General features: G+C 28.3%; 7 protein-coding genes across 16 annotated transcripts; 3 read left to right on the top strand and 4 right to left on the bottom strand.

Moving 5' to 3' along the window:
- Positions 1 to 44,371: 44,371 nt before the first annotated feature.
- On the bottom strand, positions 44,372 to 59,218 carry LOC129976368 (multiple coagulation factor deficiency protein 2 homolog). 3 transcript variants are annotated; one of them, XM_056089902.1, is made up of 5 exons: positions 59,088 to 59,218; positions 49,796 to 49,974; positions 47,662 to 47,748; positions 46,618 to 46,787; positions 44,372 to 44,524 (listed from the first exon to the last, which is right to left on the bottom strand). In XM_056089902.1, exons 2-5 carry the CDS (start codon positions 49,957 to 49,959, stop codon positions 44,421 to 44,423), a joined length of 525 nt encoding a protein of 174 aa, XP_055945877.1. In that variant the 5' UTR covers positions 49,960 to 49,974; positions 59,088 to 59,218; the 3' UTR covers positions 44,372 to 44,420. The 3 variants fall into 3 exon arrangements, with proteins under 3 accessions (XP_055945877.1, XP_055945878.1, XP_055945876.1); XM_056089903.1 differs by lacking the exon at positions 59,088 to 59,218 and adding an exon at positions 57,487 to 57,625; XM_056089901.1 differs by lacking the exon at positions 59,088 to 59,218 and adding an exon at positions 50,074 to 50,135.
- A 7,537-nt stretch (positions 59,219 to 66,755) lies between these two features.
- LOC129976254 (hepatoma-derived growth factor-related protein 3-like) lies at positions 66,756 to 86,995 on the top strand. Of its 2 annotated transcripts, none has more exons than XM_056089733.1 (7): positions 66,756 to 67,000; positions 73,796 to 73,872; positions 75,922 to 76,063; positions 79,486 to 79,572; positions 80,202 to 80,258; positions 80,824 to 80,901; positions 82,912 to 86,995. In XM_056089733.1, exons 1-7 carry the CDS (start codon positions 66,920 to 66,922, stop codon positions 83,140 to 83,142), a joined length of 753 nt encoding a protein of 250 aa, XP_055945708.1. In that variant the 5' UTR covers positions 66,756 to 66,919; the 3' UTR covers positions 83,143 to 86,995. The 2 variants fall into 2 exon arrangements, with proteins under 2 accessions (XP_055945708.1, XP_055945709.1); XM_056089734.1 differs by having other exon boundaries at positions 79,486 to 79,551.
- A 9,660-nt stretch (positions 86,996 to 96,655) lies between these two features.
- Positions 96,656 to 333,379, top strand: LOC129974984 (obscurin-like). 5 transcript variants are annotated; one of them, XM_056087826.1, is made up of 99 exons: positions 96,656 to 96,740; positions 105,900 to 105,966; positions 114,774 to 114,959; positions 117,433 to 117,662; positions 155,624 to 155,736; positions 158,722 to 158,856; positions 160,163 to 160,333; positions 160,417 to 160,486; positions 161,994 to 162,086; positions 162,395 to 162,487; positions 164,014 to 164,178; positions 165,675 to 165,812; positions 170,681 to 170,846; positions 172,788 to 172,964; positions 174,966 to 175,082; positions 179,224 to 179,460; positions 181,030 to 181,183; positions 182,900 to 183,075; positions 185,247 to 185,322; positions 191,375 to 191,559; positions 194,383 to 194,509; positions 195,707 to 195,882; positions 198,100 to 198,205; positions 200,614 to 200,786; positions 203,398 to 203,503; positions 204,329 to 204,507; positions 205,824 to 205,929; positions 207,443 to 207,624; positions 209,016 to 209,124; positions 210,641 to 210,822; positions 213,014 to 213,128; positions 215,191 to 215,372; positions 216,754 to 216,868; positions 218,026 to 218,207; positions 218,379 to 218,493; positions 220,048 to 220,223; positions 221,535 to 221,649; positions 222,913 to 223,091; positions 223,425 to 223,539; positions 225,362 to 225,543; positions 227,335 to 227,440; positions 231,345 to 231,523; positions 232,548 to 232,656; positions 232,761 to 232,939; positions 234,430 to 234,535; positions 236,591 to 236,760; positions 238,012 to 238,132; positions 239,384 to 239,562; positions 242,188 to 242,296; positions 244,269 to 244,447; positions 247,340 to 247,448; positions 249,393 to 249,565; positions 251,452 to 251,563; positions 252,857 to 253,032; positions 255,004 to 255,121; positions 258,833 to 259,005; positions 259,200 to 259,314; positions 261,263 to 261,432; positions 263,907 to 264,057; positions 265,289 to 265,458; positions 267,918 to 268,053; positions 269,405 to 269,580; positions 271,224 to 271,341; positions 272,716 to 272,891; positions 274,742 to 274,847; positions 277,032 to 277,210; positions 278,659 to 278,855; positions 280,235 to 280,387; positions 281,292 to 281,530; positions 282,479 to 282,604; positions 282,748 to 282,923; positions 284,479 to 284,538; positions 285,598 to 285,762; positions 287,903 to 288,106; positions 289,851 to 289,981; positions 291,250 to 291,403; positions 294,154 to 294,435; positions 295,422 to 295,527; positions 295,633 to 295,833; positions 297,737 to 297,875; positions 297,969 to 298,141; positions 298,800 to 298,826; positions 299,964 to 300,116; positions 302,267 to 302,312; positions 304,200 to 304,280; positions 306,496 to 306,716; positions 308,667 to 308,811; positions 309,618 to 309,801; positions 310,974 to 311,125; positions 312,098 to 312,230; positions 315,007 to 315,138; positions 316,227 to 316,391; positions 318,568 to 318,751; positions 322,194 to 322,476; positions 324,378 to 324,558; positions 327,849 to 327,924; positions 328,885 to 329,034; positions 332,169 to 332,357; positions 333,059 to 333,379. In XM_056087826.1, the coding sequence occupies exons 2-99, from the start codon at positions 105,930 to 105,932 to the stop codon at positions 333,060 to 333,062; spliced, it is 14,448 nt and encodes a 4,815-aa protein (XP_055943801.1). In that variant the 5' UTR covers positions 96,656 to 96,740; positions 105,900 to 105,929; the 3' UTR covers positions 333,063 to 333,379. The 5 variants fall into 5 exon arrangements, with proteins under 5 accessions (XP_055943801.1, XP_055943800.1, XP_055943802.1 ...); XM_056087825.1 differs by lacking the exon at positions 96,656 to 96,740 and adding an exon at positions 101,815 to 102,018; XM_056087827.1 differs by lacking the exons at positions 96,656 to 96,740; positions 174,966 to 175,082 and adding an exon at positions 101,815 to 102,018.
- A 41-nt stretch (positions 333,380 to 333,420) lies between these two features.
- Positions 333,421 to 397,940, bottom strand: LOC129974986 (membralin-like). 3 transcript variants are annotated; one of them, XM_056087830.1, is made up of 13 exons: positions 397,794 to 397,940; positions 391,104 to 391,334; positions 360,060 to 360,540; positions 358,803 to 358,913; positions 357,726 to 357,848; positions 356,135 to 356,182; positions 355,954 to 356,054; positions 352,380 to 352,437; positions 350,653 to 350,694; positions 343,969 to 344,052; positions 339,862 to 339,994; positions 337,110 to 337,209; positions 333,421 to 335,626 (listed from the first exon to the last, which is right to left on the bottom strand). In XM_056087830.1, the coding sequence occupies exons 2-13, from the start codon at positions 391,302 to 391,304 to the stop codon at positions 334,934 to 334,936; spliced, it is 2,175 nt and encodes a 724-aa protein (XP_055943805.1). In that variant the 5' UTR covers positions 391,305 to 391,334; positions 397,794 to 397,940; the 3' UTR covers positions 333,421 to 334,933. The 3 variants fall into 3 exon arrangements, with proteins under 3 accessions (XP_055943805.1, XP_055943807.1, XP_055943806.1); XM_056087832.1 differs by lacking the exon at positions 356,135 to 356,182 and having other exon boundaries at positions 333,422 to 335,626; XM_056087831.1 differs by lacking the exon at positions 350,653 to 350,694 and having other exon boundaries at positions 333,422 to 335,626.
- Positions 397,941 to 412,268: 14,328 nt separating this feature from the next.
- Positions 412,269 to 420,976, bottom strand: LOC129976512 (tubulin alpha chain, testis-specific-like). The gene is made up of 6 exons (XM_056090118.1): positions 420,847 to 420,976; positions 416,849 to 417,116; positions 416,109 to 416,395; positions 415,042 to 415,304; positions 414,121 to 414,385; positions 412,269 to 412,622 (listed from the first exon to the last, which is right to left on the bottom strand). Exons 2-6 carry the CDS (start codon positions 417,087 to 417,089, stop codon positions 412,323 to 412,325), a joined length of 1,356 nt encoding a protein of 451 aa, XP_055946093.1. The 5' UTR covers positions 417,090 to 417,116; positions 420,847 to 420,976; the 3' UTR covers positions 412,269 to 412,322.
- Positions 420,977 to 423,614: 2,638 nt separating this feature from the next.
- LOC129976176 (nitric oxide synthase-interacting protein-like) lies at positions 423,615 to 425,044 on the top strand. Its single transcript, XM_056089610.1, has one exon. It carries the CDS (start codon positions 423,685 to 423,687, stop codon positions 424,561 to 424,563), a length of 879 nt encoding a protein of 292 aa, XP_055945585.1. The 5' UTR covers positions 423,615 to 423,684; the 3' UTR covers positions 424,564 to 425,044.
- A 6,797-nt stretch (positions 425,045 to 431,841) lies between these two features.
- Positions 431,842 to 434,025, bottom strand: LOC129976155 (leptin receptor gene-related protein-like). Its single transcript, XM_056089583.1, has 3 exons — positions 433,951 to 434,025; positions 433,216 to 433,411; positions 431,842 to 432,053 (listed from the first exon to the last, which is right to left on the bottom strand). Exons 1-3 carry the CDS (start codon positions 433,989 to 433,991, stop codon positions 431,940 to 431,942), a joined length of 351 nt encoding a protein of 116 aa, XP_055945558.1. The 5' UTR covers positions 433,992 to 434,025; the 3' UTR covers positions 431,842 to 431,939.
- Between the last annotated feature and the right edge of the window lie 9,904 nt (positions 434,026 to 443,929).

Here is a 443,929-nt window from a genome sequence, read left to right on the forward strand (position 1 = left end):
TTCTTCCTTTTTGTTTTCTTTCTCCGTCCCCCCCCCCTTCTTTGAAATAGTTTTACTTTTTTGTTTTTATCTTTTGTTTCATATTTGCTGGAAGAAAACGACCTCTGATTATTATATAATTTTTTTCCCTCGTTTTCTTCTTATGGAGCATCCACGTTAATACTCACTGTTTCTCAAAGACAAAAATATTTTGGCGCATATTTTTATGCCAACGTTTTTAAGTTAATTATAATGGCTTTTACTTCTGATAAATGCTGCCAAATGAGAGTATTTATTAGAAGAAACATATAAGTTTCTTTTTTCTGGCAGAACAAACATACAAGTTCTATAATTTCTAATTTATGAGGAGTAGAATGAATGAATTGCAATGTTTTTCTGATTTGTTACAATCGATTTACATCTAAACAACATAAAGTTAAAATTAGTTGGATAAATGCGCATCTAGAAAGGAATTAAGCATTATCCAAAACTATGGTATGAAAAATTACATGCCCATCTAAAAATAAAAAGAGACTATAAATTCACATAAAAAATAGCAATATTTTCAAAATCTTAATCCTTTCAATATTTTATCGGATAAATCCTAAGATACTCAGATAATTGACATAAATCATAGTAGTTTAGCGACCGTGATGATATATTTATCTTTATCCGACTGTAATTAAATAATTACTAAAGGTGTTATATATTCTTAATTGATCTGACTGTACAAACACCATTATTGATAATACAGAAATCTAAGATAGTTGGAAGATTTTTAGTCTTTTATAGAAAAAAACTGTGGTTTATTCAAATCAATCAGAGCAAAATAGTTAATTAATTAACGTTGATAAAAGATTAATTGCGTTAAACAAATAAAAGATTAATAAGATATAAAAGATTTTTTAATGAATTCGAAATGTTTCTATGACAAAATGAAATTGTAAATCACTCGATTTTGCCAATAATTCCGCAAAATCGAGTTGGGAAAAACTTTAAGAAAAAGAAAATATTTCAAAACTCAAATCTTTACATTGTTTTATTAAATAAGGAATCTAAAAAGAGCTAAATAATTCACTTAGATCAAGATAATTATTTGCAATTATTTTCAGAAGACGGTTAAATGAAATAAACTGTAAAGAATCTACAATTTCTTAATGAATCCTAATTAATTAACAGTATTCATGATGAAGTAGTTTATTCATATCAAATGAATCATATGATGGGTCGTTCAAATCAACAAAATCAAGATAGTTTATTCAAAAATAATTTATCTGCTATAAAATACATAATAAATTTTAAATGAATCTGAATATATTGACAGTATCTGTACCATTGTGACAAAGAGAAGTCAACTTTTGATATCGAAACTAACTGAATCAATATAATTTATACAAAAATATTTTTAAAAAACTGTTGGAGATATGACAAATTCTTAATGAATCCAAGCATTTCGATGTTTTCAATTCGTGCAAGCGATTTTAAAGCATCCATTCCAAAAAAAGCAAGCCGAATCATCGAAATTCAATCCATCCGGCGATGTCGTATTTCACTCTCCGGATGAACTAGCCGTTCATTATACAATGGCAGGCATTCTTGTTAAAAGATGGAGGGTCAGGAGAACTCCATCTTGATCCTACATTTGGGACGGATAAATGCACCAATCAGGGCAGCGCATCGATCCGTCTCTTCCTCTCCCTAGCAATCCGAGAGAGCGGGAAAAGTGCTCCAGGCTTTTGTTCCTTCTTTTCCCGAAGAAAGTGAGTGAAAGAGAGGGATCGGAGGGAGGATCACAAGAAGAAGATGTAACAATCCTCGACGAGTGTTTTAATTGATTTCTTGCTTTCTACCTCAGCTGCTTCGGATTCTTTTAATTTTTGTGTACAAACAGGATGGCTCTTGTTAGGCTGTGGCTGGTTGCACTGGTTTCAGCCGAATTTGCTTCAGGATATTTGTAATGTAATGCATATTTTGAGGAGATATTTATCATTCTATTAATAATGAGAACGTTTTAATATGAATTAAAGGTCCTTTCACTAAAATATAAGGAACACTGAAAGAAAATTCAAATATTCGTTCTTTCTGAAGTTTATACATCTTTAAAGTACGAAAATGTTTACGAAATAGAGTCAACTCACATGACCTGATAGTCAAACAACAAAACAGCTAATATTAACCGACTGTATGTAGAATCCCTATTTTTTCTTTCATTGAAAGATTCGAGATGAATTGCTAAATTAAATTGACGTGGGTCATTGAGCTGTGTGGAGTCGGCTTCTGTTCGTTCCTTTTATTTTTCTTTAAATCTGGAAGCTATTAAGATTCTTTCTCATAGATTGCTATTTTATTTTTCACTAATGAGACCTTATCTTGATCTTTTACATAGAGAAAAATAATTTGGAAATTATCTTTTTAATAAAGCAAAAAAAAAAAAAAAAAATCACATGAAATAATTGAAGTATTTAATTTAAAAGTAACGCAACCATTTTAATAAATGTATTTAAAAAGAAAAATTCCGAGTTCAATTTTTAACCAGCTGGAGTGGTCACTCCAAAACCTTCTCTCATATCTTCTAATAAAGGTGTTATCCTACATAAAGCCTTATATGGCATTGGCGTACAATAGTTCCGCAATATTAACATTTGGCTGAATTTATCATTTTTGCTGAATCTATCCTGCGATCCTTGGCGAGGATTTTGGCGATTAATCCCTGATAAGCAGTTAATAATACCCGAAAATTGAATTTAGGTTTTAGACACGTTTTCCCCAACCGATTGAAACATTGCATTTATAGTCACAAAATCTCATACCAAATTTGATATATTTAAGTCATTGCCTTTTTGAGTTATCTAGATTACATATTTCTGAAAGTACAGACAGACAAATAGCTAACCCATGGTTGAAATTCGATAGATGGCTCAAAATTCGATAGCTGTCGATTCGATAGCAAAATTCGATATTTATAGCTGTCTACACTAGAGAAGTGAAATCTATGCACCAGTATTACCTATCTGTTCTCTTCGTTTTGTAGTTATAGTGTTAATTTGTAATTAAACAGCTGGTCAGATAGATTTTCACTGAACAGATTTTACACAAAATTTGATTGAAATCTATAAATTAGGTATAAATAGCGTATACCAAATTTCAACTGTCTAGATCAAATCGTTTTTGAGTTACCTTTGTCGCAGACAGACGGTCATTTTCCAAAGTGTTTAATTTATTTATGAGGTCTAAAGCGCGGAGATTCGTCAAAAAAATTCGAGTTCGAATTTTTTGTTCGACGATCTTTCTCTACTACGGGTGCTAAAAAGCAAAAAAGAGTTGGATTCATAGTCGATATTTATAAAAAATAATACGGCTGTTATTGACATTGAAATTAATGAAAATAATAATTTAATTAAAAAATGAATATGAATATATAAAAGAATGGTTATTTTGGTTCGTTTATGAATGTTATAAAATGATTTTTTATAATACTGTAAAGGACTCAAATTGTGAGGTTTTTCCGCTGAAAATAAGTGTATGCATTATAGAGAAAAATTACAAATAAGTAATAACATCAAAGAAATAAATGAAAGCAAAATAATTGATAGCATAAAATTGACTGCTCCGACAATTGAGGATTAAATAAATTTGCACTTTTTTGGAGGTTTTAGTTCGAAATAATGCAATAATATATTTATATCTACTTGTCTATTATATTATTTATATCTATTTGTCATTCATGAAATTTCCTGCTCGACTTCAATTACCCCTTGATCTATTCAAATTTTGAAAATTTTAATACGTGTGTTCTAGCATTATTATGTAATGATCAACCTAAACCTGCGCCGCATGTGTGTTTTTAATAAAAAATGCGCCATTTTAATGTATTTAGAGCTTAATTATCAACTAAATGTTTAATTTTATTAAATTTTGATTCCATCCCATTGGCGCTATTTGGTAGGAAATTTGAGAAAACATGGATTCCAAGAATTTTATTATATTTTAATAATGAAAAAAAAATTAAGATAAAATATTTACTTTTAAATACACTATTAAACGAATGATTAATAATATTTTTTAACGATTATTAAAAAATGGCTCCTATTAAATTAGCTGATATATTCGATAATGAAGATAAAATGAGTTTTGGTATATTAATAATATTTCAGTCAAACTAAAGGATAATACCAAGTATATTTGATCAACATTGATTTTATTGCTACTGATATTTTAGTGATTACAAAGTCACTGTTCCGTCATGTCACTGTTTCTAAATCTGGCAGAACAGAAATCCCATGCAAAAATACAGAAATCCTATGTAATCAGTGTAAAATTTATGTTAAAGTTTTGAAACAATATTGAAGAATAAATAAAGAAATATATTTCAACAAATCAAAATATATCAATAGTAACGGTATGTTAAAAAAAAAGATGACGATATTGTATTAAGTCAAATAAAATGAATACTAGACAAATAAATTGAATTGATATTATTCAGTACTAAAGTTCTTTTCACAGATTTCCTTTCAAGTAATCCTTTCTTTTCCTTTCAGTCTGTCGCATTTAAACAAATTTGATGTCTTCCATTACTTTTATATTCTAATGGAATATCTCTCCTTCTACCTCAATAAAAACATCGAGATTGTCTAGAAATTTGACCGATTATGTAAAAAATGCACGAATTCTAGGACAAACAAAATTATCCACTTATTCACTGCACATTCCGGAAAAAGTTTTGCAAATATAGTGGGAGCATCATTTCTACTGAATACTCTAACAAATTGCTTCATAAAGTCAGATTTCATATGAACTGGCTGGAGAATTATCTAATTTCTATCAACCAATGTTTCTTCGATAATATTCTCTATATCTACAATCAACATTTATCTTGAAATTCATTTCACTTTTCCCTTATGTTCTCCGCATACCGTAATATCCCATAAGTTAATGGAAAGCGGTACCTCTTACATAAGATTTTTTTTTTTTTAAGTCTGAGAGTGAAAATTTTTAAATCAATATAAATAAGCTACTAATATTTTTAGTAGTAGAGGTTCGTCAAAACCATCTTAGTATTTTAATATTCTTTCTTAAATTTTAAAATAAGAAATTAGCAGAGAAGAGTAGTAACTGTCAATTGAGTAATAACACATACTTCAAACTTCTGGCCGAACTGCTTATAAAAGCCTCAATCTCTTGGCTCACAATCTACTCTCATGTTTAAAAAAGTCGAGGAAATATTATTGCAATGTATTGCTCTCTATCTTGACTAAAATATACGGGAAATTTTTTCTTCCTGATTCTGTAAATTGTTATTTAAACATCAGATTTTGGACGATTTTTCTCTATGTATTCTGTTAATAGATTAATAGGTTCTATGAATATTCTGTTAATAGGCTAAGTTTTTGATTTCAATTATTGAGTTACCTTTCAGGGAACTGTTGTAAACTTCAAAACACTCTAGAATCGGTTAATACTTCCTTAGTAAGTAATTTTTTTTTATATTATATCATTTCCGCAAATTCAGAGTTAGTATTTTCGTCTGACGGATAACTGCAATGAAAACTAACTTTGGATTATCCTGATTGTGTGGCAGAATTCATCGTACTGAATCCATGTAAGGGTAATTCCATTTATTTTCTTGCAACAATCAATGACTTTCCCATTTAATCGTAACTATGGTTAAAAGGATTTCTACACAACTACAAAAGAAATAACAAACTTTCCATTTGCTCTTTTCCGAATCTTATAAACGTCGCGAGCAGTTTTGGTAGACACCATTATAATGCTGAGAATATGCATTATTTCAAGAACAAAAAACCAATGTCGCTAAAGGAGCATCAGTTTTGAAGTCGAAAACTTCTAAAACCGTTTAAAACTTTCTTGGCAAGATTTTTTGTTATTGTTGAGTTGCGTGACTAGTTAAACATTATGATAAAGTTTATTATCCTTAAATAGTTATTACATTTTATATCGAAGTTGTTATAAATGAATAATTTTATATAATTTATTCTTTTACTTTGATTAATATATATTAATATAAATATATTATTTTTTGAATTTTTTTTTAAAAATATGTTAATAAGCATTTTTTTCCTTCCAGATTCTACTTCAAGAATTCATACAGGAAGAAAATGTTTCATCTATGCCTTGTCTGCTGAACACATTCTTAAGGAAAATCTTCATTACTTCCGTAGTGTGAATAATAAAACAGAGAAGAATTAATCAGATTCTCTGAACGTGAAAGTTTGAATCATTGAACTTATCTTCACATTAGTCTTGTTAATGCAATTTTCGCAAGATCCAGCTGTAACAAGATTAGTTTACTTTCAGGCTGTCTGAGTATTAATCCTGTCATGTGCAATGCAGATATTCAGACTAGAGTGCATTTGTATTTAAACTGGAGTAACTATATATTTTCATATAAAACGTTGATTATCTAATTCGAAACTGATGGACGAACAATACAAATTTGGTTAAAAACTTGAATTAAAATATGGGTCTGAAAATGCGTACCATAAGAGAAAATCATATTTTTTAACTAAAAATGGTAGTAAAGATATTTTTAATATCCAACAGATTTAATAAATTCTGTGTATAATTAATAAAAAAACCAATATGTAATTTTTACAAAAAAGGGTTTAATAATTTTTTAAATTATGATTTCTGGAAATAAGATAACAGTTTTAATAAATAAATACTATACAGCGCTTGGAATTCAAAACATTAGCTAGTCCAAGTCCATTAGTCCAAAATTAGCTTCTTAAAATTACTTATATGAAGATTAAATTGAAACCGATAAAAAAAAAATTTGGTTTTGAAAGTTCAGAGAGAATAAGGGGTGCCTACATTTACATTGCTTAAAGGCCCCTAAGAAGTTGTTTACTCAACTATTTGCATATAGTAGTCGGGGTGGGGTAACGCCATTCCATTTTATGATTTTATATTAATTATTGTAACATATATTAATATATTTAATGATATTATAATTACATTATTTTAATAATTAAATTATTAATATATTTAATGATATTATAATTACATTATTTTAATAATTAAATTATTAATCATATTATTAATATAATTTTCATAATTAATTATATTAATATAATATTAATTAATTAATATCATAATTATATTGATGCATATAATAATTACCATGTTAATTATTGTATACATCAATAAGAATTTAGAGGCAAAGTTAAAAAATTTCTATTTAGTTAAACGGCGGAGCACTATTTTCAGAATTAAAATACTAAACTTTGAAAAATATAGAATTTGAAGTTTTTTGTTACATTTCCTGGAAATAACTATATCACAGAATATGTACAATTTTTTTCTATTATAAACTATGAAAAATGTGTGCTAATGAATTAACTGAAATTATAGTGTCCTTTATATTATAGTTATAGTTATAGAAATAGTTATAGAAATTATAGTTATCCTTTGCCAACAAAAACCTTACAGGCCGCCTGCAATGGGAACGAATGCCAGAAGTTGCACGCGTAGGGGTCCAAGTTTTCTAAAGCACTTTCCGTCCTGTCCATAGCCATTCATTCGATTATCTCTCATGAGAAGTGAAAATTTCATCTGAGAGGCAATTCATACAACTTTAACGAATTGACTGAAGAAGGACATAATTAACGAGAAGCTTAATACTAAAGAAGCATGCCTTACTTCTAATGGACTTCATTTGAGTGGTGTTATCTTAAGAAAGTGAATTGCAAAGTTTTTCTATCGTTAACCTAGTTATTATTGAATTCACTGTTAAGATGTTCGTTTGGAAGTTATAATTAAGCAATAGCTTGTGTTCCACTCTTTTTTGGGAAATGAATACTTTTGACTAAAAGAATGGATTCAAAATTATTTTACAAAAAAAAAAAACTTTTAATGAATAGTTTTTCAAGTGTTTTTACCAAATATATCCGTTAATAGAATCCTAAACTATACTTATCACAGATCCATCCAAGAATATGAAATATATTTACTTTGCATATGATTATTTATACATGTATAAGAATTTAAAAACTTGGAAAAATATGATTCCCTTGTTTCGATTTTGAATTTTGCTTTGAAAAAACATATGTTTAATATAATAAAGATAATTCTTTGACTTCGTCTAATTTCATTTTTCATTTTTATTTATTTATTTATTTTCAAATTTTTGCAAAACAAATATGCATTTCTGAATTAGAGACTTTTAAAGTTTAATAATATAAAACCATAAAAGTAATGAATTAGCTTGTCCTCTAACAATTCAATCCGTGTGTTTCTTCAATCGATTCTTAGTCATAATATCACGTTTTAATAAAAAGAAGTAGTGTTAGCATGATCTGTTTGAAAGAATCCCTCCTCACCACAACAATTATGAAATTATTTTCTATTTCGAGATAAATGCATGCTATTTCTGCAAATATAAATTTTTTTAAATGAAATTACGACATGAAACAATAACACACGATTAAAACAGGAAATTAATATTCAGGTGCGCTCATTTGAAAAGAAAACTGATTCTAGCTGCATTATTCCGAGATCATTTTGAGCTTTCATGGTCAGTCTATCTGCATGTAAAGAGAAATTGGGGAATAAAAACAAGTAGCAGTGGCGTATGTTTGAATGAAAAAAAAGCGAAAAATTGAAAAACGGAGCGTGACAGAAAATATTAAGAAATCACAATATAGAATCGAATGTGAAGTTTCAAGATATAATCGGAAGTGTAGTTTCCCAATAGTGTTGTAATTTTCACATTGGTGGCTAAATGTGATTGAAGTGTTTCGGAGAATTTCAATTGCACTCATTTATTCATGATTGGAATCATAGTGAAGTCAAAAGTTTGAACTTATCTAACATTCACCCAGATGCATACATATTTTTCAACTATAAAAGTCTATTTTATTATTAGCTTCTATCGACCCTATTTGGATTATTTCGACTCAGATTATTTTAGACATATTTTTGCTAATCGCTTGAATCAGATTTTTTCAGATATACATGCCAATATATCACAGAAATATCCATATTAGCGCTATAAGAATTACAACCTATTTGAGGATAGACTATTTTTTTCATTACGGCGTTTTTGCTACTTTTAAACGTTCTTATTAACCACTCTACTGACCACTATTTGTCATAGCTTAAACCAAATATTATTTAAATTTATAAATTTCTGAAAACTTAAATTAATATTTTACACATAATTTTAAAAAAATTCAATCATTTTTTTTTGAAGTAGCTAAACGTTTCGACTATCATACACTTGTTTTCTAACGAAATAGTAGAGAAGAAAACGAAGTTAAGGGGTTAAAAACAAATCTTCAAAATTCAGTTTTATCTATAACAGAATGTTATACTCCCTTCGTTCGAAAATATTATATGTATTTCAAAATAATATTTGTCCGAATTCATGGTACATATTAAAAAGTAATTTTTGCTTTAATTAAATACGAGATGGGATAAAAAGTACTTCTATCAAGACCAAAAGTTAGGGCACTTGACATATATTGATCTTGACGCTTCCAACGTCCGAAATGTATTATGTAATAACTCCTCCATAAGTATACAGAAGAGCTTTGAAAAATATGCATACTATATTGCTTTCATATTTTTTAAGACAGAGAATTTAACCAACATGCCTGCTCGAAATTTGTCAAAAATAAGGTGGTACGCAGTAAAATTTGCACAAAATTGAAGAAAAAAATTATAGAGATGTGATAGCTGCATCCGAGTTTAAAATTTGCTCAGAGTGTTTCAATATGGTGGGGAAAGTATCAAAAATGATACCCTGCTTAATAAAAGCATATCTTGAATGTCTAAAACATTCATGATATGCATTCAGTTGCGCATGAAAATTATCAAATCATTACCCATAAACTATTAAAAGAGAGCATCACTAGTTGTGTTCAGCTCAATCCATTCTGAATGAAGGTTTCGATATGAGACTCCTCAGCCAAATTTGAATCGAAGCTGCAATTTTTTGCAGCTGCAGACTGAAGAGGAGACGGATTTTAAACTCCTTTCGATTTCCTTTATTGTTTAGAAAACATAGGAAACATTTTTGGAATCATCGCAAAATGGAATCTATTTTTCATTCATTGCTATATATCAAGGATATCGGAAATTCAGAGACTGAAACAAGTTTCAATTTATCTCTCGCTGCCTTAACAAACTGAACATCATTACATGTACACATTTTTCGAATTTTACTATAAGAAAAAGAGTGCAGGCTAAGACTTCGTAATTTTCGGCGCGAAATTACAGAGGAGAAGAATTTTCAAAGGAATTTGCAGAATTTAAGGCATTATTTGTCAAGTATTTTCATTTTGCTTGTTTTAACCTTGAAGGTAGATTCCAGACTTACTATTTTTCGTTCAAACCTCGTAAAATAAGTTTACTGATAGTATACATAAAAATGGTTTAAATTTTATGAATAGTTAAATGATTGCACCGTTTATAAATGGCTATTTTATAAATGATTGCACCGTTTATAAATGATTGCACCGTTTATAAAATCTTGTAAACAAGAAGAAGAGATGCGAATTCAATACAAAAGGAGGCAAAAAAAGTTTCTTATGCGCTTAATAATTGCTCTGTAGTAAATATCGTGGTCACAAGAGCAGCCAGAGTTGGCCTTCTGCCGATTAAACCAATTGCTGCCAAAGCTTCCAAAGCACAACCAGAATGCTCTTGATTCTCTTTCCAATTCAGGGGTATTAGTAGAGTTGGATAAAGCAAGGCAAGTGCCCGCTACGCCTTTTTATAGGCTGCAAAATTGAGTTAAAGAGTTTAAGAGCTACTTTTTTTTTCTTACTTTTCAATACAATATAGAAAGTCTGAGAATTTTATATATATATATATTTCTTGTTTTGCATGAAAATTTGTCTGAAAAAAATTATTGCTTACATTGTGTCTTCATTACACACGTATGTAGGGCCACGGTGGCCTGGTGGTACGGTCTTGACTCGTGAGCCTTAGGATTTCAGGTTCGAGACCCGATTCCATCAAAGAGCCGCCGTGTAAGGCAGTCTGTTGCACATTAAATCCGTCAGGGTCAAACGTTCTTCCGCTGGTGTGGTATGGAGAGGGGGGTGACAGATCAGGTGTTATCCTTGTCATCTGACCGGTGTTCAAAGTTACGACGTCCGTCCCAAAATAGCCCAAGTGTTGCTATACAACGGGACGTTAATATAACTAAACTAAAAACTAAACAAACCGAAGTATGTAACTCATCATAATGTGCGTAGAAAGAATCTAGAATTTCGGAGGGGAAAAAGTACTTATGTTCTCCTTCATAATTCCGGATATTAAGATTCATAAAACATAAAAAAAATTATCAATTGTTGATCAATTTTTTTTCCAACCACCTGGCTCCGCTGATGGCAACAGCAATGCAGAATCCATTTCACGCGGAACACTATGAGGTATGATTGAAGCCTCTAATACATGCTTGATAGTCAGATATATTTCCTAGATGTGGCATCGAAATATTTTGAAATTACTTTTTTTGTCTTCATTCCATCTGTTCTAGACTGTCTCAACATTTTTTTATGCATACAGTAGTGAATGAAATAAAAGTATGAACAGAGAGTTATTCACATAATTATAATAATAAATTACCGGTTGAATACTGTAGGCGTGACTGCGGTAAATCATATTGGTCGATAATTAGGTAAGCAATATTAGCTTCCTTCTATATTATATTAAATTTTTCTTTCTTTCTGCATTTGTCTACAAGAAAGTTGCCGCCGTTTGTAATCAGTAGAGCCCCGGTCATTTGGTGGGATCGAAGGGCTCTAAGTTCGAGACCTGATTATGTCGAGGCAAGTCCGGTGCCAAAGGGGGACAACGGTTCAATTACCGTGTCCGTTATCTGATCACGGCTGAAAATTACGAGGCCCGTCCCCAAATAGTTCTTGCATTGCTTTAATACAAGACATTAATATAAGTTAACTAAAAAATTCATATTGCTTTAAATTATCTTGTACATAATAATTTCAGTTAAAGAGGGACTTAGTCTTAGACAGAACTTTTAAGAAGCATGCTTAACAGGCACTAAGCCATCTCTCAACACGAAATTGTGTATTATTGATATGAAGAATTCGAGTTTATTTCTTAGAATTGTTGTTTTGGCTTTGCAATAAATAAATTATTTAATCAAAGTATCTCAATTATTTTATAGAGTTCTATTTAATTTTATATAAATAAAATTTTTCTGTGTCAAAATTTCTAAATTAAATCTAAACTTCCTTGTACCATCATGTTTTACTTACGGATTACTGCCGTTTCAAAAAAAAAACAAAAAACAAAAAAACAAACAAAAAAAAAAAACTTTATTCATAAACTAGCTGCATTTGGTGATCAGCTGACACTCTGGGAAAACTGATTGCGTTTAATTTGAATTAATTCTCTTAATGATTTCTTTGATTGACTCAACAAAGTACAGTATGCGCCAAAATATACAGTACTGAAACTTGCACATCTCGAACACGTGGTTGCGTTTGTCGACGAGGCATAGCTCTAGTTATACGTTTTCTCAGTAGTGAAAAGGAAGTTGTGCTGTGCAGTTGTTGTTGGAAATGAGTCTCTCGACAAAGGAAAAGGTATTTATGGTTCAGCATTATTTCCGCTCATACAGAAGAGGTCGTGAAGGTGGGCTGAGTTTGAAAAAGATAGCAGAACAATCTCAAGAGAAGTTTAATAAGGCGGCACCAAGTAACACAGTTATGCTGTCTAATGTTACGAAATTTCGCAGTTCTGTAAGTGTATGGTGTCAACGGAAGGGAAATTTTCACTGTGAAGATCCACCAAAAATTGTGCCTGCATTAAGTGAGAAAATGATCTCTTTTCGCAGGAATCTATACCACCCTTTGTTTCAGAATGTGTTTGAGAGTCTGCGTGAACGATATGAACAATGTCTACAGTGAGGCGATGCGCACTTTGAACACTTACATTACTCATACCGTGGTAAATAAACACGCTAGTAGTGTGTAGTATGTATGTTAATTTCTTTTGAGGAAAAATAAATGCACAGATGACAATAAAGTAATTTTGTTCATCTTTCTATTTCAGTACTGTATATTTTGGGACATATTGTATTTTTAAGCAACAAAATATAATAGCCATTTATGTCGCATTAGTTTAATAGCCTTACTCCAGCTCTGTTCCTTATTATTTATATATATATATATATATATATATATATATATTACTTTTTCGATAGCAAAGCATTAAAACGTGCGTCTTGCAGCTTTCGCGATAATACAACTTTACTTTCTAAATCTTCATGCGAATTAGGCATATACTAAATGGCTCTTTCTTAGCTTTCAATAACGAATGAATATTCGAATATTCATGTAAATGAATATTTGACGAGACTATGAAAACAATTTGAATTTCATTCATTGCAACCATTAAATCTAGTGGAAATTTTAATTTCGCAAAAAAATATTTTTAAGAATTATTAGAATTTAGAAATGAAACTGTTTGGAAACTAAACTGGTGTAATCAAAAAGATAATTTTTTTTAGTGTTAAAATGGTGTAAAAATTCAGTTTTTGCAAGGACATTTCTGAAGTTATCAGGGAAAACTCTCCCCTAATTTTTAGCGAAAATTTCAGAATAAAAAAAAAAGAGCCCTCCGAGGTCCGCAATTTATCACAATATACACTATCTCCAAAGTATATTGGTATAAATTTGTTATTGCTCACTTAAACATTTCTAGAATACGAACAGAAAAACACGCACATACTCCTTTATTATTTATTTTAAGAACTCCTTTATTATTTATTTTAAGCGTTTATCATGGATATTTTCTATAATGTGTGCCATATTTTTGAAAAAAAAAAGCTTGCATTAAAGCTTGCATTGGGCATGTTTTTTACGACTGAAGGATTTTTAACCACTTAAGCAATAACTAAAAAAATATATAAGTATCCTAAGACTTTTGCAACAAATAAATAAATAATAATTAATACTAGTTTTTCTAACAGAAATTGACATGATAATTCTTTGGCTTTTGTGGTCCAAAGTTCTATAAACGAAACTATGACAAGATGTGAAGTGAAACAGTTAATGTTGAAAAAGGAGAAAATAAGAAGAACAGCTGTTATATCAATGGCCACCTATCAATAATTGAAAAAGTATATAGTATATGGTATGCCCAAATGAAAAATGAGACATTTTTGTCATTATATCACATAATAACAACAGATTTATTGGTTTGCGCGTGTCAAGAGAAATCAGGCTGGTAAATATAAAAACTAGCTATCTGTATCTTTGAATGAACTAATAGTGATTAAACAAGAAACATCATGCCATGTATCATCCAAGTTGATGCTACTATGATTTTAAATAAGGATAGGCGATGGTATTTGAATGCTATGAATAAATCAATCCCAGTCGTTTTATGGAATCTGTTCCATCATAATTTAGAACCTCGATCAGATGGTGGAAACAAAACATTAGGCTAGCAACCCTTTGCAGCCCGCATCTTACCGATGGAAGGCATTTGATTCTCGTAACTAGATTTAACGTGCACCAGGTCACATATAAAAGAGATCGTTATTGAGACTGAGTTTCGAACTTGGAACTAATTGCCAGGAACTTAGACCACATGCCACAACGACCGTTAAATAGACTTAATATGTTCCAGGTTACATACAAAATATATATTTGTTGAGATTGAGTTTACGTATCCTTTTAGCATGTGCTAACATTATTAATGTGATACTAAGAGAGCCAAAAACCTGTTAACACAACGTTTCATCATCGAACTTAAATCATACCTCCCGTGCAAAAATAAAATGAATTTAATTCTAACCTTGTCTCCCTTTCGGCCAGCATTTACAAAATTATGTTAGATATAGATATAGACAGATGGATGGATAGAGAGAGAATTAAAAGTACCTCTCCATATATTATGTACTTCCTTCTACAGAACTACGTAGCTATATTTTTTTTCTGCTTTTCTTCGTAGATTACACTTAAATATACCTTTACGGATAAAATAATTTTTACTACTGAACAAACCTTCCATGAAAATAGTTTCGAAATTATTCTAACTTCTTTTGAAATACTCTGCAAACAACTTAGTTACATATTTAAATTCCGCGCTCTTAAGGAATTGCAAAAATAGCAATAAAAATATATATTAGAAGTTTCTCATGTAAAAAATGATGCATGGATGAAAACAGAAATGAAAATTTTAAAATGACTTCTAGTGGTATTGTGGCCTGTAGATGCTATACGATAGATGAGGAATTTTCACATCATATTTAAATTCATACACCAAATTCTGAATTGCACTGTTTATGGGTGTTTATCTAAAACAGTCCATAGGACCCAGGTGTCTTATTTCTCTGTACAAGTAAATAAGCACTTGCACTTTAAAACTCATTCTCAAAAGTATCTTTGTGAACTTTTTATGAAAAAAGGTAACAAAAACACTTCTTCTGATCTAGCTCGGGAACTTAGATGATCAGAAACAAAACAACAGCAACAAAAAAGAAAAACATTCTTGCTTTCTGTCGGCTTTTTTACCAGCATATTAACAAGTTTCGTTCGAGATCCTTATGGATTGCAAAACTCGACTCTTACCTCTCCTCTTCACCAAGCGGTTACTTTGATCAGTTCGTCATTCGATAAGGAGAGGGCTACGAAAAATCAACAACAGCAACAAAAGGAATGACAACAAAAGGTTGCTAGGAGAGGTAAATAGAGAGGGGCGAGAAAAAGTGCCTTCCCCATCACGAAAACTATTCCCGAAAATTCCGCTCCCGGATTAACGTGAAAATATTTAAAAGATCTTCCTTTTTAGAAAACGAGAGAAGGGTATGTAGTGCTAGCATCCTCCATCCCCTCACACTCCTATCAAGGGTTGTTTTTTTTCTTTGCCCTTTCCTCTGCGTAAGAAGCTTACGCCCTAGAAATGATGTCCTTAAAAACTTTGTCGTACTCGCGAGCGCGTGTGTTTAGTATATGGTGTGAGGAAAATGCAAATAGGAAGAAGGAAGGGAGGGTGTTGGTGGCAATCGAGGAGAGCGCAGGAGTTGAGATGAAAACTTGCTGCCGGGAGAAAGAGAGAGAGAGTGGCACAAAAGACACACCGGAATGAAACGAAAAGGCGCGACAAAACTTTGTAATATTTTCCATCGTCGGGGGAAGGGGATGGTAAAAAGATGGAAGAGAGGAAAAATTTTTTATGTGTTTCTTCGAGAAAGGGGGATCGACGACGAACTCTCTCCTTCGAAGTAAACATCGTAGTGGAAACAGCAGGGTCTGCCTATAGGGACTCCTGCGAGGGAAAAGCATCGCGCTTTCGTTTGGCGCGCTGCGTTTTCACTTTGCATGTTGAGTGGATGTCAGAAGCAACACAATTAGGAGGGGGTGCAGGGTGGGACAGAGGTGTCGGCTTCCGCTCGCAGCAGAGTCCATTACCGACTTGGAAACTCATGGATATTCATGAAGACCCCAGATGCGCGGCTGGCTTCGTTCGTTCTGCAACCCACCCCTCAACGCACAGCGGAATGAGAAGCCTGATGATGAAGTCACAGAGAAAGAGGAACTCCCTCGGGGTGCAGCTACCCCTAAGGGGTGGGGGGTGGGCAGAACGAGAAGAGTCATAAGCCCCCACCCCACTTCTACCTTCTCTGCTGAAGTTCACGCCCAATTGATCCGTATCGCAATTTGGTCCGAAATGAAGCGGTAATTGAAATAATGTACCATTTCCCACCAGGCGTTGCGTCTCGCATTCACTCGCGGGCATCGCCGTCATCATCATCAGCAGCAGCAACCCCCAGAAACCCCTCCTCCTCCACCTCGTCTATAGGGATGAGTAAGATTAGAGAGGGAGTGAGATGCATTCAATGTTTCGAAAGAATGTTTTCTTTCATGCCGACGTCAGCCTGTGTTCACAGAAGAAAAATTCCGCAACGGCGAATGAAATGTGTTGAAGCCAATCTATGGTGCTTGCCAAAAGTACCCTACATAAGAGAGGTTGTCGCTTATGAATATGGATTTTCAGAATAAGTAAGGATCATTCGTGTGTCAAGCGCAATCCATGAATGTGAATTAGGATGTGAATGGATACATTCACTCTCCTGATTGAAATTTGTTAGCATTGACCTGTTTAGCGGCGGAAAACAGCTGTCTTAGAACATGCAGTTGAATGCAAATGCTTTGTTTCCTCTGCTCTGATACATCGAAATGATATTAAAGGATAAATAGCCTTAATGAAAGGTGTCTATCCATTGACATATAAAATTATTTAACCTCCTAATTAGATTATTCATCCTATTAAGGATATTTAACATCATTTCAAGGGCACCTGTGATGTATGTATATATGCAAGAGATTTTTATGTTTTTAAATTAATTACAATTTTATCTTCTTCACAATTTCATTAATATTTCAAGTGTAACTACTCAATGATGAAATAATTTAGCTGCACTTTCACCAATCAAATGGCGAACAACAACAATTGAGTTAAAATGACGATAATGATAGCAAAGGAATTAACGACAGTAATCAGTTATCCACTTAATTTTTTTACATAATGCCATCTTCTCATTCTGCATAAGAGAAATCTACAATAATAAATACCTCATAGTATCCTATCATTCGTTATTACTTTTTGATTAATTTTCGATAATTCTTCGTTCTAATTCTGTTTTTCTGTATAATTCTGCTCTATTTTTAAAACAGTCAAGGCTGCAAACAAATTATTCTCGTTTCTATTTTCCATTCGGAAATTTATCGGAGGAAGAGTGGTTTACAATTCTATACGCAAGTGTTGTTTGACCTCTCCACATTTTCTTCATTCAACTATCTGATAGCGTTAAGATGATTAAAGGAGTAGTTTGATCTCTAAGAATTGTAACTTCAATTCCTAACTATTGTTGTATTATTTGAAAAAATATTTCGATATAACTGTTTCTTGTTAAAAAAATGTATCTTGAAATAAAAAATAAGGACTAATAATAACTTATTCATGTTACTAAAAAACAAAGTTAGTCTTATAAAGAAAGAAAATTGTTAAAAAAACTATCATAATAAAAAAAAGTCGTAAGATAACAGTTATTGTCTTAAATGCAAATAATATACAAGAAAGATATCAGTATCTGCACGTTAATTTTTCAAATAATCGCAAAATCGATTGAGGTTTTATTTTAAACATATTTAATAGACTTTGGCAGAATGTAATTTCGACTTCCTTATCCCGATTTATTAGAAATTATATTCCTTCTAATTTAATCATGCATTAGTAATCGCTCAATTCTGGGCAAAAAAAAGCTTTATGGCAAAAGAAGTAATAATTAGAAGTCAAAACAAAACTAAAGGAGAGATGTCACCACAACTTCTACTTGAAATCAGATTTTGAGATTATCGATTAATATGAAAAATGATGTTGTCATCCAGGAGGAACAGGAATTCCGACATTCCAATTGCTATAACACATCTTAATTTCGAAGAATTTTGTCAAGAACTAGAATAGAACAATGAGTTTGCCTTCTGAAGAAAAAAAAAAAGTTTCTGAAAAACTTCTGAAAAAAAAAAAAAAAAGGAAAATTTAGTCTTTTTGAAACTATCTTTTTAATCAATCTCATAGAATAATAGAAATCATTGCCATCAAGCGAATGTATAATAAAAGTTCAATAAATTGGAAAGTCAATTACTTTCGTTAGTAGTACAAAAATTATCAGAATATCTGTATTGACTGTATAAACTCTTGTCCTTCTTCTTTTTGACCGACCTTGTTAGAAGAGAGAATATAACATTAGGAGGATGAAGTAAAACTTTAATTTCAAGCACAATATCTTTATTAGAATGATTCCTTTACTATCAATAATTGTTGCTAGCATATTTTTACGATTCTGTAATATTGCTTTCGTGAAAATGTAATATCCTTGATAAAAAAGAGAGATTTATTTATGTTATTGAATTCTGAAAGAATGATAGATCAAATACCATTAATGCCCCAAACGACACACTTGACGAGGAATTTGAAGACTCCGATGACAAAAATAAAGGTTATGGAAAATACAAGAATTCTGGCAATATCTCTATCAGGAGCTGTGATCCAAGCATTCGCCTGTAAAATTTTATACTTTTGTCGGAAAGAAATTATGTATATAAAAGAGAGGGGCTAAAGCGAATCAGTTCGACATTGGATATTTTTCTAGTTATACTCAGCTATTGCTAGTATAGCTACAGCTGAGTGCACAATAGGATAGCTGCACTCAGTTATTGCTATTTTTTGTGTGCTTGTATAAGTACTATTTTTTGTATATACCTTGGCTGTGCTTCTGCTTTATTACAGAATAAAGCGACATTCCATTATCCAGAATGTCGGGCATCTTACACTGTACACCTACTGGTTGAATTTTCGTAGCAATATGATAAAGTACTGGCATCGCAGATCGATAAAAGAGCATATAGCTCTTTTATTTATTCACATAACGTAAATACCAGGGAAATGAAATAATAACACGAAACAAAGATTTCGATTTATTGATATAGTAATCACATGATCAGAGGATTTACGCAGGTCTTGTAATGTAAACAGTATGTTTTCTTTATACTTTTTCTTTCAAAAGGTATGCAATGATTCCCAAAATTAAATTTTAGCTAGTCGAATGATATATATCTCGTCAACCATCGAATATGTAGAGTGAAAAATTTAACACAAAAAGAAATTTGGTCTTCATTAAAAATTGTTTCCAAATTTCCTTTGATGATTAAAAATCCCAGTTATGTTGAAAAATATTCCCATTATGTTGAAAAATATTCCCAAAAGTTCCCATTATGTTGAAAAATATTGATCTCAAACTGCTTCTGGACGACTTTAATATGCTATAAAAGCAAAAGGAAATTATTTGATCCTGCATGAACAATCCAGTGATGAGATAGACGATAATTCATGAGCTGACGTATGTTGTTATGTCAATGTGGTGCAACGTTACCGTCTTGCTTAAGAAGTAAATGGGATATGCTTATTTTAATTGAGGGAACAGTCATTCTGAGAACATAGCATAGTAAATAAAACCGTCAACAGATTTTTCCACGGATAAGAAAGGACCAAAATAGAAAACGTTCACCTTTAGAGAATCACACTGGCGTTCCATTATGCTAGTGGATTTTCTGTGCTCCAAAATCTTAAATTGTGGTGGTTAACTTTGTCACATGAGTTCCACACGGTAGTTCCCTCCGTAAATGAAACCATCTGCCTCCTTCTTATATTGCAAATCCCCACAGAAAGAGCAAATGGCTCTTTAGCAAATGGCTATATTTTAAAGCCTGTGCCATCTGAAATAAATATGGCTTGAATTGTAGAGGTCACTTTAATACATATTGTTTAATGCACATTCAATTCTGCATTCTTACGACGCGTTCATTTTCTGAGACTTTATTAAGATGCTTCACGAATTTTTTCAAACACTTCGATTTTGGTGGGTATCTGTCCTTGGCTGGTTTTCTTACATAAGCTGACTGTGTCCTAGAACCACTTTGCCCACTTTTCGAAGTTGTAACGATTCGGGGGTTCTTTACTAAATATCGAGTGAAAAATGTCTGAATGACGACAAACGAAGATATTTCGGAAATACCAAAACACAGAATGCATTTCTCATGCGTGGTTGGCTTTATTTTGACAATGATAGCACCGAATGTTTTCACTAAGGAGTCTTACAAGGAGAGGGCATGAGATTGAAAATTCAGTTCGGGACGACATTTAGATAATGGTAGTATACAGTTAGAATGCTTATTCACGAAAATATTAAAGTGCAATGGAAAGTCAATTTCGAGAAAATGGTCCTCAAACTTTCTGCATAGCTTACATATTAATAATGAGTCTCCACAGCTGTTCTTCGAATAGAATAGCTGTTAAGACACTGGCGTAGTAAACTGGAGCCCCGTATTCAACCCTGATGCAGCATTTTTGCTTTTTAAAATTTTTTTCTGATTTATTTCAAATTAATTTAACAATTTACAAACAATTTTAATTAATCTGTTTTCATTTTTTATACAAAAATGAATATTTATTTTCCTAATTCTTGGATTATAATTTAATTTTTAGAAAAAAAAATTATCATAAGTACGAATGTATTTTTTTAAATATTCAGAATTACTTAAATTAAATTAACAATTTAAAAATGGTTTCAATTAATATGATGCTCATTTTTATAGGGAAAAAATATATATAAATTACATTCATGTATATTGCTGTTGAATTATAACTATAATTTAATTTTTAAGTTTTAAAATAATTATATATATAATTTTAACTATATATATTTCAAAATAACTATTTTTATCTTAGAATCATTAAAATTTTTTAATATTTGGATTTTAATAAAGATAAATTATTTATAATAACTCAACGAAGTTGTATTTGTGTCGAGAATTAAAGAGAGCAGCTGAAATAAATAAAATTATATCCGTAAACATTCAAAATATTAATAATCTAAAAGAGAAAGTAGAAAGCATGTGTTAAGTTATGGAATGCATCGGCAGATGGTTCAAAATATTTAATAACATACGATTTGTTTTGTGCGCTGCCTGATTTTCTGAAGAAAAACAAATTGAAGGAAAATGAAATTTGTTTTTTTATCCATTCTTAATAAGGTTTCTCTTGTGAAAAATCATTATTTATAAATTTTGCAAGATGTTAAAATGTATCTATCTTGCTTGAAATGTTTTTATAATTACCATTTTGTCTCTTGTATGTAATAAAAAAAATAATGAAATATTTTTCTGATGTCAGTAGTTTAATTAGCATTTATCATCATTTAAGTGATATGAATTTATTTTTCCAGCTTGAAAATAAGATTATAATTTAAGTATTATATGAATGAATATTTATCTTTGAGGGAGATTTATTTTTAAAATATTCATTTTTGATTGATTAAAAAGTTACCTATTAATTAAAACTGTCTGTAATTTTTAAATAGTTTTTTAAAAGTAAAACGCTTTTACATATTAATTTTATTTTTAAAAAATTATAATTCATGTATTAAGAGAAAATACATTTATATTTCCATATAAAATTTAATATCACAATAATTGAAATTATCTTTAAATGTTAATTTAATTTAAGTAATTTTGAACAGTTAAAATAATGCATTTATACATATAATTATTTTTCTTCTAAATATTAAATTATAATCCAAGAATTAGGAGAATAGATATTTATTTTTGTATTAAAAAGTGAAAAAAAGATTAATTTTAACTGTTTGTAAATTGTTAAATTAATTTGAAACAAATTATAATTTTCTTTTTTTTAAGCAAAATATGTTAGCCCAGGATCAAACTTGTATCCCCTGTTCGCAACGTCGATGTCTTAACCACTATACTATTCGGGCTTCGGAAACGGTGAGACATTATTAGTATATAAGCTATACACAAAGTTTGAGGGCCATTTCCTCGAAATTGACTGGCCATTGCGCTTTAATATTTTCGTGAATGAACATTCTAATTATATATAATTAGAATGTTCCTTTATACTAATTGTCATCCCGAACTGAATTTTCAACCTCGTGGCCTCCCCTTATTAAACAATGATTCCGTGCTGGAAGAATTTATGCTGCTGCCTAATAATAACTTAAATAATTGTAGTTTAGAATAATTTTGTTTCAGCTAAATTGTAGGGTTCATACAATACTATCCTTTTATGTTCCATTCAATATAAATCTCTTAGTATATTTTCAGAGTTCCACATATGTGTGTTTCATAGTATAGTTTTAAAAAAATGGAGAAACACGAAGAAAAACGGTACTTGTGTATTCCCCGTATGACACTGACGAAAAATAGTCACAAAAGAGTTATTAGCGAAAAATCATTGAAGAATTTTCAATGTGGTGATCAGTCGATGGCATGTTATAATTACAAAAGTAACAGAAAACTAAATATGTGTTTTGTACATACACTTTTTTTTTCCAACCTGTTGAAACTAAAATTTGATATAAAATTACAGTTGTAATCACAAGATCACATATCAGATTTCATTCATTTAAGTGACTGCGCTTTTGAATTATCGCCTTTGAGGCATGCGAAAGTATTACATATCAAAAGACACTCAAGCCCTGGATATATAAGATTCCAAATTTGGTATGGTTGTACATTTTAGGGGATAACCTGCATACCAAATTTTATCTATGCAACTATTTACATTGTGCTCAAGCAGCCGGACATTCAGACATTTTGAGAATAGATTTAGTTAAAAATAGGACAGAAATCTACTAATTTGGTTTAAAGTGTATATACTAAATTCAATTCTTTTAGTTCAAAGCGTTTGCTACTTATATGTTCACAGACAAGCATAATTTCAAAAATGTAGTTTTTGGAATCAAGGAGTTCCGAGCTCAAGAGTTTTGTCAAAATTTTGAGCACCTGTTTTTTGGAGATTACAATGCTTTCTTTTTATTTACGAGAAATCAAAATTAAAAATATGTTTATAAAATATTATTATTTAACAAAAAATTCAATTTAATTTTATGGATTCATTTAAAAACTTATATATATCAAAGAAATTCCTGATAATTCCCTTTTTAATTTCATGCAAAGAAGAAAAAATTTATAACTAATCAATAAAAGCTCGTGCATATCATCCACATACATAAAAATTAATTTGTAAATTCTTTTCTGAAGAGTATAACGCATTAGTTAATGACTTTGTTTAATTTTTAAATTTGTTATATAATCGTTAAACTTTTAAAAAATAATATAATTCTTATCAGAAATTAGAATTAATATGTTAAAATATTTATTTCTGTATTTCTCTGAAAGTACATTATTTCCTTTCCGTTTCAATGCAACAGTTTTGAAAAGCTATTCCATACATTTCAATTTTAAGAATTTGATCAAAGTACTGATTACAGTAAACTTTCTCTGATCCAAGACTCGTTACTCCGGCACTCCTACTAGCCCGATGCATATTTGGAACATATATTATTCGGTAAAAAGCCATTCTTTTCTTCGAAACCTTCCATTTTTCAGCTCAAAATTTGTCCATTTAAAGTGTTTCTACTCAACATAGCATAACATAACGCCATCCTGCGCCCCCGGGGCCTATAACACTGAGTTATCCAACCGGAGTCATTTCCTGGATAGCTACATTTAAAGTTTTAGCAAAGCAATAATCAAATGAAAAGAGCAAAAATACCTAAAAACAATTGGTGACAATCGATTGAACTTACAGAGAAATATTTAGAGACGCGTTAATATTTAGAGACGCAACTTCTCTACATTTTTGAGGCCATTAGCTGTGGATAAATGAAATCGAGGGAGAAGAAGAAGAAGAAGAAAAAAACATTAAAAAATGATTAAAACTGATAATTATCATTGTAAACATCAACATGACATATATAAATAAACATTGTATGGAAAATCAGAAATCTATAGCTACTGTCTGGTTTCTATAATTTTGATTTCTGCTTTCCTTTGTGAGAGCATGGTTACTTGGTTCTGCTGTGTTATTACAGTTACGAGGGAAGAATTTAAAATGCTTTTGACAAGTGACATTTTGGTCGTAGCCATTGAGTGATCCTAAAGAGGTCTTAAAATTTGTGAATAAGATTTATTATAGAGCAGGAAAAGGATATTCGATGCAACTCTCCTATACCATTCTTTCTCGAGGCTTGTTTCTGGCTTTCTAGTGCGCCATGACAAAATTAGCATGTAGTATGTGGCAGCATAATACTTTTTCTCTTTTAACATATTGATGGCTCGCTTCTCACTGTATAATTCAGTAATGTCCATATAATTCACTATACCTGTTCCGGACATTCTCTATATTCTGAAAGGTGTCCTGTGTCCTTTCAGTTACAATATGTAATATTAAAAAATATGTGGAATCGGAACCATTGCAGGCACAGCTGATTCAAATTCATCAGTTATTTGAATTTTGCTCTAGTACTTTATATTTCTTATTTAGAGTGTGACTGCAGAACAATAATTCTTCGTAATCAAATTTGAATTCAAATTAAATTGTTATAAATTCTTCAGTTAAAATCACGTTTGTGATTTAAAAAAAAGCTACAATAAAAGAATTTTTAAAACACCATCTAAAGTTCGTATTCATTTTTTATTTATTCAAAATCTACATTAAAAAAAGTTCCTTTCTGGATTTTGATCATTTAAACACGTCTGTACATATGTTTTCATGAAAGTGAATAATTTCTCTGATGCTATTAATTAGCTCAAGATTTTAATACTGCGTAATGTATTCAATTAAAAAAGCAGTAAAAAGTTTTTCTTACTTTCTAAAAAATCTCAGAATGTTAGATGTAAACTTTGCTGTTTATTTTGAAATTTTATTGTTTAAAGCTTATTTGTTACTCGAAGCGTTGAACATTGTTTGTTTATTAGAATTACATTACATATTGATTGAAATTGTGATTTAAAAAAATTACTAAAATCTTTAAGTATATGTGTAAAATAGTTAATTTTAGTGATCAACTGTCCCGCAGTTATATAAATAGCATTAATTTAGTTGAAGAAATTTATTTTTGGTAAGCTTAAAATATTATTTGCTGCAAAAGAGCTTTTTAATTTATTAACTATGCTTGCAAAGTGACGAAATCAGACCAATTGTCAAAACTCTGCCAAAGTTTAATTTTAAAGTAATAGAAATGTACACTGGCAACTGATTATAAGCATTTAGTATAAAATAAAAATCTAAGAAATCAGTTCAATGGATGGGGCTGGAGGATTTTTCCCTATTAAGAATGTACATTGAAAAAATGTAGTTGAAATTTCCCTCGAAACTGGGTGTCACTAGAGGGCAGGTGAACATTGATGATGTATACTAATGATCATGAGCTATCACAAAAAATAAAAATTGAAGAAACTGCTGCCGTAGTTGGGGTTGATGGAGGATTGTTTATTTTTTGTACTTATTTTAAATAAATAGATTTATTTAAAATTACTAACTATATGCTTATCATTGATGCAATGTTTATTTAAATCCTAATGCATTGAAAATAAATTTCAGCTCCATTTTCAATTTAAAATAGTCATTTTCTCTAACTATATTTCTTTCAAAATCCTTTTTTTCACAACTTGAAGTTAATTCAAAAAATCGAATTTTTATTGTGATTTATTGGCTCTGAATCATCCACCTATCTTTATGTATAGTCGGTACTTTGGTAAAAAATAACCAAATAAAAAATGTAGCGTTTAGGAAAATTCGATTGAAATTTCTCGGCGATTACTAAAATCAGGGTCTGGTTTGTTCTTTTTTTATATTGTAATACTTTTTCTGTCATCATTATCAGAATTTTTAATATTTAATAATAATTTTTACATAATAAAATGAAATTAAAAGAATCGGGGATGAAAAGTTTCGAATTTTGGTCATCAATTTATTGACCTCTCACATTTTATTATCATCAATACACAAAAATGCCAATGAAAAAGCTTTGTTTTTAGAAGAAAAAAAATGCTTTATTTAATTTTAATAAACGTTTGAATATAATATTTAATTTTAAATTAATAGCATTTTACAAAATAAAACTAATACCTTCACTATCAATTTCCTAATATTATTGAACATTCGCATTTCTTCCGAAAACAATTATAATTCATATATACATAAACTAAAAATAATTTCTAATTGAATTCATTAGAGAAATTTCTCAGTTCACTTACCTTTTTGTTGAATCATCATATTGAGATTGAGAAAGTAGCCACTCCTTGAAATTATTGTCTTCAAAAATGAAAAGAATTCCAACATGGAAGATTAAAAACGGAATAACTAAACTGTAGTTGAAACCAAACGATTACGAACAATTCGTATACAAATTATTTTTGCTAAAATAACAGCCAATAAGAGTGTAAGAATAAACAAACGATTTTTAGTTGCAGTTCTCTTCTTAAAAGATAAAAAAGCAACAAGAAAATATTTTTTGCTAAACAATAAATAATTTTTTTTAATTTTATTTTTTTATTTTCCAGAATTTTTTTTTATTCCAGTCTATTTATTCCTAGTTGTAAATTATCAACTAAAATTAACTGCTTCACGTCGATAGATAAATTGTCAATACATGATTGGTTACCTGTAAGTAAAACTGACTTAATTTAGAAACTTGATTTATATGAAATATATCATTTATTACCTACTATTAAATGAAAATGATTTACTTTATTTGATCACTAAGTAACTTGTTCTGTATGATTTGGATATTATTAGCATTATTAAAATATTATTATTACAACATTTTTATTGGAATTTGGGATTTTCTTAGTTTCAGAGATGATAATTTTGAGCATTTTTTTTTTCCAATTTTTTTCAAACTTTTCCTTTATTTTTAATAGTATTCCGACGACATCTTCTAAACTCATCGCAATTTTTTTTTCTGATTTAAAAATTCAGTTGTCATGAAACTATACAGAATTACCTACAATTTCTTTTTGGAACAATGACATTAAGTCATTCTTTAAATTATAAAGTTTATAGATTAACGGTTATTTATTGAAAAGGGAATTTGATTAATCTCGAACGTCCTTTGAAGTAAATGTTTATCTTGTATTGAGAGTTCTTAGATATAACAGTTAACATCAAGTGTCATCCACTACAAGTTTTAAAAAATGTATTTGAATTTGAGTGGATGAATAAAAAGTATTTTATTAAGGATTGAAAATTTGAACAAGATATATAAATATATATAGGGAGAGTGTGAACTAATAGCAGGAAGTGAAAAAAAATATCTTTATATCTTGCAGAGTAAGCTAGCTAGTTTTAGAAAAATAAATGTAAATATACTAAATAATGTAAATAAATACAGGTTTTACAAATATATATATATATATATATATATATATGGCTCTGAAATTCTGGAAAAAAAATTCTATATGCTGAGCACACGCAATTAGATACTCCAAAAAAACTGTATTTCCTTCAATATTTAAAAAAAATGTCACTTTATCGCATATTCTGAGAGTTTCTCACAGTTTGATTCCAAACTGCATTGTATGGTAGAAAAAAATCCCCTGATATCTGAATCTAAGATTTTAAAAATATGGCTTTATATCTTCCTGAATTTGAATGATACTTTTACAAAAATGCACATGAAAATTCATTTTTTCGTACACATTTTTTGGTTGGATCCTTAAATGCGCTCACGTCCAGATCTTCAAGGTTAAATATGAATTCAAGTATAATTTTTTACTGTCGGAATACAAACAGTCTTTTTGGAGAGATTCGATAAAAATGTTTCAATCCAAAAATGTTTGAATATTTTTAATTATATAATGTTTGTGTGTTTCAATAGTTTCAATAAAAAAAATCTCATTTCGTTGCTAAGTATTATTAAATTTTATTTTAGATGCAATTTAAAATGCTACAAAAATACTTTAAGAACTGAAAATAAAATATATATAAATTATTAAATTGTCCAGTTTTAATAAAAATGAAGTATCCCTCATTAATAATAATTAATCATAAAGATGATTAATTATATATAATAATAATAAATTTTATTTGAACAATTTTCTCTGTTTTTGTCCTTGTTTCTATAAATTTTCTGCAGTTTCAGTGTTTTTATTAACTAAGTAAAGTATTTTTTTAATGAGCTATTAAACTTACAACAAAAAAAAAACACTATTTTAGAACTTTTCAGTAAAGCAAACCATAAGTATATAATCAATTTGTGCCAATTTTTGAAATTCCATATAAAAATTAAATTTATCACTGATATCTTAAGATAAGAATGAAGGTGACTTCACTCTTTGTAAAAGATAAATGGTTTTTTTTTTTTTTTTTTTTTTTAGAAAATTTAAAATATAAAGCATCTCTTGATATAATCATAGGAATTAAACTACGATTTATATTTGGTACGTTCTTCGTTCCAAGTCATGTTTTTGCATTTATTACTTCAAACAAGCGATGAAGAGTACTTTAATTCATCTGGTCAAATGAATTAATTTCTTTTTTGCTGAAAAAAAAATCTTAAATTATTCGTATTAAAGATTTTGGAGCTACTATGTGCTTTTTGTTTGTTTTAATATTCCCAAGTATTTTTTCTTATTTTATATATTCATTGGCCGAAATCATTTTAGATATGTTTTTTGTTCCTTTATTTTTTTTTATTTTATTTTATTTATTTAGTTTTACAGAATTGATCTTTCCACGCTTCCACAGTCTGTAAATAAAAATTGTCTTCATTCTGTTTATTAGTTTTTAACTGCAAATGCTTTTAAAGTTATTTTATAGCCATTTTTTTAATTAAAGGCTTATTTTACCAAACTATTTGAGTAAAAATTCTAAATCGTAAGTATATTTTTACTCAATGATCTCTGACATTATACGTCGCCGATTATTTCTTAGTTTTATTTCCTTTCAGGTTAACAAGAACAAAACGATTCATATTATCTAACATAATCCATAACAAATTATTCCAATGATTTCTGACATATTTACCTCATCGTGATCCTTGAAGAAACAAGCACTGAATACTTAATACATGTCTCAAATACAATTTATCTAATGCTTTATCTAAAACTACTATTGGATGGGTGCGTGGCCACGAGCAAAATAAACAACTTCGTCAGTAAACTCGCATATAATAATAGAAAAGGGAAAAACAAAAGCATCAGAACTAATTCCTTGAGAACTGAGACCCCCCCCCACCTCTCTCTCGCCCACAACGATCTGGAGTTTCAAAAGCTGCAACATCAATCCCCCCACTCCCATCATCTTCATCCCCCGAAGGTAACTTTGCCAGGCTAACATTTTTAATGAGGATAACTTACAAAATCTTTTGTAAGTCTTAACACGATTTTCCCGTGAAACGAAACTCGCGACAGTTCATCCAAATTCCACCGAAAGCTAAGGAAACTGAACGGGTTCGCCCGGAGAGACCGGTTGGGGGAGAGGGTGGAAGGCCCACTCGGCAACCAGCATCGTAATGAGAATGGGGCTTCGTTCTGGGGATTCGCCCCCGTTCTATCTGCAACCCTCCCTGCTTCATTCATTATGCATATCCCATATCCCCGCATAAGTGGGATGAAGGACGTTTCAGCAAAGAGAACGCTGGGGCGGCGGTGTGCCTGGGGCAACATTTTGTGTGCACCGCATTTGATTGCGTGTTATAGACGCCCTTATTAGCGGTAAAGACCTCTGACGGAGAAATTCCAGGGGCGCAGGATTAAGCCCTGGAATTGAAATATTCCATTGCAGTTTCCTGAGAAAGCCGGGGCGGCCCTTTTCCTCTTTAAGTGGGGCGTGCTTTGGGGCTTCCGAAGGGAGTAGTGTTTTAGAAGGGGGGGGGGATTTATAATGCATGGATTCAATCTGAGCAGCAAATGAAACTGTCTGAAACAAGTATCCATGTGTTACCTTAACGATTTATTTGAGTTTCTGACAAAATGACTGTAGCGTTGTGTTAATTAGACGAGCAAGATTAACAGATGTTGCTTACTGTCTGAATGAAATACTTGAATAAGCAGAGTGCCCAACCTTCAAGTTTCATGTATACTTTCACAATATGGCAATATTCTGTGCTTGGTTTCAGCCTACTTTAAAGGAAATTGAATGTGCATTTTAGAAAATCCCTGAACTTCTGACAGATTGGGTCCAGAGTTTGACAACGATCTACTATTTTGTGTAAAAATCGCGTTCTTAAATTCAAACTTTTAACATTAATATGAAAATGTTTATATTCTGTGGCATTAACTGCAAATTACAATACGCATTATTATAAATCGTGCGAAACCCTCTACACTCAGATCCATTTACCTAGAATTACTGAATTCGAGAAGCTGTTACTTTTTGGACATTATTTTGCTCAACGAGAAGTATTTTAAAAATCTTAATTAAATCTTTAACAGAAAGTTAATTTTTATTTTAACGTTTTTCTCTCAAAGTGTCGTAGTATATTATTTCACAAAAAATTACTTTAACACCACTTTCAAATTTTAAAAAATTAGCTATATATTGAACCACATTTATTAAGTAATTATTTTACTAATTTTAATATTTTTAAAAAAAAACTAAGTATATTTTATAGCACTTGATTATCTGCATTTATGTATATGCCCTTTACGACGATATTAAATATACTTATAGTTATTATTATTATCATTGGAATGGATAAATTGGAATTTTTAGTAATAAAGTCTGTCATTCCGTAATGTCAGAGAATTGCAGTAAGTAAATATCAAAAAATTTCAGTGAAACGAAAAAAAATTTCTAGATAGTACTTATGAAAAACAACTTTTTGTGTCAAAATTTTAAAAGACAAAATTTCTTAATGACTGAAAGTGAATTTGCTCCAAAGGTTTGTTCTCTGAGTTAAATACTTCAAACGTAATATGAGAATATGTTCAATGTCATTTTCTTGATTACAGATGAGACAGTTAGGGTTATTATAGAGTCCAAATTTATTCAGTAGAACTGAGGTTATCTTATTGTTATTAGTTTTATTTATTTATTTTTTTATCTATTTTTTTATTTATTTATTTATTTGTTCACAACGAACTTTACAAAGATTAAGTCTTTTTATTATTATTAGTAAAATGGAGCATTTAGGATTTTGAACAGCAAAATTAAAATTAAATGTCTGCTTTTTGTCAGTATTCACAAAATTAAAATTAAATGCTTGCTTTTATCAGCATTCACAAAATTATTATTAAAAATTCTCATTATTAACAAAATAACTCATATGTTTTAAAGGTACTCCACTGAATTGCCAAATACTGTAAACATCAAAATGACTACGCTCTTGAAACTGGTTTCTTACATAAACACAGGTTTTTTTTTATTATTATTTTGTGAGACATTTACATAAAATCGTCAGAAAACTGAATAATATGTAAGGTTGTAATTGTGTAAGAAGCAAATTTGCAAACAGAAAAAAATGCCCAATTGGCGAATTGAAACAGGAAATCAATAAAGATTAAATTTTTAAAATGTGAATTTCGATTAACCAATTCTGAAACATCCGAATCTTTCACAACCTTCATAAATGCATTAATTCTTATTAATCAGTCCATAAGAAGATTTTTTTTTAATTTGATACTGATATATAATTCTTGTAATAAACCCATATGTCAAATTTTATTTATATGACCAGCTGAGTTTTTAAATTACCGTATGCAAATGCACGTGGATGATATAGATATGGATATACGCATGGATAGTAAGAAAAAAGTCCGTAACAGACTTCAAAAATTTGATAATGGGCTTGCAAGTTGATATCGGGAGAGGGGGTTGTATTTGGACATTATTTAGCTATACCACTCCGAAACATAAAGTTATTTTCCTTTAAAAATAGCCTTGAACTTTTTCTTCTTAAACATTTAGCGTTCATGGAAAGGTTCTGAAAAGCGTTCTTGAAAGAGGAATAATTTGCATCCAGATGTCCAATGGTGTTTTCTTTATGTGGATGATTAGGGCATTGATGTTGGAGTCAACTATCTTGAATCAATGGTAGAAATTTGAAACTTTTCTGGAATCAATTTTAAGAAAGACGAAAGAAATAAGACCTATAGGCATGACCAATTTCAGTAATCGTATGTAAACTGTCCAGCCACAACAAAATTAAACTAAAGAATTCGAGCTAGATTTTTATTTGTTGGCTAAAATACATTTATTACACTTGAATTGAATACATTATTATACATTTTGAATCTATGATAAACTGCATAACTGCTAAACACAATCGATTTTGAGTGCCGACTACATTAATTTGCTCATACATATATCTTGAATAAAATTGTTTACCTCATGTAGAGAAGAAGAAGGGATATTTACTTAGGTTAATCCACTGAAAAAAAAAAAACCTATCAAATGTTTAATGAAAAACTTGAAGTATTATTTACTTATATTTAAAAGAAGCTAGTGGGTGTGGGCAAAAACATTCTCCTATACTCTCTAATAAAGGTGTTATCCCAGAGAATTCCTTACATGGCACTGGCGTACAATAGCTACGAGATATTAACCTTTGACGTGAATTTAGCATTTATACGGAATCTATCGTGTTATCCTTGGCGAGTTATTTGACGATTAACCCTTGGCATATGATTAATAGCATCAGAAAATCGAATTTGTGTTTTAGACACGTTTTTCCCAACTGATTGAAATGAAAATTTGGCGCAAAACTATACATGTAGTCACAAAATCACATACCAAATTTGATATATTGAGTTATCGCGTTTACTTGTTTCTGAAAGTACACACCGACAAATAATCAACCTGTACTTAGATTTGACTCAACATTTGACAGGTATCTAAACTATAGATGTTAAATTTGCGTATCGAATTTTAAATTTCTAACTCTCTTTGTTTTGTGGTTATATTTGAACACCCGGGCGGACAGATTCTCTGCTGAAAATTTGAAAGAAATCTGCAAAATTGATATAAAAAACAATATACCGAATTTCATCCATTTAAATTAAAGCACTTTTTAATTATCTGTGTCACAGACATATAGACAGATAAGACATTTTCCAAAAACGTGTTTTTCAATTTCAAATTCGGGGTTTAAACGTGGAAATTCGTCAAAATCTTGAGTTTGTATTTTTCGACGATTATTATACTGTCTGTATACTAAGTATACGAGAAAAAGCATACGTGATAAAAGCATTCGCACTATGAATTTTTTTTTTAAAATCTGATTGTCATATACGTATGTCCATACAATTCAAATATTTTTGTCAAAAAAAAAAGGCTGATAGTTTTGGTCAGATTAATATAAAAAAAAAACAAATAAAAGTCGAAAAATTTTAATGCATTTTATTTGCCTGTAAAAAAAATTGCAGAAATTATTTTTAATTTTAGTTTTTTCTATTCATGAATATTTAATCGATAATTCATTTTCACAATCTTGAAATCGTATTTTGATTAAGCTCATTTCTAAGTGGCGTCAGTCATTTCAAATAAAAATTTCATTAATTTATTCGATTAACTCATGACGAAGTTTTGAAAATATCAAAATATTTTGTGGTCATTAAAAGCATGGTAGTGTTGAAAATTTTAGCATGCTGGTAAATAAAGAAGGGGGGGGGGAAATCAATTACAAAATTACACAACTTTAAAAATGAAACAAGTTAAGTTAAATAAAAGAATGTAAAAACAAAACCCATTTCCCAATGGGAAATGGTGTGACCACAAAATTTTAGATAATACTTTTTTTTTTTTACACGCATTTACTATTTTTGCAGAAACTGATGTTCTGCTTTCGCTTTCATTCCAGATAAAGAAAATTCCTTTTTTTTTTCCAGCTGATATCAACTAACCGAAATTTATCGGTATTTGTTTAAGGATTATCTTCGAAATCGTCTTATATTTATAATAGCATTTGATCGAACTTTTCCCCGAAATTCTGCAAGCGTCGTTTTTGTTTCTAAACACGTAAAAGAGCAATGCTAATACTTTGCTTTGGAAGCTTAATTGAATCGATTTGCAAAGCTACAGACAGAACTTCACCTTATTTTAAAATTTATATCCCTTTTAACATGTTCTTATTTCCCGTAAATAAGAAATGTGAGTAATTTTTACGTATTTTTAGTAACCTTTGCAGCAGTTGTTTGTAGAAAAGAAAAAAAAAAAAAGATGTAGCGATACCTGTATCCCATTAATAATTAAACCGTGATATCGGCTCCTTTGAAATATTTTGTTTAAAATTACAAATAGCGTTTCGAAGCGGACAGAGGTGGAAATAGCGATCGCTTGTTTTTAAATGAAAGAAAAATCTTGTAAAAATGTCTTCGCACCTTTAATCCTTTTTTAAATATTCTTGCTTTAAAACTCATTTCTAACTAAAACTGCATTTTAATGTCTTTGTGTTCTAAAGACACAGAACTTAAAATTTAAATTGAACTAACATTTTAAATCGGTAAAAATAAAAAAGTATTATACAAAAAAAGTCTTCATTTTTTCCCCCAAAAAATATTCGTTAGCTTTATTTTGCATAACAGAACCAAAGATAACACAAAAAAATTCTTATATATGTATTAAGGATAATAATTATCATTCATTAAGAATTGATAGAATTCCATGTTCCACCTGAAAGGTTCCATGTTAAAGCCCATGTTATGCGTGAATCGTCAACTTTGTGTATTAGAGATCAAAAGAATATATTAAAAGAATTATCATGTGTTTCAGTGAAAATAGTTACTTTTCATAAAAAATTGATGGAATTCCAAAGAAAATGTGACTGGATTAACCTATATCTTTTTTAAAAAATTTCCTTGGACAAACTTTCTTCAGATCTCTATAATCTGGGAACTAATCCTTCCTTGCGTTTTTGGATAGTAATGGAATCCAAAATATCTTTTTTTCAGGGCCGGCAAAAAAACGCTTTCACAATGTATACTCTTAACATTCTTTTTTAGGGGACACATAAAGGGTTTTAGATTATACTGAGAAATTCACGGCTTTGTATTTCTTTCAAATTTCTGAATTAATCAGAAAATAATAACAATTTTACTTATTATTATTTTCCCACCTCTTTACTAATTTCAAGGAAAAATTAGAGCTTTTTTCTTACTAATTTAAATCCTTGTTTTATAACTTTTTTGTCCAGAACTAGATGTTCGATTCTCAAAAAAAGAGGGGAGGTGGGGGAGACAGAGATATACTTATATGATGAAATGCACAGGTACATGCACAATTAAACTTATTGTTCTTATAAAGCGATATAAAGCTCCACTGTTTCATATAATTGTGTAAACGTCATTTAACAAAATAATGCTGAAAATAGTTGCCCATTTCATACCAAACCATTTTTTTGGAAAATGATAATGATATTTTTCGTCAGTTTTCATTGCTTCGTTTATTTCTACATTTATCATAGTTTAAACAATGAAAAATTATTTTTAATTGGAAAATTTTTCACACTAAATTTTTGTTGCGAATTTATTTTCACTTCTTAGAAAAATAAATTTTTTCAAGAAGCAAGGAACCGAAACCAGATGCATGGATTGATTTGCATTTTTCAATTATTAAATTTAGGGCTAAATGAAATTTTGCTTTTGAAATCGTACATGATTGCGGTGCAAGAAGGTTTATTGAAATTGAATTTCACAACTCAGAGGGTTCTGAGTATTCCATTATTCCAAGTTAAGCGAATTGGGGATGAAAATGTATTTCGAATTAGGTGCCAACTATTTATCAAATAAAAAATATAATATAAAAATTGCAAAAAAAAAAAAAATCTTTGAAATTACAAAAAAATAAATCTGGAATTATATGACAGTATATTCAATAACCGTAGATGATATATAGATTTATTGAATGTCAATAGAATATACATGCTTGTCTTTACTGTGTGCTTGTAAGTTAGTACTACTTTACTGTGTTCTATATATGCTCTGTCTTACCCGAGGACGTTGCTAATACTGTAGAGGTAATAGAACAAACATCCATTCCATAGGGGAAATGTTGTAATTATAAATTTGTTCTGAAAGTGTGTTCGTCCTAATAAATAACTTTTAAATGTATTTTTTTTTTTTTTACCATATCTCGTTTCTTAATCATGCATTGCTTTATCATTCCTTAAAATTCTACGCAAGAGTTAGAAACTTTCATCCTATTATCCAGTAGCTGTTCTTTAAGAAACCAGAACCTTAATCCAAGGTTCTGTCTGTAATATAAGGATTATTGTTCTGTTGGATCCAAATAGAATAAATCTAACAAGGATCCTTGACCAACCCACTTCTTGTCCCTAGTGCATAGTACGAACAAGAAGCGAAAGCGGAATTATTTTTATAAATTCAAACAAACAATTTTGGACACACTCGTCAAAAGAAAAAAAAAATTAAAGTATAAAATTTAGTCTTTCAACCGAATATTTGAGATTTTTATGGTCCCATTCAATTTGGATATTCGAATTTCTAATGAACTTCGTATTCAGGAAATTCAAAAAGAGCACACCGTTAATCTTTTTCTAATTTTTATACTTGATTCCTTCACAAATTACTCTCTTTTTCATATGCCCCTTAAGACACCTAGCTACGTTGGAAAGTCCATTATTATTATTATTATTATTTTGCGAAATTGTGAAATGTTTTTAATTGCAATATTCTTAACGTTAACAAGTGAAGTAATGAACAAGTTACTTTATAAAACTGTTATAATTTTGTTTCTAAGTCTACTTTTTGAGAAATTGCACTGATTTTTATATTCGTATTTACATATGCATTAGCGTTATTTTACATCTTTTGTTGCTATTTTCTCAAATTCTAATCTTTGATAGAATTTTCTTACTAAAAAAAAAACTCATAAAAATTAAAATCTAATGCATATTTTTTTGATAAAATCATTTTTCAACTTTAGTTCCTGAAGTAGAGATTAAGTAATCTATTCATTTAGAAATATTTTCTAGCCATTTTAATGCTTCATAATGTGAAAAAAAGTGGAAAATTTTGTATTATTTATTAATTGAACGCCAATATTTAAGGAATGTATAGAAATACGATTTATTTTTTAGTTCAGGAACTAGAAAATATATTTTTAAAGTTATCAACAAAATTTTAAGCAATTCGCTTGATAAAACTCTAAACTAGAAGACTTTTGCTTTATACCTCATTTTAGCAACAACAACAACAACAAAACCTTTTGCCAATTAAAAAAAAAAAAAAACTTTTGTCATTTAACTGCTATGTTTTGGTTTCATAAATATTTTTTTTTCTATCTTTTTTATGAAACATTAAAAAAAATCTTTTTTCGAACGTTTTTCAAAAATAATAATAATAATCTTGAAGTAGCCATATACTTTAAACTGTCCCAAGTAAAAACATATAATTAAGACTTGTTTGTGAGCACTATCATTTATTTCATTTCCTTCCACTCATTCTATTTATTACCAAACAGAAAACAGGTGGAAAATCACCCCTCTTCCATCCCCAACTTCTCCAGAACATTCCCGAAAGTTACCCAATTCATAAAGCTCTCATTCGCTTGACCAGCGGTCAGTGCAGGGAGGAAAAATATTCCATTTCTATTGTCCCAAACACAGTTAAGAGGGAACACGGGAGCCAATCAGTTGGAAGGCGGGCAACTGATTGCTTCCATTTCGTTTCCAGCTTCCACCCTTGAGCCCAGGAAACGCGGTTATTACGCAAAGAAACTTTCCGTTGTCGCCGACTTCCATTAGGTTCCCGTTCTTTTTCTTTTGTGAGACCGCCGTCATAACGAGTGGGAAATGAGTTCTTGTTTCTGTATGAAATGAACTCTTCATAACAGAGAAGAACCGATGAGGAAGTTCCCCGTTATACATCGAGAGATAAGATGAAATTCGGTTTGGGGTTTGATTTTTTTTTTTTTTTAATCAGAAGAAGTTGGAATTGATTGAGTGCGATTTATTTGTGTAACTGTTATCGTCGTTCCTTGTATTAAAATCTTCCTTATAAGCTATACGCCGTATCATGGATTCTTTTTATTTTCTTTTTAATGAAATATAAAATAAGAAAGCTTTTTAACCATCAAAAATGAAACCCGGGGGGCACCTTCGAAATGAGGATGAGATGCTTCCGGCATGGCGGTTGGATCTCGCCACCCTGGAGGGTACACTAATAGGTGGGAGATCTGACTCCTCCCCTCGATAACGGGACGTACATCCTTCGGGGAGGGGTGTATAGTGGCCGGTGACGGCCCTTAGGACTCAACCACAGTTCCCGCCAATGTTGCTGTTGCGGCGGTCCGGTCATTCAGTTTTATGGTTTAAATCCGTGTGCCTTCGTGGCGGGTCGGAGAGTTAGATGGTTGACTGACCATTAAAAATTCTATCTTCGGATTGTGAAAAAAGGTTATGTTTTAGAGATATTTGGGGGGGGGATGGCACTACGTCGGTCTGTCATTGAACGCATTAACTCAATTCGGATGCACGTTAAACGAATGAAATTCAGCATGTGATATTTAAACTGAAATCGATGTTTCTGTTGAATTTCGGGTAAGATCCGTTTGCTGAAAGTATGTCAATCTATTTCTCCTGCAAGTATCTGTATAAGAAAAAAAACCCCAAAAGCGTACTGAGTTAAATTGATGAAATTTGATTCGCGTTTTTATCACAGCATTTATAGATGTGACCAATTATTGGGACAGGAAATTACCTGTCAGATGATCTATCTGTTTGTGAGCATAAAAAGTGATAATTCAAAAATGCAACTGTTTATACAAATATATTTTAATATACTGTTTTTTTTCTTGCCAAATAGATATGTATTATATTTCGATCAAATTTGCATAAGAAAAGAGATCTAAAACTTATAATCGATTCTATAAAACTTATAATCGATGACAAAGCTACCGAAAAAAACCCCGAACTGTGATTTTATCATTATTTCTCTTTACATCAAGTTGTTTCATGTGGCTATAACAGCTGCATGCCATCCAATGCAACCTAACGCTGCCTCGGTCCAGAACTCGGTCATCCAAAAGAATGTATTTCCTTTGTGGACATACGACGCCTTGTGGACCTTGAGTTTTGTTTGTTTGTTTGTTTATTCTTTTCCATCGTTATCTATATTAGCGTAATGCATGCATTATCATCTAACTAGATTTTGCCAGATGCATTCTCATTTTCGGTTTTATTATTTCTTTGTTTTTGATATTAAAATGTATTATCATTATCATTTTTGACAAGTGTATGCTCTGTCTATGTCGATCGCCATTTTAAAATTTTGTAGGAAACTAGTTCGGCAAAAGTTTTATTATTCAATTCAGTATTTGAAATTTCATTGGTCAATATATTTTAAGAATCTTTCTGGGGAAAACAATTTAAAAGGACATTGACTACTCCTGCCAATCCTGAGGCACATGGAAAAATCCGAATGACCGAACTGCAGCGATAGCATTGGTGGGAACTAAGGTTGAGTTCTAAGAATTATCACCGTCCGCGGTATAACCCTTCCCTTGAGAAGCACGCCCCGTCATCGGTAGAGGGTAATCGACCCCACACCATTTCTGTACCCATCTGCGTGGCGAGAACCGACTACCATATCGGAAGCTTCTTATCCTAATATATGACCCCCTAGGTGGGATATATTAAAAGGGATTGAATTTCCGCTCTTGTAATTTTATAAGTTTTCGAGCTTCATTGCCGTACAGAAGAACTACTAATACTGTTGTATTTAACATATGCAGTTTGAGTTTCCTTCTTATATTTGAGGCTTTCCAGAATCTACGAATTGTACTGAATGAAGCATAGACTATTGTAATTGCAGTTTTTATTTCTTCTCTTGTGCCTTCCAATTTATCTATTGCAACTTTAAGATGTGAAAAACAATAAATCTCCTTGAATTTATTTTGATTTATTAAAAGTGATTCATTGCTTTTAGTATTTACTTTCATTTTTTTTCATTTATTATCAAACCCACCTGTCTGGCAGCATTCTCAAGTATTTCTCTCTCTCTCTTTCTCTCTCGTCTGCAAAATTTGAAAACAATAAAACTGATCGTCTGCGAAATCTAAATCCTCCAATGCGGAACTAAAATCCCAGAATATTCCTGGAGTAGTTTTTGAAAACATTTTAATGTCTCTCTCTTTATCTATTCTATTATAGTTATAAAAAGCTTTCCAGACAGGACTTTTCCCTGCTTTACTCCAGTTTGGATATGAAATGCATCTGATAATGTTCCATTTACAATAACTTTTGCTTTACTTCCACAATATAGATTTCTAATAATACTAAACAATTTACCAAAACAAAAGTTCAGTATTTTCCAAGAAATGCCCAGAATCTCAATATTTTCCGGAGGCAGTAGATCAAATGAATTCAGGCATAAAATTGAATTTAGTTTCATGTATTATTAAGAAACTTTCTTCGGAATAAAATTAGGATTTAGTGGACTTTTTTCTGTTTCTAAATCCTTATTCTAATGATTTTGCTTCTGCAATCAATCTGCTTATTCTAACAATTTTGTCTGTACTGTTTTTCTCTTTCTGGTAAGTATCTTTTATATAACAGGCACTTTCCTTCTAGTTGTCACATTTAACTAGAACTTACTTTTCTAGATTTTATTTGTTTGTTTTTTGTTTTTGCCATCGACGATTCTTTCCAAGTAGTTGCTTGCACAACCACATAGGATGAAAAATTCTGTGCTGTGTAGATAACAGCTTTGAGTAGCTCAACAATTATGGTATCCCTCCCATATGTTCTATTATTCTTTTGAATTTTAACAACACTCAAAGTTTTTTGAAAAGTAATTTAAACTATATTTACACCTAGCTTGAATTTCTTATTAAAAAGGAAAATTGTGTTTGGTTAACACTGCTCTATTTGATATTTAAAAGTTCTTCAAAATGTCCTTTCAACTTTTCTCGTACTTTTTCCTCCTAGATCAATAATTGTCCATCTTTTCCTCTTACTCCATAGTCAGTTAGTTCTTTTTATCACAGCCTCAATCTGCTTTATAATCTTATAAACTTCTCCAACATTACCTGCATCATCATCTCTTGAATTTCTACCTCCAGCAACTGGTAGAAGTTTCTCTTGTCAGTTTATACTTAACGGGGTTTTTTTTTAAATTTTTATTTATTTATTTATTTGCTTACTTCTTGATATTCTAGTTTAGTATTTTCATTTCAGTCTCTCCGACTTTGCATTCATGCAAAGTATTTCTGACATTATAATTTCTCAAGATATAAAGAAGGAATGAATCATATTTCGTGGAAAGTTCTGAGAAAAACCAAGAGAAAAGGAAATAAGAAGATATCCGAAGAAACACTTAAACTAATTGAAGGGAAATTTTTTTTAAAAATTTTAATTCCAAAAAAAAAAGAAAATAAATTTTAGTTTAAATGTTTCTTCGAATAACTTCTTCTTATTTCCTTTTCCCTTGGCTTTTTCAAGAACTTTTCAGGAAATGTGATTCGTTCCTTTTTTTATTTCTTATTTTCTTATATTCGATATTTTTATCTTCAATGATATATTTTACACAAGTATTGCAAAACAATTTTTTAGTTCAATTACAAATACTTACATTTCATTTCCAATGTTGTACCACATTATTTGTTTTCTTTTATGTGCATAAATTTTAATTTTACTAAATTCAATAACAGAAGATGATCAAAGGTAACTTCTGCTTCTTCTTCTTCTTCTTTTTTTTTTTTTTTAATCCTGACATCATAATTGTCTGAACCTGTTTCTAATAACAGTGTTTTTAACTCCGAGCTTGGCGAAGAACTTGATGAACATTTGGCGACTATGGCGACAAAATAGATGATACAAGAATCTTCAGGACTCTTGACGATAGGATCAATAGGAGGTGAAATTGCTGATTCTTCGGGAACCTTCAGTACCATACTCCGATGCTATAAAAGGCTGTCAAACCCAGCTAGTGTCAGTGTGTTGAGTCATATAGATAGTAACGAAGAATCATTTGGATCAGTCCAACGAAGCACAAACGTCGAGTGGATTCAAGCGATTAGTGAGTTGAGATATGAGACGTGCGCGGACTCTTGAAATAGTAGTGAAGCAGCATCAAGTCGTGTGAGGAGTAACCAGTCTTATAGTAGTGAGTCGGCAGTTGAGTATAGCTAAAGTGAGGAGACAATGGAGATTAGCAGGCGTTTGGAGGAACCAAAGTGAATAGCTACGTGAATTATCTCTTCCTGCAGAGTCTGTCTGGCCTCTTTGTGTGCTGTCGTGATTGTTTATTACCAATTATTACTTCGAATTGTTGTTTGCTGTAATGCTGCTGTGTATTGCTTGTGCACGTCTTGTGTTTTTTCGTCTGTGTTTTCATGTTAATAAACGACTTTATTTGTTACTGAGTCCTGAAGATTATGTCGTCATACACCCACTACAGCAAACCTGTCGACTTTACAGAATCTTGTGTGGATAAATATTTCCGTAAATATAAATAGAAAAAATCGCAGAACAGATTAAATGGTTTAATGTAAGAGTACTATGAGATTTACTCTCGGTTTTTGGTTACCAAGAGTAAGATCTCTGCTTATTGTTTCTCTTTCTACTTCAGAATTTTATTTAAAATTGTGGTGGCGGGACAATTTTCTTGTGATCGTCGTGACGACATCACTTTCGTTTCATCAGAAATTCTTTTTCGTTGCGGGAAACTTTTCTTGTGATGGTCGGGACGACGTCACTTTCGTTTCCTCACAAATTCTTTTCTGTTGGGCGCCAATGTAGTGGAGGGAAAATTTTCTTGTGATCGTCGGGATGACTTCATTTTCATTTCATCAGAAATTCTTTTACGTTAGGCGCCAATGTGGTGGCGGGAAACTTTTTTTTTGTGATGGTTGGGACAACATCACTTTCGTTTCCTCACAAATTCTTCTCCGTTGGGCGCCAATGTGGTGGTATGTAGATTATTATGATCAGTGCAGAAAGCAACAGGATGAATGTTTTTAGGAACATTTCTTTTAATAATCACATTCACATACTAACAAGCACAAACACGAAGACAAGACATTCACGTGCGCGGCTTCACAGTTCAGCGTCACATCTCGTTCTAATTACAATCACAATGCACTATGACATATGAGATGGCCTAATCAGGCATCGCATCTAGTATCCAAAAAAGAAGATAAGAGTAATGCAACTGCTACATCCTCCCCCTCTGGCTCCGACGACGTCCCGGCAAGGAGACAGAATTTGAATTGTCTGGAAGTCTATTGGTTAAGAGTAATGCAACTGTTACAAAATTATTTATTTCTCAGAATCACTATTCATCCATTGTTTCATTAAATGAGCTCTTTCGACGGTTGAACTAAAATCTACTCTTGGTATCCAAAGAGCTTCCTTGCAAAGATGAAAGCTCCAAACCAGAATTTCTTACCTAAGTGGATGAAAAAATTAAAGGAAATAGGCTTTGTACTTTCTTCTCTAATAATATCAAGGATCAACAGTAAGTGTTAACCCTTCAACACATCATGTAGCCATTTGGCTACACATTTTTATTTCTATTTATAAGTTTCACATAACTGTTTCGAAGGGCAAAATAAGTGTTTTGAAATCTTTTTTAAATGTGTTTTGATAAATATTTGCAGAAAAGACCGATTTATGACAAAAATGGAACTAGAATTAGATTTAAACCGGAAACTTGTATGAGTAATTCTACCATTAAAAATACTATCAAAATATTATTTCCATTGTAAAAAATATGTTTTATCTTTATTGCAGAATGGTTATAATGTGATTTGTGTCACAGGGATATTGTTTAATTCATAATGTAGCCAACTGGCACATTTTAATTGTTTTGTTAAAATTTCATCAGAAAAAATAAACTAAATTTTTTAAAAATATTTTTTAAATTTATATACAGCTATTCAAAACACATATATCTTTTTCGTAAAAAAATGAAAAGTTATGCATTCTAGGGTTAATGAACGTCTTAAAATATAAAACTTTTGAAACGAAGTCGCTAAAAACAGTTGTTCCCGCATTTCGCAGATACTTTATATACAGAAAGAAAAAAAAAAGTGAAATCAAATGAAAAACAGCGTAAACTTTGAGTTTCCTTTTAAATAAAAACAAATTTTAATCGAATAAGTTACAGTTGAAATGTCAATCAAATCTCTCCCCTTTCTTTAGCTCGGCCAAGAGCGAATTCAATATAGGAAAGATATCCATCATTATCTATATCTTCTTCTTGAAGGATTTCGTCAATGTACACTGAAAAAAAAGAAATAAGAAAAACAATTTAATTTTGAAATAAAATATGCAATAAGGAAAACAAAGGAAATTTGAATCATATTATAACATATAATAATATTTATTGCGTGGTTGCGATTTCAGTACATCACGAAAAATAAATTACCTTGACAAGGACAAAGATCCTTCTTTACTAACTTAAAATTATTTACATTTCATACAAATCTAATAATAACAATAATAAAAACATTCATTTTTGATACACTCGAGCATTCAGTCCACGTGATTTCGTTTATGCAATAATTTTTCTTTTGTGACTCGTGCTACAGCGAAACAGTTTTATTTATTTTTTTTCGTTGAAATAAGAAAGAAAAAATATATCGAAAATTATTCTCAATGGTTTTAGGCAGTGTAAGAAAGTTTGTATTTACTGAGAAAACTTCTTATTTTCGTTTATAACACCTGATTCCGGCTGCGGGGGTTTGGTGATAAGAGATCGGCTTCAAGATTGAAGGTTCCAGGATCGAGACTCGATTCCTCCGAAGAATCGTCGTACAATTGAGGTAGTTACGGGCCAGGGCCAAATGTTATTGCCGCTACTGTAATACGAAATTACGGAGAGATGTCAGCAGCTCATTGGTCGCTCTCATGATCTGGTGACGGTTTAATACTATGAAATCCGTTTCAAATAATCCTTAGCTAAACTAATAGTTGTTTTTTTAATTACTAAAAGTCGTTTTCAGTTTAAAGCCCTTTCTAATTGGTGCCCACAATGTGTTTTCTATGTTTGCATTTAACAGAATTTATGGCATTTTTGTTAGACAGATGGAGCCCACCTATGTAAATTGTTCTCAAATTCTCTTTCCTAAGGTTTCATCAAAAGCGACAGAAACCTTTAGGTTAAATTAATTCTCAGAGGTTACGGACATGATTACTATAAATAGAATCATTTAGCATTTTTTGATTTCCAGGATTTTTAATCTGTTTCTCTCTGAGATGCAACAGAATTTAGTAGGATGGAGAATGAAAAAGTATTAAAATATCTCTTTTGTAGAAGAAGCATCTTTTTAATTCAAAGAGAAATATACTATTAACTTTTTTCTTTATATAATAATAGTCCAAGTCTGAATAATAAATCATCGACAACAAAAACAACTTTAAGTTACTTCCACAATTACCGGATCTCACTGTACTGGATTTCTTCATAAGAACTACCTCATGGCCAGATTGGTTTGCTATTTCAATTAAAATTGTAAGACCTTTAACTCCATATATCCGATGCTCCTACCATTATCTTTTCTTACATGCTATGAATTGTGAAGTACAAAATTCTGTCTAGCTTTTATATGCGTATTATGGTTGATAGAGATTGAGGCATACATAATAAATGGACTTAAAGAAAAAAAGTTATTCATTTTTTTTTATTCATTACGGGATATATCAGTTTAAAAAAAAAAAAAAAAAAAAACGTGAAGAAGCTGACAAGTTTCGCACTCGATCTATTTTTGTATTTTTTGTATTTTATATAATTCCTGAAGGAGATCTAGAAAGCGATGTACGTAAATTCTATCAAATAGCCCATACCTGCTTTTTTTCTTAAATATCTATTTTAAAATTAGAGTTATATATAATATAATTATATTAGTTCTATATGCTTTTATAACTATTATGAGAGCATATAGAATTAATGTTTGCAGAGATTATAGAACTAATAGTATATTTTATTATTAAAATAATATATTACGGGAGTGGAGATTTTAGTAAACCCATCATATATACGTATATGTACATACACATATATAAAGAGGAGAATCCTATATGTATAAATATATATTGCTTTTATGTTAGTTATTGTCTTTGTTGATTTCTCTTTATCATCTCTACAGTTTAAAGAATCATTCCTCTATTTTGTGGGTTTCGAAACAGCTGCAGTTGCAGTTTTTAGTTACATCACCTATTCTCATCATTAGTATCTAAGTAAATCAACAAAAATTTAAATGGTAGAAAATCAAGGTAAAGATAATCAAAATATTCATATATATATATATATACATATATATATATATATATATATATATATTAAATTTTATTTTAAAGCCTGTATTCGGACTTACGAGCATCCTCTTGGAATTTGTCGTTCCACCATGCTTGGATAGATTGCCGGATATGGGGATTCTCTTCGATATCTTTCTGTGTGAATTCATTTTCTCTGTCCATCACGTGGTTCATGGCGGCGAGAAGTTCCAAACCATCCAATTGTTTGTCACCATTCAAATCATGAAGTCTGAAGAAGAAGGAGTTTTGTTATTAGAGCCGGATCGCATCTTGAAGTTTCTTTCATAATTGTTTCCATTTTAGTTTAATCAATTCATAAATATATTTTATAGGTAAACTAGAATAGAGTTATCTTTAATTGCATAATGAATGACTTTTCAAATTCATTTTTTAAAACGCTTGTATGCGGAACATAATGCTGAATAAGCTTAACGAATTAGAATTACTATGAATTCTTTAATTGTAAAAACTGTTTGTTCAAAAAACAGCATCTAAGCTCGAAATGGCACTGTAGCAAAAACAAGAAATAACAATGTAAAAAAAACTACAGGTTATGGAGACCACAAGCAGTGATTTATATTTAAAAACTTATCATTATTTTCACAAATATTTCAAGTTCCAATGGAGTAATAGTAGAAATAATCTAATTGTATTTGAGTCTGATGATATTTCTTAACTCCCCATCTAAGAAACGCAACTCTTTATTTTTGAATTTACTAATTTATTTTTTTCTTTTGAAAATGCAAATAAAGTAAGTCAAAAAAAGTTATTACACAAATAATTAATTATAAGTTGATGGCATTTTAATCGCCAAACGATTTTTGCTAAACCGAATTCATATTACAAAAATAGAAGGTCATAATTTTTTTTTTATCAAAATCAATGATCTAATTAGAAATATTTGTAACTAAGAAACAATTTTGAGTAAAAAGTGTTTCTTCTCCGAGTTTAAAAGTTAATTAAAAAATAATTTTAATTATAAACTATTAAAAAAATAACAAAAAAAAAAGGTTGAACTCTAAGATTTGAAAAGAAAATTCATGTCAATTGTAAATCAATTTGTTGAATAGGACTAAGCTTCTAGTATAAATCGAAATTCTTACTGAAAATAGTAGTTTTCCAACTCCGCTTCACTTAAGTCGCCAGAGAAATCCTTCATGTACATATCTTCGAGATCTTCTTTCAAGTGGCTATATAAAACATATTAAATAGATTAATAATTCAACTATGTTAGAAAAAATATATTTCTTCTTATTTTTCAATTAATAATGAAATGAATTTCCATAATATTTCATGATGATGATGAGTACTTCATTCATCTTCTAAAATCATAAGCAATTTTTCGTTTAAACTAATTTATGAAGAAATTCTTTAGTGATCAAATATTGCACATTAGCAGGGAAAACTTCGAATTTCAATCATTTGTCCTTTATTGAAAGAATCCAATATATTTGATATCCACTTATTGATATATTTGGCCAGTTCAAGACATTTGCTTTAAATAGCTTAAAGTTGTCCTATTTTATAATAATTCATAAATAGTTCATAAGAAAAAACATTTAATTAGTAATTTAAAAATGTTTGAACATTTAACATTTTTAAAAGTAGATTCTTACGAATTATCTTTTTCAGTTTTACTGTACGTAGAATAGAGTCTCTTGAATATGACCAATGTAGATGACTCAAAGGGAAAAATAATAAGAGTAACTAGAAGCCTCCGGCAATCAGGTATTCGTTCACTGCATTAACAACATTACTTTAGTAATTTCATTTAGTTTTGAGGAACTCATTTTATTACAGCAAACGAAAGCATAATTTCAAATTATGCTTGCAAAGTAAACAGAGCTATATGTTTATATATAAAAGGTAGTATTTTTCTTTGTCATTAATACTATCACAAGCAACATTCTGATATTCTCATGATCTCGTTATTGAATTAATCTCCATCAGTTCGAAAATAGAAATAAAAAAAGAGAGTATTTCATTTTCAGTTTTAAATTTTGAAATCCATCTCATATTTTAATATTGGCCATTAACTTATTTACTGGCTCTTATTATTTGCTATAAAACATTCCAATTTTAAATATTTGTGTTATAAAGTTCTGTTGCGCATCCGTTTCTTTGCATTAATTTCTGAATCAAAATTGTTCAAAACATTGCTCTTTTCATGTTCCTTTATTACAAATTTTTGAATGACTCCTAGTCGTTCAGTTATAATTGTAATTAATGAAAACACATCACTTATATTTTTTATGAATATAGCGTTATTAATTTAAATAAGCAAATAATACTATTGAAAAGAAAGTAATTTGATCAGTATAAGTAGGAAGCATAATTGTTTCTTTGGGTTTGCTATTACAATTTTTAAATGACCGTGATAACCTTGTGTATAAAATAAATAAAGTTTAATATTTCTTGTGTATTAAATAGGGCTAAATCTAGATTGATGCGTTTTCTACTGGTCACTAAGTAAAACTTCTTGAAGTAATCATTACTGTATAACGGTCCCCCTTATCAACAGCCATTTTTATTTGACAAATCAATAAAATAAAAGTAAAAATGGCCTCTAAAATTCTTCCGAGAGGCAGGGGTGGTCATCCTTCAACTTTGTCGAAATTCATTCCCTCCGTTTCCTTGACGTTATGAAACTTTTATGCGTAAAAGCGAAATATATATATATATATATTACCGGCAAAGTTTAAACTCCGATATTTTATTAAAATCCTAAGCAAAGAATGGAATTATTCATATTTTACACATTTCGTAGGCATTCTATGCAGTGGTAGTTAATAAATTAGCAAAGTATGAAAAACATCGTCGGTAAAATATAAAATTAAGTGTAATACAAAATAAAATTATTTTTTTCTCTATGTGACAAATAGATTCATGCTTTATTTTTTTAACAAAAAAAAAATATATATATATAAATGCTGTTTTGTATAGCTCCCATTTTCTTTTACTTATTTTGAATAAAAGATTTTTATTGACACTCCTTTATTATTTTTTCTAAACGACATTTGTAATTTTGCAGAATGTACATCTTTTAAATAAGTCTTATCATGGCCTTTTTTCATTCTTTGCCTAAACTGTATTTGTTGTTCGATAAAATGCCTATGTGTTACATATAACACATGTCAAGGTATAGGCAAAATACTATATAATAATGTCTAGGATAAGAACACAACATATTCATATTAAACGTTACTTATAATTTAATATAAATGAAAACATAATCACTCATAATCTCGAAGGTATTTCTTGTCTTTGAGGACATTTTTGGGTCCATCTTTCTGGGGCAGATGGTGGCTGTGGCCCTTGTGACGACCTTCGTGACCAGTCATTACGTCACACATAGCAAGCAACATCGAGACACAGAAAACGATTCGGGTGAAAAATTCCATATTTTGCAAGAAGATCTGAAAGGAACACAGAAAAGCAATATATTCAATAAAATATATGCAAATATATGCAAAACATTTTTTTCCTCCAAAAAAAAATCGTTTGCAAAATTTTACTTGGCACATTTAGCGGAGTTCTGATTGTGCGCCGGTTGCTAAAAATAAAAGAGGAAATTAAACTGCTAGGAGCAGGTGCCAAAATTCTCCGATCCAGATGAAAAAAGAAAGAAAGAAGAGAAAAGAAAGAACTGTTCTGTATCTAGGATTCGAAAAAAAAATCACAGGCCATGATATTTGAAAACGTTTTATTTTGCATCTTGTTTAAGTTTCTTGTTGAGCGTTTTAGCACTTTGATTTTTACCAGCTCTAGAAAAATATTCTTTTTTTATTTTCAAGCAAACAAAATTATCCATTCTATCATTCGAAACAATATGAAAAAATTAATAATTTATACTATTTAAAACCTCTAAGTTTTAGTGAAGAAAAGAATCTGAATTTAGAGAAAAGTGATATGATTGGTGGTGCAGCATTCTTATCAGGTTATAACTATACTGTCCAATTAAATAAAAAAAACTAAATAATTCGTTTATTGATTTTAAAATATGTAATTCCACGCATGTTTTAACTATAAAATAGGTTTAAGATGTAATATAGAGATAGATGTACCTCATAAATCAAAAAGCTGTATCTTTGAAAAGAATCCAAAATTTTTAAGATTCATTTTTTACTAGTTTTTATTGCTTTACTCATTTTCCATGAAAATATTGAGCCAATGTTCAAATGCAGAATTGGAAACATAATGAAATATTTATTTTTAAGAAAAGTTTTGCCAAAAATTGAAGATTAGAATTTGTAATTAGTTACAGTCAGTGATTGATTTAAGGCATTTTGCAGTCTTAAGCAAAAATTTGTCTTATGAAGCCTCTTTTCAAGAAACTGGTTGATTTTGTTTCTCATTTTAACTTAATCGTCATATTAAGGATTTACGTAGTTTAATCTCTTATTGTAGCAGATTGAGAAAATTTGTATGTTACTATTTATTTATTTTTTATGGCCCATGATTTCGTTGCTTTCAGGTTATAATAATGATTTTTTAATAGATAAATATTGTAATAGCAAAGTGGACGTAAGGAAACAAATTAGAATTCAACCCGTTACAATTTTTAAAGTATTAATATTATACTAATATTTTATCATATTTTTTTACAAATTTATTTATTTGTAACTAGGTTAACATCATCTTTTAATCGACCTGCCTGTGGCGTTCTTCTGATCAATGGCTGTAGACAACTGCCAGAGCCAGAATAATACTCATAATAGCTTTCAAAAACAACGGGCAATAATCTTTTGTGGTTTAAATTTTCTGTTCGCTAAATCTGAAAATACAATATCAATGCAAGTGGTTGGTGAAGAAAAAATGCATTACCCTGCTTTTTTATGATTTTTTACGGAAATAATCAAAATAATATTTTAATCGACGCAGACGCATTTGTTTTCGAGTTTTGACGGATTTCGACGCTTTAGATTATTTAGAATTTTAAAAAAATTCGTAATTTGTAAAATTTTTGTCTTTTTACACTTATATGACCATGTAATTCAAAAATACAACAAATTAAATAATGGAAATTTAGCAGTCAATATGAAGAGATAGTTGGTTTTATCTTTCGTTGAAGGAGTTGGTATGTAAAGCAATCCTTTTACCATCTATTGCATAAAGTTTCTACCTATTTTTATAATTTTTACTTCAATAATGGCACTTAATGGTTCAGAAATCACGTTAAAATTTTAAGATAAGAATAGCACTAAAAATAGAAAAAAAAGAAAAAAATTTTAAAAATAAATCTTAAAAATGAAGCCCAAAAAACTGGAAGTTTAAGTCATTAGCAAGGTTATTGTACATAAAATGAAACAAAATTCTTGATTTTGCATATGATAAATCTTTTGTGGAAAAAACACATAAGATAAAACAAATGTATGAGAAATGCTACAAAAACTGAAAATATTTTGCTGCCTTAATTTTCAATAGATTCTTCATTACAGTAAGTTCTGAAAAACGCACTATTTAGAAAAGAGAGCTACTTAGACCATTTTTTAATCAGAAATTAGGTACATTATGCTCTCAGGATGTTCCTTTTAAAGTAGACATGGATAGGAAGCTCAGGGAATTATCAAACCCAGATGTCCTCGTTTTACATCATACACCTCTCGTTGGAAACAGAAACTGACCCATCCGTGTAGAATTTGCACGGCCGATTGGGCTGGAGTAGTAGTGAAAGGATTAAGGAAAATACAATAGATTCTTTTTAAATTCCACACTTGTTATTTCCGCTAGTTCCCGCTTGTTGGAACATGTAATTTGGCGATGAATCATTATTTTCTGTAAAAACTTGAACCTCTCCCTTTTCAGTACATAATTTGTCTGTCGGCTACTCAACACCTTAAAAGATTTTTCTCCTTAACATATTGTTAGTTCATTTCTTTTAAATAGAAAAAAGTATAATCGTATAATAAATACAATCATGTTTACATAATTAATCTAAAGTCCTAATAATTTCTAAAATCCGACAGGTATCTGGTCTCATATGTATCGGATTAGTCTATTGTATTCAATAAATCTTATTTAATTAGTATTATAGTTAATTAATAATATTTATTTTTTAACTTTCCTTATCTCTCACTGTCTTACAATAAAAGTATATTTCATTTTCTTCCATGTATTAAATTATAATTTTTTTTAAATGTGTGAATGTTTTTTAAAAAAAGTATCATTGACTATGTCACAGGGCGCACGATCCACACCTTATATGGCATTCTTATGTGAGAATACATGAGGAAGTGAAGGCAAGAATATTCAAAATTAAAAAAAAAAATTATTAGAAGAAAATCGATTTTTCAGATCACTTGAATGTATCATACGCTCCTCTTTGAAATCAACTGACAATGATTTAAAACACTTTCATGACTTCTTCCCGTCTTCATGACCTTCAAAAAGTGGGAATAATGAATTTATTTGGTGGCTTCAATCACCCATGGCTAAAGGCTTTGTATCACTATGCGTCTCTCAAATCGCGGAACCCAAAATTGCAATTTTTTTATCTTTACTTACAGATTTATTTAATTTAAATATTTTAAATTGTACATTATCGTAATTGTTTTGTTCGAAATTAATTTAACATGGAAAATACATTTTCCTTAGAATTTTGAAGGGTTTTTAAAAATTTGTGCGACTGCCTTTTTTAGATCCACGATGACTTAAAAAAAGCAATTTACGAACCTTACAAAGCAATTAAGAAAACCCTGAAGATCTCTGTTGAATTGTGGAAAAAATAATTTGTATAAAAATATGTTAAGTATATAATTAAAAAAAATGTCAGATTATAAAAAAAGGATTTTGCTGTACCTTGTGTGAAACATAATAGCCATGCTTAAAAAATGGTTAATTATTCATTAAAGACTACCATATTCTCACTTGATCATACATGATGATCATATATATATATATATATGATGATATGCTAACATTATAACTAATTATTAATTATATTGATCAGTAGACGCAAATTTTATTTTATTTTCCATTAAGCAAAACACAAATATCCTTTCAAATATGCACTTCGTTTGTGAACTTCATGATCTGCCATTTCAAAAATTGATATAAAAGTGCTAACGTTTCGTTCCGTCTCATACCCTCCCTCACCAGCCCTTCCCAATCGCTAGACTACTGGAAGAGAGCCCCATTTTCTCAATACGCTGGGAGATAAATATATTGGCACACAAAAAGGAAACCTTTTTGAAAGATTCGTTGTAAGGTTTATAGATGAATTGACAGGACTAGCATTTAGCCGATCGGATTGATTACTTTCAATTGGGTCCCGCTCTTAAGGAGCCCCACGGCAGAATGCAATCTTTTCGATTACGAGGTGTTACTCGCCAGCGTCGGGCAGGACAATAGCTTCGAGCATCATTACAAGAGGTTCAAAATTGCAAACAATTTAAGAAAGCTATTTTTTTCTCTCCGTATATTAAAATCAGTAAAATCTTTAAGAAATTATTCGAACAAAATTTGGGTAAATTAATCTTCTTTTTTTTTTATCGTCTAATATCGGATTATGATTAGATTAACATAGACCGTTTTTTCCGATACAAATTTATTCTGGAACTATTAATAGAAAAGTTAAAAGTCTTGCACAGAAAGGCTATATTAGAAATAAAACAAGAAGTCTGGCCTCATTTTAAAAATTATAAAAATAAATGCACCAAAGAAAGTTTTAGTTAGTTAAAAAAGTTTTCCCTTTTTCATAAACGCAGTTGTTTTGCTTTATTTCATTCTAAAACTGAAGATGTGTGAAAGATGCTGTGAGGAGGAGGTAAAAAAAAAAAAAAAAAAAAAAAAAAACTGCGTTTCAAGTGCGTTTTAGAATGAAATAAAGCAAAACAAGAAGTCTGGCCTCATTTTTAAAAATTATAAAAATAAATGCACCAAAGAAAGTTTTAGTTAGTTAAAAAAGTTTTCCCTTTTTCATAAACGCAGTTGTTTTGCTTTATTTCATTCTAAAACTGAAGATGTGTGAAAGATGCTGTGAGGAGGAGGTAAAAAAAAAAAAAAAAAAAAAACCTGCGTTTCAAGTTCATTGAAAACCAGGGCGGATACCTAATACTAGTCCAAGCCTTCTAAGAACGACTTTGTTAATTAATTATCACAGTTCTTCTTGTTATAGGTCAGGTTCTTAATAAACAGGGGCCCAATTAGACAAAATTTTGTTCAGCCACGGTTTACAGCTAGCTATCCTTAAAACCTATAAAATAATCACAAAAATATATATAAAAAAATGTTAAATATTTTATGCCGTTTTGGCGAAGTGGGGAAGAATAAAAATACAAGCAAGAGAATCTTCATTTATTTGAAAATATTTAAATATTTTACAAATATTGATTTTTTTTCAATTCAGCATTTTTAATATTAAATTCAATATATAAATATCAGTCTATAAGTAACAAGCAGAATCTTTTTACCACTTCTAAAAGATGCATAATTGCTATACTAATTACACTTTTTTTTCAAAATATTTTATTATCTTTTGATTTATGAAACTATTTTCCCGTTTTGCAAACTCGATTTGAGCCAGAAAATTGAACAGCATTCCCAAAATATTTACTAAGCTATTTAGGAATACAGGGATATGGAGGAGTAAAAATTAAATTATCAACTGCCCCACTTAATTTCTATAATTGTTTAACACTTAATCTCTGTAATTTTGTACGCTATTGGGTTTAAGATCAAAAATAAAAAAAAAAATTCATATTCATTAACAAATTTTTTTCTACAAAATGTTTATTTCCTTCTCGGTAGATGGCACCATGCTCAAGAGAATAACGGTTTACTGAACTTTCAAAATTTGAAAATAACAGTGCCGCCATCTATGTCCTATTATTAAAATTTTCAAAAGATCAAGAAAAATATTATTATTATTATTATTATTTTTTTCAAATCTCCAATTTAAAAGTTAAGGGAAGAATTTTATTTAAACAATTAACATTTTAAAAGGTGAAATAGCACACAGAAAAAATATTTAATCACTTTTTTGAGTTATAGATGTAATAATTCTAAATTATTAGAAGAAGATACAAGAATATTCATTTAAGTATGAGAGAGAGCAAGCAATCGATACATTTTATTTCACATTTTCTAAGATTATAAACAATATTTTTTTCAGATTTTGCTTCAGTGATGTAAAAAAAATTAAATCAGAAAAAAATTTTAAAAATTAAATAACAGGCACTTATTTTTTCTCATCCCATTTTAATGAAATATATCGTTTTATAGAAATTTCTTTATAACTTTTGCTTTAATCTCAACAATAGAACGATTGTAAGAATATAATTATTGTTATCAAATTTCCTATGTAACATCTGATACAATTAATTTCACTGTTAAAAATCAGTCTCAAAATGAATCTTTTCAAATGATTAGGATATAATTTCTCTACTCTTGTCTTAAGTATATCCTGAATAAAACAGAAATAAAAGTGGGAAAGTTTAAGAATTCTAAGAGGTTACTGTTTAAAATAAAAAAGAAAGAGGAAAACGCATTATTATTTTAATAAGTATCTTAAATAAATAAAAGTACACTGTTTTTTTTAATTATAATATTTGGGAGACAGACAACGCTCAGAATATCAAATACAAAAAAAATTTTCAACTTCATTTTTCTGGAGAAAATTTTAAGAAGGGAAGATAAAGAGAAAAAATTAGCAACTCCACTTTCTTCTCAAAAATATTTTTTTCCGACGATTACGTAGGAAGAATAGAAATTCGGAAAAAAAATACAATAAAACAAACGTTAAATTATAAAGAAATACAATTTAGTTTAGTTCAAAAATACAATAATTTATCTAAACAAAAGTGGTATTTTAATTTTTTTTTCTTTTAGTTTGAAAGCTTGCAACATGGACTGATGTTCAATATTGTTGTTATTGCTTTATTTGGTTTATAAAATAGCGATTTCTTTGGGATAGTAATCTTTATTTAAAAAACTCTACATTAAAATATTAAAGTAATAAACAATTGTTTGTCCAATCATAATTCAAAGCCTAAAAATATTAAGCTAAAACTTTTTTTAAATAAATTGTCATAATCTAATACGGCCTGGTTAACAAAATATCAAAACATAAAAAGAGAAACACCAAATTTGGCGAATAGGTATTTTATAATTGGAGATAATTATCTAACTTTGGCTTCTTGAAATTTTTAATTGCATTTTCAGTGAGTTAAAGTAATCAAAATTTTGACTTTTTCTCTCAATAACGCCAGAACATATAATTACATAAAAACCATTTTCACATCACTTTAAAATTTAAGTTGGTAGCTTTACATTGATAATAATTTATTCTTATTTAATCTATTCTTTAATTTAAATAAATTTTCATATTAGTTTCAATTATTTCATGATATAATCTCGTAATAATACTTTTTTCTTTATATAATTGCTTACTATAGATTACTAAAGATTTTTCAATTTATTATGTATCAATGCTTTAACATATTTCATAGCACTAAGTGGTTTTCTGCTATGATAGTAGTCTTAAAGTGGCATTCTTTTCATATATTACATAATGTAAATGTCGTTAAATACAAAATACAACCACTGTTCTAATCAAATTAGATGACAACAAAACAAGTCTAAAATATTATCCCAATTATTTAAAATATTTCAATTAAGTTTACCAAATAATTAATTTAAATTTATTTCAATATTCAGATTTAATTAAGATTTCATTCATAAATTCTATTTTCTGCAATACATGCACACGTGGAATAGAAAAAAAGAAAGCAAAAAACGAACTTCAAGGTATAAAAGGAATTACAAATGGAAAGAAAAAAAAAATCATAACCTATAATTGAAGAAAAAATTATATAAACAAAGAGAACAAAGAGGCTATATCTGTTGCTGCACACCGATCTGTTGTTCTTTAACAAATAAATTTTCCAATCGTAACAAGATTAACAAGGATTATTTAAAACAAAATGTACCTCTTGATTTTTCTTTCCTACAGATGAAGCCAGCAGACGATTTTGCTGAATGACTGTTGCTTACGCGGTGAAAGACAAAAGACTCAGCTGTTTGACAAATTACAAAATGAAAAGGAAATGTTCGTATTTCACACCTGTTCCTGTTGATAGTTCATAAAAATATTAAATGGAATTTTGCGTTACTATTCTGTTCGTAAATTCACTAACAGATACGTGTGAATTTGACTTATAAAAAGCTTTTAAACGAATAAAATGAAAATTTAATGAAGTCTTTAAATACATCTCCTTTTAGAGAATAGAATGTTGGAATGTTTTAATGAAATCTTGTGAAAAGGAAAATAAAAATTATATTTAAAACATTTTTATCAAAATAAATTTATGCTACTTTCTTAAACATTCTAGAAATCTTAATTTTATAAGTGGCAAATACAGAATATCAAAGATTTTAGTAAGATCTTAATTTATGTATAATCTTTTAATTTATGATATGTTTTTCAATGTTTTTTTTTAATTAGAGACATTTAATTTTAAAATTTCTAATTTTTTTCTTACTTTTAAGTTCAATTATATTCGACTTTCGAATTCCTGGTGTGTTTTCTTTAATTGTTTTAAAAATTAATCTTTTGAATTCTTAATATGTTTTATTTTTTATTTTATAGGGTGAATATATTTAACTTTTAACTTGATAATCGCTTATAAATTTTAAAATATTTTTACGGCATGATTTTCGAATCAATAATACAGTATATTTTTAAAAGTCACAATTTTTTTTCTTATATTTATTTGTTCTAAAAATATCAAATAAAAATAAATATAAATATATCAAATAACTCTATATATCGTTTAATCGTTCAGTATTTGATCAATATATCAAATAAAAATAAAAATATCGTTCTGAGAATTATAATATTCCATATTTATTTTGTGAAGAAGTTATCTTAATTTTTTAATTTAAGCCTTTTTCGACGTGATTGCAAACAAAGACTACTTTATATGTGTCTTGCCTTAGAGCGCCAACACACATTTATATTTATTATTATTGGAGATTGATTTGTCATATTGTGAAAGCGAACCTTGAGCACGAGGATGGGAGATCACGCAATAATTCAGATGATTGCCAATCTCGCCTGGTACCATTTTACGTGGTGTGGGTGTTTAATAATCATACTTTGAACGACGAAATTCAAAACTATAATGGTTCAACGTTTGAAGGAAATGGAAACGGTGCATAATGTCATATCGTTATATGTGGCTGTTCTGTTATCCATTCAAACATATATTATATCCTCTCGAAAAGAAGGGACGAATTTTTTCGGAGCTAATGTTTCTTCAAGTCTAAAAAGTTCTGAAATATATAATTCACGATAAGAGTATAAATACCCAGAAAATCACCACGAATCAGTAAAATTCCCCAAAATTAATTCCACTTAGATTTGCCCATATGCTTTCTTTAAAATATCTACGGAATATTAGTTTTAAATTTTCACTTTTTTTTTTTCCCCGAAATACAATTTATTATTTTTAAAGTTCAGATTCACCCCTAAAATTAATAAAATAAATACATAATAATAATAATAACAGTAATCAAAATAAGTACTTACATTAAATTTCTGCAAAGACAATAAAACTAATTCCACTTTCTATCAGATGTCAGTTGCATCATTTGATCAAAAGCGAATGATGGAGAATAAGTGTTTTAGAGAAATATTGCACCTGTTCCATTTTTTACACGTATATGAGGCTGATAAGGTAAGTTTCTACGATAATTTTTCCCGCATTTATTTTATTTATTCATTCATTTTAGGATTGCATCATAAACAGTTGAGCATTTTCATATAATACAATAGCAGGATATTTTTTGAAACTAATTTGTCGGAACTTCAAGCCATCGAGTAAGTGACTCTTTATAACCTCGCAAACATTGTTATTTTAATGGCGAGGAGAGGGGTGAGGGTGGAGGGAGATTGAAGCCTTGAGTTATATTTATTTATTAAGATGTAAAATATGAATTTTTGGTCAGAAATTTGAAATTGTGAACGTTTAAAATATAAAAATGATCACAATTTTAATTAAAATAGAAATTTGTAATTTTTGGATATTTTTTTGTGTGTAATTAATTAACTAATTGCAATAATATTGACTTCCCTTTTCCCTTTTAAAATGACGTTGCTAGTCTTTTTCACTCCACTTCCGCAAATTTCCATACTCCATTGATTAAAATCTAAGATTCTTTCATTGTCATCATGTTTAAAAGAGCATGTTAGATACATTTGATATTTAACTAGATATTGGAGTGATAAGAGTTTCATGTTGCTGAGGGATTTTTTTTTTGCCAGTAAATTACAAATTTTTATATTTTTCTCTTTATTATAAATAAACACGCTTATTCTACCTTTAGATATATCGATTCCGCGGCTTTTATAGCTTTCTTGAATGTCAAGATTGGCATATTTACTTTAGAAAAAAAAAAAAAAAACTTTATTCTGTTTGTTTATTTATAAATTAGATTTAAGAACCCAATATAATACCTTATGTTAAATTAACTCCGAGTAACTCAAAGCGGAAAATTGGTTAGCAAAATTATTATAAACCAATGGGAGTGGTCTCCCTAAAACTTTCTCGCATACTCTCTAAACTTGTCGTGCTAGAGAATACCTTACATGATATTGGCGTACAATAGTTATGAAATATTAACGTTTGGCGTGAATTTGTATTTTTACTGAATCTATCGTGCCATATTTGGCGAGTTATTTGCGATTAATCCTTGGCATGCCTTAACAGTATCCAAAAATCAAATTTTTGTTTTAGACATATTTTTCCCAACTGATTGAAACAAAAATTTGACACAAAACTGCACTTGTAGTTATAAAATCCCCTGCCAAATCTAATATATTTAAGTCATTGCGTTACTTGTTTCTGAAAATACAAACCGACTGACAATCAACCCGTCTTTGGATTTGGCTCAAAATTTTACAGGTATCTACACTACAAATGTTAAATCTGAGTACCCAATTTTATATATCTAGTTCTCTTTCTTTTGTACATATAGTTTTAACTTATATTCGAACAGCCGGACAGACAAACTTCCTCTGAATAGATTTTACACAAAATTAGGTATAGAAATTTGCAAACTTGGTGTAATAGCCGTATACCAAATTTCCACCGTCTAACTCAAAGCGTTTTTCATTTATCTTTGTCACAGACAGACGGATTTTCCAAAAATGTGTTTTTCGAACTGAGGGAGGATTAAAACATGGAGATTTGTCAAAGTCTAGAGTTCGAATTATTTTTGACGATTGCTATACTTTCTCTATACTACGAACACGAGAAAATAAATTACTATGTAACAAAAATTAGTTCTTCTTTAAGCAGCGTTCACACGAGGCCAACTATAATGATCAATGGAAAGAGACGTCTACTTACGGGACAATGGTAAATGGTTGCCTCATCGGGACAACTATTTGCCATTGTCCCATTGTGGTCACGTGCTCTTCTTGAATTAGGCGTGACCTTCCATTGCGCGCAATAGTTCGCCTCGAGTGAACGCTGCTTTACACTCCAGAGCAATATAATATTATATGGAATAAAAACGGTGGATCAAATCACAAAGGTGCCTTAGAATCTTTGGATCCAATTAAATGGATTACACCAAAAGATATTATATATTTCTTAAAGTAAATATACTTCGAAAAAAACAACAACTAATAATTATCAAAACAATAAATACTACAGCTCTTTTGGTAACTTTCCAAATTTTATTGAAATTTTAAAGTGGTTTCGAGCAAGATAATCACAACACATGAATTTGATGCATAATGATCAGTACTCCTAGACTTCTGTATAAATTCAATCTAGAAACAAATACAATTTGTAATAGATGCAATGCTCAGAATTACCTGAATCACATATTATTATCATATGAGAACATGATATTGTTTTCGCTTGAGGTTTTTGGAGCCTCAAAATGTGAAGGCAACAAATTGGCTATTTATACCCTTTTCTTTTATTTTGGAGTCGGCTTTCACACTATAGCTTTTGAAATATCTATCGTCTGCTAATGTAGTTTTATTTTGGAGTCGGCTTTCATAATATAGTTTTTCCATTATCTATCTTCTGCTAATGTTGTATTTCCCTTGGAAATCACAGTGTTATTCCCTAACTCGCGCAACATTTTTTAAAAATAAACAAAGCAAATTAAAATATTGTTTGTTTAATTGATAAAGATTGTTGTTTCAGGGATAATTTCAACTAATTAAAATAAGGTTATTAAAAAATAATGCAAACGGTTGTAACATTTGGCGATTTATCGCCAACTAAAGTTACAATTTAATTTCCAAATTATACATTCTCTGAATTCTTACGAATTATCTTAATTAATTTAAGTTATTAACCAGTTTAAACCGGTTCGAAACAATCATGAGACTATCAGATTACGCAAGCGTCGATATTTAGAAAACCGATAGGGTTTTTTTCATTTCAAAATCGGTCGAGCTCCAAAACTTTGTTTGCCAGCTAGAAAAATTGAAAATGAAAGTTAAAAAAATATTTTATATATATATATATATATATATATATATATATATATATATATATATATATATATATATATATATATATATATATATATATAATTTTTTTAAACTTTCATTTTCAATTTTTCTAACTCGATATTCTGACGAATCTACACGTTTTAGATCTTACTTAGCTGAAATAAAAAAAGGTCAGTTTGCCTTTCTTTCTGTGACAAAGATAACTCAAAAACAATTTGAGCTAGACGGATGAAATTTGTTACATGGTCTTTGCACCAAATTTGCAGATTTCTATCAAATTTTGAGTAATATCTGTTCAGAGGAAGGCCTTATGTTCCGCTGTTCGAATATAAGTTAATATGGTAACAACAAAACAAAGACAGCTAGATATATATATGATTCGGTACACAAATTTAATAGCTAAAGCGTAGATACCTGTCAAATTCTGACCAAACCTAAGAAAGGGTTGACTGTTTGTCGGTCTGCGCTTTCACAGAAATGTCGCAAAAATTCAAATTACATTAATTCATCAAAAACGCAATGCCTTAAATATATCAAATTTAATATGGGATTTTATGACTAAAATTGCGATTTTATGTCAAGTTTTTGTTTCAATCGGTTGAGAAAAATGTGTCTAAAACACAAATTCAATTTCGGAAATTATTCAAAAAGATATTTTCAAAAAGTTGACAAAATTCAGCTAAAATTTGCAAGACTATTTAATTGATATCATTAAAAAGACAATTTTTAAAATTTTGAAACGACATAAAATTTTTTTTGTGAAAAACTATTTTTGCAAAATATTGCGAAAAAAGACCAAAATTAATTGTAAGTTTTAATTAATGTAAATTCTAATTAAAATATTTTAAAACGCATTAAAAAGACTCTAAAATGCACATTTCCTCCCTCCAAGCTCTTATATGATTAATCGAAATTTTAAAAAAGAAGTTTATTACTAAACTAATCACCTCTGGTGAGCAACTGGTCTGTAGGGAATATTGGTTATAATTAAGACTAGTCTCCTTTGGTGACATGCTGGTTAGAAGAGATATTATTTATCTTTAATTTCAGTTAAATCGTTTATATATAGCTGCACATCAATGATACAAGGAAATTGTCAGACAGTAAAGATGACTTTGATTTAACTGACGAAAATCTTCCCTCAATATGCATATTGTAACATGGTATCATAGTTCTATTAAAAGTAAATGTGTAGTTCATCTATCTTATAAATTTTGCAATATTATGACTTCAATTTTTTATTCACCTCGTAAATTAAACAAATATTTCAAAAAATCGTTCTCCTTTAATTTTTAACAATGGGAGAAAATGACATTATCAGATAATTGGTGGAACGATGAACACAGATAAAAATTCAGGACAATAACATAATCTATTGTTGAAAAATAGGCATAAAAAGTTTTTTAAAAAATGTGAAATTTTGCTACAATTTATATGACATTAAATTAATATTATCAAAAACACAATTTTTGAAATTTTGAAACGGCGTCAAATTTATTTTTCTGCGATAATAATTTTGGATGAAATAGCGGGAAAGTCGATAAAATTCAGCTTAATTTTGATTAATTAAAATTTTATCTCTCCAAGGTGCTTATTTTTACCCGCCATGGTGTATATGTACAAAATTTGGTAGCTATAGGTCAAACGATTTAGCCTGTAAAACGTCAAAACATACATGCATTCATCTTTATTATTACTATAAATTGATAATATTTGTTATATAGTACTTTTGCCAAATTCGATAGTTGTAGGTAAAATGGTTTGACCAGTAGAGTGCCAACACGCACACGCACACTTTCATTTTTATTAGTAGTAGTGGTGATTCTTCATCGTATTTCAAATTTTTTTATTTTTTATTTGCCATTCTTTCAGTAAACCAAGTGACGTAAATTTCTTTACTCACACAATGCTCAAAATATTATTCGTTATGATGATGCTAGAAGTTGACTCCCCCCCCCCCTCCCTTTTGCAAGGTATATATTTGTGGTGAATAGCATATAAGCCAGTTAACAACTACGCTACATGAGCGTGCGCTTTTGTATCCTGGTTTTGTTACTGGACTGCGAACCACAAGGTCCCAGGTACTATCCAAGCACATCACATATCGCCAAATTGATGACCTCGGACAATGAACCTTCGACCTTCGTAACAGTTGTTGTGGCGCCATCTACCCGCAACCAAAGTCGTCAGACTCACTTGACGCAGCAACCAAACGCCGCCAGACTCACTGGGCGCAGCAGCATCGGCAACCACTCACCCACACACACTCGCTATTCAAATGGGCCTTACCTCCGACTCACTGGAGGGAGAGTACTGTGGTGAATAGCATATAAGCCAGTTAACAACTACGTTACATGAACGTGCGCTTTTGTATCCTGGTTTTGTTACTGGACTGCGAACCACAAGGTTCTATCCCTCGCCCATCGCATAACGCTAAATACTTTCTGTTTCTGTGATAAACAGTAAAAAGTATTTCAATATATCTCGTAGCAATCTAGGTAAGATGTTGATACAAATATTTAATAAGAATTGTTTCTAAATAATATCACATTTATGTGATTGAAATGCCATGCGTAATTTTAATTCTTCATACCAGTCATATTTTGTCAAAAAAAAAGTTTACTTTAGGGTCTTCTCAACAAATTTGAACTCTCTATGTTAAAGTAGCGTGGGGCCGTTTCAGAAACTTTATTAGAAATATGAGCGCATATGTCTCAAACAAAAGTATCACCTTTTAATTAAATGACTGGGAGATAAAAAAAAATCATGTTTGCAATTAATATCTTAGAGATTTATTAATGGACACCTTTTCAAAATTAGGTTTGCAAACCAGTATCCGCCAACCTCGATCTATATTCATAACTAATCGTTTTTAATTCACTGCTATCAATATCTGTTAAAAAATTCAAGGAAACATTGTGTGTAATTATATCTTAATGGCTTGAAAAACAAAATATTTTAAACTTCAAATTTTGATAGACATTTAACTTATACAATTTTATAAGCCTTACGACATTATTTGATCCATTCTGCTATGCATTTTATGAATTCCTCTAATTTTCTATCTATATATATTCAATACATCGCAGGAAACTGTAAGAGAATTTAAAAACGGGTGAAAAAATATCGCCATTGCTTGATTTTGATGTTAAATCCTAATTCTAGGTACAGAAAAATTTCAAAAATTTTATTAAGTGCATAACTTATATCGGAATTTACACAACATAAAAAAATTAATTGAATCGTTATTTCTTGATTATCGACAGTAAAATATAAAAATAGGATTAAATATTGGTAGTAGCATGAAAACGATTTTAATTTTGCTTCATCAATTTGAAATATATTGAAAGAAAATAGGTTTAAAATGTTAAAAATGTTTCTAGATTTTAAAAATAGAAAGAAATTAAATGGCAAAAAATGGTATCATTGGAACGATGATTTTTAAAATTGTAAGATGATTTAAAGATTATTCTAATTTTGTGTTATTTTAAAAGTTTTCACAAAAAAAATGACAGAATTTTATTTCCTTTTTAATTAATTAAAATCTAAAAATAATCTAACTCAATATAACTTAAATCATTCTCTCTGCATTAATGATGGACCTAATACCACAGTCTAATTATAAGTCCTAAAAATATCTTTACCTTTAATTAAGTTATAATTAGTGTTTACGTACATATTTAAAATTATATTTAGAAGAATGTTTTGGCTCAAGATTTAAATAAAATCCGTACAGTATATTTTTAGAAAGAGTGCTGACTGGCTCTTAGACCGGAGGTGCTCTTTTCAGTGTTACAATAGGACCTACAATGTTGTTATGATACCTTTACGATATGGCATATGCTTTAGAATATCGAATAACATCCAGGAGACATCGCACCAAATATTTTTCGCTTATAGGATTGGGTTAACTGAAACCTTTTATAAATAAGAGGATCGGAATTCTATCTATCGGAGGTGATGGGTTATCGCTATGCAGCTCATTTGAAAAAGCGACCCTGAATTATTTGTATAATTGTATATAATGTATTTTTCCAGAGAAACTAACTTAAGAAAGTTGTTTCCTTTTATTAAAACGATGGGTAATTTTTACATTTCAGGTAAGAAAAGTGAAATCAAATTAGATCCTGCAGTTCAATGTGCCACAATATAATGTGTCTTGGATTCAAAACCATTTTTTGATTGATATGATTTTTGAACCTGTAATTCAGTCACATAGATGAAGTCCATCATTAATGTATAGTTGTCTTTCTGTTATATAATGAAATAACAGATTTCTGATATTGATTCAAATACAAAATAAATAAATAAAAATTCCGAAATGAAAGATCTAAGGACAAAGCTCATTGTATTCGTTGCAAGTTCCAAAAATTTGAAAATACAAAATAAGAAAAAATTACTGACTCGATCTTAAAAATTCAAACATAGCAAATTTTGAAAATGTGGAGGAATATTAAAGCTTTTGCGCAATTTATCAGATTCTGTTTCTGAGCACAATTCTGACTTTTCTAGAGTTTGACCTTTTATTTAGATAATAAATTGCATTTTTATGAAACAAATTAGTTAAAAGCCAATTCTTCGAGGCAAACTATTAACGGTTACACACCAGGTTCTTTGAAATTAATTTAACCTGAATTTAAATATGGCAAAAAGGGGGGGGGGAGAGGAAATAGTACCGAGTTTTTTTAAAAAATAGATCTGGCAATACTCTACTGAAGCGAAATTTGAACTGCGCCCTCTTTAGCGTCTGTGTTGTCGTTGGCGACAGATACGTAAATTTTTAACATTATATCCAAGTTGTTTTGATTTTCATTCTACAATTTTTGTGCGATTTAAAAAAAATTTCAAACTTTTATTGTTTTTAAATTATATTATTGTGGACGATGGGTAGTAAAAAGACGTCGTACAAGTCAGGAGATCTTGTATTTGCTAAAGTTAGGGGATATCCGCCTTGGCCAGCAAGGGTAAATATAGCTTAATTTTACCGGTTTTTTTCATTCCAAAAATTTTTGTGTATTTTATTTTATTAGTTACATGTTTTTTTTTAACTGCCGTTTTGTGGGTTTTATCTTTTAGATTGCATTTTTAACTTGTGTTTACATTGTTGTTTCTAAGTATCTCATAATTTTTTTTTTCTAATATGCAGCTGTTAAAAGGCGGTTACTATTAATTATAGAGGTTTTGTCTTTTTTTTTGGGTTTAAATTAATTTTAACTTTGTTTATAAATATGCAATTGACATCCATAATTACGTTTTTTTATGTAGTTTCATATATTTCAAATTGAAGACATATTTGTTAAACAATTATTTTAATGAAAAATCCATTTTTAACAAATTTCTTTAATCTTTCTTGAGCAAATAAACAACTGTATATTCAGTATGCAACTTTATATTCAGCTTGAGTCTGTTTGTCAAAAGTACATTTTAAAATGACAAAATATTTTATGATTGCTCCATCAGTCTTTATTAATGTTAAATATTTAATGTTAAATCAGCGATAGAAATTGTGAAGTATGGAATTGATATGAAAAGTATTTCATTGGCAGTTTTTTTAAATTATAATTTGATTTGAAACACCATTTATTTGATGTTATTTTATCTTACTGAGCTTTGATTTGTTTACTAATGGTCTAACATTCTTCCATCATCCAAAGGAATTGTTATCAAACATTACCAATTTAAATTTTATCATATATTTTTATTCATATGTTTTTTATCATCCCCCCGTCTTTAGTAAATATTTACATTTTCTCCCTTTTTTATTACATAAAAATAAAATAAAGCTTATATTTAATACAATTTATGTTTTAATTCAATTAATATTTGAGTTAAATTTTTTTATTTATTCATGCAGAATGCCTTCTGTTTAGGAAAAAAAAAAAAAAAAATCAAATTTGGAAATTTAGAAATTTATATGATTGCAAAATATGTCATTTTAAAGAAATTCTGAGAAAGTGAAAGAAATTTTTATTTTTCTGTATAAAATACACTAAAAATCTGACTACTTTTGGGAAAACACACACACACACACACAACTCAGATTTGCATGAGTGGTGTAGCAAATAATGTTGCTATCATAATATTAGTATTTAGAAGATATAAAAATATCATTTGCTATAGAATTCATTATTTATGAACAAGAGTTAATTTGCCATCCCATCTAAACATTTATTAATGTGAACCTAAAAAGCAATTCTAATAGGTTTTTTTTTTTTTTTTTTTTTTGCTTATATTATGCTTGTCAAGCTGATGATTTATGTATATTTATAATGTTATATTTTTGTTGAATAAAAATTATTTTTTAACTAGTTGATAAATTTGGTGTGTTCAAGATAAAAGAAAATCTTCCCTAAGCATAATTTTTGTGTATATATATTTTATTTATTATCTCAGTATTTTTTATGAAATTAAAGTAGCGGTAATGTAACAAATAATTGTTATATAAGGAAAGATATAATTTGCATGCATTTAGTCAGTTTTTGGTACTAAATGATGTGTTATATGCCAGAAAGTAAAAATATATTTAAAGTTAATTCGACAGAATTGTTGTGTACACATTAATAAATACATCTTTAAAAAGTATATAAGTATTATGTTTTTATTATAGAATTATTTTAATATAAAATATTTTAAAAAGTGAAATATTCTCAGCTGCTGTTGTATTTATAATTCCAATGAGAATACTATATAGAATTTTAAAACTGTCCGAAACTACTTTGTTCCATGTATTAATACTTTTTAAAGACTAATTCTAACTTTAATTAAACATTGTGAATAATGATTCCAAAGTAATAAAGTGATTTCAAGTAAGTAATAATTTTTTATTCAAAAGAAAAATATCAAAGATAAAATTATATTTTATGTACCTTTAAATATAGTTTTTGATCAATAAAAATTAGCTATTTAAGAGCCCTCCCAAACCTCTATTTAACTTTTTAGTGGGGGGGGGCATCTTAGAATTTAGGTGGTAGTGTGATGAAGTTTATTGGCATAAGAACCATTTATGATTAAACTGTGCTCAGCATATGGTGATAGTTAATCTTATTTAAAAAGTTCGTTTCTAAATTGCATCATTTTCCGGAACTTGTCAACCTGTAAAAGTAATTGCATGGCAAAACACAATCTTAAAGTTATTTAATAATCCTTTCAAAAAGTAATAGCCGATCGTTTTTAAAAAGATAGGGATGGGGAACTTTATGAAGAATGCCTTTTAATTTGGTGTGAAAGTAATTAAGTTTAATTTAAAGAATGAAAGCAGTAAATGTTTTGATTATTAAATTGTGGACATTCTGTTAAAATATGAAGAACCATCATAGGACACTGACATACATATACATCGGGGTGCAGGTTCCTCCATCAGCAGATGTTTAGGTGTGGGGCCAAATCTTAATCTGGTAAGAGTCATGACAAGTTTTCTACTAGGGCAAACACGGCCAACAGTCGATTAGGTGCTTAATTGTTTTAAATTTATTGCTTCTTGAAGATTTGACTGGCTTTGCCATTGTAAATGCAGACTGGATTTAACATGGTATTATATATCATTTAATAGAATAGGAAAATTTAATATACTGGTAGCAGATTTCGCTAGATTAACTACTAATTCATTTTCTGGTATACCAATATGTGAAGGAACCCAGCGGAGGAGAACTTTGAACCCTTGAAAGTGAGATTATCATGTAGTTCATGAATATTAAAAGTCAATGGATGAGAGAAACGGTAGAGTGATGTCAATGATTCCAAGACACTTTTTGAGTCTGAATAAATTATATAATTATCAGTAGGACTATTTGAAATGTAAGGATGGTAGTGATTTCTATTGTAAAAATAGAACATGAAAGGTGAAATAAGATGGTAGAATTGATAAAAATACAAGCAAATGAAGAAGGAAGAATCGCCTGTAAATATTGGAGTGAAATGTTTATATGCTTCATGTAGATGAACAAAAAGTGGGTGATAAATTGCAGGGGCTGTATTGGATTTATCAAAAATTTTAAATGGGTTTAAGTATTTTAATCCATGTGATCTCCATGGAGTGAAATAAATTACATTTGGTACAATAAGGATATTATCTATGTTTGAACTGTTTAGAATGTTTGTCTTTTAAAGAATGAAGGTATGTCAGATGGTCTGGCATTTTTTGAGTGGTGTGAATCGATTTTGCTTGTAATTAAAAAACGGATGTGACAGAAGAGATAAAATTTTAAAATAGTAATGGAGAGTTAGCATTTTGCTTCTATGATCAAGACAGGGCTCACAACTCCTATATATAGGCTTTTGACAGGAAATGTACGAAAGGCACCACTGCATAGCCTGAGAATCGAGTTATGAATTTTTTTATTATCATTAGAGTTTATAGAAAATTTGTTCCTTGAATTTAGGAACAAACTTCCAAGAAAATCTATGGAGTAGTTAGGATTTCTATAGTAGGAGCTCCAAATTTTTAAACATAAAATCCACTCATTACAAATTGAATATAAATTCAATTTTTTTAGTATATGAATTGTTAAAGATTTTAAGCTAAATTACATTTTAGCAAATTGTCAATATATATATATATATATATATATGAACCCATAAAAACATTGATTTTTTTGCACAGTGATAGGTTCTGACCATAGTTTGGGAACCCCAATACTGTAGTGGATAAGTAATTTTGAATTTGATTTTATCTCAGTAAATCATTTTAAATAACTTTAATTTATTATCTTTTTATGAAGGTTTTTCTTAGTTCTTTATTGCAAGAAATATTGAATTTAAATAATATATGAAAAAAAAAATAGTGTAGAAAACTAATGATGGCATAAATGTGTAGAAAGGATAAGTTTATAGCTGTGGATTCAATGATAAAAATACGATAGCTTCAAATTGTATTTTGAATAGGATTTGTACAACTTTCTTATCATAAATTCAAATTCCAAATATAGGCTGAATTTCTGAGGCAATGATTTTTTATTAGTTATATAGAATTCCAGACTGAAAATTAATTTTTATTGTAAAATTACATGCTTTTAAAATCATGAAACTGTGTGGAAAAATAAGTAATGATGGTCTCTTTCTTGAATAATGATGATTTCTTTCTGAGCCTGCAGTGACATTCGGCATCATTGAAACTAATTTACCTTAATATGCATTTTTGCTTTTCATTTGCATGGGATTTGTGAAACCCAGATAAAAATGTTCTGGATGCAAATGAGTAATTTTAATTAATTAATCTAGAAGCTATTATCAATTTCGAATAATTTTAAGCATAAAGTATTTTTAACATGTTTATTATTTTTTAGCAAAAATAATGACTTGGAATGTTAAAGGTTTTAACCATGTTTTATACTTAATAGAAAATGAATGCTTTATCTTCGCCAGAATTGTTCTATTGGGAGGGTGGGTGGGTGTATTTTAGTTATTGCCAACAGATTAAGGTTAGATCTTTTTTTCTTGTTTATTTTGTACAGAAAATTCTATGCCCTACTAAAAAAATACCATGAGACAAACATGTAATTAATGCGGCAACAACTCATAATTTGTTTTATTATTTTAAACTTGATAACATGCAAAAATTCATTGTTAGAAATTGCAATTTTCTAGCTTTTATTGATAAGTAGAACTAAAGATACAACCAAATCTTTTTAAGGGAAAGATAAAAGCCAAAACTCTTTAAGTAGAAGTTTCATATATAGCACAAATCTCAACTTTTAATTTAATATCTGAAAGAAAAATTGATTACTTTTGAATAAATTTTTATTTGACTATTTATTTCTTCCTTTAATTTGTTGATATTGTTTATTTTGATTATTATCAAAGCAATCTAATGAAATCTGTTCTTTCAAAAGAAATTTTTTTGAATACTTTTTATTATGTTTTTAGAATAACTCATACTAGTTAATCTAATAAAGTATTTGGTTAAGTTAGTTTTAGAAAGTGCATAAAAAATTAGAATGTATGCATTCCTCTCAGAATTCTTTTCACTCTGTCAATAAAGATGCACCTGAATTTCATTCGTTTCATTTTATAAAATATTGTATAGTTTGATGGAAGTATTAAGATAAATTTTTAAATTAACTACAATGAAAAACTCAAATTTAAAATTAATATTTTTTCCATACTTATTATATATTTTGTTTTGTTCAGGAATGGGGAGATACTGCTGGATTTCTTTAAAGTATTTTCTGATCTGTCCCTAATCTTATCAGATTTTGCACACAAATTGCTCATGTCTTAAGTATTTATTCTTTATAAACCTTGCATTATTAATATTCATTTTAGAATATTAAAATTAAAGAATTGAAAAGGGGATTTGGAAATATTTTAAACTTTTTCTAAACTTTATTTTTTAAAATTTTAATACATTTGAAATGTCAAACATTCTCATTTGTAATAGTAATTTTAAGCCTGTAGCTCAAGTTTTAGTATTTCTTTTAGAGAAAACAAACATTCACTATCTAGTTTTCAAACCTGGCAATTTTTGAACTAATTTATTTGCATGCATTGTAGCCTGTCCCCCAATAATTACATTATTTTCTAAACTAAAATAAATTAAAGTTAGAAAAATTTCTAAAATTTTTGCTTTTGACTGTCATTATATTAATGTTTTTATATCAAATTTCTATGTTCCCTTATTATTTGTTTTGATCATTTATATCACTATTCTGTTGATAAAAAGTTGTTAAACTTTTTCATTACCCATATTTTATATATGTAATGTTTTTAATTTTCTAAATGCTCAAATAAAAGAACCCTTATCAAATATTTTAAAATGGTTTGTAAGTTTTTCTTAATTATTAAGTGATATTAGAAAAATTTTATTGTATATTTAGAAATATTTTACTTATTTCTCATTGCTTCAGTTCTATACATTCTAGAATAAATTGCATATTAATGACTAACTGTGTAATTCATTATAATAATAGGCATTATTGTTGTAAATTATGTTTATGAACATTTAAAAAAATATTGTAAAAGAAATTGCCATATCAGTAATTTTTCTTTTAACAGAAGGATTTTAAGATATATAAGTATTTAAGGATAGGTATCTTAAAATCCTTCGAAGAATCTATCCTAAGAAGGTTTTAAAGATTTAGAGATAGTATAAAATTACTTGCTGGCTACATCTTCAGAAGTTATCACTCTCAACCCCAATTTTTCTTTTTGACTTATAATTAAAACCTAATTAATTATTTAAAAAGTACTTTTTGATATGTTATAAGCCATCAAAATATTGTTACTATGATTATGATAACTTAGTAATGTTTTACAATCTTAATACTAAAAAAAAAGCATTTTTAATTTTGAATGTTATTAAAATATTTATCCTGCTTTAATTTTTCAAATTAAATGTTTAATGAATTCTGTTATGCATAGAAATATTATATGATTTTGTTGAAATTTTCCTAGGAGAAAATTGCTTAAAAAAACTGAGTTTTGTGTAATATTTCTAATTTTTAAATATAATTATTGAATTATAAGTTAAATCCATTAGTTCATATATAATTTGTCAGTAATATTGTATCTTTTCTTTCTATCTTGAAATTAAGAATAACAACTTTAAAAATATTAAAATATAAAATAATTTGAAAAATATATATATTACTTCCTTTTATTAAAATTATTTAAGCTTTTATTAAAAAAACACTAAAATATTGAGATTTGATGCATAAAAGTGACAAAAAATGTCCATTATTTACAAAATAGTAAACTTTAACAGTGTATGCTTTTGTTAAATTATTCCATGAATTTATCATTTATGTCTTGTTTTTCTTTTACAGGTTGAACCTGAAGCTCCCCCGGGAAAAAAAGTCCCCAAAAATAAATATCCCATATTGTTTTTTGGAACCTATGAAACGTAAGTTTTTTCCTCCCTCATGCCTTTTTTTTTCGTGTGTTTATTTTTTAGGGTTAAAAATCTTTCCTATTAATTCTTAACTATTTAATTCTAAAAAAATTTTAATTCATTAAGAATAAAAAAAAAAGAATAATTTGTTTTAACCAAGTTTTAATTATTTTTTTTTTAAATATAAGAATTTCAATATAGTTTCTATTCCCCATTTCTCTTGAATAAATATTTACCTGAAAACCAAATATTTTTTATTTGCATGATTATTTTAACTTATAATGTTCATGATTAATTATTTTCAAGCTACACATAAGTCAACTTATTTCTGAATCATTTACATATAAATATTAATTTTTTCTATCTACGTTCATCTTATTGGAATTGAAGATATAAATGATCTATTCACATCTTGATAATATTTTCTCATAAATTTGCCACATTTTTATTAGTAATTAGCAATTGTGTTCTTTCTTGTGTCTCTTCTGCTGTTCATAAAATGAAGTCAGTAATTATTATGGTTCTCTAATAAAGTAATTTTTTTAAAATTTGTATGATGCAATTTATATATTTCTTTCTTATTTGTAATTAATTTTTAAATTAACTATTTCATTTCATCAAGTAAAAACATTTGTGATTGTCAACAGTTTTGAAATCATGTTTTATTGTTTTTAATCAAATCAAGAAGTAGTTAAAACATTTCCTGACATTTTAATTCTTTTAATCTTTTGATTGCTTTATTTATAAAAAAATACGAGGAATATTGTTATAGATAACAGTTTGTAGACCAATTGTTGAGTGCATATATAAAGTCACATTTAGTATATCAAATGCAAAAATGTTTTTAATTTCCCATAATTCCTAAAAGTTAATATATAAACAACTAATGAGTTTAAAAAAAAACCATATTTAAGCAACAGAGTTTTTATAGTGCAATATTAAGCAAAACATTGAGCTTTTGTTTTTTTAGAAAGAGCATCTGTATTTGTAATATCATCAGAAATTGATCTTCTATAATACTGAATTGCTACATTAATAAAATCAGGGGTTTTATATATATATACATAAATGAATGGAAAAAATAATGAAATTTAAATATAAGTACCACAAACCAAAAATATTTGTTTAGATATGCTTGAAATAATTAATGAGAGAAAATTGCTTATTTGAAAATAATTGTTGCTTAACTGCATTTCCTGATTGTACTTAAAGATTAAGGGCTAAAGAAAATCAATATATTTTAGAAAAGAATTTGACTTAATCCATATGTTTATAAGATTTATAATATTTATTTGCAAATTTTGTATTTTTCTTACCTATGTATTGCAAGCAAAAAAAAAAAAAAAATACCAGAATGAATAAATTTATAGGGTTGCTCTGCAGAATGTTGTTTTATTTGCCAGTTTACTAATGACATTGTGGGACATCATGATGATTGATGAAACAAACCAAAGTTTACAAATTGTAGTAATTTTATTGAGAATGTACATGACAGATTTATAATTTTCTAAAACATGCAAAGATATTATTTAAATTTGATTCTTAGAATGTTTGCTGGCAGAAAGGATCAAAGCACCAATTTATAACTAGAAAAAAAAAACACCTCTAAGAATGTATTATTTTATCACATTTATATTAAAAAATGTAATTTTAAAAAAAAAATTAGAATTTGATTAACTTTTTATTCATTTTAATTGATACAATTAAAACAATACTGTGCTTGAAATTATTATTCTTTAATCTGATATTAACTCTAAAATTTAAAAATATATATTATTTAGGGGATTGATTTTTAATTTTCATTAAAAATGAACTTAGAAAATTAGGAAATCTCACCAATTATCAAATAACTAATAAAAGTTTAATTCTATTTATGGGGGGGAAAACCCCCCGAAAAACCAAACTAATCTATGTTCTACATAGAAAAAGATAATAGCTAATAATCAAGTATTTTGTCCACCTATATTTTAGAATTTTTTTTTAACAGTAAGACTAGTGGCATTTATTTGGTATAATTTTCAAATTGCTGTTCTGTTATTTAAACAAAGATTATTTTTTCAGAGCTGTTTTAGCTGCTAAGGATCTATATCCATATGAGCAATATAAGGAAAAATATGGGAAACAACAAAAGCGAAAATTTTTTAATGAAGGCTTGTGGGAAATTGAAAATAACCCAACTGCTAAACCTGGAACAGGTCATGTGGTAAGTAGATTTTGAATTTGCTTTGTTATTTTTATTATAGGTAAATTATTAATTTTTAGTATCATTGAGTTTTTATGCAATTGTCAAACACCTATTAAAATTGTAATCCATAGCTATGCTAGAAATAACTGTTCTTTTTTAGCAAATAAAAAACATTTCAATATTTTTTTTTAAATGACTAATTTTATAACTGTAAACATACTTGAAAGCAGTTGTCTTTATAATATATAAATTGATTTTCATAAAAGAATTTGCCTTTTTTGGAATCGAAGATCTGTCATGAAAACTTTTATTGTTGCTTTAAAAACAAGCAGGGTGCATAGCACCATGAAAATACTTGAATTTGAAAGCCGTTTTTAAAGGCCTTACAATTTCTTAATTTTGGAAAAAGGACTTTAAAAAGTGCTTACTTTTCTCAAGAAATGTGAAGATAGCTTTTTGTTTTGTTTCTCCACACATTGAATAATTTGAAAACATAGCTAATAAACAAATCAACAAAACAGAAGAATAAGGAGAAGTTTTGACAAAAGAACACTTAATGAGGAGATCCAGAGGTTTCAACACACATTAAACACTTAAAGAGTCTTTTTTTTCTGCTCCCTTTTTCTTCAACATTATATATTGCTGTTTATTGAAATACTGATATAGTTTCCAAAAGGATAAGTACAATATATGTATTATGCCATACTTGTAACTCAAAAAAAAATTTGAACTATTTTAGTGTGTTAGATATTATAGAATTTATCTAAGTTATATCTAGTAATCTTTTATGTGTTATTAAAGAATACACAGATTGGTCTGATCAATGGAAAAAAAGATTGTTGCAAATGTACTTGATTCACAAAAGAGATCTATTAAACATGGAAGAAGCTGCTCTAAAAACACTTTTAGTGAAGTGTCTTTATAATATGTTACAGTTTCGATCATCCTTCTCATTAATATATCATTTTGAAACAATCCCTTGAACTACTTATTTAAGGGATATTACTATATTGAATTCTGGTATGTGATTATTGTAATTGATTGCATAATATCTAATATGATGAGATTTTAACTTGAATCCACAAATTTTCAATTATTGTGATTTCTTTTGCAGAAGCTTTTGTTTATTTGTTTTGAATGTCTTTATTCATTTGAAAATTGCTATTTATTGGACCGATGTCACCAAATTTTAGCTGAAAATGGAAAGGAAAAGGAAAAGAGGGGGGGGGGGGAGAGCTATAACTGGTTCTCAAAATCTTTTTAAAAATGATGAAAAAAAGTTTTTCAAAACTTTGATTCTTTTAGATTCAAATTTATAGCAATTTCTGCTTTTTAAAAATTTTTTTATTAAAATTTGCATTTTTAATGAAATTTCTTTTTACATATAAAGCTTTTCTGATTGACAGAGAAATACACAGTATAAACCATTGACATAGGAGCATGAAATTTAGAGTTATGTTTTTGGGTATTGGAGATCCAATAAGAATGAATTTTTCAAAATTTTAATTAGAAGTTTAATTAAAAAATAAAAACAGAATAACAGAATATTAAATTTTTTTTGCCATAATCTCAAAGCATATTACCACACAAAAATTATTTTTGCACCATTTTAAGGTTAAAAAAAAAATATGAAACAATATCATTGCTTTTTTAAGTCGTAGAGTCATGTTATTTTCATTGTTAACCATGTTTGTTATTGCTGTTAAGATGTGTTTTACCATGATAAAAGAAAATGCTTTCTTTGCTCTAATATTAAATGTAACAAATTTGAAAGCCGTTCATTTAATAAGATTCTTTGTTTGATAAGTTTTATTAACTTTTGTAGGAATGCAATATATTCTCTCACTGGTTAAAAAAATGCTTTAATTGGCATTCTTGCTTCTAATTACAGAGCTGGCTTTCTTTAACTTGATGAATTTGTTTCTCTTATTTCTGAAAACTTGGAATTGTTAAAGCATTTTCATTTCCTCATAAAGTATATAATCACATTTTTCTGCGATTTTTAAAAAAAATATTGTACAATTTTTCTTTTTGTTTTTTTTTCATAGTCTGATCATTTCTGAATGTTTCTATTAGTTTTATGATGTTGTCTATTCCAGAATACTTTAGTTCTTAGTGTTATAAGATTACAAATAAAATTATTAAATATAGTTAGTGCGGGTGGAAATTTAGACTTTCCATTCCTTGTCAAATCTTATTTGTTGTTGTATATATAAAATCAGTTACAAAATTTTTGGTTGTGCTGTGCTTTTACATCAATATTGACATTTTCAGAAATGATACATCTATCTAAATAAACTGTTAATTTAAAAAAAAAATGTTTGAAAAGATCGCAGATCATTTTTATGTTTTTGTCAAAACCAAGACATTTGTTTTACAATTGAAGTTATTGTTCAGATACAGAAATATTAAAATTTAAGGCAAAAAGAAATATTAGAATTTAATTTATAAATTTTAAAAATATTATTAATTTAATATTAAAATTATACACATTTAAAATTAATTTTAAAAAGTCAATAAAAACACCCAAAGATGCACAAAGAAAATGGGAAATTAAAGAAAAAAGAAAGAAAGAAAATTCTGGCCTCAAGAAGTCATATGAAAATAATATTCGTGATAGCAATTTCAGTTTTTCTTTAAAATAAAATTATTATTATTGTAAAAAAAGTCATAGATCCTTTTATGCAAATTCAGCAGTGTATGTGAATATTTAATATTCAGTCTTTGAGCTTATTTAACTTTAGACGAAACTTTGTGCTGGTATCACCTATCTTATGTTATATAATTTAGTTTGCAATATAGTTCAAAGATTTTGTATAATGAAAAATATTGCACTGAAAGATAATTTAATCTTGGACAAGCACTTCAAAAGAGTACTAAAAGAAAGAAATTTTCATTTCTTTTTTATTGCATGTTGCTGTATATGACTACATTTTAAAACAGAAGTATAACCATCCAATACAACAGGATGCAAGGCTGGAAAAAAAAGGCAGAATAAGTTTAACAATTTCATATGGGAATATATATTTTTATATTGCAATTTAATGTTATCCTTGGCATCATATTTTTATTTAAAAATTTTAAGCATTTTGAGAATTCTTTCCATGGTAAGTATAAGGTATTTTTTAAGAAACATTTGTAACTAGCTACTAAAGAGGCATATTATAATTAGTATATGAAATGGCCATATTAATGTTATAACAGACTAAATACTTTGTGATGAAGTTAATAAAACAGAACTGAGGATTTGTGAAAGTTGACTCTTTTAATAGTAGTTAATTATTAAAGAATTACATTTAATCCATTATATTTTGAACATTGAATAATATTTGTAATGAATAATTATTTATTTGAACTAAATTTTGATTATGGTGACTTTTTAAAATTCTTATATTTTATGTCTTTAGATGTTATTAATTTTGCCATTTCTTTATTGGTAGACCATTAAGACTGTAGAAAAACCTGATTCGCAAGAAGATGCTGTTAGTGATGAAGATGAAAAGCTGGTAATTGATGAAAAACCCAACGTATGTTTTTTTATGAAAATATAAATAGATATCTATCAAATATGTTTAATTTTAAGAGTCACTTTCAATGAATTCCAATATTATTGGTGAAATATTTAATTTAATTTAACTGGAGTAGACATTTCTTAAGAATGTTGTATAATTTTCATAGAATTTAAATTGATAGGACAATTTGTGAAAGGGTAATTATTAGTTAATTGATTGAAATCTGCAAAATTAAATGATATTTTCTGTTATAAACATGTATATAAGCTAATAGATATTGATATATGTTTAACGATACATTTAGCAACTTGTATTTACTTTAAGAGTTTATTGATAATGCTGCAAATTATTCCAGTTTTTTTAAATCTTGGAAAATGATATAAATAAATGATTTCTATTTTTTCCCCTTATTCCAAGTGAAGTTTTTGCTAAGAATCTAATTGTTTAAATTGAATAATATTTATCTGCCTTGGGAATGATGCAAAATAAATGCGGATTTTAATTAATCAAAAAGTAAGATTTTATTGAAACTATGATTACTGTTACATTTTGTTGGGTAGGAAATATTTGAATTGTGTCAATTTATAATTGGTTACTACTAATTTGAATGTAGTGTCTAATATAAGAAATTCTTTTGTCAACAGAAAGAAGAGAAAGATTCAAGTTCTCATAAAAGGAAGAGTGAGCATAAAGAATCCAAGGTAAATTTTTAATAAATCTGATGATAAAATAATCTTTTAATTTATATCTGAAATATTTTTATTGGCTATGAATTGGTCACTTTCTTCTAAAATCTGTACAGTGTTTTTTGCTCATTATAAATAAACATCTACAGTTAAATGGCATTATTATTTGCTTCTTTCAATAAAAAACTCATTTTGACTGGCAATAGTTACATTTGATGTTGGGTTTTATATCTTTTTGTATAAATATTGACAGATGATTCAGTTTTGTAAATTACCCTCCCCCCCCTTGAAAATTTTAGTAACTTGCTATTTTGTGGTTAACTATAAAAACATTCATTTATGTAAAATATCTGGCAATGTTGGAATATTTATTTAAATGGGTTCAACTCTTTTGTTAAAATATTATTATGCAACATATATTTTTCAATAACTATAATATGAAGAAGGATTCTTGTGAATATAATTTTAACTTGTGAAGCTTTAATTTTCAGTGCTAATTATAGTAAGTTATTAATAACTATAAGTACATTTATGATTTTATTTTTTTAAAGTATAATTAGTATAATTACTATATTTACAGAAAAGTAAGAAAGCCAAAATTGAAAAAGAGGCTTCAGCTGATGAAGATGAAAATGATCAGTCCAGTGATGAAAATTCAGTAAGTATCTGAGATTGTTCTTACTAATTATTATAGCTTTGTAAATACTTATTGCAATTCACTAAAATCTATTTCCTTTAGCGTTATATATACCTTAATTTCTCTATAGTAATAATAGAACTTAAGGATTCTGTATTCAAATATTTCTAATTTTGGTTGTATGAAAATTTTCTTGCTTATTACAAGCTTTTTTTTTTTTTTTTTTTTTTTTTTTAAATCTTGTCTTTCACCCAATGATTATCTGAAATCATAAATATTTCAAAGTGCCTATATATTCCTCCCCTCACAAAATCAAATTTTAAAAATATTAAGGAAATTTTCAATTTTTAAAATTTTTATTCTTTAATTAAATATTTCATATGTTTTTTGCAAAAATTGCTGCTATTATTTCGTTTGATGATCCACAGCTGCAAATATTCCAGCTCATTGTTATTTAATAAATTTTATATGGACTCTAATTTTTTTCCATATTGGTGAATTGCGTTTTTTTTTTTTTTTTTTTTTTTGTTTGTTTAATCCATGCTTGAAGAATGCCTGGCTTAAATCTCAATTTAGGAAAAATAATTTTACTTTAGGGTTGATTTAAATATATTTGTGTTAAAATCTTATTTAGAAAGATTCATAAATATTCTAATTAAAAGTGTTGACCAAGACTATAATGGGAAATGTCAGTAATTAATATGGAATAAATGGATAATCATATTAGTTTGTTGGTCTCAATATTGATTGAATTGTGTTAAAGTACCTGTGCTTTTTCTTTCATGTTTTTATCTTTAAACAATGGGAGATTTCTGAGGAGGTGTTTGTGTTTAGGGTTCAACTTCCCTTTTTATTCTGAATGTTTAACGTTATTTACTGTAGCAAAACTGAATATTGCTATGCATATTATTCTAATGTGTGGAATTGCATTTTCTAATACAACTAAATAAATAAAAATTTATATTTTTAGAACAATTTTTATGAACTATTAATAATAAGCTGTAGAAAATGTTTTTACAGCCATTTGAAGATTATTACTTTTTAAAATTTTTAATGTTAGTTTTACATCATTTTGACATTTGCAATTTTAAGTATGACTTAGTAAAGTATGTACAGAGTTACATCAGCTAGCTATGAAGTTAAAAAAAATTAATAATTTATAATTTTAAACCTGAAGATTTTATTGGCATAGCTAATTAAATTACCTCCCCACATTGAAATTTCATGTTTTTTTTTTTTATAAAATATGCTTGTAACTGTATGGAAAGAAATTTTTCATTGAATTATTGTCTTTTTAGTAATTTTTTATGCTTTTATTTGAAACAAAAACTTTCCCCTTTTGAGTTTAGATTGAACATTGCATTGTTAAATTAACTAATTAAAATTTTTAAAAAAATTCTTATGTTTATGTAATTTGGTGAATTTAAGTTTATTATTTGAAGATTCCCTTTTCCTGTTGCTTATAAAATTGTAATCAAAAGAAGGTATTTTATATTAATTATGAATATAAATGACACCAATAACAAAAGTATTTTAGCTACCCAAAATTCTTTTGTATTTAAAAATAAGCTGTTTTGATAACTGATGCTAGTTTACTTAATTTTGGGCACATGTGAAGGACTTTTGTGTAGAGATTCTGCAAAAATCCACATACCAATAAGGAGATTCCATTGATCATAAATATATTAGATTTGATTCAAGATATATCACTTGTTTACATAAGCTTACAAAAAATATTTTTATATAGTTTTATTTATTTTTATATATTTTTATAATTGAAATCTAAATAAAAAGTTTTAATATTTCTTCTTTTTCAGTCACATTTTTATTAATGTCAATTTAATGTATAAAAGTATTTATAGTATATGTTAAAAATGTCATAAATTAAAAATATTTGTTTTTTAAATAATTTAATAATAGGCAAGATTTATCTTTAATCCCCCCCCCCCTTTTTTTTGTAACTGAGGTGATAACTTCATCTTTAATTAGAAAATTTTCGATAGTTACATAAAATTCAATGTTTTATCCCAGAAGATCGAGAAGAGCAAGAAAGACAAAGCTGATGGTGACAAAAAAGGTGCTCGTTCAGTTAAGCGCAAGAAATATGATGCTGATGATGAATTGGAGAAAGAGGATGAAGATGAAGAGAAAAATGGAGATTCTGATGCCAAGACTGAGAAAAAGGAAGAGAAAAAGTCCAAGTCGAAGAAAGATAAAGAAAGTAAAAAGCATAAAGAAAAGCATGGAAAGAGCAAATCATGAGCAACCGTCTTTTATGTTTTGCATGCAATTCAAAATTTCAGAGTTCTCCATGCCTTTTTGAACAATTTTATTTCAGTACAAAATGGATAATATTTTGAAACTGTTATATTAGTTATTTATCATATATCATATCCAGTTGTTTTCATTTTTAATGTTTTTAGTATTGTATTCATGAAATAAAAGTTTTATTTTAGTAGATCCATTGTCTGTTTTAGTTGTTGTAGAATTTATTTTAATAATTTTTATTACTAAATATTTTAAATTAAGAGTTTTCATATATTTATTGAATCTAATTCCAATACTAATATTGTTTGTTGATTATCATTCTGTAGTGAAGTATTCATTATTAGCTAACATTCATCTATTATTTAAATCATTAGTGCATCATATTGTTTTTATTTTTTGTTGAAAATGATGACTATTATAACTATGATTTAAATTTTTTTTTTATTTTTATCTTTAAATTTCTGTAAAAATACAAACTTGTAACAATCTTATATTTAATAAAAATAAAAAAAAATATCAAAGTATTCTTTTTTTGTTCAAGTATAATTGAACATTTATTCAAAATTGCATTTCTTTTGAAGGTTTCCTCAGCATTGATAAGGTACATGTAAAATTGCCCTTATTTTCATTTTAGTATTCATTTATGCTATGAAATAAATGCAATATATACATTGCCAATAATAATATTTCTCTCATGCTGATTTGTTATTATGACAGGTTTCCCAGAATCAATTATCATTATGACCCTTCAAGCACTTTCTCATTAGTATTACAATAGTATCATTGAAAATGCTTCTCTTGGAATTTGTCATATCAGCTTTCCATGTTTGATTATGCATTTCTCTCATCTTAAGCTGAAATGTGCTTTCTAAAAGTTGAAATCATTTGTAATACTTCTTAAAAGGTTAATTAAAACCAAGCAGTTTGAAACTACTTTGGAATACATGTCATTTGATCATCATATTATTATTATTATTAATTTTTTGTCATTTTTTTTGTAATATGGTAAATAGTACAAAAGATTTAATCAAACTTTGGAGCCTAAAATAATAATTAAGGTTATTTTAATAATAATTAAGGTTCTTTTCCCTTTTGATTAAAGAAATAGTTAATATTTTGGATTCAGTTGTAGTATCTAAAAGTGGCTTAGAACTCTGGAAATTTGCTTTGCATGCTCTTTATAATTTTAAAAGTAAGATTCAGTTAAAGAATGGATTTTAGAGTAATTAGCATGAGCTAACAATGTTTGCTTCAATGGTTTAATTGTCTTTAATCATATATTAAATGAATGTTTCATACTCATTTTTTTACTGTATATGAGCATCATTGGATGCAGGTTTTTATATGTCTTTGAGTCATGTTATCATTATATGAATGAGGCTACAATTTGAAATTGTTGCATTATATATATACTGTCACCGGTGTTTTCCTCTTGAAAATCAGTACTGAAAAGAATGAAAATTGAATTGGTTTTTTGAGGATTGAAATGTTGAAATTTGTTTTTGTTGTTATAATCGTAAATGTAATGTGTACATTTTTTTTTCCGTTGATATCTCTTGATTGGAAAAACTTGTGATCACTTAATTGCACTTTTCTGAATTTAATTGTTAAAAATCAATGTAATAAATTGATAGATAATGTGATAGATATTACTGTGGTTTGTTAAGCTGCTGTTGGAAAATTTTAATTCATACAATTTTAAGTTTTTATTTATATTTAAAGATGTCATGCTTTAGGTCTATTTTTCATTAAATTTGTACCTAGTGTGATCCCAAACTCAGTAGCTGATATTATAAATTGCTGTTTTAATTATATCCCATTCTTAATTATTTTTAATAGGATGGATTTTTTTTTTTTTTCCATTTTTCATTTACTTGTCTTGCATTAGTGATAGTTTTATTGATACACCAGTTCTATTTAGGCTTCCTTATATAGCATTTATTGTTAGATTTGTATTTTGCACGATAAACTAACTGAATAAGATTCCACATTCTATAATGGCTATTTATTTTGCTTTGTTATTGATTCTTTAATTCTTTTCATTATAAAAGATACTTCAAGAGATATAATTGATTATATCTCTTGATGTATTAATACGTTAGCTTGGCAATTTAAGTAACTATTTATAGCCATACTTGGTTCCCTCATTTAATATAAAGATAGTAAAAAAGTTCTTAAAAAATTTATTTTTCGTTATTTTCACATAAATATAGTGTTACTCATATGTGCACAATCAGCAAATTGTCCTAAAATTTTTTAGGATGTTAAATTTTCTTTGTCTGCTTTTAAATTTTTTGCTTTATGCTTTTGTTTGAAGATTAAAATTTGTGTCAAAGCAGCTTTTATTTATACTGTGGTCTCTTCAAAATATATCATTTATATAACATCAATATAAAGTCATCTATTATATGTATATCCATAATATATATTTATCTGGATATACTTGTACAAAAATGCTTGGTTTTAAGGTGTGATCCTGATTTTGAGAAGAAGAAAAATGTTTGGAGTAAAATTTTCTTATGATTGAAATCTCACAGGCAACTGAAGAGCATTATTGGGATTGTAACTTTGAATTTTAGTCCAACTGTAAAGTTATTGATTATATTGGACTAAATGTTTCATAAAATTTGATTTTAAATTAGTGTGAGAATTATCATGTTTAAAATATAGCTCAAATGAAAGTGATTATTAAAAAAAAATATTTTTGTCTGTTGTCAATTGAGACATGTTACAATTTCAAAAATGAGCATTGAAGCCATTTATATGGACTTGGATAACTAATCGTATGCCATTGTGATGCATTATGGAATTAAAAAGAGAATATATTCTTAGGATTACCAAATTGTTTATTGCTAAAATGCATGAAATACAACTAATAATCAGAAATGAGTTTTATCCTATCCTTCTTAGGCACCCTGATTGTTATCTTGATAGCCGCATAGAAATAAAGGTTTAAATCGTAAGAGTCATCAGCAACCATTGCATACACTCTCCCACTCCTCCTTCTGCAATAAGTTTGTCCTATCATCAGAGTGGAGATAATTCAACCCCATATCATTACTGTATCCACCAGGGAAGCGAGAATCTGCTAATTTATCCAGCAAATTCATACTGGATACTCATTGTGCCCGTCTTTCCATATTGAGAAAATAAAGCTGATGACTTTGAACTTCAATTATAATTTAAAATGCTTTAAAAAAGCTATTTTGACTGGAATCCTGTTTCTTCTGCTTTTATATATTGCAATATTAAAAAAATAATTGATGCATTTAATAAAATTATTTTTTATATTTTACTTTTAAAATTATTTAGTGTTATTTTTTAAATGTATTCTACTTAATGGTAAAATATTTATTTTAGTAGTAATTCTATATTATATATTAGTTGCATTTATTTATGGATTTATATCCTTTGAATGTAGTTTAGTAGAAAGGTTCCTTTGAAGGTTCTTGTACAAATTATGGGATGTTTTCAATGTTATTTACTGTCTTCCCAATATGAGAATTACTCGTCCCTTATATTTTACTGATGGCAATTTTGATTTTGTAAAGTGAAATTGTATGCACAGTAAAGTAATTTTATTAATGAATTTATAAAATTATTATTTACTTTGTATTTGTAGTTATGAAAGATTGTGCAGAAGAGGAAAGCTATTGTAATGAACTTTCATCTTTAAATTTTACATACTTCTTGTATTGAATGAATTTGTTTGTAGTATAAATTAAATGCTGAAATGTACTTTTATACATGAATGCAAAGGTAATAATTGTCTGGGTGAATGGGCTTTTATTTGGAGCAATGTAACTTATATATTAAATGAAACACCAATGAAAAATTTTGTTAGTCATTTGATGTTCTTAGTGTCTTTTTTTTATGTGTATATTCATTACATTAAAAATTGCTTTTGAAAAAATATAAAATTTATTTTACAAACATAAAACAATCTTTAATAATTTATAAATTAAAATTATTATTTAATTTAAAGAGATAATGAATTCTATTATATATTAATCAGCATTAATTATCTAGGTAAAAATTGTAAAATTACTATCCATCACTTTGTGATCTCTATATTTCCTGTCTTATTATTTTTTTTAAAATCAATTTTGGTTTATGGTCTCTAGAAGTATTATTTTTCTTATTCAATTATAATGACTAATTTAAGAATCACAAAAAAATTACATATAAAAAAAGAAACTATTTAACTTGTTTAAACATATTAATTCTAAAACAGGGTTTTTAGTATCATTAAAAGTACTTAATAACTGCTTATATTTAATGGTCCTTATATAAGGGGCCTGAAAATGAATTTATTTATTATTTTTTTTATTCAGGTACTTATATTTTCCTTCTGGTGGAGAAAAAAAATTCCCATTTTATCACCTTAGATAAGTTTGATTATAGATTGCATTTCCTTTGCCATGTCAGATCTTTAAATGTGTAACCAAAGATCAGCAGAAAAGGTGTTATTTCAATTTAGAATGGAGAAAATATATCTTTTTCATTTATTTGATTTTTTTCACCTAATTTGGTTGTTTAGACTTGGGGAAAAATGCTTTTTTTACAGATAAATTTATGTATTGAAATAAAATCTCTATTGTTGGTTTTTAACAGTTAATCAGTGTTTTACTGCATGTGATTATTTGTTTGTAGAGTGTAGAGTCAATTAAGTATTTCAGCATGATTTAGTGACTCGTCATTAGTGGATTTAAATATTTTTACTTCAATTAATTTTTTTGTAGAAGTTTAAAATTTTTTCAACTATATGCCGGAAATTGTGCATTTCGTTCATAGTGGACTTCCAAAATTGAATACATTGAATGATTGAAGGCTTCTAAAAATGGAAGCAAAATTTGTATTATGTTCCATAGTTACTTTTAGATCATTCGCCATTCTTTTTAAAAGATACCAAAAATAAATTAATGCCAATAAAATTCCTTTTTTACTTTTTTGTGTACATACTATTCAAAGAGAAATAAATGAAATCATCTAAAAATACGAACTCGAAATTTTGACCAATTTTTTCCAAATGAAACGTGTTTGGAATTATGTCTATCTATGAACAAGATAATACATAAAAGCTTTGAGGTGGAATTTCTTAGCATCAAATTTGTAGATTTCTTTCAAATTTTAAACAAAATCCCTTTCCATGAAGTTTTTGTCTTTTTATCCGAGTACAAAGGAACATGATAAGTTCAAAATGCTACATTAGTAAAATTTGGCACACAGATTTAGCTTCTTAAGTATACATCCATATCAAAATTTTGAATCAAATCCGTCAATGAAGTGACCATCTGTCGGTCTTTATATTTACATGCATGTAAATACTGTAATAGAAAAACGAATAACTAAGATAAATGAAAGTTGGTAAGTAATCTTATTTCTAAAAGTGCAAATTTGTTTCTAATTTTTCATTCTAATGGTCGACCAAAAATTTCCAAGCATACTCGCAGGTTTTTTTACTATAATGGTTTAAAATAAATATCTGTGTACTCGTGGCTTTCAAAGCCTTGCCTGAGGTTCCTACTTTTTATGCCTAAGAGAGGGTTGATAATCTCTCTTAGGGACTAATCAATGAAGTATTAGAGAGATATTTCGCATGTCTTGCAGAGCATAGTAAGCTCATATGTATCTGATATTCATAAATTAGTAAAATTATGACTTTTTTTTATTTATAAAGAAAATATCCTAATTGAAATTATTTTTACAATAAATTGTTAATGCTAGTGTAATTTTTCCAGTAGTGCACAAATGATAAGAGTGCAGGCAAAATAAATATAAGGGAATAAATTATTGCTTGTCTTATGCATTACCAAAGGCATATCTGATAAAGTTATATGCTTTGTCAGTTTTTAAGTTGGAATGCACAACGGATAAATTCCCAATAAATTTTGCATCAACAAGAAATTGCTTTGGCAGAGAAAAGTAAGTATGAAAAAAAGAAACATGCTCTGTATTGTTCTTTCACCAGAAAATATAAAAAGATGCTATTCTCATGGAGTTTATAGATTTCTTGGTCAAATCATCTTTGTTCGATTTCCATAGTTCTGATATCAGACAAATGGAATTGGATTAGCTATTTTTATCCTTTATTTGAAGAGCTTAAATTTAAAAAAAATTGTCGAGAGTTTTAAAATTTTTCATTCCCTCTCGTGAGCAATGTAAAAAGATCAGCATTAATAAAAATATTAAATTGGAAAATTTGAACGAAAAATATATTTTACAACATGTAGTCTGGCTATATAAAGAATCCACTCAATACACAATAATAATAATAATAAAAAAACTGAGGATCTTAGAAACCTCATCCGATTTAAAATATTACCTATTTTTGTGAAAACAGATGGGGAAAAAAAAGAAGTTGTCAGTGACATAAAGTTAAGAGTGATTTCTGGATCTCTTAATGGAATATTTTTTCTTAGAAATGGCTTTTTCTGAAAGTGAATAGGAAGTTAATGGTTTCTATTCACTTTACCTAGATATTCACACTAATGTTCGGCAATCTAGAAACTTTTCGCTACTAACAAAATAACATAATGAGTAGGGAGGAGGTATTTGTGAGAAAATTGAACATAGTGAAAGAGTTCAGAAAAATCTCTAAAAGAAACAAACTTTTATTTATATATTTAATGATTAGTATGATTTTTATATTCGAGATTTATTTCTTTAAACTCTTAGTCTTTTTTCTGAGGAACTGATATATTAATAAAGCAGCAGTATCTTCTTTTCTTTCTTTCACTACCAAGTGTAATGGAATGAAATAATTTAAGATATGCGATAAAAGTCTTTCAATAAGATTTTTCCAACACATATAGAAAATTTTAAATAACTTTGTTTCAATGTTGGTAAAAAAAATATTCGATTATTACTAGTAGTATTCTACGTTTACATGTGTATAAAATTGGTTGCTTATTTAGTTAATACCCAATGTAATTTATTTCATTGAACTCGTAGCTCTGTAATGAAGAAAAGTATGTTTTGTTTCTCATTTTTTTTCCTCTGAAAGAACTTATAAAGCGCTTTTTTTAAGGGGGTCCAAAACACAAAAATCATCAAATTTTGTTTTTAAAAAAAAATGCCAAAATGATGCCTATTTTTTCAGAGGCTAGCTTCAGATAGTCTGTTGGAAAGGTGTTCAAATTTGTAACGCGTCTTTCTCCATGATGTATTTTTTTAAAGATTTTTTGTATTCAGATTGTTATAACTCAAGAACCGATAAAGATCGAGGAATAAAATCTGGATAATATCTTTTTTAAAACATTTTACTTTAATTCTGATTCAAAAAAATTGAAAAAAAAAAATGTTTACTTTAAAAAAAAGTATCGTAGAATTTTTAGAAATTTTTATTCAAATATTTTTTTAATTGAATTAATATTTTTTAAATTGCTGAATTTAAATTAAAGCTCATCTATTTTTTAAATTTGAAAATTGACCAAGAATATTTTGAGTCTTAGCGATTTAAAATCATCCTACTTTTTCTTTAAAAAATTAAATTTAAAAAAGTTTTCTGTAGAATTTTTATGTTGTAATTTTGCTTATTAGTTAATGGTTGATCAGTGCAAAAAATTCTAAAATTATTAATAATTTTTTTTCAAAAGTTTTTCTCGGACCCTCTTAAGATAAAATTAGTCAAAAGTAAAAAAAAATCTGTAAAAATAATCTTTTTGTAAAGTGTTCTATGTATGAGCAGCTGATATGTATCTACGCATGAGCATTCCATTATGTAACTAGAGTATTCCCAATTTTTACCAATGCTTAATTTTATGTACAATATTTAAAACACAAGCAGCGATGCATTGGAATTTGTTTTTCATTACCTATAACTAAATCTAGTCCATTAGCCTATTATTAAACTTATCACTTGTCTCATATAACGATCTCTTGTATCACATGCTTTTTTTATCTTCATTTTTATAATTAAATATCTAAAATATATTTATTTTGCTCATATATTTTCATAATGGTATCATTCAGATTTTTTGCAGACCATTCGCTGCTACTTCTTCATCGTAATTAACAATTTCTGAAATTTTAGATTTTTTAATACTTTGACTTTTTTTTTTATTTAAAAAAAAGAAAGAAAGAAAAACAGTAGAAATGAATGAATGCTGAGATACAGAATATGATTTTTGTAGCAGTAATGTAATTAAATTTTAATGATATTAGTAGTTATCGTTTTTCAAAACCTTAATCTTTGCTTAATTTGACGTTTCACGACGCTATTCTTTCATGAAAAAATTTCTTTAGAGAAGGAATGTCTCACCATTCACATTATTATTTCCCCTTTATGAATTAAGCATTCATAAAAGGGACTGCTATGTGAATTTTCTGCATGAATGATTGAAATATTTAAGATATATATATATATAATGTAAACACATATTTTTGAGTACCAGCTTGGATGAAGAGAGAAGACACTTTTGAAAATTTTAAACTTTGTTTTCCCAGGAGCCATAATTTATGTGCAAGCAAGAAGCGACGAAATACGTCAGTCCACGATACAAGGAGAGAAAATTCGTGAAATATTTTTACCTAGTGATTTTATACTATTAGGTTCTGATAGGGATTTCTTTGACACGTGTCGATTTAGGTAAGGGAAATATAGGTATCTTTTAAAAGAATTTGCTTAGCTTGATAAATTTTTATCCCTTCACTCGGAACGTGTGAAAGTGCGGATTAAAGCAGTTTTACAGAGTTCGTGTAGCATTAATTAAATAAAAAAGGGGAATTGGATCAGGAAATAAGAGAATATTTTGGAATTAAATGAATATGAGTTAAATTAAGATAAAATTTAGGAAATTAATTAAGATATATATATATATATATATCTTCGATTTGAAAAGGTTAATGACTTGTATGGCGAATAGCCTGTTGGGTAACTGCCTCAGACGTGATATTTAGCGTGCAAAATCTTCTTGGACTGCAGCAGCCATTCAAGAAACAGAGTTTTAACAAACGGTGTAAGTAACCAGTAATCAGTCAAATGTTGAAGTGTCCCAAAACAGTCAAGGAAAGTGTGTGATGTGCCAAGAGAAGAAAGAGCCTTTTTAAAAACTCCTGACCTTAGATATATACTGGCTGACAAATATCTCGTTACATTTGCATCTTTCAGAATGACAGAGCGGCAACATATTCTTCCATTTTTATTTTTAATACCAGAACATTGTTCTTGGAGTTGATGATCGAGCTTTTTCAGTTCAAATGTCTTCAAAGTTATTTGTCAAGAACGGAATTTATGAAACAAATTTACTCTTTTCTTGAATTTGTTTTTTATTATTTTCAGAATGCAAAAGGGAAAACTATGTTTAGTAGTTTTAGTACATATTTACTTTAGGCGTGGCAGAAGTTTACCTTTTATACCTTGAATCATTTTTTTTGTGAATATGTCAACGGCAAAAATTTAAAAAAAAATTGGCCGCTGTTTTTTAATATAAAGGATATTTTGATAGTAAAAGTGTTAATGGAATTGATGAAAATGCCATAACGAAGGCATTGTTGGTAATGCAGACAAAAAGCATTTTGTTGTGTGAGAAAGATGAAAATAGAATCCTTTTTTTTATTTTTCATGTTAAGATTTTAAACTAAGATTAGTTAGATTGTATGCTGTTTCTTCAGAGGAAATCGAACTTTATTTATTTATTTATTGTTGATCTAATTTTATTTTACTTTTTTTGAAAGGCTGATATTACATGGAATATGTTAGGAATGGAAAGTTTAAGGGCCTGGAAATGTTTAATTCATTCGCTTCTTAACTTTTCGAACGATATTCACTTGTATAAGAAAAGAAAAAGTTTTAAAAAAATACATTGTTTTATTTCTTATCTAAATCCTTTTAATATTAGAAGTGAGATTTACTTTATTTATTATTGTTTGAAAAAGCAGACATTTGATTTGGGTAACATAATGCATTTATGCATAAAAAAGTTATGCATTAATTAATTTGAAAACGTACTGGATAAAATGCCATTCGACCAAGTATTTAAAAAATAGTCTTTGCATTTTAAGCATTAATTAAAGAGTTCCAAAATTGTTCAAAAAAGGTGTAAAAAGCAAAAAATAATACATAAAAATCTTTATTCTTTGAGGGGGAGATGGTAGGGATAGATTTTATTGATAGATAATAATTTTGTAAAAAGTGATATATATTTGCTCTATAAATGTAAACACTATATAAATAAATATAGTTGCTAAAATACTTGGTTATACTGTGCTTTAAATTCAGCACGCTTTATTTATTTTTATTCGTCTTTGGTTACCATCTGTTTCACTAGGGACATTGGTTATATTTAATATTTATTTGTTTCTGTATTATCCCTGCAAATTTTGTTTACAATTGTTGAAATATTAGAAAGGTTGTCTTCATTTGAGCTATTGCGTTAAGCTAAGTTTTAAGATAGTTAAATCATTTCTTTGAGATCTGTAAAAACATATTAAAGTGAAACAGAAATAAAAAAAGAATAGTGGTAGAGTAGTTCAAAAAGACAAAATTTTTTTGCTAATTTCCAATTAATCGAATATTTAATTAATTTTTATAATTTGAAAATTTGGTATTCTTTCTCATGTTTCATATAATAAGTGTGCAACATATTATTAAATTCGGCCCGGCTGTTTAAGAGGAGATGTAGAACATACAGACATCCATATATAGCCACAATGAATTTTATTTATACTAAAATTAGCATATTCTTTCTTTCACATTTTGATACTTTTTAAGCATCACATATTCACAAAAATATTTTAATGTTCTTCCTGTTCTAGAAAAAAAAAAAAAATACTGGAGAAAAATAAATAAATTGATGCTTGTTTCTGATAGATATCACAAAGAACTGTTTGTTTCATAAATACGTAATTGCGCTAAAAAAGTTAAACAAAATGACATTATCAACTAAAACATCAGAAGTGTCGTTTTTTTCATCAATCTCAGAAGGAAAGAAGGCATCTTTTCGGAAGAGAGAACGTTTCGTCACTTGGAACCAAAAAGTGTCATGGCTGCTACTCCTCAAGCATCGTCCAAACACGAATCATCCCCTGAGTAACGGAACAAATTTAGATTAAAGATTCAGATCAGTTTCGTTGCATGCTCATGAGTGAAAGCTATCACTCCCTCCTCCTTAAATTTCATAGTTTTTGGTTCTAAATCTTTCAATTAAAAAAAATGGCATTTTCCAGTGATAATTTCTGAAAATATTATTTCACAAAAATAATTTTTACACCACTTTAAAATCTGAAAAAAAAAAAAAAAAAAACCCACGCTTTTTTTAAAATTATATTATTTAGGCTAAAGTACTTTTTTTTTTCTTAAATTTTTAATTTTTTTCAAAAAATATTTTTTGAATAATTTTCATTGTTGCAATGAAATTAAACGTTTTCTTCGTTTTATCTAGTATGTAACCATATAATCTCCTTTCGTTGTTGAAAGTTAAGGAAGAAAGATTTTGCTTATAATGACTGTCACTATTTTATGCTTAAAAACGTTTTTATAATTCAAATTGTTATTGAATTTTGTGAATTGAAATTAATTTTGGAATACATCATAAATATTTATGATGCAGCTTGAATGATGAATGGTTCTTTTTTTAAACATTTCTGAACATGAATGGACAGGTAATAAATGTTCAATATACGCAAAAGCGTAACTGAGAACTGAAATCATGTCTCATTCAAAAGCTGAACTCATCTTTGAACTTCTGCTTGTTTAACTAAAGATAGATTGACGGAAATCATGACTGTGTCAAGTAAACTTACGTGGGCCGCTTTGTAAACTTGAAGTGCTCTTCTTCTTTGGAAAACTAATTTCTCTCACCTTAACTCTGTGAATTAGCTATTTATTTCTAGACACACGTGGTTCCAACCTGAGTGCCAAAACGGCCTCCATGCCCCGGCGTAGTGAAGAAAACATCTCTCAGCTAAAGAATTTTATTGTCACATCTAATATAATACTATAATATAATAACACCTAATATAAATGCATTGTTTGAATATTCGGTAAAATAAGCAAGGATTATCAATATCATGAAGCTACTGAAATTTATTTTTGAATAATAAAGCATATTTACTAAAAAATTGTTTTAGCATATATTTTTTTTCTACTATAAAGTACATAAAAATTGCGGAGTTATTTTTTTTTTCATTTAATTCTTCAATAGATGCCTTAATTTTTTATTTTTAATATTTTATGAATTGAATGAACAATATTTTATTATTGGCCACTAAATGCATATAAAATGCAGCCATTGAACCACTTATTTTAAAAGTGATGCAAGGCCGTTTTTTTAAAGTTAATGATTAGAATATAGTCAATTCAAAAATGTATATGAATTATGTCAAGTATGGCAATATTTCCATTAATGCATCAATTTGTAATTTGATTATATAAATTTATTTTAAGCAGCTTTAGCAAAAATGATATATATTTCAAGAAGGTAAACGGACTTGAACCATTTTCATGATTAATCATTTGTAAAAATAATTATATTCCAATCATGAAAAATTAAATATCACCTAAAATATATTTTTTATTAATTCAATTTCTTTTATAAATAATAACAAGAAATAAAATATTAGTAGCTTTTTTTTATTTTGTACTATTATCTTTATATATTATTAAACTTAATACAAGATACTACTTTTATTAATTTTCAATTCTTATAAAGACATTGATTTATTATTTCTTGTTACCTGCATTATTATCAGTTTGCAGATAATCTGCTTTTTTTCCAACTGACCAATCTGCTTTTTTTTCAGACTTGATTCTTTCGTTTTATATTCAACGTTAATAATTATTATTACTATTTATTAATCATTACTGACTTATAAATTAAATTTTTTAGTTATCATGCAGGGTATAACGGAAAATCACTTTTCGTAGGATGTTTACAATTATTTAAGATTAATATACTGTTTTATTTAAAATGTGGTATCATTTTATTTCAATCATTTCTAGTATCTAATTTCATACAATATAAATGATGTTCATGCTGGTTCATTTCAAGATTCATGTAAAAAGATTCAAGAAAATTTGTTTAACATACTTTGCTTAGTATGGTGAATATTTACACCTTTTGCAATTACATACTTTTATCTTCGTTACTTTGATGAATTTAAAGACTCACTGAAAACTGTTTACCCAAAACGAAGACTAACCCAAAAATGTTTGTTACGATTTATTCTAAGCATTTTTTTTTTTTTTTTGATAGTTACCAAACTTCTGAAATTCTAATTTTTTTTTTAATTTTCTTTGAAGTCAACTTAGCTTGTCCTCTATTTCATGTTTACTGTTACCGAAACACAAATAAGAAATATTCAATCTTACTTGAGACTTTTAGGTTTCAACTCCCCCTCCTTAAAAATAGAGTATAGGATTGTACCGACAGAAGTGCTTTGTTTCGGAACCACAATAACATTTTCAGGTGACAACGAATCTTTTGTGAATCTGAAGGCTAACACAAAAAAGTGAAAATAACTTCGAATGGATAATAGGGAAGGGGCACGTGTAGCCGAGCATGAGACAAAATTTAGTTGGGAAATGGAGTGAACGCACACTTGATATCGAAGCAATTATCGATACTGAAATTTCTTCTGTTACAGTAATGGTAATATTCCTTTTTTTCTTTAATAATACTGAAAATCCACTTTTCAGCTTAAGCTATTTTTAGCGTTTTTATCTTTTTAAATTTTTCTAAACAATGAATTTTTTCAATGAGCGATTTTTTTTACTGTTCCAAATACTTTTCTAAAATTAATAAAATATTCTTTTTTTAAAAAAATGTTCAAGATATTTGGGAATTATTTGTAGTGAAATGAGTAACCTAGAATACATTTTTCTCTCTTTCAGGGTCAATTGAAATTATTATAAATAAGGTATATTGTAAATAAATCAAATATTGTAAATAAGGTTCAAACTTTTTTTCTTGAGGGGTCTCTATTACAAATATCGGAAATTTCAAAGAAAAAGTTTGATGTACGATTTATTTAAAGGTAAGCCTCTTTCAATTGTAATAAAATGTCTAATAATTGTGATGTCTCATCAGTTTTAGACAGGATCGAATAAAATTTTTTCAATGCAATTCTCGGACTCCTTTTTTCCAATCTCTAACTTACATCACCAGATTTTTTTATTGACCTTCATTATTTTTGTAAGCAATTTTATGTAGCAAATTCTGATAAATTGACAATCCATTTAATTTCGTGGTCTTTTTGAAAGAGTTTTTTTCAGTATTTTTCATATTAAAAATCGATTCAAATTTAAAACAATTTTAAACAAAAAAGTTAAAAAAAATATTTGAGCACAATATCAATACTATTTATTTATAGAGTCAAACTTTTTTTTAAATGTAAAGCAATGTATTAAAGATTTTAAATAACATAATGTGAAAGATAATTGATTAAAAATATTAGAATAAAATTTTAGCCTTTAATCAATTAATTGATTTGAATCAATTCAAATGGCCTTGTAAATTAAATGAAAGCATAAAAATGTACTCAGAAAACATCGACAAAAAAGGTATCAAAATTTCGGTTCCCCAAATGATGCAAGCCTTAGGAAAGCCTTTGTTTATTTGATGATCCGTTTCTGGGTTTAGATCAAACTATCAAGTCCCTCTTAAAAAAAGGGCGATAAAATATTTACATGTAATTTTATTTCTGAATAAAAATCGCTTTATTATTGAATAAAAATAGTGAAAGGTGAAATTTCAAAAGAGTTTCATCAGCGAAAACAAATTTTGAGGTTTTCGTTTAATAAATCTTAAGAAAATAAAGCTTCCTTAAGACTTAAATTGCACAAATTAATTTCTATATATGTCTTATTTTCAATATAGATTTCTTACATATAATGATACTATATTTATAACTACGCTAAATGAAGACTCAAAATTTTGATATGTTAATTAATGGAAAACTAATTAAAATTTAAGAAAATAGCTTCTATTGCTACATTTTGTGCATTTTTTTCGACTAAAATGTTTTTTCTTTAATATCTCAGTAGGCAAACGTGATTTCTTTTAACGCCAAAATTTGTAAAATGTAATATGCAGCGTGTTACCGAATTCGATTGGCGATTTCAAAGCGATGATAATAGACATCAAGAGAATGAAAAATTGCCATAAAACATATTTATCCTGTGAAAATTGTAAAAGCAGAGTGTCCAAACGAAACTGCAGATTACCGGCATTTCTTTATCCGTCAGTGTTGGCTATGCAATGATATTCGTAACTTCGAATACTTTAGATAAAAATTACTCATCGTCTTCTTATTTGAGGTTGAGCTGCGATAAATTGTCCCATATTACATCAAATAAATGTTTTTCTACTTATTATTGATTTTTTTTTGTTCCGCACCCCCTCACACCCTTTATAACTATTTTTGCTTTTTTCTCACAATAAATGACATTTTGTGACCCATGCTCTATAGCAGTTTTGCATCGCTTCATGCATACTGTGGTAGTAACTTCATAAGCCAGATAACAACCTCCGGAAAGGAGTGTACACTTTTGTGTAGTGGCTTTGTTACTCGGCTATGAACCCTAACGTTGCGAGTTCGAAACTCAAACATGCACGTTGGTGACCCGGACGTGATTGGCAGTCCAGTAACTAAACCAGGATACAAAAGCGTGCGCTCTTGTAGCGTAGTTGTTAACTGGATTATATGCTATTCACCACAATACTATCAATCTTTTGAGTTTAGCGGTCGAATTTGGTAACACCTTGAATAATATAAATTATTTAATACCTGCGTCAAATTTTGACAAATCACTTTGAATAACTAATGCATACAGAAATAACGGTTAACATTAAATCTTTATAATTCAAATTAATTAATAAAAAATTTGAGTTTTATTGAAAATGCACTGTTTGTTTTTCATTATCGTTCAGGTGCTGCTAAACATAAGACATTTGGGATATTCCTTTAAGATGTTGCACCTCAATTCGTCGGTTACAGTTGACCATTAAATATTTTCATATAAGATTTTAACATTATGTTTTTGTGTATTTCTATATTAAGAAACTCATCGAAGTATAAACTTCTGTGATAAACCCTATATTCATTAGATGAAAATGGGATATTAAAACGTTAAAGTAATGCCGAATTACTCCATTCTCTTACTCACTCCATTCACTTTTCTTTGCTTTGAAACAACTCTTGAATATATAGTATTATGCAATTCTGTTGTGAGTTCAAGTAAACAACACCAGTTCAAGATGTGCTCAAAGAAAAAAGTCTGGTTTATCTGCATCTTAATTAGCTGCTTTACGTAACTAACCCGTATAAAATTAATATTCTAAAGTGAAACAGCGTTATTAATTCCTACATAAGCATATTTGGAGCTATTTGGGAATTATTAATCTTTGCTTTTTATTGTAATGATTTATTTGGCAATGTTTTATGGTGATTTAATGAACTGTGATTTATCAAAAAGTATAGTTTTAATCTAAAAACTTGCAATTGTAATAAATGAATAATTATTAAGTAACTGGAATCAGGGAGATTCCAGTAGCCAGTAATCGATTGATTAATTGCGTTTTGTTATAAAGGAGCGTTTGATATTAACCGCGATTGATATTTAAATGCGTTATTAATTTATTTCTTTTATTATCTTTATTGATATTTGTGTTTTCTAACTTATTTGCGATATTATGTTTATTAATATTTAATTACGTTTTGATATTAAAAAATGCTTCTTCTCGATTATTGTTTCAAAAAACGATGAGAGCAAACGATTTTTATTTAATATATGTCTATTTTTATTATTTTATTTTAAATATATATAACAGCATAAGCAGACAATTTTTTTAAAACTCAAAGGAAAGCTAAACAATTATCTAAGACTTCTTAAAAATAAATCAATATATTTTAATGTTATCCTTTTCCTTAATGTTATCTTTATTGAATTACAATAATATTTTTTATTACATTAATGTCATTGCTATTCTTATTTTGTCCTTTTCTTTTACTATTTTTTCATCAAAAAATGAAATTAAATGTTTCGTTTTTGTTTTTGCCGAAATGTTATAAGGGAAAAAGAGTTTATTCCGATGAATCTAGAAGGATTAATTCTAAGTATTACATCCCTTTAATACAAATTTATTCTGTAGGTGTAACACAAAAAACATGCTGCTTGGAATTTCCCATTAGAATAAAGAGTAAAGAAATTTCTCTTGTCCATTTTATTCTTTTATCCTTTCTCTTTTAATATGATTTTAAGTGACGATTATATTTAATAAAATCATTAATAGCTGACACGATCTTTTTTTTTACTCTGTTACGATCGTGATGCAAAGTTGTTTATTAGAGCACATAATTTTATTTTAAATTATATGGATAATTTCCCGTAATCCCTCATTTTGTAAAGATACATCAGAATGCTGCTATTTTATTACTTTACTTTTAAGTTATTCTAATTTTTGATTAGCTTTAAATAAAGATTCACTAACTTAAAAAGTTATAACTTACTGATTGTGAAATTAAAATATCTATATTTCCTTAGAGAGCCTTGAAATTATTTAAATTGTCCACCTTGTATTTTTGTTAACTTTTAAGAATCAATTTCAGAGCATTTTATAATTATAATGATTTTTTTTCTTCGAAAGCAAATGCAATTTAAAAAATAAATTCACATGTTAATTATAATTTCCTAGTTGTTGAATTCGCTCGATGAGATTTTTTTGTTCTTGGAAGTGCAATTTGCAATAAGTTTTCAGTAAAATCTGCAGCATTCGATTTTTTTTTCTTTTCATTTTGGGCTATTTGTCATTTCTAAGGATTTAGCAGCGAGAATGGTTAACAAAAAACTTTATCGCATAATTTCTAATGAAGATGTTCCCCCTCCAATAAAACTGGGGATATTCAGTATGGCCACGAATTTATCTTGTGCTCTTTGGTGATTAATTACTTACATAATATATTGAATTTGTATTTTGGATGTCATTTTTCCAACCCATTGAAATCAAACTTTAATATTGAACTGTAACTGTAGTCATAAGATAAGTCATAAGTCACCAAATTTCATTTATTTGTCATTACGCTTTTGAATGATTGGGTTTAGATATTTCTGAAAAAAAAGATCGAGCCATTTGATGGATTTGGTTTCAAATTTCATAGATATTTACATTTGAAATGTTAAATATACGTACCAAATTTTATTAATCTAATTCTCTTAATTTTTTAATAATCATGTTCAATTGTGTTTGAGCAGTTGGATAGATAGACTTCTGAAAGGATTTAGTTCAAAAATTCGATAGAAATCTACAAATTTGGTGTAAGGTCCATGTGCCAAATTTCATCAATATAGCTGTTCAAATCGGTTTTACGTTATCATATTCACAAACAGATTTTATTTATTTATTTATTGAGAGGGGGTAGGGGATTTTAAACCAGGAGATTCAACAAAATCTCGATTTCGAATTTTTGTTGCGATTACAATATTCCTTCTTTATATACTTCATACAGAAGAAAGTAAACAGTTGGAGTAGACATAAATGTATGAGAGTTTTGAGCAAGTACACCCCCTCCTCAAAATAGAGTTTAAGGCTACACCAAAACAGCAGCACTTTTTTTGTTAATACTTTCAACAGACAATGGATCAATTGTGTACCTGAAGGCTAGCGAACAAGTGTAAATAGCTGCAAATGGCTAAGCAAAAAACGATACGAAGCAGAACTTGAGACAAAAATTAGTAGGGAAATGGAGCATATACACTCCTGAGGTCGAGGCGATTGTCAACATTAGAGTTTCTCAGCTCCATCCTCCTTGGAGAGTGTCGTCACTTCCGGTATAGTTTCTGTCTCTGTGAGGAGAATACCTCCGGCTAAAGAACAGATTGTCAGAACTCAGGATCCGTTAAGAACACAGTTTACAATTACTCTCTTCTTGGTAAGAAAAGAATGTTCTCTATTTTTTCAGCATGGGGAGATCGTGTTTTAAAATGCATTCGTTTATTCGAATAGAATGTATTTTTCTTTTCGTTATCGTTTGGTTATAAAAGAAAAAAAAAATTGCTTATTTTTAATATTCATATTTAATTTAAATAGCTTGAAAGAAATAAAATAATTTTTTGTGAGAGGGGAAAAAAATCGTTTTCATTTATTCAGTTTCCATTTTATTCCATTGTCAGTTGTCATTTATTAAAATTTTGTCTGAAATAATTTTTTTTGATTGAAATATTATCACATACTTGTTCGAATAGTAAATTTCTCTTCAAAAAGAGATAAATTATTTCTTAAATTTCTGATAAGATAAAACTTATTTTTAAATTATTTGAATCGTTTATTTATTGCTAAGAAAAAAATTTCTTTTACAACGATTTTGTGTTTGACATGTTGGCAAATTTTGTTATATATAGAAAGAAGTATATTTTTTACCTTCTTCTTTCTTTAAAAGACATTTTTAATAAAACAATATTTTGGTTATTTATGAAATAATACAGCTGTCATCTAGATATTAATTTAAGATTCCTGTTTAAAAGTGGTTAACTGTGGATAAAACATGAAAATTACGATAACTGACAATGAGTATTTTATTTCTGATACCCTAAAATTTGAATACAGAAAACAGTGCACATTGCATATAATAATTAGATAAAGAGAAATCCGATTAAGTTTTTTCTTGTGCTTAATTTCTTAACCTTGGGAAAACTCTAAAAATCATTTTTCAGTAAGGCAGAGGCGGCATATAATAGAGTAATGTGATATATGTCCTCTTTCACCTTAAAAATATTTATTAAGTTAATTAGAGAATAGTTATTAATTAATTTAATTTATTAGTGTTGTAAGAGAAACCTAATTTTTCTTATTTGAAAAAAAGCATATTGCCATATTATTATGTTTGGATTATAAAAAAAAAAAAAAAAAAGACCCCTCAAAAATAAATAGAAAAAATTTGAAATATAATAAATTGTTCAAGTACAAGGAAAAGCAATTCTACATATTGTCTAAAAAGTACCTGAATTACTTTATTTCGTTAGAAACATTGCCATTTTTTTCCTTGGTTAAACTATTATGTAATGCTTGCCGACTCAAAATCTTACGGATGAAATTCAAGGTCAATCCCTAATTCGGTCTGATCAAGAATATCGCATCTCAGAGGATTCTTTGAAACTTTATCCTTCGAAATCATTGAAAAATACGCGGTAAAGATTGTAATTTTATGAATTAAATTGATTTAGATCGCGTTTATACATTTGTTTAAAGGTTACGTTTAATTTCAGATTGATTGAGATACGTTTTATTTAAAGATTGGCAAATCATAATTAATTTTGTATCTATTTCTGAAGAAATTTGTCGGGAAAGGAGGTACAGAAACAGAATATTTTCTAGTATATTGAGCTTCCATGCAGCCTTCAAGAGACAAAATAAATTGGTTTTAATACGTATGATACGTATTGAAAAATAGTATAACTAAAAAAAAAAAGTCTAAACTTGATTGTAAAGATTAACTATGGTTTAGGGTTCTATGCTTTAAATTAAATTCAAAATTAAGGATTAAATACCTTTTGATGTGACATGGCAGAGATTCCGGTGTTGTTTTCGTCATCTGATTACGGTTCAAATTTAGCCGACAGAGCTCGAAATTAGTTTTCTGAAAAAGATTTTTTTTTCCTGAGAAAGAGACTGCAACAATAGAAGAACAAAGTTTTCTTGAAAATTACTGACAACTGTTTTTTGTATTTGATTGAATATTGATTATAGGGTTTTAAACATATTAAAGTTAGAATATTAATAATATATTTTATTTTTGGAGGCAATGTTTTCCCGTGCCACAGGATTATTTTTTTTCAAAATATTTGATATAAGAAGTTAAACCTTGAGCATTTTCTGATTATGATTGCATTATTTTTATGATGATTTGATTTGGATGATTATAAATCTGTATTTATCATGTCGAATACTTAATCCCTCCATATTTCAATTAACAAGAATAAATTATAATAAAATTGTACAACTTTTCATATTAAACAAATTAGATAAAATCTTGTGTCTCCATATATAAGATATATTATTGGAATAAATTTCAAAAACTGTTATTTTTATTTATCTATGATTTTCAAATAAATATTGTGAATAAAATAGAGTAACTGTTACATAAAAACTTAGGCGTGGAAAATCTATCTTTCAATAACCATCCAGGGTAGATTAAGGTATTCTTAGTGCTATAAATTGTTTACAAAATGTAGTAAAGATATCAGATAATTATCAATGTTTCAAATACAAAAATGAATATAAATATTTAAAAAGAACTAATTATTTAATTTGGCATTAAAATTTTTTAAATGTTAGTTAAAATCAATCTATTTTGATTTATCAGTGGTGTTTTTAATCATTAAAGTTTTAAATAACAGTTTATTAAACAAAACGAATTTCAGTTAACTCTAAGAATCAGCATAACAGCGAAACTTGGAAGTAAATTATATGCGAAAACGTAATTTTTTTTTAAATAACAAAAAAAAAAAAAAAAAAAAAAAAATTCTTTAAAAAAAAATTTTTTTTTATCCAATTTTTAAATATTGTTCATTATATTCCTTTTTAACATACACATAATGCCAGAGATATATCTAAAGAAGCTATCAAGAAACGAAAATTCACAAAACATTTCACATTATTTTGAAAAATATGTGAAATAATTATTACATACTTTTGCATGATAGGTATTTTCTCACCCATGCATCATGAGTCTTTTCATTGGCATGAAAAATGCATTTCTTAATTATGCATAAAATTGCTACAGATGAAACGTTAAATAAAATGGCATGTTTGAAAACTAAAGAATGATTTTAAAAAATTTAACCTCATAGCATTAATATTCAGAAAAAAATATACAATTTATTTTATTTTTGGAATTAAGCAATTATTGCAATTGCTTATTTATTGCAATAAAAGATTGAGAAAAATTTTGCAACCTAGCAAAAATTAAAACAATAAATTACATTTTTTGCAAAATGAATCTTTAAGGAAAATTTTCTACTGTTTTAACTTGTTTCTATAACTATTTTAGGGATAAACAAACATATTCCATAGAAAATCGATCTTTCATTGTAATTGACTAGGATTTATATCTTTAAAATTTCAGGTGAAAAGTTAACTTGGACCCAATTGACAATCGTTTTAATAAAAAAATATAGAACTGACAGTTTCTCAAATGCTGTTTTTCAAATTGTTCCGAGAAAGATTTTAATTTTATATTATTTTACAAAACAGACAATTTCAAATCCATTCTAAATAATACTGAATTTTCTGTTTGTTCATATGAATGCCAATCGTTTATCACGTCTGCATTACAAATGAGATTCTCTTCGTATAGTTTTTTGGTTAAATATGGTGACTCAGAATTTGAAAATACAACAAAAAAAAATTGTCCAACGACTTCCTTGAGGTAATGTCTTTAAAGGGTTAGAAAATTAGTAAAAAATTTTTGTGAGAAGGGAAATTTAAGAAAATCTAAATATAATTCTTGGCTACTTGCTTATCACACATCCTCTGCGTTTGTTCTGTCAGAATTTTTTTTAGCTTGAGCCAAAATGTGGAGTAGAACGCGCAATTAATCATAAGCCAAACAAACCGGTGAAAAAGTGAAAGGTGCCATTAGAATCGTTCTCTTGATGTTTCTCGTGCACACATTAAACTCTCAATTCCTGGATTTTGAGTTTAGTGTCTGCTCCAATCTGTGTGCTTCAAAAAATGTGGAGTAGTTCTTAAGCTTTGGGGAAAAGAAAGAATTGAATCTGGATTTGAATCTGAATATTGTGTTTCTTATTTCAGGGCTTGTTGAACCACATATAATTTGACAACATGTCTATCACTTCAAAAAGTATGTCTTTGACTAAAGGTAAGCTTATATTTTTCTTCCTTTTTTACGAGGAAATGCCTTAAAAATTACATTCTCCATTAACTTAATATAAATTTTATTTAAAATTTTCTATACTTAAAGTAATATGGGCTTAAAGCATATAAGGTACTATAATATTAAAATGTAAAGATGAATTATAAAATCAACTGATGCATTTAGTTAATCTTCTTTTGTTTAGCTTAGTTAATCATTTTTATTAAGCTAATAAAGCAACATATGATTTTTTCGATATATATTTAATTATTATTATATTATTATATATATATTTAATTAATTATATTTTGAAAACACAGGATGTTTAGTTAAAAACTAATTAAATTTTGAGTTTTTATTACGTTGAATTCGACGACAAATTCTATTCTCACACATTAAGTCACTTTAGAAGAAGAAATAATATAACTCAGGATGCATTCTTTGGAATTATTCGAAAGTATTATTCGTTTATTGTCATACAGAATTTCGTACTTATACAAAGAAAAGTTACTGAATATTCAAAAGACGAAACTTTTCAATTAATTCTGTTTTAAATATGATTTCAAGTCGAGAAAATTAATTGCTATTTCAGATTATTCCGTTTTTATTGGTCTTTAATCTATTATTATTTCATTAATAAATCCTGCATAGAATGATAGATAATGAATTTGTTCTTAATATTATTGCACTGATACTAATAAACGAAAAATTATTTGCAATAGTCACTGTTTGTTATAATTTATTAATAGCTCGGAAGTGATCTATAAGTATATTAAAGAATACTGAACAAGTGAATAGATTAATAAATACTATCAATATTCATTAAATATCAAAAGGGTAATACTTTTTGTTTAATAAACAAATGGCATTCTGTATTTTTTACTTGCTCGTATGCATAGTGTAGGGAAAGTATAGTATAGTCAAAAAATTCGAACTCGAGATTTTGAAAATCTTCATGTTTTAGACCTTTTTAAGGTAGAAAAAACATTTTTAGAAAATATGCGTCCGTCTGTCTCTCTGTCTGTCTGTGACAAAGATAAATCAAAAACGTTTTGAGGCTAGACGATTGAAATTAGATACACGGTCTTTGCACTAAATTTGCAGATTTCTATAAAATTTCGAATAAAATCTGATCAGAGGAAGGCCGTCGGTACGGCTGTTGGAATAAAAGTTAACTCGATGATTACAAAATCAAGAGAGCCAGATAGATGAAATTTGGTACATAGATTTAGCATCTATAGTGTAGACACCTATCAAATTTTGAACCAAATCTAACAAGGAAGTGACCATCTGTCAATCTGTACGTTCAGAAAAATGTAAACACGACTATTCAAAAAACGCAATGACTTAAATTTGTGTTTTAGACATGTTTTTATCCATCGATTGAAACAAAACTCTCACACATAACAGCACTTGTAGTCACAAAATCCCGTACCAAATTTGATACATTTAAGTCATTGCGTTTTTTGAATAGTCGTGTTAACTATTAATCTATACTAGTCGTGTATACTATAAATCGCATGCCAGAGATTAATCCCCCCCCCCCAAAAAAAAACAACCTCTCGAAAGATGATGCGATATAATAAATAAATATGTTAAATTCAAAATTTAATATTTCATGACTATTATGCGCTAATGCCATGTGAGGCGTTCTCTGGCATGACACATTTATACTTATTAGAAAGTATGTGAGAGTAAAGTAAGTATTTATTAGAAAGCATGCGAGACCACTCCAACTGGTTTAGATATGTAATATACGGTAGTTTACAGACCAAATTTCAATTGTTTCAGTTAAATTTTGTAAAATGATTCGCGTATTAAACATTCCAATAAAATAGTAAATACCCTATTTATTTAGTTTGATCTTAAAGCTTATAAGAAATAAATATAAAATTTAAAATTTGTGTGTTAATAGAATCGACAATATACAGCGTGGTTTGAAACTTTTTGATTGGATTTTTCAAATTTCAATTGTTTCAGTTAAATTTTGTAAAATGATTCGCGTATTAAACATTCCAATAAAATAGTAAATACCCATTTTATTTAGTTTGATCTTAAAGCTTATAAGAAATAAATATAAAATTAAAAATTTGTGTGTTAATAGAATCGACAATATACAGCGTGGTTTGAAACTTTTTGATTGGATTTTTCAAATTTCAATTGTTTCAGTTAAATTTTGTAAAATGATTCGCGTATTAAACATTCCAATAAAATAGTAAATACCCATTTTATTTAGTTTGATCTTAAAGCTTATAAGAAATAAATATAAAATTAAAAATTTGTGTGTTAATAGAATCGACAATATACAGCGTGGTTTGAAACTTTTTGATTGGATTTTTCAAATTTCAATTGTTTCAGTTAAATTTTGTAAAATGATTCGCGTATTAAACATTCCAATAAAATAGTAAATACCCATTTTATTTAGTTTGATCTTAAAGCTTATAAGAAATAAATATAAAATTAAAAATTTGTGTGTTAATAGAATCGACAATATACAGCGTGGTTTGAAACTTTTTGATTGGATTTTTCAAATTTCAATTGTTTCAGTTAAATTTTGTAAAATGATTCGCGTATTAAACATTCCAATAAAATAGTAAATACCCATTTTATTTAGTTTGATCTTAAAGCTTATAAGAAATAAATATAAAATTAAAAATTTGTGTGTTAATAGAATCGACAATATACAGCGTGGTTTGAAACTTTTTGATTGGATTTTTCAAATTTCAATTGTTTCAGTTAAATTTTGTAAAATGATTCGCGTATTAAACATTCCAATAAAATAGTAAATACCCATTTTATTTAGTTTGATCTTAAAGCTTATAAGAAATAAATATAAAATTAAAAATTTGTGTGTTAATAGAATCGACAATATACAGCGTGGTTTGAAACTTTTTGATTGGATTTTTCAAATTTCAATTGTTTCAGTTAAATTTTGTAAAATGATTCGCGTATTAAACATTCCAATAAAATAGTAAATACCCATTTTATTTAGTTTGATCTTAAAGCTTATAAGAAATAAATATAAAATTAAAAATTTGTGTGTTAATAGAATCGACAATATACAGCGTGGTTTGAAACTTTTTGATTGGATTTTTCAAATTTCAATTGTTTCAGTTAAATTTTGTAAAATGATTCGCGTATTAAACATTCCAATAAAATAGTAAATACCCATTTTATTTAGTTTGATCTTAAAGCTTATAAGAAATAAATATAAAATTAAAAATTTGTGTGTTAATAGAATCGACAATATACAGCGTGGTTTGAAACTTTTTGATTGGATTTTTCAAATTTCAATTGTTTCAGTTAAATTTTGTAAAATGATTCGCGTATTAAACATTCCAATAAAATAGTAAATACCCATTTTATTTAGTTTGATCTTAAAGCTTATAAGAAATAAATATAAAATTAAAAATTTGTGTGTTAATAGAATCGACAATATACAGCGTGGTTTGAAACTTTTTGATTGAATTTTTCAAACCACTTTCTCTCTTTTTCAATTCCTATAAGGAGACTTTTGCGTTATTCTATTCTGTGTTTCAATCTTACCACCTGAACTTCCGTCATATATATAAATAGCTTACAGTAGGCCATCCGGAACAGGAAGAAAACGCTGCTCGAATATTCATTTAAAAAAAAATAAAAGTAACGGCCCTTCTTGTTCAGAATCACAGAGCTGTTATATAAATCTCAGTATCTCAGCTTTATGTTCAGAATCATTATTTCCTTCACATTTTTTTAAATTTTTTTATCTTGTTTTACATCAATTCTTACTGTTAAATATGTAAGCTGGTACATATTTAACATAATTTACCAGTATAATGGTACATATTATAGCAGAACAATATTTTTTCACTAATATTTTTTGGAATCAACCCACATTTTTAAGATTAAATGCTTACAGAAATAACAACAGAATTAATAATTTATTAGGTTGTATAATATCAGATTGATTCATTATATTTTAAATCAGCAATATTTTAGATTCTACAGTTTTTTTTCGAAATTAAATTTATGTATCTATGATTTAAATCTCTTTTTTTAGGAAACTTATAGCTCTTGTGCAATAAAACTTCAATCAAAAATCAAATAAGTGATTAGCTTATAAAATTAAAAAAATAATCAAAAATTTAAAACATTAAAATCGAATGTTAAATAGTACATAATTTTTAAATTTACTCGTTAATGAAAACAGTAAAATATCAGATTTTAAGAAATTATGGATTCTTTTCAAATAGACATTTATAGAACCAAATTATTTTAATCTTTTTAAGTCTTATGAAAATGCAACACTCGGATGGAATTTTTTTTTGTAACAAGTTAAAAAGCAAAACTACTCAGCTTTGCAATAAAAATATTTTTTTAAAAAAGAGTTCGAGGTCAATTTTAATTTTAAGAATGAATCCGTTGTAATATTTTTAAAAATGGTTTCCTTTCAATGAAAGAATTTGAGAGTGATTTAACTCAATGCAAATATGTTTAAAAAATCTTGTAACATCTAAAAACATAAATTTTTTGTTAGTCTTAAATATATAGTGTGTTTTCTAACTATTAAAATAACAAAATATAACAGTAACAATATATATATATATATATATATATATATATATATATATATATATATATATATATATATATATATATATATATATATATATATATATATATATATATATATATATATATATATATATATATATATATATATATATATATATCGTAGCTATGTGTTAAAATGAAATAGGAAATATGAATATATTTGAGTTAGGTATAGTTTACTTGGAAAAGAATACTGTTTTCTTGAATTGTTGTTATTTTCACGCATAGAAATTTAATTGACAGAAATTCAATTTTGTTTTGCAAAATATTCATTTCTATATTATATAGACAGTACCATTGCACAATAATTGCTAAAAATTAAGATAAGCCTTAAGCTGGACAAATATACATTCTTAAAATTAAAAATTAAAATGATATTCATTCATTGAAATCCATTTCAGTTAAGGGATGCCAAAAAACGTGTTGTTTAAACAATGGCTTCGGTTCAGATGAATTTAACAAAAGCTACCGTACACTCCATCATTTGTGGCTGATTTCGCAATACTTGTTTATGGAATTCACACATGTCTCTGTAGACCATTCCATTCAGAGAAGAGACTTTATTCGGGGGAAAACCTGGACTGTCCCATGGAACGAGATGAATCATTTTGTAAACACACAGACACTCTCGCATAGTTCATGGAACAGCAAATGCTCTAAATATAGTCTGATCCGTATCGGGCGACACGTTCTTTTCGGGTCTTCTTTCTGAGTTAGCTTGTGAGCTACTGCCAGAATATTTTTTTCTTAGGCACTTTTTTGTTTTAACGAATGGCATCACGGAGTCAAGCTTTATTTAGCGCTCGTAGCTTTTAAAAACGGTACACCATGTGTTGCGCCTACCTGACGCTTAAGAGGTGTAATTCGAAATCATCCGTCTGGAATGTTCGAAAGTAAAAATTAAAAGCGACGGATAGGAATCCCAGACGATTTCGCAGTTAAATTCTGGTTTACTTAAGAGAAGAAAATAATAGTTTACCTCATCAATCCGTCTGTATAAGCACTGAATAAACCTTGATTATTTTTTCATCCATATATACACTGCATATATATATCGATGATGCAATAAAGTCTGTTTATAAAGTTATGCTTTTAAAATTTGAATAATTATCTGGAAAATACATTTTTATAAAAAAAAAATGTAAAAAATTATTTTTAAAAAAATGAAATGCTTGTATTGTTAAAAGTACAAATTGACTTTTTTTGCAGAAATTTATGAAGAAAAATAATATATGAATGTAAGAAAAAGTACCGTAAAGGTTTCCCATAGTTGTTTAAGATATCTTAAAGCGAAGTTAAAAGTAATTTCTGAAATAAAATTAGATTTTTTATTTCTACCATTATTCAGTAGCTCGACTTCGAATAAAAAACTGATAAATCTATGAAATATTGAACTATTTATGTCAATCCTCAATATTTACTCAATAATTTCATCATCCCCCAACTACATCAATAAAATAATTCTAAAAAACTTTTCAAATAACCGACATTCTTTTTTTGCAAATATAATGCGCTAATGTTATATAAAACAGCTCATAACTGCCATTTAATCGCATGATATGCACTAAAATTTCCATCGCTATTTAAACATAGTGTATTGTATTGGGAATATATTCTTATTTTATAATCTTTTTATAATGTCTACGTAAAATTATCAGATTTACGATTGTCAGCTTGAATACCATTGACTCAGTAAAAGATATTCATTAATTTTTAACCGAAATTGATTAAACTTTTATAAAATGTATTCTTTAAATTTGTGTTATACAGCAGTTCCTAAAAAAGATATGTTCAATTGTCTATTACAAGAAAAGAAATCTCAATATCATTTTAAATATTTTTAAAAAAGTATCCATTTAAATATTCCAAACAAAAACAGCTAGCTCATTAGATATGGACATACTATTCATGTACATAAAATTCGCTTTTGGAAATCATTAATAAAAACATTACGAGTGCCTGTTGTTTACTTTTATTTCTTTGAATTTTGATCCTCAAAGAAAAAAAAAGGGGGATGGGGAGGAGGAGGGAATGAATGAATTCTAATTTTCGAGCTTAAATTATTTGATATGAAATGTAGATTTCCAAAAGGATTTATTGAAACTATTGATTTTAGGAAATTTGACTACAATTTTAAATTCATATTGCATTACTTGAAAGTGCAATTACGGATTCGTGATTTTTGTTGCAACTGGTTAAGATTATTACTCTATAGGAATTCAAAATTCTCACTTGGGTTAAATTGACAGCTGATTATTATGACAGTTTATAATTATTAACTTATAGAAGCTTAAAATTCTTACACGGGTTGAAATGACAACAGATTGTACCTCCGTCATTCCTTTTTTTCTTCTTTTGTGATTAAAAATATTTCGCCACAAATATAATTTGTTCATTCAGCGTTAATTTTCAAAGCAGGTATATTAAGGTGAATATTTTTAATATTTATTATAAAGCGGTTAATATTTAGGATTTAGGTTTCTTTTTATAAAATATAGCAGCTTAATCTTTTTCTAAAAGTTATTCATCGGTACTTAGAAACAGATAATGGTAACAAATCATTGATAGTTTGCGATTGGAATATTTATGCCAATCATGGTATAAATTTAGATTTTTTTTACTAACAACTGGAAAAACGACTAATGGTATATATTTTTTATTTAATGGAAAACGAAATATGCAGAGAAAAAAATACTGTAATCGACAAAAAAGGGGGGAAAAAAACTCATCTTTGCGATTTTGACAAATTATTACTACGTTGAATTTTTTTTTTTAATTATGCCTCTCCGTGAAAGCTATTAACACTTGTAGCTAGACTGATGAAATTTGGTACATGCATCACCACATTTGTAGACTTCAGTCAAATGTTAAATGAAATCCATTTAGAGGAAATCTATTTACCTTACCATTAGAAGGCAAGTAAATTAGATAGCTACAAAACATAAAGAACCAGACAGATAAAATTTGATACACATGTTTAGCATCTGAAATGCAGATTCTAATAAAATTTGGAAACAAATTTGTCAAAATATTGACCATTTAATGGTCTGTGCTTTCGCTTGTATGCAAATGCGATACATAAATGTAATGACTTAAATCAATGCAATTTGCTATGATTTAAGTCATAGCGACCCTATCATGACTACAACTGTAATTCCTTGTCAAATTTTGAGTTCAATCGGTTGGGAAAAAACATCCAAAATGCGATAGTAAAAATGCTAGATTTCAAGGCTAATAATTTATTTTTCTTAACTGTTGCTCGCCAGTGCCATGAAAAATATCCGCTGCCTTATCCAAAGTCTCCTATTTCATACGGGGGGGGGGGAGATATATATACCTTTATTGGGGAGTATACAAGATAATTTGACAAGGCTACTTCCCCTGTTTCTCTAGGATATTGATTAACTTTGAAAGAAATGGATTGCAAGAACTAGTGCAAAAATAAGTTAGAAAAATAATATGGTTGAACAGGAGTTTAACCCCCTTCTTCGCCAAGTTGTAATAACGGGCCAAAGCTGGCAACCTCCGTTTTCTCTAGACTGGCAAACCTATTATCTTTCGCCTTTATTATGCACTATGATTGGACATCTGCTCCCTCGCTTTTGAAGATATCGTAAAACACGGCGCAAGACCATTGTTGGCGAGTTGGCGATTTTTGAAAATTGCGCCAAGCAGAGAGTTAAACTCCGGTTGTACCAAATAATATTGATAACTGAATTCACTGCTAAGAAAAAGTGATTTGATAATATTCACAAATTTTCATGATGTTTTCTGTAACAAATAGATTTTAATGCCAAGATAAAATGAACGAATATTTTACAAATGTGAATTTATAGAAAAATGCCACTGAATGGAAGTATCCGAATGAATGCTTTGCGCTTTCGCTTCTAATTATACAAAATAACTTTAGAGATAGAGAATAAAATATGAACAATTCCATAGAATAGAATTATCCAAATGGGTTGCATTTTTAATATAGGGAATAACTCATTTAGGAATGATAGAAAATTATCGACAATTTCAATAAATTGCGATAAGAAAATTTCAAGAAAGAGGTTGTAACAAAGGTGATAAACGGCAATTGATAATTTTCCTTTTGTAGGACTGAACTCTCTAAAACAATCAATATTTCTCTTGTCATTGGTCAAGTCAATATTTCGCATCAATTTTATGTCCTTCAGTAGCAATCAATTTAATAATCGTTATCATTTGGTCAGAAATGTCTGTGGAGGAATCTTACTCGAAAACCAGCAGCAGCATCTCTTCGAGCGTGATGAGCAGCACGCTGGAGAGCAGCAGCAGCCTCATGTCCTCCACCCTCGGTGACTTGGATTCTGGCATATCTTCTGTGGTCAGCAAGATCGATTCCGACATTCTCGACACCACAAAAGGACTCTCTTCAGGTACGTCGGAAAACTTACTCTGAATCCTTTTATTCCCCCCCCCCCCTTTAAAGGAAAGCATTGTGAGTGTAACTTTATAATGAAGCTTAAGTATCTGTTCACATTGAAATGTGTATTCCTTTAAATGTAAATTTTGTATTTTTACCATTTTAATAGAAAAAATCTATTGAAGTATTCAAAAATGATCGAATTTTATTTTTGTGGTAATTTGAAGAGTAACTTCAATTCTCCAAATGGATTTTGAATTAAAGCTGAGTTGAATATTTAATTTACTACACATTTTTTTCAAGAAAAGAGAGACAACTCTTTAAATACGCTTTTTTTCATTTTTCAATGTTGTTAAACAGATACAAAATTCACATATGACACGCTCGGAAATAAAACAGCAGAGAAAACAGAATTCAAATATCGAGGTACAAAAATGAAAAATACGTCGAGAAAACAACATTCAAATATATTTAATTTGCAATCTTGCATATAGTATTTATAAGTGATGGTGTGAATGAATGAATTTTGGAAAATATTTATTTAAAATTCTATATATTTTAGTTCGAAAAAATTATTAAATTGATATATATTTTTATAACTTTTTACCAATTTAATAATTATCAATAATACATCAATTTAATAATTTAGATAAATCTTATCTTATTTAATAATTTGTATTTAAGACGCTAACGTAACACCAGACTGTTTTAAATCAAAGAACATATTTGAATTTAAAAAAATCTGCGTAGGTTTTAATAAAAGTACTAATTACACTGGAATTTTTTATATGTGTGAATAGAAATCATAAATACATATACCATTCACTAAAACTTCGAGCATCATCAAAAATAAATGCATCATAATATAGGTACTATCAAAATAATATATACGAAAAATATAAGCATCAATGGGAAAACAAAATAAATTAATTTTGGGGGTATATGATATTTTTTTGTGCATAAATTGTGCCATTAAAAATTTAAGGTACCGATTATGGCACATTAATCATAGTTTCGAGAAACTCTGACTTAGAAAGAAGCTATACACCTACCTTATCTTGTTATTAAAAACAATGACCGAATTTCTAGGATGAAGCAAAAATTTGGTAAAGTGAAAAATTGTACCATCAAAAATATAAGGTATCAATTGTAGTACATTAATCATAGCTTGAGCAACCCTGAATGACAAAAGAAAAGCGATACATTTAATTTAATTTTTACTAATTACAGTGATCAAATTTCTATGATAAAGTAACAATTTACTAAAGTGAAAAATTGTATCATTAAAAATATGAGGTACCAATTATGGTACATTAATAATAGTTTGAGCAACCCTGACTTAAAGAGAAGTGATACGCCTATGTTATGTTGTTATTAAATACAATGATCAAATTTCTAGGATGAAGCAAAAGTTTTGTAAAGTGAAAAATTGTACCATCAAAAATATAAGGTACCAATTGATGTACACTAATCATAGTTTGAGCAACCTCATTTAGAGAAAAGCGATACATTTAACTTACTTTTTACTAATTACAGTGATCAAATTTCTATGATGAAGCAACAATTTACTAAAGTGAAAAATTGTACCATTAAAAATATGAGGTACCAATTATGGTACATTAATTATAGTTTGAGCAACCCTGACTTAAATAGAAGCGATACACCTATCTTATTTTGTTATTAAATAGAATGATCAAAATTCTAGGGTGAAGCAAAACTTTGGTAAAGTAAAAAAATTGTACCATCAAAAATATAAGGTACCAATTGATGTACACTAATCATAGTTTGAGCAACCTGATTTAGAGAAAAGCGATACATTTAACTTACTTTTTACTAATTACAGTGATCAAATTTCTATGATGAAGCAACAATTTACTAAAGTGAAAAATTGTACCATTAAAAATATGAGCTACCAATTATGGTACATTAATAAAAGTTTGAGCAACCCTGATTTAAAGAGAAGGATACGCTTAACTTATTTTGTTATTAAATGTAATGATCAAATTTCTAGAATGAAGCAAAAATTTGGTAAAGTGAAAAATTGTACCATCAAAAATATAAGGTACCAATTGTGGTACATTAATCATAGTTTTACTAATTACAGTGATCAAATTTTTATGATGAAGCAAAAATTTGTGAAAAATTGTACCATTAAAAATATGAGGTGCCAATTATGTACATTAATTATAATTTGAGCAACCCTGACTTAAATAAAAGCGATATTCATTTAACTTACTTTTTACTAACTACAGTGATCAAATTTCTATGATGAAGCAACAAATTACTAAAGTGAAAAATTGTATCATTAAAAATATGAGGTACCAATTATGGTACATTAATAATAGTTTGAGCAACCCTGACTTAAAGAGAAGTGATACATCTACCTTCTTTTATTATTAAATACAATGATCAAATTTCTATGATGAAGCAAAAATTTGGTAAATTAAAAATCCTTATATTTTGATGCATCTCGAATTTCCGTAAAGGTTTGAAGTTGTCTTCAGTGGAAAAGAGTTCTTCTGTGATGCAAAGCGAAAACAGTTACTCTTCGAAGAAACTGGAATCTTCTTCCTCAGTGGATATCCAGGAGTCCAGTCAATCCATGTCCATGAGCATGTCAAAGGAAGAAGTGAGTATGTCAAAGAGCGAAGCCATTTCCCAGTCCAAGGCCATAAGCAAGTCTGAATCCATTTCTTCCGAAATCAGCGAAGAAAAGGTAATGTTTTTTTGTATACATATTAGAAAATTTTGATCTTAAAGATGTATTGGAATTTTTTTAAAAATATTTTGTGTCTAATATGATTAAATTTTAAATGCTAGGTATTCATTTATTTTGCTTTTTAACTAAGAAGACTATTTTAGAAGACTCAGAAGACTTATAGACTGTTTTCTATAAAATCTGCAAGCACGTTAAAATTGATACTGCCAGATCCTTTTAAACTGTTCCTGAACTCGAATATATCATTTTGTGTTATTAATTGATAATTTCTTTTAAATGAATTTGCTTTTCTAATTAGTATTGTACCGAGTCGCCTATAAATTCAATGGTTTGGAGCGATCTGAATTTATAAAAGGTGGCATTGGCTTCATAGATGATAAGAGCTGCTTATTAATATTAGAAATAATAGGATATAAACTAAAGCAAATAAATATTTAGAAGAAAATTCGCATATTGACATATTAATTTGATGAAAATATCCTTTTATAATTCTAGGACCATATTTAAGATATAGTTTTCAGGATTATTATATCGGGGAAAAACGCAAAACTAGTAAAAATATTTTTCTCTTTTGATTTGCATATGCGTGGATAGTAATAAATCAAAACAAAAGTTTTTATTCTGTTAATATACTTCTATTATAAATTAATCAACGAAGAAATTATTACGGCATTTTATTATTGTTATTGATAAGACTCTTTTTTTTTGCATGTATCGCTTTTACATTCACTTTTTGTTGCTTTTTATGTTCTGTCTTTTTTTTGTTTATGTGTACATTCTATTTTTGTTTCCATGTTTTGTTTATATGTTAATAGTTCTATGTGATTTGTGCATGGTTCTTTACGCTTAGATATAACACTGAACTACGCTGCTTCTTCCTTATTTTGCTTCTTTTTCTTCCCAAAAAACGTCTTTTTCCTTTTCCCTTGCACTAATCATTCTTCAGACTGATCTCCTAATGCCAATTTTAGTAGAGCAAAGGTATTTAGCGGTTATTAGTTCAATATATATATTTTTTCAAAGCGTTCACATCTTTCAGTAGCGAAGTTTGTTCGGCTAAAAAGTAATGTCCATAGGCCAAATTTGAAATTTTTGGTGTGATTTCTCGTTAAATATAATCCTGTCAATTTTTTATTGCAATCTTAAAAAGACGTTTGTTACCATTTCTTGAATCATTTCCAAGGTGGCAGACTTTTGGCGGTTTTGGTTGGCACGGTTTTATTTTGCTTGGCGAGAAATTGGACTAAAGTTTTATTTCGAAATTTTTATATAAAAGTTGGCTCATTAAAAATTTCGCTTTAATAATAATTCGATTTCATCGCAAATACTTTTATGGTATTTTGCTTGAAATAACTGGGCATGGAAATTCTCAGGAATTTTCGAGAACATCTTTTTATTGTTATTGTTATTTGTAATATAAGGGGAAAAAACATGGGCGCATTTGTATATTTAAAACGTTCTTAAAATTTTATTTAATTTACTGAGGTCGTAAATTCGAAAATAAATTATTATTAAGTATCTTGTAAAGATTTAAAAATTATACTCACTGGTGCGACAGCCCATGTGGGCCAAGACGTACACAGAGTGTAAATCTGCTTTCTTGACTGAGGGCCCTGGGGTGCAAGGCATATATCCCTGTCGGGTGGCCAATTTAATGCGGAGCCCCCGGTGTTCAGTTCCTAAGCATGCTTGGTCCTCAGTTTATCGACCCACTGAAGGAATGGAAGGCTGAGTCGACCTTGTCCAGCCCGAGGACTGAACCTCAAACTTGTGCGTTGGAAGCGCGAAGTGCTACCACTACGCCACCGGGAAAATAGAGATTTAACTTACCACAATTTCATTAAAAATATTTTAAACCTTTTCCTGACATCTGAAAGACGTAGAAAAGGAATTATTGAAATATGAAATAAATTTTGTTTGGAATTTTATTTTGCATCCTTTATTGAGACATAATGTTATATTCAAAACAGAAATCTAAGCAAAATGCATTTATATTTAAAGGTTTTTTTTTTTTGTCTTAACTTCTACTATTTTCTTTCAACAAGATACTTATATGACACGAGAAATGAAATTAAATACATTTTTAGCTATTTGAATTGATAAAATACTATATCTATCTAATATATAATTTTCTTTTTCATTTCTAAAGAATTAAAAAGTCGAAAAACTGTCTCAAATTTGAACAAATAATCGATTTCACTTTTTCATATTTAAATCTTCTAAAATCTAAAATGAATCAATATGCCAAAAAGGCTGGATAATAATTTTATTTTAGATAAAGAAGGGAATAAATATTTTCTGAAATGAATGGGGTAAATTGGAAATTTAAAATAATCAATAAAAATTTTGATTAGAGGAATTCGATATTTTTTATCCTAGAAAGTGGAATTCTAACTTTCATATTTAAACATTTGAACAAGTATTTTTATTGATTAGCTAATTTTATCAACAGATGAATGTATGAAATAATGAAATATTTTAGTTCAATCAATGATGGCCCTGAGAAAATACCTCACATTAATTAGTGAATCTTCCTCGAGGCGGTCATTGAAATAGTCCCTAATAGCGATATTCGCAACTTCATAATTCGGCCGGTTTTGTTCGTAGTAAGAATAAAATTATTATTGTTTAAAATATTTGTGTAGCAAAAATATCTTTTTAAATATGGCGAATAAGACCAAGGAGTTTATAAAATTCATATTTCATAATATTTTTCAGAAGTATATTTCCTGATTTAAACTACATAAAATATAATTCGTTAGTTCAGTAAGAATCTTGCTCCATCTGGAAATGTATGCCTATTTCTAAGAGTTTATGAATTTCTCTATTAGACCATGACTAAAATTAGAAAAAAATAATGAATTATTTTATTTCAACACTCAAAAATAAGTGTTTCAGTCGTAAGAATGAAAAAAAAAAAAAAAACTTTGAACTTATAATGGGATCTCTTATTCTTCTCTAAAAAAAATCCTTCTTGAGTTGATAGCAAGATTAAAAAAAGATGGCGCAAAATAAACTCTTGGGGATATGGCGAAATCACTATTTGAATGGGAGCACTTCTTTTTTCTAAACAATTTTAAATCACAGTAGTGTATTAAAAGGGATCTCGTAGAATTGAATAAAAGTTTTGATATTGAAAGAGATAGAAATGAATTGACATTTGTTTGTATATTCATTACTATTTGAGTGGAACTAGTTATGCGCTGATAAACACTGTTGATGAAGCAATGCAGGAGAAAAATTTAAAGTTTTCGGGTAGATATCCATACATTCTTTATTTTCATTTCTAAAATCGAAAACAATTTAGAAACAATTAGCTGTTATTATTAATTTTTGTGGGAATTATTTACTTCGGAAAAGGCTCCAAGGTTCATAATATGTTAATTAAAATTCTCTTGTTTTGCTAGATTAATGTTCAGTACCGCAATAAGGCAATGAAACATTTAGTTTGAAACTTAATATTTATATCCTTTCTTAAAAATGGCGGAAACAGATAGTAATTCTTTAAAGCTTTTTAATAACGAGACACAGATTTCTAGGATAAAATATGCATTCAGAAAATTTCAGTTGATAGAAATATTAATTAGGTGGTTAATCTGATAATATCTCTTTTCGTTTTTCAATCGATCTAAAATGTTAGATATAATTGAAGATTAATTTTTTTTAATCAAACGGAAGTTTAAAGTTATTGTTCATTCACTTTGCAGCTCATTTACTTTAATTTTTGAAAATTTAAAAATTGCTTTTTTAAGGAAAATTAGGAATTACCTTTTTAATTAACTCAAATATAGTATCAATAATGTAATATAAAATAATGTAACTTTCGAATTAATTATGTTTTCTTGAAAGATTTTATGAAGAACGTTTTGCCTGATTGAGAATAATATTTTATAAATTCTTCGAAATAATAATTGATTTTTTAATTTTAATATCATTATTTTTCGATAATAAAAGCTAAACAAATGATATTTTAATAAGATGAAACTATGTTTTAAACATAAATATGTTTTTGCTGAAATAAGATAGAAAGTTGGTCTATGAAGATTCATTTAAGGCGTTACTTATTGAAATGTTATTAATTTTATTAAAGAAACTAGTTCTATATTTTATTATCAATTGAATAATTAAAATCCATGCATAGAATTATAAAATATTCTTTTTATTACTCATTTTTTATTTACTGTTTCTTACCAATTTAAAAATCATTTTTGTAAATATGTCATATTTATAAACATTTTTGAAATTTTAAGAATTTTTTTTAATTAATTCTGGAAAGATCTGGGAATTCATTATGGCTTCTTTCTATGAAATTGTCTACATTTAACACATTTTTTTCTGGAATCTCTTTACGGTTTTCTAATTGACTGGAAATATTTTACTTCTGGACTCTCGGAGAATTATAAAGGATTTTTGAAAAAGCTCAACTGCCATTGTTGCCACTGAAAGGTTTTTATCTTTAGATTGAAATATCGATAATTATTAAAGCGATTCTAGTGTTTTTATATGCAAACAAGTAGAACTCTATTAATATTACAGTGAGATGTAATATAAATTTGGAAAGTAATAGAATTCTCAAATAATCGTCTGTGTTTGTACTGCTTGGCTTTTCTTCTGTCTACGACCTGTAATAGCAAAATGAAATCCAAAAACGTAACCAATCCTGGCCTTTCAGTTCTTCCAAATTCACCAATTACCCGAGGACTTGCGACCACACCTCCTTCTATCCCATGCCTCTCCTTGTCCCGTTTCTCACCAAAAAAAAGAACGCGATCTCTAATCTCCATCTTTTCACGCAGACCCTCACCATAACCGAGAGCTAAGGCTAGGCTCAAATGGAACAGGAGGTTTGGCCGCTCTTCCTCGAAGACTGTGATCCACTGCAAACCTTTCGATGATATTTTTGCTTGTGTGTTCTTTTGAAGTTTAAATAAACTTTTCTATGCATTTGGAAATATTTCGTTAACTCTTTCTTTCCGCCTATTGAAACAAAAATGAACAAATAAATGAGATTTTGTAGAATAATCTTTCAGCTAGACCACGATTGCATCGATGGGTAACATACGAAACTCATATGAAAATCATTAATAACTAAAGAAGAAGGTTTTTTGGGTAACTATTGGACGATGGGTTTAAAACAGGGGTGGACAGACTTTTCCAGGGTTCGGGTTTCTTCTACTTTTTTCAAGGTGTTGCGGTCCACCCAGTGGTGTAGGTGTGATCATCTAAAAAATGGTTTACAATATTTATTAGAACTTAATAATAAATACGTAATATGTACTTACCTGCATAACTACAAACATTATAATAATAGCAAGACACAAACTGAATAATAATAACCACAAATATATTATCAAATGATGCATTTAATATCAAATCATACAAAATACATTAGAAAATAAATTATTTTCATCTAAAGTTAGTTCTTGTAATTATAGTTAGTTGAAAACTTAGTCTGCCAATCTTGAATATCTCAATATATACTTAATTACTAACTGCTAATCTTGCACTGGATTCTACGTGGTCGTCTGTGAGACGGGAACGGTATGTTGTTGTTTTAATTATATTCATCGTTGAAAATGCAGATTCACACTGGTATGTTCAGCCAAAGAACGATGATATGCAGCTTTTTTTTAAATCATGATATTTTACTTCGTTCATTAGATTCCATAAGTTATTCTTAGGTTCTGAACTACGTGATTTAAAAATTTTGTCATTTTGCAAGATCGTTTTCCTCAAGAGACTAAGAGAATATATAATTTATATTTTCAGTTATTTCTTCTACGCTAACATTGCCAAACGAGTAACACATGAATGTAACAATTGGTTTCATTTAGTATGCGTATCTTAGTACTTAATAAAGGCGGTAAGCCCTAAATGTCTTGGCGGTCCACAAGGCGATAGCGATCGACTTAATGCCCACCTCTGAGTTTAAAAGAAAAATGGGAAAGTTTATACACAAGGATGGACAGAATAGAACAGAACACCATTCCATGCCCCTACAAATGGAATCATAACCACTGATTATTTAAGCACCCTTCTTTCTGTACCGTGTGTACGTATGGAGCATATTTTTTTTCATTCTTTACATAAAAAGCACGAGAGATATGCCTACATTAAAAATAAAAGACCAATAAGATAAGAAGAAAGAAAAGATGCCAAATAAAAATAAGTACAAATTTAAAAATAAACATTTAAAACGTTTATTGATGTATAACATTTGTGGTGAATAGCATATAAGCCAGTTAACAGCTCTGCTTCACGAGCAATTGCTTTTGTATAATGGTTATGTTACTGGACTGCGAACCACAAGGTCCCAGGTTCTATCCTCGCGCGTCTCAAACCGCTTTAAAAATACAGTTGCAGAGAATTTTGTGTGCATTTGTACGAGCGGCCTTTGCGAACAGTTAATTCACCGAAATTAATTATTACAAACGATTTCAATTGAAAAATTGAATTAATTAACAAAATATTTTTAAACTTTATTTTTTTTTAGAGGCAGATGGCTCATACTATATTAGAAACGTTACGTCATTCTGTTAATCGTTTTTTTGAATTTATCTACCTTTTTTCTGTATCCTTATATATCTAATTATATAGCTGTAAAAAACAACAGCCTTTAAAAATGGAAGCACCATAATTTAGTTCTAAGTTTGACCATAAATGTAAAAATAATAAAATTTCAGAAATTTTATTAAAAGCATATTTTATAACGAAAACTTATTATATATGAAAAATATAATAAGGGGAATCTTTATATCTTGATCATCAGCAATAGGGGTAAATACTGGATGAAATGATAATAGCAATAATGAAAAGGATATGAATTTCATTTCAACAATGAAATATTTTATCCTAAAATAAGTTTAAAGTGTTTTTTTAAACTGAAAAAAAAATTATACGATAAAAATTGGCATCAGATAAGAAGATAAATGTTTAATTTACATATATTTAAGATAATGTTAAAATCCTTTTGATTCTGTAATATTTTTGGAAGTTAACCATGGAAAAATACCAAAATTTTGCTTGCTTTTTAATTTGTTAAATTCTGATTTAAAATTCAAAAAATCATTTTGAGATGCACATTCGTATTGTCTAAAATATGTTTACACCAAGTAAAAAAATATATTAAGATATGAAATATATCTTTTAAATATATGTAAAAAATATTACTTATATTTAAAAAGAATATGCTCACTAGGTCTTTGGGATTCCGACAAGTCGTAATGTTAAATACATTTTTACATTCCCACATGCGTCGCTTTCGCTAAATAGCTTTCAACAACTGATGAAACATTTGCTAACATCAAACTTTATTACGTAACTAGCCTCCTTTGGCAACCAGCTGATTCGCTAATTTTAATGCTCGTTAAAATTTTAATAATTAAATATTTTATGAAATTCCTACTTTAATAGCTTCTTCATTAAAATATTTCAAAACATCAAATTTTGATAGTCATATAATTCACTCAACACACAGATACTAAGATATAAGTATGTTTTAATGAAGATTTTATGATAATTATTAAAATAATTACGAGTTAATTAATTAAAAAATATGAAAGTATTTCCATTCTGAGCAAAGCAGGGTATATTAGCTAGTTAGAAATATTATTTGGATAAATAAATATCTTTTTCAGAGAAATAAATTTAATTGTTTCAATAAGTTTACTTATTACTTGAGGTTATTTCACAGAATGAAACATTAAAAGTTTTTTTTTTTTTTATTTATTTAAAAAATTATATATAAAATTTCATCAGTTATTTTTTTCTAATATTGTATCACCGCATAATAGAAAAAGGCAGGATTTTTTTCCGTGGATCATTCGCCTAATTTTCGTAGAATTAGATTGCAAAGTTCTTTCCCATTCACAGTTATGGAATTCTGTAGGAAAAATCCTGTCGGTTACTGAAGATTTAAAGTGGTGAATACTGTAAAACGCTAAACACAAATACCAAACAACTTTTCGATCCATCCATAGAGATATCATATTAACGATCACTTTTCGCTTCCTTTTGAAACATCCTGGGTATATTATTAACTATATCATTATTATAAATTATTGTTCATTTCATATTTTAACTTGAAGAAACAGCTTTTGGATTCTCTCTCTCTCTCTCTTTTTGTATACTACACCGATTATTACTTTTAATCTTTTTATATTTATTAATCTTCAATTTAAAAAAAATATTTTCAATTTTTATTTTTATAATTTTTAACGCACCAAACTCTTGATGTTTTCAATTCTTTGTAATCTTTTTTGGTTGAGTCTAAATGGGTGATATGTTTAACATAAAAATGAATAATATTACAAAAATAGGCGTAAATTGTATGACAGTTTTGATAAAGGCTTTTTCAGTTAATACAATAATGATAGCTTAATATATTCATATAGTATCCACACACTAAGATAGTGAAAGGCGTGGTTTGTATCAAAATTTAAAGTTAATATTAATAATTAATTAAATGAAATTTTAATGAATATTATATTCTTTTTATTAACTGACAACTATGCACTCTTGAAAAGTAATTTTTAATCGATATTATTTAGTTATACTAACGAACACCTTAAAGAAAAAAAAGGGATATTTTAGGGCAGTTTTTGTAATTTTGAAAAACTTTTTTTAAAGGAATTTTTATTTTGCAACTTCATATATGACTGCATTTGTGAACATATTAGTTGTAGTGTTTCAATCAGCCATAATTATTAGCAACTTAGGAAAAATTACTTATTCGAAGACAAATACTAAATACACTTGAAAGTAGAATTAAAATTTTGTTCCTAGATATTTTAAGTTTCTTTAAAAGATTTTTTTATTTGATTTGATTTCATGTAATTTTATCGTAGAAAATTTAGTAACCCTAAAATACACCATCTCTCATTAGTGAACAATTTCAACAATCGTCTCCACGGGAATATTACATATGTGGTGAATTGGTATGGGAGAGGATAGAACCTGAGACCTTGTGATTCGCAGCCGAGTAACATGACCACAATATAAAAGCAATTGCTCGTGTAGCCTAGCTGTTAACTGGCTTATAAGCATTCAACCCCCCCACTTTTAACAATGACTACTTTTAAGAATTATGAAATTCTTGAATTTTTTTTAAAATTTGCTATTGTAATAAAGATTCTTTTTAAATTTTTAATAAGGTATTATAAGACAGAGGTCATTATCTCTATATTATATCAGTAATCACAATTTTACATTAGATGAACGAGATTAAATGATTAAAATAAAGATGTAATACATCACAGATAAAGTTTTAAAGCCTTTAAATAAGTTTTAAAAAATAAAATTGTAAATAAATAATGAATCTCTACTGAAAATAAAGGAAAATGTGTGTAAGTGCACTCTACGAAATAGACCGCTTGATCTAGAGTTAACAAATTTCGAACAAATATAATTTTGAGTATGGAAATGAACACTTTGGAACGAATTTTTTTAAAATTCATTAGAATATTAACTAATTAAGTGATATTTTAGTTTCTTTTGATCATAACTTACAAAAATATTATTACAGAAAAACTGATTTTTATACCATTTAAAAATGTAAAGGATGTTATATTTTTAAAAAGATCTTAATTTACATGCAATTTTCTTCTAATTTTTTTTCTGATAAATAATTTATTGCATAATTTTCCCCAACTGATTTTATTGTCGTAATGAAATTCAAACCACTTTCGTAGTCTCATTAAACTCTTAACTGCATAATTTTTTGCCATTGTTAAAGAAAGAAGGATTCTACAGATTATCTGCGTTCATTTTCTTGTTCTTAGTTAACTATATATGAATCAAAAGGTGTTATTTGAAACAATCTGCTATATTACAGTACTCATTTTACAGTTCATCTATCATTACTCATATTTTTGAACTTTCTATCAGTTTTATCATGGTTCGAGATGGCGCTATATGATATCGTCAGCCTGAAAGCAGATAGAAAAAGGCTCTAACAGTTAGTTATAAACGAAATTTTTCTTTTTTGTGTGTGGGTGTGAAAAATCGCGTTTTTTCAGGAAAGGCACCTATATATATAAACTTAAAGATAAAAACCTTATCTAATTTTAAAATTTTGTCCAAATCGTGGGAGTCGTTTCCAAGATACACGAAAATTTATATATATATATATATATATATATATATATACAAGAATTGCTCGTTTAAAATTATAAGATAGATATAAGCTATTAAAACAACACAACTTTCATATTTTCATATTTTAAAAATGCAATTCTGTGGGAAATAATCTTGAAAATCAAGCTATGAATAAGAAATTTAATTAAAATTAAACACCTCTAATATTTCTATTAAAATCAGCTGTTCATCAAGAGTTGCCAATGCTAAACACAAGAATTGTATTGATGATGATGATGACAATTATCGAACAGTTTAATTTATATCAAAAACATGTAGAGACAGGATAAACATCAGAATTTCTCATTCTAAAATATTCCATTATTAAGCTTTATTTTATTTTATTATCGTTTGCTTACTGATATACAGAAAGATTTTCTAATTATTATCTATTTCAAGTAATTAGTTTCCCTAACAAATCCTTAGACTTAAACATTTTCAAAAAGATACAGATGTGATAAGTTATTTAAACATAGGTAAATAAAAAATATGCATAAAGAAGTCTTTTTTAAAGAAACGTTTACTGCTTTTTGCAACTAAATTGTTAGCGATAAATATTTAAACCTAACGTCAGTATGTTGACGTAATCAAAGAAGTAGTGAAACGTTCCTTTTTCTGGAATCAGAGATGAAAGTCAGTATCTAAGTATAGAATTTGCAAATTATCTTTCGCTCTTATCTGGGTTAGTTAAAGAAGAAAAGTGAAGTTGAACAGAGATCATTCTTTTATTCTAAGACGGATACGCTGTTTTAAGTTTCATAGAAATGGGCCAATTTTTGAAAATTGGGACAAAATGAAAATATTGCGGCTAATTCTCAGGCAAGAGTAGGAAATAATAGAACATTATTTTCTGAAAACAAATTTCGAAAAGCGTGAATAAAAAATAGTATAAGTTGATGCAGAATTTTAATAACACTTTCCCATAAATGATTCATACTATTGAAGTTATTTCTGTTTTTAGAAAGTAGAAAAATTAAAATTTCTAATTTAAGCTAGAAAGTCGTGCTTAGTTTATAGTAGATCTAATGATAGTGGAGAGATTTAAAATAGATTTTAAGTCTATTGAACTATCAGTTACTCAATGGGAAGTGAATGTTACTTAAAATAACTCAAAGAGCTACTTGTCATTGTTGTCTTTTCCCTTATTATACTAGAAATGTGCAGAAATATCAAAAAAATTATCATAAAATACAGTTAAAAGAATAACATAATTTTATATCTCTATTAACAAAAAATAAAATGGGTGCATTGGTGCTCTACGGAATAAATCGATTCCTTTTTGAAATTTTTGTTAATCAATTGTTAGTTATTTTTGTAAGTGTTCTTCTACAATAATTCCCGAAAATATTATTACACAAAACTAGGTTTTTTTTTTTTTAAATCCATTTAAAAATACTATCATTTAAAAAAATTGTCTACTTAAAAATATATTTAGCCGTTGAGCAAATGTTTTCTAAATTTAGGCAATTTTTAAGAATTTAAAAATTAAAAAAAAATTGTCTCCTTAAAAATGCTAATTTAAACTTCGAGCAACTTTTTTCTGAATTTTGATATGTAAAACATATTCTTTTATAAGAACAAGAAATAAGAATAAGAAAGTAAGAAATAAGAATAAGTAAAGAATAAGAAATAAGAATATGTAAAACATATTCTTTTCATTGTTGCAATGAAAAGATTTAAATTATTGTTTAATCAATTATTTAATCGCATATTTTTTTTGCCTTTTTATAATACATAGAAGAAAGATTTTTCTTATTACCAGCATTTTCTATTCTTATGAGAAATCAGAAAGTGAAATTACATTACCGAAAAGACGACATTGAGTTTGTCAGATTATCCTGTGACTTCATTTTTTGAATGACAATATGGTGACTAGATGTTGATTTCTGCAGACAAATGAAGACTAATGATTCAGGGCTTCCAAACAATAAATAGAAGCCTTACAAAGTGATGAATTGTCTTTTAATCAGGTAAAACACATATCTTTGTTGGCTTATTCAAACGACAAAGTTTTTAGACTATTTTTTTTATTCCAACCAATTATATTATGCAGACAAATTGTAAAAACTAGGCTTAGTAAATGAAACGCATTAATAACAAACTTTTCGCTATTAGGGATATTTTTATTGTTTCCTTAAGATCTTCCAAAAAACAATTAATATCTTCTATTTTTTATTAATTCCGATTTGATACAATAGTTTTATTTGATATTTTAGTAATAATTAGCAGTAGTTTTATTTCAGTCATTTATAATTTTTGTTTAAAGGTATAAAATTGTTTTATGAAGCTATAAAAATTTAGGAGCCTCTCATTCAATCTTTGATATATTTTCTAAAATGACCAAGAAATTTAAAGAATAAAGAACGGTCAGAGACAAAATTTTGGCTTTACAAATGTTGTGAATTTTTCTTTTAAAGGTTATATCAGGATGACGAATTTTTTTCTCATTATTCAAAAAATAATACTATGCACATTTAAATATATTAGTATAATCTACCAGGATAACATATTGTATTAATAAACGGTGTCCCAATATTAACGCAAGATTTGAATTTGCCACCATTCGTACAGTAAAGTATTGGCAATCCTTTTAAAAAAAACCATTTGACAGCTGACAGTTTAGAGTTAGTAAAAATGGAGAGTTACACTATAGAAGAGGTTATTAACACAAAATTTGAATTAAATTAAAAAAAAAAACACAGCTTTTCTTCTTTTGAAATACTATTATTTTTAATGAACTTAAAGTGTACATGATAGGGTTATGTATGGAATAACACATAGGATAAACGGCCTCCACGGCTTTGCACTCTTTCGTCGAAATTTTCCATGACCGTTTTGCATAAATGTGAGTGGTGAATTTCTTTGATGCAGACATAAATTTCCTTCTTCAATATACACGCACTTGTGGGCTTGTTTGCATAGACCTTTGACTTCAAATAATCCTATAAAAAGAAATACAATGTGTTTAAATCACACGATCTCGGGGGCCAATTCTCAAATTTTTGAATTGCGGCCGTCAGACTTTCATTATTTTTGAAATATTGTTGAATAATGAAAACCCGTTGTTCTATCGTGTAAAGCTTCATGTTTACTAATCCTAAACTATCATCTATCAAATATTTTAATAGGGTTACCAACACTTTACTGAACGGATTGTGGCAAATTCAAATCTTGCGTCAATTTTGGAACACCCTTTATAAATTTTTGAATAGATTAATAACTGTTGTAGTTTCTTTCTAGACATTCAGTTAGTAATAGTTGCCGTGAGTCCACCCGAATCTACTTGAAACTTTCTCTCATGCTCACCAATATAGTTCTTATATAAAATAATGGCCCCCTTTTTTCGAATAAATTTGTGAATCTCGGGTAAGGCTGTAAATACCATACACGGCACTGGTGAATGATAGTTACAAATAATAGATATTTGGATTTAATTAGATTATGAATAGCATTTGGATAGATCTAGTATTTTTATTGAATCCATTGCAAGAATATGTATTTTGGACGCCTTTTTGCCACCCTATTGACACCAAAATTTCGTACTTAACTATAGTTGTAGTCGCAAAACTACATAAAAAAACAATTTCAGACCGCCACCCGTTTGCAGATTTGGTTCAAAATTTTATAACTATCTATACTTTGGATGCTACACCTGTATACCAAATTTTATCAGATTTCGTTCAAAATCTGATAGAAATCTACAAATTTGGTCGTAATTCCAAATAGTTTTATAGTCCAAAGTGTTTTTGAGTTATCGTGTTCACAGACAGATAGACAGACTGACATAGTGCCAAAAGTGTGTTTTTCATATTCAGGGAGATCTGAAACCTGGAGATTCGTCAAAATCTCGCATTCAAATTTTTTGGCAATTCTCTATAATCCATCCACGAGAAAGTAAAAAGGGAAATTCTTTAATCAACTTTATCTGGAGCAAAAGATTCATAAACAACGGCGGTATTTTTATTTGAGATATTTTTCTCCTCTAGGCAGGCTCTTCTTTTAACATATTGGTCAATTTGTTTTCACATTTAAATGCATTTTTAACACTCTAGTGTTTTAATTTGAATTGCACCCTTTTATTTTACTATTACGAAAAAAAAAATATTTATTTTTATTTATTTGTTATGACTTCAGACTGCTCAGTATACCGGTTTGTATATAATTGCAGTAGACAATCGATATTTTGATCAATTATTTTTAACAAAGTGTTATTATTATCCTGCAATTTTATAATTCATAGATTTTTTTTTTATGAATTTATTCATTTGGTAAAAAGGGAAGCAAAAATTTTTATTCACTATCTGCGGTCCCTTCTCAGGTTAGCGGCATAGTCTGCTTGGTCTGAAATCAGCCACAGCTCATATGATTTCTCGAACAATAAGAACAATTCTTTTAATATCACAGAACACGAACCAGGTTTAAAGGAACGAAAATTAATAAATTACTGTAATGAAATATCAAAAATTATTTTTATAAAATTAAAATTTGTTTAAAAAATTATTATTATGTTATTGATACTAAAATAGTAATTTTATGTTTTAGATGAAATAATTTCACTTTTTAGACGACAAAATTTATTTGTATTTTATTTATGAATTTTGAAATTTGATTTAAAACAAAAATACCTTTCTTAAAGAATAAAAAAAATTCATATAAAGATTGCCCATTTTTTTTTACATGAAAAGTAATTTTATTTAAATATGTCATAACAATACTTATATGTTTTAGTACTATTTCATGCTCAAACATTAGTTTAATTCTAGATTAATGATTTTTAAAAAAGGATGCTAAATTAATGCTTTCTAAAATAAAGTATTGTGATGGTAGTTAACTAATATACACTTCGTTGATATACGAAATATAATTTTATTAATAAGATATTATAATTAATCTATTATGAATGAATGAATGGTTCTTGAATGGATTTTAAATAATAACGCATTTTTATACATTTGCAGCCCTTTGAAGATACTAAAGACGCTGTAAAATGTAAATTAATGAATTTTCTGAAACAAAATCAAGTATTCATACGATTTTAAAATAAATTTTAATTCTGTTATATATTTGTTTATTAATTGTTAACAATAAGTAAATTCCGAAAAATGAAACCTTTTTTTTTGCTGTTGTTAAGATTCCCAATATTGTTAATTTTTCATTAAAGTTGATTAACGAAATTCACAAACATACGAATGCACGCAGACACACACGCACACTTCATTCACTAACAGGGAACAGCAAACAGTTAAGAAATTATGTTTCTTCAAATAAATAAAATTTGTTGACGATTTTGATGTCATCAGTACTGAAAAGAAGCAAATGCGTGTTAGACAAAATCACAGAAATTTTTTTAAAAATATTTAAGTTTCTTTTGAGGAAATAGCAACATTTGAAAACTTGATGACTGTATTCTATGGCACTTATACCTTTCAGCACGCAATTATAGGGAACCCTTTTCACATTGTGTGACGCGGGCGACCTGCCAAGCTAATTGTTTTTCCACTTCCCGTTTCTTTAAAAAGCCGGGGCTCATAATAGAATGTTGCTATCACATTCACCTCAAGTCCCATGTTGATTCAGAGACGGAACTTAGTTTCAGTGCGTTCACATTGCCTATTAACACCTTCTGAGAAGACATAACTTAGCATGTTTTTTTATATGTTAGAAAATATATAACACATTAGTAAACGACTGTTTAATTGTTAGGGAAAATGTATACGTGTCTTAAATGTTATATTGTTTCAATTTTTCATAGCAAATTACTTTTAAAATTCTACGCCAACTTTTGTAGTTAATTTTAGATTATTTCATAGTAAAATATTTTATCGTTCTAATTCAACGCTCATATTAAATATGTGGAATATTTGGGAGTATAATGCTTATAAACTGTGATTAAGTGGTTCTGTTGAAATAATTTAATATTTTTAGGTTATAGAAAGCTTATACCTTGAGTCTTTAAAAACTATTGAAGTTATTATTGAAACGCTGTCTTCTTAATTATAAATATATATTTTATAATTAAGAAGACAGTGGACTTTGAAATAAGCAAAAATGGACGAAAATATGACATTTTATTTTTATTGTTTAATTACCAAAATATATGTTTATATTCAACCGAAATAGTGTTATAAAATATATTGTTTAATAAAGGGAAGATATGAAGAGTCTTGAGAAAAAAGTGCGTTTTAATAGCTTTTCTCGAAATGATATTTTAATTAGATTTAAACATCTTTGAAATATTCCAGATGTCTTAATTGCATAATTTTAGCATAAAAATATTGCTAAAAAAGCTAACATTAGATTGAATTGCAAAATCATACATAGTTTTGTTCCAAATAAATTTATATAGGATAATAAGGAAAAAGTAATGGAAAAAAATAAGAATGAAAACTCCGGGGACATTTTAAAATTCATAAAAATTATATAATATTTATTTTTTTAAAAATAATATATTTTGTTTAAAATGTTTTTTTTTGTAGGACATTTGATATATATGTAATCCTAAATGGATAATTTGTAAAAGTGCCCAATAGAATTTACCGTTCCCTACAAATATTTCTTTTTCACTAGAATGATTTAAAAATTAATTACAACTATAAAAACAAATTATTAAATTTTAAGGTATAGATAATATTAATTCTATGCATTCAGTTATAGATTTTAATAAAATGCTAGCAATGAAGCAACATTTCTCTATATTTTGTCTATCATATTGAAAAAAATCTTTCAGATATTAATGTTAGATATTTTATAATTCCAATACTAATTTATGCTAATGCATTTGGTTTTAGTACTGGACATTCAATTTTTAAACTATTGTCAAATTATTTTTGAATTCATTTTTTTCCCAAAAAAATAAAATACATTGAGCTATGATAAAGTTTTCACTGCTTTCATTTTTTTCTAAGTACTAGTAAACGAGGTCTTTCTTTTTTTTAATAGCTCATCAAGTTCACAATGGATTGTTTTAACCGGTATAACTCGGATATACAATCAAAAACTAATTTCTACTGTCTTTGGCATAATTTAGAAATTTTAAATTAACATTCATAATTAAATTTAGGACATTTAAAACAAATGTATTGATTTTGCATTTTCCCCAATAAATTAATGAATATGTTTCAATCAAATGCTCATTTTGAATAACTTATCGTTCAGCACTTTCTCGGATGGTCATTAAAAAGAACTATAAAACATAATTTCTGAAAATATTATTTTATTTTTATAATAATTTTATTTTAAGCTTATTAATTAAAATAAAATTATTATAATTTTATTTAAAATTATACAGTGCTTCAATTTCATTGCGACTGCATCTTTAGATAATTCAGTAAACATTTAACATGGAATACTATTGAATACGTAAATTAACGGTATTTCTTTGAAATATGTGAACATATATTAGGGAACTTAATAGAATAAGCATAAGCATAAATCTCACATCTAAAACATATGATTTTCATATTGATATAAATTAAAATTATTTTTATTGGTATTTTCTGAAAGGATCTGTGAAAATTTTCAGAATTCATATAAGTTTTGGATGGTGCATTGAATGACTTTACATCTGAATTCAACATTCAGCATTGAAATCTTTAGATTTGAATCAAGAAAACCCCCTAAAAACTGATTAGATGAAATATTCAGTTGTTTATGAATGTAGAACGAAGTTTGGTGGCTGATTAGATGAAATATCCAATCGCTAATGAATGTACAACACAGCTTGGAGACTAATTAAATGAAATATGCATTCGTTCACGAATGAAGACTAAATCCTGAAAAAACTCATTAAAAGAAATATCCAATTATTCCCATAGCTGAGTTGTATTTTATATTATGGTATTGTAAGGCATTGTATTTAAATTCGAAGGCAAAGCTGAGGATTTGACCCTTTAAAGGGCCATTTTTTTCTAGTCATATTATGTTTAAATATTTTTAGATTTCAAATTAGAGTAAGAAAAGGGATTCATTTAGCTCATTAGGTAAATTCAATTTGATTAATTAATTAATTTGGTTAATTAATAATTAAGTAACAAATCAAGACACATCATTTTGTGTGAGATAAAGAACTGATGCATTTAAGTTTCTGTCTTTCTAAAAAAATTGTCAGAACTTATGCCAACCTACATAATTTCATACAAAGATTGATAAATTTGGTGGGAAGCATACTTCCCACTGCCTTAGAAAGGGTTAAATGAAATGAATTTACAGAACAAACTGCTTTAGAGAATAGTTTAGAATTTAGAATAGAATCATAGAATTGAAAATAATACAATTTCAAATTAAACTTCACAATACTAAGATAATGGCGGATCAAGTTATTAAACTGAACCGATCTGAACCAAAAACTTTATATTAATATCGATTATAAGTCTATCTGCTTTTCGAAAGTGAAGACTACCTTCCATCCTCCTTATATTCCGTGGAATGAAACAAGACAGTATACTAACAGATGACAATTTATTAATAGATTGTCATGGTCTTTGATATCATAAGCTTGAATTTACAAATATATATATATATATGCAGATGCCTCTGAATTTTTGTACTGTGTATGTTGTTCTCCACGAGAAGGAAGGACGCATATTTCACTATTTGGATTTCCTTTTACATCATCCAGTTTCAAATTTAAACATAGATTTCACGTTACAAAACCTGCACTTGAGGACGCGGCAAAGACTGTTTGACGATATCTGGCTGGCATACCTGCGTTTCAGAAGTTACAATGTTGGCTATACTCCCTCGCGTTTTTGCTCCGGCGTTCTTCTGTCAGAGCTAGCTTTTTACGCTGGTAACTTATTATCTTGAAACCGGCACCTCCTGATAATGTGCCAGATACAACTAACGATCGGGGCTGGGAGTAAAAAGAGCATAAATATTCCCATAAGAATTCAGGAAAGGGTTCCTCATGTTGACAACAAGGGTTAGAGAAAGGGTCATACTTCATACTTTGTTAAAATTGAACGGGATGTGATGAATCAAGGTATATAAATGCGATTCAAACCATGTGTCTAACTAATGGAATCGTTTTATTTTAGCTTCCTTTGGAAGAGTTACATTCCTTTCTGCGTGAATCATCTTTCAAAATGAGTTCAATTAATGCGATTATAAGTTCTGTTTCTGAAAATATTTGCGATTTCCCCGTTTTCAGTATTAAAAAAAATTCTGATCAACTAATAGAACAACTAGATTTCTACTTTGAAGCAGTTATGAAACGCTTATTTCGTTGAAAATCGAAAAGCCTTGAAAACAATAATTATATAAAAAAAATTACACAAAATCATAGCTTCCATTATTCTGCTTTTTTAAACATAGAAAAAGTATTATTTGTAAGATTACAAACTCACCTAATGCAGCTGCAGTTAGAATGGTAAAGAAAATAAAAAAAAAATGATAGAAATATTAAAGTTATTTAAATGTTGATGTAAACCATTAAAAATATGCGAAGAGTTTTGAGAAAAAAAACTAACATTTAGTAGATGATATTTGTTAAAAGTAGTAACATTTTAAAGCAAGAAAGACGTTTTAAATTTCTAATAAGTTTCTCATCTGATTGACCAAGAAGAATATTGGTTATATTTATATTCAGATATATATTTTAGATACATTTTTTTGCCCATGATTTCGTCTAATTGTCTAAAATTAATGCTTTATTATGTTAATGGTTTCACACATGTTCTCTTCATTGTTTTATGAACTATCCTAATAAGGTGAAATTCCATGGCATCAAGCGCTTTAGAAACATAAATGTGCAGCTCATCCATCATATAAATTTCACGGTACTATCAGTTCATTTTTTTTATTTGTATTATAAATTGCATATATATTAAATAGAATCCTCATGTAGCTTTCAAAAATGGAAGAAAATCATACAATTAAATATTGGATTAAAAAAACGTTTTGCATTTTTGAACAATAATGTAATCTGTCGTTGGAAAGCTGGCAAAAATTTATAAAACAATATCAAAATTCATGTAACATTTGTAAGAAAGGCTATTAAATTGGTATCATTAAAAACATATTTTTAAAACTTTTGAAACAGTTTAAAATTTATTCCTATGCAGTAATATTTTCGGAAATTATAACAGAAAAAACTTAATTTTTAATTAATTAATATTGTTATTAAAACTTTTGAAAATGTGCTTGGGGGTATCCATTCCAACCTTCCAAATTGTATAAGTTCCAAATTTGGTAGCTATACTTCAAACGATCTGGCCTATAGAGCGTAATAATACACACACATTTTTATTAGTAGTGGAGATGCGATACAATTGAATTAGATTTTGAACTTTAATATATTTAGAATCACTCGATGTTTATTGCTATTTTATTTATTCTGATATTTTAACATCATACAGGAATGAAATAAAATTTTAGTTCAAACACGTACATTCTTTTTATTACGTTTTCGAAGTCGAGAAAAATTATATTTAATTCTCTTGGAATGTATTTCCAAATTATGGAAGAAATAAAAAAAATTAATTTCACTGTAGTATATTGCTTTAAATCTTTTTACTGAATCGAAAAATGTGGAAATTCGTGTTGTTTTTATTAAACAGTTTACTTTTTAAACAATTGAAAGCTTACCTTACAAGCATTATTTTTTAAGAGCATTATTTGATTTTATTAAATAACTATCACTTAAATAAATTTCTAAGAATATTTATAATTATTCTAAGATCATATATTATTATTCTAAGATAATCTCTCATTATTCTAAAATCATATATAATTATTTTAAGAGAATAGAATATATATTATTATTTCTATGAAATATGTATTAACTGTTTCGCTAACTTTTTAAAAGGAAAGTTGAATACCGCGTAATTTATAAGTGTACAGATAAATTTTCTATTCTCTTACTATCTTGTCTTTGATTACAACTATTTTAAGGAAATATGTATCGGAATTATATAGAATAATAGAAAATATTGGGCCAATGTTTCTAACCATTCTTTGGCTAAATTCTTTAAAACTAATTAACAAAATTTAAAATATAGTCTGTAAAGCCTTAAATGAATTGAAACTAGTAGAAAATATTTTAGCAATAAAATGATTCTAATACATTAAAAATAACTAAGATAGTATAAAATCTTTTGTCTATATTTAATGCCTTATATTGAGGTAATAATGATAATATTTCTATTGTCATTGTAAGCAAATTTTTATATAAACGAAAGCTAAGGACTTTAAAAATTATGTGTAAACTAAATAATTCTATAACTTTTAATGATTTATCACTAATGAATACTTTTCTTTAACCTAAAGCAAATGTATATCAATTTGATGGAAAATTTCAGACGAATATTGGATTACAGAAGCTTTTTCTGCTATGCAAAATACATGTAAAAATTAAAACCATCTGGTTTATTCCCTCGAAATTCCAACACTTTACTTCCGCTCGTTTTAGATTAATTTTGTTTTTCAGTGCGGGCGATCTTTTTTTACCTGCACACGTTGCTAATTACTTGTGACCTGATGAATTTTATTTTCAAGGATATTAGGCTGGAAGCCAGAGGCGATGTTTATCGTCATACGATACGTTAAGGTACTCCATTTATGTTTTTGTTGTTAGTCCTTGAGCCTAAATGTGTATATTAGGGGATAGAGGGTTACAAGGTAAAATCAAGGTATTTAGAAGAAACCGTGCGAGACATCACGTTTATATTAAAAAGAAAAAAAAATCGCTTTACGGAATATGTTTACAATATTCGAAAGTTTATTTTTTAGTTCCGCAGGAAATGACGTCTTATAAGAATAAAATGGATAAAAATTTCTTCTAATTAAAAACGTTTTGGCCATGACCTAACCTTTTATTTAATTTAAAAATAGATTAAGCTATCAAATATGTTTGAATACCTGAACTAAAAGTTTATGAATAAAATGTGATGAATTTAAAAATGCTTTAAGAATTATTATTAATAATGAGATTTCTAAAACTTATTAAATTTTATTTCTTTTATTTCAAACTTATTAAATTTTTTTCACCTTGGATAAAAAAATTTTTGCTATAAAGGTAGAAAAAGGAATTGATTGCTTTTTACATAATTTTCTTGTAATCGTCCATTCATTTTTTTTTCTTAAAAAGTATTCATACATGACTTTATATGTAGAAAAAAGCATTACATACTTCATGGAATTATTATGTCAAAAACATTTTTTATAATCCTTACACACTATCTAATTCACGCAAATTAAACATTAGAATAAAATGAATAAATTTATATAAATAAGATTAGTAGGTGCAAATTAATAAAATTGTAAACTGGTTGCAAACAAGTTATATTGTGTCAAGATGAATTTGTGTGGGCATTTCATTTGGAGACGAAGTTTAAAACTAAGTAGCTCATGTATCTAATAACCTTTCATCGTTCCTCGGTTTTTTTTACTAAAATCAAAGTATAACAATTTGGGTTTTTTTCTGTTTTGCAGCAAATTTTAACCAAAAAAAAAAAAGGTCGAGTTTCCAGCTATAGTATAGGTTTCCGTCGTGTAAGAATCGTCGTATTAATTAAATGTACACTTCGCCATAGGAGTGTATACTGATATTCAAAAGAAATTCCTAAAACTAAGATCTCGTAGTTAAAGAAATTCTTCATAAAATTAATTCCATGAGTAATTTATGGAATTAATTATCGCCCCCATCAAACATACGCTTGATAGCTTCTTCAATTTGCTTCAAACTTGAAGAGTGGTAATTGTTTACTTAATATTCACGTATTTTTGTAGACACCATCGATTGTTTACCTAGTATAACAGATTATAATGAAAATTTTAAAATGCTGAATACAGAGATTAAATTCATGATAATTATCAACTCTCCATTTGTTCATTCTGGCTCTATTAATAAAATACCTTTTTATTTTTTGCTTAAAAATATAATTCGTAAATATAAAGAATAATTCAAAAAACTTATATGAAATTTGATTCATAAAATATTTAACAACACAAATTCCTCATAAACTATAAATAAATTTATGTTGATTTTTATTATTTTTCTTTTGAATGAATTAAATATAAATCATATGATATTATTAAGCAATTTATAAATTAGTTAACTGATCAAATGGGAATTTTGAAATTTAATTCAAACTATTGATCTTATTAAAATGTTTATTATGATAAAGGTTTATGAAAAGTTACTGGTTTTAATTCATAATTTTACTTTAATTTATTCTTGGCATTTTTAAATAATGTTTTGCAAAGGAAATCTTTTATTAAACTAAAATTGCTATAATATTTGCTTAAATTTTCTTTTAAAAATCGTCTAGTGTTAGTTTAATTCAATATTTCATGTTTGGCCATATAGGCCAGACTTGTGAGGTCTTTTATTATTTTCTATTTTATAATCTAACCAAACCATAATAATTCTATTTTATAATCTAACCTTCGAGCTTCAAACAGACCATTACACATTGACTTACCACTTAGGAACTTATTTGTATTCCCAGGAATTTTTTTTCAATAAAAAAACAAGCATATAAAAAACCGAATTTCTTTAAATCGATAAAATATTTTTTTAAAGATTTACTACTTTCCAATGAAAATGTAGTTCGGATTTATTTTTAAAAACGCAAGATCAGTGGCTATTTATATGCAGAGTGGCACTACACAGAAAACTTTTTATTTTCGAAATTTATTTTTAACTCCACGTTTGTATTAGAATATGATAACCACACACAATAAACCCCACTTTCCCTTATCTCAGATAATAAGAAAAAAGGTAAGAAGGGTTCATTTCCACCTCAGCTGACGATGAAAAATTCCACATGGCCCCTACTTCGTCACAGCATACGAAAGCACCTACAGTACAACGTTCTTTCAGTGTAGATGGTTTCAGATTCTGAGTTCTCTCTTTCTTCATTGTCTGCCAATCTTTTTGACAAAGGGCTTTTTTTAAATACCCCTGACTCCAATGGATCACAAAGCGTTTTAATTCAAAGTGCCGAGTCTGTATTTAGGTCAAATGTGCAGCCGTATTGGCTACGGTGGTATTCAAGGCAAAGGTGGCGGGTCTGTTTCCGTAAGGTGTTCCGGGTCTGATTTTTCCTGGAGAAATTTGGTGTGGTTTCGATCTGGATGAGTGTGAAGTGTGACAAAAAAGGTGGATTTGGGATAATTTTTCAGGGAGTGTGCCATAAAAAGTGGATATATTTTTAAAAAAGGATACCTGAATTGTTGATGGCATAATTCCAAGTATTTAATGGATTACCTGAGATGACACTTCTGTGTTTGAAATCGGAATAGAGTAAGTTTATTTTTTTATATGCATTCAAGGTTCTACTTCAGGAAAGATCATGCGATAACGCTTTCTACAACTAGTGTTAATAATAAATAAAGATTTTTCTTTATCTGAACTTTGAAAGTTTCATCTCGACTTAGTTCATTAAAAAATTTAAAATTAAAGCTGTTTTCAAACTTTTTTTGTAATTGCTTAAAACAAATTTTTAAAGAACACATTTTATAAATATAAATGCAATATTTTTTCACTCTACAAACATGCCAATATTATTTTTCTTGATTTGAAAAGAGATAAGAGAATATGATATATAATTTAAAAGTTCAGTTTGTCTGAAATTGTTAATAAAATAGATTTTAACAAATATAAAGCTATAAATATTAGTATAAAAACTAGCCAAAAATTTAATTATTGTTAATATTTTTGTTTTTCCATTAAAAGTCATAATAAAATTACAAAATTTAATTGCAAAAATTCATTTTTTAATCATTTAAGTGCTTTTTTCTGTACCACAAAATGATTTTGTCAATGATTTTTCGATCTAATGATATCTCTATAAGTAGAACCTTGAATTGAATATTATTTTCAATATATGTGTATCATGAATTCACTCGATAACCTTTGTGCTATAAAACAACAGTTTCTAAATACAAGCACAATGCGAATTCTACAAAATTGAATTTTAGAATAGCTTTAGATGCATAAAAAGTTAAACTATTTTACCAAAATTGGACCAAATTTTATTTCTCATACACACACACACACACACATATATATATATATACTGAAAAAAATGAAGATAATAAAAATTGTTAAATAACCAAGTAAACCAGGTAAAATTCTGTATTGAATTTTCAATGTTATTAAGGAAAGTACCAAATTTAATTGTTTTCGAAACAATCTTAAATGCAATACTATTTTTAATGGGATTATAATTTTATTTGCATAATCACAATTGCGTATTTTGAGAAAATTCTTTGGTATAGAGAAATTTGTAGACAAACGAAAGGGAAAAAAAATGAGACATTTTGAGCGTTTGCCATTTATTAGGACATAGGGGTACATAAACACACACAAAAAGTAATTTTAGTGATATTTCCTGTTTTTTTTTTTTTTTTTTTTTTTGTAAAATTTTTAACTAGCTAAGTTTTGTTTGGGGGGATTAAAAATGTTATAATAACATTTAGAAGAGAAGTTAGGGTCTTATCTTTAAAATATATATGATCAATTTTAACTTTCCTTATTGGTAAATTTAATTCTTCTTATTTCTTGTAAAAACTTTCTATAAGTTCCTAGGTTTGATAGAAAATCCGGAAAAGTTTTGTTGAATATTTTGTTATATTTCGTTCAGATTATTTAAAATTCAAAGTTCAACAACACAAATTTTAGTTTCATTTTTTTTTTTTCATTAATAAGACTCAAATGGTTTTAAAATGCAGAAATATTTTTTGATTTTTCCCATTTATTTAATATGTTTCAATGAATTTAGAAGAAAATACAAATGTGTTAGTATGGAGTGCCAATATCTGTAATAAAAGCAGGTAGAAATTTAAATGTCACAAATATTAAACAAAAGCTTTACTAAAATCTATCTGTAAAAAGTTTTATGAAAACCTGTCGATAAAAGTTTAAAATAGATGCCGTGATAAATAATTATAATCATGGAGAAAAAAATATAATTTTACAGAAATATATATTAAATTTTCTACTTTTAATCAATTACATCAGTGCTGAAAAGTTGTAAATGATGTTCATGCCAAAAAATATTAATAATAAATCAAACACCTGTTTTCAAGTTAGTATCAAATGAGCATTGTTTTACAAATTAGTGCTATTTTATAATGTATTACACGAAAAATTTTACTGGTCCTCTAAATGGCTCTAAAAAGTTTGGAAAAAAAGATCGCTAAAAGAAGCGTCTCAATAATTAGGGATTTTTTTTTTGTACTTTTGGTTTTTAATTTGCACCACATATAAACCTCAAAAATCATTAATAGTGCTTATGAAAAACTCACTTTTATTTTGGAACATTGTTTGCCCGCATATAAATTTTATTCCTCCCTTTCAAAGGAATTTGAGTACTGTGCCAATGCACCAGTTGCAGTTAGTTGTGTAATGAGACATTCCTACAGTTAAAAAAAACCCGATTTCACATTGAAAACTAGGATGTTGCTTATGAATGAAACCGACTTAGTAATAATGTTCATCTACTCAACAGTTTTACCCTGTATAATATTAACGGCGATTTAACTTTAAAAGTAAAATGAAGTAAATGGAAGAAAGTAAAAGGAAGAAAAATAAATGGAAGAATATTTTCTCTGAATCTTGTATATTTTGAATATTTTCTTGCCATCGTTTAATCAAGCGTATTTTTGTCAGTCACATTTGGTGATATGTAATGACAGAATGAAAAATTATGGTTTCTTCAATTAACTTTTTTCTGTATGTGCATTTTGAATAGTTGTACATAGTAGTAACTGATCCTTTTATTTGAAAATTCTTTTTAGCACTTTATTAACAACAAATATAGGAAATTAGAAAATTAAAAATTTTATTTACTGTAATTAAAATGTATATATTTTTTATTGTTAGGTATCATCTAAGAAAATGAGAGATTAAAAAAAATCTAAAAAGATATAATATCGTCATTTATATATATATAACGCACACACACACACACACACACACACACACACACACACACACACACACACACACACACACACACACACGTGCGCGTGCGCGCATAATGTGTGTCAGAAATATGACACTATATATTTCTTTAAAATTTTTTAAAATTTGCTATTCTGTATTGTGATATTTGCTTGATAAATTCATGAGAAATTATAGGAAATTTAAAATAAGCTATTAAACTAAGAAAGGAATATTTAAAAATGCAGCCGATGGCTCATAGATAACAAGTGCTGCATCTCCCAGCCGCTTTATTACTATCGCCTGCATACTGCTGCTGACCAAGTCTGAAAAAAAAAAAAGGAAAAGTGAATTAATTACTTGAAATATAATCTCTGTATCAGAAAACATCAGTATATCAATGTACATTATATAATGCATATATAATAATCTGTACAATTTTTTTCAGTCACAGATATGATATTTTTAGAAAACAATAACACATTAATTCACTTTTGATTTTCTTTTGATTTGATCCCATTTAGTAGTGTACTGATGGTATATTTCAAATTATTTCGACATTCACTTAAATTGCAGTACCTGGTCTTTAAAAAAGTGTTTTGATATCTAATTGTCATCAGAATTGATATCAGAATTGTCCAAAACTTTCAAAAAATAAGATTTAAAACTATTTCTACTAAGAACTCAATTAGAATAACCAATTTGCAGCACCACCTGGAAGATTTCTCTGTCTATTTTATCATTCAGAATTATCGGAATTCTTAATATCAATTTCGAGATTTTTTCTCACTTGCCATATTAAAGAAGCTATCGCCATTAAGATCTCATTTAATATTGCAACATAAAAACTTATATTATTAATCATAATGAGCCATAAAAACTATAAAAAACACTTAATTATTTTTAGAAACTTTTGAATTGGTTTTATAGCAATTTTTGCAAAAGTAAATTTTTGCCTTATGTTTATTTTTGTTACATTTTAGATGAATGCGCATAAATATAATTATAATCTTTATGAAAAAGAAGGAAGGGGGGGGGGGTAGTGTGGAAAATAATATATATATATATATATATATATATATATATATATATATATATATATATATATATATATATATATATATATATATATATATATATATATATATATATATATATATATATATATATTTAAATAAATAGAAATAAACAAATTTCATGTTAGTAACGAACTTCCCTGAATATCTATTTCTATGAAGACGATATTTCTTTACCAAATCTTTGCATTTCTTATTTTCACGAGCATGCTGACGTCACTACATATTATAACAGTAAGTGCAATTAGTTGTTTAATGACTAGCCCAGTTATTTTTGTCACGTGACTGTAACGTCACATGCAATATCTATAATCTAGCCCGTGTGTATTATTCAACTAACAATATAGTTTAATAGCTCCTTTGCAGATTTCAGTTCTGGATGTAGCAAAGCAATTTAAATTCATCTCATTGTAGAATTTTAAATTGATTACCGAGTGTTTATAGAGGTTATTTTATATATAAGGCAATTTATATAGTACAAAGTATATATATTTGTTATTTTTTCCCGGACTTTATTTTAAAGATCGTCTGTCGTAATCAAATATTTTCAGTTATAAAATCCTTACAAATACGGTATAAGTTCATATTACAGCAATTTTGGAAGAAAAAAAAAACAATTTTATATAATTTATGTATTTTAACTTTTTTATACGATTCCTTTTTTCCAATAATTAATGCAAATTTACACGTATCTTAACGAATATAACACAAAAAGTTTGACTTCTGTATGAAAAAATTTAACAGAGATATTTCATTTTAAATTTCAACTGATTTGTTTATACGTTGTTCAGGCACGTTTAAACATGAACATATGGGTGCAGCAACATTTCAATTTTCATAATCCTAATTTGCAATACCGTTATATCTCTGCTGATTGTTTGCATTCCCTTCTTATTTATCCGATTCTTCGCGAGTAATTTTCATTTACAGAATGTCGATTTTATTTAATTTGATGTGTTAAATCTACATAACTCAATCTAACATCGAGGAAATATATGTCAAATCTTATGGTACAGAAATTAAATATTTTTGTTATATTCGTTAAACCTTAACTTACGAATTTACTTAACTTCGTAGTTAGATGACCGGTAACTGTGAAAGAACCAAAACTCGCCAAATGTAGCACCAAAACGCGCCAACTTATGACAGATCTTCTAACTTATGAAAGAAAAACAAACATTTACACTGTTTATACAAAATGTACAAGAAGAAAAACATATTATCGCCAATCTTTCGCCGTTAATTAAGTACTAGATGACACATCCTATTTGGGACATTTTCTGTTATTTTATTTCTTATAATAATACCAGCAGTAATGGTCTCCTCGAAACTTTCTCACACACTCTCCAATAAAGGTTTATCCCCCTCTCTTCCCTTAAAATTATGGACATTTTATTGTCACAAATATATTGCAATGCGTTGGCGAAGAATAGTTCAAATATAAATCGTTCGCGTGATACCAGCATTTTTACAGAATCGCTTGTGCCAATACTAATTTGGACGCCCTTTCTCAACTAACGTTTGAAAACGAAATTTGGCACAGAAGTACAGTTGTAGTCGCATTGAATTAAGTAATTACTTTGATATGTTAAAGTATTTATATACAGACTGATAGACAGTCAATTCATCGACTAAACTTATCCACCAAATTCTGCGTACTTAGTTCTTTGCATTTTGTAATTATAGAGTTCACTTGTATTCAAACAACCAGCCAAACAGGATTTTTCTAAATCGATTTCGTTCAAAATATGACAGAAATATACAAATTAGTTCTTAAATTTATATACCAAATTTCAGCTCAAAGTTATTGAGATATTGTGTTTTCTGACCGGCAGATAGGCAAAAAGCCAAATAAATATGTTCTTCGAGCTCAGGGAGATCAGAAATGTGGAGATACTTCAAAATCTCGAATTCGATTTTATTAGTTTCTCGATGTGTTTGTCAAACACGTCATAGGTGTTAAAATGTATGTAATCGTTTAATAAACATAACTATAAGAACAGGAAAACTGTATAAAGTGTTAATTTGCATAATTTTTATAAAACTTATTTCTTATTTCCAAATATGCTATAGCTTGAATCATACCTAAATTAAAAGGTATTTATAATTTGAATTATATATATTGAGGACCAACAGTAGTGAAAAATAACGGCATGGATAACATGTTGAACATGTTTATTTTCAGCTATTATACTGTAAAAGCTGTCATTTTAGGCTTGAGGGTTCAATGTTCAATCTTTTACTTTATTGCAACGATCGCAATTCAAAGAATTATAATAGAAGCGATTAAGAGAATGCCTGTAAAAAACATTAATGAAAGGAATGTAAAGGGTGTCCAAAATAAACGCAAGATTTGTGCAGAAAAGTTTGGCAACCCTTTTAAAAAACCATTTGACAGCTGATAGTTTAGAACTAGTAAAAATGGAGGGTTACATGATAGAACAACGTGTTAACGCAAATTTTGAATTATATAAAAAAACACAGTTTTTCTTCCTTCGAATTGTTATACTTTTATTGAATAGTAAAGAACACATGATAGGGATACGTATAAAATAACACATAGGTCTAATGGTCTAATAATAGGGCCAAGCTTAACTAGCGCATACGCAGTCTTTTGTCGAAATTTTCCTTGACCATTTTGCATAAATGTGATTGAATTTCATTGATGCAGCTTTGAATTTCCTACTTCAATGCACGCGTGCTTGTGGGCTTGTTGGTATAGACCTTTGACTTCAAATAACCCCATAAAAAGAAATCCAACGATGTTACATCACACGATCTAGGGGACCTATTTTCAAATTTTCGAATTGCTGCCGCCAGACTTTTATTATTTTTGAAATATTGTTCAGCAATAAAAACATCTTGTTCTATCGTGTAACGTTCCATTTTTAATAACCCTAAACTATCAGCTGTCAGATGCTTTTTTAAAAGGGTTGCCAATACTTTACTACATGAATGGTGGTAAATTCAAATCTTGGGCACCTTTGGACACCTGTTATAATGCGGTATTTAATTAAGGGCATTTCGGAATTGGGTAATAGGTATACACTTCTAATTAAAACTTGAATTTTACCATTTGCCTCTGTGAATCATTTTGCTAAATTTCATAGTTCTTGATGACAGTATTATTTCATATACAAAATTTATAAAAGCATTTTTTAAACATATATTTTTATTAATCCTTTAAAAATTTGCCATTTTTATTCTCATTTTTGTCTTATTTTTCACCTTTAATTTATGATATGTTACTAAAAATATTATAAATTATTAAAATATATTTTTCCAAATTCCTTTTAAAGTGACGTCACATGTTATTAAATATAAATTAAATTATTAGCTGATAATCATATAATGAAAATACTAAAATAATATTTAGTTAAACTTAACACAAATGTACAAAATTGTAAGACCAGCATATAAGGAAACGAGTGAAAAAAAAGGTGACAAAATTAAGCCTTTACTAACATGAAACAAATCAAGTTACATAAAAAACGCTTAATAAGCATCCAGTTGTGGTTTATTTTCTTTAACAATTTTAAAATAAAGTAATCTTGGTTTATGAATTGCGGATATGGTTCATGAATGTATGTGACATTCATAGGAGGTAAAACAAGTTTTAAACTTGTCATTTTATTGCATGTAAAATATACTGCAAGTGCAATTCAGTGATGAATATTTACTTAAGAATCTCCTCAAAGGCGTTTAAATTTTCAAGATCAAAGGTGACTACCGACCGCAGACATCATTTAAGAAAAGAAACTAAGCGGGAAAAGATGACTCATAAATTAATAGTTCTCTCTAAACCTTCATTTAACGCTTAAGTCAGTAACATTTGTCATTGTAAAAATGAACTCGGTCGTACCGGAGGTTTGTTCTCTTTGATTACCGAAAACGCTGATTGGGTGGCTTCCAAGGTTACTATAATAGAAACGTTTGCTCACGGTGACGCTGAAAGCAATTCTTCTCATCATTTGATTCGCTAACTATGTGCATGCTTAAGAATCCAAGAGATTACTTTTAGGATTGAAATAAGTCTAATTCGTGATTGGACGAAATTCGTACATGAGCATGCTCATAATGCTATTATTTTGGAATACATGGATTCATTTTTGAATCAAGAACTTACGGCCATGTATAAGTGTCAAAGTGACATTTCTGAATCATATTCTTCTTTTTAAAGAATTTTTTTGAATTAATTCTTTAAAAAAATATTCATTTTGTTTATTCTTTGTTGAACCTTTTCCAAATAAAATTGCGGTTTTGTATTCAGGACAGTCATCAGGAATTTAGGAATAAAAGTTATGACGGTTAGAAAGGCTTTTTTTTGGAATTTTCGTGATTTATAAACTATTTAAAATGCAAGGCTAACATCAGGAGATATGTTAGAATTATTTCCATCTAAAATATAGCTCGAGTGACATTATGTGAAAACGTACTATATTCTCAAATATGCAATAACAAGCAATTAGCAATTAACAAGTCTCAATTTCTAATCTAAAAAAAAAACATCTTTAGTATTTCTCTTTTTAAAACAGAACTGTTAGGTTAAATAGTCTTTTAAAAAAAGATTGCGAAATATCACGTTATATGGTAAATATTCTGATTATAGTGATCTGAAGATATAAGGATTAAGGTAGAAGTTTCAGTGTAAAAATTTTGCTATGCATTAAATGCTTTATATGTTTTTTTCATTAAGAAAGCAGTAATTCAGAAAACTAAAATTAAAACAAAACTAAACAAAAAAATTGAAAAAGATGATTTCCAAAAACCTTCTTAAATGAGTAACAGTTTAGTTAAAATCTATTTTTAATTTATAAATATTGGAAAGTATTACTTAGTGCTTATTCCAGTATAATTAAAGAAAGTAAGTAAAAGGGTGTAAAAAGAATTTTTGTGCTAAAACAATAAGCATCATATTTTAAATAAAACTATTTACAACAAACTTTATAATAAGGGAATAAATACGTTTTTATACTTTATGCTGATGATCATATTTAAAAAATTATATTATTAATAATAATTTATCTATACGTTACTATAAAAGATTTTTTTAACTATTACAAGCATTGCAAATGAAGTGTTATTAACGTTTGTAACTATTATAAGCATCAAATGAAACGCTATTAATGAAATTATTTGACCTTTCTGTGTGAAAGGTTATATACTTGTTATATATATATACTTGCAGCAAATTCTTCACTTGGATACACATTTTTTTTTGATATTCCTGGATTTTTAATTAAATATATTTGTTGTTCCACAATTAGTATTCATATTTTTATTAATCTCTCATAAAGATTAGTTAGATTCCGTTTTGAACAATCGTATCGTCTGAAAATACTATTCTGTATGATAACTAAATGTACGATTCGGGATCAAAATACGGCTGATTTAAATTTCTGTTTAATCAAAAAATACAGGAGTCTTGTTCGTTAAATTTTACCAGGCATATCATATAGCCAAACGAATCATTATAGAACAAAATTCCTCCAAATTTAAGCTTGTATGATTTGTTTTCAATACTCTTTGCAATTTTGAAATCAGAATAACAATAAATAACAATCTAATAAATTGCTTCAAATCCCTGATGTCGTGCCGAAATTAGGAGAGAGGATGCTAGCTCAGGAGTCATTGTCGTCTTCTGGGAGCGATTCAAAATTACGAGGTCCATCTCTAGATAGTCGCAGTGTTGCTTTAAAACGGGGTGTTAATATAACTGAACTGAACTGAACTTCATGCTGAATGCATTGAAAGAAGAATGAATTCTAACAATAAAATTGTTCATTTACTAGTTTGTGTTACATCAACTCTTCAGCCATAGGAGAAATCGTATTCCAAGAAAGTACTGTTAATTATATTGAATGAATTCCAGTAGAAATGTTTTTTTATAAATCCTTTTATAAACAGATTTGGCAAGTTAATTTTTTTTTGACAAAAATTTTGGCGACTGTTTGTTTCTATACACATTTCAAATACAAATTTCAGCTGTAAATGTTTAAGTTTCTTACGGCCTAGTTAAAATATATTAAGTATTCCCTTAAATGAATAAGCATCTTCAAAAATGAGTCGTACTGATTCTTTATTTCTTTTACTTCAATAAAGTTACATATTTATTCTATATATATTTAGGAAACAAAAGCATGGTCCATCTGGTATCTTAAAGATTTGTTTTTGGAAGATTTGAAATCCATTATCTAATTTGTTATTATGTTTATATATTTAAAACTACTTTCTCCTATTCGAATTCGATTTAAATTTGATTAATAATTGTTCATGAACAAAATATTAAAAGTTATGCAAATTATTAAAATTTTTATCAGATCGTAGTGAAAGATCTGAGATTTATTTATTCTCGTTCCGTTTGATTTAGTTTTTCTATTGTATAACTTCTTCAGTCTCTAGATAACTAAAACATTCGTCAAACGGACTGCCGACGTCTATCGGTTGCGAGAATTTGAGATGTTCTTGTCGCATATTTTCCTGACTTTTATCTTTTTAAGGTATCTGCCTGGTTTGCGAGGCACATTTAAAAAAATCCTATTGATTATCAATTTTAGTAGATTTTATTAATGATTATGTCTCAAAACAATGAATAGTATTAATTAGAAAAATTTGAAAATAATTTAATTCATTAAATGGATGTATTTTAGGTAAAATTTGAAGAAATTAGAGCAAAACGCAAAACACTCTACACTAAATTCAAATTCTCCAATTTAAATTACTTTTCTACACAACATAGTTATTGCACTTATAAAGGCAATGAACGAAAAGCTAAGAAAAATTTAAAAAGAAAAACAGTTATGGGTCTTCGAGCATTTTTATGGTAAAAATACTGTAAAAATCATACGTCCTACTGGAAATAAAGTGCTAAAAATCAAAAATTATTAGCATTAGATATCCATAAATTTTTGTGAAACTATGTTTTGCGTAGTAAAATTTTGACAAAAAACACATTCTTTAAAAAATGAATTTAAAGTTTTTATTAGTACACATATAAAATAATATTTCATTTTAAACACATAAAATTCACCACTTTTGTAGCAAATGCCTTCCTTATTCTCTGTTTTATTAATTTTTTTTCTTTCAAATAGCCCATTTTATTTTTCTAGACAATTTTGTAACAGGCAAAGAATGACTTTTTGCAGCAACAATTCACTTGTTGCCGAAGCTACTGTATTGTGTTATTATGTAATGACTAATACATGGATAATAATGATAATAATTGGAATAATACCCCATTCAATAAAAATTTCTATTATGACAGAAAAAAACCACCATTGAATAGCAGTACAGCAGTAACAGTAATATTAGTCCCTAAACGCAAAGTTTTCAACTCAACAAACGTATTTTTGGGAATAATTATCCATAATAGATTGTTCAAACTGTCATTAATATTTTGTGTTTTCCCATGAAGGCATTTTTTCAGAAGATTGTGGTCATATAATTTAATATAAGTAGGCTTAATAATATTCATACTATTTTTTGAGAGTCCTATACTTCAGTGTTTATATTTCTGCCTTCTGAAAGTGCACGTTGGTATATGCACCAAGAATCCTTTCCCTTTGGGCATTGTGCATGCATTGGTCTTTTTTTAATGGAACAAACATGAGCAAATGCAGCAAGTATTGCACTTTGAATCTGCAATAAATTACCGACATTGGATCTTATTGCAATGCCATAATAGTTTTGTAATTTATTTATGACATTGTATGTAAGCTTTCCTTTGCCCCCGAGACTTTTTAATAGATTTTTTAAAGCTCTCAAGTGAGTACTCATTCGCTTTTGAACATGCCCTGCACATTCACATTTCACAGCAGAACCTTTAGTGAATTTTAGTCAGTGAATATTAATGATATTAAATCTCAAAAAACTGACTTCCGGTTATTTCCGTGCTACTCCCGGTTTCGTTTTCGTTAATGTTGATTTAAAGAAGCAATCTTCAACTATATCTTCTGATATAATAATAGTAGAAACAAAACAAACGCAGATTTGAAAACGTAAATATTTGGTCTTTCAAAGGAAACAATAAATAAAAATGTGATTTTTTTTAAAGTCAAAAATTGACTTGGCAACCCAGGCAGATACCTTAATTGAAAGATTTTAATGCTTCTCTTAAGCTAATTTGTTTCAAATAAATAAAGGAATTATAGATTATACTTATTTTTGAATTCGTCGTCCTAGACGCAAAAGCATCGATTTAAGTTTTGTTATCTAGGGTTTAAAAAATATCACTGGCCTCTGCTTCTATGGAATGACGTCAAAGTTAATATCTCGTGACTATTAAGTGATTAGTCCAGTCTTTCTTGATTTGGGATGGAATTTGCTATTTAATACGAAATGATATTAATTGCTATTTAATATGAAATAATCTTTATTCGACTGTAATGAATAGAAATAATTAATTTAAGTGTCCTTTTTGTATTAATTATACATTTTTAATAATTAATCAATGAAAGGTACTAAAATACCATTCCTAATCCTTAGTAGTTCTAAAAAGTGATTTTTTTTTTCTTTCGATTTCTATATCTGACCATGCGTTGGCATATGTTTACTACTCACAAACTAATAACATGTCAAGTCAAAGTTGCTGAACTAACAAATACTAGTAGTTGTATTTTTGAGTATGTATTAAATAAATTGGAAACCTTACTGAATTTACAATATGCGCATGCTTTAAAAACATGAAATGTCTTTAATTTATTAATGAGAGAAACTTATTTTCAAAGAGAAATTCTTATAAAGAATTGTTTTTATATGTAATTTCTATAATTATGTGATATATTCATCGTTTCATTACGAAAAAGAATAATGATATTCTTTATGATTGATATAATACATTTTAATATCGACAATTTTTGAATGTATATGCAAATTCTTAAGTTTTCATTAAAATAAGAATCAAAAGTACATTTTACTGTCATGAATCTTGGTTTAAACATGCCCACGTGGTTTTAATGTCCCTTGGAACATTAATTGGTTCCAAGGGTCATTAAGATAATCTTTTGATGACCAGTAATGTTAATGTCTTACAATAGCAAATAAATTACTAATTTTTTTTTACATGCCGCTTCATACCTGTCAAATAATCAGTAGCATTTGACCTTTCTGGTTGAGCGAATTTTTGTCATTCTTACCATAAACCATTCTGAAAAATGGTTAAAAAAAGATTATGAAGCAAATGTCCATTGTCTCTTGAGAATATTAAAATATTTTATTCTTTAATCCTTATTTTTCTGAATTGCTCTTTTGTCATATAAAAGGCTGTCTTTTTGCTATCATTGAAAGTAAAGTTGCTTTCTACTATCGTTGAATATAGGCTGTTTTAAGCTATCATGAAAAAAAAAGTTGTTTTCTGCATTTTGATGTATATATGATCATTTTTTGCTATCATGAAAATGCAGTTCATAGATTCATGGAAGTAACTGCAGTAACTGTTCAGTAAATCATGGACATTTAGACGCTACTATCATATATTTGTCTGTTTTTCAAGGCTACTTTTTTGCTATCATGAGAATAAAGTTTCTCTATGCATTTTGATACTATATAAAAAACATTCTGCTGTCATAAATAATGCACTTTGCTGCCATATATTGGGCTGTTTTAATAATCCTCCTTTCTACTCTGAATGTGGGAAATGATTTTCACTGCCGATAGAAATGTTTGGTTCCGCTCTGAATGTATATTGTTTTCATTTGTCTGTTGTTGTCTGCTTCTTAATACAATGTTGCTGTCTGCTTCTAAAATTGGCTGCCTGGCTTTGTGTAATAGCAAACAAACTGATTTAACTAAGAAAATACCATCATTCATGTTAGATTGAGCATCCGTAGCCTAGGCTTACCTTAGCCATTCTTTACTTTCAGCCATCCGTCTATGTAGTCGTCATGGATTACACGCCCAGGGGCGGAGATCCAGAAGGGCTCTTGGTGACAGAAGGGCAAGAAGTAGAAGTTATTGATTCGAGTAGAGCTCACAAGTAAGCAGAGGAAGACATCGGGCTCTTACTGAGGTCAAACCATAGTTTTGATCTAGTAAGATCTAGAAAAAATGCTTCTGTGTGAATAATAAATAATGTGGAGGTCATTGAACTAAATCAGCTATGCAATCCAGAATAAATATTTAGTCATATAAAATACAGAAATGTTACTTATACTTCAGATAATAATTCATTATAATCAGGGTTTTGATCGCATACAAAGTTTCATGATTGAATGCCCATTGCACATCCGTCTGAATCAGTTTCTACAAGAATTAATCATCTCTCTAATTAAAGTTATGCCCGGAAAAAAGTCGAAAATAATTCCCAGATTTCCCTTGCACATTTACAGAGCGTCATCAACAATTTCTTGTCATTTTATATACTAATCCCCACTTTCACATCTGGATTAGACCTATAAAATATATACGAAAGCTATCAACAATTTTTTCTTACTTATGATAGCCTAGCGTAAGGAGATATTACAAAAGAAAACAAATTAATGAAATCAGTCGGCGCTCTCTGGTATTTTTCTATATCTCGCATCAAATGTATTAACAATTTAGTGTCTATATTCTAATTAATTTTCTGAAAATTGCATAAATGTGGGAATAATAACTTTTAAATAAAAGAAATGAATCATAGATTCCTAAAGACAAATATAATTGAGAAATGCAGGTAATTTATTAAAACCTTATAAAATTATCCACACTCTTATTCTCATGATATATTTCCTTATCTTAGAGTTTTATGATATATTTTTATCCATTTTTTTCTCGCATGAATAAATATATGAATTTGATACTTAAATGTGTATCATATGGAATTAATCTATTAGGGAATATGCAATATAAAATATCTATGATAAGTCAAATTGATCTTCTAAAACAGGGAACCATTTTTATTTATCTAAAATTACTTCAAAAGTTTAAAGAGTGTGATGAAGAAAACATTAGTTCTAATACTAATCTATGAATTGTTACTAAATAATTCATAGATTTTTGTTTCAAAAAGGAAAATTAAAAACTGTTGGGAAAAATTAGTTACTTCTTTTGTAGTATCTTATTTTCATATAAAAACAATACATTACAAATTATGCTGCATTATCAAATTAAGTAGTGGAGGAAATGTGTATATCAAAGAAATAATAATAAAAGAAAAGATATGTAGCAAGAAGTTCAGATTAACTGCACATGAGAAATATACAGTTAACTTGAGGTGTAATAAAATGCGTCTAGATTTGAAATTTTTAAAAAAAGTTTTTGCATTCTCATGAATTTATTTAAAGAGCACACACCTCAAGGTAAGTAATAATTTTACAAAAATAAATGTAAGAATAGCTTGTCGTTTTTTTTTTTTTTTTTTTTTTTGATGAAAGAACTTAGAATCCGATCATCAAACATTATGCCTTATTTCTAAATTAATAGAGGAACAGAAGAAACTATAGTATAATTTAGTTAGCAATCAGATCAAATTTGGTTATCATTTTCATGATTAAATATTCATAAATTTTAATTCTAACAAATTTTTATCTGATAAAATCTAAATCTAATATAAATCTCAATCTAAATTCTATTCTAATAACGAATGAATTTCAGCTCATCCAAACAGAATAATTTCTATAATTTACAAGTTAAATTTTAGCAATTAAAACTCTGATTTCAATACATTTCTAGCTGAAAGCAGTTAAAAATCTCATCGCTTTATTGCAAAAATTCATTAGGAAGCTGAAATTTTTATATCATTTGTTATAAAGGCTAAATTTAAAAATGGATCAATAGATCCATTTAATCAATTTTTGAACTTTCGACATGTAATTTCATGAAAATGAAGATTAAAAGAATTCTTATGTTTAATCAACTTAAGTAAAAATCCAAAATCATTAATCATTGATTATTTTAATATTTGAGACTTGCATCCTGAAAGGTCTAGAAAGTCAAAAGAATTCCTTATAACTACAAAGTATATCATTTGCAATAATATGTCAATAAAAGTATTGTCTATTTTTTAGACGAAAGACTGGTCAAGTATTCGTGGAAATGTGATATGAGGTTTTCAATTATGTTGAAGTTTCATAAGAATATGAAATGAAAAAAACTAATTTTATTTAAATTTTTTATAATAGTTTGCATGTATTTTACTGAAATTTATTCAATTTTTCAATCTCAATTTACTAGCAAAGATTCTTTTCTGTAAACTTACAACTCATATAGAGGAACACTCTGCGATGTTGCACAGGAGTCAGTCTGTTAAGTGAGTTGCCAGTAGTTTTGAACATGAAGTAAAACTAAAAAAATGCAAACAAATCTCAAAGCGGAAGTCGATGAACCAAACAAACAAACAAACAAAAATGTTACGCAATGCAGTTAGTTCATTGTCACTAATGTTTTTGCACTTGTTACATTTAATTCTCAACAGTCTTATTATAATTAATGCCACTTTTTTATAGCAATCGTTTTCACACAAAAAAAGAATTTCTTCCGCTTATAAATAACATTAACTTTTTAAAGGTAATAATTTTTTAATATGTAAATGTATATTTATTTTAGATTTATAATAATTTGTTATCGTCTTCAAATCAAAAATATTGTTGTTGATTGACATCTTACATTATTAAGAAAAAAGGTCAGTTTAATGTTGGATTAAAATCTTTAACACTCTTATCTATTTCTAATACTTTTTTATTACTACAATAATCACACATCGAATGGTTTTCTAGCAGCCGAAAATTTAAGATGTTGTGATCATGAGAGTTGAGGATTTTAGTGCTTTTATTTTCAAAAAATTAATAAAGACTTTTTACAATGTTTTAAATAGTTTATTAAGAATAACATTTATGCATATGGAGTGTCATTATACTCCCATACATCCTAGCTGCCCACTTATGTTTAAATTTTATGGCAAAAAAAAAAAACCCTATAATATGACATAGCGCCAAATGATTTGTTTTTATTAATCTTGATCTGATTTCATTAATCTTGTTAGGTGGCGAGTCAGACTACGTAAAGACGGAACAGAAGGCACTGTACCATCTTGCTACTTGGAAAAGAAAACGACAGTCACCCCACCAATGTCTCCACAACTGGATCCGAAGGCTCAGGCCACTATAGCACGAAGAGAGTAAGACATTTCCCTTACTTTGTCATTATAAAGTGTCTTCCTGTGGTTCATGATGTGGAATTTATTGTTTTAAAATTAAAATCCAGTACTTTTCCTTTAATAAGGGCACTAGTCATCACCAGGTTAAAAGACTGGTGCTAGTTATCACCAAAAACTACATTGTGTCAAATATTGGCGATATAGTAATATATTTAACAGCCAGATATTGGCTCCAGATTATGATGTGTTAGCACTGTGTTTTGCTAACATTCAAGCTAAAATATTGGTGTCTGTTTTCGCCAAGGTCTGCATAGTTATCAGATATTGGCAGCAACATAGTATAAACAATAGCCAAATATTGGCGGCAGACTTTGGTGAGTTAACCGTGTTTACGTAAAAGTACCTAAAACTATTTTTTACTCAATAGTAACCAAAAATCCATAATCTCTTATTGTGTATTTTTTGAGACAAGTTATTTTTATTGACAAATCATTTCAACTTCATTCAGCTTTTAACTAAAACCCAAGGTCAGAGTTCGTAATTATGATATATTAATTAGTTATTTTAAAGTTAAGTTTACCCTATACAGTTAAGTATACCTTATTAAGTGTACCAATTCCAGTATACCTTATTCAAGTATGCCTTATACCAATTCAAGTATACATTATTCAAGTATGCTTTATTAAGTATACCAATTCAAGTATACCTTATTCAATATTTACCTTATTCCCACCGGAAGGGGCACTCAGATATGAGGATGAGAAGCTTCCGGCATGGTGGTTGGTTCTTAACACCCGAGTGAGTACATAAATGATGGGCTTCGGCTTCTCCCTACCAATAGCGGAACGTGCTTCCGGCTGGAAGGGTTGCATTGTGGCTGGTACAACCCTTCCCTCGGGTTGTAAGGGTTGTACCGGCCGGCTCTTAGAATTCAACTTTATTTCCCGCCAATGCTGTCACGATGTTCCGGTCAGTCAGATTTAATCCGTATGGTTTGAGTCCCGTTCCCATGGCCCATTGCCCTTATGGATGTGGTCGTAAATCTGCCATTTGACCCATTGTATGACCACTCTCGGCTGTGGACATCAGTCAGGAGCTTCTAGACGGTAGGTAAAAAGAACAGACATCAAAGCGCCCTGGATAACCACAAATGAGGGAAAAGAGGCGCACGCAGGAGTGCACGGACCATGGGAAAAGGTCTTTACTGGCTGCTCGGAGTAGCCAAGTTTTTACTCACCTTATTCAATGTTGTATAAGAGATTTTTAAAAACATTTATTGGTTTGCCGTGTATTTTTGTATGCTTTCAATTGTTTGCGTTTTTTTCAGGAAAGTTTTAAAGGAGCTAGTGGAGTCAGAAGAAGCATTTGCCAGAGACATGCAATATGTTGTTAACAACTACATCAAAGAAATGGATAATAAGAAAATGCCCAAAGACCTACGTGATTATAAGGACGTACTTTTCTCAAATTTCGCAGCCATCTCAGAATTCCACAATAAGTAAGATCTTTATTCTTGTTTAATTATAGGAAAAATATTTGACCCGCTTATCATTGTGATTGATTTTTGAACTTTAATTTTAGCGTTCTTATGAAAGGTATTCAATATTATGCAGATGATCCTGCCCGCCTTGGTAAAACCTTTTTGAGGCTGGTGAGTGATTTTTAATCATACCAATTGTATATTATTTATTTTAAATACATTATTAAAAAACTCCATTATTTAGCTCTCAAAAGGATTCGTTTTTTACTTCTTCCTTGTATACGTAATACAGGGAAATGATTCTAATCGTCAAAACATTCGAACTCGAGATTTTGATGAATCTCCACGTTTTAGAATTTCCAGAATTCGAAAAACACATTTTTGGAAAATGTCCGTCGAATAATCTGTCTGTAATAAAAATAACCTAAAATCGTTTTGAGATAGGTGATTGAAATTTGATATACAGTTTTTACACCAAATTTGAATATTTCTATCAAATTTTGAGTAAACTCTCTTCAAAGAAAGTTCGTCTGCCCGACTGTTCGAATATAAATTAACACGATAATTACCAAACGAAAGGGAGCTAGGCAGATGAAATTCGGTACCCAGATTTATTATCTTTAGTGTAGATACCTGTCAAATTGTAAGCCAAATCGAATAACAAGTCGACTATCTGTCCGTCTGTACTTTCAGAAACATGTAAACGCGATAATTAAAAAAAACGCAATAATTTAAAAATATCAAATTAAGTACAAATTTTGTGACTACAAGTGTATTTTTTTGTCATATTTTTGTTTTAATCGGTCTAGAAAAACGTGTCTAAAACACAAATTCGTTTTTGGCGACTATTAACGCATATCAGGAATTAATCGCCAAATAATTCGTTAAGGATGATATTCTAGATCCAATAAGAATGCTAAATTCATGCCAAAAGTTATCCTTTCATGGCTATTTTACTCTAATATTATATAAGGCGTTCTTTGGCATGACAATGTTATTATAGAGTACGCGAGAAAGTTTTGAGCAGACCACTGTCAAAATATGTTTCAATATGAAATTAATTAATTAAATTAATTTGAAAACTATGTTGTAGTTAAAACTTATTGTTCACTTAGTTAGATTTATTTTTTTTAAAGTGGAATCATTTGGAATTTATGTAATCATTAAAATGTTGAACAAAATGGAATTATATTAGTATTTGAATTTCATTATATAGTGAACTCACCTCCTGACATACTTGGATGCACATTCAGAAACTTCTTTAAATTGGTAATTTGGAAAAGAAAATTATTCTAAAAAAATCAGGGAAATTCAATTAAATTTGACGAATTAATTTAATGTAAATTACCATTATCGATTTTATTAATGTAAAAGAGAATTTTTGGTATACATTATAATAGTATGTAATATTCTGATAAATCTATATTCCTTAAACATTGCTTTAGATTTACTTTAAAAATGATGTTCGTAAAATAGTCAAATTAATTGTAGGATACTATTTGATTAAATTTACCTCCTCTTTGAATTTTTCAGTGTATTTTGTTGATTCTCCCCAATGAATTATATATACCCATAAATTTTTTATGTCTTTTTTCTTATACCTAGTAATTTAATGACGTAATATGTGCTTAAAATATTATTTTTTTTTAATACATTACTCTTTCTAATTTGATCTTAGGAACGGGACTTCGACATGCACGTGGCTTATTGCAGAGATGAACCTGAAGCGCAACACCTCCTTCAAGAAGGACCACTAAAAGAATATTTTGATGTATGAAGATTTTATTTCAAAATAAATTTTTTACTGACCTTTCTATAATGCATTATTTTCCCCAAAAAATTATAATCTGAAAATTTACAGTTCTAAATGGAATGAAATTAATTTAACCTATTAATGGATCATTTTTTTGTGATTTATTTTTATAAGTTGAATAACAAAAATTACACAGGAGAAATATTAACTCGGTTTCATTTATAAAATGCGCTTCTAAAATATCCTATGTTTGTAAATTCATTTTAAATACTTGCAAAGTGAAAATCCTAAATAAAAACAAAATTTAAATTATTATTATTTTTTAGGAATTCAGTAGAAAGATTGATGATGAAAAATCACTCGCAGAACATTTGAAACTGCCTATACAAAGGATTAACGATTATCAGCTACTTCTGAAAGTAAGTTTGTAACAATAATAAAAGTACTTGTATGTCTATGAATGTGAAATAATCTATTGGAGACATATGGGGCAGAACATTGAGCCGAGATCTATTGAATTTGGCACAAGTATATTTTGGAATAGGGGAATGTACACTTCGGAAAGATTGTTATGAAATTTCAATCAGAATTTTAATTCGATAAAAAGTGAGGCAAATTTTGGCGTTTCTCGTCTGGAATTTCTGAAAACTTTACATACGAAAATGATATTTGTCTCAACATAAAACTGAAAAAAGATAAGTTCTTAATAATACCAATTTAGCTGTCAGAAAGAGTTTTTTCCTTAATTTTGGCAATTTTGTGAAAATATTTTTGTGTATGTTTGCAACAAGGCTCTTTTCGGTACTACAATGAAATTTAGACCGTTTTATTAATTACACCAACAAAAAACCACGCGTACTTCCTCTGTTAATAAAAGTTTTGAATTGTAGTTCATTCTTGTAGTGTATTAAGTAATTTTCTAAGACATTCATTGTTTATTTTTTCATATTCTTTGATAATGTCATAATAAATTTTTACTTTTTTATTTTTAAATTCTTGTGAGATCTGTTAAAAATACCTTGCCCTATTAAACAGTATGACTGGTATCTAAAGGATTTAATCTTCTTTTTAGTATATTTCAATCCAGCTAATATGTTTAATGTCCTCATATGATAGCAGTGAATTGTGGAATATAATTTTAATGTTGGAATCAACTGCGCTTTTAAATGGGGATTGGAAATGGAAATTGCAGCGTTGAGAAACGTGCAATTAATGCTAGAATAGTAATATTTTTCATGTAAATGCTATATCATGAGACTTTACTCTGTCAGGCAATCCATGAACACAATAAATAAGCTACTGAAAAAAAAGAAAAGCCGAAGATTACTGAATAAAACAGTTTAAATTTCTGTAAAAATTTGATATTTAAAAATATTGGACTGAAATAAATATAAATGGAAGGTTAATTTAATTTTAAATTGAAACTTTTAATGAAGAATTTAATTGAAATTAATCACAATTAATATTACCTGCGAAGAAGCTAGTCGAGGAAGACGAAACAGTATAAAAATAACTTCAAATTTTTTTTCAAACGTACACAAAACGAGTTTTTATTAACCTTAACTACATTTATTTATATAAAAAAATTATACGAAAAAAAGGAGCTTTTTTAAAGCGATTTTTCTCCAGTTCACATTCATGAATGATTACATGAGGATAATCTTACATTACCTTTATTTAAATTCATAACATGTTCATTTACACGATGCTAATCACAAGAACTAAAGTAGATATAACGTCGATTCTGATCGGTTACCATGACTAAATTTACTTTGAGCGACACATACAAAAAATTCATACAGCTCTTGCGCAAAAACTTTCCATATTATTCTCTTTTGAAATAATTCAATATCCGATTAAATTGCTGCTGCCAAAAGCTCGTGTCTACCACCGTGTTGTTTTAATCATAAATGTTTTATTTCGATTTACTTTTTTTGTCTTCCAGGAACTCATAAAATACACAGCTAGGTTAAGAGAAGACACCACCGACTTGGAGAAAGCTCACGATTTCATGCAAGCCATTCCTCAGCGCATTGCTGACCTGCAATACATTAATTCCATTCAAGGCTATAAAGGAAACATCCACAAGTTAGGCAGGATACTCAAACACGTAAGTCTCTTAGTGAAAAATACCATTTTCACCATTTCATTTCTCAGTTTTGCAGTTTATATATATTTAAGGAAACGGTGTTTCGACAGTTCAAAATTATATGAAGACAATTATGAATGCTTATCACCTTGCAAAAATCTGAATAGTAACTCAAATTAAAAAAATTAAATTTGAAAAAATGAATGGATGCATAGTTGGCATATACAAGAAAACATTTTAAATTATATAGATATTTTGCGTGCTCATGGAGACTTTCAAAATTTCCCAGTTTTCTTATAACGAAAAATATTAAATTTTCTCATTAACTGTTTTTAATCATTTAACATCCTCTTCATTGATTGTTATCAATTACAATCAATAGAGTAACATCAAAAAGCAAATTCGTCAAGTATAATCTATACATCCGTTTATTTTTTTATTCTATTTTGCTCGACATTTTCATGCTATTCAGCTTTTGTTTTAAGCAAATTTTGTATACAAGGATGAAAAATTTGGCGAGGTTTTTAAATAGTTTTGCACTTTTCTCCTGTTTATAGTGAAAAAAAAAAGAAATGGAGAAAAAAAATTTCGCAGAAATAATTAATTACGCAGTTTTTAAAATTTATTAACTAGAAAACATTTCTTGACCAAAATTAAGAAATATTGAAAATAGTGTTATTAATAAAGAGTCAATCGTAATAATTTCATGATATTATCATTCTACTTGTGATAGTCCTAGAGTAGATTAAAACCAGTTTCAAACAATAATTTCATGATATTATCAATCTACTTGTGATATTTCTAGAGTAGATTAAAACCAGTTTCAAACAATAATTTCATGATATTATCATTCTACTTGTGATAGTCCTAGAGTAGATTAAAACCAGTTTCAAACAATAATTTCATGATATTATCAATCTACTTGTGATATTCCTAGATTAGATTAAAATAAGTTTCAAACAATAATTTCATGATATTATCATTCTACTTGTGATAGTCCTAGAGTAGATTAAAACCAGTTTTAAACAGAAACAATTTTATAAAGGAAACTTCCAAACAGACCAATGTAAAATGAATATATTGTTTAAGTGGTTGATCCTTATTTACATCTATTTTCTTTTTCCACTATTTGTTTATGTCTCAAAACATAAATTTGGTTCAGGTGGCTAAATCTGTCCTCTCTGTCGTAAAATGTAAAACAAAAACCAGATTTTACTAATTAAAAATTATTAAAAGCATAACAGTTTCTAAAAATACAAGGAATTTAAAATATCTCAACTACATAGAAAATATTGATTCTTCTACTAAGTTATAATTTTTTATTCCATCATTTAAGTGATAAATTGTTTTCATCATTTTTAATGAAATATTATACTTTTTCTAAAAGCTTTCATAACTACTGTATTTTTTCAACAAAATTGGTTATTCTTATTTTTTTAAATGGATTTTTTTCCAAAAATTTCCCCGAATCGCAAATCATATGTAATAAAATTATTTTTTATTCTTGTTTCGTCCAGGATTGGTTCGAAGTAACTGATGGCAATAACTTACGCAGGGAGAGGTTACTCTTCCTGTTTAAGGGAAGGATCTTCATTACTGACCACAAACGTGTTGGCAGCACTCGCTCAATATATCTAGTCAAACATGCCATAAAAGTAAGTGAGCAGTTTTAGTTCTCTCCCCCCCCCATTATACCTAATATGTAAGTTAAAAAAAGTACTATTTATTTTATCTATTAATACTAGTTCTCCCCCCCCCCATTATACCTAATATGTAAGTTAAAAAAAATACTATTTATTTTATCTATTAATACTAGTTCTCTCCCCTCCCCCCATTATACCTAATATGTAAGTTAAAAAAAAGTACTATTTATTTTATCTATTAATACTGTCTATGAAGCAGCGAGGGGAAAAAATCCTTCATAAAACCATAATTTTCTGATATCACTGACATAATCTTAATCGATAGCTATTTGTTTAATCGTTGGTGAAACGAATGTGGCTTTTAATTCCTTAATAAATGATTAATTAAATATATAAATGTTACTAAATTGAAATCGCTTTCATAAATCTCATATTTTAGCGATGTTTATGTAAAAATATTGTTTAGAAGTTTTAGTGTACAGCTTTGATGTTATGTATATTTTTATTGCTTTAGAGAATATATAAGTTCAGTATCATGAAACCGCTACTCTTTTATGCAGGAATTTCGTTTTATTTATAATATGCTGCTTCTTTTCATATTTTTAATAGCTTAATAATTATTGGCATATTATATTTTTTTATTACTTTTTCATATATGAAGTATATAAGAAGTATTGTAATCGCCAAAAAATTTGAACTCTAGATTTTGGCGAGTCTCTACGTTTCAGAAGTCCCTGAGTTTTAAAAAAATATTTTTCGCGTTATGCCTGTCTGTCAGTCAATCTGTCAGTCTGCCTGTCTGTCTGTGAACAGGATAACTCAAAAATGATTTGAGATAGACAGATGAAATTCGGTATATGAAGTTACAGCGTAGATTCTGTCAATTAGGAAGTCTGTCTGTCTGGTTGTTCGAATACAAGTGACTTCGACAATTTCAAAATAATAAAAAGGTAGATAAATTTTGATACACAGATATAGCATCTAATATATAGATATTCATTAAATTTTGAACCATCCCCGTCAAATTATTGATAACTGTTGGTCTGTAGTTTCGCATGTTTGTGAATGCAACACATAAACTCGGTGACGTAAATCAATGAAATTCGGTATTCTATCTTATTTCTTTGGCAAGATATTAACTGTTGTTTGGTATCGAATTCTGGTATCAACCAGCCGACAAAAAGGTGAGAAAATGCATATTTTCACAATCGAATCAATAAAAATGGTAGATTCATGCCAAAATTGTATATAAAATAATTGTATAAACCAAAGATATCATGCAAGACATTCGTGTTTCACCCAAGGTCTACATTTTCCCTCCTAAGACCTTTGTTAAAGAATACGCCAGACAGTTTCAGGAAGCCACTCCCACTGGTTTAACAGAGATTTTACACTTCTTCAATTAATAAGACCACTGTAACATTAAAAAAAATCAAGAAAAAATGATAATCTATTCATATTTTTACATGATGGAGAATTGCAATAAAGTATAATTAAGAATTAAAATTGCAAATTAATCCAATATTACTCTTAATCTGAGAGCATTAAATTAATTTTTTTATTTATTATGGATTTATTTCTGATTAAATTAACAAAAGTAATTAAGTGAGAGCAGCTGCACAATAGATATATATAAATATTTTATTTCCGATAAAAATATTTTACTTTTCTGCTTTAACCCTTTAAAGGGCCATGTTTTTTTTAGTCATATTATGTTAAAATATTTTTAGGCTTGAAATTAGAATAAGAAAAGGGATTCATTTAGCTTATTAGATAAATTTAATTTGATTAATTAATTAATTTGGTTAATTAATAATTAAGTAACAAATCAAGACACATCATTTTGTCTGAGATAAAGAACTGAAGCATCTAAGTTTCTGTTTTTCTAAAAAAATTTGTCAGAACTAACCTCCATAATTTCATACAAAGATTGATAAATTTGGTGGAAAGCATACTTCCCACAGCCCTAGAAAGGGTTAATTACATCCATGCTTTAATATTATTAACTTCTGACAAGAGTTCGTCCAAATTTGTAGACGACGGCATGAAGAGAGTACAACACGCTGTTTTGGCGCATTGCCGAACGTTCCATCAAGTGCTGATGTGGCGCACACTAACCTCTGCAACATTGCTCCGCAAATCACTCAGCTATTGTTCTCTCAGAACATGTTTCAAGCAGACGGTCAAAAATATCACGTTCCAGATAAATGAACCGTAGACTAGCTTCAAAATAACTTTTGCCACTTCTGGCATTCTCTTTCAGTAAACGAACTCTTGTCTTCAGGGTTTTAGGGTTTCTTTAAATAATTTTATCGGATTCGATCGCGCATTCTCAATTCTAAAATTAACGCATTTTTCAATATTTAAAAATAAGTGTCCTATTGCCTAAGTAAATCTAAATTTCAAAACTTTGGTTTATGGTTTATGTGTATTTATTGATTACAACATAATATTTTGATTTAAATGTGAAATTTTTTAAAAACAGTAAAACGAATGTCAAATTTTTACTTAAAAACCTTTGCAAGTAGTCTTTCCGAATCTTTCACGCATTCCTTCTAGTAAGTGTATTAGTGAATTGTATATATACTTAGCATTATATTTACTTATGCGTTATAATAGCATGCTAACAGCGAATAATAGTAAGGAAAAAACATATAATTTGACAATGAATCACTAAGGTGTAGTTAATATGCAAGTACACCGAACTGAACCGTACGTGTATTTTGGACGCCCTTTTTCCGACCGAATTTAAACTCAAATTTACTACAGAACATTTAAAATTGTGATAATTTCAGCATACATTAATTTTCATTTAAGTTCGTGCGTTTTTGTATTATTACGTTTGTTTGAAGGAGAAACGGTCGGCCCTTTGACAGATTTGATTCCAAATTTGATACTTAATTATAGATACTAAATCTGTATGCTAAATTTTATCCGTCTAACTCTTTATGTTTTCTAGTCATCATCTGTTCACCTGTGCGAAAATATCAGGAAAAAAAAGGAATGGATATATTCCTTTTTGAATTTGACAGAATTCTATAAATTCATTTCATCCGTCTAGATTAAGACGTTTTTGAGTTATTGTGTTCACAGACAGACAGACATAATTCCAAAAATGCATTCTTCAGATTTTGGGAGGTCTCAAATTGTGGATTCATGGAAATCTCAAGTTCAAATATTATGACAATTACAATACTTTCTCTTTGTATACTTTGTATGAAAGGAAGTGAAAAAATGGTATTGTTTCTGTAATATCTAATTATTTCAATAATAAACAAAGTGTGTAATGAAAATCCCGTTTCCCATAATTTCAAAATAAGTAACATTTTTCCCATCTTTGGTTACGAAAATAACAAAATTGTTTAAAAATTAATAAAATTTCTATAATTCCAATTTTAATAATCCTAACCTATAACTTGTCATCTCCACCCGGCTTAGTAGGGATTGCAATACCGGACCAAAATTTCAATACCGGTATTTGGTATTTTTTAAATCCTAATACCGGGATACCGGTTTTAATACCGGTATTAGAAATTTTAGAAAAAGAAAGAAAACACAGGTGTTTCTTTGTTTTATTTGCCAGTTTTGTTAGAGAGTGTAAATATCACAAAAAATAATTTGTAACTTATAAATTATAACAGTATATAATCACAAAAAAGTAAAGAAACATCTTATTTATTTAAATCACAAAAAAAAAGTGTAAATATCACTATTCAATCTGTGGTACTATTACAAATTTTTGAAATGTGATCTTAAAAAACATAATGCATCAATTGTACTGTCCTTAAGCCTGAAAAGTAATTTTGTGTAAAAATTACCAACTGTCGAAAACGCTCTTTCGGCATCTCGTTAGTTGGTGGTACTGTTAGCAATGCGTGATATACTTTTACCAAGTATTTACCTCTAAATCCCTCATCTTCAAATAAATATATTTCTCGAAGGATAGTTTTGGATATAGCTGATTTCTGTATTGTATTTTGGTTCGTTAAAATTTTTTTATTTATCGCTAATTCTAATTTTTGTTCAAGAGACAATTCCTTTTCACTATCGACAGTAGTAACATATATATAGTACCTATGTATATATATATATATAGGTACAAAATACCGGTATTCGGTATCCCGGTATTGCAATCCCTACTGCTTAGGTAACTGAGGTAAACTGAATGTTAAGTCGTTTTGACAACACAGAAACTGATGGCAGATTTCTAAGGGCCCATATCCTCCATCAATCTTTAACTGTCCAATCTTTTCAGTAAGAAGTTACGTTTTCTCACCTGAATAGTAGATAACTCTATCCTAAACCATTTTTATACCCGTAAGAGAAACGAGAACTAATTTACGTACTTACTTGGGGCGCCATTTTCTCTACCTACTTTAGTTGCTTCCCAGGGGAAATAAATAATTAAATAATTATAATGTTAAGTAAATACTAATGTCTGCCAACAAATAATGTTAAATAATATCAAAATATTAATTTTGATTCACAAAGTGAAGCTCAAGCATTGTTTCTATCTCTGCTGGAGTTGAATTGATTCGATGAAAAAAGATGATTAATAATAAAATTATTGATTTAATGGAGAGTAATATTCAGTGCTTTTTAGAAGGACATATTTTTTGTGAAATATATGAATCTTCGGAAATGAATTCCTTCATGGACTTGGCGCAGTTTTTCTGCTTTTGAACTCAAGCAAATTTTGCATGATTTTTAGGAATTGAGAAATAACACAACTCACAAAGAAACTGAGTAAAATAAAAATAAAAAAATTCTCAGTATTTAGATAAAACTTGATGAAAAAAGTACAATAATTCCCTTTTTTTTCAAATGAAAGAAATTGCAATCTGTTGCACAACATCATTCATGGAACTCATTCTTTGCAGTTACCTGAGGTAGAAATCGTGGATTGTGCCGATGACGACGACCTGAAGCTCCGTTTCCAGAGTCTGAAAAGTGGAGCCGCTGGATTTCCGTTCACCCTCAAAAGCAAAACCATCGAGCAAAAGGAGGATTGGCTCAAGGCCATTCAAGAAACATCTGGACCCCACAGTAAATGCTCTTGGGATAAATTTTCTAATTCTCAATGAGTGAAATGTTCTACTTTTAAAAAAATGATACGATTCTGATTTGGGAGTTAAATAAAAATGCGTTATCATTTGTCAATTATCTCCCAAATCAGAATCATCTTTATTGTAACTTATACAATGGTGGGCAGGGCTATGGCGCTATTTGAAATTTCCTGTTGAGAATGGGTATATTGTTTAAATAGCATGAATATTTTTCATCTTTTTACAACATATTCGATATTGAATTCTATATTAAAAGTGAACATTTAAATATTTTATTTAAAATTATATATGTTTTAAATAATGAAGATAGTAATTCTGTTCAGTTATTAGCAGAAAATAGTGATAGCAATTCGTGAACGACGGTTTCAAAAAAGGTAAGCTAGCGTATATCATCATTAAAAAATAGCCAAAATGGTATGTTGATATAAAAAAAACTAAAAATTCAGCCAAACAACTTTTTTAAACAAAAGAGCAACAAGGATTGGGCAGTATATCGACATCTAATACTAAGAATATATGTCTGTTTTCCATTGTTGACGCAGAAAAAGGCCAATAGTTCCACAACGCTCTGTTTTTAAATAAATCTTTGGTATAATTTTATTATTTTTTTGAAACTAAACAAATAATCTTTTAGAAAAATAGTTTGAAAACGAAAATTTTTGCCTTTAATTCTATGTATTTTATAATATTTCAAATGCTGCATAAATACATCTTTTCTGTCAAAGTAAGTTCTATATGAATAAAAAATCTGTTAAGATTTAGTTGTTACAATTTTGAGTTACAGTTACAATTTATGAAGCATTTACTTTACGGTTGTAGTTATGGTTTAAGAAACTCTCCCAATTCAGTATATATTATAGCTTTATCTTATGCTGTTGTTTTTGTATTTGTAAGTTTCATTGAATAATGACTTAAAAGACCAATAGTATTCATTTAATCACATAGTCTTAAATTACCATAATCGTATTAAGTGCTGATTCGAAATATATTATTGAATTTGCTAAATAACAACATTCAAAACTAAAAAATAGAATTATGCTTTAGTAATATTTACTGAATTTATAAATTACATGAATTTTCATGAAAGATTCTACTTCAAAACTCTTAATTTGTATTTTAATGATTGGCGATTTGCCTAAATAGATTTCCTGCCTTCGTTAATCAATTTCCTGAAAATAGTTTCATTTTGAATGAGTAGTTTTACTTAGACCAAATTTCTGACTTGCTTTTTACTGATTTACTTTTTACTAATTACCTATTGGTAAGAACTTAGCTTTGACTTCAAGTTCGAAATCCAATTCTCTTAAAGGTCCATCATATACATAGACCTGTCACATAATAAATTGGATATCGTAGGTCAAACTTACTCTTGCTGGATTAGTGCGAAAATTTGAAAGAAATGGGGGTATCATTTCCGATCCTTAACCGCGGTTTAAAATTACCAAATGGGTCTCAAAATTGTCGTTAAGTCGCTCAAAATTGAAACATCAATATAATGAAAAAATACTTTCCTTTTTTTAGTCAGGAGAAATTGATTTCATAATCGAATGCAATATACATTTTTTTTCTCCTCCTTACGATAGGAGGGAAATGCTAAAAGCTTATGAAGTCTCTAAAAGTTTAAGAAATGGTTCTTTTTTAGTTTAAAACCATTAAAGCTAAAAGCTTAGGAAGTCTTTAAAAGTTTAGGAATAGTTTTTTTTTAAAAAAAATTAACAACCGTTTAATCGATTTAAGGTTAAAATATCTATTATGGAAGTGATTTTCTCTATTGATATTGACTTATATCTTTAAAGTACGTGGAATCCAAATATTTTAATTTGACTGACACAGATTTTCTTAATTGACATTAAATGTTATTGTATATATTGAAAATAATTAATGCACACACGCCAGTTCATTATATATTCTCTTTTTTTAGTTGAAGATTTGGGGGACGAAGAGCTGGATCAAATTGAAGATCAAGGAACAAAAATTGAGGAATTCTATGAAAAGCATGAGACCAAGGTGGAAGTCATTGAAGACTTCGAAGCATACGAAGAAATGCACACGGTTATAACAGAGAGTGTGAGATCTGGATCTCTTACATCATTAGAAGGTAAGTTAAGTCATCAATTTATTTCTGTCATAAATTATCAAAATGAAAATATCTTTAAAAATACAATTATATCTCAGATATGTGTCTTCACGCTATAATGGAATGTTTCAGCAGTTTGAAAGTAATAAAATGGGATTTTTTTAACTGAAATGTTATTACTAGATGCTTTGAAAAATAAAGAAATATAATTAAAAGGAGCATGAAAATAATATTATTAATTTTCTGGTGAAACTATTAATTTTTTCTGATTTATTCGAATTGTTTTTTTAATTATAATTTTCTACTGATGTTATTTTAGAAATAATACAACTAATACTAGAAATAACGAATAATGCTCATTTTAACGTGTAGTAATAAACATGATATAGTTTAATAACGATTTATCGTCAATTATAGTTGAAATGAAATGAAGTAATAATCATGATGCTTAAGTTTATTGAAATTTATATTAGACAATTGGCAGCATTAGTTTTATTAAACGAGTTTAGAACTTTTCTCCGTCCCTTAATATGTAGTGAATGAAAAAACGATAGGTAAACAATTGTGCAAACTATATTGGTGCTAATTCCACACAAAAAGAAGATTTCAGAATATGGCTGAAGAAAATCTTTTCAAATATATGGTTTTGAACAGTATGTAGTGGTGTTCTATTCACAAGATTAATCGTAATCGAAGTAATAATATACAATTAAAAGTCACTATGATGCTCATTGAATAAATTGTTATATTGTTGCTCTGTCTTGTAAAACATCACTGCTCAAATAATTCCCCTTACTCAGAATATATGTTCGGTCTATTTTAGTTACGGATGAATGATTCATTTCTAATGGCTATTTCTAATTATGCGCTCAATTCCAAGTGGATAAATGATTTAAATGATGTAAAGAATTATATTTTGCGTTGTGTGAGTTAAAAAATATACCCTTAAAAAATGATACAATTTAAATTTTTGTTCAGTTCGTCAGTAAGAGTAGAAAAAATAATCTTGCCACATTTAAATTTTAAATTAAAAAAATTGGTTCCTCTCTTACCAAAGCGGCTAACTTTGAAGCACTATTTTAGACAATTTCAAATTATTTCAACAATTGCCTCAACGATTATAATCAAATCAATGATCGCCATTTTCTCGAGTTTGCTATTAAATGGTCTAAAATAAGGAAAATCATGCTTCACAAACTCGTTCAGTTTTGATTGTAGTAAAGTGGGTACTTTTTTACTATGGGGTACTTTTTTTGTAAAAAAATTTAATCTGTCAAGAATATTTTACTAAATATGACTAATAATACTTGGGGGAATTAATAAAAATTTAGATTTCGTTATTTTTAAGCACTATGTTTGTAAACAAAGCATAATTCTTTACTTATTTAAAGCATTTTCCACTTGTAATTATATATGTATTCGTAGGGATTTTGAAATGAGTTGTTGGACTACGATTAGAATGGACAGCCTGTATATGATAATGTGAACAATTCCACAGATTTATCAATAAAATATGAATGACAAAAGCAATACCTGACTATATTATACAAATTTTCTAAAGCATAATTATTAGAACAACGCAACATTTTTTAAAAAAATATTTCATTTTATTCATATATGGTTTAAGGTATTTGACACTTGAATCTATTTAATAAAGTAACCAATTAACATTCTATTAATTAGTTTCTTTCTGCTTTAAAAAAACAGCGTATCAATGAATACGCTGTTTTTTGTATCAATGTATACGCTGAATAACAGCGTATCTTAAAAAATCAATCAACATCTCTTGTAAAAAAAAATTAACTTCTATTCTTTTCAAATGAATTTGAGATAGAGAGATTAATATTTTGATTTGCGTTATGATTATTAAATTAACAATCTTTCTTGAGCGCTTTTATGATTAACCATACTAAGCGCTAAGTTGCTGAATAACTTATATAATGTGTTGAATATATAAATATTAATACTACTGCTGCTTGCTTTTTTTTAACTGACGTGCATGTCCATCCCTGTGACTTATAGATTTTCACTCTGCGCTGGACGACGAGCCCTCTCTGTGTCTCACGGCCTCCGAACAGGAGTCCGGGGGTCCTGGTCGACCCCGATTCACGGTGCCTTTGAAAGCAGTCACCTGTGCCGGTAAGTTCAAAACAAAGGTGTTCCCCCCTCAAACATCACCACATGTGCTCTTTCCCTTTGTTGGCTTCTGTCATCAGCGTAGTGGATAATACATAGGGCATTCTAATTATACTATAATAAATTTGGCAATTTTGGTGTAAATTTATATAGCTTTATTAAAGTAGTTTAAAGTAACTTTATGAAAAGAAAAGCTTTATGAAAAAAAAGGGACAAGCTTTATGTATATAGGGAACAAAGACATTCAGTAGCATTGCAATCCATGGAGCCAGGAGAAAAAGAACGTCAATCCCGAAATATCTTAATCACAAGTGTTTAGTAGATGAAATGTAATTACATCTAGATGCAGGACTGATATAGAGAATTTTAAGATTTAGTAAGTAAAAGGAAATGAACTCAATGGACTTTATACTTCTTACCGAAATTATCAATTGCTTTCCAGTTCTCCAGATATTGATCGAATCACTGCACCGATTAGCATTAAGATATTTATTAGTTGTTGCGTGCCATACATGTGACATTTTGAATCCTTAAAACTCATAGTTACACTATAAAACTATTCCTCTTATTACGAAAATATATTAGAGATAAAATATATTTGCTTTCTTATTTCCAAGCATAACAGCTGTGCCATATTTTGAGGTTTTAACATAAAGATTTTTTTTTTGACAACAACGCTGCCCTCTTAATTTCACGGACCTGAAGGCAAGAAATAAAGCTTGAATAAGGATAAGTTTTATTTAAAAAAATAAATGTGCGTAAATCAGACGTGACAAAAATATTATGTGATAAAAGACGTGATAAAAATATTATATCTTCCCAGAAAAGTACTGAAAAAAATTATGCTCTATATATCATATTCTTCAAACCAGCCTATACAATTAACAAAAATAACTCTTTTTAATTTAAAAAAAAAGGTGCATGAAATAGTTTATAAATGGTCAGCAATTATGAAATTATGTGTTCATTCAAACTGTCAAAACTTCATCTACCAAGACTTTTTATTTTTTTTATTTTTAAGAAAGATAGATTTCATTGCTAATTATTTGTATAACTTAATCCGAAGATTGAGTTAAAAAGAACAAGAAAATTTCTAATTCCACAATAAATAAATTTATTATTTTCATTCATTCAACAAAAGTATCTATTAATAAAACACAATGAAATATTGCAACATTTAGTGCTTTCTTTTCCGTTATTTGATTAAAAAAATTAGTGATTTGTTTTGCACCTTACATTTTTTTAGATTTGAGCAACATATTAAATGATACGACTTACGATAGCTTATATTCCTTTTAAGATAAATTTTTATGCGGAGAATTAATAAAAAAAAAACCCTGATAAAGTTTGAGGTTATTCATTATTAAGACTTAGACTTCCTCATAAACGTATTTTATTTCAAAACCATAAATTTTTTAATAATTTCTTTAATTGAGAATTCCCAAATAATTATTTTTACTTAAGATAATAGCTTCATATAATGAAAACATTCAGTGTCATATGCGTCTGATTAATATGCGTAAATTATTCAAAAAAGTCTGTCATATGCGTAAATTATTCAAAAAAGTCTGTCATATGCGTAAATTATTCAAAAATGTACGTTTGAACAATATAAATCAATTTTAATGTTAAATTTGAAAACGATTTTTATCAAATTTGTGAAGTAGTTCGGTCATAAAGACTCATATTTCTTTCATTAAAAAAACATTAGTTTACTTTGAAAAAAATATGTTCAACAAAAAATTTTTTACTCTTAGGAGGAATTCAAAGACATGTACTATTATACATTAATTACTCATAATAGGAAATATTATGCATTAAATAAAATGTCAGCGTAAAGTTGTGGAATATTGAGTTCAAAAGTGAATATTTTAACATTCACATTGGATATTTTATTTATGAGCAACTGTTTCTAGAAATATTACATTTAGAATATTAAGTACTGTTATTTAATCCATTTTCTTACATCGACAGACAATAAAAAACAAGAAATGGAGATTTACTCGTAGCTAAACGAACGCTTCAGTCACATAATTGAAAATATTAGCGTTAATGAAATAATTTTAAAACCATCTGAAAACATTAGAAAAACAATTTAAAGAATCCTTTAGCAATTTATGAAATGAGAATTGTTCGTACCCTTTTGTTGGAATAAAAGAAATCATTTCATTTAAAGTTAATCATCCTGTTTTTCAATTTGTATTTATAAAAATTATTGAGCAGTTAGAGCAGAAAAACTATATATCAGTGCAAGAAATAATTCCCATGCTCTGATATGTTTAAGTTCTAAAAAGAAATTGAATTTAGTTTGCTGCTATCAGCATAATTTTAATAATTGTTAAAAACTAACATGGAGCGTTTAACTTTCATAACTGTCATTTTATAATAATTATATGTTACATCGCTAACATTTCTAATAAGTTTTCAGAAATTTTTTTACAAGAATAAAATTGCCGAGAACAATATAGCTTGTTATTTTTGTAAAAGAAAAGCATATTATAAAATATTTAATATAGTACTTCAATTTAATGGCAGTTCCACATATAATTTTCTAATTATACTATTGCTAAACTTTATACTATTTGGAAATTAGGAAATAATATATATGTAACCATTTTAAGAGGAAAATAAATAAATGCATCGCTCAAAATAACTTGCTTCTAAAAAGAGTATTTTTCTTTATTGTCAGTATGCAAATGATTCTCAAAAATATAAATAAATTCTTATAAATAGTAGTTCAATAAAGAATTCTTTTTTGAAAGTGAAGGCGTTTTTAAATGAAAATTTTAACTGCTATTTTAGTCAACAAATAATAATTATTATTATATGCATATATTTTTTATGTTATCCTTCATTTGAAAACCTTTTTGATCATTCGAGTGAATTAGAATGTAAAAGGCATCCGCAGACTTCTGTTCCTCCCCTTTTTTTCTATTTACAATAACTACATAAGTAAAAAAAACAGCGTGAACAATACGAAATAGACATCTAGGTATTTTTTAGAATATATGTTATATTTACTTTCTTTTTAAATATATAATTAAATTAAAATAGATTTAAAGAGACAGAAATATTCAAACTTGTCAATTTTACACTGAAAGTATAATTATAATCTGCTTTGTGATTATTATTAAAAAATCCGATTTTGTATTGTTTCAAGTCTACGAGCTCGTAGATAAATTAGTTTTATAATTAATGAATTTTTAAAATAAAATAACACCAATTAAGCAAATATCAAATTCTATATGTGAAGTAATTCTCTGAATAGTCAGAATACATTATAGATCTTTCTTCCATCGTGGCTTCAAAACAAATCACATTTGAAAAATGTTACTCTAATTAAATCTTCGGTTTGAGGATATTTTCATTACAACAAATATTGATATCTAAACTCGTAACATATCTAAAGAGGTATCTAAACTCGTAATTTTATCAAAAATTTTATTTTATTTATCTATTTGATATTTGTGGAAGGTTTTGTTTTATATTATTATACTAGATAACCTTGACTATATATATCTAAAATTATTATGTTATTTACTTCTTATTGGTAAAATTATACGTAGTAGAAAATATTTTATATGTAACAATTATTGTACCAAGACACAATACAAGAGAGAAAGCGGAAGTCAATACCCTTATTTAATTTATTGAATTACCTCAAATATATTGTTGTTGAGTTATCATAAAGTTTAAAGTATACTTTAATCATAGCATAAAAATCCTTAATTGACACATTTATTCTTTATATCTTTCAAATAGATTCTTTTCTCTCATTTTGGACATGTCAGAAAATGTCAAACATTATAATTTAAGTTTTATACAAGAGAAAAATGATCGAAAATATCTAAATTTGACATAAATGATATCTCTAAACCATTACATCACTTGTAACTTAACAAACTCTAATCTTATTAAATTTTGATTTGAATAATGAATTCTATGGGTAAGAATCTCTTTCTTTAGGAATGATCCTAAACCCTTATTTAAATAATAATGAAATAAATTACGAATAAGATGAAAGTATAAATAATTCTTATTGAATCGGATTAAAGAAGAATAATCAAATGTTCTCAATCTAGATATTTTTCATCCATAATTTCAGATTATCAAATGAACAACTGATTGTTTTGTTTTATTACAGAGGGTGTAGAAGCTGTCCTGGAGTGTGAAGTGTGTGCCTCTCCTGATGCGACAGTTGCTTGGTTAAAAGATAATTCTCCTTTGACCTCCTCCCAGAGAGCCATTCTGGAGGCAGACGGAGGAAAGCACCGCCTCCTCATAAAGAAGACAGAATGTGTAGATTCTGGCCTTTACACGATCATTGCATCTAATGTCCAGGGCACAACGTCCTGCAGCGCTCCTTTGACTGTCAGCTCTGGTGAGTCAATAGCATGCAATCACAAAGCTATGCGCAGCTACAGCTATACAAAACAGATTCGTTTTTTCCCCCTCTTTATATGTTAATTGTCTTTAGAAAACAGTTTCCTTGTTGTTAATTGTGAATGATTTTCAATTCAGTTGAATCTTTTGAATATAATTTGATATTCATGGTTCTCTTAAAATAATATTTTAAAACTTCGAATAATGATAGTTATTTAAGATGTGTTATTATACTAGTATTCCACTTATTCGTCTTATTGTGAGCTTGAATGTTACTAAAGGTATCAAGTCCTGTGACGCGTCACTACATGTCATTTAATGTCATGACAGTAAATTGTCGACAATGGCGTCATTTGGCGTTTTGTGGCCCTATAAGCAATGACATTGTGTGGCCCTAATTTCAATAATTAGTTTTAGTCAACTCATTTTTTAAACTTAATCAATTTTTTATGGATTTATTTTTGGTTAATTTTAATTTTAGCAATTTTATAAGTTGTAGCATAAACAAATACATTTCTATAAGCAATAATTCCCTACAGATAACTATTTACTATAATTTGATATGCTAACAATAAATTATTATATAATCAATTAGATATAAAATAACAATAAAACAACATTTAGAAATATTTTACACACATCAGAATAACAGCCTCCCCAAAAATCCTTTTAGTAAACCTTTCAGTAGTACTTTAACCAAAATAATTAGTCCTTTTGACTATAATATATCTAACTAGATCTATATTCCTAAGAGTACCATATTCGTTGGAAAAAATTTAGTTTTTACATCTTATATACATATTTGTTCATTTCGGTAATAAGATTCTTTTCCTATAAAAAATTTATATTTCAAAATATCTTAATATATAAAATGAAAGCGCCCTACATAAGAAATTTCATAATATCTGATATATGATATTATTATGCATATATCAATAATTCTCTTAAAACATGATCAGTTTGATGATACATTATTTTAAATAATAATTGGTAATGACGAATTCAGGAAAAAAAATGGTTATTTTACAAACAGCATATATAAAATAGATTCATACACTTGATAACATTTGACACATACCTCTCTTCAGAAAGAGAATCTTGAAAAATAAAAATCGATGCAAACACGATCAAATTATTGCTGGAATACTGACATAAGTCAGCTGTTATGAAAAATAATTTCAGGACATTATATTTCGTACATATTTCCTTGTTAAAATTGACGTATAATTCTTTAAAAATGCCATATATGAAAGTTGAAAGTTTATTATAGGTAAAAATTGATTATGTTTGTCACTAAAGAGGGAACAGTTATCCTTTAATATAAATATGATCTTAAAGGGATGAAAATAGTTGTATCATCTTATGGGAAATTACAGTGGAAATTATTAATATTAAAATAGCCATCTATTAATTTCCAAAATTATTAGAATAAATTTTAAAATATTGCACACTTATGCGCAAATTTCATTGATGTATAAATTATTTTAAGCATTTGTTGAATATAACATATAGTTGAATAAAACAAGTACTTGAAAAAAAAGATTGTTATTTTTTCTTCTTCTTTCAGCACCTGATACTTTGCCACCTACAACACCTGGTGGTAGTCCGTTGTCATACGGACCTATCTTCAGAGAGAAATTGCGTGATACTGAATTACAGGAAGGCACAGACTTCAGAGTCTGCGTCATTGTTGAAGGCGAACCAAAATCTGAGCTGAAGTTGTAAGTTTAAGCGAAATCATTCACTCGATTTGTAATACAAATTACTCAAAATTTGTAATACAAATTAAACATTCACCCTTATTTTTTAAATCAAACCAGCCGCCTTTAGCGACCAGCTGTTCGGCCGATCATTTATATATCTAAAATAATTAGCAAAACTAAGGAACCATCCAGATCTAAAACCTCTACCGATTTCGCAAATTTTTACTTCATATGAAATTAATGCTATAAATGGTCACATGAAGATCAAATGAATTTCATATGAAATCAAAGGTATATTCTCTAAGCACCGTCATTTCGAGAGATAGTTCAAAATATTATTTCTTTATATATCTTCTGTGGGAAAGATCCTCATAAAATTTGTTTGTCACAATGACTAAATAAAATATATAAGAGAATTTTTACATAACTGAGAGTCATGTTTATTGAAATTGGTTCATGGTTTTGGCTGGTGAACTGTTTCACTAGATATTTCCATAGGAAATTTATTACTCAGTTTTGTTTTTTTCGATTTGTCTCAAAACTGGAGAGAGGAGAAGACAACAGACAACCGTTGATAACATATATAGGAGTCATGGAGTTTTATAAATTATTAAAAACAATCGAAAAAAATGTCAAAATTATCGAATTCGGATTAGCGGTTGAGACTGGGTTGCTGGTTCATTAGGTTTTTTTTTTCTAATTATTTTAAATATATAGATGATATATAATTTAAAATTTAATGATTATTGCTTTGATACGGACGGACATCCATTATTTTTGGAGTAGGAAAAGAAAAATGAAAACTGCATATTGCAGAATATTTTTTAACAGATGGAAATTTGTCATCATAGCAATTTTAGTTATATGTATTTTGACCATCAAAAAGAACTTTATATTAATTTTTTACTTAATTTAATTTCATTTTCTGTCACATTATTTTTATATATTTATATTTGCCTAGAACGTGATTTCTTAAAACTTGAACTGACAATCTAGAGAATGTCCCTGAATTCGACCATCTGTTTTAAAATTATTTTTCCTACTGAATAATAAAAGAAAAAAAAATGAGAAAATTGTACGAAATGAAATAAATGCTACACTGCTCGCATGCTACAAATGACACTTGTTCAATATTTACGGAACACATAAATGATATGTGTTCGTGTTTTCTCGATTCGGCTACAATAAATTTCAAAAGAATGTTTCTAAATAAAATACCTATTTTCTTTTCTGCTAATTATGAAGAAGTTCATCTAAGTTATCGTTTTTCTGCTTAATATAATATTAAAAAAGTACTATGTAATATCTTTTCCAGAATAAATAGCTTCAAGTACCAGCTGGTTGGTGTTTTAACACCGCAAGATTTAACTTATCAGTACCACTAATATTTAATTTACAAAGCACGATTTAAAATTACTTGTACTTATTAATCATTCTCTGAAAAAAAATTTAATTACTTTTTTTCGGATTTTTTTAAAACTTTTATATAAATTTGGAACCTCCAACCAGATTTCTATATCCCCCTATTCATTATCGTTGTCAAATTCATTAAAAATATTTTTTTTCTTCCTGCCTATGCGATTCATGTACTTTATATGCCTATGCGATTCATGTACTTATATGCCTATGCGATTCATGTACTTATATGCCTATGCGATTCATGTACTTATATGCCTATGCGATTCACGTACTTATATGCCTATGCGATTCATGTACATATTTCTTATTGTTTAGCTACAAAAATGACGAAGAAATCGGAACTACTGGCAGAATACGGTACCACAAAGAAAATGACGAATGCTACGAGCTGATAATAGACAAAGTTGAAAAAGATGATGCTGGGAAGTACTCCTGCGTTGCCAAAAGTTCTGCTGGTCAGAATGTCACTGCATGCGATATAGCAGTTACAAGTTAGTGATAAGTTTATTTTGAATCTTGTTTTCAATTGCTATACAGCATATTGGAAATGTATTACAAGCGAAATTTAAAAACTTGTGATTGAAAAACTTTGTATTTCTTTTAAAGATGTTTTTGTTTGAATAATTTTATCCCTGTTAAAGACCAAAATGTTGAACGTCAGAGAAAATAAATGGACCAGTCATTTATTATCAAGCAAAAAACATTAGAATGAATGGATATATTTATTTTTTAATACACATAATATTTCTTTATACATATTAAGAATAGCAAATAAAATAAAATAAGATTATTCGATGCGCAATCAGTTTAAGAAATTTTTAATTATTGACACAAAAGTTCAATTAAAAAAACGCAAACTACATAGACAAATTTCATCCTACATTATCATATTATAAAATGTAAAAATAAATGTAATATTGTATAATATAATAAAAATATATTGTAATGTATATCATAAAGCATAAGATATGAAAGCTTCTGTTTTTTAAAAAGGAATTTTATGAAGCTATGCTTTTAATAAACCCTTGCATTAAAATTAAAATTAATCAATTTATTAATAGATTAAAATTAAATATAAAAAGGTTTTCCAGTATTAACTAAATTCTTCATTTAATTATTCATTTTAATAGGACGGTATAAAACTGTTTGATAGTTCAAATATAAAAAAAGAAATATAAATTTAGATTTTGGTAGCCGTGCATAAAAATGTTTGTACGTTCAATTAATCGCTTCATTTATAAAATAACACAATTATGGTTTTCTTATCACAAAATTATGAAAGTACTTTATATTTTAAAAATATAGGTTACCTTAAAAAGTATTTGTAAAAACTTAACTTTTAAAATAAGTTTTAAATTAAAATTTCTACTTATCAAAAAAATTTATTACGATAAAAGCCGAGTAGGAAAATTAAAACGAATTTGAAAAAGTAGAAAAGCCCCATTTTTAGAGACCCATTTATCAGATTTTTATTTTGTGGCTTACTTTTTGCAGTGCTATGGATTTATTTTAGATGCATGCGCTGTAATGGCCCTATCATCCTTTGTAGTCTTAGGAATTTTTTTGAAAACTAATAGCTTGAAGCGGAAGAAATTGCTACTACATTACGTAGTACGTATCTTTAAGGTCATTTTTTATTCAATTTTAAATAGGAATAATTTGTAAAAGAATTTGAGGAAGGACAGAAAAGTTAATGAAACGCAGTTATGAAATTCAGTCTTGATTTTTCAAATATTTATGTATTTATAACGATGATGGAAATGACTCATTTACTGAAGCATTTTTGTGTGAAGTTTGGTTTTTCTGTTATAGATAAGATAATAATTTTTGAAAGGAATGAAGTGGAAAATTTGACAAAAAGAGGATTGGGAATATATATAATGCAAATAGAAATAATAGTAAAAATTATAATGAAAAACTCTTAAACTTATAATAACATTTTAGAATAATTTTATGCTTAAAAAGTGATGCATTCACGCATTGCTAAATCAACAGTTATGATTTTTAATCCCAAATGCAGAAAAAGATAAATAAATGTATATAATATGAAATAATTTTAAATAATACCTTTTGGAGTTTTTAAAAATGAATCGTCTTATACTGAATTGTTAATGAACTTTTAAAAAAAATTTATGATGAATTTTAAATAAAAAGCAGAAATTTTAGAAGTTAACATATATGGAATTTAAAAAAAAAATTACTGAGTTAACAGATTATGTATTGTACATCAAATTATTGTTAAATTAAATACAAATATACTCTCAAAACATGAACATACGTTACAAAATTAAAAGCTAAATTTATTCAATTCATTAAAAACGAAAATTTCTATTAAAAGTTAAAAAGTTATTAACTGTGTGTTTGAATTAGACCCATTTAAACAGATTTTACCCCCATTATAATCATATATCCCATTTTTAATACATTTAAAACCAAAATATGTTTTTATCTATGGAGATATAGAGACAGGAATGCAAAAGTCGAGTAAGGAATGTTTACATTAGACATTTTTTTGTTATGTATTTTTTGTATTTTTGATTTTTGGTGTGCGTTTTGCAGTGCATCTACGCTGCCTGCTTGTGCAGTTAGCATAACAAGCACCTTGCATTCAAAGTGTGATTTGCATGCTTATAGGCAAAAACCCTTCTTTTATTTTACTCAGGCCCGAAAGTATTCGTGAAAATAGAGGAAGATCGTGACAGGACCTCAACGCCAGACATAATTGACAATGTTCAATGGTAAGTAAACTCGCTTTGCGTTTTATATAATACACAGTTATTGCAGCATCGATATGTTGCAATTAGGGATTGCAATACCGGACCAAAATTTCAATACCGGTATTCGGTATTTTTTAAATCTTAATACCGGGATACCGGTTTTAATACCGGTATTAGAAATTTTAGAAAAAGAAAGAAAATAAGGTGTTTCTTTGTTTTATTTGCCAGTTTTATGAGTGTAAATATCACAAAAAATATGTAACTTATAAATTATAACAGTATATAAAGAATCACAAAAAAGTAAAAGAACAACTTATTTATTTAAATCACAAAAAAATATAAATATCACTATTCAGTCTGTGGTACTATTACAACTTTTTGAAATGTGATCTTAAAAAACATAATGCATCAATTGTACTATTCTTAAGCCTGAAAAGTAATTTTGTGTAAAAATGACCAGCTGTCGAAGACATCTTTCAGCATCTACACTAGTTGGTGATACTGTTAGCAATACGCGACATACTTTTTCCAAGTATTTACCTCTAAATCCCTCATCTTGAAATAAATCAATTTCTCTTCGGATGGTTTTGGATATAGCTGATTTCTGAATTGTATTTTGGTTCGTTGATTTTTTTTTTTATTTATCGCTAATTCTAATTTTTGTTCAAGAGACAATTCCTTTTCACTATCGGCATTAGTGTCATCATAATCTTCGATAACTGAACCGAATTCTTCTGAATGTGGATAGGTTTGTGGGTAAAAAATTGTAAGAAAATTTACTATAAACTTAATCAGATTTGAATTGATTATTTTTTTTTTCTTCTTTTCCATTTTCATTCCCAAAATCATTATAATTATGTAAATACCATAAGACATTTTCTATTTCGTTATTCCTTTTTTCTGTGCGATTTTTCAATGTAAAATATAATTCTTCAGATAGTGATGTGTGCTGTTCTTTCATGATTGCAACATGACATTTATTGTTGCATTAGCTGCTAATAAATTAAAATCTCTATAATAATGCCTCTATGGTCAGTTTTATTGGAAGTAGAGCTGACATAGTTCTGGATATTGAGTCGAATTCACTATCTGAAAAATTAATTTACAGGTTTAAGTCGATTATTGCTTTTTGGATTGGATTTCTAAATTTCAAAAATCTATCCATCATTAGGAGTAAACTGTTCCAACGTGTCTTAGAATCAATTATTAACATATATTTTGTTTTATTTTCAGTTAGTATATATATTTGTAATATGGCTTTTTTTAGGGGAAAGTTTAAATATCTTAACAATTTTTCGAACTTTATAAATCATAGGAAGCAATTCTTGATGGGTTAATATTTCATCCTCATTAGCAATATCTTCAACAATTGCATTGTCATTATCTTCATTGTCAATATCACTCTCACTCTCACTCTCTTCAAAGTTGGAATCCGAAATTTCTATATCCACACTATTTGGATTCTTTTCTTCTTTATTTTTATTTATTATTTTTTTTTTTTGTATAATACATCTATTACTCCTTATTGAATTCCATGATCATAGCACAATTGCTGATTTGCACCAATCAACTTTCCAACTTTTTTCATAACTGTTGCTCCATTAGTCGTTATGGATACAATATCTTCTTTCAGGGATAATCCATGTTTCGCTAATTTAGATTTAAGCAATTAATTAAGCCATTAATTAGCTAATTAATTTCACCCGTCAGGAAGACATAAAAACAAAAACGTATACTATTTTGTTATTTTGGCGATCCCTGAACAAATAGTGGAGACAATTTAAAAAATTTGTAGTAAATACCGAAAAACCGGTATTTAAATTTGTGAATACCGGTATTACAAAATTGTACAAATGGCTCCAAATACCGGTATACCGGTATTGCAATCCCTAGTTGCAATAGCTACTTATGTCAGCTTATTTTTCTGTTTTGAAATGAAATTAAGCGGTTTTTATATATGTGTGATCACCTTTTTGTGAGCTACTGATTCGTAAGGAATATTGGTTTTAATAAATTCTATTAAATCTCATGCATAATTTGATGTTCGTGCTCTCCCAATAAAGTATTTTTAAACATGAAATTCTGGTAGGTAGCAAATTATTTTAGCAGAATGATATTTGCTATATTTATTGAGCACATGAACTTTTTTTCAACGAAGTTAAGTCCTATGTCATCACATTGCCATTAACAACGTAACTATAGATTAATGTATCTTTCAATTACATGTTGATCTTCGTTGATATTGTAACTTCAATTTTTACGAAAACTTTGCTAACAATTAACAAATTCTTTTTTCTTTTTGTCTTAATTTTCAAAAATGGAAGAAAGTATCATGAAAGAAGGAAAAAAAAATTGAATTTAATTGCAACAATGAAAGGTATTGTGGGAAATTTTGCGAAAAGTATGACTAAAAATTATTATAAGCCAGAAAAAAAATTGGACGGCAATTAAATTGATATCATTAAAAGACAATTTTTTAATTTTAAAATGATTAAAAATGAATTAAATAAAATTATTGCGGAGAAATTCCAAAATTTCATTTAAATTTTACAAATATTCAATTAAATTTTTAAAAACTGATCCGAGGTATATATTTTGACCACCAAAATATGTTTGTACCAAATTTGGTAGCTCTAGGTTAAATAAACCGGCCTTTAGGGCGTTAACATACTCATATTCTTTTTTATTTTACGTATAAATATATTCTTGAAAAATGGTCGTTCCGTAAAACTTTAATTTAAAAAAATTATGCTATCCATAATTCCTTTCAGAATCAGCAGGTACTGTCCAAAATAAATTCTTCATTTACCAATAATTGGCAATTCTGCATATGATAAGGTTGATAAAAATTCTATTAAAACATAAATAGAATATTATTTTTAAATAGATATATTTATTTAAAGAGTATTTGACTAAAAAAATTCCCTTTTGTGCTAAGTATTCCTTTATTTTGATTGTATAAAAGTTTTATTGATTATATAGAAGAATCACTTCTACGCCAAATATTCTTTTAATGAGTTTAATCCTTTAAACATAAATCAGCTGAAATTTTTTCCATCTCTTTATTGAAACGAGATGCAACTAATTTAAATATTAAAATATGAAACTTCTGGTATTAGGAATCATTGTAAAATTCATTTTTATTTTTTTAAAATTATTTATAATTTAATGGGGAAAATCATTTCCATTAGTTTAAAAAGGGGATTTAGAGATTTTTTACAAAAACAAAAGGAATATTTAAGTGATAAAAGCACTATTCAACAGATGAATTTATCAATTTGTCAAAGGTCTGTAGATATTCATTAGATTTCTGATAAATTTTTAGAAACAATATTGAGAAAAATTATTTTTTTACTACCTTTAAAGTAATGAGTGTTTAGGCAGTTCCAATCCATAATTACACCACTGATTCAAAACAAAAAATTTTAATACTATATATAACTGATTCTAATGAAATATCAGCGACATAGAATACTTGCAGCATAGTATGAAGAATGCTGAAGTCTGTGTTAGGTTTTTTTTAAGTGTTTTATTTTCATTTTAAATCTGTTATTATTTTTATAATTAATTATGAAAGTTATTGAAAATTTAGTATTATTTTAATGTATCTTATAGTGTATTTCGAAAAATTTCTTTAATACTCTGTTTTTGCCTTACACTATTTATTTCTGTTTTTGGCAATTTTCTAAAAATAACTTCATAATTCGAAGAGCTTTTTAAAGATAAATACGGTTGAAAAATTATGGTATTTCCCTGATTTTTCTTAAAAATTGTTATCTGTCTTAAATATTACAACCAATCCTTTAATACATTATTTTGCTCTTTGGCTCTTCCGTTCGAAATGTTTGCAAGATCAAAGTTTCCTCAAACATTCGTATAATTATTATTTCTGTTTACATCATCAAATCCAATTTTCAAAAATGATGTAAGACGATGTGAGGGAAAAATCTTTTACATGAATGATTTACGATCTGCATGTGATAAAAATTTACATCAAGGCATAATTTTTTTAAATTATTACTCTTATTCATTAGCATATTCAATTTTCCATAAGGTCTATTTGTCACTTTCGACAACTTTGCATATTCTAATTATTTCCCTGAGGTCTATTTGCTGCTTAAGATAAATTTGCATATTTCAGTCATTACTCAGAATTTAATCGTGATCCAATATCTAATTTGTAAGCAATTTCGGATAAATTTATACTTTCCATCGATAAAAATCCACTAAATGCATAAAGAATTTTATTCTGTTTAAGTAATTAAATCGATTTCTCAAATAGTTATGCAAATTATATTTTCATACAATCTCCTCTGATCAAATTACGTCATTTCGAAACCGTAACATTTTAAACAAAAGTAGTTTCAACCTTTTACTAACAAATCTGACCTACGAATCTTTAAATATAACATTTAAATGATTTTAGTAATTTTTTATGACCACTTCAAGGAAGATCAACTCATTCAACTCCTATTACATCTTGTAAGCGGATTGTGATTAAATTTTTGTTACAAAAATGGGGGAGTGGAGGCCAGTTTCTTTTTTTGGGGAGTGGAGGCCGAGAAGTTTTTATAACACTTTACTAATAGGAGTGAAGGAATGCATGAAAATTTAGGAAGCATGAATTTTATATAATTACTACGTCATTTTTATGAATTACGTTTAATTCTTACAAAATTACGTAACGTATTTTTTCTTAAAATTAGAAAATTATTATGTATTAATGAATTATTATTTTATATGAAATATAACAATTTTATATAGTTTCATCAAAATTACTATGTAACGGTTTTATATTTATTTTATTTAATTTCCATGTAAAAACTAGTATAAAAATTGCTGTGAATTTTTTTTCTTCAGTTGTTAATTTAAACAGAATAAAATATAGGTATTTGCATTATTTAGAATATTTTTCCAATTGAAAGTGTGTAATCATCTCTAACGTCTATTTTTTAATTTTAATTTATATCTTATTTTTATTATTTTATTTTTCAACCCCACACAACTTACCTAAAAGGTGAACAGGTAGTCTCGAATTTACGGGGAGAAATTTATTACATAAATGCAACTATAATTTATTACATATATTTATTTTTATTTTCCAACCCCACTCAGCTTACCTAAAAGGTGAACGTAGTGTAGAATTTACGGGGAGAAATTTATTTCATAAATGCAATTATAATTTATTACATATATTTATTGTTTTATTTTTCAACCCTACTCAGCTTACCAAAAGGTGAAAAGCTAGCTTCGAGTTTACGGGGAGAAATTTATTACATAAATGCAACTATAATTTATTACAGATATTTATTTTTATTTATTTCTTATTTTATTGTTTTATTTTCCAACCCCACTTAGCTTAACTAAAAGGTGAAATGCTTGACTCGAGTTTACGGGAAGAAATTTATCACAGCTATAAAGGGTGGAAAAGAAAAAAGAAGAAAATTACATTTATTTATTACTTGTAGTAAAACACAATAAATAGATGTAAATAAATAAAGTAATGAAAATAAAATTTATAATTAGATGCAATTATAAAAATTATGTACCCATGCATAATTAATTATCTATAGGGCCATGTTTAAATTGGATACTCTACATATTATAGATACGTTTATCCTATTCTCTTGTATTTCTTCAAGTCGAAGTCATATTATTGAGATGGTTCTTGTTAGTAAATCAGATCAAGTCCTTTCTGATAGATTAATAGCAATTATTATTCTAGAATTGCTTTTGAAAAATTTAAAGAAATGTCGCAATATATTTATTCATATCATTTTATTGCCTTTACGAACGAAATAAGATTTATATTTTGAACTATACACAAAATATAAATTAAATTATCCTCGTTCTTGAAATGTATTTGTCTTTGATGTAAAAACGACTTTCTTCTATCATTTCATTACATCCGAGAACCAGATAGTTTTGTTTTTGTTTGTTTATTTATTAATAATATTTTGTATTAAATCGGTAACTTTATTGAATTTCACCAGTTTTGTGAACTGCTAAATATTTTCTGAAAAATATCATTGCTCTATCTTCCCTGTTCTAAAATTAACTGCCTACTTCCTAGGACTAAAGATAATGGTGGCATAGAGGTAGAATCAAGCGAACGTTTCAAAGTTGCCATAGATGAATTGGAAGACACTGTATCCTTGATGTTCCAACATGTGACACCAGATGATGCTGGAATGTACACATGCGTTGCCAGCACCAGTAGTGGTAAGATATCTTGCAGTGCTGAACTCACAGTTCAAGGTATGTAGTTAATTCTATTTAGTTTCTTTAAAATAAATGTCTTTAATACGATTTTTTATATATTTCTATATCTGCAAACATAAGACTTTTACAATGAACTAATCTAAGCTTTAATCATTACCAAACACATTTATAATAAATTAAATGTCTTATGTTAAACACCGACAAATTTCTATAAACCTACATCAGAATATTAATATTTTCGAAACAACTATCGAGCCAATACATTGACTGTGAGATTATGTTTTAAAATTTGATGATTAAGGTTTTAAAAACATATAAAATCGTTATAATATTCTTTAAAAAATTATATAATATGCATTTGCATGGAATGTGTCAAAAAATAATTATCACTTATTTTTTGTAAAATTATGTTGGCAAACATTAGTTTAACTGAAAACTATAGAAGTGTGTATACGAATTGCTCTAGAATATGAGAATATATCTAGAATATATATACGAATTGTTCTAGAATCATGTATTAACGTTTGAAATAGTAAAATTTACAATGAGTATATGGATTAATGCCGTTAATGCATGAGGAGTTAGCAGAATTGAATGTTTTAAAATCATAAATTATAATATATGCGTTGTAATTATGTTCGTCTTTAGAATAAAATAGATTTTAAAATACCTTTTATTCAAAGTTCACAATTTGTGAGCATAATTTTCATCAATGAAATCCCTTTTTGTGTATTCAACCCGTATAGCATAATTGTTAAGATGTTTAATCACTTCAATATTTTAATTTTTCATTGGAATAATCCACTTTGTCTCAAGATATTGTTTTTACTAAATTACATTTCATATTATATGTCGGTACACAACTTAAAAATTTATAAATAGCCAAAGTGCAGGAAAAATATAAATTATGTACAAAACAAATTATCACTCGCAAAGCATTGCCATACTGCTTGACAAAAAAAGAAATAACAAAATTAAGCATTTTGTGATCTAGGATACAAATGATTTGTCATTTATCCTACAGCTAAATATGGAGTGTATATAGGAGTTAATTTTGTTGTATCTCCAAGTTATCACTAGGCGCGATTGATGTAGCGTTATTAATTAGAATTAGAGAGAGAATATATTAAAAATAGAGAATATATAAAAAGAGAAAAGAGAATATATTTAAAAAAAAACAAGCTGAATATTAAAAAAGGCTTATAGAACGTGATATAATGGCCGCAATAAAATAAATGTTATAATCTTGTGATTACACAAGTATAGCAAACAAATTTTGAGCAAATTGCTTCTAAATGGAATTAAATCAGAGAATTAAATATTTGAAACTTAATATTCGATTGAATAAATTTATTTATTATTCATTTATTTCCAGAAACTGAATATTGCAATAATTTAATGTTAATATATTTATGAAGAAATCGATTTTGTCAAAATTTACCAGTTCATTATCTTTCATATTCCAGACAGTAAAATTATTAATATATAAATTGCAAAAAAAAAAAAAAAAAAATGCTTTTAGGCTTTGCTTTCACGAGAATATTACTCATGTTATATGGTTTTGATGCATTTGCTGTTCTAGCAGGAACATTATGAAAATGGATTACAATGCAGAAAAATGTTGTTAAACATAGATTTTGTTCCTTTGAAAATTATCGAAGCAGAATTACTTATATTGAATATTAGCAGAATTATAACTAATATTAAATAAAAGTAATTCATTTTTATTGTGATCTAGTTTGACATTAAATTCGAAAACAGGATCCAAAGTTCACATTAAAAACATAGTTAAAGAAGAAAAATAAATTATAATATTTAAATTCTGCTTTAAGTTTATTTATATAAACTTGTTGGCAGATGCGTTTTTGCATGGTTCTTCTAACCGAGTGGTTTGAAAAATCACCATCTCTGCTTCATAGTTTAGACAGCTGCTTTCTAAAAACAGCATGTTGCTGATGACTGCATTTTTAATTAAGATTTAGAAAGATATTTATTATTTGATGTTAATAATTCTCCTTTGTTTCAGTATTTTTTATTTTTATTTATCGATACTGAATTTTCTAAAAGAAATTATCAATTTTCTATCTCACTTATCGATCTGGGTTTTCTCAGAATCTGACATTGTAAAAATTATACCTCTTTTATCTCAAGAATTTAAATCTGTTAACAATTTTCAATTTAAAAATTTTTTTCTAAAATTGCCGAAATATTCATACATATTTCTCTTTCTTTTATAAATTTTTAATAATTATCAGATAAATTAAATATGACAATTCACAAAAGTTAAGATGCAAATAACTTCTCTGGTTTTTATATAACACTTCACTTTATGCATTTTATGCTGTTATAATTTTTAAGCAGATAAACAAACAAAAATTCACTACAATTTTCTCAATATTGATTTCTTTATGCTAAAAACATTCTTTGACTTAAATTAATTAACAATATTAAAAAGATTATTCATATTTATTATAAAAATCGGCCAAATTCTTAATTTTTCTTGAATTGCATTTTATCGTTTTTTGAATATCTAAAAATGTATTAATTTTTTTACCGATCACCGTATACATATATATCAATTTTAAATTTGTAGAATATTTTCACAAATATCACTTCAACAATCATAATATCCTTTTTTTATTTAATTTATGGTGATAGGCTTTTTTTTGCAATTTTAATTCTCATAAATCCAAATGAAGATTTTAAAAATTAACAAATTAAACATTGTTAAATCCAAAGGCAAGATTTTTAATTTGCATATCATTATTGTTGGATTTCATACTAAAACCTTATTTTTTAAAGCAATATTTCTTAAATTTTAAATGTAGCTACATTTATGTTATTTTTTAAAAAATTAAGGTGGACTTCTTCGAGATCCGGAGGCTCCTAAGTTGAAAGCTCAAACAAAGACTGTTGATGTCAAAGCAGGAAATTCTGCCTTGCTCGAACTTACAGCGACAGGTTTCCCGAAACCAGTAATCACATGGTATGTTAGTTATTTTTAAGATCATTCATCAAAAAATTAATAACCATTACAATTTGTAACGAATTATTCTGACTGCCAACGTATCTATGATTCAGTACAAAATAGCATGATTTAAATCTGAAAGTCGTCAAGTAAATCAGGGAACCATAAAAAAAATATCCCAAATTTTGGTAAAGACTGACTTAATTTCTCACTTTCTCTGAAATATATAATTATCAGGAAGAAGACAAATAATATAAAATAAAAATGTTATTTTTATAAAAAAAATTAATTTTATAATGCGACCAAAAATTGAAGTAACCGATTTTTTGTTTCCTTTTTTTCTTAATAGGAAAACCAAAAATATTAGTACAAGTTACAAAATAATACATTTATTTAATCAGACGTGGCTACAATGTACATCATTGATTTTGACGAACACAAACTAAATAAGAAAACAGTTTACTCCAGCAGAAAAATAAAGTACTGAAGTGAGATAGAATAATTCATAAGATTTTTTTCAATACCTTATAATTAGTGTTTTTCTTACCATTTTATATATATGTCTATAGTCAAAAACAAAATTGTTTAAATGAGATATTTATTCAATAAAATTTTGTATCAAATATTTTAGAATTTATATTTAAGCTCAGCCATTTCAAAACAACAAGAAGCTATTTCTTTTCAATTAATGACTCAATTTTTTTTATGAATCCGAGTTCAAGCAATGAGATTTTTGATTTTTGCAGCTCCTGAGATAAATCGTCAGAAAATGCAAACTATCGCCAATTAACACGGAAAAATTTTCTGATTTATGTATAATGGCGATTGGCGATCTTAGCATAATCTGAAAATCGCCAGCACATGTTGGAATGCAACCATCTTGATGAAATATTAACATCTTATGTATAATACAACTTGGAGCTCTTGGACTAATCTGGAATTCGCAGTATAAATTTGGGAGCCATAAAATAAACAAGTATCCATTATTTTATCAGAACCAATTGATTGTGACTAAAAATAGAGGTAAAAGGACTTATACTGGAATACACTCGGAGAAAGAATGAAAATACTGAAAACATATTCTCTATTTCCTGATTTTTAAATGTCAGAGATTCTCAAATTGGTGCTATAAATGAAGATATCTGGAATCCACTTAATATATATGAAATATAATCTATTTACATATAGATTATATGCAATCTGTTATTCTTGCAGGACAAAAGATGGCGAAGAGTTGAAGATGGGAGACAAATTCGTAATGCTCCAGGAAGATGATGAGACATTTACAATGGCAATAAAAGATATTAACCAGGAAGATAGTGGAAAATACTGCGCAGAAGCTATCAACGATATGGGCAAGGATGACATCACTTATGACGTCCGTGTAACAAGTACGTATTAGTGATAGTTCATAAATGATGTCTCTTGCTCTGCTTATAAAATGTTATAGATTGAAAATTACCTATAAACATTACATATATATAGGGAATTGGATATAGAGAACATTGGATAGCAATAGATTTCAAAAGAAAAAGAAATAAATATTTTTTTTGTTCATGACATTATGAGATGCGTGATTAGATTATGTGCAAATATGAAGTTAAAATCGTTACACCCTTTGAAATTGTTGATACGAACGTTGTCTCGGTGTTTCTAATATAGATATATACTGAAAACTATTGAATATACAGAAACTTATTTAGAGTAAAAGCCAAAAACATATGTATTTCTACTAAATACAGATTCAGTACAAGTTTCAGCGTATTTAAGAAACAAATCGAATTAATATAATCATGATCAGTGTGAAAAAAGTATAGTATAATCAGTATCCTATACACGAGAGAGCATCAATCAGCGATCTTATCGGTAAATATCGAAGTTACCAATATTTAAGAATCATTAATTTAACAAGAAACGTCAACTTTTGCGTATACAAATAAACACAATGTTCATCTGGTTATTTCGATATCTATCATTGTTGCTTCATGGAATGCGTTGAAAAGAAGAAAAAAAAAAAAAACTCGTATACAATTTTTGGAAAGGACATCTTAATAATTGCGGAATTTATTTTCCTGATTAACAATAAAAAAAGTATATGATAGTCGAATTCGAATAACGTATAATCACTGATAGTTTTTGCATAGAATAGACTCTAAGCCGAAATAACTTAACCTCATTAAATTTTTTGGGTGGAGTTATTGCAAACAACAGGTGCAGAGACTCCAACAAGCCTGCAAAACATTCACTTTATAACTGATACTATTACTTCCAGTGCATCAGATGTATGGCAAAACTTGCATCACGAAATTCAATCGAAAGTTAGATACATGCTGCAACTAAAAGAGATATGAATTGAGCATAAAGTTAAAAAGGCCTAGTCACGGTTTATAAAATTAATTACTAGTTGTTAAATTTAATTAAACGTAGTTGCTTCTTTCTTATTCATTTGTAACGATGTTAGAAATCCTAAACAAACAAAAGAGTATTCGACTCGTTCTATTCTCAACATAATGTGGGCATGGTATCTTTTCTTTCTAAATTGGCAATCATAATGGAACTTCGGGATTTATTCTCAGTTTCAAAACACGATTTTCACTTGCGCAATTTATAACGAAAAGATGCTATGAGATAGTACATCGCTTAATACTTAGACAGAATTTTCCAAAAAAAATAAAATCCATATAAAAGACCATGTTTAAACGGACTTTAAAATTCACTTTTTATATTTAAATGTGTTTTTGAATGAAGAATTTTCATGCTGTTAGTTAGATAATTTAAATATCATATTTATCTAAAGGTTAATAAAAGCATTTATTAGGAAAAGTAATTGCATATATGCCGTAAGAAATGCTAATTAATTGTTATGATATCAAAGAATAGTCGCCAATTTTTCTATTTGTTAACGAGAAGATATTCGAAAGCTCTTTTAAATCTTATATAATTAAATAAATCATAAATTATTTTCCTAATATCTATTTTGAAAGGCATTACCATCGATGTTGCACAACTATTCCAGTTTGTGATTGATATCAATATATGTATTATTTTACTTAACTTCGCATTTACAAATAATGATTAATAATCTTTTTTATCTTTGGTTAACTTCATATTTCCTAGTGATTATAAACAAAATGTAACATTATAGAAACAGTGCCAAAAAATGCAACAGCAAATAAAAACTTGTATTGGTTTCGGATATTAAAAGGACATGATTCTCAAATTAGGATCAACGCGTTCAATATAGTTTTTAAATCCATTCGGCTTGCAACATATTTTTAAAAAAATTATGCTTCAATAATTCACATATTTGCTTATTTTCAAAAACTTTTAGAATTTATCATAGAAATTTCAGTAATTTAATTTAACATTCAGATGATAAGAAAGGAAACATTAATGTTCCTTAAACAAACGTCAAATGTACGGAAATTTTATTTCGTGCAAAGAATGAGTAAAAAGAACTGTTTCTCTCAGCTACGAAAAATATTCATTTTGGTGATAAAGCTTTTCTAGGGAAGAAATATGTTTCAATATTATATATATTTGAAATTTTTATGAACTAAATGTACTGTTCTGAAACCATATAACTGATTTTTGATGCTTTCCATTAGGTCCACCCAAGTTCCTTAAGCAGATGAAAGGTAGCAGCGTTTTGGTTGGGGAAGACATTGAGTTCTCTGTAGAAATCGATGGGTCGCCTGAGCCCACCGTTGCATGGTTAGTGTATAATTGTGATCTACCTATTAACATCTTGAGATATTTAGAAAAAATATTCATCTATTCTCAATGACAATGATTTCAGTTTTACAAATGGTTTGTTGACCCTTTTATGCATGCTTGTTAAATGCCGATTTTAATAAACCAAGCTTATTGTTTTTAATCAAAACATTCTTTCGTTTTTAAGAATATTCCTTTACACTTATAAATATGGTAAAAAAAATTTTGATTAAAACCATATACATAATAATACAATTCTAGTAAATTATTGAATTTTTTTCAAGATCCCATAACCAAAATTAATGAAAGAAATATTTGTCTAGCTACAGTTGAAAATCTGAAATAAATATTTTCGCATAATAGTTTATTGAAAGAAAATAACAATATTAGCACGATTTCTTTAGATATTCCATGATTATTTTCTAATGATGTATAAATAATAGACAAAATCTCTATCAATTTTCTAATTCTCTGTTTATTGCCAACTAAATGGAAACCCGTAGAGAGTGAAATTTCGCTTCCTTATATTACGTTAAAAATTATAATTAGTCCTGTATTTTTTAAGTTAATTTCACATATATCTTTTTGTCCTTAGAATATTATTTGTTAAAATAACCTATGATGGGCCAATGAAAAAAATTGAATTGTGAAAATCGGATAAATTATGAAATATGATCCGCAGATAAACAAATACAAATGTTTCAGTTCTAACAGAAGCAAAAATACATGTCTATTCTTTTCCTATTCGAAACTTCTCATTGAAACCAAAAACCGAAAACCAGGACAGTATATATGAATATAAGGTTTAGAAAAAATATACATAGCTAATAAATAGATGTCGAGATTATATTTACATTTATTGGCGTTACCTATATACCAAAATAATTTAGATGCTATAGAAGCAAATGCTATATTTACCAAACCCCTTTTATTCAAATTTTTGCAAGAATTTTTATATGCAGAAATACCACCAAAACTTTAGAACGGTCCTATTAACTTGAGAACTGGGGCAAGTATTGCAGTCAACTTGGTGTCTAGATATAATTTAGCTGTTTAGATATAATAAATTCGTTGTTTGTCGTCAGATGGCGCTGTAACGCATTACCCTCATAGACACCAAGTTTGGGGCAATAGTTTTCACCGTTCTTAAGTTAATATGGGGTAGAATAACTTTATAACCTGCATTTCTATCCAAGGATAATGAATGCAACTATTAAGTTTCAAGTCATTTGAGCAAATTGGATGTTTAATTTTTGTTTCATTTACTGACTGTACATATTTTTTCAACGTAAGTATGCATTGTCTCACCGAAATAAAAGAGAATGATCGCAGAGAGTAATTCAATAAATCCTTACGAAGAGGAAGCAGAACGAGATTTTCCAATACGTATTATCTTAATATTCTCATTTTAATTTATCCAACGCTTGAATTTCATGTTGCAGAGAAATGTTGGAATTTCGCTTTGTATAGGATTTCAGATTTCAAAAATTCAAATGCAATTTCTTAGAAGAAAATGAAGATGATAAAACAGAATTTTAAAACTATCAAAGAAAATTAAAATTTTAAATAACCTGAACAACGGTAGATTTGTTTAGCCAGTTGTAGGCTAAAAATAAATCAAGCATCATTGAAATAAAGAGATTCGCTCTAATGTCAAAACAATGGGCAGAATTCTTAAAATGCAGAAACTGTTTGATTTTTAAGTGGAGTCTTTGCGCAAGTGAATAAATAAGAAACGCATTTATGAAATTAAATAAAATTGCGCAAATTTGCTTATCGTATAATTCATACAGAATTACGTTAGGCATTATTCTAAAAAATCATCACTTTTTCAGAGAATTCCTTCTTTATACTTACTTAATAATCCCCGGGGGGCACCTCGAAATGAGGATGAGATGCTTCTGGCATGGTGGTTGGATCTCGTCACCCTGGAGGGTACACTAATAGGTGGGGTATCTGACTCCTCCCATCGATGACGGGACGTACTTCCTTCGGGGAGGGTTGTACCGTGGCCAGTGACGGCCCTTAGAACTCAACCACAGTTCCCGCCAGTGTTGCTGTTGCGGCGGTCCGGTCATTCAGTTTTTATGGTTTAAATCCGTGTGCCTTCGTGGCGGGTCGGAGAGTTAGATGGCTGACTTATACTTACTTAATGAGCAATAATAAAAAAAATCAGTATAGGTTTGTTTCATTTTCCCTTTTAATCACGATACTATTTAGGCCTATTTAAATTATAAATATTTTCTTAATATGAACTATACCTCAACACATTATTTCCAAATGAAGTTTACAAAACGCGATTCTACCTATGTCCGATATATTTAACACATAACCTCCGCATTTAATAAAGGTTTATTTTATAATCAATACTGCACGTATTGCCCCTCATTGTGTACTCGTTCTCTTAGGAGCAAAGATGGCCAAGCCCTGTCTCCTTCCGATAGAGTTCAAATAACATCGGACGGCAAAATAAAGAAGCTGATCATAAAGAACGCTAAAGTTGAAGATGCTGGAAATTACTCTTGCATTATCAAAAACGAGCATGGAAGTCAGGGAGGATATGGAGCCGTAGAAGTGAGCTGTAAGTCATGAAGAAATTTCAATATGAAATATTCTCCAGAATTTTTATATGGATATCCCTTTTTGTGGCTATATACAGGGTGTTTACAAAGTCCCGGACCCATTTTGATGTTTAATAACTCATAAAATAATAAAGATAGATTAAAATTAATAACATAAATGGTTAAATAGACTCAAAAAGTTTCATGACCCTTGTCAATGAACTTCCACGTGTGCCCCCTTCGTCGCACGGAGAATATCAAGTCGATAGTCAATTTCACGCCAGGTAGCGACAAGCATGTCGGCATCCACACAGCCATTTGCGCACATTATGGCGATTAACAATGCCAGAAACATGAAAGGATGCTTCATCGGAGAACATTATGCTCTTCAGAAAATCAGCAGCATCTTCTATCCTCCTTAGCATATCTGTTGCAAAGGCCATCCTCCTAGGCCTATCGTTCGGTTCCAAAACTTGAACAATTTGAACTTTGTATGCATGCAGTCTTAATTTTTTCTTAATAACCTTGTACACCGTCGAAATTGGCATATCCAATTCTGTTGCCGCTGATCTCACAGATATTCTAGGATTGTGTAAAAATGTCTCTCTGACACGCTCAACATCAAAATCACTTGTGCAAGGACGTCTGGAACGTTTCTTATCTTCGATACTTCCAATTTCTAGAAAATTCTTTTTCCACCGCAAGATGCTGTTTCTGGATGGAGGATCTTTTTGGTAAATTCTTCTGAAATTTCTCTGTGCTTGCACTATCGATTTCATTTCTATGAACCACCATAAAATCTGTGCTTTCTCTTGTGGTGTACGCATTATCCTTAATATCCACTCGAATAAAACATCACATACAAAAGTACTACATAGAACAAACACATCAAAAGTAAACATAACATTGCAATAGTTGCCAAAAACAAAAGAGAGAAAAAGGCAATTAATAAGCAGACAATATTTAGAAAAGTACAGATATTTAGACTGGAAAATGAAATTATCTGAAAATAACCACAAGTGCAGACGATATTTACAAAAGTAAAAATAATCAAACCTGAAAAGGAAAATATATGAGTTATTCCATCAATAAATGCCATAGGTTTGTTTATATCTTTATTATTTTACGAGTTATTAAACATCAAAATGGGTCCGGGACTTTATAAACACCCTGTATTTTATTTATTTGGCTTCTTTTCTGGGGAAGCCATCATTCCTTCTGTTGTTTTGCTATGCCCTGCTATTTTGCTAAATGGAAAATTTTGTTGGCGACTGCATTTCATTCTTCGTATTTCCTTTATGTGAACCATACTATAATAGTTTAGACACATTGATACATTCATGTTGGCTGTCACTCAAGTTTATCTAAATGACCTAGATTTTAACATTTATTATTAATATTTTTCTAGTTTGAAGTTTTATGTATTTTTTGCGTATGACCTCAAAATCTCAAAGCAATATACATCAGATCAACGTTTACAAATGCTAATATAAATTTGCAGATAACAGGACAAATAATTTTTTTTGCTAATATTAAAATAAATTCCGCAAACGAATAAATAAATTTGTATGCAATACACATGGCTATGATATTTAAAATCAGCAAAAAGTATAAATAACTGCAAAATTAAACAAACACGGCAATTACCTCAAGATTCTAGACTTTTCTTTTAATCCAATACTGTGTTAAGTTTCTTTGGTATAATACAGGGTGTTAAAGAATTTCTGGTGCCTGTAATAAAAATCGCTGTAAAATATTTTGCGATGTAGGATTGAAGGATTCTCTGTGTTTGATTGTTTGATTAAAAGTTTTGTTAATAGCAAACATAACTGTAATTTTTTTAGTATTTTAAAAACGATGTAACAGCTAAAATATTGTAAATTAACTACATCATAAGACGTATAAATCTGATTTTAAAAAACTTTTGAGGTAAGCCTTTTATTCCTTTTGAAATTTCTTACTTTGTTGCAAAATTTTAATACTTTGATCTTAAAATAAATGTAAATTTAGAAATTAAGTAAAAAGTGAATATGAAGACTACAAATGTTCCTTTTCATTGTAAACTAATTGTATATTAATCTTAAATTAAAATAGTGATAAGCCTAAATCAATTAAAAGCATGAATGGATTTAATAAATACTGTCGTCATAAATGTGAGGGTTTTTTTTCCATTTAAAATGATTTCATCTTTTGTACTGTGATCACACTTTAATTGCATTAATTTTGTAAGCTTTACAGCAATAAACTTTTCATATGCATTATGTGTTGAGATGTCCGGTATAAGATATATATATATCCGGTATATGTCCGGTATAAGATAATATACTTTATGTTAAATGCATAAAGTATTTTAGTTTATACCGGAAGATTGAAATGGAAATCAGTAGAACATTTTTAAGTTTTCTCAGATTTTTAAAAAGTTTTCACAATCGAAACTAATTTTATCTGCAAAAGTGAAACACCCAAACTAAACCCTAGTATTAGTTCAGTCTTTTAAATTAACACCAATCTTTTATCTTGAAAACTTATGGCTTAATAATATTCAAGATTGGTTAATAGTTAGTTCTTTTTTTTATCTAAAGTTTTCAAGTTTTTCACTTAAGTCTTAATTAAATCTCTTTTTTTTTTCAGCTCCAGCTAAATTCGTGAAAGGTCTCAGCGATACCAGTGTAGCTTCCGGCCAAAATGCAGAATTTAACGTTACGATTGCTGGAAATCCAACGCCATCTCTTAAATGGTAAGCTCAACAGGTGAAATTTCTATGTCTAAAGCAGAAGTTTTGTGTAAATAATAAATCAAGTCAAAGATCAGTATTTCATAACTATCGTTCACCAATGTCATACAAGGTAATCGAAAACTAACCCTAGGTCCGTAATTTTATGTATTGGAAAGTAGGGAGGGAGGTAAAATCGTTTTAGATGAATATGTGAGAAAGTTCCATTGCGATCACTCTCTTTGTTATTTCTCATTGCTAAGGACTCTAGTCCACAAAATGATTATAGTAAAAAAAGATATATATATATATATATTTTGTTACGATAGTAAATCTCACCAAACAAAATCTTCTGTTTAGATTATTCGAAAAGTACTTTTACCATAATACAAGAAGGGAAAGCACAAGCAACTGTATTTGTTGTAATGTTAAATTTTTTTTAATTCAAAAACAAATTAAATTAATTTATCTAAAATGCAGCAAACACAAGTATTTATATTAACGCCATTAAATAATCAAAATAAATAAAGTTGAATTATTCTAAGGGTATTTATACAATTGTTTTTCTTTACAGAGTTAAAAACAGCATAATAGAATTTTAATTATTTAAGAAATGAAGCATCATAAACTTCGTTCTTCATGAAATTTTTTAGACTAAAATACTTTTCAACAGTCTATTTCAAAAACAAGATTACAAGCAAATTCTCTTCTTTAACGTACAATGCTCTTTTTAACTTACAATGTACAAATTCTCTTCTTTAACTTCTTTAACGTACAATGCTCAAACATGAAAAGCACATAACATGTAAAAGGTTAAAATTAATTTGAGTTATTTCTTTTCCGTCTTAGGTTAAAAGACGGAAAAGAAGTCAAAATTGACGACTCCCACATAGTGCAGCGAAAGAAAGGAGACACTTCATACACATTAACAATCAAGGAAACCACAACCGAAAACATAGGCGAATATTCCTGTGAAATCGTCAATGAATACGGAAAAGACACATCTAAAGGATCTTTGAGTATTAAAGGTAATATTAAGGAAAGTGTTTTTAGAAGTTTTTGTTATCTCACCACCCAGCAATAACTTAAATTATTAGTCCTTGTATTTTTTTATGATTTTATTTGAAAAGATAGATTTATGATTCCAAATTATTTCATGTGAGCTTCCATAATGATACAAATTGTATTAACTGGAGTTCTTAAAACAGGAAATGGTGTCTTTAATTTATTTTATTTCTAAATTAATTTTCAGAAAATTCTTCATAAAAACTAAATAAATCAAGGTACAATCTTAAAAATAAAGAAAGGTATGTGTAATTTAATGCTATATGCAGGGTATCTACGCTGATCATAGTCCAGATAATTTTTAATCCCTTAAAAATTCGCTTAAAAATAGATTTTTAAATAAAATTTAAAAAAAAATCATTTTAAAATATTTCTACAATAAATAAAAGTCTTCTTTCCTACGAAACATATTTGGTGGAATTTTTTGATATTTCTTTGTTATTTTTGACATGCATGAATTCTCTGATATTTTACATAAAAAAGCTAAACTGAAACTAAACGAATTTTGAAGTTTGAAAAATCTTAATTTTTAAAGATTTTTTTACCATTTCAACAGCTTATCTCGAGGCAGGTTCGCCAATCAACGGGCATTGCTTGCTGAGCCGTCCATTGATTGATATAAAGTAATTTTATTCACTTTTAATCGCAGAAGCGAGCAACTTTTTTTGTTTAAAATATTAACATGTCAAAAATATTTTATTAAAATATTGCTAAAAAAATTAGACAAATGTATATAAAATTAGACAAGTTACACAAGTTTTTTTTAAATGTGTACAATTTACTGATCAAATACTGTACCAATTTTTAAAATTTAAAATATCTCTGATATTTAGTGTCTCTAATATTTAGTCTAAATGATATTTAGTGTCTAATATCATAAAGAGTAAACAGATCATCAGTGCCTTTTCTTAATTGGAAGTATATACCTACCTCTATTGATTGAAAATTAGCTATTCAGTTAGAATTAGAGTGAGTACCTTGTAGATATTACACAGAAATTCAATATTATCCCCTAGTTTTCTTCTTACTTTTCAGTTTCAGTTATAAAATTATTTATTGAAATCATAATTTTTTTGCAATTTCTACATTTATCTAAATCTCTAATTTATATGAAACTTGGTATAAATCGCCTTATTAAACATTTTATTTGTTTTAACTTGAAAACATCCTTTCGGAACTATATCTTTTAATTTAAAATTGCCACTTAAAGTCAAATTATTTGGTTTTTCCTTCAGTTTTTTTTCAATCCAAATATACGATTCTATACTCTTGTTTTCAGAGAAACTCGGATTCAAGAAAGGATTGAAAGATGTTGAAGTTTTAGAAGGAGAAGATATCGAATTGAAAGTCAATATTTCTGGAACTCCGAAACCCACTGTGAAATGGTATTAGTATAATACAGAATAAACTAACAAATTCAAAATTATTTTCATTTTTAATTTGAATTTTGAATCGTTGTTTTAATCACTTATTTTTCTTTCAATCAAAGGACCTTGTTTTTATTTTTGAGAAATAAATTGTACTGAATATTCTTTCCAGTTAAAAAATAAAAATGTTTCTACGTTAATATTTTTTTTTATTAAGGGCGCAGAATGCATTTAAGATTTGATGTTTACATCATATATTCTTATCACACAAAATTTATTATAAATTTTAAATAGAAAATTGTGAATTAAAACTTTTCGATTCAAAATTAAAAAGTAGGTTGAATGCTATTTAGTAACCCTGTATGTTCCATAAAATTTTACTGAAATTTCAGAAATTCTAAAATCAAAAGTGATGACATGTGTTATTATCAGATGAATGATTTTGATGGTTATAATACTATTGAGTGAAACAATAATATAACAATGATGTCTTGATCAAAATTCTGTAATAGACAATATTTTGCCATTTTAGATAAATTATTCAATAAACATACCCACTAGCCTATGCATTGTAAGCATATGTACTGTTTTTTACTGTGTATAGTTCATGTATGTTTTATATTCTACATGTTTGTTATACAGTACACTCCCGCGTATCCGATTCGCGACTATACGGCTGCTTTCGTCCTATCCGGCTTAGTTTTCATTTATCGTAATTAAATGAGGAAGGCTAGGCGTTACATTGGCAACAGTGGAAGCAGGCGTCCGGATCCTCCTACTAGTCGTGTACAAAATACAAGTTGTGACAGAAAAGAGCAGCGTTCTTCTCTTTGCCCATTGTTTCGTTAGTTTTATTTATACCTCAACTGTTGCCTCTGTTCCTGATTATAACTACACAGTACGTACAGTAATAGTATGTGTACGTGTTTTTTAATTGTACTACAATGAAGATTTTAAAACAAGTGATAAACGAGAAAAAGTTGTAGTGACTATGGAGGAGAAATTATATTTACGTGCTATACAGCGACTAGACTCTGGTGCAACCGCAAAAAATATAGCTTCAGAAATTGAAGTTGGGAAAAGTACAGTGGTGGACTGGAAAAAAAATCGAGTATAAATTGAAAAGAGGTTTGTTGCACAAGCTAGTTGAAGTAGAATAAAAGAAAAACCATGTTGAAAGGTAAACATAGAGAAGTTGAGAAAGCTTATTTTGTGGCACGAACACTTAAGAGGAAGTGAGAAAATACTTATTATAATTGTGAATATTGTTATAAAACCCTTGTCTTCTGGTATTGATGAGCAAAGAAATTTGTTCATAGATCTCCGGCTATTTTGTTATCCGGCCTACCCTTCCGCCACATTAGGTCGGATACTCAGGAGTGCACTGCATATATTTTAAATCTAAAACATAAGCACTGGTATATTTGTACATGATGATTATTAAATTCTATATCTATACAGCGAAATAAATAAATAATGCTGTAAAATAAAAACGAATGTTTTGAAAAATATTTTTTTACTTTTGTTACAGGTCTAAGGATGGCAGCGACTTGACCATCGATGGCGAACACGTTGAACTAAGGAAGGAAGAAGCGGACGACTCCCTAACAGTTATTGTCCATAAGTGCACCACAGAGGACAGTGGAACATATAAATGCACCATCACTAATTCAGAAGGCTCGGAAACTACCAAAAGTGAAGTGAAGGTCAAAGGTAAGGCTCTTACCTTTCTTTCTAATATGTACCATTAAAGTATTGTGGATCATGATTTTTTTTTTTTTTTTGATAAATCAAGAAATGTAGAAAATCAGACACATCGATTATTATGATAGGATTTTATGTGTTTACCAAGTATTTTGTTGATTGCATTTTCGTGTTGCTGCTACCTCTGAGAATATCGGATGATTTTAAAAACCTATCCCGCTATATCAGACCGTACCTATAATACCGTTCATAGGAACGGAATTTGAAAACGTATTTTGAAGTATGCGCTCAATAATCATAGGAAAAACAACAGTTAAACTCTAACAATTACGGTTAGAATGACAAAAATTTCAAAATTTTTAAATGGCAACACCAATTTTTTTAAAAATTGAAATGTGTCATCCATAGCAAAAAACAATAAATAGCGTTAGAAAGGTACTTGTAGCATGAAAATCACCAGCGCTAGACAGACTAAAAATAAAAAAAACTAATAACAGCATAGAAGCAACAGAAAGCAAAATAACTTATTGTGTTTCATAAATTTTCTTTGCATACTACGGTAGATGGTGCCTAAAACCAAAATAGGTGCCATGCTGAAAGAAATCTGTTGAACTTCACGTCTTTGGTAGGCACCCAACGGTTGTATTTTCTTCTCTTCTTAGTCTGTCTATCGCTGGAGATTTTTCCTGCTTCAGGTACCAGCATAATGCTATTTATAGTTTTATACAATTTTAAACACCATTCTCATAAAAAAAATTGGTATTGTCATTTAAAAAATTTCAAATTTTGTCACTGTAACCATAACTGTAAGAGTTTGTTGTTTTTCAAATGATTCTTGAATGTATACCTCAAAATATCTTAAATCATTCTGTTCTTGTGAATGCTATGTTAGTTATGGTCTCATATCTCGGGATAGTATTTTTTTATATATATAATCGCCCTTTATGTTACATTTAATCTTCTTCAGAATCTTTCTTATGATCATAAATAGATAATTTTGATCTTTAAAGTAAAAATAGATTAAATTTATTGAAAACTAAACTAAGATTAATCTCATTACGAACACCTTATCGTACTTTTCAATAGCTCGGAAGGAAAATAGAAGAGATATTTTGAACAATTTATTTGCCGTAAAAAATATTCTCAATTTAAATTTCATCGGAACTATGCTTTACAGCAAGATTTAGTCATTGTAAAATATAGTTTAATACATTGGAGCACCATTTGTGGTACATGATATTTTAATGCTTAAGTCAGCGTGAAGAAAAAAAATGTTAAATTTTATCTTGGCAGAAAAATTAAATATATACTATTGAATATAAGAAACCAAATCTCAGATTGTTTAGATTTTGTTTTCTGACAAATATGTACAATTTAAAATTCTATTCGTTTTTCTCCAGAGGATATTCAGGCTCCAACTTTCAAGAAGCAGTTAAAAGACATGACCGTTACGGAAGGCGAGACAGTTGAATTTTCAGTGAAATTCTCCGGAAAACCACAAGTGAAATGGTAAATTACTTGATTTTTATTCAATACCTACTTCTATTATTTATAGTATTTTGGAAAAATTATGCTTATACATTTAAATAGAAAAAAATATTAAGAAAAAATTCTCAAATAGCTTTTTTTCTTAAACGGGTTATTTTATTTATGGCGATTCCAGAATTTTTATAATAACAATTTTATATATTATTTTCTTTATTAATATCGTATTTTCTCAATTAGTAAAATCTAAATAGGATTTTTTTTATTGAATTTTACAATCTCATACTTAGTTTATGCTAGCACATATTTATCTTTAAAATCCACATCAGCCTATTCACTCAAATGCTTTAAAGTTGTTTTTTTTTAAATATCAAAGGAAAAAACACTGTTTGAAATTCAATAATTATTTTTAAAATATGATGTTTAAAAATTGAACCATCCTATTATAGTGAATAAAAAATTTATTGATAAAATGGACTAAACATACGAACAAGCATTTCCAAGGTGCACATTTTCTCAATATTACCTAATCCCTGTGAAAATTGGTTGTGGTAATGATGCGTTCATTTATAAAATTTTGAAAATGAATATTTTTGATATAATCTAGGATTTTCCACGGAAACGTTCCCCGCTTTTATTTTCATAACGACCATAATCATTATGGATTCACACCCCTATCACATATTTTTTACAATGCTAAGATAAATAAGTCAGAAAATAACATAACATAATTTAACATAACATAGTAATAACTTTGTAACCTAGATACGTTCATTGTTGACTGCATTTTGTTATCAAATTTTGTTTACCAAATGGTTTTATTTATTTATTAGTGTGAACTTATTTATTTCACACCAATAAACTGCTTTTATTAAGTCTTAAGATTAGTGTCCAGTTTTTCGACAAGCATGGCAAAATCATAGCAACCTTCCAAAAAAAATCTCCACATTTGATGGTTACAAGGAAAGTTAATGAAGCGTATAAGTGTTGCCATATTTAATGAGATATTGTCAAAAAAAGTCTCAACTTTGACGACATGATATTATTTTTAAGTAGAGCACTTTACTCTTTTGTTTATGCCTATTACTATTTTGTAATAACATTTTTTTTATTGGTTACTGTTATATAGTAAATTTTGGAGGAATATTTTTTCTATCTGCTTTTAAAGTTAAATTATTTTAAAATTTTAAATTTCCTTTTCTTAAATATTAAAAAATTAAATACTTTCCCTACTACAAATGTGATTTAGAATAATAAATTAATTCTAATTTTTAATTTATATATTGGCTGAGGAATTTAATTGTTTTATTAATTATTAACATCTTTTGGTAATAAGGCTGTGTTTTCACCTATTTAGTATTTATATGCGATTCAACTAAAGTTACAGACGATTTATATTTCAAATTTTATTAGCACATACAGGATAAATTTTTACAATTGCTTTAAAGTTATAATAACTTTTGGTTGATTGTGCATTAATCTCATGACACCTACAAGTTGTTAGTCTCATAATCGTTGCTTAATCAATCAATGACTGTAGGACCAAAGGCGATGCTGAGTTAAAGATAGACAGCAAACATTTCGAGTACAAAAAGGAAGAAGCTGAAGACTCGTTGACTCTCGTTCTTCACAATGCTCAACCTGAAGACAGCGGAAAGTATTCCTGTATCATAACAAATTCAGCTGGATCTGCTACCACGACGAGCAATGTAACAGTCTCCGGTAAGCTCATGAAATTTTTAGTAGATTTATAACTTGTTATTTTCGTCTGTACTTCAAACTTCGAACATCAATTTTTCTGAACAACCGTGGATGGAAACTTTGAATTATTCTGTGATTATTTAATAAATAATTCTATAAAGTTCTAAAGAAGAACTGAAAACACAAAAGCATAAAGAATCAAGAACTAAAGCTTTTTATTTTTTTTTATAAAATAACGAAGATTTAACTTAAAAAAGAAAAGAAAAGAAACTCGTCACGAATTAACGATTTTGAGCCGAAACGATTTAATTTTTCACTTCGCCAAATATTATTTTAAAAAAGCTGCTTGATACTGATAATAAAAATAGAAAGAGTTTAATTTAATCAGAAAAATCTTCAACAACAAACGTATTGCTAAGTAAATTCTATGATGCAGCCATTTCAGAAGACAGTAATAAATATTAACAGTAATAAATATACAGTAATAAATAAGGAAAATGCTGCTACTAATAATAATTCCATGATTAGATTTGACTAAACGTTATTTTAGGCTTCTTATATTACAATATAATCTGTATGATATTAAGATAGAATAACCAAAAACGAACTTAATAGATAAGATGAGAGAAATTAAATCATAGTAATAGTCATAATATGAGAGAATTCGCTTCCAAATATAATTCAATTTAATTCTGTACAATCCCAAAATCGGTATTTTAAAAAATTCTGAATGAAGATTTTAAAAAAATGCATTCTTCTCCAAAAATGCTGACTTGTCCGTGTACCATAAATAATAAACAGCTACATTATAAAGTATTTTAATTGCAAAAATCTGCACCTTAGAGGCTGTAAACATCAAATGAAGTAACTTTTTTCTAATTGGAAAAAACTTATAACTGCTGAAACCATTTAATACCAATATCAAATCAAGATTTAATTCCATTTAAAGCTTTTAATTATTAATCAGTATATTAATTTAGTTAATAAATGAATTCACAGAGATGGCACAGTTTAAAAATGTAATCAAAAAATATTTCTTAGATATATTCATACGTAATATCCATACGAGCCCGCTTTTAGATTCCATATATAACAATGAATTTTAAAATGTATTAAAAAATAAATAGTAGGACATAATAAAAATAAGAGGGTTTTAAATGAAATTTTATTATTGTAGTAAATGGTAGAAAATATTTTTTTGGCGAAATTCAGACATTTTAATGAAGTTATGACATAATGATAAGAAAGAAATAATTCGATGATCATTAAAAGACAAAATACGATATAAAGTGCATTAAATTTCTAGTTTTCTAAAAATATTTCCTTCAGAATCTTACGGTTTCACTGTTTCGTTTTGACATCGATTTTTTTAATAAAAAATTAGGAAGTTAAGAATATTATAAAAGGGAAATAATTAAAATAATGTGTTTAGAATACGATTACTGGTGCAAATTAAAATATTTAATATTTTAGAAGAATAATAACTATATAAATTATGTACGAATTAGAATATTTATTATTAGACTCCTAGAATGATAATAGAAGGAAATTTTCTTCAGTGTGAAATTTTATATGACTATTTAGAATATGGATACAGAATTACAGGGAATGGCCAGTTTGATATATTGGTTTTGCATAAACATTTTTTTTTCCAACGTAACTGTTGTCAAGTATTGGAAAACTTTTTTTACACTTAATCTTTTTTTCTATCCACAAGAAGTATTATAAAAAATAAAGACTAAAATCTAGGAAATAATAAAATGAAAAACTTATTTATGAAAACTCATTTGTAACAGTGTATTGAATTTTTTTTTTATTTAAAAGTATATAAAACAAAACAAAAATCGCAAAAGCATGAGGCACAATTAATAGCATATGAAACAAAAGGAATCCTAATCATTCATTATGTAAAAATTACAAAACACTATAAATATGGATACAATTCCATTATGCATAGAGTATTTCTATCTGCTTCCCATGTTTTTGTGATTTTTGTTTTGATTCTAAGAGGGGGGGGGTGTCTTGTTCTTTTGATAATATATATATATATATATATATATATATATATATTTTAATATACTAATGTGAGCATTTTCAAATAAGTTTTTATATTAATTATAATAAATCTAAGCATATTTTAATTTTTGTAAAATAATTGCGATTTTTTTTAAATTTATTCTTTTTGTTTATTTTTATATTTTTCTTTTCAAAGCTGAAGAAAAAGCACCCACATTCCAAAAGGGACTCAAAGACCAATCTGTAAAAGAAGAAGAAACGGTCAGTTTCAATGTGAAATTTACGGGAAAGCCCAAACCAACAACCAAGTGGTAAGCATTTCCTTTTTTAACACACAATGTATCAAATTTCTAAAAAATAATATCCAACATATTTATACACCACATCATTCATTGATGAAAAGCACAATTTTCACGTCTTACATGATTTTTACATGATGTTATATAAAATGTTTATTTAATTGTGAGTTTTGGATTTTCTTTATTTTCTCTCCCTCCCCCTGCTGTTTTTTACCTTAAGGGAGGGGGGTTCTCTTTTCAAATCCCCAAAGCTTTCCCATATACTTGCAAATAAATATACTAGGGTATTATAAGCCGCCAGCCATTTACGAACAATTGCTATGAAAAAGCCTATTAGCGTGCTATCTGGCGATTAATCGCTAAAATGCGGTTAATAAAGAATAATAGAATGCGTATTGTGGGGACACCTTTTTTCAGTACGTTTAAAACCAAAATTTGACAGAGAACAATTGTAGTCAAAACATCACATACCAGATTTTATAAATTTAAGTAATTGCATTTTTATGTCATTGCGTTTACATAATTATGAAAGTACAAGCTGAAACACTGAACCCACTGAAGAATTTAGTTTCGAATCTAAAAAAAGTCTACACTTTAGATGTTAAATCTGTGTCCCAAATTTTATCTAGATCTCTTAGTCTTGCATTATCGTGTCAACTTGTAATAGGATAGTCAGACATGCAGATTTTCTCTGAATAAATTTCGTTCAAAATTTGACAGAAATCCCGATATTTGATGTAAAGACCTTTACCAAATTTCATACATCTAGCTTAAGGAGTTCTCAGACAGAAATAATTTTTAAAAAGTGTCTTTCGGGCGCAGAAAGGTCTGAAGCCTGGAAACTCATCAAAATCTCGAGTTCGAAATTTTTGATGACAATATTTCCACTATGCTTCATATGTGGGAAAGTAAAAATTATTAATTAATATTCATTAATAAGCAGTGATATATTTATTTTTAGGCATAGAGCACTAATATGTCACTGATTATGAACCGTTAAGCTGTAAAAAGTATTTATACAAAAGAAAATCATCTCATCAGATGTTTGAAAAATTAAATAAAAATAGAACGTTCCCGATCAGAAATAAAGAAATATAGACAGAGAAAGAAAATTTAAACTATTATTAACGAATTAATTCATAGTAGTTCATCTGTAGTATTAATATCTCTTTTAAAATTCTCTGACAGTAATTTTATATGTTTTTCACATAGAGAATAACAGTATTTGTATGAATTCATTAAAATTTTAGATATATTTCTCAGTTCTTCTAATTATTATAAACAAAAATTTTAAAAATATATAATGAGAAAGTTTAGAGACAAAATTCTCTTAAAATTTATCCTTAGTTAGTGAAACACTTTATAGGTTTTTAAAAAAATTCAATTGCAAATCATATTTAAAAATAAACCTACTGCTTTTCTCTGTATTTCCTATACCCTAAAATTTCTAAATTTTAATATTTATAAAGATTGTGCCCTTTGAGGAAGTTTATTAATTTTCTATACGTTATTTCGTTTTACTAATTCAAAGATTTTCTTTCTTTCTTTCTTCTTTTTCTTTTCTTTCTTTCTTTCTTTCATTTTTTTTTCAAAAATCAACAGCATGTTCCCTTTTTCTTAGTTAAGCCTACAGTATTCACTCCTATACGCAGAAAAAAAAAGGTATTATTAAAGTCTTATGTAGAATTACTTTTGCTTTTAGCTGGTTTTTAATTTTAAATTTAATTTTAATTTTAAATTGCGTTCTAAGTCCATAACCATGGATAGCTTATTTTTTATTTTAATGTTTGTCATTTATTCTTCAGATCATTAAATTCGACATTTAAATTGTTTTGTAATCTCAGAAGAATAATTATTGATCATCAGAAGGAACATATCCATAGTTTTATTATTCATAAGTTCTTTGCAATAATTTAAATATTATTTTATCCTTAAATTGCAAAATATAACATTATTTTATTCATCCCTGACTATACCTTAAACTGAATTTATTCGCAGATGGCGGATATCTTGAATAAAGTGATTTTTTTTTTAATTTTATAAATGAGTTTAAAATTGTTACATTTTTATACAGGGATAAAGATGGTGCCGAGCTGACCATCGACAATAAACATTTTGAACTTCGCTACGAAGAGGCAGACGATTCCTTGACTTTGGTCTTGAACAAGGCAACGAAGGAAGATGCAGGAAAATACACTTGCACTATCTCGAATTCAGTTGGATCTGAAAAAACTTCTAGCAAATTAGAAGTAAAAGGTATGCATCTTTTTTTTAAATAATTTTAATAGTATCAATATAATTAAATCATAAAATGTCACTGGAAAAAACAAACATAACACATACTATAATTCTCGTTGGTACAAAATGTAATTCCTAAAATTCCATATAAATTCATTGTTGATATTTTAATGAACTGAGATCTTTAATTTTTCATATTTGGTTCAAAAGATTTGTATTTAACTTTGACACTTTACTAAAGATCGCATCTGATTCTCTTTGAGTTTATTTATGTAAACAGCGCATGGGTTTACTTATGTTGGCGATAAATCTCTTGTTGTCGTAGGAAATATCGCCATTTTTATCTGTCGTAGTCTTAGAAATTTTAAAAATCCTTGCATTTCAAAAGGTTTGAAGAAAATTATATTTAGACTTAAATTAAACAGAAAAAGAAAATGGTTGTTCTATATTTAATTAAATGATATTTTAGAACTGGAGAATTGAATCAATTGATATTATGTCAAATATTTAAATTTATTTAAAGATTTATATCTACTTGTGAATTCTTCAAAAACTTCTGGATTAATTATATCTTTTTAATTTAACTAAGCACAATTTTAAAAATGGAAAGTACGAGGGGTGACCCAAAAAAAAAGTTTACAAGGAAAAATGCTTTATTAACAATAGACTCAGGATACAAATCGTAAGTAAGAGACTTATGTGGTGGTCACTTCTCTACATAATCACAAACCTGTTGAGGCATTTATCACACCACTGGTCCATTTTGTTTAACCCGTCTTGGTAATAATCAGGTCCTTGACTATTGAGCAAGTTCTCGGCACCTTTTTGAACATCACCATCTGATATGAACCTTATTTTGGATAAATGTTTCTTCAATGCCGCGAAAAGGAAATATTCACTGGGAGCCAAATCGGGACTGTATGGGGGGGGTGACTCCTTTCCTCCCACATATACGTTTCCAGCAATCTCTCTGCCCGCTTCAAAAGAACGACAACATTTCGCCACCTGTTTTCTACTCATTTCTTCGCCTCCGTACACTTCAACGATTTGTCTGTGAATGTCCGATGGAGACACATTCTTGGCCCATAGAAATCGTATCACGGCTGGCACCTCTGTGCGGGACAACTTCTCTAGACGTCTTGCCATTACTGTCGCTGTTTCAGATCTCAGTACTAACACTATCTGCTCGAACGACCGGTCTAAGACAATTAGCGCCATCTGTCTCCACTCTGAGTAACAATAGTCCGATCCACAATTTTTACTTTCCAAATACTGCTGCTTGTAAACTTTTTTTTTTTTTGGATAACCCCTCGTATAATTTTTATCTTTAATGTTATTTTTTACAAGTAAAAATAAAAAAAGTATTAAAATAATGAATGTTTTTTTTTCTTTTTTAAAGCTGATGAACAGGCCCCTACATTCCAGAAAGGACTCAAAGATCAAACTGTAAAAGAGAATGAGACAGTTAACTTCAATATAAAATTTACTGGAAAGCCTAAACCAACTGCTAAGTGGTAAGTATCCTTCATTTTGTTTGTCGCTTTTTATAATAAATAGCCACTTTAATATATCAGAATTTATTTGCACTGTGGCACTGAAACATATTTCAGATTTACCCAAATTTTTTGTAATGCTCAGAAGAAAACAGAAAAAAATTTGAGTTATACACATACTAACGTGTGATGTGTAATGTTAGTGTGTATATTAGTATAAATTCTAATATACACACTAGTGTGTGTTTGTGTGTGTGTGTGTAAAACATTTTTCGAAGAAATAGACGTAGAGTTCCTTAACAATTTTTATTTTTCGTCATTTTTAAAGAAATAGCTCAATTTTTATTTGTTATCAAGATTTCTTTTTAAAAACGAGTACCAGACGATGCAGCATACCAAATTGGAAATAATGCAAGAAATAGGCAAAAATAGCAAGAAAAATAGGCCGTTATATAGTATGTTGAACTTATATAGTTTTAGAAAGGAATTTGCCGACGTAGCATTTTGGTTATGTGGGAAAATAGTTACCTGCACCACTTAGAAGGTGAAGTTACAGAAAAGACGTTCGAGTAATTAGCAAATTATTTTTAGAAAATAGATTAATTAGAAATTATTATAATATATATAGATAGATGTATGCTTGCAAGTTTGTTCAGTTCTCTAGTTACGATTGTTTTTTTAAGCTATCTCATTAAATCCCCTTATTTTTATCCTAATTCATATGCAGTGCTTATATATAAGTTTAAACATTTCCATAAATAGAAGAAATTGCTATTTTCTTCCTTAAAGCTAAAGTGGCAGGAAAAGTAGAGCGAATTAAGTGAAATATAATTTTTTACAGTATCAGTTTTTGCAGTATTTACAATATTTTAGCTATTTATTCTTTTGTACAAAAAATTGAATTTCATCCCTAAATGAAAATTTGTGTCACAAAGAATATTCAAATTATAATATTTATTTTATTTGGTGATATAACTATCTAATGACTGATTTTTTGTGCAAAAGAGCTGATATAAAACAATTTTTTTTTATGTTTGTCATTATGCATTTAATTCTCGATTTTGTCATTATGCATTTAATTTGCTCTTGTATGCCAGATTCCTATGTTATTTTTTTCATATTCACTTAATCCGCTTTAAACAACCTTGAATTAAATTATGACTTTTTTCAATATTCAGGGACAAAGACGGTGCTGAATTGACCATTGATAATAAGCACTTTGAACTGCGCTACGAAGAAGCAGAAGATTCCTTGACTTTAGTCTTGAACAAGGCCACAAAAGATGATGCTGGCAAATACACCTGCACTATTTCCAATTCTGCCGGTTCCGAGAAGACATCTAGTAAATTAGAAGTAACAGGTAAAATTATGCTAAAATAATTATTGCTGGAATGAAAAAAAAACACGAAAAATTATTTTATCAATATTAAATTGCATCACATTATGACATTGTCTCTTATGCCAATTATTATGAAATATTTGTCCGCCGTTTTCATATATATTTCTGCATTTTTTTTTTTTATTTAAACAGAAACAGAAAAGGCCCCAAAGATTATTAAGAAGTTGAAAAATATTACCACTATAGAAGAAGAGACTATAGAACTCACTGTTGAATACGATGGTGTTCCAAAGCCTGAAACAAAATGGTATTTATTTTATAATACTTATTTTCTGAAAAGTGTATGTACAAATAAAAAGAATGAAGTTCAAAGTATTAAATTTGAATTGATAAATTGAAACTGTCAGCATATCCTTGGTGCTGTTTTGTAGCTTTAAGTGAGAACAATTCCGTATTAATGCCATCTACGATTGAATATGTTTGAATAACATTGTTTTCTCTGTAATTTGTAATAACGTTATTCTATTGTAGCTTTAAGTGAGAACAATTCCGTATTAATGTCATCTACGATTGAATATGTTTGAATAACATTGTTTTCTCTGTAATTTGTAATAACGTTATTCTATTGTAGCTTTAAGTGAGAACAATTCCGTATTAATGTCATCTACGATTGAATATGTTTGAATAACATTGTTTTCTCTGTAATTTGTAATAATGTTATTCTATTGTAGCTTTAAATGAGAACAATTCCGTATTAATGCCATCTACGATTGAATATTTTTGAGTAGCATTGTTTTCTCTGTAATTTGTAATAAGTTATTCTATTAAATATAAATTAATAATGTTCACTGCTTTCAACAATATGCAAATCTTACTTGAATTCTACCACAGAATGTGAATTTTTTTTTTCGAATATTGATTCTTAATATTCATTCAAAAAAAAGTTTCTCTACATAATTAACTTATCAATATTTTTTATAAGCAGAAATTGTCAGTATAATATCAAATGAACAATTGGACATCTTGATAGAATTGCTGATATTATATGTTTATTTTCAAGATACAATCGGCAGCTGGAATGACCGTTTTATTAAAATAGAAAGATTTCAAAACAAATTCAAACTTTCACATTCATAGATAACTCAACTAAAAATAAGAATATGTGTGGATAAATTGTCTACTATTCGTCGAAAAAGTTTTTTTTTAACAAAAAAGGAGCAGTTTAATACATGTGCAGTTACTTGCAACTTTTTGAAGGCTTTTTATTATTTCGTTTATTTTTATTAGGACCTTGTATTTTGTCTAATGACTAGGTAATTCTTAATAATTTTTATTTAATAACTAGGTAATTCTTAATAATTCTTGTCTAATAACTAGATAATTCTTAATAATTCTTCTCTAATAACTAGGTAATTATTAATAATTCTTTTCTAATAACTAGGTAAGTTTTAATAATTCTTGTATAATAACTAGGTAATTCTTAATAATTCTTCTCTAATAATTAGGTAATTCTAAATAATTCTTCTCTAATAACTAGGTAACTCTTAATAATTCTCGTCTAATAACTAAGTAGGTCTTAATAATTCTTGTCTAATAACAAGATAATTCTTAGTTGCTTAATTAATACCTAAAAAGATTTATTAACTTTTAGGACATTTATTTTGATATTTTACACAGTTTAGAATTTTTTTTATCTGATGATGTGATTGTTAATATACACATCGGGTCTTTTTTTTCTTCTTAAATCTGAAATTTGTTATTTTTTAAATGAAAAACTAAACAAAATACAACGGACAAATAATACAAAATACAAAAAAAATAACAAAATTTGCATCAAATTTATTTTTATAAAAACTTTTAGGAAAAAAGATGGTAAAGATATAGTCATTGACGATGATCACTATGAACTCACCACAGAAGACAAATCAGAAACCCTGACCATCAATGACGTCACTAAAGAAGATGCAGGGGATTATTCCTGCACGATTACCAACTCCGCTGGTTCGGACACAACAACGTCAACGGTGACTGTTAAAGGTACATACAGTTTACTAAATCAACAATTTTACTAATGATTCCTTATTTAAATATATTAGAAAGGATTTTTTCGGAGCAGTAATTCTTCTACCATTGTTTACTTAAAAATATTTTTTTTTTCGAATTTTACAAACTTTTGTATTTTGCAAAAAATAAATAAATAAAAAATTATAATTTGTTTATATCTTACCGTAAATTTCTAATTTTATATATATATATATATATATATATATATATATATATATATATATATATATATATATATATATATATATATATATATATATATATATATATATTCGAATTTTACAAAATTTTTGTACTTTGCAAATATATATATATAATTTGTCTATATCTTACTGTAAATTTTTTTTAAAAAATTTACTTTTGCTAATTTTTACAAAGAATTTAAAATGATTGAATCATTGTGAAGAAACCCGGAAACATCAGATTATCAAGTTTTAAGTTTGAACCTTGTTCTTCTATACTCATTTAAATTCAAAATTTGCCAGGAATCAATGAATCAAGGATGAAATAATATCACTTTTACCATCAATGTTTAATCTGTGATTATCGTATCATTTATTAGAAAAAAGCGAAAGGAAAAAAAGCGAAATTGAACTTGCACCTTTCTCCTCATCAATTCAAATGTTTTTTATGTCATTTTTTAAAATTTGTTATAAAATGTAAAAATAAATTTTTCATATAATTTTTTTAAAATTTATAATTATTAAGTTTCCTAAAATGATTTGAAAAGAATGATTTTTTTATGAAGAAGAAGCTAAAATATATTTTTATATTCTTTTCTAAAATAAAGTAGTCCGAAATTATTAGTTAAATTATTTTTAAGTATTTTTTAATCGAATTCTTTTCTTATTTTTTTCATCAATTTGCTGTTACTAATTTTTTTCCCTCAATCTTTACTCATTTCTTATTTTCAAGGAGGAAATAGATATAAGAAGATTTTTTATATTGTTTAGAGGGCACTTAAAATTCCTTATTAGAAAACTATTTTTAACTACAAAATTACTTATTTTACTTAAATTACTATCTATTACCAATATATTTAATTAAGCCTAAAGTTATCTAAACTCTAACCCATTTATTTTATAATATAAACTTTTAAAAAAATCATGATTGAATAATGTTTTTGTAGTTCGGTTTTTATAGTTCTATGTATTTAGTTATAATTTCAATTGAATCATAGATATATTTTAGTTTTATTTTCAACTCTCTTTCAAAACCTTTTTTGGGGAAATAAATTGAAAGAATATATTTATCAGTTTTTGTTATTAATGATTTTTTTTCCAGAAGAGACAAGTTCTCCGAAGTTCACAAAAGGTTTGAAAGATCAAAGTGTGAAAGAAGAACAAATTGTGAAATATACCGTTAAGTTTACTGGCAAACCGAAACCATCAGTCAAATGGTAAGCTGCAAACTGTACAAATCTATATCTAAAAATTAAATTTTTTTAACATCTAAGTTTTTTGCATCATGATTAGATCATTAAAAATAATTTTTTACCATTCATCTTTATACATTTAGAAAATAAATATAAAATTAAATAAATAAGTATAAAATTAAATAAACTAATATAAAATTAAATAAATAAGTATAAAATTAAATAAACTAATATAAAATTAAATAAATAAATTTAAAATTAAATTAATTAATATGAAATTAAATAAATTAATATGAAATTAAATAAATTAATATGAAATTAAATAAATTAATATGAAATTAAATAAATAAATCTAAAATTAAATAAATAAATCTAAAATTAAATAAATTAATATGAAATTAAATAAATACTGGAAAATGAAAATATTTCAGGAGACACTAATAAATGTTGAAAATATCCAGTAAAAGCCTTTCGTTCGTCAATATTTAGTGATCACCCTTCTCCATATAATGTAGAAGTGCCTAAGAAAAGGCGATGTGAACTGGAGGTTCAGTAACAATTTTGCTTTTGAGAATTTCAGAACTCGTATGTTGTAAAAACAATTCCAGCGTTCTAAATTTTATTTCATATATTTTTTCAAAGTTCTTTTATTTTCTACAGCTAAAATTAGAAAATAAAATCGTTTTATATCATCCCTTTCCACTCACATCTATCCCAAACTGATCAGGTGCGATCTGTGCTCTAGGGATGTCACGTGGCGTAATAGTAACGTACAATAAACTAAAATAAAGTTGGCATGGTATGAAAATAACATGAGCAATTTTATGAGTCTAATAGCCTCTGCTCTTTCAATTTCCCCAATGCAGTAAAAATTCTATTTGCGAAGGAATATCGATTTTGTAATTTCAGAAATGTCACGAGAAGGGGAATTTGAAGGAAGAACAGGTTGAATACACATAATTATTTTAGAAAAGAAATCACCATTTGTCTGCTTATCAATAAGCAGGTGTCTTTATATTGCATGAATCTACCTGATTTTTGCAATCAATTCACTCAACGATTTTATTCAATTATATCAAAAGGCAGATAAAATGTTGATTTATTTAGTTCTAAGTGATAAACGAGTGCAGCTTGTAACTGATTTTTCAAACTGAATATTTTTCTCAATTGTCAGTTGTAAATGTTTTTATTTAAAATAAGTTTATTTCTTCCTGAAATAAAAAAAAAGGTTAGTTAATGTGAAGATGAAAATCAAAATTTATATTTTCTTCTTCTTCACTTATGTAGGGCCAAAGATGATGCTGAGCTTATGATCGACGGTGAACATATTAAGTTAATAGAGGAAGCTGATGATTCATTGACAGTTGTCATCAAAGATACAAAGATAAAAGATTCTGGAAAATATTCTTGCACTATCACAAATTCAGAAGGATCTGAGACCACCTCGAGTAAACTCACAGTATCTGGTAAGTTCTGAAATTTTTTTTAATAAATACTAAGCTAAAAAAGCGCGCGATATAATTTTTCGAATGAAAAAATAAGAAATATCATATAATATTTAAAGAATCTTATGATGTTTAACATTTATATTATATTATATTATATTGTATTGTATTGTATTGTATTGTATTATATTATATTATATTATATTATATTATATTATATTATATTATATTAATTCTGCATTAATGATGGTTAAATTTCTTAACTTTTGATTTTTTTGCTTCTAATTTTAACATTTTATTAATTTAAATACATTTTAATATTTACTATATATGACTTATTTTGATTTCGACTAGAATCAACATCATCTCCTGAATTTACACAGAAGTTGAAAGACAAAGATGTCAAAGAAGGAACTGATGCAGAATTCACTGTAAAATTTACTGGAAAACCTAAACCAAATGCAAAATGGTGAGATTTCGTTCGAGATTATTCAGATTTTAATTTTAACAAATTAAACTAATTAAATTTCGTGAAATGGATTCATATGCGATATTTATAAACAGGTACAACAATGAACTGGTAAAGATTTTCGAGTATTTTCCCAATAATAGTTTAATGAATTTTGTACCTGTTTTTTTAATGAGTTTTGTATTATTAATGCTAAAGAAGAATTACGTATTACTTAATTCATCGTTATCTATTAAGTTGTGAGTAATGTAATTGAAATAGAGAGTGAGCCGACATAGTTTCAATTTTTATAGTTTTATATTTTATAATCTATGAACCAAAAAAATTTAATCATAAATCTATTTTTATGCAAATTATATACAACATATTAATCGTCGGTATGTTTTAAAATATATACATGAATAATTTTTTTATTTTTAATATTTTTACATAAATTAGGTATGATATTATTTTAGAAAAGAAAAATTATTTTAGAAACCCAAATAAAAATCCTGTGAAAATTAGATGGAATTTGAATCACATTAACCATTAATTAATTAAATTATTTTATATTTATTTCATATTTGTTTTTTTAATGGTATAAAAGGAAAATTCTCGCAGTAAGAAAATAATGAGATGCTTTATTAGTGTCTTTATTAATCAATTTGACACTCTTTTTCAATTTAAAGCTTTTTATGTTCATAAAATTGGAATTGTTTAATCAATTTCTCACTCACTTTCAGATGTAGTAATGTTTTGAAATTTTATACGGTTGTGTGTTCACAATGACAAAACATTGTTTTGATATCCTTAAGACTTAATTTTAATTTAAAGATAATTAGAAGTAAATTTGTCCCAATGATAATCAGTGGTCCCAGTAATCAATTGTAAGAACAATTGATCTGAAGATAAAAAAATGAAAAATAATCAAAATAAAAAAGAAATTTCTACTGTTTTGTACGCTAATAAAATAGTTTTTTTGAACTATCTTAGCTCATTTTTATAAAACCTTTTTTATTTCTAAAAGTGAATAATAATTAATAATTAAAATTGGTAATAAAATAAATGTTATTGTTAAGCGCTGAAAATATCAATATAGTGCTTTGTCACTGGAAACATACAGCTGTTCAAAATTTCAAAACTAGCGCGTTTTAAAGTGTATGACAAATTATTTACATAATTCAAACTTTGCGAACATGAAAAGATTCAAACTGAATAAAAGTGTCAAACTGATTAGTAAATTTTCCTCAAATGTATTCTCATCATTAATAATGCATTTCTCTATTTCAGAAATTTTTACTTTTATACCATTTTAATAAGAAAAAATTATGAAATATTTTCAATATTTCATTTATGAAATATTTACAATATACTTTTTCATGTCATTTTTTCAATATACTTTTGAATGAAGTATCCGCAATATAAAACAGAAATATTTACAAAAAATTTTTACTCTTTTTGTAATATATGAATATTTGAAGTTCAGCCTCAAATTTAGTCGTTATTATTTTTTCTGAGCAATATCATGGTGAGTGGAGCTTTAACCTTGATTTTAGATAGTTTCAAATCTATTTACGAAAACATTTTTTCAAATAACAAGCAAATATAACTTTCAATTCATACAAATTTTTACGAAGATAAGTTGAATAAGAAAGACAAATCTTGTCGCCTTCTTTACTGGATATATAATCTTTCGTATTTTTGTTTACATTTCTCTTTTATTCGAATAATTATGCTCATTTATGAATTTCACTTATTTAAAACAGTAGAGTTAAAACTTTGAATATGATCTCTCCAAATATTTGACTTGAACGTTCCATTCTAAATCATCTTTTTTATTCAGGACCTTCGACAGTGCAGAGCTCACCATCGACAACAAGCACACAGAGCTGAAGACCGAAGAGGATGGTGCTTCTCTCACTCTGATCATCCACGGAGCCACCAAAGACGATGTTGGAAAATATGCCTGCACCATCTCAAATTCTTTCGGCTCTCAGACCACAAGCGGCAGGTTGACAGTCTCCGGTAAGACAGTGCTGCACCTAAGTAAAATTCTCTTGATACATCATATTGATAAAAAGAATAATGCGTCTAGTGTTTTAAACATATCTTGTTTAGAAATTTATTTAAAATAATAATGTTTACATTATGCACAATAGCTATAAATTGCGTGATGTAACACGTGTCACGCTTGGTGCAAGAATCGTTCAAGACATTTATAGGATAATTTCAAATGTTGGAACCTTATTGGCTGCAAAAAAGCTTGCTTGTATGCTATTGGATGGAAGAAATGTCTTGAAGCATTTTTTCTACCACATCTGAATTTCTATAACCTACCGGTTCCAGAACGAATTTAATATAATCTCAATTTTGATTATTTTGAATAGTAATGAATATATTTCGTTATATTTCATCTTTCTTTAAACATCAGAAACACTAAAAATGGTGACCCGGACGTGATAATACTGAAGAGAGTGCTTGATTTAATTTACTTTAAATAATAAGAAGGGAGTTTTCAGAATCTTAATTTTTTTTTTAATTAATCAAAGTCTCAACGCTTTTTGTCAATAACTTCGGAGCATATTATTGTACAAAAACTAAGATTTTCATCAGTTTAAAATTTAAAGACTACCTTTTTAGTGGTACTAAATTTTATTTCCATAACATTTTTCTGCAATTTTTTTCAATTCTTTTAAGTATATTCTATAACAATATTTTTTAGTACTTTAGTAATTACTGTTACAGCTTCACGCCGATAGATGGCGTATCTGTCGAGTACAAAGTTTCTGTTAATTCTTTTTTGTATCTGAGAGTAGAGTGTGTAAGAACGATTCTGTGACCTAGACGTGGCATCCAATTGTGAGTGGTGTCCTAATCTGTAACAGTCTACCTGAAAAGGCACAAAAAATGTGTCCGAAAATAAAATGTTGTTCACCAGAAAGAATGAGTATTATTTGAAGAGAATTACAATTACTTTTATATACGCGTGAAGATATTAAATACATTTTTCAGTGCACATAACCTTTGCTATGATCAAGCAAACAACTGCACGAATTTCAGACTGTTTCATTAAACATTTCTTGCTGCTGCATTTCATTCAACACCTCATTTAGATAATTAATAAAGCTTCAAAATATGATAAGTGTTCAGGAGAAGATTCACTGAATCACCAGTAGTTCCATTCAGTTAGAAGAAAAAAGATGTGAAAGAGCCAATCATAAAAAATCAAGCGCGAAAAGTGGCATAATCATCGCCAGATGGGTAATCGATACGACTTGCCTATGAAAATAGATGTTCATATCCGCTAAAACTATTATCTCTAAAAATTGGTTTTTTCATTACATTAAAATAAAATAATTACCTTTTTAATAATACTAGTTTCCTTTCCGAACGAATATTTTTTTTTCTTTATCTTCAATAATTTTTTTAAAAATTTTATTTCATACACACTCAGTAACTATATTTTTAAAAGAAATTCATGTTCAACTTCAAAGCATTCAATTGCGCGCTGTTGTCAATCCTTACCTACAAAACAAGATTTTCGCTTTCTCTTACATTTCGTTGCATATACACTTTTCAATTTACATATGCAGTAATTTGATGTAAAAGGGTTCAGTTAAATTTCAAAAATTTCCAGTCGTATAAAATAACAAAAAAAAATTAATGCATTCCAAATTCTTTTAATTAATAGCTTAAAAAGTAAATAATCAAAGCTAGCAAGCTGGTCAAAAAATGCATGCTAGTTCTATTATATACTATCTTATGTGGCCACGAACCATTTTTTAAAATAAATGAATGCATATTTTCTACCTATAGTTGCTCCTCAATTTGTAAAAGGCCTAGAAAACATTGAAGCTGAAGAAGGTGCGCCATTGCGTCTTAATGTCAAATTTGATGGACAGCCTGAGCCTAAAGTTGTCTGGTAAGTTGTAACGACAGTAAACTTGTATTTATTTTCATGTAACTTTAAACTCAGAATTTAAAGTTTAAGTTCTGAATACATTGCCTAACAACAGAAAATCGGAAATTGGTAAAAGATAAAACATGCAAGAACAAAAGACAGCTTTCAGAGTAAAGCAAATTCCTACGATGTCAAAGTCAATGACTAATCCATTTGTTTTGAGCTTTGATTACCCGCTCTTCTTCCTCCTGCCGATTTTATAAATATCCATATATTAAATGGGTAGATGATTTTTTAATTCTCGTTTATTACATTATTTTGGAATTTATTTATTTTATATATATATATATATATATATATATATATATATATATATATATATATATATATATATATATATATATATATATATATATATATATATATATATATATATATATATATATATTTAATTTCGTTAATATTGAAGTTAAAAAAATAAATCAAATGAGCTGCCTTCATTTTAAATTTTTCTTTTTCATCTTTAATATCTATCAAATCTTATTACATGTTTCGCACAATATGGCCAAATGTGATTCTTAAAACTTCAATAAAATCAAACTTGCAAAGAAAAACGCTTTTTTCTTTTATTTTTTCTTTATGTAAATACTGAGCAATAAACTGTCACACACAAAAAAAATTCGCCTTTAAATGACCAAATGATACTCTTGATATAATACTTAAATTCTGAGTAATGAATTTTTAAACTAGAAGGGCTTGAGTTTTGACGAATATTTGTGCTTTGTATTCCAAAAAGATTTTAGCCCAGATAATTTTTTTAAAAAGAATTAGCCTTTAAACTCATATTAACTACCTTGGATCTGAACTTAAGAGTAAACAAAACCAATTAGATTCATGCATTAAATAAAATTATTTATTTCAAGGAAATTCTAATTATTTGCTTCCGTATATAATTTACCTTTTTAAAGACGATTGAAAATAACTTTTAGTTGTTGTAAATTTTAATGCTTTTTTAATCTGTTATTTGTCATTCCAATTTTCACTTCATTTCATCCTGTATTCTAGTGCTATTACATACAATTTATTACATCATTACAACACGAATTATTTTCTTTATTTGTGTACCCTTGTTCCGCTTGGGTTTTCTATTTATTTAATGGAGACAACGTTAAAAATTCCTATGCTGGTATTTTCTTTCTGGGTAAAAGAATGTTTTCTTTTCTATTCATGAATAAAAAAGAAAAGGAAAGTGAAATATAACCCCCTTTCTATTGCTGAAAAAAGCAGATTTTATTTATCTCACTAATGAAATGATGAAAACCAAGCCAGCTCTGAATTTCAGAGATGAGATGGATTTTGGTCTGATTATTAGTATCTGGTACACATTAAGGAAAGCTTGTCAAAACTTTACACCTTCAAAGTTTACAGTTGCTGTTCATACTTCATCATTTTGTTTAGCAGAACAATAGAAATTTATTCTTGTCTTGATGTGGATGGATGAAATTCCAACCAGCTCAGAATTTCAAAAATGAGATGGGTTTTGGTCTAATCATTAATATCTGGTGCACATTAAAGCATACTTGTCAAATATGCCCATACCTTCAATGTTTCCTTTTGTCTTTTGAAATACAATGGAGATTAATTCTTATCTGACTATCAGATGATGAAAGCCAAGCCAGCTCTGAATTTCAGAGATGAGATGGATTTTGGTCTGATCATTGATATCTGGTGCACATTAAAGTATACCTGTCAAATACCATGAATGTTTGCTTTTGTGTTTTGAAATACAATGGAGATTTATTCTTATCTGACTATCAGATGATGAAAGCCAAGCCAGCTCTGAATTTCAGAGATGAGATGGATTTTGGTCTGATCATTGATATCTGGTGCACATTAAAGTATACCTGTCAAATACCATGAATGTTTGCTTTTGTGTTTTGAAATACAATGGAGATTAATTCTTATCTGACTATCAGATGATGAAAGCCAAGCCAGCTCTGAATTTCAGAGATGAGATGGATTTTGGTCTGATCATTGATATCAGGTGCACATTAAAGTATACCTGTCAAATACCATGAATGTTTGCTTTTGTGTTTTGAAATACAATGAGATTAATTCTTATTTGACTATCAGATGATGAAAGCCAAGCCAGCTCTGAATTTCAGAGATGAGATGGATTTTGGACTGATCATTGATATCTGGTGCACATTAAAGTATACCTGTCAAATACCATGAATGTTTGCTTTTGTGTTTTGAAATACAATGAGATTAATTCTTATCTGACTATCAGATGATGAAAGTCAAGCCATCTCTTATTTTCAAATGGGACTGATAAAGTCTATATGCGCTGATTGTTAGTATTTGTTTAACGTGAAAGCACGCAATTTTTCGACTAGTATTGTACATAAATTTTGAAATTTGTCAAAAAGCTCTATTTCTGTGTTGGATCAGCTACCAATTAAAGAAAGAACTTATAGGCTTGTCGTGTATAAATCAGTTTTATTGGATTTCTAACCTTTCCAACTTTCCCATAAAGCGCAGAAAAAAAAATATTTCTATAAAATTTAATAAAAATATAATTTTCTTAGCATTTATTTGTGACTCTATTTAATTCTGAAATCTTTTAGTTTCTGTGGTTTCCTTTATTATCTTATCAGATGATAATTTCTATTTAGGAAAGGTATTTCCATATTGTTTCAACTAACAATTATTAAAATGTTTAAGATATTTATATAGTATCGTTTTTGTATTAAATTACGACTTCTTTGGACGAATTTTAGATTATTAACCTAAAAATAAGCTAATTTGATGCACGAACCGCATTTGAGTACTTTAATTAGGAGATTAAACATAATTTAAGCTGTATTCCAAAATGAGTGAGTATGGCTCCTGCTCGAGTGTGCTTTCTAATGTCGGTAATTGTTATAAAACCGGTTTCACAGAATTTCTGTTTTGAATATATGAACTTTTCATCATGTTCTGAAATCTTTCTTGGTGCAAAACCATCACATTCCGTTTGTTCCCATTTTTTGCCCCATATCCTAAACGCATCTCAATATTCCATTTTATTGGCACTACGTCTATGAATAGAATAATTACGGTTGGATTACCCAATTCATTCGAGGTCAGACAACAAGTTTTCAACAAATCAACAACACAATAATCTCTCATATAAATACAAATACAAAATATTAAATTGTTATTAATATACAAAATATAAAAATATATATAAAAAAAGATTTGTTCTGATATGCCTGATTTCTAAAGTCTGTCGAAACTTTTTCGAACCATCCCCACGGATAAATTTAAGGCCTAAACGATATAGAAAATGTACTTTGAGATGAGTCCTCGGGTCTATTTTTAAATTATATTATAATGGTATAAAGCAGCGTTCACACGGGGCTAATTACTGCGCGCAATGGAAGAGCACGCCTACCTTAGAAAGACCACGTGACCCCAATGGGATTATGCAAAATGATTGTATTAACAGCACAACTATTTCCCATTGTCCCATTGCGGTCATGTGATCTTTCTGAGGTAGGCGTGACCTTCTATTGCGCGCAGTAGTTGGCCTCGTGTGAACGCTGCTTTAAACTTCCTGGTGTACTAAATCAAGCAAGTAATCAGATTAAAATCACTCACTAATGTTCGCGTTGCTGTGTCAGTCTTCTGTTTGTTGTTTTTATAGTTAAATTTTGATATATTGTATTGTAAATGAGCTTTCTTCATATCAAATTATCACTGAATTTTCTTTAATGCATAGTTATGAAACAAACTGAAATTTAATTATTATTAGGCAGATATATCCTAATGGTCAGACTGTCTGCTGATCTCTAAAGTATATTTCTTGACCTTTCATATCTGAATTAGCTGGGACATCTTAATTAAAAGCGCCCTTTTTATGGTAATTAAATTTACTTTTCAGGAAGAAAGATGGCAAAGTTGTGGAAATAGATGGAAAGAACGTGAAAACCTCCATTGAAAGTGATGATTCTGTTACTTTAATTATTGATAAATTGAAGAAGGAAGATGTTGGAAAATATACCTGCGAAATTACCAATCCTCATGGATCTGATGCAACTTCTGGAAATGTGACAGTTACTGGTAATTGCTCATTAATTATCTTACCAATTTGAATCCTTGTAAGAATATATATATATATATATATATATATATATATATATATATATATAGTGACGACATATATTTTTGCAGTTTGTATCATCTTCATTTAATTCATTACGTTGATCTATCAAAGTCTGCTTGTAAATAAGCCTATTTCTAATTATTGTATTATTTTTGAACAAGATGAACATTGACTTTTTGAAAAACTATTTTTTTTTATCTTTACTTATTTCTTCTGTATATAACCTTATATAATTTATAATATCTAAAAACGACTTATTTAGGAAATCTCGAACCTGATTTTGAATCAATTCAACTTCATATGATTTTATAAAAATTATTAATTATATTCCTGAATTTGTTTAATCTAGTTGCAATTAATTTAATACGCTCGCTGCCCTAACAAACTTTTACGATTTGGAGCTTCTAATAACATTATCACTTTCCCGTCTCCTAACTAGAGTAGAAAATTGTTCATCTAATTAGATACTGGATATGAATCATAGGCATAAATGAAGAGGCATCAGCAAAGCCAACATGTTAAGTAAGACGGCAAATTTTCGCCTTTCTAATTTATTCTTATTTATATTTGATTTTACGTTCAAAACAGAAAAAAAAATATTTAAAAAAATAAAAATTAAATACAGGGAATTCTAACAAATACTTTTATAATAAGATGCTTAATCATCAATTCTTTTTTACTTTCACGTGTACGAAGTATAGAGAAAGTGTTGTAATTGTCAAAAAATTCGAATCCTGATTTTGACAAACGTCCACATTTTGGACCTCCTTGAGTTCACTTTCACGGCGACAAAGTAAAGATAGTTAAATAATATCTGTTGAATCGGATTAAAAAAATTTGTAGCTGGAAAGAATATATATGTACTTGATTACTTAACTCATAAGTACGAAGATTGGTTCAGTTGTTTTTAATAAAAAAATAATCGTTTTATAAAAAAACTAAAAATTATTATTTTTCTGTAACTATTTTATTTATATTTAGGAAAGCCAGTCATCAAGAAAGCACTGGAAGACAAAGAAGTGACAGTGGGAGATACCAATGTCGAATTAGTTGTAGAGGCAAAAGGAACACCAAAGCCAGAAGTCAAATGGTAAAAAATATAATTTCATTGAATGATTTCCTGTTCATTGCTATAAAAAAAGTTGTCTTTTTTAAACTCAATCCGGAATTATTATTTTTTGCCTTTTTAACCAGGTTCTTGAACGGAAAGGAATTGTCCGAGAGCGACTCTTACTCAATTTCCTCCGATGCAGAAAAAGGTGTTTACAAGCTGATATTGAAGAAAGTGACCTCTGAGACATCAGGAGAAGTGAAATTCGAAGCATCCAATCCAAGTGGCAAAGCAGATTGCAAAGGAAAACTTACTTTACTAAGTAAATGAAAATAATAGTTTATGCATGTAATAACATAAATAAAAAAAGCATTTAAAAGAAATTAATGCATAAATTTCTGTTAATGTGAGATAAATTCTGTATTCATAAATTCCTGTTAATGTGAAATAAATTCTGTATTCATAAATTCCTGTTAATGTGAGATAAATTCTGTATTCATAAATTCCTGTTAATGTGAGATTCTGTTAATGTGATATAAACTTTGTTAATTAGCGTAAAATAATTATTTACTATTCTTATTTTGTAACAACTTAAATCCCGATGATGAACATCCATTTAAATTATGTTTATGTTCGCATGATATGGCTATGTTTTCTGACGGTATTCAGAAGATCGAGAAGAATGTAGCTCCAACAGTAAGCAGTAGAAATCAGATAAAAACAGAAATTAAAAATCGTTGATTATTAATTTTAGTAATTAGGTTATTTTAATTTTTGAAGTCTTTTCCCTCTTTCCCGCTATTGCTCTGCAGCCAAAATTATTTAATGATACAAAAATATAATTGGATAATTGATGGTAAAATAATTCAGTAAATAAAGGTTTAAAACTGGCTTTTTTAAATTGGAGAATATCTAAAAATAATGAACAAATTTTTACTTTTTCGCCCATGGTCATTGAGTTTAAAGCATAACTGTAATTATAAGATTCAACTCAGTTTTTAGATTTTGTTTCATTTATATTCTTTAAATTACATATTTAACTTAAAAACAATGTGGAATCAGAATATTGTGTTTTGTTTTAAAATTAGCACTTAGAATAACTTACAGAAAAGGAAATTCTCCCGTTTCTAAGGGGTTGAGAAAATGATCTATTTAAGATATTATTATAAAGAGGTGACTTAAAATATTAATATTCTTTCGCATCTTTCGGCAGATATTTTAGGCTTCATTCCTAATTGATAATGGTTTTCTCCTTATTTCAGAAAGGATATATTTTATATTTTTTAAATTATCTGTCATGAGAAGAAAACTTTGATTCTTGATTATAATGCTTAATATAAATTAAATATTTTCTTAAAATGAAGAATATGCGTATTCGACAAAGAATTTCAATCTAACAGCAGCAATAACAAGAATCCTTTCTAACACAAACTCCTCCCGTTAGTGTGGTGTGGAGAGGGGGGTTCCAGCTCAGGTGCCGTCCTCGTCATCTGATCACGGTTCAAAATTACGAGGACCGTCCCAAAATAGCCCTAGTGTTCCTTTACAACGAGACGTTAATATAACTGAAACCTAAAACTAATATTTCTAACAACAACATAGTGATAATGATCAGCAATAAATTATTATTTAGCAATAAATACTTAATCAAATTAAGCCATAATAAAATTTTTAAGCACATATAAAAACAATTATTATTTAATATTTATTAACCAATTAAAATAAGGATTAAAAGGCATCAAATTAGATTTTTTTCAATCTTTATGCTTGTGTACGATTCTGCCAAAATTACAACAATGTTTGTTCTTACAGAGAAACCAAGTTTCTTGAAAGATCTAACTGATGTTACTTTATTGGATGGGGACACTCTCACACTTGAAACTTCAGTTGATGGATCTCCTGTGCCCACTATTAAATGGTATGTACAAAATACAAATTATTCAAAAAGTGCGCTGCATTATAGAAAATGAATATAATTTAAAATTAAATGATCACAAAATTTCATTGACATAGGAAAAAAAACCCCAAACTAGAATTATTTCTTCGGAACAAAATATTCATTTTTATAACAAAAGAAATCATATACATCCAGGTACAAATATGAAAATTGTTAAGACTTTTATGTCAGTGGAAAGTTAAAATTTGTATGAAATAAAATATCTCTCTTAATTGCCATGAAATGAATTACAAGTGAATAAAATAAAAAAATTGTGTCTGAGAGAGGAACGAAAAAAAATAAATAAATAAACGTACTTGTGAAATGGTAATTGAAAAGCTACATATCCGTTGAAATTTTTAAAATGGTATAAATATACATTGAATCTTACGCTTTATAGTAGTCAGCTTTTAAATTATTGCTTTTAGATGAATTATATTCTTTTACATCCATTTATGTTTATATATTATCATGAATATTAATATTTAAATAAATTTTCCTTTAGATAACATCAGAAAAAGAAAAAGCTTATCTCTATATATTGTTTCTATCTGTAGTTAATTTTTAAACAGAACAAAACTTTAAAAAAAGAATATATATTAGCCCTATAAACTAACGAACCTTCTTTTAGTTCTCTCGCATCCGAGATATATAGAAAAAAAAATATTGTAATCATTAAAAAAAAATCTGAAATCGAATTTTTAGCCAATCTTCACATTTCAGACCATTCCGAATTCGAAAAATATATTTTTAGCTTTATAACTCTGTTTGTCCGTCTGACCATCTCAAAAACGCTCTAATCTAGATGGATGAAATTCAGCATACGGCCTTTTAAACTACAAATTTCTTTCAGAATAAATCAAGTCAGAGGAATACTGTCTATCCGGTTGTTCAAGTATTTAAAATGTAGATTCTGTTATCAAATTTTGAACCAAATCTATTAAGGAATTTTGTCGTCTGTACTTTCACAATAACTCAGAAAAACGCAATGCCTTAAGTCATTATGGGATTCGTTCGTTCTTGGATATAAAACTGTTGTTCCATGTCGAATTTTGCCTTCGGTCGATCTAAAAAAGCGTCCCAAAATACATATTCGTAGAATAAATCTCTAGATTCAAGTCAAAACATATTTTGGAACTATTGTTCGCCAACGCCATGCAAAGTCTTTTGGGGCTTACCGAAGGTTCATAATTTTATACGGGGGTAGGGCTGTTATTGCAGAGAGTGCAAGAAAGTTTCAGGGCGACTACTCTTTATGTTTCCGTTTTATATTCTTGATTTAAAAACAAATGTCATATTTCTTGAAATTATAAATTAAGATTAATTAAAATAATAATTAAATATTGATAATTTAGAGATATGATTGAAGACAAAACAAATAAGTTTATTCACTTCTAAGGGTAATTTTTCTGTCCACAAAACTATTAAATCAGATTAATTGGGGATATGTAAAATTAAAATTAGAATTTTGCAACTATATTAGTTATTACAGAATATTATCTTATAAAAATTAAATTAGCTAAAAGTAGAACCCTAAATCCTATTGCAGCTATTTTATTTAATATAACACACCACAATTAAAATGCTAAAAAACTAAAATGGAATCTCCTATTTCCATTTCTTTACACAACGTTTTTACTTACCTTTTTGGCTATAATGACGTGTCTGACAAATATATCGAATTATTGTGAACAGGAAATCGAAAATCATCAAATATATAGTGAAAATATAAAGTAGTTTAAAACGCAAACATCATTTCGAAAAATTTCGATATCTTAAGTACCTTTTTTTTAGTATTATAATGATTGAAATAACAATAAGTAATTCAAATAGGATGCGCCATCTAATTAGGATGTTAGATAAATTCACAGCGCAAGAATTTAATGTAATTTAATCTCTTGCTTAAATTTGTTCCTTCAGTCCTGTTCTATACAAAAACTTTTTTCTCTGAATAAATAAATCATTTTTGAGGCTATATATTTTCAATAACAACTTAATTTTTCGCATGCAATTCTCTTATTCAATTTCGTTTTTCAGGTATAAAGGAAAGAAAGAGCTAACTTCAGAAGATGTCACAATAAAAAGCGATGGTTCGAATCATAGCTTGGTTATTGAAGAAACTGCCATCGAAGATAGTGGAGCATACATCTGCAAGGCCAAAAATAAAGTAGGAGAAGCTAGTCAGCAAGCAACAGTTACAGTCAAATGTAAGTCCTTTTTCCAATAAAGTAAAGTAAAGTAAGTCCAATTTCTAATAAAGTGTAAAATGTATTTTATGGCGTAAATTATATTTTGTGTTCAAAATATAAACAGATGCAGTATTTTTTATATTTTTATATGATTGTGAATTTAATAAAATTAATTTATACTCCATAAAATATTTCTGTCATAAAACACTAAATGAATCACATTTTAAATTAATACGATTCTCTAAAAATGGTAGTAGTTCAATATTTATTTTAAAAAAAGTAGATAATTTTGATCAGACGATAAATAATCTTTTAAAGAAAAAATTAATTAAAAGTTTAAACTAAATTCTGGAAGAGAAAACTTAATCTTCGTTTTGATATCAAATGATTTGAGACTTTATATTTACAATTCTTATTTTAGAATAAGATATCTTTTTTTTAACTATTTAGCAGAGCGTATTAAGGAAATAAAATTTTTGAAGTAAAAAAAAGTAAACATAAGTATTTCATGTCAAAATATTGTAAATTTTAATCAGGAAAAAAATGAATAAATGTCAAGTTTTAATATAACATATTATTAATTAAAAACAATTTTTCTTTTAAATTAATCAATTGTCTCTCTCACACATGCTCAATTTTTTTCATTTTTTTTTTAAAATAATGCAAGAATTATGATTATAAAAGAAGTTCATCCTTTGCAAAATAAAAATCAATTATAATGGAATAAATGGGAATTAATTGATATGTTTAAATGTCATAAGTATAAGCATTATAATAAATTAAAATGAAATCTGCAAAATTATACTATTTCTAATTCCTTGAATTACAAATTTATACCGATTCTTCATCAGATGCAGTAGCTATTTGTTATTTGCATTGCATCTATATGAAAAAAGGATGTACATCAGAAATAATACACATAAAAGTAAATTCTATCTTTTAAGTTAATTACTGTTTTACTTTAAATATAGGTTTTAATTTTTTAAAAAACTGGAATTCAGTATTCGTATCTAGTATTTCATTTTATTTCAGTAGAAAAAATTGAATATTTCTTCCTTGTAATATCAAAAACTGACAATCAAATGTCTTTCAAATAACAAACCCTACATTCATTTATATCCGACTGTCTATATCTAAGAAATTTTACTGCAAAAGGATTGAATTCACTAAAATCCTCTTTATTACATAAATTCATACATTTATTACACTCATACATTCATTTTCTTTATTACATAAATTTCATTCTCATTTGATATATTTATTTTGCAGCGAGGAAAGACACTCAGGCTCCCATGTTCATCACCCATTTGTATGATCAAACTATTGTTGTCGACGATGCAGGAAGACTGGAAGCAAAAATAACCGGAAAACCTGCTCCAGAAGTTACATGGTAATATTTTGCATTTTCCTTCAAAATTAATCTTTCGTATTAACTAAAGATGAGATATCTTTTAATCACTTATATTAATGGATTTTGTTCATATCCGCTGTTTGCAAAGAAAATTATGCGTTATTACTAGATTTCTTTAAAAATAACAAACTGTGGTATTTCAGTATTCATTAATTTATTTTTATCTAAATTGAATCTCAATAGGCTAGAATTAAGAATAAACATTGCATTAATAGCAGTTAGCTTTATTGACAGCAATTTCGACAATAAACTTAGTTAAATATTACATTCATTAAATATCAGGAAGTCATATTTACTGCTCAGATATGAGGATAAGAATGGTTCGTTCTCAACACCCGAGTGGGTACATAAATGATGTGGGGTCGGCTATCCCCTACCGATGACGAGACATGCTTCCCACGAGAAGGATTCTATCGTGGTCATTGATGTCACCGGGCCCATTTTTAGTTCCCGCCAATGCTGTCCAGTAGTCCATTCCTCAGAATAATTCGGAATAGTTATGTGATTACTTTTTTTATAAAGATAATAGCTTCATTGATATATTGTTAAAAACAAAATTATTATTTAAAAAACATTTACAGCATTTTACTATTGATTTCATAAATAGATTTATAAATAAATTAAAGTGATTAAGTTTGCATTTAATACCAAAAAAAGTATTCTAAATTCAGAAATGGATGAATTATTCTGGAATCGAATGATTTTAAAGCATAATATCAGGAGAATAAAATGTACTGTATAGCAAGAATGATATCATTTCTTCTATAAGAAAAAAACTTAATCAAAGTTTTGTAATAAAGCATAAAAAATGTTCTAATTTAAAATTTATATTTGATTAATTTTTTTGAAAATTTTACTTTTGTATGAAAAATGTCACAATATTGAATTGGATGCTCAAATTAGACAAAATTAACAATTTCAAAAAATAATTTCTAATAAAAATATTAAAGTGAAAATTTTCACTTATTTTTTTTTACCATCCATATAGGATAAGTTTTCTGAAAATATTTATCAAATTTATTAAAAATGAATTACATTTTTAGAGCTCAAATATTTTACAGAATTATACTAAACATTAAAACAACCTTGATAATAAGATATAAAGAAAACATGAAAACAAATTTTAGAATTCATGAACACAAAGTAATGGGAACTTTCATGTTTTCAATCTTAAGGTATTAAATACGTTTGGATATTACACATGCTTTTAAGAGAATATTTTTCTAACAGGTATCGAGGAGATGGAGAATTAAAAGCCAATGAACGAACTATCATAAAAAGCGACGCCGACAGCAACACTTACACGCTTACTCTGAAGGATCTGAAAATTGAAGATACTGCAAAATATGCATGCAAAGCAGTCAACAAATACGGAGAAGCTCAAGAAACAGCTCAAATTACGATCAAAGGTAAATTCTTCTGAATTATTTGAAGACTGCAAATAATGATCAAAATCTAAAATACTTCAAGAAATTGTTCACTTTGCAATTTTTTCTGTCTTGCTCAAAGCATTTTTAATTATAGTGTTTAAAGACAAACGGACGTAATTCCACTACGTCATCTTTTGAACTCGACGAAGGATTAAATTTGTTTGGTAAGCTCTCAAGGTCGAATTTTTGAAGAGTATAATACTTTTCCATTATACGAGAAATCAAAATCCCTTGATGAAAACATAATTGCTTATTTTATGTCATTTGTATTTCTTTATATGTCCTGAAATACTACAAATATTGAATGCAAAAAGCTCATGGAATCCAGAGACAAATTGGCTAAATGCATTTGACGTATCATATGAGTATATGTTAACTTCCTTTAAGATCTAAATTTGTCGTTTTATAATGCAACTTTTAGCTAACACTATCATTTTTCAATAACAAGTCTTTAAGCTTGATAAAAATATTATAACCCTTTTTTTCGTAGCGAACATTAATCACCTTTAAACGACTATGTGAATGTTTGCATTTATTGTAAAATAATGTTTATTTTGCAATGTAAAACTTTTCTTCTTGTTCTAAATGATTATGAAAAATGATATAGTGTTATGTTATTGAAATGTTATTGAAAAATGATATAGTGTTAGCTAAAAGTTGCATTATAAAATAACAAATTTAGATCTTAAAGAAAGTTAACATATACTCATATGATACGTCAAATGCATTTAGCCAATTTGTCTCTGGATTCCATGAAGCTTTTTGCATTCAATTTTTGTAGTATTTCAGGACATATAAAGAAATACAAATGACATAAAATAAGCAATTATGTTTTCATCAAGGGATTTTGCTTTCTCGTATAATGGAAAAGTATTATACTCTTCAAAAATTCGAACTTGAGAGCTTACCAAACAAATTTAATCCTTCGTCGAGTCCAAATCATGACGTTGTGGAATTACGTCCGTTTGTCTTTAAACACTATAATTAAAAATGCTTTGAGAGAGACAGAAAAAAATTTGGTGCATGAATTTTTAGACTAAATTTGTTCATATCAAATTTTGGACAAAATCTGTTTACAGGAAGTTAATTGATCAGTCCGAGTGCAAATAACTATAAAATGAAAGGATAAAATTTATGGATATCATGGATAAAACATGGATAAAATTTAGTTTACATTTTTGACATCTAAAATGTAAATACGTTTCAAATTTTGATTTAAATCTGTAAACATTTTGTGTGTCCCCATACATATATATGCTATAATTCAAAAACTCAGAGAATTAGATAAATGAAATTGAGTATGTGCTTTCATTACTGAAATTGTCAAATTTTATTTCCAATGGCTTGACAAAAAGGTGTCCAAAATACATACTCGATTTTCTTCATTATTTTATGAAGCACAAAACGCCCATGTGTGGGACGAATATTTGAGATTTGAATACTCGTGGCATTTACAGACTTAACCAAGGTCCACAATTTTCATAAGGCTCGGGGCGGGGGGGCGGGGAGAATAACATCCTTAATAGAGAGTACATGAAAGAATTTCAGGAAGACATTCCCGCAGGTTTTTATCACAATTCACTGCCATCTTGCTGAGGTATTTACTCTCAACCACAATCTTAAAAAGAGGAATGGGTGCCTTAGTCTTGTCGTACTGTTTTCCTTTCATTCGAGTTTATTTTTAGCACCTGTAAAGCTTTTCAACTTACGAGAACAAAATGTAGTGAATTGATTATTTTGGCGAGTTTTTAGTTTTTATAAAATTGTGCCACTGATAAAAATGTTTTTTTTAAAAAAAGCACTTCTTCATTAGAATTACTTATATTGTTAAGTCTAATTTCTTATTAAACCAATTAGAAGAAACAGTTTGCGTGTTTCAATAAAACTTAAATACCCTGATTCTTTAAAGGTTATTAAGACTATGATTAAGCAATTTAAATAATTTGTCAATATATTTAATTGCAATAATTTGTAATCGAATTTCAAAACATAAATAAAAATTAAGAATAGTTTGATAATATGTAATCCTGTATTTTATGACTAATACATAAGTGGCGTTGATTATTTTATATTTTCGAATTTGAGTTTCAATATTTCCTTTCAAATAATAGATGAATTATTGCGGATTCATTTTTCTCAAAGCATTAAAACACCTTTTTTACTTGTAACCAAATAATCCAACTGTTCATGTCTTTTGTTAAATTACTATATTTGTTATTCATGTCATAGCTTTATTTTGTTTATATTTGTTGTTTCAAATTCTTTTTCCTATATTATAGTAAATTTTAATGGACACTACAAAATTGAATACAAATCTAGATCTAAGATAAAAATTCAAAAAAAAATCCCATTAATATTGCAAAATGAAGATTTATTATTGAGAAAATAAAAATAATTGAATGAAAAAAATTAGTAAATATTTGGATTTTACTTCCTGGCGTTTTTATGATTCTTTTATTGTTCGAATATGAATTGTAAGGTTTGACCGTCACGTAATTTTGATATAATTTAGATATGAGAGAAATTCATAGGTTTTTTTAAATAACAATTTCGAATTAAATTCCTTTCATTAAAATTCTTGCTTTATCAAATCATTTCTTCTAGAACCCGTGGCCCCCAAAATCGAAGAACTGGAGGATCTGGAAGTGAGATATGGAGCTCCTGCAAGACTGAAAGCCAAAATATCAGGCTTCCCTAAACCTGATGTCAAATGGTAAGAATTTTAATTAATAATTTATTTTAAAAACGGTATTGCATAGTGTAGAAAAAATTCCATTACAGAATGTATTATAAAATGAACGCCAAGCATTTCTTGTATCAGAGATGGACTTGATTCTTTGCCAAATTAGTATTTGGCATTCTATTGAAAAACATAGGAAATATGTAAAATCTTTAAATGTTTCAAGCATTTTGGCTATCTATAAAATGTTAACTTTTATACATTACTGTGATATACACATTTTGCCTCTTTTTCTCTTAAAGTTGATTATTTTATTAACTGGATTTCGTTTAATTACGAGTATAATTAAAGTTATGCTGTGTATTGTGAAACAGTAAGAAAATGCTGAGCAATAGTAACACTAGTTTATTATTTTGCGCCCATTCAAAAAAGTTAACTTTTTTAGAAAATAAATGTTTTATTTGATTAAGCATAGTACTTATTATATGAATAAAACGCAAATATTTATTTCGCATTAAGTCACAAAATCAACTATTTTTATTTGTCAATATATTTATCTTCCCGGCATCTGCAAAAAAGGCTTTTAGAAATTGCAATAAATTTTTTGCTGTTGTCTTGTAAATGATACAAAATTAAAACTGCGATTTTTCATTAATATTTAATTTGTAAGAGATAAATCTTATTAGCTAGAATTACTTCAAGAAATATTGAATTTTGTAATAAAAAGCGTATGCAATTGGACAATATATTTTTAATTCTCTAAATTCTTCCTCATTATATCAATTCAGAAAAACTGAATAAATGAAATAATTGAAGAAACTTACTAGATTAGATCTATTCAAATAATGTCCTTTTGCAATCATAAATATTTATTTAGAATAAAACATATACAATTATTTGAATCGATCAGCGTTAAAAATATTTTATAAGTACTGCAATATTTTATATGAAGTACTGCAGCATATATAGAAATAGGTGTTATTTAGCTATAATAATTAAAGCTGAAGCAAAGCAGAAACTTCCGTAAAATTATTAATTTTTATGGAAGTCAGAAAAAAATTAAGGTGCCATCAAAGCGTTATTTTATGGAATTATAAGAGATAAAACATTTTCTTTTTGAAGATCATAAAGCCATTTCTTGGATATTTTGAACCTTTTACTTTTATGGAATGCATGCAAAAAAGGCAAGTCTGTAAAAACTGCTGACAATTGAATTTAATGCACAAATGGTTCTCTTCCTTTTTTTAGGTCTTACTTGACGTATTTAATATTAGGTATTAATAGTTTATTTCTAATTAAAGTATTTAATATTTTTAATAACAAAAATGTTTGTTGGTTTCCAACTACATAATTAGACATAGTGTATATTTAATAATATTTATTTTTACATGAACTTATGTATTTATTTTTTAATGTCTCATAAGATATATTCATATATAATATTTATATTTTCTATTCCAAAACTTTAAGAAAGTTAATTATTTTATTAAATTTTTTTTGTAATTAATTAAATTGTGGTGAGGCAAGTTATAGCACAGAAAAGTATGTAAACTATAGTAGTGTTTTATAGTATCTTCAAAGCATCTTAATGATTTAATATTCCTATATCAAATGTCAAAACTTTGTTGTAAAAATAATTCATTGTTCTTTGAATATACCTGATTCGTACCATGATCGAAATAAGATCATTTATAATAAATATTTTGCTTTCAAATAAAATTATTTTTAACATTAAATATATTACGACTGATCAAATAACGAGTTTAAAACAGAGATTTTAATACAACAGTTAAGTACTAATACTTTTAGCGTAACAGAAATAATAAATTAACAGAATAAATATCTAAATATATAAATAATAAATAGCAGATGAAAATATATTATATAAATTAACATTTATATTAATATAAATTAACAGAAATAAATATCTATTTCATTTTTTCCTAAATTCTCCTAGTTCTGTCATTTGCTTTTCATATGCTTTGTTCCTATTTCCTTTTCGCAGGTTGAAAGGTGACAGTCCCATTAAGGCTAACGAACAGTTTGAAATCTCTGCGAATCCCGAAAGCAAGAACTACGCTTTGTCTATCAAGGCTGTCAAAGTGGACGAAATCGGCTGCTACAAATGCGTAGCTTCCAACCAAGCTGGGGAAGCGTCCGCAGAGTGCACGCTTTCAATCAAAGGTATTAAGAACTCATTATTGAACAAATGAAAATATTATAAAGTTTTTTTTTTCCATAAGGAACTTTGCTTTCGTTTGCAATTCTAGAGAGAGCAGAATATTGCTAATATGAGGATTAATAGTGTACTATATCAGTATTGTAGTATTCATTGTATTTTCTAAAGGAACAGACTTGGATTATTTATATATATTAATGCTAAAATATATAATTCAGTTATTTCATAGGATTCCTAGTTATCTCTTGATTTATCAGTTATTTCATGATCGTGATTTATCAGTTATTTCATAGGATTCCTAGTTATTTCTTGATTTATCAGTTATTTCATAGGATATCTTGTTATCTCTTGATTTATCAGTTATTTCATGATCGTGATTTATCAGTTATTTCATAGGATTCCTAGTTATTTCTTGATTTATCAGATATTTCATGTTCGTGATTTATCAGTTATTCCATAGGATATCTTGTTATATTATGAAATAATTACAGCTTTAATTATTTTATGAAATAATAAATTGTATACTTTAGCTGTAACATATATAACACTAATCAAATACGAAAAAAAAAATGAGTAGAAATTCTTGGAAAGGGAAACCCTTGGAATCGGTAAACTGAAATATTGGTGCTATTGTTTTAGTAAATAAGATGGCTAGAATTTAGCGATAGGCGCCAAATTCAAAAAGGGAATAACGCCAACAATTGGCATTTTCTTTAAGGTCTTACAAAAATTATTAGAATTTGGAGATATGCATCCTATTCCAATGGCAGATCACCAAATCATAGTCATCATTCGTTGTTGACTTGCCGCTGGAATTTGGAAACTTTTTTTCTCCAGATCCATTATTAGAAAATACCGATTCTTCAAATTTTCACAAGAAAAGACAGACACAAATGCTAAATAGTAGTTTAAATTTGTCAAACTATGATCTGGTTTTGAAGATTTATTGTAAATAGATAGTGAACCTCATTATTCTGAACCATGATCGGTCGCATGACGAAAACACCATGTTCCAGACTTCCACTTTATACCGATACGAGTTCCACCTATATGTAAAGATAGAATACATCAAGAAGAAGTGTATAACAAATCTAGACAATAAGTATTCGAGTATAAGATTCAAGTTCATATTCATGAATCAATCTATTGAGCATTTTATTACTACAAAAAAAATGCTTGCTATCGAAGTTGAAAAATGCACAAATATGCAACACTTGAATGATGTCTGAAATTATTTAAATATTCAATGAATTATGATTTAAATCTATTACTGCAACCTCAAAATTAATCTAATCATTAATTCTTAAATCTCGTTTTAAGCGGTTTCTGTAACCGAACTAAATTTCACTTTAGTAAATATCATAGTTTAAATGTTCATATGCAGGGTATTATTATTTGTAAATTATTATCTGTATTGTCGCGCAATAAGTTTGATGTAAAAACTATCGAAGGGCTCTAAAAGAGAGACTGATTGGATGGTTGTAGGGTTTAATGATGCAAGAGTCCTTTTTTTTTTTTTTTTTGTCATAATGCATTTAACATATTATATATTATTGGGCATCAAAATGTCACACGTTGACATTCTGTAACTTAGGGTAATAGATGCTCATTAGAAAAAGCATTTTCTTATCAAAATTTTAATTAGATTATTGATTCAGAATTTATCGAAATTTCAGTATTTTTTCTTAGTAAACAACCATTTTGCACCATTTTAAAGTTTTAACAATGAGCTTTTCAATGATACCCAATTTTATTTCGATGCTATTTTCCTTTAATTTCAATAATTTCTTAAAAATATTTCTTGTAATAATATTTTTTATATATGATGACGAAAGCATCGCAGTGAATACAATTTTGTTCACGTATATGTATTTTTTTTTCAATTAAAAATAAATTTTCAAAAATAATATGAAAAAAAAAACTAATCGCATTGTTTTTAATTATATAAAACGTCATTGTACTACAATGTGTCCAAACTAGGTATTAGAATCTCATTTAATTTTGTTTTAGGTCTTTTTACTTTCTAAAAATATAATATATGCAAAGAGAAAATATCATCATAAAAATTCTACCTTGAGACTTTGCAGAATTTCCACATATCACTCAGGAAAAAACATTTTTTTAATTACATTTTTCAGTCGCTGAATACAATAGATCAAACCTGCTTTAAACTAGATGAATGAAATTTGATATGTAGTCTATATATATCAAATTTGTAAGTTCTATCAAATTTTAAATGAAATTCTTTCACAAGAAGTTTGTCTGTCTATCCGAATACAAAGTAACTGTAAGATGTCAAGAAATATATGAATAAAATTTGGTAGAAGCATCTTAAGTGAAGATCTGCATCAAATTAAGAATTAAATCCGTATTGGGGTTGACCTCTGTCGATCTGTACATTCGTATGCATGTAACGCGTAAACGAATCAGCTTAGATAATGAAATTTAGTAAGCGACTTTGTTACTATAATTGTTCTGTATCAAAACTTGATTTGAATCGGTGGAAGAAAGATATCCAAAATGTATACACGTATTTCTTCTTTGTTACAAAGAGCAAAATACTCATTTATGGGGCTCTGTAAATAATAACGAAACCATTTATATCGTTAACGACTTTGTCCAAGGTTTGCACTTTTTTTAAAAAGAGAAAAAAAAACACTTTTTTATTGCAAAAATTTTAAGAATACTATTCTTTTTAATTTGACTCAAGTTGATCAAAAACTTCATAAATACTGGTATTCAAGCATGCCTCTAAACCAAATTTAAACTCTTAATTTAATTTTCTTTAAACATATTCCAATAATAACAGATAAAAATAATAAAATAATGCAGTTTTAGTATTTTTTTTTAACTTTTAAAGTTTAATTAATTCCTTTTGGTTTAAATTTATTTTACAGGACAATTACCTGTGTTTGTCAGGGATCCTAAAGACCAATCTCTTGACATTGGGGAACAATTCAAGTTCGAAGTTGAAGTGCATGGCTTCCCTGAGCCTGAAATAACATGGTAAAAATACTTTTATTTTATTTAAACTAATAATTTTTAATTAAACTAATTAAATTAAATTACATTTTTTAATTAAACTAATTAAATTAAATTACATTTTTTAATTACACTTTTTTATTAAACTAATAATTTTCTCTTATAATAACTTATTAAATATTATAAATGCATTTGAACTTCTGGGTTGAATCTGCAGTCCTTATAAAAGGAACAGTGTATCAAATTTCTTCTTATTTTTTTAAAATTTTGGTCTAATATCATACATATTTTCTAAAAAGCATTTTCAGCACCCTGGCTACAGTTACATCTGCTTCATATATATATATTATTAGTTGCAGGAATTCAGAAAACGTTTTTGTGTAAAAAAAGAAAAAAAAAGTTGAAAAATTTTTGTGCCTTAAAATGTTTGTGAAAAGTAAGCGAAATTTTTTATTCAGAAAATAGAAGAAATTTTTTTAAAAAATTGGCATGTTACCAAAACAAAGTTCTAACAAGAGATGACATCTAGTAAAATCATTAACTCTAAAATTTGCAAAGATGAAATTCCTTTTAATAATGGATGGTTGCATCGTTTGAGCTCAAGTAGAAAGATGCATCAGTCTCTTTTCTACTAACAAAAATTCAAGAAAATGAGTGTCAAAATAGCGAGAAATTGAGTACTCAAGCCAGCTAGGACGAGCGTGAGTAGAAATGTGCCTTAGTCATCTCTTTACAAAAGAAAACATCTGAATTAGGCTTAACAGAAATGTGTTGATCACGCATTAAGCGATCTGCTACTGCTTGCAGATGTTTTCGTTTTTCTTGGCGGTTAGATTCTAGACTGCACGTTCTGTTACTGCATGGAGAAAAAGAAGATATTCCATCCAATTTCCAAGAGAGGTATACTTGTAAGAATGATTAGTTGCATGTGATAGTTAAGAATTAGCACTAGTATTATTATATTAATTTAAATGCATTCTGCACTGTTGTGATAATGTGAAATATATTTTATAAGAAGTTAAGTTAGGCCTTTTGAAAAAGAAGACAAAAATCTTAAGAGTAAGAAAATATTTTAATAAATAAAATGAATCCCACTGAAAATTTCTTTTGGGCAGAATACCATTATGTATATGTTTTGCTGAAAAAATTAAACATATACCATTTAAATTTTTTTTTATTTTACTATATGTATTAAAAATTTAGAAGATGTATTTTCAAACAAAGCTACCTAAAAGAAGCATAATGTACAATTTTATTTCATGAGAAATTATTTATTATTTGTCAAAAGCAACATTGTAACAAAAAATTTTATATTCGTGCTTCTAATCATTTTTATTACAGATTTTATTCTATGCAGTTTAATATTAATGCATAATTAAATCAAACTGAATGTTAAATCAACATTCAGTTTGATTTAATTAAAATGAAAAAATTTACTTATTGATTAACATAAAATTTTACCAATATATGAATAAAATTTTGTCTTAATTCTCCTAAGAAAACAGTTGAAAATTTCGATTCCATTTAAATAATACGAAATCTTTTAATCGCAAAGTTTTTTTTTTTTTCCCAAAGTTACTTCGAAAATAATTTTTTCTGAATAAATAAGATATAACGATAAGAATTACAAATGATTTACGTTTTCTAATAAATTGATAGAATTTCTATAAAAATTAATCCACAAAATATTATTTTTTTACAAAAATGGTTGACTATAATTTAATAAAATCTATGGTATTTAATTTATTAATGTAATTTATAAAATTAATGATCATACGATTAAAAAGTTTTATTATTTTAATATGAAGTAAGAATTAAATATAGAAATTTATCTTATTTACAACTCATTAATTTAATAAACTTGTTATACCCATCTGCTCAATGCCGTTTCATTTTGCTATATTCATTCGTGTTTTATACTTCCAAAAGTTGTTTATTACAATAATTTCTTTGCGTTTTTCTTGTTAGGCTTAAGGCTAATAAACCCGTTGAAACCAACAGCCATTTGAAAACAACAAAGAATGGAGATGTTTATACGCTTGAAGGTACTGTAAAAGCTATTGAAGATGCAGGTGTCTTCACTTGTAAGGCTATCAACAAAGCTGGTGAAGATACGAGGAAGGCGACCTTGAAGATTTCTGGTTGGTTAATCTTTTAACCATTTAAAGGGCCATTATTTTTTTCTAGTCATATTATGTTAAAATATTTTTAGGCTTGAAATTAGAATAAGAAAAGAGATTCATTTAGCTTATTAGATAAATTTAATTAATTCATTAATTTGGTTAATTAATAATTAAGTACAAATCAAGACGCATCATTTTGTGTAAGATAAAGAACTGAAGTATCTCAGTTTCTGTTTTTCTAAAAACATTTATCAGAACTTATGCCAACCTACATAGTTTCATACAAAGATTGATAAATTTGGTGGGAAGCATACTTCCCACGGCCCTAGAATGGGTTAAGATAATATTTCATTTGATTATCAAAATACTTTTCTTTGCAAGTATTCTTTATAATACGACAATGTTGACAGACTGGTAAATCATTTGTAAATTACATTGTGCGGGATACATGGTAGAAAAAATGTTTGAAATATTGTATACAATGCACTATGGATCTGGAATTAACAAATTTGGCAGCATGGTTTAGTAGACGCTCACAAAATAATAGTTTTTCAAAATCGTTATCATACTTTTAATTTAAAAAAAATAATCAGAATAGTGATGTTTTCACTCAATAACGTTGATCAGATAATTGTACAAAAGTCAATTTTTAAAATTTAAATATAGACTTTTCCGTGGTATCAATTTATTTCTATATACATTTTTTCTTTAATTTTAATATAGTGTATTTTAGAACGATACAATACATAGCTTTAATTACTGAATTTATTTACTAAAACTATACCAATACAATTTTTTGTGTGAATATTATCGCTGCTTTATGAATAAATTTTTAAAAAATCGTCTTAAAAATATTAGGACGATTTTTTGCTATGATTTTTGGATTAAATGTCCAAATCTCTCTCTCTTTTTTTTCTACTTTTTTGTACACGAAGTATACTCAGAAAAGATATCGTAACCTTAAAAATACTCAAACTCGGGATTTTCTCGAATCTTCGCATTTCAGACCTCCTTGTATCCAAAAAATACAGTTTTGGCATTATGTGGCATCTGTGTGAACACGATAATTCAAAAACGCTTTAGCCTAGATGGATGAAATTTAGTTCATTAACATCAATTTTACAGAATTCTGTCAAATTTTGAATGGAATCCATTTTGAGGAAATCTGTCAGTCTGACTGCCCGAAAATGAGGTAACTGATAACTTCCAAAGAGATAAATGGATAAAATTTGGTACATAAATTAAATGCCGAAGTGCAAATCTGAAGCAAATTTGAAACCAAATCCGTCAAGGAATTGACCTGTGAATGAATTCCTTGAACTGTGAATGGCGTTCAATGAATGAAATTCGATATACGATTTTGTGATTACAACTGTAGTTCTGTGTAAGATCTTGGTTTCAAGCATTCGGGAAAAAAAGCTTTCAAATTAATCATTCTGTGCTCTGGTGCTTTTGAATTAAACGCATTTCATCAATTAATCATTAAAGATCGTAAACTAATAGACTTATTAAAACTATTGTTCACAACGGATGCAATAAATTCACATGTGTATTTATTAGAGATTATGTTAGAAAAATTCAAGGAAAAACACTGCTATTGATTAAATGTCATTTCCAATAAATGATCTTATAATCAATGGAATTTGATATAATTTACTCAGAGTGCTAACTTTTCCTTAATGATGGATGTTACAAATATTTTCAGGTTATTGATACACAAATTTTTAATGTTTTAAATAGATCTTAGAGGTTTGCTCCACATGAATGAAAGCATATAGCCATAGAAGATTAATTGCTCTCTACGTCTTTAAAATAAAATTACATTTATTATAGATGTATCAAACTTTCCGTTTAAGGTTTATTGTATTAAATGTGAAACTTTCTCTTTTTTTTTTTATGTATAGATTTTGCCCCTAAGATCACTGAAAAATTGCCATCATCAGTTGATCTTACCGAAGGAGAACCACTGAAATTAAAAGCCAAAATTGCAGGAAAACCCGCTCCAGAAATCAAATGGTAATAAACACTTTATATTAATTTGCGCTTTTACTTAAAATTTGCGCTTTTACTTAAAATTTGCGCTTTTACTTAAAAATTATTATTTTCTACACTAGCACTTTCGAAGTATATTTTTAAATTTATTATTCTTAAAATATAATTTTTTTAAATTAAAATTATTTTTTAAAAAATTTAATAGGAATTTTAATAAAAGATACATTTTAATTGAAAATTTCGATAGTCAGATTGCAGATATTTTTGGCTGAAAAATGCATTTTCTTTCTGAAATATTAAATAGCTTATCGCAGTATTAAATGTATTAAGTAAATTAATTCCTCAAATTTAATTAAAACCAGCAATTAAGATAATAATAAATGTTAAGAAATCAAAATTTTAAAAAATTCATAAAAATTCTACATATTTGAACACTACTAATTATATGCCGCATATAATAAAATTGAATTCAATCTTAAAATTATATTTGTGCTTACCAACGACATTTGATCAGATACTAGGATTTACTAATTAATGCATTTACTTTTCTTCTTTTATGAAAACAAATTGTTTTGCAGGAATAAAACATTCTGAAGTAAAATTCGCAATATTACTTTTGCATTTTGAATCTAATAAGATATGATTTCTTTTCTTAATATTGCCACGTAGAAAAAAATAGCGTAGATAAACCGTGTGTTAGCTCAAGTCAAAGATAAGATTAGCTAATCTCAACTCGAGACTTTATTCAAGGAACTAAACTTTACATCCGTTTTTATCCACAAGACGAAATGACTCAAATCTTCCAGATTTAGAAAGATACAGAAATTATAAGAACATTCTAGAACAAACGAGAAATAACAGAAAGTAAATCAATAACAAAAAAATTTGGCAACTTATCTGCAATCAGATACTAATTTGCGAAGTGTTGCTTTCAGTTCATAGCATTCTACCATTGAGCCATTCAGTCCGCGCCAAGTTAGAACAAGTTTTGTTACAATATGATGATCAAGATGCTACTTCTTATCTTACGTTGTAATATTATATATAAAAATTTTAATTAGTTATATTAAAGACTATTTAATTATTTATATGCTAATGTAAATTATATAAATGTTAAATTAATTTTTAGTTTAGTTTAGCAAGTTTTTTAGCTTTGCCTTATTTCATTTTGTGATAAAATCGTACGAAAGACAAATATTTTATTTAGTAAGCATTGATAACTGATGGAAATAAATGTTCACAATAACGCTTTGCATTTTCAAATAGCATTTCTGATATTGCATAATAATATATCTCAATTGGATAATAATATTTCAGGGTGAAAGATGGTAAGCCTTTGAGGCAAAGCAGTCGGACCAACATGTCTGTATCTCCAGATGGTACGGCCGAGCTCAGCATAGCTGATATGACCCACGACGATGCAGGCGTCTACAAAGTAGTGGCAACGAATGATAAAGGACAGACTGCTTCGGAATCCAGCGTTGGAGTTGCTTGTAAGTAAATATATAGTCACAGGCGAACTCGTAGAGGCCCCTTCTTATTTTGAAACTTTTTTTCTGTTAATAATATAGAGATATTTAAAGCAGTTGTATAAAACGATTTAACCTCTTTATTAACAAGGATCAGAAAAATTAGACCAAATACAGAAAGAAGCAAGTTTTATATGAATACGAATGCTTCACGTGACAATGAAATAAATTATTGCTCAAATGTTATCCTTGTGACTAAGGAGGTACCTTGTGACTTCACTTGGTCACACAGACAACATCCTTACAGTTATTTCTTTCCTTATCACCTAACTCAACCATGCCTGTTTCAGTTGTGTGATTATTCACTATTGTGCTCAGAGTAATCATTAAGACGTATACATTTCATTGAAAATAAGCTAGAAGTTATTTCAAAATATTGAAATTGCCACATGAGAACATACCTACGGCTATCGAATATTCACACATGATTGTGATCATACTTCGCGATGTTTAGTGTGAAATAAACTATCGCATGTATGTTGCCATGTGACCAGGAAGGGGAGTCACTTAGGGCAATTTATACATACTAAGCTTTTTTTATTTTCTGCTCATTATTCTTATGTATTATATTGTAACTTTCCTCTTTTTATTGTTTTCAATGAAATATATTTATTTACAATCGGTGCAATCGCTTTAAGACTTCATATGGCGGCTGTGACATCTAAATCATCCTAGCAATATTAACTAAATAGTGTCGAATTTTTTAAAATTGTGGAAAATTATTTCTTTATGAATAGAAAACTAAACTCAACACAGCAGTCCATGTGGGCCAAGGCCTGCAGCGCTCATATCCGCTTTCTTGACCGAGGAAACTGGGGTGCAAGACATATGTCCCGGTTAGGTGGTCAGCCTAAAGCCGCGGTCCAACGGCCGGATGATCTTCACAGATGTGGTCATAAAACTGTCACCCCTCCTTCGTGGTTTCACCCCCACCTGTGGCAGCGGACCCACGACCAGAGAAATCTTCAGACGGCACGCGTTCCCCTTTCGACCGCTCAAAACCCTCAGTTTCTTTGACTCCCTTCCCCCCCATAGCCCAAACAAATTTTCCGGCTCTTTGATGTTTATCCATCTACCGACATTTTGCGGGAAACTACAGGCGTACTACAGGCGTACCGCGGGCGATGGGGGAGTGTGGTCCCCTAGTGGGTTGGATGTCAGATTTATGACCAAATCCGTGAGGTCGCAGGTCGTTGGACCGCCGCTTAACGCGGAGCCCCCAGTGTTCAGTTCCCAAGCATGCTTGGTCCTCAGTTCATCGACCCACTGAAGAGATGAAGGGCTGAGTCGACCTTGTCCAGCTCGAGGATCGAACCGAGGATTTTCATGAATATAAACTTGTATATTGCATTCGTATTATTGTTTCAATTTGGGCTGATAGTTTCAAGTTTAATCAAAATTGATTCTTTTATTTAAAGTATTATCTTAACTTGATATTTTTTATTTCTTAATTTTCTCATCTCCAGAAGTCACTTATTATTAACTTACCTCTTATATGAACAATCTTTAACAAGATTTCATGGACTGGCTCTTAACAAATTAATACTTTAGTTTAGATAGAAATAAGAAGCAAACACATTTTTCTTCAATGAAAACTAAGGAAAAATAACTCTAATTGCCCAAGGACTAATTCAAGAATTTGCAGGACAACCAAATGTCCTGTAATTTTTCAGTTGTAAGATATATTTATGAACTCTTTTAAATTAATCTCCTTTCCTGTTAACTTATTTCAAAGGCTGTAGTTTGAAATGAAAAAGTTTTCCATGTATCTTTGTGCTTGATGGAAAATCAATTTGAAAAAAGTCAACCTTTTACTATATCGTATATGAATGCTCTTCTACGTTTGGCACTCTTAAAAATTAATGAATTCCACCACTACTAATCATTTCTTGTGCTACAAGTGGAATATCAACCATTACTTCCTTATTTTTTCAGTCCGTCCTAAAACTACAAAACCTTTCGTGGGACAACTACATCCTGTAGAAGCTGTTGTTGGAAAGCCAATCGTGTTGGAAGCCAAAGTAACTGGAAATCCGAAACCTAAAATTGAATGGTAATGTTTAAATAACTTTGTTTCCTCTGTATAAATTCATTCAATTATACATAATGTAATTGGACATAGATACTAATAAATTGAATATGCGGTAGAATATAGAAAAGGCAACAATTTTCATTATAAAAATAAACATGAAACGCAGAATAAAATGAAAATAAATCTGTGTTCTCCCCATCACTTTCTTGAATACTTAGATAATCTAGCACCTCACTTTCTGTTTTTTCTATCATCCTGTGCATCATCTTAACATAGAGTGATGGTGGGGTTGTGGAGGAAGGGAGGTGGGAAACTTTCTAAAATTGCAACATTCCTCAAGCATGACCTTCTAGCCAGACTACCATGTTTAGTGATACATTTTGGCTCATTTTATGTTCTGTTAACGAATATACTCTTTAAATATCAGAGCGTTTTTAGATGATCATGTTACATGCATACGAGCAGACAAACTTCCATATCGAATTTACAAAGCTCTGTCGCTGTTACAAAGCTCTGTCTGTAAACTCAATGTGATTTTTAGATACTCTCCTCTGCATCGATTAGATTCAAAATCTGGCGCATATCTAGAACGTAGTGCTTGTTTATTTTTACACTTCCTGTTATAAATCGCCACAACATTGCTAATCAACGCTAGCCAAAGATGCCAACCATCTCTGCAAAATCTTGGCATCTTATATATAATGGAGCTTTGTGATTTTGGTGTAATCTGAAAATTGCCAAGTAAACCCGGAAGCCTTTAAAAAAAATAAGAACCATTTTGATTAAAAGACAGCAAACTAATTTTTATTAATCTAAGTAACTGCATTTTCAGACAAACGAGTGGTGAACTCTTAAATGCATTGAATGCAAAATTAGCAAAGATGCATTGAATGCAATTAATGAATTTCTACAATTATGACGATAAATTTGCATTCTAAATTTCATACATATAACTTTGCTTTTTTAAGTGATAGCATTCACGTGCATACGGAAATCCGTCATGCAGAAAAACTTCTGCTTGATGGATTTTGGCCGTATTTTCAGAAAAATCATTACATTTCGTGTTAAAACTTTGTGTATCAACTATCATCGGTCTAGATGAAATATTTTTTGAGTTATATTTACAGAGAGACAAATGGACATATTTGTAAAATGCTTTTCGGACTCAAGGAGATATAAAATATAGATTTGTCAAAATCTTAGTCAAATTTTCAGACGATTACAGAATTTTCTTTATATATATTGTATAAGAAAAGCAATAAGTGAGTTTCATCATGGAAATATAAAAGAAACAAATTTTATATTTAAAATAATTGATGAAACTCACGTCTCTTCGTTAAAATGTCTCACAGCATCAATGGAGTGAATGATGTTTTTAGGAATTGACAGATTCGCGTCATGAGTGCACAAATACGCGATACTTGGGTATCTTTTAGATCGCTTTCCACTTTTCATGCATTGCAGTTATTGAACGCTTATTTGAAAAACTCTTGTATATTTATTTTCTCGAAGGTATCCATTATTAAAATTATTTTTATGGCATTGTGTTGTAAAAACTGTAAATTTTGCAACATAATTTCTTCTTAATTCAATCATACCTTACTCAATCCCTCCTTAATTCAATTATACCTAGGGATTGCAATACCGGACCAAAAGTTCAATACCGGTATTCGGTATTTTTTAAATCTTAATACCGGTATTGGAAATTTTTAAAAAAAGAAAGCACAGCTGTTTCTTTAATTTGCCAGTTTTGTTAGAGAGTGTAAATATCAAAAAAAATAATTTGTAACTTATAAATTATAACAGTACATAATCACAAAAAAGTAAAGAAACATCCTATTTATTTAAATCACAAAAAAGTGTAAATATCACTATTCAGTCTGGGGTACTATTACAAATTTTTGAAATGTGATCTTAAAAAAACATAATGCATCAATTGTACTGTCATTAAGCCTGAAAAGTAATTTTGTGTAAAAATGACCAGCTGTCGAAAACGCTCTTTCGGCATCTACGCTAGTGGGTGGTACTGTTAGCAATGCGCAATATACTTTTTCCAAGTATTTACCACTAAATCCCTCTTCAAATTAATCTATTTATCGTCGGATGGTTTCGGATATAGCTATATTGTATTGCATTTTAATTTGTTAGTTTTTATTTATTTATTTATCACTAATTTTAATTTTTGTTCAAGAGACAATTCCTTTTCACTATCGATATTAGTGTCATCATAATCTTTGATAACTGTACCGAATTCTTCTGAATGTGAATAGGTTTGTGGGTAAAAAATTTTAATAAAATTGACTATAAACTTGATCAGATTCGAATTGATTAATCTCTTTTCTTCTTTTTCATTTTTAAAATCACTGTAATTATGTAAATACCGTAAGACATTTCTACTTCGGTATGCCTTTCTTCTGTGCGATATTTCAATGTAATGTATAATTCTTTAGATAGTGATGTGTGCTGTTCTTTCAGTGACTGCAACATCAAATTTATTGTTGCATTAGCTGTTAATAAATTAGAATCTCTCCGACATAATGCTTCAAAAGCCAGTTTTATTGCAAGTGGAGCTGATACAGTTCTGGATGTCAATTCGAATCACTATCTGGAAAATTAATTTGCAGGTTTAAGTTGATTATTGCTTTTTGGATTGGATTTCTCAGTTTCAAAAATCGTTCCATCATTAGGAGAAAACTGTTCCAACGTGTTTTAGAATCTAATATTAACATATATTCTGTTTTATTTTCAGTTAGTATATATTTTTGTAATGTGGCATTTTTTGTAGGGGAACGTTTAAATATCTTAAAAATTTTCGCACTTTATAAATTATAGGATGCAATTCTTGATGGGTTAATATTTCATCCTCATTAGCAATATCTTCTTCAACAATTACATTGTCATTATCTTCATTGTCAATATCACTCTCACTCTCTTCAAAGTCAGAATCCAAAGTTTCTATATCCATAGTATTTGGATTCTTATGTTCTTTATTTTTTGATATAATACATCTATTACTCCTAATTAAATTCCATGAGCATAGCACAACTTCAGATTTGCACCTATCAACTTTCCAACTTTTTTCATAATTGTTGCTCCATCAGTCGTTAAGGATACAATATTTTCTTTCAGGGATAATCCATGTTTCGCTAATTTATATTTAAGCAATTAATTAAGCCGTTAATTAGTTAATTAATTTCGCCAGTTAGAGAGACATAAAAACAAAAACGTATACTATTTTGCTATGTTGGCGATCCCTGAACATATAGCGGAGACAATTTAAAAAATTTCTAGTAAATACCGAAAAACCGGTATTTAACTTGTGAATACCGGTATTACAAAATTGTACAAATGTCTCAAAATACCGGTATTCGGTATCCCGGTATACCGGTATTGCAATCCCTAATTATACCTTACTCAATCACTCCTTAATTCAATCATACCTTACTCAATCACTCCTTAATTCAATCATACCTTACTCAATCACTTTTTAATTCAATGACACCTTACTCAATCACTTTTTAATTCAATGATACCTTACTCAATCACCCCTTAATTCAATTACTTCTTACTATTGCGAATGCCATTCTTATTTTACCATGCGTATTACATTTGCGTAATACTTGACTGAAGATTGCTTTTACGAAATCTAATTTGTCTTTATTTAGTATTAGAAAAATCTCAATAGATTGTAAGAGGTAGGTTTTAACTCTTCCGATTTCTTTTATTTTACAGGTTTAAAAATGACACTAAAATTGAATCAGATAAACACGTCAATTTATCCGAAGGAGAAAACAAGGCTATTTTGACCATTGAAAAGGCTGAAATGAATGATGCTGGTGAATACAAGTTGACTGCCACAAACGAGTTAGGAGAAGACAGTTCATCGGCACCTATTAAAGTATCTGGTAAGCACATTGTGAACAATTAAAATCAGGATAAAATTATAAATCCTCTCCTAACACTCTATTTTTAATTAAAAAATACTGAATAGTGTAATTTTACTGCCGATTTAATGAATGTAATCAGCTGATTAGTATTTACAAAAATAATAACATTTGGTAGCATTTTCAGTCAGATATTAATGAACTTTTTTATCTAGAACCTGGGAAGAAACCAGTGATTGTGAAAGAACTAAAGGCAGGAAAAGTTTTAGAAGGAGAAGAAGCGAAACTCCAAGTTGTTGTATCAGGGCAGCCAATGCCAACCATTGCCTGGTATGACATTTTTGACTTATGATACTAACATTCACTTATTCAACAACATTCAATGGTTAATTTATTAGAAATGGAATTTTCAATTCAAATTAGTTCAATTTATTTCGAATTTCCGAATTATGTTTAGCTCAGTTATATAGATTAGTTTTAGGATATATAGGATCAATTTTATGATGGATAGTGTAGACGTAATAATGTAATGTAGACTATTGAAAAATAGACGATCCTTCTGTTCAACTCTTTTTTTAAACTTAGACGACATTCCAAAGAGTGAATATTTGATATAATCGATATATTAAAAAAATTCCCCTCCCCAATAACACATAACATAGATTGTTGGCAACATAAATTGTTGACGTTAGAAATAGTCGAAATTAAGGCGTGAAAATCATTTTTCACCCTCTAACTTCTAAGATATTGCAGATATCGAAAAACTTTACATGCAAAAGTTGTTCGTCTTAATGAGACGCTAATTTGGCTACTTGAATTGATTTTTCTGTCTGCAATATTAAGTTATAGCGAAATGAAAATTTCAAACCCCTACCACCACCGTTTCCACCCCCTTTGAACTAGATAGGCCATTTATGAACTCGTCCGAGATTTTTGAAATCCAAATAAAATTAGTCTAGTTATGCTGTTCACAAAATAAAATGGACAAAGCCTTATATGCATTATATATAATATATATACAGCTTTTGACTGAAGGGTGGTTTTGTGTTCTGGGGACCATAAACGGTGAAGAACTGACAAAATTCTCCCTTTGTCTTGTCATGAGAATCATTGTAATAGGTGGTATCCCTATATCTAAAAAATAGCAGGCTTGTAGAGATATCGGACCTTTTTTGGAATCCACTCTCGAAGCAGTGACACGAAGGCGAAATCTTTTTCATGAGCTGTAATAGATTGCAAGTGTCGCAAGTGGCCTTGTGTTAAGAACTCGACCTCAGGGACGGTAAGTTCCAAATTCAAAACCTAATTCCATTAAATGCCCATCGTGTATGAGTAGTACCTCCTACATAAAACGGATTTGAAATTCAACGTCGCTAATAGTTGGAATTTCTTGCGGTTTGATTGGTTTATCGATATATATATCGACACTTTCTTTATAAATAGCCGAAATTTCGACACGGCGAACCAATGGCGTACCAAGAAATTTCAATTATTTCAAATTTCTGTACTTTGATCTTCTGTATTTGGGAAGTATATACATTGGGCCTAGATCGCGTTAAATATGGCGTCGTAGGCAAACTAAACGCATTAGTGAGATCAGAAAGTTTGAAAAGGCAGTATCTGCTCAGGGTTACTTTTGTCATTTAACGAAGCTCCTTATTAAGAGGTCGTCCCATAATAGCCCTTCTATTGTTTTCAAACAGGAGGTTGATATAAGTAAAGCAAATTAATCTAAACAACAGATTATAAAATTAATCTATAGCTTTATATTCTGCAGTAAATTTTTTTATATTAGTCGAATGGTATATTAAGTAATATTATATGGTATTTTTAAATACTTGTATTGTTAAAAATTAATGAAACTCATTTATATAAAAGATAATTAATAGTTCAAATATATTCAATTAACAATTAAACATTTGAATAATTAGATTAAAAATGTTCTTGTGCCTCTCAAATGAAAAGTTTATTCGGTTAAATGTATGCAACTGAAATATAAAACTGTATTAGCTGAAAAAGTTAAATATAGAAGAATTTTCTCTGTTAATTTTAGCTACAAAATCTGTGTAAATTTTACTTCTTTTCTGCGACTTAAGAAAAACTAACTTATTCCAATGTGCCAGCAAATATTTATTCCATTTTTCAGTTTCATTCCAACATCTGTAGCATTTGCTAGTGAAATTGGGTTAGGAAACTTTGATAAATGAAACGAAAAAATGAAAGACATTTTAAAGAACAGTTTTTAGAATGTGTTTTACTAAAACGTATTCTTCTATAGGATGCATAATGGTAAGAATGTTCTGGAAGGCCAGCACTCTACCGCAACAATAGACGAAAACGGAGTCGCAATATTAACCATCCACGAAGTGAAGTGTGAAGACGGAGGTCTGTATACTGCCATAGCAACCAACAAACATGGAAAAGCTTCCAGCGAGGCACCTATCATTGGTAAGATATATTTCAAAATCAAACAGCTTGCACAGGAAATTGCTATTTTAAAACTGATAAAGTAATCAAATACAGAATTATCATCATTAAACCACTGTTGTTCCTATTCTTTTGCAACAATTCTCTGTAAATCAACATTTCAAATATTTTTTTTGAATCGGATATGAAGCCATTTAATAATTTTTATTTTCAACTGTGAATATTTTACATTGAAGATCATTTCACTCTTTGAAAAAAAATTCGCAGTGTTTATTGTTTAAGAGTTGTTTATTTCATTGTCTATTTGTAATTAAAGATATTGGCGTCAATGAATTGCATTCATTACAACTTCAAATTCATTGATTTTCATTAAATGTAGTTTTATAAAAGACAGCTTGCAAAACTCGTTAATGAAATATTTGGATGAGCCTGCGTCTTTTAAATTTATTGCTTTTAAATAAGTAATTAAAATACAACAATCAATGTTGTTCATCTTTTAAATTTATTGCTTTTAAATAAGTAATTAAAATACAACAATCAATGTTCGTCTTTTAAATTTATTGCTTTTAAATAAGTAATTAAATCACAACAATCAATGTTGTTCTCTTTTAAATTTATTGCTTTTAAACAAGTAATTAATTCACAACAATTAATGTTGTTTGTCTTTTAAATTTATTGCTTTTAAATAAGTAATTAAAATACAACAATCAATGTTGTTTGTCTTTTAAATTTATTGCTTTTAAATAAGTAATTAAAATACAACAATCAATGTTCGTCTTTTAAATTTATTGATTTTAAATAAGTAATTAAATCACAACAATCAATGTTGTTCATCTTTTAAATTTATTGCTTTTAAATAAGTAATTAAATCACAACAATCAATGTTGTTTGTCTTTTAAATTTATTGCTTTTAAATAAGTAATTAAAATACAACAATCAATGTTTGTCTTTTAAATTTATTGCTTTTAAATAATTAATTAAATCACAACAATCAATGTTGTTCGTCTTTTAAATTTATTGCTTTTAAACAAGTAATTAAAACACAAAAATCAATGGTTTTTTACAGTTATTTTGTGCAGTGGCGGATTTAGATCCTATGTAATGTTCATCGTGAGGTTCCTATTTTAAAAAAATGGCCAAATTGGTTTCATAATTCGGCACATTTTTAAAATATTAATGACTTTTTTTAAGTTAATATTTTTAATTTTAATTTTGTTGAATATATATTTGTGTTCATTTATCTAATATTATCTAATCTTGTGCACAATATTATTGAAAACAGACGTTCAGTTTTACAAATATTCTAATGACTGTGTTATTGTTTAAAAGCGTAAAAGAACTTGATCAATTAATTATATTTGAAAACTGTCAAAATTTTCTTAATATTAATATATTATTAATAGAATTTTACATTTTTCGCAAATTCTTTAAATTGTTAAGCAGGAAAATAAATTTTTTAATCAATCTATAATCGATCATAAACGTCTGTCTAGAAGGAAACTGTTGTTGATTTTGAGAAGCAATGATCATCATATTCCTCTTGTGCTTTTATGATAAAGAGTTAAAGAAAATATGTGGGTTTTAGATAAAGAGGATACAAGTAAGAGAGACCATTGAGATTAAGATTTTTTTTCTGAAACTATACATTTTTGTCAATTTAATAATTCTCATTCTTTTAATTCTAAATAGTTTTTAGAATAATTAATTTAATTTCTTCTTTGAACGCTGAAAATCGTTTTGACAAGATACACAAGATTTGTGTCTGGTCAAAAAAAGGAAATGGCAGAATTCATTTTCCATGCTTAAAACTGTTTCAGTTCGAACTTTATAAAATTTTCTCAGTAAATAAATTTTCTGATTAAAAAAATATAAAACATATTATTTGATTTCATTATTATATTAAATTTTCAGTGTTAAAATAATAATAGTAAGCAAATGAATAATAAGTTAATATATTAAGGAAAGCAAAAACTAAAACTTACTAGTTTTATGTTGAATGTGCTGTTCATTTTTTGAGGAATTTCGTTATTTTTTTTCATTATGACTTACAAAAATAAAATGCATACGTACCTCGCAAAAGAATAAAAGATTAATTTTATTTTAATGAACTTGTTTCAAATAAAACAAGTTACTTAATAATTTTACTGTAAAGGTCTCTTCAAATTGATTTCGTTGAAATTCTTCATGATCAAAATTATCTTACTGTTAATGTAATTATCTAAAAAATTTATTCTGTAACCTTCATCTGAAAATAACAGAACAACAGTTCAAAAAAAGAAATATATACCACTGGATAAAAACTGTTTGATTTTAAGCTTTTTTAAAGATATAAGTAATTTCTATAATATAAATCACATTGTGTATTGCCATAATTTTCAATAAAAATGGTTTATTACTTATTCTTTGTCTAATAATATGTATTATTATTGAACAAATATTTAATTTGGATTTTTCTCCTGTCTACAACACAATTAACAAATTTCGTTTTTCACTAGTGACGCCACTCGTCAAACTCGATGCAGAAAAGAAACCTTCGAAAATATTTGAATTTCTACAACCTCTTATGCCGAAACTTGTTCCTGAAGGTAAACCATGCATTCTAGAAGCCAAAGTGACAACCGATCCTAAGCCTGCATCAATCAAATGGTAAGTTTCGTTGCCAACAAATTTGAAATTTATCGTCGCTGTTAAATCAAACATTTTATCAATGAAAAATAATTTTATAATTTTTTATATATCTCTTAAATTGCTGTACTTTATATCTGATTGTTATATGTTGTCACAAAATGTCATGTGTCACTTCCGACTGACAATCAGAATTCAATATAATCAATCCGTTGAGTGTACAGTGAAAAATTCAAAATACCCGATAATGAATAATGATTATTTACATTACAAGAAGGTATGGAAACACAAAAAAGTATACACAAAAATAGTTCTTGCGAAAATCAATCATACACAAACAGCAATTCGTTACTAAACGACTTCAGCAATGCAAAGTAAACTCAATGAAGCTCAACACACCAAAAAAAGAATTCATTTAACTATTAATTCTCGGGTGTGCTTATCTGTATTCGTAGCTCGATTCATAGGTCATCAAATGTGTTAGAGAAGATAACACGAATCTCGAGTACTAATAAAGTTATTGCCATGATTCTTGTAGATTCAAGAATCTTCATTTTTGTCTCCTGAAGCACCAACTGATCGCCGAGGTCATTGATCCGCCATCCATTCAATACTCGTCAGAGATGCTTATAAAACTCGCCTCCTTATTATAAGATCAAATGAGCAGAAAAGCAATATTATAGATTCGTATTAATAAGTTTGACTATGTGTGGTTTTTTTACATGCATTTTAGTGTCACAGCAGCTTTATATTAAATCTAGTGATTTAGTGCGCTGAGTGCTAAAAAGGTGCTTTTTTTTATTTTTAATTGGACGTCAAGCCCAAACATCTTGTTCCATATTCACATTATTTTTAAAAATACTTGAAAAAATATATCATGTTTTATTACATTTCTGCTTATAATTGACATATTTTAATTCTGGTTATATTGTTATAAATATTTCTGTATCAAATGTATAAAAATAAAGGTGATAAAAATTGCTTGTTATTTACAATTATTTGATATTGTCATGGGAAAATGTATTTCTATAAAATGAATTTTATAATCTTCTAAACATAAGTTGTTTTCAACTCTATTATTTTCAAAAGTATGTATTGCAACTTTTGATAGTATGCATATGACAACAAATAATATTAGAATTAATTATTGAATACCAATCACTAAAAAAAAATTCAGTAATGTTTCCTAGAATTGGGTTAAGAAAATTTATAAATAACTTTTTTTTTTTTTTTTTTTTTTTTTTGTTACCAGGACGAAAGACGGTAAAGAAATACCGCCATCGGAGCGATATCAGATTTCTGAAGAAGCAAGTGGTTACCTTAAACTAGTCATCGCTCAGATGACACCTGCAGACAGAGGCAAATATGCCGTCACTGTATCGGATGGAGAAACAGAAATTAGAAGCGAAGCAATGGTTAATAGTAAGTGCCAAAATTCTTATTATTTGAATCACAATGACAAAAAAATTTATAAGATGAGCATAAATTATCAAATTCCAAGAACTATTTCCTTATTTTTTTATTCAATTTAGAATCTTAATTATTTACAATTTATTTTAAAATCGGAACCTCAAAATTTTTATTCATTGGAAAAATTAGAATAGTGACAGTTCTGCTAAGTTATTGTTCTGTGTGGATGCATCAAAAAGTTATTGATTTGTTTCGCATCTTTTTTTCGTTTTAATTCCTTATTTTGTAACTATATCTGAAAATTTTTCAGTCAATGGATATTTTCTCATCACCGAACTTTGCACTTCTGTAAAATAACATACTTTCATATTTTTTTCTAATGAACATGAGAAAATGCTTTGTTCATGAGCAAAAAAAAACATTTATTATTTTTTTTCATATTAATGCAACCCCTATTGATCAAGCTAATGTATTTAAAATAATAATTTTTTACAGCTAACTCATGAACATCCAATATTATTTTGTATAAAATGTGTAATTTTGAAATATTTTTATAATATATAATTCTGAAATGTTTTGAGTGTAAAACAAATTCAAGCCTATCTTTAGTGGATACAATTAAACTTATCATTTGTGTTAAAATTACTTTTTTAAAATTACAATGTGTATTTGAATATATAGTTAACAATACTTTAAAGCATATGAATTAATCCTTCAAAAATAACTTTTGCTTCTTGTGTTCTTTAAGTGTATTGAAATTGGAGAAATAAATATTGTTCTAAATTATACATTTTTAATAACATAATTTGTTTACATATGTAAATATAAGTAATACTTTTTCCAAAAATATGAACATATTTCTGATACCCTGTATCCAGAAAATATATGCATCTAATATGTAGCGACTTTGATCATTTTACTTCTTCAATCGGATTTTATTCATTTTAAGATATTAATATTAATTACTTTTTATATATAAGGTGTTACGAAAAAAAATCTAGCAAACTTTTATTTCCTAAATATTTTACATGCTTGCAATTATGAAATTTCATTAAATAAAGTAAGCAATTGTATGATAATAACAATTACTCTTTGACTTCTGTACAGGGTAATAAAAAAGTCTTTGTAAAATAAGGTTATTATTATTTTAATTTTTATTTTTTACGTACTAGCCTCTGTAGTGTAAAAATGTCACTTAGTAATATATTGTTACAAAATTTTTTCTTCTACAACAAATACCGCCACTCAATTGTAATTACTCAGCGCATTTAATTGTAAGTTTAGCAGCTTGCTTGCTTGCTAATCCTCTAGTCTTTTTACTCGTCGGCGTCTACGACCACTCTCACACACACAATTTCCGCCGATACACACACTTCTTCAGCTTGATGGTTGGGTTGACGGGGCGCCTAGCCCCGGCAGGGGCTTATCCCCGGTAAGGAGAGACTTCACAGTGCTTTGCTGTCTATACTTTGCCGTGGCCGTCTTCGACGAAATTTGGAGATGACGAGTGTCAGGACTCATTGTGATTGTCTGATATTAGGGTGAGGGTGGGGGGGGGAGGGGTACGCTGCCGTTGGGCTTAGTAAGTTTTTACTGCTTGTGAGCTAGAATTGGCTATTGAGATACAGTATAGTTTGAGTTTGAAAAAATAAAAGTTAGGAAGAAAAACTAAGGGGCTGAGATAAATTAAAGTAGTATATTACGGGGTCTTCTAGAGTTTGTAGATGGTTTATATTTAGGGATTTTAGCTATTGCTTCATTTTCATTCTTATCCATGTTTTTAAAGAAGTTAGTGGCTAGATTTTTAATGAATTTTTTAAGAGGGGGATAGTCTAGGCATAAGTACATATTTGTATTGGGCATGTAGTATTTCATATTGCAGAAATTTCTAATTAAGTTATTTTGCTGGCGTTCAATAAGTCTAAGATTAGTCTTGGCAACACTTCTTCAGCTTCAGATTGCCCATCTTTTATAGTTCCGGGAGGCGGGGCTAGAATCTTCAGACCAATCAGGGCGTACCTGGCTGTATCTCGGGTCTTAGTGGATGGATCGTGAAAGTTCTCGAACTTTCCAGTAGTATCCATTTAGTCGCCAAACTCGCCAAATTCACCGCCAAGTCGCCAAACGGTCACCAAGCTCAGCATGCCGTGCCTGATAGCAAAATTACAGATTTGTAACAATATTTATCTTGGATTCATCTTTACTTCGCCTTTAGCTTTGATACTTAGAGTGTTTATTCTAATTTAATTTTTCTAACATTAAGTCGTTTTTCACCACCGTTTATTCAATTATATTTTGCTTTGTGTTTGTGTATTTATTTTTTTATTATTATTGATTACTTTTGAAAATTCGTCTAGTATTTGCTAAATTGTTGCACGTATGTAATAACATGCGAGAAGCTGCCCTTTTGAATAACAAATAAATTGTATATCAATTGCATCATTTGATAATAATTCGATACTTTTTTTCAGTGATGCCTTCTATGCCGGGAATGTCCGGAAACAAACCCATCTTCTTGAAAGGCCTGGAACCATTGAAAGTTTCAGAAGGAGGAACCATCACACTAAAGGCAGAACTTCCACCTGATTCTGGCTGCACTATTAAATGGTAAACGGCAGAATTTTAAAATTTACTGCAAATTTAAAAAATTGCCGTAGAAAAAAATTTATTCATTATATTCTCTAAAGTTAATGAAATAAAAAACAATTTTTCCATTGATTTATAAAATTAAAAAAAAAATTATTTGTACGATTCAGAATGGCTGAAAAATATTTTTTAATTATAAAACTGAGAACTGTACGATAGTCTTTTAAAATAATAAATTTGTTTTATATTTTGGTTTCCATTTTGAATTACTGCCTATTCATGATATAAAAGATAATGCATTGTCGAAAATAAAAAGAAAAAAAAATGTCATTTCGAAATTAAAATCTTTTCTTAAGTAAAAGAAAATAAGATATTTTTATATACATATTTGTATATCTAGCCTGAAACAGTTTTAAAGTAAAATCATTTTTAAACGTAAAGTCAATATCTTGATGAGCATAGTGACAGTTTTTCTCACTTTTGCCGTGTGATTTATGATTTACACTGAATACCTAACTGATACCTGAATACCTACTGATTATATACACTGAATATCTAAATGAAAGTGGATTTATATATATTTAACTGTTTATGAAAAATTTTAATGCTAACTTATTTTAACTTTTATCTGTTAACTTTTATTTTTTAATTAATTTTAATTTTTAACGGTTAATAATATATTATATCTTTTTACTTTATTATTTATCGGAATGTGGTGGATTATCTTTATGATAAAATAAATGTACTGTTTATCAATTGCGAAAGGCCTTATTTACAATAGAATCAATATTAAAAGGAAAAACATAATACAAAAATAAATATTTTAATCTTAATGCATTCTTAAAAATATAAACTACTACTAGGGAATCAATTTTAGTCTGATATTTAAGAGAAATTATATTAATGTTATTTATGATTATAATATGTTTTTTTCGCTTATTTCTTAAATGTTTTTCTCCTGTTTACTATAAACAATATCATGTGAAATTAATCCTTGTAAATGTATACAATATCTGTCGGCTGAAAAACATGATATGATGTATAATATAGATCCAATCTCATGTCAGCTTTGATTGCCGATTTACACCTTAATTACTTTCACCAAAATAATTTTTTCCATAAAAATTCATGAATTAATTTTGTATATTTTTACATAATTGTATTCGTACAATGATATAAAATTTGGCGAGATTCAATTTCTCATATATTGGTAGCATTTAGAAACGAAAAAAATAGTTTCTGAATTTCACATTATTCCTTAAATTTTTATATGCATTAGAAGGTTATGATTAGCCGAATTACGTATTCTGATTTATACTACAAGAAAAGAAAGCAGAAAATATTTATAAATATATAATTTCTTTTATTCAAGGATGAAAGATGGTGACGACATAGTGAAGAACGACCGTACTCAAATTCTGGAGCAGCCAAACGGGGCTATTGCACTAGTCATCGAGGCCGCCATGCCTGAAGATTCAGGAAAATATGTGGTCATCGCCACCAATGAGGAAGGAAAGACAAGAAGTTCGGCCAATGTAGCCGTTGTAGGTAAGGACACTTATTTATAATTGCAGCAATATATCAAGAAAAACTTCAAGGGAGGTAACTACGTTAAAAAGTCGATTTTTGGGAAATTGAGTTTTCTTGTTTAATATTCTTAATATTTGAACAGGTTTCTTTATTATGTGGTTTTGGGGAAATTACGCTGATTTTTATAATTGCACCTACGTACGTTTTAAGGCTATTTTGCATCTTTAGATGCCAATTCCTCAAATTCTAATCCATAATAGAATTTTCCTGCGAAAAAAACTACATAAATTAAAATTTAATGCATAATTTTTATTCAAATTCGGTATAATAATTCTTCTATATGTTCTGTAGTTCCTGAAGTAGAGATTAAATAATCTGTTCCTTTATAAATATTTTATAGTTGTTTTTGTGCTCCACAATGTGCAAAAAATAGAAAATTTTGTTGTATTTATCATTTGGACCCGAATATTTAAAGAATAAAGGATTGAAATACAGCTTATTTTTTAGTTTCTGGAAGAATTTGATAAGGTATTTCTTAAGCTATCAGCAAAATTTTAATCATTTAATAAACCTCTAAACTAGAAATTTTTGCTTTATACCACCTTATAGCCAATAAACGCCCTTTTTCCAATTATTTTTTTTTAAAAATTGTCACTTAACTGGTATATTTTGATTTCATAGATTTTTATTCAATCTTTTTTATGCAAATATTCAAAAATATAATTATTTTCGAACGTTTTTGAAAAAATTCACCCCGAACTTAGTCACACACCTAAATTTTAAAAATTCCATTTTAATTTTCAAAATTTTAAAGCATGCATATTTTAGAAAAAAAAATTTTGTCTTTAGTATAACATCTGCTTTTCAGATACTTGTCAAAAACTCTAAAGTACAGTTCTTAGTTTGTTGTAAATTAATTAAACATTAAATAATTAACTTTAAAATGATTATCCGTTATAATAGGTTTGCTTCAATTAATATACATCATGAATTTTGTACCTTAATGGTATAATAAAAACATTGGGAAAAAAACTAATGTCAGCAATTTTAATTTTTATAATGGTTCGGAAACGTTTAATCGAATTTCTTCATTAAAATTTATCGATGTTGTAAGGAAAATAGATTTCTTTCTTTTATGTTCCCGTTTCCTTTTTTAATGCGAAAATTAGAATAATAATTCAATTTAATGCGATATCTGACTCATTTATGATTCAATAAGTAGAATGGCTACATAAGAAAATAAATGTTTGATTAGTTAAAATAATATTGAGTTATTTTAAGAAACAGTGGAAATTTAACAATAGGCAATAAATTAGCATTCTTTCAATATAAAATGCATTCTTATGGAATTATTTTAAGCTGTAATTTTTATTACTATTTCCTCGCTTTCTTATTTTTTTGCCAATGGAAATTTCTTAATACATATACTTTATTAATTTTTATTCATTAATTATGTAATCTAATTAATAATTTCAAAGTATCCTCGATCCCTAAATAACAATTAGCCCAAAATATAAGATGATTAGGAGAAATTTTCTAGATGTATACCCAATACTGCTTTTTAAGTGTCTGTCCACAAAATTTTGTTCAGTTCAAAAACTTATTTTATAAATTATTACAATATTTGAATAAAAAGAAATAAATAATGGATTGTGTTGCAGGTGATGGATTCAGATTGCCTGAGATCTTGGAATCTTTGAAACCAGCTTCGTTTGTTCAAGGAGAACCTGGTAAACTTACAGCAAAGATTGACGGAGAACCTAAACCTGACGTTAAATGGTACGTTTAAAACACAGCAAATAATTATTAATATGGATATTGTTTATGATTTAAATCTGAAATGTCTTTGTTGGTCAATCATATGTCATCTGTTCTTTTCAATCATTTTAATCGCAATAAGATTCTTAATTGAGCAAAAAAAATTAAATAAGGCTAAATGGAACGTAAATTTACTTTGGCTTTAGAATATCAGATATCCGTTTTTTTTTAATCTCTAAATTTTATGTATTAATTATATTCCAATTCAAGTTTATTACAAATGAGCATAAAATTAAAAGTTCCGCCAAAAATTAAGGTATTGATTAGAAACTCATTAATTATAGTCTATTTCTAAATTTTTATATGATTTCAATTTAAAGATAAAAATTGATGAAGTTTCAGCTCGAAATTTTCATTAATACAAAGCAATATGAGCGACAAAAAATGCGTCGATAATTCATAAAAATCAAAGTCTGAAGAAATTTCATAATCTCTGTGTCGAAACTCTTTTTTTGTTGTTGTTGATGATGATGATGTTATTGTTTTTGTTGTTAACGAATTTATCCTAAGAAAAAATTTCACCTTCAAGCATTATCTATTCGACCCAGAACAAAGAATCAGTTCCTTTATTCTGTACATTTACTTAGATTCCTCTAGTATAATATACTTGTAAGATCAAACGCTTATGCAAAATTTTAGTAATGATATGATGTAACTACGTGTTCACATTTAGACTGGCGTAAAAATTTTAGAAATGTTGGTTTAATTATAATAAACATTTATATTTTGTTCATTTTTAGGCAATATTTATAAATGTCCTTTTCCATTTGTACTTCCAGCATTTTTTTATGAAAGTTATTTGATTTCAAAAAGCAGTTTTCAATATTATTCCCTATTAATATAAATGCAATATTCGCTATTAATATGAATGCAAAATTTTAGAAATGATACAATAATCGTGGAAAAAAATTATCTTACTAAAAATAAAGAATGCAAGTTTCTTGGTGCATATCATAAAATCATATCATTTCATACTTCACATCATAAAATCATGTCATTTCTTGGATCATGTCATAAACAGCGTCTCAATTCCATTTGAGACATGGTCTGCTTTCCAAGCAGTCCTTTTTTTTTTAAACCTTGTATTATAATTTCTAAAGAACTGAAGGTGAGATTCCAATTTGATCGAAATGTAAATGGATCTACTAATTGTGATTTGTTATAAGATTCATCAAAAACCCAAAAAATGGATGTTTATAATAAAGTGATCAAGGATATTCTTTATTCTCTAATGTACTTAATTTCTTTATCTCATGATTATGAAAATATCTTGAAGCCTGTAAATGTTATTTTCCTGTTCTTTACCCATCAAAAATGAGAATAATAACTCCACAGGTTGAAAGATGGTGTCCCGATAGAGCCCAGCGACAGAATTAAGATGCGACAAGATCCAGATGGAACTGTGACACTTGATATTGAGAAAGTACAGCCAGAGGACGCCGGGAAATACACTCTTCTCGTATCCAACATCGGAGGAGAAACGAGAAGTTCGGCGAACGTCGAAGTCATCCGTAAGAATTTTATTTCTAACCGTTTAATAACTTGATGGACATAAGAACAATGCAATATTTAATATGCTTGGGATGCAATTTTATTTAACTTCTTAATTATATAGCACGCCTTATTTGGGACATCTGGTATTTCAAAACATATAAAAACATAAAATATAGTTCAGACACTTAAATATTTCCAAGTGATTAATTCTTGAAAATTAATTTAATAAATTAAATTTCTATTAAATTCATCATATGAATTACAGTTATTATATTCCATGAAATATCATAAATGTTACTTTTCATCAACGCTTTGCCTTGATTAAAACTTAAAATACTATAAAAGTCCTTTTCAATTGGAAGATCTAAAAATCATTGTTTCAGATCATAGATCAAACTTTTTTCTTGAAAGAAGGTAATTGAGAAAATAGTTTTAATTTCATAATTAAATAAAACCCTTTTTAGGGAATATGAAAGACATGAAATGCATATTATATTTCAGCTTCTTTCTGATCGTCCAATAAACAAAATACGCATTTTAAATACTCAAATAATAGTAACAGAAACCTGATCAACATCTCTAATATCAAAGAAATCATCAGGCAAGACTTTAAAGTGTATTTGTCCTTACTTTGAAATATATTTTTTGCATCTACGTATTCTTGGTATTTTGTAAAATTTAAAAGGTGATATATATTTAATCGCCTACAGATTACTATTATTTTTGTGAAAATATTCATTCGATGGTGTCGGCACATGTATATTAATTCAAAAACAAATTCATAAAGTTTTCATAATAGGAAAAGGAAATTTATTGTTTGATTTAAATTACTGCTTTTATACATTTAGTGAGATTTGGGATTCTTAAATCTTAAACTTTACATTATTCAAAGCTACTTCTTTTTATTTATTTATTTTTTGCTTTAATTTTTTCAGTGATAGTGAATGAATTAATACATGAAAAATTTTGCTTTAATTGACCTTGCTTTGACCTTGTTCTAAAGGCTAACATGTTTAATCTTAGTTTTGCACCTATTTATTGAAACATTAGAAACAGGTGTATACTCCCAATTCAGAAAAATACTTAAAATGACATAAAAAATGATAATTCATGTTAATTGATTCATTGAATGTAGAACTGAAAGAAGCAAAGTTCAAATTTTTATATTGTTCCCAGTCCAATTAGTATTTAAAAAATATACTTGATACTCTTAACATTTTAAATACATTTCTCTTTACTGTGACTAAAAACTGATGGTGAAATGAAACTGCGAATATAACTTTTTTTTTAAAAAAATAATTGGATGGGAGTATAAATTTTAGTAACTGGTGCGATAAAGATACGCCAATCAACGAGCAGCATTTGCTTGAAGCAGCTGTTGATTGCCTTAAAATACTGAAATTTAGACTTCATAACTAGATTTGCTTTGGTGACAAAAGATGAAAATCTTTTTTTATTTAAAATGGAGTCAAAAATATTTCCCTAAATATAACTTACAGGATATATAAAAATGTAGGCTTGGTCATTTTTCCAGAAATGCATTTATAGTTTCAAACTAATAATGTAATTTTTTGCATCACTTAGAAAATATTCTTTTTTTGACTAAAATATGTTTGCTTCTAATTGTTTCGCAATTAGCTGTTGTATCACGTTTAGTTTGAATGTCCTGTAAAAATTCTTCCCCCATTGCGCTTGTCTATATTTTTAAACTGTCTTTTTAAAGTTGTTTTGTGCCCCTTAATTATTATGTCAACGTAGGAAAGAATTATTTATATTGTTCTCTTAAATTTAATACCAGCAGTTGACACTGAAACTATTACACTAGAATGTATGCGTGATATTGTTTAACACTTTATTTTGTTTTCAGAATCCCCACTGTTTGTGAAACCTTTGGAACCTGTAACAGGTGTAACTGAGTGCCCTGCTAAGCTGGAATGCAAAGTGTCTGGAGATCCGATTCCAGATATCAAATGGTAACGACATAAAATATTCCGTTGAATTTTTTTTATATTTATTAAGCATTATACTGTCGGGATTAGAATGATGACCTCGGACGATGAACCTTCAACCTTTGTACAGCTGTTGTGGAGCAATCTACCCGCAACCCAAAGTCGTCAGACTCACTTGACGCAGCAGCACAAAGTCGTCAGATTCACTTGACGCAGCAACCCAAAGTCGTCAGATTCACTTGACGCAGCAGCACAAAGTCGTCAGATTCACTTGACGCAGCAGCACAAAGTCGTCAGATTCACTTGACGCAGCAACACAAAGTCGTCAGATTCACTTGACGCAGCAACACAAAGTCGTCAGATTCACTTGACGCAGCAACACAAAGTCGTCAGACTCACTTGACGCAGCAACCCAAAGTCGTCAGACTCACTTGACGCAGCAACCCAAAGTCGTCAGACTCACTTGACGCAGCAACCCAAAGTCGTCAGACTCACTTGACGCAGCAACCCAAAGTCGTCAGATTCACTTGACGCAGCAACAGCATCAGAAACCACGCACGCTCGCCATAACGTTTGGCTTTACTCAAATGGATACAGGCGCATTAGAATCAACAGCTAATACATCACCACTCAACAGCCATATCGTTACTCTCACCTCCGACTCACTAGAGGGAGAGTCTGTAGTGAATATCATATAAGTCAGTTAACAACTACACTACCCGAGCAATTGCTTTGGTATTGTGGTCGTGTTACTGGGCTGCAAACCACAAGGTCCCAGGTTCTATTCTCGCAAATTGACTCGCCAGTGAAACAGTATGAGTCAATTTGCTACAATACCATCTTGAATCATACTGTTATGTGAATCGGCATAAATATTTTAACCATTTTTATTTTGGATATATACACATGAATAAAGCTTACTACTACAAGTAGAAAATCACACGCACGTATATTATAATACTAAATTATACGTAGACGAATTATCTGAGCGAAACATGCTGCGGAAAACCATCATGGTCAGATACCACACCACAAAATGACCACCATACCTCTGTCTGGTTTCCTTCTCCCTTGTTACAGATGCAATTTTTCAGATGTCAAGCTCATAAAGCAATAGTATAAAAAGTTCAAAAGTTTGGTAGCATGATTTTTCAACAGCTGATATATCTATAAAACGAGTGATGGAAACGTAGACCTTTTCGTCATTTAGATTTTAAAACTCCATTAATAACTGCCCAGATGGTCTGAACACATCTGAGATGCTCGAAATCATTAGAGATGAAAAAGGCTATTTAAACAATATAAAATTGGCAAAATGCTAAGAATAGATTTCAGACAAGATGTCTGTATCTGACGATTAGAAATCCGTACGTTGCCTTACAGAGAGAAAGAGGCAGTCATGACATTCTCGAATCGACAGAAGTAGTAAACAGTGAAATTTACTAAAATAATTGGACACAAGCTCAATTATAGTATTTTCAAATTTAAACATAAAATTTAGATCTAATAGTTTTTGTATAGTAAACTACCCTGTAGAACGTCGGATAACATATATGTTTTTGAAACCGAGTCTTGGCCGAAGTCAGAGAAGACCTTTGAATTTTTAATTTCGTTTATTCTCTCCCGGGAAGCATGATTTATTTACAAGCAGCGCGGAGAAAGCACGCCCTCTCACAGCGCGATACAAAAGCAGATAAGCGTAAAAGAGAGAAGAAAATAGTTTTCTCGGCGCTTGTATACAATGAGATTCCTATAGGGATTTCTTACAAGTGTCGATAACAAGCAACGGACTCATAGGGATCTTTTAAAAATAATGTGCTCGGCTGGACATTTTTCGCTTGGAGTGGGAGAATTTGTCGGCTTTTAGCCGATTTGGCAATTTTAGAACTCGTGTTGAATTAATTAAATAGAAAAAGTGGAATGGGATCAGGAAATAAGAGAATATTTTAGAATGAAGTTGATATGGGCTGATTTAAGATAAAACATTGGGAATTAATTATGATTTAATTTAGATTTTAAAATATCATTTTATAATATATATAATTTACATTAAACACGCTACTAATTGTTGATTTTCTAACCTTTCGATTGACAATATATTTAAATCTCTTTGTTCAGTTGGAAATTCTTTTGGAAATAAGTATTCATTTTTTTAGAGCTTAACATTTTAATTCTTAGAAATAATTATAAGAGTTATATTTATTTTAGGACGAAAGACGGAAATGAAGTTTCCGATGATGATCCTAACATACGAAAAAGGCATCTTCCGAGCGGCGACGTCGCTTTGGTGTTCGATAAATGTAAACCAGAGAATGCTGGAGATTACACTTGCACAGCTACGAACAAACATGGAGAAAAGTCTTGCTCGGCTCCTTTGAAAGTGATAAGTAAGTATATAAGATATAACTCTATTAATATGATCATCATTAGTTGTATCTTAAAACAAAGATAGTTCAATTCTTTCATTATGTTTTATTCATTTACTTAAATAAAAAGCATAAGCATTTCGAAAGGGTAATAACCAATAGTTACAGAATAGAAAATTTGCCAAAATTATTAAATCATCTTAAAATATAGACTTAAAAAATCTTATTTTATATTAAAAATCAAATTGGATCTAAATTTTTTTATATCGAAGATACTTGGTAAGCAATTCCATATATAAAAATTTGTAGCAGTATATTGCATTTTTTATTGCAAATTTTATATGCCGTATATATGCATATTGCAAATTTTATATGCCGTATATATGCATATTGCAAATTTTAAATCATGTTCTTGCTAAAAAAAATAATTATTTAAATTTGAAAAGCGTAAAAGATTTAACTGTGAAAAAGTATTTTTAAAAATGCTCAGATGATGACTTTAAAAATTGTTGATACCGTTTCTGTTGAAATTTCATAATTTCTTTGGCCAGAATTTTATTTTCCATTCCGCTTTCTATGTCCTTTATTAAACTTAATGTGTATGCCGGGATACCGAATACCGGTATTTTGTGCCATTTGTACAATTTTGTAATACCGGTATTCGCAAGTTTAAATACCGGTTTTTCGGTATTTACTAAATAATTATAAAACTGTCTCCACTATAAGTTCAGGGATCGCCAACATAGAAAAATAGTATACGTTTTTGTTTTTATGTCTCCCTAACGGGCGAAATAAATTAGCTAATTAATGGCTTAATTAATTGCTTAAATCTAAATTAGCGAAACGTGGATTGTCCCCGAAAAAGGATATTGTATCCATAATGACTGATGGAGCAACAGTTATGAAAAAAGTTGGAAAATTGATTGGTGCAAATCAGCAATTGTGCTATGCACATGAAATTCAATTAGGAGTAATAGATGTATTTAGGGATTGCAATACCGGGATACCAAATACCGGTATTTTGAGCCATTTGTACAATTTTATAATACCGGTATTCACAAGTTTAAATACCGATTTTTCGGTATTTTAGAAAAATTAATAAAATATGAAATTTAACTGAAAACTCCTTAATCAGTAATCCAAGTCTTAAAATTTTCAGTAACCTGATTTTCCTATGTATTCTTCATATCCAGATTCCAAGTTAAACTAAGAATTAACCATTTTGTTTTGGTCTAATGTCAAATCGTGGGTTTGAGTATGAATTCTTTAATTTCAATTTATCAAAAAGACCATTTATTCCATCTGTGAAACAATGAAAGTACCTATTGCTTGGTTATTCTAGTAAATTGAAATATTATATAATGCAATATATTTTTACCACCTAACAGAATAAAGTACCTGTTAGACGGTTATATTATCTATGTACTTTATGTGATTGATTATTACCAATGAATGAATAATGTTCACAGGTAAAGATATCGAAGGGCAACATAAGAGTTCTCCTTCATTCGTATCACCTCTCAGCGACCTGAAAGTCCAAGAAGGAGACACATTCAAACTGGAAGCCACTGTTTCTGGAAATCCTATTCCTGAAGTTCGCTGGTACTTGGACGATCAACCCATATCAATTTCAGACACAATCCTACCGACATTTGATGGAAAGAAGGTAAAATTAAGGAACTAAAAATATCTTGCGTGTTCTCTGCTATTTCAAATTAAATTTCTTCATTTAAAATGTTTCGTAGATGTGTTGTAAGGTGTGAATAATGCTGTAATATTCTAGATCGTTTAAGGTATCCAACTTAGTTTGAAAAAGATTTTTCAAAAAAAAAAAAAAAAAAAAATTATATGATGTTTTTATTCATATAAGAATAAAAAGGATGAATAAAAGCGAAATTATTTAAATATATATGTAGCTTTATAAAAAAATTATATTTTGATGTAAATTTTAGCATTTGTTTAGAAAAGTTAGAATTACTCTTTTAAAAAAATTGTTACAGTTTTCTTTTTACTTTTTTTTCTAACATTAAATGTGTAACTTAGAATATAATTAACTATTATCTAAGAATTATATTAAAAAATAAATATTTTGTGAGTAATATATGTAATTATCTATGAAATTTCGGACTTTATTTCAACAACATTTACATTATCGCAAATCCACTTCTAGAACATTCAAAGTCAAATGCATGGTTCATTATATTTTGCATAACATAACGATCACTAATCATAAGTTTCATTAAGATACCTTGATAATTTTTTGATATTTAACGATAAAGGTACAATTGAATTATGTGGGGGGGGGGGAATCGTTCTTCAGAAAACGCATTTGAAGTTTTTAAATGTTTATAAATAAAACTCACTTACATGTCAATAATTAGCTATAACTTAGATTCTACTTGACATAGAGACAAAATAAAGATATCGTAGGAAAGAGAAACGTACCTATATTTTAAAACTACAAAAATTCTATCCTAGTCGGATACCTTAAATATCTTAATATTTGGTAAATGTATTTATCTATGAGTCATTACGAGGTTTGTTTATCAAACAATGCATGACAAACTTTGTTCAATTCTCAAACCTTCGCTTAAAATGTAATAAAAGTTTTCGATTCTAGGGAACAGAAATGCGAAAAAATGTATAATCTTGTTTTATTTTTTTTAATGGACTTTCATTTTCGTAACTAACCACATCAAAAGATTCTAGACATTTTGATTACATTTAATTCTTCTTTAAACTAAAGCTATTCAATAAGAGAAATTCTGACTTGTTAAGTAAAAATCCAGGAAAAAAAATCTTTTTTTCTGCCGCATTGAATTGATGCTGATAAAAAAAATTCGTTCGTCATATTATCTAAAAAAAATTTCTTTGAGAGGTTAAAATTTTCTTATTAAGTGCAAACTTTTTTATATCCTTTCAGAGTATATGGGAATATGCTTTATAGAACTATAAAGATACATCATCAAGCCTCTAAAAATATATATTCCTCGGTGGTAAATAATTCAGCACTTTTATTACAATTTGAACATTTATTCATTGCAGGCTACTTTGAAAGTGTACCGTTGTAATCCTCGACATGAAGGTGTTTATGAGTGCAAAGCCTCCAACAATCAAGGCGATGCTAGCTCTAAAGGAAAAGTCTCTGTGCAGCCACATACTCCGCCGAGATTCATCGAACGGTTATCTGATATGCAGGTATGGCCGAAATCCTATATAAGGTTTCTTTCCCATATTTGAATTAAATATATCTACCATAGAAATAACGCTTCATGTTATTTTATATATAATACTGAGTATCATAAAATAGTTTTTATAGTTTTTACTTTCTGAAAGCATCTGAGCTAAAATTAATGAAAGATTAAAACCATATTTCATATTCAGACTATGGAATGCATAAAGAGAAAAAATCGGGGAGAGGATAGTGTCAAAATGACAGATGCTGTTCTTATAGAATGAAATGATTAGCGCATTGAAAATGATGCTTTTTGTGCAGTGAACCCTAATATTGATTAATAAAAATAAATTTAATCAATAAGGTCTCTTTCTATAAGTGTGCGTTTCTTATCATTCGAACATTAATGAAATTTAACATTATTCATTCTTTGTGCTTTTTCTGTAGTTTTGTACTCTCTTCGTTCACATAGCATCAAAACATTTTCTTTTGATTATTTATAGTCTGGCGCAATATAGTCAAGTAATGCCAGTAAATCTCACACTACAATCATTGGTAATTTTGTTTCTAAATTTTATGCAGAATTTATTTCCTTATGATTGCACAGTCAGTATATAAAATTTGATTTATCTTTGCTCATTAATTTCAGAGCACTTCAAAGCAAGAAAAGTTATTTTATAATCACACTATATTTATATAGTAGGTACTATTAAAAGACTAAATTTTTTGACACATTCCTTGTCCACATATCTCTGTTCATTTCTATATGCAATCTTAGTCGGATTTGACGTTATTTTGGTCTGAATGAAAATCTCACAGACCACTAACATAATTTCGAAAATCTTTAACCGAATTTTTAAATGCTATTATAAAAAAGAATAAAGATTGAAATCTGTCAGAAATATGCAGTGTGCTTCCTTCTTATAGTGCTTGGCGAGCCAACCAATGAAGCTTGTATGCCGAGTGGAAGGCGTTCCCGATCCCCAAGTAGATTGGTATTTCAATAGGAGAAAACTGGATTCAGGCATCAAATACTCGATACTGAGGGAAGGAGACAAATGCATCCTCACTGTGCCCCACCCACGACCTGCAGATTCCGGCATCTACGAGTGCCGAGCCAGGAACGAAGTGGGTAAAGACTCTTGCAGCGCCAACATTGCAGTAAGGTAAGCTTGGCTTTTCTTTACTATATCAATTTCATATCAATAATCAGACCATTCTGCTAAACAATGAGTACTTATAAAAGAATTTCATTAAAAAAAATTATCCTGGAAGGAGAAGTTTCCAATTTTTTTTCCGTAAAAAATCTCTTGATTGAATGCACAAATTTATAACTTATCCGTATTGTATTTGCTTCATGGCTATATTTTTCTGAATTTCAGAATTGTCATGAAAATAGAATGCTTAGTTGTCAAATCAAAATTGCTTTTTTGTAATCTGCTAGACTTGGCTTTTTTTATTATAAAAGCATAGAAAATACAGGTGAACAAGAAATTGAAAATTTATTTAATGGTTGCAATGGTTTCACATATACCTATTAAGTTCAAGTGGAAATAATAGGAGCATACAGCAGATAGGCAAGTTCCTTTAAAAATAAAAATAGTAAGACCTAAGTCATTAAATTCTATAAATAATCCCACTAAAGAATATAAAATTTCGGAGAATAAAAATGGCGTTTCGAATAAAAGCAAGAATAATGATTTACTCTTAATATAGGATTAAAGTTTATAGCTTAAATCTCTGAGCTTGATATTGCATCCATGTATATTAAGTTAAGTTTAGTGAAATAATTCTACGCATTGTAAATGCTTAAATCCCATTGTTAGTTTAGCTATAGCAATAACATGGAGAGTTTTTATTTTATAAACCTATTATTTTATAAAGTTTAGGCTATTTTGATATATGTCCACAGATGCATAATGTCGAGTTTCAAACAAAAAAGATAATGATTGTAATTTTAACTACCTTTTAAAATAAATTTGTAGGGTATTTAAGTGAACAAAATATTATTTAATAATAATTCATATTCTTTGAAATAGTAAATCAAAGGTGGCATACGGTTATGGTTCAAAATTATCTTCCTCAAAGGAATGTTTTACATCTTTATATTTTAGTGGAGCTGATTCAGAAGGAGAACCAGCTATGTTCTTGAAGAAACTGAAGGACACATCAGTTCTAAATGGTATGTCTGCCAAACTAACAGCCTGCATCTGTGGAACGCCAAAGCCTGAAGTTAAATGGTAAGAGTTTCTTTAAATTGAATTTTGTTAATCCTCTTTATATCTAAAAAAAAATTTAATGTATCTAATTACGAAATATTTTGGTAATATTATTTCTTATTTTTATAATCAACGAAGTAATGTTTTTTTCCTTTCATTTTTAGGTTTAAAGATGGTACACAACTCTCTCCAGACAACCGACTGACATTGGAAGATGATCGTAATGGTGTCATTCGACTTATCATTAGTGGAGCACAAAAGGCTGACAAGGGAACATACCGAGTTTCAATAGCTAATAAATTTGGCAGTGATACATGTACAGCAACCCTCGACATAGAAGGTATATATGCATATGGCAATTTTAATTTAATAATTGAATTTTCAATAACATACAAATATTTCCATTAAATTTTTGTGACACTGAATTAAAATTGGAATGGATTAAAATATATAACAAGAAAAGTAAGAGAAACGGAATAATTTTATTGGCATGACTTACATTATTTTCATTATACTGTGTGATCCCTGATACGGTTCAAGAATCAAAATGATTATTTTCATTATACTATGCGATCCCTGATACGGTTCAAGAAGCAAAATGATTATTTTCATTATACTATGCGATCCCTGATATGGTTCAAGACGTAAACTGATTATTTTCATTATACTATGCGATCCCTGATATGGTTCAAGACGTAAACTGATTATTTTCATTATACTATGCGATCCCTGATATGGTTCAAGAAGTAAAATGAGCGAAATAAATTTCAAAAGTATTAAATCAGATTGCCATTTGATAGGGTTTTTTTAATATAGGTTACGTAATAATTTTTCTTCGCTGTTCAAGAATTTTTAGTAAAGTATTTTATCTACGTAGCTTTATTACATATTTCTTCCTTTCTGAAAAAATTATCGTTTTATTTCAAAAAAAAAAAAAAAAAAAAAAAACAGAATGAGAATGGAATTGCAATATTATCTATAGTGATCAAATATGTTTCAGTATATTTTAAAAGTTCTTATTCTAACCATAATCATACATTGTACTAATAAATATAAAATGCTTTATAAATGAATCTAGTAGAAGACATACACAAAATGCGGTAATCATGCTTTCCATAGATTAATCACACGACAGCATTTAATGTTGTTTCTTAAATAAAGCAATTTAAATATCAAGAATTATACAGTGTATTTCTTATGGGTGTATCAAATTATTTAAATGCAAAATCATATTGCTATTTTATCAGCGAAAAAACTATTTTCTTTTCTTTATTGATGTTATGTTATTTTAAGATCATAATTTTTCTTCTCTTTTTTTTTTTTTTTTTTTTTTTACTGAGGTATCAGCAAAATTTATTTATCTTAATCAGGAGAAAAATATCAATACCAGGTTTCAGATTTACTTCAATATGTATCTTCTCATCGTCAAAATCAAAAATCAAAATGGCTGACAAGTTAAACAGTATTGTGAGTAGGGTTGCTAGATGTACCCGCTTGTTTGTTTGGGTTACCATATTGGCGATAAATTGAAGTGGTGGGTTAGATTTCAACCGATGCGAATAACCAATGTGTGCACTTTTAATATGAAAAAAAAAGCACATTCTTGCAAGAAACAAGTGAACAGACATTATTAAAAGCATGTAAATTTTCAAATCAATTATTTATTAAAAATCTAGCACATTGTAAATGAAGCGTGCTGGTATATAATATAGTGCAAGCGAATTCAACAGAATATTTTTTTAAAAAATTTAATATAATATCTAAAAAAATTTATTATATTATTATTTTAATAAATGATTAATCTATTTATAAGCATACTATTATAATAAAGAATTTTAATATACTTATCTATTGGTTGTATTAGCGTATTTTATAACGTTCGTTCATTCTAACAGGAGAAGATAAACGAAAACCTGAAGCAAAAAGAGAAACACCGAAACCAGTCGTTTCTACAGGTAATTATCAATGATTTATTCTGAGCTGAGATTTCATAGTTTGAATGCACTAAAAGAGCTCATAAATTTTTTATAGAAATCTTTTTTTTTCTTTTGAGATAGAATCTTTCTAATTCGAAAATATAACTTAACCTCGCAACAATACATTAAAAATAAGAAGAAAAAAATCAGTGTGCTTTTGAAATAATCAAATAATGCAGTCAATAACGTTTGTATATTTTAAATAATTAAAAACGCGAAAGTTAAACTTATTATTTTTTTTTATCTTTCTTGCATACAGGAATGTGTGCGTCTGTATGAGGTCTTATTCTTCTCATTCCTCGTATTCCTAAGAAAGAAAAAAAAATTGATTCTTCAAGAATGTTATACTTGAAAAACGCAGATTATAATTAATATTGAAATTTAAAATGACAAGGGATTTTATCCATAAGCAATATATATATATATATATATATATATATTATTATATGTAATGATATCTTAATTCTAATTTCAATTTAATTAATTTTCAAGATATTATTTTAATTTAGCCCATAGTAACTTCATTCTAAAAATATTCTCTTATTTCGCGATCCAATTCCACTTTCGGTTTAACTAATTCCTCTGTAAAAATAATGCGCCATCAGTACAACGTATCAAATGAAAGTGATACTTCTGTTGCCCTTCTCAAGGTCATGCGTTGATTGCATATACAATATATATTTGCATTCAAAATGCTAGTCAAGTTCTCTATCAATCACTAGATTGTCACCCTGATGTAAGAAGCTAAGGTTTCAGCAATATTTTCTCTTCAAATCTAGAATAACAGCTCTTTATGCATAGCAAAATAGCTAGAAAATTCCTTAAAAATGAAATAATTTATAAATGATTAAAAATGAAAATTTTAAAGCAAAAAAAAATGCTTTCGCCTGATGTTTCAAACTTTTGTGATAGATAAATCGATTTTATTGTATATGTAATTTAATGACTTCCAAAAATATAATATTTGGCTTCCATACAAGATCTCATTGAATTTTGAGCCGTACTGAGTAATATAAAATTCAAATGCATATTTTATAGGCCCACCACCTCCATTACCTCATGCACCTTACATATTTAAAATGACTGATGACACAGCGTCTCTGGGTTGGAGACCATCCATTCCTCAGTACCCACAGGTTCCATACACTTACCGATTAGAGTTCAGCAGGTTACCCGAAGGACAATGGTCTACATATAAGTCAGGTAAGTAGACTACGAAAAATTTTTATGTTGAACAAATATATTTCAAAAAACCAAGTAATTCTAAATTGTTATCCATTTGTATATTCATTTCAACAATTAATTGGAAATAACACAGTTTATTTTGCTGCATAATTACTAAGAAAAGAGTGTTTCACTTCCCATATATGTCTTTACAAATTTACTTCCTTAAAATAAGTGATTAAAAATAACATTTTCAAAATCAAATAATTCAGTTTAGTCAGTTTATTTACAGTAATGGAATACTTTATATTTAAAAAATAAATAAATGTAAAATAATCTGCAGAAATAAATTAAAATTGGGCTAGAGGGTATTTAAAAAAATTAATTAAACTGCGTATGGTATTAAACAGATTATGAAATACGTTAAAGAAAAGTAGCTTTAGGAATTGAACTATTTATTTGGCCACGTCTACTCGGTTAGAGGGTAAAATGTTGTCTGAACGGCAAAGTATTTGAATTTATAAAAATAAAAACAAATTTATCAAAAATCTTACAAAGCAACATAAATAAATATAAAAAAATACACTAAATCAAAACAAGTAACTTAACTCTTAATATCAATTACACCTTTCTACAACTAAATAAATATAGACTATCAAAAATTTAATTTTAAAATAAATACTTAAAATATTAATAAATTGCAAGATACAAGATCACTCAGAAAATAAAATTTAGAAATTTTAAGAAAAATCTTGATTTTTTCCTTACTTTTTAGAAACTTTTTATATCAGATATCGTAGAAATCCTAAAAATTTGTTTTTAAAGGTATATTCAAATAACAGTCTCTGACAATTAAATAAAAATGTCTCATATTCAGATACAAAATTATTAAAACAAATCTTGCTACGCTTAGAAGAGCAAAAGTATCTTTCTAGCTACAAAACTCTGAAGAATATACAAATGATTTTATGATCAGCACTTTATAATTCAATTATGGAACAATTATATAATTCAAATATGAAACGATCCAAGGCGATTTTAGGCAAAGACAAAATTAGAATCAATTGTCAAAAGTGTCTGACAAGCTATTTATAGAAAAACATTGAATAATTAAATAATATATTGAAATTTTTGAGTCACACTTTAAAGTCTCAAAGTCAAAGCTAAAACTTGTAGTGATCGTAGCGTCATCTTTCACGAATCAGCACCAAAAAAAAAAAAAAAAAAAAAAAAAAAGCAAAAAGCGCGCCATTTGCTAGAAAGGTTGTGGCAACAGATTTTTTAGGACTTTAAGGGAATTTTATTATTGGATTATTTAGAAAAAAAGTAGGACCGTCAATTATGCTAATCATTTGGATAAATTGCATTCCAAAATCGAAGAAAAAAGACCAGGTTTGAATAAGAAGAAAGTCCTGTTTTACCAGGACAAATTAAATAATATAATAATTAAAGGAATAATTAAATAATATATTGAAATTTTTGAGTCATACTTTAAAGTCTCAAAGTCAAAGCTAAAACTTGTAGTGATCGTAGCGTCATCTTTCATTCATGTCATTCTCTACTTTCCCTAATACAATCTATGTTAATACTTCGCCAGGGGAAATCCCCGTTCTATGTATACGTGCGCTAAGCAGTGATGTTCCGATAGTTGTTAGTGAAATAAAGAGTTTATTTTTCTAATAGCGATGAAATGCTTTATACAACACTGTACATGAACATCACCACAAACTCTTCATACTATTTTAAGTTATTAGTTTTCTTTATCAAACTTTTATTCCTTTTCATAATTTAAACAAAGGTGATGTTTTAAAAATCAAAAACACTTCTTAAAATGGATTTTGTTTGTAATTTTTATATTTCTTCCTTAAGTAAGTGCAACGTATTGTTCAAAAAGACTGCTATAAACAATATAAATTGGAAAATTTCTATTAACGTTTATTATGTTACTAACAATTTTAAGACCCATTCCTTTAATTATTAGACCTGACCATAATTCAGCGCAATTTTAAAAGACATAATCTCAATCACCAATTCAGAAAAATACATTCTTATTGATTATGAATATTGATTTACAAGTTTCCAATTTTTATATCTTTTATATAATTTCTTTCAATGCTTTCACTTGCTGATATTGACTTCAATATATAAATATTTTTAAAAAATTCATTGTCGTTTGCAGGAATCAAAGATTCATCTTGCGACGTAAGAGACTTGGTTCCAGGTGTAGACTATATGTTCCGCGTGCGAGTAGAAAATCGTTACGGTGCCAGTGAACCTTCTCCTTATATCACCGCTTACAGAAGCCGCCTCCTCAGAGCACTGACTCCAGCTGACTTTGAGCCCAAAGATTACGATTTAGAACATTTGAAATTGGACAAATATGGTAAGTTTTTAATTTTTTCATCATAATTTAACATTTACCTGAAGCTTACTTTAAAGAATTCACCATTTCACCGAAGAAAATAATTTGGAAAAAATAATTGCTCTATTATAAGCAGTAGCTCAGATAATAGAAAAGAATTTAAGGTAGAGTAAATGCATTTAATTAACAATCATGTTAAATAAAGGATTGATACATAAGAATTAAATCGAAAAGAAATATATTTTAATCTTATTCGTAGTAATAGAACTCGTATCAAATTGGTTCTTTAAATGTCCGTAACTTCGATGCTTTAAGATTTTATCTTAACAAAGTCTCCAATAAAAACCGTGAATTTAAAAGTGAACTATCTAAATAATAATTTATAATAATTGTTTCTGAATTTTTTTCTAAATAATTTTTTCATAATTAAAAAAAGTTTAAGAAGAAGTTTAAGACTTTACATAGCTATCCACTTATTATCATTATTACGAATATGTTGCTTAAAAGAGAAGTAGACAATTTTTTGGAGTTGTTTATAAAGTAATAAATTTTAACAATTAAAAGTATGTACGTATGAAATTATCTAAAATTTTATCTATTCTTATAAAAGCAAATTCCATTGTTTGGATTTGGAAAATGCATTTAATTTCAATGATTTCATTCAAATTCTTTTTTTTCCTTCTTTTTTATTTGATTAATATAATCATAACCTTAACTGGGGAAGTCAAATTTTAGGACTTAACTGGGGAGGTGCGGTCTACGAGACCGCATTTCATTTACACTCAAATTAAATTTTCTAATGAATGTATTAGTATGAAAAACTGCCAATATATTTTGCACATATTTTTTTTTTTATATATAGATATGTTTTAGAAATTTTTCAAAATATATTATCATTGAAAAAAGTAAATGCGTTGGAACGTACGTTTTCTTCTCAAATTACATGTTACAATAAATAATATTCTTGAAAAAACATATTACTTTTTACTTTTTAAATCATATTTATTTTTACAGTATATGAAGGTATATAGAAGACAATATAATGTAAAACTCAACAATTACATAAAAAATTAAAAAATTGACAATGGGTAAAATGGGCCCTTTTTTTATCGCCTTGTATGACTTTCATAGCACAGTTTTCTAGGGCATTTTAAACATAGAGGTTAAGAACTAGTATAAAAATCAACCTATAAATTCTGTATATATATCTCTTGATATATCAATATATTTTATACATTTTTCAAAATACATTATCACTAGAAAAATTAATTATGTTTGAACATGTATATCAGAATCAGTTGAATGCAAACTTTCATTGAAAAAAACTTCTGTACAATTATCCTCATCACTAAAATCCCTTTCTGCTTCATTTAAAAGTGTCTGGAGCACTGTTTCATAAAAGGATTAGTAAATTGGATATTTCGGGACCCAAGTTCTAGCGCCATCTGCTAAGCCTTGATCATCACTGGGATACTAATAGGGAGGTGAGGTCTTAGATACCCCGCTTAAAGAAATAACTGAATTATTTTAAAAAGCATCCACTGAAATCGGTCGAAAAAGAGCACGTATATTGAAGGTCACAGAACAGGAAGCTACAGGGTCAATCTATTCAATTGAGCTAAAAATAGAATAGAGGTGACCGAAAATCCATCGCTAGCGGTCTCACAGACCGCATGTCCCCAGTTAAGGGTTAAAACCCTATCTAATTAAATTATATCAGCTTTCTCGAATGCATTTATAAAAATTGAGAATTCTGTATTTGTAGCTGCTGCTCCCAGGTTCCTCCGAACGGAAGAGGACTGCACGTATGCTATACGCGGACATCCCGCTAGAGTTGAATTCTGGGTCTACGGCTGCCCACAGCCTAAGATAACCTGGTATTTCAACAACGAACCAGTAAGTTTCATCTTCAGCAGTATTCCCATATAGGAAGCTCTAACCTTTTTTTTAATACTTCAATTAACTTAGGTAATTCATATGTATATTAATAATACCGGAAGCTTATCTAAATTTAAATTGGAATCTATCTAAAACCTTACTATCGAAGGCAGTCTTAAATATTTAGTGAAAAAATTCTATTCAGAATGATGCTTTACGAACCATTCTAACCATCTGCGGTTAATATGATTAACAGTTTGCTTGTTATATCAGTATGAACATGCTTGGAAATTTTTATTTTAATATTTGTATTTTTTTTAAATAATTTGATTTATGTGAAAAATAATCGTGCTTAAATAATTTTTGTAAGGTATCACTAATAATAATAACAGATAATTGAAAATACTGATCTGAAACAGATAAAAACATTTATTAAATAAAATGATCTCTTACATAAAAATATGCTATTCAAAAACATTGGAATGAATTTATTTAAAAGCAATTTAATAAATTTTATAAAGTGAGATTTTAAAAACGCACCTTTAATGGTGTGGCAAATAGCGGAATTTGTGTTTTATTTTAACTATTTCCAAAGTTTTAATGTTGATATCTGGTGTTTTAAACTTATTAAAAATTGACGTCACAAGTAGGAAATCAAAATTAAATTGAAAAAAATTATTAATTGAATGGAATTCTGAAAATATTAAAACGGAGCATTGTGATTTAGAAAGCAAAATTGGGCAATATTTCAATCCTTTAGCACATAAGGTGATCGGTAAAAACAATGAATTACGAATTCCACCTTCAAAAAAGCAAAACAAATCAAGTTAAATAAAAGATTTAAGTATGTAGGATTTAAAAGAAAAAAATCTCTTTGGATTAAGATGCTTTTTGTGATTCGATTGGTTGGTTAGCTTAACGTGCTGTTTTTCCCAAGAAAATTGAAGGAAAAATGTTAGCGAAAAAAAAAAAAGATAAATTGGAAAAAAATATAAATATACGATTATTAAAATCAGAAATTGACGAGAAATCTTGAATTTGGAATAAAAGTTTTGAATAAAACTTCCTTAATGACGTAATATACCATACATATTTCGGACAAGCAAGCTCTCAGAGGATAAAAATAATCAATATGTAAAAGAGAATTCATTGTTCAAATGCTTTCAATATAAGTACTAAGAAATTTTAATAGTAACTGCTGAATTCTGTCTTGGCTAGAATCAAAAATTGCCACTTCGTACGAAATTACGATAGGGCATACAATTAAATCTCCCGTTCTCCTTCAGGTAGAGTCCGGAAAATACGACTTCCTTGAAGACCGCAATGGTCAAGTCATCCTCTTTATCACTCGCATGGGCGATAACGACGTGGGAACGTATACTTGCAAAGCTGTGAACGAACACGGAGAAGCACAACGCAAAATTAAGCTGTTGATTGCAGGTAAATGTTTTTTTAACATACTATTTATATAATATCTGCCGCGTAATATAATCGCTTCAGTACTTCAGAAATTTTATAACATTCATCTAATTATAACAATAATCGAAAGGAATAAGATCAGGTGTGTTTTTATCATATCAAGGGAAAAGAAAATATTTATCTTGTGGTTATCTATAATTTATTTCAAAAAATAACTATTGATAAACCTTAATTATTGCTTATTACTCCAATTATTCCCTAACAATACATTTATGTGTTATTCATACTCTAATTATCTTTTATTTCTTGACTGATGGTACTTGCCACCTTTCGAAATCAGCAAATGTTTAGCTCATTCCGGCGTTTGTCAAAGGTTTTTTTTTTTTAATTCAGCACAATCTATCTCGTCGGAATCATTACTATTTATTACTTGATTCTATTCACAAAAAGGTCAGAATTTCTCAATTTTGATGGAAAGTCTCTTAAATTTACAACAATACCACAGCGTTGAATTTAATTCTAGGTAGATTTTCAAAATTGCTAAGAGTTTTAATTTTGTATTTAAAAGTCAAATCATTTCTTTTCAAGGCATTTTGCTCTCATAATTTAACCGCAGGCAACAATGGATTATTGTTGTTGAACAAAGTTTAAACCAGACCTGGTAGTGTTTAAACCAATCAATATTGCTCTAATTCAGACAAAAGAACATAATTTCCATCTCATGGGGTAAATGTCTCGCAAAGGTTTCCTTACAAGAAGTCAATGTCAATCGTTTATTATGTTTCAAAATGAAGTATCGGTCAATTCTCTTCTTCAAATCTGATAACATGAAACATTGAAGTAATCACGCTAAATAAATATATTTATGGACTTTTGAATACATCAGTTTCGGACTAGATAATTTGATAATATAAAATGAATGATAGCATTTGTCACGGTCATATTAAGCAGCGTCCACTGTAGTTCTACTAGTAAATTGCGCCATGTTTTACATATGATAAAAAAATAATTTCATAACGTTGGATATGAAGCTATTGAATTTAGCACATTTACTTTTAAGTTGTTGAACTTCATTGAAAAATGATTTTAAATGACTTCAGAGATTATTATTGCGAGAAACCTCATATTTGTACCATTTTAAAACCCGAAAAATAAATTATTTCAGTAGCATCAATTTTATTTCCGCACACTTTTTTTTTCCCCTCTCATCGTATGTTTTATAAGACAATACTTTTCAATACTTATGTCACTGGCTTTCGTTACTTTAAAATATTAAAAATTTTTGGGTGCATGTCATTGTTGCCATATATTTAAATATAAATCTTTACATCAAAGTAAAAAAAAATAATAATAATAAGCTTTTCAGTGGTATCAATTTTATTTCAATACAACTTTTCTCTAATTTTAATAAGTTTTTTAAAATATTTTTATGTATATTTTACAACAATAATTTTCATTGCTGTAATTATTGAATTTATATTCACTCGCGATTCGACGATATTAAATATATTTTTCTCTATACATTATAGCTGCAATATTTTCATATAGCAGCTATATTTGCTATATTTTTATATAGTTGTAAATTTTAAAAATAAAGATAGATGAATCAACATTAAAGCATTATCATCCTAGGGTGTTTCGGACTATAGGGCCAATCCTTTTAACGTTTCTCGAATTATGTGTATTGTTTCGTAGTATTTATGTGTAGCAGAAAGTCTGAAATTTTGTAAAATCATATCATAAAATAATATCATTAATATGATATATGCCTACCTTTAGACATTCTTTATGACATATGTTTTCAAAAAAAAAAACTTATTACTTCATTTTTAAAGTACTTTTAAAAATATTTTTAAAATGTAAAGTATTTAAACAACTTTTTTATTTTTAGAACAGTAGAAACTTAAAAAGTTTTATTTAAATACAGTTTCCATTGAATAATACTGCAAATGGCACCCTTACAATTTCAAAAAAGTTACTCATCCAATATTCGATGCAAAAAAAGTTTAAAAGTTCTTGAAAGAGCAAAGATAATAAGATATATTTTTGCATACATATAAATATTGACAGAACTCAATGAAAAAAAAAAAACGTATTTTTCTTATTTCTAACAAATTGCTGCAACATATTTTCAAAGCATTTTTCTACAAAAAAAAAAAAAAAAAAAAAAAACTTTTTTAGATATCCAAGATGCTAATATCATATTTTCATAATTTTTTGTGAAAAATTAGTGTTACTATCAATTAAATAATGCTTTTTATTATTTTTTTTTAAATTTCCTAACTTCAAATGGCTAATTCGTTTTAATCTCCTTTAATTCTATTATATGTTTATTGAACGAAAGGAAGCTCTGAAACTTACGAACTTTACTAAATTGTGTGCCTATAAGGAACGTACCATCTATACGGGTTTCTCTGAGCTGTAAACAGTTTTAAATTAATTTATATGCCAATATTGGTAAAGCAAAATTTCAAATAAGCCATGTTGTCATTCAGGGATTTAGTACAGAAAATATTTTAAATCATTTGTATGGCATTAAAATTTAAATTTCTGTGATCTGTCGTTAAAGTCAGTTTGATAAATCCATTTTCAGATACCTATTAAAATTACATATTTAAGGGGTGTCAATCATAATGGGAAACGTATACGGTTCTTTACTTTTTTTATGCTGAGTAAAAATGTTATTGGATATACCATTACTTTCACTCTTGATTTTCATCTACAAAGAAATTGCTTTATGAATATTTCTAATATGAAAATTCTCTTGTCAGATCCACCTGTCTTCACGAAGAGACTGGAACCACAGACGATAATGATTCGAAAGGGTGGAGAATTCAGATGCCGAGCCATTGGAGTTCCCTATCCCAAAATCAAATGGTTCAAGGACTGGCATCCTCTTGCCGAATCGAGCAGAATACACATAAAATGGGAGGAACCAGAGACTTGCATATTATCTGTCAGCGATTCCATTTTGAAAGATGGGGGACTTTACACATGCACTGCTACAAATGTTGGTGGCACTGCAACAACATCAGCAATGCTGAGCGTTGAAGGTATGCAATCCTTTCTATTCCAAAATTCTTTTATCATGTGAGAACATGTTGTTTTGATTTGGGGGTTTTGAAGCCTCAAAATGTACGGTCATAAAATTGGCGTTTTAATGCATTGAGGCATAAATTTTTCGCTTTTAGGGTTATTAGAAAATGATAAAGAATGTTATTACATTTGGCGAGTTATCGCAAACAAAAAGTCACAACTTGGCGTGAATGTTCACATGTACCCGATTGTCCTGTCTGGCCAATAAAGGGCAGGGTCGTAAGAAGTTGTCGCCTGAAGAAGAGCATAGAGAAGAAAATGGGAAAGAACGCGAAAGTTATATTATTTTTTTAAAAAAAATTCCAGTTTTTCTAACTGGCGAAAAGAGAACTCGAAAGATGAGCTCAAACGATTTTGAGTTGAAAACCATCGCTTTTCTAAAAATTGATGATTGCGCATTACAATAGTCAGGTAATCACTCCAAACCAGTTTAAACCGAATTTTCGCAAAAAAAAAAAAAAAAAAATGGAATAGAGAGGAGGAGATTAGAAAGGTTTTAGAGCTCGAACGATTTTGGGATTTTAAAAGAAACCATTCGCTTTCTAACTATCGACGTATGTGTCTGATAGTCGCGTTATTTTTTAAAGCTGGTTTAACCATTTTTTTTTTTTTTTTTTTTTACGAAAAAAATTCTGGCCTTGCAAAAAAAAATTTTAGAACTTGATTGATTTTGAGATAGTCAAAAACCATCTGTTTTCTGAATGTTGGTAATTGCGAAATATATCTTGTGAGAACATGTCTTTCTGTCGGATTGATCCCAGGTGAATAAATCTCTCACACGATAACTTGAAATTTGAGAACAGATTTCAATTTTTTAATTTTCTTATTTATACATATTTTCAATATGGAAACACTGATAAACATTCATCATTCTCCATTTTTATACTTAGGTTATACAAAATTATTTTACTTTTATTTCATTATTTATGAATTCTCCTTTCAGAATGCGAGAACGAATATCATATCCTCACATATCAGCGACCGCCGTTTTCGAAGCCGAACGAAAGACCATTCGAAGATTTCTACGATATTGGAGACGAAGTGGGAAGGTATTTTAAAGACTGTTATTTCACACTGCATCACATGCTGTAATATTTATAATCCATTTAAAATAGTAAATATGGTGTGTGATATTCTATTTTCCCATTATTTAGAGGAACGCAGGGCATAACTTACCACGTCGTGGAGAGAAAAACGGGCCGTAGTTTAGCTGCTAAAGTGATGCACGGAGCAGACAAACTGATGGACTTCATGACTGCCGAGATGGACATCATGAACCAGCTCTGCCATCCCCGGCTAGTCCGGCTCTGGGACGCACATCAAACCAAGTCTTCTCTGACCCTTGCCACTGACCTGTATCCTTTCTAACATACATATCGGAATTATTTTAATTATTTTTGAAAATGTTAATGAATGAACTTACCTAGACATTAAATTATATTTAGGTATTTCTTATATCAAAAACTTAATGAAGCGTATATTTGTCATATCTGAATTATGCCTGAGGCAGGTTTCTTAATATCTGTATTCAAAACCAAATGGTGAAATCGTTATTCATTCTAAAATTTCATCAACTGGAATAATTCACTCTTCTCTCGACTTCAATTGGATCATTCTAGTTCTCGACTTTCTTTGTAAAACTTTATCACAAACCTAAAAATCATTATTAATAAATAATGCATTTCTGTGAGCACAGCACTAATTATCGTCAAGCTAAAATGTTGACGTCAGCTGTCACCAAGCATTACATTATCACCAAAAAGGTAACAATATAATAAGAATTGTCGCCAAATATTATTACCAGGTCTTGGCTAATCAGCAATAGTTCCAAGCAAAACGAATGGCGATAACGTATTATAAATATTAACCATATATATATGGCTTCAGACTTTAGCGTATTAGTCCTTGTTCCAAGCCAAAATGTTGACGATAAATTAAAGTATTGGTACCAGATATCCCCAAATATTGGCGAAAACGTAATATGAATGGCATCCAAATATTGACCCTAGATATTGGCACATCAATACTGATACATTAATAACATAAAATTGCTTTTGTTCTCCTTTTTAATTATGTTCATTGGTTTTTCTTAGCCAGAACTTTACCAAATGAGATACATTCATGATATGAACGTTATGCACAGGTAATCTGCTAAGAACATCTTACAACTAATTTGACAATGAGATGAGATTTGCTATTTAAAAACAATTTAAATTTTTTTTTATTACAAAAGAAAGAAAAAAAACATATATTTTTGGTATCTTTTTTGCTGAAGAACTTTTGTTTTTCAAAAAATATATAATAGATAGTACAAAGTTCTAAATTTTAATCCTTCACAGGTTTCAGACTATTTAGAAATAATCTTTACCAAAATTTTAGAAAGTCAATGATTGTTATTATATTTGTTCATAATAATATACGTCTTTCTAAAAGATCATCTGCTTAGAATCAATAACAGTAACTATGTTATATCGCTAATATACTTTAATTAAAGAGATACACAATATGCTATTTCATTCAAATCAGTTTCTTAGAATAAGACTCAATACAGTTGTAATTCTTTAATTAAAGTATTATTATGACGAAAGTAGAAATTAAAGTGAATTTTAAAAAAATTAAAAATAATTTGTTCCATTATTTTTTATATAAATATACATCCTTTCTGAATTTTGTGAAAATATTTTTTTAAACAATTACTCTGAAAAAAATCGCACCACATTTTAATAAAATTATCTCCTAAATTCTGCTGGTTATATTTATGAAAATAAAGTTCTAACTTAATAATTAAATCCAAATTCTTTCATTTAAATATATTTTAAGGAAAAAATTCCATTTTTGTAAAAATTAAAAACTAGCTAAATTTGAAAGGCAGGACGCTATTTTACTGTATCTTTTTATACCCTTGAAGTATAGACCCCCCCAGTATAGTTTTTTTTTAAATTTGATTTGATAAAAAGAATTTGGTTTCTCTCCAAGTATAGAAAAATCAAACCATCTATTTAAAAACTCGCAAAAAAATTCATTATTTAGGATAAGCAAGTAATGGTAACAAATAACTTTTAGTATTGCAATAAAAATTGTTAGGATAACCATATTTGGTGAGAAAATTCAACTCGCTACAAAATTCAAAGACTTTATTCTTAAATCGATCCAAAAACAATTTTGAATAACACTTCTTACAAAAAAAATTGCGAGTGTCATTTAAATGAGTCTCTTTTGTTAACTATTCTTAGATTATGCCTTAACTTTTCAATTTAGATGTGGAGGAGGTGAACTTTTACCAAATATCATCCACAGAGACAAGCTGACAGAAAGTATTGTCGCTCACTATATTAAACAAATATTAGAAGGTTTACAGCACATGCACGAAAAAAACATTGCCCACTTGGGGTTGACTGTAAGTATTGGATAAATAAACCTAAAACTGTCAATAAAAAATTAAATTAATCCAAAAATATACAAAGGAATTCATTGAATGATTGATTTATAGATTGGAGACATTCTACTAACCAGACTCAACTGTGATAACATTAAAATTGCTGATTTCGGGTTGGCAACACGCCTGCATTCTGGAAGAGAGTTCATTCAGGAATATGGCCATCCAGAATTCGTGGCACCTGAAATTGCCAATAAACAGCCAGTTTCTTTGGCTGCCGATATGTGGTAAGAATAAGCAAATGATATCATTTACATTTATTTTAAATATACTAAAAAGTAAAAGTGCTGCGATGTGTTTGATAATATAATTCCTTCCAGTTTCTCTATCTTTAATGAAGTTATCGAAATTTTTAATTGAAAATTTTGCGGATTTTGAATACTTGCTAATTTAACAGTAGAACATATAATTGATTCTGAAGTATTTCTCATCACCTTTTATGGATTAAGTATGGTGATAATAATCTTTAAAAATTTGTTAAAGTTCTTACAAAAAAAAAAGAAAGAAAAGAAAAATATCCACAGTAATTTAAATCAAATTTTGAAAAATCGTATTTGTGAAGTAATAGGAATTTTGAAGCATTTGCTTTATCACGATTAACTTATAATTTAGGAAATTTTTAAAAAATAATTAAGTTAAATAAGTTAATAAAGAAAAATAAGTTAATTTCCAGATTTAGAATTTTTTTTTTTTTTTTTTTTTGAAATGATAAGCGTTGATATTTAATTTTTTTTATTGAGTAAGAAGCTATGAAAATTTCTAAATTTAATGTACCTAAGTTTTTTTCATTTCAATTTTCTATTTAATAAAAGCACTTTTATTTGTTGAAATACTAAATATCTTTAGTTTTCACTGATTCATTAATTTTTTATTTATTTATTTCAGGAGTGTCGGAATCATTGCCTATATATTGTGAGTATTTTTTTTTCATTTTAAATCTTTTGACATTAAAATATATAATTATCTTTGATGATACTTTAGATTTTCAATAATTTTTAAAGCTTACAAAAACTATATTTTCAGAAAAATTTATCTCTTATTTAAAGTGCGTATCTATTTAAAATGTATGAGAATTAATGAGTGAAATCGGAATTTTAACTTCTAACTTCTAGCATGGCACAAATCAGAAGGATGACCAGACAATTTAAATGGGGAAAACTTCCTGAAATTATATTTTTATATGGTTTGAAAAAAATTTAATGTACTTTTTATTCGTGAAATGTCAGAAGAAAGAATTAAAAAATATTTTCAATGTATGATATAAAGCAGTTGTTTCTGGATCATATATTTTTCATACATACTTTTGCTAATTGCGCAAGTTCCATCATATTCAGATTTCCGCATGCGAATAAAGCTATAGTTTCTATACAAAGTTATTCAAAAATTAACGAATGCGGACAAACATATTATGTAATAGACATATTTGCTTTTAAGTAAGACATCGAATTAGTGAATTTAATGCCACAAGCTCCTCACTTTAAATCAATTGTTCTAACTCATTAGCATATACAATACTTGGATTATGTTTCTCTTCGAAAATAAAAAATAAAAATGCTAAAAAAATCTAAAAAATTTTATTGGATTTCGGAGTTAATGATAGGTGTTAGACATTAGCAATATCTTATTTTAAATGCGATATGAGTAACTTATTTTTTCGTTCTCTAAATCATATCAAATGTTAAAATCTAATATTTTTTTTAAGACTGAAATATTTTAAGTAAGTCAAAGATTGAGTCAAAATTTATTTAAAATTTAATTTATTTTTTGAAATTTTCTTATTTGAATTAGAACTTCAAAATATCTACGTTTTTGCATATTTTTACTTTTAAACCTTTCACTGTCTGCGCAGAAAAGAAGCATATATATTATAAGAAAAAAAGTCTAGCAATTATTTTAATTATCTTCACTTAATAAAACAATGTCAAACATGTGCATGGAACCTAAACTTGTCTATGCGTTAGAGTGGCGATTCCACTTCATGATAAATCCACAATTTAAATCAAATATATTTCATCAAAACTGGTTTTGAATCACTCTCTTTCTCCTCAGACTGACTGGTGATTCGCCTTTCCTGAAAGAAAACGACCGAGAAACTCTGAAAGAGGTGCAGAAGGGCCAGACCAACTTTTTCCACGACAATTTTGCAGTTCTTTCTGATGAAGCCAGAGACTTTGTTACTCAACTGCTCCAGTTCGATCCGAGGTAAAGAATCGTCCAAAATGAACGCAAGTTCTTTTGTGATTTAATTGTCTCGAAATTTACATGAAGTAGCAGAAAAATTTAATTTCAAGGCTGTATAATATTTATTACTACTTATTCATACGTGATTTTATTTTACTTGACTTGCTTGCTTGTAAAGAGGAAATTTTTTGATCGATTTTTTTTCCCTTAATTCTTAACATTTGGGGTCTTGAAATTTTGTGCACTTGTATATTGTCTGCAAAAACAGTTGCGGATTCAAGCATTTTACAGTCCAAGGCAATACACATGACGAGGCCCTTCTTTTAATATCTGGTCAGTTTAGTTTTACATTTCAATCATTTTTAAGTTAATCATCATGCTATTGATTTATTTTATTTTAGTATATATGTGGATATACAATTTCAATACAATAATGATTTTCCAATATAACAATAATTTCTAATTAATTTACGTTCCGAAAGTAATTTTCTAATCATTCGAGCTTCGACTTCATTATAATTTTAACTTCTGAGATGCGATGATTGTTTATTTTACGGACCTAAAACACTGAGTTAGACAAATTCTTTCTTAAAATTACAAAAACAGAATATTTTGTCATGCTCTCTTTCTTTCTGCTTTCTGCCTCCCTTTTCGGTTCGTTGCATCGTTCTAGTCATGACTTAGACAAAAAATAATCTTGAAAATTGATAAAAAAAAATTAAATTATTTCTTTAAAACTACGAAGAATAAAATCGTTAAAGAACTTCATGAATGCTTCTCCAAAACATTATGTTACTTTTAGCACATATAAATAAAATGGCTAAAGTAAAAAAAAAAAAATTGAAAAATTCATCTTAGCTTTCAGTTAAAAATTTCCTTATTTGCATATATATATATATATATATATATATATATATATATATATATATATATATATATATATATATATATATATATACATAATAAATTATGAAAGATTATAAAGAAATAATGAATTTCAATAAATATAATATTAAAAATAATTATTTTATGGAATCTGTCAAAGGGAATATATTATAAGCAATTAATGAACAATTATTCAATATTAATAAAAAATAATAGAATTGTATGTATAATTACTTATACCTTAAAAAATGCGTTTAATAACTGAATGTCCCTATATAGTATAAACCTAATATTCCAAATAAAAATTGTATTTGAAATAAATTTATAATTTATTAAATTAATAATTGTTAAATTTATTAATTTGACATATGGGCTAATAGTATTTTTTTCATCGATCTACCTGTATTGGCAACTTTCTAATTGGAAATCCGCCATTGGATGAAAATATGCTATTTTATTATTTTATACTATAAAGAAATTTTGATTCCATACAAAAGGCAGAGCCTGTTCATGAGCTTGTATAAAAATTGATTATATAATATTATATATATTAGATTATATAATAGATATATAATATTTATAACAATAGATTTTTATAAATCGAAAACAAAACAATAGTAAAACATTAAAATATGATAAAATTCTTCTTTTAAGTTCACTAATAATAGCGTTCCTTCAAAAGTTTACTCATTTAAATTTACTCTTCATTGCTTATCTTATTTTCCTAAAGTCCAACACTAAAAAATATGTTTGTTCTTAAACATTTGGGCTAGACTTCAAAGCGCTTAGAATCCTCAGAATATTTCACAGTTCTAAGGTACTCACTGAGAAAGCGAGTAAGAGTAGTCTGGTCCTGCCTACTGCAAGCAACAGTCAGTGAGCCAGCCCTCTGGGCGACTTATCTTATACCATTGATGTACTGGTGGGTACCATTGATGTACAATGTCTGTAGACTCAGCTGGGCATAATGGAATGACCTTCTCGCCTAGGGTAGCTCTATCAAGGATTAAACTCCCGACATACTTCACCCACTCCGCCCAGTGACACTCCTCGCCACGATGCTTTTACATGGATCATGTGAAAATAAATTAACTGGTTTCTATCATTTATTTATGAAGTTACGACCTGGTAACTTCTTAGCCTACTTTAACTATTAAATCAACAATTTTTTTTCAGATTTTTTTTTCCAATTTCAGATTTAATGTATCTAATTGCAATCAATTTTTTCTTTTAAATATGTGTTAATCTTTTTATGATTTTGTAAAGTAGCTTATTTTCTCTTGCAGCAAAAGAATGGACGTTCATTCAGCTCTGAAGCACAAATGGCTTGATGTAAGAAAACTTATATATTTCATATGAATTTTATTTCTGTATGTGAAAACCAATATTATCATTTATATTAAATAGGATTTTTTTGAATTTTAATATTGATAATATCTTTGATTTGATTGTTAGAAATCTATTCATTTATCCTTGAAGAGTCTTACAGAGTATTGAATATAATTGCACTTGGCTTTTATACGAATTTCTATCTTTTGAACACGCATTTTTAAGACATAATGTGCTTTCTCGTAAGAGAAATTATAATACTAAAATTATTCCAAATTCTGACCGCTTGTTTTCATGAAATGTGTTCCCTGCATGTTAATGAAAATTTGAATCTATTGTTGATAATAAATTAGATCACAAACCAAATAATTTATTAAAAATCGTTTTCAACATTTATTTAAGTCAAACAAAGTGAACAATGTTCAATTGTTTTTAATGTATTAATTTTCAGTATGTTTCCTCTTACATATGATACGATTTTCTTTGTAATTATTTAGTGTGTAATCAATGTGTAAGTTATATACCATTTCTTTTAGTTGCCTGCATATAAATCACTTGTAGAAACTGAATAATAAATTTATCGTTTTTGAGGCAAAATCCCATGCATGCTTTTTTTTTCTCCAAGTTAAATAATTTTTCCACGCTTACTTTTCAAATAATAATTGTTAGATAAATTTAGTGTTATCATTTCCTTCAGCCTTCTTTTGGATCTAAAATCTACTATATGTTCATGTTTATAGCTTCAGTGCCTTTTGACACTTTGAAACAGAACAAACTGCAACCAATTAATTAGCCATTTTTCAAAGACCGTTTCAATGTGTCTTTTGGGATTTCTAGGCCCCAAATTCAAATTTATTGAAATGTAAGAAAAATTTCTCTCTTAACTTGTAATTCCGGGATCTTCTAAATGAGATAGAATCGAGGTATTCCAAGGTGAATTAGATCACATAAACATCGAAACCATTAATCCACGTATTCTCAATTTTATCATCACTTTTATTTGCAGGACGAGGACACAGACACAGACAATTATATACAAATATTTACATATTTCATTTTTCATGCACTAATTCTTTATAACACACACAACCATCTTTGGTTCCATCATACACGCTTCATCAATCCAAACTCAAACCTAAAATTACATCTGTTACTCTATGGGATCATGGGAAATTTTTTCCTATTGTCACCAGCGCGCATGCGCTGAAGAATTGCGCCAGGAATCCCAACAGTGTCATTGAAATATCAATGAGTTTACTGTTAAAAATTTCTCAACAGTGACTGGTTTTTATTCATTTTACATATAAACTTAAACACTATTAAATTGCACCATGTCAGTTCTTACAAATTAGAGAATCCCAATTTCACTCGTAACAAAAAGTAGAGGAATCCTTCATATTTATTTTATATTCTATAGTTATTTTTATTTTTGCATTTTCGTCACATTATTATAATAGTTTTAAAATAATAATATAACGTAAAATTTGTTTCCCAATGCCAGTATTTATTTTGAAAATTAATTTGATTCAAATATACATTTGTAAAAAAAAAAAAAAAAAAAAAAAAAAAACCCAAATTGTTGAAATTTTTATTGCAAGTATGTAGATAGAGAAAATGTTTATAATATTGGCAATTATTTTTATTTTTTTTAATTTGTATATATATATAATATTTAATTCTAAGGATGTCAGAATTCCAAAAATCGAAATGTACGATTTGATTTCGACTCCAGAGAAACAAAAAAAAAATAATGTAACTAGATAATGGTTTACTAAACAATTACAATAAACTTAAAAGAACAACATATTTGTAAGAAATATAAAAAATACATAAACGTAAAATTATGCTAATATATTCCGTGTCCTAAAATCGCATTTTGTCCTCTTATAGTTGGACTCCGTGCCAGATAAATGTGATGAACTTGAAATCGTCGACAGCCTGAGAAATTATCATAAGAGATGGAGATCATGGGTGAGTTGCTTATCTCTCACATCTGCTCAAAAAACAATGAGATTACTTTTATAAAGTATGATAAGAGTTTATTTTAAGAGGTGAAAGAATTCGAAATCATTAAATATCACTTGGGATTGAGTCTAATTTTCTAACGTATCCAATGTGCACATAATAATTGTATAGGTACATTCTTTTCTAATGATGTGTGAAATGATAATCTATAAATCTAATTAATTCGCCAAATTAATTATTTTTACATGTTCATGGTAATATAATCACATTCCGAATGGATCATATAACTCTCAGTAACTTCAAAAATATAAAAAAAACTAATAAATACTTTAACTAATTTATGTAATTTTAGTTTATTAAAATAATTTTGTAATTTATGTAATTTTAGTTTATTATTAGCAATTTATGTAAATGAAATATCAGTTAATTAATTATTTTTTTATTATTATATTGAGACAGTTATGCTAACATGTAAAACTAGCGCTAAAAAGAGATTAAACGTTAAGTTCAAATTAAATGCATTGTTGAAACCACCAAAATATTTGTTTCTTACTTCTAACCACAAAATATCCTGATTTGTAAATTATTGATTAATAAAATTAAAAAATTTGAATACTTACTTCTAATAAGTTAGACGAAATTTAACTTCTTAAATCACTCTCAATCCTAAAAATATTTTATTGTACTAATACTAAAAAAATGGCTTTTAATGATTAAATAGAAACCCTTAATGCTGAAATAAATTAACATTAATAAACTTGGTGTATCCGTACTACTTTGCTACTTTTTAAATTTTTTTAGTAAGACGCACATCACTGACACAGTTGACTAGTATAAGAAAATTCTATAATCTTTTATTATCCAACCAATTATTGTCGTTAATTCTTTACTGCTGTTTCTTTTTACTACTGTCTTTTTATGAAAAAAATTATAACTAAAGGTCAAGGAATTAAAACATAAAAATTTTTTCGAAGTTCTAATTCGGGTATATAATTTATACCAAATCCTATTTCTGTTTATTTAGTCTGTCATCCGCAAATTCTTTTGGGTATGAAATTTTTAAGTAATTTATTTCTACATTGTTTATGCAGTGAAATTGTCTTAATGTGAAACATATAAATATAATTTATTTATCAACTTTCTATTATCAAACAATCTATATATGTTAACCAATATAGAAAAACCAAGGGACTAGATACCCAACCACAACCTTTCGCTACTTTTTATATCACATGAAAGTTCATAATATCTAGATTCATCATCAATGGGCGCCATCGCATCACTAACTTGCAGTTTCGCAAAATAAAACTTTGGAAGAATCTCTAGCCTCAACAATTGAACCGATTTCTCAAATTAATGGCGCCACTTTATTAACAAATCAGAATTCTCAGTGTTCATTGTGCAATATAAAATTTTAAAAAAATTTTTTATTGTGATAAGATATATTTCATCAAAGTTAGTTAACATGACTAAATGCTATCATTATGGTGGACGTCCAGTTCGTCGCGGAAGATGATTAGTAATATATTATGGAAAATATGTCGCATTTCTTCGTTACTACAACATATATATGGAGAAGGCAACGACCAATATTAATACTTAACATATATTTATTAAGAAATAACATATAAATTAATGCAGGTGAAAAACATTAGTTAATCAACATAAAACATATAAAAATATAAATTAATGAGAGCGGCACATCATACCTATTCAACATCGAACTCTCATCTGCCAATTTAAGTGTGAAACAATTATATGATTATAAAATTATGTGATCATCACGTAATAAGTGACGCAACATGCGCTGTACAGAATATGAGAATTATTAGATAACAACTCCCACATATATTTATTATCCATTAAGACTATACTATCCATTTAATTCGAAGACTGAACCATAGATAATTATGCATAAGTAACGGAATATGCTTCGGTTTTCTTGTGCTTACATTAATGATTATTTCAATACTATATAAGAATCAAATATTGTAATAATTTTCAGATCCATTAAAATACACACATATCACAATCTATGTAGTAAAATTCGATCCAAAAACACAATATTCTTTTTACTGCTTTACAAAATGTATAGATATTTTTAGAGAAGCTAAAAATTTAAATAATAACATAATTAATTGAAACAGTAGTAGCAGGATTATTTTCTTCAATATGTTTCTTTTACTGAAAAAAATTGACTTCAGTCACATTTTTTGCTTAGTATTCGAATGCCTCCTGTCGCTGGTTCTTCAGGCGAAGGACCCTGGAGTCGTGCTTCACTCACCCAAGCAGGATGATCTACCCTCCAGACGAGGTGTACACTCCACCCGCTACACCGGACAGCGAACTGGACAGAAGTCGAGTGAAGCCAGGCGCTTTCGACGATGTCACTTACAGGCAGAGAATCGAAAGAGAAGCCATAGATCCCAGATCCGAAAGCCAGTGAGTCATATAACGCCTTTAAATCCTTATTAGCAATCCATGGTCACTGGTTGGAAAGAATTGCCAGGAATAATGATTGTATTTAATTTCAATTAAATCTTTTATGCACAATTTGATGCTTAGAATTCCATCAACAGAGCATCAAACTGACACAAACCTTAAAATTTAATATTTTAATATTCTGATATTGTATTTATTGTGTATGTTCAACTTCTCTAATGGAGTCCATGTTCATGATATCATATCTATCTAATGGAGTCGATGCCTATGATTTCATGCCTCTCTAATGGAGTCTATGATGTCATAGTGACATTGAAAAAGTAACTGTTCGGTATTCTATTTTAATTGCGATTTATTTTCCTGATAATGCAATTTCATTTTCTGCCTTTCCAAATAAACTGCAAAGGTAATTAATAGACTCTGTATTTCTTAACTTCTTTATCACTATCGAAAATGATCCTGTCTAATATTTTATGAAGTAATTAAACCAGTTTGAATTTATTGAAACAAAAAAAAATGTGTCGATAAATATTATGTAAATTTATATATAAAAAAAGTGTGAAACGCCAGTGAAAAAATTGCACAGTAACTAAATTGGTATTTTTAAAATGTAAACAATTATACTTTCATAATTGTATCATCTCATTATTTCATGACTGTTATCAAATCCCTTTTTATCGAATGCACGATAAGAAAATGTTTTGCAGCTTTTTATTTGACTTTCTCGTATACTTAGAAACTATAGCAATCGTCAAAAACTTCGAACTCGAGATTTTGACGGATCTTTACTTTTTAGACCTCGCTAAGTACGAAAAACAAATTTTTTTTTAAATGTCCGTCTGTCTATCTGTGACAAAGATAATTCAAAAACGCTTGAGTTAGAACGATAAAATTCGGTATATGATCTTTGTATTAAATTTGCAGATGTCTATCACATTCTGAGCAAAATCCATACAGATGAACTCTGTCCGACTGTTCGAATATAAACTAGCCCGATAACTATAAATAAAGAGAGCAAGATGGGTAAAATTCGGTTCACAGATTTAACATCTATAGTGTAGATACCTATAAAAGTTTGTGTCAAATCCAGCAAAATATTCATCGTCTGTTGTTTCTGAAATATGTGAACCCGATAACTCAAAAATGCAGTGACTTAAATATATCAAATCAGGTAAGAAATTTTGTGACTACTAGTGTAGTTTTGGGTGAAATTTTTGTTTCATTCGGGTGGGGAAAACCATCTAAAACAAAATTTGTGTCTTGGATATTAATAACCGCATGCCGAAATAAGTAATTGACGAAAGCAACTTGCGAAGGTTGTAATTGACGAAATTACAATTGAGTAATTGACGAAAATTGACGAAATAAATAATTGACGTAAAAATAATTACGTAAGGAAATTGAGAAAAAAAGTAAGTAGTAATTGACGAAAAGTAAGTAATTGACGAAAATTGGAGTAATTGACGAAAAACACTTGCCAACGTTGACACGACAGATTCATTAAAAATACTAAATTCACGTCAAAGGTTAATATTTCTCAACTATTTTACTCCAATGCCGTGCAAGGCGTTCTCTGTAATAAAACCATTATTAGAGCGTATGAGAGAAAGTTTTGGAGTAACCACTCCAACCGGTTAATTATGATTTTCAGGAAATTTTTCCGTTAATATTATAAGATGATAGTCTTTGGCATGTATGATTAGCAGTTCGGTAATACTTTTTTATGAAATGTGTCTTTGCTAATTTCTAATGTATTCTTTAAATTTGTACATTTTAAATATTAAATTCTTTAATTAATATATTAGGAACCATAGGAAAAACATTATTTCACAGAAAAAGAAAATCTCCAATCTTTATTTTATGGTAAAGAAATTAACGATGATTAAAATCAAGTTATTGAAATAATTATCTTTCACTTAAGCTAATACAAATTTACTTATTGACATTTAGTTACCAGAATGGTCCCGATACATTTTTGCTTCCTCTACGAGATCCTGATTTCCCTGTCCGTATCAGAAGGTACCTCAAAGTGGGTGCAAACCGCAGTCCTCTCCTCGCCAATCACCTGAGAGACAAGCATTGGGGCTACAGCGATGTAAGTACAATTCAAAGTTTTCTACAATCATAAAAGAGGTTCATACATTAACGTGAAAGGAAACATCTCATATTAAAAATGCCAATTTGTTTAAATGCTGTAGTATCCATCCTTCTATTTGGATTTTGTTGTTGTTGTTTCTTGGAACACAATTCTCCAATTGTACCATTAAAATTATCAGATTTAGTTATGGGGTCTTTTATTATCATGTGAGAACATGATGTTGTTTTGGGCCTCCAAATGTGTAGGCAGAAAATAAAGGAATATGTCGTAAGAAGTTATCTCCCGAAAAAAGCACAAAGAAGAAAACCGGAATCAACAGGAAACAGCAAGGAGAAATGTCGAAAGATATATGTATATATATTAATAATAATAATATATAATATTGTATTTATATCTCATTTTCTATCTGGCAAAAAATAGTTCTGGATCTCGAACGATTTTGAGATGAAAAAATTACCGTTTTTCTAAATATCAACGCATGCGTAATTTGATAGTCACGTGATTGTTCCAAATCGGTTTAAACTGGTTCTTCAAGGGAAAAAAATGATTATCTGCTGTAAAAATGTAAAATAGAGATGCTTGCAGGACGAGAGTCTATCGTAAATAGAGTTCCCGATCCAAACTTAACGCCTTTTATTCTGTCGGAATGATACCATGTGACTTGGGTTGGGGGGGGGGAATAATGTTCTCGCATATAACTTGAAATTTGCGACAACAAATTTTAATTTCATTGTTTTTTGTCTTTTTTATTTTTTTATTATTATTATTCTTTAAAAATATATCTTCATTTCTGTTCACTTTAGGTTGCCGTGAAGGAGCGCAGGAAGTTCGTGGACGTAATGGACGAAGAAATCAACGACGAGAAGAGGGGTGTCTCCAGGTCTGCCAATCTCAGACTGAGACACGAGGTTGGCACTCCAGGATCAGGATACGAGCACATAGAGACCAGGGCTCAGAAAAAGAAGAGAGGATTCAGGGGAACAGAAGGTAAGGTTAAACTTGAGATATTGAATTGGCCTTCTGTTTCAGAGTTACACAAAATGTTGCATAGCTTTGAAAGTTTACTGTGGTAGGTCTTTGTACTTTGCAACTGTGATCAGATGTTGAAAATGGCAGATCATCTGATACTCTACGTTTTAGAATTGGCAGTACACTTATAAAGATAGTTAAATTCTGAGTCGCTAACCTCTACCTGGCTGTTCCGGCTTCACTGCCAAAAGGAGATGAAATGAAGAGAGAGGAACAGTTGAGCGTGAGTGTGGGTCTGATACCGGGAAGAGTGTGTGTTGGTGGAAACTCCGAGAAATGAGCTTAAATTGAAATCGGAATTTAATTGTATACATGTAAATAGTTATCATTCATTTAATCCATAAAATATAATAAGCTTGTGTTGCCAAGAAAAATGTTATTCCTTGTGTTAAGGCACTCAACACTGAGGTTGTATTAAGCGTTTGCTGAGCTCACATATATAGTGAAACATCAGCATATTTGAGGCACAAATCTGGAAATGTAGTTAGTTTTGAATCACCAAATGACTTAAAAACATAATCATAATATGCGCAACAAACATCCAACTCCTACCAATTTTGAAGCCTTCAATTTGCTGTAGCTGCATTTCGTCACAGCACAAATTAAAGCAACATTAAATGAAAGCCATGTTAATTTTTTCATGTGATGTATGATATGTATTTAAATATAAATTTGCTTTAACTGGCTAAATTTTAATATTATGTTTAATAAAACTGATAAACAAACTAACCACTGCAGAAATAGAATTTTATTTTTAAATGTATGAATTGCAAATGTTAATAGTTACAAGGAAATGGATCTACTATTTTTTTAAATATGTATTACTAATAAATCATATAGGAATTGGAAGTCAATATCTCTAACCTTTAAGTGACTGATTATTTTAATTTAACACCATTAAAAACCAAGCATTGACTTTTTTTATTTTTAATCGAATCTCAGAAATTTTTAGAATATTTTATGCTTAGATTTTAAGGAAAATATACATAAAATAATAAATTACCTACTTTTTAACTAAGCATGAATAAAAATTATAAAGCTAACTCCATCATTTGGTGGAGTAAAAAACTGTTACAAAATACAATATTAAAAAAAACAAAGACTATTTCTAAGAACTGAAACTTTTCCAGGAACTGCACCGTTCTTCCGTGAGAAAATCAAGCATGTCGTTGTGCGAGAGAATGAAGATGCCGAGTTCCACTGCCGGGTCACAGCTTCGCCAGATGCTCAAGTTTCGTGGTTCAGGAATGATGGCATTCTCATAGAAAGTTCCAGAATAATAGTAAGATTTTTTTTTCTTTGTAGCCTCATCTAATTAATTTTCATGATCTGCCTCAAAAATTATCTAGATAACCTTTAAATGCTCCTTTATTAATTGGAAAATTATGTTTCCTTTTAAAACTTATGGGACAGCGACCAAAATGGTGAAGAAAAATGCATTTCGTTTCAGAATGATGAAAATGATTTAAAATTTCTCGAGATAATTAGAAGATATTTTAAATTGAATAAAAAGTTGTTCAATTGAAAACAGTTTTTGTATATTAGAAAAATATACGGCAAGCCAAAGAAAGTTATTGCAAGTACTGGGAATGCATCTTGTGAGCCATCTAATGCCTCCTACAACACTTCTTGGACTTGAAATTGTCAAAAGCAAAAGTGGAAGACAATCAGCCAAATAAGAATGACTTTCAATCTCAGTATGTTTTTACAATTTTAGGTGACCCTATACCTATTGAATAGTCAATGTGTGCCACTTTCGTTTAATTTGATATTCTGTTCACACATACCAACATGCCACTTGTTGTTCAATTAAAATCAATGAATATTCATTGATTCTATAATCAAACAAGATATAATCGAACATTTTTTTATTTGCCAATTATTTTTCTGATGTTCTTGTTTAATAGTAAAAAAATCAAATTATTCTTTTTCTAACCACTTTATATTTACTTTGCAATAACTCCTTATTTTTATGAGAAATTAAAATAATTAATAACACTGGTTTTTTTTTGTTTGTTTTTTTTTCTGCAAATAAAGATTTGCTAGGGTTTGAAGTGCTATTAGTTTTGTCGGAAACATTAAATAGTCAATCTGTTTAAAATATATTCCAAGTAATTTTATATGATGTCACCTTATACTTTACTATTGGCCATTTTATAGTTTACACCTATTTTTTTCTACATGATTATATATTTGATAGTATTTCTTTCATTTATCTAGTAATATTTTTTACTGTTTTTTTCCTGTACACTAGATAAATAAATGGTCTGATGGACGTTGCTCGTTGACCTTGAGACCTGCTAAAGCTTATGACGTTGGCGTGTACAAGTGCGTTGCCAGAAATCCTCATGGAATTTCAGTCTGCAGAGCACGTCTGAATCTTGGAAGTAAGTCAAATTTACTCGAAATGTTCTTCCCTATTGCTGCGTTAAAGGCATAAAAAAAAATCGTGTTATTAGAAAAGTTTTCACGAATTGGATTCTGACAATAACAATTTCACTTCTGCATCTGTAAAGAAGAATTGTGGCAGTATTGTATTGAAATAATCTCGGAACTTTTCTGAAAAAAAATCTACCGTTAATAATGATTATTATATTCTAATAATCGAATATTTGTGGACAATGGTAAGCCTTTTTTCGTGGTATTATGATTCTTTAAAATAAGTAATTTTCAAAAAAAACCTAAAAATTGAGTTACTTTACGAATTGTTATCCATTTATTTTTTGAATACATTTTTGGGGTTAAAGATAAATATTTAATCTGCAAAAGGGGTATTAAAGCATGAATAAATATATGCCCTCGACTTTCTTCTCTTTTTCCATTCTGTCTAATATTTAATGGGGGAGGGATAAGATAGTATAGATAAGAAGGAAAAAAAACCTCTATGGTCATGCAGTCCACAAACGTGAGTATAGTGATTCGGTTTACCACGTTTAGTGCTTTATAATATAATGAATAAAATTGAGCATACATATTGGATATCTTTTCTACTCATTTGATGGTGGGCTCTACAATTTTTATCTACAATTTTCTCCATAAGACTTAACTTATCTTGATAATATTAGCTGTGGTTTATGTATAATATTCCAGCAATTAAGTCTTTAAATAATATCTTTATTTTTATCATGATTATTAAGCAACAAGTTTAATTTTTAGGAATGCTTTTAACAAGTCAAAATCCAGTACCAAACAACACTGCAAAAACGCAAAAGATGGGGGGGGGGGGCGACAGAAAGACAGGAAAGAGGGTGTAGATATGTATTAATGTCCACTGCCACGCCTCATACCATATATTTAATTATATTATCCCTTCTTAACTGTAGTAGAAAAAGAATCATCAGATAGATAATTCGATAAAATTAGAAAGTGTGAACCACGAGCGAGTCACCTAGTAGTCAAAAGATTTTCGAACTTCGGAAGGCAATTTTTCTTAAAATTAAATAAGGCAGAATTTATTTTAAATGCATGTAGATCCTGCAAAATGAGAGTAAACCAAAATTCCAAGCAATTTAGAAACTAAAGTGAAACTTGAATTCAAGTTATTAGAAAAAAAAGTAACTTGAAGAATGTGGATAAATTAAAAATATCAGACACACACGCACAAATTATATAAACATAAACATATTTTAATAATGAGTGATTGGAACTTTTGGAATTTTAACTACGATTTATTTTATAGTGAGAATCACACTATGTGCAGAGAAAAAGCGGTAGGAGATGCGAGTGTACATTGCGATATAAGAGGACAGTGGCAGAAAATTTTCCCCTTCAGTAATTTTACTATAAGATTCTCATAGGGATATCATTGCCATATCTAGGCTTAGGAAAAGGAATCTTAATGTGTACGTACACACTAGAAGATTTTTTAAAAATTTTAACTTTAAAAATACAGTTTTTTTTTTTTACTGTATGTCATTAATATATGTTTAAACTCATTTCAGTGAGAAAAAACTATATTAAACTAATTATTAATTAATTAAATAATATTTAATGAGCTATTTAGCATATTTTTTTGAAACATGATATCTTAAATTCTAATTTGTACAGACACACAATTCTAGTTGGAAATTATGTCTAATATTAGTCTTCATGTTGTCTGCTTCAATCGAGTTATAAAAATATATAGTGTTTTTTTAACAATTTTTTCATCAACGATGAACAGAAAAAGCGAGATTTTTTCTGTCATTTTAACTTTTAAATAGCTATTAAAAATTTATTTTTATAAATATAATTTTGATTGAGGCACAAATCATCCGCTATTTCATACAGATTATTTTGATATATAAATAATTGTATTTGGTTCATTTCTTGTTGAGTTATGATTGTTTGAATGAAGCAACATAGTGGAAAAATATCATTCTTCATAAAATAAGTTTTAAAAAAGCCGTAACTAGAGTTTTTAATGAAAGCATTTCAAGAAAAATAATTATATCTCGAGAAATATTTCGAATATTGACAACATCTTGGTACCATTTGAAAGCTAAAGGACCAGAGAACATTATTAAGCAATAAAAAATATTCGATATTTTGAACGATTTTCGAAGTTTCAAGTGTGTACATACACCTTAAGTATCTTTAAAAGAATGTTATAAGCATTAAGAATTTTTATCCCTTCGTTCGAAGCATGAGAAAATGCCAAAATCATCAGTTTTTTCAGAGCGCGTTAAAAAAAATTAAATAAAAAGTGGGAATTGGATCGTAAAATAAGAGAACATTTTAAAATGAAGTTAATATGGGCTAAATTGCCATAAGTTCGTCTGTCCAACGTTAAGATATATTACTGTGTGAACATTAAACGACTTAATTAAATGCTTCCTCAGATAAAGTTCGGTAAAATATCTGTTTGAATCTGTATAAACTCTAAATGCATTTCCACACCTAGTTTTCTGTTTTGCAGTGATAAACTAGTTGGCTGAATTCCTAGTCATAGGTTTAAGAAAGAACTTTTAATATCTGCTAATATTGAACATGTTGCTTAACCAAGACGAAGAATAAAGCTTTGATTTGAACTCTGGGTTTGCTCTTTTCATAAGATCCGTTGTCACAAATGTTACATCGATGTGGAATTTATTTATAAATAGCTTTAAAATTGTCTCATAGAAGGAAATACTATGTATTTTACCAATTTTTATGAAATTTGTTCTTTTCTCAAAAATTTTATAGATGTCTCTGTTAAGCCTGAACCACCCAAGGCGGATAAATGTTCAGACACTGAAATCTTTCTTACGTGGCTGCCTCCCAAATTCGATGGTTTCAGTCCAACCTTTGGATATGCTTTAGAATGCAGAGAGGAAGGTAATATTTTTGTTGTATTGATTTATTAGTCTGAAAATATACATTATATTGACCTATAAAGGAAAATCATTAGAGAAATTATTACAATTAAAAAAATGCCTAAAGATGTAATCTGTATCATGAAAAGGATTTTCTTTTTCTTTTAGTTTTAACATGATGTAAAAATCATTTTTTGGAGATATTTTTAGAAGATATAATTGAATTATACCAATCATTGGTATCAATTGAATTTTAATTAACTATTTTTTTTGAGCAATCTTTCTCGAACAGGATGTATACCAAATTTCCTTAATATTATACAAAACTGTAGTTTATATATATATATATATATATATATATATATATATATATATATATAATATAAATTCATACAAACATTCTCTGTATAATGTTTTAATATATTTCAAAGCATTCGATGTTTTAATATGGAAGAAGACCAGTCACAAAATGATTGAAAAGTGTCAAATTTTTTGAAGCTGTGTATAGTGTCAAATGGGGTAAATTTGCAGAAACACCCTGGGCCTGTAATAGACTGTAGTAGTTGAAAAGAAGAGAGATTTTTAATATAAAGTTTTAGGCTGATATTGTTTTGGTAAAGTATGTGTTGCAAAATTCTTTGCATACAGAATGCAAAGGTTGATTCAATCCAACACGAAGGTGGTAAAAATAACGAATCAAGTCAAAAATAATTCTATATTGGAATATTTCGAACTAGAGGTTGAGATTTTTTTAAAGCCATTGTTTTCTATCGGATAGTTCCAAAAACTCTTCAATGCTATCATTTATTAATATATTATATTAAAATTAATCTAAGAATATACAACTTAAAACAAAGTAGATATTTCTTTTCTTCTGAAGTGATAATTAAATGATTTCACATATTATGCAGCATTATCACCTACTTTAGTGTTTTGATCCTTTTTCTTCCAACATGGACTAAAAAATTAAATTAATTCCAAAACTAAATTGATGTAATATTCCTGAAATGTCAGTAAATAGGAATTGACTCCATATCTTGGAGAGTTTTGAAATACTTTATATATGAGTTACTGTATCTTTGAATGAGTTAATTTTTTTTTTATTTCTAGGAAGTGAAACGTGGACGAAACTAGCCAACAATATATCCCACGAATTTTATTTGGTTAGAAATCTGAAGCCCGAAACTACTTATTATTTCCATACCTGTGCGGTCAACAAATTCGGTTGGAGTGAATTCAGTGATTCTTCTGAGCCAATCATGACGCTCGCCGAATGTGAGTATCTCCATGATAGTTCACAATAACGGCAGTAGCATTTCTCTTGTAAAGTTCTCATTTTAAAACAATCATGTTTTTGTTTATGAAATTCAGTTTTATTTCTTTTTCTTTTTCCCTCTTTCCAATGCTGCTTTCAACCAAAATCAAAATATTAGTCCTCATTTCCTAATCTATAAATCATTTAATAGTTAAGATGGCTGCTTTGCTGATGTAGAGTCAAACTATACGTAGCTTAAAATTTCCGATTTTGAGTTATACAATGTATATGTTGGGATAAATGTAATAAACTGGCGAATATGTATAAATGCCGATGATTATTCATAGTCATCATTAAGTTTAGTGGCGACTATGAATTATCATAAGTTATTATACATAATCACCGGATTAATCACATTTACCGTAACACACACATATATAAAAATTCATTGAATGCACATTTTCGGATGAAGAATTTGTAACAAAACGAGAATTTAAGGAATTGTATGATATTGCCTACATTTAAAAATTTGAGCCTGTGTATAGTTTCAGTTCATTGTAACGATTTATTCTATAATAAATCATTATTATTAAAAATTCGTTGGAGCATTACCGAGTGACTATTCACTTTCATTCAATTGTTGCTAAGAAAAAGTGTATCCATTTACTATTAATGACAAACTAAAGTACAGGGTGATCAAGATATAACAGGAGGTGTTCGGAGCACTGTAACGTGTTATGTACTGGATGAAATATAACACAATTTGGCCACCATACACATTAAAACATGCGGTTTCGATTTATCAAGAAAAAAAAGCGGTATCAAAAAACGCCGATAAGGGAACTCCTGGTGCTACAAGCGCATAATATGTGGAAAAAGAATACATAACTGCCATTTGAAACAGTAAATAGCAATACATCAAATACAAATGAAAAACGTTTATTATAGAAACTTACAAATTTGGCTCAAGATGACCACCAACTTGATGTTCCAATAATTACATGCTGTAAACGAGTTTTTCGACGGTGGCTCGTAGCCACAAATATCGGCATTTATTCGTCTGACATGTAACATTATTTGATCTCTTAAAGTAGGCATGTCAGGAACATGTCCTTGATACACAACACCTTTCAAGTGAACTAGAACCGCCTGATAACTAGAAATTGCCAAGATTCATATCAGTGTCATCAGTTAATGTGTGTTATCTTATACGAATAAACTTTTAAAATCTTACCCAATGTCTTCTGCATCATTGAGAGCGGGGTATCTGTTTTTCGTGATATTGAACGTGCACTGCTGGTACCCTGCTTATTACCTATCGCCTGATCCATAAAGGCAGTTGCAACTTCTTCAACTTGTTCCTGCTTCATAACTTTACGTCCTCGGCCTGGTTGCACAGCAAGAATTCCTGTTGTTTCAAATCTTTCAACCATTCTTCATAAGTTAGTTACGGTCATCGGTCTTCTACGTAACTGTACGGTAACCACGTAACAACCGGTATTCACGAAGAGCAGTACTAGGGCATTTTCATCCCGCTGATAAAAACCTTGACTAATAAGGCACGTTCACGTAGTGACAACGTCATCGGCCGTCGAATTCTTGCAGAATGACTTGAATTCCCACAATCCTTCCTTTTATTCTCGATATCAAGTCACAATTGCCCGTATATGCAAAATGCATAATAAAGTTTTCGATTGCAGCGCTAAGATTTCCCCTATTGGCGTTTTTTGGTACTATTTTTTTTTTTTCTTGATAAATCAAAACCGCATACTTTAATGTCTGTGATGGCCAAATTTTGTTATATTTCGTCCAGTATATAACACACTACAGGGCTCCAAACACCTCTTGTTATTTCTTGATCACCTTATATATCGTACAAGTGCATACAGCTCCTCAAAACGAAGAGTAACTAACAAGATAGTGATGCATTTTTTAATCTTATATATCCACGGAAAAAAGTGAAAATTCTCACATGCGTTTAAATGAATTTTCAAAAAATAATGTACTTTACACGATGATAAAGAATTAAGGTATAGAAAAGTGCAAATATAAACACAGAAATGTAAATATTTAGCTGTATTTATTACTTTAGTTACTATTATTATTAATTCATACTATGGAATTATCAAATCTTTCTTATTTTTTTCCTGTTCCCGCATATTCAAAAACCTTCTAAAGCGAAGAAATTAATTTCAGCTGCACCCAAAATCGAACTGGGCAGAGCCGAGTCGTTTCAACAGGATCAGACCGACAGCGGCCAAGAATTGATTCTGGACTCTTTAGAACAGGTCAAGTTAGACTATGCAAGAGAAGATGAACCAGTGACTCTGGAAGAAGCAGAACCCACAGATGTCTACAACTATATATCCGAAGTTGCAAAGTAAGCCCATTTAATATACTAAACTATTTCTGTTAGGTTGCCTTATTCTAGCAGAGTACAGATTCCTTTACTAATATTTTTGAAAACAATATGAGATGTAATGTGCTAGCTACATTAAGTGCGCAGTTTATAAAGAAAAAGCATACCAAAAATATCAAAAGATTTTCCTTGATTTTTCTCTAAAAATATAACATTTTTTTATTATTATTTGCTTACCAATAAATGCAAAAGAATGGACAAAATTAGTACCTTCAAAATCACTAATTTGCATTTATACGTTTATTAATTTGTAAGTATTCGTTTACGAATAAAGCTAATTAATTAATTCATTACTGATAAATAAATCTGTTCAGTAATTGCTTAAAATATGATCACTTTAACACAAAAGACTTGTCATATGACTCATAGATAAATCAAATGCTATCTCTTTACATTAAGGCGAAGAAAAATGACGTATTTTGGTCATATGATATCAATTAACAATAAGGTAAATATTCCATGCCAAGGCAAATATTGAATTACTAAAAATTTCTAATAAACGAATAACATAATTTTCGAAAATTTAATTTAAAATTCAGAGTGGAAATGGGATAATATAATCGCTAGTCGAAAATGATAAAGAAGAGTATTATTATTATTTAATAGATTTAAAAGAAAATACGGAAAAGGTATGGCAATCACAACCACCGGACTTGCTAGGTGAATTTGCAATTAAGAGGTTATGATATTTAAAGCATTTATTATTTTGATTATTTTTCTTACGTTTACCACTAAAGACATCATATCTCCGTAATCAGGAATGTTTGTTGAGCGGGTTATATTTATATCCTACTTAGCATTATATCTTTCTGTGTAATGATCTGTAAAATGCAGAAAGTCAGACTAAATTAATTCAAAAGTAACAGTTCAAAATGAAAGAAACGCGTTTAGTCAGCAAAATGCTTACTTAAAACAGAATATTGTATCAAACTTTTTATTTTCTCGTATACCGAGCATACTGTAATCGTGAAAAAATTCTACGAGATTTTGACGAATCTCTTTGTTCACGCGAATATAGCTTAACACCAAACTTGACAATCTTAAAATTACGGCAACCCCTTTACCCGCCCTTCCGGTTGAGTCTTTCAAGGGTTCATTAGAACGTTGACCCGCATCGGCTCCCCAGCCCCCGCAGAAGCTCTAAACAACTTCAGTTTGTAAGGCTTAACAAAGCCAACCGCAATGCAATACCGCAGTCAGCCATGAACTACTCACCGCAAAAGGAGTGTATATAGTATAAAGAAGTTTAAGCAAAAGTACAGTCCACTGCTCACTTCGAATCACCACTCTTCCTTTTAACTCTCCTCCCTCACTCCCTCTCTCAAGGTCAAAAATCTGTCTGTCTACAGAGACAATACCTCAAAAACCCATTGAGATAGATTGATAAAATTTAATATGAAGTCCTAACATTAAATTTGTTGGTATCTATAAAACTTTGGATAAAATTCAGAGAAAAGAAGTCCGTCTACCTGAGTGTACAAAAATACGATAACTCAATAACACAATGATTTGTATGGATAAAAATTTGGAATATGGATTTACAATCAAACTTATAGATGAATAAAAATTTTGGACCACATCTGTCAAAGAATCAAAAATTTGCAAATCTGTATATTTACATGCATTTGCTCTCAATAACAGTGCAATGACACAGCTGAATAAAACCTTGTACTCGTGGTTGCATGGCATTGTCTCCAGTATGCTGCGACATAGAAGACAAGGAGAGGGAGGTCAGCACTTGCATTTGAGGACTGATTGAGAATTTGCTCCTTTCAAACCTTCATACTCCATTCCCGCTTTACATTCAGGGAATACATAGAAGGATTGAAGGAGAACAATAATAATAAAAAAAAAGGTAGATTATCTACATATACGTGAAAAGCAGAAAGATTTCACCCCCAATGATTATCTAAGAATTCTAAAAATGTCATGGTTGCTCACTTCTTTCTCCTTGTTGTGTACAGCCCACCACCGTGCCACCACTGAACATAGCAGTATCGACAGAATTTGTTGTAGCCGACTGCTATCTTTAGCATAGTCCGTCCATAACATTGACCGATTCACCAAACTAACATTCACTTAGAGTCAATTGGATCCTAGCCATAAAGGGATCAATCATTGACTTTCCTCCTCGTCTTATGCTTGCACACTGACGGCAGCTCCTTAAGGTCTCTTTTCGTAGCAGTCACACTCTGCCAGCTGAACTGGTATGAATGCCCCATTTAAAACTTTCAAAGCTTTGGATAGATTGCATTGAGTATTCGCTCTAAATAAGTGTCTCACAAGTCGTTTGAGGATTTATTGTGTTGAATTTTATTTTGTTATATATATTTGTAGTGTGAATTTTTGTAGTATATTGTAATGTCTTGATCTAGACTGATCAAATAACGAAGCAGAATTTCCAGACAATTCTTTATTTTACAGCCCTATATATACAAAAGAACAACTTGTTCTAATCTTGGTTAAATAGTTATTTACACCTGTAGTAGGAGATACAACAGTCAAAGTCGAAGGCTTTCTTGAAACTCAGTTGGTTCCTCGGGCTCCGAACTCGTGGGCTTAGTCCAACAGTCCACCTGCAATTCGTTTCTTCTGTCTCTAAAAAAAAAAAAAAAATCTCCGCACTTTATTTCGGTGACAATCTCCGCCTCTTAAGTTACATTGGTCATCATTTGAGCTCTCTTTCGGCCAATCGGGATTCAGCGCCAATGGGTCATGGGAAGGTCCTTTCACAAAGAGAAACATCTAGCATCCAGATGTTTGGACACCCCTTTCTCTTTTAAGATACTATCAAATTCCACATGTGGTCTTTCACTGTAGTCGGTAATGAACAGATGCGAGACCACCCAGGTGAAAAGATCCGCCATCTGGCCATTTCGAGGAGTTGAGTAAGTAACAGCGACGACACAGCTGGCTGTAAATGTCTTATCAGTACTGGGAAACGGGAATGTTGCAATATATTTGTTGGACAAAGTTGAATGACTTGAAGCGACACATAGCAGCAGTAACTGATTTTATAACCTTATGACATTACTAAACAGTGTGCAAGTAAATTATCGTTTGAATATCTGCAGAGATAAATTCCCCGCTGAGCTTTATTAATCAACAAAAGCATTCGAAAGATTCCACTCTTTAAAGCATTCATGAGTTTGCTATTCTTAAATGGTGCAAAAGCCTTATATACCCTGACTAAGAAAAACATAAGTGAGTATTACACGTTTATATGACAACAGAATTAATTAAAAGGGGAAATGGTATGGAGTTCCACAGGTACGTATTATAAATGCACCGAGATTCCAAACATACAGATGAATAATTGCCATCAAAGTGCCGAAGTGATTGATATTGTTTGGGTGTATTTTTCTTATACTGTTATTAATGTCATTCATCCTATCTCCTCCAGGGGTCGCTTCTCACTGGTGATGAAAGTATGGCACAAAAAAGTGAACGGTTCATTCGTGGCCAAGGCTCTGGACTTGACAGGCGCGGCCGCAGATGCAGCCCATAAAGAATTCGATATCTACAGGTCTTTGCAACACGAGAAAATTGCCAACCTGCATTCCGCAAGCATCTCCAAGAATTCGATGTTCTTCGTCATGGAGAAGCTCTCTGGCATCGATGTCATCAGCTTCCTTTCCATGAGACCGCTCTACACAGAAGAAATGGTTTCGAGAATTATTCATCAAGTAAGAGTGGCAAAATTTTTCACTTAATGTTTTTCTTAATCATGATGGATTTTCATTTTTTAAAATTTTATTATTTATGAAATAATGAAACTTCGAATTCCCTTTGTTTTTTGACAAAAAGAGAATTGGATTGAAAATGTGGAAATCATCAATTTTCCTCAAAAATTTCAGAGTTGAAATCAATTATCAGAAGATTAATTATGACTTAAAATTAATTCTGACTTATCATGCTAATAATGATATATTTATAACTTTCTTTTACCATGACACTTATGGTGAATTCAATTTTATATTGATCTCATCATATCGTATATGCTTTCCCCTGCATTCGGGTTGTATATAATTTAACTTTTTGAAGTTTCTTTTTGTAATTTTTTTGATAGAATATGAGATTTATAATTATTAAACTCCCTTAAATTAATTATTGCTAATTACAGCTGCCTAGCACTTCAAAATACAACCCGAGTTAAGCTAGGAAAGGCTTTTCATTGTATTTCAGCTACACGATTGGACTTTTTTGTTTTTGCCTCCAACTCTTTCATATGCAGTTCGAATAGAAGATAGCAATGCTTTGAATATCAACATTAAGTTAACGTGTGAATGAATTTATTACAGAAAAACATTTAACGTATTTGATTTAAAATATCAAATAACTAAACTATTACTTTTCGTCTCCCTCAACTGTAATTACTGACAATTGCTGCAATTACTTGATAATGACAAATGATTTGGCATTATCAATATTTCTCTTCTCTATACAAGTAGATCTAAAAATCTAGTACAATCATATTTCTTTCGCTTTATTATTTCAAATTCTACAATAGCTTATAGAACTAATTCATTTTGTTCCATTTTTACTGCAAAAGTAACTGCTATTTAAAAAGTTAGCAGATAGCTATATAATATACACTGTTTCATTGAGCGCTTTGGAATCTCTATCATCTTTACATGCTCGCACCCATCCTTTGCTTTTCAACATTTTAAACTTGTATAACAAACTTATCAAGAAGGGCTTTCAAATTATTTTATGTTGGGTCCTCGTACATGTGGGAATTCCGAGTAATGAAAAGTTTGATATGGCAGCTAAATTATCTACTACTTTCTTGCCAACACAGGTTCCTCTTTCTGATTATAAGAAATATATATGTCACATTTTGCATTCCAAATGGCAAACTGAATGGGACGCACAGATTCGTAATAACCTTCATACAATTAAGCTTACATTAGATATTTGGCCCATTTTACACAGCAGAAAATTTGACACAATTTTAACTAGGTTGAGGATTGGGCACACTCGATTCCCCCACCGACATTTGTTGATGGGAGATCTAACATCATTCTGTTCAATTTGCAATAGTCCTATGTCTGTTTTACACATTCTTGTAATGTCCAGGGTCTTGGCATATCTTGCATATTTTCAGAGATCTCGCCCTGATTTGGGGGAGTTGCTTTCCAAAACTCCGTATGTTAACCTTTTTAGTTTTTAAAAAAAAATATCGGTTTTTATAATCATATATAAACATTAATTGCGCTTTGTAGCACAGTACCATCATTGTTACGCTTTTTCATGACTCACAGACTCGCGCTTTTAAACATTTGGATTTTGTAAATATCTCCTATTTTGATTTTATTATAAATTGATACACATATTTTAATTCCTTGAACGTGGCGCAGCTTAGCCAAAGATGGCTTTTGTGCCATAAAAAACAAACTCAACTCTAAAAATTTAGTAAATAATTAGCAACATCTTTTCGCATTCTTTTTCTGTTAGATTTTGAATATTTATTTCAGAAAAGGAAAATTTATTAAAGATCCAATATTAGTAAAATAAAAATTAATTACTGGGCTATTAAATGATCCTTCTATAATGAATCAAGTTGATGAAACTGTATTAATTTCAGGTGATAGATGCTTTGGAGTACCTTCACTTCCGAGGCATCTGTTACTTCGAGTTGCAGCCGGATAATGTTGTCATGGAGGACAGGCATCACCAAAATATCAAATTGGTTGATTTCGGAAGTGCCCAGTATGTACCAGAAGGAGGAGCCAAGGTCCAGGTGCATGGAAATCCTGAGTATTTAGGTAAAAGAACGCATATGTTTATTTTAACTTGCTTTGGATTTTTCATCCGATAAACTTGTAAGCATATGCCGGGTGAATGCAAATTGTCATCAGAATTTAATCTGATGTGACTTTTAAAATCTTTATTAATTTGTCAACAGCAATCGGGTGTTGTGATTGGTTGGCTTCTGTTGGTGATGGCTGGGGAGATATAATGTACAGTAGACCACCCGTCGCTAACCTGCGACCTATCGACAGGTTTTGGATTGGGAGACACTCTTTGTTGTTGAACTTGTGGTAAATAGCATATAAGCCAGTTAACAACTACGCTACACGAGCGTACGCTTTTATATCCTGGTTTTGTTACTGGTAATAACATAAGGTCCCAGGTTCTATCCTCGCGCATTCCCATATCGCTAAATTGGTGACCTCAGACGACGAACCTTCAACCTTCGTAACAGCTGTTGTGGCGCCATCTACCCGCAACCAAAGTCGTCAAACTCACTTGACGCAGCAACCACTCACTCACACACTCTCGCTACTCAACTGGGTACAGGCCCATTTAGACAACAGCCAATCAATGCATCACCACTCAACAGCCATATCGTTCGTCTCTCCTCCGACTCATTGGAGGGAGAGTCTGTGGTGAATAGCACATAAGCCAGTTAACAACTACGCTACACGAGCGTACGCTTTTGTATCCTGGTTTAGTTACTGGACTGCTAACCACAAAGTCCCGTGTTCTATCCTTCGCTCATTCCAATACCACTAAAGACTCTTTGCTTGTGCGATGTACTGCATTCAATTCTAAAGTATATTTCTGTCCTTTCTGTGTGCATAGAATATACAATTGCTTAATTTCTGACATCTTCGTTTCCAAAAGAAAGAGGCATTACAAGTGCAGATGAAGCAGATACTGAATTTTTGTTTCCATTCCTCTATTTTTCCAACAGATGGAGTGAAAATTCACTTTCATTTATAAACACTAAAAGAAAAGGATCATCTTTACCATCATTTATATAAAAATAGCGACTTAACGCTCAAATATCATTTTTCTGTTTCCAGAATACATGAAATCTGCACCAAAGTTTTCAATACAATGCACAGACCCCCCCCCCCCAAAAAAAAAAAAAACTATCCCACAGATAAGTCGGGTCATCAAAGCATTCAACATTGGTTTCACCAGTTCAGTGAAGTGAATTGTTTGAATAAATATAGGGGGCATCGCAACTGAATTTAGATATTCCGCAAATGGATGAAAGATTTTACACCTAGATTAATCTGCAAATGTATTATCTATACACAATAATAAAGATGAAAGTGTATGTCAGGTCAAACCATTTGCGCCACAGCTATCAAATTTGGTACATATGTGCCTTCTTTTTGAAATTTTAATTAAAAATTTATCGATATTTTGAAGTGTCCACGCGATAACTTCTGTAAATAATATAACACAGAAATACTTTATACAACTTTTTAAAATTCAAAAAATTATCTTTTTAATGATATCAATAACCGTGCACTTTTTTCTGATATTTAGCAAGTTTTTTTTAAAAAAATATTTGCTAATTTCTAACATTAGATTATTTTGTTGCCCTGCAATGCTAATCGTCAGAAGGATTCTGTTATTTGTGAAGTTTACATTACAAATAAAAATAAAATGCCCTGAAAGTTAGTCGATGAACCGGACCATAACATTTTTAACAGCATTAGGTGACATGGAACTAGTTACCATTAGAAAGATTCATATACGAAGTAAACAGAACTGAAATAAAACAATTCAAATAATGCGACTTTAATATCAGACAACTTGGCAGATTCATGGGCATGGATTTATATCTAAACGATTTAAATAACATTGAATATAACAAATACCACTGACGAACCAGCTGGTTACTAAAGGCGGCTAGTGACGAATAATAAAAAGTGAAATTACAATACCGCGAAAGTTAAGAAAATGGATGAACCGAGCGAATTACATTATGGACGTTACGAACACTATAATGTTATGGTCCTGGTTTCCATTAGAAAAGTTCTTATACAAGATACATAAAAACAATTAAAATAACAGGGCTTTAAGTCACCATTTAGCTTCACGGACATACAGTACACATATGTACAATTATTTAATAGAAATAAAATATTACCAATAACCCGGTGTACCGTTTGGTTGCTAAAGGTAATAGTATATAATATATATCAACATATTGTTTCAAATTTCAGGTATTGCTTCTAAGTAACGAGTACACGCGAGTATTGAATGGATATCGAATAAATTGCCTCTGACCTTGGCAATAATCTTAGCTACCATTTTGCAGTTTGGTGCTGACTTTAGTGATAAAAATGAAGGACCTAAAATATTCAAGACTTTGGACGATAGCTCCATTAGAGTTCGAGTTCATATCGAGTTTTCAAACATTCAAGAATTTTGACGAGCATTTGTTCTAGAACATTTGATACCCTCTCACTGCACCTATAAAAAGCGGAGGCATATAAATGAGAGCCCGTCGGTCGTGCCTGGCAGTTTAGCTGAACTTAAGCGAGTAGTTGAATGAAATCCCCAGCAAGTTCTCTCTGAGCACTTTTTGTTGTTGCAATTATTTTGTTGTGTTCGTGCGTCAACAAAAATAAAATGCAGACAAACTTACTATAAAACTAAATCTTACTACATTATAGATAATATTATCCAATTTACATCAACTTATTTTCATTCAAAATTCTAGCATCGTTTTTAAACAACAAGTTCCAAAAATATCACTGTTGCCAATCTGAATTTTACAACTATTTACAAAATGAAATTTATAATTATTAAAATAATCGTTAGCTACTTTTAAATAAAATATTTACGATTTATGTTGCAATAATTTATTGGAGATTTTCTGCTTGTGTATTGTTATTTATTACAAGTACTGCCTTTGTGTATGGTTTAGCTATGTTTTGCTATTATGTATTAGTGTAAAAACGAGCATCTTTTTTTGTTATTAAATTTGGTGGATTTTTCACTGTTCAAACTACGATTCGGATTTGGATTTTTCAGTATCAATATAAAATTCCACGATAATTACACCTCTGGAGGGAAATGAATTATTATATAGTTTAGAATGTGTTTGTATGATCTATTAATGAAACTTACGTATCTAGTAGATTTGTGTCTCTGGATGTATAAAACATTTGTATTTAGACGAGCTAAAAAAATATTTTGCAATAAAATGTTGTTTATATTCATAATTTTAATACTTTTTGAAATATAGTGAATTATTTAGTAATTACCTTGCTTATTTATCCAAATTTAATCCATATATGTTTTGTAGCTCCTGAGATTTTGAAAGGGGAAGAAGTCCATACACCTGCTGATATCTGGGGAGTTGGCGTCTTGGCATACATATTGTAAGCATCAGCATATTTTCTTTAATTTTAATTAACAAAAGTTAATAAAACTACTCATTCTGGGAATTGCAAATATAAAGGTAACGAATTTTTTGTCGAAGTTATAATCAGTGGAAGATTTAATAATTCTTTAATAATTTAATTTTTTATTTATTTTCATTTGCTCAAATATAAACCAGACTAAAGAAAGTATTGTAATTGTCCAATAATGAATTCTCGGGATTTTGATAATTTTAATATTTTATATTTTCTAAAGCCAAAAAAAAATTTAGAATTTTGTATACAATTATTTGATTGTGACGATTCAATCGCATTAATCAATCTAGCTCTGTGAAATATGATGTGAGGACTACATATCAACCCTATGGATCTTAATCAAATTTTAAGTCACCTGCTGCTATAAAAAGTATTTCTTCAAAATATATATGTGCTTTTTTCCCTTCGTCATTAACTAAATTTTAAAAAAGCACCATATTTAAGTAAATACTTCAATTACACTTTCAACAACCACAATATCAAGAAAATGTATCGTATTTTTCTAAGAAATACAGTATATATTAATTAGAATTATTTATACTAGTTATAACTCCATTTAGTAATATATCACTCTCTATCTCCAAAAATATTGCATACATTTCACTGAAACTCCCCGTCTCTATCATTAAAAATAAAGTTTTTTGAAGTTTTAGAAAATTTAGGGGGAAAGAGAAATATTATTTAGTGATTTTTAATGATAAGATGACATGAATTGCTTTCAAATAATAGCTTGGAGAATTATAACTAGAAAAACTTCAAAATAACGAAAAAATATGTCAGATTTTCAATAGAAGGGGAAATTGCAATCACTTTTAACAAATATTTTTTTATGTATCAAATAATCGAAATAAGTCGATTATGTAATGCATAATTCCTGATTTTCATTGCTCTGTTACTGAAATTCATACAAATAATTTGTTTCAGACTTAGCGGAGTCTCGCCATTCGCTGGAGACACTGACAAAGAGACCAAAGATAATGTTTTGTTCGTAAGATACCACTTCGATCACCTGTACAAAGAAGTCACACCTGAAGCGACTCACTTCCTAATGCAACTCTTCAAACGAACCCCTCAGTAAGCAACTGTTTATATCTGTTTGAAACAAATGTATTATACAGTTGGGTTCGCTTAATTTCTCCAAATTTCAAGAAAAGAAGCCGAATATCAGACTTATAAATAAAAAAATTAAATGCTTAATTGGGATAAAATTTAGTTGGTATAAATGTTTCATCGGGATAAAATTATTTTAATTACTCCAAATCTCAAGAAACAGAAATCAAATATCAGAAAAATGCCTGATTTAAATGCTTAATTGGGATAAAAGTTAGTGTAGAATTCAGAAGTCAAACTGAACTAATGTCAGCATATGAACAGAAGTAACATTCCTGTATTATTAGACTTTTTGAACACACATATTTATGTCGATTGCTCTCACATTATTAAAAAATCACCACACAATAATGATTTTGGATTCTTTTTCCTTTTATTCTGGTCATCATTGCCGCACGCTCTTGCTGCCGCACACACACTCGCTCACGATACACTGAAGTGTTTTTCCCTTTGCCGCAAGAGGGCAGCACAGTGACAGGTCGGAACACTTTTTATTAGGCTTTGTTCATCGGTCATTCTTCTTTCGCCGTAGGAAAGACAGGAGAAATCAAATCTACATTTACCATTACACTGCTTCACAAGTAATATATGAATAAATTCATTTTTCGTCTAATAAATAGCTCTTACTAAGAAACGATTTCACATTTTCTAGTTAAACTTCTTTACAAGATAAAATAAAACTATTACAATCCGTTTTCTGTTTGCCCATCGTGTTATTAATATTAATTTAGTCGTGAGAGCCAAATGTGATGAATTATATGTTAAAACGTTCATAAATGAAAGTTTTATTTTAAGTTATACTCGCACAATAAATATAGAGCATTCTAATTAATTAGCTATGTTACCAAAATTGGAATTAATTTTCAAAATTATTCAAGTTATTGAAGCTGCAGGTTCTACGAACGCTTTATATAGTAAGCTCTTTCGAAAATAGGGGCAAGATGTGAGACGTAGTCTAATGACATATTAAGAGGGTTCTTTTCCCCCATGAAAAAAATTAACTAAAGGAATTTTGTTGTATTTTTGTTTTTCCCATGGAAAAAGCGCAGTGAAGTACTGTTTTTGAAATTCCTCCCAAAAATGGAGAATAATTGGTCTTGTGACCATCGATGGCATATCTAAGAGCTAAGAGTTTTCATGTAAAATTAAAATTAGTGAAAGCGTGAAATGGCTGGGAATGAGGGATTGATTCTGCTTTTGAAAATTATTTTAAATATATAAAACTATTTCATATAAGGCATTTGCTTGGTACGATAAATGATATAATAGAATTTAACCCAGCAGGTCTCTCACAAAAAAAGTAATTTTGTGTTGAATACCCATAACAAAAATACTTTGCATTTTTTCAAGTTAAAGAAACTTTGTCAATAAGCAAATCTGAAATGTTAGTGAAGGATATTTTTCAAAGGAATTAATTTAATTGGGCCAGCCCTTTAAGAGGATATGGTATTCTAAAATAGACGAAAAGGCCGATTTTTGAACTTTGTATTTAAAATTATCTCTAGACTTCTTTGTGTATTAATTTTTTAAAGGATGGGACAAATATTTTGCAAGATACGAAGTCGTTTTGATAGACGCGATATCAAGAACCACGGCCTCTTCCACTATTTTATATATATTTTTACGGCTATCCCACCAAATTTTTACTTATTTCTTACTTTTTTAGAATTGTATTGTTTTGTTGACTTGTAAAATTGAATTGTTTGATTTGAATTTGATAATTTCACCGACTTTTCTGTGGTAATATCTGCTTGTTAAGACTAGACCATTTTTGAAAAGAAAATTGGTTTTTACAAAATTGCAACATATTTTAATTCTGATAGATTTGAAAATGCTAAGAGTTAACAGAAATGATCATTATTTTATTATACATGGTAAGCGCATAAATCGAATTTTCAAAATAAAACAACTTTAGAAAACGGTTTTGATATTTGGCTCTCAAAGTCATTAATGACACCAAAATTAAAGTTTGTTTGTGTTATTAAAACATTTTAATTTCAAAAGAGATCGCATTTACAATTACTTTTTGCAATATAGTTTCATTTTACTTTTTTAAAAAAATAGCGATTTAAAAAGTTTGTATAGATGGGCTTAAACCTATTCTTATTCAATTCGTTTTCTAGAAACTTTGCTTGTTCCAAGTGTTTTTTTTTATTTATATTTTATTTAACTCACTTATAATTATTATTCAGTATTAATAAATATTTGAGAAAAATTTAAATGTTGTCCTGAACATAAGACATTAAAATAAATAGCATTTTTTTATTGTTCAATTATTTTTCCAATTATAATTAAGTTAAACTAGATTTATTATGGAAGCAATAAAATTTTCAAAATTATTATTTTCTTGCTTAAAAATGTTTAGTTATTGTTGAGAAAAATAACTAGTTTAATATAAGCAGGTTAAGTTTTAATATTAGTGTCTACTCTTTTAAATCTGCTTTCCTCAGTTTGCTTTTTCTGAAATCATGTCAACTATAAAATAATTAAAGCCAAACACATTTTATTCAAACTATTTGAAATTTTTTCAGTAAATTCAGAAATATTAACTTCATAGAATTAAGCATCTTTTTTAAAAAATACTGATTAGGAAATTTTTATAAAATAGTAAAAATAATTTTCAAAACAATCACATTTTTTTTTTTTTTTTCCTCCGAAACTAATTTATATATTTAAAATCGGATTCCTAATTTTACTCGGTTCATTAAAAGCACTCTTCAAAAAAAACTTGGTCAGCAAATACTGCAAATTGAAAGAGAAGAGTTTTAAAAAAAGATTTGACAATTTTTAAAGAAAATTTTTAAAAATTTTAATTTTTGAAATGGAAAAATGTTTTAAAAATCCAAATTTCTGAATAGTTTACATGTAGCAGCAGAACAAAGTAGATTTTAAGGAAATTGTAGAAAAACTATTGGGTACACCAGACCCTTAATTCGACCAAAATAACCTACGTTCCAGTTAAATAGAATCGACTTACTACAATTTGGACATCATTTTTTTGAAACACTTCTAACATTTTTCCTTTTAACATTTTACTGATACTCAAATACAACCATCCGATATTTTTTATTGATACTAAAATTCTCGCTCCAATATAGGAAAAGGCCGACCGCCGAAGAATGCCTCGAGAACAAGTGGTTACTACCGAATGAGTTCATGATCAAGAAGCGAGAGCACGCCGTCTTCCTGTCGCATCACCTCAAAGAATTCTCAGAGCAGTTCCATTCCCTTAAGAGCAAGTCAACGCCTGCACATTTACTAAATATCTTCGGAAAACCGGAGACGAGGTAAAACTGCATTTTCGACACTTTTAAAAAAGAAAATACAAAATTATTATATTCGAATTAGAGGCATTTGACATTATTGCTGCGAAATTTTCAGTAGTTATCTTGTATATAATTTAATTAGTTTAATCTTCCCGTTTCGAAGACACAAGAAGACTATTTGGAGGACATAAAATTTTGAACAACAATCAGACGATGAAGGCGAAATTTGTTACAATATTCTTCTACTAATTTTCCAACTACCCCAATAAAAATGTCAAATACGCGACTAATATTAAATAAACGGAACCTGAGACTATCACATAGTCCTGAATAAAAGTCGTTTCTACAACGCGGGTTAGGTTGGCACGACTAGGGTTGAGTACTAAACCTCGTACAGCCCCTCCTGTAAAAGATATGTCCCTTTGAGGAAGTGGCAGTAATTCGATCCCACAGTCTTGATGAATCCACTCGGGAACCTTAAGTGCTAGATTTTGCTCTCTGTTCTTCATAAAAGCCAAATGGAAGATTCATTTTGCCCAGTGTGCCGTCTTTTGTACAAAAGAGGTTACATTGAACAGAAAAGTAGTTTTCTTAGAATATCTTCACGCACACTTACCGAAAAAAAATGCATATTAACTTTCAAGTCTGAAAATTTTTTCCACCATAATTCTGTATACTGTACATTATCAAACTTACTAATCAAAGTCTCTAATGTTTTTCAGGTAATGGCTGAAATACCTACTTACGGGAACTGTTTCCATTTGCCAATCAAGAATAACTGTAAAGCACAATATCAACAATACTGGACTCAATGCTTTACAAAAAAAAAAGTGCTTCAAAAATGGAATCATTATATAATTGTTTTATTATTTGTTTCTGTGTTAAGTGCATGTCATTAGAATAACAAGATATGAAGAAATCTTGCTTCATACAGTGCAATATGGACTTTCAACATATCAGAAATAATGCATTTGAATTTAAAATTAAATGTTTAATCAGATGTGGTTTCCTATAATAATATAAATAAAGAAATTCGAAGACTATGGAAACTTTTCATTTTTTATTATACATTTCAAATCATTTTCTTCATATAAAATGGTACTTCAAAACATTTCACTGGACAGGAATAATAAATTTCTCAATTTGTAAGAAACAGAAATAAAAATCAACTACATCATCGAGGCTTTAAATTCATATGAGAAAATAACTTAATACTAAAATATGAAAAGGTGTCCTATTTTAATTATATTTTTCAAGTATAAATCAATAATGATGGTAAAAAAATGAACTATCAAATTAGAAATACTTTTAAAAATTTTAGTGTGGCCATTTTGTTAATTAGATTTAAACATGGAAAATTATGAATATCATATTTCAAGTTATTTGTTCACGAATTTTGCAAGAAAAATGCCTCAGCAGGAAGCATACAATCTCATTCATTACTCAGTAAATAAAGCGATTTATACTAAGACAAATATTTCTCTTAAAAAATCTTATTTTATGACATAATTGATTTTTTTTTCTGTTAAAGTCATTATATTTAAAATGTCATTAGGTTTGTAAAAAAAAAGGGAGATTTATCTTTGAACCTGGAAACAAAAAGTGATGAACTGATTTTCTATAACAGATAAACATTGTCACCTTTGCAATATCGCAAGCATAATTTTCTACAATACTTTCAATTTTAAAAACAGAAAAAGTTTTCATAAGTGGGGGAATCATCTTGATTTAAGTAAAACGAGATAATATTTGCTTGGCGAATCTTATAACTAGATCAGGAAAATATACACAATTATAGCATTTTGCATAAAATTCATTTGTATAGCATAAAAAATGCATGGAGAAAAACCCGTCTAAATCAGTTTGGCAAGTGAACTTGTTTAGGAAAGCAAAATAATAATAGTTCAACATTATAGTTGAACTGTCCTATTTACAAAATAAAAATGACATTTGCAGCAGCTTGAATACAACACAACATTAGCTGCATTTCCACATACACAATATCAAGTTTTCACACACATATTCCATTATAATAAACTACAAATACGTATATGATTTAAGAAGAGTGTAAATTAATTTTCACTGGATTAATACACTCAATAACACATCTAATTTATAATACCACTGCTTAATTGTTAATAAGAATATATCAACAAAGTCAAAATTTACAAAAGTCTATATGCACACTTTTTTTTTTTTTAATTTTGCTAAAATATTTTTAAATATACTGAAAACATTATAAATACACTAAATACACAACATCAATACAATTTTTAACAAAATAAATTATGAAAGACAAATATTATTTCAAACATACCAGCTTCTAAGGAACAAATAAAAAATAATGGAAGCATACTCCAAGCAACATATAATCAACTTTAAAAAAAACATTCAACAATTTGAATAACAACATAAAGCAAATTGATTTAAACACAGGATTTATTTACACAAAAAGCAATACATATACAAGTTAAAAACAAAATTATAATATCTGCAATTGTGCATATGATATACAATTTAATAATTTTAAAATCGTGTTTTTGAGCAGTAATATACAACAAATAAATGTACAGCAAAACAAATATAAAAGTGCTTTTTTAATCAACATTCAGTTCTCTTGAATGCACAACATTTTCTGGTTTTTCAGCCTTTTCATCTATATTAGACTCGTTAAATATACCTTCTACAGCGAATTTTTCAGCATTTCTTCCATCAGAAAATTCATTTTCACTGTGTTCACAGGTTTGATGTCCACTGAAATTTTCAAAACTTTCCACTTCATCATCTTTATGGTGGCATTCAGCATTTTCATCATTAGATTCCACAGAATTTTCTTCTGCTGTTGATACAGCAGTAGTTGGATTCTCTTTCAAACAGGTGTGCACCTCAGAATGATTTTGAAGTGAGTGACAAACATCGCAGCACTTCATTTCGGAATTTTTGCTTTCAGTATTAGCTTCACTTTGGGAAAGAGAATCATAACCTGCAGCTGATACAACTTCTTCATTGACTAGATTCTCGGCTGGCTGCTGCTGATCTGGTTGATTTATTTCACTGCCATTTGGCTGGTTGTCACTTGAAACTTCTGGGCGATCAGATAGAGGAGTTGATTCATTAGTTAACTCTTGATTATTATTGTTGTTGTTGTTGTTATTAGGAGAAGAATGGTTTCTGCGATTATGACTCCGCGATGATCTGCGGTTGTTGGCATTTCTTGTTGCTTGAAACATTGCAGCCCGATGTAGAAAACGTGGCAATTCATAGTGATGAAAGAAAAAGATCATCGAGTGCTGAAATACATAAACCAATTTTTAAACCATTGTATTAATTAAATACAATATATTTCCAGTTATAATCAAATACCAGCTAAATGATAAACTACAATAAAAAGCAAAATCTGAAAAAAAAATATTGTCTGAAATTTTAAAAAATTGACTTTAATATGATTTTTTTAGTATAATTATAAAATACACAAGCAATTTCAAGAATTAAAAAACAGAATAATATTTTGAATAATCATTAAAAGATTGGAGAGACTGATTTCAGCCATAAAATCTTGAAAAAAATTTTAATTTTAGGCTAGCTTTATACACAGAAATTAAGACTGTGTCAAGCTAAAATCATTTATCGTTTTTTTAAAATCAAACTGTACCATTTTGAAAATAATAATATATTAATTTACTTTTAAATAGTTGAAAAATATATCCAAAACTAAAAAGTGTTTTCTATATTAACAGGAAGAATTAATATATAGTTGTATATGTAGTTTTAAAATATCAAATTTATTATGATTTTTTTTTTTTTTTTTGCTGCTTAAGAAGAAACAACGAAATTCTGATATTTTAATGTATTTCATTACTGAAATGAAATGATTGATAGTTTTTCAAGAAACTATGATCATGCATACATTATAAAGTACTAAGATGTGTACATTATAAAAGAATTCAAATAAAAAAATAATAAATGAATGAAACACTGAAGCATATCATAAAAGTACTTAATTTTCAATTCAGATTTTCTATCTAGTTAGATTACTTTTTCCAGTGTACAACACTAGATATTTCTTAATGATTTTAATTATTCGTATAAACAATTTTACTCGAAAAATTTTGATGCACTAACAGAACATCTAATTACAGGATTCTTTTGATAAGAGTTGACTTCAAAATTTCTCATTAAAAAAAAAACACAAGTTTCAACACAAGTAACTTTCAACACAACATATGAACACAATCTAAATATTTTTTAACTGTGGAATCAGACTTTTTTCAATGTAAATTAAATTTTTTAACGTTTTTATATAACATATTATAAAACTTGTAAAAGATAATTAATTAGGAACATTAGGAAAACGTTTCAGCTTTTAATCGACATCCAGTTTGAATTTTAAGTTAATGTGCAGATCCCTTACAATTTAAATGAAATCCTAATACTCAGAAAACAACATCATAGAAAAATAAACTGAAATTTTGGTCCCCCTATCATTTTGGAGACCCTATGAAATTGCCTACTTTACCTATTTGATAATAGGCTCCAAAGAATAATTTTAGTTAAAAGTTTAAAATAATAAAGTTAATCAACTAATTAAAGTTTTAAAAAAGTAAACATTAGCTTAAATCAGAACAACTGAGGAAAAAAGTATCAAAGCATCAAATATAACAAGTTTAAAATAGAAAAATAATTAAACAAAACTTGTAATGAGAAAATGTTTTATAGTACAAAAATATTTTTTTGTATAAATTCATTAATATATTTATTCAAAGTAATACTCACGAAAATAAAAAGCCAAGAAACTGTGAGAGATAAACGCCAATAAACTCCAAGAAATTTGTAATTATAGGCATAAAACAAAAAGTGATACAAGTAGAAAAACCTGCAATTAAATTTATTTGTCAGATTAAAAAAATATACAAATAAGACAAAATAGCAACGAACAAATAAAGTACTCGTTAAATACATTTCATCATAGCAATAGAACTTCTTAAATTTCAAGGTATGAAATTAGCATAAAGCTAAACAAAATTTCATGCAGGAATAATATTTTCTGATGAAACAAAATTAAAATACATATACGAAGTTAATAAAAGGTAACAACAAATTCACAAACAAAGAAGATTTATAAAATTGTAGCTCTTTTGGAAACAAAAAAACATTTAATCAAAATCTACATACAGTGGTGGAAAGAAAAAAAGTGTCAACTATGGTTTTCCAATATTTATTAAATTTTATAATATTAAATCTTTTAGAGAGTTAAATATCTAGCACAAAGAAGTTATTTTTTTTAGTAAAAGTTTAGTAATTTTTTAATGTTTTAAATTTTAATCATTTTTTAAATATTTGTACAAAGTGAAAGTTGAAAACAAAAATAGGACTATTCAGTTTTCTACATTATTCTGAATTTATTTTTACTCTAATTTTATGAATACAAATGATGCTTATTTTCACCATATACTTTGACAGTAAAGTTTGCATTATTCACTGCAACAAATAGTTTACACTCTCTTAGTTGTGCCTCCAATTGCAATATTTTTCCTTAAAAATTATTTTTTTTTTTTTTTTTTTTTTTTTTAGATATTTTGAGTTATATCAATAGACTTGTTTCATTCTAACGTATATTAAAATATTCAAAAATATTTTTCAAAATGAAAATGTCTTTTTTCCCCCCTGTAATACTATATTAAAAAAAAATAGGTGACAAAATTTTAAAGCCTCATTATTAGCCGAGTTCAAGAAGAATCTTTTACTAATTAGCTTCTTAATGTACTTATATAAATTGTTTGTATATGCTCATTTCTACTAACTAAAATTTTCAACAGTTTCTCATGAAAAAAAAAAATCTTTAAAAGGTCACTTGTATTAGAAAAGATGGTATCGAAATCAATTAAAATTTCCTAATCCAGATCAATTAAAATTTCCTAAATCTTTATAAAAAGTATTTAATTATTAAAATTTTAAATTATTAAATTAATTTATTAAAAATATTAATTATTAAATTATTTATTTTTAAGCCTTTTCTACCTAATATTAGTATGTTTCAATCAACATACTAATATTATGTAAATAGGTAGAGCCCCAATGCTGTCCACTTTTATTATACATGAGAATCAGTATTGATAAAAACCAAAAGGTTAATGGTCAAAATTTAGATATTTAATTTGAATTTCAAACTAAATTGCGAGGAAACAGCATACAAAGGAAAATTAATTAATTAATTTTACTAAGAATTTAGAGAATCTTGAAAAAGAGATATACAGTAGACTCCCGAATATCTTGTTCACGACTATCCACTTCCGTTCAATCCGGCCTAGTTTTCTTTTATCATAATTAAATGAGGAAGTGGCATCTGCGATGAGCTAAAACGGAAAAACAATCATCTATTAAGGACTTTTTCAAAAAGTAAAAACTAAGTTTTGGCTCTTATCTTAGGGTTACATTTTCATGTTTGTGTAATCATTTATCAGTAAAAAAAATAAAATCAGTTCGCATCAATTTTCTTAAGAATTAGGTCTACAATTTATGTCAATATTTTGTTTATGTTCCCTGCATTAAAATTAAGCATTACAGAATTTATGTAAAAATATGAACAGTTTATATCCTTTAACTTACTTTTTCTCTAATAAATTCTTAAAATGTGCAATGCAGTATGTAAGCATATATAAACTACCAGTACATAGTCTTCTACTTTAATTTGATACGCTTACCAGCAACCGGCTGCATTCACATTTTTTGTGGCTCGAGATAAATGGTGTGTTTAGTACTCAATAAGAAGTGAGAAAATATGTATTACAACATTGAGTTTTGGTATAAAATCTTTGTCTTCTAGTATTAGTGGGCAAAGAAATGAGTTCATAGAACTCTGACCTATCTGACTTCTTTGTTATCCAGCCTGTCCTTCTGCCACATTTGGGCAGATATTCGGAAGTGTACTGTACTTTTGTTACAGGATAACTGGTCAAAAAACTTAGTTTGCTAACATCAAAGTCTTCCAATTTGAATGATTATTAATAAAATTTATACACAGTGCCAATAATAAAAATAAATCTGTCTCGAAATTTATTCACTACATACAGGAGATGGGGGAGGGGGGGGGGAGTCTATCATTGTAATTAAGATGGTAATATATAAAATCTTATTTAATCAAAATCAATTAACATGGTAATTAAAAGTGAGTTGTTAAGCTCCAACAGCAAGTAAAATCCTAAATTCCAGCTGATATTATTACTACAATAGCTCAAAAACAAAGGAAATAAAATTGATGGTATACATAAAAGATTCTTGGTGTCAAACATTTTTAATATAATACATCAAAGTTTGGTGCTCCACCAGAACATTTAAAACAGAAATATTAAATTGAATAAATATTACAGTAAAAACAAATTCTAGGAATGGATATATAATAACTATTTCTTAATACTTAAAATTCTAAATAAAATTCACAGTTAATTTAATTAAAATAAAAATAACATAATGAAAGAAACAATCTTGCACTTAAGGAAAAGTTTTTAAAGGTGCCATCAAAACTTACTTATACCAATGCCTCTTTGACAGAGGTGACTGACAACAAACAGCATCATATATATCAGCAAACCAGACTACAACAATAATATGAAGAGCAATTGTTCTATCATGGAAAAAGTCAGACATCACTGCCTCCATACCTAGTGAAGAAAATAAGATTTCTCATAATTCAATAAACATTTTCAAAAAATAAACAGCATACAATAGAAATATATTATTTTTCCCATAAAATAAAAGAATTGCCAAAAATTACAATTAATTATGAAAATCTTAACCAGATTTTTGGTTTGTTTGCTAAAATTTTAAAAAAAATAATAATAACTGTTTGTTTTTATAGCCATAAATGCACTAACTGCGATTAAAAACTTTAAAAATATGCAATTCCTTTTTTTTTTCAAATTTTATAAATTAATCCTTCTGATGTTAATTTTTTGATAAATTTTGAAACATCTAATATAAATCACAGAAAAAAAAGTATCCAATAATGCACTCAGTAACCTATTCCATTTAATTGAATACTGCAAGAGAAATATTGCAATCAAAGACAATTCAAGTTGATAGCACACAGAAACTACAATATATATTATTATTTAATTAAATAGCAAAAAACAAAGGAGTAAATTCACTGTCAACAATCAATATCTTTGCAGCCCAGTAAAATAATAGTATGTAATATAGTTTTTAATAAAAAATTAAGAGCCAAATTTTCAAAATTTCAAATCATACATAATTATTAATGCATCAAAATTTGTCTTTGCCATTTCCTCTTACAATAGCCGTGAATATTTTAGGAGCAATATTAAAACATACGCAAATAGACAAAATTAAGATCAAAATGCTGTTCAAATTTGAAGATAAAATTCAGAAAAGTTGAAAATTCTGAATTTTACAAATATTTGCCATATATTTTTGAAAATACTAGTATATCATTTCATCATTTGGAAGTATTTATAACCTCAAGCAATTATTTTTCATTTATGATGTTCAACAAATCTGTTTTGAGATCAATCATTAATGCCAGTCAATTTGGGTCAAATTTTAAAGCAATCATTGCAAACAAGATATCTCCCAAAGTAGGAAATAGTTGCAAACAAAAGACTGGCAAATGTAAGAGACAGATTGTTAACTTACCATCAGTACTTTTTTTATAAACATATACTTAGATTTTGTTTATTTTGCCTCTTAAAGCAAGCATTTGAGTGTTATTTTCTTATGGAAGAAGATAACACTGATGCATTTAAAAATAGATATACTTGCATAAAATTTCATTAAACATCCAAACACCCATTATTAAACATCCAAATCTAATCATCTGTATACAAGGACTTATAAAATATTCATATTAGCAGCGATTTAATTTCAGAAAGTCGAAGTTTAAAAGATGTTACTTTAAAATTAAAAGAATAGATTAAAAGATGATACAACTTTTATGGCATATACAAATGATATGATTGATAGCAGTTTTCTGTATACTATTAATTTGACTTACCTTTGGCTTCAAACAAGTATCCTTCAATAACAGAATAATAAAATAAAAGGGCATTAATCACATAAGAAACATGAAAATGATACGAAATAACATCTAAAAGATTTCAAAATTTAGATATTAATCGCATATCAACACTTAATTATCAAAAATCACATGGTAATAAGTTTCTTCCATAAATAACGTTTGCAAATGTCACATGATTAATATACAAGTACCATGTAAATTACTAAGTTAATACTTTTAAGAGATAATTGAAATAACAGCTGCAAAAGTCTTTAAAATGTTTCTTATACCACCCACAACAATTTACAATAATTAAAAGCATTTAGATGTTGACAGTAATGATTATGAGTAAATTCCAACTGAAAATTCAAATGTGAAATAATGATCTTTCAACACTTGAATTACAATAAGTTCAGAAAAAACAAATTTATGATTTTGTAACATATTTATAGTTTCTTTTAAATTATTTATAAAGGGTATTCCAAAATGAGCACAACACAGGTTATGAATTTGTAGCCATTCATGCAGTAAAGTATTGGCAACCCTATTAAAAAAACACATTTTACAGTTGATAGTTTAGGGTTAGTAAAAATGGAACATTACACAATAGAGCAGCATGTTTTCCTTGTTGAAAAATATTTCAAAAATAATAAAAGTCTGGTGGCTGCAGTTTGAAAATTGGCTACCTCGAATGTGTGATTTAACACCACTGGATTTCTTTATAGGGGTTATTTAAAGTCAAAGATCTATGTCAACAAACCCACAGGCATGTGTGTATTGAAGGAAGAAATTCAACGTGGCATCAATGAAATTCAGCGACATTTATGCAAAATGGTCATGGAAAATTTCAACAAAAGAGTGTATATGTGCCAACAAAGTCATGGAGGCCATTTGCCTATGTGTTATTCCATGCATAAACCTACCCTGTGTACTTTATGATTCAATAAAAACATAAAACAGATTTAAGGGGGGAAAAAAACTGTGCTTTTTATTTAATTCAAATTTTACATTAACACATTAATCTATTGTGTAATGCTCCATTTTCACTAACTCTAAACTATCAGCTGTTAACTGTTTTTTTTTATTATTATTATTATTAGGATTGCTAGCACTTTACTGCATGAATGGTGGCAAATTCAAATCCTGCATTAATTCTGGGACAATTTCCCTTTATTTTTTCCTTAAACGATTATTATTATACATAAGAAATAAAAACATAGATTTTCATTTATTCAAAATATGTCTACAGATAGCAATATTTGATAACCATAGAGCTTAAAATATTTTTTTCTACAAAAATTTTCTGGTAAAAATTAACAAAAGTTAACACCAGCACTTCAAAACTTCTACTATACTGCTATCTGTAAATACAAATATTTAACAGTAAATAAAACTAATTACCACTTGATTCATTAAACTAAAAATATGCAAAATTTAAAGATCTTTTGTAATGATGCAAGCATATAGTTTAATTACTTTTTGAAAGAATAAAAAGCCATTTAAAAAAATGAAAAAATATCTATTGTTTCCTTTCAATTTAACAATTCTGATGAATGACTGTGTGTGAGTGGTATAAAGATAAGGGAGGATAGATGCTCTAAAGCCAAGATGACAAGCCATTGGTGCATTTATGTCATAGTTTCAAGAGAACTATCATAAGGGAGAGCATCATGACCATCATTTATCCTTGGTACACCACTATTGTGAATTTAGCGTATCATTCAGGAAAATACTAAAAATTTTCTGAAGCTCTAATTCAGAGAACACTCTCTGGCAGGGGAAAAAAATAGTTATTATAAATCAAATATTTCATTGGTTTAATGTATCTATACTACCTACAAAGATAATTTTTGAGACAATATACTTCAAACATAGAAAAATCTATAAAATCAAAAAGTTGCAGCTCTAATTCAATTGATAACAGATGTAAAATTCTTCCTGACTCCCAGGAAAAGGCATTTGACCTTCACCCTCAAACAATTAAGTGTATTCCTTAAGGGAAGAAGAAATATGAAATTAAAAGTATCAGGAAGAAATAACAGGTTGTAATAATATAATAGAACCAGGATTTCCTAATTCATTAAAATAGACTTGAGTGATATTTAATAATATTTAGATTTCAACCACTTTTTTTATAAGTTGGATTTTCTACAAGCTTTCTAAGATTTTCTATAAGTTTTTTTTTCTATAATGCTATTACTTAATATCAAGAAAGTTTCTATTTTGTTAATACCTAAAAGAAATTAGCTCAAAAACAATAATTGCAGATGGTCTTTCATATTAAGCTTGCAATTGGTGACTTTCTAGACTAGCAAAACCTTTATATTCTGATGGCAAAACAAATCCAAATAATATATAGTTTTTACAACTTTCTCTTCTTTTGAAATGTAATATCATATCATAAATATCTAATAATAAAAAGAATAAAGTAAGTTTCTAACCTCATGGATTATAGATTATACAATTGTTAAAAAATACATAACTGATCTAACCATATTGTAATATTACAAAAAAATTAAGTAATCAATTAAAAATTAAGAAATATCATTTTTTAGAAAAAGTGTAACTTTACTGACAAAACAATGAAGGGTCTTAATGCAATACATGTTAAAATATACGTACCAACCAATGCCAAAATAACTGTAAGTACGGGAGCCCCTGACGTTGGAATAAAATTGCGTGGCCAGACGGCATCAAAGATATTTGCTGGATAAGAATTCAATTAAAACATATTACCAGAAAGATTTAAGACATTCATTCTACAGAATGTCCCCAAAAGATTGAAAGGTGGTTTAAATCTTTACCTAATAGAGTTAAGCAGATGTTGTAAATTGTAAAATAGTCCAAAAAATGGTGCAGAATAAGACTACGTAAATAAAACATTTTTGCAATTAATTTTCAAAAAGCCACACTTTTTAAATTTTTATGCCACCCCTCTAGACAAATTTGGTTAATTAAAAAGCTTTCCTTTCTCACTCCACAAGATCATAGAAAAATACCGCATAAATGTATCTTTAAAACCAAATAAATTATGATACAGAAAAGAAAAAAAAAATGATCTTAGCCATTTTTTACACAAAACGCTATTTCTTCTGTGAAAATAGGGACCATATACAGTGAAGAATTTTAGATAAAAAATGCGAGAGCCTGTTTCAAAAAATCCCAAATACTCTTAAATAAAGCTTTAATAGACAGAGATAAACAGTGGTCTATAATAAAAAAATCATGCACACAAATGGATAGACATTTTATAAAATGTATTTTAGAAAGATCTTGTGATAAAAGAAAATCGTTTGCATTTAACTATGCAGCTAAGCAAATATTTTAAGATAAATATTAAGATAAAAATAATTAAATTGTACTCGGCCAATTATAAGACAGTAAGTAGGCAGCGAATGCATAGAAAGGGACTGATTAATGTTTGTCACAATTTCCTAAGATAGATTCTAGCATTCCATACCCAACTATAAATTGGCGTCCCTGAATTCTTCTTTTTCATTACGTATCGTTTTGAAATGATGGATATTTAAACAAAAAAGAAATGATAAAATAAAAATAAAAAGTCAACATACCAAAATTTGAAAAATTTAGAAAAGAAATAGACAATAAATTTTTTTTTTAAAGCACAACAGAAAAAAGGAAAAGCAAAAAATGTCGGAATCAATCTACGATAATTGATCAATTTTTACACGCCGCCAAAAAAAAAACCCCGATAAATTTTACAAACGCATGTGCTGTAAGAAAAAATACAATACAGCGGCTTGTAGTTGTTCCGTCGGAACAATTACGTGCCATTGATGAACAGCATTTTTCAGCCTTTCTAATCATGCGCTGCCTACTTGCCGTCTTGTAACTGGCCGAGTGTAAACCCGGCATAAGTTACAGTTAAAATGAAAAGAAAAAAAAAAATCATCTGCGAATTCATTTGTTAGAATGCAATTTTGAAAAATTATGATAAATTTGACAATTTCTTGCATGTATTTATTTTATATTTTAATTTTACAAATAAAAATGGCAGTCTGAATATGGAAAAAACTTAAGAATATGTGACAATACCAAGAATATATCTTTAAAAAGCAAAAAGGTTTTTAATGTAAATGTTATATATTTTATATTTTTATAATATGTAACAAAATTTATTACAATTTGGGTATATGGTCCTTATTTAGCACATTTAATTCTGAATTAAGTATAACTCACTCAATTTTAAAGATACAAGTATGGGGTTTTTTTTGTAATGATATTGTTGTATAAAAAATTAAAGCTTTCTTTAATTTTTCATGACTAAATTCGTCTAGAATTTTTATTAATATGGTCTTATTTTAAACACTCTGCCATTTACATTGTCCACTAATCTCTAATAGATAAAGTATTAAACCATGTTTCAGACTTTTTGGGACAATAAAAACATTGTAATAATTATACACAAAAAACATTCAAAGAATTATTGTTTCTTTCACACAAATTTTCATTTTTAAACAGAAAAAAAATGTGAGTAAAAAACTAAATAAAATTGCTTCTTTCTGCTAACATTAAAAGAAAATAATATTCTGAAACAAAAGATGCTATTACAGCGATCATCAAAAATGAAAAAGAAAAAAAAAATCAATGAAATTAAATAAATAACCATTATTAAATAAATTACTAAAGATAGCAAGCATAGTGGAATAAATGATTTTATGGACAGATTTAAATAAATATTCGAATGTAATATTTGCAACTTTGTGTTATAATAATTATCACTAAGTAAAATTGTGTTAAATTTTATTAAAAGGAACAATTTTGGAAAGATACAAAACAAACATTAAGAATTAAGCATTAAGAATTCATGCTTTTAAAAAAAGGGGAGGGAGAAGGAGCGTTTAGCAAAAGAAATTTGTACTTCTTTCAAATATTTTTGTTTTTGTTCTCATATCATGGAAAAAAAATCATCATGAAAAAAATATAAAAACTATAGGCGAAATTGATTTTGAGTATATTTTAGAACTCAATGTACGATAAATAATTATACAAAAACATTAGACAGGAAATTATTCATTTCTTTTTTTAATTACAAAACAAACAAACATAAGCATATATATTTTTTCTTTATAAATGAAAATAAAAATGAATTTTTTCTTTATAATAAATATTACACATACACAATACCTATATTAATAAAGATAATAAAAAAAAGTACTTTTATTAAAAAGCTTTTACTAAACTAATATCTGAAAATTAATAAAATAGAAAATGCATATTTTTCAAGAGAAAAAATTTTTTTAAACATTTATTTGCACTACATCAAATGTTTATAAAGCAACTGAAATAATATATAATCAATATATTAAGACTTATGTTTGTAGAATCATTTACTTAAATATGAAAGTGTAAGTGAATGAATTTGTTTTGTGCAAATGTAAGGACTTTTTTTTATCAAATGTCAGAAAATGGTATGGAAAACGGTAATCTGTAAATACAAACAGGCATTCTATATCATTTAAATAAAAGAGTTTAAGCAAAATCTGCTTGAAGAAATGTTGCAAAACATCTATTTGCATTGCATTTGATTTCCACTTTATCAGGCAAAAGCCAATGCAAAAAAATAATTTTTTTTGCTGAACTAGAAATTTATCTTTATGCTTTAATTATTCAATTTCCTAATATCTTACGATAAAATATAGTTAGGTGAACTCTTCAAATAATTAATAAATTTTCAATGAAAGTATAAGGTAAAAGAAATATAAAAAATGGATTTAAAAAAAAAGAAAGAAACACTCATTTCATATCATTATATCAATTCCTAAACACAAATAAAACATAAAATATTTCAAAATTTTTGAAAATAATTATTAAACAAGTATCTAGCACAGCTACTGATAGATAAAGCAAAATAATGGTACTAGAAAACAACCTAAAAGTATAATTTTAAAATTTAATTACATTTCTAAAAGTTATAAACTTAATAAAGTTTCTCTACATTAAAAATAAAAAAATAAAAAATAAAAGTATGCAAATTAACAGATGTTAAAGCAGAATACCCAATTTTATTGAAGGAAATAAATTCAAAGATTTTCGAGGATCTTTATAGAAAATTCAAGGGCCATACAACTAAATACTTGAGAAATAAAAATGCATATAATAAATTTAAATACAATATTTTCATTATTAACATTCAAATGCAAGATAACAAGCCTGCTTCTACTTTAAATGCTTAAGGGAGAAGATTTGTTATGATCTTCTTCAATTAATATCTTAAAACTGTACCTCAAAGTGAGTTTTGAAATTACAATACAAGAGCCCTTATTTTTAGTAACAACCAAATGATAATTTTGCAGAATACTAATTTCACAAACATATTTCACTAAAAAACACATTCTAATCTTACTTTTGATCAATGCTAGGTAGAATGAAAACACAAGACACAGATGCAAATTAAGAAATTTTCATTTACAATCAAACAAATGAACTACAGACAGTGCACCATTAAAATATTTTAAATTATTCTTTTAAACTTTCGATTCCTAAAATTATTTGATTCTACTATGCATTGAAAATCTCTATTATCAACTGCCCAATTTGTTCACAGATTTCTGCAATGTAGAAATCGTTGCTTCAATTTTCACTTTAAAAAAATTAATCATTTATTTATCAGCAATGCATTTCCTTTTGAGATTCTTTCAATCATTTTGAGAAATTAATCTTTATTTGTACATTTCTTCAGCATATTTACTGTATATTTTTTCTCTACATATAAGTTCTTTGCAATTTGAAAATTCTCCACTTCATCGCATTTTTTTTTTTTTTAATTTAGCTGAAATCAAATGTTTTGCAACAAATTTTTAAGTTTTTAAACTCAATATTTTTATTAAAGAAAAAGTCCCTTTCAGCTATGGCCTGGCTATCAGATTGTATAATTGGTATCTTAATCATTTCTCACAATTTCCGATTAAACATTTTGACCTTTAATATACTTTGACGAAAACTTGTCAATTCGATTTTTGCACACTTCAAACTCCCTCAAATTCTACTGAATTGCAAACTCCTCAGTTCTATTGAAAAAAAATTGTAGGTGCTTGCAATTTACAAGAAGAGAAAGAATAGTTTCCACCTTCTATAGCAAGAGTTGCATGCAATATATGCAATGAATGGCATAATATTATCTCCAACTACTGGGTCTGTTGAAGATTCCTTCCTTGTGTAGTAATCCTGCTTGCTACACCCCTTTCCCCTTCTTTCAAACTATACATAAAGGAAAGATTGGGGATTCTCAATTCTCCCTTATCAACACCCTTTCTTCTGTTGGAGCAAAGCAAAATCCTATAACCCAATCAAACTGGCATGAGATGACAAAATAAAGAAAAAATACATAAAAGTTAATTTATTAGTTTAAGTGTGTTCCCAAAACAGACCTCTAAGTTTCTACAGGATTATAGGTGGTGTGAGGTGATAAATCTGAACGTAGGTGTTTTTTTTTTTTTTTAGTGTTTAAACAAAAGTGTGTTAATCTCAAAGGAAAAATTCAAATTGAAAAACTATAGATATAAAAAGCATATACAATTAGCTGTCAAGTGTTAAATTAGCTTAATTATATGAGGAATAAATTTCTTTTAAAGTTTAGATTCTTTTTTTTTTTTTTTCTTCTTTTTTTTTATACTTGGGATGAAATTTTTGTAATTCAATTTGAAGATGCATTAAAACAGAAGGAAATGCTTAGTAAACATTTCAGACTGATAACTGCATTAGTTAGTGAAAAATACAACTTTGTGTGTGGAGAGGGGGGGGCAGAATTGTTGAAAATGACTTGGTACTTTTCTATTTGTCCAAATTTGCAGACAAAAGGGGGAAAAAAACTATTTGGAAACATTGTTCTATGATTTAAAATGGTATGGTAGATTTTCAGAAAAAAGAAGGGAAAATAAAATGTATAAAAGACTTCTTACTTAGAAATGAATAGTTTTCGAAAAACTTTAAATGTTAGTGTATCCAAAACTTTTAATAGTAGTGTATAATGGCCATAAGAAAACATGTACTCATTTGATAAATGAGACAAAATGTCAATTTCAAATTTATTTTTTACCTCTTTTTCTGAAAATTGACAATTATAATGCTATCTGAAATCATAGAACAATGCTTTAAGAATAGAAAAAATTTTTGTCCACAAATTAAAACAATGGATATAAATTTTACTTATTTTTAAGGCTTTTTTTAAAAGGCCTAATTGTAAATCAAATAATTTTCTTGGACAATGAGTCCAGAAAAATAAAATTCAAGAAACTTTTAAGGACCTAGATAAACTTATGGAGATAAAGAATTATCAGCTTAAAAAATAGTTAAAAGGATGCAAAAAATTTTGGTATAATATCCAGAATTCAATAAATTATTCCTAAAAATCATTAAAACAGTATCATAAGAAGGATTTTTCATATCAAAAGCTTCATCTGTATTCATCTTCATTAAGAAGAAAAGTATCAGTTAATGCAACATCTAAATTACCAATATTTCAGATGTTCCAAAATCTCTCATAATATTAACCATTTAATTAATCTTTGAATGATATATTTATTCCAAAGAAAAATTCTGAAAGATAGTGAGTTTACATTTTATAAATCTGAAAATGTTTGCCTTTGAAAAATTTTAATAAAAATTTTCCATTTCATATTTAGACCTTTAAAACGCTTAATCAAAGAAATATATATACATCAACAAAGATATTACAAGGCAGCGAAATTGTGAAGGGTTTAGTTCATTTTTGTCTACTAAGTCAAAATAATAGAGATGTATAATTATTTATCAGATTTTTTTGTTTAACTAAGGAATTAAAGCTAATTAAGCACAACCTTTAAGGAATAGCAAACTTTAAATGTTTTATTTGAAGATTACAAGCTTCACGACATGGGAGGAAAAAAAGATTGCTATGTAACCAAACACAGCCAGTGAGAAGTAGCAATACAAGCTTAAGGCAGTTTCAGGGAAACAATACATTGTATAAATTGTATTTAAATGTATGTCTTATTTTTCTGTTACAATATCACCTTCCAGAATGAAACTCAGAAACTAACATACATAGAGCAAACTGTCATTTCAACTATAGATTCACCATCCATCAAATCCTAAGTCTGATGATTAATTTAAGTTTGAATGCAGTATTTAATTCATTAATTTATTTTTATTTTTGAGATGAATTATATTATTATGTTAAGCATTTCTAGTTTTCTAAATAGTTAAAGAAATATGTTAAATAATAGCAATAAGATAATTAATAAAGTGTAATATTAATAGGTAATAATTAAAATATAGCTATAGAGTATTATCCAAGATGCATACATCGTCTTTCCAAAGCTGAAATAACATGTTGCATCCAATATCCTGAAAATGAAAAAATAATCCAGAGTCAACTTGTAATTTTCACAAAGTATAAAACACTCTAGAAAACAAGTAAGTCAAACTCAGATTAGCAGGCCTTAAAAACCAAAGAAAAAATTTATAAGAACTCGAAAAAAACTTTATTCTATCTCTAAAAACAAAACCCCTTTATTTTAACTTAAAAAAACTTTATTCTAACTCTAAAAAGAAAGGGTGAGGGAACAGATTTTAAAGAAAATATAGATTTGTAGTTGTAGGAGTATACAAAGAAAAAAAAAACATGTACAAACGTACAATCATTCATTAGTATCTGCCCAACACATAATACCTCTTCAATGCAATCCTTTTCCCCTACTCAAAAAAAATTGTACATAGTAATTATTTAAAAATTGATACAAGAATAATGCTAGAAATTCTTATAATATATTAATAAAGGGGGAAAGGGTGAATGCAAGCAATATTGAATGTTCACAATTTAATACTCTTAAAATCATATAAAATCTCACAAACTTCTTGCACCATACTGGCAAATATTCATTGTATTCAATCAAGTATACTCATTTCACCAAATTTTTGTTTTCAAATGAAAGTTACAATAAATTGATGAAGTAATTATTCCATATATATTAACTGTATTTTTAAAAAAATTATTCATCTAAAAAAACTTTTTTTATTTCTATATCTTTTTTTTTTCTTCAATTTTCAGGCATAGTATTAATTCATATACTTATATATACACTAATGGAGCACTTAATTTCAAGTTTTTCAAACCAAACATATTAAAAATTTCAACCTTAAGATTGAAAATCCTATAGTATTCATTGTATTAAACCAAATGAATAGAGATGTCCTCCAAGCTCTTTTTTTTTTCCCTTCTTATCTTCGTTAAATAGAATAAAAATATCAAGAAATCATTATATCACGGAAAGAAATAATAATAATAATGATAATAACAGAGAAAATAACCAAAATATGAGAACAAAAACAAAGTTTTGATGATCGCCAAAAATTGCAAAGATTAAGATTGTAAATCCTATAGTATTTATTCATTGTATTAAACCAAATGAATAGAGATGTCCTCCAAGCTTTTTTATTTTTTCCTTCTTATCTTCTTTAAATAGAATAAAAATATCAAGAAGTTATTATATCACGGAAAGAAATAATAATAATAATGATAATAACAGAGAAAATAACCAAAATATTAATGAGAACAAAAACAAAGTTTTGATGAACGCCAAAAATTGCAAATATGGGTTTCTTGACATCAAACTAAATAATAATACATTTTACGTAACAAAAGCAAAAGAATTTGAAAATAATAAAAAATTGCAATAAAGGATACTACACATTGTATTCATTCAGAATTTATAACATATATTTATATATATAACAATATTTTTTATAACATATATATTTGTGAATAAGCATTCACAAATAAATATGTATACTGAATGATTCAAAGATTATATATAAACATAACTGTAACCTTAAAAAGGAAAATATATATATATATATATATAAATTTGACTTTATTTATTTATTATATTTTACTGATATAATAAAAAATTTGATGAGAATAAAATATTACAATTTATATATATATAGAGAGAGAGAGAGACAAATAATATTATAGTTTCTTTAAAAAATAATCAAGAACACAATTTTTTATAATTAGGAATTGAACTCACCAACTACAACAAATATTTGATGATGGGAATGTCGTAACAATGCCGAAATAGTCAGAGTCTGGAAAAAGAAGAAAAAATTATTCATACAAAAAAACATTCTAAATACTGATTTCTTAATTAACACTTAGAAATTTATAACATTTATAATAACTAATAAAATAAATTAATAAAATTTTAAATATATTAAAGGTTCCCATTCTTTTGTTGCATAAAAATGTTAGTTTTTATATGGCTACTTCTCATCAGTTTTAAGGCAATTTTAAATATAATGATTTGATATACTATTACCAGTTAATTTAACAACTTTGTCACAAAAACAGTTGAACATGAAATTTCCACTTACACTACAATAATATTTTCAATTTGCCTTCATAAATAAAGGAATTTTTTTAAAAAATTGAACTTTAATGAAAAATATACAATTTGGCACTTCAAAATGTACTGATTATGAATAATACTTCAAAAGAGTGGATATTATTTATATTTTCACCTTAAATGCACATGGTGATAAAACATGAAAAGCATAAAAATATTTTTTTTTTCACGAGTCAGAAAACGTTTAATTTTTGAATATATAGAAATGCACCACTTACAGAAAATATCATTGCACAGGGGAAGGAATTAATATTCTTTTAACCTTTTAAGCACTGCATTTAAATTCTCTTTGATATTTTCTAATTCTGATCTTTTCACTTTTTCTGAGGTGCAAAGATTTTCAATTGATAGACATAGTTTGTATCATTTAATAATTCAGCTTTTTCTGCAAATTCCTCTTTTATAAGCATCTTTTCTCATTTTTTTAAGTTCATTTAAAACAATCATCATAAAATAATTCCTTTTTTCATGTGATATCTTTTGATCTTAAATATAACACAAAGATCTTAACATCAATCTTAGTTTCTATGTAATTTCAAAAGTAATTTGAATTTTCAGAATATTTCAAACAATCAATATTTTGTTAGGCTATAAAAGATCGTTATTTTAGGTTTGCAATATTATTCATTAATTTCAAAAGAACCCCTTTCAATATCAGCTTGCCTATAAAAAAATATTAAAAGTACCTGTATCATTTTCCAAAATTTGCTAAATATACACAAAAAAAAAAAAAAAAAAAACTGTCAATACTAACTGTTCCTAATGGATCATATCTCAGAAATTCTGGAAGATATTACTACTTTACTTAGAAAAAATTAAACTCAATTAATATATAATTGGATTCATTTTTTCCTACATTTTTATTAACTAACTTAATGCATTTTTCAGTCATTTAACACAAGTGTTTGATGCCAATTTTCTTAAATCAATTTAACATACGCACCTATTTGAAATTAATTGGGAAATTTTTAAAAATGTTTTTGCATCTTCAAAATAAAATATTTGCCACTGAAATTTTAAATCAAATATTAACTGTTCTAAACTCTTGTCTCCAGTGATACCTAGACTTATCCAAGAAAAAAAGGCAAGAATTGACTTGTCTTCACAATTGAATTTAGATAATTTATAAATATTAGTCATGATTTCCAAAAATTATATATTTTTATATTTCATCCATTTTTTTTCTTTCAATTTCTCCATGCAAAGGTTAAGATTTTTAAAAAACTTTTTGAAATTATCATTCTAATATAGATAAGCGACATTCATGTTGTAATTTATTTTATATTGTTTCAATTTTTAATTTATTAATTTTTAGTTCTGTTAGTAAATTAATATATACACCAGTTACATCTAAGATCAGTTTTTTTTTCCAGGTCTTTAACAAAGAATGGCATAAGAGATTCATTAGAAAGATAAAGAGTTGAAAATGGCACAATCTATTTGGCCCCTCAAAAAATTTATTTTAGCAAATGCAAAATTATCTTTAATAGTCCTCTTACTCATGGCATATTTTTTTTATCCTAGATTTCTAACATTCTTTCAATCTCTACCCTGTTTTTCAATTATATATTTAAAAAATATAAAAATCCAAATTGTTTTTGTTTTTATTTTTATTTATGTGTATGAGCATGGGAAAAAAAATTTAATAGTCTATTTTATGCACTAGGGAATCTTTAAATAACTAATGAAGAGATGTAAATACATTGCTCAAATTCTAATCATTTCATCTACTTCCTACTTTAAATACATTATTTAAAATGAACAAATCATAACAGCTTGTATTTAGCACCTCAGTACAGAATCCATTCTCTAATTGTTCTTGGGTCATGAGGAAAATTTTCTCATTAACTAATAATCCATCCATTCAAATTTCAATTACCTTCCTGAGATTTAATTTCTTTGAAGCATCATTAAATGCTTTTAAAGTATCTTTTGCTGTAGAATGTCCCATAAAAATTGCAGTTAAATACCTTCCTCCAACTTTTTAGGCATTTGAAATCCAGATTCGCATAAGAATATCCATTTGTTGGTATATAAATAAAATGTTTTGCTATTTCACTGTCAGAAAACATTTCTTTAAACATATTAATGATGCCCTTATAAGAGCCACATAAATAATGTGATGAAATGCACATCATTGCACATTTTATTCCGGCTCTTATTACAATATTTCTTAAAAACCAGAAACAGAACTTGAGAATGATGGCACAATTTTGTTAGCAAGTAGATTTAGAGCATTATCCTCAGTTTTTTGATGTTGTTGAAGAGTATGCATTTTTACTTAGAACTTTTCAATTTTGTGCTGCAGGCAAGTTTTTACTTTCACAAATTTTTATATAGTAGTTCAAGTTAAGCAAAAATTTAGATTTTAAAATAATAAAAGGGGCTTAAAAATTTTTAAATCAAAAACAAATCATGACCTTTTCAGGGCCCAAAAATAATTTCATAATTAGGGCATTTTTAAGGCCTATGAGAATTCTAATTATATATATTCTTTTATATTCAATATCATTAAAAATTAAACATTCAAACAATGCATTTCTAGAAAAATATTTTTGCTAAAGCGACATGTGTCAATAATATGACCTAACCTTATCCAACGAAAAAGTTGATTTTTTTTCTGTTTCTACATAAATTTTAAATTGTAAAAAAAAAAAAAAAAAAAAAAAAAAAAAGCACCAATTACAGAATTAAAAATCAAAAACAATAAAATAGAAACAATCTAAAACAAATTACAACTTCAATATTGCTTAGCTATATTAGAATGATAATTTCAAAGTCTTTTTAAAATCTTAACCTTTATGTCAAGAAGTCAGAAAAAATCAAATTTGGTTAAAATATAAATATATAGATATTCTATTAAGATATTGTCCACATTTGCCTCCGGAATTGCCCCTCATTTTTTTCCTCAAATTAGTATTTTTTAAATTTATTCTTTGTTCTAGAAAAAAAAATTTCCATAGCACAAAATTATTGAAAGGATTCTTTAATCCAGAAATAATTTAATGAATCTCAATTAAAAATTATGGCCGATTTTCAAGATCAAGATGCATGATTTCATAAATTATTCATTATTGCCATTTGACAAGACAGCTCCAAAATTTTAACAATCCAATTATTAAATAATTGCCATTCCAATAAACAGTTCAATAAAATAATAATTACAAAAATATATAAATAAATATCAATAGAAACTTACAAATACAATCATTACGAATCCAGCAGTGAAAAATGACCTATCATTTACCCAATTATTGATAAATATATATTCGATTTCCATTACTGCATTCCGTACAAAACCTAAAATAATATTCAAAATTATAAAACCATTAAAACTATGGTCAATTCATTTCATACTGAAAACCATTAAAGATAATCACCTGATACTTTTAGGCTTTGAATCGTTACATAATAGATATTCACCAATTCTAAAACATCCAAGAATAATGTGTAAGTTATTTTATAAAAAAAATCTTTGAAATAAAAGGTGGGAAATCATGCCAAAAAGAGAAATTAGAATTATTCCTCCCAAATGAAATTTATTCAGAAAAATATTTTATACAACGTACAGCACAGCAACTCAAATGAAATACATGTATTTCCATTTTAACATACTTACAAATATCCATAATATAGAAGGGTTTTTTTCATTTTATATACCATTATAACTTCACTAAAAAAAGAAATATAAACAAAAGCTAAGAGCATATATGTGTTATGGACTATAGGATAAAATTGGTTAAGAAAAACCAAACAAATATCCATAACTTTGAGTCACCTTATGCATATTTTTGCATACCAGATACACTGTACATCTTTGCTGATTCCATATGCACTGCTTTCTCTCAAAGACATTTCTTGACCTCATATCTAAACTGATCTAATAATCCATACCAGTACTGGAAGAACTAAGAGATGAGTAAGACATTTTTATTGATAAATAATCAGGAAGAAAGAAAAAGAATAAGAAAAAAGTTCAGGAACAATATTTTTCATCCTTTTGAGTAAAAATTATACACATAGATAATATCTAATAAAGTAGTTTACGAACATGCCAATAATTTATAACAATATAAGTGTTACTTTCATCCAGAATTTAATTTAACCATATTATCATTCTATAATGAAGTAAAATGGAAGGGTTCTTCATCACAAAACAATTGTTAGACAACAAAATGAGGTAGTACCTATTCTCTCCAACCAGTACTACACTACAAGGAAGTTGTTGGGCTCTTGATATCAGATTTAACATCCATCAATAAGGCATGCATAGTAAATAAGTTTCAAATCTGCAGTCCTTACTTGTGGTTGTATTATATGAAGAAAAAATACAAGCCTCAGATTAAGATATTTTGAAGCATGAATTTAATCACACATATCCATAATAAAAATAAGGGTTTTAAAAAACATGGGCAAACAGATACATAAGTATTTTTTCCATATTAAATAATAAAATGCACAATAATTAGCTGAAGTTTTTGATATAACACTTAAGAGCACACCACACAAACATGATGGACAAGATTATATATTTTAAATACAATGATGTGCAGTCGTTAAAGGGTTCCGTAAAAAGTCCAAATTAGTGTAACATTTATTTATAAGTTACGTTATACACAGACAATTTACATAAAAAAAAATTTAGAATAATTTTAAGATATATATATATATATAAGCATGGATCAATGCATGTAGCACCTGCCATCGCTAGATCTAAACTGAGTCATAGTGCCACAAGGCATCAGAGGACACTGTCTTTGATATCATCATACTTGGTTAAGGTTTTTGTTACAAGAGTAGCTACAATTATATATTTAAGGATATCTACATATACTTCATATACATAATCAAATATACATACATTATTGTACATGAACATGGTAATGTAAATGGAAACAATAACTGATGTAAAGTTTTCCTTTTAAAAATTTCAAAACAGAAATAAAAAAGAAAAGTAAAGGAGAAACATGCCTTTTGTACTTTTCTTTTCGGCCATTTGTTTTATACTTTGCAATAAAAAATGGTCATATCCAAGGAAATTGTCCAGAAGAAATATATTGAAGGGTCCACCAAAGCAAGCATCTTCTTCAGGGTCTACAATAATGGAAAATTCAATTAAGAGAAATCATTCTTTCAGTTTCAAAAACTGATAATTTTAAATCCAAATTAATCATATACTATACAAAATGCATGCTTGTCATAGCAAATTTTATTTTATTTTTTATTAATTTTATTTTATGCAGCATAAACAAAACATGGACTTATTTCCATAATTTACAAGCATTTGAGAAAATGCAGGGATAAATTATGTAATTTAAATAAACAATAAATGCTCCAACAAAATCTTAATTTCTGTTTACCTTTTTTAAAATTTTATAAAAAGTTTTTTAAAAAATCATAGAGATGAAAAAATTATCTAGGCTTGAAATTTTAATATAAATAGTATTGATTTGAATTTTAAAAACCGAAGTCTAAATATAATATTAGTTTACTCAAAAGTGCGTCATTAATACTTCAAAAGGATTGTATCTGAAAAAAAAAAACTTTATTAACTAAAACTTTATTAAAACATTTTTATTACTTTAAAAACTCTTTTCTATTTCTTCAACTAATAACACTTTGCTATATATGACAAACATTTAATTTTCATTAATATAGTTTGGCAATATTTTTATAATACATCTAAGAAAAAAATTTCATCAAATTTTAATTATCTTTATTTAACATAAAATCACTTTTAAATTTAAAAAAATTTAAGTTTTAATAACTATAAATACTAGCAGCATAAAATGAATGGTATCAGTTAGCAGTGCCAAAAATCAGTAGCCAAACCAAAATTTCTTTAAATTTATGAGAATAATAAAATTTTGTTGCCAATTATTACCATTATTAATTTATGATTTACCATTATTTAATTATAATCAGTTACCATTATTAATTTATGAGAATAATAAAATTTTGTTGCCAATTATTACCATAGCATAAATAATAGATATGTTAAATAGGTTGAATAATACAATTTTATAAATAGGAAACAAATTCAATTACCTAAAATTACAAACACAACAGTAATATTTAAATCATGTCTTTTAGCAGGTCTCAGTCTTAAATATCCATATTCTAAAGAGAATTCCATGATGTAGGCATTATTTGGATCAGCTAGGAAATAAAAATAATTTGCATAAATTTTACTTAAATAATTTAACAGTTTCAAAACAATTTTAAACTATGTATAGTCAAAAGTTTCATTTTAGTGTTAAAGCCTAAAATTTATTTTAAGGACATAACATGTATTTCACTATTAAAATTAAAAAGTACGTTACCATTATTAATTTTCAAGATACAGCTACATGATACAGATACTTCTTTATTATTAACATAGCATTTTGGTTTTATTTTTGCAGATACTAATGGTTATATACAGGATGTCCAAGGCTTAAATGAAAAATAAACATATGTTTGAAAGAAATATAAATTTCGAACAGCACAAAAAAAAACGCATGAATGTAACCATTATAAGTCCAATGAAACATCAAGGACATAATGGCAACTATGATATGGCATCAACAAACAAGCCATTGAGCTGCATTAAGTAAGTGCTAACAGCAAACACTAAAGGAAATTTTAATACTTAGCACATTGGTATTCATGCAAGTATGTTATGATAACAGAATTTTGTATTATCTGATTGTATTACATATTTAAGTTGATGCATCTATTTCTTTTACTTAATTCATTACAAACACATCCTTGTAATAATCCCTCTTAACATTTACAACCATATGTTATATTGATAAAATGCATGATTTTAGAATCACTTCATCATCAGGCACAAATCACTATTAATCTATTAACAGAAAAAATTATTTCCTATTAACAAAAAAAGATAGGCAGCACAAAAAAATCAAGCAGAAGTCTGAAAGTTTTGATATTTATAGGATATAAAATAAAATAATTGAATATGTGTTGCAAAAGGACAAACATTTGGTTAATATTTTATAAGTTCCATTTTTTTTTTTTTTTTTTTTTTTTTTTTACTCTCATACAGATTTAATAAATCAAAAAGAAAATAATGCTAAAGTTACAATATAAATTAACAACATAAAAAATATCAGAATTTTTTTTATTTAAACTAGCCAAAAATTATTCTGATTTATTAGGTCAAAGTAATTATTTGGTTAACAATAAAAATTAAAAATTAAAAAAAAAAACAATAATCAGATATATTTTCATTTGATTCTATATAATTTTTCAGGATAGTGTTTCCTAGAACTTAATTTTAGTTACCAGAGGAATAATTCTTACTTGCTAAAATTGATGCTTCTGATAGGGTTTGATAGCTTTCTTCCTCAACTGAAACTTCTAATTCTGGCTCTAAGTGCTGTGATTCTTGAATATCATCTGTGTTGAGGGTATCTATAATGGTATCTGCTCTGAGAGTTTCTGAGTTGAGGGTAAAAGCTTTAAACGCATCCGGGTCACTGATGCTTTCATTAAACCCAATTTCCTCATCTTCATCAAATGGGTAAAATTCTTCAGGTTCTTCTCTTTTCAAATGTTCAGTATAAATGAAACGACCCTGGCTTTCAAAATATTGCAATCGAATGGCTTTTTCTTTAAAGTACGAATCCAACAAGGTATAATTTTGCTTTCCTTTTCCAGATAAAACTTCCACTCGGAGAATGTCAGCTCTTTTAAACACATCTCGGTAATTTTCAAGACATGTTATGGGAGATTGAACGAACACCACATGTACGTAGACTAGCAGAATAAAACTAAATAATGCCTGTAAAGAAATTGGATATAATTAATATACTACCAATAAAAAAAATAACATTAATTTAAAACTTAGAAAAAATGCAACATAATAATATAGCATTAAAATACAGTCAACAAACAGTTAAGACAAAATCGCAATATACACACAGGGTTGGCTGGTTAATTCAAGTTTAATGGCACAAGAGCCAAAAGTAGGCTATACTGCACCAATCATATGGTTTGAGATGATATCACGTGAGAAACTTAAATACAATCATGTCCAAAATTAAGGTCACAAACATAAAATCTGCGAAAAATGAAAAACTATTCACTGTGTTGTCGCGAAATTTGGCATAGAGGTACACTACAATGGAAGAAAGAACATAGACATATAACAACGTGGAAAAGATTTTAATTGGAAATTAAGAAACAGGATATATCAAAAAGTGTTACATTATGAATCAGTGATAAAGCATTTATCTCGGGAAAATTCCTGTCTAAAATGAATGTGCCCACCGTGCACTGCTATACTGACTTCACAACGAGCTTTCATACTGTTTATGAGGGTGTCAATAAATGCTTGGAGCAACAAAGCCCATTCTTCCAAAAGCGCGGCTTTTAACTCTTGGAGGGTATTAGGAGGGGGGTCACGCTGTGCAATGGCTCTTCCGAGACCATCCCAAACATGTTCAATAGGATTGTGATCCGGAGTCCTCGAGGGCCAGTCCATACGTCGAATATCCTCTTCCTCAAGAAAATCATCAACGATCTGGGCTCTGTGTGGAAGCGCGTTTTCATCCATAAACATGAAGTCTGGGCCAAAAGCACACCGGAACAACCTCACATAGGCTTCAAGGATCTCATCCCTATAGCTATGTGCATTGACAGTACCCGCATCGAAGACGTGCAGTGGTGTACGTATGCCCAACAATATGCCACTCCAGATAAGGATTCCTCTGCCACCAAATCTGTCGATTTCTTTTACGTAGGAGGGATGATAGCGAGCTCCTCGCTCTCTCCAGATGAAGATTCGACGAGTGTCACTCTGTGTGGTAAATCTCAACTCATCGCTGAAAAGAACACGCCCCTATTCTTGCTGTGCCCAAGACTGATATGTTAGGCACCACAACAGCCGGGCTTTTCTGTTGGATGCAGTCAAAGGGACGAACTCAACTAGTCGCCGGGCATAAAGAGCCCTTTCAGCTAGACGTCTGTATACGTTTTGTCTGGAAATTCTTATTCCAGACACAGAAGCAAGGTCACGAGCAAGTTGAGGAGCCGTTGTCAGCCTATGCCGTCGAGCGCGTAATGCCAAATAGCAATCCTGTGCAGGCGTCTTAGCTCTGAGACGGCCTTGGCCAGCCTCCTGGTTACAGTACCACTTGTTTAGAATTGATTCCACAACCTGGATACCACTTTCGGTGCCACTTGTAACGATGGAGCCACCTCCGCTTGAGACTGCCCAGCTTCAAGCCCACCAACGGTTCTCCATCTCAAGGCATCGTCTAAACAATTATGAGAACTCATTCTCACTGGAAACAGGTTCAATTTTTTGTTTTAATGCAATATTCACAAAATTGCAGGCAAAAATCCCAGATGCCTAAACGGTCTAATTTCAGTAGTTCCCCAAAAACTAATGCTAAACAACATTTGTTCTCACAAAAAACGGTTAATATCGTGTTAGCGGTCCTTCACAATATATAAAATACAATTTGTTTAAATTTTATTGGTAGCCATTTAGAATTACTTTCAAAAACATTTTTGTGACCTTAATTTTGGACATGAGTGTAGATAAAGTACATTAAAAATCAGGTCATTAAAACAGCAGCAATCAAAACATGAGATTAGTTAGGTAAAACAAGTTTATAATCGAAAAAAATCTATATAAAATGATAAAACCCAATAGCTTTAAAAAAGTTAAAAATATACTGATGCGGAGGTTCACCCACTTATTCTCGTGTTAAGTGAAGTTGAATTAAAATATCTCATGCGATGAAAATTAAAATTGAAGCACTCAACTAGGATATGCGCAACAGTAAAATCAACATTACATGATGGGCATCTGGGCGCTCTCTCACCGAATAATATATATTTGTGAGTGAAACGAGAATGACCGATGCGATGTCGAGTCAGTTTCACGTCGCCTGTTCTTAAGGAAACAATGGGCCACGAATGAATATGCGGTTTAATGAAATGTAGCTTATTATGAGTCTCCAGATCCCAAGACTCCTGCCAAAGGGAATGGATATAATGAATAATTTTAAGTTTTGAATCCCGATATGGAATTGATGTCTGCCACAAACTAGAAACTGCTTTGGCAGCGCAATAAGCGACTTCATTGCCTAAAATGAAATGAATGCCTAGAATGAAACTAAAAAAAAACCTTTGGCCTGTAGTGTTTGCAAGCATATAAAATATCTACTGCCACAAGATGCATCTATTTACCAGGATGGAATAATATCTCCAAAGCATTCATGCAGTATGTATATAAAATAAATTTACACCTATAAGAAACTGCAATTTTCTGAAGAGCGCAAAAAAAAACTGCTACAAGTTCCGCAGTCAAAACCGATCAAGAGTTGTGCAAACGGTAACTGTAAATTTTTTTGTAAAAATTTAATTCCGCAGCCAACATAACTCTCCGATAATATAGACAGCTGCTGTTTACTGTTAGCAATACTTTTACACTGCTCTCTTTCAAAATTGTCGGAAGTATGCAAAAATTCTTTGGAAGTCTATAAATAATATATCTTCTTAAAGAGAAAAAAAGTCATTTTCAATTCTATGGAATTTTTTTTGAAAACTGAACGAGTTTTTCCAAAGTTATGTTCTGAAATTTTATCAACTGTTTTCGGGGGCCTACTTCATGGAACTCCATTGAGTAAGGCTTAATGGACATTTGAAATCAAGAAATTATCGCACATCTCCCTCGTTTACTTTTTTTTTTTTTAGAATTCTACCTGAAGTAAAAGATGTTCTGTCAATGAAAGATCAAAGGTAAAAGACGATTGTATTTGAAAATTTATTTAAGTTTAAACTAATTTTTTTCTTTCATTTCCAACGGTCAGTTTTAAGTCTCCATCGTAACTGTTTTGATCGCCCATAGATGCCAATGTTTATGCTTTTCTCTCGCCAATATTAATGTAAAAAAAAGTGAATTTCAGCACACGTTCATGCCAAAATCTTGGCGATTTTCTTTCTGTTTTCATGTTTTCTTTAAAAAATACTTTAAAATATATTATAAATTTTTTTAAGAATATAAAGTCAGATATGTCTCAATCATCTGACTTATTAGATATATAAGAGACAGTTGGAATTATTAATGCCTCCAAAACAATAAAGAAAGATGAACAACTGATAACTTGAACATCTCAGACTAAATCCAAAATTAAAAAGGCAGAACAAGATGCAATCAAATGCCAGCTCGATAAATTGGTAGAAATTATATTCTCTCAAATGGAGAAAATTTCAAAATTAAATGGCAAAATTGAAACCTTACAAGACAACAATAGTAATAACGCCAAAAATATGGCTTCTTATCCGGAGGAGACACCTACATATGCCAAAATAGCAGCCAAGCCTAAAATAATATTTAGAAAGATTCCTTCTAAATTTGTTTCATTAATTTACCCTAAAGAAAAAGAGATATCTTCAGAAGAAACAAAAGCATCATTGTTAAAAAATATTGCTTCAAGTAAAATTAATGTGGGAGTAAAAACTATTTAAAAAATAAGAAATGGTGGTGTGGCAGTCGAATGCGATTCAGCAAATAGTTTAGAAAAAATACTTCAAGAAATTCAGGTAAATCCTCAACTTAAAGGAAAAATTAATATTTAGAAACCCAATATGAAAAACCACACTGCATTATTTATGATGTGGATATTGAAATTTCTAAAAAATGCTTGTAGAAAAATTATGTAAGCAAAATGAAATAAAAAAAGACATTTCGGTGCTCTTCAAATTAAATAGTAAAAACAATAATAAATGTCATTGGGTTATTCAAGCAGAGCCTTTAACATTTAAGCTTTTGATGAAAAAGAAAAAAAAATATATTTAGAGTGGTCTCGACTATCTCTCAGAGAATTTTTAAGACCTACCAAATGTTACAAATGTAACATATTCGAACATGTAAGTACTAATTGTTCTAATATGGATACCTGTCCAAAATGTGGACAAGTGGGACAAAAACATGACTATTGCAAAAATTCACCTAACTGTATTAATTGTGTTGAAGCAGATAGTAAATTTGGTTTTAATAGAGATGCAAATGATAATAAATGCCCAACTTTAGAGAAAGAAATTGAGTACTTAGTTAAAAGAATCCAATATGTGTAATTCATTTTTTTTTTCTGAATTTAAAATTGTACAACTGAACTTACATCATGCAATTGCTGCCACTAAAAACCATAATAAAAGAGCAGAAGATCAAGAAATTAGTATTGCATGCATTCAAGAAATTTATCAAAAAAATAATAGACCAATTGTTTTTCCTCAAATGGTAAAACTTTTCTTCTCTGACCGAGACAATCTGAAATCAGGTATCATAGTCTACAATAAATATCTTCAAGCAATAAAGATTTTCTCTTCCAATAATATCATTGATATAACCATTTCTTTTCTCAAATCTACTTTAATGATTATCTCAGTTTACTGTCCTCCTCCAGAAGATATTGAAACTACTTTAATTGAATTGGAAAATTATTTATAGAACTCCCATGATAGAGTATTGATTGCAGGAGATTTTAATACAAAAAGTACAGTATGGGGCGGTGATTTTGAAGATTATAGGGGTCGTATATTACTTGAATTTCTCTTTTCGAAAGGACTTGCTGTATTAAATGATGAAAATTCTCCTCCAACTTTTGATGGTTCTTTAGGAAGATCATGGATAGATATTACCATTAGTGACCCTATATTATCAGAAAATATTTTTAAATGGAAAATGGATTTAGATCCAACTTGCAGCGACCATAATATCATAAGTTTTTCACTTTATACTGAACGACCAAAAATGTTCAAAAATTATAGAATTTCATAGAAAACTTAAATTTACAAAAATTTAGAGTTCTGCTTACCAAAGATTTCCAAAAGATGGAAAATATAGAAAAACAAAACCTGGATTTTTATGTTGAGAATATAACAAAAACTATAATTGCCTGTAAAAACAGTAAATTAAATAAGTAAAACAAGCACCTAAAGAAAAAACATAATTGGTGGTCAAGAAAACTAGAGGTTCTAAGAAGTGATGTGAAAAGAGCAAAAAGAAAATTGTTTAAGGAAAAAGATGTAAGAGACAAGAAATATCTTCGAATGCTGGTAAAAGAAGCAGAGGCGAAGTATAAAATGAGTTTAAATTGGGAAAAAAGAAATGATTGGTCTATGTGAATATGTGACATCAAGTGAGCCATTTTGAATTCATTTTGATGTGGCTAAAAATCCAGACGGTAAATCCTTCCAACTTAGTGCAATTAGAAAAACTGATGGTTCTTTAGCCAAATCTCCTAAGGAAGCGATAGATACTTTACTTGAATTTCACGTTCCCTCGGATGATGGTAATTCTACACTTTTTCATGAAAATATTCGAAAAAATAGTCGAATTTCTCCAAATTCTCTAAATGATCTTCCATTTTCAATTTTCGAAGTGGAACATACTATCAACAGTTTAATTAACAAAAAAGCTACAAGTCCGGATGGTATTTCAGCAGGAATTATTAAAGTAGTATTTAAGTGTAATAGCAAAATTTTTGTTGGTTTTTATAATAGATGCCTGCCCCACGGATATTTCCCTGCAAAATGGAAAGTAGCACAAGCTGTGTCGTTTAACAAGCCAAATAAAAAATATACAGATCCAGCAGCTTTTCGGCCTATTTGTCTTTTTGATTTCATTGGAAAAATATTTGATAAAATGATTACCCAGGGACTATTCTATCATTTATTAAAAAAAATAATTATCTTCATCAAAATCAATATGGATTTATTCCTAGGAAAAGTACAACTGAAGCAATTATTCACATTAAAAATTGGATTGCGGGTAGCAAGAAATAACTCAAAACATAGTGTTATAATTTCTTTAGATGTGAAAAGTGCTTTTAATCGAGTTTGGTGGCCATTAATGCTACACAATTTGAAAAATATGAATTGATCCAAAAACTTTTTAGTGAGGTTTCAAGTTTCCTCAATGACAGAAAAGGCTTTCTAATTTACGGCGATCAAATTTTTAATAGAGAATACCCTCAGGGTTCTAATCCCGGACCTCTGTATTGGCTTCTAGTAGCTAATGAAGCACTGCAAATTAATTTTGGAAAAGATAATAAAATCACTGCATACGTTGAGGATTTTTATCTGTTTGTGGCAGCAACTAGCAAGCATAAAATTCAAGATTGGTTAATAAGGCATTAGAAAAATCAGATTATTGGAGTAACGACTCTAAGGTTACTTTTGCGCATGAAAAAACGCAGCTGATTCCTTTTGGTAAAAAAGAGGTATTAAAACACCCCCCATATTGTTCTTATGCAGGTAAACCAATTAAGCATACAAGAAATATGAAGATTCTTGGGATTATTGTTGATGACAGATTAAATGGTATGTCCCATATAAATCATGTGGGAAGCAAGATGACTAAAATTTTAAATAGACTTACAGTTGCCAAATACAATATAGGAATATCAGGAAAAATTGCCAAAATTTTATACAAAAGAGCCCTGGAAAGAATTTTAGTATATGCAGTTGCAGCCTGGTGGAAGGGCACTAATAGACAAAGGCAAAAGATCAATAGTGTACAACGTAAAGCACTGTTAGCAATAACGGGGACTTTTCGTACATCTACAGCAGCTCTACAAATAATTAGTGGACTTGAACCAGTAGATTTGATATGTGATATTGAAACCGCTTGGTATTGGATAAAAAATTCACCATAAAGACATCCATACTTTTGGCCAAACAGGGCTCTAAAATGATTAGTTATGAAAATAGATGGGTTCACCCAAGTAAGATTGAAAAGATACAGTGGCATGTTTCTGCAGTGACTTCTTCGCATTCCATCTACACAGATGGTTCGAAAATGAATGAATGAACAAGTTGGTGCGGCTTTTTGTGTTTTTGAGGGCGAAGATAAAATTGAAGAGTTTCAGTACAGGCTTGAAAATCACTGTTCAATTTTTCAAGCAGAACTTTTTGCAATATGGGAAGCTTTAAATTGGAAAAACCATAATAAACCGTATTTGCATTATCTATTCACGGACAGCCTTAGTGTATTAAAGGCTCTTCAAACATTCAACTCCAAAAATAATTCAGCAGAAGATGTTAAAAGTCTGGCAGATGGTAATATTTCATTACACTGGGTTAAAGTCCACATTGGCATCAAAGATAATGAACTAGCTGATCTGGCTGCCAAAGTTGCTTCACTTAAACCTGCAATTGACTATCACCTTGGAGAATCTGAAAGAACAATCAAAACTCGTCTTCGTAAAATTCTCATCGATGAATGGCAATTAAGATGGGAAGATAATGAAAAACGCCGTTTTACTTTCAGTACCTTTTCTCAGGTAAAAAGAAATAGATGTATTGACGATAAATATTTAACCCAATTAACTACAAACCATGGACTGTCCCTGCATTATCTTAAAAGATTCAGTTTGAGAAATTGCAGTTGTAGATGTGGTAATGATTATGATGACATTCCACACTATATTTTCTATTGCTCTATTCTTCATCATTTGAGAAAACTTATTAAACCTGAACTAAAAATTTCCCAAATTCTATTAAACAATAAATTGACTTTAGAAGCTCAAAATATTTTGGATTTCCTAAATCATAATGAAAACATAACGAGATTTTCCAAATTGAACAATAATTTATCCTGGTTTGTCAAGCACTGTTAAAAGTGGACAGTATCTAGTAAGTACAAGAAAAAATATGCAAAAAGAACTCTATCTGGCCTTTTGTTCCTGATTCATGGACTCTACCTTAGACTGAGTCATTGTATATATTTATTTTTCTGTTTGCTTATTTTTTCCTTTTTTTTTTTTTTTCATTTGTTTATTTATATTTTTCACTTTGCTTTTTTTATTTTTCCTTTTTTTTTCTGTTTTTTAAAAATTTAAATTGCCTATCTTCGGTAAATTATATTATTTACAAATTATGTTTCAATGATGCTGTTGGAATATTATGTAGATTCTTCTGTTTGGGTTATTTAGACCTCTAAACTTTTTCTTTTTATGCCTGCTCCTTTTTTTTTTTTTTTTTTTTTGGCTGTTTTTAGCTTTTAGTACACAATATTATGAAAAAAAATTTAATAGCCAGTCCTTTGAGAGCTATTTATTTATTTTTTAATTTTATTTATGAGCTTTTATTGGCGTAACGCTACTTTTGGCATACACCTAATCATCATCAGAATAACTCTCCGATTTTGAGCCATCAGTAAAAATAGGTTCGTATGATGAAAATTGATTCCTGTGAGAGGCAACGAGTTTTTGAAATATGACAGGTGCTGTGGAAAACTTATCGAATGTATAAAAGGGGTTGATGTATGAAAAGATAGGGACATCCCAAGGTGGAAATACATAGAATTCTGTCTTTAATTTCTACGTCACTAAGACTTGCATCAGCAATAATCGTTTGAATTCTCTTACAAAAGGAGAGAATATTGAAGGGACGAGCATTGTAAAGTCTGCGAAGACCACTGGGAAATGTCATTTGCCGTAGTGGATGATTAGAAACCGACTGGATCCTAAAATAGTACTGAGCTGAGAGCATTTTACGTCTTAAGTGTAGTGGTAGCTGATGGCAGATGACATAAGACTGTACGGGCGTGGTTCTGAAGGCACCAAAACAGATTCTCAAGGCAGAATGATGTACAGTATCTAATTTGCGTAAAACAGTGGGTCGAGGCGAGCCATACACAGCGCATCCATAATCAAGGCGGGATAATATTGCTTGATAAATCCTCAGCAGACAGTTGCGATCTACACCCCAAGTCGTTGTCGAAAGAACTTTAAAGATATTGAGAAGTGATTCGCATTTCTTCCGAAATTTCAAAATATGTGGAAGAAAGGAGAGTTTCTTATCAAATATATATACACACAGGGTGATACAAAACTCATCGTTCAAACTTCGTGGGGAGGTAGGGATTACGTAAAGAAACCGATATCACATAGGAAAATATGTTTGCAAATGTACGCATCCGTATGTAGAAGGTGCTGTTGTATCCAACCAGTGTATAGTTCGCTGTCATCAGTGCACGAGCTGACTTACTCGATGAATGGTTTTACTCTTCAAGAGCTAGCGAATATTATCTCGCATATGGAGCAGCAACAAAAGCGGTCGCCGAACTAGACAAGTTTACGAAGACCGATACTTCAACAGAAGAATACTGCAGATCAAATATTTGTGCATGCGCATCGCAATCTGTACGAACGTGGTTCACTGCGCAGCAACATGCAGGATACGGGGAGAAGACAACTATCGCGGACCATCGAAGATAATCCAAATATCAGCACACGAGTTATTGCTCAGCAGCTTGGGAAATTACAGTTAGCAGTGTGGCGGATACTGCACGAGGAACATGAGCATCTTTACCATCTGCAAACTGTGCAGTTACTGCATTCTAACGATTATCCGAAGTGTATGGAATTTGCACAATGGTTCATGTAGAAAGGTGCCGTGGTCCCAGTTTTTTTTTTGTTGTTGTTGTTGTTTCTGTCCTTTTTACAATTGAAGCTTCATTAAGTCGTGAAAATGTATTCAACTCATACAATTCACATGTATGAGCTTACGACAATCCGCCTGGTACGAGAAGTCATGCTGCGCAACATCGTTTTGCCGTAAACGTATGGGCTGAAATCTTTCATGATTGTTTGTGAGAACTTTACTTACTACTGCCCCACTGGACGGCTAAAAATAACTAATCTTTCTTAAGACAGAGCTACTGACTTTTCTGGGAGCTGTTCCTGTGCGTATCTGCTGATATATGTGGTATCAACATGACGCGACTTCATATCATAGCACAGTTGTTGCGCGTCATTACTTGAACTGAGCATTCGGAGCTCGGTGGAAAAGCAGAGGTGGACCGATTACTTGGTCACCCATGGATTTCTTTTTGCAGAGGGGATATGAAAGACCATGTATACGCGAACCCTGTCGGAAGTGAAATGGGGAATGTTGCACGAATAATGGCCACAGCAGGCACTGTCCGTGATATGACAGACGGTTTTGAAAAAGTTTGGAGGTCAATGCAACGGCGCTGTGAATCCTGTGTTCGCGTAAATGATTGCATACAACTACTTAGAACCTCTACTTTACCTTGTTGGAATAAAAGTCACATTTGTTATCACTTAACTGTACTGTTTCCTTGTGTTCACTTCACTTGTTCATGCAAATGACGTTGCCGATTTATTTTCCTATGTGAAATCGGTTTCATGACGTATTCCCTACCTCTCCACGAAATGTGAACGATAAGTTTTGAATCACCCTATATGATATTATATTATATAACACATAATTTTTGAAGCAGAGTCGGAGCCGAAGACAGAAAGCCACTTTAAAATTTTAAGTTCGTTTTATTCTTTCCCGGGAGGCATGAATTATTTACAAGAAGCGCAGACAAGGCACGCTCGGTCACAGCAAAGCATAAAGACAGAAAAAGGTAAAAGAGGTATAAATTAATTATTCCTGGTCTTATATACCATGAGATTTTGATAGGGATTTCTCTATATCATATAGTATCAGGAAATAAGAGAATATTTTTAGAATGAAGTTGATATGGGCTAAATTAAACTGAAAGTTAGAAAATTAATTAATTTTGAAAATTAGGTGTGTGTGTGTGAGAGAGAGAGAGAGGGAGGGAGGGAGGGGGGAAGGGGTTTAGAATCTAAAATCTCTTGGCCTGCAACACATCGAGTTTAATAGTTCCTACATTTCTATACTGCATTTGAACAACTGATCTTTCAGATTATTTTTTTTCTTCAGAAAGCAAAATATATAACAGGAGATATCAAGGGCTATAAGAGATTCAAAGATAAAATTCCCATAGAAATTTTGTTAAAAGTCAGGGAACTTCTTGGCCAAATATAAACTAGCATTATCTAAGAACAAAACTCTTTTTCAAGAATTTGACTTTGCATATTTAAGGTTAAGGAATTAATTGCAGCACAATTGAGTGTTAACTTTTCTCTGCATTCCAGGATATTGATAAAAATGTGGTATATTATCAAGAAAGAAACTGAGCTTCAATTCTGACCTTCATAACAGAGATATCTTTCCCCGGATTTGGAAGCCATGATGCCACCACTTAATATTCTTGAAAAATTTGATGAGCTACTGATTTTTTAAAACCAAGCGATTCTTTTAAGGATACCCTCCTGTATATAAAACAGTCATCTTAAGAAGTTGCTGTTACACCATAAACGGTTTAAATCTGCAAAATGTCATCATAAATGCTAGGTAAATTACATAATATTTATAAATTCTAGTTAATCATAGATAATTAAATTAAAACTTTGTGTGGTGACATTATTTAAAAAAAAATTATTATTATCTATTTTCCAAATAGATGAATAAATAAATAAATGGATAATTCTTTTAACAGCTAACAAAAAAGTTTAAAAATCACCTAATGCAAACAAAAAAAATAAGTTATGAATAATACAAAAGATAGATGGCGCCACAAAACAATTCTAACATAACCTAGGCTATCAAGATGTTTTCAGCAATATTTCCACCATCATCTTGTCTCACAAAAGTCTTTCTACCCGTCAATAATATTAATTTCAACTATTTTCGTCAACTAGGAAGAACAAAATAACGGAAATCGAAAAAATTTAAATACGAAACAGGAGTCAAATTACAAAAATTTACTAAATTCAATATTGTGTGCATACTTTCATTTGTAGTTATACAAAAAAAAAATTTGTTTCTCATCCTTTGTGATTTAATTTATGTGTAAACACAAAAGATAATTAAAATATTTTTTAAATATATGAGACAATGACTGCATTGGGAAAAAAAAGGAAATATTTCATTTTCTGATAATAGTGTTGATGAATAAGGTTCAAAACAAGTGAAGTGCAGAAACCTGATGTGTAACTCACATTACTCTAAGGTCTTTTTTATATGACACTGATAGAAAAAAATCAAAAGTACTGTTGTTATCATCACTATCAATCTTCCAGAAATTTTTGAAATATCCATTTTTCATCGTAAATGATTAAATTTTTCAAGAATAAAATGATGTTAGTTATTCAACCACGGAATGCGGAACATTGGAGTGAATAAATTTTTAAATATGTTGACATATTTTTCAACAAATCTATCAGAAACATTCATTGTATTTTTCGGTTTATTCAATTTTACCTGCTTAGCAGTTTCTACCATCTCCATTAGTTAATCATCAAGTAAATAACAAAATGAGATAATTACTACTAAATGTGACAAATCTGAAGAAATTTTGTAAACATTTTTACTTTATTCATATCTGGATATTTCCAGAGAAAAACTAGAATTTATTTTCTCGGCAGAGGGGCGAGAGAATTTAAATAACTAAATAATATTAAGGGCCAATATAAAGCCATCCTAAATGGAGTAACATATCTAAAATTCCCTGATATAATTCACGAATCCTTCGTGTTGAATTGCCTTCTATTTCTTATAGTTGATGATTCGTCATTTAATGATATATATTATCATACCACAAAGGAGGAGATGCCTTCAACAAAAATTAAACTTTCATATTATATAAATATACATACAGGCACGAAATTTGGTTATCTGTGTGCACTTTTAAAAACGATTTAATTACTTTGACAGGTTAATCTACTAGTTCAAGAAAGATGGGAATCTTATGCGGTAGAAATTAAGATGATTTGTAGGAGACTGCCTATTTAAATAGGGCGATGTGCATGTTATTCGCCCAGAAGTCTTTGCAATGAATAGTATTAATCCCTCCTCCCGGGCTCCTGTGCCCACAACCCAGAGGTGATCCCTCCCACTTTTGAAAGACGAAATCTGAGCTTTAAAGGATCAGAAAAGGTGGCTGGGAGTTCAAAGGCGTTGAAGTCCACGCCAGCTTTTCTTTTTTTCTTTAGATTCCAGGTTCGAATCCGAGCGTTGACTGACGAATATCAGTTTTCGCGAACTAAACACATCACTTTAAAAAATACTAAGTATATAAAAAAAATAGATACAATTTTCCCCTTTACACGAAAATAAATTAGAACAGACTTTTTCAAGAGGTTTGACATATTAAAAAAATAAAACTTTAGATTCACAAATTCAATCCACTATTATATTTCTAAAGACTGAAGGCAAGAAAAATTATATTGCATGAGATATCATATTTAAAAAACATCAGGTCTGTCTCTTAGAACCCAGAATTTTTTTAACGATTTTGAAGATTACGTCACATAAATTGATTAATTGCAAACAATTATTATGAATAAATTTCTTTCAAATAACAGAAAAAAATAACTGTTTGCAATATTATTTCAATATGATGGCTATTTAACAGTTTCTGAAAATTCCCAAAGCATAAAAAATTGAATTAAATATAAGTAAGATTTCTAAACGTAAAATACAGCAGAGAAAATTCATAAAAATATTGAAGCTAGCAACTATTAACATTAAATAATCGAATTGAATTCATTTAACTCTTCAAAATTATAAGGAACTGAAAAGAAACTTTATATTTTAGTACGTTAGTAATTTCCCGTAACTAAAAACTTTTTATAATATTTATTAAATTTGGCTCAATTAATTCAATCATGTATTTAAAAGATAATATGATATTTGTTACAAGAAATATGATATTTAGTATAATAACATTTGATAAATGAACGAAAAGTTCGATTTTTTTGTTCCAGTTAAGATTAGATGCAAAATATGCATAAAAGTTCATTTTAAAATAAGATTTATTAGATTAACGAATCACAAAAAAGTAGCAATTTATTTAAAAAGACAAAAACCACTTGAAAGATATTGAAATATCTCGAATGATTACATAAAGATTTTACATGTTCCAAATGGAGGGTCAATAGCTGTAGCATTTTTAGCTGCAAATAACACTTCTCTTTTTTTAAATTACATTTCCAACGCAATAATCAGAAAAATATGCCCATTTGAATTCATTTCGAATACACGATGAAAAAGCAAAATATTTGTAAAGCTGAACAGTAATTTATCTTTAACATGTTCAAATGACAATAGTTTTACCAACTTATTTCATAATAAGTTGGTAAATGATATGATTTTTATATAAATATATTATCTAAGTCATTTTTTTTAATTTGGTTATTCCACAAAATTTTTAAAAAATCAAAATTAAGTGATCATGTATCCGTTGCTACAAAAACTGTTTATGCTATTCAATCCCCAGGCGCATTAATTTTTGTAATTTTTTGTTGTTGTTTTTGTTTCATGCATAAATTGATACAGACTATTATGAAAGTGCTGTTATAACATGAAAGGTTTAAATCCACAAGAATGTTGTCAAGACACGTTAAATCATTTATTATTTATAGTAATAAATTCCATTTAATCATAGATACTATATTAAACCTTTATGTGATGATATTAACAGCAAAAAAGAAAAAATAGCCATTATCTATTTTCTAAAAAAATAACGTAAGCGAATAAATTTTTAATTATTTAGTTTCAAAAATCAACTAATGCAAACAAAAAAAGTTATTATCAATACAAAAGATAGATGGCGCCATAACACATAATTTAAATTATTGAGATTTTTACCAGTATTCACGCAATCATCTTGTCTCACAAAAGCCATTCCCACTCACCGTCAGCGTAACGTTTTGTCATTTTTGTCGGCTGACAAGTGGAGGGTACGAGGTTGAAATCTGAGATCGGGATAAGATTTAGTATAACGATAGTATACATTTAGAATGTTCATTCATGAAAATATTAAAACGCAATGACCAGTCAATTTCTAGAAAATGGTCCTCAAACTTTTGATAAAGCTTATATACTGATAACTTGACTCCCGTCTGGATGATCCCAATGGCATGGTTGTCTAGGTAACCGTCTCGTAAACAAAAGGTCAGGGTTCGAACCCGGCTAGGATTGTTTTTCTTTTTTAATAACTTTTATTCAATTAAAAATTTACAAATACTCTTAATTAATACGTTTTTAATTTTTTTATCCAAAATAAATATTTATTACCAAAATACCTAATAATAAAATTAAAATTTTAAAAGAAAAAAATTTATAAATATTTTTTTTTTCGCAAGTGATGTTTTTTTTTTTTGCATCAACTGATGTTAGTAATTCAACCATGGAATACAGAACGTTTAGTTGAATAAATCTACAAATATGTTGACGTACACTGGAACAAATCTAATAGAACTCTATTCAATGCCTTTTCCGTCCATTCACTTTTATCCACTTGGCACTTTCTGCCATCTCCACAATATAATCGCCTTGAATAACAAAATGGGATAGCTAGCAAATTACAAGCACATCGCTAGCGTATTTACTGCATTCTGAACTTGATATTTTCCTATAACTGTCGAAAAAAGAGTACCAGTTATTATTTTTTCCGTTCTCAGGAGTCGATAACTTTAAATAACTGAGCTGACGCTCTAATATGGGACATTAAAAACCACCCTAAAGGGAGCGGAATGAATTAAATTCATTCAAACAATTCATGAAACCTTCGTTTCCAATTGACTTTAATTTCTTACCATTCCTGACTCGTCATTTCAATGTCCTTCGATGATATATCATGCCACCAAAATGGTGGGAAATGCTTTCAGCAACAATACAAATTTCAGTTTTTATATATATTTAAAATTTAGTTATTTCCGTACACTTTTAAAAACAATTTAGTTACTCTACCAGCCAAATCCACTAGTTCGGAAAAGAAAAGAATCTTATGCAACAGAAATTAAAATAATCAATCATTCTATAAAACTGCCTATTTATAAAGGCCTCTATGCGTAGGATTCCCTCAGAAGTCTTTATAATGAAAAATGCTAGTGCTTCCCCCCGTACTCCTGTGTCGATAAATCAGAGATGACCCCTATCACTATTGAAAGAAATGCGAAATTTGTGCTTCAAAGGATCAGGAAAACTAGCGTTCAAAGGCGTCGAAATCCACGTCAGCGTTTCTTTTCTTTAGATTGCAGGTTCGAATGCAGGAGCTAATAAATGAATTTCAGTTTTCGAGAACTAAACACGTCGCTTTAAAAAAATAAAAAATGGATACTGTTTTCTCTTTATTACAAAATGAATTAGTATAGATTATTTCAAGAGGTTTGATGAGTCAAAGTAACAAAGCGTTAGATCAGCAAATTCAACATCCTATTATGTTTCGAAAGACTGATCACAGAAAACTAAAGTACACAAAATTTTAGTTTTAAAAATATCTAATACATCTCTCAATTACGATCATTTTTTTTCCCTTAATGTTCAGTAAAAACGAATGCAATAATTTGTTGAAAAAGCTGGTGATTTTTGCCTTAAGACAGTAAATAAAGCAATTTTTTTTAAAAAAGCACAGAAAATTTCGAGAAATTTCTCTTTGCCTCTTGCCTATATTTATGTCTATATCTAATACTATTAAACAAATTTCTCCATGCCCATTTTTTACTTATTTCACTTATATCCATTTTTTAATGCAAAATGAAACAATTCTTGTAATTTTAAAGTAGTTGTAACATCTTGTAAGTAAAAAGCACTTACCGTACCAGGTGTTTATTTACTGGTTGGTATAATCAGATCATTCAACTATCAACAGTTCCTCATTTCTCGATCATCCTTCTTAATTAACTCTTTTTCTTCTAAATCTGAAAATCCTTCCCTCACAGATATTGTAATTTGTGTGATTTCATTCACTTTATTTTCAGCCCCACACGAATGAAATTCTAACATTGAACAATGAGAATGGAAACAGTTAAGCATGCCTGCAATATCATGTTCTGCAAAACCCCAATCGAATAATTTACTATTTTTGTGTTCTGCAAAACCCTAATCGACAAGTTTAGTATTTTTAGAAACTTGTTACTACTTCTCCACGCTAAATGCCATGATTGCCCACCTCCAAATCAAAGCCAATAAAATTGTCAGCTTTTTGGAATGGGTCGTTTCGAATCATGCCCCACCCCTTTAAGGCGTCCCATATAGTCTTAAAGGGAAAAAACTCTAGTCTAGTGTGAGACGTGGCAAACTCGTCTAGGTAACACGCCATAAATGGGGCTGCACGGTCTCACTTTTTAAGGACATGAGTTCGAATCCAAGCCCTGATACAGGCGGGTTCCTTTTGAAAATCCAAAGCATTTAAAGCGTTAGTATTTTTTTTTTTTTTTCAATTCTTATATTAATTAGCACAACAGATTTTAGCTCAAATGAATAATATGCAAGAAACTTTTTTAAAACATTAAACCTGCTACATTAAAGTCAATTTTTTGCTCGTATTAACAAATTCAAATAAAAAAAAGCGAAATAAACAGCCACGTCGATATAAATTCAATGATAGCGTTATATAGTAGAGTTTACCAAGAAGAAATATAATTTTTCATATCAAGAATAAAATATTTGTTAACGTGTGCTTTTACAATTTATGAATTAAAATTACAGGAAAATTTATTCTGCAAAAGCAAATGCAAAACTTACTTTCAAATTAGAAACTTTATGTCATTACAATCCCAACTGAAATATTAGATATATATACCTATATTTAACTATTTTCTGATTTGAAAACAATGTCCAGTGAGATTTGCAGCGGAAAGAAGCGAATTTTTAGTTACTGCAGCTGATAGCTTCATTATTAATAAAATATTTTATACTGTTGCATTTTCATAATGTTTATAGACTAGCACATAATTTTGTAAATTGTGCTACGTGCGATAGAAAACTATAAAAAATGCAATGCTGCACAGGTCGTTAGACCTACAACTAATAAATCTGGCAGAAAGTTGCTTTCTTTTTCGTGGACACTAATTAAGAAAGTTTTTTTTAATTTTAAATGAGATATACAATACAAAAAACAAAATAATAATGTTTACCAATACTTAAAAAACGTATCATTGCACAAAATTTATTTTTTACATTATATATATATATATATATATATATATATATATATATATATATATATATATATATATATATATATATATATATATATATATATATATATAAAGAGAGAGAAAGGAAAAAGTCATAATGAAAAAATGCAATAGATGGCGCTACCGTCTTTGGTCCATATTTAACTCTACAAACATTATTAATGTTATGCTATGGCGACACAATAAAATTTTTTCATTTCATTTTTACGGAATAGGTATAAATAAAAAAAAGCATATACTAATAGCAGAGGCACTCTCAAACTGAACTAATAAATGCATATAGAATTTACTTGTATTAACTCTACAAATTAAAACCAATTTGAAGCTTTACCAACCTCACCAGAAAATTTTAAAGGGGGGGGTTAATTAATCAAAAGAACGAGGAATATGAAAATCATAATATTTTTTATAAGAATATAATATTTTATATGGAAAGAATAAGATATCAATATATGCCAAAGATTTATTAATACCTATTTCGTTAAAAATTTATATGAAAAAGTAATACTGTCCTTAAATAATTTTAAAATTCTTGAAAATTTTTCAAAGCAATAAGAAATGTATTAAGAAAATCTATGCAACACAAAATACGAATGAGAGGGAGGTATGATTGAGTACAAATTTCATATGAATTTTGGTTATAAATAAAGTAGGTTTAAGGTTACGGAAATATCAATTAATTCTTCTACTGCAAAATTATATTTTTAATAGACGACAAAAAAGTATAAGAAAATTCGAAACTAGAGTCCAAAATATCACAGCGTGACAAAATTTTAGGAAAATAATTAGCCTATATTATTTTTAAAAATTTATTCTTTATTATAGCAGCAATGAAAAGTAATGACGAAAAACATGTTCAAAAATTTATTAAAGCCAGAGAAAAAAAACAGTATGCAAATACAAAGATATCCTTGTCACTGAAAATAAATGCTATTGGCATAGTTGGAACGGGTAAAATCTGAGCTACTTATTAATTGTTTTTGCTTATAAATATAGAAGAATCCGAGAAGAAACGGCCCTAAAGAAATTTTAAGACCCTATTTTATTTTTGGCCAGTTTCATGGGGGATCGCGATTTGCAGTTTAAGAAAACAATCTCACATGAACAAACAAACAAAAAAATTAGCACAAAATTACACAAAATAACAATTTAAGCACTAAAAATTTGCACCAAATGACTGAAGCCAGGTTTTAGCAAATGCTTCATGACAATTAATTATATTTTTGAAGAAATAAAATTGCCCAAGCAACTCTGAATTTTTGCGGTTGTTTTTCCACTAGGAACTGTAGGAATGATGTATTGAATCATCAACATCTTGTATGAATGATCAATACGTAATCACTTTTTCAGAATAAAACCTGAAATTTTGGAAGGCGAAAACGATAGAAGTAAAGCTGTACACCTAATAATTTTTATAATAAAAATAGATCGCTCCCAACACATAAAGTGCTCATTAGGAGCTTTTCATCCCCGGAACAATTAATTAATCGCTTTGTTTCATATTCTGCTGTGAAATTTATTTCACTTTTATTAGTCGCAGTTTAGTAACATAGAATAGCTTGAACTACAACTTTCGGCACATTTGTTTTACATGTGCTTCGTAGCTTTTCTCTCCTATTTTTCGTTTTGTTTTTTTTTTCTTTTGGTTACCAGAATTTATTTTTATTTTTTCACTTTTTTTATATTTTTATTTTCTGCTTTACTTGTAATACATATACATAACACAGCAACGTGAATCTGATTCGAACTTTTAACAAACATCCTATACTATGCAGGCAATACTTATGGCCTAGCGAAACGTGAGGTACAGATAACCGTACATTATCCAAGTCAATAAGAAGAAAAACATAACGTGGGGTAAATTAGCAATCAACTGCTGGCAACTAGGAATTTTACAAAGGCAGAACTTAATCAGTCCAATATTATAGTAAATATTTGCCAAATACGAGGGATAGGTGATAAATGCACATTATGCATGGCATAAAAGCTTTCTTCAAATCTAATTTTCTATAGGAAGATATTTCAGGTTATAGTTCAAATTTAAACAAACCAAAATACTGTAATAATTAAAACGTAAAAATAAAACAAAAGCTGCTTCAAAAGATCTTTGATATTGCTAACTTAATAAATCAGAGTACAATGCAATAATTTGTTGAAAAAGCTGGTGATTTTTGCCTTAAGACAGTAAATAAAGCAATTTTTTTTTAAAAATCACAGAAAATTTCGAGAAATTTCTCTTAGCCTCTTGCTTATACTTATGTCTATATTTAATACTTAATGTAATTCTCTTCAAATAAAAATCCTTTCTGTCTGGTGAAGACCATTTTATGTCCGGGCACATTTTTTGTGTCCCTTCAGGTAGACTGTAACCTCTCACAATTGGATGCCACGACTAGGTTACAGAATCGTTCTTACACTAAACCTTAAGATACAAAAAAGAATTAACAAAATCTTCTTACTCGACAGATACGCCATCTATCGGCGTGAAGCTGTAACACTATTAAACTAATTTCTCTATGCCTATCTTTTTCTTATTTCACTTATATCTTTTAATGAAAAATGAAACAGTTCTTGTAATTTTTAAGTATTTCTAACATTTTGTAAGTAAAAAAGACTTACCGCACCAGGTGCTTTAATTACTGATTGGTATAATCAGATCATTCAATTATTAACCATTCCTCATTTCTCGATCATCCTTCACAACTAACTCTTTCTTCTAAATCTGAAAATCCTCCCTTACAGATATTGTAAATTGTGTGATTTCATTGACTTTATTTTCAGCCTCACACGAATGAAATTCTAACATTGAACAATGAGAATGGAAACAGTTAAGCATGCATGCAATATCATGTTCTGCCAAACCCTAATCGACTAGTTTACTATTTTTGTGTTCTGGAAAACCCTAATCGACTAGTTTAGTATTTTTAGAAACTTGTTACTACTTCTTCACGCTAAATGCCATGATTGCCCACCTTCAAATCAAAGCCAATAAAATTGTCAGCTTTTCAGAATGGGTCGTTTCGAATCATGCCCCACCCCGTTAAGGCGTCCCATATAGTCTTAAAGGGAAAATACTCTGGAGGCTAACGTGAGACGTGGCAAACTCGTCTAGGTAACACGCCATAAATGAGAGTGCACGGTCTCACTTTTTAAGGACATGAGTTCGAATCCAAGCCATGATACAGGCGAGTTCCTTTTGAAAATCCAACGCATGTAAAGCGTATGTAATTTTTTTCAAGCCTTATATTAACTAACACTACAGATTTTAACTAAAATTAATAATACGTAAGAAACTTTTTAAAAAAACTAAACCTGCCACAATAAAATCAATTTTTTGCTCGTAAAAATGAATTCAAATAAAAAAGCGAAATAAATAGCCACGTCGATATAGTAAATTCAATGATAGCGTTATATAATAGATTTTACCCAATTATAATTTTTTATGTCTAGAAATATTTGATTTGGTAAAATATTTGTTAACGTGTGCTTTTACAATTTATGAGTTAAAATTACAGAAAAATTTATTCTGCAAATGCAGAAAAAAAAATTAAAATTAGAAACTTAGTGTCATTACAATTCCAACTTAAATAATAGAAATATATACTTATATTTAACTATTTTCTCATTTGAAAACAATGTCCAGTGAGATTTGCAGTGGAAAGAAGCGAATTTTTAGTTACTACAGCTGATATCTTCATTATTAATAAAATATTTTATACTGTTGCATTTTTACAATAACGTTTATAGATTGGCACATAATTTTGTAAATTGTGCTATGTGTGATAAAAAACTTTAAAAAGTGCAATGCAGCACAGGTCGTTAGACCTACAACTATTAAATTTGGAAGAAAGTTACTTTATTTTTGGTGGACACTTTTAAGAAAGATTTTTTTAAATTTGAAATGAGATATTCAATATTAAAAAAAACAAAATGATAATACTTTTCAATACTTAAAAAACGTATCATTGCACAAAATCCATTTTTTACATTATATTATATATATATATATATATATATATATAGAGAGAGAGAGAGAGAGAGAGAGAGAGAAAAGTCATAATCAAAAAATGCAATAGATGGCGCTACCGTCTTTGTTTTAGAAGGGAAACAGTTAAGCATTCATGCAATATCATGTTCTGCAAACCCCTAATCGACTAGTTTACTATTTTTGTATTCTGCAAAACCTTAATCGACAAGTTTAGTATTTTTAGAAACTGGTTACCATTTCTTCACGCTAAATACCATGATTTCCCTTCAAATCAAAGCCAATAAAATTGTCAGCTTTTTGGAATGGGTCGTTTCGAATCATGCCCCACCCCTTTAAGGCGTCCCATATAGTCTTAAAGGGAAAAAACTCTAGTCTAGTGTGAGACGTGGCAAACTCGTCTAGGTAACACGCCATAAATGGGGCTGCACGGTCTCACTTTTTAAGGACATGAGTTCGAATCCAAGCCCTGATACAGGCGGGTTCCTTTTGAAAATCCAAAGCATTTAAAGCGTTAGTATTTTTTTTTTTTTTCAATTCTTATATTAACTAGCACAACAGATTTTAGCTCAAATGAATAATATGCAAGAAACTTTTTTAAAACATTAAACCTGCTACATTAAAGTCAATTTTTTGCTCGTATTAACAAATTCAAATAAAAAAAAGCGAAATAAACAGCCACGTCGATATAAATTCAATGATAGCGTTATATAGTAGAGTTTACCAAGAAGAAATATAATTTTTTATATCAAGAAATATTTGATTTTGTAAAATATTTGTTAACGTGTTCTTTTACAATTTATGAGTTAAAATTACAAAAAAAATTATTCTGCAAATGCAAAAAAAAAAAAAATCTTTAAAATTAGAAACTTAGTGTCATTACAATTCCAACTTAAATAATAGAAATATATACTTATATTTAATTATTTTCTCATTTGAAAACATGTCCAGTGATATTTGCAGCGGAAAGAAGCGAATTTTTAGTTACTGCAGCTAATATCTTCATTATTAATAAAATATCTTATAGTGTTGCATTTTTAAAATAATGTTTATAGATTGGCACATAATTTTGTAAGTTGTGCTATGTGTGATAGAAAACTATAAAAAATGCAATGCTGCACAAGTCGTTAGACCGACAACTATTAAATTTGGCAGAAAGTTGCTTTCTTTTTGGTGGGCACTAATAAAAGATTTTTTAAATTTTAAATGATAATGTTTTTCACTACTTAAAAAACGTATCATTGCACAAAATCCATTTATTACATTATATATATATATATATATATATATATAGAAAGGAGAAAGTCATAATCAAAAAAATGCAATAGATGGCGCTACTAACTTCCGTCCATTTTTAACACTACAAACATTACTAATGTTATACTATGGCGACACAACGAAATGTTTTCATTTCATTTTTACGAAATAAACATAAATAAACGAAGAACATACTAATATCAGAGGCACTCTCAAACTGAACTAATAAATGCATATAGAATTTACTTGTATTAACTCTACGAACTAAAATGAATTTGAAGCTTTACTAACCTCACCAGAAAATTTGAAAGGGGGGAGAAATTTTAATTAGTCTAGACAACGTGGAATATGAAAAACATAATATTTCCTGAAGAATATAATATTTTATAAGGAAAGAATAAGACATCAATACATGCCAAAGATTTATATGAAAAAGCAATACTGTCTTAAATAATTTTAAAATTCATGAAAATTTTTCAAAGCAATAAGAAATGTATTAAGAAAATTTATGCAACACAAAATACGAATGAGAAGGAAGTAAGATTGAGTACAAATTTCATATGAATTTTGGTTATAAATAAAATAGGTTTAAGTTCACGCAAATATCAATTAATTCTTCTATTGCAAAATTATCTTTTTTTTTAATAGACGACAAAAAAGTAAGAAAATTCGCATCTACAGTCCAAAATATCACAGCATGATAACATTTTAGAAAAAATAATTAGTCTATATTATTTTTAAAAATTTATTCTTTATTATAGCAGTAATGAAAAGTAATGACAAAAAATATTTTCAACAATATACTTTTAAAAATTTATTAAAACCAGAGATAAAAAAAACATCATGGAAATACAACAGATACCCTTGTCACTGAAAATGAATACTATTGGCATAGATGGAACGGGTCAAATCTGAGTTACTTATTAATTGTTTTTGCTTATAAGTATAGAAGAATCCGAGAAGAGATGGCCCTAAGGAAATTTTAAGACCCTATTATATTTTTGGCCAATTTCATGGGGGATAGCGATTTGCAGTTTAAGAAAACAATCTCACATTAACAAACAAAAAATTAGCGCAAAATTATACAAAATAACAATCTGAGCACTAAAATTTTGCACTAAATGACTGAAGCGAGGTTTTAGTAAACGCTTCATGACAATTAATTAATTAAAGTTTATTTTTGAAGAAATAAAATTGCCCAAGCAACTCGGAATTTGTGCGGTTGTTTTTCCACTAGGAAGTGTAGGAATATAACAGTAAATTTATATTAATGAATTTAACTTATGCACAGTTAACTTAAAAAGATTAATAACTGAAAACTATATTTTTATAATTAATACTCCAACGTTCTAGGAAAAAAATCTAAAATATTATATTATATATTTCAATGAAAAGATAAATAATGTCAAATAAATTCCGGAAAATCAGCATTAATGAAGACTCCTTTATGTATAAAAGCATTTAATAGGTAATTAAATTTTTCATACTGAATTGTATTTATAATAATTAGTGGGCTCCATCCGCTGTTCTCTAAGCAATCCTTCTTTGCACACTTCGCTCGTTATAATGCATCTAAGGTACAGTTACATTTACAAAATACAGTTATGATTGAGCTTGATTCATTCGTTTACAATGCGTTAATTCAAATCAAAAATGAATAAAATATTTCGGTCTCGAAAAATTTCTTCTTTATTTTTGTAAGCATTTAGAAGACGAAAAAAAAAAAAAGACCAACAAATAACATTGGGAAACTACAAAATAAATGAGACCAGTTTCAAATCATTTACAGATAAACTTTAATAAACTATTTCGATTTAACATTAAGAACTTGTGCGACATCTTAGCACAATAAAAAAAAAAAAACAATTTTTCGAATTAATAAAATTTTTTAATTGATTTTCTTTTGATGTCTTCACCTTCATCAATACAAAATTTAAAAAAATTTTGGCCCTGAAAAGGGCCCTTTTTGTTTAATGAAGGTATTACGAAGACAAATTCAACAAGTAAATTACAAAATAAAAAAAATAGAGTGCCAGATAAACAAGGTTACAATTATGTAAATAATCAATACATTATCTTTTACAATTCTTAAAATACAATTTTTATTAATACAATCACAGGCCACAATACAAACTACATATTGAGTTATTTCATAATAGTTATATCACAATACACAACTACATACCTGCTTAGTCGGAGAGACCACTTAACACTTACAACTTATTTGTCCCAAGGGCAAATCAACATGAAGTTCACCATGCATTAAAAAAACCCAGGTTTACTTGACAATAAACACATTTTATCAAAGGTCTGGCCTTGAGATTTATTTATGATAATTGAAAATGCCAAGTATAAGGCAATTCTTTTTTTCAAATCTACAAGGCATATTGCTGTCTGATGGGATGGGTAATAACATTCAGGAATTGGGAACATTTCATTCTATCATTTCTGTTTTAAAAACGTTGCGCTTGATATCGGCATAGTATAGGCCACACTGAAAAATTCCTAAATCTGTATCTGACTTGAATTTGTTATATAAAAATGAAATTCGGTGGCATATTTCATCATGCATTTTGAAACAATAAAATCCAATTCCTCTTGGAATACTTATTTTTGCCCTGAAAGGGAAGAGGGCTAATGCAGCATTGTTATCGCGAATATATAACGGGATTCAAATGAATCGATATACAAGAGCTCTTCCGCGAGTTCGGAACAGCTCGAAAATGCCGACAAACATCGTCTTCGTTATAGCAGCATTTTGTAAGTTTACTGGAAGTATTAACTTCATGTTTCTAAAAATAGACTCGATAAAATTAACAAATTTCTGTAACTTGATCTAATAAAGTTCTCTTCATAAAACATCATACATGCGAGCATGAAGGAGCAATCTATTTTTTCTTCCTGGACGTCATTCAAAACTTCAATTCATTTACTCATTGAATTCCTCTTTTATTGATTTGATAATATTTTACCGAATGGTTCAGATGGTTTAAGTAATAAAAATAAACAATCGAAATAACGCTTAAACTGAAATTCATTCAAATGATCCAAGTAAAATGAAATGGGAAAACAATACAAAAAAAATAGGTATTTTATTTACTAACAGCAATATCCACAAGTAGTAAATAAAAACCTTAAAAAATCCGCGACAAAACTCTTCAACCATGACTACAGAAGCTATTAAAAAAACTAATTCATATGAAAATTGACAATTTCTAGATGTGTCATTAGTGGTCATCTGCCCTTTCCCATTTTCTAGAAAAATCAAAAAAGCTCTACAGCATTTTACATTTCCCTGGCAGAAAAACATTGATCGACTTCCAGATAATTATTGTACTCAAAACTGGCCTTCCCTGTGAAGGGGTCAAGGTGCAAGAAACCATTTTGGGTTCTAAATTTTTTGGCAAAGTAGAAAAAAATACAAATACGAACACATATTACTATAGCATGTTTATTTAATGAGTGGCGTTTTTATGCTATCATTTTTGCTTCATCTAAAACGAGTTAAATTTTATTCTTAAATTTTGGATTTCAGTTTTAATTTTATTTACTAAATTAAAAGCCCAGTCGAGACCAATTGTTTTTATTTGAACAAAAATTCATCGATAATATTAATTTCAGACAATATTGTAAACCATACTATTAAGAATAAAATAAATGTCATTTCTTGTATTGAATCCGATAGACTTTTAGCTTTGGATACTTCTGTATTATTGTTATTTGCATCAATAAATTCTTCTAGGGCATTACAAGCGCGTTCACACTGTATATACACTGCTTTAACCATATCTATTTTGGCTTCCCAACAAGTGTCCTATAGTGGTTTAAGAGTAATGTTTAAATGCTTTTGTAGAATTTCCCTTTTTATAGATGCAGAAAATAAGCAATATAAACGTTGCAATATCCAAAAAAAAAAAAAAAATTACAATATATACTGCTGGAAGTGGTATCACAAATCAATAAATTAAAAATGTGTTATAGTCAAGGCACATAAATTGTAAGAAGGTTAAGAGCAATTATGCTAGATTGTACACCTTTAAATTTCCAATTCATGTTGCTACCATTGTCTTATACTTGTCCACTACAATCCATAATATCTAAATCAAGCTCACTTAATATTTCCAATAGAGCTTTTGCGAGTTCTACTCCAGTCACATCAGTTACTTCAATAAACTCTATAAATGACTCATTTATACTTGATCATTTCTCTTCAAAATTTATACACCTAATAAAGATTTAAGCTTGTTTATATGGGAAATATTTGAAGTAGAATCCATTTGGATACTGTAATATAAGGCAACTATTGTATCATCTTTAATTTTGTTAAGAACTTCATTTCCTAACATAGTAATAATTTGTTCATGTGATGTAATGTGCTGCACACATGCACAATTCTATTTTTGGAATTTTTTATTCTAGTTGTATGATCTATAAGCACAGAATCGTATTTACTTCATAATTCAATTAAACTTTAAAAATTTCTATTATTAAGTGTTCCTATTATTTTGTGGTTTCCTCGAAGCTGGAGATTATTACATGCTACAAACAGAATCACATCTACAATTCTTTGAATTAGTAATTTAAGTCATTCCGTTTCCTTATTTATATTAACTTGATTCGTTTTATCAATAGTCCTATAAATTTAGTCATTTAAGTAATTTTTTACAAGCAATAAATGAATTAAGTGACAAATAGAATGCTCTTGAATTATAGTTGATAATTTTCTCTATTATAGACCCCATAAATAGTGTAGATTTTTCGTTTCCTCTGGAAAATAATGTACATCAAAAACAAAACACCCAAATGAATACCATTTTTAAATAAATCAACCAGCTTCAAAGCCATATTTCACCATTTGGCACTTTAAAAAAAAAAATAGTAAGTAGTGGAAAATGATGTACCTTCAGCATTCTTAGCCAAAACTCCTTTGTGTTGTATAGGCCTATTTTTAACATAAAAACATTTTAAAGCTATCATAACATAAACCTGAATCACTTATATGCACTTGATCTCATTTGTTATTGTCATTTTCATCGTTACTTACCGATTCAATCATATTTGTATAAACATATAGTTCTTCAAAGATTTTTAGTTTCTACATTTTCATTGCAAGATTGTGTAGTCTGTGTGGAACTTTCTTCACCAGTTGAGGCTTTAATTGTAACTTCTGAAGCAATTTCATTGCCAGAATTACTTCATAGACAAGAAAACAAATATACTTATAACTTTTTGAAATTTAGCTTTTCTTTTTTTTTTCTTTCTGCTAATCTTTTATGAAGCCGGGTCTTGATACCCAGAGGGATACTTACTTGGCATGGACATGATTAAGTCTCATAATATTAGACATTTTATTGAATGAATTATCAAAGTAATGTATGCAATTTAACCTAGTTGGTGAGATAAATGATCGTACTTTATGTTTATAACATGTTGCAACTTGCACTAAACTGTAAACTTCATATATTTCAAAACCCAACAATCCAGTCCAACAATTTCGAGTTAAATTTCTTCCTCTCTTCTTTCCATCATGCTTTACTGTTCAGAACATTATTTTAGTTCTCGATCATATTGTAGCCCCCCCTGCAATCGTGGGGTCCCGGTGCATAGTATCTGCCGCACCTCCCAAATTTGAAAGAACTGGAGTTTTTTCTCAATCCAGCTCATAAAAATTCAAATTTTATCTCTAAGTCATTTAATACAAATAACTGATGTAAAGATACATCAAAATTCGACACGTTTGTAACCATGACTTAGTATACTATTTCTAATTATGGAGGGAAAAAAATTGCAACTCTTTCAGACATATTTCTTTTTCCCTTCTAAAAGACATTTTCTTTGGCTTTGTTTCCAATAATTTTATTTAAATATTGTCCTGGGAAAAAAAATTATCTTCAGAATGAAGTATTTTACATTTTCATTATTCCTCTTCTTATATTACATTACTCTGAACAGAATATTTGCTCTTCATACAGGAAATTAACATACTTTGGAACATAAGTTTATGTGAATAGGTTTCAATGTATTAATCAGTTTGATTTTATCTGACAAAAACAGACTTAATAATTCTACTTGGCTTCAAAAATTTTAACAGATGCCTGCAAATTTTTCTTCCTTGCTTTACCTCAAAAGGCAATTTTTTTCTCTCCGATTAATAGGATTTTCTTTTCTTCTTTCCATTTTACAATGATCATCAGAATTATTATTCAAAGATAATTTAAAATTCAGGATTCAGAAACCAAAACTGGTTTACAATAATCTTTTTCCTAACAGAAACTTGTATCCATTAATTCATGCTTTTATTTATTTATTTTCCCCTCATACTTAGTTGACTTAAATTTGATAAATATTTTTCTCTGGCACAGAATTTGTCGGCATCCATGCAAATCTCTTCAAAAAAGATATACTTTGAGCAATGATAAATTTGAATAACTTTCAAAAACTGAATGGTGATTTGAAAATGCATATAATTATTCTCCTTTCTAAACAAAAGATGCACCAATCTTGCTTTACTTCATATAAATTTATTTTCAAAAAGTTGTTTCTAGATATTTACAAAAATTGACATAAATTATTATAAAAAGTCCAATTGTTATAAAAGAGAACTTTTAATAAAAAGACAAAAGCCAATAAAAACACTAATATTCATGGCCCCATACAACAATAACCTCTTATTACAGAACCACACAATACAGAGATACAACCACATTTTACAGAGATAGATATAAAATAATACAAACTAAAACTGACAATCAAAATATCTGAGTTCTCAATACAGAGGCCGCATCAAAATACAAAAAAGAAATGCTAAGTTAGAAATTCATGAGCTTGGTGCATTTACATTAAAGTGTACATTATATTCTATAATGGATTAAAATATACTTTAATGTTTCTATTGAATTAGTCACTAATATGGCAATTCAAAGAGGACAATTTTACTTTCAACCTTTCAGAAATTATTTTATTGCATTGTTTACTTTAGATGGCATTGGCAATATGAAGACACACTAAAATAGATTTCGACTCTATATGTATAATGCTAATACATTCAGGAAATGCCTTCTTATTATATCAAGGATTATGATTTGATTTTATTTGAAATTATTATAGATATAAAAACTAATATTTCAAATAAATAGTAAAAAAAACTAGTTACATATTGTAGTTTTTTATATTAGAAACTAAATATTAAATTTTGTGAGTTAAAACACTGTAATATTAATGAATAAACTTTAATTAAGAGGCATAAAGCTAATTATTTACTAAATAAAGCATACTTACAGCAAGCAGTATGAAAAATTCCATCAGCTGCCTGTGGAATTCAGAAAATACTCTGGCATACCCCAGCGCAAATCGATGAAACAGAAAATGATATAAACGGTTCCTCACAAAAACATATGGATTAAATATGTCATTATTATTGATATTGTTCCTAAAACTTCCAGGTAGGTTCACAGTAACTTGAAACAAGTGACGAGGCATGTTTACTACTTTTTATTAACAAAAATATACCTAAAAATAAAAACAAAATATTCAATTTCTTATAAAAGTAGAGTATTCTTATTTTATTAAAAAAAGTTTTAATTAGAGACATATTTCACATTTTAAATATAATTTAAGAAATATATCAAAAAGAAAAAATATATATTGATTGAGTTTTAATTAACCCACAGTTCCGAGATAATTAACTTCTTAGAATCTCATTAGATGTCACTATGAATATGTGCAATGAAGAAGTGAATGAAAGAAGTAAACGTAATTCTCGAACTGTGATTTTTAAACTGAAGATCATATTTTAATGGTATTATTTAAGTGATGAAAATGCAATAAAACTTCTATGAAAACTATTTTCAACAATAAAATTTTGTTTAAATGTCTTTCTGAGCAATTGTGAAAGAACTGAAAAGAAAAGCTGAAAATATTACTTATATTAAAGATGCTTACTGGGGGTGATGAGCCCCCCCCCCTTTATTACAGTAATATTATATAATCTCTGAAAGTTATTTATTTCTGAATGAAAGCAATATTAGTTAGATTCCTTTTTCATGTTCTGTAGAACAAAAAAAAAAAAAAAAACGTATGTGGTATTCAGTGGAGTGTGATAGTCCAGTGAAGGTATGGATAAATTAAAGCTGAATCTGTATATTATAATCATCAATAAAGCCCATAATCAACATTTTTTAATACATCTTTGAAAAATATGGTTTTTTTTTTTTTTTTTTTTAACCAATTTTAATCTAAATCAAGGGTATTTCATTCTTTGATATTCTCCATCATTTAAACAATTTTATAATAATAGGATGCATGTTTCCTCTGTAAGTATTTATGTAATGTTATGGCAATTTTCTAATCCTCAAGTTATTTTTATTTCAAATATAATGTGTTATTCAAAGAATCGGCTATTTCCTAAAGGTAGTCTATGAAAATATTAAATAAAGGACAGATTTAAAACTTTATAACATTTGAATATATTTGCACTAGCATATGAATATATTTAATTCAACACCTGACCTAAAGAAATATTTAACAATTTTGAAATGGAAGGAAAAAGGATTGCCATTTTTTTAAATTACTAAATTACTAAACAATTGCAAACTAATCCCTCCCTCATAGATTTGCATTGCATTATCTTATTAGACTAATGAAAACAGGGCTACCATCAATTTCATAAATTATAACCTAAAAAAAATCTTTACTTGTAATTGTTTTTTTGTTGTTGTTGTTTTAAATTTGAGCTTCCAAGTTATTGCCAAATAATTTTCAAGTAACATAAATACAACATTTTCTTTTCATTCTGTACATTTCACTGGAGTAATTTTTGTGCAAAAATTACTTCAAACATATAGCATTTAGTAATAGAGTAAAACAAAAGAGACTGCATGTTTTTGCTACCAAGTATTCCCTACCAAATGTTCTCACTAATAATTGCTATAATCACAATGAAAACACAAAATGGCTATGCATATTCTATTTACATTTCATTCTTATGCCTAAATCAAATGCATTTTATTGTTACATTTTTTTAAAAAACTTGAATAAAAATTACGCAATCCCAAGCATTTATTTCATACTATTATGTTGTAAAATTATTTTAATATTGGTCGGCAGAAGTATAACTTCAAATAATTTTTCACCAATTTTACAATAACTTTTTCTAAAAAAAAAAAAAAAAAATATAACTTAATATTATTTCACAGTTTTCTTAATCTATGTTTTTTGAATAATGAGGGTGATAGATTAATTACTCTGCCACAAAAGAAATGAAATGGCATTAAGTTATTGTCTAATTATATTTTTCAGAGTTACTGAAAATGTTTTGAAAGCAGATAGTGTGAAGGTTTTCATACAATGTTTGAATAATGGATTTGACAGAGAGTCTGAAATCACAATGAAACTTCACTTGATAAGAAATCAATATCTGATCCTGTCATATGAATCCACAGCTTAATTGCACAACTAGCTCAAATCTATTATATATATATATATATATATATATATATATATATATATATATATATATATATACAAAAACCCCTTGAAATTAAAAAAAAAAATTAATTCACATGAAGAACAATACACATAGATAGAAAATATATTTTATATTTTGCATTAAAACAATATGTTTTTATATTTATTTACCATAATAAAAAACTATTTCACTTGAAAATTACGATTGAGTGAGATTTGAATGAGATTAATGTGCATAACACAAGTTGAGACAAAAAATTACACAGGTTCATTTTAATGCTTTCATCTTAAGTTTACTTTTCACATAAATGTAACCATTAATCATAATGAATAGCAATACAAGCTCATATGATTTTTGTTATAATTAAGTCAACATTTTACATAAGTGTATATTTTATGTGAAAGGCATTTGCATTTAGCATACTTTTTTATTTTCCAGTAATTAACTTAAGATACCATAAAATTTTTCTTAAAATATACACCATATTTCCTTTAATAAATTTTAAAATTTACAGTATATAATAAACCTTTACAAAATACTGACCTGTAATACCTTTGCAAAAAGTCTAAGGAAAAGATGCAGATAAGTGCAATTTTTAAAATAAAAAAAATATGTTTTTAATTATATGGATGGAGTAGGACTGAGCATTGACAAAAATCTGGCATATCCAACATTTTGTTATCCAGTTAGCCCTTCTGTATCATTAATCCAAAAAGTTGTGAATCAACTATATCAGTTCTATACTTTTATTCTATAGGCTATATTCATATTATAAGTTATGTTGATATCCATAACTATATTATTTTCAGATTCCTATAAATTTTGCTAGATCATTACACAAAACTAAAAATATGAATTTCAAATGATGCATTTTTCAAATTGTGGTCTCGGAGGTTTGTCCAATTTTTAAATTTGATCATATGAAGAATATGTTGTTTGAAGGCTTTTTCCAATCTTCTAGTCACTTTAGAGCAAAGCAGAGAACACAAGCACAGAATTTATAAGATTACAAATAATTTCAAAAAGAGAAAGAAAATAACTTAAGCAAAAGTAAAATTATTACAGAGACAACTTATTAATAAATCACTAAAATGGAATATATTATAGCATGTTTAATACGACAAAATTATCATTTTCTTATATATTTATCACCTTTCCAAAGGCTGTGTATAATATTATTCTCAATTCCTAGCTAAAATGCCTTGTAATAACATGTTATTTGTTTATAAATAATATCATGCTATTTAGTAAAAAAAATCCTTTTTACTTTCAAGAAGGTCTGTGCATTTCAAGTTTTACACTTCTAGTCGCCATTTCAACAACTGACCTTTGTTTATCTTTAGGTGTTATTAAATAAATATGTTGAAACAAATAAAAACCTGGCAAAAAGATATTTTTTTGAAAAAAAAAATAAAGATAGAATAATTTAAAGTTAATATTAAGTTGAAAGTATTTAAACAAGTAAAATATTTAAAATAGTTATTATTTTTATAGTTTATTAAATAGTACAAAAGTTTCAGAAAGTAAACTATTTAAAACTATTAAGTATTTAAATATTTTTCTAAAGTAATAACAACTGAAAGAAATATCATGTAAAACTGAAATTGTTATAATTGAAATAATAAAATTTTGACTTTTAAGATGGTATTAAAATATTTTTGGTAAGATAATTTGTTCCAAAGTGACTGCAGAAAAATATTAAAATTTCAGTTAATTTCTTATAAACTAAATATTTAACTTTTGCACTCTACAAAGTTAATAATATTCTTTCTTTTAAAAAATAAGTGTATAATGTTTGGTTGAAATTGGAATAGTCATTTAAGAGAAGATGTGAAATATAGATAATAACAGTTTTATTATTATTATTAAGATTAGATCAGTCATTGATTTACTTTAAAAATACAGCAAAAATTCTTGAAATTCTTCAGGGGCAAAAGGGGAAACGAACCAACTTTACCTGTTTAAAAATTTGGCTCCAATTATAAAGGAACTAAGAAATTCTTCCCTAAATTCAAGAAATGTTGAATGTGGCAAATAAAAATCAACATTTGTGATTTTCCAAAAATAGTTATTTAAAATCATCTCTTAGTACTTTAAGCATACTTAACCTTTCATTTTTGTTTAATTTTACATAATCTGAATAGTATTCTAATAGTCATAAGCTGAAGATTAAAGCTCTCTTAAGACAAAGAAAATTTTATGTAAAATCAAGATGTTTTCTCCTATTTCAAATCATCAGAAGATCAGTTATATGATTCCTTTCAGACTTCAAGATAGCTTACTTATTCTTGCCTTTTTTTATATAAGTAAAAGTCTATCAGAAGGATATGTCACAATATATTTAGGGAAGGAAATAATATCATATACAAGGCAAATAAGGAATCAAGAGATTAAAATTTTTAAAGAATGAAAACCTAATAGCTTATTTAGTAGTAAAATATACGTATAAGCTTTTAAGTAAATGTAAAAATTTTATTGCTACATAACCTAAAAAGAAAAGATTAATATTTTATTTCACATCTTCAGATTTTATACTCATGTCTTACAGTTCATTAAAAAATAAATAAGTTTGTAAAAAATAAAAATTAAAATGTTTTTAGTTTATACAATAGTGTTATTCAATAATATCTCTTTCAAATAGTTTATAAAATTGTACAAGTTATATACTCATAAAAATTCCAATCTGCACAATAAATGGATTAGCTTCATAAAATTTCAAAAGAAAGGAAATTCAAGTTTTAAAAAAAATTGAACTCAAAGTGCATTTAAAAAAACAATTTAATCAGAGTTATAAAAATATTCAAAGCTTAACTTTATATTTTTTTTAATTTTATAACAAAGAAGCATAAAGGTGAGAATCTATAATAGTAATTTAAGATAAAACTAGAAATTTAAATTTCTCATGTCATCAGAAGAATATATCATGTATATCAGAAAACAAAAATCATACATAACATTTCTACAACATATAAATTTATGTTCAAAAAGCATAACTACCTTCAAAAAATTTTCACAAAAAACTTTTAGCTTAAAATAAATTTAAAATTTTTCAAACCCTTGACTGTTTAGTTGAAATTTTTACTAAATAAGCATTATTTTAATATCAGCAACAGCTATAATTTATTTTATCAATTACACTATAAGCTAGCATTCAAATAATTTTTTTACATAGAAGTAATTTTAACATGATAAAACTAATCAAAATCCCAGAATACAATTATTTGTTGCACAAGCCAAACATAATTTTTTATACTTAATAAATAAATCTTTTAATGAAAAAAATTAGTCTAATTCACTCAATTTATTATTGTGACTTTACACAACATTTATTTAATAAAGTTGTCAACAATATGACTGTACATCAGAAGAAAGCAAAATTTAATTATAGTGATAGAATATAGCACAATAAAAATCAGGAATCTAGCAAATTCTAAAATGAAGTTTCAAAAGAAATGCTAAAAATTCAGTAAATAAAAATAGTAACTTCAAATAAAAGCAATAATAACAATACATTAACTGCACAAATAGTACAGTTAGAAAACTATTTATGATATAGAATAATTTATTCTGATATAACAATAAATACTGGTGTCTGAATTAAATTAAAGTGTTTACACATCTACATCCTCCAGTACTATATATTATAGCTAAAAACTCAAGTAATAATTTATGCAAAAAAAAATAATTTTTTAAAATATATTAACAATAAAAACTAATATACTCATTTACATTAATGATTATTATAAAAATCTCAAACTTACATCAATATAATTTATACCAATATTCATTATTTCACAAAAATAAAAAAGATACAAAAGTGAAAAATTAATCTTATGCTTCTTCTAAATGGAAAATTTCCATTTGTCCAATTAAATATTTCTCAATACTACAACTCAAAAACCATCCAATATTTCTGCTATACTCTAACAAAGAAAACTGAATTTTTCAAAAAAATAAAATAAAAAAAAACCTAGAAATTTTAACATTTCTACACAATAAAATTTATAAATGAACTTCTATTGAGACATGTTTATATGAACTAAATGAGTTAATACCGGATAATGGGCTTTTTTTTTTCCTATAGTTTACTCACTCACATATAATTAGTCGTCCTAAAAATACTGCTTATATGCAATTTTAAAAAATGAATGAAGGCTTTCTTACACAAATTATACAGCGATAGGAACTCATCTGCATCTTCAAATAAAATAACTTTTCACATATGGTATCATTAAGCAAGGAATAATAGCTGTTGAAATTTTTGTTTATATCGAAATTAATACAAATCTGATATGAATCAATTATAACTTGAAGTTAAATGCACATAAGAACGTAATTAAAAACTACAATAAAAAGTAAACTATAAACCTATATAGGTGAAGGTTAACATTAACATGGATGCCTGCAGAAAACCTCAAATTCTCAACGAATTATTATTACGATACAAAAATTAAGCAAATATACTTTTGATTATTTAGAAGAAAAAACAAAGAATAACATACATTTATATCTTTAATATAAAGACGTGCTTCAACAAAATGTACTACTATTACAATTCTCCATGTTTATTTGCGCTCACAAAAAGAAAAGTCAAAGTAGTTTATATTTTTATTACGTCTTTTTGATGGTGACATTTCGTTAAAATTTTATGTAACTCATAGTTCTACCGCTTCTGGTTTGCTTTATTTTTATCAGGATACTCTGTCATAATGGAAACGATGTGAAATGATAACCTATCATTCGAGAAATTCATTTGGGGTCTAATCCTTAAAAAGTACATGACGATAAAACCTTTGAATAGGGAGAAACTTTCCTTCTATTATAAAAAGAAATTAATAATTTTTAAATCAATTAATATGGAAAGAATGAGACCTGAGAATCATATAATTGAAACTAAAAGTTTACTTTAATAATAAATAGTTTTGTATATGTAATATAAAGACAAGCAGACTGCATTTATCAAAAAAAAATTGTTCAATTAACTATAATAGAAATACTCGCCCACTTATTTTCAAAATACTCTTTTTGAAGAAGAGCGAAAATTGACGATCATGTACTCCCTACCGAAATATAAATCATTCGTTTGGTGATTCCAAATCAATTCCCCAACAATGATGTAACATCTACCACACCATTTCTCGAGTCATTAGATAGCTTATAAAAAGTAAGTACACTTTCCATTGTGCCTGAATCCCATCCTTGTATTTAAAAAAATTAAATATAGAATGCCCATAAATTATTCACAGAGTAGAAAAATAAAATTTAAACTTAAGATTACAAAATATACGATGAAATTAATTATATTGAAGTAATCTTATGGTTCAAGAAATTTCATTTGTTCTCCATTTTATTAATTGTAATACTTCCGATGAAAAAGCAAAGTGCATATTGTTCGTTTGAAGATTCCAAGATTATCATGTTTTGATGGTTGCACTTCGCTACGGCAAGATTCACCCTAGTCTAAATGTAAACCCCTCCTTTCAACTTTCCTCTCACGCTTTTTTGACGAAATAAACGCCTCCTAAAGCTTGCGCAGAAGCGGGGAGGGTTTTAGAATCCGATAATAAACAATATTCTAGGTATGGGAAGAGAAATTTAGGAAAACATTTCAAAGATGGTTTGGATGAAAATTTAATAAGCTCCAACCAAAAGAAAAATCAATTAAGGGACGGTTAAATCAATTTCGTGAAACTGGGTGGTTGGTATTTTTAAAAAACAGTTTGAATGGTGGAAAGCTGTAATAATTTCCAATGCAGATTTTATTTTCAGGTAATCTTAGGTGATTGCCCACGGCTCTCAAAACAACGGAGAGCTTACCCATGTTTTTTCATCGCCAATTTTTAGACATATCGTAAACAAAAATTTTCCAGATGTCTGAATAAAAAAAATTAAGAAAGAATTGTAGCTTTTGATATCCGCTCATGTTAGGATATTCCAAAAATTTTATAAATAATTTGAGTTGCTATTACATTAGCAACTAATATTAACCACTGATATATTAACCACTGATTCTAGAAGGACATTTCATGCACGTCTTTCTTGTTTTTGTCATAAAATTGCAATGATTTGTTGTACATGTCGGTAGGCATTTATCACAGAATTAAAAATGCTCTTTGTGGCCTGTCGCATGAAATTGTGTCAGAGTACAATTTACAAGAATATTATCTTTGGTGGAAAATTAATTCATTTAGATGATATAAATCTTTTTCGGATTTCGATAGGGTATCAGATACTTTGTGTCACCTTACTACAAATTACTATAAAGTATTTTGGCTCGAGCATCTGTAAATCTTTTGTCAGCGCAAGTGGTTAAAGCTTTATGACCGAAATAATTAAATACAGATGTAAGATCTTATCATCTATTGAAACTATTATGATCATAATTAATTAATAAAGTATTTTTTTTTCAATTTTTTGTTATTATGATTATTGCAATGAAACAATACATTTTTTAAAAATAATGAGTTTATTTTCACAATTTTATTTACTCAGCTACCAATGATTCTTGCTTGAAGATAAAACAGCGTATGAACTCATCAACTATTATTAGTGCATATTTTTTCAGCTTGTGAAATTATTATGCGTTTCTTTTGATTACCTTATTATTACAAAATATTTTATATGTCTTCAATGTTATTCCACATTCTGAATGCCGGGCAATACCGTGAGGATATAATAGTGTTATTGGGCCTTCTGTGTTAATAAGATAGGAATATAGTGGCGTAATGTTCACCTGAACGTATATTTCAGGAATATTTTATGGCACGCGGCCAAAAGATGCTAATGAATGAAGAATGATACTTCCAGCTAGATGGAACATCTTCGCTTACAATCCTTCATGGATTTTTGGTCAATAGATGGATAGAATAAAGAGGCTAGTACTTAACTCCCTCTAAAAATACTGGATCTTCCCCAATGAATTTGTTTTTGTGAGATACATAAAACATAATATTTTATAACTTAACGCCAGCTGTAATGAACGATCTGAGAATAACAAATGAAAGAGAATGCATCTAAAAGCCGTTTCCAAAACAATTCATTGGTTTTATCAACAGGACTTCGACAAAATGACAAAAAACAGTTTAGAGAACTGGAAAAATTGTAATATAATTTCAATTATGAATCTTTGATGTATTTTATAATAATAATTATTTTTGAAATGGTTATTCACGGTGAGTGTATGTTTTTGGGATGCTTGTATATGCCAACATAAATAAGAACACGATTTTTTCAAATTTATTTGTCACATTGCATAACTTACTACACTCTCAGTATTGATACTCGTAAACTAATTATTTTATGATCCTTTCTAAATCAACCATTCTTGATATAAAGAAATATTTTAAAATCGAAATCGACTAAACATACTTTTGATCGATCATGGAATGAAAAAAAAACTAATTGGTCCGATTTAACAACAATCGATGCATTTATTTTATTACACGCAAAAAAGATGAAAAATCGATTTTCTATGTCAAATATTGAATTGCAATGTGTTTTGAATTGTAAATGTATTAATAAATATAAATTAATGATGTTTAAAGTATGATTAAAGTATTGGATTTTCCCATTTTCTGCGCTATGGGGTCAATTCACGGCCACGTGTCAGGTACCAAACAAACCGCTTCTGTTCAATTTTCAACCGTTCTGCGCATGTCGTGATGTCTGCCGATAACGTTGACGAAACCATTGTTTAGTAAATATTACGCTAGCCGATCAATTATTAAAAACTTCTGATTTTTTTTTTTTTAAAGATATGATTTTGAATTATTTTCTCCAAATTTTCTTAGTTATATAATTTTATTTTTTATATTAAAATTTTAATTAGTATTTTCAATGGAATTATTGTTTTTGCATAATTAATTAATATCGCTTTTTAATTCGTTTGGTGCCGCTTTATTCTTTCCTCCCCCCCCCTTTTTGATCCGAAGAATACATTTTGACAAATGACTATGGCAGTGTTTTTGAAAAATTACATATGTTCTTTTTTACATATTTTTTAAATAGTATTGAATATTGAATCTTATGAATATAGTTCCCCAGTTAGTTCTTTTTAAAAATAATTATTACTCCTAGATAAGTTAATATTTTAAAGCTAACTAATAAAATTATTATATTTTTTTCTCTTATGTAATTACTTTTATAAATATTGAGACTTTGATGTTTTCAGTTTGCTCAGAGGAAAAAACATGAAACTCAAATTAGTATATATTGAATAAATTATGTTTACGATTTCAAATTATGAAATATAAAAGGTGTGGATACCTTTTTTTAAATCTATGCAACTTATGAATGAATAATTTCATTTTAATTTCTATAAATCAGTAAAGGAAAACAGACAAAATCACGCTTTCATAATTTTTATTTACACATTTTATATATATATATATATATATATATATAGATATAGATATAGATAGATATATATAGAGACAGATAAATGTGATAATTATTTGAAAAAATATGATCAAATGTTTGTTTCAATGTACTCACTAATTCAAAAAAACTAAAAAAAACTATTTACTATTTATCAACATTTATTTTTCATTGCATGCATTAAGCATAGTTTTATTCCTTTAAAAGCCTCAGTATTTTTTATGTCAAATCTGTTTATATTTGTCTGTCATGGATTTTTCTAGGCCTAAAGGTATCAGATAAATTTAAATAAGTTCTATAATTTTCACAAATAAAAAGAAAAATAAGAATGAAACTATGGAAAGTTTATTTTAATAAAATAGTGCTCTATTTCCAATATTATAGGACCCCCCCCCTATCTTTATGTACAGTTTATGTTAGCGTTCTCCTTATTTTGAAATAAGAGTAATGACTGCACTCAGTTTTTATCAATTACTTGTCATCTTTCTGAAATAGCTGGATTGCTGGAATTAATGTTCACTAAAGTTTTAAAGTAAATATTTTATGTAACTTGATTTTAATATTTTTTTTATAGGTAGATATTTTCAACCTTCAAATTTTGATAGATATATCATTTATACTATTTTAGAAACCTTACACATTTCTGTTCAATTTACTATACATTTCCCTTATTTTCTGTCCGCTCCCTTAAAATTCGTAAAAAAGAAAAAGGATCCATGTAATGTAACTTTATTTATTACCTAAAATAATGTAAAAATCCGACAATTGTTTTCACTTTAACAGTATTTAAAATACGAGTGTAAATCTTTTATAGATTCTTTCCAAATTTAAGTAAATATATAGCTTGCTTTCTAAAAATCTGCTTTGTCAATCATGATTTGTGTTAAGGACAGTATAATAGTTCGAATTCTAAAACAAAAACCCCAAAAAGTATTTGTAAATTTTAATAACGATATACTGACTTTTATCAACAACTTCGGTCTTCTTTCAGAATTTATAAATTTTATGTTATAATTTGTAATTTAATATTCTTCCAGAATTCTTACTAATTTTGCATAATTTTGACTTGGACGATTCCTACAATTAGTCCCAATTTCGTCCCATCTGTTTTATCACTTGCGTCGTCTGTATAATGAATGCTATTTAAGGGAGTTTCAATTAGCTTCCAATCAGCAGATGAAGGAAGAGATGTAAACGTAGCTCGAACCAAAAATATTTTTCTTAGAGTATCCGAAAGTTTTGCAACAATAAACCAAATGAAAAGAAGACTATTAAAAATTAATGTCATCGTAAATTTTGCGCTGTTGTTATGTCCTTTATTTTTACTTATAATAATGATGAATATGCGTTTGTTTTGACACTCTACAGGCTAGATCGTTTCACCTAGAATTATAGCGTTGGCCATATACATTTCGAAGGATGGAAATGTGCATCCAGGTGTTGCTTTTTCTTGAAATTTTAATTCGAATTTTATTTCAAAATGAAACAAAATTTCGGCTCAACTTCCGAAAATACTACATTACAAAAATGATTTTTACATCATTTCAAAATTCAAAAATTTATCTTTTCAACGATATCAATGCTTTTGTTTAAATATTTATTTTTATATTTAATCTATTATTTAAAAAAAAGATTCCCTTCCAGAAAAACTCTGTCTACCTGATGTATTTTGTAGGAAAAAAACAAAACGACTTTCTGATGCTATTTACTTAAAAGACTGTCTATAATTGCCTTATGCTGATTGAGAAAATGACTGTCTTTTTGTCGCCTGATGCTCTTTGAAAAAAATATTGACTTCGTCACATAGATGCTGTTTAAATAAAGACTATCATCATCTTCTGACCAATGCTATTTTAAAAATTTGAATGTCGTCGGATGCAACGATTGAAGTCACATTCTTTAATTTCAGATAGAATACTGTTACGGAAATTCCGGTGTTCTTTTGCGATTTGTTGGTCGATGAAGAAACCGTCCTTTAATAACGGACGCAAATTTCATTAAACAAGAAGAAAGGAATAACAAGACGGCAAATTTACAGTCGAGACGTACACACACAATACACAGCAGCACACTATAAGCAGTAGTCCACAAGTAGTAATCGGTAGTAAAAACAACCACAGTACACAAAGCGGCCAGACAGAATTCAGAAGGAGGAGGGAATCTGCGTAGCTTCATTCTACGGTCTCTCCAACCGTCTGCAATTCTCCATTGTCTCCTCGCTTTAACTCTATCCAACTACCGACTCACTGCTACATGACTAGCTACTCCACACGCGATTTGATGCTGCTTCTACAATAAGCACCAGGACTCAGCATACAGCTCAATTCAGCAATCTCCTGGGTTCTACACAACGCTTGCTTTTCGGCGGACTGATCCAACTTTTTGCCGTTGTCTCTTTCCCCGATTACGATAACTGACTGACTTCGACTTGAAAATGCCTGCGTTTTATAGTTCCCTGAGGCCGGCAGAGAAGGTTCTGGAACAATCAGTCATATCTCGGTTCCTATTTGTTCAATCGCTAAAATTCTAAAGTTTTCAGTATTATGCATTTTGTCGCCAAGTTTTTCGCCAAGCTCTGGGATCACTCATTCAGCATCCACCAGAGCTCACCATAAAACGGTGTTTCTTACCATGAAACTATTCATCCGGAGAAGCAACATTACAGATTCGTAACAATACTTTGGATGTACTTGCCAGTTTGGAATCTTTGACCATTTATTTCCTCCCTCCCTCTTCCCCTTTGTTACATTGCCTTATTGATTAATTCACCTGTAATTTTATCTCTGGACGATAAGTAAATATCCCATTCTCGATCAAGCTCCTGGGATTTGAAAAATGTTTCACTTTGCTTGACTCCGATACGAGTCTTTACTTCTCTATCAAGTGTTTCGAAAATCTTATCGAAAACAATAAATTCGCACAGAGATTTGAATTCAGTTACATTGCGCAGTGACAATAATAGTCAAAGGATGCACACAATCTAGGCGCAAATTGTAAGTAAGTCTTGGACATCTAAGACAAGTCTTAAAGTTATTCAGGCATTCTTGGGTAATAAGCTCACAGTCCTTTAACAATAATTTTTTTATCTTTTCATAATCTCATAAGTCCACCAGACTAGCATATACTAGTAAATTATTTACTTTTTCTTCCAATATATTGTCACGTAAATACTTTAGTGTGGATCACAATGACACACACAAGAAGTAGAGCTAAACCAATTTATTAACTCAACTCTGAACTGAGAACACAGTGACTGACAAATCCTCTGCTTTTATACTAGCAGGGAAAGTTCCAGAATGCTTTTCTGGAGACAGTAAGAAAAGTCCAGAACACTTGTCTGGTAAACTAAAGAAATGTCCACAATCTTCCGGAAAATGAAATAAAGGAAAACATAAAATCAAGGAAAATATTTACACAATCTGTACATCGCATTGTCGCTAGCGAGATTCGAACCTACGATCTCTTGAGTATAAGTCTAGGGCTATGACCATTCGGCCATGGAGAGTCGACTTCTGACTTTTCAATGCGGCATTGCTCCCTTCTTAGAAGAACAGCGTTAAATGTTATGGCATTTAATTTTGTGGCTCTTGTTCTTGATCGAGTCACAGGGCCAGTATAAGTCGTCGCATCTTCACGGGGAGTAATCTCTTGAGAAATGTCTCTTTCTGGAACCTCCATACTTTCATAAGAATGGTGGTCGTCTTGTTCTTCTGAGTCATGGTATGGCTTCATGCGTAAGACGTGAACAACTTCCTTCGGTTTCCGCCTTCTAGAATTAGAATCGAAATCGGCTACTTCATAGGTGACGTCGGACAATCGCCTCAAGACTTGATAAGGGCCGAAGTACCTCTTGAGGAGTTTCTCGGAAAGCCCTTTTTTACGAACTGGAATAAAAATCCACACCAAATCCCCTGGTTCGTATGCCCCCATCCGATGTTTGGAGTCATAATGCTGGCGATCTTTCTGCTGAGCCTCGAGAGTTCGTACACGAGCTAATTGCCTCGATTATCGACCAAAGAATGTCACGTAGATACTATGGTATAGAACTCAATGACAATATTTAACAGAATTTCAGGTTTCAATTCATTAGGCGCATTTAGTTTGGAACATTTTTTTTTTTTTAAGAATATAAAAACAGATTAAACGATTGTGATTTAAACAGGTACTGGTTTCAATATTTTTGATTAAGCTTTCCATATTGTTTCTCTGTTTTCGATAGTTTTGGCTGTGTTAGCTAAATCCTCTCTTAAACTGGCAATTTCTAGTTGCTTTTCTAATTGTGCCAACTTTAATGTTACTAACTCTATTTCATATTCTGTCATATGATTTTCAATCTCTAGCTTTAATTCTTCTTCTTTTAAAAGGTTATTGATATGATTACGCAAAAACTCAGTATCATTTATATATACATCATTAGATTCGATTATGTTCTTCAAATACATTACTTTAGCATTGTCTGGATTTGTTAATCCCATTTCTTCCACTATCTTAGTAAGCAAATCCTTCTTAAAATTCAATTTAACAACCATTAACGATTTTATGCTCTTCACAAGATATGACGCATACAACAATATTAAAATTGACAAATACTATTAAATATTTGTATTCAATAATACCATTAGTTATTTCTCAAAAAACTTGCATATGACAATAAATAACACAACATGCCAAAAGCACGTTATTTGTAAATTAAAAATTGGTGAACAAATGTTTATTTCGCTCTAATTCGGAAAACTGAAATTCTTGGAGCAATAATCCTTATATATAATTATCCACCGCCATCTGTAACATTAAATGGAATTTAAAAATATAACCGCCCTTTTTTTGCGTCACTATTGAATGCGCAAATCCCAACTTCTGTTTTAACGTCAATTCAACGAGGTTTTCGTATATTTAAAGTGGCTAATTTATCAGTGCACGAAAAAACCGTGAATAAATAGTAAAAGTCAATGAGATGAAATCTGCAATTTTTATTATATTTTATTCTCCCTTCTTGGACAAAACTAAAGGTTATTACTGATTTTTTTTTTTTTTTTCTAATTCTGTATACGGGATTTTTTTCTGAGAATAAATAATTTCAATCCGATTCCGTGTGAATAAAGATAAGTATGAATATGGTAGGGGGAATTTAGGTATCTTTTAGAAGAATTCACTCAGCTAGACAATCCCTTCACTCGGCGTGTGGAAACTTGCCGACTTCAACAATTTTAGAACTCGTGTTAAATTAATTAGAGATGGTAGAATTGGATCAGGAAATAATACAACATTTTAGAATGAAGTTAATATTGGTTAAATTAAGCTATTAATTTATATATATATTGTTACAAATCTGTAATTTTGCTACCCGGCACGAATAGTGCCATCGTGGGAAAAACCGTTAAAACCATTGTAAGATCTGTCGTGTGCGTGCTGATCCTGGTCTGCCATTTGGCGACTTGGCGACGAATTTAGCGACTAAATGGATAATACTGGAAAGTTCGAGAACTTTCACGATCCATCCAGTAGGAACCGAGATAGGCCCAGATTGGTCTGGAAGATTCTATCCCTGCCTCTCGGAACTATAAAAGACAGGCATTCTCAAGCTGCAAGGAAGTCGTGTGTGAGAGTAGTCGGAGTCGCCGACAAGTAACAGAACATTTGGAGGATTAGACAGCAAGGAAGCTGCTGAACTAGCGATTAAATGCGCTGCGTTATTACGATTGATTGGCGGTATTTATAGAAAAAAATTTGTAACAATATATACAGTCAAATTTCAAAGAATATTTTAAATAAGAAAATAAAATCCCACTCGATGAACACGTTTGTTCCTATCTAAGGTCACTAGTGTCTGAAAATGATGCCAATGCTGTAAATGAAGGGAAAAAATAGTGAAGGCGAATACAAAAATTTATTCCGAAGCTAGAAGTTAATGCTTTGTGCCAATTTGGAACTTATTCAGAAATTTTTATTCTTTATAAATTCAGATCTTTTGCCAGCATAAATGATATAAAAACTGCATATAATCATATTTGAATTTATGCTGCAAACCACACGATCAGGCAATCCTGACATCCTTAATTATTTTTTTAATAAAAAATACTTTATTTTTCTAAGTGTAAATGGCTGTTATGTTTCTGTTTGAGATAATAAGATAAGAACTTCATTTTGTAATGCTGATAGACAATAAATATTTTTATCTTTTAGCATGATGAAAGAATCGTTTCGAAAATTCATGAATAGTTTGTGCGCAGTAAAAAAAAATCAAATTTCTCCTTATATTATCTTTAAATTGTACTTATAAATACTACAAAGCATAAGAAAATTGTTAGTGAAGGTTTCGCGACTATTAATTAATTTATTTATTTTCTGTATATAATAATCCTGTATATATTAATTTAGTTTCTGTATATATAGAAAGGATGTTATCTCTCATCTTGCCATGTCCAATGAATGGAAACGTTATAGATACCTTATGTTTATTTATTTTGCTTCCGTGTTATTAGTTGCTATGCTTGATTAAATTTCGCATCATTTTTTTAATATCTTTTATAAATATGGAACAAATTAGTTTTTAGTTGTTGTTTTTTTGTTGTTGTTTGATAACATCGATAATTTTTTTAGAAGCTGCCTACATAAAAATCGTTTGGAAGAATTGATCATTTTAATAAAAAAAAATATATATATATTGCAGACGATAAGAAGAGTTTGTTTATTATAATGTAAGAGGCAAACTTGTGCAACTCCGTTAATTAGCTAAGCGAAGCTTTAACTTAAGAGCAGCTGTAAAAGTGTTCAGTGAAATAGTTTGAAACATTCGTACGAAGGTTTGCTTATATTTGACTGTTGCAATTCTACAATAAAGTAATAAGATCAATTATTTCTGCATCAGATGTACCTTAACATTTTTTTATACAGATTATATAAGAAAGCTTCTTTTTTACTTTAAATATATAAAATATATTTAAATAAAATGCAAAATGGGCTGAGTTTTAGTTTTAGTTTCGTCGAGTAGTGATAAAAATCATATTGATATTTTGGGTCTCTTCTCATGCACTGATTGAATTCAAAATTTTTATTTTGAAGTTTCGAGCTTGAATTCTATTCCTAATTACATTTATCTTACACTCTGTGCTTTTGAATTATAATATTCCCATATTTTTGCTTTCTAGAAAACTATCCGTTTTCTTAAGCTTCAAACTATAGCTTGCAGAGCATCTTAAATTCTTAAAACTAAAATAATACTCCAAGCAATTTAGAATTCCATCGGCTTGTTCATTCTTTCAACTTAACAGCGTATCTTACAAACATTGCCAGATTCCAGAAGTTTTACAATTGATCATCAACTATTATACAAAAAATAGACAAAATAATATTAACAAAATATGTTTATCAAGGAAAAAATCGTTTGCTTTTTCTTTTTATATAATATTTTAACAAAATAAAAATGATAGCAGTTATAAAATGACTGAAAAGGAATCGTCTGCTAAATGACTATTAACAGATTTAGATTATGATATTTACCGAACACATATGTTACGACATGACAGGTTACTTTTGCCATATATATGATTCTATAGATTTATAATTTTAGTGTGAAAACCACATATCAAATTTCATTAACTAATGGTTGTATATATTATCACATCCTACACAATAAAGAGTGGCTGTATTTTTGTTCACATTCGTAGAAACGGTAGACAAATAATGATCTACTCATTGGCGGATTAGGCGTAAAACTGGATCTTCACCAATTCTGGCGATAAAAAGTATGCACCAAATTTCATCCTTCTAGTTTATTATATTTTTGAATTAAGGCTTTCACATATAAATTAATAGACATAATTGAATATACATACTAAGACAAACAAACAGTCTTTCCGTATAACTATACCGCACAAAATTTCATAGAAATCTATAATTTTTGCATTTAAGAATACGCACCCAATTTCAATTGTCTAGCTATCGTTTTCACAAATAGATAAACCAACACAATTTCAAAAAAAAAAAAAAAAAAAAAATCGAGCTCTGAAAGATTTAAAATTTGATGAATACTTAAAGTCGGGTAGCTGAATTTTTCCATTGCAATATTTTCTATTTGTATACAAGATGATAGAAAGCCCCTTTCTTTCATCCCATTATTCAGTTCAGTTAAACTAAGATATGAAAATATATAGCTCATATTGAACAATAAAAAGATATGAAACCGGAAACAATTCAAATAAATTTCAGTAACGAGATATGATTGTAATAATCCCAACCTTTCTATTTTGATACTGCTGTTTATAGCATTCTGCAACATCTACCTTCCTTCAGGAAATCCATGATTGTGAAGGAAAGGTAGATGTTGTAAAAGCGTTTAAAAAAAAACAAATACACTAAACACTAGTTATCCACTTATTACGAAATTCCCACGCTTATTAAAATAAATAATAAAATACCTTGTCCGCTAAAAATAAATTAATTATTAATAAATAATTAAAAGAAGATTATACGAATATATAATCCAAAATATCGTAAAATAATAATGTTTTAAGTTACATTCGTCTGTTTTTATTTTTGTATTTTACTTTTAATTATATATGCAACGATAATGTTCATTCAATAAAAGTATTTAATTTGAAATGCGATTCAATACGAACCCAGTAATTAAAACAACGAAAAGTACAATTGTATAGATATATTTTTAATGATTTATTAAAATTAGAAAAAAAATTGCACAGAAATAAAATCGGTTTCAAAAGCTTTTCTTTGAATCTTTTGAATTTTAATGGGGTCTAAAAGTAGTTTCTGCTAGATTATATGCTTCAAAATCATTGAAGGAAAACATTAAAATTTTAATGAATTTTTAATTAAAAATTCAATTAAAGTTTTGAAAAAGAAACATTTCTAAAGGAGTATTTACTATCCAAGAAATAACCACGTTCCAAACTGGGTTACACTAAGTCTAACGATTAGTCCTGTAAAGCATTTAAATTTTTTTAAACTATAACAGCGCGAAAATGCAGACATTATCAAATTAATGTGATATTTTGGATTCTGCTATTTTGATTAAACTCTATCGCCAAAAAAAATGAATTGATTGAATGGAGAAAAAAATTTGTTAACTAATTATCAAAATTCTTATATTTTTAAATATCAATTATTGCCATAAACATTATGTAATTCATCATATATGTATATATTCAAATTATTGAATACTGCAAATACAACATATATTCATATTTCATTGCAGTGCTTAACTTTTTTTACGTTAGTTTCTAATTCGATGTAAAATATATTTCTTTTTGTATAGAAATGTTGCTCTCTACAATCTTACCATTTCAATTGAATGAAAATGTTACACTTTTATTAAACTATGGAAACTTTTATAACTATGGAAAAATCAATTTTAGTAATTTCTAAAAGTTGTTAGTAACATTAGTAGTTTTTCTTAAAGCTGCAGCACTTTAAAAATCGTTTGAAAAAAATTAATATTCACATTTTAATTAAAAATAATTTCACTACTGCTAAAAAGATCTTGTGTATAATAAAATATTATATAAAACATTTTTTATTATAAAAATATAAATATATATTTAGATACTTACAAAATGCTGTGAATATTTTTTTCTAGTTTCTTCGGATAATAATGTGAATATTTCATCAATATACACCCAGGGACTATAGAGATATTATCTCATTTAAGTTTGCTAAACATTTTTTTTTCTAAAGACATTCTTCGTAACAACATTCCACAAATGAGACTAGAGCTCTTCTGAATATTTTATAACAGCAGGAGAACGATGAATATCGGTGCAAGATTTAATGAACACAGATCTTACTACATAAAATAGCTTGCGTAAAACCGAGGCTTGAACCCTGGTCCGCCGATCTCCTATTGCGTGCCATCGTAATCCAGTAATGGCGTAAAAAAGATTAGTTTTCATACCTAACATACCTTTCTTGAAGAAAGTTACACTCTTTAAATTAGAAAAGGGTATATTCTATATTAACATCTTAAATTTTTTTTCTCAACTAGGTACCTGTTGCATTCATATTCTAAAATTTATTATAATTCTTCAATGCGCGTCTTTATATTTTTAAAGAAGCACCAAATATTATTAAAAATAATTGTTCTCAATGTTTTGATAAATAATTAATTCTCAAGAATACTAAAAAAAGTGGTAATACTTTATCACCCACAAAGGGCCTCCCAACGAAAATTATTTCTAAAATGCCCGTAATTTATATAGCTCCGTAGTAAAAACTTGATTTTAGGTACCGTTGGTCCGATAGTCCATTTTAATTTAGTTCATTCATTAGATAGTTCATTTAGTTTTTAAACTAAGTTTAGGTTATGGCTCAGATGTTGTTTTTGTCGTCTAATTATACTGCAACTGCAAAATTACTAAGTTTAATCTTAATAAAAAAAACTTAAATTTATCCTTCTTAAGTAGTCCATATGAAATTATAAATAAAGAAACTTAACAATACGTACAATTTTTTATGAGGTTTCTTACTATTTTATTAATAAAATTTCGAAACAAATTCCAGGAATAAAAAAAAATATATATTATTTCTTAGAATAGAAGAGAATAATATCATTGTCTTTTTTTTTTTTAAACAATTCAGAAAATATGCAAAAAAGAAAAATTTAGAGTCCAAGTTCCAATAAACGATAGTTTTCATTATAAGTATCAATATTCTTCTTCTTCACCCTCCTCAGCTCCTTCGGTTGAATCGAGTCCAACCTCCTCGTAATCCTTCTCCAAAGCCGCCAAATCTTCTCTGGCTTCCGAAAACTCGCCTTCTTCCATTCCCTCGCCAACGTACCAATGGACAAAGGCCCGCTTGGCGTACATCAAGTCAAATTTGTGATCCAATCTCGACCAGGCCTCGGCGATGGCGGTAGTATTGGCAAGCATGCACACGGCCCGCTGAACTTTGGCAAGATCTCCGCCAGGTACAACAGTGGGAGGCTGATAGTTGATACCAACCTAAAAAAGTATTAATCTTCATATAGAAAAACAGCATAAATCATTTTTGAAGAAAAAAATCTCCGTATAGAGATTTAATTTGAGAAACGAGTTTTGATTCATAAGGAAATTCATCGCCAAGATGACTTTTCCATTAACGTAGTAGTAGTTGTCAAAAAAGTATAAATATTCATACTAAATGTAAATTGAGGGAGAATATCAGCGTTATATTATGAAAGAGTTGTAAAATTATCAGAAAAAAAATGTCGTAAAATGATAAAAGATTTACAACATTCTAGTTGTTGTCTTTCTAAAGGTTAAGTATTCGAGTTTACAAAACTTACCTTTTCAACTACAATATTTCTTTTTTTTTTTTCATATAAGCTGCTAAGATCTAATTACTCCAGTCGTTGCTTACATTTTTGTCTATTACTAAAATTCTGTCTCATTTCTTACTTTTTATACAATCATTCAAAATTTTAAATTTCTTCGATTTCACAATATTAATGACGTTTATAAATGGAATGTAAATTTATACGAACTTAATGTCATAGCAATGTCGAATGTAATTGTTTCATTTCATTTAATTCTGCACTTCTAATGTCTTTCTTCAACAAGATTAGCAGTGGCATGCCAATGTTGATTTTCATTTTCTAAGATTGAATCAATACCTTTTAACTATGATATCAATAATCATTAAAATTTATTCAATTCAAGTAAGTGATATAACTAGATTGTGAAGACAGAATTTGAAAGATTTTGATTTTAAACATAACAGGAGTATTCTGTTTTTTGAAAAAGCTAAAACTTTTTTATTTGACATTTTCCAGCCCTGAATATAATTCAGACCTTACTATATTAATAATAATTCAGTAATGCAGGAAGATGTGCAATCTCAGTATAAATAATTCACCATATGTTGTAATTCCTGAATTCTTACTTCACTTCATTTTTCTTCTTAGTTTATTATAAAAAATTTAAATACAAGAAGAAATAAGTTTGATTGCAAGTTCATCTCGTTTGGCACATATAAAATTTTTACTAATAACTAAAAATACTAATTAGACAAATACGATAAATCTAATCTATCTATAAATCTGATTTTGAAATTACCAAAGTAGTCAGGAATAAACTTCACTAGCATAAAAAAAGTAATAACTGCAGATGTAACTGCAAAGTAATAACTGTAGATGTCGTTTTTAAATCCATGCTATTAGCTTTTCAATATGAACATATGCCCTTTAGGCATGCGAATTTCATGTTCTTTCAAAGAGAATTGAAAATAGGTTCCTACTGACTTACAAACATATGAAGATAAAAAAAATGCCATATATTATTGTGAATCAATTAGATTGAATGAACTGAAATTTCAACTTTTTGAACTACAACAGCAACAACATTGCTTGCGATTTAAGGTACTAATGAATGAAACTGATAGTGTCTTAACTCTTTCCCTACATTTTTAAGACTAATAGGGGAATATCTGGGTTTATTTGACTGCCCATTATTTCCTGCTTACCTTGAATCCAGTGGGGCACCAGTCCACAAATTGGATCGTCCTCCTGCTCTTGATGGCGGCAATGGCTGCATTCACATCTTTTGGTACAACATCTCCCCGGTACAAGAGGCAGCATGCCATGTATTTCCCATGTCGGGGATCGCACTTCACCATTTGATTGGCGGGTTCGAAGCAGGCATTGGTGATTTCGGCCACGGTCAGCTGCTCGTGGTAAGCCTTTTCGGCTGATATCACTGGTGCATACGTGACAAGCGGGAAGTGAATTCTGGAAGAAAATTGCAGTCTTAAAAATATGCTGTCTTTTTTTTTCTTTAAGTTAAACTGTACCAAATAAAGCATCGCATCTGAGTATCGTGCTCCTCAGAAAGTTTAAACAGTAAGTCAATTAAAATAAATATAATTTATGAAGATCTCAGGTCCTTACAGGAAATTTTCAACACATATTTTAATTTTCACATAATTGAAACTGACACACAAATAAAATCATAAGCATCAGAAGTAGAAGCTCTTCTCCGGATAGCTCCGGACAACTCTTCCTATAATGATTTATACAGTTTCATGGTACAAGAATTACCTGAGAAAGAGAAATAGCATTACTTTGATAGATTCTCGTTGGCATCCAAGTATCACATCATTATTGATTCTTGAGATTTAGGCAAGAATTAAGATCTCGGACATTGAAGATCTGATGCAATGTAAATTTTATTCCATTTCTAAGGAAAACGCACCATTCATACAAGAAATCTCAATTTTGATAGTAGGTAAAATATTTACTATTTAGCTCTGATGTCGTTTATCTCTGTCACCCGTATTATAAAATGAGAATTATTTAGAAACTTCACACAACTAAATAGAATCGTGCTAGCAAGGCATGAAATGGCAATCTGACATCGTAAGAAAACTATTTCTATGTTTACTTACCTAGGATATGGCACCAAGTTGGTTTGAAATTCCGTCAAGTCCACATTCAAGGCCCCATCGAATCTCAGTGACGCTGTTATAGAGGAGACGATCTGGCCGATGAGACGATTGAGATTGGTGTAAGTGGGCCTCTCGATGTCCAGGTTTCGACGGCTAATGTCATAGATTGCTTCATTGTCCACCATAAATGCGCAGTCGGAATGCTCCAATGTTGTATGCGTGGTTAGAATGGAATTGTAGGGTTCCACGACGGCTGTTGAAACCTGTTAATGAAATAAATAATTTGTTATAATCACATAAATACTAGTAAAACCTGATCTTTTATTAAGTTAAATTTAATATATTTTTTAAAATTTTGTTTACAGACTATTACATTAGAAGAGATAGCTTAGTTTCTTCGATCCCAATTTGCCGTTATAATTTATCACTAAGGAAAAAGGAATAAATTTTTTTCGTATAAATTTGTAATATGCATTCCAAAAAAAAAAAAAAAAATACAAAGTTGGTGGAATTTTTTTTTTCTTTCATTAACTTTTATTTTATATTAGTGGCGCAATGGTTATTGTCACGTATATGTTTTAATGCAAAATATCAATGAAATGTGAAATTGTGAAAGAAATTTATTATTAACTGTGATCAATAATGTGATATTTGGTTCATGCATTTGCACACATCTTAGATAACATCCCGAGAACAGAAATTAGTTATTTGATACAATAGTATTCCTTATAAAATTCGACTGAGAAGTTATGCTTCAATATTTCACTAATCCCTTTGTATACAATGACCAATTTGTTAGGTGCATCGAATTACTGAATTTTTAATTTGAAATTTGAAATTAAGTGAAAATATTAAAGAATTTAAAATGCAAAAATTGCTTAAAACACTAAAATATTTCATATAGGAATTAAAATAATAATAAAGGTCCTAAATGGGATGTGTCATCTCATTAGGTAATTAAGTAAAATCACAAGGGAAGGTGTTAAACAGACAAAAAGCACAACTTTTAATAGATAAAGACACAGTAAGAAGAAGATAGTGAGCAATAAAATAATTGTTCGGCTTACTTGAGGGGCTGGATAGATAGCGAATTCCAGTTTTGACTTCTTGCCGTAATCGACCGACAGTCTCTCCATTAGCAAAGATGCAAAACCGGAACCAGTCCCTCCGCCGAAACTGTGAAATATCAAAAATCCCTGGAGTCCTGTGCACTGGTCAGCGAGCTTCCTGCATCTATCCAGTACCAGATCGATGAGCTCCTTGCCGATGGTGTAGTGTCCACGAGCATAGTTATTGGCCGCATCTTCCTTGCCAGTGATGAGCTGTTCCGGGTGGAACAACTGACGATATGTGCCTACAAGGAAATTTGATTTACTAGCCACATTAAATACATTAAGTCTTCTCAATGTATTGCGAATAAAACATTATTTTTCAACTAACAATATAATACAACAACTATTTGACAAGGAAGCAAAAGCTAATTTAGTACTTGTTAATTTATGACCCCCTCAATAAATCATTACAAATTACAGTCGCCAACAGAAGTTGCCGTGGCAAAATCATGGTATCTTATGTATAATGGAGTTTGGCGACCTTGGCGTAATCAGAAAATTGCCAACAAAAACAGGAGAATTTTTTAAATTTCGACGCCGAATTGTTTTGACGATTATAGTATTTTCTCTATATATTTCGAATATGGAAAAATAAAAATGACACAATAGAGAAATAATCTGATTTTTACTTTAAATGTTTTTTCATGAACGTGTTAATTTGTCGTATATTAGACATTAAGAAGCAAATTACCTACCTGTTCGAACTTCATCGACAACGGTGGGCTCTAGATCGATGTAAACGGCTCTGGGTACATGTTTCCCGGCACCAGTTTCGCTGAAGAAGGTGTTGTAGGAATCATCACCGCCGCCCACTGTCTTGTCGCTGGGCATCTGTCCATCCGGCTGAATGCCGTGTTCCAGACAGTAGAGTTCCCAGCAGGCATTACCGACTTGCACTCCAGCTTGACCAACATGGATACTAATGCATTCACGCATGATGGAGATTTAGTAGCGCGTAGTAACCTGAGAGAAGGAATAGTTACCCAAATTGTTTTATTAGGTTGTAAAAATCAATCCAAGTTAGTTTAAATTTTTTAAACTTCTTTAATAACACCTGCAGTGTGCTACACACGAAGAAGGCGTACAAAGAAAAAGTGATTAAAGAATGTGATTCAATTCCATCGGAAAATCCATGATACTTTCTCTAATATTTATGCGAATTAAAACTTTTACAAATTGAGTAATTGCTTCAGGAAATACATGTTTGCTGATAGTACCGAGTTTTTTCCTGAATTACTCAAAGTGTAAAAAAGCTAAGTAACTACATTTAAAAGAGTAAAGAAAGAAAGTAGAACTGGGTTTTAAAGAAATGAACGATGTACTGTCGAACAAAAATGATGCAAACCTGCCAAAATGGCAATCACATTAAATCACAAAATTAAAAATTTTTCCTGGAATATTTGTACTTGGAGTATTTTAGTATATTTGTTTGGACTGAACGATGCAACGAATTTAAAACTGACTTTTTGCTTTTTACAGCTAAATTTCAATTGCTTTTTTTAAAATTTCCCTATTGTTTCTACAGCCATCTTAGCTGTAAGAAATGGTAACAAACAGCTTTTAGGGTCGTAATAAATGTTAAAAGAATTATCAGATTTGGTAAGAAATCGACCAAAAACATTCAACTTTGGAGAAAAGACATTATATTCTCAAGTCTTGGCCCATCTAATAACGCTAAAATTTGAACGGTAATACTTAGAAGTTTATACAGTTTTCTTTTTTAAATTTAACTTTACTTTTTAACAGGTTTTGGTTACATTTAAGAACAAGGTATTTTACTTTCGCCATGTACAAAAAAGTTATTTTACTTTCACCATGTACAAAAAAGTTCTCTTAAAGTCAAATAAGTTCAATCTTAACAGTGTTGCATTTAATAATTTGGCTGTACCGTATTCTTAAGGATAACTTATTTTATTTATAAACCGAGAAATTTCCTCAGTAAAGAGATTAATGTCTGGTTTTTCGCCAAGCAAGACAAATTCCAGCCTACCGCCCAAAAAGACGCCAAATATCCATCAACTTGAATGGTAACAAGCTGCTTTTAAGGTTGCAATAAAAAAAAAATGACGTTAGATTTGAGAAGGAATAGTTCCAAATAATCCAGTTTTGGAGTCCTGACATTATTACTCTTAAGTTATTTTCCTTTCCAGAGCTTACAAAAAGGGAAATTTCTTATCTTTTGCATCATTTGATAACACGATAAAAAAATTTAAAAACTATTTTTATTGACAAAATTGTCTGCTATCTTCTTCGTCATATGATCAAAGTTCAAAATTACCGTAGTATTTCTAAATCGGTGCATTAATTTTTCTAATTAAATAATTGATCTCTTTATAAAATCAATTTAAAAAACATATATGTTTTAAATATCTATTTTAGATATTTTAATCGAAGTATTCACAAAAGTAATTTGTGCGTGAAAATAAAATTATCACAAAATTAAAGCCACATAACGTAATTTTATTTTTATGAACTAAAATGCATTTTAAATAATAATTTTTAAACAAAACATTCCTGAAATTCTACCATTTTTAGGTATTATCTTAATAATATATTCCACTTTTTGAATCGAAGCAAATTAGTTAAAAAAAACCTGTTACTTACGATTTACAGATCAAAATTTCAAATAGTTTTTCTATTAGAATTGAATAAAACAAACGCACAACTCAATATTAAAATTCTTTTCAAAATTTTTATCCATTTGAAATGCATTTAATGAAAAGCAATTACGTGAATCACGTCGCGTGTCAGATATATGATCGGCTGAATGATGAGTACTTGTTTATAAACGTGCGAAAATAGATTTAAACTTGAAAAATTAGTATTCGGAAAATGAATAAATAAATCTAATATATAAAAATCTCATGTCACGGTGTTTGTGTTCGTACTTCTCCGAAACGGCTCGACCGATTTTCATGAAATTTTTTATGTGTATTTGGTAGGTATGAGAATAGGTCGTAAAGTATATTTCACAAAGCTAGGTAATTATGGTGTCCCTATCCACGTTCAACGTACGCTGATGAGATCAACGCTTGCTTGAAATCAACGCCACTGTGGCGTAATGTTGAAAAAGTCCAGCTAAAAATAAACACGCGCGTCCAAATGTTACAAGATCCATCTGCTGACACCTTCTCGGACTAATTGTTAGATATCGGCGATGGAAAAGTTGCTGTCTATAAAAATACTGGATGCATAAAATTGCCCAATAACTTCTGCACTGTCGTTGATTCGCAAAATGCCCTCATTGATTGCATATTTCCCGATGTACGCACACAATACATAAATCATGCGTGGCTGGCAGAAAGAGCCGTTTTGGCAGCAAAAAATGTGGACGTCGACGATTTTAAACTTCAAGATACAGAAGTCGTTGTCTAGCGACTTGGTATCATACAAATCGATCAATACAGTTTGCGGTATTGACGAAGCTGTAAATTATTCGAATTCAAAACAGAGTTTTTGAACTCACTAGATTTGACAGGCATGTCACCACACCTTCTACGACTGAAAGCAGGATCTCCGGTTCTTTTATTTTGGAATTTGAACCCACCACATTCGGCGATCATCATCTACAGCGCTCCATTCTTCTTTCTGTCATAGATCTTATCCCCACACACGTACAATACATTCGCCATTTTTTAATTAGCAACCAAAATATTCACTAGAAATAATTTATATGGCAGAACAATGTTTGCCGGGTCAGCTAGTAATGTTATAAAATTCATCGTTAAAAGTCGAAGATTGCCGATATAAATTGTATTTTATTTTAACAAATTTTTAGTGCCTTACTTATATTAATACATATATATTTTAATATTTAATTTCTTACGAAATATGGTTAATAAAATTGTTATTTTTATGTCAAAGCATTACTTGGCGTCAAAATTATAATAATATTTAATTTTGTTTCACATGTGCTATAATTCTGAAAATTCAGCAAACGATAACGATCTTTTATTTTTTGCGAATAGCTCAAAGAATTAATCTCTGCTTGATGATAATGATGATTGAGATGTATGTTTATCCCCATTTTCTCTGTTTATCTATGTCGCAATCAGTCTATATCAGAGCAATTAAAAAACAATAATTGAATTTTGAGGTTATATAACAGAAATATAAATACTACTACTAAATGTTATTAGGGAAAAGAAAAAGCTATTTAAGGTTTATTTTTGTACTTTCACTTACCCAGAAATTACCTCTCCCAATTACGAAAAAAATTTAATAAAGTTTTTCAATTATTAAAAATTAATCAGAACTTTAAATTTCAGTTGGTATCACCAGAATATATTATTTTGCAACATCTCTTTTTATATGATCTTCAAATTAAAATAGCTTTTTTATAACACTAATTTCATTCCATATAACTTTAATAAATTTTTCGAAATTAATTTTAAACACAATTTGCATTAGTGTTTTTAATACTATACTGACATATGTTACCGCTTCGTTGGAGCTTTTTGTTAAAGAATGTTGCAACTATGCGCTGACTTGGCTTCAGCGATTAAATTTATTGTAACCCTGCTGACATGGAATCAGCTATTAAAATAGTTTCGTATTGAATCGTTGCGGGGTCGGTTGAACTTCGATCAAATAAAAAGTTGGCTTTCGAATTGTCGCTTGATTTTAAATAAGATTACAGTCCACTTATTAACAAATTGAAATGAACCAGCTTAAATTTATAGGAAATTCATACCAACATATTCAAAAGAGCTATGAATACTGCTGCTCCTATTATGACATCCAAGTATAGTTTTAGAAATTCATGAGTATATTCGCCAGGCACTGAGCAATTTCGAGCAACAATAGAAACAGCGAGAAAGAGTTAATGTAAACGCTAGAGAAAAAGCTAAAAACGAGGAACAAATTCTGCAAGAAATAGTTAACTAAGTTTTACAACTTTTCCTAAAACACTATTTCATGACTAAATTGTGATTATAGGATGCGAACAATAGTTTTGTCTTAAATTCAATAAGATAATTGAAGCTTCAGTAAGGAAAATTTGAAGAAATTTTATGAAAAAGGTATTTTACCCTTTGTAATGACAAAAGTTGAAACCATAATTATAGCACAAATTGTAAAACTGGGAGGAGTAGTTTCCTCAAAACTTTCTAGCATACTTTCTAATTATAGTATTATCCTGGAGGATGCCTATCTGGCATACAATATTACAAAATACTTTTGGCGTGAATCTAACATTTGTGCTGAATATATCATGTGATCATTGTCGAATGTTTTGGCGCTTAATCCATGGTATGAGGATAATAACAGTCTCAAATCAAAATTGGGATTTTAGAATATTATTATTAATATTATCGGGGTTTTCCCAACCGATTGAAACAAAATTTGACACAGAACTACACTTGTAGTCAAAAAAACCATATACCAAATTTGATATATTTAAGTCTCTGCATTTATGAGTTATCATGTTTATATGTTTCTGAAACTACATATCAACAAACGGTCAACTCCTTGTTGGATTTGGCTCAACATTTGAGAGATATCTACATTATAGATGTTGAAACTGTGAACCGAATTTCATCTATCTAGCTTTCTTCGTTTTGTGGTAATTATGTTAGCTTATATTTGAACAATTGGACAGACAGACTTACTCTAAATAGATTTTGCTTAAAATGTGATAAATCCTGCGAATTTAGTATAAAAACCTTAAACTAAATTTCATACGTCTAGCTCAAAATGGTTTTGTTATTTTTGTCACAGACGGATATGTTTCAAAATGACGTTTTTCGATCTCAGGAAGTCCTAAAGCGTAGAGATTCGTCAAAATATCGAGTTGGAATTTTTTGAAGATTACAATACTCTATCTATACTTCGTATATGAGAATGTAAAAGTGCTAGTGATTGATATTGTTCTGTTATATTCCGTGATTTTATTTTACAACGAAATTTTATTTAAGCACTGCATATAATGAGTGTAACTTGAACTTAATTTAAAATTAATTCTCTTTCCTGTGAATGTACGACACATATAAAATGTTCCCCAAAATAAAATAATTCCCTTATTAAAAAATTCATAGCATTCGCTTTAAATATGTTCATCAAAAATAACATTATCTCTGAAGTTTCTAAACGTATTGAATGAAAATCCTCATCGAAACTTAAACAGGAACTGATTTCCTGATTGCATAGTTAAAGACCATTGTTTCGATGCAAATATTTTAAATACAAGGAAAAGAGGAAACAAAATTTTCGATCAGTTGAGTCTAATCAATAATGAAAAGAACACTTTTTAGACCCAAAAACTAAAGGTATTGTTAGACATATTTCATTTTATAATCTTAACTGCTATTTCTTTCTCTCATAAATAAATAAATTTTAAAGTAAATCAAAGGAATAACAATAAATTCACTTGGAAAAATTGTAATCTCCTTATATTTTTTTCTTTGGATTTATTTCCTTAGGGCAAAAATAATTCAAGATAATTGATTATAAAAATGCAGGGCAATACTTAAGTCGGTAAGTGAGATTCAATTTTTTTTTATTGAATTATAACTTCAGCCAGCTTTAAAATGTTTTTAGAAATTTATCTGACAGTGAAATCACAAACTTCTGGAATAATCCACGTAGTTTTCGGTCTTTTTTTTTTTTTTTTTTTTTTTTTATGTCTTATGTAAGCATTCGTGAATTTAAATTATTCAGCAGATAAACCCTACCTCATTTTTTCAAATATATTTATGAAAGAAGAGTACGGTTGTTTTTTATTATTAAAAATAGTTATAATGTATACTTGTCAATCTGGAAAAAGTATAAATGGATTTTTCTATAAAAGATTACAATAATGGCAACTAAAAAATTCTTTTGAAAAAAAAATAAGTGAGTTTCCTTTACCAATACATTAAAGACAAATTTTGAATTATGATTAAATAGGTCATATACCTTTCATATTTCATAACATTATAAAAAATAATTTTATTATTATTTAGCCATTAGATTTTGATGAAACAATCTTTGTTTAATTATTTAATCATTTCTTTGTTATTATTTGATATTTTAAAAAATAAATAATAAGCGGAAAATATTAGAAAGGAACTTTATTTTTCATATTTATAAGTTCATAAAAAGAATTTTAAAAATGTGTTTTCGTATATCAGTATCTTGCGTATGTATTTTTTATTAAATGAGATTAAGAAATTAAATGTTTTAATGAGAAAGATGAAGTTGTTCATACTATTGTATAGGGGAAAAACGCTCACACTAAAGCGCATTTATAACAAAGAATTCATTTCATTCCAATTAAATTTGTCAAAATAAGCCCTTTTTTTTCCCCCAAAGTAAAATTTTTTCTCCTTTACCATAAGATGACAGAAAGTGACAAAACATCGCAGCATTTTTGGTTTTTGACTGTCGAAATCTTCCCTTTACAATTTCCTGTTTGCAATTTCCGCAATGTCTCTTTTCCGTAGCTGCATAGCTTGTGCAATTGTCATAAGTAACTCAGAATATTTCCACTAAACAACAAGTGTGTTGCAATATTTATGTGTTTTAACAGAAACATTTTTTTTTTCAAATTAATATGACCAGACGTAGCAAAAACGTGGGATCTGGACGTGTTTATTCTTACAATGAGAAGCAAAACGATTCCAAACTTAATGGTTATGGAACAACTGAAAACAGAATTGGTAAAGATTCAGTTAAAGATTTCGATTGCTGCTGTTTGACATTGCAACCATGCCGCTACCCGGTAATTACGCCCGATGGCTATCTTTATGATAAAGAAGCTATATTAGAATACATGATACATCAGAAGATGAAGATAGCTAAGCAGATGAGGGAATATGAAAAACAGAAGAAAAGACACGAAAAAGAAATGGCGGAATTGGCAAAAGCCGAAGAAAGATCTCGAGAACAAAAGTTTATAAAAATGGAAAGTAGCATTATGTCAGGCCGAATCGCCTTAGAGTCTTCGATTTCTGTATCAACTTCTAAGGTTTCGAATACAGCCAACGGACAAGAAACAGTGATGCCTAGTTTCTGGATACCAAGTTTAACTCCGAATGCTGAGAAGACAAAAACGAAAAAACCGGGAAAAGCTGTTCTGTGCCCGATGAGTGGCAAGCCACTGAAAATAAAAGATCTCGTTCCAGTTAAATTTACTGAAGTAAAAACTCCTCATGAGAGGAAATCTCTAATGTCCAGAAATGTTCGATACATGTGTGCCGTGACTCATGATGTACTTGGGAATTCTGTTCCTGTAGCTGTTTTGCGCACTTCTGGAAATGTGGTGACCATGGAATGTGTCACAAAACTGATTAAAAAAGATATGATTGACCCGACAAATGGAATGAAGCTGACTGATGGTGATATAATCCAATTCCAAAGAGGAGGAACTGGTTATGCTAGTACTAATAATAAGTTAAATGTGAAACTTGAGACACCTGCTATGATGGCATAAAAAATCGGACTTTTTTTATTGGAGATATTTTTTTTCCTGGAAAAAATGTGTATGGGTCTAGTCTACATGAAATATTGATCTGAACTTATTTCTTACTGACAAACTGTCCTGTTTAAAATAACGATTAAACCAGTAGTATAATTATAGGGTGATAGGATTGGTAAGGTCAAACCGTGATGTTGTAATTACATAGGAATATAAACACCGCCACTCTACAGTTCTCCAAGATTGAAAATTTGACCTTCTTCTCCTCATGTATTTGCTAGAGGTCTCATGAAATATTGCTAGAGGCCCATGTTGTCTAATTGAGATATTGGAATTAAGCAATTTTCTATGATGATGAAACATCTGGAATTTCGTTGGAGTTTCTTTGTTCCTGTGCTTCCTTGTATGGTATGTTTTTCATTTCTATGCTGAGCAAAACACTATGATTAATATAATTGTAGAATAAAATTAAATATCTAAAAATTTTTAGAAGAATCGCTAGAAAATCATTTTAAGAAACTACTTTTATAGATATGTGTTAAATGATTTTTGAAATATAGTAAAATGTCAAAAAAAAAAAAAAAAAAAGGATTGATCTTGATTTCTTAATACTAATTCGAAAATAAATTAAAAGAAATAATAAAGATTTTCGAAATGATAATAATTTCACTTCAAAACTTGGTTAATGATTGGCATATTCTAGTACATACCTATCTAAAAGTTTGGGAATAAATATTATTTGTTAGAAAAAGTGGGGTAAATACAATGGGATGCAATTGGTTTAACCACTGACATGAAATGTATATTAATGTAAATATATGAAATGTACTATCCTCGAATACAAAGTTTAGGCGTTAATTGGTTCAGAAGAAAGAAAATCAAATGTGACGTTTAGATGTGAAGTTTATAATAATACTAACCGCCTTTGAGAACCTGCTTAATTGTCCGTAATAATGAATACTGACTTCACAACTACTTTGAAACTCGCTTAGTAAAAATGAAAAATATGAAATTAATGAGAATTCATATCTATGTGAAAATGAATTAGCTAGTTCTATATTTGTGAAAATGAATTAGTTGTTTCAATTAATGCTTTCAAAAAACAATTTTAATATTAAATACATTGAATTAAATATTTATTCACTACCAAATAAAACAGCAACAAATTAGCAAGTAAGAAAAAGTACAAAATGTTTAAATCATCATATAACTGGATAATATAATGTTTTGAAAAACAAAACAAAATAATCATAAAATGTAATTAAATTGCCAAAAGCACTATAAAGAAAAATGTAAAGAATATCTTTTAAAAAAAAGCTAAATGCCACAATTTTTTAATTTAAGTTTTGTGAACAGTAGACTCTTTTTTCCCCTTATAAAATGCCAAGAATAAAAAAAAAAAAAAAACGAATTATAATAACAATAAGGTGCTCGCCCTGCCTTTTTATGATATGCTAGCTAATTTGAATGACAGACTCGCCAAGAAATTAAAACGCTCAGTTTAGTGAAGGTATTACGGCACTCCCTCGTCCATCCATCATATAGACATACGACCTGCAATTTAAACTTACATTATTGTACCCATCAGGAAAGTGAGAACCAACCACAATACAGGAAGTTTTTCTTCTCTATATCTGAAAAGTCTCCGGTGGGATGAGTAATTATAATGAATGAGTAGTTAAAATGAAGAAACCGAAGTGAAAATCTGCAATTAGAAAAATGCAAAATAAAATGCAAACACTCGTTATTACATCGCAAAAAAAAAAAGTGCACTAATTTGAAATTTTGAAAAAATTATCAATTTGAAAAAAACCGTTCCACGGCATAAAATTTTTCGAATAAAATAAAATCGCCACTCAATAAGTTTGAATCGAAAAAAATATTTTTAAAAATGTATACTATTTAATTGCCAAATGAAAATCTACTCTGAGTTAATGCATCAAATAAGGTTAATAGCTTTAGCAATAAAATATTAGCATGTCTGTATTTCTGCAAAAATTAGTTTTATGAAATAATAATATTAGTTTGTATTTCATTACAACAATAAAAGAAATAAAACAAATCACAAAAAAAAATATTTTACATTTTTTTTAAGCAGGAAGATATGTATAACAGTTAAATTAATACCATTAAAATAATAATTTTTGAAATTTTAAAATTAGGTAAAAATCATTTTTTAATTTAACAATAATTTCGAAATTTATGAAGAAAAAATCATAATCTAGTTTACTTCTCAATTGATTAAATTTGTAATTATAATTTCAAAAACTTGCTTAAAAATGCATAATTCTACCTTTCAAATTATATTTGCGCCAAATGTGGTAACTCTAAATCAATAGTCTATACCGTTGAACGACAAAAGACAAACAAATATATACATATCCACTTTTACTAGTAGTAGAGGCCTCCTTTGCACCAGAAGATATACATTTATTTTTTCTGTTAAAATTTATTGCTATGATTTTGGAGTTAATGGCTAAAAATTGCTTCTGGAAAAAATTGCATGAAACTTCATCATGATTTTCTACAATAACAAAGAAGATGAAACGGGCCGATTTTTCTCTCTGTGAATGCAAAAAATAAAAATAAATGCAACATGTTAGATGAAATTTGGTTTTTGCAGTTTTCTATTTAATTTTCAATGAAACCTGTGAAATGGAAGTCTGTAAATGAACACAGTAACTCAAAAATGCAAGAACTACATGGATGAAATTTAAGAATCTGATTTTACCAACAGAAATAAATGTATATTCACCAAAGCGAAAGCAAATGATTTAAAGACTTAATGAAAAAAAATGAAATTCATTTGATTTTCAGTGGAAAGTATCACTGGTAATCATATTTAAAATTCTCGGCAAAAAAAAAATGTATTCTAATTAAATTGGTACCCATGAATTTTAAAATAATGTAACAATATTACAAAAAAGTCAAATATTTTTAGTAAAATTTCAAAACAATCATCCTTTAAAGTATGTTAGTATCACAACTGGTATTGCAGATCCAACTGTTCAATGCTAACAGACACATTCACTTTTGTTATTAGCAGAATAAGTAAAATAGTAGGCAGCACATTTGATTTTTCAATTATATATTTAATTTTTTTTTTTTACTTTATTAGATTATGTGGATTAAATTTTGTTAACCAGAAAAAAAAGGGGGGATTATTATTATTAATCAAATTTTGTGTTTGTGAGAAGTTATTCAATATATTAACATAATCATTTAACTACTCAATAAATAACAAAAGTTTTTTAAATAGTTAAAAATGCTAGCGAGATTCTGCGCATTTACTAATTTCTCTTGGGTTAAATTATTCCAAAAGATAACTACTGAAATTTTTATTCTTTGGAAATATTTTCTTTATAAACAGAAAAAGATTTTATTCAAGAATTTTATAAATGAATTTACATAATTCACAGTCACTTGGTTTTACTTAGAAATTGCATATTTTCAGAAATATCAAATAAAAGTCAACTTGATAATTATTTTAATAACACCATGCTTGTGACATTTGTCTTGCTGAAAAGATGAAACAGAACACTGAGTGCACAGATTATGTATTTCATTGATTTATTCCAGCTGATAACTTTAAATTTATCTATTCTGTTAAATGTCATGGTATATCACAAACATAAAACTGAGATGCCACGTAAATATTTGCATTAGCTTATTGTCTATTATGCCTTTTAGGTAATTAGTAGAAATGTTCTTGTGACTTCTTCACATGTTATCCATCCCTCTAAACCAACAGGGAAGATAGTAAATATTTCTTAGATATGCTATCATAAAATATAAATTTTTTGAAGTTAATTAAAATGATTATAATTGTGTAAACATGATATAATTGGATTTTTTTCCTTGATAACATTTGTTCTTAAAAACCTAATTCGGCTTTTCTGTTCAACTTCTTTTATTTTTAATTTGTCTTGAAAAAAAGTTAAGCTCTATTTGCTTAATGTATTCTTTCATAAATGCATTTTATGACTTTCATAGATATATCCATTGAAGTAACTTTCCTTTATTGTTTGTCAAATGAATAACATAGTTGTTGATTGGAAAACATTTTTTAAATAAGAAAAAAGAAGACAAAGGAAAAATGTATGTCCATGGTTGCACATATTTTTGAAATACAAAAAGTAAATTCACAGACTTCTGTTAATGCTCCAAATCCCAATGGTCAAAACAGTTCGTTGAAAGGAACTGCAAGAATAGCCAGTGACACTTTTGTAGCTAAAAAATATATAACATGAAGTTACTCACTTGTGTATCCCTCACGTATACTCTGTAGGGTGCATCAAAACATATGGTGAATCTCTTGACTTCATAGAAAAATGAATGGTGAATAAAGAAAAATAAAATATACGTTTTGAAAGCCTTCCTATCAACAGATTGGATCAAAAATTTGATTCATATTTATACTAATAATCATAAGACCACATACCAAAATTCATTTATCTAAATTATTACATTTTTAGTTTACATATGCACAAGCATACAGAAGGTAAGGTCATTAAAGAATTTGATGAAGAATTTCAAATGGATTAATAATTAGGATTCTAAATTCTATTCACTAACTATGTGGTTTTGTATACACATGTATACATACAAACAGATTTCAAACAAAATTTGATGCATATCTACAATTTGAGTTTAAGGATCATGTATCAAAGTCCATTTAATTAGCTTGCTCTGATTTTAAGTTACTGTGCTCAGAAAAAAACCAACAATTTAGAAAAAAAAAAAAAATCTTAGGTCTCATGGAAGTTAAAATAAAGACACTCATTAATATTTTGAACTCAAACATTTTAAAAATAACAATATTTTTTCTTTGTTCATGATATTATTATTACATAAAAAAAATAAAAATGGCATCAACATCAAGTGATTTTTGATTCACTAAATAGAAAATTATATTTCTAGATCTGATGAATTTATTGAAGATGAGCAATGCATTTCTACACAGAAAAAAAATAATAATCCAAAAGTGGGAAATATTATAAAAGAATATGAAGTTATATCAGTAAATCTCTGTACTGACTAGCAATCATAATTGAAATACTGACAATCCAGCATGACACTTGATGGAGTTACAAGACTTCTGTGTCTATCATTATTAAAATATATATATTATCAGAAATTCTTTTTCAACTATTCTTGGACAAAACACAAAGCATTCAAAGTAATATTAACTTTTAAAAAATAATAAATTAAAAAAATGAGATAGGACTGAAAACTGTAATTTTAGTCTCAAACCAGGCACATCAATATGCAATTATATATATTAAGCCGTATAGCAAATAAATAAACTTTTACTTGTAAAATGAAATTATCATATTTGAAATAATACTTCCATACTCTTAAAATCAAAATTATTAGCTTCAAATAAAAAAAAGGCAAATCATTAAAATCATTTTTTATTTGGTAATTTAATGTATTCAAATGAAAGCTCAAATAATATAATAAACTTAAATACAGAGGTTATTCTCTGGAAAAATAGCTAAAAAAATATTATAAAAAGCATAAAAACACTCTAAACACAAGAATTATACACACATTAAGAACAAATAACTCACTATAATATTTTAAACTCTTTTACAAGTTCTGTGTAAATGACAAACAATAAAATGGTGGTGACAGATAAATACACACCTTATAGTAAAACTGCTTTTTTATGATATTTTAATTAGATAATTTACTGTGTGAAGTTTTCTAAATAATTTAGTTATACATTTTGATTAATAACAACAATGAAAGAAATATTTCAAAGTGCATTTTTACCATGAGAATTTTCACAACATAAAATTTAGAAATATTCATGTTTGAATTAATGGAAGTGTTAAGACTGAGAAAGAATTAAATTACTTTAAGTTGATTATAACAAGACCAAAGTATACATTAATACATAAAATTTTTATGTGTTTTTACGTTCTACTTTTAAAAAGGGGAAGTGGCAGAAGAATTGAATATACCTTTGATTTGAATCAAAGATACATATTCAAATATCTTTGATAGAAAAGAATTAATATCTGTGCATTCCAAGAATAGTAATAACTACATAAAACACTATAACAAAGATTTGTACTTTATTATTTAGATAGATTTAATTTCTATTAACCGACCAGTCCATGATGCTTTTAATGATGATGATTTTCACAAATTAGTATAATCACATCTATAGGAAGACTTCCTTAGGAAATTAATAAAATAATGATTTTTCTTAATGATAAAATCATGTAAAAAATGAAGGTAATATACATCACAGAATTTTAAATTAATATATAAGGGAATGTGAAGATCCTATCATCCAACCTGAATGTTAAAGGTATGTGACCTAGAATATAATGCACTTGTAGATATTGAATAAATGGGGGAAGGGAGAAAAAAAGAAGAAAAACCTTAGCAAAAGGGGGGTATTTTTTTGGGGGGGGGACTTACAGCTGTTACAAAGCAAAAGTCATAAGTTAGAATTCAGGCAATGTTTCTTATCAAATTTCTTCTACAAGTTTGAATTTATAAAAAGAAATTTTAGCTATTGTTAAGATCTGAACTTCAGATAAAAACTTTTGGCACCAAGAATTTAACTCAATTTTGTATATATTAGTTACATAAATTTTATGTTGTTCTTTTATGCATATTTTAAAATACATTAATATGAAACAAACATGAAAAATATCTATTTCCAACATTATTGGTGCAAATTAATAAATTTAGAATGACATAAGTGTGAATCAAAAACCATTAAACATAAATACAATAACTAACATCATTGGTTAATTAATTAACTAATACAATAACAAACAACACAAACTTCTACACAGAAACCAAGATGGAATATTTTCCATATTACAATTTTTATGAATACTACATATTAATGTATAAAAAGTGTGACATCTTAACATTGATATCTTATCTGTATAATTTGTTGTGAATGAGCTTTTAAAGCATGTTAATGGAAAATTTTCAGAAACTTCAAAAGATCACATGCATGTAATAACTGGAAAGGCATTTTGAAAATAAATACAGCATTCTGAATTTATTATAGCCTTTATTAGTTTTAAAAAATTTTAAAATTGTATAATATTTATTAATATTGTAAGAAATATTGAGGAGAAGCAGTGATGAATTACTGCATTAATGTATACGAAATTTACCTATTATAATTTTAAATAACTTTTAAAAAGTTTAAATCAAAATTATGACAGAGATAATAATGAAATGTAAATATAATGCAATGAAAGCAATACACATAGTTAACTCCACATATTACAAATTTGATACAAAGGAAAAGAAGTATTGAAAGCCAACCAAATCTACACTTTTAATACTCTTTTTACATTTTTTTTTTACAAAAATGCTGCCTCTTAGGGCGAGATCCTCACTATGAACTAACATCACCACATGCTGTAATCTACATCATCATTATCAAAAGCCACAAAGAACCCAAGTATAGTAAGAAAGACAACAACATTACCAGCAAGAACCAAACCACAAGCACCCCATGTAATCTGAAAAACAAAAACAAAAAAGAACTGAATGAAACAGTAAATGGTAAATTTTGAATACAAGATAATTAAAATAAAATCTGGAAACATTTTTCTTTTTCAAAAAAATTTTGGTCAACTTTTTATTTATTACTGATTGTTTACTTTCATATATAACTCTTCTCCATTCAATTTGTATTTATTTTTATTAACAAATCTGGCAATGTATATGTAAGTCTAATACTGTTTTTTGCATATAAAGAGGGATAAACAATTTGTATTTTTTAAAAATAAATACCAATTCATAAATGAAGTAGAATTACATTTATTTTTAATTTGCCATAAAGCAATGTATTGTATCAAACAATATGAATGTTCTATCCTTTTTCTTGGATTCATGGGCTGCTTATCCATATGACTTAAACCAATATGATTGTAACTTACTCCAAAACTTAAAATATATATATATTCAAAGCAATTAGGCTTTTCTAACTTATAACACAATAATAAACTCCAGGAAAATTAATTACAAAATTGAAATAATACCGTAATTTGATAACCTTCTAAAAGTTGACAAAGTTTTTAGTTTTGCTGTCTAATGACGCTATTAAAAATAAACTATCTAATTATATTTTCTGATATAAAGATACTTATCAAATAAGTTTCCCTTGAAGAACCTATTATGACTAAACTCACAAATATATATCTATTAACAAAGAAATAAATTATTCTGAAAATTAATCCCTACTTTTTAAATTTTTATTTTTAAAAAATTGATAAATAACAAATGTAGAAAAAAATTAATTTGCTAAGTGATTTTTCATTTTTGATTCTTCCTTTCAAAACAGCCAATTTATATTCATTTATATGTTTTCTTGAAAGTATATAATATTCCATTGTAGTTTTCCAATGCTTGAACACTAGTTCTATTCTGTTAGTGCCAACATTTATCAGTGAGATCTACTGATGAGAGTTATCAATAAAATTTTAAAGGCTTTTCTCTGAAATTCTGCTGATATAATTATATAAAAAATTCTTTAAACTGCCCAAGAGTCAACAAGAATGTTTATACACTCTGTGCTTATTTTTCTAAACAGGATAAAAAAAAAACTCTGCTCACATTCAAAAATGAACTTCATAAAAAAAAAAAAAAAATCTTGAATATCTAAATTTTTAAATATCTTACCACAGGTGCTGCTGTTGGTGCTTCAGCAAGTATTATAGGGAGACCAAATGCTGATATTATAATGCCAGTTGTGAAAAATAAAGCGAGCTCATGACATGCACTGCTAGTTGCCATATCATCTCTGTACCGCCGGGATATTAATGTTGGAATAGGTGAAAGCAAGTAAAATATTATAACAAAGAAAGGATACCAGTTGCTGAAAAAATAAAGATATACTATCATTAATAAATTAATATATACATCATATTCAACCAAAGTTGAAAATTTAGTTGATTTTTTTTCCCTCTCAGTAATTGCAACATAAATAACAAATACAAAAATGTGAAAAAAATATTATTCAAATTTCCAACTAATTTCAAGTTTCTAATTAAATAACATTAAGAAATTATTTTTTGTGGATAAAAGAAATTTATTGTAGTGTCAAATTTTGCAGTCACAATTTAGAAACAATACATTAAACATTTAAGTCTAATTAATGATAATGCTCTTTACAGTTTAAAATAAACTGCATTTCATGGAATAAAGTAAAAGATTAGAATGTGAAGCCAATTTCTAGAAAGGAATTATAACATTAAGATTGCATCATTAAATTCATAATATGAGAAAAACAAACACAGTAATTTAATTCAATAAACAAAAACAAATCTTGGACAAAAATTTAAAAAAGTATGATGTAATTATGAAACTTTATATTAATTATGCCCATATATAAAATGATATAAACTGAAAATTTACTTGTATTGTGGTAAAGCACATCCTAAAACAAGGAGTGTCATCCCAACAGAACCAGAAAATGCCAAAGCAACCAAACTGTAAAAATCAATTAAATATTAGAAATCTAAATTATAAATAAAATTAAAAAATTATTACACACACAGAGATAATAGTCCATGAAGAAATAAATGCATATTTCATTTATTTTAAAATACTGTTTTAACAAATTTCCTTAGTATAGACTAGAAATGCTTCATGTCTAATTCAATTTATATTATATCAACAGTGCAGAATTAATGGTATTAAACAAATTTATAAACTCTTTGATACACCAAGAATTATCATACACCATAATGTCACCATATTTAAAAAAAAAAAAAAAATTAAAAGAAGGAAGGAAAACACACACACACTATTTCAAAATACATTATGTATGGGGAAAAATACATTATCTTTCATTGCTGGGGGTTTTCTGCTAGCCACAACTATTTTACAAATTTCACCGATTTTTTCCTTTTGTTATGAATGTTTATGACGTGATAAGTCGAAGATTGTCTACATTTTTTTAGAAACTGCAAAACAAAACTCTGAAGCTGATAACTAGACTGATTTTACAAATTTTCAAAATAGCAGAATTAATATGACATGAAGCATAGCTGACCAATTAGAATGCTTTGTCCTTCTTGTGCAAATATAATTAATTTAAAGTAATATTCTTTTGTTGTGATAAGATGTAGTTCACCAAAGCTGATTGACATGAATTCCACAAGCTGTTTAGTTATTATAGTTCATAAAAATGTTTTCAATTCTGTTTTAATATATTAAAAGGGCTACAGCTGACACATGGTTTGAATGGTCCAATAACAGCATTATCCACTCTTATGATTCAACATATGATTCTTACAACAACATGCAGCATTTGTCAGATAATTATCAGACATGCAAATAAATCAATAAATTATAAAAATTTATCCTTCATACAAATGTGAAGAAATACATATGACACAATGAGACATTTACTGTTTGAATTCAAATTTATGAAAAACTGTTTTCTTAATTCTTATCAACATGTGGTGCTGGTAATTTACATTCTTTCTCATGATCTATTAAACTCTAATAAATAGCTAGGAAATTATTTCTTAAAAACAATGACAACAAATCAAAAAGAACTTATTCAAGTTACATAACATCAATACAATATTTAATACTTTTTTAATATAGAATCCTTACTTCAACAACAACATTGTCAGAAAATATGTGTGCATATATATATATATATATATGTCATATTAATATTAAAAATTACATAACATTTTTTTTATATCCATGCAATTTTTAGACTTCTTAAAACAAAACTGAGAACGCTTCCAGTTATGGAAGGATCACCAATTTTCAACAAAAGGCACAATTTATCAAAATGGTTAGTGCAAATTGGTTTTGATTCTCTAATAAATTTTAAATATCTCTGATAAAAACTTGATAATAAAACCGATTTAAAATAAAGAATATAAAGAAAAGATCAACATATACTAGGTATTAGAAAAAGGTTAACATATGTACATATTTTAAACAGTAAACTTATAGTCATAGTTTCAAAACAGAAGAAAAAGTACTTACGCTAAATAGTTTATATCCAAAAGTGCAGAAGTAGATGACACCAACAAATTTGAAAAAGAAAAGAAAAATTTCACTTAAAACAATACATACTATTTACATTGAATAACATTATGATGTGCATTCATAAACATGATATAAATATTATATTATAATTATAAATATACATGAAATTTCAATTCATAATTGTATACATTTATAATTAATAATAATATAACATTATTATATACATTTCAGAGAATATATTAAATCTCAAGCAAATGTAAAAAAAGAACTTTGACAATTTTTAATAAAACTAGGCCATTTTTTGACAAATAGATAAAGAACATAGATTTTTTTAACTAAGACATTTACATGTTAATAAATACTGATATAAATTAAACTTATCTAAACTAAACTTTATCTAAGAATAAAAAAAATTTCAGGCAATAATACTTCCAAATAAAGTTTTAAAAAATTAATTTTAAGATTGGAAAATGCCCAGTCTACAATAAGAAAATCTAAGCTTGCAAATTAAAGAAGGAAAGCGACAAGAACTCCAAGCTATTGAGATGGTTTTTAAATACAATATGTATGCTGCTTAAACGCTGTATTCAGGCGGCACAATGAATTGCTAAATGAATGAGATTATTTTTATAAATTGCTTAACTGGTGAAGACTTTTATTTAAAATTTAAGCATTAGTTATTATTTACATTTTCAACAAGTCAAGAAATATTTGAATAATAAAAAATTTTCGTATCTTCATTTATTCACACATTTAGTGGCAACGACAAAAATACATATTTTATCATAGCCTGTTTAATCAATAAAGATCCATGAAGTGCATCAAACAAAAAATTTAAGGCAAATTTATCTAATTATTACCCTGCATAATAATTCATTTGATGTTGAATGTTTAAAAAAAAAAAATTGCAGTTTTGAATGACACAAATTTAAATAAATATTCAATGTTTTTATTAAAGTGCAAATCTAAATTTATCCAAATAATCAAATTTTGTTTTGGCTAGCATTAATTCCTTCCGATTTATTTATGCTCTATCATACTACTGTATTATCCATTATAGGTATTAGTATGAATCATCATAAACTAAATTGGAAGGAAAAACTGAAATATACCGATACTTAATAAACACTGGTCTATATTAAAAACAAAGAAAATAATAGATTTTAATTACATGAAAAATAATAACAAAAAAAGATTAGCAACAGGATTCAATCTTCAAGAATTACTGCTGTAAATTATTTTTTTAGTTATGCCATCTTTATAAAAATCACACAAATGCTCTAGAATCTTTTATAAAATACATTCAAATACAATAATTAATTTTGCTTCCATGTATTAATAGTCCCTTGATATTTCAAAGCAATTCAGATTCCCTCTTTCCTTTTGCCAATATGAAAAACAGGATAAATTTGGTAAATATTTTTCCAATATAAAACAAAATAATAAAAAATATGCGAGATGATTTCTTTATATATTGCAAAACATAATGAAGAAAGGTCTTCAAATGAATATTTCAACGATTAAAATTACACAATCTAATACTTAAACATTAAGTCTTCCATGGCGAAATCGCAACTACAAGAAATATTCAAATAAATGCGAGCAGATAAACAACTTTTAGGAGAAAAAAAATTTTTAATTTTATTAATAGGATTTTAAGTTTTTTAAAAAGGTTAAAGTTACTTGTCATCCCCATCTTAAAGACTGTTTTTGAACAATTCCTTTCCTTTCACATTGAGCTTAACGTAACATTATAAAGATTAGGGAAAAGTATAAGATGAGAGCCTTTTACGCAATCATTAAATAAATATGAGATAAACGAAATTGTCATTTTTGATTGTGTATTTTATATACAAACTGATAAGGCTAGAAATGACAGCAATTTGCTACATCCTTTTAATTACATACGAAAGCAATAGAAACAATGAAATAATTTTGAATGCAATTTCGTTAGTTGCAAAATAAAACAAACCTTTAATTCCTGCCATTATTTTTATATAAATAAGTCAAAATAAATTTCGTTGAATAGTTCAATAATGCTCCATTTACGTCATTTATTTGACAAAAACATTCATTCCAAAACCAACTCCATAACTAATTTATTTAGGTATGAGTGAAGTAGAGTTGAAGATTCCTGATAATAATTTTTTTTTAATGTTTTTAGCCTAATGAAATTGAGTTTCAAAATTCAGATTATTCCTTTTTATCTATCTTTATTAAGTATTAAATTAATTTATTATGACTTTTTTTCAGTGAATTTAATTTTGATCACGCATTTATCAATTTAGATTTTTATTTTTAAATTATCGTAGTGTGAGGTAGAAAAATGGAAGCCTACAGCTCACATGACAAAACTCCGATGCAAGCAATCGTCAAACACAAATATCAAATTAGCCCTATAAAGTATGTGACCATGTTTGAGATGAATTTCATGAGAAAAGCTGAAAAGTTCTAATATTTTTAAATTTTTGTGTAGCATAAGATTTAAAAAACATCAATGAAATCAAAATATATTGTATAAATGCTCCCAAAACTTTGTAAAATTGGGGGGGGGGAATTTGTTTATTTTAATTAAAAAAAGGTATAAAGCAAAAAAGAAAAAAATCTTTTAGTTTAAAAGTTTATCACATTATTTGCTCAAAATCTTGCACAAAACATTATATATTTCCTAGTTCCTGAACTTTAAAAAAAAAAAAAAAATTGCACTCTTTTTATCCAACCTTTAAATATTGTAGTTCAAGGGATAAGTAACATGAAAATTACAATTTTTTTTCGTATTTAAAAGCATTAAAACAACTACAGAATATTTTTTTAATAAACTGTTTACTTATTTTCAACAACTGCAGATCATATTGAGAAACTATTATACTAAATTTAAACAAAAAATATACATCAAATTTTAATTTGCAATGTTTTTGTCAGAAAATTTTACAAAAATTTAGAATTTGAGAAAATAGCATTTAAAGATGTAAATGGCATTAAAGCATGTATTATACAAATATAAATATCAATATAACTTTCCAAAGAACAAGCTTATTAATTTAAAATACTTTATGAAGAAGACTATTCAGAGATAAAGAATATTGAATTCAAAAATACAATTGATATTTTTACAAAAAAAAAAAAAAAAAATACATTTTTGACTTATTCATCTATTTAAAGACGAAAAAATTCAAAAGTATTTTAATTTTTTTCGTATATAAAGAGAATGTATAGTAATCATTCAAAAAATTTGACTTTGATTCATTAATTTTTCAGTTTTAGATCCTCTCCTCCCCATCCCTCCACCAAAAAAAATGAAAGAATAGGCAAAAAATTTTGAATATCATATCTTTGCATAAATACAATCATTAAAGAAATGGAAAGAACCGAGCGGATGAAATTTGTTATGCGGTTTCTATACTAAAATCATAGATTTCTGTCAAATGTTAGAGGAAATCCGTCAATGATAGGAAGTTTGTTCGCCTCTGGGCATTTGAATTATTCTAATAACTGAAGATGTTCTTTACAATATTTTCATAATGTTGTACAACAACAAACAACCTCGTGGAAATATTTATCATAGCTTATGTGTCAAGTACAGGACCGGCGTTTAATCGACTGGCCCAATTGCTCACAATAGGGCCACGCATTTCAGGGACCGCATATGCTAGAGTGCAAAAGGAGTGAAATCGAACTTGTTCAAAATTAAAATCAAGTATCGTTTTAATTTCAATGCATTAGTCTTAGGATTTTTTTCGTGTTTTTTATTTCTCTTGCAGTACAATGTTTTTTCCCCACTGTTTCAGAAGTAAACAATTCTGCAAACATAAATGAAGAAAGGGGGGGAGTGGCAACTACTCTCCATCGGCGGGAAAGTAGTAGTTTCGTAGACAAAAGTATTTGGCGCTTCGAAATCTGTTACCATGATAATTTAAAGCCCATAATACAGTTAATATATTATAAACAATTTAAATTAAAAGAATGACTATATTTGGAAAAATATCCGATAAGGAGGCAAGTGAATAAGACGTCGCCTTTTTGCTGATAATTTTTATTCAATCAACTTAAAAAAATCAAAACAATGGATGTCAATGGCGTTATGTAGACAGATTGTCAGACACCTGATAAAACTATTGTCTATTCAATCTACAGTTTGCTTTATATTCTTTTCATTAATGAGTAGTCATCCGCACAAGATATTGTCAGTCCATATGCACAATATTTTAGCTGCAACGAACCGCACATATTATGCAGAGTTTATTTCACACATACAAAATAAAATTATAATTATCGATGCCGATCAAGATAAGTTATATATATAATGGTACCCAGTGCAAAAAGTAATTTTTCTAATTATTTAATGAATCAACAAACGACATTTCGGTTATACAAGCGTATATCGTGTTAATTGTTTCGTCAAAAAATATGTGTCATACTTAGTAGCTCTACCAACGCAGAACGTAGAAATAAGCAAATTCGAGCTTCTCTCAAGCGAGCAATGGAGTAGATCGTTTACAAATTCACGTGCTTCAGAATCTCAAAATCAGTATGCGGCAAGAATCGAAAGACAACGTTTGTGTGCTAACCGCTCACGCTCATCAGAATCAGTAGATCAACATGAGACAAGAATCAAGGCAACTATTCTTAACGAAAAGTCGAATGTAGAAGATGCACTCATTCCACGCATTCCCATTATTTCCACCGACATGCCTTTTGATTCCAAACGACTGCAGTTCCCCATTTGACTTGCATTCTCGATGACCATCAACAAGGCGCAAGGTCAATCACTTCAAGTGTGCGGATTGCCTAGAAAATCCATATTTTTCACATGGTCAGTTAGTTATGTGTTGAGTGCTCACGAATCGGACAGCCATGAAATTTATTTGTTTTCGCTGAACACGGGAAAACAAAAAATTTTAGCTACCCTAAAGCACTTAAATAATGAAATAAAAAAAGATTGAATAAATATGGTTTATACTTCTCCTTTATATATCATTCGATTTCAATGAACGTATTCATTATTGACAAAATAAATATCATTCTTTCTATCATTCCTAATTAAACAAGATAGCTATTTCACATTTCAAACGATATTCCAAAAATTATTTCTTCTACGGCTGCAACGCGCCGGGTACCAGATAGTTATATATAAAACCGGGACCATTTTGGAAGCTTATTACGGCAATGTCAAATAGAAAACATATTAATTTTATATTTTCCTAATATACCGAAATTTTCTCACAAATAATTATTCAAATCTCTTATTTAAATTCTTTTTAGTGATTTAAATTATTGACATATCAAGCATTTCATACGTTAAGAACACAAAATTTAATTGAAAAACTTGCTGAATAAACTAGACATTTTTTAAATGTTTTTTTTTTCCCCAACATATTATTAAATGTTTTTTTCCAACATATTATTTTATCTAAGACGTCATATTATTATGACGTCTTAGATAAAATATCCGCCCGTATTTAATATTTGTTTACAATTATTCTCTCGAAAAGAGGAGATGCGCTGCTTGTTTCTCTGCCCACTAGCGCTTGACTGGACCAAAATGTTAGAATTAAAGCTATCAAATTTGTCCTAATTTTTCCGACTCTTGAATTAGTTTAAATTAATTGAATTTCGATCTTATTAATGGTAACTTGAGAAAATATTATCTTACATAAAGATAGTAACTATACTGTGTTTCACCCTAACTTGACAGTAGTGTATATTCTAGGCATGCCGAATCACAGTCACTGTCAGGGGAACTGGGTTACTTTAAAGTACCAAGTTACTAGAAATGCAGATCGCTGGCGAAACTTTATCTCGCAAATTTTTCGCCAAATAGTAAATATTTATTTACTTTATTATATTATCACTTTATCGGAGATTTAATTGTTTCCTTATTTTCATTATTTTTTCAATATTATTGATGCATTATTTTAATAAATCATTAATGTTATTTCATTTCGTTTCATCGTTTCTCAAAAGAAAACCCTAAATCTTTCAATATTCGGTAAAGCGTAGTTCGGCTAATGTTTTTCGAAAAGATATCTGTATCATCGTTCACATCTTTTAAATCTTTATCTAATGTTGGGATCTCATTTCTACGAAAATATGCATGGATTTTTCGTCAAATACAGGATAATGTAAAATCATCCTATTTTACAAGACCTGAATGTTTACCTACTGAGCCTGGTCATTTCTTTCCAGGGGTACGAAACTTTATCGACAATTTGATTGATAGAATCTTGAGGGTTTCCTCGGAGTTGGGAATAAACGTTTAATATGTTTCTGCATGCTGCACTTTTTGTTGGTTTCACTCATCTTGAAGGTGTACGCAGCGCAGTCGGTGATAACACTTTCTCTTTTTCAGAGATTTTAGAAGTGAAAAAAAAGTAACGAACCGAATAAATATTCAACAATCAAAACTAATAACTACTCATGTGATTAATAGTATCAAAAATATCAGCTGGTAAAAAAGCGAGAATAAAAAAAGTACGAAAGATTATAACGGTTGCGAACTGAATGAAGCTGAGTTGGCGGAGACGTAAAAGAAAACGCGCCAAATATTTGACCTTGAAGACCGGTCCTAGCCAAAGTGGAATTCATTATCTCAATCTTTTAGCTTTATTCTTTCGCTTAATTTACAAAATACTTAACAGATAAGCACTTCTAACTTGAGAATAATTTTAAATACATACTTATAGAAAAAGGATTTCTGTAATTTATGATATTATTTGATAAATTTCTGCGCATTTTAACTATTTTAAAGTCAGAATTGATGGGGAACTCTTTCCCAACGCGGAGCGTCACATTTTCTACCTTTTACAATACTGCCAAGTTAGGGTGAAAGCTGAGTATAACCTTATTACCTTAAAATCCTAAGGGGGGGGGAAGCATAGAATTAAAGTTCAAACATTTATTGTTTCAATGATATATTCAGTTGTGCCATGCCCCCTCCCCCCGAATTTTAATAACTGAATCTTTTTTTAAACACTTTAGCTATGATTCGCAACAGTAGTTTCATTTGTTGAAATTTAAGTCAGGCGTATTTCCTCGCTTAAATAATTTGTTTTTCTTTTGTTGCAAAATACCATTATATTTCATATAACTTTGTAATCAAGAATTTTACTTCAATTTTAAGCAATATGAAGGAAATAAGTAATTTTATATCTTGTGAATATTACATTCTCTCTCTCTTATCTTAAACATAATATAGAATTTATTTCAGGAAAAAACTTTTCATATCATATTTTTAAATTTTATATAAATTATAAAGGAGATTTTTATAACGTCTAAAGAAGTCTATGTTTTTAACTATGTATAGCGCCTGACATTTAATAATTAATCAAAGGACTCTTCTACAGAATGCAAAATCTCATTAAACTCCAAGACAAAATTCAAAATATCTTCGGCTATTGAAGCTTAATTCTGAATTCTTGGTTTTATTTTTTAATGCAGTATATTAATTTTTCGTGGAGTATGGAAATAATAATAATGGAGTATAAAAAAATTAAAAAATATATTTCTATAATACATTTTTGAATTAAAAAATATTTTTCTATAACAACATTCTTGAATTAAAAAATATATTTCTATAATAACATTTTTGAATTAAAAAATATATAAGCTCAGTTATTTTTTTTTTTTAATAAAAACAAAAATTTTAATCGGTATTCTATTTTTTATATTTATTTAATAGAAACCGATATATGTATTGAATAGGCCGATGATGGCTCTAGAAATGATAACGAGGATAAAACTAAGGATTGCGATGTAACTAATGAAAGCGATGCTAAGAATTGTGATGTAGCTATAAAATGTGGTTTATTAGACCATGAGAAGGGGTATGAAGTCACCGCTACCAACGGTAAAGGGAGCAATCCTAGAATGGGAGCTCACCAACTAAAGGAGCGTTGGTAGCAAAGTACTTAACATATATATTGTTACGAAATTTCCGGGGTTCGTTTGGATAGTGGGAGTTATATGGTGTGGAGAACACTCAATCAGCAGGCGGCAGTAGAAAATGAATAACAACGCCTATTTACCTCTATCTCAATTTTAAAGGTATTGCAAAACAAATTTTAGTTTGGGCTCCCAGCATCAACAACTATACCGATTTTGCTATTTTCATCCCAATTAATTTTGCCATTTTGCAAATGTATTTAACAAATCAGAATGCTCTATCATTATTAAGCAATCGTAATTTAAAATAGTATTTTCTTTTGTTTTAATAAAATATATTTTATTAAAATTCATTGAGAGTACTAATGCCAAAAATACGGATGCAAAAGAATTAATAAGATAGGATTAAAATATAAAATTAATTTAATCATGTCTCAATCATAACTTTGGAGAATTGTATCTTCTCTACTAATAATAAAGATGAATGCATATTAGCACT

The sequence above is a fragment of the Argiope bruennichi genome, chromosome 7 (genome assembly GCF_947563725.1).
Source record: "Argiope bruennichi chromosome 7, qqArgBrue1.1, whole genome shotgun sequence".
Taxonomy (NCBI): domain Eukaryota; kingdom Metazoa; phylum Arthropoda; class Arachnida; order Araneae; family Araneidae; genus Argiope; species Argiope bruennichi.

What these genes read in the sequence shown, in the direction of transcription:
- LOC129976176 (XM_056089610.1), top strand. Translation starts at nt 423,685, where the DNA reads ATGACCAGACGTAGCAAAAACGTGGGATCTGGACGTGTTTATTCTTAC.
- LOC129976254 (XM_056089733.1), top strand. Translation starts at nt 66,920, where the DNA reads ATGGGTAGTAAAAAGACGTCGTACAAGTCAGGAGATCTTGTATTTGCT. An exon ending in ATCCGCCTTGGCCAGCAAGG is followed by an intron (nt 67,001 to 73,795) that starts GTAAATATAGCT and finishes TTTCTTTTACAG; the next exon opens with GTTGAACCTGAAGCTCCCCC. An exon ending in TAATTGATGAAAAACCCAAC is followed by an intron (nt 79,573 to 80,201) that starts GTATGTTTTTTT and finishes TTTTGTCAACAG; the next exon opens with AAAGAAGAGAAAGATTCAAG.
- LOC129976368 (XM_056089901.1), bottom strand. An exon ending in AAATACCTTCGAGATTATGA is followed by an intron (nt 47,749 to 49,795) that starts GTGATTATGTTT and finishes TGTTTTATATAG; the next exon opens with CCACTTGAAAGAAGATCTCG. An exon ending in TTGGAAAACTACTATTTTCA is followed by an intron (nt 46,788 to 47,661) that starts GTAAGAATTTCG and finishes CTTCTTCTTCAG; the next exon opens with ACTTCATGATTTGAATGGTG.
- LOC129974984 (XM_056087826.1), top strand. Translation starts at nt 105,930, where the DNA reads ATGTCTATCACTTCAAAAAGTATGTCTTTGACTAAAG. An exon ending in AGCACGTCTGAATCTTGGAA is followed by an intron (nt 312,231 to 315,006) that starts GTAAGTCAAATT and finishes AAAATTTTATAG; the next exon opens with ATGTCTCTGTTAAGCCTGAA. An exon ending in AATCATGACGCTCGCCGAAT is followed by an intron (nt 316,392 to 318,567) that starts GTGAGTATCTCC and finishes AATTAATTTCAG; the next exon opens with CTGCACCCAAAATCGAACTG.
- LOC129974986 (XM_056087830.1), bottom strand. Translation starts at nt 391,304, where the DNA reads ATGCCTCGTCACTTGTTTCAAGTTACTGTGAACCTACCTGGAAGTTTT. An exon ending in CGAAAAGAAAAGTACAAAAG is followed by an intron (nt 356,183 to 357,725) that starts GCATGTTTCTCC and finishes TGGATGTTTTAG; the next exon opens with AATTGGTGAATATCTATTAT. An exon ending in TTCAGCTTTGGAAAGACGAT is followed by an intron (nt 344,053 to 350,652) that starts GTATGCATCTTG and finishes ATTCTTATCCAG; the next exon opens with CAAATATCTTTGATGCCGTC.
- LOC129976512 (XM_056090118.1), bottom strand. Translation starts at nt 417,089, where the DNA reads ATGCGTGAATGCATTAGTATCCATGTTGGTCAAGCTGGAGTGCAAGTC. An exon ending in CTATCTATCCAGCCCCTCAA is followed by an intron (nt 415,305 to 416,108) that starts GTAAGCCGAACA and finishes TTTCATTAACAG; the next exon opens with GTTTCAACAGCCGTCGTGGA. An exon ending in AACTTGGTGCCATATCCTAG is followed by an intron (nt 414,386 to 415,041) that starts GTAAGTAAACAT and finishes ATTTTCTTCCAG; the next exon opens with AATTCACTTCCCGCTTGTCA.
- LOC129976155 (XM_056089583.1), bottom strand. Translation starts at nt 433,991, where the DNA reads ATGACACTCCTTGTTTTAGGATGTGCTTTACCACAATACAA. An exon ending in TGTGCTTTACCACAATACAA is followed by an intron (nt 433,412 to 433,950) that starts GTAAATTTTCAG and finishes TTATTTTTTCAG; the next exon opens with CAACTGGTATCCTTTCTTTG. An exon ending in CACCAACAGCAGCACCTGTG is followed by an intron (nt 432,054 to 433,215) that starts GTAAGATATTTA and finishes TTTGTTTTTCAG; the next exon opens with ATTACATGGGGTGCTTGTGG.